The 576,716-nt window shown below is 43.4% G+C and overlaps 2 protein-coding genes and 4 long non-coding RNA genes across 12 annotated transcripts; 3 read left to right on the top strand and 3 right to left on the bottom strand.

Annotated features, from left to right (window-relative positions):
• Positions 1-21,776: 21,776 nt before the first annotated feature.
• On the top strand, positions 21,777-47,653 carry LOC128350396 (coiled-coil domain-containing protein 70-like). 3 transcript variants are annotated; one of them, XM_053308660.1, is made up of 3 exons: positions 21,777-22,352; positions 33,091-33,249; positions 46,721-47,653. In XM_053308660.1, exon 3 carries the CDS (start codon positions 46,749-46,751, stop codon positions 47,466-47,468), a length of 720 nt encoding a protein of 239 aa, XP_053164635.1. In that variant the 5' UTR covers positions 21,777-22,352; positions 33,091-33,249; positions 46,721-46,748; the 3' UTR covers positions 47,469-47,653. The 3 variants fall into 3 exon arrangements, with proteins under 3 accessions (XP_053164635.1, XP_053164633.1, XP_053164632.1); XM_053308658.1 differs by lacking the exon at positions 21,777-22,352 and adding an exon at positions 32,753-32,852; XM_053308657.1 differs by lacking the exons at positions 21,777-22,352; positions 33,091-33,249 and adding an exon at positions 45,594-45,683.
• LOC128350399 (uncharacterized) lies at positions 38,666-51,917 on the bottom strand. Its single transcript, XR_008319311.1, has 3 exons — positions 51,817-51,917; positions 39,730-39,850; positions 38,666-38,862 (listed from the first exon to the last, which is right to left on the bottom strand). It is a non-coding gene; the product is annotated as an uncharacterized LOC128350399 (long non-coding RNA).
• A 39,214-nt stretch (positions 51,918-91,131) lies between these two features.
• On the bottom strand, positions 91,132-148,371 carry LOC128350397 (uncharacterized). 2 transcript variants are annotated; one of them, XR_008319307.1, is made up of 7 exons: positions 148,220-148,371; positions 146,987-147,249; positions 146,078-146,261; positions 138,634-138,729; positions 98,994-99,052; positions 97,579-97,712; positions 91,132-92,130 (listed from the first exon to the last, which is right to left on the bottom strand). It is a non-coding gene; the product is annotated as an uncharacterized LOC128350397 (long non-coding RNA). The 2 variants fall into 2 exon arrangements; XR_008319308.1 differs by lacking the exon at positions 97,579-97,712 and having other exon boundaries at positions 148,220-148,368.
• On the top strand, positions 148,263-169,076 carry LOC128350398 (uncharacterized). 2 transcript variants are annotated; one of them, XR_008319309.1, is made up of 4 exons: positions 148,263-148,730; positions 159,122-159,199; positions 165,669-165,860; positions 168,810-169,076. It is a non-coding gene; the product is annotated as an uncharacterized LOC128350398 (long non-coding RNA). The 2 variants fall into 2 exon arrangements; XR_008319310.1 differs by lacking the exon at positions 165,669-165,860.
• A 99,087-nt stretch (positions 169,077-268,163) lies between these two features.
• Positions 268,164-552,443, top strand: KLHL1 (kelch like family member 1). 3 transcript variants are annotated; one of them, XM_053312230.1, is made up of 12 exons: positions 268,164-268,982; positions 320,507-320,689; positions 333,162-333,298; positions 351,898-352,094; positions 403,190-403,402; positions 439,319-439,505; positions 471,878-472,105; positions 517,222-517,384; positions 541,910-542,122; positions 544,964-545,135; positions 550,443-550,534; positions 550,951-552,443. In XM_053312230.1, the coding sequence occupies exons 1-11, from the start codon at positions 268,498-268,500 to the stop codon at positions 550,500-550,502; spliced, it is 2,238 nt and encodes a 745-aa protein (XP_053168205.1). In that variant the 5' UTR covers positions 268,164-268,497; the 3' UTR covers positions 550,503-550,534; positions 550,951-552,443. The 3 variants fall into 3 exon arrangements, with proteins under 3 accessions (XP_053168205.1, XP_053168207.1, XP_053168204.1); XM_053312232.1 differs by having other exon boundaries at positions 471,881-472,105; positions 550,443-552,443; XM_053312229.1 differs by having other exon boundaries at positions 550,443-552,443.
• On the bottom strand, positions 269,924-283,857 carry LOC128352048 (uncharacterized). The gene is made up of 3 exons (XR_008320183.1): positions 283,729-283,857; positions 271,494-271,626; positions 269,924-270,005 (listed from the first exon to the last, which is right to left on the bottom strand). It is a non-coding gene; the product is annotated as an uncharacterized LOC128352048 (long non-coding RNA).
• Positions 552,444-576,716: the final 24,273 nt, after the last annotated feature.

Genomic DNA, 576,716 nt, shown 5'->3' with positions numbered 1-576,716 from the left:
CTGCCAGTTGCACCTCGGCTGCTGGCTTCACCTTGGCAGCAAACCCACCAAAGAGGCCCACCTGTTAGCTGAAGTTAAGGGCACAAGCACACCCTTAACCTGGGATAAATGATCATGGGTCAGCACCTCACAACACCGACACAGAAGCAGCCTCCTGGCCAGCGCCAAAATGATCCCCAAAATGTACTGTGCACTTCTGTGGTGCATTATGGGGTTTCCAGGGCAAGTTCAATGCATCCCAGCCCTCCACACTGCCAGGGGCAGCCAGTGTCCATCTGTGCATGTAATGTGTGCGCCCAACACAGACCCAATGATTGTCTGTGGGGGAGGTAGCCTTCCTCCCTGCATGCCCAGTAGCCCTTCTCACTGATCGTGAGAAAGGGCCCAGTGACTGGTTCAAGGTCAGCCAGTGAATGTTGAAGGTGAATGAGGATTTGGTCTCTGCAGTCCAGAAATATACCTTCCAACTGAGGATAAAAATTTGTGCATCTGATGAAGTAATCTTTAACTCATGGAAACAAAGGCCACAATAAAACTGTTAGTCTATAGGCCCCTCTAGAGGTCTCTTTTTATGTTCTGAAGAATGATGCACCCTGATCCAGCAAGGGAGTATATGCTCATGGAAGCAGGTTTCCAGACGTACATCTCTAGTTGCCTGTATGTGCAAGTAAACTGCTGTTGTGCATGCAATTTCCCTGCCCAATGTACGAGCCAAGGCTGTAGATATGCATACCAAAATGAGTTTTGATAAAGCTGTGTAAAGTTTCTCAGGGGAAGGTGGGCAGTCCTCATGTCTCTACTTAAGGACTCACAGAAAACCATAAAAACAGATTTTTAGTCAAGCTGTCCTGTGAATTCATCTCCCTTTCACCAGCACTGTGTGCCCTGTTGGGAGTCCAGAGCTGGTGAAGACACACTCTCCACGCAGTGGACACAGTGGTGAAACCTGGGAGTATAGTTGTCATCAGATTTCTCCTGAAATGAGATTTCAAGAATAATATGAAGGGTTTTTTATTGGGAGAAGAAACTGAGGAATGTCAAAGGATGCCAGAAATGTCTTAATAAAACTAGCAAACTCCTCAGTAGGTTTCCACATGTTAGCCTAAATATGCAATCTTTACAACTGCCCCTTAAATACTATGTCGTGATTAAAATGCCATGATATTCAAAGGAGCATCTGCTTATGAATGAGGCAAGGGAAGACCACAGAAATATTAGAAGTGAAAATAAATGAGCAATAATGGTTTGAGTCGTAAGAATATGATAAGATCAGACCAAGCAAGGTTTTATTTTAGGCCTCAAGACTTCAAGGAGCAGTCCTGTAATACGGATGTAAATGGAGGGCACTGACTCATACTAATGCAGACTGCAAAGTGCCTTATAAACTACAAATTTCTTCAGGAATTCCAGACTATTTGCTATTTGCGGCTTAAATGAGCCCTTTCTTTCTAATAACATATGGTGATCAGTGGTTTTAAAATTGAAATCTATATTGGAAAAAAGCGAGCACTAATCATAGCCTTGACTCTACATTTAGTATCTGAGCGTGGTAATAATGGCTGCTAAGCTGATTAATTTGAAGACTAAATCAGGAATAATTGAGCAGCTAATGGAAAAGTGTTGTTCCTCTGATATATATTTCCCATGAGCCCAGAGAATCAAGGAATGAAATACACCAGGTAGTTTATATTGTCTGAATCCAGGACAGGAAAGGGGTTTGTGGTCCTCAATAAAAAGAGAACATTATAAACATCAGATCACTTATTAATTTATTTTCAGAATTGTAAAGTTTTACAAGTTAAAGATCAACAAGCTCACCTAATAAACTACTGTTAGCCACAGACTTCGTTCACACTTTGCTAATTTGATTGCAAACCCCCACGTTGTGGTGCATTCATTATATTTAGCAGCAAATAAGTCTTGCTGACTGCATCTAAGTGAAGCTGGTTATTAATGGATTTAAAGTAAAATATTCTGGCCATTACCTCATTGGAAAATAGTTAAGAAAGATATATTGGATTTCAGCAGCTGGGAATGTCAACCACTAATTAGATTTTTTTTTTCATATTAAATGTGTGATTTTCAGAGCTGAATGCCAAAGGAAGCTCATGAAAGAAACTAACTTAGAGGGAATTCAAAGAGCTTTTACTTGGAGAGAGATTCCAAGGGGCCCCGAATTCAGTTGTCAACTCCCATATTAACTGGTGACTGGCAAAGTTGTGTCTAACGCTACACCATTCTTTAAGCAGTGTTGGGAATTATGGCTATGTGTCCTCCTTATGTGAGAGCAAGCAGCTGTGAATGAATTGAGAAACCATAATAGAGGCTGCATTTGCCCATAACTGGAAATTACATCGGCATTTAATGGGAATCCCACCCCCAGGCCCTCCTCACTCTCCTTGGAGACTACAGAAAGGAGGAGAAACTTGCTGCATGGGCAGGGAAACTGGCTGTGTGGTACAAAGGACAGCCCCTGATGCCAATTGCAGCTGGAGAGAAGAAGAAGCTTCCTCCCTCAACTCTGGTTACAGCTCACTGTAATTCCAATTCTGCCTTCAGACGTAATGCTGCCAAATGCAAATCGCAGTTAGGACCAAAGAAACTCCCTAAAACCTGAGGGTTCAAACTGGAATTTGAGAAGGGAAACCTTGGGTCACTTTTCTGATGGAAGCACAGTTGCACACATTTGGACATACAAGAAATTCAACCTCTGAATCTTTCACCTCCTGTTTCCTGTTATGTGTGAATGCAGCCAGAGTTAATGGTGCCCTCCAACCTTCTTCCTCAGTGTTTTATCATGCAATACTAAAAGCACATGGAGAGACTGTCTCCATTGGGTCTTCTGGCAAATCTCTATGTTTGTAGTCCCAAGAGCTATATTATTTGGCCAAATTCAGATGTAACATGAAACAGGAGTTAAATGGGGGAGAGCATGGAACTCCATTTCGTCTGAATGTGTGCAATTGTGGTTTCAAGCCAAAAGTGACCTGCAGTTTGCCTCACCAAACTCCATTGTGAACCTTGAGTTTGCATTAAGGTTAGCCACCAAACCAGAGGTATGGAGACTGATCTGTTTTGTCTTAATGCAGACACGGCTGAAGACCACACAAACCGGGCTATTTGGAACTTAATGGAGGTCAGCAGGGGGAGGGGGCACCTCTGGAGACCGCCCCTCAGAAGCACAGAAGCCCTTGGGCCAGGAGCAGGGGCGTAACTATAATAGGGCAAGGGGAGACAGTTGTCTAGGGGCCCACTGCCTTGGGGGGGGGGCCCAGAGGCAAGTCACATGATGGACTCTCCCAACCACGCACCCGCCCGGGCTTCCTTCAGTTGTATTCATCCTCTGAAATTGATGTGAGTGTTAAGACCTGGAGCAACCAGAACAGCATATCTTTCTCTAGTACCATTAAATGACTTCCATTGTCCACAATTTACAAAACCTTTTAAAAAAATAATTTAGGATAACGTTCTATTGTGGCACATAGGAGAGATATATAATTTAGGGATGTGCAAAAAATTTTGGGCACAGATCGATCTGTGCCCGAAATGAGCAATTTTGGGTGATTCAGGGCCGAACCGAATCACCCTCGATGTCCCCCGATATTTTTCGGGGCCGAGCTGAATCACCCGAATTTTGGGGCCTAAAAATTCAGGGGATTTGGCTCATGACCGATTTTGGGGGATTTTTTGAAGTTTTAGTGATTTTGGGGCAGTTCAGGGGCATAGAATGGGATCTGGGCAAAAAGAGTGGGGTGGGGTGGTAGTGCCTAATGGGTGCAGGCTACCACCCCAATTTCAGGGGGATAGGGCAAAGGGCTGTTTTTTGGGAAATTTCTGAATTTTTTGTGTCTTTGGGGCAGATTGGGGCAGAAAGTGGGGCCTGGGGAAGAATATTGGGGTGGGGTGGTAGTGCCTAATGGGTGGAGGCTACCACCCCAATTTAAGGGGGATTATACAAAGGGCTGATTTTTTGAGAATTTTTGAAGTTTTTGTGTCTTTGGGGCAGTTTGGGGGCAGAAAGTGGATCTGCCCCAAAAGAGTGGGGTGGGGTGGTAGTGCCTAATGGGTGGAGGCTACCACCCCAATTTCAGGGGGATTGGGCAGAGGGCTGATTTTTTGGGAATTTTTGAAGTTTTGGTTTCTGAGGTTTTTCTTCATAAGGTGCAGTGTGCTAGATTGATATTCATAGTAAAGAGAGAGTGTGAAAAAGTGAAAGTGGGGTCATGAGAGTTCTTTAATTGAAAAAAATCTCATTTGCTATCATTGAATGAGAATTCACACCTCAGAAAATAAGGGAATAACATCCCTTCAGAAAAACTTCTGAGGTGTAGCACCCTAGGTCACGGAGGACAGACCCCCCACCCCACCCAGGATGCATTGTCCTCTCTCATACATATCTCCTCCTAGGAAGTCATCATGTTCCCTTCCATTTTCTTAGTAACAGAGAAATAGTGTCCACACAAGCACCCCCCCCAAAAAAATGCTTGTGCAGGACAGTTTTGTTGTGGGGCTCTTAGGAGGGTGGTGGTGCTATCGCGGTCAGAAAGAGTGCTGGCATGGCCCTTTAAATGCTATTTCCAAGCCAAGGATGTGCAGATAGTTCCAAAAAGGCATGATCATGCTCAGCACGCCCCTTTAAGATTGTAGCCAATGGCAGCCACTCTGGTGATGTGCTGTTATGTGACGTGCTGTCATGACCTTGCCAAAAGTCTGGCAACATAAGTGCTATGGAGCTTGCTGGGATCGGCCTTGGTGGACCAGGAAGAGGGAGGGGCTCCCTTCTTCTGAAACCAGAGGTTGTTGGAATGTGGTTGGACAAATGTCTGTGATGTGATTCACCGTTTGGAATGGAAACTGTGGCTTCATCAACCTCCGGTTTCACGTTACATGTGAATGTGGCCTTTGCTTTTCACATTTTTATCCCACCTTTCCTTGTAGAAGCTGATGACTACATACAGGAGTCTATAAGATAGTTTAGGCTAGACAATAGGAACCAGGCCAAGCAAGTAACCCACTGAGCTTCATGAGCAAGTAACTGAACTCAGGCCTCCAAAGTCCATCTCTATATATAATTCTCTAAGGCATACCCATGGATAATCCTGTGTGTGGCAGCTTTCGCAAGAGTTCACAAGCAGCTGCTGGGAGTTGCAAGAGCTGGTGAGGAGGGAGGGAGGGAGACTGAGGATGAGGTGGCAGCGCTGCCATTGCAATCCGCTGAGGGTGGCTGAGAAGGCAGTGAAAATGGGGCCACTGGTCTCCTTGTGAGAAGGACAGGTGGCGGGTGGGGGGGAGGCAGGGGAGGTCGAGGCGAAGATGGCAATACCACTGTGAGCAGCCAACAAAAATGGGCTGCCGGGCTCCTCGTGAGGAGGACGAGAACTGGTGGGGAGGGGGAGGTGGCACCACTGTGAGGGGCTGAGCAGGCAGCAAAAACAGGGCTGCCGGCCTCTCACGAAGAGGAGGAGAGCTGCCAGCAGAAAGGGCAGCGAGGGAGACTGGCTGAAGGGATGGGAGGCGAACTGGCTGAACCCTGAAATGAAGGGGGTGGAAGGGAGAACTAAGGGCACAAATGTTCGTCATCTGGGTCTGCTAGTATCCAATATTCTATGCATTATATCATACTGGCTGCAGAGGAACCCTTTTGCATGCCCCCAATGCAGCAGGGGATCCATATGCAGAAGACCACTTCCATGTATGTGTCAGTTTGGCATGGAGGACAGATTCAGGATATTTTCTGATTTGGCAAAGAAGACCCTCAGAGTTTTTGTTGTTGTTTAAGAAATTTTTTAAAAAGGTCCTTTCTAAATTGTGTTAAAAGAATTTGAAGACTTTCCTTTAGTCTATGCTAGAGATAACATAGCCATATTAATGGGGTTGTTTTGGGGGGCAGGGGGGCATGGGATAGGGTGCAGCTTTCAGCTGTGAGTCATTCCAAGTTCCTGCATAGGTACTTGGTTCCCTGTTTTCTAGTGCAGCAATGGTTTCTCACCTACTAATGAAACACCAGAGATGGAATATCTTATGCTGTTGAGCAGCAGCAAACCTATTTAAATCCGCAACTTTAATTTGCCAGCAATATTTTACACTTAATTTGCAGCAGTCCTATGAAGTTAAATTACATGAAACCAACTTGCATTTTTCCCCTGTCTGGGAAATTATGCTATTCAGATGACTCCAAGCATAGCAAATTAAGCATCCCAGCTACACAGTGAAACTCAATACAGATAGTAAGCAACATTTCTCTTTCTTTTTTTCACATTTTCCATCACTTTTGCTTACTTACTTATCTATCTATCTATCTATCTATCTATCTAATTTGCATACCACCCCAAACTTCCGTCTCTCAGCAGTTCACAACACAAAAGAGACCAAAAATAAAAACCTTAGAACAATTTAAAACCACTGTCCACTTGGGTTAAAAAGTCTTTAGAGACTTTTTAAAAAGAGTTGGGAAAGCTTTTATTTCAGCAGAGAGCACATATATAATAATATATATGGTATATTATTATATCTATATCTTTGCTTATGGGTAGGAATGAATACAAAATTTTAACAATGCTGTTTTAAAATTCAAATGCTTGTTATCAAAAGAAAATGGAAAGAAAAAATTGAATGTTAAGTCATTACGGCAGCTTAGGAGCACTCCTTGTGCAGTTTTTCATTTATACAACTGAAACGACATCTCTAACTTTGCATATCTACACTACCTGATATTACACTCTCCTTTTTTCCTTGAAAGAATGATTTTTTTAGTTAGGAAATGCATCTATGTTGTCACATCATTTAAAAAATAATGGTGGCTGTTTTCAATTTTGTCAGAAAAAGCATAGGGTTCAAATGTAGCTGCCATGGCAGAAATGTAATATGTGAAGAATACCCTAAGAGATTACAAAAACTTTCACTGATGTTGTGCCTCTTCCATTAGAGGCTATTTGTTCCCATTTTCACACTAGCAGATGATGCAGTGTGTGTCATTGTGAAAAGATGGAGGGAAAGAAAATGATAGCAATGAACTGGAAACTCTGAGTTTAGCCATTTATATGTTAAAAAGCTTTTCCTCAGCAACACAATTAAGCCCCTGGCATTTTCGAGCCCTCTTTGTAACAATTAAGGGCCCCATCTGACCTTACCTCAGTAGCACAGGAGCTGCTGAAGCATGCCTCTTTCCTGCAGTGCTCTGTTAATATAATGCCAGAAACCCAAGGTCACATGGAAAGAATCCACAACATGGCTCTTTCACACATTAGCATTGCTCTGAGACTGGTGAGGCTGTCATGGGACAGCCCTTCTTGTCCTGCTTGCCTGGCTTGGCTGCACATCCCTGCATCTCCATAACCTGATTCCTGATGTTTCCCCCCTCTTCCTCAAGAATATAATGAAGCTGGGTCCTCCAAGGTATCCCCCACAGGGGTTCGCAACCTGTGGTACTCCAGATGTTGCTGAACTACAGCTCCCATAATTCCCAGCAACACTGTTGTCTCTGCTCCTAGCTAAAACACCATGGTATGCACATATCCCTGGTCAATGGGAAGATGATTGGTCATTTTAGTTTGGAAATGTTCCAAATCATTATGATTTGGAAACATACCTGATACTCCTAGATCAATAATGGGAAATGAGTTGAGAAATTCCATTATGTTACTTGTTGCCTTCAGGATAGACCAACAGAACATTAAGATAGACCAATTTCCCTTCATATTACACTTGGAGGAAGTCTCTTTAATGAGCAAGTACTATGGAATATCAGAATATTCCAGCTCACCTCTGCTCTGTAGGTAAGAGCTCCTGACACTGGTTGTGATGAGTCATGCTGAGAATGCTCCCCCATTGCACAAACGGCCGGTATCAAAACCTTCCTGAATCCCCTTTGTCTTTTAATGCCTAGGGAGCACCCGAAAAGAGCTAGCTGCTCAGCAGCTCCAAAACTCCTCAATTTCTTTTGTTTAGGACCATCAAGGACCATTGCCAGGATGGGTGTGCCCGTGATCACCTCTCCGGGCCAGCTTTTGGCTCTCTGAATTCATTGTACAAGGATAAGCACACAGACTTGCATTGCTGCAGTTTTTGATGGTTTTATTTTTCCCAGTTCCTTTTTTCTTTGGTTTGCTGCAATCTCAGAGGTATTTCTCTGTCCACGCGCATTATAGAGATTGTTTCTCTTGCACAGGACACTTGCCTCCCCTTTCCTGCTGAGTTTCCTAAGGCATTCCCTGGATAGCTGACCCTGGCCATCGGTGAACATGCTACCTTCTCCCAGAACCAGACACCTCACTGATTTGGTTCCCTCCCCACAACTAAAGCCCTACACCTGTTTCCTAAGAAGGAATCCAACATCTTCATGACACTCACTCTCCAGCCTTGCAAACCTAGGATAGGTATATGATAATGCCTCTGCCTCTGTCCCCATTCGCTACCATTCATCCTTAATGAATGACATTGATGTATCCCTCAATGTCAGCGGCTGCTGGTGAGGGTGGTGTGGGGGCAGGGCAGTGAGAGGTACCTTTTAAAGTCTTTACCGGTGGTACCACCTGCACTGGGAAGACATGGGGAGCAGCGGCACCCTGCCCGGCATCCTGCCTGGCGGCCGCTCCACCTATAACACTCACCTGGCCTTTGTGCATCATGCTTGGAGGCCATTTTCATGGTCAGAATGGTGTTGCTGACCAAGTAAATGGTGAATGCCACAGGCAGAACATCCGCCACATGGGATGCTGGGCACCGCTCCTCTCCACAACTTCCAGGTGCTGGCGGCATTGCCAGTAAAGACTTTTACAGGTACCTCTCACCACTGTACCCCCCAGCTCTGCCATCACCAGCCACCACTGCTCAGTGCTTAATTCCTGAATATGTATTGGAGGCAATTGGGTACCATTCTCAGAACTCTAGCCTCTTGAAGGAAACCCTCTGCCAGTGACTTATCATTGCTACCTATTGCTTTGTCTTGCAAATTTCTGCTCTCCAATAGATTTACTTTTTCTTTTCAGGGGACCTGTCTTAACTCCATTGCTTCCTATTTGGCACCCTAATATTGTTTTGTCTCTGCCCGCAGCCAACTTTCCTGGCTACCTTATTTAATAACTATACTGTATGCAGGTTTGCACCCAACTTGAGTTAATTTCTCCAACTTTAGACCAAAACTGCAAACAGTTTTTATTCCATGTAGAGGTTTTTAGTTTGGAAATTTCTTTCAGAAAAAGGATTGCCATTGACGCTTAATTAAAATAAAATATATTTTTCACAATTCAATCTGAACTTTATTATACTTTTATTTTAATTTAATAAATTCTAGTTTCATATTCATTATTGAAAGGTTAAAAGGAAGAAATATCTATGAATGTGCAAAACCTGTCCCTCTTTTTCTGCAGATATTTCTGCATGCTGGCATGTTCAAGATACTTGTCCACAAAAGCAGATATTCAGTTTTTGTCATGCAGATGCAATTAATTATGTTGTACATCGTATTATCTGCTGTTGGCATAATTTGTTTTATGCCTTCAGAAGCTTAGTAGTGTAACAACCAACTGAATAATTGTTGCTCATCATGTGCTGAATTGTATGTTACTTTGTACATCTGAACACCATGCGGTTTTATAGCTGATGAAGAAAAACGTGGGCATTTGTAGCTTCCAAGGACTCATCCTGTTATGAGCCACCCAGAGAACAATTTGTTATGGGGTGGCTAACAAATGATGATGATGATTCATCCCTTTTCTGAAAGTTACTTGGGTGTGCACTCAGGAGGATACACACAAGTAGAATATATATATATATATATATATATATATATATATATATATATATATATATATTCATTCAAATTGTTTCTTGTGCCCTTTCAAAGATAGAGTACATATTTTTAAATTGCTCTAGATAAATCCAAATGAGCTTTTTTCCCCTTGTTGTACTGCTGAGTTGCTGAAAAAGATTAGTTACATCTAATTTAAATTGGACTGAATCCATAAATATCCCTAATTGGCATATTTAGTCATTACAATGGGAGCCACCTGTTCGAAATAATCCGACCTACACAGCTAGTTGAGTTTTCATCCAACCATTGGAAATATAATTCACAATTACAATAATCATGCTATAGAGACATGAAGATTCCAGACCAAACTTGAGTTATAGGAAACAGATGTTCAAATTCACAAACTGAAAGCTGCAGTGAATATAATATTGTTGATAAATGGATTCTTTGGCTATATATAAACATTGATCTTTTGGCTATTGAATACAACTATATCAAAGAGTTCAGATATAGATATAGATACATACTCATACATACAGGAAAGAGATACAGGTCAGTGAAGTTACTTGCCAAAGGTCATTAACAGACTGCAGAAACAAGCAGCAGTTCCAATTTGTTGATTCTCTAAGCCTTTTCATACATTATGTGCTCTATGTGTACACTTAAGATGTTTGAAATGTACACTTAACTTATAAAGTGTGCATGCAACAAACAGGTGATTGAAAACACACATAACTTAAGACAGAGGTCAATAAATAAGGTAAATTTACATTCCCCCCAACATATGTACCCATTATGTACTAATTACTGCATACCTTCATTACTGCATGTTTGAACATGTCAGGCTCATAGTTTCTATGTAAATTGGCAACATTGTCACCAGCAGTCAGTTTACAAAATGGTGGCCCCTCTGTCAGATTGCACCACAGTTGAAAAACAAAGTGTCACTCAATTTTTACTATCAGAAGGAGTTAATCTAAGTGAAGTTGATTGTAGAATGTGTGCACAATATGGGGACAGTTATTTATTATTTTTTAAATGTGTACAAGTGATATGAACTGTTCAGAAATGGTCATGCAAGTGTGGTAGCTGAACATTAACTTGATAGACCAGTGCATAAATGTTGTGTATCATTGGCTATATTCTTTGCCAAAAAAAACTTTCTCTGTGATGGAATTAAAATGCTTATCATGTACTGGAATAACTATCTTGAGACAGAAGGTAGTTACACTGAAAAATAGTGTATGTTCATGTTTCTGGAATAAGCAGTTTTGATGCTATGCTTAAATTCACCTTATTTATCGACTTCTCATCAAATGTGTGTACTTGTCAGAGATCCAGGAATAGCTGCTGAGTGAGTGTACACTCAGGTCTTTGCTGAGTGAGTGTACACTTGAGTGTACACTTGAACATGTAAAGTGGCATGAGGGGAAAGGCTCCACCTCCAGTATATGTGTGTGCATGTGTGGGTGAACTTTTACAGACCTGATAGGTGTTGTGTGTGTAATGCTGGAATCAGCCTCCCAACTTCCAACCATCTGTCCAGCAATATAGGGTGTCATTCACACCTCTGTGAATTCAGCATGGCCCTCCAAGTGGAAGGGCAAATTTCCAGTGGTAGAGTGTGCCTTGAGCTAAGTATCTCCAAAGGATCTCAGACAGCAGGGCTGGGAAAGACCTCTTCCTGAGACCTTGGAAAGCCATTCTAGTCAGAGTAGATTGTACTGTGTGCAATGGACTAATGGTATAAGGCAGTTTCATGTGTTCATGGGAATCTCTGGATCCAGGCCACACTGCCTGGAAATCTCAGAGCCTTTTCTCCATTTTTCAACCCTGCCTTTGCAATAACACTGTGCTAAATTTCCAGATAATGCTTGTTAATTGTGCACCAAGGTGCAATTGCATAAATGGAAATAAATGGAAATGCTTTTCCAGGGATCAATCTGAGCTGCTAGAACAAGTAGGCAATTCTATACAGTGAATTTGTTTTGTGCAATACGGTATGCCTAATTTAACAGGCGGTTGCCAGCAGACCTTTTAAAACCAGCTCAGTGGCACATACAAAATAGCTGCACATGCAGTTTGGCTTTCCATTCCATTATGCTTTAGAGATTCCATCCAGATGTAATAGTTTATTTTTATGTCCTCGCTTTCCTTGTTTAAGAAATGATTATGCTTTCAAATTATATTACCAACTGTTTTAGCATGATGATTTCTTTTTATTTCCTGTCATTTTGTGTGCTCTTCTGCCCAATTTTATTCAAAACATAACTAAAGCTAAGACAGAGATCCAGCACCTAATGTTTGATTACCATTCTTATTAGGACGAAACCAATGCCCATGATTTCCCATCCATCTTTCCTCACCTCACTCCACCTCACCTATCCATCCCCACAGCACACCAACACTGTGTTGTAAATAGCACTTCAGACAGAGAATGATGTCCAGTTAAACCAGGTCTCTCTGCTTAGAGTTGGTGTTTGACTTGTAATTACCATGAAAAGAGGACTTTTGTTTTGGTTACAGTCTGCCGAGAGTTATTGGGCACTGGCCCAAGAGCACAAGTCCCTCGTAGGAATTTTAACCGTGTCCTCACCAAGTGCAGTTAATGACAAGGGATGGGGATGTGTACCTTAACATTTACATGGGGAGCCTGAGCCAGATATCCCTAAATTGCCAGTGAGTTATGAAATCAATTCTTTTTATTAGAGCTGTGACAAATATTCTCCCGTTTTGATTTATGAGTCAAAAGTGCTTCGGGAAGTCGAGCAGAAATACTTGCCTCAGACAACAAAATGAGGTAACACTGAGAATTTTCACCTTTTTCCAAACCTATTTCCTGCTGTAGTGTCTTTCATCTGCTGCTGCTTCAGTGCCCTTTTTTTCTCCTCCTCACCCCCATTTCTCCATCTTCTTCTTCTTCTATTGGCCAACTAGGTAATCCTAGTTAAATGAAGATCACGTGAACATAAAGACGTCATGATGCTTTGTAGTTAAGCAGATCTGACTATTTGATGAAGCAGACAAATGAATCCTAGTCAGAGTGAAGACAATGCTTCCTAGACAATTAAATGCTTTCCTGAAAACTTTGGGAAAGTTGTTATCCCTCTCCATATCCTGGGACTCTGGCAGGGAGGGGTTACTTGGTAAACTAGATTACATGAGTATCTAGTTAGTCTAGCTTTACCGCTGGCCAGTTAAACACCACACAGTAAACTCTTAACTTAATTTCATATTTCTAAAACACTTCTCAGACAAAGGTCCCAGGAGCAGGGAATCCCACTCTAAGTCAAGTAAAAAACAAATTAAAAACAAACATCTCTAAATTAAACCACAGCAGCAATGGCCATTTAAAGAAATAGCCATTCTGAAACTGAACCAGGTTTCAATAGAGAAAACAGTACACATCTTTTCTGGAACCTACCCTCCCAGTAGGACCACCACCACAACAAACTAATGCCACCCATTCTGCCCAGAAGACTGGGGTTGGGAAATTGCAGTTGACTGATTGTCTATGGGATGATTCTGGGCTTCACACATTAACCACATATTTGTGTACCTGAGGTTTCATACTATGTATGTCCTAATGCACTCTTAACTAGGGATATGTGAAACAATTTGGGTACAAAATGATTTGTACCCAAATCTGGCCAATTATGGTGATTTGTATACAAAACAGAACACCACTGTCCTCAATTGCCCAGATTTGGGTACAAAACAAATCACCCCAGATTCAGACCCTAAAAATTTGCAGAGTCAGACCTTCATTTTGTGACCAAATTGGGTTGGGTGGTAGTGCCTAATGGGTGGAAGCTACCACCCAAATTTCAGAGAAATTGGACAAAAGGGTAATATTTAAAGAATGTTTGAGGTTTGCGCAACTTTAAGCTTTTTCCCATAGAGAATAATGGGGATTTCAGCAATCTTATAGCTCCACATGGTGGCCTAGAGTGGGTTGTGGTGGGTAGTAGTTCCTAATGGGTGCAAGGAAACTACCACCCAGATTTCAAAGGAATTGGGCAAAGGGGTGATTTTTAAAGAATTTTTGAAGTTGGCATGTCTTTGGGGCATATTTGGGCAGAAAAGGGGTTTCAGGGGCAGAAGAGTGGGTCAGGTAGTAGTGCCCCAATGGGTTCCTGCTACCATCCAGATTTCAAATAAATTGGTCAAGGGTGATTTTTAAAGAATTTCTGAAGTTTGCTTGTCTTTAAACGTTTTCCCATAGGGAATGATGGGGATTTCAGCAGCCCCATAACTCCACATGGGGGGCACCAGGGTGGCTCAGAGCGAGTGGTGGTGTAGTGCATATAAGGTGCCAACCACCCCCAAACACACAAGCCCATGGGGCACTGGAGTTTGTTGTTTCTGAGGTGTTCTGAGAGTAGTTTCTCTGGTAGGAAATGAGAGTGGATTCAATGACAATCCAATCTCATTTGGGGGGCAGATTCAGACCCCAAAACAAGTTGAAGGTGATTCAATTTGGGTAGAAATTGAAACAAAAAAATCGATTTGTGCACAACCCTACTCTTAACAAGAGACTTGGCTGTAACATTGACAGAATAGCAAAGCCTGCTTTGGGAAAGGTTTCATGGTATGGGATATATGGCAAGGCAAGCCTGGGCTTTTCCTAACCCAGACACCTTCAGTGAGACAGAAGTCAACCAATGGTAGCTACAGGCAGTCTTAGAAATGGAGGTTACCTAGTGATACTGACAAAGGATTACATTAACTCCTATAATCTGAATATATATACTCATTATTCTCTGAAAAAATTCAACCAATTTTAAAGCAATCACTAAAAAAAATCCCTTTTGAAGCAATCACTAAAGGGAGGAGGGATTTTCTAATACTACTGAAAATGTTCACAAAAAGGCTTCCCTTTTTTGAGTTAGCCTTAGTTACAATAAAACCAGCCAAAATGCTCATGGGTGTCCTATAGAAGTAAACATTCCTAACAATAAAGTGGGTTAGAATGGACGGTTTGACAGCTGGGATAACAAAGATGAATATGATGAATAGGTGTGACTGAGGGACAGAATCCCAGGAAACGGGAAGGGAACTTGCTACTCAGACAGTGTCATCTCTCCTCACATGAACAAAGAGACCTTGCATAAATATCACAGCAAGGGAAGTAATTTACCACACTTTCCCCAGCAGTATGTTCACCAAATACTGCTCCATAGCACAGGACTTTGGGATGATGGAAAGAAAGGGAGGTCAAGGGAGTTCCTGGACTGTTTATTAGTGACCCAAAGCCATAAAATGAGATTCAGGAACCAGAACAAAAACATGATGATTGAGAACACGCACCCAAGGCTTGAAAGGTTTGTGCATGCTGAGCTTCCTCACTTATCGCCTGTGATCAACCTTCGGGGCCCTAGATCCAAATCAGAGAGAGAGAGCACCACATACCACATGTGTGAACTGGTTCGATTCGGAACATCTTTGAAGTCGAACAGGTTTGGTTTGATGGCTTGATGTCCAGCTGAACCCCGCTGGTTCAGATCAACATCAGACCAAACTCCTCCCCACTGGCCATTCAGGGGGTTCATAATTTTTAAATTTAATTTAATTTTTGTACTTACTCCCTCTGGAGAGCTTCTCTGAGGTCATAGGGGGCATGTTCCCCTTCCCTCTGCCTGCCTTCCTTATGTATAAAAGTGCCCAGTTCAGGCAATCTTCGGCCCTTGCTGGGCCTTGCCCCTGTCATGGTGGCCTCCTGGTCATAACCCAGGCCATGCAGGAAGCCTTTGTGCATGCACAGCAGCCTCAGAAATGGCCACCGTGACAGGGGCAAGGTCCAGAAAGGGGGAGGAGGAACTTCCGGGAACCTTCATGGCCTTGGAGAAGCCCCCCCCCCCCGGAAGGGGTAAGTACAAAAATTAAATTTAAAAAAAAAATTTTTTTTAAGTATTCATGAACACCCCACCACCACCACAAGCTGAACCAAACCAGCGGGGTTCGAGGGGGGCAAAACCAAACTGGCCTGATCCAGTTTGAGGCCAGTTCGACCTTGATCCAAACCAGGCCAGTCGGTTTTGTGCATACCCCTAATAGCCACTACTGTTTCTGCTGGTAGATCATAGTACAGTTCATCATATCAAGTCTAACATGACCTCTGCCAGGTGTTATCGGAATGATTTCCCCAATGATAGGAAGCCTTCTGACAATTGGAATGCTAACTAAATTCCCTTTTGCTGCTGTAGTACTCTGTTGGAGCCTCTGTCATTCTCCCTTACTTGGGATGGCTTGGGAGTTAGGAGAGGGCAGATGCTCCTTGAGCAGAAGAGCTAGCCATTTTCTCCCTTTAAAACCCAGGCTGCAGTGAAAGGCAAGTGGCTTGCCCTTCTATCTGGAAGTCAAGGGGACATTATGCTAACCCCCTTCTGTCTACCATGCGATCCCAGGTAAGGGAGGGGAATGGGGAGAAGGTAGGAGGCATGGGGGAAAGGCAGTAGGTCCAACAGAATGTCAGAAAAATGTCTGGTTTATGATCTGACCTGACCTGAACGCAGGGGCGTAGCAAGGTTGGAGTGGGCCCAGAGACAAGATTTTAAAATGGGGCCCCCCCCACTCAAAGTCCAGGGCCTCCGCACACCCCAGGCCCCCAAGGATTTAAGTCTGATATTTCAAAATAAGTATGCTGCCTGGAAATACATTTCACTGAATACACACATGCACACTTCACAGTATATAGTGATATACATTGAGTACTATATATTTGTGCTACTTTTAATGCCTAGAACACACTAGCAACACTAATTATTAAAATGGCCCCCTCGCTGCAGATTAGCCAAGGAGACTTTCAACCATGCAGGGTGAGCCTATGTTTGTTTTCTCAGAATTCTGAACAAATTCAGTCAAGTTTGATTCCAGGAGGTTTTTCACAGGAGGCTTTTAAAGCCCTTTAACACACATCTCCTCTGGAATAGAGGTGCTGCATTCACATGTTGGCCAGATTTACCCTGAAGTCCCTGCAAGTTATTGGGGAGCAGTTCACACACAAGAAAAATAAAATAAAATAAAAGCACAAGACATGCTTCACAGTTCTCACTCAGACCTTCTGGGTTGCAAAACAACTTGAACATAAGTGCATTTATAAATGAATGAATGAATGAATAAAATTAATAAAATACTGTTCCAGAAGTTTTTGCAATTTTCTGCCATGAAACAAGCCACTTATAGGACTTTTTAGATAGTTTTTTTTAAGCCAGCAAATTTTCCAAGCTGTTTAAAAATAAATATTCAGAGACTTCTCAGTCCCTCCCCCCAATATCAAAGCCCTATGGCAAGCAGATCCCTATATATCCGGGTGGGGGGGGGTGGGGAAGGTAACCACAAAAGGGAGTTCACACTCTACCTGGCAGCAGGGGGTCTTCTGCTGCAGAGAACAGTGGAGGCCACTCTAGCTGCCTCCTCCTTGCTGGCTTGGGCCCTACTCGAGTTCAGGCTTCACAGAGGCCTACACCAGACCTCGGGGGGGGGGGGGGAAGCCCCGCCCACCCGCCGATCAGCTGAGAGGCGGGAGAAAAGGAGCTCTTTGCAGCTGGGCTGCTGCCTGCATTGCCGGCCAGGAGAACAAGCTGGAGAGACGGCGAACAGGGCAAGTGGCTGAGAGGCTATGGGGCTGGGTAGGGGGCAATGGGGAGTCACGTGAGGTGCCCCTGGGGTGCCCCTCCAGGCAGTGGGGCCCCCAGACAACTGTCTCCCCTTGCCCTATCGTTGTTACGCGCCTGCCTGAACGTTTTGAGGTGCCATGTCAGCATTTCCCAACAATATTCTGGTTGGGTTGGTTTGGATCTGATCCAACATTTTTCAGAGTGCACAGGCCTACTAGGTAGTCAACCACATAAGCAGTACTGCTGCAGTGAAATACTTTGTTGGCCTTAAAGACCTAAACTGTAGGCAGTTAGCCAGATCAACAATACTACTGGCTGCAATTAGGTCCTGATCTCTAATTTAGTGTAAAGGTGTGGGAGAGATTCCAGAACCTAGTGCAAATGATTGCTAATTCAAAGATACTTATATCTTGTTAATAATCTACAGACACTCTAATTCCAATGTTAACATTTTTGTTTCTCAGCAGAATATCTACCATTCCAGAGTTTGACAAGATTGTGTGCCTTATAGGCATTACCTTTTGACAAGGCACAAATATAGCCTATTCTTTTAGATTATTTTTTTTAATATGGAGTCAAAAATATACCCCTAAGATAACTAATTAGCTATTGTTGGTGTCATCTTGGTGATAAATACACAGCCTGAAAAATACTGTCAACATAACAAAATGTACAGTATAGTATTTTCAAAAGGTAATAGATCTATTTTGGACCTGAACATTTTATGACATTCAGATAATGTTATCAATCAATCTTGATAATCAGATGCAGCCTCTTCTCTGCCAGCTATTAATGTCACACCAAGGAATTTTCCAGCAATCTTTGTAAGGAGAGAAAATGGCTGCTGATGGAGGTGATGATGAAGCTGTCTTTAGGGCCCTTAAATAGATACAGAAATAGATAGAAAATGAAAGCCCTAAAGGATTGTGAATCAGGATGTGTCCTCTGAACAATACTAAGGAGTTTGCTGAATATATTGTTCTGCTATACTACCTGCCTAGCCAAATGCTGCTTAGCAAAACGTTGCAGAGATTACTTACAACTGCATCCCTTGTAGTTAGCTAATTACAGACCTGTTACGGACCTGGATCCCTCTTCCATTGTTGGGCAAGATGATTGAGTGGGTGGTAGTCTCTCAACTCCAGGCAGTTTTGGATGACACAGATTATCTAGAGCCAATTCAAACTGGCTTTTGTGTGGGCTAGAGGTTGAGACTGTCTTGTTCGGCCTGATGGGTGATTTCCAACTGGCTTTTGACAGAGGAGATGTGACTCTGCTGATCCTTTTGGATCTCTCTGCTGCTTTCAATATCATCAACGATGGTATCCTTCTGGACTGCCTGAGGGAGGTGGGATTGGGTGGCACTGTTTTACAGTAGTTCTCTTCCTACCACTCTGGTAGATTCCAGATGGTGTCTCTTGGAAAATGTTGTTCTGCAAAGCAGGAACTAAAGTGTGGAGATCCACAAGGCTCCAAACTGTCTCCAATGCTTTTTAACATCTACATGAAACTGCTGCGAAAGATTATCAGGAGGTTTGGTTCTTGGTGTTATCAATATGCTGATGACACCCAGATCTCTTTCTCCATGTCAACCTCATCAGGAAATGGCATATCTTCCCTAAATGCCTACCTGGAGGCAGTAATGGGCTGGATGAGGGATAACAAACTGGAACTGATTCCAAATAAGATGGAGGTACTGACCGTGTGTGTGGGGAGGGTGGTGGTCAGGACCCAAGAGATGGTTTAGATCTGCTTGTTCTGGATGAGGTTGCACTCCCCCTGAAAGATCAGGTACATAGCTTGGGAGTGTAAGAGATTTTTGTCACCCCAAAATCCTGCAACCAGGAATAAATGAGGGCTCCAAAAATCCTCACACTGATCAATGGGTTCTTTTGATGGTGCTGGCTGTCAAGAATCCCAAGACCCAAGAAGACACGAGGAGAAGTGAAGGGATTATATTTAATCAAAACAGATTTATTTTCTTACCAATATTCAGATGAATCACAGCATGCAGCATGCAGCAAAATTACTTCTCTCACACAAAGCAGTCACAAAACTAACAGCCTCGTTTCAGTCATAATACTCACAACCTAGGACCAACTTCCTCCTTTCCTCCTTTTGTGTGCCGTGCCTGTGCCACCCTCCCTGAGGGAGAGAGCCCAGATGGTCTTTCATCCAGAGAGAGAGGTCTTGACCATTCCTGACCTCCGGCTAACCCGAAACTTCTGACATTTTACCCCATTGGCCAGGGGAGATGTGAAAGAGGAACAAGGCATGGGCCGAGCGACCCCCCTTCAAATGGAACATTGAGTCTTTCGATCTGAGATATTGAAAAATGAGGAAGTGTGTTTGAGCTAACAGGCTGATTCTCTCAGATTAGACGAGAGAGAAGGTGGGTGCTTTCCTGAACAGTGGGCAAGAAATTACTCACTCAGCACTCTGTATAAGCTCTGGGACTCCACCGAGGTCTAATTTTGAGCACAATGCGGGGGATCTGGGACTTTACCTATATGACAGCATTGCTCATGGGTTCATGCTAAGATCAAGGCCAAAACTATATCAAGCGAACAAACTCATGTCAAGCATTTATCTGATACAATATGGCTAACCCATCTACGCACTTATTCAATATAAAAATGATTCCAATAGGATCTTACAGGAGTACTCCTGGACCCAAACCTCTCGCTGGTTTCTCAGGCTGAGGCAGTGGCCAGGAGCACATTTTATCAACTATGTCAATTTCTGGAGGTAAATGAACTTAAAACAGTAGTACATATGCTGGTAACCTCCAGGCTTGACTACTGTAATGCACTCTATGTGGGACTGCCTTTGTATGTAGTCTGGAGATGACAATTGGTACAGAATGCAGTAGCCAGAGTAGTCTCTGGAACAACACAAAGGGACCACATAACACCGGTTTTAAAATAACTACACTGGCTGCCAATATGTTTCCGGGTGAAACACAAAGTGCTGGTTATTACCTATAAAGCCCTTTATGGCTTGGATCTGGGCTATTTAAGAGAGTGCCTCCTTTGTCATGAACCCTGCCACCTGTTACGATCTTCTGGAGAGGTCTGGTTACGGTTGCCACTGGCTCTCTGTGGCTACCCTGGGGCTTTGGAATATGCTGCCTGCTGAAATGAGAGCATCTCCTTCTCTGTTTGTTTTCAGGAAGACCCTCAAGACTCACCTGTTCTAGCAGACTTTTAATTAGAATTTGTTTTCATAATTGTTTTATGCTATTGTTTTATTGTGTTTGTTTATGCTACTGTTTTTATTGTTTCGTGTATTTTAATTTGTTTTTATTTTTAAATATTGTTTTAAATTTTGTATACCACCTAGAGATGTACATATCAGGCAGCATAAAAATATGATAAATAAATAAAAATAAATAACTGTTGTTTTTCAACTCTGTTCCAGAAATCCTGGGATTCTTCAGAAATGTCTTAAGAGTTTCTTTAAAAAGCTTCCATGAAGCTAGCTGCTCGCAGCCGCTCTGGGCTGCACGGCTCGTTTGCCCCAGCCCCCACCTCAGGAGCACGTGACACCGGGAGGGACCTCCCATAAGGACGGGTTCTGGCGGCGCACCTGCGCTAGCCCAGTCCGTCCTTTGTCGACGTAGGAGGAGGATGCTCGATGCTCGAGCTCCGGCGCCCACGTGGCCAGGCCAGGCGAAGAGGTTGCGAGGGCCTGTCTTCGGGCGCAGTTCCAGTGGGCACGGCCGGCGCAGCTTCCAGCGGGCCCCGCTGCTGGGATTCAAGAATGGCCACGGCCACGGCAAGGACGGCAGCAGCTGTGGCGGTGAAGCGCCACATTGGCGGCGGGCGCAGTCAGCCCCGCCACCAGCGGTAGCGGGCGCGGGCGGGCTCGCCCGTTGGGGGTTTTTAAAATCAGGCCGCCACCGCTGCTCCCCCCTTCCCAGGCGGAGAGGAGCTTCATCGGCGGTGGTCGCAGTCGGCTCCACCGCCAGCGGTATCGGGCGCGGGCGGGCTCGCCAGAGGGAGGGCTCTCGGGCCGGAACTGCCACCCCTGCTCCCCCGGCCGCAGTGCAGCCGGGCCAGGCCACATGCGGCCCAGGGCCACATAGCGAACTCAGCCCCTTCCCCCTGCCACTCCCTCAGGGGCCTGCGGCCTCGAGCCAATTCGGGCCTTTTGCCCCTTGCTGGCAACGCCTTAGCGGCATGGTCTCGCCCAGCAGGGCACCAAGGGCGGCGCCAGGATCCTGGGCCGCAAAGGCCTGGCCTGGGCCAGCGTCGCAGGGGGCCTTTGGGGCAGCTAGGCCTTCAAGGGACTTCGCCTGTAGGCCTTGTCCCCACCACCCTTCAGGCCACAGGGCTCCGGGCCTGTGAGCAGCAAGGGAGGTGCGAGGAAGGGGCCCATTCAGGGCTGGCAGTAACATGCCCCTCCCCCCCCACAGGCCCCGACGGCGCCTTCGGGGGGACTTTAAAGAAACTCAGGGCCTGCCAGGCCTCCTGAGGGCCTGATATAGGGCGGTAACCCCTCCCCCCCACCGCAGGGCACATAAGGCGTTGCCTCCGAGTCAGTCCGGGAATGGGTTTCGTGGCTTGGGGGGCCAATCACAGCCATGGGCCCCAAGAAGGCCCCGGCCAAGCGGGGAGGGAAGGCCCCTGCAAAGAATGGTGGTAAGCCTGCGAGGCCGGCCAAGAGGCCCAACATCCCAGACGACTCTTCAGAGGATGAGGGCGGGCTGGAGCTCGGGGCCATCAGGACGCTCATAGCGCGCCTGGAAGCGCTGGAGAAGCAGCGCTCGGCCCCCGATGGGGATGATTCTGGTGGGGGACCCTCAGGGGTGCCCCGACCAGCGAGGAAGGTGCAAAAGGGGGATAAAAGGGCCAAGCTAATGCAGGGTTTTACAGATCGCTTGGCAGCACTCGAGGCGATGGTTGGAACACCTTCATCGGAAACGGTGGCGAACCGGCCCAGAGACGGTGACGACCGCGGAGAAGGTCGGCATGATGAGGGTGAGTCTCCACAGGGGCCTGGCCTTGGGGAATGCCCTTTAATGCCCCCCCGGGCCTTATGGGTGGTACCCTGGACTCGTCAATTGGGCATCCCCGTATGCTACCTGTAACCAGGTATGGCAGGGGGGTAACACCGCCACGCCTCCCCAGGGCCTCGCAACACAGCTCAGTTCTGCCTGGCATACCGGCGATGGGCCAGTGCCCCTAGGTGACCACCTGCTACCGGCGGTAAAAGAGTGGATATGGAGGCGCGAATGCATTGATATTTTTCAGTTGCTCTTTAAAGAGCCGGAACCCCTGGAGAAAGAGGGCGCTCAGGTGAAGGACAAGGAGAGAACTAAAAGGAAGCCCATTGAGCATAACTGGGCCAACTGGGTGTCAGGGTTCACAATTTACATGGGCGTTCTGATGCAGAGATACCCCGAGAGGGGCCCCGCATTGGTCAAGTATTTTGACATCATCCACAGAGCCTTCATGGACTTTGCGGGCAACACGTGGGAACGGTACGACCAGGCCTTCAGGGAGCACGCCTCCAACAATGCGGCCATTTCGTGGGAAAGGCAGCACCCCGAGCTGTGGCTACAGATAATGACGCCTTCCCGGCCCCTCGTTGGCGAGCGCGCCGACAGCAGGCATCTCATATCGAGGACACCAGCAGCGTCAGCAGCCTCGGCTGCGGGTGCCCAGGGGGTTAAAAGTCCCTTGGTTTGCTGGGAATTTAATAAAATGGGGAAGTGTGCACGCTCCCCTTGTAAATACCGGCATGACTGTGGCTTCTGTGGTGGGCAGCACGCCGGCCTCCATTGCCAGAGGGCCAGGGCCCTTAGGGGAAAGGGGGGATCCCACGGCCAGGGAGGGGGCAAGGGTCCGGCAGATGCAGCTGCTGCTGGAAAAGGGCCCCAGTCCAATTAGGATCCCAGCCCTATTAAGGCTGCTGCGCGACTATCCCAACCAGGAACATGCGCACTACTTGGAGGCGGGCTTTGTGTACGGATTTAGGATACCATGCCAATCGCCGTGGGTCCACAGCTTCACCCGCAATTTGAAATCGGTGGCCGGCATGGAACATATAGTCGCAAAAAAGATCGCCAAGAAGGTGGCACTGGGTAGGGTACTCGGCCCTTTCACCAGTTTGCCACTGCCCACGCTGCGGGTATCCCCGTTGGGCGTGGTTCCCAAAAAGACACCGGGGCAGTACAGGCTCATACACCACCTGTCCTATCCCAGGGGCGATTGAGTCAACGATGGCATACCGGCGGAGCTCTGCTCAGTCCGGTACACGTCATTCGACGAGGCCGTGGCCATGATCAGGAACTGTGGGTCCCGAGCCCTGATGGCGAAGTGCGATACTGAATCCGCCTTTCGCCTGCTGCCAGTGCACCCTGAGGATTTCGATCTTTTGGGCTTCGCGTTCAAAGGGGGATACTACATTGACAGAGCCCTCCCTATGGGCTGTTCAGTCTCCTGCGCGGCCTTCGAGGCCTTTAGCACCATGCTGGAGTGGGCGCTGCGCAGGGAGGCGCGGCTCAGCTCCTCTGCTCAATCTTTAGATGATTTCCTTTTCGGGGGCAGGGAGGGCTCCGGTCAATGCCTACACCTGCTGCACACATTCACCTCTTTATGCCAGGAGCTGGGGGTCCCTCTGGCCAAGGATAAAACCGAAGGGCCAGCCACGAAGCTCACATTTTTGGGAATAGAGCTAGACACGGTGGGGCAGCTCTCACGCCTCCCTGCGGACAAGCTCCAGGCAATTAGGGGGCTTCTAGTGGAATGCAGGGGAGCCAAAAAGATCACCCTACGGAAGTTGCAGTCGTTGGTGGGTCACCTGAATTTCGCCTGCAGGGTGGTGGCGCCAGGTCGCCCTTTCCTTAGGCGCCTATGCAACGCGATGGTTGGGTGCAATCGGCCTCACTTTCTCATCAGGGTGACCTGCGCCATGAGGGAGGACATGGGGATATGGCTTTCATTCCTAGAGTCCTTCAACGGTATATCATTCTGGCAGTCCTCCAAGCTGCTTGAGGCAGAGTTTCAGGTACAGTCTGATGCCGCCGGTGGTTTTGGCTTCGGCCTGTACCTGAGGGGGCGCTGGTGCGCGGAGCCATGGCCATGCAGCTGGGTGGATCAGGGCATTACACAGGATCTCACTTTCCTGGAGCTCTTCCCCATCATAGTAGCGGCCCACATCTGGGCGGAGGCCTTCAGGGACTCAGGCGTGCGTTTTTGGTGTGATAATCTGGCCATGGTCCACATTATCAACACCCAGTCATCCAAGTCGCAGAGGGTGATGGGGTTGGTCCGAGCCTTAGTCCTAACATGCTTGCGCCATAACACGCTCTTCACCGCCTAGCACATGCCGGGGGTGCAGAACGAGGTGGCGGACGCCCTGTCTGGCTTCCAGATGCAGCGCTTCCGGATGCTGGCACCTGGAGCCACCAGGGAACCCAATAAGGTGCCCGAATGGCTGTGGAACCTTGGGACGTAGAGGCGTTTAGGGCCATCCAGGCGTCCATAGCACCAAGGACCTGGGCCGTCTATGACAAAAGGGTCAGGGCTTTCCTGCGTTTTAGGTCCCAGGTAGGATTGGCCCATGGGTGGCCTGCGCCCCCGGAACAACTAATGCAGTACCTTGTGCACCTCCGTGCCCAGGGGTTGGCAGTCAGCACCATGGCCGGCCACCTGGCAGCCCTGGCCTTCTTTCAAAAATCCAGGGGCATCCCAGACTACTCCGGGGACTTTAGGGTAAGGCGCATGCTGGAAGGCTGGGCGAGAGAAGCACCTGCGCCACCTGATCAGCGCAAGCCGGTCACCCCCGAAGCACTGCGCCTGGCGCTCCCACAGCTAGCTGGGGTGTGCTCATCCTCATATGAAGCTACCCTGTTCCGGGCGGCCGCTGTGGTAGCCTTTTTCGAGGCATTCAGGGTGGGAGAAAAGTTCCCCAGGTGTAGGAGCAGCCCCATGGACCGGGTGCTGCAGCTGGGTGACCTGGTCATAAGTTCTGCCTGTGTAGTCATCCGCCTCCGGTTCTCCAAAATGGACCAGGGGGCAGAGCGTCGTGCTGCACGCCGCGGGTGACCGGGGCTTGTGCCCAGTCATCGCGCTGGAAACCTACTTGGCCACCAGGGTTACTGCCTCGGGGTGCCTCTTTGTGCACGCCGATGGACGCCATGTCAATCAATTCCAGTTCTGGGCAGTCATGCGGAGGACCTTCGGGGCGGCTGGGGTTCCCTTGCTGAATTTGGCTCCTCATTCCTTTCGGAATGGGGCGGGTTCTGCCGCAGCGCACATGGGGTATCCGGGGAAGGAGATCAGGTGGCTGGGCAGGTGGAAGTCCGCCACCTATCGCCGATATGTGCGATAGACCGGGGGGGGCAAGCCTCCTCTCCCCACCCCTCCCCTACCCCCTCCGCCGCAGGAGCATGGCACGACTTGGTAAGCCTACTGGTTGTGTTACTCCTTGGTGGTGTTACTCACCGCTCTTTTTCATTTCGCACAGGTCCGCGGGCGGCGTGGCCTTGGGCGACAGGACGGCGCACCAGGGTGCTTATACTGGGCCACTCATTTGTTTTCTGGGCCCACAGGTGGGCCCTGGGCACTGACCCCAGGACTCAGCTCGGTCTGGGTCGATGGGCCACCGTCTAGTGGTGCGGACGGCGTGGCATGCGGAGGGCTCAGTTCCTCCCGATGCTGAGAGAGTTCCTGGAGGGGAATCCTGCACCGGATGTCCTGCTGCTGCATTTCGGAGGCAACGACCTGACGAGCCAGTCCGGCATTTTGCTCGCAAGACAAATTGCACAGGACCTGGCGGTTGCCCTCTCCTGGTGCCCTGGGCTGGTGGTCGTCTGGTCTGACATCACCCAGCGCAGAGTCTGGAATGGGGCGGTGAAGCAGAGCAAGGTAGACAGGGCCAGGCGCGGGGTGAATGCGGCTGTAGCACGTTTCATCGCCACCAAAGGGGGCGGCTGTATCCCGCACGATCATATCGTCTACTCGCTTTCCCAGTTGTACAGGGGTGACGGTGTTCACCTGTCCCCCCTTGGCACAAAGTATTTTCTGGACGACCTGTGGCTGGGGTTGGCAACGGTGCTGTTGGGCATGTGGGGTGGCAGGGCGTCAAGCTAGGCTGACGCCCGCTGTGGCGGGCACAGTGCAGAAATGGATGGCCAATGCGGTGCTGCACCTTAGGTAAGCTGGTTAGCTTAAGGGGGAGGGGCTTATCCCTTGAGGCTTCACAGATCAGGGATGTTGCCTTGCTCCTACCTTGCTGCAATAGACACCCCGCCGTATGGCTATGCAGCGTCGGACGGGTGCCGTTAATTGCAGAGACCTGACCTTAGGTCAGCAACGAAGGGCACCCCCTTCTTGAAGGCGGGCTGCCTGGAGCCAAGGTGTTTGCGCCATAAGATTTAGGGCAGGGGCGGCCACTTGGGGGGCCGCCCCAGTGTGGTCCGCACTGTTGCTGTTCAGATTGCCAACCCCAGCTGCACGTGCCTTCACAGGCACTGTCCATGAATCTGTATCCTTAATAAATGGCCTAATTTCTCCATAACCTTATTGTGTCCGTGTCTCCTTGGGTCTGGGTGCAAAGACTGTTTGCTGCTGCTACCAGTATTCTACTGAAATGTGAAAATATGGAAAGTGTTGAGTATATTATAATTAAAATTAGATTTATCAAAAACCAAGAGGTAATTCAGGAATCCTATACTCTTGGTTTAAGGAGAGAGTTCAGATGCTTTAACTGCTCACTTGAACTCTAAAAAGCATGGAAATTGCAAGTTAAGATAACCTTCTTAACTTCTGCACCATATATTTATGTATGTATTTATTTCTTTGCTTTGTATTTTTTGCCTTCCAAAATGGCTCAGGGCGATTTACAATTAAAACACACCACTAAAACAGTAAAGAGCTAAAACAAATTAAAAAACAATATAACAATTAACAATTTAAAAACATTTTAAAACAACCATTAAACAATTACAGTGCTTAAAAAACCCCAAATCGGGTTTTGAATTTTAAAATAAACCAGAAATTAAACCCCCCACAATTTAGGAAGCTGAGAAAGCTTGGGTGAAAAGAAGGGTTTTCAGGTGTTTTTTGAAAATTGCCAGAGATGGGGAGGATCGTATCTCAGCAGGGAGCACATTCCACAATCTCGGGGCAGCGACCAAGAAGGCCTGTCTCTGTGTAGCCACCAAACGGGCTGGCGGTAACTGGAGACAGACCTCCTCAGATGACCTCAATGGGCGGTGGGGCTCATAAAGAAGAAGATGGTCTCTTAGGTACCCAGGGCCTAAGCTGTTTAGGGCTTTGTAAGTTATAACTAGCACTTTGTATTTTGTCCGGAAACCTATTGGCAGCCAGTGCAGCTCCATCAGTAAAGGAGTAACATGGTCTCTTCAAGATGACCCAGAGACTAACCTGGCTGCCGCGTTCTGAACCAACTGAAGTTTCTGGACTACGTACAAAGGCAGCCCCATGTAGAGCGAATTACAGAAGTCCAGTCTGGAGGTTACCAGCAGATGTACCACTGTTTTGAGATCATTGATCTTGAGAAATGGGTGCAGCTGGCGTATCAGCCGGAGCTGCTAGAAAGCACCCCTGGCCACTGCCTCAACCCGAGAAACCAGGGAGAGGTGTGAATCCAGAAGTACTCCCAGACTGCGAACCTGTTCCTTTTGGGGAAGTGTGACCCCATCTAGAACAGGCAGATCAAAATTGTCTCTTGAGTTCTAACCCCGCACAATAAGTACCTCCACCTTATTTGGATTCAGCTTCAGTTTATTCTCCCTCATCCAGCCCATTACTGCTTCCAGGAAGGCATTTAGGGAGGATATGCCAGCTCCTGAAGATGTTGACATGGAGAAGTAGATCTGGGTGTCATCAGCATACTGGTAAAACCCCACTCCAAATCCCCTGATGATCTCTCCCAGCGTTTTCATGTAGATGTTAAAAAGCATTGGAGAAAGTACGGAGCCTTGAGGGACACTATACTTAAGCTCAGATTTTGAAGAGCAACTGTCTCAAATCGACACCATCTGGAATCTATCCGAGAGGTAGGAGTGGAACCACTGTAAAACAGTGCCTCCCACCCCCAACACACTCAGACGTTCCAGAAGGATACTATGGTCAATAGTATCGAAAGCCACCGAACGATCCAAAAGGACCAACAGAGTCACACTTCCTCTGTCAATTCCCAATTGGAGATCATCCATCAGGCCGACCAAGGCAGTCTCCACCCCATAGCCCACCCGAAAACCAGTTTGAAATAGGTCTAGATAATCAGTTTCCTCCAAGACCGCCTGGAGCTGAGAGGTCACCACCCTCTCAATTACCTTGGCCAGCCATGGGAGGTTGGAAACAGGCCTATAATTGCTCAACTCCGATTGATCTAATGCAGGCTTCTTTAGAAGAGGTCTAATGATTGCCTCCTTGAGACAAGGAGGCATCTTGCCCTCCCTCAAAGAGTCATTTATGATATCCACCAGGCTGTTTACAACAACCTCCCTGCTAGATCAAACAAGCCATGTTGGACAAGGGTCAAGAGAACAAGTGGTAGGCCTCACCAATCCAAGCAGCTTGTCCACATCCTCAGGAGTCACAAACGGAAACCAATCCAGTCGAATCACATAAGAGGTGTCGTTAGGCACCTCCACCTCAGACATCAAATTAATTGTGGAGTCTCCATCTAAGTCGGCCCGAATCCAAGAGATTTTATCTGCGAAAAACTCTTTAAACACATCACAGTGGGTAACTGATGACTCCAAACCAGAGTTCAAGGGAGGGGGACAGATACTAATCCCCTCACAACCCTGAACAACTCAGCTGGACGTGAATTCACAGAGGAAATACGGGCAGAAAAGAACCGCCTCTTTGCAGCACGTATTGCCTGAGCATAGATCTTTAGATGTGCTCTATGTCGCAATCTGTCAGATTCGAGTCGAGTCTGCCTCCACTTGCGCTCCAGTCGCCTACCTTGCCGCTTCAGCCCTTGTAGATCTTCTGTATACTGAGGGGCCAATTTTGAAGCAGGTCGGAGGGGACACTTGGGAGCAAACGTGTCTACTTCCCTGAGCAAGTTGTTCCAATTCTCAACCAGGGCATCAACAGGATCACCAGCAAAGCCAACATTAAATCCCTCCAAGGCTTCTTGGAATCCTACCAGATCCAATAACCTCTTTGGGAGGACCATTCTAATGGGCCCCTTTATCCCCTTTATAGGCGATAAGGACTATGTACAATGCCTCGTATATTATGCTGCTTAAGAAATGGGACTCATTTACCTTGGTCTTTCAGTCTGAGACTGGGCTGGGGAACAATGCATCCAGCAGAAATTCTAATTGCTCATGGGAGGCAGTATACCTCTGATGTAGAAGCTCCGTGTTAAAAGGCAGTTTATCCCATGAACGTAGTTGTTTTTGGGGAATTGGATAGTTGTGTTTCTTCACAGAAGAAACCTTCTTCAAAAGGTTCCCAGGAAGCTTCCTTAAAGGTCCCCAGTAAGACATAACAGAACATTCATCTTCCTATTAAAAGTGTATTACACAAATCCATGGAGAACTGTTATAGTGCTCTTACTCATGCTAGCTAAGTTGAACCTCCATAATTAAAGATACTATAACTCTGATGTAGAACCTTATCCTCCTCATCCTCTACATTCAAATGAAGCCCACCACTGCCTTGTGTGCCCTTGCAAGTCCCATGCTCACCTACTATCACCATGAGTGTCTTTGCAAGTCTTGCCACCACCTGTGCACTCACAAAGACCTGTCACCTCACCACTGCCTTGTGTGCCTTGCCACCCCCTCTTTTTTATTACAATAAGATTGCAACAGTGCATATAACATAATCAAGGATAGCAATTATATATGTAAGTATAACTGGGGGGAAAGAAGGAAAGGGGGGGGGAGAGAAATATCCCTTAAACATGATGTTAACACAATAAGATGCAACTTACCTAGGAAAAAAGAAAAGCAAGGGGGGACTATACATATATATAGTCTTCAAAGCATAAAGAATTCGTTGAAATGCAACAAAATAGCTGAAAATTCTTCTTTACCTGTTCTTTGGGAAAAAGCCAGTTCAAATGCTGAAAAGGAACACATCAGTTATCCAAAGCTGCAATTTGGGTGTAAACCTATCTTTCCACTGCAGTATTATAATCTTTTTTTGGCACACACACACACCCCCCAGCACAAAGAATCCACAAATCTTGATATAATGCTAGATTCCATGTGCTGGGAATGTACCCCAACAAAACATGGATGTCCTTGACAGGCAATGATTGCTGCAATGTCCTGTTAACAACTTTATGGATTTCAAACCAAAATGGAACAATAACTGGACAGGACCAAACCATATATGCAAGTGTACCCTCATACAGATTACACCTCCAACATCTAGAAGTCTGCAACCATACCTTGTTAAACATTCTCTGAGGTGTCCAACAGGGATGTGCACAAAACTGATTTGCCAATAAATTTGTTCGTTTTTTAAAGGTTGACTTACTGCCACTGAGGGCTTCTCTGGAGGCTCCTCCTCCCCCCACCTGCCTCCCTGTCTCCCCACAGGCTGTTCTGGGCCATTTAGAGGCCATTTTTGTTCCTGTTAGAGCATGTGGTGGCCATTTTTGGGCCACTGCACATGTGTGAAGGCCATTTGCATGACCTGGGTTGTGACCCAGTCATGCAAATAACTCTCATGCATGCGCAGAGGCCCCTAAAATGGCTTCCACATGTGCAAACAAGGCCAGAACAGCCCGTGGGGAGATGGGGGAAGGGGGAGGGGAGCCTCCGGAGATATCCCTCCAGTGGCCACAGCAGCACTCCCCAAGGCCGAAGAAACCCTCAGTGGCAGGAAGTCAACCTTTTAAGAAAATGTATTGGCACCTGGCACACCTGAACAGAGGCGTAACTAAGGAAAACGGCGCCCGGGGCAAGCACTGAAATGGCGCCCCCCCCCGCGCCCCCAACATACTACATTATACTTAGGTTTTTCCTCACAAGCGCCCGCCACCGCCGCCGCCATGCCAGGCCACTGACTGGCCGCCAGGCACCAGCAAAGCAATGGGGGGGCGCGGGCGGCACGGAAGGGACCGCTTGTGGGGGAGGGGGCGCTGACGTGCTCCCTTGACTGCTGTAGCGCTGCTGCACTGAGCAGGAAACATTTGTATTAACAAAAAATTAAAAAAAAAATAAAAAAAAATTGTCATGGCGGCGCCCCCCCATGTGACCAGAAAAGATGGCGCCCGGGGCACGTGCCCCCCCACCCCCCCCCCCTATAGTTACGCCTCTGCACCTGAACCAGCCCAGGGGGTTCAGCTCAACCTCGAACCATACCGGGCCTAGTTAGGTTTGAGGTTGAGCCCTCAAACTGAATCAGTTCAAGCTCAAACCGGCTTGAGATCAAGCCAGTTCACACATCCCTAGTTTCCAATAAACACAGAATACGTGTTTCTGCTGTATTAGCCTCATTTTAAGATCCAAAGAGGCAAAGAAGAATGTGTTTCACTGCCTTCAAAGCAAACCGCCTTTGGTTTAATAAGATAAGGCAAGCCCCACCCAGTGTGTCAGTCACTCACCCCTCCTGGGCAGGCCAGTCATGCTTATAGCCTTTGCCTGAAGCATCAAAGGCTGTGGACATGATGGCAGGTGCTTCCCATGCCTGTCGGTCATGGAAGCTCCTGCCATCATGCTTACAACCTTCCTTGCTTCAGATAAAGGCTGTAGGCATGATTGACCCACCCAGGAGGGGTGAGTGATAGATGCACTGGGCAGGACTTATTTCCAGCACATTTTCAGAGGCTGTATGTGAGTACTCTTTCCTGGTTCCAACAGCTGAATGCAGCTCCATAATCTGAGAAATGTCTTACTGAGGAAGTCCACCAGGTTGTTCCTCCACACTGCTGATCATCTTACTATCTAACTGCCTGCTGCTCAAGAGAATGCTGCTTGCTTGAGCATTTTGGCACCCAGCTCCATGCATCTGGGATAATATTAGCTGTGTTTGTTAATCTAGGTATCCATATATAATTCAGCTGAAAACTATTCTGGTACTCAGTATAGATTGAACAAAGCTAGCTGAATCAGTGGAAACTTTATGATGAGGGTTTGAATTTTGGCATCAAAAAGAAGGCTTGGAGGGGAGGGAAGCCATTTTGTGAAAGCTCCTTCTCTCAACTGCTTCACTGCAGCGCGCTCTCTCTCTCTCTCTCTCTCTCTCTATATATATATATAAATATTTTTCTTCCTCCCAGAAAGAATGAGCACATTACATGGCCAATCAGACTTGAACATTGCCTATAAGCTCCATTTGTTCTCTGTGACATCATAATCTAGTCAAATCTGGTTGGCTAAATGATGAGTGACCTTTCTAGAAAGAAGAAGGCCATTAAAAAAAATTACTTTGATTGAAGGAGTAGATTATCAGAGTTGCAAAAAGATTTTAAAAAGGCACCAGGGAGGAAGCACTGAAGGATGTGTATGACTCTGATATGGATTGATGAAAGTAGGTAGGAGATACACCTGTGGGGATGTGAACATTTGCAATCTCTTTTGTGTGCTCATCAAAATATATCAGAGAAACAGGGGCACATTTTCCAGAAGGAAAGGGATAAAATGTTCCGAAAATGTTCCCACACCATTTTGGTTCAGCACTAATTCATGCACACCAATCTGGCAAAAATTCTTATTCACAAAGCTGCACGCAGTTCACCAAGCCATAATTCTTTTGTATGCATTACCAGGCAACTTCCCTGTTCCAGTTTCTTCTCATCATCCCAAGGAGGACTCACTGAAACCAATGCTTTGGCAGGCAGAGGGACAAGAAAGGCAGGAGAAGGAGAGCAGGAAGCAAGCAAGCAAGCAAGCATGAGGCCCTGCTTTAGATATCTCAGACTCTTCAGGTTAGCAAATTTGCTATAAGAAACAGGACCTTTTTGAGAGGTCCATTCTTATTATGAAACTCCCTGTCCAGGTAAACTTTCAAGGCTCCTTTCCTAACAGTTTTTAGAAGGTGCTAAAAAAATTGCTTATTTTCATAAGGCCTTTGGTGGTTGACCTAATGCCTTAGTTCTGGATTGTTGCTCTTGCATTCTAGTTTGGCTGTTTTGTGATCTCATTTGTTTGTTGTTAATGGCATATTTTAATTATTTTTATGACACTGTGAGCAACTCTGGAATCTTTGTAATGTAAAAGCAAATTATAAATTACAGATGTGATCACCACATGTACACTCCCTATGGACACATCTGCAAGCATTACATATCCCCCTAGCTAAGCAGGGTCTGCCCTGCTTAGATGTGATGTGTGAGCACTGTAAGATATTCTCCTCAGAGGATGGAGCCGCTCTGGGAAGAGCAGAAGGTTTCAAGTTTCCTGTCTGGCTTCTCCAAGATAGGGCTGAGAAAGATTCCTGCCTGCAACCTTGGAGAAGCCACTGCCAGTCTGTGTAGACAATACTGAGCTAGATAGATCAATAGTCTGACTCAGTATATTGCAGCCTATGTTCCTCCTATACTATTTCCTCCTTTGCATGAAAGCATGCTAGCCATTACTTGATAAAGGAAATGTATATACAGGAAATGATACAGGAAATGTGATACCTCCTGTATATTGATCCATCAAACCCTTTCCGGGTGAGGGCCCAGACCTGCAAGTTACTTCTGGCCAAATTCTTGGGAAGAAGAAGAAGGGGTACAGGAGGCTTACACAGTTCTCTGTATGAAGTAATGGCTGGTGTTGCGTGAGGTGCATAGTCAAGGAGGGGAGAACCTTTAATGGAACCTAATGCCAAATCTCTTCCTTAAGTAAATTGCACTCATGGATCATGCCCCAAATAAACCAATAAAATAGTTTTAAAGTTAAATAGTGGTTTCCATGAACATGAGTAGGCAATCCAATTAGCTGCTCAAACAGGAAGCTGGTTACATTATCTTATTTAAAGAAATGTGCTCACAGAAGCCGATTAAGTTTATGTACCACAATTTCCAACATGAAGCATTTATTCACTAAAGCTGATATCTAAAAACAAAAGCAAATGTGAAGAAGCATTCTATATGAAATTAAATACATGTGTATTGTAATTACAATAGCTAGAAATAACATGTTACATTTTAATTTGCACTTCAGAAGCTGCTCATCGGTTAAGCATTTTATTACAAGTCAGTGTGTCTTGGCATCTATTTGCATTGACTGTGTAATTAAGGCAGAGCTCCAAAGAAATAACAAATGGCGCATAGAACAGGAGTAATTATTCTTATTTATTTACATCAGGTTAGAAAGACAAATGCCAATTATGATGTAAGTAGCATCATGCCAGATAGGGAAGTGCTCTCCATGCATTAAAATATATTGTAGCTTTCTTTGTACCTTCTCTCTCCATGGTCTCTGAACATGGGGAGAGGGGAAGCAGGTGCCTGTCTGCTACTCACACCCCCCCCCAAGTACCCAGTGTTTGTCTGCATAGGCAAGTGCTGAATGTGGGGAAGCAGCTTACAACCCTCTGCTGAAAATGTGGGTATTGAGGTGCAACCAAGGATCATGTCAACGTGGAGAGTTGGGGTATGATTAGCTGTGGCATTCCTGTTCTCCTTCTAACCATCTTCACTGAACATTGGGGAGATAATGTTTAAAGAGGGCTTCTCCTTCTTTAGTTTCCCAAAAGACCCATTGTCACAATCCAAAACATAGCCCTGTGGCTGTAGCACAGTGTAGGGGAAGTATAGTGTGGACTGAGATTGAATGAATGATTGATTGATTGATTGATTAAGTGTCATCAAATCAGTGTTGACTCTTAGTGACCACATAGATAGATTCTCTCCAGGATGATCTGTCTTCAACTTGGCCTTTTAGGTCTCTCAGTGGCGCATTCATTGCTGTCATAATCGAGTCCATCCACCTTGCTGCTGGCCATCCTCTTCTTCTCTTTCCTTAGATATTTCCTGAGATATCAAAGCCAAAAGGAAGCCCTCCTCTAATGATTATTCTCCTCTAGGCTTCCAGAGGATCCAGTGGATACCTCAACACCCACATCAGGGCCTCTGTATGGAGGAAATTTTGAATGTTTGAACCAGGATAGAGTCTTGGAAAAAAAAAAAAGGAGGAAAGATAAAGGGAACATCAATATTCTACCTTGAGGCAAGCTGAAGCACAAGAGCACCACTGAGGATCTCCGAGTGAAGTGGGGAAATAATTCAGTGGTGTGGTGGTGAGGCACGATTCTCTAGAAGGTTCAAATGCCCATATTAAATATATTCAGATTAAATGCAACAAAACCCCTGAAGTAAGTAATGTTAGTTTAAAACATGTGCTTTGTTTTATTAATTATTAATTAATAAAAGTTTAAATTATTAGTTATTTCTAAACTGCCTACAACCTGCTAATGATGAGTACTATCTTTTTAAAAATCCCTCACAATAACTGTAAGCAATAATTACAGGATCATCAAAATAGAGCATATATCACCCTTTTAAAGAAAAAAGATGGGTACCTTTGGTCTACACAGCAATTACACTGGCCCATTTGGGGAAAGGTCATACTCAATGGTCAAGCATGTGCTATGCATGCAGAGGATCCCAGGTTCATCCCCTGGCTATCTCCTTTTAAAAGAACCCCAGCAAGCAAGCCTGGGAGAGGCCTTTTCTGAGATTTGTTGCCAGATGGAGAAACAGTATAGGGCTAAATGAATCAATGGTCTGACTATATAAGGTAGCTTCTTACATTCCTTTGTTTCTAACCATCGTCATTTCACGTGTTAGCCAGAGATGCCTACACTACTGATGAATCATTATATACAGCAGCAATTTCCAGACTGCATGACACTGCCAGGTCACACTGCATGCCAGCAAACAACTAGTGTTCTTTGGGAGAACTGCTAATGTGCTGAGAAAAAGAACATAAACGTTTCTATGAGCCCAACATCCTTATCCATATTGATTGATTGATTGATTGATTGATTGAGACTACTAACTTGCTGAATGAATTGAAAACCCCTCCTTGAACTCCCCCCCACCCTTGCCCCTTCTTTGACCCTACCCCTGGCCAATGTGGGGGTCAATAAAGTGTGGCAAGAAGCAAAAGAGCCAATGGGGAACAAGGAGGGAATCGTCAGCAGGTCCGCAGGTTTTGTTTACAAAACACTCGAAATTGGCTGTTTGGGGTACAAAATGTTTTGTATCCGAAATGTTTCGCACATCCCTACAATGAAGACATTTAAGTGGTGGATAGCTTCTGCCTTTTAGGATCGCCCGTCAACAGTAAAGGATCCAGCAGTGAAGAAATACACTGCAGACTAGCACTTGGTAGCGTTGCAATGAAGGCCTTGCTAAACACTGGCTTACTTTCCACACAGTAACCCACCAATTCAAGGGAGAGGCGTGTTGCTGCTTCTGCAACACTCCACACCCTTCCTGTGCTGCTTCCAAAGGTGAGGAGACTCTATGCCGACTAAGGAGTGGTACAAATGCAACCGTACTCCCATCGTTCCCAATGGGAGTACCTTTACAAGCGTGATGACACACTCCTTAAGGTAGGCACAGACTCTTTGCCTTCAGAAGTGGGGGCAGGGTATAGAGCACCACAGAAACAGAGAGTATGCCAATCCCTTGGATTAGCAGCTCACTGCGCAGAAGGTAAGCCACTGATATCTCAAATTTCCACATTCTGTAAAACTAAAATCTATCTCAAGAGAGAGTTGTATCCCAAGTTTTTGCTCTGCTCATGAAAGGAGCTTCTGTTTGTGGAACAAGAGTTCCTTGCTGATTCCAATCACAATCCCAGCAGACGGATTTTGAAACTGGAATAAAATGGTCTCCTAACACCTGAAGGTAGGACTTTACTGTTTGAGAGTTAAATGCCATCCAGGCACTGGCTAATACTACCATTTTGGCCTCTGTTACCTCTCTTTAGCGCAACACCTGAAATTAATCCCAGCTCTGCTAATATAAAGACCACCACATTTCTCTTTCACTTCTGTTCTCTGGCTTAAAAGGGCCCTGTTTGCTTCAGTTAGTGCTGGGTATGGAACAGCCAGAAGTTATTTTCTTGATACGGAGGAACAGCCATTATTGCCTCTTCTTCGTCCCAGAAGCCCTAGGTACAGCCTGAGATCATGTCCGGCACCAAGTGAGACTAATCAACATTAGTCTACTTAAACTCCCCCTGCACTCCATCTTGTTCAAATCTGCAGATTTTCAGGGCTATTTCACTATATTTCACGATCCTACTTTCTTTGCATTGCTTTAGATCTAGTCTGATCAAGAGCTCTGAAGAACTCAAAAGCTTGTATCATGTACTTGATCCTCTTAAAAGTATCATCAGGACTGTGACTTTTGAACGATAGCAGTTATAACTGGAACTTTCCAAATGAGCCCAGCAAAAAGCCAAACCAAGCTGCTGACTGCAACCCTTAAACTGGAATTTGTATTTCAAGAATTTACAATCATGAAATAATTTGCTCTTCTTTTGTTCCACTGTGTTTAGATAAATCCTTCTAATTATGCCAAAGCCTCCCTTGTAATCACAGACTAATCTCATTTGTATGCTTGTGGGGTTAAAAAGCAAAAAGAAAAAAAAGAAAAACCCACATGAAAACAAAATGAGAACCATTGGGGTATAAAGATTTAGATTTACAAATTGAAGGTTTCTCTCTCTAATCCAAGGACTGGAGGGGAAGGATTTGTTTTCTGTTATGAAATGCTTTGGCTGGTTCATAGCTTCAAGACAATTATGTCTATAACCTTAAACCAAAAATAAGAAAGACAAATAAGTCAATTCTTGACACTTCCCAAAAAGACCGTGCCATCTGGATGTTTTAGATTTGTAACAGGTGCTTCTGGGGCCTTGAGCCTAATTCTTGGCCCAGATTTTGCACTATGATGGGTGACTCTGTTGCTATGTGCAATTGTGCATTGCATTAATTGAAGAGATTTGAAGAGGCCAAGAATGGTAATTAGTCAGTTGGTCATGCAGAAAAAAGAGCAGTGGCTTCAAGCCACCGTGCTGAAGGCACAGATGGGCTAGACCATCCGCTCTTACTCTCTGTGGTACCCTGCTAATCTATTTCAGATCAAGCAAACAGTCCATCTTGATTCAGGTTCTCAGCCTGTTGAAATCAACAACATAAATTTCGTAACCACTGGGGAAAGAAAGCACTAGGGTTGTATGACCTAAAGAAACAAGCTATGTCAGCACAAAATTATCAGTGCTGGGAAAGTACCAGATGGGCCAATATTTAATACCACACATTTGAGGATGATGAGCACATTTGGGAGGGGAAAGGGCAACATTTGTATCCTTTCATTTTGTAAATGTTACTTTTATTATATAGCGAAAGGGCCAAGTTGGGGACAGAGGGAGGAAAGGGACACTTTACCTAGCAAGGAAGTCCACAAGGCTTCAGCCTGAATTGCAAGTCCATTGGAAAGCTGGGGTTCAGTTTTAGATCATACTTAGAAGTTTATACAAATTGTTCTCCTGTTTCTATGTCATGCCCAGATCATATAAAATCTGGTGATTTGCTGGAAGAAATCAGAAAAGTGAGGGAGACAAGGTGGAATCTTGTGGGAACCCCTAGCATAGATGCTACAGGCCTAAGAGTAGTCCCTTAGCACCATCCTCAGGAATCAGCCCTCCTGGTAGGCAGCAAAACACCACACCACACCACACATCACACCACATGCCTATCCAGAATGTTACTGTGGTTGATGGTGTTACAAACTACTGAGATGCAGGAGAATTAGCAGGGTCACACTTGCCCCAATCCATCTTCCGGTATAGGTGATCCATCAAGGTGACCAAGGCATTTCCCAGAACAAAACCATGCCTGAAGCCCGACTGAAATAGATCCAGATAATCAGTCTCACCTAAGAATGTCTGGAGTTGCACAGCAACTGCTCACTTGGTCACCTTGCCCAAAGAGGTTGATTGTTCTCAACCAGCAATACAATACGGTTGCTACAATACTTGGAATCCAAGGAGGATTTCTTCAGGAGTGCCACAGTTGTCTCCTTTAGGGCAGACAGGTGACATCTAAGAAAGCAATAATCCTATACTAGATCTATTATGTCTGTTTTAGATTACTTGACTTCTCTATCTGCTGCCACACTCACCACCCTTAAGTTTCTAGGGCCCACCCTCTGTTCTCAGGACACTGGTAAACTAAGGCACATCACTCACCACTATCATGCACCACATCACATATGATCTAGCCTCTACATGCATGCATCTCATTGCATAGATACCCAGTTGTCTTTATTCTTCTCCCTTAAAAAGGAGGAGCGGGGGAATTGCATGAATCATGTGTGTGCACCATAGGGTAGCTATGTGGAATGCCTGTTGCACACATGATATTGTCTGCAAAGTAGAGGAGAAGGAGAAACACTCACTGTTGCACAAGACAAAGGCTGAGGCACTTGGGTAAGTGGCTGAACTGGGTCCTTGAGTTATTGGCAGGCTCCTCTGGGTTCTCACCATCTGCTTTCCTCCATCTTCATTGTCTCCCTGGTGCTGGGAGCCATTGGTTCATAATTATAAATGATGAAATGATGATTGCATATTTTTGAATGTGTTTATCAATAAATATTTGTGAAGTATGGGTAACGATAAGCAAAATCCATCCCTTGGCCCTGAATATGGAAAGTATTATGCAGTAGGCTCCACATGTAGAATGGACCTCAGGTGGCATGTAGTGATGGCAGTATCTAAATTCAGCCCCATAATGCTGCACATATGTGAAGAACCTGTGAGCTGTAATTGTCTATATAGCACTAGTGGGGAAAATCCAAATGTTTCTCAAGAATTTTTCCCTGGCTCATAATGTTGGTGCACACATGCATGCTGATTTGTGCTGTTTGAATGATCACATTGCCTCCTAAGTTGTGTACTTTAGTCTAACCTGTCCTGCACCACCACATTGCATCAGCCATGGTGAGCAGCCACTTGCGAATTCAAGTCCCCCTCTTCAAAGAAACACATTTGGGAACACGTTTGATCAGGGAGGGTGACAACAACAACAAGTTCTAGTAAGTTCTTCACTATCCCTACAACTGGACTAAATTTGGTCCAAATTAGTTAGGCGGTTCACAAGTTAGCCCAATTGCTCCTCAGATATACATGTGTCTACCATCTTGAATTGTTATGGATGACATCATCACAAACTATGCCATTGAGGTGTCCCTATGGATCTCTACAGCTGTAGCAAATTGTTTCAAATCAGTTAGATGGTCCACAAGTTAGCCCACTTGCACCTCAAAAGTTTACACACCCACCATCTTGAATTGGGATGGATGACATCATCCCAAACTATGCCATTGAGTTGTCTCTGTGTGTCTCTACAACTGTACTCAACTTGGTTCATATTGGTCCAGGCATTGCAAAATTAATAGCGGGGGGACACACGGACAGGCACACACATGGATACACACATGGAATTCTGGGTGATCTCATAAACCTACTGGAAAGTAGGCTAAAAAAAAAACAGCTAATGAATTTCTGTGCTTTTATGGTATCTGCTGTATGCATACAGGTGAAACTCGGAAAATTAGAATATCGTGCAAAAGTCCATTAATTTCAGTAATGCAAATTAAAAGGTGAAACTGATATATGAGACAGACGCATTACATGCAAAGCGAGATAAGTCGAGCCTTAATTTGTTATAATTGTGATGATCATGACGTACAGCTCATGAAAACCCCAAATCCACAATCCCAGAAAATTAGAATATTAGATGGAACCAAGAAGACAAGGATTGAAGAATAGAACAATATCGGACCTCTGAAAAGTATAAGCATGCATATGTATTCAGTACTTGGTTTGGGCCCCTTTTGCAGCAATTACTGCCTCAATGCGGCGTGGCATGGATGCTATCAGCCTGTGGCACTGATGAGGTATTATGGAAGACCAGGATGCTTCATTAGCGGCCTTCAGCTATTGTGGATTGTTTGGTCTCATGTCTCTCATCCTTCTTTTGGCAATGCCCCATAGATTCTCTGTGGGGTCAGGTCAGGCGAGTTTGCTGGCCAGTCAAGCACAGTACACTGTATACTTTTCAGAGGTCCGATATTTTTCTATTCTTCAATCCTTGTCTTCTTGGTTCCATGTAATATTCTAATTTCCTGAGATTGTGGATTTGGGGTTTTCATGAGCTGTACGCCATGATCATCACAATTATAACAAATTAAGGCTTGACTTATCTCGCTTTGCATGTAATGCGTCTGTCTCATATATCAGTTTCACCTTTTAATTTGCATTACTGAAATTAATGGACTTTTGCACGATATTCTAATTTTCCAAGTTTCACCTGTATGTGGCTTAGCTGTGGGCAGAGGATCGCAGGGTTAGAAGGTGGAATCAGGAGATCCAGGCAACCAGTCAGAACTACTCAGGAATCAAAGCCAGTGAGGTGATTCACATGAGCAGCAGAAACCGGGCTAAGAGAGCCCAGCCCAGTTCCTGTTGTTTGTATGCAGCAACGGGAGCTGTGCGGCTCCTGGTGGCAAGTCAGCTTAAATGCCCTCCCCCTGAAATGAGGTTAGCAGAGCAAGCGCTCTGCTAACCCCATTTTTTTGGTCGTGGGTCTGCCGCGGCTGCTTGGAGCCACAGCAGACACACTTGGGGAGTGAGGACGCCAGGAATGCCCTTGCGCTGTGCATTACTGGGGCTCGGGGGTGGAGGAAGCCATGTGGCGGCATTTCCCTTCGCCCAACCCCCGGAGCTACCGGACAAGCAATGGCCGGGCACAGGAGTGCCCAAGCAAAGCCGCTGCTCGTCTGGGCGGGAAATCCACCCTCCCAGCAACAGGCTAGTCTGCAGAGAGAGCTGGTTAAACCCACTCTCCCCTCAAACACGCTTATGGCTCTTCACACTAATTGTGTAACGAGCATCAGTAAGTAGCCAAAGGGAGGAACATGCTAAAGGTCAAGTCAATCAAATCATCAGGAATCTGGGGACAAACCAGAAGCCAAAGATTAGCAACAAGCCAAAGGTCAAGCCAAGCAGACAGTCCAGAACTAGAGGACAAATCAGGAGTCAAAGGTCATATCAGAGGGGCCACAGATGAAGGCAGTAAACAAAAATAAATATACCACTGGCAAGGAGACCTTGAAACAGAGGCAAAGTCTGCCTGAGACAGGAAATCTGTTATATTCTTCCTGTCTACAGGCAAGTGTAGCATAGGGGCTGGACTAAAAAAAGGCTGCTGCTGTGCAGCAAGTTACCACAAGTAGTAGGAGTAAGCAGAGCTTCAAGGAACACCAACAGGTGGTGTCAGAGTGGGGTGAAGGGCAAGTGTCCCCCTAGACAAGTAGCTTACCTCATTTGCCACCGACCACTGCTGCACCCCTGTGGTAGCTTGAGGTAAATACATTTTTTTACATTTTTATATAATCTCTCTCTCTCTCTCTCTCTCTCTCTCTCTCTCTCTCTCTCTCTCTCTCTCTCTCACACACACACACACACACACACACACACACACACACACACACACACACCCCATTACTGTTTTCCAGGAATCTAACATGTGGGACAATGTTTGCCCCCCACCAAATCCACTTTTCCCCTTCTGTGCCCCATCATTTCTTTTCTGTTGCCGCCACTGCATGTGCCAATGGTTGACATGATAACCATGCTTCTGCAGGATCTTGTCAAACTTTTAAAGCCAGAGAACTCCTAGGAGAAATGATGCAGTGTTCATAACATCGTTGAGTATTACAAGCCAAACGGGTTTGTATATCAGACCAAGTACCTGCAATTTGTTTGTTTGTTTGTTTGTTTGTTTGTTACATTTATAAACTGCCCCATCCAAAGGCTATGGGCAGTGTACACCAACTTTAAAAAGACATAAAAACACACAGTTCAAAACACAGTGCTAAGGAGAGGAATTAGAAAATTCAAAAACAAAACAATTAAAATTGCAGTGCTGTCACTAATCAAAACCTTTGCAGCTGACCATTTTTTGGGAATAAGAGGCCAGGAGTCTCAGGCATCCCAAGCCCTGCAGGTCATTCCTTGGAGGGTGTGACAGGATTGTCTGAAGAAAGGATGTTGGGTAGAAGAGACTCAATGAGAGGAAGCTGTTGCTGCTGCTAGGTGTGGAGAGACTGAGCTGGAATGAGAAGTTTGTACTTGTACATGTCAAATATGTACATTCATCAGATCCCATTCTAAGAAAAATGGAAGGGGTCAGGGCAGGCCAGAGCAGTGGGGTTCCTGAATCCTGAAAAGGTGTATTTCCACGGTAGCTATCATACATTAATCTACCCCTTTCTCTGCCTTAAATGGAGATTTCAGGGATTGAACATGGGACCTTCTGCATTCCAGGCCGCTACCCTTCCACCAAGCTACAGCCCTTCCCCTAAGTGTTGTGCGACTGCAGAATGCAGTAGACATGGTGTTCATGGAATACTGGAGCATATCTATGCAGTGACAAGGGAAACGACAAGCATGCAGAACTGAGAGCACCATGGACATTCACCTGTCTTTCAAAACGCTGAGTGGGGTTTGATCCAACTAACATTTACTGCCATTGGCCTAAATTAATGTTTCCATATGTGATTGGGTTGCATGTTGCAGAGAAACACCATGCAGTTTATCATTGTCTGGGATCACACACACACACCCTGCCCATGGTCTCAGTGCAAAGGCATCCAGCTAACTTCCAACAAGACTACAGCCTGGCTCAGATTTGGTCTGGCATGACCCTCTGACATTGCTCGCCTTTAGTGGTAAGCCATGATGCCCCACCAGCTGCCATAAAGGTCCTGTAATCAGGCAGACAGCAGCCTCAGTTGCCAAGGCAACCAAGATGCTGTGCCACCTGAGTATTAATCCTGATGTCTCTTGGTAGGATGTGAGATCTTCTCGTGGAGCCACAGAATGCTGCACCATATATAGGAAGGGACGAGGGTGAAGCCAAGGATGTTGGCCAGCTGACAGTTCTGCTCCCAGAAGGGAAAGCTGGGGGGCAAGTAGGAAATAGATGAAGGCTCAACCTTCTCCTTTTCTTAGGTGAGGTGAAAGACTAAGGTGAACTGGGCAGCAGGAGGAGCCAGGTGCTTTTTATTTTATAGTAAATAAAATATGGTTACTTTATGTATTGACTTAGTATGGTTAGCTGTGTTCTTATTTTATATGGCCTATGTCTATGCACAGTGGCTGACATTATGTGCAGCCTTTGGTTGCTCTAACATTCTGCCTTGGGGTTCCTGTGGAATTCTAGGGCAGCGCCAGCCTGGAAAGAGTTGAATGAGTGGTTGCGTTAGCCATGCTTCTGTTTTTCCCATTCACTGCAATGGGGAAGCAGCAGAAGTGCTGCTGGTGCCCCCAACACTGTCTTAGGATTCCTAAGCAGCCCCAAGGGGGAGCATTAGCACAATGGAAGGCTGTATCATATCAGCCACTGAATAAAGGATGGATAGATAGATAGATAGATAGATAGATAGATAGATAGATAGATAGATAGATATAATCACTTGGGCATAGTTCAACACCCATGTATCTTACTTGATATGTCCAGCTGGTAAACACTTGGGCCAAGTTCACACTTGTATGTTCATCAGCAGGTGACTGCAGCATTCCATGATAATACACACATTTGAACAGACCATCACAGGTCTCACACAGCAGAAAAAACTGTCATGTCACCTCACATCCAATGCTTTTCAGGGCAGTCAGTCAGCTGGCAATAACCAAATGTAAAGAAATCAAGCGGTATATGAGCATGTGCCGACCAGCAACTGGCAGCTGAACGTGTGGACTGATGCAATGGGAAAGCATTGCTTCCGAGGCACTCTGAGGAAAAACAGATTCTGCCTGTGGTGGTTGCACTGCTGTAGTTAAGCACATGTGCAAGTCATCAATCAGTACTGCCGTCATCAGGGGATGAATATCCATAGGACTAGCCCTTGATAACTGCGGCATAACTGCAAGGACTGCCTATTCACATGTGCAAGTCAACAATATAGGTAGAGCTTTCATATCAACTCAAGCCCAAGGCATCTCAATGGAGTCAATTCATCCAGTTAGATACCAGCCTAAGAGTACTATAAAGAAATGTAGAGCATTCTGAAAACAGGTCCTATGCCACAAAGGCAGCATATGAACCAGTCCTAAACACACCCGGTTTTGATCTTATTCTGATGGATAGTCCTGCCTTAAGGCCTTATTTCATATGCATATCTGCCTCCACTCAAAACCTCACCTGGGATACCATTACAAATAGCCCCATTATTGAGTCATGGGTATTGCCTATATGAAATGGCATAACTTTTGACAACCCAATATCACAAGGTTCAGCTCCAGTCACTAAAGGTTATTAGAAAGTTGACTCAAGAACAGCATATAGGTAAGATCTGCCTTTTAAAAAGAAAACTAAAAATAGGCAGTGGGTTTGATCAAGTGGGAAATCCCTCACATGATTGCCCCCCATCCACATGCTTTCTTTGATTCCTATACAATGGGATAGCACCACATAATTTCTGTTTCCCATACTGCTGTGTGAAATGAGAAGGGGCTCTTAGTCATTATGTCTTCATCATATCCAGTTCCCATTCTTAGTTGTAAGACTGCTTTGATTGAGGCTGTCCTCCTCCTATGCACAAATACTATTTAGCAAGTTCTGCTGAATGCTAAAACATATGAAGCTACCTTACATGCAGGCTGTATGAATCTTGTTGCAAAATTTCAAGAATCAGAAGTATAACATATTCACGTGCGGTCAAATGATATGGCTGGCAGCACAGATGAAGAAGAGAGTGAGCCTGGATGTCCACCACAGTGGTCATGATGCCCTCCCAGCATGATCAAGGGTTGCACTGGGAGGGCATTGAGATGTCTGTGGGGGATGACCCAAGTCATGTGCTCTTGCCATGCCCCCTGCTTCCAGCTGCAATGTTTGAACTGGCCCATAATTATCTTATATTGGATTGTTTTCACTGAAGAACTCTCTGCAGTTCAAAACACACTGGGAATGTTCTCCCTGATATATTTGTATCGAACACAGAGATATTGTATTATGAGCCAGACCTTTGGACCATCTAGTCCAGTATGCCTTACAGCAGCTCTCCAGCGTCTGAAGTACTGTGTATGTCAGCCCTGCTACCTGAGGTCTGCTTAACTGGTGACATCAGGAATGGAGTCTTGGGAACAATGCTTAAACTTTGCTCCTGGAGGTGCAGGTCCTGAAATAGTCTTCCATGTAAACAGCTTTAGGATCAGGCTGTGAGTCTCTCTGAAAATCAGTAGGATTTAAGAGAGGTTATCTTCAGCTGAGGATTAGCTGTGTTTCTGTTCAGTATTGATTTAAATTTGCATGTGCCTGGTTTTTGATTATTTGACTTTTTTTCCTCCCTGCCCCAATTGGTACTTGACATATACCTTCAGTCTGATGAACTACAGGACAGAAGGCTGAATGATGCCCATACCCCGGGGGGATGAAATGCTGGAATCTAAGGATGGATACGTTATAAACAAGAGTAGCTCTTATCCTTTAGTTCACCCTGCTACTAACCCTTCCTACCAGAGACAGCTAAATCAATCCCTCCGGGGTGACAACCACAACATTCGGAAAAAGAACAGGAAAATCAGGGAAGAAAACAAGACTTTCCGTAAAGAAAACAAGGCCCTTCGTGAAAAAAATCGTGCCCTCCGGGACACAAACAACATTCACTGGGAGGAGAACAGCACTCCAACGGATATTAAACTGGATGCCATGGAGGAGAAAAAAGCTCTTGAGGAGCAAGAAAAGGCCCTCCGAAAGCAAAACAAGGCCCTCCGCGAAGAGATACGGTCTCTCCAGGAGCAGGAAGTAGCTTTTAAAATGGAAGAGAAAGCTCTTCAGGAGGAACTTATGGCTTTGTGGGAGGAGAACATGGCCTTTCAGGAACAGATAAAAGCTCTCAGAGATAATACTTCAGCTGCTGTGGAAGAGGGAAAGTGTCTTCAGCAAGAGAAAATAGCCCTCCAAGAAGAAGAAGTTGCCCTCAAGGAAGAAAACAGGGCACTCAAAGAAGAAAGGAAAGCTCTTGAAGAGGAAGATAAAGCCCTGAAGGAAGAGAATGAAGTTCTCCAGGAATGGAAGGAATTCCTCCAAGGCACCAACAGTTTTGAGACGGAAGAGCAGTCCACATAATCTGAGGATGTAGGCGGGGGAGGATCTTCCAGCATACTGGCAAAAAGAAAACACAAGTCAAGGCAACTGAGGTGGCTGTGCTACAGACATTTACCAAGATTTAAGCATTAACATGCATCACAATAACTTGGTATCTGCAGCCTTGATTCCAGGATGCTAATAAATCCCTCTGGAAGTGCAGAGCGCATGATGTCAGAGAGCTCATTTATTTTCCAATTTTATTTCGTTTGAAGACCAGCAAATACCACAACTCCCCAGATTTACTATAGTCCTTCCCACACACAGCATAAGATTAATTTGCTGGTTGCTAGGTTTCTACTTGTTTATTTCTATGTGGTTTTCACACTTTCTCTCTTTACCAAAATAGTGAATTTTAAGAGAAATTTCACTCATGTATATGTTGTATGATTTGATTTATATATGAAATGTTATTTATTCATGTCTGAGCATTTCCCCAGCCCCAGCCCAAAGAGTTAGAGCATGTTACAACATATTTTAAGAGTGCAGCCCACAACCACATTTACTTAGAAGGAGTGATTATCTTAGTTTAAATGACTTTAAAAGGGGTCAGGCAATTTCAAAAGGTACAGCAGCCAAGGGCTTCTAGCTTTGATGCTCCCTCCAAGATCAGGGGAAGTATAGCTGCTGTTCTAGAGCCTTAGGAGAGATTAGAGCCTTTGCTGCTGTCCTAGAGCCTTGAGAGTCAGGCAGTATAAAAACAAATAAGCAAGCAAGCCTCTGAATACCAGTTGCAGGTGACCAACAGTGAGAGAGGAAATATGCCTTCATCTTCTTGTGGGCTTTCCAGAAGCCCCCTGTGGGGAACATGATGTTGGACTAGATAGGCCTTGGCCTAATCCAGCAGGACTATTCTCGTTTTTATGTCCCAGTAGCACATAAGAAAATGTCCTCAATATTTACTTGGGATAGTATCCCCTGCTATGTGGGGTGCTGTGTGGATGGGATGAAGTGCACCTTTTCCTTGCTGCACATCCTGCTGAAACCTCAACCATTTGTTGCTACAGGCCAGCTATATGTGAGACACATTCATTATAGATTAAGGTTATTTTACCAATAAAGGTTGTGCCGTTGAGTCGGTGCCGACTCTTGGCGACCACAGAGCCATGTGGTTTTCTTGGTAGAATACAGGAGTGGTTTACCGTTGCCTTCTCCTGCACAGTCTGAGATGATGCTTTTCAGCACCTTCCTATATCGCTGCTGATCGATATAGGAGTTTCCCATATTCTGCAAAACACACCAATGGGGATTCGAACCAACAGCCTCCTGCTCTCTAGGCAGGTTGCTTCCCCACTGTGCCATTAGGTGGCTTTTTTATTTTACTAATAAAGGCAGGTCTTATTAGAAACTCATCATGGAAAGTGTAGTAAAGCTATTGATCTGAGAGTCTTCAAAGGTCTCAGGGCACTTACATAAACTTTTGTAGTAAATTACAGGAGCAGAGGCCACAAAAATTTAGGTCCAAATAAGACAAAAGAGCAGGAGACCTGTGTTCAGATCTCCTTTACTTTTTGTAAGCCATTTATATATTGGTGTAGGGGGGGACCTGATGCCCCAGTTTTCCATTTATCAAAACAATCCTGGTAGCAGCTTACAATACATGTCAGAAAATTAAATACTAAAACATAAAACAGCAGCACAAAGTTAAAGGGAATAGGATCAGGATCATGGTGCTGGGAATGGGAGATTAATTCATCTCTTTTCCTCTAACCATCCCCCTGATTGAAATTTCTCCACCCCACCCCCAGCTTAAGTTGCTGGTTGCTCTGCTGTGTAAAATATTGGTTCAAGCCACATTTTGTGACCTGCCAGATGACTGAAGGGTTCCCCTTCCTCACTTTTGTAATTGCAAGTAGGCAGACAGATACTAGCAAAGTTTACTAAGCCTCTGGTGTGCCACTCTAACAGATTGGTGGGCACTCGATGGGTTATTGCAAGTTGTGCTTCTAAGGCATGCAGAGTAATGACCTGGATGAAATTGTGGTCTTCATCACAATCATCAAAATAATATCGTGAAAACAGTTGTATCAATCAATTCCAGTGCCTGGAGGAATGATAGCAGTTTTGTTTACTTCAGTTGGCTTCCCAACTAGATTGCTTGTTGGAGGGAGGGTGAGGTGATGGGATGTGGGTATATTTAGGGGAGTTATGGTTGAATGAAAGGCCCAAGGCACAGTGCCAAGGAGAGAGAAAAGGCAAGACAGTCAGGGATCATATTGTGTTGGAACGGCCGAGAGCCATTGGTGCTAATTCCTGCTATGCTTCTCCCCTCACTGGAAGGGCAGAGGCTGGAGGGCAGGGCTGTCCTAGTTCAGATGCTCCAGCCACATCAAGTGCTTGGATTAGACTGTTCAAAGACTGTAGACAGCTGGCACAGAGCTGGGGGAGGGAAATCACCTGGGACCAATGAGGGCATTCCAGGGCAGTCCTCTGGACAGATTGGCAAGCAAGGGCAGTGGAGGAAGGGAAAATTCTGTTTCTAGGAGGTGCAAAAGTTACATTTTGTCAGTCCACACATGAAAGGCTAGCACTTTTGCATTACACATTTAAAAAATAAAGAGCACAAATCAGTTCTTTAAAAACATGGTAAAATGACGGGGGGGGGGGAGAGAGAGAGAGAGAGAGAGAGAGAGAGAGAGAGAGAGAGAGAGAGAGATGGGCCATAGCTTGATGGTAGAACATCTGATTTGCATGCAGAGAGTCCCAGATTGAGTTCATGGCAGCTTCCGGTAGGGCTGCAAAACAGAGGTGTATCTAGGGAAAATAGCGCTTAGGGCAAGCACTGAAATTGCGCCCTTGTCCAAACAGGAATGATGGGACTTGTAGTCAACCATATCTGGAAATCCCTGTTAAAACGAACACTGTACCATCTAGGCATGGTTGTTGATCAAAACCTGAAAACATGAGCCATCTCTGTAAAAGATTTAGAACAACAGTCAGGAGTTATGCGTGGATTCCAGGTGTCATTTGCTCTGTCTCATATCATGCTTTTAAAAAAACATGACTTTGTCCTAGACTAGAGGATATCCTGCCCAAATAGCCACTAGCAAAATAGGGGAAGAAGAAGGTGACGGGGGGGGGGCGTGTCTATAAACCAGTGAATGATTCTTACCAGCCTTTGTCTTGTGATGACTGTTGGCTCATGATGGGGTATATGTGCATTCACCACACTATTGCTTGCTTTGACACCAGGAGGGAGGAGGATACATTAGTCTGCCACACTAGACAGAGGAATTTTCAACAGGCGCAGACAGCCAAGTTCTGCCAGGGCCAAAACAAGCCCCTGCCGGACTAAGAAATCATTGTAATTTGCCCCTTGCTGTCACAAGCAGTGTGCTGTTATTTTATTATTGACTCTAAATCTCAGATATCCCAGTCATGGATGGAAAATTCAAGGTCAGTTTACAAGAGACACACTTTCTACATGGAAGTTTCTTCTGTGCAGGTGTTGTGCAGAAACCCATGTGTAGTGACTGCCAGGGGCATAGCAAGGTTGGAATGGGCCAAGATGAGATTTTAAAATGGGCCCCCAGCCCCTCAAAGTCCAGGGCCTCCACGCACCCCAGGCCCCCAAGGATTTAAGTCTGATATTTCAAAATAAGTATGCTGCCTGAAAATACATTTCACTGAATACACACATGCACACTTCACAATATATAGTGATATACAGTGAGTACTATATATTTGTGCTACTTTTAATGCCTAGAACACACTAGAAACATGAATTATTAAAATGGCCTCCTTGCTGCAGATTAGCAAAGGAGACTTTCAACCATGCAGGGTGAGCCTGTTTGTTTTCTCAGAATTCTTGAACAAATTCAGTACAGTTTGATTCCAGGAGGTTTTTCACAAGAGGCTTTTAAAGCCCTTTAACACACATCTCCTCTGGAATGGAGGTGCTGCATTCACATGTTGGCCAGATGTACCCTGAAGTCCTGTGAGTTATTGGAGAGCAGTTCACACACAAGAAAAATAAAATAAAATAAAATAAAATAAAAACACAACACATGCTTCACAGTTCTCACTCAGACCTTCTGGGGTGCAAAACAACTTGAACATAAGTGCATTTATACATGAATGAATGAATGAATGAATGAATATAATATTGTTTGTTCCAGAAGTTTTTGTAATTTTCTGCCATGAAACAAGCAACAGGCCTTTTTAGATAGTAAAAAGCCAGAAATTTAAAGCCAGAAATTTTTCAATCTGTTTTAAATTAAATATTCAGAGACTTCTCAGTCTCCCCCCCCCATCAAAGCCCTATGGCAAGGAGATCCCTATATACCTGGGGTGGGAGGGGGGTAATCACAAAAAGGAATTCACAGTCTACCTTGCAAAAGCTGTGTTGGATGGTCTGGGCAGAGAGTCTGCTGCAAAGAACTCTTCCTGCTTCCTTCCTGGCTTGCTGGGGCATGCCAAGTTCAGGCTTCAGGGAGGCCTACAGGGAGGCCTCTCTGGAAGCCCCGCCCACCTGCAATCAGCTGAGAGGCGGGGAGCGAAGAAGAGCTCTCTGCAGTTTGCAGGCCGCTCGGACCCTCGGCCAGAGCCGGAGGGCAAGGCAAGCAGGATGGCAAGTGGCTGAGGGGCCCTGGGGCCGGGCCAGTGGGCAATGGGGTGGGGGTGGCAGGAACTGGTGTGGCGCCCCCTCCTCAGTGGCGCCTAGGGCACGTGCCCTGGCTGCCCCCCCCCCAAGTTGCACCCTTGAATGCAGGTGGTGTGCCTTTCTCTTGACAAGATGCGTGCTTTCTTGCCTCGTTGCAGGCACTGTCATGGTTAGGTGTGCAGTGGCTTGTGATATCCATGTTGAGATCTGATTTGGCAGTTTTGCTGAGCCAAGGCAAAGGGATGTGTATTAGTTGCTAGGCAACAGCAAGGGACTTTCAGCTGCTGATTTGTTGGCTCCCCGACCCCTGGGCCAAATATCCCATTTACTTTTGGAGTTGGCCCTGGGCTGGCATATATTGATACAGATATGAACTATTCCCTATCAAAAGAAAAGAGAGAGAGAGAGAAACTATTTGCTAAATGTGCTTTCAAAATTCAGCCATCTGGTCTTGGCAAAATAAGGAAATTCTATAAAAGTAGTTCCATTTTTATTAAGGGGCATCCAAAACAGTCATATCTCCTGGAGCTGTTTATTTCTCTTAAGTTAAAACAATTAGTAGACTAAATGTTGGCCACTCTGGCCAGGAAATTGAATCCTTTTAAGAAAATCAATGTATGACCATCCAGTTAGCATAATGTTAATAAAATGTAATAATGGTGTCAGGATTACAGAAACTCTCTCTTCACTTTTAAAAGGACACTGACCTTGAAGATTGGATGATATTCCTGAATCATTGCCAGAGTATCAAGCTTGTTGCCTAGAGCTGTCTGAATCAGGCGCACTATTTGTCTGAAACATCACCTCTTTGCATTACTGCATTCATAGGCACAGCACTCCCATGGTGATGTGTTGTTCTAGGTGCAAACACTCAGTCCAATGTATCCCATTAAGAAGGGATCTTCTGTTGATTCTAATGATTCTTCTCAGTGCATGCATAATGAGCCTCAAGAGCAAACGTATTCTTGTCCTTACACTTGACCATCTTTAAGGGCTCTTAGATGGTCAAGGACAGGCATTCGACCACTGAGTTGTGTAGCTAATGCAGTGGTCCCTGCATTGCTGTCTTATTTCATTGTCATATCAAATCTAACATCTGCAGTGACAAGTGCTGTCTTTCAGGCTTTCCTTCTTCTCTCTTCTCCGGCAGAAAAACAGCCTGGAGGCTAAAGGTCTTCTCATTGCTGATCCTGCATTTGGGAGGAGGCCTGCTATGTAGGGGGCCTCTTCATTCTCTTTCCCTGAAGTATCAGCAGGGATGGATTGCCCTGGGTGGAGGTCTGATACAGAGCTCTCATGATATAAAGGTGGTCTCCTTGGGTTCTTCTGCCAGAATACAAGCAAGGCTGGAAGGTCCTGTGAGATGGCCTGATATGGAGGTTGCCTTTTTTGGTTCTTTCCTGTCATGCTCTACAGAGAGCCACCCCCACGGCTTTTCTTCCTGCAAAGGAAATGGAGGTGCCACCTCCTAGCTGTTCACCCAACAAGATTCCAACCAGAAACAAGGTGGGGGTGTGTGTATCTATGTAAATCACAAATGGTGCACAAACTCTGTTAGGTTGGATAGCCACTGCTCCCCGGATGTGGAGTTTTTAATGATTAAATGTAGACCTTTTTATCTCCCCCGGGAATTTACAGCAGTAGTATTGACGGTGGTGTATGTGGCACCAACTGCAAACGCACACGAGGCCATGAGTATTTTGTATGAGAACATTAATAGTAAACTGAGCAAATACCCAGAGGCGGTGCAGATTATTGCGGGGGATTTCAACCACACAGATTTGAAGGCAGTATTCCCGAAATTTCATCAGCACATCAAGTGTGCAACGAGGGAGGGAAATACGCTTGACAAGGTGTATACAAACATTAAACGGGCATTTGAGGTTAAGCCCTTGGCTCACCTTGGCAGGTCAGATCATGTGTCCCTGCTTTTGACACCAGCGTACATACCTCTCAGAAAGCAAGCCCCGATATCAACACGTACTGTTATAGTGTGGCCTGAGGGAGCCTCTCAACAGCTGCAGGACTGTTTTCAGGAGACTTATTGGAATGTGTTTGACCATCATGATCTGGAGATCCACACATCAATGGTCCTGGATTATATTAAATTTTGTACAGCCAACGTCACCAGGGAAAAGTATGTGAAGATGTATCCAAATAGGAAGCCCTGGATGACAGGGGAAGTTCGGAGGCTGTTGAAGGCCAGAAACTTTGCTTTTAGAACTGGAGATCGAGCATTGTATAGCATAGAAAGGGCGAATTTGAAGAGGGGTATTAAGAAGGCAAAAGCTGAGTATAAAGGGAAAATTGAGAATTATATGAGCAGCCATGACACTAGACAAATGTGGCAGGGGGTTCAGCAACTTATTGGCTATAAATCTAACAATCCATCAACTGTAGAGAGTACTGCCTCCCTGGTGGGGGAGCTGAATACCTTTTTTGCCCGGTTTGAGGTGACACTGGCAGTGGTTCCAGGAGTGCTGCCGGAGTCACTGTTCTTACTTCCCGAGGAAAATGTTGTTAGAGTGGAAAATGCTGTTAAAGTGAAAGAGGGGGAAGTGAGGCGGGTACTAAAGGAAATAAATGTGAGGAAGGCTATGGGCCCTGATGGAGTGGCTGGTAGGGTGTTGAGAGACTGCTCGGAACAACTGGCAGAAATTTTTACGAAGATTTTCAATCGATCTCTGGCCCAAGCCACTGTTCCATCTTGTCTGAAATCCTCTACTATCGTACCTCTGCCAAAAAAATCTAATATAGATAGCCTGAATGACTTTCGACCTGTGGTGCTTACACCCATCATAATGAAATGCTTTGAGAAATTGGTGCGGAATCGTATTATGGCTTGTTTGCCAGATGGATTTGATTTTTATCAAACTGCATATAAGAAGAAGAGATCCACGGAGGATGCTGTGACTATGGCCTTACACACTGTCCTGACCCATTTGGAGAAACAAGGGAATTATGCAAGACTGCTTTTTGTAGACTTTAGCTCTGCATTTAATACTATTCTCCCATATAGATTGGTGCCAAAATTATTGGACCTGGGGCTTCCACCGTGCTTATGCAGGTGGATACTGAATTTTCTATCAGATCGTTCTCAACGGGTCAGGATGGGCTCTTATGTCTCGACGGATCTCAGTATAAATACAGGGACGCCGCAGGGGTGCGTGATGAGTCCACTTTTGTACACGCTTTACACATATGATTGTGTTCCCAATTACCTCAGCAATAGGATTATTAAGTTTGCAGATGACACAACTGTGGTTGGTCTGATTACTGCTGGAGAAGGGGAGTCGGCCTATAGGAAGGAGGTGGAGAGGCTGACAGACAACTTATTCCTCAATTTAAAGAAAACAAAGGAGATCATTGTGGATTTCAGGAAATGCAAATTGGATTTCCAGCCACTCATTATTGAAGGGATTTGTGTGGAACGGGTTTCGGTGTTTAGATTTCTGGGAATGGAGCTGAGAGATGACCTGACATGGGGAGCAAACACCAAAGATCTGATGAAGAGAGCACAGCAGAGATTATACTTCTTGAGAGTTCTCCGGAGGACTAATCTCTCAAGTAATCTATTGTTGGTGTTTTATCGCTGTGCTATAGAGAGTGTGTTGACTTATGGGATCTGTGTGTGGTTTGGGAGTTGTACAGCCAGAGAAAGAACACTGCTGTCCAAGGTTGTTAAGACTGTGGAGAAAATAATTGGATGTACTCTTCCTACCTTAGATCAAATCTATGCCACTAGATGTTATAATAAAGCTGTGGAGATAGCGCAGGATCCCACGCACCCTGGAAACAATCTCTTTCAGCTTCTGCCTTCGAGAAGGAGGTATAGGGTCATAAAGACCAGGACCAGCCGCTTGAGAAGTAGCTTCTACCCAAAAGCGGTCTCAGCTTTGAACGCAGCAAAACACAGCTTCTGAGGGGTTTTTTGTATTTAGTTTTTAGAGTTTTTTAGTGGGTTTTTAGTGGGTTGGTGGGAGGGGGGTGTATGGGTATATGTTTAGATTATTCTTGTTAGGTCCTGTAGTAGTGGTTGTAGATTCTTTTCAATCTCGTTGTTCTGCACAGGACAATGACAATAAAGATTTATCTATCTATCTATCTATCTATCTACCCAGGGCCAAATCAGTCACTCAGTTTGACTCCGCCTGGATCTAAGCCTCCAGCTGCTGCTTTGGCTCTTGGTGGAAAATAAGAGGGCTGGAGAATAACATTTGGCCTCAAACTTGGGCCTTCCAGCTGTTGTTTGATTACAGCTTCCATAGTCCCCAGTAGTCGCAGTAGCCAATAGTCAGGGTTGATGGGAACTGTAGCCAAACAGCAGCTGGAGGGCTGGAGTTGTGCAGCCCTGCCCTAAATCAAGCTTCCTCTTCCGCATCACCATTCCATCCTCTTCCACATGGAGCAGATCTCTCTTCAGGGCCAAAATCCAGCCTCCTTGCCATACATGTTGGGGCAGACAAGCTCTGTATGAGCCTCCTGGCAAGGAACTGTCTATCTTGAGCTACATCTTGAACCTCTCAAACATCTCTTGGCCCTGAGTGGACTGGCCAAGAGAATCTTTTCTGTAGCTGAGTTTGACCCAAAGACCTTTTTACCCAACTCTACCCAAAGAATATTCAAAGCAAGGCAAATGTATTTTCTTTAAAATAAAACATTTTATTTTTAAAACAATAAATATGCAAGTTTTATTGCTGTTCTATCTCTACATCCTATTAAAACAAATATTTAATAGGACTTTTAATAGGATGTAGAGATAGAACAGCAATAAAACTTGCATATTTATTGTTTAAAAATGTTTTATTTTATTGCTGTTCTATCTCTACATCCTATTAAAACAAATATTTAATAGGACTTCTGGTTGGACTGCTAACGAGGCTGCACGCTTCCCGACAGGGGAGACTGAGGAGGAGTATTTTAAGGGGGTTTTGAGGCTTCATAACCCCCCTACGCCACCCTGGATTAAAGGGGTTTGGATCAAGATTTCCCACAGATTCCCCCTGAGCAGGCTCCCTATATTAGAGCAGTGCTGGAGAGCACAGTTCTGATTTAGGTTGAGCGGTGGGGGCTGGGATTCATCAAGCTATATTCCTCCATCAGAAATTCTTCCGACTGAAGCCGGTTGGCATCTAATCTCTATTGGTTTGGATTATAATTAATTACTTAAAGTTTAAGAAGCTCACCTCTCAGCGTGATTAAGGATAACTTGCTGGAATTTCTCCTGCTTTTGTTGGAAGGACTTCACAGAACTCAAGCCGTTGTTCGTGAAGAAGCTGTAAGTCTCCTAACTATAAATCCTGGATGGAAATTCAACCCTCTTACTAAATGCTGGAATTAGAAATCTGAACTGATGTCTAAAATCTTTTAAAAACTTTTTAAAAAGCATATTAGTGGGAACTATTATTATTCTCTTTCAGTGCTGTTTGAGAGAGTTTAATTTATGGAAGAAATGCTTTGCTGTTCGCTATTGAATATGTCTATCATGAAGCCACCCAATTAGAGGAAGAAGGCGTTTTACTGTACTGTGGGAAAAATTAATTGGCAGTGATAAGACATAACAGCTGTGGTCTGGAGCTCTCTATTTGGAAAATAACTACAGGCTTTTACTTTCTTTCTTTCTTTCTTTCTTTCTTTCTTTCTTTCTTTCTTTCTTTCTTTCTTTCTTTCTTTTTCTCGAGACCAAGGACGTTGATTAATGCTGTGAGGTTGCTGGAAAGTTTTTTTTTCTTTTCCTTAGGAAAAAAAATTTAAAAATGCAAAAAAACAACAACAACAGAGTCAGATACAAACTCACTTACAGCCTAGGAGACTCTCTGTTCCACATCCAGGTTTGGGTGAAGGGAAAATGTCTACAGAACTAACTGAGACATTATTAGGCATGAAACAACTGTTAGAAACTAACACAACCACACTTCAACAAGTTAGCCAAGATATGCAACAAGTTAGGCAAGATATGCAAATATTAAATGAAGAACATCAAATATTGAGGAGACAGTTAAGAAATTGGCACAAGACAATAAAGAATTTAAAACAAGGGTTGATACCCTGGAGCATGATGTTGGGTCTCTAAGAGATGACAGAGAAAAATTATTAGATCAAATGGCACTGTTGGAACTGAGACAAAAAGAGTGATTTTTAAGGTTTAGAGGAATCCCAGAGAAAGCTGGCCAAGATATTTAAAATGTCCTTGGGGAGGAGGTTGGATCACTTTTGGGAATTTCAGGTGAAGAGATGGATGCGCAGATTGATGCAGCTTTTTGTTTAAATTCAGAATTTGCCACAAGAAATAAATTACCAAGGGATTGCGTGGTTCAATTTAATTCAAAATCAATTACTGAGCAGATTTTTCAAGCTCATTTTGCCAAAGCCCTCACTATTGAAACTCAGCAGGTAAAATTTTTGAAAGAAATACCATCTAGGATTTTAAGGAAATGTAAGGATTACAAATTTTTGACAGATGTTTTGAATGCTAATGGAATACGTTTTAGATGGGAAATACCTGAAGGGGTCTCCTTTTTTTACAAGGGCAAGAAGAATAGGTTCACAGAACTCCTTAAAGCACAAGAATTTTGGTGAAAATACAAAAAAAAAATTATCTTCTGAGCAGCCAGCCTCCTCAAAACGTAATTCTAATTAGACCAAATGGATTACAAGATAGCTTCATGGAACATTAATGGGTTAAATACCAAAACAAAAAGGAATAAAGTTTTTCATTTTCTTAAGAAGCAAAATTTGGACATTGTATGATTACAGGAGACACACATTAGAAAACAAGATAGAAATTTTTTGGTTAATAAGGCTTTAGGACAAGAATTTGTTTCCTCTGATAAGAAAGAAAAAAAAAGAGGGGTAGTATTTTATGTTAAACAACAATTTGAACCCAAGTTGATTTTTAAAGATGAAGAAGGCAGGCTGCTAGCCTTGGAAATTTTAATTTCTGGAATTATAACGGTGATAATTGGAATTTATGCACCTAATGAAAAGAAAGTTGAATTTTATAATTACTTAGAACAGAAGATGGCTGAGTTATTGAATGTTAACTTTATTATTTTGGGAGATTTTAATGGTGTTGTCTCTACATCTTTGGATAGAAAATCTGACATACCGGAAAGGAACCTACAAGGCAAGCTTCCTAAAGCGTTCTTTGATTTAGCAGAACATATGGATCTTTATGATTTGTGGAGAATTAAAAATTCAAATGCAAAAGAATACACTTACTTCTCTGAAAGATATCAATCTCATTCAAGGATAGATATGGTCTGGACATCAAAATCTATTATGCCATGTATAAAAAGAATGGATATTTTGCCCAGAACTTTTTCAGATCATAACCCAATTTGTTTTACATGGAAGAAGAAAGGAACAGTTTCTTTTCGCTGGAGAATGAACGAGTACCTGCTGAAAAAATCAGATGTTGTGGAGAAAGCTAAAAAGAAGCTAAAGGACTATTTTGAGCTGAATTTAAATCAACGAATGGACAACAAAATAGACTGGGATGCAGGAAAAGCGGTTATGAGAGGTTTCTTTATACAGCAAAATGCATACTTTAAAAAGCAAAGAGGACTGGAAAAAGAGACATTATTGATGCAGATTTCTAAAAAAGAAAGAGAATTACTATAGGCCAAGGATAAGAAGACAAATACTCAAGCTATCAAAATGCTTCAACAACAACTTTCTATGCTAGTAGTAAATGAAGTTGAACGGAACTTAAAATATGTTAAGCAAAGGTCATTTGAATTCACAAATAAACCAGGCAAGTTGCTGGCTTGGAAAATTAGAACCGAAAAAAACAAACAAACTATATATAACAATAATGGAAGTAACAGAAGCAATAAATCAAAGTAAGGCCAATAAGGCACCAGGACCGGATGGGCTATCAGCTTTGTACTATAAATCATTTAAAGATCAAATTCTACAGCCTTTGCAATGGACTATGAATGACATTGTGCAAAGAGGGATTATGCCGGAGTCTTGAAAGTATGCCAATATTGCAGTAATCCCATAACCGGATCAAGATTTAACGCAAGGCAAAAACTACAGGCCAATCTCACTTTTGAATAATGATTATAAACTCTTCGCTGCCATTTTGGCAAGAAGAATGAAGGCTGTACTAAGACTCTTTATTCCTGAGGATCAAGCTGGCTTTTTGCCAAAGAGACAATTAAGAGATAATGTGAGAACAGTTTTGAATGTATTGGAGTATTATGAAAAACACAATGATAAACAGATGACTATGATCTTTCTGGACACAGAGAAAGCTTTTGATAACCTTTCCTAGCAGTTCATGTGGAGGTTATTAGATGCAATGGGTGTTGGTAATAATTTTACTAGGGCTATCAAGGCAATTTATTCAGAGCAATATGCTAAGATTATTGTAAATGGGGAATTATCAGACAATTGTAAAATACAAAAAGGAACTAGACAAGGATGTTCACTTTCCCCATTACTTTTTATATTAGTACCGGAAGTGCTCTGTGGAAATATTAGAGAAGATGATCAATTACAAGGCCCGAAAATTGGGAAACAAGAGTATAAACTAAGAGCCTTTGCGGATGATCTCTGTTTTTTTTAGAAAATCCATTGGACATGATCGGAAAACTTTTGGAAAAAATACAACAATTTGGCCAATTGGCGGGGTTTTATATAAACAAGAGTAAAACGAAGGTGTTGACTAAAAATATGGATCAGAAATCTAAGGATAGATTCTCGGAAATAAGTGAACTGAAAGTGGAGAAGAAAATTAAATATCTGGGTGTTTGGCTGACAAATAACAACTCTTTGTTCTCAAATAATTATATTAAAACATGGAATACAGTAAAAACTGACTTACATAGATGGTCTAATATGAATTTATCTTTAATGGGCAGAATTTCAGTGGTGAAAATGAATGTCTTACCCAAAATGTTGTTTCTCTTCCAGACTATTCCTATAATTAATACTTTAACTTGTTTTAAGCAATGGCAGAAGGATATAACTAAATTTGTTTGGCAAGGGAAAAGACCAAGAATTAATTTTTAAAACTTAACAGATGCAAAAGAAAGAGGTGGTCTTACCCTACCAGACTTAAGGTTATATTTTGATGCTGTTTGTTTGATGTGGTTAAAAGAATGGATAACATTAAGAAATTCTAGAATACGTGATCTGGAGGGATTTGACAGAAGGTTTGGATGGCACTCCTATTTGTGGTATGACAAAAGTAAAGTACATAAAGATTTTCTTAACCACTATATAAGAAGGAGTTTAATGAGAGTTTGGGTAAAATATAAAAAATGGTTGGAACCTAAAACTCCATTATGGTTATCCCCGATTGAAGCTTTAGTACGTAAAGAGGTAAATATGCAATCGCAATGGGGTACTTATAGGGATTTGTTATGTTTTCAAGAAAAGGACTGTAAGTTAAAAAGTTTAATTGAAGTACAAAATTGAGTCAGTAACTGGTTTCAGTACCATCAGTTAAATGAAGTTTATAAGAAAGATCTTAACGTTGGATCTGAGGATCAGACGTCGAGATTTGAGAAGGAGCTGTGTGAAAAAGATGAAAAAATAGTTTCCAAAATGTATAAGCTCTTGCTTATGGACGAGACAAGAGATGAAGTGGTTAAAACGACTATGGTAAAATGGGCTCAAGATGTGGGCTATAATATAGAAATGGCAGCCTGGGAAAAATTATGGAAAACTGATTTAAAGTTCACTGCATGTTATCTTTTAAAAGAAAATTATTATAAAATGATGTATAGGTGGTATTTGACGCCTAAAAAACTGGTATTAATGTATAAAAATGTTTCAAACAAATGCTGGAAATGTGGACACTCTGAAGGAAACTTTTTTCATATGTGGTGGTCTTGTAGGAAGGCTAAGGCCTTTTGGGACATGATATATAATGAGTTAAAGAAAATTTTTAAAATGACATTTCCTAAAAAGCGAGAATCCTTCCTGCTGGGAATAACTCAAGGAGTATTTTCTGCAACCAATGTAACATTTTTTATGTACGCTACTACGGTGGCCAGAATAATATATGCGCAGAAATGGAAGAGTAATGAACTGCCTTCAAAAGAAGATTGGTTGATAAAAATTTTGGAATATGCGGAGATGGCAAAACTCAAAGTACTGATAAGAGATCAAAATTTGGAATGTTTTAAAGAAGATTGGAAACCATTTTTATTATACTTAAAGAACTATTTCCCTAATATTGATTTTACAACAGGGTTTGAAATTTAGTAATAATAGCAGGTTGGGTAGATCAAAATCGAGTTTGTAAGGTTTAAGATATATGTTTTGAATTACTATTATAGCAAGGGTTAATTCTACAGTTGGTGATTCATGAGGAGGTGTGAGCGGAAGTCAATATTTGTTTAATGTGATGTGAATATTAAGATATTGTTAAAATCAATAAAAATTTAAACATGAAATAAAACAAATATTTAATATTTTTAAATATATATACACAGCATTTTATTGCTACTTATGTAAATAGTAGCACGGTTGTCTCTTTTAATTTGCCTTCCCCTTCTTCCTCAGCAATGTCCAGCTCCCTTGGAGGAACCATGATCCCCATAGTGGCTTCCACCCTGGCCAGTCTGCTCCTTAGCTGCCTCAACTGTCCCCTCAGTGCCTTGAAGCTTTGTAAGGATTCCTGGCAGCTGCGGATATCTCTTTGGCCTTGAAGGAGATAAAACAAACAGGGTGAAGGGGCCTGTCCTCCACCATGTCAGTCCCTGCACGGACTTCTAGTTCCCTTCCATGCCCAGCACAGACTCCTCCTCTCTGTCTTAAAAACCCTCCATGGCTATGTACCCCCCGGTGAACTTGCACCTCATCAGGTTGATTTTTGCTCTTCCAGCTTCTTTGTCTTCAGGAGCCACCTGGAGGTCTCCTGCTCTCTAAAACAACTCTTTTTCTTCCCTCTCGCTGATCCTTGGGTCTGGAACAGCCACTCAGATGTGGCCCCTCGTCTCTCTCCTATCCCTCCAATGATACCTGAAAACCCACCTCCACTTCGCAGCCTTTGGCGTAATGCCTCAGTAGAGGCAGCTCCATCGGCTTGAATTGAATGCCCCTTATGATTTCCTCTCCCATTCCTCCTCTTCCTAACTTCTCTCTCCAAAGCCAGACTTTAGACTGTATGCTCCTGGTGGCAGGGAACTTTTGCCCATGTACATTGATGACACTATAAGGAGGATTTGCAATATGCACAATTGTATATCATCCTCCTTGGTTTCCTGTTTCGTCTCAGCTTAAACTCAAAAGGGCTGATATTTGTTTTCCTTTTAGCATTCATATTCTGCTCTTCCTCAAGCAGCTCAGGGAGGTTTATACATGGTTATTTTTTCCTCACAATAACCCTAAGAGGTAAGTTAGGCTGTGGGACAAGTGACTGGCCCAAAGTCACCCAGCGAGTTTCATGGCTGGATGAGAATTCAAACCTGGGTCTTCCTGGTCCTAAGGAGCTGCAGCTGAAATACATACACATTTTTCCCCCACTTGCCCCCACCTCAGCTTCCCTCTACTTCTTCTATTGTATCCCTGCCTCTGTTTTTAGACTATAAGTTTTTTAGATTGTAAAATCACAATGAGGATGGAAAAGGTAGAGGTTATGGAGTGCTGCCTCTGTGAGACTTACGGTCACGCAGCTGATGGACCTGCATCTCTACCAAACTCTGCAGAATTTCTTTCACATTGCTGAGTCCGGCTCCAGAGGAGGTGGGGAAGGCTCTAGTAAGGGCTCTGACACAGAAGCTGCTTCCTTTGGAGTGTCCGTGAGGATGGAAGGACCTGGCACTGAGGTAGCCTCAATGAGCACTTTCCCCAGTAGGTCATTGGTGATGCAAGGTGTTGGAAGGGGACCTGGCATCGAGGTTTCCTCAATGAGCACATCGCCCAGGATGTTGTTGGTGATGCGAGGTACTGGAAGGGGTTCTGGCATGGAGGGTTCCTCATTGAGCGCTTCCCCCAGGATCTTGTTGGTGATGCGAGGTGCTGGAAGGGGTTCTAGCATGGAGGGTTCCTCAATGAGCACTTCCCCCAGGATGTCATTGGTGATACGAGGTGCTGGAAGTGGTTCTGGCATGGAGGGTTCCTCAGTGAGCTCTTCCCCCAGGATGTTGTTGGTGATGCGAGGTGCTGGAAGGGGTTCTGGCATGGAGGGTTCCTCAATGAGTGCTTCCTCCAGGATGTCCTTGGTGATGTGAGATGCTGGAAGGGGTTCGGGCATGGAGGGTTCCTCAATGAGCGCTTCCCCCAGGATGTTGTTGGTGATGCAAGGTGCTGGAAGTGGTTCTGGCATGGAGGGTTCCTCAGTGAGCTCTTCCCCCAAGATGTCATTGGCCATGCGAGGTACTGGAAGTGGTTCTGGCATGGAGAGTTCCTCAGTGAGCTCTTCCCCCAGGATGTCATTGGCCATGCGAGGTGCTGGAAGTGGTTCTGGCATGGAGGGTTCCTCAGTGAGCTCTTCCCCCAGGATGTCATTGGCCATGCGAGGTGCTGGAAGTGGTTCTGGCATGGAGGGTTCCTCAATGAGCGCTTCCCCCAGGATGTCATTGGTCATGCAAGGTGCTGGAAGGGGTTCTGTCACGGAGGGTTCCTCAGTGAGCTTTTCCCCCAGGATGTTGTTGGTGATGCAAGGTGCTGGAAGAGGTTCTGGCACGGAGGGTTCCTCAGTGAGCTCTTTCCCCAGAGTGTCCCCCAAAATATTGGGGAGTCCCCCAGAAAATGGTGCAACATGGGTTGGGTTTCTGGGATGACCTGAAAGAGGAAATAAAGCAGGAATCAGGAAATGATTGTGGCTTGTAGGCCTGATAGAAATGGCCTCCCTTTTCTGCCTAGGTTAGCCAGCTGGGAAGTAGCCTAGGATTGTGGTGAGGTGGGCCACCCAAGGAAACAAGCAAGGAATGAAGAGGACTACATTGCATAGCACTGACTGGCAAGACAGCCCTCACCAAGTACACTTCAGAAGGGAGTGCAATGGCCAGGCTCTGCCTGCTGTACATACGAGTGCAGCTGCCTTCTACAGTACCAAGTCATGCTCTTGGCTCTCTTTGCCCTACTCTGGCTGGCAGCCACTCTTGGGCAGAGGCCTTTTCCTAGCTAGCTAAGATCCTTTAAAAGAAGATGATGAAGTCTCAACAGGAGACCTTGTGCATGCAAAGCAATTGTTCCACTACTGGGCTATGGGCTCTACCTTTTGTGTGAGGAAAGAAGCTTCTCCTTTGAGCAGAATGGGAGCTGATGGTTGACATGGACTATCTCTGGTTCACGAACCAACCCCCAGTTACAGCCTCTTTGCCTAGTGGGGTGGGGGGTGGGGTCTTTAAAATCTGCCTGGATGTCATAAGCAGGAAACATAGCTGTGATCTCAGGAATGCAGGCCTGGCTCCTAGAAGTAGAAAACTGTGGTCGGAGAAAGAGTCTCTTTGGTCCGAGCTCAGAGCACATTGGCCAGGAAATGTTGCCCTTGTTTTCAGGTGATCCTCCAATTCCATCTTGACCCATGTAATTGTCAAAAAAATGAGATACTTTGGAAACAATTAGCTTCCTCTTCTTGAAGGCAGGGAGAAAAAGACCCAGAGGATGTTTTGGGGCTGGGTGTGGGCAAAGGGTTCTTGGAGGACTTTTTCAAAAGTGCACAGCCTCTAAAGGAGAATGACCAAACCTACCTGCCTGCTGCCACAGCCCTTTCCCCATCTCCTCTTTGAATGGAGGATAGCTAGATGTGACTCACAGAGCCCCCCCCCCCCCAGTCTCCTCTAACACTTTCGGCTGCATCAACAGCAAAGGATAGAGGTGGCTGAACCTGCCCTCCTGCTATCCATACATCGGATGGATGTCTGCCCATCTCTCTCCATTGTCTAAGAGAAACAGTTCTCCAAGGAGGCTTTCCCTGGGGGGCTGGGGAGCCCTGAGGAGAAGCAGGCACTCTCATCATCCACTTACCTGTCAGTGCTCCATCTTCATCTTCATCCCTGCAGAGATAAGGAGAAATATTCTTAGTAGCAAATCACAGGAAAGAGAAGGTCTCCTCCCCCAGTAATACTAGGGGTATTACTAGTATGTGCCCTCCCTCTAATTTTAATTCACATGCAGCCAAGTAGGTCCTCTCCCATAATCCTTATAGGTGGCCCTGCTAATTTTGGATGATTCCACAGTTGAGAGCAGTGAATGTAATTGCTGTTGAATGTCACTCACTGCATTTTGCTCAGAGTATTTTTCATCTAGGATTGACTGGTTGTGGCGGGGTGAGGGGTGGGTCTGCTCTCGTAGTTCACAGTCATGAGGCCAGCTTTCCCACCCCTCTCCAGTGTAGTTTCCCCACTTTTTAAAAAGTCCCCCCCCCAAAGGGACACATACATGCTGTTTTGTGTTTTAAACAGGAGGGAGGCAGCCTGCCAAAGGTATCAGGGGGACAGTTGACGAAATTGGCATTTGATTCAGCAGCCAATTACTGGCATTCTGAACATGGAAAGGAGATGGGCTCACCTTGATGAGGCAGTATATGCCACACCTGGGTTTGGGCTATGTCTGAACACCTTCCGCTCATCACTCCCCCCCCCCCATCCCTTCAGCTGGCCACACCAGAGCCAAAAGCATTAAGAGGAGTCAAGGGTAGAGAAGAGAGCAACTCACTTTGGTTCTGCCTCTGGGTGAGACCTATGGGAACATGAAAGAAGAAAAGGTTAGGCATGTTCTTGGACATAACATGGGGGTGCTGGGGGGGGCAGCTTTTGAAGTCAGCTTCAACAGGTGGGCAGGATTTCCCCACAACCCCCCAAGTGGGCCCACAGGAGCCAGCCAGTAGCTCCTGAGTGATACAGCTTCACTGGTCTAGGACCTCCAAGATTAAGAAACACAGTGGAAATCAGCCAAGCAGGTGACCTTTGAGGGCCGCCTGCATTTCAAGGAGAAGCTGTGTGGTGTGAATAGTGGTGGTGAACTTGTGACCACTGAAGTTCCCACAGGGAGCACAAACACATGTGAACACAGCAGGCTGGGCTTCAGTTCTCTGCCCAGACAGGCTAAAACAATGGAAGGGCATCTTTAAAAACCAAGTCCACACCACCATTAGATTTTGCTTCACCCACCATGCCAGAGACTTACCTGCAGGCCACACATGACCAACAGCCACCCATCTTGACAACTAAGCTGTTAAGCTGCTAATAAACTGACAGCCGAAGACAGCCAATTTATCGAAGATGCTTCAGCTAATCTAAAACGCTGCCAAGTGAGCCTGTTGCAGAATCTTCGCAGGTTTCCAAGGGGAACCATGATGGCAGAATTCTGTGGCTGACTGTGAAGTCACAAGTTACTGTTACTGGTCATGCTGGCTCTGGTTTGAATCCAAACACTGTCTTGGGGGTGCAGCTCAAAGTGTCAGAGCACCAGGGGCGAGTCATCCCAGTCCTGCCCTCCCTGCTCCCCACATGTCACTTTCTATTCATTTGACTTTCCCCTTCTCTTAACAAATTCTGAAGGAAGGGGATGCTTGTGGATAGGGGTGGGCTTCAGCTGCTGCTTGTACAGTTGGACACAAAGTTTATAATAAGCCTTGCATGAGTCCTCTGTAACATGTAGGAGGGCAAAGGCAACAGCCACATCCATTGCATGTCCCCAGCTAATTTCCCACCTAATCACTTAGATTAGATTTCCACCTAATCACTTGCTGAAGTCCTTTAGCTAGGAAATTCCTCTAAATCACATTCAGCACTGAGGCCCGTCTCTGTTCAGAATACACAAAAAGAAAGCCAATTAACTTGTGGAACTCACCACCTCTAGATGCGGTGATGACCACTAGCTTAGATGGGCTTGAAAGGGGGTTAGAAACATTCATGGGGGGGGAGAGATCCCTCTGTGGCTATTAGTCATGATGGCTATAGAGAACCTCCAGGTGCACAGGCAGAATCCCAGATGCTGGGGACATGCAATGGGTGCGGCTGTTGCCTTTGCATTCTTACATGTTACAGAGGAAGCATGCAGGTTTATTATAAACTTTGTGTCCAACTGCACAAGCAGCGGCTGCAGCCCACCCCTACCCACAAGCATCCCCTTCCTTCAGAATTTGCTTACAGAAGGAAAAAGGCGAATGAATCGAAAGTGACTGAGAGGGAGGGAGGGGAAATAAGAAGGACAAAGAAAGAGGGGAAGCACAAAAAACGAAGATGGCCCACAAAGAATGAGAGGGCGCAACAGAAGGCTGTAATGTACTTTTTGTATAAGGTTATGACAATGGAAAGCAAACAATTATCCCCGCCCCCTCTGTTTCTTCTTAGGAAACAACCCACATCCTTATTAAACTCAATAGGCCCAACTATACAAAATCTTAGTTTCTGGTGCACATAGTTTGATGCACTGCACATTAATATGAACATTGGACAAAGGGACCTCCTCTCTGTCCTCTCAAAAGACCCACCATGGTAGCTCAGGGCCCCACAGGGGATGGATGAATCCCGCTAAGGATGCTACTCTTACATTTTTAGGCATTCTAGCGATTGCCTCCTTACAGCTATTATTTTTGCCACTATATTTAAACCACATGTTGTTGTTGTTGGAAGTGCTTTTGCTTAATGTTTTGTTGACATTCTGTCAGCTGGTATGTAGCCCTCACTTCCTGCCCCTCTGGCTGCTGCCGCCACCAACAGCACTGCAATTACTCTCCAGTATATTATTTTATCAGGAAGCAAAAAGGTGTCACATAGAAATACAGAAGCACTCAGTTGCTGTTGAAAGTCACTTTGCTCAGAGTGTTTTTTGCTCAGGATGTTTTTCCTTGAGGATTGACTGGTTGGTAGGGCGGGGGGGGGCAAGAGGCGCTCTTACCCCCGGACATTGGGGCCCTGGTCCATGGCCTCCAGGGACAGACTCCAAATGGTCGGGGGGGGGGGGCCTCCTGCAACCACCTGTGCCCTCCTCACCACACCGTACCTCCGGTGTTTTTGTTTTGTATAATTTAAGCGAAGAGTGGCAGCTGGGGAGTGAGCTTAGCAAGACTTGCCTGCCTGCTCCCCCGGTGTTGTCCGAAGTGACCGCTGGGCTTGTCTATTCAGCCCAGTGGCTCTTGATAACTGCGAGGCGTTCCAGCGCGTGGCATCATGGGCTTGTGGCAATCTATTTTAACTGCACCGGTACGCTGTAGTGCCTTGCAGTAAACAAGAGCCTCTGGGCTGAATGGACAGGCCGAGTGGTCACTCCGGCCACCACCACTGGGGGTTGGGAGGCAAGTCCTGCTCAGCTCACCTCCCGGCCCACCCCTCAGCCACACACATGCCATGGTGGCTTGAATTATGCAAAAACAAAAAAAACAGGCATGGCATGGCGGGTGCAGGGTGGCTGCTGGAGGCACCCCAATTGCCTAGGTGCATCCCTGGCACGGGGAAGGGTGGACCTGCTCTCATAGTTTACAGTCATGAGGCCAACTTTCCCACCCCTCTCCACAGAAGTTTTTCAACTTTTTAAAGAGTCCGCCCCCCCCCCCCCCAAATAAAGGACATGGTTCAGGTGAAAGAATGGCAACAAAAAGAAGAAGGACCTAGGTGAGTCCAATAGAAACTCTATATTGCACCACAAGAACCCACCCCCACAAAACCTTTGCTGTATGCAGTATTAAATAAATCTGTAAAAAGACATTAAGGGGACACATTCAACTGCAAACTAATATTGTAAGGATTTTTCTCGAAACATACCAAAAGATGAAAGTTGCTGGATACTTAATATATACTGTTTTAGAATTACCCACATATTTACTCAAATCAATACATAAATCCTTAAAATCATGAAAATTCACATATACATACACATTAAAATAACAAATAATACCCATTATGTTAATATTTCATATGGGCTAATACATAAAATCTAAAAGCACCAACTATTCTTTCAATAATCCCTTCGTTTTATAGCTTCATGAGTTCCAAACTTCCAAAAGGTGCACAAATGCAAAGAAGGGGTCACAAAACTCTATATGGACTTCTTGTACCACACGTGCTGATGTTTTAAAATCCACATCCAGACACATCCTCTGTCTCAGAAAGGTGATAAAACCAGCTCCACATTCTACAATGCATGTGTAAGCACTCCTTTCTGTACTGAGCTGAAAATGCCATCAGATAAATTCTGATTTTCTTTATATCTATAGCCCTATTCAGATGTTAGATTATGTTCAGATGTTACAGATGCTACACATGTAAACATTTTTCTGTGAATGCTTGTACATGGATTCGTTTAAAAGCTGGACCTGGGTACAGGCCCCTCAAACACAGGCTACAGATATGAAGTGTACCATTTTTTGTGCATTGAACGTAACTTGTGAATAGGGCTTATTTGTACACATAATATGCTTTCAAGGACTCTGATTCCAAGTATGCTTACATGGCAGTCCAAGGGGCACACTTCAATTTCCTTAAAAGGAAACAGCACTAGCATTTTATGCTGTTTTTGTAATATCTTTTATTGACTGACCAATCAATCAAACTATTTCAGGGGCTATCAATGGCCAGTTATGGAGAAGATGGCATGATTCTGTCATGAATACAGTGTAGCAACACATGTATTTTGCCATAGGAATGTTTACAACATATATAATGCATAAAGGTGGCATAAAGACACTGGTTGATACCAATGCTAACAAGGCACATGTGAACAGAGGCGTATCTAGGGAAAATAGAGCCTAGGGCAAGCATTGAAATTGTGCCCCCTGTCCAAACATCTGACACCCATCTTTCAGAAAACTTTACCATAATATCAGCTGAAAAATACAAGTTTGAAGGTCACATACAAGTCACATACAAAAAAAAATTACCTGTAGCCCCTTCGGGGGGGGGGTTCCTAAAGGCCGTGGCTGGGGGTCTGAAAAGGTCCCCCCTCCCCCCTGCTGGCCTCTAGGGCCTCACAGGGACCATTTGAGCATGTGCAGTGGCCATTTTTTAAATTATTGATTTTTTTTAAATGGCAGCTGAAAACAAAATGGCCACCATGCATGCTCAAGTGGCCTCTGTGAGGCCTGGTATGGCCTAGGGCCTCACAGAGGCCATTTGAGCATGCACGGTGGCCATTTTGTTTTTGGCAGGCTTTTTTGTAAAAAAAATCAATTTTAAGAAATGGCGCCCCCTTCAAGTGTCGCCCGGGGCACATGCCCTGCCTGCCTACCCTAGATATGCCCCTGCTGCAAAAGACTCCTGCCTGAAATTTGGAGAAGCCTCTGCTGGTCAGGGCAGACAATACTGAGCTACATGGACCAATAGTCTGACTCAATGGTCTGTCAAGGCAGCTTCCGATGTCATCTGACTGCTGTGTCAAAAGTAAGTGAAGAACAATTCCAAAGAAAAAGATGGCTGTGCCATCATCCTGAAGATCTCAACATTTATTTGAGTCAAGGTTTACACTTTATAAAACTTGCCAGACATCAGTCAGCAAGGGGGGAAAGTCATGGTGGAGGAAATAGGCCTATTTATAGATATTTGCCATGATAGCAACAGGCAACCTTGCTCATTGTACAGAGGCACTATACCTCTGACTACCAGATGCTGGGGACCGAGAAACAAGGGAACGCCATTGCTCTTGGTGAGCATCTGGCTGCGAGCAACTGCTGAAAACAAAATGCTGAACTAGAGGAATGTTGGATTTCATCCAGCAAGACCATTTTTGTTATATTCTTAGGGGTGGCTAGTTCTGATGACTTCGTGCTCTAAAGAATGTGACATTTGATTAAGTTTTCTATTTTTAAAGTATATTGCAGCGACCAAACTTTAAATATTGAAGAAGCTCTGTGTTCCAATTAGTCTTCATAACAGTAATATGATTAAATTTACTTTCGCATAGGGAAATTAATTACTTTCCATAAATACATTAGTAAATTATCATGCATAATTGGAGTATTTAAATATGATTAACTGCATTTACAAATGATCTTCTTTCTCATGAAAAATTAAAGCTAAAACTTTATTCTACAAACAGATATGATAATGGGTGTTCACACTGCAGTCTGATAGATAAAATATTTCTACAGGTTTAAGATACTTGCTGACATCCAGTCTAAATTACTCCCAAATAGCCAGACTATTCCCTGAGTAGTACTGTTCAGTAACTTAGTTTGGATGTCAGTCACTGGCTGACACGATACACAGTCCATTCACACATGTATACTATCTCAGTTACTCAGCACTTGATGACACAGATGAATGTGTCATCATTCAGCTTCTTCCATTGAAAAGCATTGTGCTTGTTCAGTGATAGGTCATTTGTACATGCAAGTCACTACTTGAAACTGTTGTTGCTGCTGCTGCCGCTAGTATGTTTCCAGCTTAAATTTAAGGTGCTGCTTCTTACCTTTGAAACTCTCTACAGTATGGGCCTGCATACTTGTATATGCTTGACAAAACACCTTCTCCCATATGCACCTCACTGTTCATTGAGGTCCAGTAGCAAAAGTGTGTGTAATGGCTTCCATCAGGGATATGATTGTCCTCAACTATTCCCCATGCTTGCAGAATTCCCTGCTATTTGAAATCTGCCAAGTCTAAGTTTGTTCCTCTTAGGTGGACAGTTAAAAACTTTCTGTTTAGACAGACATTTGATCCTTAATTATCTTAAGGGACTCTGGACTATATCTTCATGCCTCTCCCCCTGCCCCCGCAAGTGGCTCGGAGAACCCTCCTGAAGGAGGTAATGTTTAAAAAAAGATAATGAATGAACATCTTTGTTCATCTTTGTTCATTCATCATCTTTGGGGCAAAATGATGAATGACCAGAGAATCCACTATCATTTTACCCCCATGAATCCACTCTCAGGACAACTTAAAAATTGAAAATAACAACAAAACCCAGTTCTCAGTGGGCTTGTGGTTTGGGGTGATGGTTGGCACCCCTTGTACATTACACCATAACCTACTCTGGGCAACCCTGGTGTCCCTCATGCAGAATTATGGGGCTGCTGAAATCCCCATTACTCCCTATGAGAAAAAGCTTAAAGACACACAAACTTCAGAAATTTGTTAAAAATCACCCCTTTGGTCAATTTCTTTGAAATTTGGGTGGTAGCTTCCACCCATTGGACACTACCACCCAACCCACTTTGGCCACAAAATGGAGGTCCAAATCTCCAATTTGAGTGGATCCAAATATGGGTGGTTTGTTTTGTACCCAAATCTGTGCAATTGAGCACAGGGGTGATTTGTTCTGTCTGCAAATCACCTGAATCAGCTAGATTCGGGTACAAATCATTTTGTATCCAAATCAGTTCACACGTCCATGGCACCAGGTGCCCGCTTTCACAATGCTATTGCTGTTTCTACAGTGCACCATGGCTATGTTCTTTGTTATATGACTCAACTCTGTGGCGCTAAATGCCTGCTTCCTTCTTCTGGCCACACCGCCACCCAGGCTTCTAGTCATCAGAGAGGGTTCCTCCTCCCCTCTCTCCCCTGCGTGTTTTCTTCTAACGTAAGCTGAGCAGCCCATCATGTGCTAATTCAGCAGCTCCAGCATCTGTTTACGGCCCTCAAGGTGGGACTGGACTGGGCAGCTAGGCACCTATATTCAAACAAGAAAAGGTGACAATGATGACTATGCTAAGTGTGGGGAGGAGCACATTGCAGTCATACATGATTCGGAACATCAAAAACCCTTGGACCAGCCCTGAATCCAACTCTAAGAAGAACCTTTATCATCTTTAAAGCACTGCAAATTTCAAGAAACACATCTTTATTTTGTTTCTGGTAAAATAAGTGAAGTACGCCTGAAGGCATCTCTAGAGAGCTGATGTGATCTTGCCCAGCTCAGCTAGTGAATGTCCTTAAACTAGGGTTTGAAGAAGTCTCAGATTCTGATTTATTTATTTTTAAACTACTTAGCTGTATGCAGCTTGAAGGTCACTATCTTCCTGTGAACATCTTCACTTCTGGATTACTTGATGCTTCTATGAAGAGCTTGAGAAGTTCATTTAGGAAAGTATCCTTTGGATTTCAGCTAAGGTTGCTTGCCCAAGTGTAAACCTGCTGGTGGGGGATCTAGGCACAATTCCAGAAATGCATGCTTTAATTGGAAGCCAAGCACTCACCCTCATTCTGTTTGGTAATATCAATTTGGTTGCACTTCCCTGTGATGTAATGGTGCCCAGTGCTTAATGCAGACTGATGCCTTATGTTGGTCATACCAGTGATGGCTTCTGATTACTGTGGTGCCCTTCCAATTATTAGCATATAACTGGTACGCTCACAATTACTGTATCAGTTGATATGAGGGAGGTGTATCACCTGGCAGAAGAGCATATATTTTGCATGCTGACGGTCCAAGGTTCAAGCCCTGGCATCACCAGATAGTGCTGTAAAAAAAAAAAAAAAAAACAACAACAACAACACCTGTCTGAAACCCTAGAGAGTTGTCAGTCAGACAAGCAAGAGGAACCAATGCTTGGACTCAGTATAAAACAGCATGCCTTGCTCCTATTCATTATACAGCAACCTCATGTTTAGTTTTGTGTTCCTTTTGCTACCTTTTTCTTTTGGAATACTCATTTATATATCTCTTGAATTATTTTAGGGTGCTGTTATCACCTTCATCTCATAAAAATGGTTGACAGGGTAGATGATCTCTTGGCTTTGGGCCTTCCAGGGATTCCTGAATGTGTTCAAGAACTGTTGCAGCTGTCATGGGAGGGAAATGTCTTTCACTCAACTAGGGCGAGGCAATAGCATTCTTCCGGTAAAATATTTGTTCTCAGGGAATATAAAATGAAATCTGCTGGATCAGACCAAAGGCCCCTTTCATCCAGCATCCTGTTTTCAACAACAGCAAGCCAAATACAGTATTTCAGTCAGGTGCACAAACTGGGGGAAATGGTCACACTGAATCCCTATTGTTTGGCCTCAGCACCTGGTATTAAAAGAGATGTTGCCTCTTCACTTGAATGGTCAACAACTGTTGCTAGAAGTGTCCTTCATGAATTTGTCTAAGTTTTTTTTAAAAAAGAAAATCTATACCAATGACCATCACTTCATCATGAATTAATTACCAATTGTGTGAAGTAGTACTCTCTTGGGGGGCAGTCTCAATGTGTTAAGCAATGCTTCCCCTATCTAAAGATAAAAGTGTGCGGTCAAGTCAAATTCGACTCCTGGAGCCCACAGAGCCCTGTGGTTTACTTTGGTAGAATACAGGAAGGGTTGACCATTGCCATCTCCCATGCAGTATGAGATGATGCCTTTCAGCATCTTCCTACATTGGTGCTGCACAATATAGGTGTTTCCCATAGTCTGGGAAACATACCAGCGGGGATTCGAACCGGCAACCTTCTGCTTGTTAGTTAAGCATTTCCCCGCTGCACCACTTAAGGTGTTTCCCCTATCTAACACAGCCATTATAATATTGTGTGCACTGTGATTGCATGATAATATGATTACCTGTTGACAAGTACTTATAACATCACTGCTGATGACACAAGTACTTGCCAACTCAAACACTCTGCTTTCATGTTCACAGCATCTAGGGAAAGTAGGTTTTTAACAACAACAACAACAATAATTCTTCTTTCCCCCCAGGTTAGAGGTTGAGTAGACCATACTATGCTATTCTAGTGAAAGTAATCATGCAATTTTTTGCAATGTTAAAGTGGACTGCTAGATTTAAAGGTTGACATACTGTGCATGATTGCATTTGAACATTGCAATTGAACCATTTTATAAGTTGTGCAAACACAAAATATGTGCAGACTGCATTATGCAAAAGTAAGCCCATTGGAAATAATGTATAACAAATTGGAGCAAATTTTGCATTGGCACAACTTATGCAAATTGCACAAATGTAGTATTGCTGGGCTGATGTACTTTTGCACAGCATGTCAGCTAAAGCATCTTGTTCGATGCCACATGAATTCTGTGACAGATATCAAAGGCTCAGAGACTGATTTGGTAGCCTTGTTGATCTCATGGAACAAAACAGACTGGCTGACATGACACACAGTGGGACCACTGCACATCATGTCGTGGCTGTTGTTGATTCATATGACAGGACCAATACTGAAGCAAGCAAGCAGTTGAACAGTCAGCACTACTGTGGATGCTCCTGTTCACACAACATTGGAAGCAACTATAGTAGCCATAGCTGTGTCTATTAAAAGAACTACACACACCCCACAATCCACTATGCCAGGTCCTAAAGCTTTCAACCTTACAGGGAGACAAAAGGGCATTTTGAAAGATGAGCCACATGAAGGTAAGTGGCTTTGGTACTGGCTCCAGTGCTCCATAGGGAGCAAAGAGGACATTGCACCTGTTGTCCCCACTCCCCACAGAGTCCCAGGTAAGGCAGGAGATAGGGCGAGAACAAGGAAAGGCAGGGGAAAGGTGGTTGAAGGAAGAGGGATAGAGCCAGGCCAGTGGTGGAGAGCTCCAATAGCAATGTCAGAATCCCCACAGAATTCCACGAGGACAAGAGGGATTGTAGTTGGGGTTCAAACTGTTGGGGGTCTCTACTGTCTTGGCAGATTTCATTCTGCAAGTTTCCAGCATTGGGCATATCATTTCTGACATCCCTACGGGTTCAACATGACCATCCCTACTGGACCAGCCCTACTACACGGCATGTCAGCCATGGAAACAATATCTTTTAATAACACTTAGCATTGAAACAGCACTTGAGAGTGTTCAAGGCATGTCACATACATTATTTTGATGCAATCTTTATGACAATTCATTAAGGTGGCTCACTAGTATTATCCCTATGATGCAGATGGGAGGCTCAAAGGAGTGGCTTTCCTGGGGTCCCATGGTGAGATAATGGGAGAGGTGAGAACTGATATTTGGCCATTGTCACTGGGGATGATGGGAATTGTAGTCCAGCATCATCTGGGGATCCAACCTGAGAACATCTGTCTTAGCCCTTATGCTACATCAGGTCTCTTTTGCTGTAGCCAACAGTGCTCAGCACCCCGAAGTGTAAGCATTTGAGTGGTACAGTGGTAGTGTTCAAAGATAATCACATAGAACATTTAAAAACAATCTGAGACTCTTTCATTGGGGGGGAAAGATATTGCATGACAAGGCAGAATTAATTTCAGACCCTCTAGGAAGGCAGAGCAGAAGAGCCATTTATGTTATAAATGTATTATATAAATAATGAAACAAGAAGGATTGAGCTGTTTTGGTACCTGTTAGAAGTTAGTGTTCTAATTCAATATTTATCATAGTGCAGAAACCTTAACATGTGGCCTTTGGAGGAAAATAAGATGTGTTAGAGATGCCATCTGTCAAGCACAATATAAAATAAGAATATTGAGGGGAAATAATGCACTAAACTCAAAGGCTAGGGTTTAAGAGCACGAATACTTCAAATACCTATGGGTTTCAGGCGTAACAACAATATGCCAGAGAAGTTTAACTCTTTCTGGACCACATTGTGCATCTTTTATATTTTACTCTTTCTTGTCTGATTCTCCAAGTTTAGGAAGCTCTGATGCACAAATACCACCTGTGTTCCCTATAACCAGAGGTTGTTGACTACAACTCCCATAATCCTCAGCCAAATGCCACTGCAACTGAGGATGTTGGGAGTTGTAGTCAACAACATCTGGGAATCCCTGTTACAGGAAACACTGAATACTATGCAGTCCAGGACTGTTTAGTGTTAACTTTGAAGAAGGCACCAGGCAAATAACTTAAATACAGGCAGTCTTGTTATAAAACATGCAGCCCAGTCCTAGGCATGTTTACTCAGAAGTAAGACTACTGAGGTGAATGAAGCTTACTCCCAAGTACACATGCATAACACTGAGACTTTGCTTATTTATCTCAGTTTTTAAAGTCCCTGACATTAAATTAAATATTAATACTTTGCACACACTAGAAGGTGAGAACAGGCTTGCTTATTTCTGGGCAGAATATTGCCTGTGTGTTCCTTATATCTCTGTAAGTAAAAGGTAAGAACAATTTTTTTAAAAAAAATTGCATACAGGGAATTCTGGAAAGTAGCCTGGAAAAAGCAGGGGGAGATTGCTGCAGCTGTTCCCATTGGTTCAAGCCCACTATTAATGTATGCACCCTCATCCACTATTTAAAGAAGCAGATCCAAGCATGCAAGGAGATACACATGTAGATTTAGTGCTCCAGTGCTGTGGACTGCCTACTGAAGCCTACTTGCAAAATACCTCCATTTCTGTCTTGGACAGAATTCTAGATGGGAGAAAATGAACTAACATTATTTGCCAGATTTGGATCCACAGAGCACTCAGGGCTTCTTTCACTTGTCTCCTCACAACCACACCATGAGGTAGGCTATCAATTAGCCATCTTATGCTGATCCTTCCCATATTCAGTGACTGTGGGGACAAGGCATGGGATTGCACTCATTCGCTTTGTGCATAACTCCAGAGCATCCCCATAAATGTAGCACAGACAGGCTCAAACATTTTCTCTGCCACAAATGGTGTGTGTGTGTGTGTGTGTGTGTGTGAGAGAGAGAGAGAGAGAGAGAGAGTATGTGTGTATGTGTGTGTAACAGACAATTCCAAACTATGACCATGTTGATTTATTGCCAGTAGAAGTATTGCTTGACAAAGCTTTCCTTCTATGCATTGGCAGCCAGTCAGGAATACATAGTTATCAAAGTCTCATATGCTGAAGATTGAAAGAGGATTCACATGAGCAGTTTTTGTGATATAGAGTTTTTCTGTACAGGTTTATTTTCTGAGACAATTCAGGAAAGATATGAAGTTGTCATCCCAGCCTGCAGAATGGTTCAGAGGAAGTTATGTCCTCTGATTACCAGAATCTCCTCTGCCATCCCCAGTATTTGGTATGTTTCTAGGGGGGAAAGCAACCACCAAAACATATCCATTTATTTCTGCAATAACAGAGGCTATAAAGTGCATTCTTTTAAAATGAAAGTTGATTTTTTCAAAAGTTGCAAGCTGATTGATTTGCTTTCACTGCTATCTTCTGCACACTGAAACTTGGTGATGTGCAGAAAGCTAACAAGAATGGTTGAGAGAGACCGAGAAGCAAATCATATGGGCATCCAGACACATAGACTTATCTATTCACACAGAGAGCCTTGTATGAAGGGCTATCCACACAGAGGACAGCCCTTCCTACAAACAGCTATGTGGTTTGGACTGGCAGTAAGTTACCACACTTGAAAAAACAAATTCTACTAATGTGTGCTTTACATGTTGTAGTTCCTGTCAGCTTTACCATGTGGATGACTCTTCATACAAGCTAAATAAAGTCTGAACAGAAATTCATTTTAATTGAGTGAGTGACCCAGTGATTAAGCTTCTCAGTGACTTACTTCAGAAGAACTGGTTCCATACCATGAACAGCTAGCCATATTTGTGGAGAAACTGAATATTCATGTGCATGTCTATCTATACAAAAAATAATGTAGGATCCAAGGGCTGAATCTTAGCAGGATCTAAGGGCTGTTCACATGACACACTAAAAACTGAACCACCGGTCCTCGGAGATCAGCAACAAACCCAATATAAAATAACAACAGCAATCAACTTTATTTGTTAGCTACCCCATTAAAATTTGTTTCTGGGCTCACAACACAACAATAACAACACATAAAACACAACTAAACAAAAATACAAAATACAAAACATTTTTAAAAACTTTTAAAAGAATTAAAAAGCTTGAGTGAACAGAAAGGTCATCATCTGGCATCTAAAAGAACAAAGAGACAATGCCAGAATAGCCTCAAAGTGACAGCACCAGGCGAGCCCCCTGCTCCCCAAATTTCCAGTGTGTGTGTGTGGGGGGGGGGAATATGCTGACATTGATCATGTTGATCATGTTGTGTAAACCTACCAATGTTAGTATATCCAGCTCTAATTTGAGCTCCGGTACTGACATCTGTAACCAAGATTTGAAGTTGATTACAGATGTTGGTTTTGGAACCAAAAGCAGGTCAAAATATGTCAATACTGACAGATTTGCATGACACAACCAATGGCATATCACGAAACCCTCCCTCCTTGCCATGGAACCTCGGCTTGCTGCTGAACTCCAGGGACTGGTCGTTCAGTTTTTAGCATGGGCTGGAGAATATGCCACAAGGACTGTATTTGGGTACAGTGGCCTGGAACTCACACGCTGCTCAATACGTGAGAACAAGCTTGCACTTCTGGTTTTGATAGGACTGTTATTCATCAATAGGTAAGACACTGCCATGTATGAATAAAATAGCATATAGAACAGGGGTGCAGAAATCTGATATTTGAGTCATTCGAAAGTTGTGTTCCAATAAAATCTGAATGAAACCATGAATATGTATATCACTTCTACATGAAGAACTTTGAAAAGAAGATGCTTTAATTAATCCAAACAGTAATCTTTGACACCTTTCAGCAATTCTGTATGCAAGCTGTGTTTAATTGAGATATTAATTTTCAATTAAACACAGCATATATTTCTACAATAGCTCTACCTAGTGGATGCAAGTCTTTATGCTACAGCCACACATATAATTCACAAGTTCTAGAAATATGTAAATACTAAAATTATCCATTGATAAACTCCAAATAGGCATTGCCTAATAAAATACTGCAAGACACAGTAAGTCATATTTAATTTTTAAACCGTGGCCAGCATTAGTATTCATAAGTAATTAAATGTAGCTCTTGGGTATAATGTCATATTGTCAGCAAGCCATTTTGCCTTTCAGTTTAAAAAGTGATATTACAAATTTTGTGTTCCCATTCTTAATTTCCCTCTTTCCTTCTCTTACCTTTCTTTTTCTTGCTCTTAAAGTACCACTAGTGGAATCTTAGTTGGAAAGGTGTAGTGTCACATTCCCTTTTAACAAGGGAAGGAGAGGGTGAAGACATTATTTCCTGGTGAAATATTTAAAAAATGGGAACATTTGAAGCGGTCTTATACTGAGACATTGATGTCGTCTATCTCAGCTGGCAACCCCTTTCCCAAATCTCAGGCCAGGCAGAGATCTTGTACAGGCCTGCTACCTGAGATTGTTTAACTGGAGAAGCTGAACCTGAAACTTATGCATGTAAACTATGGCTGGATTCAGATGAAACAGAAAACCAGAGGTCCGTTCACCTCCAGTCTGGGCCCAGAGAAGTGGAGTTAAAAGGAAAAAATAGACTTGTGGTTTCTCTCCCCTAACTCAATTTTTTACCTTGGGTTTTCATTAAGTTACACCTCCACAAACTGATTTCAGTTAGCCATTGCCTCAGATTGGAGTGGAGGGAGGAAGTTCCTCACTCACTCCAGCTGTTATTGGCTGTGCGGACTGTCCTTCAGGAAAGAAGGAAGCCCCCACAGCCAGCTTCCCCGCCCTCTGCAGTTTCACTGACTGCAGAGAGTACACTCTCCATTACATCTGAATGCAGACAGGAGAGCGGGGGAAGGGGGCCGTGAAACTGCTGGACCAGTGGATCCGCGGTTCTGTATTTTGTCTGAACTGGGCCTATGTGTCCTACTAGACAGTTTTTGTCCCTCCTTAACAGTGTTTTCCAGTAGGGGTGTGCGAACAGGTTAAACTTCAAACTGGTTCAGTTTGACCATTTGGGGTCAAACCGAACCACCCCCTGTTTGGTTCGACCCCAGACCCAAACCTCCCGAATGTTCAGGGGGTTCTTGGACCATTTTCCTTTTAAAAAAAGGTTTTCAGACTTCACCCAAATGGGCAAAGAGGGGCATAACGGGGGCCAGTGGGGGAGAGGGAACCCCCCCTCTGCCTCCAGGAACTCCCCCAAGGGGGAATAAAGTTGTGTTGTTGGGTATTTTTAGGAAAATGGTCTGCAAACTCCTCCCCCCTGGACCGAACTGAACTGCGGTGGGCTTGAGGGGGTGCCAGACCGAACTGACCCAGCCTGGTTCGAGTCTGGTTTGGACTCGTACCAAACCAGGCCAGCTGGTTCTGTGCACATCCCTAGTTTCCAGGCTATGGTTTCTGTCAATTAGCTACAGTGTGTTACTGTCTGGACTAGAGAAACAAGTTCTCCCATCCGAGATCAATCCATTGTTACAGATCTTGTCACTCTCTGCTGTGATCCCCTACATTTCAAAATTCAGTTTCCTATGGACACATTCCTTGTCTTTATATTCTGTAATTGTTGGCATATCTAATTGCACCCCATAATTCTCTCCCAACAGCACCCACCATAGTGTCCAGAACCTGACTCCAAGATGTGGGAATGCCATTAGCCTTCTTGATTTGACATTCCTGATGCCTGAGATATAACAAAGGACACAACAGGTTGGGAAAAACACTAATAAAGGAGCAGGTGACTCACTAGTTCCATAGCAAGACCAAACTTGATACAGCTTGATAGGCCAGCCTGGGAGGAGCTTTTAGAGGACTGGCACTCTAAGAACAGGTGGGAAATGTCAAGGTCATCTTGAACCTTCCTTAGTAAAAGCCAAAAGCAACACCTGATGAGTCATGCAAGAGAATCACTGCCCAATTGCAACAAAGCACCCCAAAGAAGGGAGCAATGTACCTGCCTTTTGTCCTTTGGAACACCTGAATAGGAGTGAGAAGCTCAAAGTATCAAGCTAAAAAAAAATTTTATTTGGAGAAATAAATAGTCCAGTCCCTGGCCATAGGACCAGTAAGAATTTCAGAATGGACAAGATTTCTCACTGGAGCCTGTTAGGACATGCCTAAATGAAGCGGAAGAAATTGGGTAGACATCTGGCAATTGGTGAAAAGGTTTGCTACAATGCCATATTGTTTTTGACCAACTCATATTGAACCATACTGCGGTTTTAATTTTTAACCAATTTAAACCATGTTAGGTACAGTTGTAGTGAGTGAAACACAGGGAAACCTCAGTGGTGTAGCATGTGTTGATGTCATCCACCCCAATTCAAGATGGTGGATGCATAAATGTTTGAGGCACAAGTGGGATAAACTGTGGACCTTCTAACCAATTTGAACCAAATTTAGTCCAGTTGTAGGGATAGTGAAAGGAACATAAGAACAGCCCTGCTGGATCAGGCCCAAGGCCTATGTAGTCCAGCATCCTGTTTTGCACAATGGCCCACCAGATGCCACTGGAGGGCACGCCCTCTCTCCTGCTGTTACTCCCCTGCAACTGGTACTCAGAGGCATCCTGCCTTTGAGGCTGGAGGTGGCCTATAGTCCTCCGACTAGTAGCCGTTGATAGACCTCTCCTCTATAAAGTTATCCAAACCCCTCTTAAAGCCATCCAGGTTGTTGGCTGTCACCACATCTTGTGGCAGAGAATTCCACAAGTTGATTATGTGTTGTGTGAAAAAGTACATCCATATGTTGATCCTAGATTTCCTGGCAATCAATTTCATGGGATGACCCCTGGTTCTAGTGTTATGTGAGAGGGAGAAGAATTTCTCTCTATCCACTTTCTCCACACCATGCGTGATTTTATAGACCTCTATCATGTCTCCCCACAGTCATCTTTTTTCTAAACTAAAAAGCCCCAGGTGTTGTAGCCTTGCCTCATAAGAAAGGTGCTCTAGGCCCCTGATCATCTTGGTTGCCCTCTTCTGCACCTTTTCCAGTTCTACAATGTCCTTTTTGAGATGTGGTGACCAGAATTGTATGCAGTACTCCAGGTGGGGCTGCACCATCATTTTGTATAAGGGCATTATAATATTAGCTATTTTATTTTCAATCCCCTTCCTAATGATCCCTAGCATGGAATTTGCCTTTTTCACAGCTGCCGCACATTGAGTCGACACTTTCAATGAGTTGTCCACCATGACCCCAAGATCCCACTCCTGGTCAGTCACCAACAGCTCAGATCCCATCAGCGTATACTTGAAGTTGGGTTTTTTCATCCCAATGTGCATCACTTTACACTTCCCAACATTGAACTGCATTTGCCACTTTGTCACCCACTCACCCAGTTTGGAGATACCCTTTTGGTGCTCCTCACAATCCGTTTTGGATTTCACTACCCAAAAGAGTTTGGTATCATCTGCAAGTTTGGCCACCTCACTGCTTACCCTTACTTCTAGATCATTTATGAATCAATTAAAAAATACCGGCCCCAGTACAGATCCCTGGGGGACCCCATTTCTTACTTCCCTCCATTGTGAAAACTCTCCATTTATACCTACCCTCTGTTTCCTGTCTTTCAACCATTTAGCAATCCACACATGTACTTGTCCCCTTATCCCATGACCACTAAGTTTCCTCAGGAGTCTTTGATGAGGAAATTTGTCAAAAGCTTTTTGGAAGTCCAGGTATATTATGTCAACTGGATCACCTTGATCCATACATTTGTTGACACTCTCAAAGAACTTGTTGGCGCTCTCAAATAACTTCAAAATGTTAATGAGGCAAGATTTACCTTTGTGGAAGCCATGCTGGTTCACTCCTAGCAGAGCCTGTTCTTCTATATGCTTTACAATCTTATCCTTGAGGATGCTTTCCATCAATTTGCCCAGAATGGACATTAAGCTAACCGGCCTGTAATTTCCCAGATCAACCCTGGATCCCTTTTTGAAATTTGGTGTTACATTGGCTACTTTCCAGTCCTCTAGTACAGAGCCTGGCACAGAGCTCCAGTACAGAGCTGATTAGTTCATAATGGAACAACTTGTTATTTTCTCTCTGTCAGCCTCACCTCTCTCCCACATCCCATAATGCTAGGAAGCTCTTGAGCTTGCACTAGTTATGAAACTGGATGCTCTGCTTAAAATCCATCATCTTTTATTCAACCCACCTCTTCCAGGCTCACTGAGAGGTTGCCAACTGCTCCTTTAATCTTGTGTGCTCTGTCTTTCATAAATATAACTCCGTTTTTCAAACAGATTTGTTTCAGCTCTATTGCTCCCTTTTGAGCACTCTAACTCTGATGTTGCCTTTACCCATGGCCAGTTTTCTGGCTACCTTATAAAAGAACATCGCTGTATACACAATTGCATTTAATTCAAGTTAATCCCACCCACATGACTCAAAAGCATCTGCCTCAACCATTTTCCTCCTTCTTATAGACATGAAGTGTAGCAACAATCAGGCATATGAGCCAATATGGTAACATAATCCCAGCCTAACTTTATAGCCTTTAATCTCTTATCAGCTTGAGTCCCCTTCTCTACCCCAGCCAGATAACATTCTTGTGTTGAGGCACAGGAGGAGGACCATGGTTATCTTCAAAGCAATGTCCTAAAGGAAAGCAAGAATAGCTAAGATACAAGGGGATTATGATGACAATAGCAATCATAGAAGAGGAGGGATCTATTGGTGAGTAGCACTCCTTCTTTAGTGCAGTGTTCATAGGCTTTCCTAATCAGATTTAGGGTTGCACATTTTGTATTTTTTCTGTTTCGATTTGTACAAAATCTGAATTAACCCAATTTTGTATTTTGTCTGAAATTAAGCCTTCCGAATCACCCCAGTTTTGTTTTGTATGTGAATTAATCCGAATCTGAATCCAAATTAATTCAGATTAAAAATGGCTCACATGGTCAAAAGAGTGGGTGGCCAATGAGTGGAAGCTACCCAATGAGTGCCCAATGAGTGGAAGCTACCACAAAAATTTCAAAGGAATTGGGCAAACTGCTGATTTTTTGCGAATCTTTGAAGTTTGTGCGCCTTTAAGCTTTTTCCCATAGGGAGTAATGGGGATATCAGCAGCCCCATACTTCTGCATGGGGGACACCAGGGTTGCCCAGAGTAGGTTGTGGTGTAATGTACAAGGGGTGCCAGCCACCGCCCTACACCACAAGCCCACTGGGTACTGGGTTTTGTTGTTATTTTCAATTTTCAAGTTGTCCTGAGAGTGGATTCATGAGGGTAAAATGATAGTGGATTCTCTGGTCATTCATCACTTTGCCCCAAAGATGATGAATGAACAAAGATGAAAAAAGATGTTCCTTCATCATCTTTAAAAACAAACAAACAACAACAACAACTTCCTCCAGGAGGGTTCTCCGAGCCAGCTGGGGGGGGGAGGGCGTGAAGATATAGTCCAGAGTCCCCTTTTTTTAGAGGAATTTGGCAAAGGGCTGATTTTTACAGAATTAATGAAGTTATGCATCTTTCAGATTTTCCTCATAGGGCATAATGGAGGTTCCTGCAGTCCCATAACTCCACGTGAGGGGCACTGGGGTGGCCCAGAGCAAGTGGCGGTGTAGTGCACATAGGGTACCAACCACCCACATGGGTTGCCAACCCATGAAGTACAGGGTTTTGTTGCTCTAGAGGTGTTCTGAGAGTAGGTTCTCTAGTAGCATATGAGAGTGGATTCATGGTTTTTCATTAAAATTCTCATTTGCTACCAGAGAATCTAAACTCAGCACCTCAGAAACAAAGCCCAGTACCCCAATAGATTAGCAATCTAGGGGTGGTGTGGTGGTTGGCACCCTCTTGTGCACTACACCACCACTCGCTTTGGGCCATCCCGGTGCACCCCAGGTGGAGTTATGGGGCTGCTGAAACCTCCATTATTCCCTATGGGGAAAAATCTTAAAGATGCGTAAACCTCAAAAATTCCTAAGAAATCAGCCCTTTGCCCTCTTTGGAATCTGGGTGCACCACCCTTGGGGCACTGCCACCCAACCCACTGTTTTGCCCCTGAAGGCCCACATAAGTTGAAAGAGTGAAGAGAATGATGAACAACAATGACACTTAATTTTTTGGCACAGTTATTTGAGAACTTTGCAGCGGTGTGAGCCTGTCCCTGTGGCACTAGCACAGCAGCACAATCCATTTGTGGATTCAAACAATCTTTCAATAAAAACACTCCCTCCCCATGGAACAGTGACCACAGGTCATTTGAGATCGCAAGATAGACCAATGAACTGCTTTGGTACTATGGAACAGCTTCAAATGTTCATTTAACTGAAGTGGAGTGAGCTGTAGTCCAAACAAATCAGCCTACTGTTCAGAATTGTTGAGATATATCATCACTGCATTTAAGAAAGTGCAAAACCATGGATCTTGGTTACAAGAAAGAGAGAAGCAACTAAGATTCCTGGGGATGTCAATAGATTGACAGGGGTATTCCCCACCCCCTGCCTTTTGTCTCCTGCAGTCCCATGTGGATGACCTGTCCCTGCAATGGCAAAAGTTGTGAACCCCTGGCTTAGACATCATGTCCCACCAAATTACATTGTGGCCTAAATTACATTAGACTGCTCAACTTGGGCAACAAAACTTAGACACAACTATAACTCATAAAAATCAGAAGAAAAACAAAATAGCTCTTCAAAAGAGCCCTGAACAAGTCAAGAGATTCTTTCTAAACCTTTGGAAAGAAAAACCTGTGTAATTTCAGAACTTTCCTAACCAGCTTCTCGAAAAGCTTCTCCACACAATTTATACCATGGCTTTTAGCAAGAGCTTTGGAGTTGCATTGAGCTCCCAAAGATATTTGGGTATTTCTGTCTCAAAATGCTGTCTTCCAAATCCCTTTGCAAGGTCAGTTTGCATTTCAATCACACTGAATACAACACATACTTAACTAAACCATTCATGCTCAACAGCTTTTTGCATATCTTATCTTCTGCTAATCACTCAGTGCCTCAGCTGGAGTGGAGAGAGTCAGAGAAGTCAATTTCAATTGCAATGCTTTTCCGAAGAACAAAGCATTCTGTCCGAAACACAGTCATTTCGATTTGGAAACAAAAACCTCTGTTTTTTAATTCTTGATTTTGTTTTGGTTACAAAACCTCCGAAAATTGCCATTTGGGGGCACAAAAAGTTTTGTACCCAAATCGAAATGCACAAGCCTAATCAGATTTCCACTCATTTGCTAAGAATTTTGCATTCCAGAACTTTTCAGACTGAGATTTACTCCAATTCAGTGCAAATTCTGGTGGGAGATACAACAAGCCATCCACATCATTCAAGTGCATTGTTTAAGTTCTTAGTGCCATCTGCTGGCAATCTGTTTTTAAAAAGATGCATCTTTGCAATGCTATTGCTATTCTAACTTGAACGGCAATGGTCTTTTCACATATTGCCAGCAGATGGTGCTAAGAACTTACTCAACATACATGAAACATCAGGTGGATGGCTTGTTACATCTCCCATTGGAATTTGCACAGAAATAAATAAATCACAAACTGCAAGACCCCAAAATGCACACACACCCATTTATGGTACAGTTATTGGACAAGTCACATTATCAGTATTGGTTTTATTTTTATATAGCCCTATTCAGAAATATTTAGAATCACACACTATTTAGAATCACACTGTTGTAACTGTGTACAGTGGTTCAGATGGGTAGCAAGTCCTGCCCTGAATCATCAATCACTGTTGCTCCCTGCCACTCATGCTAAGAGTGGGGTTTGTCTGAATAGGCAATTACCCTATCTGCGATGGTGGGTGCTTCCATTGCTGAGATGCTAGTTTGCCCCCACTTTGCAATCATGGAAGCTTCCACCATCATGGATACGGTGTTCCCTATTCAGACAAACTCTGCCCTAAGCATGAGCAGTCAAGACAACAGGAATGTGCGAGCTGGCTCAAGGTCGAACCACCTCACACTCAAACTGGCCTGGTTTGGCTTGAGGGTGAGCCAACCCCCTCCCCCCACAGGCTGGTCTGGGGCTGGTTCAGGTTTTTGTTTTAATTGACCATCCCTGGAACCCCCAAACTGGGCCCAAACTGGTTCAAATTCAAATCAAGCTGGGCCCCTCTGAACATGCCAAAACCGAACATGCCCAGTCCAGTTCAAGTCTGGTTCAGACTTGAACTGAACCAGGCAAACTAGTTTTGTGCACATCCCTAGTTGGGGGCAGGACTTCCAATCCATTTGTGCCACTGCACACAGTTACAGAGGCATAATTTTACCAGACTGAGTGGGGCTCTAGATTCTCATACAAAACAGACAGCCTACAAGAGCTTACTATCTAAAGTTTGTCAGAAGAAAACATTCAATAGCTTCAAACCATGACTGTAACAACTCTGAAATTTACTTCAGGAGAAGAAAGCAATTGAAAGTAGTGTTGAGGGTTTTGTGCTAAGCCATTGCACTGACTCTGTTTGGTCACGACAGTGGAGCAGAAGATCTCTAACATATATTGGAAACAGTACTATGAAGACTGGCAAATGTCTTCACACTCAGAGCCACACTGGTGGCTTTGAGGGAGATCACACTACCCAGAAAAGAGCTACAATACATTTATTTTGTATCCTGAATGTCAGCAAGAACACAAGTTCCTGCCCCAAGTTGGTGGCTGAGGGAACAAAAGAAGCAGAGAGGAAAAATCAGGGACAAATGGAAGAGGTGAGTGTAATGTTCAGATGCCATAAACACCAGATAACCTTTTTTGGTAAAAGTTATTTCTAAATTATGTTTGCTGATAGCAATGTCCACCAGATGTCAGTACAGGCTTGCAAAAAGAACAACATTTAGCTAGCACCACAGTGTTAGGAACAGATATTTTATATTGATGAGTTTACTGTGTTTTTTCACTAGAAGATGCAACTTTGAAAATAACAACAACAACAACAATTCTGATACTGGGGGTGGGGGAAGCAAACTTATGTCTGATTCAAATGTATATAATGATGATGACCTTGCAAATGAAACATATGTTTGAAACTGGACCCCAAGTCCAGTTCTCTTAACAGTCAATAAAAGTGTTTTAGGAAGCCCAGATACAATGAAACTGACCAGAACAAGTGCACAAGGAGAAAAGGCATGCTCAGTGGTGCCAAGATAGTGACCCCAGTGAAACATGATATTATTAAGCAATTAAAGTGCATTAAAAGTATTTTCCATAATCCAGGGCTGAACAACCTGGGCCTTCCAGCTGTTTTGGACCACAACTACCATCATCACCAGCCACAGTGGCTAATAGTCAAGGATTATGGGAGTTGCAGTTCAACACCTGCCAGAGGGCTGAAGTTGTACAGCCCTGCCATAAGCTTCCAACATCTCTTGTAAGACAGCTCAGTTTCCAACATCCAGGCTAACCCTCTGCTGATACACCAAAGTTTTCCTTTGTGTTGGTGGGGTGTATGATTTTTGGCTATCTCCCCTTCCTTCTGTAGCAATTTATGCTTCCCAAAACTATATCCCTGAAGACTGGGGGACACTCAGGTAGCTGTAGAGGAAAAGGGAGATCTCTGAACACTGATGCTCACACAGCCCTTATGCACTGATGAAGGGTTTGTATGGATTTTCGGGGGGGGGGGGGGACTGGGTTGGCAGACAGGGTACTGAGGCTGAGAAATGGGCCTGGCTAAGGCTACCCTATTCCATTTATACCTGACCTGTTCCAGGGATTTGCTATTTCACATTCCAGTTTTTCATGCACTGTGCTAACTTGAGCATGAGGAACTAACTAAATATAGAATTTTCAGGAGACATATATCAAAGCAGTAGGGAGGGAGATCTAATTAGACCCTGATATGTATTTATTGTCTCATGTTTACAAGGTCAACCATTTCTATATCTTTATACATAGTTGAAATACTGCCTGATAGCAAGATGATATGTAGATATAACTTCTGGTGTGAATTCTTTGCAAACTCAAACCATTCCTAGATAAGAAGTATATTGATGGCCATTCCAGTTCCTTTGCATCATTATATCAAATAGTAGTCAGAAAGGTAAACCAGTTCTAGCTTCCATACTATCAACTGGGATTCACCAAACTAAACATAATTCACCCGTGTTAAAAATTATCTTTCTTGGCTTCCAGTCTGTTTCTGGGCACAATTCAAAATGTTGGTTTTGACTAAACAGCACACGATGATGGTAGCTGAAGAAACACCTGCTCCCATATGAACTCAAATGTCTTCTGAAATAACCTTATGATCAGGAAATCTCTTGCTTTAAGTAAGCCCACTTATATATATGAACTTCACTGGCTGCCGATATGTTTCCAAGCAAAATACAAAGTGCTGGTTATGACCTTTAAAGCCCTGAATGGCTTGGGTCCAAATTACTTAAGAAAGCGCCTTCTTTGTCATGAACCTTGCCATCTATTAAGATCATCTGGGGAGGTCTGATTAAGGTTGCTATCAGCTCCTTCAGTGGTGACTCGGGACCAGGCCTTCTCTGTGGCTGTCCAGGAACTTGGAATACACTCCCTGTCAAAACAAGAGCACCTCCATCTCTGATGGCTTTTTAAAAGACCATTGACACACCTGTTTTTTCCAGCTTTTAATTAAAATTAATTTTAAACTGCTTAATAGTTTTTATTCCATGAAATTGATTTAACTGTTTTTACTCTTGTCTTAGTTGTTTTTACACTGTTTTACATACATACATAATATTTATTCAGTCATTTGACCAGCAATTTTACAAATACAAACATTTCAAACATGAACTAAACATTAGAGCGTGTTTTGCAGAGAATATAACAATATTTTGCCACAGTTCTAATTTTATCTTCATCGCATAAAGAAAATAAAAACCTCAATAAGACATCATCTTCTCTTCCATTAAGATTTATCAAGAGAGGAGAAAGTAACTTCCCTCTGGCTTCATCATAAAAACTACAATGTAAAAAGGCATGTGCTATTGTTTCAACACAGCCCATGTCACAAGGACAAACACGATTTGCCAAAGGAATTCCTGCATATCTGCCAAACAGGACTGCAGACGGAAGAACATCTAACCTGGCCAGTGTCATGGCTCATCTATATTCAGGAATCGTAACTACCCGAAGATAGAAGGCCAAATTAAATCCACTCAATTGATCACCCAAGTTACACTGTTTTATAATTGCTGTGTTTTAAATTGTGTACACCAAGGATACACATATCATGTGGTATATAAATATGATAGATAGATAGATAGATAGATAGATAGATAGATAGATAGATAGAATTTAACAATAATAATAAATACAATTTGACTCAGAGGAACAGTATATTGCATGTAAAGAAATTAGCCCGAGATTGATATCTAACTCTTGGCTAGATGGGACATTTCAGTGATGAGCAGGCAATTTTATCCATGCCAGTACAGTCAGATATGCAGTTGGCCACTTTAGCTTCTCCCCAGCCACTCTTTTGTCCTCTCATAGTTTTTCAAGTGCTGTCTTTCTCTATGAAGTCAGGCCAAACTGCAGCAATTTTGAACATGCTTTCGTTAAATAGTGTTGTTTTCATCCGGAGGCCTCAGAGTTTCTGCTGCTTTTTAAGCTAAAGAAATACAATTGATTGTCAGCTGATAATATCCCCCTCCCCCATATCAGAACAACACCACTCCATGTAATCCAAATTCTAGCCCATTTACCAGCTTTGTGTATCTGCATAAACAATTCCTAAAGTCCCTTCTATTTATGTCTGGGAGAAGCAAGTATGTTTGAAATCCCTCTAAATGCCATCTCTTTGTGGCTTCAATGTACTCTGTTTCTGTGGTTGCCAAGAGTATATTGCCACATAACAATGTGCTCCTATTTCCCATTCATTATGGTATAAACCTCAATCACCCCTTCCACTAAAAGATTCAGACAGGCAATCAAACACTTAGAAATCCAACATAAAGGCTGCTAACCCAACTTTAGCCATATGAAAATCTCTCTGTCCTAAAGGCATTCTAATTTTGCATTCAATTCGAAACACTTGCGAAGGTGAAAAGGGGGACATATGACCCATTTAGCAGACAGCAATTAAAGACAAGGATCTGACCTTTTCATTCAGTGAGGCAGCATAAGTAGCAGTCTGATCCTAAAGTTTGCCAAGCTGGCAAATGCTATGTTCCCTTGCCAGAAACAGAGCATGTATTAAGAAGGCAAGAGAAGAAAGATAGGCAAACACACAGCATATGCCAGAGAACAGGGAGGGAGGGAGAAGAGGGACAGGTGAGGACAGGGGAGACAGGTGAGAAGTGGTAAGGAGGAAAGGGTAAGTCTCCGTTCATATGAGGAAATGAAACTACTCATTCTCCTTCTGCTCTTCCAAGAATATGTGAACATCCAGTACCCACTCATGCAATGGTGGGTTGGGTTGTGCAAATAAGGCCTCCATGCAATTGGGCATCATGAGGTTCCAACCAGCTCATATGTTCTTTGAAGTACATGGGAGATGACAAGGCCACACAGCTGTCTGACCATTGCACAAGGACCACTGTCACCCAAGGGTGAATCAGAGAAGAGATAGACAAGAAGGGAGGTGGGGGAAAGAAGATTGGCACATGTATGAGGGGTATATTTCATGGTCTGTTGATTGTGGTGTATGTACACAGACATTTATCAGTCAAAATGGTGTCAACAGGTTTCCAGTAGGTGGCTATTTCTCTCCCACTACTACAGTTCAGTTGTCACAAATATTGTGATGGGAGTGAACTGACATAGTGCCAGGGTTGCTCACAGATGTGTACAAGGATTTCCCAGACTGTTAACATAGACAATATGCCTGCATATACCAGCATAAGCTATTTATGGCTAGTCCGAAGTCTGAAAGAGGGGGGAAGCGCGCCTGGTTTATTAAAAAAAAAATCTGCTTGATCACCTGGAGGATTTTTTATTCACCACAGGTGAGTAGGTGAGGACGATTTCCAAGTCTGAGTTAGCTGTTTCATCTATAGGTGGGGGAGAAAGGCTGTTTCATTTTCTCATGAAAAATGGATTTTGGCTAATGTACCTTCTGCAGTTGAACAACTGGGAAAAGCTCATTAGCACAGTGGGGAAATTGTGTGTTCCTGAGCATTGCTCCTCAGAATTACAGTAAGTACACAAGTAACTTCATATAATCTGATTGTAACCATGTTTATTTGGAAGCAAATCTCATTGATCAGTTCGTTCAGATTTATAAAGTTGCAGCTATACAGTGCTTACACTATTTGTACTATGCGTGTTTACATAGATGAATGGGGCTTACTTCCCTAAGCCTAGAACAACTAAGGCTGTTGGCCAAATTCCTGTCTTGCTGAAATTTGTGCTGGGGAACATGGTTTCAGATGCCTCCCACTCTTTGGCAGATCGGGTTTTATAAAATACATCAATTTCTATTCTGGACATTTGCATTTAAATGTGTACTTTGCAATGTATTACTGCACCAGCTGTTTGGGTAGGAAATACATGACAGTACTTAAGGAGGGAAGTATTTAAAAGCAGGGTTTTTGGGTGTAAAATAAAAATCTTGGTATCTTTCAAAGAAAATAGTAAAACATAAATAAAAAGAAAATGGGTTAAATTTGGATGGAATGGAAACAGAGATTCATCCCTAATTTCAGCCTTACATGGTTACATGTAGATATTCCATGAGTATACACAACTCTGTAGTGCACTATGCCCCCCATAAAGGTAAGGTAAAGTGTGCTGTCAAGTCAGTGTCACTCCTGGCACCCACAGAGCCCTGTGGTTTTCTTTGGTAGAATCCAGGAGGGGTTTACCATTGCCTCCTCTCACGCAGTATGAGATGATGCCTTTCAGCATCTTCCTATATAGCTGCTGCCCGATAAAGTACCACTGGGGATTTGAACCGGCAACCTTCTGCTTTTTAGTCAAGCATTTCCCCACTGTACCACTTAATGTGACTTATGCCCCTCATCCCCCTTTCTAAATACTGATGTAGTAGAATATATAAGGGGGCAAGGAAGATACAAAGCAGAGGAGTGGACTCAGTTCTACAAGAGCATGTAGTGTAATATTTCCATTTTAAAAAAATATTGCAGAACAGAAGCCTTCGTAGCAAAGCCATGGCAAAGAAAAGTACATGGAACACAAAAAATCATGGCCAGTATTAAAGATGGGGGGGTGGGGAATGTCCATAGGAACAAACAGTGAATCCCAGAGGATTTCAGCTTGCAGTTAACCTTTTGATGAAAAGTCAAGCCATCTTTGCAACTATATTACAGCTCACAGGTGGACATAACTGGGGAAAGGAACTTCTATATAAGAAAAAGCAAATACAGCTATTTTTGCAAAATAGTTGTGAATGGTTGCCAGATTTCATTGCCACAGGGAAAAAATAATAGAGAAAACACACAGAGAGAGTAGAGATTGAAAAAGAGTGCTGATGCAAACAAAATAAGTCCTAAGTTCCAGGTGGGGGAGAAGAAGAGTAAATCTCATGCAGAAGGTAGGAGAAATAACGTTAGAGTGTTAAGATACACTGTAAATGCACGTATAGCTATGAACAAGAATTCAGAATCGAAATGGATTTTTAGTTACCAAGATATGCAAGATATGCAGGACATCCAGTGAAAGACATTTCATTTATTCATAGCAGCACACCTGATATTAGTAAATTATTGACAGAGTGGATCTATTGGAAATTATGGGCTTCTGGAACTTGGCAGGCAATGGAACTTGGACTGTTTTCTCTGCTTCTGGCTACATTTTTGGAATGTCAGTTTCTTTACTGAGCAAAATCCTCTTAATTTATTTATTACACTTATACCTCTCTTCCAGGGAGCTCAGAGCAGTTTACATATGGTCCCTAGGCAGCCTTTTATTCAGGCAGCTTCCACTGCTAGACCTGCCTAGCTTCAGCATTATAATTCTATCATGTGCCTTATTTGGACTATTCTTTTATTAAGTTTTATTAAGTTTCACACAGTCAAATTCTATGCATATTTGCGCAAAACAATGGCTCACTGACTGTGTTTATTGGCATTTATTCCCATGTAAGTGGGGATAGGTAATGTTAATCTCCTAAACTACTGGTAGCCACTGACAATGGACCCATGATTCCATCCCCTCCCTCCACTCTCCGGACCGAATTCAGACATTTAGGAGAGCAGCCTTTCTGCAGTCAGAGAGACTGCAGATAGGCAGGGGAGGTGGCTGTGTGGGCTTCCTTCTTTACTGAAGGCCAGCTCACACAGCCAATCATGACAGAGTTGAGGGAGGACCTTCCTCCCTCAACTCTGGTTCCAGGGCCAGCAGCCTGCAGTTCCAAATTTGGACATACCGCAGGCTGCCTAGAACCTAGAAAGTTTGGGGCGACGAAACTCACTGCAACCTGAAGGTTCAGATTGGAGTTCCAATTCTGAATCCTCAGTTCCTTCGTCACACCTGGCTCCGGTACCCCGCATTCTCACATCACGTTAGCAGAACCGTAGGCCTATTCCATTGTGGTTCCACAATGGCCCTTACATTTCTTGCTACTAGCAGATTGATGGGGGAAGGTCAAGGTCTGAAGACAATTACTTACCTGTCTTGGTTAATTTATTTCCTTAACCCTAAAAAACAAGAATTCCTAATATGTGTTTCTGCTTTCCCAACAAACGTCTTACCATCTTCTTTAAAAAGCAACTTTTTCTTCTGCCCTCATTAAACACCTTGGAAGGGCCACTTTATGATCATGGTAAACTTCTTGATTGATCCTACTTGTGTCCACTGCATAAAAACATTGTTAAAAAGAACACATCGGGGGGCAGGGAGGGAGATATTCAGAGATTGTCTGTGGAGATGACACACAGGACAGAGGGAGAAGCACACAATCAAGGCCTTGTCTGTTTTACAGTCAGATAAATGTTTATAGAATCTAGAAGGATCCTCTTCCAAGGTAGTGGATGCAGATCACCAAGGACAATTTTTCATCTGATTCTTCTCCTAATACCTCTTGGCCTGTGGAGTTTCTCCATAATACTTTATCTCTAAAATGTACATTAGATGATGCCCAGATTAAGGCAATTAACACATCACATTAAGGCCCAGAGAACCAGAATGGGATTAAAACAGTCCATGAACCAGCTCACCCAGTTCTTTATGAATATCTAACAGTGCAATCCTAGGCATGCTGACATGGAAGTCCTGCTGTGTTCAATATGATTTACTCCTAGATAAGTGTGCATAGGATTGCAGCCTTGATCTTGAAATGTTGATAAGAAAAGTTAACCCAGGATCATTTCCTGTGTCTCCCATCAGGGGCAGAAAAGAATCTGTAATAACTCTCCTCAGACAATATATGACAGAAATAAACAACCTCTTGAACCCAGTCACCGGCAATCATATATCTGTGGCTATATTCCCATCAAGCTTGAGATCATCAGCAACACACTTCAAGAGTTTGACAACTGTCAGTGCTACTTTCTCTCTCTTGTTTGTATTGTGATTGTAAAGTCAACAACTCAGTATGTTATCATGGGAAAGTTAGAGAGAAAAATTAAGGGTAGACAAATGAATCGCTTGTATGGTCTGAAGATGACAAAGAAACCTCACCAGACGTTAATTGGTTGGAAACCCTACTTCAAATGTAGATAGACCTATGAGATGGTGATTCTATTAAACTCTGGTAAATATATGGTGAGAATGAGGAAGCAGGAATTATCCCAGGTTAATCAATCCAGAGTAAAAGATTTTTGCCATCTGTCCATATTTTTAGATTCTCATCACAGAATGCATGGTTCACATTGGCACGTATGTAGCACTTATAAGCCCCTTAATTTGCTTTAATGCACTGGCTGCTCACACAAAAATCAATATGGTTGCCAAGGTGATAATCTTTTAGGAACAAAGAGTTCACTGTGGGTGGAATTTTTTACATAGGAGTAACTGTGTTAATAGAAGAGGACTAAAGGGTTTTCTTGCATAAGTAACATACTCCATGCCCAAAATAACATTTAATTATCCCCAAGGTAGCCTTTTCCACCCATATTCATGTTAACACTTACAACATAAAGTATATTATCTGAAGCACCTTGTGGGTAACATAAGAAACCTGATTATTTGTGTGTGAAGTCTGAGACAAAGCTTCCTCCCAAGTTCTCCTAAAGTGAATTGTTGAGGTTAATTTGTAGGTTCTTGCTCAGACAACTGCTCAGATTTTCAATCCTAGAATTGCAAAGGTAGCAGAAAGAGGTTCAATAAGAATGTCAACATTTCTCAAGGGAATTCCTTGCTTTTCTAGCCCAGAATTCTGAATTAGCCATCTTATTAAGAACTGAATTCACTATAATAGACTACCAAAGAGACTTCGAGCTGATAGAGCTTCAATGCTTTGTGGTTTCATTATCTTGGAAAATAACAACATAGCCAGAGTATGACATCTCCACCTTCACTTTCCCAGACTTCTTGCTCATATGGTTGGACCAATCAGTATCAGTAGAGAGTTCATAAGGACACACCCTCAGATTTGTCTCCTGTGGACAGGTCCTTAACATGCACATTCACAAAGATCCATAGATGTGCATTAGTGTGCACAAATAATTATATGGGGGAAAGGATATAAAAAGGATGAAGTTGGAACTGACAAAAGCTCCCCTAGACTTATTACTGACTTAAACATTAACCTTTAGATGCCCCAAGAACTCCATTACAGCCTCCAAGACTGGTTTTTTCCATTAAAAAACCAGTCAGGAGGTGGTTTGCATCTCTCCTGTGTATTGTCTACTTTGACCTTCAGCAAAAAGATTCAGATGAGAGTGGCCACATGCTGTGCAGTGAAACACTGGTGTTCATGACCTGCTGGGGCTGATGTGCATATAAAAGAAGCCCCAGTGACATTGTGCAGGAGTGCACTTGTGCAACAACCTAAGAAACATTTGTACCTGGAGGGCCAAACTAGGTATGATGCTGCAGCAAATAATGGCAGCCATATATCACTTTGAATCCTTCTTCTAGGATTTCCCACACTATGGCATCATGATGTTCTGTGTTTTCCCACTGAAGTTATTGTTTGATGTTGGCAGAGAGGCAGAGAATTGCAGAATATGACATCAGGACATAGAGAATTTCCATTCAATATTACACCAGGGGACAGAAGTGTTAGATTGGTAGCTAGAGTCCTCTTCAGATGTTAAAAGCGGTGGGGGGGGGGATGTATGTGATGTACTAACATACAGCTTCTCAAGAGCACTCTTGGGTGTTGCAGCCTTCCAATCATGAAAACAGCTGCCATCCTTCTTACAACATTTGTTTCTGCAGACAAATGCTATAAGTTTGGAGAGCAGTGCAGTGGGTGGGGGGGGTGAGTGAGGATTTTGAGCACATCGGCTCCAGGGCAGGTATGCTAAGTGTGTTCTCAGAATGCTGTCTGTGAGTGCAGTATCCTGTTTTTTGAATGTCAGAGGGATTAAAGGTTTTGGTCACATATATCGCAACAATTTTCCTCACCAAGTCAACTTTAATGCTTTGTGTTTGGACAGGCTTCTGTGCTCCCACCATGCATTTAGCTGAAGAAAGAAAAGAGAAATATTTCTAGTGCTGTTGCAAACTTTTCATCACAAGAAAATGAATCAATGTAAGAGAGGGATTCAGTGACTACAGAAATAATTTCTGCAGCACCTTTACATAGCATGGAATTCTCAGAACTGCCTGGAAGCATATCCAAAAGTGGGTTGAATTGTCAACGCAGCTTGAATGTCAAACAACAATGGAAGCTGTTACGGGCTTTAAGACAACGGCAGCAAAATGATCTTAAACAACTTATAGCTGTAGGTCGATTCTCAGTCAGCCGTATTTGGCTTTTAGAGGCTAGAGTGAAAACTTTACAGGTGGGAATTGCCTTAAAATTGCTGAAACAATGACAAACAAAGCTGGAGAGAGGAATGGGTGAGATTATAAGATACTGGAAAGCAAAGCTGTGGACTGTGATGCCAGTGTCAAGGCAAAAAAGTGGTATACTTTGGGAAAAGCTGCTGTACTAAAATCAAAAGTATGTGATGATTGCTGAGGGGGATTTTCTTTCTTTTCTTTATTAAAACATAAAGCATTCAAAATATTTCCCCCTCTTTGGCTTTTGTTTTCAAATTGCAAGCTGCCCTTAGCCTTTGGGACAAGATGGAATTAAAACAATCTAAATACATGCATAAAATTTTTATCTTGTAATGGCAGAGGATGTATGAACAATTAAAAAGCAATAAACTGCACTGTTGTTACTTTGAAATCTACATCCAGAATGAGCTCCTAAACAGAGTAAATTGTTAGTCATATTTTGAAGCTGTGGAAAAATTGAAATGTCTAATTTGTTACTGGGCCACCAAAACTGGGGGAGGAAATGGAACCATTTTTTCCCCTTGAAAGAGAGTTCCACAGGAATGGTGTCAACACTAAAATATCTCTGGTGCATATGGTCCACTTGTCCATATATTATGGCACTGGGATGGGTGTGCATCTCCTGTTCTTGAGAAGAAGTGCATCTCTGAAACACCAAGCCAATATGCAATCTTTCTGCCTGCACTGCTGCAATGTTAAGCTGAAAAATGAATGAGCAATCAAGTTATTTTTTCCCCCTTTAGTAACTCAATTGAGTCTGAGCACTCATTGCAAGAACATGGACTCTCAATTTGTATCACCACTGCCTTTTTTTAATTGCTAAGCAAACTGTACCAAATGCTGCATCTTCCTTACCTTTGTGATGGACAATAGCACTCCCTCCAACTGGTCTTGTTTCCGGCCAGTGTTGTGAGCTTTATCCCTCTTTAGACAAATCCTTTACATAGGATCTGTCTGTAGCAGAGAAAACTTCTTTCTGGGTTTTGAAAAACTGCCTTTCACAAGTTTATGACCTCAAAATATATCTGGACAAGCAACCTTGATTTTACCATTATCAAGGTGCTCCTTGCTGCGGCTCTCGCTCTCGTTTGTTCCCCATGCTGTGGATGAGTTATTTAGGAGACATTCTTTGGGTTGGGATTTCAATGCTGAAAACATTTCTGAGTCTACAGCCAGTGAAACAGAACCAGGGTCTCGTCTGTCAGGCATTCCCTTTTCTTTCTGGCAGTTTTCTGAGCCATGAGTTCTTATGTGCTGAATTTAGCAGATAAACCCTGCAGTACATTGTGCACGTGGACATATTTTCCTAGATATTTAGTTAACAGTGTTCACTTTTGGAGGGATCCCATGCTTATTATTAGACCTGACCCTATAAGCATATGTTTAGGACAAAACTGAGCACCTGCTTAACTATCGTATTGGGCGGTGGGGTGGGGGGGATGGTTGCTGGATCAAATCTTTTTCCCAATAACAATAAATAATAACAATAATAATAATTAGCATTTATGTATAGCATTTATTTATACTAACTGCTAACTGAGCAAAGAGTGGCAGTTCTCTTATACTGAGCAAAGGGGAGAGCAACTGGCTCTATCCAGCCCCAGCACAGCATCCCTCCAGTAGCTGTTGCTGGTATCTGCCTTATGTTTCTTTTTAAATTGTGAGCCTTTTGGGGAGAGGGGACCACCTTATTTATTTATTATTTATTTTACTATGTAAACCCTTTGAGAACTTAGGTTGAGAGGGGTATATAAATATTTGTCGCAGTAGTAGTATTTTGCAGTGTTCAAAGTATGTTCTCAATGTCCCTTTCAACAACCCTATAAGGCCACACAGGGGCCATTTACGCATGCGCGGTGGCCTCCAATGGCCACCGCGCCAGGGGAAAGGCCTGGAAAGAGCCAGAGACCACCCAAACTGGGCAATATGTACAATAATAGAGGCCAGCGGGGGGAGGGGGACTTCTCCACCTTGGAGAAGTCCCCCAGAGGAGTAAGGTTTTTTTTAACTATTTGGTCCATGAACCCCCACAGACTGAAAAGAACTGGGGGGAGGTTGAGGTGGCGCCGGACCAAACTGGCCTGGTCTGGTTTGGACTCAAGAAGAACCGGTCAGCCAGTTCCATACACACCCCTAATCAATGCGGTATGATTTGGGCTGAAACTGCCAAATATCTTATGATCTGAAGCCTACGGTGGTCCAACAAAAATTAGGGTTTTTGTTCTTATTGGACTCTGATTAGACTTTGTGAATGTGGGTTGAGCAAGTCTGACAAATGTTGGAGAATGAGAGGTGGGACTCTTACATCTTTTCCTTAACTGTAATGTAATATCTCCATTATAGAAAAAGATAAGTGACTATGTCAATTTAGTCATAGCAAGGGAATATCTTCTAGATCCTATTTCAGTTTTGTTGGAATTGCCTTCCGGTGTAGAAAGAATAACCCTTAATTAATGGAAATGTAGAAAGAATAACCCTTAATTAATGGAAATGGCTTACTAGGGTCTTTTTGGTGGCTAAATGCATTATTTTACAAAATTGGAAATGTAAATACCCTCCAGATATTGAAAAATGGCTCTTCAGTTTACTTACTTTAGCAGCCCACAAATGTTCTTTTTAAAAAACTAGATCCCCCCCCCCCCGCTAAGTATGGAGATTTTGTCTGAATTTTGGAACCATTTGCATTGTTAATGCAATGTATGTACATATTTTTGAAATTAAAAAAATTACAGAGGAAAATTTACAAATCTCTTAAGTATTGTTTGTCTTGATTCAGGTTGTCTAAAATCCTGTACTGCCTGTAATCATTTTGTTGAAGCTTATACATTAGTTGATTTTCAAACCGCTCCTGTATTTTTTAATCTAGTAACAGCACATACACAAAGGGCTATTTTCACATCCAATAGTCCTGTACTGGATCATTCATTCATTCATTCATTCTTGAAAGAATAAATCATGATTTTGAGAGCTTAATAACCTTGTTGCTATTCTTCACCTGGGAATGTGCAATGTAAGACATGAGAACAGCTCTGCCTATAGCCACCAGACTAGTAGCCATTGATAGACCTGTCCTCCATGAATTTGTCTAAGCCCCTTTTAAAGCCATCCAAGCTAGCGGCTGGCAATCACTACATCCCATGCCAGAGAATTCCATAGATAATTATGTGCTGTGTGAAAAAGTATTTCCATTTGTCGGACCTAAATTTCCCTGCCTTCAGTTTCATGGGATGACCCCTAGTTCTTGTGTTGTGAGAGAGGGTGAAAAATTTCTCTGTCCACTCTCTCTATTCCATGCATAATTTCACACACATTTATCTATCTATCTATCTATCTATCTATCTATCTAACTAACTAACTAACATATTTCTATACCACCCAAAACTTGCATCTCTGGGTGATTTACAATTAAAATCATTTAAACATTACATTAAAATCATTTAAAACTCAACATTAAAATATTAAAACTATAAATCTAATTAAAAGCCTGGGTGAATAAATGTGTCTTCAGTGCCTTTTTAAAGTTGCCAAAGATGGAGAGGCTCTTATTTCAACAGGGAGCACATTCCAAAGTCCAGGGGCAGCAACGGAGAAGGCCCATCCCCGAGTAGCCACCATACTAGTTGGTGGCAACCTCAGACAAACCTCTCCAGATGATCTTAACAGGTGGTAGGCCTCATGGTGAGGACGACATTCTCTTAAATATTCAGGGCCTAATCTGTTTAGGTTTTTATAGGTAATAACGAGAACCTTGTTTTTTTGCCCAGAAATGTACTGACAGCCAGTGTAGTTCTTGCAACACAGGAGTAATATGGTCTCTCTGAGATGACCCAGAGACCAACCTGGCCACTGCATTCTGGACCAACTGCAGTTTCTGGACTACGTACAAAGGCAGCCCCACAAAGATCACATTGTACCCCTGCTAACTGGGCGAAGAGGCACCTTTTACCATGGTGATTCTCTTTATTTAGCAGGGGGAGAGTAACTGGCCCTATCCACCCCCTGCTCAGTACTTCCAGTGACTGTTGCTGGTGTGTGTCTTATGTTTCTTTTTAGAATGTGAGCCCTTTGGGGACAGGGTTCCATCTTATTTGTTTGTTATTTCTCTGCGTAAACCGCCCTGAGACATTTTTGGAAGGGCAGTATAGAAATTGAAATATTATTATTATTTTACACGGCCAGACAGGTGTTATTGACTGGTTTGTTTTATCCAGACATCGAGTCCTTCCCAAGGACCTGGGATGCCAGAATTTTATTGTCAATGTTGTTGCTGTTGTTATAGATATTGTCGCAGAATATAGGCTGTTCCCAGTAAAGCTGCTTTTTGTTGTTGTTGTTGTTGTTGTTATTATTATTGCAGTAACCCAGCTTAGAGGTTACCAGCATATTTACCACCGTTTTGAGGTAGTTCATCTCAAGAAATAGACACAGCTGAATCAGCTGAAGCTGATAAAAAGCACCTCTGGCTGATAAAAAGCACCTCAACCTGAAACACCAGGGAGAGGTTCAGATCCAGAAGCACCCCCAGACTTCGTACCTGTTCCTTTCTAGGGAGTGTGACCCCATCCAATACTGGCAGATCAAAATCATCTCCCAAGTTCCGACCCCACACTATAAGTACCTCCATCTTATCTGGATTCAACCTCAGTTTGTTATCCCTCATCTAGCCCATTACAGCCTCCAGACAGGCATTTAGAGAGGTTATGCCTTCTCTTGCTGATGTTGACACAGAGAAATAGATTTGGGTGTCATCAAAATATGTATTTATTTATTATTTATTTGTTCGATTTTTAGACCGTCCTTACAAAATAGCTCAGGGCGGTTCACAAACATCAAAGACCCTTTAAAACAATTTAAGAGCACTGGAAGGCCAGGCCGAACAGGTAGGTCTTTAGGGCTCTCCTAAATTCCAATAAAGAATTCAAATTACGGATGTCTGCAGGGAATGCATTCCACATTCCAGGAGCAGCTACAGAGAAAGCCCGCCTCTGGGTCGCCACTAGATGAGCCGGTGGCAACTGGAGCCGGAGCTCCTCAGATGATCTTAGCGTGCGATGGGGATCAGACCAAAGAAGGTGCTCTCTAAGGTAACCTGGACCTAAGCCATTCAGGGCTTTAAAGGTAATAACCAGCACTTTGTATTTTTCTCGGAGACATCGGCAGCCAGTGCAGCTGTTTCAAAACAGGCATAATATGGTCTCTCCGGGTTGCCCCAGTGACCAGCCTTGCTGCTGCATTTTGAACTAACTGAAGTTTCTGAACTACATACAAAGGCAGCCCCACGTAGAGTGCATTACAGTAGTCAAGCCTGGAGGTTACCAGCTGGTGCACCACTGTTCTGAGGTCATCCTCCTCTAGGAATGGACGCAGCTGTCGAATCATCCGAAGCTGATAAAAAGTACTCCTGGCCACAGCCTCCACCTGAGATACCAGAGTGAGGCCTGGATCCAGGAGTACCCCCAAGCTGCAAACCTGCTCCTTCCGGGGGAGTGTAACCCCATCCAGCACAGGGAGATCTATTTCATCCCTCAGATTCTGAGCCCCTACAATGAGCACCTCCATCTTGCTTGGAATCAGCTTCAATTTGTTATCCCTCATCCAGCCCATTACTGCCTGTAGGCAGATATTTAGGGAATGAATGCCATTTTCTGATGAAGCAGATGAAAGAGAGAAGTAGATTTGTGTGTCATCAGCATACTGATAACACCCAGCACCAAATCTCCTGATGACCTCACCCAGTGGTTTCATGTAAATATTGAAAGGCATTGGTGACAGAATGGAGCCCTGAGGGACTCCATATAATAGCTCTCATTGAAAAGAGCAACTGTCACCAAGTTCCACCATCTGGGATCTGCCCAAGAGATAGGAGCAGAACCACTGCAGAGCAATGCCTCCTATGCCCAACTCCGCCAGGCGACCCAGAAGGATACCATAGTCAATGATAGTCATAGTCAATGATACCGAACGCTGCCGAGAGATCCAAGAGAATCAACAGAGTCACACTCCGTCTGCTGATTCCCCTGTATCAGGCCGACCAAGGCTGTCTCAACCCCATAGCCCACTCTAAAGCCAGTTTGAAATGGGTCTACATAATCAGTTTCCTCCAAAACCACCAGGAGCTGGTCGGCCACCACCCTCTCGATCACCTTGCCCAACGATGGGAGATTAGAGATTGGCCTATAATTACCCATCGCCGAGGGATCTAGGGAAGGCTTCTTAAGAAACGGTCTAATTATTGCCTCCTTCAAGCATGGAGGCACCTTACCCTCCCTCAGCAATGCATTTATGATATTTACCAGGCCTCCTCAAATAATGTCCCTGCTAGATCGAAGCAGCCAAGTCGGGCAAGGATCCAGAGAACAAGTGGTGGACCACACCGCTCAAAGCAGCTTGTCCACATCCTCAGGAATCACAGATTGAAACTGATCCAACCTAATACGGCAAGAAGGATTGCTGGACCTTATTCCAGGTTCCCACCAGGGCATCGACAGAATCACCTGCAGCACCAATTTTGAAACCCTCCAAGGCCTTTTGGAACTCTACTGGGTACAGCATCCTTTGGGGGCGTACCATCCTAATTGGTCCATCACCCCTGCAGGAGTAGATTGTGGCCATGATACCAACCTTAACCAGGTAGTAGTCCATCCATGACAATGGGGAAACCATGGGATCCCCCACCCACGGAACACCCCCCTGATCCGAACAGAAGACCAAATTGAGCATGTGGCTGGCAACATAAGTTGGTTCAGATACAAGTTGGGATATACCCATAGTTGTCATGGCCACTATGAACTCCTGAGCCACACCAGACAGGCCAGCCCCAAAGTGGATATTGAAGTCCCCCAGGATCAGAAGCCTGGGACACTCCAACACCAACTCCATGATCAGCTCGGTCAGCTCAGTTAGGGAGTCAGTTGGGCAGCGGGGTGATTGGTACACCAACAGAATCCCCAATCTATACCCTGCATTAAATCTCCTGATGATCTCTCCCAGCGGTTTCATGTAGATGTTAAAACAACATCGGAGACAATATGGAGGCCTGAGGGACACCATATGAAAGTTCAAAGGTTCCAGAAGGATACTATGATCAATAGTATCAAAAGCACTATCATTAGGGGTGTGCACAAAACTGGTTTGCCCAGTTCCATTTGGGTCCCAGCCAGACTCAAACTGGTCTGGGCATGTTCAGTTTTGGCACCCCAAACTAGAACCCCTGTTCTGCATGAGCTCAAGCCAGTTCGGAGTGAGGGCAGTCTCAGAAGGTTCCCCCTGCACCCTGCCGGCTTCCCCCCAGTTCTTTTCAGGCTGGTTCGGCCCCTTTATGGGCCTTCCCAGCCCCATGTCTGCTCATGGTGGACATTTTGAAGGCCACCACACATGTGCACTGACCATTTGCATGCCCGGGTCATCAGTGTATATTAGGGGTTTGCACAAGATTGATTTTCCCAGTTCAATTTGAGTCCGAACTGGACTCAAACAGAACTGGATATGTTTGGTTCCTTCCCTCTGCCTGAACAGACCCACCAGCTTGACTTGTATTTGAGCCAGTTCGGGGGTTCTAATGTAATTTAAAAAACCCCAAACACTCACCACCTCTGGGGCATTGCTGTAGCTCTGTGTGTGGGGGGGGGCAGGGTTCCGGTGGTTCCCCCTCCCTCTGCCAGCCTGCTCCCGTCTCACAATGGCCCAGTTTGGGCCACTGTTGTCCTGTTCTGGGCCTCTCTGCACTGTTGGTGGCCATTTTGGAGGCCGCTGCGCATGTGCCCCCACCATGTGCATGACCCTGTCATGCAGTGCCCCCCAGGAAGGGTGAGTGTTACAATTTTTTTTAACATTAGAACCCCTACACCAGCCCCTAGCTGGCTTGGGGGTGGGGTTCAGCTCAACCTCAAGCTGAATCAGCCCAGACCAGTTTGATGGCGAACTTGAGGTCAAGCCAGTTTGTACATCCCTAGTATATATGTGAAGTGTATGTGAAAACAAATTCCTGTTGAACAGAATTTCACCATCAGGTCTGGAAATGCCTGGTCATAGGCCTATTCACTTGGAAGCAAGTTATCTGAGTTCAGTGGGGCTTACTAACAAGTATCCTTAGAACTACAGTACACGGAAACCAATGGAACTTACTCTTCAGTAAATGTGCTTGGGAATATATTGGGAACAAAAACAACAGGAATATTATAAAAATAGGATGGAAGAGCCCTTAATTTCAGTTCCAAAGCTGAAACTGAGGACTAGGGATGTTCATGAGCCAATGCCATGTGCAACCTGCAAGGAACAGTGCCACAGCTGCATGTGGCCTTTGCTTGAGCGAGCGCCATGCTTGGAAAAGTGGTGGGGTAGCAGGAGAGCAAGTAAAGACCTGCTTACCTGTTCCTTAGGAGAGCTTCTCCCCACCCTGCCTAACTGGTTCAGCTGCAGGTGCCCCAACCAGTTCGTTGCTTCCTAAAGGAGGCGCCAAATTGGCTCATGCACAACCCCACTGAAGACTAGTCTCATCTTTATCAGAATGTTTCTGCTGCAAGATCAGTAGCATGAATATTTTACCATAGTAAGGCTGTAGCTTCACAATGATGAGGAGCACAGTTAAAGAGTTAAACTCAATCGCTGAGTCCCAAATGCTCCCATGGAGCATGACATGAGAACTCAGAATTTCCAGGCAGTCCTGATCAAATGGATGCCATTATTATTATTTTAAATCATTATTTACATTTATGTCCCACTCTTCCTCCAAGGAGCCCAGAGCGGTGTACTACATACTTAAATTTCTGCTCACAACAACCCTGTGAAGTAGGTTAGGCTGAGAGAGAAGTGACTGGCCCAGAGTCACCCAGCTAGTTTCATGGCTGAATGGGGATTTGAACTTGGGTCTCCCCGAATCTCCTAGTCCAGCACTCTAACTACTACACCATGCAAACAACATTGAACCAGAATCAACAGTTATATGCCATTTAGCCACAGTAGTTTGACTGAGATTGCCCAGAAATTCCAGGTTGTCAAATCATACTCCATGGGACCAGACAGAATTCAGCAATTGCAGTTAACTCTTTAACTGCACTCCTCATCAATGTGAGAATGCGGCCTAATTCAATTCTTGTCAGTTTTAGCCACAGTGTTCAATGGGACTATCATCCTGGTCCTTCCTGAGTACATTTATATGCATCTCAGTGAAGCTGACTCCCCTGTATGTGCTTCTCTTAACGATGTATAAAGAGTGCCATATACATAGGCCTGATCCAAAACCCCTAGTGCCTGGTGATGGGGCAAGATACTGCCCTCCATTCCCATGGTGCATGACTCCCTCCATCCACTCCAATCCCTTACTACCACCCATGGTACATAAATCCACTAATCTTCCCATGCCATTTTGGTCCACCTTCTCTGATCTTTTCTATCCAATTTACCAATCCCTCTCCAATTTTTCCCATTACTTTTGCAAGCTCTGCCCCATAACATAAATTTCCATCACTCACCCTCACATATTTTCTTTCACACCCACCCAAATAATCTCTACCCCTCCATGCAATTTTCTCCACCTCTACTGATGTCTGCCCCATCTTTTTCACCCACACCTGCCTTCTCCACCTCTTGCACCCCAACTTCTGAACACATTTAGTTTTTGAATTTTGGATATGTTTAAAGGAATGTGGGTGGGGGTGGGAGGCACATTACCCCTGGCTGAAAAAGGGTCATCAAATGTGAAAATGTATTGGCAGTTGCCAGACTCCGGTATCTTGGCCTTTTCTTAATGGCTTTGTAAGAAATTTAGACAGGCAATGGTGTCTGTCACCCAACTGATCCATGCCAAATTTCAGAAACATTGGAAACTGAACAGATGGTTTGGGTGTTATAACTGGTAGAATGTCCAGAGCTTCATGACAGAATGTTGTCTTTGCATCTCAAGCTGAACTGTACAGGGGCCTCCAATGTAATTCATACAGTTCAGTCCAACCAATCATGATCAGAGACAAAGAAGGAAACTGTAGCACTACTACTTCTCTCTGAGCCAGTTCAGATAACAACTATCAGCCCATGTGATTAGAAAAAGGACACACCAAGGTGATGCCTTCTACAGATGTTCCAGAACACACCTGGCACATCAATTTATCATGGAGGGAACTGTCTGTTCAAAAGGCAACTCTACATTTTCTACAGATGTTTATTTAAACAACTATTTGGTGTGTGTTTAGGGCTTCCATGGGGACAAACAGCACCTCCAATGACATCACAACAGGCACTCTCTTGGTGGATCTCCTTTCTAACTGTGTTGGCAGGGTATGCATTGTCCATACCAGCCTTCTGTCTTCATAACCAGGACACAAAATAATGGTACAGAGTTAAAAATGGAACCTCTGCTGTAAGAGAACAGGAAGTGTGTGAGTGTGTGTGTGTGTGTGTGTGTGTGTGTGTGTGTGTGTAGATAATTCATATTCATTTCTTTTCAAATTAAAGGCCCTTAAAATAACTGTGGCAATGAACAGCTGAGCTTAGAAAGCAATGTGATGATTAGGGTTGCCAAGCAGCCAGAATTTTAAAGATTCTGTAAGAATTTCATGCTCTTGGTTGGTTGTCACAAAATGAGGAGTGTGTATGTGTCTTTGTGTTTTGGTTGTGTATGTGTTTGCTCAAGTATGTCTACATGGAAACTCCTGTGGGACAAACCTCTTGAACATTGCATCAAGAGGGGTGGGGGTCTGAAAAGGATGTATTTCAGGTGTTTTTTATATAATGGTATTTTGACTATATTATTTTAAAAAAACCACTGGTTCTCATCATAAAGGACCTGCAAAGAAGAATTGTTTTCCAAGGCCTAGTCTTGAAAACAGAAGCTAGTTCCTTTCACATGTGTGAAAGGCTTTCTCCTTAGCTTTTACTTTTTTCCAGAGGAAGGGGATAGTTTTTGTTTCTTCAACTTAAAGCAAGTTATTCTAGGAAGAACTAATCTGCCTACAACTGGACTAAATTCTGTCCAGTTCACAAGTTAGCCCACTTGCACCTCAAACATTCATGTATTTGCCAGCTTGAATCGGGGTGGATGACATCATTACAAACTATGCCCTTGAGCCAGTTCTATGTGTCCCAACACCTCTAGCAAATTTGGTCCAAATCAGTAAGGCGGTTCACAACTTAGCCCAATTGCACCTCAAATGTTCACGTGTCCGCCATCTTAAACTGGGGTGGAAGATATCATCACAAACCATGCCACTGAGGCATACCTATGTATCACTCACTACAACTGTGCCAAATTTGGTTCAAATTGGCTAGGGGGTCCACATATCAGCCCACTTGTGCCTCAAATGTTTACATGTCCACCATCTTGAACTGGGGTGGATAACATCATCACAAACTATGCCGTTGAGGTATCCCCACAACTGTACCCGATTTGTTTCATATTGGTCCAGGCATTGTGAAGTTGATGGGGGGGACACACAGACAGACGGCACACACATGGAATGCCGGGTGATCTCATAAGCCTACTGGAAAGTAGACTAAAAACCCACCCTGTGCATACACAAATTCATTCTGTCCTGTGCACCAGGGTAGCAGATTTGTTGATGGTAACCTTACTGTTGTTTTTAGAAGATGATAGTGTGTCTTGCCAGCAGTCCATACAATACACATTTGATGCTGCTGCTGTGAACAATATAGGTTCAGCATCTGACACCACTAGTACATCTAAGCATTGCATGTATAGGGTTCTCAAAAGAGTCCTGGCTATATATCTGTGCAGTGGAATCTTATTGCTATTGAAATAAGATAGCAATTCATGGGTGCTCTAAGGAAAGGAAGTGATCTTCATGTAAGAAAATGTTGGTTGCTTGCCAGGGTAGACACCCAGTCTGAATGGTGGGTACCCAAAGTGGGCAGAGAGTGGGTGGCACCCAGCTGTTCAGCAGGCAGGGGCCAGGGAGAGGCTGGGTGCCAATCTCTGCCCTCTTCATGTGCCTGCCAGTCACCCTGGAAAGCAACCAATGTTTTCTTGCTTCAAGTTCACTTCACTTTTCTTGCTTCAAGTTTACTTCAAGTTCACTTTCCTAGAGATCACCTCCTGGAACCCAGAAGACTCCATGGGAAACAAAGACAGCATGGGGACAGTGTCTCCCTGGCTCCTGCCTTCTGAACAGCTGGGTGCCTCTCTCTGTGCACTTTGGGTGCCCACCAGTCATGCTGTGATCTCCTATTGTTCTCTGTTGGCAAGCAATGATCTCCTATTATTCCCTATTGGCAAACAACGATCTCCTAGTATTCCCTATTGGTAAGCAGTGATGTCCTATGGTTTCCTATTGGCAAGTGTGGTCTTCCTGTATTCAGCCTGAGTTTCCTATTAGCAAGCAGTGGTTTCCTTCCTTTTGCTTCTGTTGGCATTCCTAGGTTTCCTATTGGCATTAGGGATTTTCCTATTGGCATGCATGCATCCCTATTGTCTTTCTTTTTTAGATCCTATGCTAAATTATTAAAGGTTCAGATTAAAGGAAAATATGTCATCTGAAGTATTCCATAAATAAGCAGTAATCTTAGCCATAGAGGCATAGCTTTAGTAGTCAGCTAAAGTCAAGCTTATTTGTAGTCTCCATTTAGCAGCATATGAAATCGTAGCTGCAGTAATCATGTACAAAGACAATGAGTGCCTGCTACGATCCAGATTTCAAATAAAGTGGTGAAAGGGATGATCTTTTAAATAATTTCTGAATTTTGCACATCTTTATGCTTTTTCCCCATAGGGAAAAATCCACTCTCCATTCAATAATCCACTGTCACTACCAAAGAATCTACTCTCAGAATACCTCAGAAAAAAACAAAACCCAGTGCCCCATGGGCTTGTGGGTTTGAGGGTGGTTGGCACCCTATGTGCATTAAACCACCACTCACTCTGGGCCACTCAGTGCCCCCCAAGTGGAGTTATGGGGCTGCTGAAATCCCCATTATTCCTGGGCTCTGTCCTGTTTGCAATTCAAACTCTATGGCTAGGGGTGGGGGACACCACATTGCAATTCTGATGATCATTTAATCACATTATAAAGGTTACCCCACAGCCTACATCCTGCATTACATCTAGTGTTTTAAATCCAGGGTAGAGAATGTGTGTTTTCCCATTCAGATGATCATTTGTATACGGGTAGAGGAATCTACTCCCACATTGAAAGTATCACCTGATTTGTCCCCCAAGTTTAGAAAGACTCCTCTCTGTAATTCTGGAGAGCCTCTCTGCAACTCAGTGTAACCAATTCTGAGGTAAATGGACCAATGATCTGAGGCACCTTCCTACATTCCCAGCTTTCTGCCTCAAAACTACTACTGCTGTTTCTCACCCATACCTCCTTTTTAAGGCAAAGGGATTGCCTTTTGCATGCACACTGAGTGCCTAGGTCCATTTAACTATTTATAACAATGATCGCTGTAAGTTGGTTCTGATAATAATTTGCAGCTCAGTTTAGCAAAATCCCACCACCTGTCTCCCACAAGCAGTCTATTTACATAAAGAGAACAACATCAGAACAGCCAAGATTGCCTCTTCTCTCCACTGGCCTGGGACTCACAGTTCTCCAGTTCATGGAAGAGGAGTTACGATCATATGTGACTTTGTGACCCTGATGTTGCACTGATCACTTGAGTGGACTGCATAAAAGAAGAAAGCCTTTTTTGTGTGAATACTGGTTTTGGACTAGTATTCAGGACAAAATGGATCTATAAAGGGCAGATTTGTAAAACCCAGGGGAAAAATAAATTGTCCACATTTTGCATCATTCACTGACATCTAATTAATTAAATCTATTTCCCTGGTAATCTGCCTTAATGATAAGAGTACTTATGCAGTAGGCACTCAGCTCAAGTCCTATGTGTGCTATTATACCGCATTTGCCAAATTCATCTTAGTTATGTTCCCATTATTGTTATGCTCAATGGAAACAAATAATGCAAAGTCAAGGCAATGCACATTTTGCATTTAACATCATGCCTGGTTGTGCTCCTTTATCTCTGAAATTGGTCTTCATTGTAGCTATCTTTGGCAGTACAGACAGACAGATGGTAGAACAGAAGACTTGCCAATCAGGTTAGAGAACAATATGAAGGGGCAGGGGAGAGAAAGAAGGAAATTCTCTAAGGATGTTTTATCATTACAAGGACAGTATTAATTAAACCTGAAAATCAATGAAACTGCTTACATTTCCTGGTGGGGGAAAAAGAAAAAATTACTGTAAACAAGAGCTCCAAACTGATGAATATACCAAAAGCTGTTCTTCAAATTAACATAATTTCAAATTTGACACGTGTGTGTGTGTGTATATATATATTCAAGGGTCCAGCATTTTGGTGAAATATACTCATTTCCCTAACAATATGAATGCAAAAGACAGTTTATCATCATAACAGATATAATAAACCTTGACATTTTGTGGAGAAAAGAGTGTTGTTTTAAAGGTTAATTGTGTTAGTAAATATTTCAAATGTGCTAATTTAGTAGGCTATTAAGCTCAAATACTCTGTAAGGAAAAGGTAAAAAAATAAAATCCCCATGGCAGTTTCTTCCTTGCTTCTAATCTATAGTATTAATTCTCCTGGGTGTGCCTTAGAATGTGCGGCCCGATGCCCAGGTGATTGGCTGGATGGCGGAGGCGCCTGATTGGCTGAGGTGCACCCAAGAGGCAAGCGGCGGCCCAGCCCGACTGTGGAGGCAAGCGGCAGCCCTGGCCCGTCCACAGAGACAAGTGGCAGTGTGCCCAGCCGTGGATTTGGGCGGGGGGAGGAGGGAGGGCAAAAGAATGGGGCAGGAGGGAAGGGAGAACAGCCGGCCCCAAAGAGCACACAGATGCTCTGTGCCAGTTGGCTAGTATTCTCTAGGACAGGAGAACTGTATTATACATAGCTTAAAATGCTACTTTATGCCTGAGTCTATTTAGGGAGCACCTTCTCATACCCCCATTTCCACAAGCACTTTCCCAAAGGGCACTCTTGGCTGAAGTCAAGTATCTTCACCTGCTAATGTTATACACACACACACACACACACACACACACTTAAACAGTAGGTTGACAAGCATGGGTGATTCTCATTTTCGAAAGTGAGAGGCTCGTGGATGACCTCTCCCAACAAATACCAGGTGAGAGCCCCATCTTCACCCATTTCCTGTCATTGTTCTTCCTGAAAGCAGTGGTAGGCTCATGGTAATTGAGTAGATCACATGTATTCTGCTATACTTGAATTTGTACACAGCTCATACATGACATCATTTGCATGGTGGGTATCAATGCACTTTCCCGGGACTTGGGCCCAGGACACTAAGGCAAATGTCTGAACTGATTTGTGTTTATGGTAGAGCAGGAGATGGAATATGTATGGGTGTTCTCAGAAGTGTTGTCTTCTGGAGCCCAGTGCACATAGTGGCCAGAATCCAGACTAACAAAGCACTGGTGCTGTTAATGTTGTGTAGATGCTATGGGGGAGGGCCAATTTTTGTCAATCTCCCATTTCATTTGAAGTCCACTGTGACTCCCAAAAATATGTTGTCCCTGAGGGCTGCATGACTCCCGGGGACATATTTTGAGAGTCACTTCAGTGTGCTTCAGAGGGAAGGGGAGATAGAACCAGTGTAGCATTGCTGCACCAGTACTTCATTAGTCTGAACATCAGCCACTCACTAACAGAAATTTTCAGGGATCCATCCTCCCAAAGTTCACTGAGGCAGAAAACTCCCAAACTGTTGCAAACGTGACTAGAAACTGGTAATATGCATTTCATCTAATTGGTACCTAACAAGTTTGGGATTCTAAGTTACAATTGACAAGTCTCTGAGGTATTAAATTGATCATTAGAAATGGGATTTTTGTCCTGTGGAGATGAAACCAAAATAATAATTCATTTAAGTAGAGCAATTCCTGCAAGGCAACACATAGATAACAAAAGCTTTATGGTGGGTTAGTAACCAGTGGGAACAGGAGACATGCAGAAAAATGTATCTTTGTAGTTTGGCTCTCAAAAGGCTCTGACTATGCTATTTGCTAATGCTAGATAGAAGAAAGCCTGTCACAATAAAATGACAGTAATATAGTTGCTGTTGATGCTGCATAATAACTGCAAAAGAAATACACTCCACTCCAACCAATTGTAAACAGCAAGCACATGAGCCAACAGTTGGAAACAAAATTATATGTTTGAAGTGCATAAAGAAGAACAGAAGTTACTTCTTGAAAGACAGGCAAGTTTCAAATAGTAACCAAAGGCAAAATGGAAAGGAAGCTCAAGGATGCATGGCATCATTACCATGGCATAGCTTGCTCCTTTCATTCACATGAAAGGAAAAGGTTGAAGCTCTTGTACTCAAGGCTTCCTGTAAGAGCCGTGCAAATCCAGGGGAAAGACCTGCAAAGGTTTGCAGCGTCTGCTCTCTGCAGTTCCCTTGGCAAGTTATATAAATATTCATCACCACCATAACTGCACAGCTGCTTTTTAAACATTTGCTTCAGCTATTCATTTTTCAGGTCAGTTCCATGATGTATGTATTCCAAATCCATGTTATGGGGAAGATATACTTGTTCTCTTCAAAGCAGCAACGTGGCTAACAGAGAGGAAGCAAACTTGAAATAGGGTTACTATCTTTTGCTAATTTCAAATTTTAAAGCAGGAAATTGCATATATGATATCAATTCTTATTCTTATTCAATCAAATATTATTCTTAGCTCAGTCTGGTCTGGAAGATTTCTCCCCATAACTTGACTGTGGATCTTTGACATGCTAAGGAGGTTTGATCTGCCCGTCTCTGGATCTAAACCCTTGCTTTCTGATACTAAGCTTGCTGTCATATATAATGTTACCAGATTCTGTGAGGCAACACTCCAAATCCACCAGATGATGGTCACTAGCTCCTGCTCAGAACCCAACTTTACAGCATAGTTCCAGTGTGCTCACTACCACAACAGGCCACAGGAAAGCCTTGCACTCTTATAGCCTTATAGCTCTATGGTCTCTTATTTTTATCTTTTTATAGCCTTCTCTGTATACATATTATAGTCCCAGCAGTTGCTAAAATCTCACAATTATATAACTTTACAACTTCAGAACTCTCAGCTTAGGACTTACAAGTTTGCAGTTTTACCTTCCTATGACTTTTAAGCCCCTACTGCGTGTAATCATCTCCTGTACTTTATGCTGGTCTATGACCGTAGTAAAGATTGATTGATTGATTGATTGATTGATTGATCTAAACCCACTTGCTTTCCCCGGCACTCTAATGCTATGCACCTGAGAAGCGGTTCCACTGAACACAGTGGAAAAGGGCAAGCATGCAAAGGGCTGACCCATCCACAAGGCAGACTGAAATAGTTGCCTCAGGCAGCAGATTTGTGCAGGGCAAGGGCCACAGGGGCTGTCATTGTCTGTATATGCTGCACACTTCTGCCATCCCCACCACCACCATCACTTCTCCTTCTGCATTTAAAAAGAAAGTGGAGAAGAGGGCAGAAAAGTAGGGATCTGCAAGACTGCAAAATGTTTTGAGCTCAAAGTGGGCCAAAACAAAACACCCTTTAAATAAAGGGCCTGTTTCAAGCTCAGAATGAAATGATTCCATTTTGAGTGCCAGTTTTAGAGGGCTGTTTTTTGAGGGAGTGCTGGTCTACTGATTGGGGTTGGTGGGTAGACCAGGCCTCTGCTCTGGAATTGGCATGTTGGCCAACCTCGGAGGCCTGGTCTACCTGCCTCATGTGGCAAGTAGATCAGTCCTCCACCCCAGACTTAGCATATCAGCCCTCCTTGGAAGACTGCTCTACCCGGTAGACCAGTCCTCCGAGGCAGTTCAATGTGCTATGTCTGGAGCAGTGGCCTGGTCTACCTTCTGAACCCAATTGGTCAACTGGCTCTCCCCAGAAAAACAGTCCTCCAAAATGGTGCTAAAAACACTTGAAACATTTCAGATTTGTTTTGTTGAAACAGTCAGCTTGGACACTGTTTTGACCAAATGATTCAAGCATTATGTGTTTTGTTTCAAGCTCAAAATGAAATGCAAAATTCATTTCATGCACTTCCCTACAGAAAAGGAAGTGTGGAGAGAAGAGTGGTGAGGTAGGCAATCTAGAACTTCACCCCACCTTCTCTTCTGTTCCCCTTTTCCTTTTTAAATCCTGGGAGCATGAGAAGAGAAGTGGGAGTTGGGGTGGTATCTCTTCATGTCGTGCCACACTGCTTGGTAAGTGGGACAGCATTTTGTCATGGATATTAAGAATAAATCACACCACCTTTTGTTTGATTCATCTCTGGCCTAGAAAATAAAGGCTTTTCCTGTAACCCTTTTAACAGATACCTTGTGATTTCATAAATTTTTTGTGTGTGGATATAGGAGCTTTCTAAGCTGTTTCTTGTTCCTCAAATATAAGGATTAATGAAGAAATTGATAATGAAGAGTTAATCTGTTCTGGAGGAACAATAGAACAAAAGAAGGATGCAAACAAGGCTACACACGACAGCCTGTTTTCAATTAAGAGAAGGGTTTATTATTGGAATGCTGATATATTTCTCTAAGTTATGATGTTCCGCATCATGGTCGTGAAGAATTTTAGGATGAAAGTATATAAGCCCCCAAATGGATGCCATGATGTCTTAGACTGCCTCTGGGCAGTTTGAGGAAAGCTGTGGGAAGACTGTGAATTAAGACCAAGATCTTTGAAATTGTCTTTCATGTGAAGCTCTTTGCAATGACTACAGTTTTGATGATTTATGCTTTGCCTGTGTTCTGTGTTTTGTAAATGCTTTATTAGAAGCTACATAGATAACATTTTAACAGAAGCTGTCTCTTTTTTGAGTTATCTTTAAAAATTATTAATACAGTGCCCTGTGTGGATTTGGACCCATGCAGTAGTGTATTCTCTGAAAGGATTCTACAGGCTAATCTAAATACTGAGGGTGTGAAACTGTAACATTTTGGCACAGCAAAGTGTCACATACCATCAGATTAGGTGGGGATGATGGCATTTGGCTACCTAACTTAGGCATGGGTAGATCTTGGACCAGCATTGCAGATGCCTAAGATTGGCTTCAAGAAACCCAAATCCAGTCCCACTGGAGGCTTTGTTGCTTTTTGCCTGCATTTGGTGAATTACATTCTGTTTTTCCACAGAGAAATTAATGTGTGCAATTTAATGTGTGCAATTCTGTTAGAATAGTGCAAGGGCAGATAGCACAGCAGAAATGGCACCGATATGTTCTTGTACATCATCTTAGCACTAACAGGCAAGATAGTGTTTAACAGGGTATGGCTACACCACCCTTTTTGTGAAATGCAGGTCTTGCACTGTGAGTTAATCAAAGTTGAAAGATTCTGGTGTCTTATATATAAATTATAATTGCAACTTCATCATTGTAAATTTAAAGCAAGTTACTGAATTGACTGTTGATTCAAATGGCTTGCTCCACCTTTTTTGGATTCTCATATGCACTATAGTAACATTTTCCATAGCCATAGAATAAGCTTTCAGTTTAAGATTTCCTATCATGCCCAGATGGATGCAAGCAACTTGGAATGTGAATAAAAAATGCAGGTAAAATAACTTTTAACATCTAAAAAAAATGGGTGTGTTCCATTAGACTCTCACTTTATTACTAGTATTGATTACAAATCTAATTTCTTCCCCCCAGAATTTAAAGTAATTCCAAGCAATGCTGAAGAAAAACTGCAAAGAACATAGATAGGCCCAGTTCATACGTAACACCAAACCACAGGTCCAGTGGACCAACAGTTCCGCACCCACCCCATCCACTCTCCAGACATAGCAGAGAGCTGCCTCTCCGGAGTCAGCAAGACTGCAGAGAGGTGAGGGAGCTGGCTGTGTGGACTTCCTTCTTTCTGAAGCCCATTCAGCAAATAGCAGCTGGAGTGAAGGAGGTGCTTCCTCCCTCAACTCCATTTTTCACTGAAGGCAAACTGCACTCATGGGTTCTGATGTACCTCCATTGCCACTGAAATACAGTTTACAGTGGCAAAACATACTACAAACCAAAGGTGACAGATGGAATTGGGGGAGGGAGACCATGGATACATTATTTTGTTTAACTCTAATTGCCCAGGTTCGTACATTCAGGTTGGGAACCGGAGGTGAAGGGACCTCCAGTTTCCCATTATGGGCCAAACTCTCAGTTAATTTTATTCACAAGGCACAAGTCAGACTAACAAAATGTTCAAAGTTTCAGCTGGTTTTCATCCCAAATCCTAAATTCATTTAATAGACCAAAACCTGCCAAAAGGTTAGTGAACCTTCCAACAAATAGAGGGCATGATTTACGTTAAGAACAAAATCTCATTTTGTTACACAATATTCACACAACTTTAAGAGTGACAGAACAGTGCACAGTTCTTTAAGGGTGAGTAAGTGGGTATTAGAGAGTGATAATGCTCCTTCATCATACCAGCCATGATTTATTGTTATATCATTCTAAAAAGCACCTCTTGAGAAGGTGATAACCGATGAGGAATTGTATTAGCTAGCATATAGAACCTTCAAATTTATGAAGAGAACTAGCAGTGTATCACAAGCGCTGGAGGTGCTACTTATAGAATTAAAATATGGTTTAATATTGCTTTAATAGTAAAAAAGTATAGGTGCAGTGCTATATTCAGCATATGGCCCTACTTGTACAAAATTAAATATCACTTTAACGTGTAAGCAGTATGCAACTGCAACCTTACTCAGAGCCTTAAACGTGCTTCTGCTTTCTTGTTCAATTCCTATATGAACCACCTTCCTCAAAATATGTTCAGTATTTGGAACCTTAAATAACTATGCACTGCTGCGTTTCTGATCCAGCAGGAGGCTTCGTTTATTTTCCTGTATTCTGCATGAGAAACTCAGGAGGCTAGAGGCACTGTCACAGCATCCCCTCTCATGAAATCTCTCTGGGAACCCTTTGCTTATCCAGTAGGACAATGGGAAGGAAAGGTTTGCAGTTCAAGCATTTGCAGATGACAGAAAAGGGGCTAGGCTATATAAGTTCAAGGAAGTCCCTGGACCGAATCTTGCCTCAGCAACAAGCATTTCACATGACCTTAGTCTAATCGTCTCAGCTACTGCAAAGACTCTTAGCCCCAGATTGCTGCCTGCATTTAATGTATATCTAAGATATACATTATAGATTATTCAAAGGATTTCTGGGAGTCTCTGGGGATCCTCTAGAGCAGAGATTCTCAACATTGGGTTGCCAGGTGTTATTGGACTTCAACTCCCATAATCCCCACCCCCAGTGCCTTATTGGACCCTCAGTCCAATAACATCTGGGGACCCAACATTGAGAATCCCTGCTCTAGAGCACTATATAAAAGTTAAACATCATCATTGCTATTATCCGGCAATAGGAAGCCATGAAATCCAGTATGATATACTGGTCAGAGTGATTAAAAATAAGGGCTCCATCCAGAGTAACATCCAGTCTAATGCTGCATTAGTGCAATGAACAAAGATGCACACCTGCAAGAAGGTCACATAGCTGCTCAAAGTTGCTCAACTGCTTGCACTCTTGGTCCGTTTGTGCGAATGTTGCACTTTTAAACAGATAATAGGACTGTCCACAGATGACATTATCATATCTGAACCAATTCCAATGCAAGCTATTACCAAACTATGCATTTGATAATTGGACCAATCTGGATTGAATCATTAGCTGCATCATCCTCAGGTCGATATAGGAAATAATGAGAAAATCATGGAAATATATTATTTTAAGTCAAATTTGGATAAAACTTTCAGGCATAATAGCTTTTTCTTACAGTGGATCGTGTACCTTTCTTAGGGCTTGATAATACCCATATTTCATACAGAAGTGCCAGGGTTTCAGAGAAGCAGACAAATTCCCACCCCAGTTTCACACTTTTGCTTTGAATATATACATTCAGATGAGATCAACAACATTCAGTGGCAACCTCAATTTGCAAGAAGTACCTTCCCAACTCTCCTCTAAAGAGTCACTCATGAAAGGAATTTTGATTCTGACAGTTTGTTTTATACAATTCTACAGCTCTCCCTCCAAGCACTGTGATTGAAAGGAAAGTGAACCTTATGGCCTTCTACAGATATTTTTGGAGACCTATATCACTGTACTTAATATTATACTTCATTTTGCATGCCCTTTAATGTAATATGTATGCCACATGTATTTTCATCATTTTTCAGCAGTCTGCCAAACAGGGCAATTATTTCATAAAAGAACGAGTGGAGATAAATAGAAATGAACATGAAGAAACCCTATAGGCAGCATTTCAAAGCCCTGGACACTGTCTCTGACCTTAGCAGTCACTCCTTTTACAACAAACCCAAACAGTTAGTGTGAGAGCTTAGTGAGTGATGGCTGGTGACTTTTGGAACTGAAATAGTTTGACACCTTTGATCAGAAAGAGCTCCCCCATGTAGGGGAAGAATGGCAGTTCAGTCCCCAGATAGCAGAGCAAAACCAGTTGGGTGAGAAAGAAGGAAAGCAAGAGGTCTTGAGACAATTCTTTAGTATTGAAGAACTACAAGGATTTATTTAGAAGTTACAAAAGGATAGGAAAGCTGAACTTAAGGCTGGAATGGGGGAGAGATTAAACAAAGTGCCATCTCTGGAGAGCCAAAATGAGGACTAACACTGGAAAAACAAAGAGGGAAGGAGTCCAGCACTTTTATCCATCACCCTAAACCCCTGCCCCCAGTGGTCACTATGAGACCTTGCAGCTGAGAGGTGATGCTGCCAGGGTCCTAGCACCAACACTCCTTCTCATCGGCTCGCGCTGTAGTCTACAAGTCCCATCTTCTCTCTTACGGTTTTGAAACAATCCTTGGGCAATGGCTTAGTTAGCACATCTGCTACCGTTTGTTCACTTGGACAATACATCAATTTTACAAGTCCCTTTTCTTGTGAATGCCACACATAATGATATTAGTTGTCGATGTGTTTTGTTCTAAATTTAATTTTCTCCATTTGTGAGATCGGGTTGCAGCTTTGATTATCCTCGAACATCTCTGTGGATTTTGGTTTGTCTATGTTGAAATCAGACATTAGCTTGTGCAGCCACACCACTTCTTGACATGCTTGAGTGGCAGATACATATCCTGCCTAAGTAGATGAGAGAGCAACTATTGATTGATAGCAGCTATGCCAACTGACTGCTCCACCACCATAAAAGAATACATAACTACTGGTTGACTTCCAGTCTGTCTGATCCTCAGCTCAGTCTGCAGCCATATTGTATAACCTACTAATCTGGGTCCATTACTAGCAGGCAACTACAATTTTAGATGGATTGTCCCTTTTAGGTATCTAGTCTCTTTACTGCAGTCCAGTCATCTTTGCTGGGTGTGCTTACTTTCCTACTCAAGATTCCCACAGATGAAGCTATATCCAGTCTTGTTATTGTTGATTGGTTAATTAAGTGCCCTTAAGTCAGTGACAACTCTTAGCATCAAAATAGATAGATTCTCTCCAGGATAATCTGTCTTCAACTTGGCCTTTAAGGTCTCTCAGTGGTGCATTCATTTCTGTTGTAATCGAGTCCATCCACTTTGCTGCTGGTTGTCCTCTTTTTCTCTTTCCTTCAACATTCCCTGGCATTATGGATTTCTCAAAGGAGCTGGGTTTTCGCATAATGAGTCTGAAGTATGATAGTTTGAGCCTGGTGATTTGTGCCTTGAGTGGAAATTCTGGATTGATCTGTTCTATGATCCATTTGTTTGTTTTCCTGGCTGTCCATGGTATCCTCAAAAGTCTTCTACAGCACCAAAGTTCAAAAACATCAATATTTTTCTATCTTGCTTTTTAAAAGTCCAGCTTTCGCATCCATAGAGTGTCACAGGAAAAACCATTACCCAAACGATTCTAATCTTTGTAGGTATAGACACGTCACAACGTATAGGGGTGTGCATGTTCTGGAGTCCACCCCCGGTCCGGCACGGGGGGACTGTTACTTTAAGCAGGGGGGTGGTACTTCCCCACCACCACCACTCTTTCCCCTCCAGTGCTGGTCCTTTGAAAAATCTTCTTGGGGCGGCAGAGTTCCTCCCTGCTGCCCCTGGCCCCGTCGTTGTTTTTAAAGGGTTAAAGAGATGAGCGCTAGCAGTGCAGCGTGCATGCAGCAGCGTCAGAGACAAGTGCGCGCCACGCAGGGCACATGCGTGCCGCTAGCGCTCATCTCTTTAACCCTTTAGAAACAACGACAGGGCCAGGGGCAGCAGGGAGGAACTCTGCTGCCCCAAGAAGATTTTTCAAAGAACCAGCGCCGGAGGGGGAAGAGCTGTGTGTGTGTGTGGGGGGGTAAGTACCACCCCCCGCTTAAAGTAACAGTCCCCCTGCCCTCCCGAACCTCCAGACCGCTGGACCTCTGAACCGGTCCGGCGGTCTTTGGAATTATGCCCGGACCGAACCATGCACACTCCTAACAACATATCCTTTCCAAGACCTTCATTGAAACCCTACCAAGTGCTAGTCTGCAGCATATTTCTTGACTGCTGGATCCTTTACTGTTGACGGTCGATCCCAAAAAGGCAGAAGCTATCCTCCTCTTCAATGTCTTCATTATCAGTTCTGAGGCTGGTCGCTGTGCCCATTGTCATTAGTTTAGTCTTCTTTACGTTTAGTCATAGTCCCATTTTTTCACAGTGCTCCTTGACTTTCATTACTAGAGCTTGCAGAGCATTCACATTCTCAGCTATCAGAGTGGTGTCATCAGCTTAGAGCAGGTTATTGATGTTTCTTCCTCCAACTTTAAAACTACGCCCCTCTTTTTTCCAGTCCAGCTTCTGTCAGTATATGTTCAGCATATAAGTTGAATAAAGAAGGAGAAAGTATACATCCTTGTCTTACTCCTTTGCCAATCTGGAACCAGTCTGTTTCACCATGTTCTGTCTGTACTGTGGCTTCCTGTCCTGTGTATAGGTTTCTAATGAGAACAGTGAGATGTTCTAGGATGCCCATTTTCCTAAGGACATTCCACAACTTGACACTGATAATATAATTTTTTTTCATAGCTACATATAAAAGTTTTCAAATCGCTGTCCTATACTCACTGTTGTCTGGCAGAAATTCACTCTCCTCCTGTTTTAGGTAACCTGTTTCCATAGGTGTACTCATTTCTTTGGCCTCTGTAAGTCCCAAATACTCTAGTAAATCATTTATTTTCTGTTTTTTATTAAGCGAATAGCTTCCATCTTCTTCTCTCTCTATGTGCATCCCAAGATACTGTGAAACAGGCCCAAGTTCTGTTGTTTTTATCTCAATATTCAGGTGCTTTATTATTCAAGGCTGTCCACTCTATTTTCATAAGAAATTGTCAGATCATCAACAAAAGTAAGTATATAGGTCCATCTTTTTTTCTTTGAGCCTCGAATACAGACAAGGGTCAGCCTTTCCTTTCGTAAATCCTTCATTGACTAGTAACGGATTTAATTTGACATTCCATTTATGGCTTTAGTCCATAAATACTTTTTTGCAGCTTACATACTATCCACTTGCATTTTATTTGCTGCTGCAATGCTTAGGAGTGTCCTTACTGAGGTGTGTTTTACAACAAGAGCAAATGTCTTGTCATAATCTTCCCCATATATTTGCAAGAATCCCTTTACCACCAGTTTCACCTTGTAACACTGGACATCTCCTTCTGCATTTTGCTTAATTTTAAAAATCCACTTGCACCCCACAGTCTTTCTTCCCTAAGGTAGCTCTCTGAGTGTCCATGTGTTATTTTTGTGCAATAATTCCATTTCTTCTTTCGTAGCTTCCTTCCAGTTTTGTGCTTCAGTTGGAGGTAAGTTATCAATTTTTCCCCACGTGCTTCATTTTTGAAAATTTTCTCTCTTTGCAATGTAGGAAGGTTTCTTAGGTGGAAATGCTTTATTTTGTTGTGTTGAATGTCACATATTTTAATTATTTCTGTGACACAATCTAAAATCCTATATCTTTTACATCCTGTCGAATAGCCAACAAGTATTTCTTCATCAGATCTACAGTTGAGTTTGGTCCTGTTTGCTTTTGGTATATAATGTGTATGCTTTAGATCAAAAAATTCTTATATGACTCAAAGCAGGCTTGTTGTCGTGCCATAACTCATGTGGTGTTGTTCCTTTGGCCTTTGTTGGCAATCTGTTTTGCAGGTAAGTAGCAGTCATCACTGCCTCTCCCAAAAATCTAGTAGCCAAACCAGCATCTACAAGCATGCATCTCACTACTAGTCAGAGGGCTATTGACCACCTCCAGCTACAGAGGCAGGTTGCCTCTGAAAACCAGTTGCAGGGGAGTAACAGCAGAAGAGAGAGCATGCGCTTAACTCCTGCCTATAGGGTTCCAGTGGCATCTGGTGGGCCACTGTGTGAAACAGGATGCTGGACTAAACGGGCATTGGGCCTGATCCAGCAGGGCTGTTCCTATCTCGTCATTTCCATATAAGAAAGGTTCTTTCTTTTCGCCACTCCATTGTGTTCCAGAGATTAACAAACAGTCTTTTGGTGTTCAATGCCCTCCTCCTTTAGGAATTTTATGGCATCACACCCAGTGTATTAGCCACCATTGTCAGTGTGGAGATTTGTGGCTTTCTCTCAAACTTGTTGCTCACTCTTGCAACATATTCTTTTAGTCTTTCTAGTACTTGTCTCTTTTCATTTAACTGGTATGTATATAGAGTGTGTATCTTTAATAGTCACCAATCAAAGTAAGAACTTATTTATTCCCTCCTGATGTATTAACTTGCATAGGTCCACAAACATAACTTTGAATCAGATCCAAAGGATGCTGTGTTTCTCTTTCTTTGCATGGAAGAAAAGCAGGTTGTGTTGCCTTTGCTCTTATACAGCATGCACACTTTGATTCAATGCTGCAGGGGGCCATTTTTAGACCCTTTACCAAATCCAACTTTTCAGTCTGACATATCATTTGGCATCTCTGTGGCTTAACCTTCTGTGCCACAAATTCAGACATCCTTTATGTGTACATTCTTTCAAAGCTCTGGCCTTTTCAATTACACATTCTACTTCAAACAGTCTATTCTCTTGTAAAACTGCTTTCATAAGCAATTCCTGTTTAGGTGTAATGAAACAGTGCCTTCCTTTAAATTTTACTTCTTATCCCTTTTCTGTAGCATATTTTAAAGACATCAGACTTGTTTCTAAAGTAGGCACATACAAAGCTTCTTTAATTTTTAAACTAGTGGTTTTTTTTCCTTTCTCCAGTTTGCAGAGCAACTGTGCAGATCTTTTCCCTTCTGCATACATCAGTTTTCCATCTGCCAAATATATAGGGATTTTACAACTTGTATCTAGGTTTATAAATCTCTCCCTTTCTCTAATCAGGTTGCTTGTAGCACCTAGGTCAATGCAAATGCCACTGCTGCATTTCTCAGACTTAGCTTCCAAAACATTATCTGTTCCTTCAAGGTATATCCTTTGCTTATTTGCTTTAGTCCCTGATTACTGTACGTTCTGTACTCTGTGTTCTCAGATGACTCTCTCTCTTTGCCATTTTGTTTTGCTTGCCTTTTGTCTGTAAACTCTTTATTCTTGCGACACTTATTCTGCAAGTGTTCCAGACTTCCATAAATAAAGCATTTCTTATTTCGTTGCAAGGTTCTAAATGCATTTCCTTCTCTTTCCTTTGGCTGCTTATCATCCCTTCTGCATGAATCAAAGTCCTCTAGGTGGTTAATTACAAATTGTAAGTCTGCATCCTCCTTGACATCCAAGGCACTAGTCACACTATCAAAGTAATGTGGCAAACCATTCGACAGCAATCCTATCAAAACTGCATCTGGCATAATTACTTCTTGAGCTTGCAGTTGCCTAGATATTTCTAAGATTTCATTTATGTGCTTGGACAGACTTTTTCCTTCTCTAAGTCTTTTATTGCTCAGTTTTCTTACTAGATGCACTTTGGAACCACAGACTTCTTTTATATAATCCTTCAGAGTTTCCCACATATGCTTTGCTTTTTCTTTGTCTCTTAGATGCACTAAAATTGGCTCACTCACTGCCAAGCAAACCATTCCTGATACCTCTTCCTCTGCTTTGTCCCATTCTTTCTGCTCCTTTCCTGCATCTGCAGGGCACTGGGTGTGCAGAACACTGCCAAGTCCATTACTCTTGAGGAACATCTCCATCTTGAAAGACCAGAGCTCAGGACCTTGCAACTTTTCAATCATCTGGAATCCTTTTGCTGGCTCAATTTTCAAAGCTTTTTTCTTTGCTTTGCTTTCTATTTAGCTCTCTAGGCTTTTCTTTTTTATTCGCTGGCTTCTGGGCCTCATGACCCTTTGTAGGGGAAGATTGGCGGTTCAGTCCCCAAGTAGCAGAGCAAAACCAGTTTGGTGAGAAAGCAGCAACGTAAGAGGTCTTGAGACAGTTCTTTATTATCGAAGAACAAAGATTTATTTAGAAGTTACAAAAGGATAGGAAAGCTGAACCTAAGGCTTAAAGGGAAGAGAGACTAAACAAAGAGCCATCTGTGTTGAGCCAAAATAGAGATTAACACTGGAAGAAGAGGGGAGGAGTCCAGCACTTTTATCCATGATGCTAACCGCCTCCCCCCTCCCCCGTGGTCACTATGAGATATTGCAGCTGCAAGTCCTCCTAGCTCCAACACTCCCTTCTGCCCACATTCCGAGGGCCACCATTGTGAGAACTATAGAAATAAAATGAATGAACAGTTGTTTGTGTTCCCTAGGGCCAGAATAGGACTTATATACTTAGTTAATTATGGTTGTCTAATTAGTCAGCCAGCTAGGAATGTATTGGTAGGAGCTGAAACAGATTTAAACTTTGATCTAAAGGAGAAGATAAAGAGTTGTCTTGAATTTAGCCAAAGAACAAAGAGCAATGATTTTTTGCTAGCTGGCTGGCAGTCAGTCTCTAGATTTGCTTCCCTACTTATGTCCCACCTACTCAACTTATATATTTGTAAATAGATGTTATGAAATATATGTCTCCAGCACTCTATTCTCTAGAAGAAACTGACCCTAGAAAACTGCCTGGCAAATGTGGAAACAAGATAGCATTATCACACTGTGCACATATATCTCTCAACTTCTTGTCCACTTTGTATACATGTCTCACATCCTAATAACCACCTAGTTTCTAACAGCTGGTTCAAAGCAGATACATGATGTCTTTTCAGGGGTTATTGTTCCTGGACAAAGGGAAAATGAAAGTGCACTAGCTAGCCCCCCGTTCTGCTTAGCTATGCCCCCTAGTCCCCCTGGGTTCAAGACTTGTCTAAGGAAGATAGCACTGAACCTGGTGCCACTTCCTCCATGTGACTGGAAATCTCAGTATGTTCTTGTCCCACCTGACTGAATAATGCCTGAGTAGGACTTGAGTGACGTAAATGTTTGATTTCCCCTACATCTGCTGTAACATGTAGTGATGCTGATATATCTCACCTGCAGTGAGGTCCAGAAATCCTCTTTTGGGGTGTAAAATTGAGGAAAGTAAACTGTAATTAACTTGGCCTTCTTATTTCTCTACTTCAGTGTATCACTTGAAGTGGATCCAAAGAAAAACAGTTCTTATTACAGGCATGGGATCACAAGGAAATTCTCTGAAATTTGGTGGTTAGGTTAGATTATCCACTTTCACCATTTCATCAACTTGAGGGTTGACCTACTATTTGGACTTGTATTTAAGTTCTCTTTTTCAAAACCTTAGTTCGTGTTTGATTTCTTCTGTGGTTGATGTGGCTTATAACACTACCAATTCATGTGATGAGGTATCCCACATATTAATTTGTGAATTTTTTTTAAAGTCCTAAATACACTTACATTCATCTTCTGCTACTGTGGAGTCTAAATAGAATTTATTTAGGAATTTATTTATTTAGAATTCACCACCTACTGGACAGTAAGTTTGTCATAGCTTTTGGATCTGAATCTGAACCCAGTAGCCCTCAAAAAATGTGTGAGACCAAACATAAACCTGACCCAGGGAACCATCTACTCATTCCTTTTGCTCTGTAAATTGATTTGTGAACTTGCTTTTGTTAAGAAGCGATATATAAATTATGAAGACAAAGAAGAAGAGAGGAGGAGGAGGAGGAGGAGGAGGAGGAGGAGGAGGAGGAGGAGGACCTCTCAAGTCTTAAAAGTGATCTATTCTCAAAATAAATACATCTTTGTTTTGTCTTACTTGGAAACAATATTTTTCTTTTCCTTGGTTGGTGAGACAAAGAGCTAATTCTGGTCCTGGTCCTGAGAGCTGTTCAGTACACAGCTTCCAGTTTTTGATTTAAGTCTCATGGACTTAAATGAATATATTGTGAACAGGATCCTTGAATGCCAACCTGATGATTGTGTGCTGCAATGGGAGCCATACGGCTCCCGGCAGCTAGCCACGATAAATCCCTCTCCCCTTAAATGAGGTTAACAGAGCAATTGCTCCGTCAAACTTGTTTTTGTGCTCATGAGTCATCATGGTGTGCAGGGACACAGGAATAGACACCCTACTTGGGGATCTCTCCAGGATGCCTTGTGCGCTCACGCAGGGCATCCTGGAACTTCCAAGGGCTGTGCGGCCCCAGTCCCTGAAGACCCCACCAGCCATGTGGGTGGCCCATCTGGCCGCCCAGCTACAAGCGACTGCTTGTCTGCGGGGAGAGCGGGCTAAGCCTGCCAGTGTCGTGTGAAGCACCTCTACATCTCCAATGGGTCTTATTTATATAGAGGTGGCCTTAGAATGTAACCTAAATTAGATATATAAATGACATATCTGCTTACTGATCATTCTAGGGCATTGTAAGAGATTCTAGGACACTGCCCTGTAGAAACAGATAATCCTTCCAGTGAACCCCAATAGCATTCATTTGTCTTTGATGTTTGCAGCCAGAATTTTATGAATTAAAGTCCCTACATTGTTTTAGTCAATCATAACATTACCATCAAGTTTCTATTTCAAAGTAGATGCTATGCTTGCAAACTCTACCAATCAAACATTGACTGTTTTTGCAGAATCGATCTTTGATCTTTCCATCAGAGCTATCTGCTGATGCCTAAAACTGTATGATTGTCATATACATGAGTTGCATTTGAAACCTAGCATGGAATAATTGATTGCTAATTGGTTCCCAGTGTTGAGTGTTTCTTCTGCATCAGGGGCTGTAATTAATAGTACTCCCTGAGAATGACAAGTGATTTCCTTCCGTAATATAATACAGCTTACTATTGTAAGTTCATTTTAAACTCTTTTGCGTGTGCCCAAAATCTGCCAAATACAAAATATCTGTCATATACAAAACCTGTATATGGCAGATATCTGTTGCAACAGCAGTGGTGGCAGAACACAGGTTGAATTCACACATAATGGGAAACTGGAGTTAAAGGGGCCAGAGGTTGCCAAACATGTATGCCCGAATGCATGCAACTTTGGACAAGTTTTGAAAGTGACCCCAAGTTGTGCTCCACAAACTCCACAAATGGGACCCCCAAACTGACCGCAGTTCTTGTAAGAAAACTGAAGCTGGTCAGGGGCAGAAACACATCAAATTTCATGAGCAGTTTGAACCTTAGATTTCCAGGATAACAATATTCAGCATCTTTTCCAGTGCCTGGGTATACTTTGAGAGATCTGTCATTGTGAAAGCATTATTATTATTATTATTATTATTATTATTATTATTATTATTTTGATTTCTATACTGCCCTTCCAAAAATGGCTCAGGGTGGTTTACACAGAGAAACAACAACAACAAAAAATATGGAATCCTGTCCCAAAGGGCTCACATTCTACAAAGATAAACACCAAAAAGATAAGATAAACACCAGCAACAGTCACTGGAAGTACTGTGCTTGGGGTGGATAGGGCCAGTTACTCTTCCCCTGCTAAATAAAAGAGAATCACCACGGTAAAAGTTAGAAGGGGTCCCATTTGCCCAGTTAGAAGGGGTTTGGACAAATGTGTCCAAAAAGGCATTTGAACAAATGTGATCTGGTTTAGTATAATTACACTGTATATTGATGCTAACCTCACTCAATCATTGGCCAGTTAGGTACATTATATTTCACAGTACAATCAACATAACATGCTGAGAGGTAGTGGTTAGAGTATTAGACTACTGTACCAGGTTCAAATTCCCACTTAATTTACTGAGTATGCTATTCAGGTTATTCACACAAACCAGAAATGGATAGGATAAGTGTGCTACCCAACTTTGATTCGATTCACACAATTGAAAACTGGGTAAATAAACAGGCGAGTCTCACAATCAGTGAGACCCACCTTAAAAGGGTTTGTGGGGAGAGCGGGCTTAGCCCTCTCTCCCCACAGGCAATTCTCAGACAGCCCTGGGAGGCCGGATTGGCCACCCACATGACTGCCGGCTCCATCAAAGAGCTGGCGGGGGCTGTGGGGATTGGGGGCCGCACAGCCCCTGGAAGATCCAGGATGCCCCACACAAGCACGGGGGGGCATCCTGGAGAGACCTTCAGGGCCAGGAGGCTTGTTTCAGCCTCCTGGTGGGGGGTCTCCTTGTGTGTTGCCATGGCATGGAGCTACACTGCAGCAATACATGATCAAATAGATGGGGTTAGCAGAGCGCTCGCTCAGCTAACCTTGTCTAAGGGGAGGGGGAATTAGGAGGGTTTGCTGCCGGGAGCCATGTGGCTCCCATGTCAGCAGGCGATCGGGTAAAAGCAGGCTAGACTCCCTTAGCCCGCTTTTGCCCGATCATGAGAATCTCCTCAAAGTGTGCTACTCAGCAGCTGAGTGTGCTCCCAATTTTCAGTTGTGTAGGTGCAAACAACTAGGGAAGAGGAGGGAGAAGTGATTGTGTGTAATCAAAGTAGGAGGAAAATCTGGGTAGGACAGCGCTGTACAGGGTAGGAGGAACAGTTGTCCTACCCAGCTTTTCCTCCCACCCTGCTTCCATACAATCACTTCTCCCTCCTCTACTTAGTTGTTTGCACCTACACAACTGAATATTGGGACACAGCTCCCAAACCTGGGTAGGACACTTGTTCTACCCATTTTTTGATTGTGTGAATGACCTCTCTATTCCTCAGCCTAACACTTTGCAGGGCTGTTGTGTGGACGGGGGTGGTATTCCTTAGAGGAGGGGTGGGATATAAATGCGAATAGCAAAAAAATACCTATTTTTCAACTTCTCTACACAATTTTATGCGAAACATGGGGAGGCTAGGAATGGAGTTCTGAGGTTTTTTTAAAGTCTACCTTCAGTTTTTAGTGAATGGTGTTGAAATTATAGAGATGAAGGTATAGTTAAGTTATGCTGATGCTGTAGCATTGTTGAAGCTAAACAGGCATGAATTTGATTATATTTTGAATGGGAGGACACAGGGAGCTTCAAAGACACTGTTCCATGGTTCCTCTTTTTAAAAAGAAAGAATAAGCTAATAAACTAAAACTTATTTATATCCTCTGTCCCAATTTTTGATATGGCCTAGAAGATCCCCAAATTAGCTCTCCCCTTTACAAATAACACTTCAGATAAGGCTTTCTCCATCAACAGCAAGAGGTAAAGAGATCTCTGTCTCTAGAATTTATTACATTAGCAGAGTAGGGGTTGACCTGTGCTCTGAAATACCTTTGACAATCTGTACAGACAGTTCCCAAAGGAAGAATCAGTAATTGGTCTGCCTCTCCTTCACCGCCCACTTCTCAGAGTTCACCATTGTAGGCTTTCTGCTTTCTGTTCATTATATAAAGGCACTCCTTTTGACACAGACCTATCACTTTCCAGATTGCCTACCCTTCTTGTCACTGACAGGAAAGAGGAAGATCATGAGTCTTATGTTTTGGAAGCTGTACCTCTATACAACATGATTTGCACATGTGTATGGTAGCCACCAGGGAAATGATACACTCCCTGTTTCTGCAGTCATGTCAAGCAGCAAAGCGCTGACCAGTGGTGGGCCACCTTGGTAGACTTCATTTTGCTTGGAAGATTGTGTTGTGATGCAGTGAATCAGTAACAGGGCCTAAGTACCATCAACCCTGACGTTGTTCTTTTGGCCCTTTGTCCCCCTGGCACCATGTAGAGATGGCCATTCCCACCATGTACTACACTTGCCCAGCACCAGTGGGTCTCCTTTAAGGGAAATTGAACCTTCTTGAGCCCCTGCACCATCTTAGAAGGCATGCATGGAGTTCTGGGAAGTGTAGCCCTTCACAGAGCTTTTTCCACAAAGCTCTTAAGAGAGAGCTCCATCTCTCTTAAAGCGTCCTTTCAGCACTGAGAAAAGCACAATAGTGTACAGAGGTCAGCACAGTGGGAAATGGCTCTCACATTAGCGGTGCACACAGAACCACTCTGGGCAGTTAGGTTCAAAATTGAACTGAATTCAAACTGAACTGCCAATCTGCAAACCCGTTTATTAGAACTGATCAGAAGTTCAGTCCGTGCTCTCAAACCAGTTCGGCCCAGTTCGGGATGCTTGTAAAGGGAAATACAGTAAGGGTTTATCCCCATTGGGGATTCCTAGCAAGTGAAATTGGGTTGAAAAAGGCAGGGGGGGGCAGCAGAGCAGGAGGCAGGCGGGATGTCACCTTATTAGCTGTGCAGCGGCAGCTCCTTATTACCAAGATAAGAGGAAACATTGTTGGAGCTTGCAACCATCTCCCACTTCCCCTCCTCCAACTTAACCTTTCACTCACACATGACTGAAAATTAGGGAGCATGGCTCCCAAAGTTAGGGAGGATATTTGCCCTACCAAGTTAACAGTCATGAGAAGAGCCCTAGTGAAGATCACTGATCTACCACATACGTAAGAACATAAGAAAAGCCCTGCTGGATCAGGCCCAAGCCCCTTCTAGTCCTTCTTCACATAGTGATCTACCAGATGCCTCTGGGAAGCCCACAGGCAAAAGCTGAGGGCATTCTCTCTTTCCTACTGCTACTCATCCTGATCAGCTTGGTTGCCCTTTTCTGCCCTTTTCCAGTTCTACAATGTCCTCCTTAAGATATGGTGACCAAAACTGCACACAGTACTCCAAATGTGGCCACACCGTAGTTTTGTATATGGGCGTTATAATCTTAGCAGTTTTATTTTCAAACCCCTTTCTAATGATTCGAAGCATGGAATTGGCCTTTTTCACAGCTGCCACACTGACAATTTCAACAAGCTTTCCACCACAATCCCAAGATCCCTCTCCTGGTCAGTCACTGACAACTCAGACCCCATCAGCGTATATGTGAAGTTTGGGTTTTTTGCTCCAGTGTGCTTTGCACTTGTTAACATTGGACCGCATTTACCATCTTGTCACCCACTCCCCCAGTTTGGAGAGATGCATCTATTCAGAAGAGTAGGTACAGCCCCCACACTCACTTCATTTGTAGCACTAGGGTCTGACCAGTATTGCTACACCAGCAACCGTATCTCCTCATTCCTCAGGCCTTCTTTGGGTATTCTGCATGTGCAGGTTGTCTGGCTAGATCTGCTGAGCACATTCAGGTAGGAGTAGGGATGTTCATGGAACGGCAGGTAGTTCCACTGGTTTTATGGTGGGAGGTGCAGCTTTAAAAGCGGGGAAGGATGCACTTACCCCCCCACACACACACACACACTTCCACTGCCGGCACTCAGTTTTCTAAACATCAATCGGGGCGGCAGCGTACCTCCTTTCTTCCATGTTTACTACATTTTACGGATGTACTCAGAAGTAGTGGATGCACCTGCATGTGTGCATGTGTTCCATGAGTATGCCCAACATGTGTGCTCATGAGCGCGATGTGCGCATCCTCGCGCATGTCATGTGCAGGTGCGTCCACTACTTATAGGTACATCTGGAAAACCTAGTGAATGGTATGGCAGGGAGGTACGCTGCCGCCCCAATGGATGCTTAGAAAACTGAGTGCCGGTGGGGAAAATGTGGCCAGGGGGCAGGGATAAGTGCATCCTCCCCCAACCTTAAAGCTGTACCACCATCCTTGCCAGTTCCATGCACACCCCTGGGTAGGAGTTCCCTAACATTCATATCTGGTATGTGTTTAGAGGAGGTATAGTTGTACCCAACATATATTTCCTCTCATAGCTGATCTAGTAATCAGGTTCTAAATGTAGTATTGTTTTGGTAAAGATTTAGAAAGCAAGGAACAAAATCCTTGAAAAGAGATAATGTAATTAAAAGAGTAATCACAGTGCTTGATATATTAAACCAGTAACCCAGCACATGCATTTATATGTTCTTAGAAAAGGGATTCCTGCCTGTGTTATGAGCCATGACATAAAGCTTACTGATTTTAATACCCTAGGATAAGTAGCTGTTTAATAACTTTTCAAAGAATGTGCTTTTGGAGATATAAAAATATACCAGTATATTTTAAACTGTTTGAATGAGTGCATTTATATTTAACTGCAGATATGCATTTTGGTTTTAAGAGTAAACTTAATTTAGAAATGCATTGTATTTGGAAGGCAAGAGCCACAGTTTTTAGTTTTTGCTTCATTTTACCTGTTGGGCGAGATGCAATGATGTGGGAAGTTTCCCTGCAGGAGTATCATGTGCCTCAGTCAGGTGATCAGCTGACCTACAGGGACCTCATATGATCCAGCTATATGAACTGTTTCTGTGCATTATTATTTATTTATTTATTTATTTATTTATTTATTTATTTATTTATTTATTTTCTATATCACATGACTGCCTATAAGCCTGACTTTAGGCTTATAGGGTCAGTATCAGGGTCGGACTTACTGGGCAGCTGTCAATGGCCCAGAGCCATGAGGAAGAACTACTGCTGATCCTTGAGATTAGGGATGTGCGCAAATTGATTTTTTTTTAATTTGATTTGTGTCCAAAACTAATCACTCCTGATTTGTTTTGCGTCCAAATCAACCCCCCGCCAAATCACCCCAGATTCTATTTGTATTTGCTCTGATTTGATTCCTATTCAGATCAATTTGGACCACTTAACAAGGTCCTAGGGGCACCAAATTTGGGTGCTGCACCAAATCTGCAACATTTTTACATGGCTTGCCACACTTTTAGACTTCTGCAAGTGCAGGTCTTGCCTCACTAACCTTTTGGAGTTATCTGAGAGTGCAAACAGGCATGTGCATAAAGGTGATGTGGTCAACATAGTATACTTGGATTTCCAAAAAGCTTTTGACAAAGTTCCCCACCAAAGGTTCTTGAGTAAACTTAGCAGTCATGGGATAAGGGGACAGGTTCATGTGTGGATCGGTAACTGGTTGAAAGAAAGGAAACAGAGGGTAAGAATAAATGGACAGTTTTCACATTGGAAGAAAGGAAGAAGAAGTGGGGTCTTCCAAGGATCTGTACTGGGACTAGTGCTCTTTAGTTTGATCATAAATGATCTAAATGTTGAGGTAACCAGTGACATGGCCAAATTTGCAGATGACACTAAATGATTCAGGATGTTGAAATGCAAAAAAGATTGTGAGGTGCTCCAAAAGGATCTCTCCAAACTGGGTGAGTGGGTGACAAAATGGCAAATGCTGTTCAATATAAGCAAGTGTCAAGTGATGAATATTGGGGCAAGAAAACCCAACTTCACATATACACTGATGGGGTTTGAGTTGCCAGTGACTCACCAGGAAGGACATCTTGGGGTCATGGTGGACAGCTCATTGGAAATGTTGACTCAGTGCGCGGAAGCTGTGAAAGTGGCCAATTCCGTGCTAGGGATCATTAGGAAGGGGATTAAAAATAAAAATGCTAATATTAGGGAGGTGCACAAATTGATTTTTTAAAATTCAATTCAAGGTCAAATCAAATTTGCCAGATGCAATTCTACCTCATATCTGACCCCCTCGAATCAGCTGAGATTTAATTTGAGTCAATTTGGATTTGATACAAACTCAAATTGTTTTTTGGGGAAAATAAAGGTCCAGGTGCACCAGGGTGGGTAGGGTGGTAGCACCCAATGGGTGGCAACTACCACCCAAATTCTATGAAATTGGGCAAATGGGTGATTTTTAAGGATTATTTTTTTTAAAGCTTGGAATGGTTTTATTTTTTCTTCCATAGGGAATAATGGGGATTTGAATTGGCCCCTATACTCAGGTGCAACATCAGACTTGACACTGTGAAATGCTTAGGGTACTTGCCTCTGATGACATATGCCCTACAGTGGTTGCAGGCAGCATGGGTAGGGCCACTAGGGCAAAGCTCAATGTGATCCCACACTATGCTACTGGACTCTCCAATGGCATGTGGCTGCTTTGGTGGTGGCAGCAGTTCAGCTGGTTCCTTCTGGGGCACATCACAACTAGGGATGTGCACAAAACCACCTGGCCCAGTTTGGTTTTGAGTTTGAACTGAACTTGAACCGCACAGGGCTTGTTTGGTTTTGTCCCCCCTTTGACACCCCCCCCCCTCGGTTCAGTTCAATCTGGTCGGGGTTCAACAAGTCTTAAATTTTTTCTTTAAAAAAAATTACTGCTTCCGGGGGGCTTCTCCAAGGTGGTGGGGAGAGTCCATGGAGGTTCCCCCTCCCCACACCAGCCTTCCTCCTTTTAAAATTTTCCCGGTTTGAGCTTATTTCGGGCTTATTCCCTAGCGTGGCGGCCATTTTGGAGGCTGCCATGCCTGCCCATTAGGATCCTGCGTGACCTGGGTCATGACCTGGACATCAAACTGGTTTGGTTTTGAGCCTGTTTGCAGACCCTTAACCACCACCTCTGCCTGTAGAGTTGGCCTGGGAAGTCCAACATGGGAAGCACAAGTACTTCCTCCTGGGCCTCGTCAGACACAACTCGTGTGCTCCCAGGATGGTGAGATGGATCTGGCTGGAATGGCAGCCAGCTCTGCCTGCACTATCTCCACAGATGGCATGGGAAGAAGCTTTTCCCCTGACAGGGGAGGTCCTCCCCCCTAACTCTTGCCTGGCCACAGGCCCTGGTGTAGGGCCAATCAGACATGAAAAGTCCAGCCTGTACACAGAAGCAGGGGTGGGGGAAACTCGGGGAGTAGGCCTCTGTCACCCCCCCACATCATGACCAGCAGTACCCCTCCCCCTACCTGGCACTCTACCACCCCTTTCAGCCATCTCTTTAGGAGCTTCTTTTTAAAGCCCTAACTTTAAAACAAAAAGGGGGACAAAAGGAACCAACTAATGCTAACTCTTCCCTTTCCTAAAACCACCTAACTAATGGAGATCCCTCCCACAGAACCCCTGTTTAAAATAAAGTTTTTAAAGCTAAATAAACTTTTTAAATGAAACCTTTAAAAAAGAATCCACCAAGTTAAACCTCCCTAACCCAACCAGAAATACAATACAGAATATACACAATTTACAATCAATATCCCCCCTCTCTCTGTAGTATGTGTGTACATGTGAAAAATAATTGGGATTCTCACTCAGTTTAGGTCTCCCACGTTTTGTCCAGATGTCCCCTTCTGTCTTGTCTGGTCCGTGGTCTCTCTCCTCTCCTCTTCTCAGTTCTCTTCTCCTTTCTTCCGACCAGTGTGGGAGGGCACAGGGCAGTAACCCAGGGGCAAAATATAAATACAAATATAGCAAATATTTATATACCATTTATATATTTAAAAAGTAAACATACAAATAAAATAGCTCCGTGTCTCCAAAGGGCTCACAATCTAAAAAATAAACATAAGATAGACAGCAACAACAGCCACTGGAGGGATGCTGGGCTGGGGATGGCTAGGGCCAATTGCTCTTCCCCTGCTAAATAAAGATAATCACTACTTTTGAAAGAATCACCACTTTTCACCTGTTGAAATCATCTGGAAAGATTCATCTATGGTTGCCATTGGCTCGTCTGGGGGCTACTCAGGGACATACCTTCTCTGTTGCTACTCCTGGGCTTTAGAATGCGCTACCTGTTGATATAAGAGCTTCTCCATTTCTGGTAACTTTTAAAAAGGCACTGAAGGCATATTTGTTCACCCAGGCTTTTAATTAGATTTATAGTTTTATTGGTGTTTAATGTTGGGTTTTAAATTATTTTAATGTATTAAAATTATTTTGTTCAATTTGTATTGTTTTTATTGTACACCACCCAGAGATGCAGGTTTGGGGCAGTATAAAAATATGCCTTTTAAAAATAAATAAATAAATAAATAAATAAATAAATAAATAAATAAATAAATAAATAAATAAATAAAAAGGTGTCTCTTTGCTCAGTTAGCAGGGGACAAAATAAATCCAGGCAGGGAGGGGGCGAAGGGGCTTGTGGCCACAGGGGCCCCTTACTCCACAGACCAGGCAGGCAGGCAGCAGTTTTTCAGCAGGAAAGGGGGTGGGGGGAAAACAGGATCAAGGGGGGAAATCTTGATTGAAGATCTTTCTTCAATCTTCTTCTTCCCAGCAGCAGCGAGGAGGAGCAAGGAGCAAAATCCAAACAAAGACACAGCAGCTCTTCTCTATGATTCTTCCTCCACAGGGCAGAATGGTTGGCTGTCCCTTCCTGAAGTACATTTGAAAGTTCCTCCATCTGCATCCCTGCACTCCCTTGTCCCTCCCCCCTAGCCAATGCTGTCACAGTTCCTCCTGGCAACACAAGATTTGAATGACAACAAGCCAACCAAGAATCAAGGGGGATTGCCAGCCAATCACTTCACATTTACAAATGACCAAACAGAAGCTCAGAGGGCAGGGTTTTCAGGCTTTTTTGTAGGGTCACAAAATGGAGACCAAGAACCAGAGCCTCAAAAAGGCAACTCGAATCACCAAATCGATTCAAGCTCAAATCAGAGTCAGGGGCAGAGCCACCATTGGGCGAACGGGTTCAAAGAACGCGGGCTGCCATTAACCAGGGGCCATTGGCATGGCCCCAGACATGCCCCCTACATCTGATGTCAGATGCGGGGGCATTATTTTGATCCCAAACTGGGCTACACAGCCCTTTTTGGATCCGAAATCGGCCTGTGCTGTGTTGGCAGCATGGTGAGAGTGATTCTCCCTGCCTTAAAGGCAGTGAGAACTGCTCCTGGTCTCGCTGCCAATGTTCCAGGCCGATTGATCTCCTTCTCAAACGAGGCCACACGGCCCCATTTAGGGGAGAGGTCGGCCCGTGCTACACTGGTAATGCAGCCGGAACGGCTCTCCCTCCCTTTAAGGCAAGGAGAGTCACTCTGGCCCACACTGCCCACTGCAGCACGAGCTGATCTCCCTTCCAAACGGGGCTGCATGGCCCCATTTGGGAAGGAGACCACGTCCCACACATATGACATCAGATGCAGGGGTGTGGCTAGCTGGGCCCATGTGTCTGATATCAGATGCGGGGGTGGGGCTAGGGGGCCGCGACTGGACATGGGCTGCCGCCAGCCTCCCTAAGCTCCTGATCAGAGTGATTTGGTTTGAAGTTGAATCTGGCCACTGGACCCCAGGTGATTTGTTTCATGACCAAATCACACAAATTTACTAGATTAGAGTTGAATTGATTCAACCACAAATTGATTCACACATCCCTAGCTAATATTATAGTGCCCTCATATAAATCAATGCTGTAGCCACATTTGGAGTACTGCATACAGTTCTGGTCACCATCTTAAGAAGGATATTGTAGAAATAGAAAAGGTGCAGAAGAGGGCAACCAAGATTATCAAGGACCCAGAGCACCTTCCTTATGAGGCAAGGCTACAGTATATCAGGCTTTTTAGTATGGAAGAGAGGCAACTACAGGGGGGCATGATCAAGGTGTATAAAACTATGCATGGAGTCGAGATTGTGGTCAGAGAGAGTTTTTTTCTCCCTCTCTCACAACACTAGAAGCAGGGGTCATCCCATTAAACTGATGGCCTGGAAATTTGGAACAAAAGGAAGTACTTTTTCACACAGCCCATAATTATCTATGGAATTCTAACATGTGAAACAGTGATGGCCACTAGCTTGGATGGCTTTAAAAGGGACTTAGACAAATTCATGGAGGACAGATCTATCAAAGTCTGCTGGCTATAGACCACCTCCAGCCTCAGAGGCAAGATGCCTCTGAATACCATTTGCAGGGGAGCAACAGCAAGAGAGAGGGCATGCCCTCACCTCTTGCCTGTGGGCTTCTCAGAGGCATCTGGTGGGCCACTGTGTGTAAAAGGATATCTGGCCGCTGATGCTTCTGATTGGGAAGGTTAGAGTTTGTCACATGCCTGTTTAAAGTAACATGCAAAAATGCCCTTAGTTTACAATTATATTTTCTGGTACATGTTTTTTGTGTTCTGGACAGAAAATAACTGCCAGATACAATCTTAGCTTTTTAAAATCTTAAAACCTTAAGCTTTTTGTTTACCTAAGAATTAATGGAAATCTTTTATTTTTTGTTCAGTAGACTACAAGGGGAAGCTGTCATCTTGTGATATGCCCAACATTAAATGATTTGAATTCACAATATTGCATTTCATGAAGTGAATTCATAACTCTTAAATTAGACAGGTCTGTTTACAACTCCTTGTATTTTTGCATATACACCATTTCTCCCCAGTGATTGTCAGTTTAGCTGCCTTGGAAAAGTCACAATGTACATGCACACTCACAGACCATTGGGAAGAGCTGAACTGATAATCTTGCTTGAGGTTAATTGCATTCTAGTCATGTTTTTCAGCAGCTCATCTTATTCATTCCTGGAGAATATGGAATAAGCATTTCCTTTGTGGGAGGGAAATGTTATTTTTTTAAAAATGCCCAAATCTGGGCTTGCAAGCTATTTTGCAATGTTCTTATATTGCAGTGTTCTCCTGCACAAGTCACACTTAAATGAATGGGAGCTGCATAAAACCATTACTGTAGTCATGCTCTATTTTGTAAATTATTTTATTATTTGATTTTCATATTTGTATTACAGTGCAGAAGTTGTTCAAAACAGTTTCATATCCATGTTTTTAACCCTGTCAATTTAAGCTCCCAATCTTTCCAGTTTCTTTCTCTTCAGCATTGCTGGTACAGTGTTAATGTTCTGGAGATGTTCCTCTCAATCAAAATATTTGGCGGGGGTGGGGGGAGACCAGAACAAGCAACTAGTGTAATAAAAGGCTGTCAAAAATTCAGAATGTAACTAAAAAATGGATATATTAATATAATTTACAAATTCTACACAGAACTGCACACATTTAAAATCATACCATAAAACAATCCTGTGCAGACAATACCAAAACATATAAAGGAATATATTAAAAAATGTGTCCCTGAATAGTCAAAGTAAGCTAGCTGACAGTGAGCCAGAGTCCTTATGAAGACTGAATGCCTTCAAGGTGTATAAAAAGGTCATTTCCAATTGGTCAGATGCATTTCAACATATGCTTTCCTCAGTGACCCATACCTTCATTAAAACACCACTTTTACAGACTTCTATAGACAAACAACCAAATTATATGAAAGCTGCTATGATCCCCACACAATCCCTATCCTCATCCCCAAGTGGAAAGAATAAAACAAGCTTACTAATTAACTAGACTCACACATTGTACACTGTTTTTCCTGTGTATAAGGCCCTCTTTTTTTCTTTACAAAGGTTTTATAATAATAGAAAAGTTAAAAAGGCAACTCTTTATCATCTTAAATATAACCTTCTCTTACCAAGTTACAAGGACCACAGAGCAAGTTACACCTATCCTCTTTTAAATATACTCCAAGGGCTTTCCGCTGTTCCTTGTAAATCAAATCATTACCATTGCTCAAAAGGTGGGTTGTTGTTTTTTTGAGGGACCATATTATGATTATCACAAAAAGGGGGAAAGCCTATACAAGTATAAAAATGTGGACTAAAATGTATAAAAATGTGAGCGAAAAGATTAATGTTCATGGTAGATTTCCAACAGTTGGTGTTGGATCGATTCTTTTTACCCAGAGTTCTCTCACACTGCCCAGTTCATTGTATTTTTTTGGAAATCATAGTTCACTGCTTTTTCTAAAGAACTGAATTCTAAAATAATTGAGCTGAGATCTAAAGGTTTTTAGCTGTTGATGTTGTTCAGTGAGTATCTTGGTTTGTGCACCAACAATACTTCTTTGTAGTCAGCAGCAGTTGTTGGTTCCATGCTGTGCTGCAATACATCTTTCAGCCAACTCTACAAGCATTCCCTAAAAATGTGCAGAATAAATAATTTAAAGGAATCAATCAGTTTGTCAAGCTTAAGAACTCTTACTCCAAGAGCCACAGGAAAAGGCTTACTGGAGTTGATTAGCCTACATATTATGGCCAACACTGAGTTATTACCAAAAAGAACAAAAAGCTTGAGAAATGCTTTCTGGTGGTTAACCATTTGTTCTACTTGACTCATCCAGATTTTCAGGGGGCACGTGGTACTGCTCTTCATAGTAATCTAAACATCTGAAACTCCTCTACATCAGAATCTTTCTATACATGGAACGTATATATGTTTTATCTAATACTTTAAATTTAACAGTGTACCCGACAGTCTTAATTGTGTTCAAATCCATTGATAAGTTAGATTTGTTCCTATTTTAGAAAAACTGTGACATTCCAAGACCACACCAACATCACAAGTGAAGTAATATTCATCCTTCCCAGATAGAAGTCCAACACACACTTTACCAAGCGACCTGTAAGATTCATTGAAACATACTACTGATATGAATTTTATTGGATAATTTATAGGACCATTCATGTGTGCTCCTAGAAGATGGTACAGTCCTCTTGTAATAACTGTCCTGCCTAAAGTTTTATATGTGGAGTTGCTCATGTGAAAGTGCTTTCATGCAAAAACAACTGCCACATCAGTTTAAAGAGAACACTTTTCTCTATGATATTCCATGGGGGGGTGGGGGCGGATTTTCACACAAAGGTGCTTGCAAATGAAACCTCTCAAAAATTAGACATTCAGCATCAGGCCCTGGTTTGAAAAACTAGGTCACTTCCAAATAGCTTAAAAATGCTGATCAATATGGAAGTTGGGCCCTAAAGGCAGAAAAGTTAATGCTTAGCCTTTCAACTCCCATACACTTCCCCCAGCTATTTCCCCAGCTTCTTTCCCACCAGTGAGACATTTCTAGATGAATGGTTGCTATGGTGTGGGGAGAGGGTTTGTGGAGAACAGGTTTATCAATTGCTACTAGGCTGAGGGCTATAGGCCACCTCCATCCTCAGAGGCAATATACCAGTTGCAGGATAGCAACAGTAGGAGAAAGAGCATGGCCTCAGCTTTTGCCTGTAGGCTTCTTAGAGGCAACTGATGGGCTCTAGTGGGAAACATGATGCTAGCATAGATAGAGATCCAGCAGGGCTGTTCTTTTATTCTTATAAGGCTGAGCATGAAAAGAATGACTGGAAGGGAGGATTAAGCATCTTTCCTCTACTAATGGCTGTTCTCCACCACATTGCACCCTCCCAACTACTTTTCATTTGTTCAGCAGTAATTTGGGTTCTCAGAGCCCTATTTGTGAACCCAGATTGTGTCCTATCAGATCTGGTACAAGCATAGTTTCAAAGGTTATTGCTCAAAAAATTATATAAGAGAATTCAGGGAAGCAAAATGCCATTTAAAGACCTGTGCTATCACTTAGAGTAACATGTCATGTATACATTTATGCTGTTTTCAGAGGAAAAAGTTATAAATATATTCTAATTGCTCACTTTTACAACCACGTGGGGATGTACAATTATTATGATCCTTTTTATCCCAAAAGCAGCTTGTTTGACATTTACAAGTACACCAGCTGCACACATTTCTTCCTGTTGCTGGGCATAACAGTTTTACAGTCTGTATGAATAGGCAACCTTTGCAACTAAATTGAGAACTTCAGCATTTCTCATAAAAATAAACAGAATCCCCACAAGAACAGAACAGAATCCAAGTCATAAAATACCTGGCTGACATACTGCACAATATTACGGACATGGAGAAGGTAACACTGGTTCAGTTGCTCACGGATATACAATGGCTGCACTGTCACAGAACTCTGTTTGCACAATTGTTGCACCAGTTGCACAAGTGCAGCAATTGTGCAAACAGTTGCGTGACTGTACAGCCATTATTTATAGTCTGCACAGTTGCACAACTCCATTGGCACAATTTTTGTACTTGTGCAAAGAACTCTTGAGCAACTGCATGAAGGTTATCTTCCACTATGTATGCAGTGTTGCCCAGTATGTCATCCCCTGAACTAGCATCAGAATAACATCAGAATAAATGCAAACAGAGAGTTACATAAGAACAGCCCAGCTGGATCAGGACCAAGACCGATCTATTTCAGCATCCTATTTCACACAATGGCCCACCAGATGCCTCTGGGAAGCTTACAGGCAAGCAAGGGCATGCCTTCTCTTTTGTTGTTGCTCCCCTGCAACTGACATTTGAGGCATCGTGCATCTGAGGCTGGAGGTGGTCCTTAGACTCCAGACTAGTAGCCACTGATTGACCTGTCCTCCATGAATTTTTCTAAGCCATGTTTAAAGCTATCCAGGCTGTTGGCTGTCACCACATCCCATGGCAGAGAATTCCATAGATCAACTATGTGCTGTGTGAAAAAGTACTTCCTTTTGTTGGTCCTAAGTTTCCCAACCTTCAGTTTCATGGGATGACCCCTGTACTAGTATAATGAGAGAGGGTGAAAAACTTCTCTCTGTCCACTCTCTCTACTCCATGCATAATTGTATACACCTCTATCATGCCTCCCCTTAGTCATCTCTTTTCCAAGGTAAAGAGCCCCAGATGCTGTAGCCTTGCCTCATAAGAAAGGTGCTCCAGGCCCCTGGTCACTTGGTTGTCCTCTTCTGCACCTTTTCCAGTTCTACAATATCCTTCTTAAGATACCGTAACCAGAACTGTATGCAGTACTCTAGATGTGGCCGCACCAGTTATTACATATGTACTTAAGAATCAGACTCACCAGACTCTGGGAGGACATTCATTACAATGTTTCCAGATGTACGATCTTTTCTCCAGGTCTGAGCTCAGAGGAAACCAGTTCTGCCAGTTTGCAGCAGAACCCAGATGTGCACTCGGCTGACTGGTTGGGGGCCTTGCAACGTACCAAGCCACTTTTACCTTTTCTCCCTGAAGCCATCTTTTAACTTTAAAAAAAAAAAAAAGAATATGGTCTTTAAAACAACAAAGTGCTAAATTATTGCTTTACAAATAAAAAAGGCAGAAAGTATGTCTGAATAATGGCAGCAGGGGAGCAAAGTGAAATCACCATTTTGTGCAGAAGGAGGTAGATGTGTTGGTCACATGTGTGCTGGCTCTTATTTTAAAATACACCACCTACAAACATTTAATACTTGAATGATTCTGGCTACAACCCTCTGCTTCCTAAACAAGGAGACACCTTTTGAAGTGGGGTCTCTTTTTTATTTTTACAGGAATTCTTCAGAAGCTTATTGATTATTCTTCTGTGAGAGAAGATTGGTAATGGCAGATGTGTTTCCTTGACAGACAGCTTGCCCACCACTATCAATATTCTGGAATGCGCAGCCACAGGAGAATGTTCAGTGTGTCCTAGGATGCATTCTTGGTTCATATGGGGTGACACTCAGGCCTGGGTTTGAGCTGGCTGTATGTTCTAGAACATGCATCAGAATCCTCTACAATATGCAGGGGTTCTGTAGGGCAGGGTTTCTCAAACTGGGTGTGAAGAGGAAGATTTTTGTCTCAGAGGTGAAGGCTTCAACTTGGTATAGAAGGTTTACTCTATAAGACCTCAAGACCTTACTCTATAAGATCTTAAGATCTCATCATTGGCTTTATAAAGTTGTAAGTCTATGTAGCTTGTTCAGTATCAAAGAGTTTACTACCTTACCAGATGTAGTCACCGGGTGGTAGTATTCACCTTGACCAGTTAAGGATAACATTCCTTGTTCAGAAGCTCTTCAAGAACTGGCCTCTTCCTTTTCTTCTTCATATAAGGAAATAATGATGTACCAGGGGGACAAAGGCCCCATAAATGACACCTACTGGAGATTTTTCAAATGACAACGGTCTCTCAAAAATGCATGAGTCTTGAAGAAATCTCCACAGACACATTTTAGTCATAGTCCATAGGTCAGAGTCCCTAAACAGCTCCTGTAGTGACAAATAGAGAGGCCAGTAGAACAGATAGATAAAAGAAAAAACTCCTATTTATTATAGTACTGGACAAATTCCTAGATAACGTGATCTATCAATTCCAGGACTCCACAAGTAGGACACAAATTCAGGGGCGTAGCAAGGTTGGAGTGGGCCCAGAGACGAGATTTTAAAATGGGGCCCCCCCACCCAAAGTCCAGGGCCTCCGCACACCCCAGGCCCCCAAGGATTTAAATCTGATATTCCAAAATAAGTATGCTGCCTGGAAATACATTTCACTGAATACACACGTCACAATATATAGTGATATACATTGAGTACTATACATTTGTTTTACTTTTAATGCCTAGAACACACTAGAAAGATGAATGATTAAAATGGCCCCCTCGCTGCAGATTAGCAAAGGAGACTTTCAACCATGCAGGGTGAGCCTATGTTTGTTTTCTCAGAATTCTGAACAAATTCAGTCAAGTTTGATTCCAGGAGTCTTTTCACACCAGGCTTTTAAAGCCCTTGAACACACATCTCCTCTGGAATAGAGGTGCTGCATTCACATGTTGGCGAGATTTACCCTGAAGTCCCTGCAAGTTATTGGGGAGCAGTTCACACACAAGAAAAATAAAATAAAATAAAAGCACAAGACATGCTTCACAGTTCTCACTCAGACCTTCTGGGTTGCAAAACAACTTGAACATAAGTGCATTTATAAATGAATGAATGAATAAATAAAATAAATATAATACTGTTTCTTCCAGAGGTTTTTGTAATTTTCTGCCATGAAACAAGCCACTTATAGGACTTTTTAGATAGTTTTTTTTAAGCCAACAAATTTTCCAAGCTGTTTAAAAATAAATATTCAGAGACTTCTCAGTCCCTCCCCCCATATCAAAGCCCTATGGCAAGCAGATGCCTATATATCGGGGGGGAGGGGAGGGGAGGTAACCACAAAAAGGAGTTCACACTCTACCTGGCAGCAGGGGGTCTTCTGCTGCAGAGAACAGTGGTGGCCACTCTGGCTGCCTCCTCCTTCCTGGCTGGCTTGGGCCCTACTGGAGTTCAGGCTTCACAGAGGCCTACACAAGGCCTCTGTGGAAGCCCCGCCCACCCGCCGATCAGCTGAGAGGCGGGAGAAAAGGAGCTCTTTGCAGCTTGTCTGCTGCCTCCATTGCCGGCCAGGAGAACAAGCTGGAGAGACGGCGAACAGGGCAAGTGGCTGAGGGGCCTTGGGGCTGGGCAGGGGGCAATGGGAAGTCACGTGAGGTGCCTCTGGGGGGCCCCTCCAGGCAGTGGGGCCCCCAGACAACTGTCTCCCCTTGCCCTATCATTGTTACGCGCCTGCACAAATTATTTTCTGATTTCTCAATAAGGTAAAGTTTTCACCTAAGACAACAGTGGCCAGATAATATCCTAAGAAGTGCAACTTGATGTGTCCTGCTGGAGATATCAAAAAGCTGAAAATCTTCTAGCTTCTGGCAAAGGTAATAAAACCCTTCGACCAGCAGGATCATTGTCCCATTCCTACTGCCATTTATTTTTCTCATTTACCACTAGTGTTCTAGCCTCATAACCACCAGCTTGAATAGTGTGTAGACCCCCTTAAGAATCAAATAAAATCAAAATTTCCCAGGACACATGTCGTGTATCCACTCTAAAGACAAATACATAGATACCAACTCCGCTGAAATAATGCTGACAGCCTAAAACCCCTCTCAGTTCCCAGGCTAGACACCGAAGTCCTGGAGAAGGTGCTGAAGCCACAATTGCTTCTTAGTCTAAGATTGATAATCTTAAGGAACTAGTGCCTTCAGGACCTACAACATCCCTTGATCCAGCATGGCTTTGTCATCCTCCTGTGGTTTTATTGGAGGGTCCCTGGGAAAAATACCCACTGAGTAATAGCTTGAACTGGACTATAAATTAACACACTAGCAATAATTCCACTTATAGCCAAAAACAAACAAACAAACAAAACAAAACAAAAACCCGAGCCACAGAAACCTCAACCGATGTTAACTAGTAACATCATCGACTTCACTAGCTTCACCAGGACTTCAGCGGCTTTGATAGCTTTGGCTGGCTTTCAGTGGCTTCACCAGTGCTTCGGTGGCTTCACCAGGACTTTGGCAGTTTCACTAGAGCTTCAGTGGCTTTGCAGGACTTTTGCAGCATCGCCAGGACTTGGGTGGCTTTGGCAGGTTCACTAGCACTTTGGTGGCTTTGACAGGACTTGGGAGACTTTGGTGGCTTCGCCAGGACTATGGTGGCTTTGGTGGCTTCTCCAGGACTTGGCCAGCTTCGGCAGCTTCATCAGGCCTTCATCAGCTTTGGTAGATTTGCCAGGATTTGGGCAGCTTTTGTTCTGCCTTCTGTGGTAGAGGCAAGATCCAAAGCAGGGACTTCCAGATGGGTAGAGCGGTCTCTCGGTCAACATGACACAGTACCTGGAATTTCTTCAACATGCCTGGAATTCCTCCATATGCCCAGAAGTCCTGAAATTCCTCAAGATCCTGGAATTCCTCAGATTCGAGGAATTCCAAAATTATACTATATACTAATTATACTATACTAATTATACTAAACCAGATCACATTTGTTCAAATGTCTATTTGGACACATTTGTCCAAACCCCTTCTAACTGGGCAAAGAGGCACCTTTTAAACATGGTGGCTCTCTTTATTGAGCAGGGGGAGAGAAACTGGCCCTATCCACCCCTAGCACAGTACCTCCAGTGACTGTTGCTGGTGTCTGTCTTAAGTTTCTTTTTAGACTGTGAGCCCTTTGGGGACAGGGAGCCATCTTATTTATTTATTTATTTATTTATTTATTTATTTATTTATTTATTATTTCTCTCTGTAAACCGCTTTGGCAACTTTTGTTGAAAAGTGGCATATAAATTGTTGTTGTTGGCACTCTCAAACAACTCCAAAAGGTTAATGAGGCAAGACTTGCCCTTGCAGAAGCCATGCTGGTTCTCCTTCAGCAAGGCCCATTCTTCTATGTGTTTAGCAACTGTGTCAAGTATGCTTTCTATCAGTTTGGCTAGCACAGAAGTTAAACTAACTAGCCTGTAATTTCCTTATTCCTCCTGGATCCCTTTTTGAAAATGGGAGTTACATTAGCTATTTTCCAGTCCTCTGGTACTGAGTCTAATTGTAGGGACAAATTACATATTTTTTGCTAAGAGATCAGCCATTTCACATTTGAGTTCCTTCAGAACTCTTGGGTGGACTCCATCTGGCCTTGGTGATTTGTTCACTTTTAGTTTTTCAAGACCATTTAGAACATCTTCCCTCATCTCCTCAAATTGGCCCAGTTCTTAAACCTCTAAGCCTAAGAAGTTCAGTTCTGGAGAGGGTATATGGCTGAATTCTTGAAATTCCTGGAACTCCTTGGGTTCTTGAAATTCCTCAGATTCCTGGAATCCCTCAAATTCCTGAAATTCCTCCAGTTCCTGGAATTCCTCAATTTTGGCAGCTTTGGTGCCTTTGCCAGGGCTTCGGCAGCTTTGCCAGGGCTTCTGCCATTTCACCAGGACTTTCTTATCTATGGCTTTAGTGGCTTCGACAGCTTTGCCAGGACTTCAACGGCTCTGGCAGAATTCCTCAAATTATTTGAATTCCTGGAAACATTCAAATTCCTGAAATTCCTCAAATACCTTAAATGCCTCGATTTCCTGGAATACCTCAAATTCACCAGGGCTTCGGCTGCTTTGGCGGCTTCTCCAGGACTTTGGTGACTTCACCAGGACTTCAGCATTTCCTTCTGGGACTTTCTTCCTGTTCTCTCTCTTTTTTCCTTTCTTCTGAGACCTGTATCTCCTATGATGGCTCTGAGATAAAGGTTTTTCTTCTGTGTTTTCTCTGACACTATGGGTTGGGACCCCCACAGGGATTCCCAAACAACTTAAAAAGGGGGTCCCAAACAACTCAGAAGGGAGCTGTTAGTAGGGCAGGGGCATTACCTAACATGTTCAAGACGTAGAGACAGTAAAGCAGACAGAGACAGAAACCAATAACTACTTGTCAGGAGTGGAAAACCAGCTGGATCCTCCATTACTCACAAAACCTAAGCCAAGAGCTCCTCATGTCTTGCAGAAGTCAGAATAGTTATTCCCTTTACATTCTTGACAATCTCCCTTCCTGAATTTTGGATTAGTGTTAAAGCTGAGTGCAAAGAATTAAGTGAAAAAGCCATGAAAACAGTGACTCCCATTGCTTGATTCCTACTAGTGTGAATCAAAGTTTTCAGCAGTTGCTGCTATAACAAGCAAATACCTAGTGAGATAACATGTAACCTGAAAATAGATTGTCAGCCTCTGAAACACAAACTAAGTAGGAGCAAGCAAGCTCAACCCAGAGCACCCTGCTAGGCTGGAAACACATTGCTTGACCCTTAGTAACATGTTTCTGGTCTACACATACTTAGTCAGGATGTCAGCCAGTAGCTTTAAATGTGAGGGTTGTCATGGAGCTTTATATATTATTTTAGGAGGTCACAGTGTCAGAATGGATGAGAACCCCTGCTGTAGAAGATGTGTATGGGTTCCTCATCGGGTAAGGCTATGTAGAAAGAGTTCCTTGGGGGTTGAAAGTTACAAGCACTACTAAGAGCTTACTCAGCCCTAGTGATGGTGGTCATGAGGAACCTATTGCTCCCTCCCATTGTACAGTCAATCATAAAGACAACTGAAATAAGTAACATGGAGGAAGAGAAAGATTTCCTATCTGCTAAACACCAGAGACATAGCCATTCTTTGAGGTAACTGCTTCCCCTCCTCAGCAGTCTCCCTTTACTATCTTTATTGGGTGCATCATCCTTTCATTCCCATTTGCAGAAGTGGAATTGAATTTCCTGGCAGGTGTTTGTATCTGAAATCCTGAGGCTGAGTTTGAGTACCTGGTGTCCTGAAGATGTTTGTATCTGGAGCCCTGCAGGAGTACTGAAAAACAAATTCATAAACATCTGTCTTATAACTCTGTTAGCTTTGAGCGTCTATTCCTTACTGACTTACCCTTGTACCAAAGTTTTTTATCACCAGGTGCTTACATGAGTGCTTGTTCGATAAATATGGAATGGCCACATATTTCCGTATATGTTACCTTAATGGTGGCATAATCCTGGTGGTTTGCTGTGATTCTGAAGTTGGTTAGGCAGACTCCTATCAGGCATTGTGGTGGGGAGCAGAGGAGCGGGAAGGTGGTGGTAATCTTGAACTCCCACAGAGCTATTTTATTGGTGCAACTTTATGCTGGCAGGAACCCAGGACCTGTGGGAGGGTAGAATCTAGATGAAAGTGGTCACTGTTCTGGTCCCCACTCCCATTCCACCCACTATCTTTACAGCATCATCGTTTCATAGCATAACACTTAACACTGACTTAAAGCATTACATAATTCCATACCACCAGTATAACTTGTATTTACAATGGCATAAAGCTAAGCCTGATCCTCATTCAAGTTGAGCACTGGACACATTGTAAGAGTAATAAAATGTCTGAGTTATTGGCCCTCAAAAGTTGATTTCATGCAGTATAGTATTGTGATTTGGCACATCATGGTCCTGTGACCTAACAAGCATGTTGCATGTAATAGTGTTGGAACAGACTAGAAACTGTTTTTCTAGCTTCTCAGGGATAAACTTTGTGAGGGCTTTGATTTGGGTTCTATCACTATTGTAGATGTATATGTCATCCTATAAAAGTCAGCTTAAGCACAAGACTGAAATTGCCTTAAAAGGGACAAATGTATACCTATGCATGGTGCCTGGACCTCAGGGGTGCCATTTAATAAGGGTGTAGCAGTCTCAGTCCATTATTCAGTCCACTTGTAATTATTTTTCAGCTGGACCCACATCTTGGGTTATTGTGAGGCATAATGCTTTTAAAATATACTCTTTTCTTAGTTCAAAAACCACTACATTCAGGTGAAGACGACAAGGTACCAGAGGTGGGCAGGGTCTGGAGCCCCACTCCTAGCACCCACTCTCCATTGCTTTCCCGCAGCAGAGAGATTAGGCTCTGTGAATCCATGCCATTCTGAATTACAGTGCTGATCTGAAGCTTATTCCCCTCACCCCTAAGCTAATGAGAACAGACCAAGCTTTATACAATCTCTGCCTTCAAGCCAGCTTTCCAGTGTGAGCACCTTATTCCATTGAGTACCTATGCACACTCACCTCACCTGCTCAGTCTAGTGCCTATTCTTGACTGTGTCTCCTGTCTCTGACCTTCTGCTTCTCATCTACATGATCATGTGACTCATCACTGACCATGTTGTCTGCTTCTGTTCCTCTGCTCTCATTTGTCTGGTCTGACCATCTATGGTTGGGCCTTCTAATTCTGACCCTCTGCTTACATCCACCCATGACAGAATCAGAGTGCCCAGGGGTGGCTTGTGTCAGAGTTTGGCTAGAACCTCAAACAGGACTTTGAAAAATCTTATTTGAACCTTGTCTTCCACAATCAATTGAAATATATGCTTATGCCCCATGAAAATTGCTGGGTGCTTTATAATAATCATATTACTGTGTAGTTCCGAAGGTTGGTGGTAATGGTGGTGGTGGTGGTGGTGATGATGATGATGTGCAAACAAGATGCAAGATCCAACTTTGCAGTGGAGTAGAATTTATTTTCTGTTCCAGAGCCTTGAGTTCTGTACTGCAGAAACACATTAAAAGGAAATAAATAAAACCACTTTGACCTTAGGTTGCTATCCTGCACTCAGTTATGCATGAAATCAATGGGATTTAAGCATGCATAACTGGTCTCAATACTGCAGGCTTAATGATTAGCAGCTGAGAAGGGAAAGGTGAAAATTCAATACATATATTTAAGATTCTGTAAAGACATTACATCTTTTGTACCACATTTTCATTTGCTCTGTTTAGACCTGAAGCTAATTACCAGCACTATCACCTAGAGATTTGAGACTCTGGCATTTACATCTAACCTTTAGGATATGTGATTTTATTCCAGAAATTAAACTTAAAAACAGGACTGTGTGCACATCATTTAAAGATATTAGGATAACAAAGTATTTTGTATCCATTGGCTAAGGGGATACATTGGCTAACTTTTATTGCATTATCCTTCTTTGGCCTTATATTCAATAAATGTTTATTTTCACAGTTTGTGGTTAGCTATTTTCATTTTGCTATATACAGAAGATACTATCAAATGACTTATTCCATAGTATTGCCATTCATTTAAACCATTCGTTTGTGGAAGCAGCCACTGTTTCTCCCAGATTAATACTACACATTGAATTTAAGGCATATCCACATGACAAGTATATCAGTTTCACTGTGCCCCGATGCCAGATCCATTACCCACTCCCATTCGGGACAAAGAGGGCAATTCAGGGGATGAGAGAGTATGGAAGGATCATATAGCCCAGACCCCAGGCAACCGCATCCTGCCTGGACACCTCATACCAGGAGAACCGGGGGACCAAAACCAGCACCGCCACCATAACCTGATGGCAGCCCTGCCTTCATCTTTTGATTTGTAGGAGTCTCTTGAGGACCTGCCAGCCCAACTAGAGTTTCCCCAGAACTGCCAGAGCCAGCAATTTAAAAATCGGGCAAAGCCTCTGTAAGTAACCAAGCCTTTCCTAGGACAGGGGTGGGGCCAAGCTACTATTCCTAGGTAACCACCATAAAAACCAGGTGTCCATTCCAAGCACCTGTTGAAGCAATGTCCATCTTATGCTGTTGTCCCAGCTCTTTGCTTGAAGCTATCTGGAATCCTGACCCTCTCCCCATGCAGTTGTCTGAGAGACTCCTGCCTCAAAAAATACTCCAGCTCAGCCTGGAACAGTATACTGCCCTGGCTACTCTCAAATATTCCTAGCAATAATTGTTTCCTGAAGGTGTCTCCATTACAAATCCCAAGTCCCATTCCCCCCTCCTCCCCACTATACAGTGTGGAATGGTTTTACTTTGATCTAATATTTTATATGTTAGGGAGCAATTGAGAAGGGGAAGTATACTTTTTATAGGCACCCAAAAATAATTCTCTGGAAATATTTATTAATTATTATTTATATATCATATTTCTATACCACCTGATATGTGTATCTCTATGCTGTGAAAAAGTGAAAAAACACATCAAATATAAAAACAGAATAAAAAGTTAAAATTCATAAGACAAATAAAAACAAACTCACAAGATAATAAGTTGTTCTAGCAAGAACTAATCAGCTTACTTTCCTTTCACTATCTCTACATCTGGACTAAATTTGGTTCAAATCAAGGTCCACAAGTTAGATCTCTTGTACCTCATATGTTCATGTGTCCACTTCCTTGGATCAGCGTGGGTAACATCATTACAAACTACACCACTGAGATGTCCCTGTGTCTTACTCACTACAATCAGTTAGACAGTCATCAAGTTAGTGCACTTGCCCCTCAAAAGTTCACATGTCCATCATCTTGGATCGGCGTGGATTACAACATCACAAACTATGCCATTGGGGCATCCCTTTGTGTCTATACAGCTGTAGCAAATTTGGTTCGAATCAGTTAGACTGTCCACAAGTTAGTGCATGTGTGCATCAAACATTTATGTGTCCACCATCTTGAATTGGGTTGGATGACATTGTCACAATCTTTGCTGATGAGGTGACCCAATGTGTCCCTATAGCTGTCACAAATTTGGTTCAAATTGGTTAAGCGGTTCACAAGTTCACCCACTTATGCTGCCAAAGTTTGCACATCCACCATCTTGAATCAGTGTGGATGATATCACCACAAACTATGTCGTTGAGGTTTCCATGTGTGTCACTCCCTGCAACTGTACCAACTTTGGTTCAAATTAGTTAAGCGGTTTACAAGTTAGCCCATTTGTGCCTCAAAAGTTTACGCGTCCACCACCTTGGTTGGGGGTGGATGACATAATCACAAACTACTCCATTGAGGTGTCCCTATGTGTACCTACAACTGTACCCGATTTGGTTCATATTGGTCCAGACATTGCAAAGTTGATAGGGAACACACACACACACACACACAGAGTGCCTGGTGATCTCATAAGCCTACTGGAAAATAGGCTAAAAACACATTAAATAGTTTAAAATTTTCAGTAAAAGGTGCATCTTGAGGTTCTTCCTAAAAGCAAACAGAGAAGGAGATGCTCTTATTTTGACAGGGAGCATATTCCAAAGCTCTGGGGCAGCAACAGAGAAGGCCTGGTCTCAGGTCATCACCAAATGAGCCAGCAACAACCATAACTGGACTGCTCCAGATGATCTTAATGGCAACAGGGTTCAAGACAAAGAAGTACCCTGGACCCAAACCATTGAGGGCCTATAGGTAATAACCAGCACTTTGTATTTTGCTCGGAATCATATTGGTAGTCCAGTTCTTTTAAAATCAGTGTTATGTGATCAGTTATCACCTGCTAACTGGGCAAAGAGGCACCTCTTACCGTGGTGATTCTCTTTATTTAGCAGGGGGAGAGTAACTGGCCCTATCCACCCCCAGCACAGTACTTCCAGTGACTGTTGCTGGTGTCTATCTTATGTTTTGTTTTAGAATGTGAGCCCTTTGGGGACAGGGAGCCATCTTATTTATTTATTTCTCTATGTAAACTGCCCTGAGCCATTTTTGGAAGGGCGGTATAGAAATTGAAATAATAATAAATAAATAATAATAATGTGATCCCTTCAAATTTTCCCAGAGACAACTCGAGTTGTCCCAGAAACAACCAAAGTTTGTCTGGGAGAACTGCCAGATCAAGTTTCCAGAAATTCCCAGTCCAGACAGCTAGGAATGGAAGAATAGTAAAAGGCAGGGGTGTAACTATAATAGGGCAAGGGGAGACAGTTGTCTAGGGGCCCACTGCCTTGGGGGGGCCCCCAGAGGCAAGTCACATGACTGACTCCCCCAACCACGCACCCACCTGGGCTTCCATCAGTTGTATCCATCCTCCAAAATTGATGTGAGTGTTGACCTGGAGCTACCAGAACAGCATGTCTTTCTCTAGTACCATTAAATGACTTGCATTGTTCACAATTTACAAAACCTTTAAAAAATAATTTAGGATGATAGTCTACTGTGGCTCATAGGTGTGTGTGTGTGTGTGTGTGTGTGTGTGTGTGTGTGTGTGTGTGTGTACGATTTTTGTTACCACTATTCAGCCTCATTTAAGATTCCGTTACTTCATGAGCTGAGCTTCAGTGGGGGGGGGCATTTTAAAATCTTGTCTCTGGGCCCACTCCAACCTTGCTACACCCCTGGTAAGAGGCACTTACTATTCAGTGGACAGCTGGGAAACCAGCTCCTGATTCAGTTCTTGAACTGTTGTGCTGCAGGGGCAAACAGTCTTGTGCTGTGCTCACTTGTGTTTGTACGAAGAATGCTTTGACACACATGGCAATATGCTATATAGAGCAATGTGACAACCAAGCTAACTAAGATGAGCATGACTTCGAAAGAGGCAGATGATTACAATGACAAAAGATACTACCCCATTTATTCACTCAAAATGTACCAATCAACCCTTCTGGCACTTAAACTATGAGGAAGCATGTCCTATGTAGAGGCACTCACCTTTTGACCTCTTAAAGTAAAGTGTGCCGTCAAGTTGATTTCAACTCCTGGCACCCACAGAGCCCTGTGGTTTTCTTTGGTAGAATACAGGAGGGGCTTACTATTGCCTCCTCCCGTGCAGTATGAGATGATGCCTTTCCACATCTTCCTATATCGCTGTTTCCCAATATACGTAGTACCAATGGGGATTCAAACCGGCAACCTTCTGCTTGTTAGTCAAGCATTTCCCCGCTGTGCCACTTAAATTAGCCTTTGACCTCTTAGAATAGAAATATTTATATACTGCTTTTCAACAAGTTTCCAAAGTGGTTTACATAGAGAAATAATAAATAAATAAGAATACAAGTTCTGGAGTCCCCGCCGCCCACCCTCTCCCTCTCTCGCTCTCTGGCTCTGTGTTCTAGAGGAGAATCTTGGCTCTCAGAATGCTTTTAGTTGTATTCTAATAGAATTGTTGATTGCCTCCAGCAAATCTCACAAGATCTTTTGAGAATTAGAAACACCATACAAATACAGGAAAATAACTTTTATATTTAGATTTGATTTTTCCCCATGGTAATGGATTTGCAGCATGGGACAAATTCCCCTGGTGAAGGGTACCCATCCCCTCATGTTTGCATATTGCTTCCCATCTAAATAAGGAAACATGTATGAGAAGGGTTGAGCTCTGTCCAATTTGAGACATGATAAACTATGGTGTGGTAACATAGCTGACGCGGTAGTGCACTGGAGTGGAAATGATTTGCATCAACGATATTACCTCTGAGCTAAGCACAGAGCATAGAGCTGAGCATAAGAGGCATAGAGGTGGGTGGGAATGGGGTGAAGGGGTTTAACAACTTGTTTTGTTTTTCATTATAAATGTTTGCATATATTAGAACTTGTTCAAAATCCCTGGAACTGATTGAGAGAGATACCTAACATAAATAAATGTTGCTGCTTATGCTTTTCAGCACAGTAATTATTATCACATAATACAACTATTTTGTTGTATTAAGCCAATGTATTCTGTCATGATAACTTGCCTGGAGACATTTACACTATCCTGTCATTCTGGCAACCATGTTCTCTCTAATGCTGCCCTAGACCAATCAGAAACCTGCGAAGGATCTGCATCAGAAGCATGACTTCAGCTACATGTGTTCCAGACCAGGATGTCAAAAATTGGAATATCTTGTCATTGAATTTGCAATGCTTACTGTGCATTTTGGTGGATGTCTATCTTGTTTGCATTATGTTCCAAATCATTCTATTTTCTTAGTGCAATAATATCTCATAAGGACAAGTAAGACACAAAAATAGGCTTTTATTTTACCTGCAGGAATTGATATATTGTATGCAGTGAGGACAACAGAGGATGGAATAACAAATAAGTCAGAAGAGATGAAATGATATCATGGTATAGCAACTAACATTCTATTTTAATAACTATCACAATTTATAGTGGGGGGGGCATTTCTTTTTGTTTGAGTGATAGGCATATTAAGTAATCCATTTACCCAAAGGGAAATGTATATATGGTTAGTAATCAATCAAATCTAATGAAAAGAAGAGAAGTGAAATCTGTCATTAATATACTTAGAAAATTGTGTTCTCTTACCAGAAATAGAATGAGGCTATTCTCATGAGTGAGCAGCACTGGGCTAAGGGAGCCTAGCCCAATTATGCTCACTTTTGAGAGTCACCGGGCTCGCAGGCGAGCCTGGTGGTTCCTTGATGGCTCCTCCCCCTTGAATGAGGTTAACGGAGCAAGTGCTCGCAGCCATGGTGGGCACACTCAGGAACGGGGGAGAAGGGAGGGAGATCTGAGGAATGCACCGCGCTTGACTTCGCCCGACTCCCGGAGCTGCAGGGCAAGGCGCAGCCAGGCATGAGAGCGTCAGAGCTAAGCCGCCACTCGTCTGGGCAGGCGATCTGCTTGCTTGAGGAGGAGTAAGTGATCATCTGCAAGGAGAGTGGGTCAAGCCCACTCTCTCCACTGAACCCCTTTAGGCTCTTCACACTAATCGTGTAAAGAGTCTTAGGGGCTATTCTTGCAATCACAAAAACCGGGCTAGGAAAATCCTAGCCCGATTTTTGTGATTGTCAGAACCACCGGGCTCGCAGCCGAGCCTGTAACCCGCTCCTGTAGCCCACCCCTTAGCCCAGGTTTGCGGAGCAAGTGCTCACCAAACCTCGGCTATTTGCCCAGGCTATCAGCTCGTGAGTAGCCACACTGCGGCTCTGCGCCATGGCTTCTTGTGAGTAGACCCCCGGCCGGGAGGCTTAAAAGCAGCCTCCCGGCTAGCGCGCTCGTGCGGCCCCCGAGCTCCCCAGCCCCCACTGGCTCCGTCTCAGAGCCAGCCATTGTGTGGGTGGCCGATCTGGCTGCCCAGGGCTCCCTGCCCGCTCGTGAGCAGGGAGAGTGGGCTTAGCCTGCTCTTCCCACTCACCAGGAAAAACTGGGTCTCTCTGATCGTGAGACCCGGTCCTTAGTGGCTCAAAGAGAAGACAGTTTTCAAACAGAAAGCTTCCCTCCCCTCCCCACTATATCCAGTGAAGATAATACATTACATAGTTGAGTCTGGACTCTAGACAACATGCAGAGGTCACTTTCTTTATTAAAGGGGCATGGGAGTGCCCCTTTTGTTAAGGGCAGTAACAAAAAACAAGGTTTCACCATTATAAGCCTAAAAATTCTATTGCTTATGAATATAGCAACTGTTGAGCTAATAACTTAAAACTTGGTGTGTGTGATCTACTTGATGACTACAAATGTGCCTAATTACAAGGAGTTCTGATAAAAATTGCCACAGCTACGGCAGGTTAAAAGGTGCTGAAAATTGACACCATGGTTCTTTTTTCTCCAATCTTTAGAACAGCGTAGCATACATTTCTTTCAAATTTTGGTGAAAATGACTGATGTATTCTGTCAGGCTTGTCTAGGAGGAGTGCCTTTTAATGGTTTGGTGAAGTTTCAAGCAGCGGTTCAAACGTTATTAAGGTTTTTCTGCCCCATTAAAGCCTACGGGAAGCAAATGCTGGCAAAGTTATGCAGTGTGTGACAGTTTTGATAATTTATTTTTACTTTATTTTATTTACTTGGTCTATATACCTCCCTTCCAAAAATGGCTCAGGGCGGTTTACATCAAAATAAAAACATAACAATTAAAATCAAAGCTGGAATAATAATGAAGCTGGAATTCTGACACGTTTTGCCAGTAGACTGAAATTGGCAGGGAGAGCCAGCCATTGGATTCTATGCCAGTTGTGATACCGATTCTGTTAGTGTCCGAATGTAAACTCTTAGGGAATGGGTGTGGGAGCATGGAATGGACAGGTAGGGGAAACCAGGTGGGTAGTAAGAGCACTCTGGGGAAGAAGTACTGATGGTTTGTGGGGTACATGGAATAATTCTGAAAACGCATGCACAGAGAGAAACAAGCACACATACTAACAGAAACACAACCACACAACACACATAAAAACACACAGAGAAATGCAATGCAGAGACACACATGCAACACACAAATATGAATGCAACACAAACACAGACAAGCACATAACATATAACATATGAAATAATAATGGTAATAATAATAATAATAATACTCCAGAAGTGATATAGCAATGGAATTTGGACTACACAAGTGTGCTGCATTAATAATGAACAGAGGAAAAATAACAAAAACAGAAGGAATAGAACTGCCCAATGGAAGCAAGATCAAGAACCTGGAAGAGAAAGAACCTTACAAATACTTGGGCATTCTCCAGGCTGATAAGATCGCACACACTGAAGTAAAAAGAAAAAATGGAAGTGAATAGATCAGGAGAGTTAGAAAAATCCTCAAGTCCAAACTCAATGGCGGGAACACCATACAAGCCATAAACACCTGGGCTATACCTGTTATCAGATACACTGCAGGAATAATAGACTGGACCCAGGCAGAGATAGAGACACTGGATCGTAAGACCAGGAAAATCATTACCATCAATCATGCTCTGCACCCCCGCAGTGATGTAGATAGGCTCTACCTCCCTCGCAGCTCCGGTGGAAGAGGAATGCTGCAAGTCCATCAAACAGTAGAGGAGGAGAAAGGCCTTGAAGAATATATCAAGGACAGTGAAGAAGATGCACTTTAAATGGTCAATAATGAGAAACTATTCAACACGAATGAAACAAAGCAGGCCTACAAGACAGAACAAGTCAAGAACCGAGCAGAAAAATGGAGAAATAAGCCACTGCATGGTCAATATTTGCACAATATAAGTGGAAAATCAGACATCACCAAGAACTGGCAATGGCTTAAGAATGGCAACTTGAAGAAAGAAACAGAGGGTTTAATACTGGCTGCACACGAACAGGCACTAAGAACTAATGCAATAAGAGCAAAAGATCGCACAGACTGACTACAAACAAAGGCATGACAAAGTAGCAGGGATGATACACTGGAACATCTGCAAAAATACAAGCTACCTGTAGCCAAACATTGGTGGGACCATAAAATTGAAAAAGTTGAAGAAAATGAAGATGTAAAAATATTATGGGACTTCCGACTACAAACAGACAAACATCTGCCACACAATACACCAGATATAACTGTAGTTGAGAAGAAAGAAAAACAAGTCAAAATAATCGACATAGCAATACCAGGGGATAGCAGAATAGAAGAAAAAGAAATAGAAAAAATCACCAAATACAAAGATCTACAAATTGAAATTGAAAGGCTGTGGCAGAAAAAGACCCAAATAATCCCAGTGGTAATTGGTGCCCTGGGTGCAGTTCCAAAAGACCTTGAAGAGCACCTCAACACCATAGGGGCAACAGAAATCACCATCAGCCAATTACAAAAAGCAGCTTTACTGGGAACAGCCTATATTCTGCGACGATATCTATAACAACTGACAATAAAATTCAGCCATCCCAGGTCCTTGGGAAGGACTCGATGTCTGGATAAAACAAACCAGTCAATAACACCTGTCTGACTGTGTAAACAAGAAATAATAATAATACACAAACACATGCAAATGCACAAACACATGCCAGAACATAAAAGCACAAATGATCAAACACACTGGTGCAACACAAATGTACACACACTTGCAGCACAAACACCCACATACATCAGCAAAACAAGTATGTGCGCACACACACACACACACACACACACACACACACACAGAGCACAGCACAGCACAGAAATACAGAAATACAGAAATACAGAAATACCACAATACTCATACAACACAAAGACGCACATACAGAAGACACAAACACATATTGCAATACAGAAACTAAAACACATGTATGCAACATAGAAACATTCACACACATACACAACACAAGCACATGCCATGGAGATTAAATGGTAAAAGAAACCTGTCAGTTTAAGACCAGAGTTAAAGCTATCCTAAATGTCTCATGCTCCACAAAGCCAGGAACCTAAGGTTAATGCCTTAGCAGACATGCCACATGATCAGTAATCATATTGTGTCACAAACGTTGTGTCACAAATTGTGCTCACTTACAACTTGCCCTACATTCACCCGCACCTTTTATTGGTCTTTGAGGTCCAAATCAAGATATGGAGTGCCTGGTAGCAGCAAAGAAGCCCTACATCCTGCTCTTGTACTGCCTTATGAAGCATCTGTACTGCTAGAGGAATTCTCCTCTGAGTTGACCCATGACTGTTTTTTGTTTACTTCTTTAGCTTGCACGATGAGTCCAACAATTGCACACCTGCCAACATGTCCCTATTTCCCCATTCACCTGAATGGGAAAATAGGGACATGTTGGCAGGTATGCAATTGGGAGGAGGCCATCTTCATCATCCTTATCCTGACTCAACAGAAATGAGGTTTCATGCTGCACTGCAGTAAAGGCTGGATGGCAGCACTCCCAAGCTCAGGGAGAAAGTTATTGGATGCTCCTCTATCATTTGCTTGCCTGTCTTCTATCAGGGGCTATAGACTTAGAAGATGGCCCCAGAGACTATAGAAAATGCTAGAGTGACTAGTATCTTCTATGGTCCCTTCCAGTTCTGTTTTTAAAGCCTAAGTGGGTGCACAGACCATCAGAGGGACACTGCTCTGTCAGGTAAAGGGGGTCACATAGTACCCAAAGCAGGGAGGCTTGACCTTCAGGGACTGACTTCATTGCCTAGCCCTAGTACTCCCGTGCAGAATGGTGTGAGAGTTCAAGTTTCTTATTCTGGATCTGGGGATGTAACATAATGGGTTTTACTGTAGAATACAGTAAGGCAGGGGTTTTCAGACTTGGGCTCTCAGATGTTGGTCACAACTCCCATTAACCCTAGCCATTATGGCTGGAGCTTATGGGGTTTGTAGTCCAACAACTGGTAACCTCCAGGTTGGACTACTGCAATGCACTCTATGTAGGGCTGCCTCTGCACATAGATCAGAAACTTCAGCTAGTCCAAAATGCGGCAGCCAGATTGTTCACTGGGGTATCCTGGAGAGATCACATTATACCTGTTCTTAAACAGTTGCACTGGCTCCCGATATGTTTCCGGGAAAAGTACAAAGTTCTGGTTATTACCCTTAAAGCGCTGAATGGCTTAGGTCTAGGTTATTTGAGAGAGTGCCTCCCTCTACAAGATCCCTACAGCTCATTGAGATCATCTGGAGAGGTCCGACTTTGGGTGCCACCAGTTCATCTGGTGGCAACCTGGGATCAGACCTTCTCAGTTGTTGCCCCTAGGTTGTGGAACATGCACCCTGTGGATATAAGAGGATTATCTTCCTTGGAGGCCTTGAGGGGGGCCTTAAAGACTTATCTTTTTAGCCTGGCATTTAATGATATCTAGTTTTAGTTTTAATTTTAATGGGTTTTATTCTAGTATAAATGTGTTCCGATTTTAATTGTTTTATTATGTGTTTTTGATTTTAATGTAAAGGAAGGGTGGTATATCAATTGAATAAATAATAAATAAACAACAACACCTGGCTGCCCAAGTTTGAAAACCCTGCAGTAAGGCTCAGATGTGTTCGGCAGGACCAGGACAATGTGGGGCATCTTCATCCTCCCCATCTTGATTTGGGCCTCAAAGACCAAGTTGTAAGTGAGCACAATTTGTGACATTGCACAATATCATTACTTGATCATGTGGCATGTCTGTTCTCCCAGCTATATGGTTCAGTTGCCAAGCGCAAACTGTGGTGGGGGACTGTTACGTTCATGCTCTTCTTATGAATTTCCTGAGGCTGACCACTTCTCTAGATGAGCAATGGCCAGCCTCAGGTTTCTTGATGAGCTGGACCATGGGCCTGATCCAGCAGTGCTCTTCTTATACTCTTAAATATGAATCATTATGAAGTGTTAACTATTTAGGATGTAATCCTATTACATTTGCTTTGAGGCTAAGAGTCAATGAGCTTAGAAAGTCCTCTTACCCATGTTTATTTGATAGCATCACTTCCAGTTCAGCAAGGGATATTTGTCCACCTAAGTTAATATAATTTGCATTGTTTTTAACATCCGTGCTTTGTTATCTCACCTCCCTTTCCTCTCTTTGTGTTGCTTGTTACCAGTGTTTCTTTCTCATTCCTCTCTCCATTCCTGTGATCTCCCCTTTGTCAAACAAACATACAATTATTATTGAACTGGAGCATTGTAGGTATATTACAGATACAAAAAAGGCCAAACTGTGAGACAACTATATAGGTTTAATGTAGACAAGGTCTACACGAGTTAGGGTACCAAGTCCAAACCAGCAGCCTTCTAGTGAGGTTAGGTAGCATCACCTTATACTCATTACCCAGTAACAATACATAGACCAATCATTAAGGGAAACGAAGGGCCCCTTCATATATAACGGCAAACCAGCGGACCCAAAGTTTACCTCCCTCCCTCCCCCATGCATTCCCAGACGATCACATTCACAGTCTGAGGGCTGGCAACGGGAGTGGGACTGGTTGTGCCAGCTTCCTCTGACCCAGGAAGGACAGTCCACACCAGCCAATAGTGTTGCAGCCCACAGGAGCATCTTTGTCCCTTAACTCCGGTTGGGAGTTCAATCCCAATCCAGACAACATGGCAGTGACAACAGATCTTCAATTTGGTGAGTAAACTCACTGCAAACTGAGGGTTCATTACAAGGTTTGGGGGTGAAATTGAAACATGGTTGGGTCCTGGAAGCACGGTTCCAATCATTCACATGACACGGGCGGTGAACCTGAGGCGAGTTCACTTCAGGTTCTCCGTTATGTCCAAAGGTGGCCTAAATCTCAATTGGCCTAAAACTGGAATTCAGGTTCCACAACTTCATTATACTTTTCAGGCCTATTAGAGAGCTACAAGCAGGATCATTACTATTACTATACTGATTTTATAAAAATTACTATTCTTATACTGATACTGTAGAACTAAATGATAAGCTAATGTGAGCAGGCAAGCAATTCTAGAATTGTCTGTCAGAACTTGTTACCCATGTTTCTTTCTCATCCTCCTCACCATTCCTGCGATCTCCCCTTTGTTAAACAAACTTTAAGAGAAGAACAATAAAAAGCACAGACTGAAATGCAAAAGAGACCAAGTTACAAACTCATTTTGTTTCTTGAGCCTGATCTTGCTTAGGGAAGGCTGTGCTCACACTATATTAATTGCATTACCAGAGATGATTCCAGAACTGGCTTAAATGGCTTAGGCCCTGGGAATCTAAGGGAACGTCTTCTTCATTATGAGCCCCACCGCCCATTGAGGTCATCCAGAGAGATCCATCTCCAGTTGCCGCCAGCTCTGCTGGTGGCTACACAGGGATGGGCTTTCTTGGTTGCTGCCTCGAGACTGTGGAATGCGCTCCCTACCGAGATATGATCCTCCTCATCTCTGAACATTTTTAGAAAGCATTTGAAAACCCAGCTCTTCACCCAAGCTTTTTCAATTCTTTAAAATTTTAAGGTTTTAATTTGTGGATGATTTTTAAATTGTTAAATAGTTTTAAGTTTTTGTATATATTTGTACTTGTTTTATACTATTGTTAACCGCCCAGAGACGAAAGTTTGGGGCGGTGTACAAATGTGATAGATAAACAAACAAACAAACAAACAAACAAACAAACAAACTGGTATGGCTGCCATTAGGCAATGGTTCTTCACTGGAAAAAAGGATCATTGATGCCTTGGCTACACCTTCAGCCAGCAGGCCATTGTCCAGCAAGACAGCAGAGAGTTCATAGAGAAATAAAACGTGTCTGTGGCTGCAATCCTATGCTCAAATATTTGGCAATAAGTCCCTTTGTACTCTGTTTCATGCATATGATTGAGCTATACATCAGTCATTGTCCCAAGTGCTTACCTTATATGAAAAAAATATATATTAAAGTGGAGGAAAGAGGAAGGCCTCATTGCTTACATCACTATACTAATCTCAGGATGCCACACTGTTGGCAAACAGGTGATTGGACCAACCATGACTTTTAATTTGAACAATATTTGAACACTCATTTGAAGACTCATAGGCAATTTGAACACTCATAGGCTCAGGTTGAAACCAGATATGTGGACTGGAAAATATTAAAGACTTTTCCAGATGTATAGAAAAAACAGCATACTTGAAGGATGCCATTGCTGTGGCACACTCTTCCCTAGTATAAACTCATTCATTTCTACATCTGAAACAAGTCTATTCACACATTCTTGTATGTGTGACCAGTACATAAATAATAATGAAATCATCATCATCAATGGCGAGACACTTGGACAGGTTAGCATTAGAAGAGGCATTTTCCAAGGGGACTCACTGTCCCCTCTGTTGTTTGTAATCGCCATGACTCCACTTTCACAAATACTAAACAAAACAGTAGGGGTGTGCATTTCGGGTTTTCAGTGATTCGGCTCGGGACCCGAGCCGAATCACCCTTGTTCTGTTCTGTGCCCGAATTTTGCTGACCCGAATCACCCCCGATTCGTTTCGGATTCGGATTTAATCCGAATCCGAATCGATTCAGATCAGCAAAAAGGACCCTGGAGCCAAAAGAGTGGGGTGGTGTGGTAGTGCCTAATGGGTGTAGGCTACCACCCCAATTTCAGGGGGATGGGACAAAGGGCTGATTTTTTGTGATTTTTTGAAGTTTTTGTGTCTTTGGGGCAGATTGGGGGCAGAAAGTGTATCTTCCCCAAAAGATTGGGGTGGGGTGGTAGTGCCTAATGGGTGTAGGCTGCCACCCCAATTTCAGGGGGGTGGGACAAAGGGGTGATTTTTTGTGAATTTCTGAAGTTTTTGTGTCTTTGGGGCAGATGGGGGGCAGAAAGTGGATCTGCCCCAAAAGAGTGGGGTGGGGTGGTGGTGCCTAATGGGTGTAGGCTGCCACCCCAATTTCAGGGGGATCGGACAAAGGGCTGATTTTTTGTGAATTTCTGAGGGTTTTCTTGGGTGCAGCAGAGTGCTAGATTGATTCATTCATTCATGCAGCATATAGTACTCTCAACTCTAAATGACCCTAACACTCTCACTTTCTCTCACTCTCTCCTTTATTACTATGACGAGTATGGGAATGAATCAATGTAGCACTCTGCTGCACCCAAGAAAACCCTCAGAAATTCACAAAAAATCAGCCCTTTGTCCGATCCCCCTGAAATTGGGGTGGCAGCCTACAACCATTAGGCACTACCACCCCACCCCACTCTTTTGGGGCAGATCCACTTTCTGCCCCCCCATCTGCCCCAAAGACACAAAAACTTCAGAAATTCACAAAAAATCAGCCCTCTGTCCCACCCCCCTGAAATTGGGGTGGCAGCCTACACCCATTAGGCACTACCACCCCACCCCACTCTTTTGGGGCAGATCCACTTTCTGCCCCCCCATCTGCCCCAAAGACACAAAAACTTCAGAAATTCACAAAAAAATCACCCCTTTGTCCCACCCCCCTGAAATTGGGGTGGCAGCCTACACCCATTAGGCACTACCACCCCGCCCCACCCCACTCTGCTGCCCCATATCCCACTCCAAGTCCAGCAACAGTGCCCTGCCCTGAACCTCACCTCATCCAAACTTTTTTCGCCCACTACAGTAAACAGACAGGCACAGCCAGGAGGGAACACGCATAGCATGTGGAGGACGCACGCAAGACAACAACACTCCGCAAGTGGAGCAGCAAGTCTTGGCATGTTGTTGTTGCCCCCTCCTAGCCCACACAGCTTTGAAGAGTAACGGATGATGATGGCAGATAATAAGAGAATGGCAGCACGCACGTGTCTCTGGACATTTCTTTTCCTGTCTGACACTGTGGCATGAGATCGCTGCATCTATGTATGGGCAAGCACAATCTTCAAATAAAATGCTGTCAATCAACTCTCAAACATGACCCGATCTTCATTTGGAAACATAATACATCTCCCCACACACATGCACAGGCACAGTGAATTGCACCTGTCCTGTCCTTTACCGGGCCCCACACGGCCACACCACACCACACCACATCACACAACAACACCACACACCACGAAGAGGTCTCTGCAACAAAGCAAGCTAGAATTTGCAGGCTTTTTCGGATTGCATCCCAATGCATACCGCAGATACTGGGCAGAAAGACTGTGTGCAATCACATGATACAACATTACCACTAGTTTGGAGTCTAGATGCCTTTATTCCCCTGTGTGTGTGCACTGTGCGGGTGTGCTGCTCACTCACTCTGCAAGAGGGTTAGGGCTGAAAGGGCTGTGTCACCTCAGGTTGCAATGTGTGCTCTCTCTGTCTGCGTGAGACAGACATTTGTGTGAGGGCTGCACCAGCATCAAGCTCATCATTGGCAACACAGCTTTTTGGGGGGAGGGGAGGTGCATGTGTGTGTGTGTGCCGCTTCAGGCACAGCAGTAGTACTACTCCCATTGTGGCCAGAAAAAGCAGGCAGCAGCAGAGCAGACCATCTCACTCAGCGGTGGCGGCGACAACCTAATAGCTCAGTAGACCAAGGCAAACCACATATTTGGATTTGAACAGAGGAGAGCATGAAGATTAAGAAAGAAGTAAAGAACATCACCTGACAAGCAAGCCAAAATCAGAAATAACAGCACATCACATTGAGAAACGCAGCAGACAGACGTTTTTTAGATTTCAGCTTCAATGCTATTGTTCATGGGAGGAAGCAATGATGACAGTTTTAGCAGGCAAGCAGGCTAGCAATTAGCAGCAAGCCCTCTCAGTGACAGTGTGTGTGCCCCCCTCGCCAGGAGGCACAGGCCCATTGCACAGAGCCACTACTCTCCCCCAGGGATGTCCCTCCCTTCCAATCCTGACTGTGCCCCCCACACACACACGCACACGCAGCAGCCTGTCTCTGAGGTTGTGGATGGATGGTGCGCTGCCCTACGGCCCAGCCTTCAGCACTGTGCAAGTGGGTGCTCCCAGCATCAGGGGGGGGCCCACCACAGATTTCTTCTGCAGAGACAGCGACTACAGCTCCCATTGTCCCTAGTCTTGATGGTGGCCAGCCATCGAGACAGTGGGAAATGGGAGTTGTAGTCTCTCTCTGCCACATCTGTGGTAACCCCTCCCTCATGCTGGGAGCACTCACCTGGCAGTCCACCATCCCAGGCTGACAGTGCAGTGGTGCCTGTGTATGCATGCGTGTCTGGATGTGCCAGCAGCACTAAGGGGCATGTTTTAGTGGCAGGGTGGGCTTAGAGGGATGGACTGTGACACATCTTCTGGCCGGGATGAACTGCCGTGGTGTGGGAGGCGCTGCATGGGGGGGTGACGCGAGTCACTCGCCCTCCACGGGCAGTTCGGGGTAGCCCAGCAGGGGGAGGTTGGCCTTCAAGAAGACGAGCTGCTCGACCAAATCAGCATCCAGGCGTGAGCGCAGAGGAGTCACCACGTCCCCGGCCATGGAGAACAACCTCTCGCTCGAGACACTGGTTGGCGGTCAAGAGAGAAACCGGACAGCAACGGCCGCCAAGTCCGGCCAGACTTTGCGACGCGTTGCCCAAAAGGGGAACGGATCACTCTCCTCATCTTCCATCGCCTCCTCCAGGTACTGCAGAACAGTCTGCTCAGCATGGCTGGGGCGAGGGACAGGCTCCTCCCGTTTCCCCGGCATGAGACTAGCATAGCCCCTGAGCCACCGGGTGGTGGTTCGAGGTCGCACTGGCTGCTCTGCTGGTCCCACTGCCGGAGAAACCACGCCGCTGGACTGGGAAGAAGTGGGCGTGGTGGCAGTGCTGCTGCTGCTGCTGGGGGTGGGATGCGCAGTGCCAGCCTGCGACCAAGACCCCTCCTCCTGGTCGTCTGCTGCACCACCTATCCCTAGCCTCCTTTCCTCTTCATGCTTCACGTGTTCAACCAGGAGGTCCCTCCACCTGGGCAGCTCGCCAGGAGGCACAGCGCTGCCCTTCATCCTTGAGTCACAAATGCATGCCAGGACATGCCATGCAGATGCGGCCCATGGTGTCTTGAGCCGCTCAACTACCCCAGTCCTCAACTGACCTGCCAGGGCAATCACAACCCCAGTGGTCAGAGTGGTCTGGAGATCGCTCATTGCCTTCTCCAGGAGAATAGCAGTGGGCAAAGCCAGGCTCAGCGTGGCGGTTTGAGTACACAAGTCGTTCGTAGCAGAATAGAATGGCTCTAGTACTAAGACCAGCTCGCGGATCACCGGCCAGTCATCATAGAGAGACTTGCACAGATCCAAGCAACCACGCGTCCCCAGGCTGTTGAGTGCTCCTTCTTGCTCATGCATGCGCCGGAGCAAGAGAAAGGTGGAGTTCCACCAGGTAGGAACATCCTGGGGGATTTGGTGTTCGGGCAGGCCCAGCTCGATCTGTCTGGCCTTGAGCTGGCGCCTTGCCTTTTCACTCCGGTGGAAGTGGCCCGCTACCTGGCGGCAACGCTCCACCAGGGCGGCCACGGGAGCAGCAGGATCCTGACCTAAACTACTAGAAGAGCCCCAAACACGCTGGTGCTCCTTGGCCTTCTTCGGCGCCTCCTTGAGGCCAAGCGCACCCTTCACTACGAGGTTCAAGGTGTGCGCAGCGCAAGCGATGTTCACACCGTAAACCCGCCTAGCAGCCTTGGTGGTGTTGGCTGCGTTGTCCGTCACCATGAAGCCTCAGCGGAGGGTTGGCTCCCCGGCCAGCCACGCCCCCACCTGCTGCTCCATGACGGCAGCCAACTCATCTGAAGTGTGGTCTGTGTCCATCGCCTCCACATGCAACACTGCCCAAGAAGGCGTGCATGCATGGAAGGAGCTGGATACAGCACCAGCAGCGCCAGATGTCCCCTCACCCCCATGCCCCCACCAATGGGCTGTCAGGGACATGAAGGCAGTGTGCAGCCCACTGCGGCTAGTCCAGATATCCGCAGTGAAATGCACACTGGTGTTTGGCCCAGCTGCACGCAGCTTAGCCAACACGGCCCCCCTGCACGCACGGTACAGGGAGGGGACCACCCTCCTGCTGAAAGTGGTCCTTAAGGGGATCTTGTACTCTGGAGAAAGCAGCTGGAGCAGACGCCGGAAGCCAACATTGTCGACAATGGAGAATGGCTGGTCATCAAGAGCGATCATCTCACCAATGGCCCGAGTCCCGAGATGAGGCTTTGGACGATCAGACCGCTTCCCAAGAGATTGCACCCACTGATGATCGGTCAGCTTTTCCTGCCTGTGGGCAGGAGCCACTGGCCGCTTGCTGCTGCTGTCACTACTACTGCTTCTGCTACCAGGTGAGGCACCAGGCCTACTGCCAGTGCCAGCAGAGGTCTCCACACCTGGGTGCCGCCGACGCATGTGCGACCACAGCCCCGAGGTTGTGAAGTGCATAGGGTCCCTGCCTCTGCTGACCAGTGCCTTGCAGTGGGTGCACACAGCATGGGTGGGATCACCAGGGCTAAGCTCAAAGTGATCCCAGACCACACTGCCAGACTCCCCAGCAAGACGAGGTCGCTTTGTTGGTGGAACTTTTGCTGGTTCCTTCTCGGGCATACCACCACCGATGCCCTCAGCGCTGGCATGGGAAGGCCCAGGGGCAGGAGAAGATCTTCCCTCCTCCTGAGCCCCCTCAGATGCCAGACTGAGCCCCCCACCAACCCCCATAGTGACCGTTTGGGGGGTCCGCAAGGTGGATCTGGCTGGACTGCCAACCTCCTCCACCAGCACCACCTCCTCAGCTGCCACAGGAAGATCTTCTTCCCTGGCAATCTGGGAGGCCCCCCCCCCTAAATCCTGCCTGGCCGCAGGCCCTGGCATAGGGCCAGGCTGACCCGAGAAGAAGTCAAGCCTGCGCGCCGAAGCAGGGCCGCGGGTGACTTGGGGAGTAGGCCCTTCTTGCCGCCCCCTGCCACGACCAGCTGTAGGGAAGACAAGCCTCCCACTTACTTGCGCCCTCCCTTTTCCTGCTGTCCTCCCAACCATTGCTTTTTAAAACTTTTTTAAAATTTTCAAAATGTGAAGAAGGGGTAGTTGTCTCAGGGGGCAGCAGGTATACTAGAGGGCCAGAAAAACAGTGGATGTGCTGCGGTGCCGGTGACTTTACAATGCCTCCTTGCTTAAGGCTTGTTGTTGTTGGCACAAATGCTGTTGCTGCAAGATCCCTGTCAGAAGTTGCCGTGCAATGAATGTGTATCACGACACAGTCAGTCAGTCACAGAGGGACTGGGAGACAGTGGGAGTTACTTGATGCGCGATACAACAGAAGCAGGCTGTGCAACAAAAAAATATAAAAATTAAAAATTAAGATACTAGCGCAGCTGCTGTGCAGTGCACAGGTGCAGGAGGAGTTATTTAAGGCTGGAGCCTTGCGCACACAGTGTGCAGTGCACTTAGTCAGTAGAAGTGAAAGTAAGTTTAGTTATATTATCTTTCTCTGACTGTTGGTCACTTTGAATGGAATGGACTGGAGAATTTATTTGTTGCAAGTAACTTGTGTTGTTGTTACTAATGTATCGAACGCACTCTACCACAGGGGAAAGTTACTCTCTCTGTGGCCTGAAAGTAACACACAGTTACAAAAATGTTTCAAAAAATTATCTCTGTGTCAATTACACAGGCAAACAAGATGGAAAAGTAACTGTGGGCAGACTAGGCCCTTAAAAAATATTTCTGCAAAATACACAAAAGCAGCAACAGAAATATAAAGTTGCAGCACTACTAGGCCAGGCCACTCTAACAGTCTACTGCTACTCTACAGTTGAACCTCCTAATAGCTAGCTACCGGGGAAGGCTACACACAAACCCTAGTTATTTAAAACCCTATTTATTTAAAACACTATTTATTTAAAACCCAATCTTACAACTATCACAACACTTTAAACCCCTATTTATTTAAAACACTATTTATTTAAAACCCAATCTTACAACTATCACACAACACTTATAGAGAAAAGTGAAAACCCCAAGAACCTAAAAACAGGGAAAAATTAATAAACCCCAAACGCACAGTTAAAGGAACGGAACACTACAGATTAGAACGCCGTGTGTGACGTTCGTGTGTCTGTGTGTTGTGTGCGTGTGTAAAATATAAATGGCTGGGCCAATCTCACTCAGGTGTAGGCTTCTCCAACGCCGGGTCTCTGGCGTCCACCTCTGAGGGTCTGGTCTGGTGGTCACACAGGCGGGCCTGGAGTGCAGGCAGGCAGGCAGGCAGGCAGGGACAGGCAGCAGTGACTCTCCGCAGAAAAAAATTGCCCAAAAAAGTGGTTTGGCAAAAAATAGGGTGGGGGGATTCAAAAGGAGAAAAAAAACCCCTCCTTTCCCACCAAGGGCTGCAGGCTGGCAATGCTTGCAGGCAGTCAGATGTTTTTTAAAAAAATTTAAAATCTATTCCTCTTCTCTTCACAAAAAAGGATTTTAAAAAATGGGAAGAGGTTTGCTCTGCAAAGAAGAGGTTTCCTTTCCTTAAAAAAATTCTCCCCCTCTTCTAGCCCCAACAAGGATTAAAAAATGAGCAGAGGGTTTGCCTCTGCAAGGCAGAGGTTTCTTTTAAAAAAAAAATCTCACCCTCTTTTAATCCAAAAATGGATTAAAAATTGAAAAGTGGTTTGCCCCTGAAAGGAAGAGGTTTCCTTAAAAAAAAAAAATTCTCCCCCTCTTCTAGCCCCAACAAGGATTTAAAAATGAGCAGTGGGAAACCTCTGCAAGGCAGAGGTTTCTTTAAAAAAAATTTCCACCCTCTTCTCTCTTTATTTTAAAAATTGCTTAAATAAAGCTGAAAACCAACCAACAAGGCAGAGCACTGGCATAAATGCAGAAAAACAGCACCCACAAAAATCCAAAATCAAAATGGAGGCAAGACTTACTAAGCAAGGCAGCAGATCTCTCTCTTGTGTCTCTTCTCCCACGCAAGGCAGCAGAAAGGAAGAAAATGGCTACTGGTGGCCCCTTAAATACCCTCCTGCAAAGCCCTCCAAAAATCACCCCCACCCTTGACCCTACCTCCACCTGTACCTGGCCAATGGGAGGGTGTGATTTACTATCCAAACCTTATTTGGTCATTTTCCTCTGCAGGTAGGAACTTTTATTTTCAATGGAGGTGAATGGGAAATTTTTTTTGCATTGAAGTCAATGGAGAAAAAAAGGCGGGAAATTCAAAGAGCTGTCAGAATGAAAATGGAGGGGGAAGAAGAAGGCAATTCTGCAGCCACAAAATGGAGGCTGCAGACATGCCCACGGAGGTCTAAATCACCCAATTTTTTTCCCACAAAATCGGGGTGATTCGGATCGGGCACAGAACATTTCGGAGGTCCTCATGGGTGATTCAGATCGGCTCCGAATCACCCGAAATTCGTCGTTTCGGGCACAGAACGATCTGTGCCCGAAACGAAATGCACATCCCTACAAAACAGGCCTTGGATGCCAGAAATCTAAAACATCAAGTAAAATAAACCATCTGCTGTACCTGGACGATCTGAAGTTGTATGGAAAGTCCCAGTCAGAAATCGAATTATACAATAATACAAGCTACCTGTAGGCAAAAATTGGTGGGACCATAAAATTGAAAAAGTGTTAGAAAATGAAGATGCAAAAATATTATGGGACTTCCGACTACAAACAGACAAGCATCTGCCACACAGTATACCAGATATAACTGTAGTCAAGAAGAAAGAAAAACAAGTCAAAATAATTGACATAGCAATACCAGGTGATAGCAGAATAGAAGAAAAAGAAACAGAAAAAATAAAACACAAAAACTACAAACTGAAATTGAAAGGCTGTGGCAGAAGAAGACCAAAATAATCCCAGTAGTAACTGGCACCCTGGGTGCATTTCCAAAAGACCTTGAAGAGCATCTCAACACCACAGGGGCCACAGAAATCACCATCAGCCAATTACAAAAAGCAACATTACTGGGAACAGCCTATATTCTGCAACCTTCCCAAGGACCAGGGATGGCTGAATTTTATTGTCAATGTTGTTGCTATAATAACAACAGCAACAACATTGACAATAAAATTCAGCCATCCCAGGTCCTTGGGAATGACCTGATGTCTGGATAAAACAAACCAGTCAATAACACCTGTCTGACTGTGTAAACAAGAAATAAAAATAATAATATATTTTATTTGTTAGCTGCCCCATAACAAGTTGTTCTCTAGAAACAATTTTCTGGAGAACAGAATTTGCGTAAATCAGGGTGAAGCAAATGGTTAAGTTGGCTTGCCTCACATACATACATTTGTTCTGTATAACTGAAGAGAACTTAAGCCTTTTTAGATAGAGTCCACAGTCTCAGTACAATGGCTAGTTTTTTGCATGCCCTGATATCTTTTCCTAGTGCATGACAGCAGGGGCATAGTGAGCTTCCCATGGGCCTGGGTACAAAGTGTAGCCAGAGGGCCTCCATCGCATGTATGCAACTCACACGTGCCCCAGCACCCCAAGCCATGCCCTTCATCTGACATCAGACCCAAGGGGGGGGGCAACTTAACCCACCCAAGCCAAGGGATCCCACCACTGTGGCCAGCAGCTGTGCTGACTCAACAGTGAGGAGTGGAGGCAGGCATGGGTCCACCGGGGGTTGTTGTCCTCCAATGGGGCTGTGGCGGTGGATAGGGGCCGGACAGCCCTCCTCTGGCAGCTCCTGCATGGCTGTGGCAGCCTCTCTCCACCTCTCTTCCCGGCTCGGCTCGGCTATCCACCCCGTCCCTCTCAGTGCCTCATACCTCACACTCTCTGTTTGGGGCAGACGCAGGCACAGAAGGCGGAAGCAGCTGCTTGGCAGACAGAAGAAAGTGCCACAGCAGCCTGCTTAGTTTGCAGCTCGCTCAGGCAAGTGGGAGAAGAGGGTGACTCATGAGGGCAAGGGGGGACTGGCCTTGGGGGCACTTGGGGGCCCCTTAGACCCTGTGGACCAGGGGTCTACATTTGTCCCCCCTTGTCCAATGAATGCTACACCTATGCCTGACAACCAGTTACCCATAAGCAGTTCTTGCATAGCTGATAGACTGACCAACATGATTTGTGACATAACCCAAGCCCAAAATGGGGCCAAAATGAGTCAGTCCCACTGAATCTGCATAGTGCTGTGTTGATTCACTGGGGGACACTGACATGATTAGCCCTTTCCCCTTGTAATAAGGGCATTAAAATTATCTCCCAGCCACACTGGAGCCATAAGGGAATCTGAGGGTGAAGGGAAAGTTATTCTCTCCAAGAAAAGCCACATCAGTTTAGTCAGACATACTGGAAACTTCAGTTTCATCACTCTGGCAGCATTCTAACATGAAGAGTACAAAAGCATCACTTTTAAGTTCAGGCAAGGTCACTTTTCCTATATCTAGCAAGTCTGATTATTAATAACATCATAACCAGAAGTGCATGGCAAACTTTGCAGCCATATGTGGGCAGCATTAACCCTGATAGGTATATGCACTTATCGTAATGCCTGACAGGAGCCCTCTGTGTACAAGTCTACATGTAGAGGGCTGTCACTACATGTTTGAAACATCTTGAAAAACAGGGTTCCCAAATTCACAAAGAAAGCCCTGCTTGCATACAGTTGTGTGATTTGGAATCTTGTCAGAGTTAGTTTGCAGCTCGCCTGCCCCTTGCAATGTTACACACACACACACATACACACACACACACACACACACACACACATTAAACATCCAACAGGGCTCATATCTATAGCACATGGTAGACAAGCAATGTGATTTTTCTTATGTCCCCCTCCATATATTAAACAGGAAACAGTCAGGATTCCATAATGAGATTTTAGAATCCACTTCTCCACTTTTTATGTGCTACACTGACCAAGGAGGGCATTTTACCATCTAAATATAGCAACCCTAAATGTTCTGAGGACAGATTGTCTTTAATGTATTAAAGATATTTAAGAAAGTCCAAGATATTAAATTTTGAAAAATAGCTACCTAGCACACACAGTTGTTACTTTTCATAGCATCCTTACATAATCTTGAAACACTCATAAATGTTTTATGAAGACTTCCAATGCCACATTCCTATAAAGTGTTTCTAATGTTCTTTCCCACGACTTCTCAAGAATGTAAAATGAGGGCTGTAGTGTTTATGAATTTTTTGCTTATAAATCTTCATCAATATTTCATCAGCTGTTTATATGACCTTGCAGTCAATGGTCGTAAAGATAATTTCAGCTTCTACCAAGAGCTTCAGTAAATATTCCTTAAAAGGAGGAACAGACCTGGTTATATTCCCATTTTAATTAAACAGTTCCAGATCAAATTGTGCAACACGGGATATATCCATTGCTTATTTCCTCCTTAATGAAAACAAAGTGTGCAATAGATGGCTTGGTTCACACATGCATGTTCATCAGCAGGACTTGGATGGAAGGAAAGTGGCAGCTTCCATCCTTCTTTCCATGCTCTTGCAGCTGGTGTGGCGGCTCTGTACTGTAGATTCTGGGAGCAATTCTTTGTTGCTGCCGCCACCTTGTCTGCCTGCTTAGCTAGGCAATCAGTCAGTGACACGGAGAATGAAAATGTTTTGACTCTCCAGATAACCTGCCCTCTCTCTTTGCTTTGTTTTACCTCAGCTTCAACAAGGAAGTGGCTGGGAGCCATTCCTGACTGCAAGGAGGAATTCATAGCCTTCTTATTCTGTATTGGCCTCCAGGATGCAGGCAGCAGAAAGGATGAGTCCCTGCACAATTCCTTTGTGATCAGGGTAATGTGTGAATGGTTTTAGATCAGGCCTAATGGCTATAAGCGACCTAGATCAAATAGTTATTCTGTTTAGGGTTGCCAACTCTGACTGAAGATCAGAGTTGGAGGTTTCCTGGAGGTTTCCCACCACAGCCACCCCATATGTTTTCACAAGATCAAGCCATTAACATCTCCAGGGCTGTTTTCCTGAAGACTGGTGCCAGTTCCTGAAGACTCTAGGCCAGTTATGGAGTGTTAGCAATTGTAGTTCTGCACAGGAGTTAGTTTCTCAAGATTATTTTTAGAGCAAACCCCCTCCAAGTAATTTTTTTTCAATATCTCCCCCACACACTGCCCTGCCGAGTTATTTTTCCAATCCCCCACCGCCAAAAAAAATTCCCACTGATTATGGGAGGGAGCTAGTCTTGTGGTGGCAAACATGAATTTGCTAAGCAGGGTGTACCCTGGTTTGAATTTGAATGCAATTTGAATTGCAGTGCATGTGAGCACTGTAAGGTATTCCCCTTCCACTCTAGGAAGAGAACCGGCATGCTTGCATGCAGGTGGTTCCACGTTCCCTCCCTGGCATCTGCAAGATAGAGCTGAGACTCCTGTCTGTAACCTTGGAGAAGCTATCAGTCTGTGCAGGCAATACTGAGCTAGATGGACAAACGGTCTGACTCAGCAGAAGGCAGCTTCCTACGTTCCTATGATGTTGTGCCTAATCTAGAGCCACCTCCTCCTGCCCCTTATTATTATTGTTTTTGTTGTTGTTGTTGCAAGTGCGTGCATGTGTGTGTGTGTGTGTGTGTGTGTGTGTGTGTGTGTGTGTGTAAAAGGAGGGCTTACACCCTGCAAGGACACAAGTTGTGGAGTGTGTCTCTGTGTGCCTGTGTACATAAAAGAATTGACCCCACTTCCCACTCTTGCATCTGTCACAGAGAGCCAAACTACCTGTGTCAGAGGTAGAGAAAAGCTTTTGTCCTCAGTATGCCCAAGTGCATCACTTAGCAAGCATTCATTTATATGTATTTATTCATTTGATGTCTATGCTGCTTTTCGATAAGAAATTACTCAAGGCGGTGAACAAGAATCTGGTACAACCAGATTTAAAAGTACAATTCAATCTTAATAACCGGGGCCTCAGGTAATGCTGTTGCAAGAGAGGCCAGTTCTTAACCAATGCCTAAAGGGTCTGCTCTGCTTCATGACAGGAACCGAGACAGCCCTATGTATCCCAGGCATCTATGCATCCCAGGCATCTGTCTCACTAGCCTCAGCTCAGAAGGCATTGGTTCGCAGAACAGGGTCTCTCCAGATGACTTAAGTAGCCACTCAGATTCATATGGAGCAAGGCAGTCCTTCAGAGACCTTCAGATTCTGTTTCAGGTTTTAAAGCAGTTTGAACTGAGTCCAGAAACAAATCAGGAGTCAATAGATGACAGAATACCAGAGTAATATGCCCTGAAAACTGGACTTCCAATAGCAGCATGAGCCTGGCTATAGCATTTTGAACTGGCTGCAGTTTCCGAACATTTTCCAAGGGCAGTCCCACACGTAGCATCTTGTAATAGTCTAACCTGGATGTTACCAAAACATGCGTAATTGCAGCCAGGTCTGCCTTCTCTAGGAAGGACCACAGCTGGGGAGCAGCTGTTGTGGAAAAGCAATCCTAGCCACAGAGAGGAAAGGATGCAGTGAGTGACACCGCTCAAATGACTTGAGCCACTTGTGACCCCAGTGACTCAAGTCATTTCAAGTACGGTGTCCCAGCCTCTGGGAGGAGGTTACATTGGTTCCAGAGACTGGAACAGGAGTCTTGTAGTCCTATTCAGAATTCACAGGGGATGTGTATGCATTGGGGGGGTAACCGAAAGAGACACCTTTTTTCTTCCTCACTCTCCCGAAACTTTCCGCGACCATGGTATATCATTCGAAGTGCTTAACTTTGGGGCTGGTTGCCAGTCACGAATCTGAAGAACTATTGCTGTAGAGTGGTGAAAGAGAGAGTGTGTGTATGTGTGCTAGAGAGTAGGCAAGAGAAAACATGTCCTTTTTCCTTTCCTTCCTCCTGAAATAACCATGTATAACATTGGGGGGGGGCAGTTTTTTAACCTCATAGCACACATAATCCCACCAAACCTAATCTCCATATACATGATACTTATCATAAGTTGTTGGAGACTTCAGAAGACCAGCTCCCTCTTCCCCCACCTTCATTTTCTTTTTCTTACCCCTACAAAAGACACACCAACATTCTGTGACCCCAAAGTGATGTTTTTCTTTTGATTTACAAACATATTTACTCTGGTGTCAAGCCATTGAGAGTCTTTAGAAACCATCACTCCCCCCCCCCCCAAAAAAAAATTAACAATAGGGAAGACAACAGAGGAAGGCAAGTGAGAGACATGGATAGCAATAGATGAATATGGATGAATGTGAGAAATTGACCTCAGCATTTGCTTTAGACAGAATCTAGTGGCAGCTCTAGGCACATGCATTCTTTCAGTGTGGAATTTTACTAATCTTATTGAAATGCTTTTAACACTAATTGCTTAAAGATGATCACCCAAAAAGGCTTTGAAGTTTAGGCAAAATATGGTAGCAAATGTATTTTAATGCTTTCTCTGATTATCTGCTGTTTGAGAATAAATTAGGCCATTAGTAGAATGCCATTCCAGGTTAGAATGGGTCTTAAGTGACATAATGTCTGTAAAGCAATCTGCGTGCCCAAAATGACACATGTCTGATAACTGAAGACAATACTTTCATTTATAGAAGAAATGTTAATAAGAAAGTTTAGGTGGCAAACGGAAACAGGTGGACCTCGTTATCCATGGGGGTTCTGTTCTCTGCGACAACAGTGGAAAATGCAACCATTTTCCACAGGTATTTTAGATTCCAGAGGCATAAATTCCAGAGGCATTTTAGCTATGGGAAGTGGTGGGGCTGGAGCTATGGGAATTGCAGGGGGGTCTCCAGTTCCTGGAGGCTGGAGAGAAGGGCAAAAAGGGCAAATCAAATTGAAATGGGGTGCCCTAACGTGCCCAGCAATGACCCTCACCCTGGTCCCAAGTCAACAGTTTTTCTGCAGAATAGCATGGGAATTTTTTTAAAAAACAATGAGCCACAAAGTGGCCCCTTTTCTCAAAATGGTGGCCAGAAATGACCTTGAAGGTCATTTCTGGCCACTACAAAACTATGGCTATGTGACTTTTAAGCCTTTTGTATCCATGGATATGGAGATCAGGTGCCTAAAAGAGCCCCTGGTGGCGCAGTGGTAAAACTGCTGCCCTGTAACCAGAAGGTTACAAGTTCGATCCTGACCAGGGGCTCAAGGTTGACTCAGCCTTCCATCCTTCCGAGGTCAGTAAAATGAGTACCCAGAATGTTGGGGGGCAATATGCTAAATCATTGTAAACCGCTTAGAGAGCTTCCAGCTATAGAGTGGTATATAAATGTAAGTGCTATTGCTATTGCTAATTCCCAATTGCAGATATGTGGAACCATGAACAGCAGTACCACAATTAACGAGGTCCACCTGTATTTACTTCAGTTATATTGTTGGATTTTTTTTTTTAAAGAAATAAGGTCCAGAGATACTAGATCTTAACTTTGTTAAAATAACTGCAGCAGAACTTCAGAGCAGATGAGAAATCAGCTGAGATCCAACATCCTATATGCCCAAGCAGTTCCTTCCAGAAGGATCCTCAGATTTCTCCCTATGATTGCAGCTCCTCATGGTGCATTGGAAGCTGCTTCAGAAGGCTGCTCTCTGAACTCTGAAGAATTTTTGGAAACTTCAGCTAGTACAAAATGCAGCAGCCATTTATTTTGTTTGTTTGTTTGTTTAACACATTTCTATACCACCCAAAACACAAGTTCTGAAGGCTGAAGCCTGCTTATTTTATGTATGTATGTATGTATTTGATTTCTATAACGCCCTTCCAAAAATGGCTCTGGGCGGTTCACATAGAGAAATAACAATGATATGTTTATTGGGAGCACATCACCCCAATGCTACACAATCTGGACCACCAATTTCTGAATCCTGCAGAAGGGTCACTTTTAAAACCCTAAATATTTTAGGACTTACATACCATAAGGAATGCCATAAATTCCTTCTTATATGACCCAATCATTCATGAATGTATATCCATACATTCCTTGCTATATGTTCCGAACATCAACGGAGGCATTGCTCCAGGGGCCACGGGACTGGTATCCACTAAGAGTAAGATCTCTTCGGTGGTGGTGCTGACCTTATGGAATGTCCACCCACCCACCACAGAAGCCTGTTTGACTCCTATTTTTTAATCATTGTTTTTTAATGCTTCTGTTGTAAGCTGCCTTATGTTGCCATATGGCAAAAGACAGGGTAAAAATCTATTTGGGTGGATTCACACAATCAGCCACAAACAGGGTGGGAAAATGTCAGATAAATATCAGAAACAGGCAGTGTGTGCTCCTGTCAGACTTCTTGTTCAGTCTGGTTCCTTAGTCATCCACACAGCATTTTCCTTACTTCTGTAACCAAAAAATGAAGTGGGCAGAGAATCTCGGGAGAATGTCAGGCAACTTGGGAACCAGAATTGGGCAGCTTCGCACAACACGCCCACTGGAAGCACACATTGCCAGTTCCTGACATTTCCCTGACTGCCTTCCTTGCAGCAGATCACGTGAAGCACTTAATAAAGTAGACCTTTCTAAGATGCTTTTCAAGATACTTTAAATGGTGTGAGTTGAAGCAGGAATGTGCTTTGCGTGTTGTACTCAATATTTACTTATGTGCGGTAGGAAAATAGTACTCTGCATTTCAGTCATCGGCATTTGTTTACATTTGCATTTATATAGCAATCATTTTTAATATTTTAGATATTTAGTAATCAATAATGTATCCAACTTAAAAAAAACTCAGAGAAAACTGACATATATAAGTAGGAAAAAATTCATTGAGAGAGCACAAAGAGAACTCTCTCTATATTCATACTTCTTTAAGGGAAGAGTTAAGGTACATACAAATTCCTTCATGTATCAAAAAGCATGGGAGTTCTAGACCATGAAAGTAGTAAAAAAAACATTCTAGAGTCTCACATATTGTACCTGATACTTCCAATGATTCTTCCAGCCCCAATTCTTCTTCTCTGTGAAGCGACAGCTGTTGTTGGGTATATTGTGTTTTCCCTGTGACTTTTACAAAATAATGCAGGGCTGTCCTTGTTTTATTTTTGCAAACAAATATGACCAGAGCTGTATGACCACTGGAAATCTTACTCGGGATCCTCTCTGGCTTCTAAAATCTTTGGAGGCAGTGCATTCATATGTACAGTATAAGGTCTTGTACCTATAAGGTCTAGAAACTTGGAGGAGAGAGAGAGAGAGATTCCCAAGAAGCAGCATTTTGCGCCTAATATCACATTCCATGGAGTTGCATCCTGATTCTGCTATTTATACTGTAGAGGACAGAGTGATATAGAAAGGTTCCCATGAGGCAACCTGGAAATTAATACACTGCTGAAAACTCCTTTGTCTCCCCTACACTGAAAACTAGAGATGCTCACCTGAAAATAATTGTGCATGCCTTTCTGTGGTCCAGGTATAACCTTCAGCTCCCTTTCTATATAGAGGGCAAATGCTGAACTGGTCAAAGTGAACCCAGAGATAACACTTGTTTAATTAGATGTGTGCTAATAACTTCTACTGCCTTGAATGTTCTCTTACCTCTTATCTTCTGTTCACCACACTTTTCCTTTTTACTACCTATATAAAATTATAACTGATGCTATCAAAAAAGTGTTGGGGGGTGTTGCTTACTTTTATTAAAACTGAGTCAACAAAAATTAGAGGCTGCGTGATGTGCCTTTTGAAATTGCAGGAGGGATCTGAATTTAGTGTGAGATATTATATCCAAAAGGGGCCATAAACCCAAGCACATAAGATGAACAGCAGTGCCAGTAAATTAAATAAAACATGCAATTTTCTCCTTTCATGGGTCACATTGCCATGCTTGCAACCACAGACAAATGCCAGAGTGAATATAACTCAAAACCGCTGTAATGCCGCCCACTACAGTGTTACAGGAGGAGGCCCGTTGTAATCATTTTGCCTTTTGTTATTCCAGACATGGTTCTGAGTATATGTAAATGATACATTTAGTTCAGTTTCTTTGGCTGCAATGCCATTTCAAGCCCTTTAACTTAGTGGGTGGCACATTTTTTTAAAAAAACTACATGCCAGCCGCAGTGTTGTTTCGGTGGAAATCCCAGCTGGGGCAAATTGCCTTTGCTCCTGTAGAGCAATGCCAATTTACCCCAGTTGGGAATTTTATGTATTTTATGTTTGACCCCAGAAGCGTAAAGTCCTATTTCCACTTTTATTCCTTTCATGTATTAGTAACATTCTGTCTTTTGGTGATGCCCTTATTAGCATTTGAAGCCAATTGAACATAGCTGTTACCTCTGCAAGTATCCCTGTTGAAGGATTACACTTTGCACTTCTCTGTGGTAAATACTCTGTTAGTTTAGAAAGCATCTTGCTTGCTTCTTCACTTTTCAGATCAATGCCGCATGTCTGAGATAGGGTTGGTAAACACAGAAAGCAGTCTCTATGAAAGCATTTTCGAAGTGTATGGGTGCAACTTCTGGGCTCATAGCTGGGCAGCGCTTATGTGGAAGCACTGCTTGTGATAACTAGATTCCCCATGTGAGGCTCCACAGGAGGCCACTGATGTTTGCATGAGCATGGTGGGACTTCTATGCACAAGGAGTGTGTGCATGGTGGGGGCCATGAGACCATTGGTGACCTAAGCCCGCTCCCGAAGTGCCAACCTAAGTGCCCTCATAAGTGCAAATTAGGCTTTCCCTCTGAATCCACTCCTGATTGGAGTGTGCCAATCCACATATTCGCTGGATTTAACCTGACCTCCCTGTGGGCTATCATGGACCAGGACAGACGGGGCTTTGTTTTTCTCTGAAGTGAGGCTGCAAATTCAGACTTAGCCGGAGTTATGTCTCGGTAAAAAAACCCTCTATTTCCAGCAGCTTTGGGGGGGGGGAACCCTCTGGGGCTTCTGCTTTCTCCAAAGGTGTTGATAGAGGTGCTTATGGCTATGCGAAGGAGATGCTGATGGCTATGTGAATGGTCCATCTAAATCCTCAAATTAAAATGCCTCATCTGCTGCAAAGTAGATTCGCTCTTCAGATACCCCAAGGCATAGAGCCATTTGTAAAAAGTGAAAACTTCCAGGTGAATGACTCAAAGAAAGCCTCCAGTCTCCCCTAGTCTTGGCAAAAATGGAAGCAGAGACAGCAACCATGATGATGTGGAGGAACAATGGGAAGCATTCTGTGCAGTATAACCCTGCTCCCTATGCTGATAGTTCATTGCATGATGGCACTGCCAATGCAGGGGTTGACCCATTTGAATGTGCTTATGTGCTTATGCTGCTGGATCAGATCCATCTTCCTACTCAGGGGGTCAAATTCTGGATGGGAAGCTTTGCCTCAGAGCTAGGAATGCAGCCTCCACTATAGAAAATTCTTCTGGAAAATATTACACATTCCTGATGTCAAATGGAGAAAACTACTCCTCTGTACAATGTAGTTGGGGTCGGTACATACAGAGAGCATAAGAGATGCACTACAAAATGACATTTTAACTTTCTCTCTCCACATTTTTGTTGAATTTGCAATACCAGGTTATGTGTAAAGTTCCTTTCCTTCTCCTCCTTCTATTTATTCTTGCTTTATTTCCTTTACTAAAAGATATTGGATTTCTGTCGTCCTTCCTCCCTGCCACACCATATTTTTTTTTAATGTTTGTTTGTTTAATTTTTATGCCGCTCAAGGCAGTTTACAAAAGTTAAAATTACAATAAAATTCTGTAAAAGTTACATTAAAAACCTTAAAATCAATCAAACATTAAAACCATCAAATGCCAAGAAACAATTAAAAAGAAACAAGTGCAAGAAAGCTGAGAAACCTGGAGCCTCTAGGAGTTAAAAGAGTGAGTTAATTTAAAAAATAGCTTTAGTTGTTGCAGCCACAGCTGTTCTACCAAAGAAAACCACAGGGCTCTGTGGGTGCCAGGAGTAGAAATAGACTCGATGGCACACTTTACCTTACGGTTGTCACAGAGTGAATGTTTACTGGGAGAGCATTCCAGAGTCTCCTATATTTCTTACTACCTCCAGGTGAAGTCCTGCTTTTTCTGTTGTGCCCTATGACTCTTTCATTTACTGAGGTACATCTCTCTGGACTGATCCTATAAATGCTTTGTTGAGTTCCTCAAAGGACAAGTGCACTTTGTTTGTTTGTTTGTTTGTTAACTTTGGTAATTCCCAGCTTTGGTCTTCCTAATACTGATCCACCACCATCTCAGAATGTTCTGAGGAAGAAGGGGTAGAAATGATGAACTTCATTTTCTCTGAGAATAGTGACCTTTCCCCCAAAGACTTTCCCAGTCTTCCTTTCCTCATAAACCCCCATGCCGGACCCATGCAAATGAGAACAAAATGATTGCATTTCTTGCTTGGTATACTCCAGAAGAAATCCTATAAAGCTTCAAAGGCATGTGTGCAAAACCTGATTTCTGACATACTCCAGTGTTAATTTCTTCTTAGTGTTGTAATATTCTAATTTTAGAGAACAATTAGTAGAACTCATTTCAGTGCTTTATTTAGCTTCAATTTAGCTTACCCACCATATTACAGCACACTATTCCATGAAGCAATTTAGTGTTTGTCTCCTAGTCCTATCATTACCCTCTACCTGAATAAATGAAGACAATTACATTTCCATACAATGGTGACACATAATATGCTAATACTGTTGAACAGCACGGACATGAAAATAAGCATTTTGTATGACATACGTTGTCACAGCCAGATGACTAGTTGACAACTGGAAGAATGCATTAATATCTGGTGGATATATTGAGAATTTTAGATTACTTAAATCCTTTCTTCTACATTTATGTATTTATAATTTATGTTTATATACTTTCTAAGATCTCAGAGTGGTGAACAACAAATTAATAAGCACAAATGAATAAAACTACATGACATGTTATTATTTGAAAGATTTGAGTGTGATTGCAAAGATATGTGACAGCTGGAGGTTACCATAAGCTTAAACAAAATATACAGTGAAATATGGAGGCTATTCACATGTGCATGCGAAACCGGGCTAAGGGAACCCAGCCCGATTTTGCACATGTGTGAACCACCGGGATCAGGCTGATCCCAGCAGCTCCATAGCGGCAAACCCACCTAAATAGCCAGCCTCTTAAATGAGGTTAAGGGAGCGAGTGCTCCTTTAACTCCTTTTTTATTTTTATTTTTTGCTATTGTGGCAGCCACAGCTGTCACACTGCAGGGAGCATGGGAACGGGGGATCCCCATGATTCACCGCGCACTTGTGCGGTGCATCCTGGTAGTTCTGGGGGCTGGGACGACACAACCCAGCCTCCGGCCCTCCCCACTGCCTTGGCGCACAGGCAATCATCTGGGCGCAGAGGCAGCATGCCCAGCACTGGTGCCGTGATCATCTGGGTGAAGGGTAAGTGTAGCCCCCACTCTCTCTGCAGCCCTGGAGTCATTCTCATGGATTGTGAGAAGAGGATCATGATTTGGTTCTTCTCAATTATTTTGTAAGGCTGTTCTCACAACCAGTAGGGATGTGCACAGAACCGTGGCGGGGCAGTTCGAAGGTGACAGGGGTGCTGCATTAAGAGCAGGGGATGGTGCACTTACCCTTTCCACCATTTCCCCTCTGCCAATGTCCTTTGTTAAGAAAGCTGATCGGGGCGGCAGCATACCTCCCTGCCACTCCATTGCCCCTGGTGACCAGATATGGCCGGAGGTCCACAATGCGCCTGCATGTGCCGACACATGCACATGTGGGCAATGTGCGCATGTGCATGCCAGTGCATGCAGGCACGTTGGGGACTTCTGGACATATCTGGCCAATGGGGGCAATGGGATGGCAGGGAGGTACACTGCCACCCCAATCAGCTTTCTTAACAAAGGATGCCAGCGGGGTGGGGTGGGGAGCAGCGGGAAGGGTAAGTGCACCCTCCCCCGCTCTTAAAGCGGCACCACCGCCAGCTTTGAACCGGCAGAACTGCCGGCTCTTTGAACCAGTTCGGAGGCCCATAAAGGGCATCTGAACCTGTTCTGTGCACATCCCTAACAACCAGCACTTCCAGTCTAGGAGGCAGTAAATGTACCTCCACGCGATCCTGTAGAGTCATGGGACTGCCGCCTACCCTGCTGCCCCAGACCAGGGCTACTAAACATTTGTTTGTTTGTTTGTTTGTTTGTTTGTTTGTTTGTTTGTTTGTTTGTTTAACATATTTCTATACTGCCCCAGACTCACGTCTCTGGGTGTTTGGGGGCAGAAACCACCAAGAAAACCAAGAAAACAAACAAAAAGTTAAAACATCAGTTAAAACAAATGACAACAGAAAACTTAAAACAGTAGTTAAAACAAAATAAATGATATCGTAAAAGTTAAAACATTACAACAATTTAAATTTTAAAACATTTTAAAATGATTTCAAAACTGTTAAAACAATGTTTAATTAAAAGCCTGGGTGAATAGGTGTGTCTTTAAAGACTTTTAAAAAGTTGTCAGAGATGGAGAGCCTTTTATTTCAGCAGGGAGCATGTTCCAAAGCTTTGGGGCAGCAGCGGAGAAGTTCCGTCCCCAAGTAGCCACCAGACAAGCCGATGGCAACTGTAGACAGACCTCTCCTGATGATCTCAATGGGTGGTGGAGTTCATAACAAAGTAGATGTTTTCTTAATTACCCAGGTCCCAAGCTACTTAGGGCTTTATAGTTTATAACCAGCACCTTGTGTTTTGCCCGAAAACTTATTGGCAGCCAGTGTAGATCTTTCAATACATGAGTAATATGGTCTCTCCGAGATGACCCAGAGACCAACCTGGCTGCCTCATTCTGAACCAGCTGTAGTTTCAGGATTACACGCAAGGGCAGCCCCACATAAAGTCCATTGCAGTAATGCAGTCTGGAGGTTACCAGCATATGTACCACTGTTCTGAGGTCATTTATCTCAAGAAACAGACACAGCTGGCATATCAGCCAAATCTGGTAGAAGGCACTTCTGGCCACCACCTCAACCTGGGAGACCAGGGAGAGGCTCATCCAGAAGCACCCCTAGACTGTGTACCTGTTCCTTCTGGTGAAGTGTGACCCCATCCAGAACAGGCAGATCAAACTCATCTCCCAAGTTTCAACCCCACACATTGAGTACCTCCATCTTATCTGGATTCAGTCTCAGTTTGTTATCCCTAATCCAGCCCATTACCACCTCCAGGCAGCCATTTAGGGAAGTTATGCCTTTTCCCAATATTGATGAAATGGAGACGTAGATTTGTGTGTCATCAACATACTGAAAGCACCCTGTACCAAATCTCCTGATGATCTCTCCCAGTGGTTTCATGTAGATGTTAAACAACATCGGAGACAATATGGAGCCCTGAGGGACACCATACAAAAGTTCAAGTTTCGAAGAACAACAGTCTCCAAGGGACACCATTTATTTATTTATTTATTTATTTATTTATTTGATTGATTGATTGATTGATTGATTGATTGATTGATTGATTTCTGTACCACCCTTCCAAAAATGGCTCGTGCAGTTTACACAGAGAAATAAACAAATATGATGGAACTCTGTCCCCAAAAGGTTCACAATCTAAAAGAAACATAAGATAGACACCAGCAACAGTCACTGGAGGTACTGTGCTGGAGCTGAGTAGGGCCGGTTACTCTCCCCCTGCTAAATAAAGAGAATCACCACATTAAAAGGTGCCTCTTTGCCATCTGTGCCTGCACAACTGGGAAAGTCAAGACCACCAAGCAGCCAAACTAATAACAGCGCACAGAGACTAGCCAGTAACAACAATGGCCTAGCCAGGCAGCCACCTCGTGCAACCAACAACACAAGAGACCTAACTACTTGTGGCCGGGCAAGGGACAGAACTATTCAATCTGGCCAGTCAGAATCAATATCTATATTAATGTCTGCCCTCCATTTTGTGATAGTTGTTTTGCTGAATTTGCTGGCTTTGCATTGGCTGAGATATTGATTCTGATTGGCCAGATGAGTCTGGCTTTCTGGTAGGCTGTGCACTGTTCCAGACATTAATATAGCAAAAACAGGTCTCAAGCCATGGATGAGAGACCTGAATGGACCCTGTGTGGCATCCAGAGCAAAGATGTTGTGGGCCAGAGTCACAGTTGAGGCTGCCCCAAATCCCCATTGTTCCTTGTGGGAAATGCCACCTCCCTAGACGTGTGTGTGTGTGTGTGTGTGTGTGTGTGTGTGTGTGTGTGTCTGGTAGCCTATGAGATTTTCAATAGCACAGAGAATCTACACTCTCAACACCTCAGGAACAACAAAACCCAATACCCCAGGGGTTTGTCGGTATGGGCGGGTGGTTGGCACCCTACGTGCACTGCACAACCACCTGTTCTGGACCACTCCCGGTGCCCCCCAAGTGGAGTTATAGGGCTGCTGAGAACTCCATTATTCCCTATGGGAACAACAGTCTCCAAGGACACCCTCTGGAACCTGCCTGAGAGGTAGGAGCAGAACCACCACAAAGCAGTGCCTCCCACACCCAACCCCCTCAGACACTCCAGAAGGATACTATGGTCGATAGTATCAAAAGCCGCCGAGAGGTCCAAAAGGACAAACACAGTCACACTCCCTCTGTCAATTCCCAATTGGAGATCATCCATCAGACCGACCAAGGCAGTCTCCACCCCGTAGCCAGTCCGGAAGCTAGTTTGAAATCGGTCTAGATAATCAGTTTCCTCTAAGACCATCTGGAGCTGGGAGGCCACAACTATTTATACCTTAGGTAAGTGAGGGAGAAACCCCATCCTACTACATAGCCTCTGTCATCTGCATGACTGGGCAGCTCCCAGCAGCCTGGCACAATTTTCACCAGGGAGTACCAATACAGAGCGATGAGGAAGCTGGGAGCTTCTGCATTGATGTGGGTAGCCTCTCTGCTGCCCACACAATGCATTGTGGGATACTGGAAGACTCTATATCCCTGCTCAGGACATTGCCACTGTGCTGCTCATATGGACACACAAGCAGCAGTGGCAGGAATGGCTCAGGTCATCTGCGTGCAGGAAGGTAGAATCCTGCCTTCCTCCCCAGCTGACCTGTTTGGCAATGTACATGAGCATCGAGAAGTGCTTAATCCTTATCTTGAGTTGTTATATTTTTCTCACAACTTCCTAATCCAAAGAAGTCCCATCCCATTAAATTGGATACCCACAACTTTTCCAGACAACACAACCTACAATAATTTAAGATTGCACCTCAGGGTAGTACAGTGGTGACCCCGCCACACCCCAGGCATGGTAATCTGTGTCACTGCACAACTCACTGAGAAAGGAGTTGCCCAGGAACAGTACAGAATCCTGAAATATTGCTGTGCCCTGAAATTCAGCTGTGATTTGTCATGGATCTGACATTAGGGCACTATTTTGATGGGCATTACAAAGGAAATGAGTTCTTCTGGCTTAATTGAAGTCAAGGAATTAATCTGTGAATATGCATGCCACCTGCCAGAGTGCATTTTAGATTCAGTCATCTTAGACTTTGAAATACCAATTAACATAAATGTTCAACACCTGGGGAGAGATGCAAATAAGATGGGAGAAAGGAAAAGATGAAAAGCCATGCTGGGCAGCTGGCAAGCAGAATTGTAATAACTTATGTCTACCATTTTTTCCCTGAGAAATATCTGAATTTCCAGTAAAACATGTTGGTATAATGTTTAGCACCGTATCACACTACAATGAACCTCGGCTGGAATCATCTGAGCATGGGCATTTTGTACTCAGTGATTAAATTATCAGCTGTTCTCTTTCAGTATAGTTGAATCCATAACGGATTCAGCAAGAAGAGTGATTCTGGCTACTGCCAGGTCCTTTGGGAGAAAAAGGGACCTCTGTACACTGAATGCCTGCAAAATATCTTATGGCCCTCTTATGTACCCTGTCTTGTGACACACCTTGTCAAAAGTCCGGAAAGGTATGTCCATAAATGAAAGAAGGCCCTTCATTTATTCTATAGAACATGCATTGTTCTTTAAGCAGCCTTTTATTTTATTATTATTTATTTATTTTATTATTTATTAATTGGATTTCTATACCGCCCTTCCAAAAATGGCTCAGGGTGGTTTGTTTACACAGAGAAATAACAAATAAATAAGATGGATCCCTGTCCCCAAAGGGCTCACAATCTAAAATGAAAAACACAAGAGAGACACCAGCAACAGTCACTGGAGGTACTGTGCTGGGGGTGGATAGTGCCAGTTACTCTCCCCCTGCTAAATAAAGAGAATCACCATGTTAAAAGGTGCCTCTTTGCTAAGTTAGCAGAGGTAACATTACAGTTCATGGAACAGGCCTGTGCAACATAGGATGCAACAAGGCAAATATAGTGCAACGACTACATATGACAGCGCACTACAGGCTTGACAAAGAACTTGGTTTTTGCTGCCTTCCTGCCATAGTAATTACAGAAGGGTTGTCAAACACCTGGCTGTTATGCTGTCTCTGGCTTGACAGACCTGTGCAACTGGTCATGCATAATTGTGGGTTTCATACTCTGGTTTAGAATTCATTCATTTCTGAGACTATAAGTTTCCATAGAATGAACCCTATTGCATCCTTTATTTTAAGTGATAGCACTTATTTGCTCTCAGTAATTCAGTCCACTGCTTGGGGCTCTAATTGGGGAACAGATGGTTTTGTATGTTGGACTGTGAAATAGGCATGGGGATGTAAAGGGATGGTATCTGCAGAACCAGGAAGGGTAACTTAATGGTCTGTAAGAATTTTGGAATCATGTATTTTGCTATAGTTTCAGGAACCTATAGCAAAATACGAGCTGAGAAATAAGTCAGTTTTTGTGATAATTGTTTGTGATATGCTTCCACCTGATTCAAGTCTTGAAATCAGCAATAAAAAGAGAACAACAGGCATCTCAAATAACCAACTACAAAATGGCCATGCTTAACCAACTCCAGGCAGACCAACTCCAGGCAGTGACCCACTGTGACTCACTGTGACCCACTGTGATCAGCAAGGGATCACTGTCACTATGATAACAGTTCACATTAGGGGTGTGCATTTTGGAATTTTCTTGTTTCGATTATCCGAATCGAAACATCCCCGTTTTGTTTTGTACCCAAATTTTCTGAATCCGAATCAGCCCTGTTTTGTTTTGTAGCTGAATTTTCTGAATCCAAATCGATTTGGATTTTTAAAAAGGGTCCCAGGGCAAAAAGAATGTGTGGTGGTGGTAGTGTCCAATGGGTGGAAGCTAGCAGCCAAATTTCAAAGGAATTAGGCAAAGGGCTGATTTTTTTTGTGAATTTTTTTTTAAGTTTACACATCTCTAAGAATTTTCCCATAGGGAATAATGGGGATTCCAGCAAATGTATCGTCTCAAATCAAGGGGAAAGGGATGACCCAGAGCGGAGTGTGTTGGGTTGTAGTGCCCAATGGGGGCAAGGAAACTTCCAGAATTATTTCAAAGGAATTGGGCAAAGGGCTGATCTTTTGTGATTTGTTGAAGTTTACGTGTCTTTAAGATTTCTCCCATAGGGAATAATGGAGGTTTCAGCAGCCCCATAATTCCACTTGGGGGGCACTGGGGTTGCCCAGAGCGAGGGGTTGTGTAGTGCACATAGGGTGCCAACCACCCCCATACCCACAATCCTGTGGGGTACTGGGTTTTGTTGTTTCTGAGGTGTTCATTGTAGATTCTCTGGTAGCATATGAGATTTTCAGTGAAAAACAAGAATCCACTCTCATATGCTACCAGAGAATCTACACTCAGAACGCCACAGAAACAGCAGAACCCAGCACCCCATAGGTTAGCAACCCTTCCCCTGGCCAATGTGGGGTCAGTAAAGAGTGGCAAGAAGCAAAAGAGCCAATGGGGAACAAGGAGGGAATTGTCAGCAGGTCAGCCCATGATTTAGGTCACCAATCAGAAGGCTGGAAGGGTGGGAAATTCAAAGAGATGTCAAACACAAAATGGAGACTGACTCAGAGATCACCACAAAATGGAGGTCCGAAACAACAAAACGTTTTGTAGCCGAAAGAGGGGCATTTTGTTTTGTATACAAAACTTTTGGATCTGGAAAATGGGTGTTTTGTTTTGTCTACAAAAGACCCGAAACAGGCTGTTTTGGGTACAAAACGTTTTGTACCTGAAACATTTCGCACATCCCTAGTTCACGTGTGTGCACTTCTATGAACCATTCACACATGTGCTAAGTGGCACATTGCACTTCCAGTGCCTTATACCATTCTTCAGTACATACCAGAAGGTTCTCAGACCTATCACATCCAAGATGTCTTTCTGATTTTATGCCTCTAGTGCCAGTCCTCATTGAATAATCTGTCTACCCGGGGCAAGGGGAGAAAGGCTATAATTCAAATGTCCTTTCTGATGACAAAGTTGGTTCAAATTTCTTCCCCTAGAACAGATATAGATTTTGTCACGTTGCTCCTTGATAAATGTCTGTCTGTCTGTCTGTCTGTCTTTCTACTTACTTAACATATTTGTATACTGCCCACTACTGAAGTCTCTAGGCATTTTACAGCAATAAAAACAAACCAAGAAATTTTAAAATTTAAAACATAAAAAAGATCAAATTAAAACACCAGTTAAAAAACTACTAGATAGCTAAAATGCTTGGCTGAAGAGATGTATCTTTAGTTGTTTCCTAAAAGCCAACAGTGATGGAGCAGCAGGAAGTGCGTTCCACAGCTCTGGGGCAACTTCAGAGAAGGCTCGCCTTTGACGAGCTGGCAGCACCAGTTATAGTTATACAGAGTATAACTATAGCATTTTCAAAAAATGTGGAATGACTGGCTATGTGTCAAAGCCCAGTCCGATCTTATTTATTTATTTATGTATTTTATTTATTTATTTATTTATTTAATTTATTACATTTATATCCCACTCTTCCTCCAAGGAGCCCAGAGCAGTGTACTACATACTTGAGTTTCTCTTTCACAACAACCCTGTGAAGTAGGTTAGGCTGAGAGAGAAGTGACTGGCCCAGAGTCACCCAGCTAGTTTCATGGCTGAATGGGGATTTGAACTCGTGTCTTGCCGGTCCTAGTCCAGCACTCTAACCACTACACCACGCTGGCTCTCTATGGACCCTGATTAGGCCTCCTCTGTGGAAGAAGAAGGGTTGACCCCTGGCACAGACCAAAACCAGCAATGAGCATAGTCCATGTAAAACTGCCAGAACTGGCCCTGCAGGAGGAGCATGAGGTCTTGCAGTTGCAGGAGTCAGTGCTGCCCTCTGGACCCTGGGGCACATGTCATGCTTTCACTAATTGTTTCTGAAACTCCCAAAGTAACTGTGGTGCTAGATCAGGGCTGGCATCCAAAACCGGTGGAGGGCCTACTTTGCCTACTTGGGATGAGGAAGAAGTGAGTCATTGGAGGTCCCTTGACTCAGTGACAGAGCACATGTTTTTCATATAGAAAGCACCAGGTTCAATCCCTATCACCTTCAGTTAAAACAATTTCAGCCAAAGTATGTGCTACATTAAATATCTTTCATTCCTAACTCTACAGATCTCCACAGAATAAATCTTTTGGTACTGTACTATCTCTTACTTTATGCAATAGCACTACTTGGCCCTACCTGTTTATGTTTGGCCTTATATGTTTAATCTTTAATTATAAATAGCAGCTATGGGCAAGGAGTCACAATTATATTCATTTGGAGGGAATATTTTATCCTTTCCCCCTGTGCTTCAGTCCCCACAAAAATCACACCCCTGAAGCTGCATTTAGCCACAGGAGGAAAGCTTCCATTTCTGCAAACAGAAGTTTCATATCCAGGATTGATTGCAATTTGTGGATTTAGTTTTTGTTGGGACTGTGGGAAAGGGTTACATATCCTCTCTCCATGTGCAGTAGTCTAAAACCTGATCATAAAACACACACACACACACACACCAGTTATTTTATTTACTTTTACATTTATATCTTGCTCTTCCTCCACAGAGCCCAGAACAGTGTACATTGTTATGTTTATCCTCACAGTGGTGACCCTGTAAGGTAGATAGGCTAAAAGATAAGTGACAAGCCCAGATTCACCCAGTGAGTTTCATGTCTGAACAAGGATCTGAACACACTTATTTACACATAAACATATAAATGCCCAGGGACAAACCATGGGTTTACCAAAATGTACAGTTTGACATTTAGGTCTTAGAGATTTATAGAGTAGACTGTGCTGCACTAGAGTGGTTTGACTTGACATAAGGCAACTACATATGTCTCTATAGCTATCAGTTAGTCCTGTGAAAAAAATATCAGTGGGCCATCATTTATAGCTTATTATTATTGTGACATGATTGTGTTGGTGTATGTGAAAAATATTAATAGTAAAGTGTCCTTTTACAAGTCACAGAAACCCACCATCCTGATTATTCTGATGTTGCTATATCACAGTCATTCAAACATATTAAGTTAAAATCATATTTAAAATGTAGACCACAAAAATACCCCAAATGCAAAAAGGCAAGCTTGGAATCTGGTTAAATTAGTACTCAGCATGAGATTCTGCTTTAGATGAATGCTCCTGCTGACTTTTAAGCAACTTCTTCAGAATAAGTGCCCTGAGGATTATGATCTGAGGTTTTAATAGCAATGTCCAGAATGTTAAATTAAGTAAAACTAGCAATGTTGCTTTCACACTGCAACAGCGATTTAACTTCCCCCCCTTTTGCCAATACTGATCGTTGCAGTAGAAATAGACATGAAGCCATCCCTGCCTAGATAGGGAAAGTTGTGAGAAGAGGAGATGCTTTGGTGAGGGAGGGGACTAGAGGTAAGAAGAAGACTAGTGGTAGTCAGAAAGCACACAATAAGAGAGGTTATTGTGGTCGAGGAAAGGCTTTGTGAAAGAAAAGGATTTTGATTGGGATTTATGAACCATATCCTGATCTTTTTCCTTCTAATTTTAGTGCAATTCATTTAACTTCCCTCTCAAATTTCTAAAGATGTTTAACTTGAGCAGAACACTAGACTAAGTTGCTGCCAGGTTTAGAAATGAGTAGGGATGTGCAAGAAACAGATTTTATATTTTGTTTCAAACTCAAATCAAAATGCAAGTGGCCAACATGTTTCGTCAAAACAGTGGTTGACCTGGTTGTTTTGATGGAACAAATCTCAAAACGTTTTGAGTGTTTCAGACATAGGGAATGATGGGGGAATTCAAAACACCCCATTGTTCCCCATAGGTGGCTCCTAGGGAAACCGAAGTGGGTTGGGTGGTAGGGCATGATGGATGTTACCTACCACCCAACCCACAAAGTAAATGGGCAAGCAAGCGATTTTAAACAAAATTTTAACCTTTCCCCCAAACCCTCATAGGATTGCAAGCCAGTTTCAGAAAACCAACCAGCAAGGGAAAAACAGGCCTTCAAAATGGCATTCAAAATATCAAAATGTCTTGAATTGAAACGGGGTTATTTTGTCCTAACAGGGGCATAGCAAGGTTGGAGTGGGCCCAGAGACAAGATTTTAAAATGCCCCCCCCCCCCCACTGAAGCTCAGCTCGTGAAGTAAAGAAATCTTTAATGAGGCTGAATAGTGGTAGAACATCATCCTAAATTATTTTTTAAAGGTTTTGTAAATTGTGGATGATGCAAGTCATTTAATGGTACTAGAGAAAGACATGCTGTTCTGGTAGCTCTAGGTCTTAACACTCACATCAATTTCGGAGGATTAATACAACTGAAGGAAGCCCAGGCGGGTGAGTGGTTGGGGGAGTAAGTCATGTGACCAGAGGTGTAACTAGGGAAAACGGCACCCAGGGCAAGCACTGAAATTGCGCCCCCCCGCCCCCCCCACGGCCCCCCCAACATACATCTGACTGACACGTAATCTACTCTTCCACCAGTGCCTGCCTATGCTCACATTCTGCCTGGTACAGAAAGTGATCCTCTATAAACACAAACTCAGCTATCTGGCCTCAAGCCACACCCCTGTGATTAGGGCTATTACAAAATATCTGTGTATTCAGGAGGCCATGCAATTTTGAAGGTACACCATAAATTCAAATATTAATTTATCTGAAAATTATGCTTATTAATCTGTTAATCTGTTTGAGCAACAATTAGAAGCCACTGTTGCTAAAAGAGATTTGAATGTGTTTTTATTTTAACTTTTTATATTATTCATTAGATAGCACTCTACGTGTAGGTATTTCTTCATAGTAGTCACTTAGTGCTTCCTCCATTTGTATGCCTTTCACTAAGTGACAGTGTAATGAGAAAAGCTACAGTAAGTGAAAGTAGGAGGCAGGTATAGGAGTAGTATTGGGAGTCATTGTAAATTCTTCTTGGAGAAGGCGCTGCCAGTCTGTGAAGACAATAGTGAGCTAGATAGACCAATGGTCTGACTCAGTATATGGCAGCTTCCTATGTTCCTATGTTCTTTTTAAGTAGCCAGATATCTGGATGACAGCAGTATTCCATTAAATTTCATGGCAATTACTGTCTTTAATAAACACAGTGTTGGTAGCACTAAATCCCCACTCACTGCCATACAATCACTGCAAAGTGTAACCCTGTACTCTTTATGAATACTTCAGCCTGTGTTTAAAGCAACAAAATCACTTTCTGGGAAAATGCACCTAGCAGCAATCAGTACACATCATATTAAAACCAAGATATACTGAGCAGCACCTTCATAATTTTTAGTGACACATTTTGGGTTATAGTGGATAGATTGCAGGTTTTTATGCGCATTAACTTGTGCCAGTTATGGCTAAAGAACCATCTTAAAGCCCCACAATAACTAAACCACAAAGAGACATTTGTTAATACAGGTCACATACCACTTTGTTTCCATATGTAGTTGCTTGAATATATCAATGACAAGGACACTGATATAGTAAAATAATATGAAGCCTTATAGTAAAATCATATATTTAGCTCTTATTAACTATAGTTAATGGTGGGCTATGAACTGAAGCCCTCATAAACATTGTCGCCCCCCCCCCTTACTCCACAGTCTTACCACACTCAGCTAAGCCAGTGGAATAAACATCTATCTTCTGCCCACAGAAAGCAAGACAAGTGTTATTTTTTCAATGCTTTCCAAGAATTTAAGTTCCAGAACATGCAAGCCAGTAAAGTTTGGAGTGCTCCCTCTAGATTTATTCGAGTTTCTAAGTGCTTTTACAAATAACTGGCTGAGCTTATTTTAACCATTGCTCATGAGGTCTTAGCCCCGGTGCCTGTTTTTCATGGCAAAGCTCAGCCAAGAACAAATGAAATTAAACAGAATGCCTTGGAGCATACACAGAGTGCATTTGATCTGGAACTCAAAAATGTGTAATGCTCCCTTCCTTCTGTCCTTTACGAAGCTTCTGAAAATGTATCTATTTTGCCAGGCTTTTTATTTTTAGTGTGGGGGTGGGTGGGTTGTGTTGGGTTTTTTTGTTTGTTTATGGCTGCTCCAACAAATGCAAACACGGTTCTGCAGCAGGCAGGCTCCCTGCTTCTGCCCCCTTTCCCGCCTTTTCGCAGAAGATTTGGGAATCTAGACAGCGGGGAGTGGGTAGGTTGCTCCCTCCGCCAGCCCCTGTGCGGAATACATAGGGGCGTCGCCAGGGCTCCCTTACTTACTGCTCCTGGACTGGGCTTTGCCTCCGAGCGAGCAGCTTCTCTCTCCTGCCACCAGCTGAGCGCTTCATCCTATGGGAAGCTGTCCCGGCGCGCCCACCACCGAGCCGCCCTCAGCCCGCCATGCAACGGGCGGGAGAGCAAACGAGGAGCAGAGCGCAGCTGAGGAGGGGCGCGCGCCGCGAGAGGACAGGGGACTGGTGGGGAACGCCACAGCTGGAGGGCTCTCAGTGTTCCCACTGCCTTGTCTTGTCTCCCGACGCGCCCAGGCAACCCTCACTTCCGGCTTCCATGTGACTTCCCCCCACATACAGAGTGGCTGCATTCTGCCACTCTGTATGCGGGGGGGGGGGGGAGTCGCATGGAAGCCGGAAGTGAGGGTTGCCTGGGCGCCGTGGCGCGTTTTTTTCATAAAAAGTTTTTTTAAAAAAATTTGGGATCAGCAGGGGTCATGGCAGCGCCCCCCACGTAACCAGCAAATATGGCGCCGGGGGCACGTGCCCCCCTGCCCCCCTATCGTTACGCCTTTGCATGTGACTTGTCTCTGGGGCCCCCCCAAGGCAGTGGGCCCCCAGACAACTGTCTCCCCTTGCCCTATTATAGTTACGCCCCTGTGTCCTAAACTCAAAACAGGGTCTTTATTTAAAGGGTGCTTTGTTTTGAGCTTGAGACATTCAGAATGGCCTAGAAACTAGAATCTCCATACTGTGCTTGGATGAGCTTCCCAGGGCTACAAATCAAAAGGTTTTCTGGGCTATGATGTCCTAGGCTTCAGGGTGATTCCACACACTTTGACAGCCATCTTTTCCCCTGGGGGTTCCATTCCTTGCTAAAACTGTGGAAAATGAAACTGCAGATAACAAGGCATTATGAGAATGGAAATGGGGGAGTTAGGTTCCTGGAGGCTGGAGAAAAGGGCAAAAAAGGCAAAAATTGGTGAAAAATCAAAATAAAGTCCTGTACAGTGCTCTGTGGGTTTCCAGCTGTCCAGAAATGCCCCCTGCCAGTCCCAAACCTGCCACTTTCCTTCAAAATATTGAAGAAAATGTTTTTAAACAAATGAATGGCTCATTTTCTCAAAATGGTGTCTGGAAATGACCACAGTGATCATTTCTGGCCACTTCAAAACCACGGATACATTGGTTTTAACCCTTTGGCATCTGTAGATATTGAGGTTGGATGTCTAATCCCTGACTATGGATACACGGAACCGCGGAGAGATTAATGAGGTTGAGGTCCACCTGTATTTTGATCATGTCTGATAAACTCAGCTCTTGCTCCATTCCCTTGCCACTAGATTCTGCTCAGCGTCTCTACTGGGATTTGTGCTGAGTGCTTCCCACCTGCAGGGCTTTCTAGGTTGCTAACAACCCAGTGTCATGACATTTCCAAATCTCATTAAAATTGTGTTTTATGTGAAATTCTTTGGCAACTGGAATTTTGAGGAAGGATTTCAACAAAAGAGGAGACTTGCTTGACTAATATGGACGTGGAAACAAAGGTGAATTGAAAGTAAGAAGGGATTCCATTTTAATGTTTAAGTGGACCAACCCATTCTGAATGTGCAACAGGGCATATATTTAGAAAGTAATTCTCTGTGTCACAACCAGTGAATCCAACGATAGCTTCTTTTTTATTCCAAACCAAAGCAGTGTGACAAAAATATGATATAACTAATACATTTATACACTTATCCTGGACTAATTACCAAACCCCACAAAGCATTGTTTGTAGCTGCAAGTACAGTATCAAGCACAGAGCAACCTAATGTCCAATGAGCATATGGTGATTTCAAAACTAGGCCTGCTACAGCTGTCATATTTTATTAATCTTATAATAAACTATTACTGCCTTATAACATAAACACCATATGCAACCAAAATATCATTCGTTAAGATCCACTTTTCTTTGAATTCTTTGTCATTCATTAGAATCAATGTTTACTGATTGTTTAGCTGATTTGCTGTAGGTTTTGTGCTCAAAGTATATTTTTAGCTCTGAAATTATACTTGTACAATTTTTTACCATATATTTGCATTTATATTTTAAGTTAGTGCATAATAGTTCTAGCAGTTAGCCTTATGAACTTAGGGTAAAAAGTGAGAACTGAACAGTCTCATCCTATTGTGCAAACTACTAGCCAAAATAAACTCAACAAAAACAAATGCAACAACAATTACAATGTTAACTGAATGATAAATACTTTAACAAAGACAATATTACAAAGCCCACAGCAACTGAAAAAGCTCTTCCACCAATCCTGGTATAACTCTCAAACCTTTAGTTATCATACAAGGACAACACAAATGATAATCTGCCAGCACGATTGGCAGTCTTAAGCCAGTTCCTCACTCAGACACTCCCTCTTGATCGTGGACGCTAAGGCCTGCCGGAACAGGTTCCTCTCTGTTCTTTTGTGATCCCTGACTCTACAGTACAGTAGTTAGGAGTGTTGCAGTACAATTTGGGATACATTATTTTGATTTTGCTCCTGGTCTCTGCTCTAACCTGTTTACAGTCAATTTAACACTGAAAACACTGGGGTGGGGGGGTGGAAGATAGATAGATAGATAGATAGATAGATAGATAGATAGATAGATAGATAGATAGATAGATAGATGTGCTGATAGACCCTGGGGGAGCTGTTGAGCTGGATCCCAGTTGGACTATCACCCTTAGGACTTCAGGGGCAGAGGTGAATGACTACATTTCTGTGCCAAATCCCAGAACCATAGCACAGCATCTCATTGGCAACCTGAGATTTCACCTATCTTAGCACTATTTGAGAGGAGGAAACTAGCAATAATGCCTACATTTGCAGAATTAATCTGAAATTTTCAAGAAACGTGATGCTTTCTCTCTCCAGTCCCTTTTACTTCACTTTTCTATATATATTCCAGTTCTTATGACATTAATGTTTGTATCTAGCAGTGGACACACTCGTGTGTGTCAGTATTTTTCATTTTGTGGGAGCTTACTTGAGGTTTGACTGTATTATTTCAGATTTAAGCATAGATCACCTTCTTAGGAGATGTTTTGTACTCTGGCTCCAACATCAGATTACAAAATATACATCTATCCTATTATGCAACTTGAAATTATGAAGATTTTTCTTTCAAAGCCACATGGACTGCAAGCAGCACGTTTTGAAATAGAAAGCCACCATTTATACATGTGTGTGCCTTCATAAGAGAGCCAGCGTGGTATAGTGGTTAGAGTGCTGGACTAGGACTGGGGAGACCCGAGTTCAAATCCCCATTCAGCCATGATACTAGCTGGGTGACTCTGGGCCAGTCACTTCTCTCTCAGCCTAGCCTACTTCCCAGGGTTGTTGTGAGGAGAAACTCAAGTATGTAGTACACCGCTCTGGGCTCCTTGGAGGAAGAGTGGGATATAAATGTAAATAATAATTATTATTATTTCATATTTAGAAGCAGAACCTGAACACAAAATATCTCATTAGAAACATAAGCTCCTAGCTCCCAGCAATTAAAACATATTAGTAAGCCCCATGCAATTCCACAGGAGAGCATGGGACTGTCATCAGTCTTGTAACCTAGCCAAGTTTGTGTGAAGGTGCTAATCGTATGACTCCACCTGGCAGCTATACATGTAGCAATGGTGTACGATCATCAGAGCCCTTTCTTAGATCCCCATGATTGTTTTCAAATCACATCTGTCATATGCATTATTTATTTATTCGATTTATGTATAATCTCCACATGGAAGTCCTGGTTTATACAGTCAGCAGTTTCAATGCAAACCTGGCCTATGCAGTCCTGTTGGCAGCCCTGCACACTCCTGCAGGTGATCACATGAGACCCACCAAACTTCTGAATGAGGCCCAGGGTAATCTGCTCTGATCTGAAAGTTTCCAAAAAGGAATTAATGTACTGAGGTGAAATCTGGAGAAATCCAAAATTAACAAAGCCATGGGATTGACTAACTATTAAGTAAAGTCACAAGATCCGTTATCAATCAATCCTAGTTGAAAGATAATTTAATTTAAATATCAGTTATCTATTATTTCACTTTACTCCCATGGGATAAATAAGGGGGGGAAATCAGTTTCATAACCTAAAATATAATGGGATTTCTAACTATAGAATTTTACAGTTTTGATGCTGCATTTCAGATTTCTTACTTAAAATAATAGGAGAAAATCTATAAGTAAACATAATGTAAATATCCTCAAAATATTACGAAGTGTCAGGGTGGTGCTGGATGCCAAAACAAAAATTCAGTTTGTACTGAGTGTATAAATACTGAGTGTATAAATACACAGATACACATACATGCACACCAGTGGTCCCTCTAATTTTTTTCATCTCTGTGCAGAATGAGTTTTGTTCTGGGCAGCAGTATCAAGGAGATGTATGCGCACTGCAGTCAGAATGGGGCATTCCTGATCCAACCTGAGCAGGATCTAAAATGAACTGAGCAGACAAAAACTTGTGAGCGTGCACACATGTGCGTGCCTTAGAGGGAACAGTGATGCACACGTATACTCACGGTCTCCAACCAGTTCTATGGTCCCATTAGCAAGTAGGCTCATGGATTAACGAGATATAAAAAATACTTGTAACATCTAAGTTCTTCTTCTAAAGTACATGGTTTTACTTCCACAGACTTTAGCAGATCACACCATTAGTGAAGGTTCAGAAGACTGCTATCTATTATTTTATAAGTTATAGCTAAATGTCAGAGACCAGGTAAAACCCCACCTTTTTTTGAAAGAGATAACTGCTGTTAAGATGGAACAAATGCATTTCCACTCAAAGGATTATATGACGTACAGTTGTCCAAGCATGGGCTGTTCTCAAAAGATAATAAAGACCATCTGCCTGAAGCTAATTTATAAAATATTTGTGCCATTTATTCAACATGTACTGCTGGAATGTAAAGGGGAGATAACCTTGATGGATCTACAGGCAAAGGGAACAGTTGTGGCTTCAAAGACTTAAACCAACCTTTCATTTAAATTACACACACACACACACACACACACACACACACACACACACACACACTTAAAAAGAAATGAAGCATCAAATTCCAATCAGCATCTGTTCTATTCCTAAACTGATTTGTTTTCAGTGAGATTTCTAAGAACAGTAGGGAGATTCAACTTGCATATTATAATTTTGTAGTAAAAATTGAGTCTGCAAAGGGACGCTCATATTGGACCTCTGAATCTTATCATTTTTAAAGATACAGCATTTCATTTTCAGTTTGTTTCTGTGTTACCTTGTTTATGTACTTCAGGACTAATTAATACTACTACTACTAATTAACTCCTATTCGGGCTGAGAAAGAGCACTTGTTTGAAGCACTGTCAGTCAAGAGATGAAATATTGAGTTAGAAAGACCAGTGTCTGACTGAAGTATTGCTTTGTTTTCTGAATAGGAAGTGTGAGATCCTGTGTGCCAAACAGTATTTCAGCCTAATATACATGCCAGGGAATTGGATACACAAGTTGTACCAACAAATAAATAATTATCAGTGAAGCACACTAATTGTTTCACCAGCACAGCATTGTAACATTGTTGTAACAACTGGATTCCTGAGAAGTTTAATGGTAAAATTGTATGAGAATGGAATCTCCCAAATTTTAGAAGAGATCACAGCATTTAGACATCTTGAGGCTCTCCACACGAGCAGTGTGAAGTGCCTTACCTGGGCTCTGTGGGGAGGGTGGACTTAGCCCGCTCTCCCCACAGACAAGCAGGGAGCTGTCCTTGGGCAACCGGATCAGCTGCCTATCATGGGCAGCTGCCCATCATGGGCTCCATCATGGAGTCGGTAGGGGCAGCGGGGATTGGGGGCCACCTGGCCCTTGTAAGTCCCAGGATGCCCCACATGAGTGTGAAGGGCATTTTGGGGAGACCCCCATGCTGGAAGGCTGCTCGAGCCTCCCAGTTAGGGGTCTACTCATGTGTCGCCATGGCCCAAAGCTGTGTGGTGGTGGCATACAATCAGTAAAACAGGGTTAGCGGAGTGCTCCCTCCACTAACCTTTTTTTTGGGGGGGGGGACTTAAGCAGACTAATCACCAGGAGCCACGCAGCTCCCTGCAGTTCCCACTACTGCAGGAAAGTGGGCTGGGTTCCCTTGGCCTGCTTTCCTACCGTTGTGGGAATAGCCTCTGTGTGAGTATGATGAGAGGATTCTCACATGTGCATGCCTGACACTTGATGACTCCTGTCAAAATATGTGAATTGTTTTGTTTTTGAGATGACAACTGATGTGGAAGGGATTAATCTGTGATAGATGACTCACAAATGCAAGTCATCACATAACAGTACTGTCATTGAGTCATTATTAGTATCTTGGAACTAGTCATATAACCTATTAGAATATCTTTGAATTTTTATAAATTACATTAAATATTATATGGTTTCACAGGCTTCTCTACAAGTTTTTGAAGAGAGATAATGTATTCATACTTATGTGTGCTAACTTTCCTATATAAATGTCCCTAGGGTAAGTATGACATTTCTCTGGTTCTTTTTGTTTAATCAGTTGTAACGGGTTTATGATTTATTTTATTCTGAATTTTCTAACTTCAGATAGTAGATGCAGGATTACATTATGACTTTGGTAGAGTGAAAAGATTTACAGCCTCAGTTCATAGCCCAGAGAATTTTAAATTCTTGGATTTAGGCCAATCTAGATCCAGGTACTTTCAGATGTGGCACAAGGAATGCTTTTTAGCTTAGGATGTTTTCCTTCCGAATGTGGTAAATATTATATAGAAAGTGAGATTTATTTTAATATGCAATGAAAAATTTGGTCAATGTGGCACTGAATTGACAATGTATTTTATAAAGAAGGAAACAAAACTTCTATTAAGTTTAACTTTAATTTAGTGACTGTCATACAATTATGTTTGGTTCACTATAGTGCAGCCTCAACAAACTGAGCAACATACAGGATGCTTTCAGAGATCACGCCTCCCCTCAACTGTGTCACTTACAGGAACATACATAATACTAATTCAAGACACATATTATAGACCAAACTAGCAAAAATTATTCTTTTATGAGAACTATTTTTAGAAAAATGTCAATAAAACCAATTGGCTTAAATCAAAGTAGCTTGGGGTTTAACTGGATTGTAGATGAGGCAATCAAAAGACACATACTCCTTTCTTTAAGAAAACTCATTGAAATAAATAGGAAAAGAACTGCAAAAAAAGGAGGGCTGAATAGTTTTGCTATCAACAACAGTTTATTACTATGACTTTCATGATTAATTTCTGGCCTTAGGATATCTGGCTTCCAATCAAAGGAAGCATTTGTTTACAAAGTGACTATTCATTATGTAAACCTACATTCAGCTTCATTTATTTATTTTTGTATCAACAGTGCTGAAAATTTAATATTCTTAAAAAGTTAAGAAGAGAGTTGGTTGCCAGATGGTATCCAGATTCTTGGTACAGCTGTTAATGGAAGTTCCTTCTATGAGTGCATTTGCACAAGGAGACAGGTCATTCTCACGACCAATACCGGGGTGGGGACAGCAGGCGGTAGGTGGGCAGATGATCAGTTTTAATGTATTTGGCTTTCAATCCGTGCACCCATACAATCTGCACTGCTGGGAGCAGTACACATCACTATCTGTGCTGCTCCAGAAGCATGGATCAAAAGAGGCTAGGACTCATTTTCCTGGCCTTCAGATATCCCATGAGGAACTGTGCAATGAGTGCAGTGCCTTGGGGGATTCCTCCATCAGACAGGCACTTTAGGCACCCATCTCTGTGTCTCCTCAAGCTACGATTCCGGTAGCCAGGTTAAGGGTGTGCTGCTGGTGCCCTTAACCTCAGTTATGAGCCGGGCTAAGAAGTGGGGTTAGGCTGAAGGGGCGATCCTGGTGATCTACATGAGCAGCCTAGCAGCTAGGTTGCTCATGAGAACAGCCTTCTTGTATGAGTGCAACTCTGCTTGCACTTACAAGACGAGCTTTAATCAAAAGTGTACCACTCTGTTGAACGGCTGGATCCCAGCCATCAAATTTAGATACATCCTGTGGCAGATAAAGTTACTTTTTAAAATTAGAGTAAGCATTTACAAAAGAGATGGTATATCCAGGCAAAATAGTGCACGTAAATAATTTTAGTGATCTCTTGATCTTGATTATAGGTACACATGTTCATGAATCTATATCATATATGGCAAACTGAGCAAGTTGTAACATTTAGAAGAGCATCTAACAAAGTAATTTGTTAAACAAATAGCTTTAAGTATGCAGGTGTAGCTAGATAAGAAATAGATTGCCAGTAGCTAGACTGACACTGAAAATGGCAGTCAGTGTTGAATTCTTCTTCTCTCTTAATTTTTAGATACTTTTACAGTACTTGTGTTATTTCATTGTCTTCATCAGTTGCTGCCAACATTGTGGAATAAGGGATGGAATAGGTAATGTGCTGATATAATGACACAGATAAGCACACCAAATATGATGTGTGTGTTGCGGGGTGCGTGGGGGGCAACAATGAATTACAGAGGCAGCTATATGTTGAGTGTAACATCTTGTTGCACCCTCATAGATGCACTTAATTATAGCTTAGTTCTCACTTTTTGGGATTCCGGTTAGAATGGTATAGGTTTTATCTGGGGAACCTTTTGTCCCCTTGCGGGACCTTTAACTGAGATTATAAACAGGCAGTCTTTCCAGAAGGTTGCAGCCACAGGCTTAAACACCAATTAAAATACAGTGTTTTAGTGAGTACAAATTTAGAGGCTTGACTATGGTGTTAATGGGGAGGGAGGATTCCCACATTACCTGGACATTGAGATGGACATAGTGATGTGCGGTTCGGTCCGGATCCGGATTGGTTCGTCCCGAACCGGTCCGGATCCGGCGGTTCGATCCCGGACCGAATCGGGCCCTTCTGGGACCGATCCGGACCGAATCCGAGTCGGTTCGGCTCCGAACCGGCTCGGGTTTCCCGAACCGGTTCGGGAGTTCAATTGAGTCTCTGGAGTGTCCCTTTAAAGTTTGAAGTGTGTCCTCCATTTTGTGGCTCATTCCTGAAACTTTTGCTCCTAGCATCCATTTTGTGATGCTATTTTCAGGCATTGTATTGGCTGCGCTATTGATCCTTTGATTGGCCAGAATGAGTCCTTTGGTCTGGTAGGCTGCTTGGCTGTTGCACTGTTGAGAGCTGGCACCCTGTTGGCCGTGGGGGAGTGCAAAGGTGGGGGCTCCCAAAGGAGGGAATTTCAAACCTATATAAACCCAAGCCTCTTCTCTGGAAACTTCTCTTGGCTGCAGTTGTGGGATCATCTCTGAGACCTTGCTTGCTCTTTTGCTGCTGGTGTCTGCTGTGAGTCCCTGCTGACTGTGTGTCACATTAGTGTGTGTCTGTCTCTCTGCTCTCTGTGTGTGTTGTTGTGTGCCACCTTGTCCATCTGCCCTCTGTCTGTCTCTGTCCAAACCTCTTTAATACTTTCCCCTCAACTTTTTCCAACTTTTCCTGTTGTGTGTTTTCTGTTCTCTTCACCCTTTCTCTCTCAACCCTTCTTCCAAAGTTTTGGCTTTCCCTCCTTCCCCCCCCCCCACCCCCCTCTTCTGCATTGCTTTCCTGTTTTTGTGCCTTGCCTGACTTTTGTTCCACTTTTTGAGTTGCATTCAATTATTGCTTCTGTGTAAATTTATATATTTGCTGATTTTGGTTTTTAATTAATAGCTATTGTTATTGCTGGCTGCCTGTCTGAGTTGTGTTTCTGAGGATTTAGTTTATATTATTGCTGCAATTTGATTCCTTGTGTTCTGATTTTGATTGTTAATTTGTTCCCCTCTGGCCCTGCTCCTAGCTTCCCCCCTCCCTCCCTCCCTCCCACCCAGATAAGATTGTTTCCCTCCTGTGCTGCTGCCTGTTGAGCCTTGCATTCTTTGGATTTCTTTGTGGAATTAGGTTCTGGTTTTGGTTTTGCTCCCTGTGTGTGTCACCCACTCCCCCAGTCCCTCCCCCTGGTAGTTGTAAACCCCCCCCCCCCCGCCCTGAGACTTTCTGGCTGCCCTTTGGTTTCCTTTTTTTTACTTTGTGTATAGATTGTTTGGATTCAAATTTGATTGTTCCCCTGTGGTCCTGCTCCTAGCTTCCCCCCTCCCTCCCCTCCAGAAACCCACTCCCCCCACTGCCACCTCCTCCTCCACTCCTGCCCTGCCTGCCCCCTCCCACCCAGACTGAGTGTTGTTCCCCATCCTCCCTGGTGCTGCTGCTGCTGCCTGTTGAGTCCTGTCTTAGTTACTTTGGTTTTTTGTGTGAAATCAATTAGCTTCTTTTGGTTCTGGTTTTGCTGTGTGTGTGTCCCATTCCTCCCTGCTGGTTGTTGTTGGTTCCTCTCCCCCCCCCCCCAGACTTTCTGCCCATTGTTCCCAGGTGTTGTTTTTTTTTTTTACCCCAGGCCCCCTGCCACAGACTAGCCCCCAACCACACACACCCTCTCTGCTCCCCCCACCCCACCTCTTTTCCTCCTTGCCCCCGACTCTCTCCACTCACCCCAGGCCCCCTGCCACACACTAGCCCCAACCACACACACCCTCTCTGCTCCCCCACCCCACCTCTTTTCCTCCTTGCCCCCGACTCTCTCCACTTACCCCAGGCCCCCTGCCACACACTAGCCCCCAACCACACACACCCTCTCTGCTCCCCCCACCCCACCTCTTTTCCTCCTTGCCCCCGACTCTCTCCACTCACCCCAGGCCCCCCTGCCACACACTAGCCCCAACTACACACACCCTCTCTGCTCCCCCACCCCACCTCTTTTCCTCCTTGCCCCCGACTCTCTCCACTTACCCCAGGCCCCCTGCCACACACTAGCCCCCAACCACACACACCCTCTCTGCTCCCCCCACCCCACCTCTTTTCCTCCTTGCCCCCGACTCTCTCCACTTACCCCAGGCCCCCTGCCACACACTAGCCCCAACCACACACACCCTCTCTGCTCCCCCCACCCCACCTCTTTTCCTCCTTGCCCCCGACTCTCTCCACTTACCCCAGGCCCCCTGCCACACACTAGCCCCAACCACACACACCCTCTCTGCTCCCCCCACCCCACCTCTTTTCCTCCTTGCCCCCGACTCTCTCCACTTACCCCAGGCCCCCTGCCACACACTAGCCCCAACCACACACACCCTCTCTGCTCCCCCCACCTCTTTGGACCGCTGCTACTGCTGTGTCCTCCCCCCACACCTGAATCCCCCCTCCCTGCTGCGCTGCGCTTCTCCTCTCTCCTCTTTCTCTCTATCATCTCTCTTTCTCCTCTCTCTCTCTTTCTTTTCTCTCTCTCTCCTCTCTTTCTCTTTGTCCCTGCCCCCCCTCTCTTTTCTCTCTCTCTTAGTCTTTTCTCTCTCTGCTCCCCTTCACTTTCCACCTCCTCTCCCACAGCTGCAGCCACACACAGTAGCCTACCCACCTGGCGGCTGCCATCGGTTTTTTTTTCTTTTTATAGTTTTTGGTTGATTTTGTCTCTGCTTGGGGGTGAGTTGAGCGACACAAACAGTGTTGTCTCCTCACTTCTGCCCCTCCATCGTTGTTGAACTACCCCGGTTGCCTGTGTGCCTCGTGCGGCCGCCCTGCTGTGTCTCAGCCCAGGGTGGCTGGCTGGCGGCGGCGAATCCGTGACCAGCAGTGAGCGGCAGGAGAAGGACCGGAAGAAGAGGGGTTAGTGCGTGTGCGATTGTGCACCTTTTGTTGCCCCTTTCTCTCCCTAGCTGGCGGTTTTAAATAGGGACACCCCTATTCTGAAATGCATTTGGGTGTGGGGAGGAGGGAGGGAACCTTGGAGAGGAGATGTACTGTTGTAAAACTTGTGTCTTCATGCCCATGCCCAGTAAAGAAATTGCTGCTGTGTGTTGCGTTGCATTGCATGCGTCTTGCAGGTGGTTTTTGAACAGGTGCCTTCCAGAGTGCTTCCTTGCCTCTGGGGCAGTCTGAGTGGGGTCCAGGGTTCTGATGCGATGCTGCCACTGCTGGGCCCATGCCATGCCAGAGTGCTTCCTTGCCTCTGGGGCAGTCTGAGTGGGGTCCAGGGTTCTGATGTGATGCTGCCACTGCTGGGCCCATGCCATGCCAGAGTGCTTCCTTGCCTCTGGGGCAGTCTGAGTGGGGTCCTGGCTGGTCTCTGATGCTGCCACTACATGCTGGGCCCATGCCATGCCAGAGTGCTTCCTTGCCTCTGGGGCAGTCTGAGTGGGGTCCTGGCTGGGCTCTGATGCTGCCACTACATGCTGGGCCCATGCCATGCCAGAGTGCTTCCTTGCCTCTGGGGCAGTCTGAGTGGGGTCCTGGCTGGGCTCTGATGCTGCCACTACATGCTGGGCCAATACACACGCATGATGATGATCATGATGTTCAATCCATGAGGCTGCCATCAAGTGTTTGCTGCTGCTTGCTTGCCATGGCATTGGGCAGGCAGAGTCACAGAGTGGGTGGGTTCAACCTCTGTGTTGGTGTGACTGGGTTCTGGTTTTGGTTGTGTGCAATTTAGAGTCACTAAATAGGCTGCATTGAGTTTGAACCACCCCCCAGAACCCACACTTTGTGTTCCAGTTCACTAAATAAGGGTTTCCTCCTTTGATCTGCAGGTTCCCAAGCGTTGACTGCATCCCTCCCCCACCCCCGGTAGGTGCTGTGCCCTCCCCCCATCCACTCCCCCCCCCAAAAAAGCTAAAAACTTGCCACCCACACCACAACTACTCCACCCAACTGCCCGTGCCACCCTCCCACACCGGGGTTCCACCCTTTAACCCCCTATTTTTCTAAAAAAAAACCCTCCCAGACCCATCTCCCCAATTGGCTTGGTGGTTGACTCCCAAATTCAAAAAGGACACCCTCCCCCTCACTTCGATTGGCTTCCCCCCCCATATCAAAAAGTCTTCCTTTCCCCCCCATTGGCTTCCTTTTTTCAAAACAAACTTCCCCCCCGCCGCCTCCAAATCAGCTGCCTTTTTTTTGGCCCCTAAGCCCCTCCAAATTATTTTTTTGACCCTGTCTGGCCTTCCTCCTAAAGTCTCCCTCCTTCTGACCTAGCAGCATGTCTGAGCGCCGTGTGGCGGGCAGGGCTCGCTCAAGGCTGGCAGGCAGAGGTGGGAGAGGCCAGGTGCGGGGTGCGCCTGCGGCACGGGGAGGGAGAGGACGCGGGGAGCCTGAGGACACCCCAGTTCTCCCCATTGGAGAATTCTTTGCTCCGGCCCCATCTTTGGTGCGCAGGATTCAGTTCCCCACGCCTGCTGCCGCCAATCGCGGCAGAGGCAGAGGCACTGTTAGGGCTGTGGCGGGTCCCTCCTCGCCGGCGGCACCAGGTGCTGCTGAGCTACCGCCAGTTGTTGAGGTGGAGGAGACTGTGGAGTTGGAAGAGCAGGTAGAGGGCGGTGAGGACCGTGCGGCTGGCAGCGATGCAGCCAGGTTCTCCCTCCCTCTGGGGCCCCTTCCCCCTATCCTTTCGCCGCTCAGTGGGGCCCCCCCTCGTGAAGCCCGACACTCTGGTGGGGAGCGGTCTGGCGAGGTGGTGGAGGAGAGGCCTGCCTCTCCGATGCCAGTTCAGCCGGGCCCTTCCTCCGCTGTGGAGGGCGGAAGGGGCGGGTTGGGTGGCAGCAGTGGGCAGGCAGCGGCGGCCGCCCCCCCCCCTAGGACTGCAGCCACCCTGCGAGAAACGGCCTAGGACGGCGCCCAGGGCGCAGGAGGCCAAGGGCAGTGGTGCATGGGTGCATTTTGAGGTTCCTCAAGATGACCCATTCCACGCCCGCTGTGTCCACTGCAGGATGCTTGTCAGCCGTGGAAGGGACCCTGCGCACCTGGGTACGACGCCTATGTGGAGACACCTAGAGCGTCACCACCCAGGTCTCAGGGGACAGGCTGGCAGCGCTAGTGCGCCTTGTGCATCTGCCACTAGGGCGGGCAGCGGCAGTGTGCCAGCCAGCAGGCAGGCTACACTGCCCGTCCAGCGGTGGACGCAGTCCTCGGGCAGCCAGCGTATTGTTCGCGTGGACCATCATCACCTCACCCGCCTCATAGGGGAGATGATTTCCACCGATGACCAGCCGTTTCAGGTGGTCGAGAACAACGGCTTCCGCCGTATTCTCCAATACCTGGCTCCCGAATACGTCATCCCCTCAAGGACGACGTTCAGCCGGAACGTGGTCCCCTCCCTGTACCGCCGGTGCAGGGAGCTCGTGTCGGCCGAGCTGCGTGCAGCTCCGGCCGGGACAAGCGTGCATTTCACGACTGACCTCTGGACCAGTGTCAGTGGGATGCACGCTTCTTTCCTGGCCCTCACTGCCCACTGGTGGGGACCGGAGAGTGAGGGGACCTCCGCGGGCGATGCTTCCGGGTCCGGCGCGGCTCCCGATGCACTACGGCACAGGTGGGCCGTCCTGCACGTGGAGACGATGGACACGAGGCACACCGCGGAGGAGGTGGCGGCCGTACTCGACCGCCAGATAGAGGAGTGGATTGGCGGGTGTCCACACCTCTCCCGCGGCTTCATTGTCACCGACAATGGAGCCAACGTTACCGCCGCTGTCGAGACAGTCATGGACTGTGTGAACATACGGTGTATGGCACACACGCTCCATCTGACCGTCAGGGACGCCCTTGGCCTTAAGGAGCTGAGGGCGTCCCAGGAGAAGGGGGCCCGCCCCATCGCAGGTGCTGTTGCTGCCACGGCCACGCTTGTGGATAAGTCCCGCAAGCTGGCCGCCCACTTCCACCGCAGCGAGAAGTCCAGGAGACTGCTTCGCCAGAAGCAGGATGACCTTGGCCTTCCTCGCCATCTCATCCCTACGGATGTGGAGACGCGGTGGAACTCCACCTTCCTCCTGTTCCAGCGCCTGTTGGAGCAGGAGAGAGCCCTTGTCGCCCTGGTGAGGGACGAGTCCTTGGATGTCTGCGACTTCTCGAACGCAGAGTGGAAGCAGATGTCCGAGGCGGTGTCGGCACTCGAGCCCTTCCAGCTTGCCACGAAGGGCTTGTGTGGCGACACCACTCCCTTGAGCCAGGCGCTGCCCACAGCTGTTGGTCTCGAGAAGCTGATGGGTGGACTCCATATCTCTCTGACCACGCCAGAGGGTCGTGCTCTGGCTGGGAGGCTGAGGTCTGGGGTTGACAAGCGGCTCGTTGATGTGCTGGGAGACAGGGAGGAGTATGTCCTCGCTTGTCTCTGTCACCCAGCCCTCAAGGGCAATGCCGTGAGTGCCGACGACTTGCCCAGGTGGAAGGGCATCCTGGTCGAGAAGGTTAGGGAGGAGGAGGCCGCTAGGGCCCGCAGAGACCAGGGTGTTGGTAGTGGTGCGGGGGCAGCCCTCGCGGCCCAACCCGCACCCAGCAGCAGCATGGGCGGCCAGCCGGCGTCAGCTTCCCCTTCCCCTCCCTCTTCCCAGTCCAGCAGCGCGGCATCCCAGGCGGCGCCATCGCAGCAGCCATTTGCTACCGACTCGAGATCCGCCCAGTGGTTTCAGCGGTTCTGCTATGGCGCCATGCCTGGTATGCGGGAGGCTCGACCTGCCAGGCCCCCCTCCAGTGCTGAGCAATGCGTTGCGCAGTACTTGGAGGAGCCTGTGGAGGGAGACGGCGTGGACTGCGCACAGTTCTGGGCGAGCCGCCGCCAAGTCTGGCCGGACCTGGCGGTGGTGGCTGTGCGCCTCCTCTCCTGCCCCCCAACCAGTGTCCAGAGCGAGCGGGTGTTTTCACGTGCCGGGGACGTGGTGACACCCTCTCGCTCCCGCTTGGACCCTGGTCTGGTGGAGCAGCTGGTCTTCCTTAAGGTGAACCTCCCCTTGTTGGGCTACCCCAAGCTTGAGTTTGAGACGGGCGAGTGATTACCGTGGGTTGCCCCATGGTTGGTCACCTGCCTGGCTCGACCTCTGCTTATCCCTACCCTCCCCCCTTCCACCTCTAGCTGAGCTGACGTGACAGATGCTGAGCCGTGCCAGCCAGTCGCAGCGTGTAGTGTGCCCACACAGAGATGCAGTTGTAGTAGTAGTTGTAGTGCTGCGACTGGCCAGATGTTTACAATGCCCACGCCCACCTAAAAAGAAACCCAATGCTGACCAGCACAGGCCCTTTATCTATCCACCTGTCAGCATTTGGGGACCTGGCGTGGGCACGGCACACCCCCCCAAAGTAGCACAGCCCACGGAGTACTAGACTTAGCGGCAGCGGCGGGTATACGTTCAAAAATGCAGTGTAGATATGTAAATACTGTATGTAAATAAACATGTAAATAATTTTTTCTTTAAAAACCCCATGTCAAAATCAAGCCTCAAAATTATGCAAAAGAAAGAAAAAAAGGTGACAAAGGGAGAACAAAATGATGAATGCCAAATGAATTGATTTTATTGAAAATGTCACCAGAAATCATGTGTGGGGGGCTTGGTTTACATGGAGAAAATGATTGGGTGATTTTTTGAAATGAAACGAATGAATTATTATCATCTTATGTTCATCTTGATTGTGGTCACTGTTGATGTTGGCTGATGGCAAAAAACCCAAAACCATCAGAATAGCAATGAACTGGCTGCCAACACAACATATTGATTGATAACTGTGCAGGGGGGGAATTGGGTCTGTGTGTGTGTGTGTGTGTGGTGCAGGCTCAGTCTGTCTCTTCCTGTTGTGTGTCTGTCTGTCTGTCTGTCTGTGTGAATGGATGCCTAGCACTGTCTCTGTGTGTGGATGCTTTCTGTGTGTAGTGTGGTGTGTGTCTGTCTACATGTTTTTTTCCTCCCCCCTCCAACTCCCTCCATCCTTCCCCTCTCATCCTCTCCCCTTCCTCTTCACCACCTTCCATCCTCCCTCCCTTCCAGCCCACCACCGCCTCAACTGCCCCCAACCCCGGTCTGGCAGATGATGAGAGTCTGGTCTCTCCCACCGAAGCACACACGTGAGCACGTGTGTGCACAAATATGTGGCTGACCAACTCTGAGCCGGACCCTCCCCCCTTCAATCCCCTCTACATCCCTCTCCCCCTCCCCTTTCCTCCCCCCTGCCTCCCAGCCTCCCTCCCTGCCTCCCTCCCCCCTCCTAGCTAGCAGCGCACACATACACACACAAAACACCTGTGGTGGCAAACACCACCAGCACACATGCACTCACACTGGTGCCACCACCTCTGCCTTGGGCCTCTGTGTCCTTGAGCAGATATGTGGTGGTGGACCAGAGAAGCATTTCTTTCCAGCAAGGCAAAAGGCATGCACTCACTGCACACACACACACACACACACACACGAAGAGGTGAAGACGAGAAGAGGCAACTTCTAGAACCAGCAGCAGCAGGTGAGTGTCGTGTAATTGTGTTGCTTCCCAAGGCCACTGCCCATGCTCAATGCTCAGTCTGCTGAAACTAAAGAACTAGCTACAGTCACCCTTCCTCACATGCAGCTCAGCTCAGCTCAGCTCAGCTGCACAGCACACTGACTAACTAGACACTACAGCTGGTGGTAGAAAAAACAGAAGTCTAGATTCTAGAAGATGTCCTGGTGGATTTTAAACTTTCAAATCTGTGCTAGGATTGCCTCGCCCGCCTCCTCCTCCTCCTCCTCCTCCTCCTGCCTGTAATTGTGCCCTCTCCCCTTGCAGTTGCGCCGTCGTGATGGGTTGGTGATGTGCGTGCGCCGTCTACTTGTTAGCTCTCTCCTCCTCATGTTGGCTGGGCTTGCCAGGCACTGGCTGGCAGCAGCTGTTGGCTGTGTGCTAGGCTCAGGCTGTGGCGCGCGTGACTGGACTGGGAATGTTATTGTAGCGGCAACACTGGCTGTGGTGGTAGCAGTAGTAGCTGTTGTTGTTGCTGGGCTGGTGGCTGCTGGCCTGTGCTGACTCTGCGCACTTGGTCTGGTCTGGTCTGGTCATTGGGATGCAGATGTAGGGTGTGTGTGCATCATCCATGGGGAGCATCAGAGCAGAGCAGAGCAGGTTGGCTGGCTTCTGTCTGTCGGGCCTAGTCAGTGGCAGGCACTGAGTGAGGCGGTGGTTTCTTTGGGCATCACGTCACCCATCATGCGGAGCAGCAGGTCTGCTGCTCTGCTGCTCCGCCTCCTGCTTCTTCTCTGTGTGTGCTGCTCTTGTGCTTAGTGTGCTGCTCCGCTGCTGCTGCTGTGCTGGCAGGCAGCACAGCTGTGGCCTTTTTGTTAGATCAGAGAGTGGGTGTTGTCTCTCTGAGTGTCCTCCTCTTACTTGCTTGGATAGGAGTGGTGGTAGTAGGTAGGCATTAAGATGGACTGACTAGGTGTTACGTGTTAGGGCGCCCAGAGAGAGGCGCCAAAAAGATGGGGTGGCAATTGTTGGGTTGCTCCTAGTATTATTGGTGAATTTCTGAAGAAAAATTTTTTTTCCATTGGCTAGAATGGGGGTTCGGGGCTGCCCCAGACCCGCCTCTGTGGGGTGGCAGCACCCCCAAAGTGGGTCCGGGGCCATGGCAAAAATGCCCTCAGTCCCTCCCAGCAATCCCCGTAGAGATAGGAGTGATGGTTCTGTTGTTTTTCTGAGGTGTTCTGAGTGAGTGTGGATTCTGTGATAGCAAATGAGAGTGGATTCATGGTGTCTCATTGGAAATCTCATAAGCTATCATAGAATCTACACTCAGAATACCTCAGAAAAACAACAGAACCATCACTCCTATCTCTACGGGGATTGCTGGGAGGGACTGAGGGCATTTTTGCCATGGCCCCGGACCCACTTTGGGGGTGCTGCCACCCCACAGAGGTGGGTCTGGGGCAGACCCGAACCCCCATTCTAGCCAATGGAAAAAAAATTTTTCTTCAGAAATTCACCAATAATACTAGGAGCCACCAATTGCCTTGGGATTTTTGGGGTGGAGGACACCCATGGGTGGCTACCACCCACCCCAGCTTTTTTGCCCCTAAGGGCTCCACATTGTGAGTTATGGGCAAAAATTTATTTTTTGAAAAAAATTTGTAAAAAATCAGAGGAAGGTCCAATCGACTTGAAATTTGGGTGGCAGGTAGAACACAATGTCCCCTTCAAAACCAGCCACTTTTTGTGATCCGAACCGGTTCGGTTCGGATCCGAACCGGTTCGAAACCGAACCGGACCGGGGGGGTGGTCTGGCAAAACCAAAACCGAACCACCCCGGTCCGGTCCGGACCCGGTTCGGACCCGAACCGAACCGGGAGAACCGGTTTTATGCACATCCCTAGATGGACACATGTTCAGTCTTAATGTTTTATCTCTTCTGTGTCTGGTCAATGATTGTTTATTGATATTGGAGAAAGGGGAAGGGAATTGGTGGTGGGTAGTCTGCTTAGCGGGAAAGGAACTGGAGAAAGAGAGGGAGGGGATCCAGTCAAGAGCAGGGGAGGACTGGGGGAGAATGAGGGGGGCAGCTAAAGGACCAGCAGTAGGGAAAGGAAGATATCAGGGAGAACCTGTGGAGGAAAGGAGATAGAAGCCAGTAACAAACCAGCAGAAGAACCAAGGGCAGAGAAGGAAAAGTACCAAGAGAAACCTGGGGAGATAAAGGGAGAGTAACTGGTAAAAGTACTGGCAGAAGAGAAGGGAGCAGAGGGGACAGTATACTAGGAGAAACCCAGGGAGAGAAGGAAGGAAGAGCCAGTGAAAGACCTCATGGAGGAAGCTAGGGCAAAGTGTACAAAACACCTGGGGAAACCTGGGGAGAGACAAGGAGGGGAACTGGCAAAAGATCAGGTGGAAAAGGGAAAGGGCTGGATGCTTCATTTTACTGTGAAAGGAGAACCAGCTGCCAGCTCTCCATCAACAGGCTGTGCTGTGCAAATTCAGAGAGACAGCTGGAAACTAGGAAGTAGAACTGGGGGGGGGAGCAGTCCCCCCTGCTACTGGGGGCCCGTGTTGGGAGGAGGACAAGTGTCTTGAAGATGGTTAGGTTCTATTATGAGGAAAGGAAAAAAGAGAGTGTGTGAACAGCACCACTTATATTGAAAGGGACATCCAACGGATGCCCCTGCTTAGAAAAATTGATTGGAAGTTATTCAGCTCTGGGCTTTGCCCTAGACTACTCATGGGAGAGTGCACTCCCCATGGATGGCATCAGTCTCTATCATATTGCTTATGTCTGAGCAAAATGGTCCACGGCCTTGGTTCTACAGTATCAGCTACCCCCAGGGCTACTTTCCCAGGTCTACACCAGGGGAGTAATTGACTGCCCTCCCCACTTTTACTGGTAAAAGATAGACCTAGCAGAATTTCCTAGTCTGACCTGAGGGTACCACAAGTAGTCACCTGTGCACACACAGCCAGGGAAAGGAAAGCGGAATAAGGAGGAGAAGAGGTAATTCCAGAAGAGGAGAAAAGAGGAAGAGGCTCCCTGTACTACCTGTCTGATGTGAAAGAAGGGGGAGCCCAGATCCCCAGTGAAGAAGGTGGGGTGTGATGTGGGGGAGGGGGCTGAGAGCCACAACTTCCAGGAGGACTCTCAGAGTCTGCACAAGTTTTTATAGGTTGGAAGACATTCTGAGTGGTTAAGGCTTTGTGCTAAATTAGTGACCCTCTGGGTTAATGCTTACTGAGGGTGACTCTAGGGAGAACAATGGATTTGAAAATACTTAGCCATTACCTGGAGGTTTTGGCTTCCTGAAAAGGATATAAACATTGACTTTAGGGATTAAGAGATTTGGTTGAGAGACTTGGCCAAGCTGACATCACTGGAGAGATCGAGAGTATGAAGACATGAGTGAAAAGAGGAACCCACCCATGCACCCCCACCGAAAGCAGGAAGATCCAGACTCTGTATCTCTGAAGGGTGCAAGGGCATGTACATTGAATACTATTGCTGGACCTCCTAACATAAGGTGAGAGACAATCTTGATTTCAAAATGCTTTAATTTCAAAATTATTTGAAAAGCATTAACCACAAGAGGAGAATTGTTAGTTTTTGTTTTTAATATTATTACCATGATAGTTACTGTGTGCTGCTTATGTGAATTAAAAAGTGATGAAACCAAATGAGTCTAAATCTAGGTAAAGTGTTGGAAATGACTACTCTAGTTCATTTTAAAAATAGCCAAATCTTTCGTTCCATTTAGAGCCCACCTGCTGACTTAGGATCTGCTTGTCTGTTTCACTATTTATATCATTGTCACTTGAAAAGTGTTACTTTCCTTCTCTAATTGCAGGAGTGCTCATAGTAGGAAGTGATGTATTAAAAAGCAAGATTACTTGATTATCTAAAATTGTTTGACACTGTCACCATTCAAAAAATGGTTTCATTTCCGACTACATTTTTAATTAATCCAGTCAATGATGCTAAAGACTAACCTCATAACCCAATCCAGAGCACATTTATTCTAAAACAAATCCTTGAGATTTCAATGGGATTTATTTCCTGGTAACTACAATTAGGCTTGCATCCTCAGAGTGTGCTTGGTGACTTTTTAAATGCAGAGCTAAAATACTACAGTACTTTATAAATAGTGCTAATGAATTCCCATATGTAAGTTAAAATCTTTAGCTGAGAAATGATATTTTTAACTCATCCAATCCCAAAACTTCAGAGTGGGTATGTGAACTCAAGGCACATCACCACCAGCATATGTCTGAGTTTGCTGTGATGAATGGACACTGGGTTTGGCCAACACTGTTACCACCTGAGCTTGAGAACAACTTTAGTCAGGGTCTGCACTTGTTTCTGCGCCTGTAATGTAAGTGCTGTCCATTGTCTGCACTTACCCCAAGTGTCATTGTCCCAAGCAGCAGGGCAAATGATGAAGGAAAAAGACTGGAAATTACTACCGTCTGCAAAAGAGGACTACATTCTAGGAAGTGGCCTAATGAGAGACGAAAGTTGACAGGGAAAGGGGCAAAGTGGGTGGCAGGTGGGTGGGTGGGGGAGAATGGTATAGAATTTCAGTACAGATGTTCCTTTTAAATTGTATTTTTTTAAAGGTCAAAACCAGATAAAAACCAGTGTCCTGGAACAGTAGGCAGATCCATTCAGTTATATACTTTTACACCAATTAGGTTGTCTATGACTTTAACTGCAACCAGCCAGGGCTCTCACATAATATTAAACTGATGAAAGCTTGTGTTCTCTTCTTGTCTCCTGCAGACCCTGATTCGGCAAACAGTCTGTATTTTGACCTCGTCATCTCAGGGCTTGCTGATCTGGGTTACATTTTTAAAAGAAGATGATTATATTGTGATGAATCTCTTGAAAGACTATATAATCCTCGTACTTGAGCTGTTCACATTATTTGGGCTCAGGATGGATAAGTGGATGTGAATTGAAGTTGCTGGTCTAAACAACTCGGATCCAACTAGTTCCTATTGCTGGCATTGGAAAGGCAGAGTTTTGTGAGCATACAAGATGAATTTCCAATAATTTGTTTGTTTGCTTATTTGCTTGTTGCTGTGAAATAAAGTCATAATTCTGAGTCTGAGCAAACATGTTAGAGCTCATCATCATCAAGCCTACTCTGTGGCAGTGATGGAACAGGCAGCGGGTGGGGGGGCGGATTTCCCTGCCCACCATTGCATCCTCTCAGTGTCACCCACCAGAGCTTTTGCACGTGGTTCAGGGCCTCTTGAAATCTGCCCCTTGGCAAGATGTATTAGAACCCTCAGGGATTGGGAGCAGAGATCATGAGTAAGGGTCTCCTTAACTGTTCTACCTCTCTCCACTCTCTGACTTCTGATCTGACTCTGCAGCACTTCCAGTGCTGAGTCATAATCCTTCCTTTCCTCCTAGAGAGCAGATGGAAACGTCTCTCTCCCTCCTTACCTATTCATTATGTAGTTCTTTAGATTAGTTTTAGGTCTTTCCTATCCAAGTGTACTTAACCAAGAAATACTTATTGTTCAGTTCTACAAGGATCTCCATGTGTTTTCTCTAAATAGCTGCAACAACTAAACCATCCTCTACTCCCCTCTCTGTAACTGGAGTGTGTGCCCATTCCTTAGTGCTCTGCTGTTTTACTCACTGGGGTAAAAATTAACAACCTCTAACAGATGCAGTGTCATTGAGAGAGGTGTCCAGAGTAGCACCTGGTCTAGTTTTGCTGGAGGAGTTTCAATTATTGGTACCCAAGGATATGGACCAGGTGATTAGTTGAGTTTGGTCGACCACATGCATGTTTGACCCTTGCCCTTCTTGGCTTATTAAATCTACTAGGGAGGGAATTTTTAGCTGGGTCCAGCAGGTTCTAAATGCCTCCTTGAGAAAGGGAGTCATCCCAGCTCCACTGAAGGAAGCTATTATTTGACCACTCCTAAAGAAACCCAGTCTAGACACAGAGGATGTAGACAACTATAGGCCTGTGGCCAGTATTCCCTTCCTGGGCAAGGTGCTTGAGCGTGTAGTGGCTAACCGGCTCCAGACACTCTTGCAGGAAACAGATTATCTAGATCCATTTCAATCAGGCCTCAGGCCTGGGTTTGGATCAGAAATTGCTTTGGTCACCCTGTGGGATGACTTGTTCAGAGAGAGAGACAAGGGGAGTGCAACCCTGTAAATCCTCTTGTATCTCTCAGCGGCTTTCGATATCATTAACCATGGTAGCATTGGATAGGCTGGCCGAGTTAGGTACATAGGAACATAGGAAGCTGCCATATACTGAGTCAGACCATTGGTCTATCTAGCTCAATATTGTCTTAACAAACTGACAGCAGCTTCTCCAAGGTTGCAGGCAGGAAACTCTCTCAGCCTGTTACGGTCCAGGCCTGATTTATGTACTAAATATGCTCATTAGCTAGTATAAAAAATTAGGTCTGGTTCATAGTGTCACCAAGTGACCAAGTTCTTTTATAGGGTGACCATGTCGGATCTGGGTGCATGGAAGAAAGGAGATCAAACCAATCCTCAAAGATTCAATGGGCTTTATTGAGTATAAAAGAATAACAACATCAATCAAACAGAGCAGAAAGCAGGACACTCTATCAATATATTATTAACAGCATCTAAACAGAACATCCTAGCCAGCACCAACATTCAGCGTGTTCCTAACTACCATATGTGTGTGCATTAAATCTTCCTAGAGCATAATACAATTCAGACACAGATGGAAAAAGGGGTGTGTAAGGAAAGCTGAGGGCTGGCATGGTTCAGGAATTAGTAGAGGAAAAGGGTGGGGGAAGGAGAAGGAGTGGAAAAGATGGAGGGACTCAAGGCTTGTAAGGAGCAGCATATTACCCAGGACCCGAGACTTGAGAGCGATGGATCTCTTCAGCTTGAAGGAGCGAAGCGCTTGGCTGGAGACGGGAGCGTTTTGCAGTTGCTCAGATCATGGCTGAGAGCCAGAGCACCATGGCTGGGGAAGTCTTGACTTCTCACTGCACAGTAGAAGTCACATACAGCTCCTGTCCATGGACAGAGTTCCTGCTTCTAGCCTTGCGGCTTAGCAGCAAACTCTGGGATCCTTGTTGAGCAGCTCTAGGCAAAATATTGCCCATAGGCACAAGACTGCTTGCAGGAGACAGTTCCTGTCCATGGACAGAGTTCCTGCTTCTAGCCCCGTGGCTTAGCAGCAAACTCTGGCATTGCTGTGAGCAGATCTTGCTGTAGGCACAAGATTGCTAAACTCTCTGTCCAGTAGCCTCATTCTTTATAGTGCATTTTTCCTTTGATCTATTCAAAATCTCGTCTTTTCCTGGGTCCTCAAAAAGGGTGACAACTTGCTGCTACCTTCTGGATAATGTCTTTTTAATTATTCAGGATATTGACCAGTCCAGAGAGATCTCGATCTCATCTTCTGTAAACTGTGCGCTTAGAAAGGAGGGGGAACATTACCCAAAGCAAATCTGCATCTCAGAGCTACAAATTGCATCTTCCCCGATTAGCCAGTCTGACCCCAAAAGGTGTTAAAAGTCAGGAGTTAGTGAGAGAATTAGTTCTATTTGTGTGAGACAGCAATTACATTATTTCTTGTGTACCTCTATCTAGTGTGTAATTATAACAAGAGAATATTTAAAGTAACATAAAAAGGGCTACATGTGTGAGATGAGTTCAATACATTTGGCTAGGGCAGAAGCATCCTGTCAGTGAGGTAAGAATTATAGTCTATAGGAGTTTTCTTTGTATACATCTACCTATGTTGAATCTCTATAGAGAGCAATTGAGTTAATCCTTGACAAGGATTAACGCTGGCTTCTTGCAACAGGAGGGGAGACCAGCCTCTGGCCTTTTCCACAGACATTATCTGGTAGTGAGTCACATTTTAGCATTTGGATATAGCACTCAGCATTCCGGCCTGGCTTTTGTACTCCCTTGAGTAGTCATTTCACAACACAATGCTGGATTGCCTCCTCCTTCACAGAGCAGTTGACCTGGGTATCAGTTCACCTTGAGCCCAAGCATTAATCCATTTCTTAATATAAAATGAAATCAGACACAGGCCTCAATTCCACATACTTCTGAGTTGGTACCTCTGGTTCTGATATGTTGTGGTGTCCATAACAAGCCCTATCTTTGAGAAGCCAGGGAGGGAACTTGGAACCTTCTACTCTTCCCAGAGCGGATCCCTCCCCTGAAGGGAATATCTTTCAGTGCTCACACTTCCAGTCTCCCTTTCAAATGCAACCAGGGCAGACCTTGCTTAGCTAAGGGGACAAATCATGCTTGCTGCCATAAGACCAGCTCTCCTCTCCTGTGTGGGAGTTGTGGGAGGCACTGCTTGTAGGTGGTTCTGCTCCTACCTTGAGACCCGTTTCAAAAGGTGGTGCCAGAGTCCCTTGGAAGCTATGCTTTGGGGTTCCAGAGGGTTCCATTCTTTCTCAGTCCCTTGGAAGCTATGCTTTGGGGTTCCAGAGGGTTCCATTCTTTCTCCTGTGCTGTTTAACACCTACATGAAACCTCTGGGAGAGCTCATCTGGAGATCTGGCCTGAGGTGTCATCAGTATGCAGATGACACTCAGTTGTATCTCTCTTTTTCATCAGATTCAGGTGACTGTCCTGTATCAGGGCCTGAATGCAGTAATGGATTGGATAAGGGTGAACAAGATGAGACTCAATCCAGACAAGACAGAAGTACTGCTGCTCGGTGGTTCTTCTGCTTGGGTGAATGCTGTTCAGCCTCTTATAGATGGGTTTGCACTTCCCGTGAAGGATCAGTTTTGCCTTTAGGGGGTCCTCATCAATTCAGCTCTGTTGCTAGAGGCTCAAATGGCCTCTTTGGCTCAGAGTGCCTTTTATCAGCTTTAGCTGATATGCTAACTGTGATCTTATTTGAATAGAGATAGCTTGGCCACAGTTACTCATGCTCTGGTAACCTCTTGCTCAGATTTCTGCAGTGCATTGTACATGGGTCTGCCTTTGAAAATAGGCTACAAAATTATTATCTGGGACTGGACGTTTTGATCATGTTATGCCAGTGCTTCATCAGCTGCGATGGCTCCCAGTCCATTTCCGGATCAATTAAAAGTTCTAGTTTTAACCTTTAAAGCCCTAAATGGCTTGGGACTTGGTTACCTGAGAGAGTGCTTTCCCCATATTTCTCGACTCGGACCTTAAGATCTTCTTCAGCGGCCCCTGCCAAACAAGGTGAGGTGGGTTGCTATTAGGGAAAGAGCCTTTTTGGTGGTTGCACCCCATTTATGGAACAGCCTCCATAGTGAGGTTTGCCTGGCACCATCACTTTGTTCTTTTAGACACCAGATAAAGATGTTTCTGTTCACTCAGGCTTTTTAAATTTGATTTTGTTAAAATTGAATTTTTAAAGCAAGCTTTTAAATTGTGGTACATCTCGTGAGAATTCTGACTAAAACGGTGAGAGAAAGAAGGCACAGAGAAGGGCTCAGCAGTGGATGGAGGGACAGCTACTGCTGAGGAGGAGTAGGAGGGCAGAGGAGGAGCAGGAGGGCAGCGGAAGAGGGAGGGCCAAAGAAAGAGCAGTGGCATCATACTGGCAGCGGCCCAGGTTGGGCTGCCTCTGTCACCCCACTGTGTCTCCTCGGAAGGAGGAAGGCCGGGTGTCATGGCTCAGACTTCTGACTCAGAAGATTCAGAGCAGGAGGATTCACCTGCTAGTGAGGGCTCAGAGGCACAGCAACAGGATTTGGCAGGGAGACCAGACACTGGAGCTGAGGATTCGCAACAGCTGCCAGACATGATTTCTGATGGGGAGGAGCCTGGGATTTCACCTGTCTTGAGAAGGTGTCTCAAGAAGCAAGCTCAGTGGCAGTCACAAAGGCACAGGAGATCACAAGAGAGGAAGCCGAAGTGCTGGCTCAGAGAAGCCTGATTAGCTGCTGGTTCTCTTGAGCCATATATATTTAGCAGTCTCTCACTTGCTCAGATGTTCTTTGCAACTTTTGCTGGCAGCAGACAGTGTGCTATTTAAATTCCAGACTTTTACGAGTTCCAGTTTGCCTTGTTTATGCTTTCCTGCTTTGTTCCATTAATTCCTTGTTCTGGTGTCTTTTGCTCGTTTCATTCCTTGCTTTGTGTTTTATTTTCACTTATTACTCAGTTATTGTTAGAGGGGGGTACCTAGTTCAGTTCAGGGGAATTAATTCATTTACTATTTTCTTTGTGAGCCTTTTCTTTTCTTTTCCTTCTTGCAGTTTCGCTGCTGCTTTCTGTTATCTCACAGGGGGAGTGCTGAAGGGGGTTGTAAATCCTGTTGGGTTAGACGAGCTAACAGATTTACAGCAACGGGGTGGGAGAATACACCGAGGGCCATCCAGACAGGGCTGGACAGGAAGTCCCAATATGGCCATCCTCCTTGTGTGCAGACTCAGCGGGGTGTCAGGAATCCTCTGTGCGGTGTCAGGGATCCAGAAGTTGGAGCTGAGGGAGTGAGCATTGGCGGCTGCTACTGCCACCGCCACACTGAAGAATGGGGAAAGCAAAGAAGAAAGCAAAGGCAGCTCCTTTGCAGGAGGGGCTGCTGGCAGTGAAGCACACCAGACCAGCAGGGAGAAGGAGGGGGGAGAAAGAAGGGAGAGGAAGAAAGAGAGGGGGGATAAGGAGTCCTCTGGTGTGAGGGGGCTGTGACGGGGGGACGAGGAAAGCAACTAGTGTAAGGCAAAGGATGGGATGTGAGCTGGCCAAGAAAGCAAAGGCAGCCCCTTTGCATGTGGGGCTGCTGGCAATAGAGCACACCAGACCAGTGGGGGGAAAGGGGGGAGGGAGAGTAGGGGTGAGTCCGAACCGGTCCGGCAGCCATTCTAAAGAATAGCTGAACTGCCGGACCGGTTCGGCTCTTGCTGGTCTGGGTCCGGGTGGGGGGTATTACTTTAAGGGTGGGAGGGCTTGCTTACACCTCCTGCCTCTTTGCCCCCTCCAGCGCCCGTATTTAACAGACAAACGGGGCACTGGAAACCAGCCGCCCCCGCCGCCCCCCCCCCCCGCCGCGAGCAGATTTACCCTTCAAAGCTGCCAATACCCCTGCCGTCGCCCGCCAGCCCTCCCTCCCTCCCTCCCAGCTGCCCGCCCGCCCGCCCGAGGACTCACCCAATGCTTTAGAAAAAACGAGAGGAGCTACCGGACGGAGCTCCTCTCGTTACGAAGGCCTGCTGCATACTGAAGGTGCTTTGCGTGCGCGCATGCGCGCACCGCAAAGCACACCGATCACTGGAGGCCCGGTCTACCCGCCGGGAAAAGGCCGGGTAGACCAGGCCTCCGATCGCCGGAGGCCCGGTCTACCCGGCCCGGCAGGTAGACCGGGCCTCCGGCGATCGGAGGCCCGGTCTACCCGGCCTTTTCCCGGCGGGTAGACCGGGCCTCCAGCGATCGGTGTCCTTTGTGGCGCGCGCATGTGCGCACGCGCAAAGCACCTTCAGTATGCAGCAGGCCTTCGTAACAAGAGGAGCTCCGTCCGGTAGCTTCTCTCATTTTTTCTAAAGCATTGGGTGAGTCCTTGGGCGGGCGGGCGGGCGGGCAGCTGGGAGGGAGGGAGGGAGGGCTGGCGGGCGACGGCAGGGGTATTGGCAGTTTTGAAGGGTAAATCTGCTCGCGGCGGGGGGGGCGGCGGGGGCGGCTGGTTTCCAGCGCCCCGTTTGTCTGTTAAATACGGGCGCTGGAGGGGACAAAGAGGCGGGAGGGGTAAGCAAGCCCTCCCCGCCCTTAAAGAAAGGCCCCCCTTCGGTGCCGATCTGGACTGCTCCGCACCGTGCACATCCCTAAGGGAGAGAAATAAAGAAGGGAGAAGAATAAAGAAAGAGGGGAAGAGAGGGGGATGGGGAGGTCTCTCAGGTGAGGGGGCTGTGGCAGGGGGTGAGGGGATCAAACAAGTATTAGCGCACAGATTACTACTACTGCTACCACTACTACTACTAATAGTACACATACCAACTTTTGCATACACAGTCCTGCCACTGAAACTAGCTTCATACACTACTTTTTACACTGGAATATACTCAGTGAATATACTTATTTTAAGTATGTATGAATTATCCTGCCACTTACGTTAGCTGAATGCATTACCTTTTACACTGGAATGTGGTTGCTGAACAGTATAAATAATGTGTTCATATTTTTTGTAGAAGTTATGATATAATCAGTAGATTTTAAGTGTTATTGTTCTCAACAGGTTTTTAACAACCAATAATCAGATCAGTAATTCAAATACAACATCATGCCCAAGAGAAGCTGAATTTCTTTCTCAGATTCAAATTTACTATCATTCAATTTTACTATACAATATTACTGTACAATTTTACTATATATGGTAATTATTAAATTAAATGAACTAGCTGACCCTGCACAGAGCATCTGTTCAGTTGTGCACTGAGCCTGTGGCATCCCTCCCCCACAACTCTCTCGCTTGCTCTAGCCACCCCTCACAACTCTCTCGCTGCCCCCACAACACTCGTCACCCCAACACAACTCACTTGCTCTCACCACCCCCACAATGCTCTCGCTCACTCTCGCTGCCCCAACAATGCTCTCACTTGCTCTTGCCACCCCCACAACGTTCTCGCTTGCTCACTCTCGCCGTCCCACAATGCTCTCGCTCGCTCTCGCTGTCCCCACAATGCTCTCGCTTGCTCTTGCCACCCCCGCAATTCTCTTGCTTGCTCTTCCCACAGCCCCCTCTGTCTATCTCTCTTTCTATCCTCCATCTTTCTATCTCTGTCTCACAGTCCTTGCTTCCCCCTGCCACTGCCAGGGACTGTCACCCGCTTGCCTGACAGCCTCTGAGATCCCTGCTCCCTGCTGCTTCACGGCACAGCTCAGCAAACTGTCTGCTGCCCGCAGCCCCCAGAGCCAACTTTCCAGCTCCCGAAGCTGCCTCCAAGCTCCTTGCCACTTCACGGCACCCCCGAGCCAAATGTCAAACTGCTTTCCAGCCGCCCCGCAAAACTTCCTGCTGTTCCGGAACTCTCTCCCCCTCTGTCAGCCATCCTCCCCCTGTCAGCCAATTGCCTCCTTTCTGCCATGTCCCCACGCATGGCCCATCTTGGAGAATTAATAAATTTTTAATATAGATAATTGAAGTTGGAATTCTACAAATGTCAAATTGTTCTTTTACTTCACTTAGAAGAACTGATGTTGGAGAGCAGCTGGCCATTACAGGGGAAGGGAAACTGGTAATTTAGTAACTGTTTCCACTTTCAGCTGTTCTGTCAGCTCTCTGGCCTCAGGCAGCAGTTCCAACTACCCACAGAACTTAGCCTTACTCCTCTGCAATGCCAGGTCAGTTCAGAATAAGACCGAAATCATCCATGACTTGATCATGGATTAGGGAGCCAACCTGGCTTGTATAACTAAGACCTGGATGGGGGAGGCTAGTGGCCCAGCTTCTCCCATCAGGCTACTCTGTTGTGGAGTAGGCTAGAGGAAATGGGTGTGGGGTGAAGTGGCTGTGTTCCATAAGAATACCATCTCCCTTGTCATGGCCCCTGTGAGACAGTTGACTTATATTGAGTGTGTATTTCTGAGGCTGAGAACTAGGGATAGATTGGGGATTCTGCTGGTGTACCATTCACCCCACTGCCCAACTGACTCCCTAACTGAGCTGATGGAGCTGGTTGAGGAGCTGGTGTTGGAGTCTCCCGGACTTTTGCTGTTGAGGGACTTCAATATGCACTCTTGGGCTGGTTTGTCTGGTATGGCTCAGGAGTTCATAGCGGCCATGACAACTATTGGCCTATCCCAATTAGTTTCTGAACCAACTCATGTTGCCAGCCACACACTTGATTTGGTATTTTGTTTGGATCAGGGGGGTGTTCTGTGGGTGGGGGGATCCTGTGGTTTCCTCATAGTCATGGACAGACCACTACCTGGTTAAGGTTGGTTTCACAGCCACAACCCTGCCCGGCAGGGATGGAGGACCTATTAAGATGGTCTACCCGAGATGGCTGCTGGACACAGTAGGATTCCAAAAAGCCTTGGAGAGTTTGAATGTTGCTCCTGCCAATGATTCTTTTGATGTCCTGGTGGGAACTTGGAATAGGGAACAGGGCAGTATACACGATTGCTCCTAAGTGTCCCTTCCAACCTGCTTTAAAAGTGACCTCTTGGTACATATAGGAGTTTCAGGGTCTGAAGCAGCAAGGTAGGCAACTGGAACACAAGTGGAGGAGCTTGGCAGGACACAGCATGGAGCCCATTTGAAGATTTACATGGAGGCAGTGCATGCAGCAGCAACAATTCTTCACGCATTACCACTGCAGGTTGTCCCGGTTCCTTCCATTTCAAACCAGCCCCCAGAGACTATGTCCTGCTGTGATGCTTTTAATGGGTACTTTGCGGACAAAATCTCCTGTATTCGGTGCGACTTTGCCTCCACTGTTTCTGTGGAGTCTGTTAAAGCGGTGTCCAGCAATCCCTCTTGCAGTATTAGAATGGATCCGTTTCAATCTGTGATGCCTGAGGACATGGACAAACTGCTTGAGGCGATGTGGCCTTCCACTTGTTCTTTGGACCCTTGCCTGAGTTGGCTGCTTCTGTCTAGCAGGGAAATTGTTGGGGATGGCCTAGTTAATATCATTAACTCATCGCTGGGGTGGGAGGGTGGGATGCCTCCTTGTTTGAAGGAGGCAATGATTAGACCACTTCTTAAGAAGCCTTCCCTAGATCCCTCAGTAATGGATAGTTATAGGCCAGTCTCCAATCTCCCATGGTTAGGCAAGGTGATTGAGAGAGTGGTGTCTAACCAGCTCCACACAGTTTTGGAGGAAACGAATTATCTAGACCCATTTCAAACTGGCTTTAGAGCAGGCTATGGGGTTGAGTTGACCTTGGGCAGCCTGATGGATGACCTTTACCAGGGAATTGACAGAGGGAATGTGAGATTGTTGGTTCTTTTGGATCTCTCAGCAGGGGTTCAATACCATCAACCATGGTATCCTTCTGGATAGCCTGGGGGAGTTGGGAATAGGAGGCAGTGCTTTGCAGTGGTTCTGCTCCTCTCTCTCAGGCAGATTCCAGATGGTGGAGCTTGATGATGGTTGCTCTTCCAAATGGGAGCTATTAGATGGAATCCCTTAGAGCTACATTCTGTCACCAATGCTTTTTAACATCTACATGAAACCGCTGGGTGAGGTCAGCAGGAGATTTGGTGCAGGGTATTATCAGTAGGCTGATGACACCCATATCTATTTCTCCTTATCATCACCATCAGGAAATGGCATTCACTCCCTAAATGCTTGCCTATGGGCATTAATGAGCTGGATAAGGGATAACAAATTGATACTGAATCCAAGCAAGATGGAGGTGCTTATTGTGAGGGGCCATAATTTGAGGGATGAATTAGATCTTCCTGTGCTGGATGGAGTCACACTCCCCCGGAAGGAACAGGTTTGCAGTTTAGGAGTGCTCTTGGATCCAGGCTTCACCCTGGTATCTCAGGTGGAGGCTATGGCCAGGAACACCATGAACTTCGGCTGATTCGACAGTTACAACCATTCTTTGAAGAGAATGACTTCAAAACATCAGCTGGTAACCTCCAGGTTTGACTATTGCAATGCGTTCTACATGGGGCTGCCTTTGTACATACTTCAGAAACTTAAGTTAGTTCAAAATGCGGCAGCCAGACTGGTCTCTGGGGTAACTGAGAGAGAGACCATATTATTCCTGTTTTGAAACAGTTGCACTGGCTGCCAATATATTTCCGGGTAAAACACAATGCATGGCTTATTACCTTTAAAGCCCTCAACGGCTTGGATCTGGACTACCTTAAAGATCACCTTCTTCTGCATGATCCCTGTTGCATGTTGAGGTAATCTGGAGAGGCCCATCTCCAGTTACCACCAGTACGTCTGGTGGCAACTTTGTAGCCGGACCTTCTCTGTAGCTGTTCCTAGCCTATGAAATGCACTCCTGGCAGATATCCACAGTTTAGACTCACTGTTGGCCTTTAAGAGAGCCCTAAAAACTTACTTATTTGGCCAGGCCTTCCAAGGTTTTAAATTGTTTTTAAGTATTTTAATTGGTTTTAAATAATTCTGAATTTTTAATTTTTTTAAATTGTTTTAAGCAGTGTGTTTTAAACGGTGTTTGTTTTTATGTTTTTTAAACTTGTGCACCCTCCCAGGATGGGGCGGTCTAGGAAGTAATAAATTAAATAACTTTTTCAAGGACATTATTTAAAATTTTATATTATATATATTTAATTTCACTTTCAGTGTAATCTACGCAAAATGACTTTGTCATTTTGGCTTCACATACTAGTCTTACATAACAGGATAGAAAGGTCCTGTGTATATTAGTCCAGTCTGTTAGATTGCATCTAATTAGCCATTTTTTTAGATCAATGGAGGCATTGTGGGCTGGTTCAGACACAAGCACCTTAGAACAGAGGTGCTGCTAGAATAAAGGCTAAGTGGTGCTCATAGGGAAATTCTATTTGGCAAATGGCTCCAAATTTGGGGACTGAGTACATGGTATTTGCAATCTGGGCCATTGTAATCATAGCATTATGTATATAGCAGCACCAGATCCCTGATATGAGTCCAGTGGCTGCCCCATATACTTGTGAGGGCCAATAGGAAATGCTTATTGCTTTCTACAATACATTTAACAATATTTTTTCAAGTACTACTTCAAAGTGATCTCTGATCTCTGCAATGAGCTTCATAAGTTTTAAAAAGTCATAGTATGATGACCTCTTTCTAAGTTTCTTTCTGTCCTAATATTATGTAAGCACTATCTGATTTGCATGGTTTGTTCAGCAATGTTCCTGCCAGCAGCATCTTGCTTCATATTTTTTGCAACTTTACAACTCTATAAAGCCAATTTTCCATGACTGAGGACACTTTTTAAGTGTGCAAGTTTTACTATGTTTTTAATACAAGTAACCTACAGAAACACAAAAGGAAGATGCAGATTGTAATGAAAACAAAACCTCTTCCTTGGCTTATCAATTCAACCCTATATACTGCCATTGAACATGAAGGGCAGCATCCAGACTAATGTTGCCCTGAAGTTTGAATGTTTCATACCCTCAATGATTTCTGCCACTGCCCCCTTTCTTCTGCTGCCCTGATGAATGTCCTTAAGGCCCCATAGCCCTGGAATATATTTTCAGAAGCCACCAGGATTTCTCCCAGGTTACCAGAGTGGGCACTAGAGGTAATTTTTTTTAAAAAAATAACACTTTAAAAAATAATTAATGAAAGGCTGAATAAAGAAGATTGTAGTTTGTTTTTGTCTTTAACATATTTATATACCGCCCAAAACGCAAGTCTCTGGGCTTTTACATAGTTACAGTACATCAGACCAGATGGAGTTGCTTATTTATGAGATACCATAGTCAGAAAAGACTTCAGAGGGGAAAGAAGATAGTTGAAAATCTTCCTTCTCCCTTGAACAACGGTGCTGCATTAGTCTGGATGTCAGCCACTGTTCTACTAGAACAGTCTAGATCTATGCAGACAATGTTTTTACATCCACCAACAAAACACTATCTGAATTCAGATGTGGCTCCACCTGCAAATGATAAATGCTTTATTTATTTTTTAATTTTGTATGTTGCTTTCAGGTTCCAGAAGGAATGGATATGGAGGCATATGGGTGCGAGGACAGAATTAGTTCAGGGTTGAGGAAAGCATTTGGGCTTGGCAGCAAGCAGAACAACCATACAGCTCTGGATTAAATGACCTACCAATCTGCTGGGAGGAGATAGCATTTTCAAATTTCAAATACTCTCTCCCTCTCTCTCTCTCTCTCATTTATTTATTTATTTAAAACCTTCCTGCACATAGATGTTGATTAACATGTTGGGGAGCATGGATCTTACACCTCTATATGCCAAATATTTCACATTTAAAACCAGGAATGTAAATGAGGATGTGGTGAACTGAGCAAACAGACACACAAAATCACAGATTAGGAGGGGCTGTGTAGGTCTTATAGTTGAACTACCTGTTTGATGCAGGAAATCCAGAGATAGAATGCTGTCCAGCACCTGTTTGAAAATGTCCAGCAAAGGAGAACCTACCACTCCCCTAGGTAATGGATTCCATTGTCAAAGTGCTCTTACTGTTAAAGATGTTTCTCTAAGCCCATAACCAGGGGGTGTCCTCCCCCCTAGATTTTTTTCTTCCCTCTGTCCCACCTGGGACAACCTGTTTCTAGTGTTGCATGTGCCTCCGCCGCTCAGGTTCAGGCTGCTGCTGCATGTGTGCACCAGCAGCCCCAATGAGAGGCTGTTCTGTGCTCATGAGGAGCTCTGCTCCTCCCCCACAGGCCCAATGCGACCAGCAGACAGCGCATCACATAATGGTAGCATGAGAGCCTGCTAAAGAGCAGAAAGCAAAATGCCAGTCAGTTTCCTTCTACTACCCCGCTCCACCCCACCCATGGTATTTCTCTACCCCTCTTCCATTCCATTCCATTATCTTCCCTCTCCCCCCTCTCTCTTATCAAGCCTTGGTCTCCCCACCCCCACCCCCTAATCAAGCCCCCATCCCCTTTCTCTCTCTCATCTCCCACATTTGTGGGAATTCTGATGAAGGTTCAAGAAGTGTGTGGATCCATTAGAATGTTGGCAATCATATTTCTCCCTCTGCATCCTCATGGCAGACTCTTCAGCACATATGAAGTGCTAACTGGAGGAGGAGGAAGGCAAAGTCAGAATATAGCAATAGCAATAGCACTTACATTTATATACCAGTCTATAGCTGGAAGCTCTCTAAGCGGTTTACAATATTGCCACCAACATTCCTGGGTACTCATTTTACCGACCTCGGAAGGATGGAAGGCTGAGTCAACCTTGAGCCCCTTGGTCAGGATTGATCTTGCAACCTTCTGGTTACAGGGCGGCAGTTTTACCACTACGCCACCAGGGGCTCATATGAAGGGAAAAAGAGGGGAGGAAGAGAGTGAGGGAGTGGGAGAAAGAGAGTGGAGGAGAAGGAGGAAGAGGAAGAAAGAAGGGTGAATGGAGGGTAAGGAAGGCAGAAAGAGGGATTCTGCTTTTCTTGGGCATATTGTCACTTTGGATATAATTATTGTGTTTAAAAATCTGTTGAGAACAATAATAGTTAAAATATTATGGTTATGTTCAGAATTACTTCTTAACTACAAACAAATACATTTTCCTGCTTGAAATTCTGAGCTACAAAGGCAACAAGTCTTCCTTGTTTGATCTCCGAGTCCTGCTGCATCAAGGCTAAAAGTCCATCTAGTTCAGCAACTTGTTTTCTACAGTGGCCAACCAGGTGTTTCTGAGAAGCTGGGTAGGAAGGCAGCATCCAATCCTTGTCCCCAGCACCAGATACTCAAAGGTATACTGCCTCTGAACAGAGAGGTGCCATTTAAGGATTACAGATGCCAGGTGCTGGTAGGCCACTTTTCCACAGGGATGTAATTCCACCCCCTTGGGGAGAGTTATAGGGGAAGAATGGCAGTTCAGTCCCCAAATGGCAAAGCAAAACCAATTTGGGGAGAAAGCAGGAAAGCAAGAGGTCTTGAGATAGTTCTTTTGTACTGAAGAACTACAAGGATTAATTTAAAGAAAAGGTTACAAATGAATGTGAAAAAGTCTGCAGCTTATTGTCAGCTGTAGCTCATGTCTGAAAAGAGAGACCAAAAACAAACAGCCATTTCTTGAGAGACAAAATGGAGACTAACACAAGAACAGTGCTGGAAAGAGTCCAGCATGTTTATCCATGACCACCACCCCCTGCCCCTGCAGTGGTCTCACTATGAGACATTGCAGCTGAGAGCTGATGCTGTCAGGTTCCTAGCTCCAACACTCCTTTTCATCAGCTTGTGTTGCTGTTTATAAGTCCCAACCTCTATCTCAAGGTGTATCCCAAGATTGTGTGAAACAGGTTCAAGTTCTTTTACTTCTATCTCACTATTCAGGTGCTTTATTATTTCAAGGCTGTTCTCCCTATTTTCATAACAAATTACCAGATCATTAACAAAAGTAAATATATAGGTCCATCTGTTGTTTTTGAACTTTGGGTACTGGCAAAGGTCAGCCTTTCCTTGGGTGAATCCCTCATTGACTATCAACTGGTTTAATTTGGTATCCAGGCTCTTACAGTCTGTTTTAGTCCATAAATACTTTTCTGTAGTTTACATTTTCGTTACCAGGTTCCACAAATTCTGGAGGCTGCTCCATATAAATATCTTCATTGATTTCTTAATGAAGAAATGCAGTTTTCACTTGCATTTTCTTTGCTGCTGCAATGCTTAGGAATGTCCTTACTGAGTTGTGTTTTACAATGGGAGCAAATGTCTTGTCCTAATCTTCCCCATATATTTGTAAGAATCCCTTTGCCATCAGTCTCTCCTTGTAATGCTGGACACCTCCTTCTGCATTTTGCTTAATTTTAAAAATCCACTTGAATCCCACTGTCTTTCTTCCTTCAGGTAGCTCTGTGAGTGTCTATGTGTTATTCTTGTGCAATAATTCCATTTCTTCTTTCACAGCTTCCTTCTAGTTTTGTGCTTCAGTAGCAGGTAAGTTATCAATTCCTTTCCATGTGCTTGGTTCTTGAAACCTCTTTGTTTTGTTTGCCTTTTGTCTGCAAACTCTTTATTCTTTGGACAATTATTCTGCAAGTGTTTGTGGCTTCCAAAAATAGGGGTGTTTACAAAACTAGCTTTGCATGTTCGGTTCAAATTCGAACCCAATTTGAACCAGGCTGGGTAGGTTCAGTTTTGGTTTTGCTGAACCCCCACCACATTCAGTTCAAATTTGAACTAAACTCAAACTGGTTCTAAGAGGTTCTACATAGGGCATAATGGGGACTCAAACTGACTCATTGTTCCCTATGCAGAGCACCTAAGGACACAAAACTGGGCTGTCTGGTAGGCACCCAGGGATGCCTGCCTCCCACCCAACCCCAAATTAATTGGATACTCCTGCAATCTTTAATGATGTCTTGAAGATTTTTCAATTGTTTTGAATTTTTCCCATAGGGAATCATGGGGACATGAACTGGCCTATTATGCCTTATGCAGAGTACCTAGGGGCACAAAGCTGGGGTGGGTGGTAGGCACCTAGGGGTGCCTGCCTCCCACCAAATCTCAAAGCAATCAGACACTCGTGTGATTTTTAATGATTGAAGGTTTTTTTTTCATTTTCCCCATAGGGAATAATGGGCTTGAGGAGGCCCCAACCACCACCCCCTGTGGGGTTTCTGGGCTCCAAAGTAGGTTTGGGGGGCATGGCACCTTGATGCAATGAATAGGAATTTCTGCCCCATTCAAAAATATAGAACTGTGTGTGACCTAATGAACTCTGTGTGACCTCAGAGTTCCGGGGGGGGGGGCAGAATTCCTATAAATTGCATTGAGCCAGGCTAAAATCTTTTAAAAATTATTTTTTAAAAAGTAAGCCCCACTGGCTTGGGGCCGATTGCTTTGGGATTCGGTGGTTGGTAGGCCCTGGTTTTGTGCCCCTAGATGCTCTGCATAGGGAATAATGGGCTGGTTTGAGTCCCCATTATATCCTATGGGAAAATGTGGGAAATGGAAAAATCTTCAGGAGTGCCTGATTGTTTTGGGGTTTGGGTGGTAGTTGGCACCCATGGGTGCCTGCAACCCCAACCCAGTTTTGGAGGCTTAAACCTTTGAACTGGTTCAAACTGGTTCAAATAGAATCAGGCTCTGTTGGGTTCAAACTCGAACCTACATTCCTACTTCAATGCCCTGTTTGGTTCAAGTTTGAAACTTTGAACCGAACTGGTTCAAATTAGAACTGGTTCGAATCTGAACCTATTTGCACATCCCTATCCACAAATAAAGCATTTATTTCTTTGCAAGGTTTTAAATGCATTTTCTTCCATTTCCTTTGATTGCTTTTCATCCCTTATTCGCAACCTCTAGATGGTTAATTACAAATTGTAAGTCTACATCCCCCTTTACTTCCAAGGCACTAGTCACACTATCAAAGTAATGTGGCAAACTATTCTACATCAATCCTATCAAAACTGTATCTGGCATTATTACTTCTTCAGCTTGCAGTTGCCTAGATATTCTAACATTTCATTTATGTGCTTGGACAGACTTTTTCCTTCTCTAAGTCTTTTATTGCTCAGTTTCTTATTAGATGTACTTGGGAAACCACAGACTTCTTTTTATATAATCCCTTCAGAGTTTTCCACATATTCTTTGCATTTTCTTTGTCTTTTAGATGTACTAGATTCACTCACTGTCAAGGATATCATTCCTGATGCCTTTTCATCTGCTCTGCCCATTCTTTCCGTTCCTTTCCTGCATGTGCAGGACATTGGGTATGCAGAACACTGCCAAGTCCATGACTCTTGAGGAACATCTTCATCTTGAAAGAACAGAGCTCGTACACAGGACCTTGCAACTTTTCAATCATCTGGAATCCTTGTGCTGTCTCCATTTTCAAAGCTTTTCTCTTTGCTTTGTTTTCTCATTCACTCTCTAGGCTCTTCTCTTTTCTTCACTGTCTTCTGGGCCCATAACTCTTTGTGGAGGAAGAATGGCGGTTCATTCCCCAAATGGCAAAGCAAAACTAGTTTGGTGAGGAAGCAGAAAAGCAAGTACCGAGTATGAGATCTTGAGACAGTTCTTTCGTATTGAAGAACTACAAGGATTTATGTAAAGAAAAGGTTACAAATGTATGTGAAAAAGCCCGCAGCTTAATTTCAGCTGTAGTTCATGTCTGAAGAAAGAGACCAAACACAAATAGCCATCTGGAGAGACAAAATGGAGACTAACACTGGAAGAACAAAGAGGGGAGAAATCCAGCACTTTTATCCATGACCCTAACCACCACCACCCCCAGTGGTCACTATGAGACATTGCAGGTGAGTGCTGATGCTGCCAGGGTTCTAGCTCCAACAAGTGTTTCCTATGGGGAGGAAATTAACATGACCCTCAGCTTGGGAATAAATTATTCCCCTTTACCTGGCAAATCTTAGCTGCTCCCCTCTCCAAAATCCCAAGCTACCTCCTCAGCTTCACTGAAGCTCTGTTAAGGAAACCTTTAACCCTCCCAAACACAACGCAGTTTGAATATTGGTGTTGGTGTGCTTGCTTGTGTGCCAATCTATCTTTACTGTGCCAATGTTTATATATAAACAAGGCAACATAACATAACTTTAAAAAAAGAAGTAATCTTAAATTCCCTGACGGTATGTACAGAATGTACAATGGCATGCCTGATGCTCTGGAGTGAGGAGCGGGGTGGCTTGGCTCTTCAGTGGTTGCCATATAACCTAACTCATCCCCACTTTTGTAACCCACCCCCAAGACCTTTAGGCTAGCTATGGAGCCTAGGTTTCTCTTAATTTTCAGCTACAATCTTCTCATCTGTAACTTATGCCCATTAGATCTCATCTTGTCATCTGGGGTGGTACAGAACAAGCAGAAAACAAATCTCTTCTATCTGACAGCCCTTCAAACCTTGATCTGATTGAAAAAGGAGATATGATTAGTCTGGCAGGATCTATTTTTGACAAATCAGTGCTGTTATTTTGATAGTGACAAATCACTATCAAAATGCTTATAGAATGACTGCTTTATAACCTGTTTTAGTTATTTCCTTGGTACCAATTTCCCAGATCTTCCTTCCCCCCTACCTCAGGCCAACAGTAGGCCATTAACAGTCTTATGGCAACTCACCTGTTCTCTAGGATTGAAAGATGATAGGCAGAGTTTCTGAAACTGCCTTAGGAAGTGCCTGAACTTTAGGGTGTCAGTTATTCAGCATGAAGTCTTGAACAAAGATAAAATAGCAGTTGGCCAGTTCTGTCAATAATTCACCATTGTACAAGAGTACAAATACTTCAAGTAGTGCACCGGCACTTCAGAAGAACTGGTTAGATTTGAAACACATCACTTGACTATTAGCAACATATTTCTGATCTAACTAGTGTGCCCACTTCCAAAGTGTGGGCATGCTATTTGAAGTGTTTGTACTCTTGCACAAAAGTGAAAGACCACCACTGCTTCACTATGAGGTAGTACAAGTCTGCAGCAATATGGGTGAATAGGCACACTTGGATTAGGTTGCACAAAATGTGGGCCTATATTTTTTTTAAAACCATTTATTTGTTTCTTATTTGGATCTTCAACCTATCCCAAATACTCAGGGATTTTACATTTTGTTAAAAATAATAGCATAAAAATAAGCTCTAAAAATAACAACATGCAATTTCAACAGAAGCATTGTACATTGTACTAAATTCCAGTAAGATACAAACTCTAATAAATAGTCTCCAATCTCCTTCTCCACTATTGGTGAATAGCTTATCCATTCTTTCCGTGCTAGGATGCCACACAGGTCATCCCTTGTGCAGCTGTTTTAGAAGTTCTTGGAATTCCATTAATGAGATGGCAGAATTAACTTCTACATTTAATGGTGTTTCCTCCTTTCACAGCAATAGATTCCATTGGAAATCAATTTCACAGGAATAATGCTCCTGAATAAAAATCCAGTTGAATCTATCATGAGTCCTGTCCTTTGCTTTTAGAGTTGCTTGTTCAAATCTGAGTCTGCAGATGTGTGTGTGTGCGTGTGTGTGTGTGTGTGTGTATTTGCTCACTGTTGCAATTAGTTATGGCATTTGTAGTTGTAAAGCTATACAGTATTCATCTTTTTCTTCATGCATGCAGATTTCATTTAATATTGCACAACAACTTGGGTGTTGTGTTAAAATGGTAGTTTTCAGAATAGACCATTGCTGGCAGAACTCTTTAACTTGACTAATCACAACTATTGTTGGCAAGTCCTCAGTTCAACTATTTAGTCTATAAATCTGTATTATTCATGTTACAGGATAGTATGAAGCTTGATATTACAGAGAGAACATACTGAGAGCTAATGGCTAAGTGACTGAGTTGTGACCTCAAAAGCTTGTGATTCAATTCTTACCCATCCATAAACTCATGAGGTGGTTTTTGACATGTCACTAATAATGATGGACGTAAACTGGTTCTGTGCTGCTATGGTTTTGTATCTGCTCTGTTTTTCATAATTTTTATCGTAAGCCTGCTCATGTGCAGCACCAGGATCAAGTCTAATTCTGGTGCTGCCCTCCCACCCAACCCAACTTTTAACCCTGATCTTTAGTCAGGATTAAGGGTGCAAGTATGCCCTTAACCCCAGTGCTGGGGTTGTCTGTATGCTCAAGCTGCATCCAGTCCAAGCATACACAGAGCCAGGCACCTAGCACACCCAACTCATGGGCGAAATCTCTAAATGCATGGTGCTGCTCTGTGGTATATTTAGAGCTTCCTGGAGGCTGGGATTCAAGATTCCTCTCCTTGAAATGCTGGTGTAGGGGCTCCAGGAAATGGGGTATATAGATGAAGACTAGCATTATGCTAGTTTGTCTAGCTGAAGTTAAGGAATCACAAGACATTGGGGGAAAGGTAAAGACTTATCTCCTCTTCCACTCTGTATCATCAGCATTACTTCTGACCAGCCAATAGGTTATATGCAGTATCTTCTGATATGCAATGCATGAACAGTAGGACAGTCAATGCCAGTTTGTTACAAGTATTCAATATTTTCAATGAAAATGCCATGATGCTGTAACAGTATTATGAATTCTATCAATTTCCCAACATATGTTTTGTCTTCAGTCTACATATTCTGATTTCAAATGAATTCACATTAAAGAATTCCACATGCATTCAACCCTCCAAACAAAAAAAATGGTGAATGGAGCATGTAATTATATATAAAGAAATGATTACAAAGAACTTCATATTTCACTGAGCTCAAAATCAAGAATAACACACTTTATTTTTAACATAAATTCATTATTTTGAAATTTAAAAATTCTAAAGATAAAAATCTGAAACGGTTAACTCATTTTGAGTTAACCGGTTATATGCAGAAATGTGACAAAGGGTATTATTAGAAATGTAATTAATCACTGACATGTACACTACCATTACCATCACAATGAGCATTGTCTCATTGCTCTACACTACTATTATCATCACAATGAGTATTGACTCATTGCTCTACACTACTATTATCATCACAATGAGTATTGTCTCATTGCACAGTATTGTCTCTATGCCCTATCTCTTCCACACTGCACTGTGACAGTACAACACTTTGGTGCTGAGCACATTGCATTTTGTCTTTGGTAGGGTTCTGCCTCTATTACCTGCTCTTGCTAGGTTCGATAGATCTGTGAAAAAGTAAGGATGAAAGCAGGGGAGGAAAAAAGTAGATGACTTTTGTTTAGGATCCACTAATCTGAGCCGAGATATGCTTGACAAACAAGCAGAAGGTTGCCAGTTCGAATCCCCACTGGTATGTTTCCCAGACTATGGGAAATACCTATATCAGGCAGCAGTGATATAGGGAGATGCTGAAAGGCATCATCTCACACTGTGCTGGAGGAGGCAATGGTAAACCCCTCCTGTATTCTACCAAAGAAAACCACAGGGCTTTGTGAGTGCCAGGAGTTGAAATTGACTTGATGGCACACTTTTCCTTTTTACCTTTAATCTGAGATACTCCAAATAATTTATAGACTGATCAACATGCACAGCCCATGGAAGATGAATAGTAACTGAGTGATTTGTGGGTCTAAGCTTGCACATTCAATGTCTGGCAACTCCTGAGCAGGACTTGAAATGCCTTTGTGTATGCTTAAGTAGCCTCTCATGTGTGGAGGAATCTTCTGGATACCACAAAGTATCACCAGGTTTTTAGTAGAGTAGTATATGGTGAAAATAAAACCTACCTACCCCTTAGTGATGGATAATTATAGGCCAATCTCAAACATTCCTTGGTTGGGCTATTTGATTGAGAGGGTGTTGCCCGACCAGCTCCAGGTGGTTTGGGAAGAAACTGATTATCTAGACCATTTCAAACTGGCTTTAGGGCAGGCTATGGGGTTGAGACAGCCTTGGCTGGCCTGATGAATGACCTCTACCAGGAAAGCAACAGATGAGTGACTCTGTTGGTTCTTTTGTATCTCCCGGTGGTGTTCGATATCATCGACCATGGTATCCTTCTGGATCACCTGGGGGAGTTGGGGATAGGGGGCACTGCTTTGCAGTGGTTCCACTCCTATCTGTTGGGTAGATTCCAGATGGTGGAGCTTGGTGACAGTTGCTCCTCAAAATGGAAGCTATTATATGGAATCCCTTAGGGCTCTATTCTGTCACCAATACTTTTTAATATCTACATGAAACCGTTGGGTGTGGTCATCAGGAGATTTGGTGCTGGGTGTTATCAGTATGCTGATGACACCCAAATCTACCCCTTCTTTTCATCTGCACCATCAGGAAATGGCAATCATTCCCTAAATGCCTGCCTACAGGCAGTAACGGGCTGGATGAGGGATAACAAATTGAAACTAAATGCGAGCAAGACTGAGATGCTCATTGTATGGGTTCAGAATCTGAGAGATAAGTTAGATCTTCCTGTAATGGATGTGGTTACACTCCCCCGGAAGGAACAGTTATGTCGCTTGGGAATATTCCTGGACCCAGGCCTCACCCTCATATCTCAGGTGGAGGCTAGCCAGGAGTGCCTTCTATCAGCTTTGGCTGATTCAACAGCTGTGGCCATTCTCTGAAGAGGATGACCTCAAAACAGTGGTGCATCAGCTGGTAACCTCCAGGCTTGACTATTGCGATATGCTCTGTGTGGAGCTGCCTTTGTACTTAGTTCGGAAACTTCAGTTAGTTCAAAATGCAGCAGCCAGATTGGACTCTGGGGCAACCTAGAGAGACCATATGATTCCTTTTTTGAAACAGTTGCATTGGCTGCCAATATGTTTCCGGGAAAAATAGAAAGTGCTGCTTACTACCTTTAAAGTCTTGAACAGCTTAGGTCCAAGTTATCGTAGAGAGCGCCTTCTTCTGCATGATCAGAGAGGAGAGCTGGTCTTGTGGTAGCAAGCATGACTTGTCCCCTTAGCTAATTAGGGTCTGCCCTGGTTGTATATGAAAGGGAGACTAGAAGTGTGAGCACTGTAAGAGATTCCCCTCAGGGGATGGAGCTGCTCTGGGAAGAGCAGAAGGTTTCAAGTTCCCTCCCAGGCTTCTCCAAGATAGGGCTGAGAGAGATTCCTGCCTGCAACTTTGGAGAAGCTGCTGCCAGTCTGGGAAGACAATACTGAGCTAGATAGACCAATGGTCTGACTCAGTATATGGCAGCTTCCTATGTTTCTATGTTCCTTTCCCCACTGCACATTAAGGTCATCTGAGGTACCGTCTCCTGTTACCACTGGTACGTCTGGTGGTGACTCAGAGGTGGGCCTTCTCTGTAGCTGCTCCTGGACTGTGGAATGCACTCCTTACAGAACTACATAATTTGACTTCATTAGTGGCCTTCAGGAGAGCCTTCAAAAACTATCTGTTTGGCCTGGCCTTCCAGAGTTTTTAAATTGTTGTAAATGTTTTTAACTTGCTGTAACCTGGTTTTTCAGGGTTTTTAAACTGTTTTGAATGTTTTAAGTGTTAATTGTTTTATGGTGTTTTTATAGTCTCTGTTTTTAACTGTTGATTTTAATTGTTTTGTTTTAATGTAAACCAACCAGAGCCATTTTTGGAAGGGCGGTACTTAAATTAAATTAAATTAAATTAATAAAGGCAGGATGAGTTATTTATGTGTAAAACCTTCAGAAAAGTGTATAGGCCATCAAAAATTGCACAGTAGTTGGGTTTTTTTTTTTTTGCCCTTGTTGTCAAATGACTATAGAATATACATGAGCCTATACATTGGACTTTTTATCCTTCATAAATAATGCCTGACTTCAACATTCCGTTGAGTTCTAGCATATGTGGCTAAAACCTTCATCACTGATGCTCCTGATATATACTTTGTACCTCCTCTACTGCTCTCTCGCATAGCTAATCACCAGGGGCAAAATTCACTGATAAGGTGGAAGGCTCACTGAAGTGAGCAAGTCCAGTGTACTGTCATGGGTGAATGGGAGCACAGTAGCACATCTTCAGTTCATCTCTATGGGCCTTGTGATCTTGAAAGTATTTTGCAGTCAGCTAAAAATGACCTGCCTTTGCTATTTGTTTTTAAACCTTTTTGCCTTGTTATATCACTGAATAGTGAGTACAAAATCATGGCACAGGGAATGTTTTGGTCTTGTTACTATGGCATAAATCAATATCTAATATGCACAGAAGTGATTTTTATTTTCTGAAAATGGGGCCTAGTGACCTGGATTCTTGTTATGTTAAAATATGTGTCATTGTCTAGAGACAAGTACACGTCTTAAATGAAGGTTGTTACTGGAAGTACTAGCTTGGTGATCAGCCATACAGAATTGTAACTGTGGGTTTTTTGATCCAGGCCAACTTTTGAATGGGGCTTTAATGACTTAAGAACAAAAGAACATAAGAACAGCCCTGTTGGATCAGGTCCAAGGCCCATCTAGTCCAGTATCCTGTTTTGCACAGTGGCCCACCAGATGCTGCTGGAAGCCACAGGCAGGAGTTGAGGACATGCTCTCTCTCCCGCTGTTACTCTCCTGCAACTGGTACTCAGAGGCATCCTGCCTTTGAGGCTGGAGGTGGCCTATAGCCCTCCGATTAGTAGCCATTGATAGAAGTCTCCTCCATGAAGTTATCCAAACCACTCTTAAAGCCGTCTAGGTTGTTGGCTGTCACCACATCTCGTGGCAGAGAATTCCACAAGTTGATTGTGCGTTGTGTGAAAAAGTGTGTTGTGTGTTGGTCCTAGATTTCCTGGCAATCAATTTCATGGGATGACCCCTGGTTCTAGTGTTATGTGAGAGGGAGAAGAATTCCTCTCTATCCACTTTCTCCACACCATGCAGGGTTTTATAGACCTCTATCATGTCTCCCCACAATCGTCTTTTTTCTAAACTAAAAAGCCCCAGGTGTTGTAGCCTAGCCACATAAGAAAGGTGCTCTAGGCCCCTGATCATCTTGGTTGCCCTCTTCTGCACCTTTTCCAGTTCTACAATGTCCTTCCTTAGATGTGGTGACCAGAATTGTATGCAGTATGGGGCCACACTATAGTTTAGTATAAGGGCATTATAATATTAGCTGTTTTATTTTCAATCCCTTTACTAATGATCCCTAGCATGGAATTGGCCTTTTTCACAGCTGCTGCACATTGAGTTGACACTTTCAACGAGCTGTCCACCATGACCCAAAGATCCCTCTCTTGGTCAGTCACCAACAGCTCAGATCCCATCAGCGTATACTTGAAGTTGGGGATTTTCATCCCAATGTGCATCACTTTACACTTGCCAACACTGAACCGCATTTGCCACTTTGTCGCCCACTCACCCAGTTTGGAGAGATCCTTTTGGAGCTCCTCACAATCTGTTTTGGATTTCACTACCTGAAAGAGTTTGGTATCATCTGCAAATCTGGTCACCTTGCTGTTTACCCCTACTTCTAGATCATTTATGAATAAATTAAAAAGCACCGGTCCCAGTACAGATCCCTGGGGGACCCCACTTCTTACTTCCCTCCATTGTGAAAACTCTCCATTTATACCTACCCTCTGTTTCCTGTCGTTCTTCCCATTATCAATCCACACATGTACTTGTCCCCTTATCCCACGACCGCTAAGTTCCCTTAAGAGTTTTTGATGAGGAACTTTGTCAAAAGCTTCTTGGAAGTTCAGTTATATTATGTCAACTGGATCACCTTGATCCACACACTTGTTGACACTCTCAAAGAACTTCAAAATGTTTGTGAGGCAAGATTTACCTTTGGAGAAGCCATGCTGGTTCACTCCCAGCAGGGCATGTTGTTCTATGTACTTTACAATTTTATCCTTGAAGATGCGTTCCATCAATTTGCCTGGAACGGACGTTATGCTAACTGGCCTGTAATTTCCCGGATCGCCCCTGCATGCCTTTTTGAAAATTGGTGTTACATTTGCTACTTTCCAGTCCTCCAGCATTTATGCATCTTTATGATTTCCCCCATATTAAAAAATGGTCCAGGGCCAAATGAGTGGGGCACTACCACCCACCACACTCCGCTGTGGGCCACCCCTTTCCCCCTGGTGAGAAGTGATACATTTGCTCAAACTTCCATTATTCCCTATGGGAAAAACCTTAAAGAGGAGTAAACCTCAGAAATTCACAAAAAAGCAGCCCTTTCCCCAATTCCTTTGAAATAATTCTGCTTGCTCCCTTGCCCCCATTGGGCACTACCACCCACCACACTCTTCCCTTTGGCCACCCCTTTACCCCCAATGTGAAGCGATACATTTGCTAAAACCTCCGTTATTCCCTATGGGGAAAAACCTTAAAGATGAGTAAACTTCAACAAATCACAAATAATCAGCCCTTTGCCCAATTCCTTTGGAATCTGGGTGGTGGCAGCCTGGCAGGCACCCATTGGAACACTACACCCAGCCCACTCTTCTGCCCCTGAATCCATTCCCAGGCTAGCATGCAGTAGCCATAGCAGTCTGGCAGGCTGGGCTCATGTTGGCAACAAGGCAGTCATAGGCAATGGCATGGCATCATGGCAACTTGAGGCATGCAATGCTGCAAACTAGTTCCCTCTTTCTCTCTCTCTCTTCAATGAGGCAGAAAGGCAGAATGGCAACTACTAACTAGCTGAATGAATTGAACCCCCCCCCTTGAACTCCCCCCACCCATGCCCCTTCTTCAACCCTTTCCCTGGCCAATGTGGGGTCAATAAAGAGTGTCAAGAGGCAAAAGAGCCAATGGGGAACAAGGAGGGAATCGTCAGCAGGTCAACCCATGCTTTAGGTCACTGATCAGAAGGCTGGAAGGGTGGGAAATTCAAAGAGATGTCAAACACAAATGGAGACTGACTCAGAGATCACCACAAAATGGAGGTCCAAAACAACAAAACGTTTTCTAGCCGAAACAGGGACCTTTCATTTTGTATACAAAACTTTCGGATCTGGAAAACTGGTGTTTTGTTTTGTCTGAAAAATACCCAAAATGGGCTGTTTCAGGTACAAGACGTTTTGTATCCTAAACGTTTTGCACATCCCTACCTGGAACATGCCACACAGAGACAACAGAGTTGGAGTTGCAAAGGGCTACACTTTCATGGCTGAGTGCACCAGCAGTGGTTTCTGGGGAAGTGCATCATACTCACACTTGGCCGTCACATGCATAGTTGTGCATGTATCAATTAAAATATGAACCTTGTGTCCTCCGATGAAAACATGGTGATGAGGCAGACCCTTATGATAAGAAGCAGTTGGGGCTGGAGAAGAGACAGTACAGATGTATAAGTTATCTTCCTTAGGAAGACCAGTCTGAAGAGCATTTGCCTGTCCTTGACCCTGCTGGTGAGGACTTGAGGAATCTGTGAGGACCTGCAGACTCTTCCATATTGGTTCTTTTCCCCACAGCCATGGCAAGTGCTTGAAACTGTGGTGTTTCTGAAGTTTTTGTACAGTTTCCATTTGTGGTGGTTCGGCATATTGAGCATGCTACTCGAACGCTTCATGTGCTTGAGCAGTGTCCAATATTTGGGTGAGAGTCATCTGGGGTTCACGTAGAATTTGTTGCCAAAGCTTGGTTAACGAACATACTTGAATTACTGTATCTGTGCTCTTATTTCATTGTCTGTGTTTGTGAATGCACAGGATTGTGCAAGGTGACGAAGACAGGTGTGTTATGCATCAGTACTTTCTCCTTCCTTTTGACTTCCTTGCCTGGACATATACTGCTCAAAGTCTATGTTTTTGCAAGGCTTAAGAGATTTGATGAGTGCTAACTTTGCCTTTTTATAATCATCACTATTTCAAGTATTAGGTAATGTTACTGATGAACTCCACTGCCTAAAAATGTAACAGCATCGCCCATTTGGTGGTGGGGTCATTTTTTTTTTAATCACAAGAAACAGATTTTCCAGTCTTTCAAGCCAGTGGTCCCATCTAAGTCTTAATGCAGAGTGGGAGTCATGAATAGCAAATTCAGGAAAAGCAGGAAGCATATTGATAACAGAAAAAAGGCAGAAGCTCATAAAACTATAAGAAGTTTTATTATTGCCAGTGAATAAAAGATGTACTCAAAATGGCTGCCACTCCACTCCTTCAGGAAGAGCTAAGAGACTACACAATCCATAAGATGGCTGCTGCACTCAAAACAGGCTACTACAAAAAGTTTGTGTTATGTAGTTTTTTATCTCTATGAACGAAAAAAAAATCAGAATTTCAAGTGAGGGAGAGACAGAAATACAGGTAGACCTTCTTATTTGCAGATTTGTTATCCACAGTTTCGCATATCCATGGTCGGGAAAATGACACCCGACCTCGGCATACATGGGAGGGGGACACGTCAAACTTGCATATCTGCAGATCAGGGGTCATGACTGCGGAGGTCATTTCCAGCCACCATTTTAGGAATTGGAGCCACAAAATGGCTCCCGTAAAACAAACAACACCCCCCTGTGATTTTCAGCTGATTTCCAGCCAGTTGAGGGGTGCAGTGTGGCTTGGGGGGGGAGAAGCAGAGACAGGTAAGGATCCCCTCGTGAAAATTGCCCAGTTCTTAGCCAGTTTTGGCCAAAAATGACAGACTGGGAACCTAGCCTCTGCGACCCCATAGGGATCAATGATCTGATATTCACGATTTCCATATCTGTGGTACAGCTGCGGAATGGAACCTCCACAAATATTGAAGTCCAACTGTACCCGGTTAGAAGAATGCTGTGTCTTGTTTCTGACCCTTGCCTTCCTTTTGTCCTCTCTGTATCTTGTAAGCCTTTTCCTCTCTGTGTTACTTTCTGTTGTTGAGAAGGGAGTTTTGTTGGTTGGTTGGTTTATGGAGGACTTACTAGCCACTCTTGTTGCCAATATAGAATCCAAGGGAAAGAGTTGTGTTATGGAGGGACAAGGCAGTGGAGTGGAATCAGGAATATTAATAGTCTAATGAAATAGATATGTATAGAGAGGCAAGTGCAGACTGCTTTTCAGTGCTATTGCTGAAACTCCAGGACTGGAATACAAGTAACTAAAACCCCATTCAAAAGTTGTCCTGGATCAATGAACTGATTAATCAAAAACACCACATTAACTATTAGTCTACCTGCTTAACATCTAAGCTTTGCATATGGGTTTTTTTAAGCTGCAGCTTTTCATTGAGAAAAATTATTCCTAGTTCAGTTAGCAAAGCCATTCCTCACCCTTTACCACTTGCATTCATTATGAACACATGTGGTATGCTTTTCATTGCTTTTTATAACACTACAACTTCTTTAAACCCAAAGAATATACAACACACATGAATCTGATATTCTGTTCCTTAACCTCCCTCTTCCTCCAAATACCTAATTTCAAGGAGGAAAGTGATTTGAAGCCGCTCTGTGTATCATTTTATTGCCTACAATCTTTCATGCATTTTATATGATGATTTATGAGCTAGAAATAGATTTTGATGCCATGCAATATAGTTTCAACACCTCCCTTCCATGTTCTAACCATGGAGCCATTCATCCTGTAATTATGTCCCGGTTGCACAATGCAACCTTTGTGACCTGCTCCCCCAGGTGAGTAAATGTCCCTAGGCAAATGATTCTGTTGTGACTGAAACTCCCTAATGTTCACCAGTCTGCATAGAATAAAGTAACAGCCCAAAGCAAAGTATTACACTTACTCTACATTTCCTATCTGATGCACACTATGCCTCCCCCTCCAGCTAGTATATCTGTCTGCAGCAAGAAGACAGGAATCTAATGAAAGCATCTTGCAGAAAAAGTCTTTAACTTGTAACCTTATTCCAGTCATTCCACATGTGGATGATAAACCTGTTTATTACTCAAGCCCTGTTGCTTGTTGTTTTGTGGTGGTGCATTTTTGTTATAGTGTATTACATATGCTGTCTTGGAACCAAACTAAAAAGGTTGTGACAGCTAAGGTTGTCATATATCTCTTTATATTAAGTAACAAGCTTGATTTTTGTCTGTGGACTAAAACAGTACATGTCTGCACTTCCATGGGCACAGGGCAGTAAGACATTCAGCAGGGATCTTTTCTCCCAACATAGTGCTAGGAGAATTGGAGACACCTTGTTTCTTCACAGAGTGTAACAAGTTTTGAGTGGCCCTGGTACAAAAAGTGAAGATGGGCCCCGGGGCACTCCTGCCTTTTTCTCCCCCACCCCCTAAGTCTTTGGTGCCAAACTGTCAGGGCATGTTGAAAAACAAAACATTCCTGGCATGACCTTTCTTTTGCTCCTATGTGAATAATATCAACACACACTCCCCATGCACAAGGGCGCACTCTCTCTCTCTCTCTCTCTCTCTCACACACACACACACACACACACACACACACACACACACACACGTATGTATGGGCAAGCTCTCTCCAGCTCAGAAATATTTTTAAACACATAAACACATATACGACTTCTCCTATATACTTTCTTTATTCATGCAACACCAACAATTATTCTGTCTTTCCTATTCACACATTCTCTCCCCACCCCCCTGAATTTGGACGCAACATGAAACTGGAGTTAAACAGGGGCACAGGTTGGAACTCTGTTATGTCTAGATCCGTGCAACTGTGGTTTCGAACCATAACCAACCTGCAGTTTGCCTCACCGAACTCCAGTCTGAACCTTCGGTTTGTAGTAAGGTTCACCACCAAGACCTGAGGTTTGTCTGCTAAAGTGTTATGTCCGAACCCGGACACTGCCATAACCACAGTTTTGAGTTGATTTTCTAATTGCAATCAAAGAGACAGCAGCACAGACCCACCTGAGATAGCACCCACTCTATGACTGCAGCACGTCTTGCTGGATACCTCTACAAGCACCAGCCATGCCCCTCCTGTCTCTGATCCAACAAAACAGTTTCCCCAAAACAGGGACACCACCATGTCCCATCCCAAGCATGTCAGACTGTCAAGCAGCAAAGCCAAACAGGGGCATGCCCTCTCCCACTCTGTCCCTTGCTCCCCGCTCCTGGCAAGAAGGAGCAAAAGGGGACAGGAAGACAGGACAGGTTCTTAGTGCTTTGTTCCCCTAGAATAAAGTGAAAATGATGTATGTTCTCAAGCACAAACATTCCAGGTGTCAACATAAGCAGGGCACCCCATTACAGCACCATGATAGGAACATATGTTAGGGAAGGGTTACCCGAGGTCAGGTTTGAATGGTAGCCCCAACCAGGGATTCTTGAAAAGCCAAGTCCTATCCGCCCCCCACAAATAAGTTGGGAAAGGGGGGACCAGTCCCTTTCTCCTTTCGGGACATTTGCACTCCCTAGGCTTACTCATGAGAAGGGCCAGACAGCAAGATCAGCATTGCTCCCCCAAAAAGAGAGATTCCTCATATGTGATGAGTACTGATGCTGATCCGGAGTGGACCGCGTGTTCATGAGAGTGTAAAGCCATGGGAACACCCCCTCACAACTCATGAAAAGAACTGTCTGTGGGGACTGGGGTGTCATGCAAGATCTCTAATGATGTGTGATGACAAAAACCCCTTCTCCTACAAACAGCTCTCTCACGAGAGTGTCAGGTCATGGGGACTCTATATTGTACCAAGTTGCTCTGTGCAGGAAAGCCACGGGGAAAGGTATCCCAGCAACTGCTCTCCCTGTACTTTTGACTACCGCCAAGCATTATTTATTTATTTATTTATTTAATCAATTTTATACCCCCCTTCCGAAAAGGCTCAGGGCAGTTTACAATTAAAACAAAACCATTAAAATCAATTAACAATTAAAACAAAAAATATAAAGCAGCATAAAACAACAATGAACAATTAAAACGTCATAAAACAACAATTAAACAATCAGACCAGTTTTAACACCCCCCCCCCAAAAAAAACCAGGTTACAACATTAAAACCATTTATAACAATTTAAAAACCCCGGAAGGCCAGGCCAAACAGATCGTTTTTGAGGGATCTCCTGAGATTACATAAAGAATGTAAATTGCAGATTTCTGCCGGGAGTGCATTCCACAGTACAGGACCGGCTGCAGAGAAGGCCCACCTGAGAGTCACCACCAGATGCACTAGTGGCAACTGGAGACGGACCTCTTCAGATGACCTTAATGTGTGGTGGGGTTGTTTGGTGCAGGTAGCTGTCAAAGCATGCCCCCTTCCAGCCCGTCCACTTGTGTGGATATGTGCACACTTGCATGTGCCCTAAAATACCAACTGGGGTCACCCTATCCCGCTATTCTCCTTGGTGGCAAATCTGAATATGGTGCAACACCGGTCCACACATGGGCATTTTGAAAGGCCCTGCAGATCTGCCCCTCACCTCCATGTGTTCCCCTCATCCACACATGTGGCTAGGCTCACAATCCACTTGGGGACTGTGCAAGGCTAGCAATAGCAATAGCAATAGCACTTACATTTATATACCGCTCTATAGCTGGAAGCTCTCTAAGCGGTTTACAATGATTTAGCATATTGCCCCCCAACATTCTGGGTACTCATTTTACCGACCTCGGAAGGGTGGAAGGCTGAGTCAACCTTGAGCCCCTGGTCAGGAAGGATCGAACTTGTAACCTTCTGGTTACAGGGCAGCAGTTTTACCACTGCGCCACCAGGGGCTACCCAATGGAGGAGGCAATTGCAGTAAAAATGTTCTATCTTTAACCAGAGAGATAGGGGGGCCCACAGAAGCAGGGCCACTTTGAGGGGTTTGCCAAGCTCATGAGCATGCAGTCCCCAGTAGACTGGTCCTCTCATAAGATTGCAAGCCTGCCAGCAGCAAGCTTCCAGTGGAGAAGGAGTGTGATTTGCTGTGAATGGTCTGCTTTGCTAGAGCGAGCCTTCGCAAGAGCATCATATATCATGGCGGGACCAGGATCCTTCCTGTTTTCATTTTCCCACTCTTCATTAGCCCTTCCACGTTGCTCCCATCCCCTCCATCCCCTTTCCCTTCTTGTTCTGACTTCAGCCCTGCTCCTTGGGCTGCCTCCGCCCTTCACTGCTGTTGCACCTAGCTGACATCATCTGCAGGTGCTGCTCAGCCCGCTGGGCTGCCCACCTGAGTCCAAAAGCAGTGCTGCCTTTCCCTGGCCTTGGGCCAATGCTGGCTCCACCCTGCCTGCTGCCTGGCCCCTCTGTGTTCATATTGCCTCCTCCCAGCTTGGGGTAAGCCAGGGTCGCAGGTGGGGTGGCCAGACACACACAATAAAACAATCAAAATTTAAAAAAATTAAAACCAGATTAAAACTCATTAAAATAAAAATTAAAAACTAGATATAATTAAAAGCCAGGCTGAAAAGATGGATCTTTATGGTTCTCATGAAGGCCTCCAAGGAAGATAATCCTTTAATATCTATGGGGAGCATGTTCCACAGACTAGGGGAAGTGAGAAGGCCCAGTCCCAGGTCACCTCCAGATGAACTTGGGGCATATTGCTTGGGGCTTATTGCAGCTTGGGAGTATTCCTGGACCTGCCTCTGCTTTTGGAAGCTCAGATGGAGGCAGTGGCCAGGGGTCCTTTGCACAACTTCAGCTAGTGTGCCAGCTGCATCCCTTTCTCAAGAAGGCAGATCTGGCCACAATTACTCATGCCTTAATCATGTCATGGATTGCTGTAATGCACTCTAAGTGGGGCTGCCCTTGAAGAATATTTGGAAACCAGCTAGTGCAAAATGTAGCAGCTAGGATTTTATCTGGAGCTGCCCACTGGGATCACATCACATCCATTTTGAAAGAGTTGCACTGGCTACCAATTTGTTTCCGGGTCCAATTCAAGGTGCTGGTTTTGACCTTTAAAGTCCTTAATGGTTTGGGCCCTGGATATCTGAGGGACTGCTTGTTCCCAAGGGTTGCTGCCCACTTGACGAGGTCATCTGAGGAGGCTCTGCTCTGGATGCTGAAAATGAGGGTGACTGAGCTGTTGTGCACGCAGGACAGGGCCTTCTCTGTTGCTGCCTCCAGACTCTGTAATGCTCTCCCAGTGGCTATGCGCTCCTCGGTCTCCATCACAGTTTTTAGAAAGTGTGTGAAATCTTGGCTTTTTACCCAGGCTTTTATATGATTGTCTCTACTGCTGCTTCTTTGTATTTTGTATGGTTATATTGTGCTTGCATTTTAAATCTTATTAGTCAGATCTATGTTTTTATATTCTAGTTTAATATTTTAATTCTGTAGTTTTTATAGTTTTAATTTTTCTGTGTGAACTGCCTTGGGATTTTTTAAATGAAAGGCAGTATACAAATTTAACAATTAAACTAACAAACTTCTGAAGATGAATACCAAAGACACATAGCTCCTGATGATCTTAATGAGCAGTGGGGATCTTGTACAGAAAGGTGCTCTCTCGGGTAACCTGGACCTAAGCCATTCAAGCCTTTCAAGGTAATAACCAGCACTTTGTACTTTGCCTGGAAACGTATCGGCACCAGTGCAACTGTTTAAGAACAAGCATAATGTGGTCTCTCTAGGATACCCCAGAGACCAATCTGGCCGCTTCTGCATTTTGGACTAATTGAAGCTTCCAAACTACATACAAATGCAGCCCTACATAGAGTGCATTGCTGTAGTCCAGTCTGGAGGTTAGCAGCTGGGCTACCACTGTTTTCAGGTCATTGTCCTCAAGGAATGGACAAAGTTGTCAAATCAATCACAGCTGGTAAATAGCACTCCTGGCTACAGCCTCAACCTGAGTCACCAGGGTGAGACCCAGGTCCTAGAGCTCTCCCAAGCTACAAATCTATTCTTTCTGGGAGAGTGGAACCTCATCCAGAACAGGAAGTTCTATCCCATCTTGCAGATTACAACCCCCAACAATGAGCACCTCCATCTTGCTTAGATACAGCTTCAGTTTATTATCCCTCATCCAGCCCATTAGTGCCTGTAGGCAGGATTTAAAGGGCTAATGTCATTTCCTGATATTGATGACAAGGAGAAATAGATTTGGGTGTCATCAGCATATTGATAACACCCAGCCACAAATCCCATGAAGACCTCAACCATAGATTTCATGTAGATATTAAAAAGCATTGGTGACAGAATGCTTCCCTGAGGGATGCCATATAGTAGCTCCCAATTTGAAGAGCAACTGTAACCAAGTGCCACCATCTGAAATCAACCTGAGACATAGGAGCAGAATCACTGTAAACAGTGCCTCCTATCCCCAAATCCTTTAGGCAACCCAGAAGGATGTCATGGTCGATGGTATAGAAAGCCACTGAGAGATCCAAAAGAACCAGCAGAATTAGACTCCAGCTGTCAATTCCCTGCTGAAGGTCATCTATCAGGCTCAACCCCATAACCTTGGTGTCCCAGGTTGAGACAGTGGCCAGAAGTGCCTTCTATCATCTTCGGCTGATAAGCCAGCTACGTCTGTTTCTTAAGTCAGATGACCTCAAAACAGTGGTACATCTGCTGGTAACCTCCAGACTGGATTACTGCAATGAGCTCTATGTGGGGCTGCCCTTGTACATAGTCCAGAAACTACAGTTGGTCCAGAATGCGGCAGCCAGGCTTGTCTCTGGGTCATCCAGGAGAGACCATATTACTCCCCTATTGAAGGAGTTACACTGGCTGCCAGTATGTTTCTGGGCAAAATACAAGGTGTTGGTCATAAACTATAAAGCCCTAAACAGCTTGGGCCCTGGGTTTTTAAGCAAACGTCTTCTTCGTTATGAACCCCACCGCCCATTGAGATCATCAGGAGAGGTCCAACTGCATTTGCCACCAGCTCGTCTGGTAGCTACTCAGGGACGGGCCTTCTCCGTTGCTGCCCCGAGGGTTTGGAATGCGCTCCCTAGAGAAATAAGAGCCTCCCCATCTCTGATATCTTTTTTTAAAGTCTCTAATAGGGATGTGCAAAATGTTTCAGGCACAGAATGATCTGTGCCCAAAAAAGCGAATTTTGGGTGATTCGGGGCCGAACCAAATCACCCACGAAAAAATCCGAGAAATTTTGGGCACGAGCCGAATCACCCGAATTTTGGGCCCGAAAATTTGAGTGATTCAGACCTCCATTTTTTTGCCTTCTTCCCCCCCCCCTCCGTTTTGAGCTATGACATCTATTTGAATTTCCCACCTTTTTGCATCCCATTGACTTCAATGCAAAAAGGTTGGATGTGATGTCTGCTCGAATTTCGGGTGCCAGGGGCAAAATAGTGGGATGGGATGGTAGGGCCTAATGGGTGGAGGTTACCACCCCAATTGCAGAGGGATTGGGAAAAGGGATGATTTTTGGTGAATTTCTGAAGTTTACGCATCTTTAAGGTTTTCCCCGTGAAGGGTCTGAGGTTTTCTGAGTGTGGATATGATAGCAAATGAGATTTTCAATGGACACCATGAATCCACTCTAATTTGCTATCATAGAATCCACACTCAGAAAACCTCTGAAACAACAGAACCCTGTACCCCATGGGTTAGAAACCCATGGGGGTGGTTGGCACCCTATGTGCACTACACCACCACTCTCTCTGGGCCACCCCAGCACCCCCCAAGTGCACTTATGGGGCTGCTGAAAGCTCCAATATAACATGAGGAAAAACCTTAAAGACGCATGAACTTCAACAATTTGCCAAAAATCAGCCCTCTGCCTAAATCCTTTGAAAAAAATCAGGTAGCTTCCTTGCCCCTACCCGGCACTACCACCAACCCCACCCGGCACTAGGACACCCCTTCCCCCCTGACGTGAAGCAATACACCCTTCATGGGGGGAAACTTTAGACACGTAAACTTCAGAAATTCATCAAATATCATCCCTTTCCCCAATCCCTCTGCAATTGGGGTGGTAACCTCCACCCATTAGGCGCTACAACCCCTCCCCAATCTTTTGACCCAGATCACACGTTATGTCCCCTATCTGCCGCAAAGACACTAAAACCTAAAAAATTCACCAAAAATTAGCCCTTTGACCAATCCCCCAGAAATTTGGGTGGTAGCCTCCAGCCATTGGGCACTACCACCCCACACCACTAATTTTCCCCTGGGACCCGCTTTTTTGCCCCAAATTGATTCAGATTCAGACCCGAATAAATTCGGGTCTGAACCGAATCGGGGGGTGATTCGGGAGGGCCATATTCGGCCACAGAACAGAACGGGGGTGTATCGGCTCAGGCCCGAGCCAAAACACCAAAAATCCAAATTGCATACCCCAATCTCTAAAGATGCATCTCTTCAACCAGACTTTTAACTGATATTGTTTTGATTGTTGTAATGTTCTTTTTAGAATATTGTTTTGAAATTTTAAATTGTGTTTTAAATTTCTTGCTTTTAATTTTTTTTAATTAATGTTTTACTTTTAATCTTCTTGTAAACCGCCCAGAGACGTAAGTTTTGGGCAGTGTAAAAATATGGTGAATAAATAAATAAATAAATAAATAATAAGACAATCAGTTTCCTCCAAGATGGTTTGGAGCTGATCAGCCACCCCTTTCTCAATCATCTTACCCAAACATAGGAGGTTGGAGACAGGGCCTATCAGTATTCATAACCAGGGGATTCAGAGCCAACTTCTTAAAAAGACTTCTAGCCATTGCCTCCTGAACCAGTTCACATATGATCATTTTTCTTTAAGATAAATAATTTGTATATTTGACATGCAAACAAAGCCCCATTTCATTATTTATAAGAATAGCCACTCAGCATTTATTACCAAAGTATTGGAAAGAAATGTAGGGTCTCTTGAGAAATGATCATATGTGAACTGAAAGATAGGAGTGAGGAACACTACCCAGTCCTGCTTAACCATAAGAGTCAGTGTGGTGTAGTGGTTAGAGTGCTGGACTAGGACCGGGGAGACCCGAGTTCAAATCCCCATTCAGCCATGATACTAGCTGGGTGACTCTGGGCCAGTCGCTTCTCTCTCAGCCTAACCTACTTCACAGGGTTGTTGTGAGGAGAAACTCAAGTATGTAGTACACCACTCTAGGCTCCTTGGAGGAAGAGTGGGATATAATAATAAATAATAGTAATAAGACACAGTATAACTTCTTTATTTTAGAATGCCCTACCTTAATACAAAAGAAAAACAACAACAACTCCATAGTGGGCCACTTAACATTTTAAAGAACAATCACAATTTCACACTGGATATCCAGTGTCGTCTTCTTCTTCTTCTTCTTCTTCTTCTTCTTCTTCTTCTTCTTCTTCTTCTTCTTATTATTATTATTATTATTATTATTATTATCATTATCATTATTATCATTATTATCATTATTTTACACAGTCAGACAGGTGTTATTGACTGGTTTGTTTCATCCAGACATCGAGTCCTTCCCAAGGACCTGGGATGCCAGAATTTTATTGTCAATGTTGTTGCTGTTATAGATATCGTTGCAGAATATAGGCTGTTCCCAGTAAAGCTGCTTTTTGTAATTGGCTGATGGTGATTTTTGTGGCCCCTATGGTGTTGAGGTGCTCTTCAAGGTCATTTGGAACTGCACCCAGGGCGCCAGTGACCACTGGGATCATTTTGGTCATTTTGGTCTTTTTCTGCCACAGCCTTTCAATTTCAATTTGTAGATCTTTGTATTTGGTGATTTTTTCTATTTCTTTTTCTTCTATTCTGCTATCCCCTGGTATTGCTATGTCGATTATTTTGACTTGTTTTTCTTTCTTCTCGGCTACATTGATATCTGGTATATTGTATGGCAGATGTTTGTCTGTTTGTAGTTGGAAGTCCCATAATATTTTTACATCTTCATTTTCTTCAACTTTTTCAATGTTATGGTCCCACCAATGTTTGGCTACAGGTAGCTTGTATTTTTTGCAGATGTTCCAGTGTATCATCCCTGCTACCTTGTCATGCCTTTGTTTGTAGTCAGTCTGTGCGATCTTCTTACAACAGCTGATTAGGTGGTCCACGGTTTCATCTGCTTTTTTTACAAAGGCGGCACTTGCTGTTTGTTGTGGATTTTTTGACTTTTGCTCTTATTGCTTTTGTTCTTAGTGCCTGTTCTTGTGCAGCCAGTATTAAACCCTCTGTTTCTTTCTTCAAGTTGCCATTCTTAAGCCATTGCCAGGTCTTGGTGATGTTTGATTTTCCACGTATATTGTGCAAATATTGACCACGCAGTGGCTTATTTTTCCATTTTTCTGCTTGGTTCTTGACTTCTTCTTTCTTGTAGGAAGGGATGTGCCTGGACCAGTCCGGAAGCCATTGTAAAGGCCTCTGAACCGGTCCGGTCTGGTCCGGCCCTGGGCAGTTCGGTTCGGGTGGGGGGTTGCTTTAAGAGCAGGGGAAGGTTTACTTACCCTTCCCACCGCTTTCCTGCTCTGGCCCCCATAATTGTAGTTGTAATCTGGGCGGCAGGATACCTCCCTGCCGCCCCTTTGCCCATCCGCTCTTCAAAAGCAAGCAGGAGTCATGTGCGTGTGCGCGCACTTCACAGAGACCTCCCTGCTGCCCCTTCGCCCTTTCGCTATTCAAAGCTCCCTAGCTTTAAATAGCGGAAGGGGCGGCAGGGAGGTCTCTGTGAAGTGCGCACACACGCACAGGACTCCTGCTTGCTTTTGAAGAGCGGATGGGCAAAGGGGCGGCAGGGAGGTCTCTGTGAAGTGCGCGCGCATGCACAGGACTCCTGCTTGGTTTGAAGAGCGAAAGGGGCGAAGGGGTGGCAGGGAGCTATCCTGCTGCCCCGATTACTACTACAATTACGGGGGGCAGAGCGGGAAAGCGGCAGGAAGAGTAAGTAAACCCTGCCCCACTCTTAAAGCAACCGCCACCCCAGTGCCGGACCGCAGTTTTGCGCTTCCGTGCACACCCCTACTTGTAGGTCTGCTTTGTTTCATTGGTGTTGAATAGTTTCGCGTTATTGACCATTTGAAGTGCATCTTCTTCATTGTCCTTGATATATTCTTCAGGGCCTCGTTTCTCCTCCTCTACTGTTTGATGGACTTGCAACATTCCTCTTCCACCTGAGCTGCGAGGGAGGTATAGCCTATCTACATCACTGCAGGTGTTCAGAGCATGATTGATGGTAATGATTTTCCTGGTCTTATGATCTAGCGTCTCTAGCTCTGCCTAGGTCCAGTCTATTATTCCTGCAGTGTATCTGATAACAGGTATAGCTCAGGTGTTTATGACTTGTATGGTGTTCCCACCATTAAGTTTAGACTTTAGGATTTTTCTAACTCTCTTGATGTATTCACTTCCCATTTTTCTTTTAACTTCAGTGTGTGCAATGTTATCAGCCTGGAGAATGCCCAAGTATTTGTAATGTTCTTTCTCTTCCAGGTTCTTGATGTTGCTTCCATTGGGCAGTTCGATTCCTTCTGTTTTTCTTATTTTTCCTCTGTTCATTATTAATGCAACACACTTGTCTAGTCCAAACTCCATTACTATTTTGCTACTGACTATACGGACAGTGTTTAGCAGTGATTCGATTTCTCACTGGGTCTTTCCATACAACTTCAGATTGTACATGTACAGCAGATGGTTGATCTTACTTGATGTTTTAGATGTTTGGTATCCGAGGCCTGTTTTGTTTAGTATTTGCGAAAGTGGGGTAATGGCGATTACAAACGACAGAGGGGATAGTGAGTCCCCTTGGAAAATGCCTCTTCTAATGCTAACCTGTCCAAATGTCTTGCCATTGATTGCTAACTGTGTACTCCACATGCTCATTGCTTTTTAAATAAATATCTGAATGTTTTGCTGACACCAGTTGTTTCTAAACATTTTACTATCCATGTGTGAGGCAATGAATCAAAGGCTTTCTTGTAGTCAATCCATGCAACACTTAGATTGGTTTTTCTTCTCTTGCAGTTTTCTAAAATCATTTTGTCAATCAGCAGCTGGTCTTTTGTGCCTCTAGTGTTCGGGCAATTTCCTTTCTGTTCAACTGGAAGCTGTTTGTTAGTTAATAAGTGTTGCATCACTTCATCTGCTATTATTCCAGTTAATAATTTGAACATGGTTGGCAGGCAGGTTATCGGTCTATAATTATTTGGAAGTGCACCTTTTGCTGGGTCTTTCATGATGAGTTTTCCCAGTTGTTAGACATTGTTCAATATCACCTGCTTGCAAAATGTGATTGAACTGTTTTGATAGTTGTTTATGAAGGCTTGTTAGGTGTTTAAGCCAAAAGCCATGCAGTTCATCATCACCTGGAGCAGTCCAATTTTTAATTTTCTTTGCTCTTTCACTTATTAATTCTGGTGCTATTATTAGATCTTGCTTTTGTTGGTTACATTTTTTGACCTCATTCATCCAGCCTGCTTTTTTATTATAATCTATTGGATTGTCCCATAATTTTCCCCAGAATTGCACTGTTTCTTCTTTATTTGGTGTTTCTACGTTTCTTGCAGTTTCTCCTTCTATGCTTTGGTAGAAACGTCTCTAATTCGACTGGAATTGGAGATTCTGCCTGTGTTGTGTAATTCTGGCTTCATATCTGCTAATCTTCTTTGACACTGCTGTTATTTGCTGCTTTATTATTTCCAGGACTTCTCTAATTTTCCTTGAATCTAGGTGGTATTTTTGGATCAGATACTGTTTGGTGTTTTCATTCTTCAGCTTCTTGTCTTTCATATCTTTCAATTTACTAGCATCTGATCTAAGCCTGGCAATTTTATTTTCTAATCTAATCTTCCATTTAGGTGATGTACTGCTTTCTTTTTTTACAGGTCCACTGATCTTATATCCAAGCTCTTGTGTTGTTGTTGTTGCTGCACTGTACATTAGTTGGTTTGTTTCTTGCAAGTTATTGGTCATTGTTTCTGCAAGTGCAGCATTGACATCTTTGAATGCCTGAGCAAGTTGTTTTTTGGCAAGTGTTTTTAGAGCTGGAAGTCGAACCCTGGTGGTTGTTTGGTTCATATGCTCAGTTATTTTTGCTTTAGTTCTTGTTGCTTTTCTGTTAAACAGCATTCAGGTTTTTGAGGTGAAGGCAAAGGGGAGGTTGCCTGGTTTTCATTTTGGAACAGTTCAGCAACAGTGGCATCCTCGATCTCCAACACCTTCTCCTCCACCTGTGCCTGAGCAACTTCTTCAGTTGGTGGTAATTCTTCTTCCATATCTTGAGCCTGTGTTGCTCTTTGCAGTTCTTCCAGCTCAACTCCTGTGAATACTTTATTTCTTATTATGAATCTTCTCTGGTCTGCTAGCCTTTGTTCTGTGATTTCTGTATCTGGATGCTTCTCTTTCCAAATTTGGTACATTCTTTTTAAATAACCTCTTCTAGTTGGACTAGACTTGTAATAGCAGATCATTATTTCCTTGTTGGTGTTTTTCATATATATTTTTCGGTTAAGCGACATTTCTTCCAGTAACCTTGCCGTCTCCAGCCCTGGTTGCTCAACTCAAGATCCTGAGTCCTGTTGCCCACTTGCCACCAGATGTCCAGGGACTCCAGCACCTTGTGCGGTCCTTGTTGACCCGGGCGATGACCGATCTGGTATAGATTTATTAAAGTAACGTCTCACCATATTGTTGATGGGAGAGGCACTCTTTGTCTGGCTCCTCTGGTGAGACCTGTCCAGTATGGTTGGACCTTTGGCATAGCTCTCACCTTCCTCAGAGCATGCAAGCCCCACAACCATGCCAAGGTAGTGTCTCACTGGGGGATGATATTGATGATGATGATGATTTACATTTATATCCCACTCTTCCTCCAAGAGCCTTGGTCAGTTTTGTTTTCTGTGATATATATGTTTACTCTGTATACTCAGATGTACAAATGCTCTTCAAAAATCACAGAAAAGATGCAGTGACCCAGAGCTGTGGAAACATATGAAGTGACTCTTGCTTTGGGAAAATATTCACTGAGCAGCCCATCCCAGACTTCTGTTATCAGCAGTGATGACACATCACTGGGACTGTTGTTTTCCTTCCAAGAGTTTCACTACAAAATGAAACAGGCAGGCACCAGGTACTGTCTAATTTTCAGAGCATTTATGTTGCTTCCCACAGTTACAGCTCTCAGAGCCTACTGCAGAGTAATGCATCTTAAGCACAGCTGGTGCTACATAAATATGAAATAGAAATAATAGTAGTGGTGGGGGTTTCCCACCACAAGAGTGCTTTTGGAAAGGTCTCTACAAAAGAATATAAAACATTATCAAAACTGGAAATTCACACATTTCTAAGCATGGTTTTCGCATCCTGCTGGCTTATGCACACAGATCTGGACTTTAAAATCTACATGGATTTTAACTCCAACACAACCTTTTTTCTCCCCTTTCCTCTAGGACAGGAATGGCCCACAGGTGGCCCACTGTCAGTTTCTGAGAAAATTTTATCCAGTTTCTGATGCGTTACCAAATATTTATCAGGTGGGTAAAGCAGAAAAGGTGAGGTTACATAATTAACAACCACAACAAAACAGCACCTTTGTAATACGTGAGACATTAGGGTTACAAATTACAATCAGCTCAAATGTGAAAGGATTGCACTACAATTTCTAGGGAAGCTTTTAAAAAGATCGTGTTAAACTAACACTTGAAGGGGACAAGAGACAACCAGGTAAACTGAACAGGAATGTTCTTTGAACACCCTATTCATACATTATGTTCAGCACACATCTAATCTGCGCATACTGTGCACATGTAGAGTTTTTCATCCGACACGAACATAGGAAGCTGCCTTATAATGAGTCAGACCATTGGTTTATCTCGCTCAGTATTGTTCACACTGATTGGCAATGGTTTTCCTAGGTTCCAGGCAGTAGTCTCTCCCAGCCCTACCTGGAGATGCTAGGGAGTGAAACTAGGACCCTCCGCATGCAAACATGTAGATGATCTTCCACTGAGCTATGGCCCCATCTCCTAAGGGGAATATCTTGCAACACTCATATGTCACCTATCCAAATGCAAACCAAGGTGGACCCTCTTTATCAATAGGACAACTCATGCTCGCTACTGCAAGACCAGACTACTGAGCTGAGAGGAAGCGGCTTGCCTAATGCCCCCTAAGAAACTGCTCATGGCAGAGGTAAGGTTCAAACTGAGGACTGCCCTGCAGTTCCGTTTCTTAGCTGCTGAACGATGCCAGTTCTAAACAATACAATATAGTACAGTACACAATAACACCTCCTGGGCCAGTATGGACAATATGGAGCCTGGCAGAAAGGATTGCACCAAGAGAGTACTTGTTGTTATGTTGATGGAGAATGTTCTGACGTGCTCCTCCCAGCACACCCCTTTACTGCATGGGAGTGCTGTTCCATCTGAATTGGCCCTCTATATGTGTTCCAGTTACCTGTTTAAATGTATGCCAGGCTCTATACCATCTGTATTGGCCCCTATCTGCACCATGCATTTGAGGGACTGTACTCACTTTCACTTTTAAAGTGAACGTATGAGCAGTCATTCATGCAAAAACCATGTACATGTTATTCAGACACCTGTACAGCATAAGGCTGAATAGGGCTCTGGATTCTCAGGAATAACTGAGCAAATTGTATCAATATTGGACTCCCCCAGCCACCAAAAGGGCACACACACACACACACACTCAACCTAGTGCGGAAGCTTTATTTGCTATAGGGTTTGGCTATTCATAGTCAGGTCACTTTGTGTGGCAGCTGGCCTGAGGAGAATAAAGCAGCCTTTAGAATAAAGCCAGTGTCCATCCCTGCTCTTGGGTTTCATGTCATTAAAAAAACACTCTTGAGGAGGACAACGGATTTTGTTTTATCCTGGGCATGCTCTGAGGCTTCTGAGATGGGCTTAGGGAAGGTGGTAATATCCCTATATCCTGGTCTGTTACCGTAATAAAGATTGATTGATTGATTGATTGATAACATCCCTATTTTGTCCAAGTAAACTTGTGAAAGTAAGGGCTATGGCAGAGCTTGTGCATGTGTGTATGTATGCGCAGACAGTTCTGAAATAGGGGATACCCCTTACGTTTGAAGGAGGTATGCGGTCCTGCAATAAAGGCGGTGGGGGCCGGGCAGCCTCCATTTTCATATAAAGCTGGACCCTTAAAATTAGGGTCATGTAGCATCTCCTTCAGCCCGAGGCTTCTCTGAACATCTGCATCATTTATTGACAGGGCTAGAAAGGGAGGCGCTGTGGAGGCAGCAAGCGGAGAGAAAATGGTTCAGTGAGGACCTTGACAGCTGTGTGTGAGATAGGAGATATCATGCACCCTGTCTATAACTGCAGCCCTGCCTTCTTCCCCCTCTGCTAACAAGATCTTAAAGGCTGTGCAACTTTAAACGTTATTTCCCCCCACAGAGAGTGGCTCAGTGGAGGGGGGGGGCTAATAACTCCAGGCTCTTTCCACACACTTCAGAGCCTGGAAAAAGAGAGGAGGCAGCGGGGGCTGCTGCTGCTGCTGAGCCACCTGCTTTTCCACTGGAGCTGCTGCTGCCGAAGCCTGGAAAGTGGTGGTGGGGGGAGGAGGCGGAATACCCCCCCCCCGCCCGCGCGTCAATTAGAGCAGCGCGCGCTTTTATGGTCTCCCTCCATCAGTCACTCTCTGTCTTTGGCGGGAGCCCCTCTTGTTGTTTCTCCTCTCGCGCTGCGCATCTCTCCTGCAGTTTTGAGGCATCTTCCATCTGTTCGCATTTATTGTTTCCTAGTTGAGAGCTCCTGCTCCTGTCTGGGACTGTCCTCTCTCTCTCTTCTATTATTATTATTATTCCTCTTCTCTTTTCCTTCGAGCTCTCCTCCTCCTGGGGGCGAGGGAAGCGGCTCGGAGCTGTTCTTCCCGCCGTGCGCGCACAGAGGCGCCTCACTTCAGCCTCGCCTGTGCCATTTGCCTGCGCCACGCGCCTCCTCCTCGGCTGCAAGAGCAGCAGCAGCAGCAGCATGTCGAACTCAGGCAGGAAGGACTTTGACGTGAAGCACATTTTGCGCCTCCGCTGGAAACTGTTCAGCCACCCGGCGGCTCCTGCGGGCGGCTGTTTGCAGCAGGACAGCAGCTTCGAGCACTGGGGGCCGAGCCAGAGCCGCCTGCTGAAGAGCCAGGAGAGGGGCAGCGGCGCCTTCTGGAAAAAAGCCGCCTCTTCTTCTTCCTGCTCCTCCTCCTCTCCGTCGCCTTCTGCTGCTTCTTCGTCGCCTCTCAACGGGACTTTGTTGCCCACCACCAGGCTACATGGACTGGCCGAGCACCAACGCCACCAGCCCGCGGCTCGCACCGTCTTCTACGTGGAGTCCCTGGAGGAGGGGCCCGGCGGGTTGGGGGAGTTTGCCCGCGAACGGGAGAAAACGCTGGTGCTCCGCGAGGTCAAGGAAGAGCCCGCGCCCTTTGCGGATGGCGGCGGTCAGGCAACAGGTGAAGGGGCTGTGCACAGGTAGAGTATTGACGGAGGTTCTCCTTTCTGGGGGAATAGCTGGCCGATTAGGATACAGCGGTTAGGCTGGGGAGGGGGGTCTTTTGGGAGGGGAGTCAGAATGGGGAGATGCCTTCCTTGAAGGGCCACGATGTTTGCCCTGTGTGCAATCTTGCATCCACTGCGCTTAGACACGGTCAGTTGCATCCCACCTTACAGCACAATTCATGACATCTTCTCTCCTACAGCGTTGATCCTATTCAGAATTTAAGAACTATAAGTCCAGTCTTAATTGCCGTAAGCTGCAGGTCTAGGGACATTTTCTTGGGGCAAGTCCTACTGAACTCAGTGAGACTTCTGATTAAACAGTGGCTACCGTGGGAAGCCAGCTAATGGCGCAGCAAAGAAGTAACTTGCCTAGGGAGCAAGAGGTTGCTGGTTTGAATCCCCGATGGTATGTTTCCCAGACTATAGGAAGATGCTGAGAGGCATAATCCCATACTGCGTGGGAGATGGCAATGGTAAACCTCTCCTGTATTCTACCAAAGACAACCACATCTGTGGTCGCCAGGAGTCGACACCAACTCCACGGCACAACTTTAAACACTATGGAACTGACAGATGACTTTAAAGTTTCCTTGAAATGAACGGTGATCCAATGCCAGTTGGGAAGTAAGCTCCATGAAAATTCAGTGAGGTAAATCTGCACAGGATTGAAGCCTTACCGACTGATCCAGTGGTTGTTTAAGTAAATACTGTTGTTCAGTGGGATTTGCTCCTAGGAGCTGTATATCAGTGGTACTTACTTCTGAGTAAACATGAAAATGAGCAGGCATCATATCCCATTGAGTTTAGAGCAGAGAGAGAGAGAGAGAGCGAGCTTGCAGTACATGCTTAGCTCCCCATTCAGCATACAAGCTCCTCAAATTGCTTGACTTTGACTGGATCATACCTTTAGTCCTTATGATGCCGCAAGACTCTTGGGTTTTTCCTTGTGACAAAGAATAATCACACTTTCACTTTTTCCTGCTGAATTCCACTAATCTAACAACAGAAAAGTATTTTATAATTTATTCAACAGTGAAGAAAATAAAACTAAAGTTGTGCAGATGATGACCTGAGAGACTTTTCATTTAGTCCAATTTATTTGTACCACATGTTTTTTTAATCAACAGCAAGCACTCTAAGTTAATCAGACTCTCAATTGAATATACAGTAGGTCTGACTTTGCATGGTCCTTCCTTTGGGACCATGAACACCAATGCTTGACATGATCCAGAAAATGCACTTTTAAGGGCCATTGCATTCTGAGAAAAAGAGCTAAGGGGCATTGGGGCATTGTTTAAATAATTCTCATTGAAATGTGTAGGACTTGTTCTTATCTTCAAAACCCTCCATCACCTTGCCCCTTTCAGTCCTTTTCAGTTCTGCCTGTGGCTCTAGCTCCACCATCCTCAACCACCAAAAGTCTTCTCCCTCAAACAACTCTACCCATTCTCCCTTGCTGCTCCTTATGCTTGGAACTGCCTTCATCCTGCAACACCTGTGTGATGCCTCCTCTCTTGACATCTCTTCTTAAAACCCATCCTTTCCATGAAGTCTTTGACACAATGCCTTTAGTCCCCATTCATAACTGTAACTAAGTTTTAGTATGTGGAACTAAATAGCCTATTTTCCCTGCCTCCAGTGTCTTCCCTTCCTTTGTTGTCTCATTTGTGTTGCTATCCAGATTGTAAACTCCATGAGGCAGGGACCTGTTCTATCATTCTCTGTAAAGCATCATGTATATGAATAGCACTGTATAAATAATAATATAAAAGTGTTTGTCTTTGTCTTTGGTTGGATTGTGTCCACCCTGCTCTACTGAATACTTAATTGTCCCTTCAGTCTTCCCCTCCACCAGTTTCAGTGTCAGGACTTAGGTCTAGAACAGGGGTGGGGAACCTTGGCCCTCCAGCTGTTTCCACACACTTCAGAGCCTGGAAGAAGAGAGGAGGCAGCAGCTGCTGCTGCTGCTGAGCCACCTGCTTTTCTGCCACAGGCTGGGGATGGTGGGAGTTGTAGTTCAAAAACAGCTGGAGGGCCAAGGTTCCCCACCCCTGGTCTAGAATATGATCGTATAGTATATGGAAGAAGGCATTTGAATACATGCAAAATAACTTCCCATCACATCAGGGTACCACAACTAGGCTCCACTTACCTGAAATTAAAGGTCGAGGGCTTGCATGAAGAGAGTGCAAACTTTAACTCTAGAATCTTTACTTTTGACCACTAAGCACTGTGTTTTAAAATCCCCAGGCACGTGTATATTTTTAATATATTTTAAATATATAATCACAACAAGTCTCAGAGTCAAAACCAAACCAAACCCAGTGACCTAATCAGTTCTGAAATAGTTCAATTAGGATGGTGAACCTGTTGGATTCCATTTGTTGGTGCTAAAAATTTTGCTTGGGCATCATTCTGTCACAAAATGATTTAAAGTATTTTAATTTTCTGCTAAGCAACCAATGAATGTATAATATTCAGAACCTGCAGATAGTTAAAGTCAGTTGACTTGAAGCAAATCTTTCTTAGTCAGTGTTTGCAGTGGTGTCCCCATGACCGATAAGATTCCAGCCTCCTCAAAATCCTGAGAAATCATTTGGAGCTCCTGTCATCATTCCTAAAGGATGAATTGATGGGACTACAATCAAATCCCATGAAAATTAATGGGTCTTACTTCTAAGTTAATATGCTTACTTCTAAGTTAATTGTGCTTAGGGTTAAGCGCACAAGTGTTTGCACTAATAACCATGTACACTTTCCCCTTTCCCTGAAGAAGTGTTCTGTTTGTATTCTATTTGCTATGAGACGTTGGCCGCATTCACACATCACACTCCCTTTCCCCCTCCCCCTGCTCTCCTGTTCACATTCAGAGGACAGGGAGAGTGTCCTCTCTGCAGTCAGCGAGATTGTGGTGGTTGGGAGGGGACTGGCTGTGCAAGCTTCCTTTCCCTTTCCCATGAAGGACAGCCCACATAGCCAATTATGCTGGAGTTGAGGGAGAAGCTTTCTCCCTCAACTCCAGTTCCAAGGTCTGAACTGGTTCGGCACCGTGGGAAGGGGAGCAGGTTTAAGACATTAAGCTGATTACATTCCAGCTGCATTGATGTGTTTTTCTAAGTATGACAGATGTTCAGACAGTCTTGGGGTTCAAGGGTGGTTCCAGAGGGCTGGCAGGGGTGGCTCCCCCCCATTTCTGTTTCAGGAACTTGAATATGTGGGACACAGCTACCCACCCATAAATGTACTTTGCCCTTTCTGTGCCCCCCTCAATTTTTTCTGATGTCTTCCTTGTTGATGTCAAATATGTCTCTCAAAGCCTAATGGGATTGCTGGGAAAAGCAAGTATTTCCCCAGACTATGGGAAACACCTATATCTGGCAGCAGCAACACAGAAAGATGCTGAAAGGCATTATCTCATACTGAGTGGGAGATGACAATGGTAAACCCCTCCTGTATTCTACCAAAGACCACCACAGGGCTCTGTGATCACCAGGAGTCGATAACGACTCGAAGGCACACTTTACCTTTATCTTTATTGCTATCTTAAATGCTAAAAGTAAGACCCTAGTTTTGGGGATAAGTTGCACATTTACCAAATTGTAAAGTACTAATCTTAGTTGTGATGATATCTGTGAATTCTCACAAACTGTCAGCAGATAATTGCATTTGTACTGATTTATCTTTCCATAATTCTAAATAGATAGTTTATCTTTTCCAAATGGCTAAAGGTATATGAGTGGGAATATTACCTCCTGAACTTAAAAAAATGTTTCTAAGACTTATTTTGCTGAGGACTGAATCTTTTGTATTTTTGTTGGTGTTCTCTGAGTAGAAGGGGGGCGGGAGATAAAATGAGTTGCTTTATTTCACCTGCATATTCAGGCATATTCAGGTAGTTGCCAGGAGAAATTGTATGCCATATACTGGTCATGTTTAACTCAGTCTAGTATAATGTTGCGAAGGGTGATAATACTTTCAGATAGCAAAATGAAAACTAGTGCAAGGTAACAAAAGATAAGTGATGTGACAGATTGTGGCAAGCATGGAAATGATTGGAAGTTTCTTTTGCCTTCACTGTACACTATATTAATGACAGTTTCAGACTGAGACAGTATTGCTTGTAAAAAAATGAGCTCTATTCCACAAATAACAAACTTCTTTTTTTGTTTCCTAAACTCAAGTAGTGACTGAAAAATGATAGAACTAATTCATTTGTTAAGTGCACAGATAACTGAAACACAAATATGAAACTGGTCAGTCATATTACAAAACACATATTACAATATAGGAATCGTCTCTCAAGGTAGAACTACATTTTCAGCAGAAACTACAGGTTTTTTGTTCAGTCATGTGTTTGCTGTTGAATATGTAGAGTGAGAGTGAGAGGCATTGGCTGACGTTTGAACTAATGAAGTATGAGCATGGATAGCGTCATGGACCCCTTGTGCAACTCCAGTCCTCCTGAGCTCATGATGTTTCACAAGACTGTTAGTACTTCTGAACACTGCCAGCACTTGAGTGCTCTACAAGAAAGTCAGAGACATGTTTCTGCTCATCCAGAGTGCTTCCAGATTGTGGGCAGGACTCATAAGTATTAGTTGGCTTGCAAACAGTGTGAATGCATGAGGTCTGAGAAAGTTGTGTATCCTTACAGATCCTATTCATGCATGTGCTTCATCTGGTGGCCCACTTTGTGAAACAGGATGCTGGACTAGATAGGCCTTGGGCCTAATCTAGCAGGGCCGTTCTTTATGTTCTTAATCAGGATGTCAGCCACTGACAGGAGATATGTGGCAAATGGGGATGTGGGGGCTAACTATTTATTATTTTTACTATTATTTACTATTTATTGTTATATTTTTGTTTACACAGTCAGACAGGTGTTATTGACTGGTTTGTTTTATCCAGACATTGAGTCCTTCCCAAGCACCTGGGATGGCTGAATTTTATTATCAGTATTGTTGCTGTTATTATTATAGATATTGTCACAGAATATAGGCTGTTCCCAGTAAAGTTGCTTTTTGTAATTGGCTGATGGTGATTTCTATGGCCCCTATGGTGTTGAGGTGCTCTTCAAGATGTTTTGGAATTGTACCTAAGGCACCAATTACTACTGGAATTATTTTGGTCTTCTTCTGCCACAGCCTTTTAATTTCAATTTGTAGATCTTTGTATTTTGTTATATTTTCTATTTATTTTTCTTCTATTCTGCTATCCCCTGGTATTGCTATGTTGATTATTTTAACTTGTTTTTCTTTCTTCTCGACTACAGTTATATCTGGTGTTTTTTGGCAGATGTTTGTCTGTTTGTAGTCGGAAGGTCCATAATATTTTTGCATCTTCATTTTCTACAACTTTTTCAATTTTATGGTCCCACCAATTTTGGCTATAGGTAGCTTGTATTTTTTGCAGATGTTCCAATGTATCATCCCTGCTACCTTGTCATGCCTTTGTTTGTTTAGTTAGTCTGTGCGATCTTTTTACAACAGCTGATTAGGTGGTCCACGGTTCCATTTGCTTTTTTTACAAAGGCGGCACTTGCTGTTTGTTGTGGATTTTTTGACTTTTGCTCTTATTGCATTTGTTCTTAGTGCCTGTTCTTGTGCAGCCAGAATTAAACCCCCTGTTTCTTTCTTCAAGTTGCTATTCTTAAGCCACTGCCAGGTCTTGGTGATGTTTGATTTTCCACTCATATTCAGCAGATATTGACCATGCAGTGGCTTATTTTTCCATTTTTCGGCTCGGTTCTTTACTTGTTATTTCTTGTAGGCCTGCTTTGTTTTGTTGGTGTTTAATAGTTTCCTGTTGTTGTTGTTGTTGTTGTTGTTATTATTATTATTATTATTATTATTATTGACATTTTATATCCTGTTCTTCTTTCAAGGAGCCCAGAGTGGTGTACTACATACTTAAGCTTCTCCTCACAACAACCCTGTGAAGTAGGTTAGGCTGAGAGAGAAGTGACTGGCTCAGAGTCACCCAGCAAGTATCATGGTTGAATGGGGATTTGAACTCAGGTCTCCCTGGTCCTAGTCCAGCACTCTAACCACTATACCACACTGGCTCTTCTATTCTCCCACCTGCTGCTTTTCCTCTGCTGTGGAAAGCAGTGAATGGGGAAAGGGACATCTCTTTCCTTCCACTGTCCAGTCCACATGCTGCCTGACCTGCAGCTAATTCAGATTTGGGAATCCTGTGTCTGTTACCGTTTGTAATTCCACCAGTCTCAATCACAGTTTCTCAATCACTGCTTTGATTTGGGATCAAATTAAATTGGTTTGCCCTTTGTTGAATAAAGCAGGACAGGTCACATGGTAACCTGCGTGAGATCTCAACTCCACTGTTAGACAGTTCATGCGAGTAGGTTGCTTATGTGAACAGTCATTTATGCATATGTGCATAAGTTTTAAGGCAATGGAAAGTTCCAATATTATTATTTTTAAATTGTAAAGTTTTACAGGTACTTTGGAACCATCAGAGCATTTGAGCTGTGCTAGTGATTCTGCAGAACAGATGGAACAGAAGAGGTGAAATTATAGCAATAGCACTTACATTTATATACCGCTCTATAGCCGGAGCTCTCTAAGCGGTTTACAATGATTTTTTAGCATATTGCCCCCAACATTCTGGGTATTCATTTTACCGACCTCGGAAGGATGGAAGGCTGAGTCAACCTTGAGCCCCTGGTCAGGATCGAACTTGTAACCTTCTGGTTACAGGGCGGCAGTTTTACCACTGCGCCATCAGGGGCTCCTATTATGCCTTCTTTTTGGTCACTTAGTCTATTGAGCGTAGATAGAAATTCTGAAGGGCATATGTATTTGAAGTAAAAATATGATGAAATTTCCTGGTTAGATATTTGGGTCAAAATCCAGCCAGGTGTTCTTTGTTCCTTTGATTTCAGAGGAAGAAGTTTGTGTTTAAGTCTCCCACTGAAATAAATGGGATGCAAAATGCTAATAACTGCAGTGAGATTTCCTTTTAAATGAACATGCATAGGATAATATTGTACATTTGCCTAGATCGTATCTATGGTGGTCACTTAAGGTGTGCTGAGATCAAAGGAGATGCCTGGGGTGATTGAGTTACATTTTATTTAGCCTTCTTTATCTTTCTCAGAGGATATCTTTAATTCTATGGTTGATAAGGCTGCAATTGAATAATAGCTTTTCAGAGAGTGAAGGGTGGTATGACTGATTGTGTGTTCACTTATTTTTATGTCTCACTCTTTTCTGTGATTGAAGAGGTTCATTGGGTTTTTGAAGCGTTTAAAAAACCTGCCAAACCTGTTTAAGGTGAAATGAGAGTGAGACCTTAGAAAGGAGTGGTCGACTTATGGGTTAAGGAAATACTGGTGCAGCAAGAGAGCAGCTTAACAGAATTTCCCAACTAGCTGTACTGGTGCAATGGGGGAAGTGGCTGCAATTTTTGCCATTTTTGATGCCCTCCTCTTTCCCAGGATGTGGCTGCACAACCCTCAGCAACATATTTTGAGTGGCAAAAAGGGCTTCAGGGAGAGCGTCAAAAATTCCCCCTTCCTTGCTGCATCAGTGCAGTTAGTTGGGAAGTTCTGTTAGGCTGATATCTCACTGCACTGGTGCATCCTTGTTTTTTTATATCAGTCAGTATCTATGGCAGTGCCAGTTATGGTCATATCCTTCCCTTTGATCACAGTACCTTTCTTTTCGACTTATCTGTCATGTGTCAGAATATCGAAACCTGGGTGAGTTTGTAGAATGGTTTCATTTTGGTTGCATTACCTTGTGGCTGAAGCATACATGCCACTGGGTCCTCCCAGATCAGAACATAAGAACAGCCCTGTTGGATCAGGCCATCTAGTTCAGCATCCTATTTCACACAGTTGCCCACCAGATGCCAATTGGAGCCTACAGGCAGGACTTGAGGGCATGCCCTCTCCCCTGCTGTTATTACCCTGCAACTGGTATTCAGAGGCATCCTGCCTTTTAGGCTGGAGGTGGCCTATAGCCCTCTGACTACTAGTAGCTGTTGATAGACTTCTCCTCCATGAAGTTTTCGAAACCCCTCTTAAAGCCATCCAGGTTGTTGGCTGTCACCACATCTTGTGGCAGAGAATTCCACAAGTTGATTATGTGTTGTATGAAAAGGTTAGTCCTAAATTTACTGGTAATCAATTTCATAGGATGTCCCATGGTTCTAGTGTTATGTGAGAGGAAGATTTTCTCTCTATCCACTTTCTCCACACCATGCATGATTTTATAGACCTCTATCATGACTTCCCGCAGTCGTCTTTTTTCTAAAATAAACAGCCCCAGGTTTTGTATTCTTGCCTCATAAGGAAGGTGCTCTGGCCCCCTGATCATCTTGGTTGCCCTCTTCTGCACCTTTTCCAGTTCTACAATGTCCTTCCTTAGATGTGGTGACCAGAATTGTACGCAGTACTCCAGATGTGATCACACCATAGTTTTGTATAAAGGCATTATCATATTAGCAGTTTTATTTTCAATCCCCTTCCTAATGATCCCTAGCATGAAATTAGCCTTTTTCACAGCTGCCGCACATTGAGTCAACACTTTCAACGAGCCGTCCACCACGACCCCAAGATCCCTCTCATGGTCAGTCACCGACAGCTCAGATCCCATCCACATATACTTAAAGTTGGGTTTTTTCATCCCAATGTGCATCACTTTACACTTCCCAACATTGAACTGCATTTGCCACTTTGTCGCCCACTCACCCAGTTTGGAGAGATCCTTTTGGAGCTCCTCACACTCTGTTTTGGATTTCACTACCCAAAAGTGTTTGGTATCATCTGGAAATTTGGCCCTCGCTGCTTACCCCAACTTCTAGATCATTTATGAATAAATTAAAAAGCACCGGTCCCAGTACAGATTCCTGGGGGGGATCCCACTTCTTATTAACTTCCATTCTAAAACCTCTCAATTTATACCTACCCCCTGTTTCCTGTCCTTCAAGCAGTTACCAATCCACACATGTACTTGTACCCTTATCCCATGACTGCTAAGTTTTCGCAAGAGTCTTTGATAATGAACTTTGTTGAAAGCTTTTGGAAGTCCAGGTATACTTTGTCAACTGGATCACCTTTATCCACACACTTGTTGACACTTGCAAAGAACTCCAAAAGTTTCGTGAGGCAAGTTTTACCTTTGTAGAAGCCATGCTGGTGCTCCCCCAGCAGGGCCTGTTCTTTTATGTGCTTTACAATTTTATCCTTGAGAATGTTTTCCATCAATTTTCCCAGAACAGACGTTAAGCTAGCCAGCCTGTAGTTACCTGGATTGCCCCTGGATCCCTTTTTGAAAATTGGTGTTATATTGGCTACTTTCCAGTTCTCTGGTACAGAGCCTGATTGTATGGATACATTCCATACGTATGCAAGGAAGTCAGCAATTCAATTCAATTCAATCAATTTATTACAGCCATAGGCCACACAGAGAACATACAAACATTAAAACAAGATTAAAAGCAAAATATGCCAACAGTAATATAATACATTATTATCAGGACAGAACAATAGCTCCTAAGAATTAGATATTAAACAGGATCTTAGTCTAATACCGACATAAAAGAATTTTGCCACCACCTTAGTAACCTCATTATCTTGATCCTCAAGACAAAAATTCAAATAAAAGGAATCAGCTCTTCATGGGAATTGCTCTAACAGAGGGAATATGAGTTCTTTCCTAGTATCAGAATACAGGGAGCAATATAACAGCACATGAGAAACTGTTTCAGGGAGGCCTGCACCACAAGGGCATAGGCCAAAATCTGACGATCCCTTATTAAATCTTTTTTCCAAAAGGGCTGAAGGCAGCACATTCATATGGTCCCTAGTGAAAGCTATCCTAAACTTTAAAAAGTGTAGGGAAGCTAAATATTTAGCACCTCTATTCCCCGAAGGGGGCATGATACCAAAAAATAGAGGAGAGCAGGTCCTATTTCCCCTAGAAACAAGATTCTGGTGCTCAATGTCATGAAGGCGTTGTATAAGTGTAATCTTCGCCTTCTCATTTCCCATGAGTAAATTTTCAGAAGGAGATAGACCCATTTGCAATATTTTGTTGTTGACATATGACAGCCAAGGTCTAGGAAAGGAGTCTCTCCATAGAAACCAAAAATAGGAGGGCTCCTGAATATCCAAGCATAGTTTAATCCATCTGGGGAAAGTAAGTTCCCATGCTTTAAAAAAAATAGTAAGGGATCCAGATTCCAAACATAATAGGTCAGCAATTCCACATTTGAGTTCTTTAAGGATTCTTGGATGTATGCCATCTGGTCCTTGTGATTTGTTAGTTTTCAATTTTTTTGACAGTTTAGAACATCAACTCTTGTCACTTCTATCTGATTCAGTTCTTTAGCCTCCATCTCCGAAAAGCCTGGTTCAGGAACAGGTATATGCTCAGAATCCTCTGCCAGATGCAAAGAACTCATTTAGCTTCTCTACAACCTTCATATCCTCCTTAATCATCACTTTCACTCCCTCATTGTCTAATGGTCCAACTGCCTCCCTAGCAGGTTTCCTGCTTCTGATGTATTGAAATAAGTTTTTGTTATTCCCCTTGATGCTTTTAGCTAAATGTTCCTCAAACTCTCTTTTTGCTTCCCTTATTGTCACTTTGCATTTCTTTTGCCAGAGTTTGTGATCCTTTCTGTTCTCTTCAATTGGGCAGTGAATGCACAAATGGGGCATTTGGGGAGGCCTTCCAATTTTGGAAGGAAGTCTTCTTCCCTTTTATGGCTTCCTTGACATTACCTGTTAGCCATGCTGGCATCCTCCTGGACTTAGTGATACCTTTCCTCCTTTTTGGTATACATTCTAACTGGGCTTCTAGTATTGTGGCTTTGAGTAAATTCCATACATTTTGGAGTAAATGCATGGATTTTCCCTTTCAGCTTTCTTTTCACCATACTCCTCATCTTGGAGAAGTTTCCTCTTCTGAAACCGCCAGCTTGCCTGGTGGCCACACAGGGATGGGCTTTCTCAGTTGCTGCCCCAAGACTGTGGAATGCACTCCCTACTGAGATACGATCCTCCCCATCTCTGACAATTTTTTAAAAGCATTTGAAAACCCAGCTCTTCACCCAAGTTTTTCAGCTTTTTTTTTTTAAGGTTTTAATTTGTGGTTGATTTTTAAATTGTTTTAAGTTTTAACTTAACTTTATGTTTTAACTTGTTTCGTGCTATTGTTAACCACCCAGAGATGAAAGTTTGGGGGCGGTGTACAAATTTGATAAAATAATAAATAATAAAAAATAATAAAGTATCTGTGTTAGACGTCCTTGGTGATTCTCTCCCCACATGTATGCTGAATTTGATCGCACTATGGTCACTGTTCCCTAAGGGGTTCATGACATTGACTTCTGACACTGACACTGGCACCAGGTCCTGGGTTCCACTCAGTATCAAGTTCAAGGTCGCCTTATCTCTGGTTGGTTCCAAGACCAACCGTTCTAGGGCACAGTCATTCAGCATTTCTAGAAATTTGACCTCTTTGTCATTACCTGACTGTGAATTTACCCAGTCTATGTGTGGGTAATTGAAGTCACCCATTATTACTGCCCTGCATCTCCTTGATGCCTCCTTGATTTCCTTCTGCAACTCCCAGTCACTGTCAGCATTTTGATCCGGATGGTAATAGCACGTCCCCAGTAGCACATTTCCTTTCAGGCCTTGTATTGTCACCCACAGGGTTTCTGTGGAGGACTCCGGTCCTCCTAGGTTTTCTAACTTGTTAGATTCTGTCCCTTTTTTTAACATACAGTGCTACTCTACCTCCAAGACACTCCTCCCTGTCCTTTCTATAGAATTTATATCCAGTGATAACAGTGTCCCACTGGTTTTCACTGTTCCACCATGTTTCTGTTATGCCCACTATATCTATTTGTTCATTAGCAACCAAGCACTCCAGCTCACCCATCTTGGCTTGGAGGCTTCTGACATTTGCATATAAACACGTATATGCTGAATCATCATCTCTCTCTCTCTCTCTCTCTCTCTCTCTGGTCTCTTTGACCAGCTAATATAGCCTCCTGTCTGCTCTTTATGTGGTTCTGCTCTGTCCCCTTCTGTTTTATCTGAATCTTTACACTCTCACACCTTAAGGAATGGCATTTGCTGAACTGGATACTGCCCAGCTCCTGTTGGCTATTCCCCAGGCATCATTTTAAAAGCTACTCTGCAACCTTTTTGACTTTAAGCACCAGCAGTCTGGTTCCATCTTGGTTCAAGTGCAGCCCATCCCTTTTGTGCAAGCTTTGCTTGCCCCAAAATGTATCCCAGTGCCTAACAAATCTAAACCCCTCCTCCCAGTACCAACATCTCATCACACACACATTCATCTCATCTGCCTAAATTTAGCTTCCAGGACCTCTCAACTACATTTCCACACATTGTTGGCACTGACGTACACCACAATAATTTCTCCATGAATGGACTTATTGTATCTGACAGACTTCCTTTAACTGTAGCTTTAAAGTTGGAAGGGGGGGCGGGAAGTGATGTTTTTAAAAAATCCATATATGCATTTAACTTAATTGTGTTGGGTGTTTTGAAATCTGAAAATAAATTATTTGTTCATAAGAAGGGATCACTCAATAAATTCCTAGAAGATATGGGTGAGTTTGCATGCTTATTTCTTCTACAGCAAGTAATCTACGAATGCACAGTTTAATGCAATGGTGTCATAAGAAGTATGGAACTCAGCTAATAATGATTGAGTGCAGTTGATTCAAAAATGGTGTGATACAAAAGGCATTGAAGAGAGAGGCTCCCAGGTCACCCCCTTGCTTTAGTCTAATTTCTAACACTATTTTAACATGTTGTAGTTGCAGTCTTTATTTAAGTATCACTTGTTATTAATTAGTCAATCCACAATAGTATTTATAGACAAAAGTGTTAAGTACAATTACCAGCTTGCATACACTTGTCCTAGCACAGCATGCACACAGTGCCCAAGAATGCTCTTCTGCAAAGATTGGAAACTGTGTGAATGCAGTTGCACAGTGTTATGGTTATTGGAAATAATCACCGTACTATTGCAAATCTGCATTCTCAGGTTTTTAATTAAAATATTGTTTGTTAATTTTATGGTTTTTAAATTATTGTATTGTTTTAACTTTTATATGTGTTATATGTTTAACTGTGTTAACTTTTTATGTGTTTTAATTGTTGTTAGCTGCCCAGAGACATAAGTTTGGGCGGGGTATAAATTAAATAAATAAATAAGGGGAAAACATTCTACTGGGCTGTCGGAGCTGCCTGAAATAACTGGCAGCACGTTCACCTGGTCTCTTGGTTGCCTGGGCTTGAGAGGGGGGAGTTCACGTGACATCACATGCATGGGCCTATTTGGAGGGGCATGCCGAGCGAGGCTGGACCCAGGTCACCGCTCAGCTGGCTCCGTGCCTGGAGCAACTGGCCTTATCCATTCTCAGCACAGCATCCCTCCAGTAGCTGTTGTGGTGTCTATCTTATGTTTATTTTTTCAGACTGTGAGCCCTTTGGGGACAGGGAGCCATTTTATTTATTTATTTATGTCTATGTAAACCGTTTTGGGAACTTCAGTTGAAAAGCAGTATATATAAATATTTGTCATATTTGTATATTCGTATTCATAGTGCTCTTCCATTTTAATGAAGAATTCCTGGCTGGGGAAGTAAAAGTCTTAGGACAAGACATGAGTCTGAATAGACCAACCTGACCTCACCTTAATGAAATCAGAACTCCTTGCCATGGATAAAATTAGTACACAGAGTCTGCTTTGTGTCTTACCACATTATATAATTCTCTAAGACATATCCGTGACCAATCCCGTGTGTGGCAGCTCTTGTGAGATTTCCTGGAAGTGCAGAACAGAGCAGAGCGCAGCAGGGGGAGTCTCTCTCCAAGCAAGCATGCTGAGGGAGGGAGGGAGGTCAAGGAGGAGGAGGAGGAGGCCCACTGTGAGCTGGAGGTAGAGTGCACGTCAGCTCCAACTGCCTGCCTCCTTGCGAGGAGGATGGCCGAGCATGCGGCACGGGCAGCAAAACCGGGGCTGTAGGGATGGAGGCAAGAATAAATTGGTTGAAAAGATGTGTGTGTGTTTGTGGGGGGGGGGGGAGAGAATGAACTGGCAGATGGGATGTGGGGGGGAGAACGAACTGGTTGAAGGGATAGGGCGGAGATAACACACTGGCTGAAGAGATGGGGGCAAGAATGAATGGGCTGAAGGGATGGGGGTGAGAATGAACTTGCTGAAGGGAAGAGGGTGAAAACGCACTGGCTGAAGGGATGGGGGTGAGAACAAACTGGCTGAAGGGATGGGGTGAGGTGAGAATGAACTGGCTGAAGAGATGGGGTGAGAACAAACTAGCTGAAGGGATGGTGAGAATGAACTGGCTGAAGGGATGGGGGGTGAGAACGAACTGGCTGAAGGGATGGGGACAAAATGAAGATAGGACAGAGATCTGGATCGGTTGTGGAGGGGGAAAGATAGGGAGAACTAGGGGTGCAGATGCTCTGCGCCAGGTCAGCTAGTTTGGTACTATTATTATTGTTATTAATTTAATAATATTTATATCCTGCCCCTCCAATACAATACTGTTTAGGGTGGCTCAAAACAGTAAAAGTAATATAAAGTTTAAAACAGTATTTGATCTTGTTTTAAGTATAAAACAAGATATTGTTGCTTCACCCACTCAGCCCCCCACAGCCTTTCACCTAGAATAATAATGTACATACTTCTTGTCTGTTGTCACCAGGAAGAACCTATTCAGAAGTCTCCCCAGATTTTTGTATCCCATAAAATAGATGGGAAGATTCCTTTCCTGATGGTCCAAGCATGTCTGGAGGGGTGTGTGGGTGTGTGTGGTTGCATCACAAAGCAACCTGTTGGTGCTTCTTGAAGTGGTGTGACTCAACAATACACAGAATGGAGGGGTGGACTGCATTCCTATTGGTGCGTGGCACTCAGGGCCTATTCTGTACCTCCTCTGGGCACGTCTGAATATGTCTGGGCCTGTTCTGTGGGAGGGAGGCATTTCCATTCACGGTTATATGTTCAGCACCTGCTCTGGGCATGTCTGGACATGCTTGGACTTGCCCTGTGGGAGGGCCATTTCCAAACAGGGGAGCATGGTTAAGACCTCCACCATGACTCTGCCCACAAAGGTGACATCACACTTAGATTATATCACCACCACTATGGCCCTGCCTCCTCACATCAACCAGAAGCTTGGCTCCGCCCAGGTATGTCTCTAATACGACTCATACGCATGCCTTAATATTTATTTATTTGTTACATTTATAAACAACCCCATCCAGAGGCTCTGGGCAGTGTACAACTAGTTTAAAAACATAAAAACAAACATCATTTAAAATACACTACTTAAAACAATATAAAAACAATTTTAATACAATTTAAAACCAATTAAAATACTTAAAAAGAATTTTAAAACCTTGAAGGGCCAGGCCAAACAAGTAAGTCTTTAGGGGTCTCTTAAAGGCCAACAATGAGCCTAAACTGAGGATATCTGCCAGGAGTGCATTCCATAGGCCAGGACGAGCTACAGAGAAGGCCCAGTTCTGAGTCGCCACCAGACGTACTGGTGGTAACTGGAGATGGACTTCTCCAGATGACCTCAATGTGCTATGGGGATCATAGAGAAGAAGGCTCTCTCTAAGGTAGCCATTCAGGTCTTTATTTATTTTTATTTATTTATTTAGCATATTTTTATACTGCCCAAAACTTATGTCTCTTTAAAGGTAATAACCAGCACTTTCTATTTTGCCCAGAAACATATCAGCAACCAGTGCAACCGTTTTAAAACAGGAATGATATGGTCTCTCTGGGTTGCCCTGGAGACCAATCTAGCAGCTGCATTTTGAACTAACTGAGGTTTCCGAACTATGTACAAAGGCAGAACCATGTAGAAAGCATTGCAATAGTCAAGCCTGGAGGTTACCAGCTGATGCACCACAGTTCTGAGGTCTTCCTCTTCAAGGAATGGATGTAGCTGTTGAATCAGCCAAAGCTGATAGAAAGCACTCCTGGCCATAACCTCCACCTGAGATACCAGGGTGAGACCTGAGTCCAGGAGTACTCCCAAGCTGCATACCTGTGCCTTCTGGGGGAGTGTAACGCCATCCAGCACAGGAAGATCTAACTCATCCCTTAGATTCCGAACCCCTACAATGGGCACCTCCATCTTGCTTGGATTCAGTTTCAATTTGTTATCCCTCATCCAACCCATTACTGCCTGAATGCCATTTCCTGATGATGTAGATGAAAAGAAGTAGATTTGGGTGTCATCAGGATATTGATAGCACCCAGCACCAAATATGATGACCTCACACAATGGTTTCATGTAGATATTAAAAAGCATTGGTGACAGAATGGAGTCTTGAGGGACTCTATATAATAATTGTCATTTTGAGAAGTGCCCGTAGGCAGGCAGTTAGGGAGTGAATGCCATTTCCAGAAAATATGGCCCTTTTACTCTTTAGATTCCAATAATATGTTTATTGTCTGTTAGCACAGATTGATGATAAAGTTAGTCTTAACACGTAGGTATTACTACAAAAGCATCTCTTTATTCTGAGAATATAAACCATTTTGGGTAGAAATTGTGTCTGCCAGGCCATGCTTGCTGATGCCTTTCTGTAAGAAAGGAGCTTGGTATGTCCTGTTTTGATTCTTTGAATATTCTAACCTGCAGGCACTTGCCTAGCACTTGCATATGCCACCAACTGGCTCTGAATCTTTGCTAGACCCAGGCAATGTGAAAAATCCATGTTCATGGATCATGAGCCCATGATGCAGTGCTACTGCTGTATCAAATGGTTGAGTGCTTTGCAGTGCTCCCCAAAATAGAGCAGTGCTGGCAATAGTGTTTTTTCTTTCTTTCCCGGGGAAGGGTTTTTGTGTGTGGATGGAGGAAGAAGTGAAAACTGCTTTCTGCTCTCTCTTGGTCTACCCAGTGCTGCAAAGTCTCCTGCATTGTTACTTTAGTCACTCCTTGTGTGGATGAAGCTCTTGCTCCACCCCCATAATGTGCAGCCTTTCAGCAGTTATAATAAACATAATACTAACAACAACAAGAAGAATACCATCTAAAGACTAGATGTTGGAACAAAAAAAAATTAGGGTCATCATAGTGTAATCCTGTTTGGCTTCAAGTGGATTAAATTAATAGAATAAGTGTTTGGACTATTGACTTCAAAAGACTCACTCAACACAATGCTTTGTAGCTTGTGAGGGAATCAGGTTTCTGATGGATTATTTTATTTTATTTTTTATTTTACAAAGGACACCAGTTTTAGTTCATTGCTTTAAATTGCTGTGAATAAATCTGGATTGTATTGTGATACTTCCTCTTTTTCACCTTTGAGCCAATTCCCCCATGTTGTGAACTTACTTATTTCTTGGTATGCATATTATTTAATGCAGTTGCACAGTATTTTATTTTCCCTGAAACCAACACCTTCTCCATTCCATTTCTTTAAATAAATTGAATTCTACTTTTATTTCTCATAGCCTTATTGTAGTAACATCTCAATCCCAATGACATTTTGCTTGGAATTAAAAGCTACCAAAACCACTGAAATTTATTTCCAAGCAAATATATTTAGAAATAGAGTTGTAAATGTCTCTTCTGAATCTTAAAATGGACAAGGAAGTAAAAGTTAAAAATAGTGCTCATCTTCTTAAGTAACATTTGCCTAATTACCAGCTGAGCCACTAGGTCAGCTTTACACGGGTGCCATTTTATAAATAATAACCTTTCACAATACATACAAATTCCTTGGAAACAGGTTTCTTCTCCCCAAGTATCCCTTGATAACTTACAGCATTTCATTATTAATTTCATGAACAGACTGAAACAAAATTGCTTCAACACAGTTTCTGTCAGGGTCCTTACATGATGCCCCTCTCAATTCCAGAGAGGTGATTTTTTCTATATTGTTCTATGACAATTTAGTCTTCTGGGAATAATTTTTTACTTTCCCTCACTGCCACCATATAAATTCTTGTTATCCTGCTTTTGGTACTCAACACCTTTGGCTACATAGCCTTGTGAGCACAGGATAGGCCTATGTTCAGGATATAAATGAAACAAAACTTGAAGTATAAAATGAAAACAAGAATAAGTTTACTATTTACTGATTAGAATAAAGATCTCTGCAATTAGAATAAAGAACTCTGCAATACATGGCCCATAAGCTTCTCTACCAAGTTCAACTTTCTGAGTGTCCCCCCCCCATCTGGATAAAATTTAACATATAGGGTGTGGGGGGAGATAACTGGGGCAGAGGCAATTAAAACTGGGTTTGTAAACTTAGTGAAATCTTCCAGACCTTCTTGTTTGTTACTAGGAACTGCCCAGTACACTGCTGGTTCCACACATTCCACTCATTCACCATTCAAGTTCCACACAACCCCCTGAACAATCTCTCTTGTTCAGAACACACACCCCAATCTCTCAACCCTCAGTTCAAAACATTTCCTATTCCAACGCAACCAACTCTCTCTCCTCTCTCTCTGTCACAACTGCCTTTTATTTTAAATCTCTCCCTTTCTGAACCTTCCATACCTGATTACTAGGGTAATACTCACTCACCAGCTCTTATATACATCACATCACATTAAACCTCCCCCCGCCACACACACACACACCACCACCATTCTTGCTTTGCAGTGTCACTCCCTATCAGAATGACCTGTCTAAGCTGAGAGTGATTATGGAGGTTACATATAAGTGGTGTTCATATTATTTATTTATTTATTTATTTATTTATAATATTACCCCATCCAAAGGCTCTGTGTTGTGTACAACAAATTTTAAAAGACATAAAAGCACACACCATTTAAAACACAGTGCTAAAAACAATTTAAAAATGTTTTTAAAAAAATTTAAAACTAATTAAAATACTTTAAAAAACAATTTACAAATCTTGGAAGGCCAGGCCAAACAAGTAAGTTTTTAGGGCTCTCTTAAAGGCCGACAGCGAGCCTAAACAGCGGATATCTGCCAGGAGTGCATTCCATAGGCCAGGAGCAGCTACAGAAAAGGCCCAGTTCTGAGTCGCCACCAGACAACTGAGATGTCCACCAGACAGACCTCTCCAGATGACCTCAACGAGCGATGGGGATCATAACGAAGAAGGCACTCTCTAAGATAGCCCGAACCCCAGCTGTTCAGAGTTTTGTTACAACTTTACATAGCTAAAATCATCACTACATTTTCTTTACACATCTTTAAAAACTTTACATTAAACTTTTTATCCACTTGACAAGGCATTGGCAATTACATTTTATTTCTCTGAAATGTGTTCCACAACAAAACTAAACTACTGCAAGATCCATGACCAACATTGAAGTTTGGTATTGCTACCATTTTAACCATAGTTTGCAACCATTGTAACACCTTGTAGTCAGTTATTCCTGCAAACTCTTGTCCCCATACTTATGGTCGGAGTTTCTCCACTGTCTCTATTTGCAGCACCCAGTGTCTCTATCAAGGTGTCCTTTCTGGGCATTGGGTATGCACTGTGTGATCTTATTCAGACAATGATAGTCTACACAAAACCTAACAATATTTTCAGGCTTGTTGACCAACACAATAGGTGATGCCTATGGACTTAAAGATGGTTTGATCACCACCAAATCTAGCATTTCCTTCCCTTCCCTCTGAATGACTTCCATAATTTTCACGTTTACCTTAAACGGTTGCAATCTGATGGGTGTTGCACTTCTGGTGTCTATTTGGTATTTGAAGAGTTCTGTCTGCCCAGGCCTGTTGCTGAAGATGTCTTGGAATTCCAGCACCACATTTAGCAGCTTCTCATTGTCCACTGGTTGTAGCTCTTCTGCCCATGGAATCGATCAATACTTCCCTCTTCTTCCACTGTCAACCACTGGTAGTCGCTGTCTGCATTCTTCAGCATTGGCAGTTCTGTTGTTACTAGCGATGTGCGAAACGTTTCAGATAGAAAAAGTTTTGTACCCAAAACAGCCTGTTTCGGGTGTTTTGTAAACAAAACAAAACACCCATTTTCCAGATCCAAAAGTTTTGTATACAAAACAAAACGTCCCTGTTTCAGCTACAAAACGTTTCGTTGTTTCGGACCTCCATTTTGTGGTGATCTCTGAGTCAGTCTCCATTTTGTGTTTGACATCTCTTTGAATTTCCCACTCTTCCAGCCTTCTGATCGGTGACCTAAATCATGGGCTGACCTGCTGACAATTCCCTCCTAGTTCCGCATTGGCTCTTTTGCTTCTTGCCACTCTTTACTGACCCCACATTGGCCAGGGGAAGGATTGCTAACCCACGTAGTGCTGGGTTCTGTTGATTCTGTGGTGTTCTGAGTGTAGATTTTCTGGTAGCATATGAGAGTGGATTCTTGTTTTTCACTGAAAATCTCATATGCTACCAGAGAATCTACAATGAACACCTCAGAAACAACAAAACCCAGTACCCCATGGGCTTGTGGGTATGGGGGTGGTTGGCACCCTATGTGCACTACACAACCCCTCACTCTGGGCAACCCCAGTGCCCCCGAAGTGGAATTATGGGGCTGCTGAAACCTAAACCTCCATTATTCCCTAGGGGAGAAATCTTAGACACGTAAACTTCATCAAATCACAAAAGATCAGCCCTTTACCCAATTTCTTTGAAATAATTCTGGAAGTTTCCTTGCCCCCATTGGGCACTACTACCCACCACACTCCACTCTGGGTCATCCCTTTCCCCTTGATTTGAAGTGATACATTTGCTGGAATCGCCATTATTCCCTATGGGAAAATTCTTAAAGTTGTGTAAACTTTAAAAGTTCACAAAAAATCAGCCCTTTGGCTGCTAGCTTCCACCCATTGGATGCTACCACCACCACCCACTCTTTTTGCCCTGGGACCCCTTTTAAAAATCCAAATCAATTCGGATTTGGAAAATTCGGCTACAAAACAAAACAGGGCTGATTTGGATTCAGAAAATTTGGGTACAAAACAAAATGGGTGTTTCGATTTGGATACAAATCGAAACAAGAAAATTCCAAAATGTACACCCCTAGTTGATACTATCACTACTAGGTTATCCCTTCTCAGGTATGGCTTCAACATGTTAACATGCACTACTTTGGACTTTCAGTTGGAGTTTTTAAACTTTACCGCAGAGGTTTACTCCTTCAACCTATCCTGAACAATATAATGTTTACTCCTCCAACCTATCCTGAACAATATAAGGTCCTTCCCAGGAAACCTTTAACTTGTCTGTCTTTAGGGGTAAGAACACCAGAACTTCTTCCCAAATCTGAAATTATTTTTGTCTGGCATTTCGATTATACCAGAATTTATGTTGTTGTGCATTGGACAAGTTCTACTGCACCAACTTCTTCATTTGTGCCATGTTCTTTTGTATTTCGGTATTTTTTATTTGTATATACAACCACTGATTGTTTTTGCTCAGCTAACTTTCCTTCCCAATTTTCCTTTAGAAGCGCCAGTGGACCCACAATTCTCCTGCCAAAGTTGTGTTCAAATGGAGAGAGAACCCTGTTGACGTTTCTAGTACTTCCCTGTAAGCAAAAAGGAAATATGGCATCTTCTCATCCTAATCATTACGATGATCTTGGGTGTAGGTTCTTATCACATTTTTCAGTGTTCCATTGAATCTCAACCCATTCGTTTGTGGGTGATATGCCATCATTTTTAAATGGGAGATTCCACAACACTTCCATAACTGTTGCATGACATCTGACAGAAAGTTTGTGCATCTGTCGGAGAGGATCTTTTGTGGAAAACCTAACCTAAAAGATATGCTAAGCAAAGCCTCTGCTACTATGCTGGGTTCAATATTGAGGTATCCATTACCTCTGGATACTTTGTGGCATGGTCTACTACCACCAGTGTGTGTGTGTGTGTGTGTGTGTGTGTGTGTGATATATATTCCTTTTCTGATCATTTTTTGGAATGGTCCAACTATCCACACCCACTCTAAAAAAGAGTTGGCCAATAATTGGTAGAGGTTTCAAAGGTGCTTTAGTTTTCTGCTTACTTCCCCCCATTTTTTGACATACTGGACATTTCTGGCAATAATTTTTTACATCTTGGGAAACACCAAGCCAAAAGAAATGTCCGTGAATTCTTTGTCTGGTCTTTTTGACGCCCAAGTGACCAGCACAGGATAGATCATGTGCAATACTCAGGATCTCTTGCAAATAGTTAAATGGAATGATCAGCTGTTTTACTGCTTCCCAACTAATCTCCCTATTTTGTGGCCACCACCTTCTGCACAGTAACTCATTGTCCCAGCAGTAATCTTCTCTTGAGAGTTCTAATTCTTCTGAAGTGTTTTCCACTCCTGTCAGTTCTTTAATTCTTTTTAAGGTTTCATCAACTTTTATCTCATTTTAAAATTCCATGGTATCACAAATGTCTGGAATGGCTAATGCACTTGGGGTTTCTGTCTCACTGAGTGTGGTGTTATACTCTTGTTCTTCACTCTCCAATATATCTTCCTCCTGCTTACTCATCTTTTCTGTTTCTAAAACATTTACAAAATGAATTGCAGTGTCAGGGAGTTCCTCCGGCTCCATAATGATTTTATACTGGATTTCATCAATTTGATTCAAAGAGTGAACTGCAGCGATAGAGAGTTCCTCTGGCTCCTTAATGTTTTATTTTTGATTTTATCATTTTGACTCAGAGAGCATAACTGAATTTCTGGTACCATGATATATCTTTCAAATATAAAAGGTAAAAATTGATCATCCATGACTCCAACTTCAAACAAACCCCTTTCGCCTCTCCGTTCTACTGACTCCTGAGTCATGGGCATAGAAACTAGCTTCTTGCTACCTAAGCCTTTTACTAATACAGATCTGTCTGGAAGCTATTCTTTTTTATCTACTAAATCAGACCGAATCAACGAAATTGTGGCACCTGTATCAAGAATTGCTGTTGCCCTACTCATATTGACTCCCTAGTGAAATTATTCATCTCATCACAATTAGTGATCATGAATCTACATTTGTGGGCATCTGTCTCTGCTTTAACTGCAGGGGATTTTTCATACCGGGGTTCAGGTTTCTCCTCTTGGGGCTGGTTTCTATAAAGACATTCAGTCTTGATATGTCCCCTCCTCCCACAACCATAACAGAGCACCTCACTCTCTGATTTTTTAAAAAAATAATATGGTTTTTGAAACGTTTTTTTCCATTCGTTGCTTTTATTCACTGTTTCTTAGTGTATGTTGGGTAATTGGGTCTTCTGTTTACCTCAGATTTGGTCCGACAAGGGGACTCTCCTCTATTTAAAACCAATTGATGAGCAATCTCTGCCGCGTTCATAACAGTTTCTGGGGCCAAGTCTAAACTCACCAGCTCCATAACTTTCTGAACGGAATCAGCTTTTGCCTCTTCAACCCATTTCCTCATGAGCTGTAATAATTGTGAGGCACACTCAATGTAGGATTTTCCAGGTTTGGGTTGTAAAGTTCTGAACCTCTTTCTGAAAAATTTTGGTTCCATACGGAATCTCTTATACACTGCCTGTTTAAAGGTTTCATAAGAATCTGCCATTTCCTCAGGTAAACCATTACAGATCTCTGCCAGGTCTCCCCTGACAAGACTGGGTATAAATTTCATGAAATCTTCCTCAACCACCCACCATCTTTTAGATGCTCTTTCAAAATTTGAGAGAAATATATAGGGATCTTCCTCTAAAGAATATTTGGCAAAACCTACCTCACAGGGTTGTCTAACCTACCTCACAGGATTGTTGTGAGCATCTTACATGTTTGTCGTTTGGCACAACTAAATTAACAATTTAGTTTGACTCAGTTTTGGTTTTAGCAGTAAAATAACTCAGTATTTTATTATGCCATGTTCAGTAACAACATAATCTAATTCTCAAATTTTCATTCTGAATTCAAGCTTTTTCAATCAAACATTAGTAAAAAGGCAACCAGATGTTATTGTATGCTAAAATCGCTTTATCTTAAGAAGAGATTATTTCTGCTTTACCACTGGACCTGGGATTAATTCTTTAGTTGCTGTATAAATTCAGATCCATTGACTGTCTAGGCTTGATCTGCTGTACTCAAGGAGAGTTTTATGGACTTTGATCCTGAAAATGCTTTCCAGTAAGATTTCTATTATTCTCACCTTAAACTTTGCTTTCAAAAAAAGAGAGAGCTTCTCTCTGATATTCCTGTGTACATGAGGCAGACGCGGGTTTGTGGTGGTTAAGAAATGGTTAAAAGTGTCTGCAAACTGCTCTAATTGCAACTTGCCAAAAGCACAATAATTCTTGCTGACCTGCTGGAATGCAGGCAAAGGGGGCCCTTTGGTATCTGTAGATAACAAAGTGTTGGCTGGCCAGTACCTTCAAGGCCACATCTGGAAGGGAGTGAAAAATAGTTTGGCTGTATGGAGGGAGGAGGAGGGGGAAGATGCTTAATTATAGCTTAGTAGGTGATTGGTAATAAGTGTAAGATGACAGTGCTTATCAATGAGAATTGTATCCACAATATGTAAATTGCTATGTGTTTAAAAGCTGAAGCCTTTGGAATTTATTCCCTTGAGACTAATTGCTAGCAATAAAATCTGCTTCCTCTCAAACTGTTGGTGTCAATCTCTGTCTCAAGAACCCGGGGGATTTCTGCTACATACATGTAAAAAAACAGCTTTAAAATTAGCAGATGATTTGTGAATTCCATATGAAGCAACGGAAACACTTTTAGCCCATGAACATGTGTATAATATTTAGTATTGCAAAGAGTTTAGCAGAACACAAATATCAAAACTGCTTAGTTGTAGCAAGGTGATCCAGAAACATGAAAACAGGAAAATAGTTGGAAAGACTATTTGAATTTCAACTGCTTCAGTATGATTTTTATATTCTTTTAGTGCTCAGTAAGCTGACTTGAATGTAAATAATATTTTAGACACATTTAAATTTTAAATAACAAGCTTAGAACTTATTAAATGATTATAATTCTTTAATTAAAAAATTAAGCATCAAGGTTAAAAACTAAAACAGAAATTTAGATTTTACCATCCACAGAGTTTGCCAATCTTAAGGCACTGCACTGGCTGCTAATCTGTTTTCTGGTTACAACAAGGTGTTGGTTACTACCTTTAAAGCCCTCAGTGGCTTGGGCCCCAGGTAAAGTAGGGACCGCCCACTCTCAGCTGAATCTACCCACCTGACTAGATCAGTTGGGAAGGCTCTACTGTGTGTGCCAACACCTTTTGAGGCCTGTTTGTTGAGCACACAGGACAGGACCTTCTCGCTGATTGCCCCCAGGCTGTGGAACTTGCTCACAGCTAAGATCCACATGATTCCTTCTTTTCTCTCTAGGAGGAAAGAGAAGTCCACTCTGTTTATTTGGGCTTTGGGCCAATGAGTTGTTCCCTACGCTAAACTTTAAACTTATCTGTGTTTGTTTTATTTTTAGGTTGCTTTTACAGAAATTTTAAGAATTGTTTTTATCTTGTTAACTACCCTGGGGTCTTAGGACAAAGGGCAGTAGATAAATATAAAACAAACAAACAAACAAATAACATTTACTTCAGGAACTGAAATTTCATCCTAAACTTCAAACTTGAATTTTGAATAGGAATAGTTTTTGTATGGTAACCAAAGAGTTACTTTTGGGGTATGTTATAATCTAGCATAGGTTATACTGGGGAATGTTTAGTTAGGTGCTCTACAAATATAGATCTACTCAATATGGATCTGGCTTTAAAACCATTGTACTTGTGGAGGATTTTCAGCCCTGAAAATATGAGTACTTGAGCAAATCATTGTAATATCTTATGTCTGTTCTAGCAGTGATTATATCAATTAAATAAAGTAGTAATAAATATTTACAGTAATTTAACTGTTTGCAATGATTAGCCAATTTTATTTATATATTTTAAACCAATTTTACTATTGTAGTAATATCATTGATACAGAATGGATAAAATGACATCCTTTCTACAGTATATAAATATCTTATGATAAATATATTTGTTACCCTAACATTATTTAATAGAAATATGTGAAGTTATTTGTCATGAATAATATTTTTTTGAATGAAATAAAGTATCATTATTACTTTCTAGCAATTCAGAAAATGTTGGAACACTTCAGAAAATGTTGGTTTTTTAATGTTGCGAAGGTTCCATTTTTCATATTCTCATAAGATGAAATGGTGATTCATTTAGTATAGTGGCTAGTGAATTGGGCTTGAGGAAACCACAAATTTAAATTCTAATTCTGGGGTCAGAATATAGCTGTTACCTGTTTAGCTCCACAGAGTCCTAGCAGTGCAACAATATTCACATTATTTTGCTTTTTCACTGCCTGATGCTCAAAACAATGTGATATCAGGACATGGTGAATTCTATTAGAAGTTACAGAGAGGGGACTAGAAATGAAGCTGCATGTATTTCACATAATGCCATGCATTATGTGTTATGTCTAGTTTGGCCTTAAACTTTGAAGATCCCTTAGTGGCTACATCTTAATGCAGCCTACTGTACAGTAGGGGTGTGCAAGCCGGCTCAGTTTGAGCTGGGCTCAACGTCGAACTGTCAAACTGCTTGACAGGTTGAGGCTTGAACCAAAGTGGCCCCAGCCAGTCTGAGTTCAAACTGAACTGGGCCCGGTTTGAACTGAGCTGGTTCGGAACACTACTGGTAAAAGGGAATCTGGTGAGGATTCCCATTTACCAGTAAAGGGGCAGGTGGGCTTCCCTAAACCTAGAGGGGGAAGGAGTCATTTAGTACTTACAAATACTAGCAGCAGTGGCAACTGCGGGGTGGTGGTCAAGGCTCCTCTGGACCCTACCAGCCTCCCCTGAATAGCCCGGGTTGGTGGTCTGGTTCAGGCCTTCTCCAGCCCAGTTCAGGCTTCTGTGCATGCGTGGAGGCCATTTTAGTGACCTCCATGCATGTGTGGAGGCCATTTTAGTGACTTCCGTGTATGCATAGAGGCCATTTGAGTGAACTTTTTTATTGCATGATTTTCAAAAGAATGTGATATCAGGACATGATGAATGTCCTACAAATGGCCTCTGCACATGTGTGGATGTCTCTAAAATGGCCTCCAGATATGCTCAGAGGCCCAAATTGGTCCACCAACAGGCCGGGCTGCTCTGGGGGAGGCTGGAGGGGGTGTGGAGCCGCTGGCATCCCTTCCACATGCACCCCACTGCCACCACTGCTAGTACTTGTAAATACTAAATGACTCCCTTCCTACCCCCTCTAGGTTTAGGGAATCCCCCCTGCCCCTTTACTGGTAAAGAGGAATCCTCACCAGATTCCCCTTTACCGGTAGAGGTCCGAACCGATTCAAACTGGTACAGTGGTCAAACTGGACTGGATGTGGTTTGACTGGAGCCAAAACCGAATCAGGCTGGGTCGGTTTGCCAGTTCAGACCGAAAACTGGTTTTGTGCACATCCCTGCTGCGCAGGTTAAAATGCCATTCTGAGTTCTTTAATGAAAGGACAGAATTCAAATGTAACACCTAAATAATCCTTGGGCATCTACATTCAAGCAGATGACTGAATGCTTCAAACTCAGTCTGCATATGCCATGAATTGTGAAGGAGTGATAACCTTGGAAAAATATGGGTATAAGTAGCAAGAAATTGTGGCTATTTAACAATGGACTGCTGAGGAGATTAATGCCTTTGTGGACTAGGAAGCAAGGCAGATAGAGAGAAATATTAATTTTATTTATATATTTAATTAATTAATTAGAGCCTATTTTTATTTTTTACAAAAATCAAAGTGTCTTTCAAAACTATACATTGCAATAAAATAATTTTAAAATATAATGATAATGATAATGAATAATAATAAATAACAGTAGTCTGTTAAAGCAACAGCATTGTAGCAGTTAAAAGTGCCAGCAGAGATAAATAACTTTAAGCAAAAGAATAAAAAACCTTCCAAAACAGGAAGATCTTCACCATCAACTTACAAATGGCTACAGAGGGAGCCTTTCTGACCTTCTGGGGAGAGTCCACAATTGTGGTGCAGTCCCTGCAAAAGGCCTGACTCCACAGTCAGAGATGGCTATTAAGATGACTAAATCAATAGCACAGAGACTAGATCAATAGCTCAGGGACTGTGTCTGTGACCATATTCTGATATGGTAATCAGGTAACTTTGGAAGTGTATCTGGAGAATGCAGAATAGCAGACTGAAATTGCTTCTCACTAATGTGTATGGCCAACCATGAATTATACTGTGAATGAAATACTGGGAATATTTTATGGCATAATATTATTTATTTCATCATTTCAAATTCAATATTAGATTTCCTAGATTTAGTCCCAATGACTTTCTAAACACGTTATTTAAACATGTGTATGTACATTTGATTGGTAAATAATTATTTAATATATGTATACCTAGTTAAGTAACAGTTTAAAGTACATGTGCTTGTAGCTATTGCAGTTAACTTTGATAGCTGCCAAGGATTTCTACAAAATTCATCCTTAGATGGATAAATATACTAGGGATGTGAATGAAATGGATTTTGTATTTTGTTTTGAGCTCGAAATGAAATGCAAATGGTCGAAACATGTCATTGAAACACCAGTTAATCCAGCTGTTTCAACAAAAGAAAACTCAAAATGTTTCAAATGTTTTGGCCACACGAATCAGTGGGGAAACCCATAACACCCTATTGTTCCCCATAGTAGCTCCTAGGGACACCAAAGAAGCTTGGGTGTTTGGGCATGATGGGTGCTGCTTACCACCCACAAAAAAAAGGGGCAAGCGGGTGATTTTAAAACAAATTTCTAACCTTTCTCTCTCCAAGGCTGAGGCAGACATCTTTCCCATCTCTATGTGGAGATGCTGCCAGGGTTTGAGGATCTTCTACATGCAAATCTGTTAAAAATTGCCCACTTGCCCATTTCTTTTGTGGGTTGGGTGGTAGGTAGCACCCTTCATGCCCAACCACTCAACTCACTTTGGTGTTGCTAGGACCTACCTATGAGGAACAATAGGATGTTTTGAGTTTCCCCATTGTTCCCTGTGGCGGGAACAAGCTGCAGTCACAGAGTGCACAAACAGGTTTTTGCATTGCAATTTGCAATGCATTTTGCAACCCTGCCTTGAAAAACACTGCAGAAGCACACAGTAGAAGGGAATCTCTCCCTTCCAACCCAGAACACACATTTCAAACAGTCTAAAAATGGCCAAAAAAAGAATCACTGACCCAGAATCCACTACCTGCTACAGTACCTGTGCTGCAGTAACATCATTGGCACAAGTTACTGTTAGGGATGGGCCCGGACTGGTCCGGAGGCCATTGAAATAGCCTCCGGACCGGTCCGGACTGGTCCGGACCTGAGCGGTCCAGTCTGGGTGGGGGGGGGACATTTAAGAGCGACAGGAGGGTTTACTTACCCCTCCTGCCGCTTTCCCGCACTTTCGCCGTAATTCCAAGAGTAATTGGGGTGGCAGGATACCTCCCTGCCGCCCCTTCCCCGATGTTGCTGGGAAAACTCCCAGCAGTCTTTTGCGCGGCACGCGCACACATCACAGAGGTGCACACGTCTCTGTGACGTGTGCGCGTGCCGCGCAAAGGACTGCTGGGAGTTTTCCCAGCAACGTCGGGGAAGGGGCGGCAGGGAGGTATCCTGCCACCCCAATTACTCTTGGAATTACGGCGAAAGTGCGGGAAAGCGGTGGGAGGGGTAAGTAAACCCTCCCGCCGCTCTTAAAGGTACCCCCCCACCCCAGTGCCGGACCGCAGTTGGCGGTTCCGTGCACACCCCTAGTTACTGTCTCACACACAATTATGACTCCTTCCTTCCCAGCATTGCAACAGCTGCCACAGCAGCACCCTTAGCAGCAAGTGTAGCCATAAGCTCAACTAGAGCAACTTCAGCCACATTTTGACTGAGTACACTTTGCAATGCAGATTGCAGAGCAGACCAGAGCAGTGAATGAAGCACAAGTTAGTCTGAAGGCCAGATATGGAGCTCATCACAGCAATCACCAAGAAATATTACACACAGAGCTACTGTTGTCCATTTCTCACCACAACACTATTTCACAAACAAAACAAAACAAAACTCAAGGCAGGCAGGCACCAAAGTTCTGCCTTTTCAATCTGTGATCCAAAACCAGATAGTTATAGCAGCAATAGCCCAGTATATTATACTCAGTGCTGAGAAAACAAAAATAAAACCAAAACTTCCTTCCTTCCATTATGTTGTAGTCTCATCAAGAGAGGCACACTATAAGGGCTCTTTCTGCTTCCCGGTCCCTATATATTTCAAAATCCCCTCCTTTTGTGTTTCCTCCCTCCCTCCCCCTAGCCAATGGGGGCACAGTTCCCCATAACAACACTTTATTTGTATGATAACAAGCCAACCAAGAAGCAAGGAAATCGAAAGCCACTCAGAAGCCAGTGGCATAAAGCAAATTAGCAAGGGAAAAACGGACTTCCAAAATGGTACTCAAAATGTCATAACATTTCAACTCGAAATGGGGTTATTCTGTTTCAAGCTTGAAATGGGCCCTTTATTTGAAGGGTTTTTTGTTTTTGTTTCGAGTGCCAAACACTCAAAATGGCCCATTTCGAGTCAAAATGTTTCAATGTTGAAACTTACTGTACATCCCTAAAATATACTGTAGCTGATGCTGTGTTTATCAAGGAGACAATTATTTTTTGTATGAACATATGACTCTATATGAACACTTTTCAACATGTGTTGACATGTACATAATGTACATAATAGGATTTAGAGCCACTGGGAACCAAGCTACAGTAGACTTATATTGAAAAACACTATACTAAAATAATTATAAAAGTGCTAGAAGAGCAGTATTGTGTCTTGCACAAAACTACTTATATAGAGATACATTGTGGTTTTACCTTTTCAGGTGAGTTCATTCTCAAGTCATGATATTTGTTGTTCCCTTTTCCTAATTAATTAAAAGTAACCAGTCACAAGAAATGTGTTCTCCTATGAGAAGACACAGCGGTCCTATTCGGTAATAACTCCAAACCAGAGATAAATGTACCAGAAGTTTGTTTGTGATAAAAAGTGTGAATCCACAGTTTTTTTTACCCAGCCACAGTTCCATTTTCATTCTCAGAGCTGAATTTGAACCTCAATTTGTAGTGGGTTTTGCTGCTGAATCTGAGGTTAGAAAGCAGCATTGTGTCATCCAAATTCTTCTACCTCTATAACCTGGGTTTTGTGCACAAGGTCCTCCTCCACCATAGAGAGCAGCCCAGCTCAGAGCAGCCTAGAAATGCACCAGTTCTAGGGTAGCCACATTTCTCACTGGCTGCCTCTCAGAGCTGATGTCTCACCTTCTGCCATCTCCTTGCTCCTCTTACCACTCTCTGGCAACAGAGATACCATGTCCCTGCAGTTGCTACATTTAAAGGGATGGAATGGCATTGGAGAAAGTATGCTTTAAATTAAAGAAGGAAAATAGACACACGTGCAAGGTACCCTTTCATTGATGCAACACTCAATATAGACCCATTCTTGGGGCTCTCAGATCAATAAAGTGTAGTTTAGAATTATGTATTGGTTGAAGAATGGCCAATGAAATTATAAATTTGCCATGGAATTTAAAACATAGAGCTGAATACATTGGCTGGGATCCAGAAAAATATAGCACTAGTACTATGGGGGGAGGGATTTTTGCCAATTTACCCTTCCCCATGAAGCATACTGTGCCTCCTGAAAATATGTCCCCAAGGGTACAATTAGAAGAAGAGTCTCCTCTTCTCCTATCTAGCAAAGAGTTTCCTCTTCTCCATTCTTGCAAAAATCACTCCTTCCCATAGTGCCAGTGCTGCATTAGCCTGGATTTAAATAATTAATATTCCTCTACAAAGGTATCTAGAGGTCTGGAAAGTAGCAAATGAAATACTGATTTTCAAAAAGGGATCCAGGTGCGATCTGGGAAATTACAGGCCGGATAGATTAACATCCATTCCAGGCAAATTGATGGAAAGTATCCTCAAGGAAAAAATTGTTAAGCACATAGAACAACAGGCCCTGCTGGGAGAGAACCAGCATGGCTTCTGCAAAGGGAAATCTTGCCTCACAGACCTTTTGGAGTTCTTTGAGAGAGTAAGCAAGTGTGTGGATAAAAGGTGATCCAGTTGACATAGTATACCTGGACTTCCAAAAAGCTTTTGGCAAAGTCCCTCATCAAAGAAACCTGAGAAAACTTAGCAGTCATGGAATAAGGGGACAAGTACATGCGTGGATTGGTAACTGGTTGAAGGACAGGAAACAGAGGGTAGGTATTAATGGAGAGTTTTCACAATGGAGGGAAGTAAGAAGTGGGGTCCCCCAGGGATCTGTATTTGGACAAGTGCTTTTTAATGTATTCATAAATGATTTAGATGTAGGGGTAAGCAGCGAGGTGGCCAAATTTGAAGACGATACCAAAATCTTTTGGGCAGTGAAATCGAAAACAGATTGTGAGGAGCTCCAAAAGGATCTCTCCAGACTGGGTGAGTGGGCAACAAAATGGCAAATGTGGTTTAATGTTGGGAGGTGTAGTGATGCACTTTGGGAGGGAAAACCCCAAATTCAAGTATACATTGATAGGATATGAGCTGTCAGTGACTGACCATGAGAGGGATCTTGGGGTCATGGTGGACAGCTTGTTGAAAGTGTCGACTCAATGTGCAGCAGCTGTGAAAAAGGCCAGTTCAATGGTAGGGATCATTAGGAAGGGGATTGAAAATAAAACTGCTAATATGATAATGCCCTTATACAAAACTATAGTGTGGCCACACCTGGAGTACTGTGTACAATTCTGGTCACCACATCTAAGGAAGGACATTGTAGAACTGGAAAAGGTTCAGAAGAGGGCAACCAAGGTAATCATGGGCCTAGAGCACCTTTCTTATGAGGCAAGGCTACAACACCTGGGGCTATTTAGTTTAGAAAAAAGACGACTGTGGGGAGACATGATAGAGGTCTATAAAATCATGCATGGTGTGGAGAAAGTTGATAGAGAGGAATTCTTCTCCCTCTCCCATAACACTAGAACCAGGGGTCATCCCATGAAATTGATTTTCAGTAAATTTAGGACCAACAAATGGAAGTACTTTTTCACACAACGCATAATCAACTTGTGGAATTCTCTGCCACAAGATGTGGTGATAGCCAACAACTTGGAAGGCTTTAAGAGGGGTTTGGATAACTTTGTGGAGGAGACTTCTATCACCAGCTACTAGTTGGAGGGCCATAGGCCACCTCCAACCTTAAAGACAGGATACCTCTGAGTACCAGTTGCAGGGACGTAACAGCAGGAGAGAGGGCATGCCCTCAAGTCCTGCCTGTAGGCTTCCAGTGGCATCTAGTGGGCCACTGTGTGAAACAGGATGCTGGACTAGATGGGCCTTGGGCCTGATCCAGCAGGGCTGTTCTTATGTTCTTATATATGTGGTAGATCAGTGAGGTAAGGTGAAGGGTTGGGATAAAAAACAACAACCACCACTCTCTGGTAAAACCATTCAAGATTTGGTTATCACCTGTGGCATTAATCTAGGAGATTGTTCTCATGACCATCCCAACCCTGGTATGGCAGTGCTAGCCCTGGTAGGGCTGGTTGCGAGAACTGCCAGGATAGCTCCTGATCCTGGCACTCCTCCACAGGGTTTGAATCCTGGCTAAAAGTGAGGTAGGAGGATGCATGTGTGCCTCCTACCCTACTTCCCAGTCCTGTGGGTGAGCAGGCTGCTGGCAGATCTTACTGGGCTCTCATGTCCGTAGAGCTGGGGTACGGAGTGACCCAGCAGCATGGAATTAACCCAGTGCACCATACTTTTCACATGGTGCATTTTAGGATTCCTGTAGGCCTGACCTTTTCCCCCTCAGCTCCCAATTTCTGTCAAGTTTGTTGCAGCACTGATCATGTGGGCATACAACATGGCAGAGCCCAGGAGCAACTTGGGTCATGTAGGCACCTGCCTTCCCCCCAGCCTTCTGTAGCCCCAGCTGTCATGTAAACAACTTTTAGGTATGTTAAATTAACCTTTGTTAATATAAACCATGGTTCCATTTGATGTCTGAACCCACACTATGGGTTGATCCTGGTCTGTTTGAACTAACCCTGGTTAAAGGGTTAACTGCCCTTTGAGGTCATCTGGAGAGCTCCGTCTCCAGTTGCCCCCAGCTTGGCTGGTGGCCACATGGGGCCGGGCCTTCTCGGTTGCTGCCCCAGGACTGTGGAATGCGCTCCCTACTGAAATACAATCCTCGCCATTTCTGTCAACTTTTAAAAAGCATTTGAAAACCCATCTCTTCACCCAAGCCTTTTCAGCATTTTAAATTTTTAGGTTTTAATCTTTGGTTGATTTTTAAATTGTTAAATCGTTTTAAGTTTTTGCATATGTTTTAACTTGTTTTATGCTATTATTAACCTCCCAGAGATTAAAGTTCGGGGCGGTACAAATACAAGTTTAGGGTAGTACAAAGTACAAATTTGAGAAAGAAAGAAAGAAAGAAAGAAAGAAAGAAAGAAAGAAAGAAAGAAAGAAAGAAAGAAAGAAAGCACAGTTTTCTGTTTCCTGAGTACTTACCTAATGGGAAACTGCAGTTCATTCAAAAATTAAAGTGGAAGCTTTCATGTACTTTCTCATGAAAGAGGAGGGTGGGGGATTGTGGAAACTGGAAGATTGCCACAGCTCATTAATGATTTAGATTGTTGTCTGAACCAGAAAATCAAATATCATTACATGTCAGGCAGCAGGGCTGAGATCTTGAAGATCGTATTCCAATCAGAGCAGGTAGTACTGGGTCAGGAGCAACTTTGGTCTGATTACTAGTTTAGGAGATAAAGGTTCCTTGACTAAGATGTCCTTATTTTCCTTTAGGTAAAATGATTTATCTTTTCCTCTGGAAATCAAGTAGCACATATTTTGCTTGTAAATCTAACTGGAATATTTTTTTAATAAATCACTAAGGTGAATGTTTGTTTGTATAATGTCCATATATCCTCTTCTGTTTATTATTCTTTAATTAAAACAAGGAAAACATCAATTAAAAAGATTTCATAAATATAATAGACTGGATTAAAAGACTAGAGGATTATATAATCAGATCTAATTACCTGCTCATAAGAATTGTGTGTTTTTAACAATGCTTCCTTCTAGGAAAAACAAGAGATTACGTAATGTTATTATGCAGGCACAATAGTTTCTGCATAGTTAAGGTGAGGAGTAAAATACCTATTTGGCTGCTGCATGCATTATTTTGTTTGAAAATTCTAGAGACTACTACTTGTGGCTAACATTCAGAACAAGGAAGCTCTGGAGCAACGAGAGAGTGAACTGAAGTGGTGCAGTGGGGAAGTGGCAATTTTTAATGTGTTCCTTTCCCCAGGGAATCCTCTATACCATCTGAAAATATTCCTTGATGGTTGCATGCAGCCTCCTGGGGAAGGGGAGGGCCTAAAAAAATCCTACTTCGCCACTGCACCAATGCAGTCAGTTGGGAAGTTCTGTTAGGCTGCTCTCTTGCTGCACCTGCAGTTGCTTGCTCAGAATGTCAGCCACTGCCTTTTTCATTTGGAAAATCTAAGTGGAATCAGATGCTGTATTATCTCCCCCTACTAAAGGATGAAAAGAAACAGAATAGGCCACTTTTCTTTGAGGAAGGAATATTACTTTATTTCAGCGTGGGAATGGGTCTCCGGTTTTTCTATAGTAATATCTTCATTTTCTTCATAATATAGTTCGGAGATAAACTCTGAACAAACTAGGACAGCATGTGACTTAATACATTTTCTGGTTTCTGCGTTAGGGACTCTCTGTTGTCTTGCTCCAGAAAAATCCCTCTGGCTTATACACAGAGACCCCCGCTCAAAAGTGCTTCTTCCCTTCACTTCCACAGTGGAGATATCTCCATGCACACATTCCATTATATGGATATCACTGGCGTATCTATTAACATGATTGTGCAAGTCTCCTGAACAGCACTGAGTATTAACCATTTGTGCTGGCATATTTATTTATTTATTTATTTATTTTTACACTTTTATACCACCCCAGACTTGTGTCTCTGGGCGGTTCACAATGATAAAACAGTTAAAAACACATAAAAACAATTAAAAACCAACAATTTAAAAATCAATCACAGAATTAAAAATCTATACATTATCAAGAAGCTGAAAAAGCCTGAGTAAAAAGATGGGTTTTTAAATATTTTTTTAAAATTGTCAGAGATGGGGAGGATCATATCTCAATAGGGAGTGCATTCCATAGTCCCGGGGCAGCAACTGAGAAGACCCGTCTTCGTGTGGCCACCAGACGAACTGGCGGCAACTGGAGACGGACCTCCACGGATGACCGCAATGGACGGTGGCGCTCATAATGAAGAAGACATTCTCTCAAATACCCAGGCAACAATCTCCAATCGACACCATCTTGAATCTGTCTGAGAGGTAGGAGAGGAACCACTGTAAAACAGTGTCTCCCACCCCCAACACCCTCAGACATTCCAGAAGGATACTATGGTCGATAGTATCGAAAACCGCCGAGAGATCCAAAAGGACCAACAGAGTCACACTTCCTCTGTCACTTCCCAATTGGAGATCATCCATCAGGCTGCCCGAGGCAGTCTCCATCCCATAGCCCGCCCAAAACCCAGTTTGAAATGGGATTAGATGATCAGTTTCCTCCAAGACTGCCTGGAGCTGAGAGGCCTCCACCGTCTCAATTATCTTGCCCAGCCATGGGTGGTTGGAAACAGGCCTATAATTGCTCAACTCTGAGGGATCTAACACAGGCTTCTTTAGAAGAGGTCTAATAATTGCCTGCTTAAGACAAGGAGGCATCCTGCCCTCCCTCAGAGAGGCATTTATGATTTACACCAGGATGCCTACAACAGCCTCCAGCTAGATAGAAGAAGCCATGTTGGGCAGGGATCAAGAAAACAAGTGGTAGGCCTCACCGCTCCAAGCAGCTTGTCCACATCCTCAGGAGTCACAAACTGAAACTGATCCAGTCGAATCGCTAAAGAGGAATTGTCAGACACCTCCAGTTCAGATATCAAATTAATTGTGGAGTCTCCATCTAAATCGGCCTGAATCTGAGAGATTTTATCTGCAAAAAATTCTTTAAACACATCACAGTGGGTTACTGATGACTCCAAATTCTGGTTCAAGGGAAGAGGGACAGATACTAGTCCCCTCACAACCCCGAACAACTCCGCTGGACGTGAACTCACAGAGGCAATACGGGCAGAACTGAACCGCTTCTTTGCCACACATATCGCCTGAGCATAGATCTTTAAAGGCGCTCTATGTCGTATTGTGTCGGATTCGAGTTGAGTCTCCACTCGTGCTCCAGTCGCCTACCTTGCTGCTTCAGCCCCCATAGATCTTCCGTATACCAGGGGGCCAGTTTTCAAGCGGGTCGGAGGGGATGCTTAGGAGCAATCATGTCTACTGCCCTGATGAGCAAGTTCCAGTTCCCAAACAGGGTATCAACAGGATCACCGGCAAAGCCAACATTAAATCCCTCCAAGGGATTTGCCTGGAATGGGAAAGTGTCACTATATTAATGCTACAATACAAGTACTAGTATCTGCAATTTTGCTTCACATATACTTTCTCAAAAGTAATTATTGCTGCAGTGTGATATGGATGAGTATTAGTGTCTTCAGATTGTGTGTGTTTGTATGAGGCTTCCCTAGGCTAGTAAACCTTTAGCCAGGGACACTGGTGGGCCTGGACCTGGGGGCCCAAGTTCATGTGCCCACTCTCCTAGAGCACCCCGTGACATTCCCTAAGAGAAAAGAGGGCCCCTTTTATATTCCCAGAATGGCAATGCCTAGAGTTCTGAAATTTGGCACAGATGTAGGACAAGTTATCAGGACACTGTGTTTGGGGTTTGATGCAGATTGATCATCCCATTGATGAAATGTTAGATCATTCTTAAATGCTGATCCAGCATCTGCAGGGTCCTCTCACTATGGAAAGGCGATTGGGTCCCCTATCCAATAATAACAGATTTAGAGCATGGTTCAGTCATGAATATGTTCTAGCTAGGATACAGCTGGTTAAAGAATTTAACTTATTTAGAGCAGGGATCCCATCAACATCTTTTCAATCGGTGATGGCCCTGAAAAAAACAATACAGAAATCTGATTCACCATGAGAAAAAACTGGCAATGAAACAGCTGCTGATTCAGGTATCTAGGCCTGAAAATTCATTTCGATTTGGGCCGCTAGTCAGAGGGAGAATAATCCCCCGAACAGCCCAAGATTATTACCTGATCCCACCTGGAATATGAAAATCCCATTTTTGTGCCCACTTTATGGCTGCTGCAGATAATCCCAATGTGCTAGATGATAGGGTAGATCTTCCCATCCCAGAATGGCCCCCTGTTACTCCTGGGGAGATTAATGAACCGGTTGGGCAACAAAGTTCTGGGAACGTGCCCGGCGGTGAGTTTGTTCCCATTAAACTAATCAAGTCTAATCTGGCATGGTGGGCTTCAGTTTTAGCATCACTCTTTACATCTATTAATCAGATTGCATGTATACCTCACGATTGGGGTTTGCCTATAGTTATCCCAGTCTTTAAGAAAGGAAACAAAACTGATCCAGCTAATTATAGACCAATTAGTCTTATCTCTGTAATTGATAAACTTTATGTTAGATACTTATATCAGACTCTCCTTGTTTGGTTTGACCAAGAAAGTGTGCTGGCGGATGAGAGGGCAGGCTTTAGACCTGGACGATCTACTCTTGGTCCTGAGGCACTTAATTAATAAGTACAAGAACTAGCCAAGGAGTGTACTCTGTGCCACTGTTGTTGACTTTAAGGAAGCCTTTGATCACATCTCCCGTGATAATTATGGGTGAAACTATCAAACTCTTCAATCAGAGATTACTTTTGTTAATAAAAAGTCTTCACAAGGGCTCCCATTTACTGTAAGAGTATGTTGCAACCCACAGGGCCATTTAACAAGCCCAGTTAGTGTGTGTGGTGGGAGGGGAGTTAGACAGGGTTGCATATTAGCTCCAATAATTCTTATATCAATGACATGGTGGATAGACTCTCTAATCTGGAATTTCATCCACCAAAATTGGGCAATAGACATGTAGCCATCTCCTCTGTACAGATGATGCTGTGCTCCTGCCATGGTCTCTGGTGGGGATGAGGAAAATGTTGAGAGCTCTGGCTGATTATTGTCATGAAAACTTGCTTTCCATCAACCACCAGAAGACAAAAGTCATAATGTTTGCCAGGAAACTCATTATTCATAAATGGCAAATTAATGCAGTTAGTGTAGCCTAGACAACACAATGTAAATACTTGGGAGTCATTTTTAAGGCATCAGGTAGCTGGAAAGAGCAAACTTCTCAAAGAGCAAACTCTGTGTAAACCGCCCTGAGCCATTTTTGGAAGGGTGGTATAGAAATTGAATGAATGAATGAATGAACAAACAAACTAATTACACCGTTACAAATGCTCAGAGATCAACTACCGTGATTTTGAGATTCTTTTTCTCTTCTGGGGATAGATATGTCCCATTTGTCATTAAGATCTTTCAAACCAAGGTTATTCCACAGCTTCTTCACAGCTCTCAGATCTGTATATATAGTGATTTCCATCCACTTGTGAGAGTCCAGTCTAAATTCCTTAGGGCTATCCTTTCAACTCCCTGCTGTTTGTCAAATGCTAAGCAGCATTTCGAAGCTGGCTTGTTATGCTTGGAGTCCTGTGCGCTGGACCTATATTTTCAATATTTGGTTGAAATTGATTTATTTCCCTTCTGATCTAGCTCTCCTAATTTTTAAGGACAAATATCCCTCTGATTGGAGGCACCTAATTACTGAAAAGCTAAAATCATATGGGTTGTCAATGGAATATCTTCTTCCTCTGGGCTATGATAATGCTGAGGTGATCCTTAAGCAGCATATTATTAGTATGAAACACCAGCCAGACTTAAGCCAGGCACCAAGCTTACAAGACTTTGAGCTACCAAGCCCTTGCAAAAACCAGCTAAATACCTGTATGATCTGATACTGTATATCCAGCAAACAGAAGAGCCCTGACATTGACTCTTCTGTGCTACCCTCTGTGGTAGCATAGGGCAGGTTTAGGAGAGTTCCCTATTTAGAGAAACTGTTTTCTTTTGGAAATGGAGATAGTGAGACAGTTATCCATGTCCTTCTGTATTGTTTCTTCTATTGTGAGCTGTGTTCTAAATATATTGCTTCTTTCATTATTAGATACCCTGATAATTCAGATGAATTTTATATAAACTTATTTCTTTCTAATAAATACACTGATGCCTCGCACACAGTAGCCAAATTCTGTATGGCTGCAATTAAGATCTGCCTATGATGTATCAGAAATTGTCAGTTTTAATTGTCTCCCCCTTCCCCCCTTTTCTTTCTTTCTAATTCTGTTTTACCCTATACTATTTTATATCAATTTTATGTAATAGATTCCACATGTATATATGGAACCTGCTAACCTGTTGGTTAGCAGGCCTCTGTGTATTGATTTTGGAGCATATTGGTCAATGCATTGATTTTTAATGATTTTTTGATTTTTTAAAAACAAACAAACAAAGAAGTAATATAAGTGACTTGGACCATCATTCTACCCCCATGTGAAGGATTATGCCCTTTGTCTTCATTAAAAAGTGCAACATGCTCCCACTTTTTGCCTATCCTTTTACATTTCCAGAATGGCAGGGCTTCGAGTTCTGAAATTGGGCACACATGTAGCCCAAGATGGCAGGAGACTGTTTATTTCATCAAAATCAGTCAGTTCTGTGATTTTTAATAAAATCACAATAAATTAATAAATTTCAAACTTTTGCTTTAAAACTGCCAGAAAGTTAGCTCTGTCCATAGATTACTTCACACCTAGTGAAAGTGGAACTGTTATATCTGAATAAACAAATCTTTTGTTTTTACAGATGTACTATGCTTAAGGTGGTTTGTGATCTGAAAGATCTGCATGAGAAATGTGACACAAGGGGCATGTGTTTTGGTTTTAGTTTATTTTCCTTACAAATACAATTATATGTCCAAGTTGGTTTTATGTTTTAACTGTGGAGCAAGGGACACGTGTTGTGTCCCAGTTAGTTTGGAATGGTCAAGAAGCTGTGTGAATCCACAGGGTCTTGTGTAGCCCTCCCCCCCCCGCTTTTTTTTTTTTTTGCAAATGCACTCTGGCCCAGATCTGTGGCTTTATGTGGATGATCAAGAAGATGTATGGATCCTTTTGGGGTTGTGTAGTCTCCTCCCCCCCCCACACACACTTTCCCAAATGCACTCAGGCCAAGAGCTGTGGTTTTGTGGTGAAATGTATATATATATGGAAAGGATGCTTATTTTTCAAGGACCTTCACCCCGACCCTTGGGTAGGCTCATTAGGTCCAGGGACAAAATTGCCTAGCTGCACCTCTCTTTGTAGCTGACATGAGATTAGTTAGAAGTGGCAATGACACTCCAGCTGATCCTTTTAGCCCTAAATTGCATACTTTAGGATCAAATCACAAATGTAATTTGTGTGTAATATTTGTTTTTAAGAATTTGGGATTTTAACCAGGAGTAAGAAAGACTGCTAAGAATATCAGTATCAAAAATATCTGATTCTGATTGGATGCATTTTTTGGTAACAAAGATAAAAATGACAATTATTAATATGTATTCATATTCAACAGGGATTTTGTATTTCCTGTGTGAAAAGTTAGATTTGGATTGTTTCAAATGTGGATTTATTGGGGTGATTTTGTTTTGTATTTTTCCATAGCTTAGCATCCAAATGATGCTGAACTGTGGAAGAAGCTTAATTGGTTTGATAATAAAAACTTGAATAATTTAGAATACAGTTCTCAGTGTACATAAAGTGAACTTCCAGTAAATATCTGTTAAAAATACATTAACATGCAGACAAGATAAACTCCCAGGTCATTAACTGGGTAGGCTTTTGTGTATATAGCAGAAAACGTCTGTCCTTGATTTCAAAAAGATATATTCTAGTGAAACTGGTGTGTGATGCTTCCTTTGATTATCATGATTCATTCATTCATTCATTCATTCAATGCCAAAAAATGTAGATAAAGCTGCAAGGTATATAACACTCACAGCTATAGCTGCAGCATACTGTAGTTTGTATTTGGGATTATGCAGGTGTTTGCTCATTGAGATCAAAAGACCACACATGGAGTCCTAATTCATGCGGTTGTTGGTCCAAACAGGAGTCTCAGCCTGGAGAGTATTGCAGTTTGTTACTGCCTCTTCCAGAAGCATCCTTCATAGCTAGACAAGACATTATTGAAACTAGTATATTGCTCAGTGATTTACCAAAAGGCCTATTGGCTTCAACTTGCGTCCATGCGGTCCATAATACGTAGCAGGGAGAAAGGAGAAAGTCAGTATGTTTGTCAGTAAACTCAGTAAGAGTCAGTAGATTCAGAGAAACAAGGAGAAAGACAGAACACGTATCACATTGGCACTTTCCCTGATTTTCCAAAGGCACTGTTAACAACATACTGACAAAATTAAAATTCCCCATGTCTCAGTGATTTAGCAACCCTTGCAGTTAAAGCCATTGATAAAAATGCAAAAATTCCACCTTACCTTGATTATGAGAAAAGTATGTACGCAAGTAGTTGTAGAAATTGATGTGCTATGATGGACTAATAGGAAGATGTAGGGGACTTTCCTACCAGAAAAGTCCATTTCACAAGTGTCAGTGTAAGATTGTCCCATTGATTTCCAGTGAGCCTAAGTGTGGGGGCATCTACCCTACTCTATTATCCAGTCAAGACTGGCGTTGGAGTGTCCATTGTAAGAACCCCAATAGATGTGTGTCTCATTGCTTCAGGGAAGCCGCAAACGTTTGTTTGTTTGCTTGTTTATCATATTTTTATACCGCTTGATCTCTACTACATCTCTAGAGATCTAGGGATCTTTTGTACTTCTCTAGGTGGTGTACAAAATTTAGAATAATATTTAAAAATGAACAAAGATTGAAATACACAAAACAATAAAAACAGTAGCATAAAACAAACACAAAAACGGTAGCATAAAACAATTATTAAAACAAATTATTAAAATAAATTCTAATTAAATGCCTGTGAGAACAGGTGAGTCTTGAGGGACTTCCTGAAACCAAATAGAGAAGGAGATGCTCTTATTTCAGCAGGCAGAATATTCCAAAGCCCCGGAGCAGCCACAGAGAAAGCCTGGTTCCAGGTTGCCACCAAACGAGCTGGTGGCAACCGTAACCAGATTTTTCCAGAAGATCATGACAAGTGGCAGGGTTCATGACAAGGAGGCGCTCTTTTAAATACCCTGGACCCAAGCCATTAAGGGCTTTATAGGTAATAACCAGCACTTTGTATTTTACCCGGAAACATTTTGGCAGCCAGTGCAGTTCTTTTAAAACTGGTGTTATGTGAACACTTTGTGTTGACCCAGAGACCAATCTGACTGTCACATTAGGTACCAATTGTAATTTCTGGATTATGTACAAAGGCAGTCCCACGTAGAGCATATTACAGTAGTCAAGCCTGGAGGTTACCAGCATACGTACCACTATTTTAAGGTCATTCACCTCCAGAAGTGGACATAGCTGACATATCAGCTGATAAAAAGTGGCTTTCTTTCTGTGGCTGATAAAAAGCATTCCTGGTCACTTCCTCAGCCTGAGAAACCAGTGAGAGTTTTGGGTCCAGGAGTACTCCCAAGCTACATACTTGATCTTTCAGGGGGAATGCAGCCCCATGCAGAACAGGCAGATCTAAACCAACTTCAGTTTGTTATCCCTCATCCAGCCCATTACCACCTCCAGGCAGGCATTTAGAGATGAGTGCCCAATTGGTGGAAGCTACCACCCAAATTTCAAAGAAATTGGGCGGAGGGGTGATTTTTTAAAAAGTTTGCATGTCTTTAATATTTTCCCCAGAGGGAATAATAGGTATTTCAGCAGCCTTATAGCTCCATGTGGGGGGCACCAGGGTAGCCAAGAGCGGGTTGTGGTGGGTAATAGTGCCCAATGGTTGCAAGGAAGCTACCGCCCAGATTTCAAAGAAATTGGGCTGAGGGGTGATTTTAAACAATTTTTTTAAAGCTGTTATGTCTTTGCGGCAGATTCAGGGCAGAAAGGGGTTTTGAGCGCAGAAGAGTGGGTCAGGTGGTAGTGCCCAATGGGTGCCTGCTACCACACAGATTTCAAATACATTGGTGAAAGGAGTGATTTTTATTTATTTGTTCTGAAGTTTGCGCGTCTTTAAGCTCCCCCCCCCATGGGGAGTAATGGGGATTTTAGCAGCTCCATAACCCCACTTGGGGCTCATATTTGTTCATTTATAATCTTCTTTGGTGCAAAATGGTGAATGAACTTAGAAAGAATCCACTCTCATTTCCTACCAGAGAATCTACTCAGAACACTTAGGACATTGACAACAACAATACCCAGTAGGGGTGTGCACGGAACCATGGAGCTGCAATCTGGCACTGGGGTGGGGGGTTCCTTTAAGGGCAGGGGAGGGTTTACTTACCCCTCCCGCGCTTTCCAACTCCGGCGGCCGTATTTCTTTTAGCAATGGGGCGGCAGGATACCTCCCTGCCGCCCCTTGCCCCATTTGGCTGCGAGTGCACCCTTATTTCTTTTAGCAATCAGCGTTGCTAAACACCGTTGGCTCTCGGATCCCCCGCCACACGTGTTCTCGAGATGTCGGAGGCTGCCTGCTGTGGCTGGATAAATGAGGGATTCTGTCAAATCTCCCTGCTGCCCGCTCCCCAAAGTTGCTGCAAAAGGCTTTAAGAAGGCTTCCGTCGGGGAGGGGGCGGCAGGCAAAATGCTTCTTAAAGCCTTTTGCAGCTACGTTCAGGGAGGGGGCGGGAGGCAAAAGGCTTCTTAAAGGGATAAGTAAACCCTCCCCCGCCCTTAAAGAAACCCCCCACCCCAAACCATCCAAACCTGAACCTCCAATGTCCGGACTGGTCTGGAGGCCTGTAGAATGGCCTCTGGACCGGTCCGGGCACATCACTAAAACCCAGTGACCCATGGACTTGCCTTTCGGGTGTGGTTGGTTCCCTATGTGCACTACACCACAACCTTCTCTGGGCCATGCTGGTGCCCCCCAAGTGTAGTTATGGGGCTGCTGAAATTCCTCATCATTCCCTATAGGGAAAAAGCTTAAAGACACACAAAACTTTTTAAAAAATTAAAATCACTCCTTTCACCAATTTCTTTGAAATCTGGGTGGTAGCAGACACCCATTGGGGCATACCACCCGGCCCACTCTTCTGCCTTGGAACCCCTTTTCTGCCCCAAATCTGCCACAAAGACGTGCCAACTTCAATTAAAAAAACAAACACCACCCCTTTGCCTAATTTCTTTGAAATCTAGGTGGTGGCTTCTTCCCATTGGGCACTACTATCCAAACCACTTTGCCACAAAATGAAGGTCTGAATCTCCGAATTTTTTGGGTCGAAATCAGGTGATTTGTTTTGTATCTGAATCTGGGGAATTGAGCACAGGGGTGATTTGTTCTGTCTACAAATAACCCGAATCAGCTAGATTCAGGTACAAATTGTTTTGCACCCAAATCAAATCACACAACTCTAATCTGAGGAGAGCTTATCTTGTTAATTGCTGTCCATACAATTTAATTGCTTGTTAACACTGTGCATACATTCATTTCTGTAGAATAAACACATGGAGGAGGGAAGCAGGATTTTGCCCACTGGTTCCACCACTCGAAATAGCAAGCATGCATCCAAACCTGTGAATAGAGTCTGTGTGCACAAGTTGTATATGTTAGGCACTGTTATGCATAAATGTTGTGCATGTATAGGTTCTAGAGATGGGGCTAGACATATTCCTCCTCACCGCTCCATGTGTCCATTCTATATATCTTTATTTATTTGATTGATTGATTGATTGATTTTTATACCCCCCTTCCAAATTTGACTCAGGGCACTTTACATTAAAACAACACTAAAATCAATTAACCGTTAAAATAAAAAAATATAAGAACTACATAAAACCATTATTAAAACAATTAAAACAGTTTTCAAAACCCTGGAAGATGAGGCCAAACCTTTACAATTTAAAAACGGTTTAAAACCCTAGAAGGCCAGTCCAAACAGATAGGTCTTAAGGGCTCTCCTGAAGGCCAATATTGAACTCAGGTTGCGGATTTCTTCCGGGAGTGCCTTCCACAGCGCAGGAGTAGCCACAGAGAAGGCCTGCCTCTGAGTCCCACCAGACGTGTTGGTGGACACTGAAGACGGACCTCTTCAGATGACCTTAATGTGCGGTGGGGATTGTACCGAAGAAGATGTTTTATAAGATAACTCAGACCTAAGCCATCATGATGAGAGATTATTCCTTAAAAGGACATGTTCGGCAATACTTAGTCCCTTTTTATTTCAATGGGACTAACTTTGAGTAATTTTCCCTCATGCCAGCCAATGAATATATGAACAGTCCTACTGTTGTGTTTTGGGGATCTCAAGTTTTCATATGAGTGTTTAGTAACTGCTGTGTGTGTTTTAATTTCATTGTATCACATTACACAGCTAGGATGTTTGAGGATATGTGTCATAATATGCACTTGTTTAATATATGTCAACTTATTTTTTAGGGAGTTGTCCATTCTAATTTCATGCCTGCAGATAAATTTAAGTCCATTGGACTGTTTTAAAGTGATCTCAGTCCCAAATCACAGAAAATCCAAGTAGACAGGATGCTCATTGAATTCTGAAACACTCTCACTACTCCAAATATTTTTTAGGATAGAGCTATTCATCTATTAAGTTATTATAAAACAGACATCATGTTCAGAAACATGGATTCCCAAGTATATATCATGACAGACGGTTCAGACACAAATCCATTTTTGTACACTACATCTCCCTCTGAGAACTCTCCAAACAGAATCCATCTAGTTGTCAGGAAACCTGTTACTTTCTCTTTTCAAGTAAACGAAGCCATATGGTTTATTCAGCTCCAAGTCAAATTTTATTTAGCAATGAATACTACTCTTCAGGAGGGAAAATAAACATACTTCTCTAAAATCACCATTGTGGTTCCCACTTGTTTAAGGTTATGTGCTCAGATCCATCCATCTAAAAGAGGGGAAATATAGATGCATCAAAATAAGTAACTGCTTCAATCTCAGAACTGCTTTAAAGAATGGCATATCTAGTTAAGAGACAATTCAACCCAGAATAGTGTTAAAATAAATTGTATTTTGACTTTCGGTCAACATCCGGACTAATGAAGCACTTTTGCAGCAAATATGCAGCATGTGCTATGCGGGAGGGACTATTTTAGTTGATGTCCCTATGTAGCAGATTGTGAAGCTCTTCTCATGATCAGTGAGAAGAGCTTTGGGGCTAACTGCAGGGAGAGCAGGCTTAGCCCGCTCTCCCCTCAGATGAGCAGCCACTCGTAGCTGGGCGGCCAGTTTGGCCGCCCACACAACTGCTGGCTCCATCATGGAGCCAGCGGGTATGGCAATGATTGGGGGCTGTGTGGCCCCCGGAAGTTCCAGGATGCCCCACGTCAGGGGTCAGGAGTCTACTCGTCTACCCAGTCAGGGGTCTACTTGTGTGTCACCGTGTGCCACGGCAACACACAAGCAAAAATATGATAGCGGGTTCTGTGGTCATTCATCATTTTGCACCAAAGTTGATGAATGAACAAAGATGAACAACAAAATACTGGGTTTTTAACAACAAAATCCAGTACCCCATGGGGTTGTGGTTTTGGGGGTGGTTGGCAGGCCATGCGCATTATACCACAACCCACTCTGGGCCACTCTGGTGCCCCCACATGGAATTATGGGGCTGCTGAAATCCCCATTATTCCCTGTGGGGAAAAGCTTAAAGATGCACAACCTTAAAAAAAAAAAAGATTAATATCACCCCTTTGCCTAATTCCATTGAAATTTGGGTGGTAGCTTCCACCCATTGGTCATTACCACCCAAACCACTCTTTTGCCCCTGGAAACCCTTTTTGCCAACCCAAATCAATTCAGATTCAGATTCAGATTGATTTGGATACAAATTGAATCTGGGGTGATTGGGGGGGAGGCAGATACAGACCCAAAACAATTAGGGGTTATTTAATTTGGGTACAAATGGGGGGGGGTGATATGTGCACATCCCTACCAGGCAGGCGTGAGGGTAGCTGTTGCCATCAGTGCTCCTGCTCTACAATCCTTCAAGTCCTTGCTGCACTTCTCCATCCCTCTAATTCCTGCAGTCCAATGGCTGTTCCCCACAAGGATGAGGGCCACAAGAATGAGGGCCCTTCTGCTCATGCCCCTGGCCCAGGCTGCTCCTTTATTAATGGAGGTACCTGCAGGCAGGGTGGAGCAGATGGAAACAATCAGGAGAGTGCTTCACTCAGCAGCAACAGCAGCAGCAGTAGGATAGGAAGTTGCTAATGTCCCCCTCCCTAAAGTTGAGAAATTCAAGTTGTCATAGCTAGCACCAGCAGCTACTTTGGGAGACTATGATTTTTGGTTGGCCCATCAGTATGTGGACATTTGGAAATGCACAGTGATTCTAATCTTAACAACTGACTCGATTGTAGCAGAAGTTTATGCGTCCTCCATCTTGGATTGGGGTGTATGATATAAGCACAAACTATGCCGTTGAGGTGTCCCTATGTGTCCCTACAACTGTACCTGATTTGGTTCATATTGGTCCAGATGTTGTGAAGTTGATGGGGCGGGGGGGGGGACATAGACACACATAGAGAATGCCGGGTGATCTCATAAGTCTACTGGAAAGTAGGCTAAAAATGGATATTTAACTAAATTGAAACTTTGAAAATATCTCAAGTTCTTAAAGAGAATATCAGTGCTTTAGCATATTGCTTCTCAGTTTCTAATGCCTAAGAATTTTAAGAGTACTTAACATTGAGTGTCTTCCCAACTAATATTGACCTTGACTTAGAATGTTGGCAGCATGCAATGATTTTTCCTGATCTCCCCCTTCCCTCTGCTGCACCCCTATATATGTCCCCAACCCTCAGGGACATATATGGGGGACATCAAGATGAGGGTACAGGGAAGATCATTGTGCACACGCAACTTACTAACACAAGGGCAATGTTTGGAATGATGGTTAACCATTAATAAAACTTAGATAGGATACAGGCTATTTAAATTGATGGCATATATTTTAAAGTATGATGTCAAATATACACTGCTAATTGTGCCTAAATACTTGAAAGCAATGCAGGTCAGATTTCCATCTATACCTGAGTGTTGCCCAGTTTGCACATGTGGTTCCTGATCCAGCAAGCGATACATCTGCATGCAGATATTCTTATTTGATTCAGGGCAAAGAGATCTATAAAATGTTTCATGTAACCATAAAAGGTAAACATTGAAGCAATTTACACCACATTTTATGCATGTCTATTCAGAAGTAAGTTGCATTGGGTTCAATGGAACTTACTACCAGCTAAGCATGTATGCAGCCTAAGAAACTTGCATATCTCATAGTTGCTGCTAAGTGGTGGAAATGATTGGAGACAACATCCTCTAAATGAAAACAACCTTGTTTAATGTCATAGGGTCCGTTGATTTGATTAATGTTTTTGAATTTGCATAAGAGAAGTGTGTAAGTGAAGCATACATGCTGAATCCAAGAAAGCTGTTATATGTTTGGCTTATTTGGGGGAATTGTTGGAATTCTGCCACAACAGAACGTAAGAACAGCCCTACTGAATCAGGCCCAAAGCCTATTTAATCCAACATCCTATTTAACACAGTGGCCCACCAGATGCCTCTGGGAATCCCACAAGTAGGAGGTGAGGGCATGTCCTCTCTCTTGCTGTTGCTCCCCTGCAACTGGTATTTAGAGGCATCTTGCCTCTGAGACTGAAGGTGACCTATAGCTACCAGAGTAGTAGCCATTGATATACCTGCCCTCCATAAATTTGTCTAAGCCCCCCTTTTAATGCCCCTTTACAAGGTATCCCTGAGAGGTGGAACTGAGAGGTGGAACTAACACTTCTCTGAAGGCCTTTTAAATTAAACTAGGCGTACCTAATTTTTCCTTTTAATTTGAAAGGGATTTCATCAGTAAATTTAGTCATGATGCTAGCCTTAGCCTAAAACAGGTGTTTCTAATTCTTCCTGGACTACTTCATGGATACTTCTTGATTAAAATAAATAAAAATATTTGATAAATAGGAAGTAACATGCTTTTGTCATACAGTAGATGATATGGCAAAGCAGAATCTGGAACTAGGGATGTGCACAAACCTGTTCGGAGGACCTATTATGGGCCTCCTAACAGGTTCGAACACTGGCTGGTTCGAAGGCCTGGGGTGTCGGCCATTAAAGGCAGGGGAGGGTGCCCTTACCCCTCCCTCCAATTTCCCCCCACTGGCGCTTGGTTTCCACAAAGTCCACCAGGGCAGTAGCATAACTCCCTGCTGCCCCGCTGCCCTTTACCGGATGTAACCACAAGTACTCAATGTGCCTGCATGCATCGGGCACATGTGCGTGACATGCACATGTGCCAATACGTGCAGGCGTGTTGAGTACTTGTTGTTACATCCGGTAAAGGGGGCAACAGAGCGGCAGGCCGCTGCTGCCCCAATGGACTTTGAGGAAACTGAGCGCAGGCGGTGGGGAAGTGGAGGGAAGGGTAAGGGCAACAGCGGCCTGCCCGGTTCAGTGCACATCCCTATTTGGAGCTGCAAAAGCCATTAAATTGAATTCTGATTTTGGGGGTTTGAGCAGCAAGCGTATGGAATATAACAACCACAGTTCATTTAACTATTATACTAGGTAATTTCTTGTAAAGGTTTCTTTCACTACCATAATTGCCAATTTCTGAATATAGCTATAGATACTAACATGGAGACACTAGGCCTTATAGAACAGTACAACACATATAAAAAATAAACTGGAATTGCACCAATCAGCTATTTCTCTCTGTGTGTGTTTGTGTGTGTGTGTAGGTTGGGGGCAGGGGAGAGATTGAATGTATCTCCCCGACCCCCATATCCCAATCATTGAAATTCCAGCTTGTTTTTCATGTCTACTTATGCACAGTTTTGCCTGCTGGATCGGGATAAGGCTGGGCATCATTTCATGCAGCACCTGTCTGTGCACATTATTTTCCACTGAGCTAGGAACATGCATAATGAAACCCCTTTTTGCATGTGTAAGGTCATAGATTGTTGACATTTTGCATTTAATTTGCAATGACATGGGAACTAAACTCAATATAATCTTTGCACTTGAATTCTATGATTCTTTCATGTTTTAAGTACAGTAATTTTGTGTAAAGGTTCAGGTATTTCTCAGTGGTATCATCCCAGTTTTTTAGTACATGATGTAAAAGGCCAAAGAGATTTTGCTGCATTGGGATTATAAGTAGTGAAAACAGGAAAAAACATATCAAGTTTTTAAAAATCATCTTCGAATGTCTCTGATAAAACCACCACTCCTAGATGCACATCACCATAGCTAATTTTTTTCCCTTTTTTGTGGGGGTGGTGTATAGGTTATCAGCGGCTAGCCATCCCGTAACACCTCAATGTGACATGGACTCTAGTAGTTCTGAGGAATTCTATCAAGCTGTACATCATGCTGAACAAACCTTCAGGAAGATGGAAAGCTACCTGAAACAGCAGCAACTCTGTGATGTTATCCTGATTGCTGGGAACCGTAAGATACCTGCACATAGGTAGGTGATAAAACACAGCATTTGTGCTTTGTGTCCACAGAACATTGCTCTGATACTTAAATGAAAAGTGAATGATATAACCATTAAAACTTGCTTGTATGCTAAAGCTGAAGAAAATGGTACCAGGATTGCATAATACCGTTATTCTGGTGAAAGGTGAAAGGTTCAGCTATTAGTGAACATTTCAATTCAGAAATCCAGTTTTTAAAGTAGGTTTCTTGCCTTTGTTTTTTGCAAGATAAATACAAAAAACTCACCCCTATAATTACTTTTCTGATAGCATCAGTAAAGTGAAGATAAGAAGATCAATACAACAGATTTATTCATTCTATTCCAATATTTATTACTTCTATTATTATCCCATGACTTGAGCATTTGGAAATAATAACCTCAAGAATTCCTGAACTGGTGAAATACTCGAGGTAATCTGTGTTACTTACCAACCATCTCAAAACGGTTTCCCAAGAGCAAGTACAGTAGCTGCATGAGATACAGAGTTGTTTCTGGGATTCTAAAGAAGTGGTCAGAAAGTAAGTTTGAATGACTTGCACTTTCTTTCTGCAAACTTCCAGTTCTTGTTTGAAGCAAGATGTTTGTTTGCCAGTATGGGCAGGGAAGGGCATCTCCCTGCTAAGGATATATGCATTGCCTTCTCCCTTCAGGCAAAACATGCAAATGTAGGGAGAAGAGATGAAAAGTGTTTGTGCTTCTTCTCTCACACTTTCTCCTAATGTTAAAGTTGTTCAAAAAGACAGCTTACATCCTGACTAATGCTGTGCTTGTATAGTAGAGCAAGCACGCGTGCAACTGCTGTATTCCAGAGTAAAACAGTGCAGTCACTTGCACCACTGTGGAGCGAAAGCTGTTTTCTCTCATCTTCCCATCCATCTGAAACCTTCTCTGCCATCCAAAAATATGTCCCTGAAGGTCACACAGGCCCCCTCTGCAAGATAGTCTGTTTTGCTTTATTCTAGAACGCAACAGCTGCATGCATGCTCCCTTTGGTGCATGTGTACAGCATTAGAACATCAGACTTTTGTATGGCATGCAGTTTAGCATAATGCAGAATCACCAGCTGTGAAAATAACTGGAATGTAGCATAAGAAAGTATTTAAAAACAAACAAACATATGCAGCAAAGAGTGTTAAAATTAGTCTACCCACAATCATCTTAGTAAATAATATTTTATACCTCATTTTTGCAGAAATGCCATTATAAACTTTGTTCCTGTTTTTTCAAAGAAACAATTTCCTCTTCATCATATACATATATGATGATATAAAATTCCAAATGGCTCAACTGACATCTCATCTCAAAGAGTACAGGGATATGCATGAATGGCTTGGGGTATCCAGTGGTGGGGCAGGGAGCAGTTCCCTTAAAAAGTTCCTTACCTGCTTTTTATCTGCTTGTCCCCGCCCCTGTTCCAGTGGTTACACCCATTCTCCAAAATGCCATGTGAGGCTGCAGCACTCTTCCCTGCAGTCTCCATGTGCCAGTGCTGCATGGAGTCTGCTGGAAACAGCACCGATGCCATGCATGGCATTTTGGAGTGTGGGTGCCTCCACCAGAACAGCAGCAGGGCAGAATGAATAGATAAGGAGCTGCTTACTTGCTTTTTAAGGAAACCACTCCCCACCTCACCAAGCCGGTTCAAATGCCAGTGCCTGAGCTAGTTTGACGCTTCCAAGAGGAGGCATCAAACCAGCTTGTTCACATCCCTAAAAGAGTACCTACCATGTAACAGAAAATATTAACTGCAAATTGATACCACTATCAGTATTTACATCTGTGCTAGTTATATTTTAGAAAAAAATACAATGGGATGTTGAAAGTTCATAGTACCAAAATAATCATGTCTGAGAATCTGTTAAAACCTGTACAATGTAAGCAAATTATAGTTAGTACAGAATCCATGCAGCTAGTTTAAAAGTAAAACTGCATCTGGGTCTGACTTAAGTGCTTCCTGTAGTATATAGTGATCAGATCAGAATCTGTATGGAAGAAATGTTAATTTGTTGAGAATTAAGGGCATGGTGTAGTCCCATTTTCTAGGCCTGCAGATTTAACCCCCCCTCCCAATATTTTATTATCTTATCTGCCATGAATCCCATATCATATTAGTATCTCCAGGCTGGATATTATATGTCAGGATCTGAAGGTTATTTGACTTAGACCTTTAATACCTTTGGCAGAATTATTGGCACAAGAGGGAAACAGGATGTATTGTCTGATATACCAGATTTTAACATCTTTGAAGAATCAGTGTCACACATATAAGATGCTTTGGTCCAGCTAGGGACATATATACCAGAGGAAACATGGATCAAGATGCTTATATTAATTAAGAAAAATTAGGACTGTGCATGGATCAAAATTATAGGATCCAATTCCAGTCCTATGCAAGTTATTATTCAACCTATATTAACACCAGCCTGGATCAAAATGGCCAATGTAACATTATCAAGTTGATACATTTTTCTATAGGATATAATGGCCACTAGGAAATAATGGTAAACCATCAAAATGTGATCTACTATATTAGAATAATATATTATTCTAAGTTGGAATGGGATGAAACTTAAGCATGGTAGACCCTTATTAGTGTGGATGGTTAATGGGGGCTAGGGCTTGGTAAAGTAAAGTGTGCCATCAAGTCGGTGTCGACTCCTGGCAACCATAGAACCCTGTGGTTGTCTTTGGTAGAAGACAGGAGGGGGTTACCATTGCCATCTCCCACACAGTATGAGATGATGCCTTTCAGCATCTTCCTGTATTGCTGCTGCCTGATATAGGTGTTTCCCATAGTCTGGAAAACATACCAGTGGGGATTTGAACTGGCAACCTCTGGCTTGCTAGTCAAGACATTTCACCACTATGCCATTAGGTGGCTTAGTACCACCCCCATTTCAGTGTCAAATTTCTGAGAAGCAGACAAAAAATCCCACCCCCCACTTCATAAATCTGCTTTGCATAGACACTTGCACCCTTCCTTTACTTGGATCCTTGAAAGCATTTAGAGGACTTCATACCCCAAAGTGGGGAAGGTGGGTTATACTTACCTTCCTCGCAGATGGGTGTGGCATTGCTGGGTGTGCTTTCCATGCGCCCAGACAATTCCCTCCACACCGAGGCAGCGGGAAGGGCCAGGATGTGTTGCTCTGGCCACCATAAATACCGTGATGCACCGCACGAGTGTATGGTGCATCATAGAGATCCCCCTCCTCTCCCCGGGCTTCCCATAGCCTGGTATCAATCAGGAAAATGAGGTTAAGGGAGTGTTTCAAGAGTGGCTACTTTGGGTTGCCCAAAGAGATCATATTACACCCATTTTAAAAGAACTACATTGGCTGCCAATAAGTTTCCAGGCAAAATACAAATACAAAGTGCTGGTTATTACCTATAAAGCCCTAAATGGCTTGGGTCCAAGGTATTTAAGAGAGCTCCACCTTCTTCATCAACACCACCGCTGGTTAAGATAATCTGGGGAGGTCTGGTTGCAGTTGCCACTGGCTTGGTTAGTGGTGACTCGAAACCAGGCCTTTTCTAGAGTTGCCCCAAGACTTTGGAACATGCTTCCTAATGAATTAGATTTTCGCCTTCTAGACTCTGAATGTTTTTAAGAAGGACCTAAAAACATACCTGTTTAGACAGGCTTCTAGTTTACAATTTTTAAGCTTTGGTTCTAGAGTTTTTATTGTATTTTAAATTGTTTTAATTATGTTAATGTTTTAATAGTTTTATATTGTTAACCTCCCAGGTACTTTTTAATGGGGTAGTATATAAATGTACTTAATAAATAATAAATAAATAGTTCTGGAAGTGCTTTAAGAGCTTCTGGTGCAGTAACTAGTTTTTATTCTATACCTGCCAGATGATGAATGTCTACCCTATTTTTCTGTTCATATTTACAAGCTATCTCACAGCCTGAAAATTTAATATGAGAAAGAAGTAGAGTAGAGGGGTGTGTGTGTGTGTGTGTGTGTGTGTGTGTGTGCGCACACGTGTGCATGTGCACAGCATAGTGTAGTGTACATGCCAGTAATTCCTGATAGAACACAGCTGGCTGTTGACTACTGATAGATTAGAAGTCAGAAATAATATACAAGCATGTCTGTACTGTTAACTACAAAACAAAAAATCAGCTTTTATTTCACGGTCAGGCTTGTATGTGTTAGAGCAATTCTTTTCTGTTTCAAAAGGATTTGGATATGCTGTTGAATTGAAGCAGGTATAAAATAAAATTCAGTACAGACACACATGCCTACAAATATTCCCATTAAAACTTGAAATAAAAATTGTACTGGAGAGAAAGGAATCTCCATCTCTGTCTATCCACTGAGCACTTTATTACATCATCTCAACCTGGCAAATACATATGCTGTACCCATCATCAATTGTCTTAAATAAATCAGCAAAGTAACATGAACAGAAAGCTGCTTGACAGTATGTCCTTGTCGGATATTGTTCCTTGGCCCAGATGAACAGAGCAAGATCAAAGGATGCCCTTTTTTTTAACAAAAAGAAAAAAGAAATACAGCCCACAAAGTAGCCAACAGTCTTTAAACTATACTTTCCTTGAAGAATGAATGTCTCTCATCTATTAAGTATCTTCTATGAAGTATCTTCATCTGTTAAGTATCTCCATTAATTTCTTTTGGGGTGTTGAGAAGACATAATAAGAATTATTTAAAATGTGAAAAAATCAGTATGTATTTATGTATTTGTTTAGATTTCAACATGTGAACATTTATAATTTTTAATAATTTAAGGGATTCATATTTACGGGAATTAATCTGGCACAAACTTCCTGTTATACAAAAGCCTCCTCAGCTTTACTTGCCTTATCTCTTTACTCTTACATCCTGACACATCCCTGCTTGTAACTTTCATTTGTCCCGTTCTTTCATTTCAACTGTCTGAGAGTGTCTTGATCACTCAAATGGTTCCACCTTTCTTCCTTGCTATGTTCCCAGCCTGGAAGAACGTGTCTCTCAGCTTTTGAAAGCAGGGACAGGGGGTGATCCTGGCTGCGCTACAAACATGGCGCTGGCTATATACTCACAAATGGGGGGGGGCATTTGCTAATGGGGCCACGCTCCCTGTGTCTGATATCAGATGCAGGGTCGTAGGTTGGCAGGGGATGGCAGCGGAGGGCTGAATAGGGGCTGCTGGTATCCTCTCTCTACTACTGATTGAATTTTTAATGAACTCTAGGATAATTGACCAGCAAGATACAGCTTTGGAATGTTTATTGTTTTGTTGTCTTGTTTACCCCCTTGGTACAGCTGGTTCAGTTGTTCATGGTTTTATTGCCCCTTTGAATGTATGATGCTTGTTTGCATTATAGCAGGCATCCCCAAACTGCGGCCCTCCAGATGTTGCTGAACTACAATTCCCATCATCCCAGCCACAATACATTGTAGCTGGGGGTGATGGGAATTGTAGTTCAGCAACATCTGGAGGGCCACAGTTTGGCGATGCCTGCATTATAGCTTTGTTTTTGGAATACAGTTGTATTTCTTACATTTGCCAGATGTATTATTATTTATGTCTGTGTCCAAACCATTACTGAGAAGGGAATCTATGTACCTTTAGAGATACATCTTGTTTACAATATCTACCACAGAACCTATATGTAGCATTGTAAGCTGGCAGGTAGATATTTAGATGGACTTGAGAATAGTGATATTTAGAGGATTGTCTTGAGAAAGAATCCCAATCTCCTTCCCTTTCCCCTTTAATTAATAAATTAATTAATTAATTAACATATTTTTATACTGCCCACAACTTACGTCTCTGGGCAGTTTACAACAAAAACAGAAAAGTTAAAACATTAGTTAAAACAGGTAAATGTCAACAAAGAAATTAAAACATTGGTTAAAATAAATGACAGCAAAAGGTTAAAACATTACTACAATTTAAAACCTTAAAACAATATTTTAAAACAAAGTTAGAACTATTAAAATGATATTTAATTAAAAGCCTGGGTGAACAAATGTGTCTTTAAAGATTTTTTAAAAATTGTCAAGAGATGGGGAGGTTCTTATTTCTTCAGGGAGTGCATTCCAAAGCATCGGGGCAGCAATGGAGAAGTCCTGTCCCCGAGTAGCCACCAGATGAACAGGTGGCAACTGCAGACAGACCTCTCCTGATTATCTCAATGGGCGGTGGGGGTCATGATGAAGAAGATGTTCTCTTAAATAGCCATGGCCCAAGCTGTTTAGGGCTTTATAGGTTATAACAAAGACCTTGTATTTTGCCTGGAAACATATTGGCAGCCAGTGTAGCTCTTCCATTAGGGGAGTAAGATGGTCTCTCCGAGATGACCCAGAGACCAACCTGGCTGCCACATTCTGAACCAGCTGTAGTTTCAAGACTACATACAAAGGCAGCCCTTCATAGAGTGCATTATAGTAATCCAGTCTGGAGGTTACCAGCATATGTACCACTGTTCTGTGGTCATTTATCTCGAGAAACAGACACAACTGGCATATCAGCCAAAGCAGATAAAAGGCACCTCTGGCCACTGCCTCAACCTGGGACACCAGGGAGAGACTTGGATCCAGAAGCACCCCCAGATTGAGCACCTGTTCCTTCTGGGGAAGTGTGACCCCATCCAGAACCGGCAGATCAAACTCATCTCCTGAGTTTCAACCCCGCACAATAAGTACCTCTGTCTAATCTGGATTCAGTCTCAGTTTGTTATCCCTCATCCAGCCCATCACCACCTCCAGGCCGGCATTTAGGGAGGTTGTGGCTTCTCCCAATGAGGTTGACATAGAGAAATAGATTTGGGTGTCATCAGCATACTGATAACACCCTGCACCAAATCCCCTGATGATCTCTCCCAACCATTTCATGTAGATGTTACAAAGCATTGGAGACAGTATGCACCCTTGCGGGACTCCTTACCAGAGCTCTTGTTTTGAAGAGAAACAGTCTCTAAGTGACACCATCTGAACCTACCCAAGAAGTAGGAGTGGAACCATGCCTCCCATGCCTCCCACTCCCAACACTCTCAGGTGCCTCAGAAGGAGATCATGGTTGTTGGTTTTGAAAACTGCCGAGAGATCCAAAAGGATCAACAGAGTCACACTCCCCACACCAATTCCTAATTGGAGATCATCCAACAGGCCGACCAAGGTTGTCTCAACCCCATAGCCCACCTGAAAGCCAGTTTGAAATGGGCCCAGATAATCCACTTCCTCCAATACAGCCTGTAGCTTAGATGCCACCACCCTCTCAGTCACCTTGCCCAACCATGGGAGGTTGGAGACAGGCCTGTAGTTGCTCAACTGTGAGGGATCAAAGATTGGCTTCTTCAGAAGTTGTCTAATAATTGCATCCTTAAGACAAGGAGGCATCCTGCCTTAACAGGTGGGGTCAAACTTCCCTGGAAGGAACAGGTACACAGTCTGGGGGATGCTTCTGGATCCAAGCCTCTTCCCGACATCCCAGGTTGAGGCAGTGGTCAGAAGTTCCTTCTATCAGCTTTGGCTGATACGCCAGCTGCATCTGTTTCTTGAGATAAACGACCTCAGAACAGTGGTACCTAGGCTGGTAACCTCCAGACTGCATTACTGCAATGCACTCTATGTGGGGCTGCCCATGTATGTAGTCTGGAAACTACAGTTGGTCCAGAATGTGGCAACCAGGTTAGTCTCTGGGTCACCTTGGAGAGACCATGTTACTCCCATATTGAAAGATCTACATTGGCTGCTGATAGGTTTCCAGGCAAAATACAAGGTCTTGGTTATCACCTATAAAGCCCTAAACGGCTTGGGCCCTGGGTATTTAAGAGAACATCTTCTTCATCATGAACCCCACTGTCCATTGAGATCATCAGGAGAGGTCCATCTGCAGTGGCCATCAGCTCGTCTGGTGGCTACTTGGGGACGGGCCTACTCTGCTGCTGCCCTGAAGCTTTAGAATGTGTTCCCTGCTGAAATAAGAACCTCACCATCTCTGACAACTTTTAAAAGGTCTTTAAAGATACATCTGTTCACCCAGGCTTTTAATTCAATATTGTTTTAAAATATTGATTTATACTTTTAAATGGTTGTAATGTTTTAACTTTTTCTGATATTTATTTTGTTTTAACTAATGTTTTAACTTTTCTGTTGTCATTGTTGTAAACTGAGCAGAGATGTAATGTTTGGACGGATAAAAATATGTTAAATAAATAATTAATAAATAAAATAAAATAAAATAAACCTACATGTAATTTAGCTCAAAGAGCTATAGTGAAAAATGACAATTTAGGACATCTCCAGACTTTCTGCAAAGGTGCAGGGAGAAAAAGGTTTTCATCACTACTGTTTACAGCCTTTGTAAACAATTGAAGTTATCTAAGATTTATGTATACAACCACATCTATTTTTATTGACTAACATGTGCAAATAAACTTCTTTCCTAAAACTGGAGAGAACTGGACATAAAGAGTGTCTGGAATTCTTGCCCACGCCAATGGAATAATACTGAAGAGAATTATACTGTTCATGTTGTAAATAAAGTCTGGTGGATTATCACAGCATTCTTTATTTCTACAGTGAAACATTAGATGATCAATGTTTTATGATACTGGTAATAAATGCAAAATGTATTATGCATATGTGGAACCTTCATGACTTAATTTGCAACTCCTACTACCAAGGAAGTACCTCTGTTGAAATTGCAAGAGTTTTTCAACATAGATTGAACCAGAAGCCAGAGGAAAAATGTGCTTCCATATTAACTAATCATAGAATATTTTTGTAGTTTCCCAGTCATCCTGGCATCTGCAAAATCATCGGTTCAATTTTGGAATGAATGAAGCACATTCAGAAGCTGAAGGTTTAACTAAATACTGGTTTGGGGAAAAGTTACACCATTTGTGCTTATATCCAAATAATTTGTGATAGATGGATTCTCTCTGAATTGATGAATTCTCTTTGGGCTGCATGAAGTGTGCAACTCTCCATGGATGAAACAAAATTCATTAGTTTATTCCTGTCTATAGCAAGAATTGAATAGACGAAAATGACATCTCAGAGATAACTGACCTTTCTGCTGAATAGGTCAGCATGCCTCAGAGCCAAGATTTACCACCACCTGCAATTCTCTGAGGTACAGAAAGCAACTGTTCATTACAGATTCAATGAGTCCCAAGGCATCCTTATTTTTGCTTTTGAATATTGTATCTCGCTGGACCACTGCTCTGATTTAGTATGATTCCATCTTTTAGAATTAAGATTAATTATGAGTACCTTGCACTTGTTTCACCTGGTAAAACACCAGAGAAAACTCTTCTGGTAGTAATTCAACATGTTTAAATAGGTAATGCTGGTCTCTGATGCTACTTGTAAAAAATCTGAGTAAAACATTGGCATATTTTATTGAATGTTTTAAATTGCTTTATTTGTTTTATTCTGTTTTTCTTGTGTTTATTTTTGTTAACCACCTAGAGCCTTTGGAACCAGGCAGTATAGAAATAAAATAAATATTAGAAAATATTTATTTATTATAAATGATACTTTTTAAATATTAGAAAATATTGTTTATTTATTGCATTTTTATACCACCCTATCCATCCAAATGCTCTAGGCAGTATACAAAAACCAAAAACAAAAACAAACAACTATTTAAAACCATAATCTTAAAATAATATAAAAACAAATTTAAAACCAGTTTAAAACCTGTTTAAAAATATTTAAGAACAACTAAAAAACTTTGGAAGGCCAGGCCAAACAAATTACTTTTCAGGGCTCTCTTGAAGGCCGACAGTGAGCCCAAACAATGAGCCCAGGAGCAGCTGCAGAGAAGGCCCAGTTCTTAGGTACCACTGGACATAGCAGTGGTAACTGTAGACAGGCTTTCCTCAGATGACCTTAACGTGCAGTGGGGATCATACAGAAAAAGACTATATCTGAGGTAACCCAGACCTTTGCCATTCAGAGCTTTAAAAGGTAATAACCAGCACTTTGTATTTTGCTCGGAAACATAGCAGCAGCCCATGCAACTGTTTCAAAACAGGCATAATATGGTCTCTTTGGGTTACCCCAGAGACCAGTCTGGCTGCTGCATTTTGAACTAACTAGTTTCCAAACTATGTACAAAGTCAGCCCCATGTAGAGTGCATTGCAATAATCAAGCCAGAAGTTACTAGTTGATGAACCACTGTTTTAAGATCATTCTCTTCAAGGAATGGACACAGCCGTCCAATCAGCCGAAGCTGATGGAAAGTGCTCCTGGCCATAGGCTCCTCTTGAGATACCGGGGTGAGACCTGGACCCAAGAGCATGCCCAAGCTGTGTACCTGTTTCTTCTGGGGGAGTGTAACCCCATCCAGCACAGAAAGCTCTAACTCATTCCTCAAATTTTGATGCCCTACAATGAGCACCACCGTCTTGCTTGGATTCAGCTTCAATTTGTTATCCCTCATCCAACCCATTACTGCCTGTAGGCAGGCATTTAGGAAATGAGTGCAAGCTGCTGCTGCTGATTATGATGTTGATGAAGATGATGATGATGATGATGAGAAATAGATTTGTGTGTCGTCAGCATACTGATAAAACCCTGCACCAAATCTCTTGATGACCTCACGCAGTGGTTTCATGTAGATGTTAAAAAGCATTAGTGACAGAATGGAGCCCCAAGGAACTCCATATAATATCTCCCATTTCAAAGAGCAACCATCACCAAGCACCATCTGGAATCTACCTGAGAGACTGGAACGGAACTACTGCGAGCTGTGCCTCCTATCCCCAATTCCCCATGCAATCCAGAAGGATACCATAGTTGATATCCTTCTGGTTGGTATCGAATGCTGCCAAGAAATCCAAAAGAACCAACACACTCTCTCTGTCAATTCTCTGGTAAAGGTAATCCATCAGGCCAACCAAGGCTGTCTCAACTCCATAGCCAGCTCTAAAGCCAGTTTGAAATGGGTCTAGATTTAGTTTTCTCCAAAACCACCTGGAACTGTTTAGCCACCACTCTTTCAATCACCTTGCCCAACCATGGGAAGTTGGGGACTGGCCTATAACTGTCCAAAACTGAGGGATCAAAGGGAGGCTTCTCAAGAAGCGGTCTAATTGTTGCCTCCTTCAAACAAGGAGGCATCCCACCCTCCCTCAGAGATGAGTTAATGATATTAACTAGGCCATCTCCAACAATTTCCCTGCTAGACAGAAGCAGCCAACTCAGACAAGGGTCCAAAGAACAAGTGGAAGGCCACATCGCCCCAAGCAGTTTGTCCATGTCCTCAGGCATCACAGATTGAAACTGATCCAATCTAATACTGCAAGAGGGATTGCTGGACACCACTTTAACAGGCTCCGCAGAAACAGTGGAGGCCAAGTTGCACTGAATACAGGAGATTTTGTCCGCAAAGAACCCATTAAAAGCATCACAGCAGGACATAGTCTCTGGGGGCTGGTTTGAAATGGAAGGAGCCTGAATCAAACTCTTCACAACCCGGGACAACCTGCAGAGGCAATGGGTGCAGAATTGTTGCTGTTGTTGTTTTGCTGCATGCACTGCCTCCGTGTAAACCTTCAAATGGGCTCCATGCTGTGTCCTGCCAAGCTCCTCCACGTGTTCCATTTGCCTACCTTGCTGCTTCAGACCCTGAAACTCCTCTATGTACCAAGAGGTCACTTTTAAAGCAGGTTGGAAGGGACACTTAGGAGCAATCGTGTCTACAGCCCTGGTGAGTTCCCTGTTCCAAGTTCCCACCAGGACATCAAAAAAATCATTGGCAGGAGCAACATTCAAACCCTCCAAGATTTTTTGGAATCCCACTTTATCTAGCAGCCATCTCGGGTAGACCATCTTAATAGGTCCTCCATCCCTGCAGGGCAGGGTTGTGGCTGTGAAACCAACCTTAACCAGGTAGTGGTCTGTCCATGACTATGAGGAAACCACAGGATTCCCCCACCCACAGAACACCCATGCTGCGTGGTGCATCACACATGCTGTGCGGCACGCACGTCAGCAGCAGGCATATGCGCTCAAGTTACTTCCGCTTTTTGCAGTTAACAAGGGGGCAGGGGCAGCAGGGAGGAATGCTGCCGCGCTGAAAATGTCACTAAAAAATGGAGCACCGGAAGGGTAAAAGCGGCAGGAGGGGTAAATACAACTCCCCACCCTTAAAGCAACCCCCCCGGCGTCGATCCGCCAGACCGGGCCACTTGTGAACCAGTTCACAGGCCTCTAACATGGCCAGCAGATCGGTTCGTGTACATCCCTACCTGGTAAGTAAAGGGTAGGGTTCAGGAAGGGTGTTTTGAGTTAACTTTCAAGCCTCAAAAGACTGAAAAATTATCATCCACCCCCATTTTTTCCAGAAAAAAGTTGATTATTTTCCAGCCACTTCAAAGTGAACAATGTAGGGTGGTCTTAGCCATAGTTTGTTAATGTGAAAAAGAAAAATGAATGAATATATAAGTGTGTGTGTCTGATTTCTTTCTTTCTTTCATTCTTTTTACAGACTTGTTCTCAGTTCTGTTTCTGATTACTTTGCTGCCATGTTTACAAGTGATGTTTGTGAAGCCAAGCAAGAGGAAATAAAAATGGAAGGCATTGACCCAAGTGCACTGTGGGATCTTGTTCAGTTTGCATATACAGGTACTATAATGTATTAAATTATATTTTCCACTGTGAATTACTGGTTCATTTTTCTTTTAACCATAAGGACACTTCAGTCTTTGTCATCTGAACTAGTAAATGTTAGGAATTCTGATTATATTTGGGAAAGGGTGGTATGTTGCATATTTATGATATACACTTGCATCACGATACTGCCCCCCACCCTCACTCTTTGGGAAAGTTACCCATGCAATGAAAAGAAGTGGATCACTTAATAGCTATAAGTGAGATGTGTGAAGGCCTTGAGTTATTGGAAATGACTGGGTATATGCCACCAATGTCCATGCCTGGGCTGGGGATCCTTCCATGTACAATTGTGTGAGGGTTTTGGGTTTCGTACTAAGGGTTGTTCCTCAATGTGTTCTTGCTTTTTAAAGATGAAACACAGCCTTTCACCCCATGTATGGTTGCACAGCTGCCTCATGTTTGTCAAACTAGAGCAAGTCACATTATGACTGATGGAGGAATATTTTTATATTAATGGTCCCAAAGTTCTTTCTACTATAATTTGCTGTTGCAGTGCTGGATAGGCACATATTCACAGTAATATAATGAAAGCAACATTACTGTCTGAAATGTCCTCATTGCTGCTAGGGGAAAAATGTGAAAAAGCAGGACTGCTGCTTTTTTCACACATGTGAGACAGACTCTGGAACCTCCATTTGGCTTCTACCTATGTATTCCATCATTAACCTTTGAAAGTAAGGTTAATGCTAACATAGGGAGAAGCTGAAATATGGACTCCTCCTGCATGGTCTCAGGCTTTTGATGGTGCCTAGTAGGTACTTCATGGTACCTATTAGGTCTCTGCATGCTCATTTTTGCCCAGTCTCATCCAACCAGGCCCAAAAGGAGAATTGTCAGAGGGACCCACATCAACCCCACCCCCAACCTGTTGGATTGTTTTGGTGAATCCAACCATTTTCTGACATTGTGAGACACCTGCCCTTCTCCTGCATTTTCCTCATGAGTGGCTGTAGGAAATAACAGACATTATGTCCTTTTTCTCCTCCCAGAGCCAACCGTGGTTTCTGGTTTTTTCTTTTTTAAAAAAAGATTTTTTTTATTTATTTAAGGCATTTCTAGGACCTGGCAGGTGTGAGAGATTGTGAAAATTACAGTTCTTTTGAGGCCTTAAAAGAACTACACCCACAATCCTCTGTGGCTGTGGTGACTAAAGCAAAAGAGAGGGGTGTTTTAAACCAGAAGCTGCTGCTGGCTTCAGTGGGAGTGAAACGGACATCATGCCTGCTATTTCTTGCAGACACCTGGGTCCCAGATAAGGAATGTGGGGCAGGCAATGGCAGAGGTGGTGGGGAGTTGTGACAGGCATGTCAGAACTCCAATAGAATTCCACGATGATAGGAGGGGTTTTATTCAGAGTTGTGACTGTCAGAGCTCCCTCATGTTGTTGTAGAATTCTGATAGTGTCCAACTTGCATGTTGGACCTATCAACTTGCATGTTGGACCTAACTGCACAGCTGTAGTACCTAGTAATGTTGTTTTCTGTCTTTTCTGGTGCCTTAGGACAACTAACACCAATTTAGTAGAATATATGAGTTTACCCCTTAAATGCCTGCCTGGAGACAGTAATGGGCTGACAGCCGCTGGATGAGGGATAACAAACTGAGACTGAAGACAGAGACAGAGGGACTCATTGTGCGGCGTTGGACAATTATGATCTGCTAATTCTGGATGGGGTCACATTTCCCCAAAAGGAAAAAAATACACAGTCTGGAACTGCTTCTGGATCCAAACATCTCCCTGATGTCTCAGGTTGAGAAGTTGGCCAGAGGTGCTTTCTATAGGCTTTGGCTGATACATCAACTGCATCTGTTTCATGAGATAAACAACCTCCGAACAGTAGTACATATACTGGTAACTTCCAGACATGACTACTGTAATGCACTCTATGTGGGGCTGCCTTTGTACTGTACATAGTCTGTAAACTGCAGTTGGTAATGAATGCGGTAGCCAGGTTGGTCTCCGGGTCACCTCAAAGAGACCACATTGTTGCTATATTAGAAGTACTACACTGTCTCCCAATAAGTTTCAGGGCAAAATACAAGGAGCTGGTGATAACCTATAAAGCCCTAAATGGCTTAGACCCAGGGTATTTAAGAGAGCATCTTCTTCACTATGAGCCCCATCACTTATTGAGATCATCTGGAGGGATTCATCTGCAGTTGCCACCAGCTCATCTGGGATGGGCCTTCTCTATTGCCGCTCCAAGATTTTGGAATGCGCTCCGTGCTGAAATCAGAGCCTCCCCATATCTGACAACTTATAAATGTCTCTAAAGTCATTTATTCACTCAAGCTTTTAATTAGACTTGTAGTTGTAAATTGTTTTAAGGTTTAAGTTCCCATTTTAATTTGTTTTATGTTGCTGTAAGCCACCCAGAGATGAAGTTTTGGGGTGGTGAACAAACAAACAAAGGATTTATTTATTTATTATATTAATAAATAATAACAAAAGCCTCTATAAAATTGGAAATGAGAGAAAGGGCGGAGAAAAAAACCCAGAAGTTCAAAATATGGAATTTAGCAACAACAGAAGTGTCCTACATATGAATGATTTGTATCTCTGAATAAGGAGAAAATTATCTTTCTGATACAAGGGCAAGGATATATTGTAAATGCTGCAGTGGGGTATTTGATCTGGAGTGAAGATACTGTGATCATGGAAAAGGTTAGCCATCTCCTCTCTTTCTTGTTTCTTTTGTGTTGTTGGTTCCTACTTCTAGAAGTGGCTTTAAAAAAGAATTTATTGTTACACATGTTAGTGTGTTAGTACTATTTAGCGCTTCATAGCCATCAGAATTCTGAGATGTTATGGAAAATGTACAATGTTTGGTGAAATATAGAAATAAATGAAGCTTTTGCAAACTTACATGGTTACCAGCTGAATGGCAAGCTCTGTACTGAACTGATATGGTTTCAGCTTAAGTAAAGTATGTTGTCCTCATGGGAGGAGTATTAAAAGATAAATTGAAAATTAAACTGCTAAATTTCAAACACTATTGATAATGCAATGTTAATGTTTCTGTGACCAAGCAGCATCCTCAGCAGAATGAATTAAAGCTTAGTAAGTAATGTGTATCTCTAAAGTGCAACATGTTTAATCCAGGGGAAAATGAAGAAATGTGTATATGCATGCACACACATGCACATGCAAACATGCACGGGCACACACACGCGCACACACACACACACACACACACACACACACACACACATTTTATGTTCACTGAATTTCCCCTGCTTCCATTCAGTGTTTTAATTGAATATTAAGATATTAGTTAAAACATTCCCTTTTTATAATTGGATTATTCTGTGTTATTTTATTATGTAAACTCAATACATAGCTTTCATTACAACATAAATGAAATTATAGTTTCATTAGGTCTCCAGTTTAATTCAAATGGTATGTATTATGCAAATGTGTAACTAACATTTTGCTGCAATTTATGCTTCTTTTTCCTAGAATACCAATTGCTTACGCCCTTTGTACCACTACAAAGACTGGCTAGTTGTAATGCCTGTAATATTTAATGTGCTCTGAAGGAAGAAATCTTCGCCTAATATAAGAACTAAAGATAGGATTGAAAGGATTTTAATGTAGTTATGTGTAAGGGCCTTCTGTGTTGCAGCCCCCTCCTTATGGATCACCCTGCCTTCTGAGATCTGTTCTTTAAGAGCCTTTTGAAAAGTTATTTATTTTGCCAGGCTTTTAGTGTGTGTGTGTGTGTTTCCCCTTTTTTCTCTTGTTTTCGTTGTTCTTTTAATTTATGTAAACCACTTCGGGTCTATGGAAGTCAGGCGGTCAATAAATTTGCTAAATAAATAAATAAAATTATTTCAAATGGACTTGGCCTTTCCCAAAATGACATACCTAGTTCAGAAAGTTAGATTTGTTTGGGTAACCCTCTTTAATTGACCTTAGGTAGTGATAAGACTGGCAAGCTGTTAGGGATGTGCACTGAATTGGTTTGGCCAGTTTGATTCTGGGTTCAGTCAAACTGGGTCTGGCTTGGTTCAACCCTAAAGCCAAGTTGGGCCAAACTAGCCCACGGACCGGCTTACGTATACTTGTACAGGGGAATCCTTGGGGATTCACCTTTACAAGCAAAGGAGGCAACCCTAAACCTCCCTAAAGGCATGGGGGCGGGGGAGTGAAAGAAAGCAGCCTCTTTATCTTTGGTAGAAGCTGCAGGATAGGTGGCATAGGTACAAGACCGCAGCAGAGCATTGGAGGCGGGGGTGGGTGGGGCGGGTTGGCAGCCTCCTAGCCCCCTGTCAGCCACCCAAATAACAGTTTGGATTGGCTGCGGTCCAGTTTGGGACTCTGTGCATGCAGAGGGATTCCCCCTTTTAAAGTATACTCGAGCCGGTCCATGAGCTGGTTCTTTGAACTAGGGGCTGGTCTGGTTCATACTGGGACTGACCGAATCAGGCCAGCTTGATGTCGAGCCTGACTCAGAGTGAACCAGCTCGCACGTCCCTACAACCTGTTGCCAGAAACCGCCACCCTGCCCCAAGTAAGGAAGAAATGTAGGTGAGTGTTTTTTTTAAAAAGAAACAATTAAATACACATTTTTGGAGATACTTTTAAATAGTGTATCATCTGGATATATTTGGTAGGTTTGTTCATTATTAGTTTTTAGCTTTTTACTTATAACTGTTGATTTGAAACTTTTAAAATGTGTAACTTTTTAAAATGTGGTTTTAGCTTGGTCTTTTAACTTCTAAAATTTTATTAAGTTTTTCCTATTTATTACTGGTGTGAGGTACCCCGAGCAATAGTGTACTGAGGTATACATATTTTAAATAAAACAAAACTGGATATTTGGTCCCAAGGAGGAGTTGCCTCTATTGCATCTTTTGACACAAGGTATAACTATACTAGCTGGACCAGGCGCAGAACATCTGCGCCTTTACCGCCCAGCGCACTCCCCCCCACTCGCCTGTGGTTTCTGGCTTGTAGGCTGGCTGGAAAGCTGGCCCACTCCCACCTGCCTGCACTTCCCGGCGGTTGGGCCAACCTGCTGCCACCTGCTCCTGGCAATGAGAGTGGTTTGTCATTGAATATCTTATATGCTACCAAAGAATCTACACTCAGAACACCTCAGAAACAACAAAACCCAGTACCCCATGAGTTAGCAACCCATGGGGGTGGTTGGCACTCTTTCTCTGGCCACCCCAGCACCCCCCAAGTGCAGTTATGGGGCTGCTGAAACCTCCATTCTTCCCAAGTGCAGTTATGGGGCTGCTGAAACCTCCATTCTTCCCTATGGAGAAAAACCTTAAAGCCACTTGTGGGCTGCTGGGGTGGCCCAGAGTGAGTGGTGGTGTAGTGCACAGAGGGTGCCAACCACCCCCACGGGTTGCTAACCCATGGGGTACTGGGTTTTGTTGTTTCTGAAGTGTTCTGAGTGTAGATTCTTTGGTAGCATATAAGATTTTCAGTGACAAACCATGAATCCACTCTCATTGCTAACCTTAAAGACACATACACTTCAAAAATCACTTAAAAATCAGTCCTTTGCCCAATTCCTTTCAAATAATTCTGATAGCTTCCTTGCCCCCCTTGGGCACTACCACCCACCATACTCTGCTCTAGGCCACCCCTTTGCCCCCGACATGAAGCTATACATCTGCTGACACCTCCATGCTTCTTTATGGAGAAAAACCTTAAAGATGCATAAACTTCAAAAATCACTTAAAAATCAGCCTTTTGCCCAATTCCTTTCAAATAATTATGATAGCTTCTTTGCCCACCTTGGGAACTACCACCCACCACACTCCACTCTAGGACAGCTCTTTCCCCCCAATGTGAAGCGATACATTTGCTGCAATCCTCATTATTCCCTATGAGGAATTCAAAAATACTTTAAAAATTCACCAATAATCGGAGGAGTGTCCGATTGCCTTGGGGTTTTGTGGGTGTTACGCACCCTGGGTATCTACCACCAATGCCACTTTTGTGCCCCTAGGTGCTCCACAATAGGGGATAATGGGCTGGTTTGGGTCCCATTATACTCTATGAGAAAAATAAATAAAAATATTTCAAATATGCATTAAAAACGTAGGAGTGCCCGATTGCTTTGGGGTTTGGGTGGTTGTTGGCACCCATAGGTGCTACGCAATAGGGAATAATGGGCTGGTTCATGTCCCACTATACCCTATGAGAAAAAAATAAAAATAAATTTCAAAAATTCATTAAAAAAATTGTACGAGTGTCTGATTGCTTTTGGGTTTGGATGGTAGGTACCCATGGGTGCCAGATATCCCCCCACCCACTTTTGGAGGTTCAAACTGGTTCAAATAGAACTACCCCCAGTTTGTTTCGAATTCGAACCTGCAGCTCGATCCTGATGGCTGGTTTGGTCGAATTCGAACCATTGAACCACCCTGGTTCGAATTCTAACCAGTTTGAGTTCGAACTGGTTTGCACATTCCTATCACACAGCAAGTATCATGGCTGAATGGGGATTTGAACTGGAGTCTCCCCAGTCCTAGTCCAGCACTCTAACTACTACACCACGCTGGCTCTCAGGGTCAGATCTCAGCTAGTCATCCAGCCAGATAAACCTAAGATCCCCTTATAAGAACTCATGCCCCTATTTGCTCTACAATTAGCGGCAGTTGTCTAAAATTGATTATTAGACTGTATAGATACAACCAGACCTAATCAGTTAGATCCAGAGATGCACTTCCACATGCAGAAGGTGTTTTCCACTCCCAAAAGGATTGTTTTATGCTTTGCTAGTTTGTTGCACAAGAAAAGTAAAACTAATTTTAAAAAATGCTCTTTTGGTTGAATGACCAAATGGAAGCATCAGATATATAGAATCTCTGTATAGCACTGCATGAACTCCTGTGCAAACATTTGTAGAATTTTGCTAGCAACTATTTTCTTTTGGCACATATTTCTGTTGATCAAATTGACTATGAAGAACATTGATTTAATCAAATGTCTGAATTGGATTAAATTGGAAAATTAATCTAATTTTGAGATTGGAGGGCCAAAAAGATTCTTCAGCCCACCAGAGATTCATTAAAAGGCTTGGTGATCTCCGTATGCTTGCCAGGTTTGGGTGGAGAAACCCATGGCACTGTGCTTCCCCAGCAGCCAACAGGTGGAGTTTTCATTCTTCACTTGCCATATGTGCAATTGGAGCACTTTCAGAATGACCATGCTGATGTTATGTCCTATTAGCTGTCATGCTATGGAATCAGATGGGTGTAAGGGTGTGCATAACTTGTTTGAACTGAACTTGGTTCAGTTCAAACTGTCCCAGTTTGACTGGTTCAAACTCAAACTGGGCTGGCCCTGAAAAAGAAGGGGCCAGTCCGAGTCCAAACTAAACTGGGCCTGATTCAGATCGACTCAGTTCAACCAGTTTGATTGCCTTGCTTATAAAGGGGACTCCGTTAAGCAAAGGGGAATAGCCTATCTAAAAAGGGGTTCCATGGGGCTGGCAAGAGGGCACTTTACCTGCTGTCAGCAGCTGTGACTGTGGCTCCCCGATGGTGACAGTGGCAGCTCTGTGGTGGCAGCTCCTCTTGCCCCCCCACCCTCACCACAGGTGGACAGGTGGATTCTAGTCTCCATGCATGTGTGGAAGCCATTCGTATGGAGGGTGGAACTGGGCTGTCCGGTGGTCCGCAGTGTGGGTGGAAGTGCCGGCGGGGCCAAGAGTGGCCACCGCCATGGAGCTGTCACCACAGCTTCTGCCATCACAGCAGGTAAGGTGCCCTCTCACCTGCCCTCCTGAATCTCTTTTTAGATAGGGAATCTCCCTTTGCTTGTAAAGGAGCAAGCAACCTTACCATATTCCCCTTTACAAGCAAAGCACTCAAAGTGGGATGAACCAGTTCTACCCATTTCATCAGCATGAATTGAACCACTATCAGTTCTAATAAACTGGTTGATGGACACTTCTGTGCACACCCCTAGACTGGTATGGAAAAACGTAGTAGGGAAATGTTGCATATATAATATCTTTGAGTTCTTTGACTCTCTTGCTAAGTTATGTGATTGATATTTAGCTTATGATGAAAAAAATATAGAGAGATTGCAAGAAGCCAGAAAATTCAAGAGGCAATAGGGTGGTTTGCATGGTTATTACTAGGGGTAGGAGATGCCTCCTATCATAGTTTGGGAGCTGTGCATGATCCTGATATTTGATCGTCCGTAAAGTGAAAACAAGACTTAAGGCTTCTTCTGTTATTGTGTGGTAAAAAGCAGCTGGGTCGGAGGGCTTTTCTTCCTACCTCATTCAGTAGCTGGGTACAAGGAAGGGGCATCTGACCTTCTTTTCCCCACACAGACTACCAAATACCAGGAGCACACCCTATTAAACATCATGGCGATTGCTCTACTTCCTGACATCTAGATTAACTCTGTACTGGTGCAGTAGTGCTGACTTTCACTCCATTATGCAAGGGGGTGGGGTGAGGAGGATTTTTTTTACAATCCCCCCTTCTCTATGAAGCCTACTATGTATCACATCATGCATTACCACAATATATCTCTGACAGTTGTCAAAAGTTGTCCCTTTCCTACTTGTGTCAAAGTGCAATGTTAGTGTGGCAGTATAAGATAAGTATAAATGAATTCTGAAGCTCCAAAAGGGAGAAAAGGGAGAAAAGGGGAGGAGAAAAAGAAAGTGAAAATTATCAGGCTGAGGAGCTCAGCACAGAGATTGCTGCTGCTTCGCCATCTTCCTCCTGCATTGTGGGGAAGATATTGAAGGTAAGACGTAAACAAAACAAAACAAAACAAGAACCTTGATTGGTTCAAGCTATTTGTTGGCACAATTATTCTGAAAGAAGTTTAACACATGGCGTGAGATAATTTGTGGCCTTGAAAATGACCTTCACCTTGTTCATTGAGAGTGACATCCATTCATGTATTCTTTGATACCCTACATACCCTACATACAACAAGCCTGCTATGAGTGTCTATTTTCCTCGCATGGACCTGTAGGTTATTTTCTAAGGCACCTTATGGATGTGCCTTAGAAATGGAGAGAAAATCAATCAATCAAATAAAAGGGATCTATTTATCCATTTTTGAAATCACTATGAGGGTCAGCAGTTAATTTGTCTCTGTCTCTTTGTGCAGTGATAAGATTATTTTGATCTCTTTTGTTAATTGCTTTATTACCTGAATATTAACAAATGTAATATGTATGAAAGAAGTTCAGCTAGAAAACAGGTGAAATATTTAGGAGACAGTTTTATATTCAGTTCTCATCAAAGTGACATAAATAACATTAGTATTCATGGTGGGAGTATATGTTGAACGTTAACAGGTTCTTTTGTTTTGCATAATCAGTAGTTGTAAAACTTGTTTGTAATGGAGCTGTAATACAGAGATCTCATGAAGATATACTGAACTTCTTTTTATGGTGGTGTTATAAACATTTATTGAGCCTGATAAAAGTATCCAGAACTGTAATCTAAGGTTTCATCTTCTGCTTTGTCTTGAAACTAAAAGTATCATTTGTTGCACCCCAACCAGTAGGGCATTGAACAGACTTGAACACATTGTGACCAGCGTTCCTTCTCAAAAATCTTCGTCTGTGCATTGAATGAGTTTTGTTTTGGACGGCCCCCCTTTTATCCTATCTATGCATTTTAGTATGGAAAAGTATGTTTAGCGGTTTTAGTTTCTCAGTAATGTAGCTTGTTTCCTAAATTGCAATTATTTTAAATTCTAGCCTTTTCACAATAGCTATCATCATAGCGATCAAAATATTTGCAATCACCTCTAACAACATGTAACCTTTCTCTAGTATTACCTTAATGTAATGTGTAATTTTATGCTGGTCTCTGACCGTAATAAAGATGTATGTATGTATGTATGTATTATCCCTCATGCAGCCTGAGCTGCTGTCCTGATTGCCCTGAAAAGCTGCAGCTGTGGTGGCCAATTTAATCAGCCAAGCTCCAGCTTCCACATAAGAGGTGGGGTGCTGGGGAGTTTGGCATAAAAGGGCAGAGGAAAGCCAGAGGTGAATCTGATGGCGTAACTGCCAGCACGGGTGCCAGTAGGTGGGCCGCCTGCAGAAGGCCACCAAGCCAGCCTTGGGTCGGAAGAAAGCCAGTGAGCAGCCAGTGAGCCCACATTCCTCTTGGGTTTCCAGCTCACTATGCTGTATATAAGCCAGTCATAGCAGCCCTCTCAATTAGTTAATTTGAATTTTTTGAGTTTCTGACAAAAAATGAAAATCAATTTGGACCAGTGGTCCAAATCCCTCTATTTGGGGCAAAATAAACATGGTTAAGATGAACCTATAACACTGAGGCTTACATATAATTTAAGAAGTTTTCTATATCATATACTTTCATGATAGTTTAGGTGCATGTACAAATTAATGATTTTTTTATGGCAAGGGAAATTCTCTCTTCATAAATTGCAACTACCTATTGGTCAAGGCAGTTTAACTTTCCATGCTTCCAAACTCTTTTTTTAATCCTTGAGAAACCAGAAAATCTCTCTCTATATTTTTTTTAAGTCATAATATAGTTCAGTGTATCTATATCTTATTAGGGCTGTGCAAGGTCAGATCAGAATGGTTGGGAATGAACACAGGAAGCTGCTTTATATTGAGACAGACCACTGGTCCATCTAGCTCGGTATTGTCTACACAGACTGACAGTGGCTTCTCCAAGGTTTCATGCAGGATTCTCTCTCACCTCTATCTTGGAGATGCCAGGGAGGGAACTTGGAATCTTCTGTAGGTTGTCTTCCCAGAGCAGCCTCATCCCCTAAGGCAGGGCTGCTCAACTTCGGCCCTCCTACAGATGTTGGCTTACAATTCCATAACTCCTGGCTATTAGCCACTGTGGCTGGGTATTATGGGAGTTGTAGTCCCAAAACAGCTGAGGGGCTTAAGTTGAACAGGCCTTCCTTAAAGGGAATATCTTACAGTGTTCACACTTGTAGTCTCCCATTCAAATGGAAACCAGGGCAGAACCTGCTTAGCAAAAGGGTCAATTCAATTCTTGATCCACAAAACCAGCTTTCCTCAGGGTGGTCTGACATTGTCCACTTTGGAGGGCACCTGAGGTACTCTGACCCCGACCTAGGGAAGCCAATTTCAGATTGGTGTTCTTCAACCCCATTGAGAGCATTTTGGAGCTCTAAATGGCGGTATGAGTCTGTCCCCCCCCCCCGAGTGCAGCTGGAAAAGCCATCTTCTGGATTCTCTCTGCCTGCCTGATTGCCACCTGCCCACCCAAACACCCATACATTTATTTATTAATTTTAAAAAATCTTTAGTCTGATATTTTACTCACAATTTTAAAAAGAAAGCAGCCAGTTTCCGAGTTTTCCGGGTTTTACATCACTTCCCCTGAAATTCTCTGGGGTTGCATCACTTACTTGGATTCTTGGATGTGTCATAACTTTTCTTCTATGAAGCTCTGTGAGTACAATTTATGTGTTACTTTTGAAATTCATTTGCAATTAAATACACAGAATCTACTCATCCTTATCTACTTCTGTGCCTGCTTTTAGGACTCCCTATCTAGCTCCACCTCACCCCCGGAAGCAATTGGTTTGACTTTCCCCATAGACTTCTGTGGAGATTTTCACAGGAAAAAAATCAGGTTCCAGATAGGATCCAATCCCGACATTCTGAAGGGTCCAAAAGACCCAATCCCAGCATCTGTTGTTCCGGATTGGATTGCACCCGATCTGAACTTTGTGAGCATGCATAGCCTATTATTTGTTTTATTTTATAAGGCCTTATTGGTTGCATTTAGTACCTAGTAGTCACAACCTGAGATGGTGTAGTAGATCAATTATTCAGAGTTATCAGATCTATAACATGTCAAATTGAATTTTTTTTGGTTTGCATTCACTCAAGTGTACATTAATACTGTTTTCAGATATATTCCAAATGCGTTCCTAGGTTTACTTATTGAAGATGTAAAGGTAACGTGTGCCGTCAAGTTGATTTCGACTCCTGGTGCCCACAGAACCCTGTGGTTTTTCTTTGGTAGAATACAGGAGGAGTTTACCATTGCCTTCTCTTTCAGCATCTTCCTATATCGCCACTGCCCGATATAGTACCAGTGGGGATTTGAACCAGCAACCTTCTGCTTCTTAGTCAATCATTTCCCCGCTGTGCCACCTCAATATATCATGTGGAAGAGGGAGAGCATGACTATGCCTAATGGCTTCACACATGAATCCACACCTGTGCACAGAGCCTACTCTGTACACAATACCTTTAGCTGAATTTTTGCAGGGTACAGAGTCTACATATGGAACCTATGCACTTACAACTTGCACATGCATAGACTATCTATACTATAAGTGTGAATCAATGTGTAGTCTGGGGCAGGAACAGTTCTTGTGATCTCTTTCTTCTCTACCCATACATCGGTACATGTCTGTTATACAAACAGGGCTTTAGTAAATGGTGAAATAAGTGTGAATAGGAGGAGGTTTTGAAGTTATCTTCTGGTTTATCTTTTTCCCAAGTATATCCCATACAATAACATTAATCACTTCGCTAGTCTCTCTTATTTCTTTCAATACACACATATTATAGTCTGACAAAATGCTCATTTGAAGGCAAGATTACTAATTACAGCTGAATGATACTACCAGGCAACCTTTTTAAGATTTTGTCTGAGAGGAATCTGTAATTGCCTATCAGAGCTACCAACTGCTGACTAGAAGTTTTAATGAGATACTGAGTGATAGCATAAGGTATTTCTATTTCATGATTGGCTTATTCTTTCCAAATTATAAACATTATTTTATCCATTTTTAGCAATGTCTTTGTATTTATTTCCCCCTGTTATGCCTTCATGTGTTCATTCATCCATTAGTTCTCTCTGTCTATAGGAAAACAAAGTCAAATTGAAAAGCTATTTAATTAGCTTTTAGTATGAATTTTTTAAAAAATAACATCATACTATATTATCAGATGATGTTGTTGCTGACTGAGTAGTTTGTTGTAGAACCTACTATTTTATGGTCAAATTGGTAACACACCATGGAAAAACAAAATTGCAAAATAATACCTGTATCAGTGCTGGCCAAAACCCAAATAAATCTATTGAATTTAATTTATAAATGACAAAATATTAATATGTTAGTTACAAATGTGGGATAGGTAGAGACAAGATACTGCCCTATAATATTACCAGTAGAACAAGTCAGTCATCATAGTAGATTTAAAGAAAGGTTCTGAGGGAAATGCTCCAGACTGAACTGTGGATTTAGAGTAAAGTTCTGAAAACCCTAGCTGAAGAGATTACACTAGATTGCAACACAAGCAGTGGGAATTTGTGGTATGCGTGGAAAACAGCTGGAGAGCTGGTAGAGCTAGTCTATGAGGCTATTCTCACGACCAGGCAAAACCACACTAAGGGAGCCCAGCCCAGTAGCCCAGCCCCGGCAGCAAGCCTCCCTAAATGCCCCTCTCCTTAAATGAGGTTAGTGGAGGGAGCATTCTGCTATCCCAGTTTCTCTGATTGTATGTCACTGCACTGTGGCAACTCATGAGAAGACCCCTGACCGTGAGGCTACAACAAGCCTCCCAGCATCAGGGGGCTCCCCAGAATGCCCTGTGCACTTGGGGCATTCTGGGACTTCCGGGGGCCAGGAGGCCCCCGATCCCCGCCACCCCAAGCAGCTCTGTTACACAGCCAGTAATTGTGTGGGCGGCTGATCTGGCCACCCAGGGCAGCTGCCTGCTCATGTGCAGGGAAAGCTGGTTAAGCCCGCTCTCCCCGCAAACCCCCTCCAGTGTGGAGAGCCTTAAAGTCTTAGCATCAAGCCTCCACTTCTACCTGCCTCTGAAGTGTTGCTGCCTACTCCTTAGCTAAGCAAACTAGAGACAAAAGCCTCCCAGGCTGCAGAGCTTCAGGCTGTTGCAGGTCAGCTGCATACATACCTCTAGTGTACACTAGAGTGGTGTTATCTCATGTTTTGAATTTAAACTTGCTTAAAAAGTTTTGACAGTTACTACCCTAGTAGTTTTTCAGATGCTTCACAGATCTAGAATTCAGTTTTTTAAAATATAAAAGGATATTTTAAATAATGTACATTAAGATTTACTGATGTGTCGATAGATGCAAAAATATATATTAACATGACAAAATGAAGTACGGATTTTAGGGGAAAAGGCCCACTTCCATGTGTTGAGGCATAGGCAACATTGCCTTGAGGCCAGCAGAAAACCAGAGAGCTCTTCTGCTGGGCATAGAAGCAGCAGCAGCAGCTATTAACTCTGGTGCTACAAGCTGGTCATCCTCTAAATTATACTAATCCTTTCTACATTTAATAAGATGCATCAATTTTGACATTGCTTCAGCATGCCAGACATTTATTCATATATCAGTTGATGATGTGTTACCTTTTTTCTTTCAGTCTTTTGCTTTGAGCAGTGTTTCAGAAGCTAATACTGTAAATCATAAAAACATTCAGAATATTTTCTTTTTCTGTTCTCTCTCTTAGGGTAAATGACAATCTAAAACAGAATATAACTGTTAATGAGATGGACCCTTTGACCTTTTTGTTGATGTCAAGTGTAGTTGCTGTTTAATGACTGGCCTTTTGGTCTTGAAGACCTTCATAACCTAAAAGTTCATTTCCTTTTTGATTGTGTCAAATCCACCCTAAAGTAATCCCGTTCAAGTACTTTTAACTGTAGAAGGGGCGGGAATTAAACATTCTGTCGGTGCAAACTTGATCATCACTTCTGTGATTAGCCTAATTTCTGCTCTGGTTAACAGATTAAAATGAAATGATTCTTCAGTAATTGCCAAAAATGGAAGCAAATTTATTTAACATCTGTGACTACTCAATAGCTTGTACTTTCTTGTCATACTCAATAAATGTTGTCATCTTACCTAATGCACATCTCTTTCCTTAAAATTACTAAAAGGAGTAATTTTAATTTACTCCTTTCCTGTATTTTAAAGTATCTAGCTTAAAGTCTTATAATCAGATACATGTTTACAATTATACTGAAATTAAATATATTGGCTGTGATGCAGCTAAATTTAGTCATGATTTTTCCACTGAAATTAATGAGAAAAGTTAGTTGATGCTAGGTATTTTCTGAACAAACGCTTCCCTTTTTCTCCAGCCCATTAGTAGGAATGAGCCTGGGGCATTTCAACAGCTATCAGCTGAGGGCTGAAACATTCTTTGAGAAATTTCAGTGGCAGTTTATTACTGGCTGGTGGAAGCAACTGTGCTTTCTTGCCATTTAAAACATTGTTTTTGCTATGTCCTTGGCAGCAGTCACAGTAGAGTTCTTTTTGGCAGCCAGCTTGCACCATGATTCTTGCCTCTCAAATGCCCTGTGAATAATGCTGTGTTGTGATGAAATGTCATTCTGAGGGGCTGTGGGGGTAAGGTGGGTCATGGCCAGAGTTGGATCCAGATTATAGGGGTCCTTGGCCAAGGGCCTTGATGTGCCCTCCCTCAGCCCCAATAATGGCTTACTTGAGACCCAGGTGACTTGGTGGTGGTGTGACAGGAGCCAGGAGTTCTTCATGGCAGCTGCACTGTGGCCACCATCTCTCTTTTACAATGTAATATCATTGTGCCTGCTTGACACAGGTGCAGTAATAGCTGCCTGCATTGCACTCTCAGAGAGAGAGAGAGATAGAGATATGCAGCACAGCAACCATGAAGTGTGGTTGGTTGGCTTCCGGGTACCCTCCCTGTTCATGAACAGGCTTTCTTCAGTAGCCCCTGCATCACAGATGCCATGTTCTAGTAGGGTTGAGGCTCTACCTTCTGGCAGCCTGCTGCACTGCAGTAGGCTTTTAAGCCTCCAGACCTGGAGAAGCCCCACTCTACTGGATCAACCATTGACACAGGAAGGGTAAAAGAAAATTCTTACCTGAGACAGGTCTTGCTTCAGTTTTTTGGTCTTCTTGGTCCTGGGGTGCACCTAAGTCCAAAAGCAGCCCAGATTTGAAGGGCTTTGGAGGGCCCCCGCTGCTCTGAGGCCCTCCTCCTCCTCCTCCTCCTCCTCCTCCTCATTATTATTTTAAATTCCTGCTGATGCCCCACTGCTGCTCCTGTCTCTGGGGAGGGGGACTCAAAATGATCCTGGCTGCTGTCCCGTGCCTGCCACCGCCCCACTTCTGCCCCACTGTCCTGTGCCGATATTTGCCATCTTCACTGCTGGGGGTGGGGTGAGTTGAGTGGAGCAAGCCTTCCCCACGGGAGTGGCAGACTGTTTGGTGGGCACACTTGTACAGTGTGAATACTGTATATGACATTCCATATTCACAATGTGACATTCCACACTGCAGAGGCATGCCCCCCAGACAGGGGAACCCCATGGTGGTGAAGATGGGAAATATCTGCACGGGGCAGCAGTGCGGTGGGTGGGGCAGTGGCAGTGGCAGTCCCCGAGGTCTCCAAGGTGTGTGGCTAAATCCACCTCTGGGTATTGTTTCTGTCTTCTTTGTCTTGACTGTTTGCTTCTGTGACCTTTGGCTCTGTTCTTGACTTCTGGTTTGTCTGCATGGCTTGACCCTGGAATTTGTTTATTTGCTCACTGTTTGATTCACTGTATGATTCTGGTCAGTCTACCTGCTTTCTCTCCCTACTGTGACTCTGACTCTCGTCTCATCTCCTGCATTCTGTTCTTGGCTGTATGCAGGACTGCCTGTTCCCAGCTTTGAACTCTGAACCATCTAGAGGCTTGCAGCCCACAGCTCAGCCTGACAAGAGGGTCATCTGGACAAAGTTCATCCACAGATGGGGAAGAGAGGATGACAAGTGGAATTTCTTGGCCAAGCACCTAATGGAATCTCATGGCCAAGTAATTTACTCGGTCTCTTCCTACTCCCCACAATGAAATTGCAGGGATCTCTGAAGGAAGCCTCATTCATGGATGAAGAGTCTGGGGAGTGGCCACTGGTTTTGATGGCCCTGACACTGGCCCTGATGGTGGCCTCCAGTGTAGGGGCCTCCCTGGGAATGATGTTATATCATGATATAGCTCCATTTCTGAGAAACAATCCTAGTGGACAATAGGCCAGCTGCTAAGAAAAGCTTCACCACTGTTGCTGCTGTCACTATTGTGAGAGGTGACAAAGAAAACAATTTAAAGAAAAATAAAAACAAGATAGCCATTGCCAAGCAACAAAAAGCTATATATAAAACTTTTAAATGATTTTTCAGCATCCCAGTTGCCCCAATTTTGAATATCCCCTGAATTCCTTAAACCTGAATTTAAGCCAACTTCTGTGAGTGTTCATCTCAGGACTAGTTGTGACTAATATTAAGACTCATTGTTTTAATGAAACATTAAGCTACATTCCTATGCACGCCTACCTAGGAATAAATGTCTTTGCGCACTGCAGAACTTACTTATGAGAAACATTCATAGTATTGAACATGTAAACCACACCTAATTTTAACTGAATAGAGCCCATACCTATTGATAAGGTAGATTAAAATCCTAGCAAGTGAACCATCTATATTTTATATTGATCTATTTGTTTCATGTAATGATGGAAATTAATGGAGTAGAATGCTTAGTTCTGTTTGCTGTACAGAATTGCACACAACAGGAAATGTAAATTCATACCTCAAAACCACTATCACAATATCTTTTGTTTGCTTTGGAACATAGTTACTACATGTATGCTTTGGGACATAGTTACTATGAAAATGTGAGAAAGCTGTTTGTAAGAGTTCTTACCACTCCTGTTTGTAAGAGTTCTTACCACAATCAGCTTCTGTTGACCTATTATACATTTTGCTCCCAGAAATGGCTTAGTCTGTTTACCTGTATCAGTACTAGTGTTGTCTTGATGAAGGCTTAGGTTGGTATGAAGTGTAACTAGCTTATTGAGATTTGTACTTCTCCAGATTTAGGTTTGTTCTGAGTCAATCTTACTAAATGAAATTAATGGAGGTAGTTACATTTTTTGAGGAGTTGTATGTCAGTGGCTTACCCAAAGCTGGCATCATATTTTTAAAAGGCTACCTTGAAGAAAACACTGAAAAACAAAATTAAAGATTGCAAGCTGTTATTGAAACTAAATACAATGTATTCAATTAATTCTGCTTTAGAAATCTGAATAATAAAACAAAGATATGGATCCCAGGGCCCAGTCTTCTCCTGGTTTCTCTCCATCAGTGAAATAGACATGAGGAATACAATCCCACAGAAATAGATTGTTCACACTTCAAATGTTTAATTTGTTTTATCATGCAATGCAATATACCACTGGGTAATATTGTATGATGGATTATTCTGTACTGCAGTATACAATGCCACTTTTTTTTTTTGAAGGACTGGTCCCTAATAAGTAAAGGTAACCAGAATGCTTAATTCACTATTGCAGGAAATGTAAGGCTACATTCCCTTCTAAACTTTTTCTAATTGAAGCATAATGGCTGCTAAATAATTATGTACAGTTTCCCCATCACCTCCCATATGGCTACTATAATGGTTCTCATTTTTCTCTCTTGCTTCTGTGGTAAAATCACATTTGTCTCTATTTGTTTAAGATATACACACATATGGGAATCAAAATTTGCATGTGTATCTTAATCTTTTATACAGGTTGCTTGGAACTTAAAGAAGATACAATTGAAAACCTCCTAGCAGCTGCATGTCTCCTTCAGCTCTCTCAAGTAGTTGAAGTCTGCTGTCATTTTCTCATGAAGCTTTTACATCCATCTAATTGTTTGGGAATCCGGGCATTTGCAGATGCTCAAGGATGCACAGAGCTTATGAAGGTGGCTCATAGCTATACCATGGTAAGGCAGTTCCAATATACCTTATCATAATGCCAGAATCGATCCAAGGGTATATAGATTCCATATGTTCTGCTAGGATTTTTTTTTTTAAATTGCGAATGCTAACAACATATATGTAATCGATGTATGGTTCTGTTTTGCTTTCTGATAGACTATCATGAAGGTAGTTGTAATAGTCTCATAAGTATGAAATACTGCTGCCTCCTTTTATTCTTAATTATGTATTTTTAGTAGTATTTTCAGTACCTTGATCTATGCTGAGGAGGACTTTTAAAAATTCATTTGGTTTTATTGTTTGTAGTAGAAGTTTGATTGTCTTCTCTTCTACATTTGTTTTAATCTCATGCTGGTCGCTGACCGAAATAAAGAGATTTGATGAAGGTAGTTTTCTGGAGAGTATTATGTGTACTTTAGGAATAAGAATGCTTAATTAGTGCATTATCTACTAAAGCACTCCTAATTTGAATGACTATATGTAATGTCTGAGTTAAACATAATCCTGTTATTCTAGGGTTGTATTCATTTGGTTCAATAGGACATTGGCCAAGGTTGCCTTCATTCAATAGGTCATGTTGTATGTAGCCACTGGTTGCTCCTGTTCCCTGATTACTCCAAGCATTAATGTGTATTGCCTGACTAGGATAAGCCCACACTTTCCCTTATTATGCCTTGTTGGATAATGTTGTACACCTGTACTAATTTCACAATCAGGTTTTCCTAGGTTGCTAGGTCTGCCTATTATTTTATCAATGTTATGCATTAACAGCATTCTACTACTATGATTACAAGTTATGTTGTTTGTGTTAGATTTATTCTACTTCTTGCTGAAGTAAATCTGTGTTCTGATTTGGGGGGATTTTAACAAGATTTGTCTCACCCTGTATTAATTCCACTGTCCTTTCTGCCAAGTTACTTGAAATAGTATGGTAACCCTTTGTGGGGCAATTGGTTGCTTACTGATTGCAAGCCAGTGGAATTGTATTTTGGTTTGTTCACTGAAACACGTACTCTAGATACTAAGAATTTCCATTGTGTTTTCAAAGGAGGATGTCTTTGCTACAGAGCCCAGTAGCAAAGACTGGAGAAATCATCACTATCTCATCCAGTGGCATTTGGGGTGCTGCAGTAGAGAAAGGGGGTAAAGACTCTCCACATGTCTCCAGGGACTTCATACTTCATAACTTTATAGCCCAAAGTGTCCAGATTTGCATTTATTGTAGAGAAGCTTTAGATATTTAACAGCTTGTTTTATTGTAATACATTGGGTGTGATCTTAAGACCCTTGTGAGTGCTTCTAAACTCCTTTCTTGTTCCACATCCTTTGCCCTCAAAAAGGCCACTCATGGAAGTTAGTGAATCCTTTAGAGCAGCCTGAATCACAGCACAAAGAGCTGCACTCACAAGTGGCCATCAGGACAGATTTCAAAAGTGCTTGAGAGTGCACACAGGAATCTTTGAATCCCAGCTGGGATTGGAATTAAGTGTCCCAACAAATTAATGGTGTTTTGGAACTGGGGTATAAGAAAAGTACTGTGGGTGCCTTCATTTTTTAATAAATGGGTGGGGAATGATAGAGTGAATAGACTCAGTTGTTTGATTCATTATAACCTATGGAATCCATGCCAGGGGCCCCATAGTGAATGACACTATTATCAGTGACAATGGAATCCGTGGGAATGGATGATCACTACTTCAGTAGCCATCCCTTGGCAACCATCATATAATGCTCTGGAATGACACTTCTCTGGCATTCTGGGAGAAGAAAGGCAGCCACTGGAAGAGAAGGGGAAATGGATTGGAATAACCAAAATGACTAACAAACAAAATGAGTGTGATTTTAGTGAATGAACAACTGTGAATGAATAAAATAAATGAGGCTTTTAGTAATGAAAACAAATGGTATCATGAAATTAAAACATGTCGTGTACAGCCCTATATCACTGATTGCAAACCACAACATAAAAAGAAATAACTATCTTCACTAAAATACCAAATCCTTGCCACACTCAATGCATTCTGTATGGCTTGATGCAATTAACAGTATTGGCTCAAGAGGGTGACCTGAGATAGACACCAAACTCTTTGATGTCTAGAGAGACAGTTCCTTCTGGTCTAGACGGAAATTATTACTGTAGTAATAAGCAGAGCCTTAAATGCAGCTGCTATGCTTGCTGAGCCAGATTTGCATTAGAACAAGCATGTTGGTTGCATATGAAAACAATATTATCTGCTGACAGATACAAATCTACTAGGATAAATATTTTGATACGTACTGATTGAAATTGACCGCCTTCAGACTTAAGGGCAAACTGCAGGTCCAACAGACCTGGATCCCCCCAGCACATTAACAGATGGTCGTCTGTTGCAGTCTGGGAGAGTGCAAAGTGGGAGTAACTGGCTGCCCAGGCAAGAAGGACAGCCGTGGCAGCCAATTGCATTTGAGAGGGGGAGAAGCTTACTCCCCTTAACTCTGGTTTGTGTGAGCTGCACAAAGTGAGTGACACACTGTAGGCAATGGCCCCTTCGTTGGGTGAGTGGAACTCACTACAAACCGAAGGTTAATTCCAAGGTTTGGGTGTGGAATCGGAACGCCGGTTGCATCCAGGAACCTCAATGCCAATCATTTGGACATCATGGGGACTAAACTGACGGGAGTTTGCCCCAGGTTCCCTGTGACGTCTGAAGGGGGCCATTGTAAGCTGTTCCATGAACAGTGTGACATGTGTTACAGGTATTATATTTGAATAAGATTATCTGGATCATTTTTTGAATTGAATAAGATTATCTGGATCATCCAGAAAATAACAAACGCTGTATTATGTATTAGATTTTTGAGGCCCCTGTTCTGCTATATCACTGGAAAACGTAAAGGAAGAAGATAGTAGTGTATTTGTGGGAAGGAAACATTGATAATTATATAAGAGAATATAGATGATGGTCATAATCAAATAAAAAGTTAAAGACCTGACTTGGATTGTCTTACTTGCCTTCATGTCTATGTCAGGTGGTCTATAAACACTGAGGCTCTCTACACTTACCAGGCTCTCCTCACAGATGAGCAGTTGCCCATTGCTGGGTGGTTGGATCAGCTGCCCACACGACTGTCTACTGGATCCATCAACTCCTCATGAGTTGCCCTGATGTGGTGCCATGTCATGGTGACTCACAATCGGGAAAATGGGATTAGCGGAGTGTTCACTCCACTAACCCCATATAAGGGGAGGGCTTCTTTGGTAGGCTAACCACCAGAGAGCCACTGGGCTCACCTGCAAGCCCAGTGGTTCTCACAATGGGGGGAAAGTGGGCTGGGCTCCTTTAGCCTGGTTTTCCCCAATCGTGAGAATAGCCTCACTATCTTTCTTGTACCAAAAGTAGTCAAACCTATCCTTTGAAGAGAGTGTGCATTTGTAAGAGGGTAAGAAACTATGAGGTCATTGACACAATCAAAAAATGTGTTTTACACGGGTTTGTGTGGAATCAAGGTAGGAGAAAAGGTAACCCAGGTTTTCCTCCTACTTTGCTTCCACACAATCACTTATACTCAGATTTTACTCATCCTTGCTTCCACACAACCAAAAATAGGGAGCACACACAGCTCCCAAACCTGGGTAGAACACAGATTTTGATTGTGTGAATGACCTCATTGAATTTTATATTTCAAAAGGGTTATTTTCTCTAACATGGTTATTTTCCTACACTACGCTAACAGTGTAGGTATAGGGAAGTGCAGAGACCTTCACCCTAAAAGTTTAATGAAAAGGTTTTTCTTTCTTTCTAAAGTTCTCAGGTATTTCAGCCTAGGACCTCCACTTTTTTATTTGTCAACATCTAAACTAACGCTTTGCCAATATGCCAGTGTTTTCCATGGTGTGAGGGGGAAGGGGCAATTTTCAGTTCAACCATATCTCCTTCATCAGTCCAAGTTGGGTCCCCAAGCCCTCAGGGACAGAGGCACAAGCAGCTGCAGAGGGAAGAGAAGATTGCTGAAAACCATATGCCCATCACACACTGGATAATTCTGGTGCATTTGCAGAGGATTCATCTGATTAATAATCAGATATAATCAGATATATAATCATCATTATGATTATATAGAATATTCCTAAATCTCTTTGCAAGGAAAATGTTCTCAAAATGGTTTATATAGCAAAGAAATAGGACAGTGGTTCCCTGTCTCAAAAGACAGAAAGACACTAGCAAACAGCACTAAGAAGGACACTGTGCTGGATTGGGATGAACAGGGAATGCTGACTATAAAAGCACTGCAGTGTGCTTTTGAAAAATTAAACTACCATGTTGGATGCACTTACCACTCTGTGGGATCATTCACACAACAGAAAACTGAGTAGGACAAGTGACCTACCCAGGTTTTGGAGCTGTGTATGCTCTCAGGTTTCGGTTGTGTGGGAGCAAACAACTAGATAGGAGGAGGGAGAAGTGATTGTGTGGAATCAAGGTAGGAGGAAAATCTGGATAGGATCCCCCTGTCCTTCCCACCTTTCATACTCAGCATTTGACCAAGGTAGGAGGAGAAGCTTTCCTACCCAACCTTTCCTTCTACCTTGGTTCCACACAATCACTTCTCCTTCATCCTGCCTAGTTGTTTGTTCCCACACAACCAAAACCTGGGAGCCCATACCACTCTCAAAATTCGCTGATGTGATCTTTACTGCATGTGGGAATCCTAGAATCATCACCAATGCCCAGAAGGCACTGTTCTGTCCATCAGTTCTGATTGACTGAACAGCAGAGAAGTTGCATGTCAGTAGACAACATTAACTGGGCTATCCATAATTGCAAACAGAATGGCTGCTCCTTTGGATGTGATTGAGAATGAATAGATATATAGAGAGGTAGAGATAGAGTAGGATAGAGTGAGAAATAAAGTATGTGTTTTTAATCCAGAAAAATATTGTGTGAGATCATAGAAATTGCTGGCCTACACTGTGCAGTCCCAATGCTAGAATATTCCATTATAAACTACCAAAGCATACAGTACGTTTCCAAAGCACAATTATATACCTAGTGGTTGTTTGTACATGATATATCTACAAAGATTTACACACAAGGATTTGGAAACCCACAAGGTTATGAGGTATAGGCAGGTAGTACTGTAACTCGGGGGTGGGGGATTACAAGGCAACTAAGGTAATCGGGGCGGGGGGGTTTACGAGTAGTAGGGGAGGAGCTGTTCTTATCTTCTTTCCAACCCACTGGGATAAAGCAGGAAAGAGATGGTAATACAAAAAGCAATGTTGTATGTTGGTTGAAATGTATATGTTGAAATGTGCAGAACCTCCTCCACCTCTGCCACACTTCCTTTGCACAACCACAGCAGGAGAGGGGAGCGGAGGATGCAGGTGAACTGCTACAGAAACCTTGCCTGTTGCTCACAAGTCTCTTCAGTAGCTCAGCTGGTAGAGAGGAGGACTATAGGATAATTGACTGCTGGAAATCCTTAGGTAGCTGATTTGATTCTGGCTTGCCTTCATTTAAAAAAAAAAAATCACTGCTGGTTTCGCGTAAAGTCTACAGCTCCAGGACCAACCACATGGCTGGTAGTCCATGAGGCTGTCAATAGCTGGTAGCAATGCAGGCTTTCCAGGCTGGGCAGCTTCTCCTAGTCTATCTCACCTTCCTCCTTTCACTCTGGGCTGGCTTCTGCTCCCCATCTCGCCTGCCTGTGTCTGGCCTCTCTCTCTTCTCTTCCCTGTGCCCTCTCCTCCTCTGTCTCTCCTCTGTTTCTCCTTCTCCTCCTCTGCCTCCTCCATCTTCTTCACACTTGCTTTGTACAACCACACATCAGGAGCCAGGGGAGGCAGGAGGAACTACTACAGAGGTCTGGTCTGTCAGTTGCTCACAAGTCCCTTCAGTAGCTCAGCTGGTAGAGAGGAGGATTATAGGAGAATTGATTCTGGAAATCCTTAGGTAGCTGGTTCGATTTTGCTTGACTCCATTTTTTAAAAAAATCCCCGGTGGTTTCATGTAAAACTGATACCAGGCATGTGGTGTTTTTCCTTATATGAACTTCACCCCCAGGCTAAGGTAGCGAAGCTGCATTAGATATCCATCTGGAAAAGCTCCATGAATTTGCACTTATCCTTCCCTTGGTATCCTACTTAGTGCTTCTCTGAGCTTATCAGCTTTCCTGAAATCCAAGATATGTGTTTGTCTATTCACACATTTAGCTTTTCGTAAGATCAAAAATTCCAGCCATAGCAGCTGTTGAGCACCACACCAGGGGGGCAGTGAGGGTGAGAAAATACCACTTTAAACAGCAGCAAACTTACCCGTTGCTCATACCCTAAATGGTCTACTGGACAGAGGCACCCATCCCAGCATCTCACGGGCAGGCTGCCCTGTCCCTGCTGCTCAGTTAGCCTGCACCCATTTATAAACGCCAGCTGAACCGTGGGGGGCAGGACAACCTGCCTGCAGGGTCCCAGGTTGGGCATATCTGCCCCATAGAGCATTTTGGCTGTGAGCAGCAGGTAACTTTGCTGCTGCTTAAAGGCTGTACTTTCCCACCCTCACTGTCTCCTCTGGAGCAGTGCTCACCAGCCATTACTGAATTCCAGCAATAGATGGTCACTTTCCCCCAAGATTCTCACTACTTCAGCCCCATTGACTAACTCTTTTCTGATGATTAGAATAGCTGATCCCCTTGTTCCTTTCTCCATCTTCTAAAAGAGGAAGTTGTCAGCAGGTATGTTACAAATCTGTTGGTGATTTGATGCTTGGCAGAGTTTGTCTCTCAACAGATATCCGGTAGTTGAAGTCCTCCGTTATTCTTCATTCTTGCTTTCTTAAAGTGTTTGTAATTTGTTTCAGGAAAGCATTCATCCACTAAGGAGACTCCATCCACAATGCTGTTTTTATTTCCTCATTTTGTTTTTACCCAGATGTTCTCTACAGTGCTATCACTTTTACTCTCTTGAATGCCATAGCGACTGAACACATTTTTTCATATAATGAGACTCCCCCTACCTTTCCATTGAATCTGAGTTTTTTGAACAAGTTATAGCCTTCAATTGCTACATTCCAACCTGGAAGTTATCCCACCAAGTCTCACTTATCCCTATCAAATCATATTTACCTTCCTGCACTAGGCATTCAAATACATCTTTGTTATGAACCCCACCACTCATTGAGATCATCAAGAGAGGTCTGTCTGCAGTTGCAACCAACTCGTCTGATGGCTACTCAGGGACGGCCTACGCTGCTGACCTAAACCTTTGGAACATGCTCCCTGCTGAAATAAGAGCCTCCATATCTCTGACTCCATATCTCTGACATAACTTTTTCAAAGTCTTTAAAGACACATCTGTTCACCCAGGCTTTTAATTAAATGTTGTTTTAATAGTTTTAATATTGTTTTAAAACATTGTTTTAAAATTTAAAATGTAATGTTTTAACTTTTACTGTGTCATTTATTTTGTTTTAACTAATGTTTTAATTTTTGTTGTCATTTATTTTAACAGATGTTTTAATTTTTTCTGTTCGCTTGCTTGCTTGCTTTGTTGTAAACTGCCCAGAGATGAGTTATTAAAATATGTTAAATAAATAAAATAAATAATTTCCCCATATTCTATTCATTAGTATGTGGACATAGGTATTATGCTCCAATGTCTCTGTTACTATTTTGTTGTAGGGTTGCAAAGCAATTCCATAAATCCCCCAGTTTCTCCGGTAGTACCCAGGACTATGTCTTCATACTAACTTACTTACAGGACTGTCCTTCATACTTACCTTTAGGCTTTTGTCTCTGTCCCCCACAAGATTCCTTTCAAGCTGCCTTTATCAGGTTTGTCAGGCTTCTGGCAAATACATTTCCCCCAGTCCTCATTAAGAACAGCCCATCTCCTGCCAGTAGTCCTTAATAGGGATGTGCGAAACGTTTCGGATACAAAACGTTTTGTACCCAAAACAGCCTGTTTTGGGTGTTTTGTAGACAAAACAAAACACCCATTTTCCAGATCCAAAAGTTTTGTATACAAAACAAAACGTCCCTCTCTCGGCTACAAAACGTTTTGTTGTTTCGGACCTTCATTTTGTGGTGATCTCTGAGTCAGTCTCCATTTTGTGTTTGACATCTCTTTGAATTTCCCACCCTTCCAGCCTTCTGATCGGCGACCTAAATCATGGGCTGACCAGCTGACAATTCCCTCCTTGTTCCGCATTGGCTCTTTTGCTTCTTGCCACTCTTTACTGACCCCACATTGGCCAGGGGAAGGATTGCTAACCCATGGGGTGCTGGGTTCTGTTGATTCTGTGGTGTTCTGAGTGTAGATTTTCTGGTAGCATATGAGAGTGGATTCTTGTTTTTCACTGAAAATCTCATATGCTACCAGCGAATCTACAATGAACACTTCAGAAACAACAAAACCCAGTACCCCATGGGCTTGCGGGTATGGGGGTGGTTGGCACCCTATGTACACTACACAACCCCTCGCTCTGGGCAACCCCAGTGCCCCCGAAGTGGAATTATGGGGCTGCTGAAACCTAAACCTCCATTATTCCCTAGGGGAGAAATCTTAGACACGTAAACTTCATCAAATTACAAAAGATCAGCCCGTTGCCCAATTTATTTGAAATAATTCTGGAAGTTTCCTTGCCCCCATTGGGCACTACCACCCACCACACTCCACTCTGGGTCATCCCTTTTCCCTTGATTTGAAGTGATACATTTGCTGGAATCTCCATTATTCCCTATGGGAAAATTCTTAAAGTTGTGTAAACTTAAGAAATTCACAAAAAATCAGCCCTTTGCCTAATTCATTTGAAATTTGGCTGCTAGCTTCCACCCATTGGACACTACCACCACCACCCACTCTTTTTGCCCTGGGACCCTTTTTAAAAATCCAAATCGATTCGGATTTTGAAAATTCGGCTACAAAACAAAACAGGGCTGATTCGGATTCAGAAAATTTGGGTACAAAACAAAACGGGGGTGTTCGGATACAAATCAAAACAAAAACATTCAAAAATGCACACCCCTAGTCCTTAATTAAGGTCCGGCAGACTGTGGTCCCAAAAACTGAACTATTATTCTGTTTCTTTGCAATTTCTACCTTTTACAGGAGAAATGATGAAAACATATTGTCCTTCGCTTTTTTCCAAATGTCTTGCAGTCTTATTATAGCTGCTTGACTATAAGCTCTTTCACACGACCATCATCGTACTAGGGTCAGGGAGGGCTGGAGGAAGGCAGGATCTTGCCTCCCTCGCCCCACATGACTGCTGGTTGCTTACAAATAACACTGCTTACGTGCCCACATGAGCAGCGCTGCAGTGAATGGTGGACCAATCCTTAGGCTGAGAGAAGGCCTCCAGATATCCCACAATGCACTGTGTAAGCATTGTGATGCATTAGGGAAATGCAAGAGGCCAGGTCACTCCTCCCCCCAGCCTCTATTGTTTAAATGGCTGCTGGCAGCCTGAAGGAGTTGCTGGCAGCCCGGCTGCCCACATGACAGGGAAGTGAGGTTGAAGGGTCTGTGCATGCCCTCTAACCTCAATTTTAGCCTAGGTAGAAAAACCAGGAAACTAAGCTGGGCAGTGCCAGGATTGGGACCTATCCTGGTGCTCCACCCAAGCAGCCCTGTGGAGGTAGGACTGTGCAAGCCTGGATAGGGCTGCTCGTGTGAATGCCCTTCATGTCTCTCATTCCCACAAGGAAAAGTAAGTATAGATAAAGAAGTGGGCTTCTTCGGTCTTCGCGACCTGTCAATCATATCTTGAATCTGCTCACTGGGAAGACAGCACACCTATCAAGCTAACATGTTCTGTCGGCACCTCCATACCTCTCAGCAGGGAGTTTACAACCATTACCACCACTACCCTTTTCCTGCAGTAGTCATCTTTGTTCTTGAAGTTTTAAGAGTGCTGTACCTTACCCCCTTTGAAACACATCCACCTGCCGGAAAGAAATGTTCCATTGGTTCAGAATGCCTTCTGATTCTCATGCAATGAACATTCCATGCTGTGAACATACTCTTCCATGCAGTTGTTCCTCCTCCTCCTCCCCACGCCTCCTCCTCCCAGTTTTAGTCTTCCTCCTTCAGAGTCTCTTCCTGCTGCTGCTGTTCTTGCTGCAGTGTCCTCTCCAAGGACTGCTCGTCCTCTCTTTATGATGTGAAGCATAGAAACTCTCCTCTGGTCTTCCTGTCTTCTCCTGCAACAGTGCATCCAGCTTATGCTTGTAATGCACAATTCTTTTGGCAGTAAAACTCAGCCCTTCTGTCACTAGCACATAGCTATCACTATCTTCTTATACCTTGTTTCCATCCTGACCTCTGCCTCTGCTGTTGGAGTGTACTTTGCTTCTTCTTGTTTTAAAGACTGTCTGAAAGCTGTCCCCTGAGATGTGGTATTGATGAGATAATTTGACATATGCACACTTTTTGGTCTGCTTCATGCAAAAAATCCCAACTCTGCTCAGCACACAGCAATCTCTGGCATCTTCAGCAGAGACTGTGGGAGAAGGCTATATAGATGAGCTGCATCTCCTCAAACCTCAGACCACTAGTTGTGAGAGTGTGGGGTAGCAAGAAGTCAAACACCACTGAGCTCACTGTGATCTCCTGCACATGTGCAGAGGTTGGGTGAATAATCAGTAAAACTAAACCACCCTGAGCCATTTTGGAAGGGTGGTATATAAATCAAATGGATGAATAAAATAAAATAAAATAAAAATAAAAATAAAAAGCAGGTCAGTGGAACGGTTACTTTGTCCAGCAAGACTATACCTGTCCAGCAAGGCTATTTCACGCCAGAATGCAGACAGAGGGAAAGCTTAAGAAACAACTCCTCACTTTTTTCTTTTTTGGGGGGAGGAGGGTAGGCACTTTTTGCGGGGAGAGGATCTATGTTTTTTGGAGGGCAGATAAGTACCTTTTAAACACAGGAAAAGGGGAACACTTTAAAAGTTGGGCTTAGGAAAATGCTTGGAGGAGGGAGAAGAAAACCCAATAGAAAAGGTGAAAACATTACATTGGCTATGTGCAGAGATATCCCACTATGGTTGCTGAGTGAGGACATACAGAGCATTCTACAACAAATAAAATGCAGCCGTGATGTGTTTTGTTTAAGCATGCTGAAAGCTCTAATAAATAAGTACAGTAAATACAAATATAAAGATGGGTTTCCTTGATTTGAAAGTGCTGCCAAGTGGTGCAGAAAAAGAGGCCCTGGAATGCTGAATCCAGCAGAGAAACCAGAACAGATGGTTAGTGGCTGATATGAAGACTGTTGAGAGAAACTGAAAAGAAACAAGAGTGTTATGACTGAAAGGGAACCTGCAGTTCTTTCTGTGCTATCCTGCTGAAGAGCCATCCATAGAAGCCTTTAAAGTTGGACCATTCCTGAGTGCAACAGTAAATATAACAATTCACTATATGAATGCAGAAGTGTCAGTGCTAGTCACACGACTGTCGAATCTGCTAGTCACAGATTCTTGAATTTACTTTTGCACTAAATAAAAGGTCCATATTGAGCCTGAAACATAATCCAGTATAAAAACAGAAGAACAAGTAATGTCAGAGGCAGAAAGGAAGATAAGAAATACCAGGAATACTGAACCTAAAGAAAGAAGAAAAATGCCCCTAAATGGAAAGCAACACACCAAAATTTTATTCATTCATTCATTCATTCATTCATTCGATTTCTACACTGCCCTTCCAAAAACGGCTCAGGGCAGTTTACACAGAGAAATAACAAATAAATAAGATGGATCCCTGTCCCCAAAGGGCCCACAATCTAAAAAGAAACATTAGATGGACACCAGCAACAGTCACTGGAGGTACTGTGCTGGGGGTGGAGAGGGCCAGTTACTCTCTCCCTGCTAAATGAAAGAGAATCACCACATTAAAAGGTGCCTCTTTGACAAGTTAGCAATGGTAAATAACAAAATAACAAAACAGCATTTTGTGAGAATGTTTGAAGTTCTGTGAAAGCCTACGATTCAGCAAGAGCAAAAAATAATCGGTTTAAAGATGATGAATATTATGAGGCTGTTCTGACGTGCAGGTAAAACCTGGCTAACTAAGTCAAGCTCGATTTTGCCCGCGTGTGAGAACTACAAGGATCATGCCCAGTCCTGGTGGCACCTCAGCAGCAAACCTGCCGAGCTAGCCACCCTCTTAAATGGGGTTCAGAGAGTGAGCATTTTTTGCTGATCATCTGCCAGCCCTGGCTCCCGGCCGGCTCCCCATAATGCACTGTGCACTCACATCATTATTAATGCACTAGTGCGGTGCCTTATTGGACTCCTGGGGGCCTCCTGGCCCCCAAACTTTCCAGCTGCCAGTAGCAGCTGGCGAATGTCTGGGCACGAGATCCACTCACCCAGTAAGAAGACCAGGATCATCTGTGGGGGAGGCCAGCATTTTGAAGCTTCATCCCCTGCAGCATGTAGCCCTTCCTCCATGATTGTGAGACAGGGCTCAATATCATCTGAGAATGTGTATATGGAATAGTAAGCACAGCAAAGTAAAGGTATCTTCCATACATATCTCAGATAGGCAAATGTGATTGTCACATTTATTTTATGTCACTTTATGTCACATTTATTTTAATGGGAGAATTAGCATGCACTTCAGTGTTCTGTGCTGAAATCAATGGAACATAAAAGTACTTGACTCTAGCGTGTCCACATCCACTTGACCATTACTTGCCCAGATAAAAACAGTAAATAAACTCTGAAAGAAGTCCTTATTCTATAAATGTCCCCTCCAAAGGCATATTATTAATAACACCTAAGTCTAATATATTATTTAGGCTCTTTTAAATCTAAATCTAATATATTATTTAGGCTCTTTTAAATCTAAAGTTCAGCATGGCCTTCACAGGGTTAGTTTGTGTCATTTTATGGAAAGAGAATGAGATATTTTTGTTGTCCTACTCATGATCCATCTTATTTATTTATTATTTCTCTGTGCAAACCACCTTGAGCCATTTTTGGAATGGTGGTATAGAAATAGAATAAATAAATAAATGATCTGTTTGTTTTGCAAATGTGCTAGTTAATTAAGCATTGGGAGAACATGAAGACAAGCACAGAAGCATCTTGAAACCAAAAATGCATTCTTCCTCCATCTAAAATATCCAAAACCTACTTCTTTCTGTTCCACCGTGCATATCCTCTCCAGGCTTGGTTAAGTTTTTGCTTCTTGCATTCTTGCAACAACTCAATCAATGTACACTTTGGCTTTAGTAGTTTATCTCCTTCATTTTTAAGAAGGCTTTCAGGGAATGGTAGAAATTATAGTGTTTCTTTGAAGAAACTTGTAATACCAAACAGCAGCAAAACTGCCTGCTTAGAACATGTGGTCCTCCACTAACTGCTAAACTATACAAAATCACTACAAGCCTGCCGCCAAAGAACTGTCTGGTTAGTTCAATAAAGGCCTTCTCTTACTTTTTGGCCTTTGTTGTTCTCTTTGGGTTGTCAGGTCACAATCCTTCAGTCATAGTAGAAATACACAGCATTAAGGTTTTAAACCTCAAACCAAGCAACTATGCCTCTTGTCCCACAACTGCCATATCTTTAAAACTTCCTTCCCTCCTTCTTTCTTCTGTTATTAGTACACAGCCCCAGTGTTACTGACTGATTTTGTGCCAGTCCTATTTTTTTCATTCTCTTCTGTTCCATGTTTCTTCTCATTGTTTCATCAAATGATACTTTTCAGGTCATTGCCTACTTTGTCTCATTCCTTTTGCCATTTTGCCTTTTGCCCAACCTTGCCAACATTTATTTCTCATCAACATTCATTTCTCTCTGTCAAACGGACCTCCAGAAGCTTCTTCAGAGTGCCATCTGTGATTAGCAACTCCTTGCCTCAGTTCTTTATCTGTTGTACTGCTTTCCACAGGTCACCTGCTTTTCTTTAAGATTTCCCTTTCTCAGTCAATCCCTCACCCTGCACCCTTCTTTCAGCCTCCGTGCCTCTGGGCTACCTATACTTTGGCTTCTCTACCTTCCAGAACCACTTTCTTCCCAGTCCTCATTCTCCTTCTTTGTGAAATTTTAATCCCAGCAATGTTTCTTCAATCTGCACTCTTTGTGAATGGAAAATACCTTTTTTCCTGAGCTATAAAACATACTGAACCATCACACCTCCTCAGCTAAAGTGTACCAGAAGCTTATACAATACAGACAGAAGAGGATGTTGTTAACAATTTCTTACACTAAAGCTTTCTCCCCAGTTAAAATGGTTTCCACAAATAATTCCTATCTGCCTATTTAACATATATGAATATATACGAACATTTTGCTACCAGATGGCCCTCCCCTCCATCTTGAATTTCAGCCTTGAACCAAGTGAGATTGTTTTAGAGATAAACGTTTGGTACTGGGAGAGAAACAAGGAGGCAATAATTAGACCTCTTCTGAAGAAGCCTGCATTGGATCCCTCAGAGTTAAGCAACTATAGGCCTGTCTCCAACCTTCTGTGGTTGGACAAGGTAATCAAGAGTGTGGTGGCCTCCTAGCTCCAGGCAGTCCTGGAGGAAACTGATTATCTAGACCCATTTCAGACTGGCTTTTGGGCGGGCTATGGAGTAAGACTGCCTTGGTCAGCCTGATGGATGATCTCCAATTGGCAGTTGTGAATCTGGAGTGTGAGGGAGTGTGAATCTGTTGGTCCTTTTGGATCTCTCGGTGGCATTCGACCATAGTATCCTTATGGAGCATCTGAGGAGGTTGCGGGTGGGAGGCACTGCTTTGTGGTGGTTCCACTCCTACCTCTTGGACAGATTCCAGATGGTGTCCCTTGGTGGAGACTCTTGGTCTTCTTGATGGTGGAGACTCTTGTTCTTCAAAATCTGAACTTTTGTATGGTGTCCCTCAGGGCTCCATATTGTCTCCAATGCTGTTTAACATCAACATGAAACCGCTGGGAGAGATCGTCAGGGGATTTGGTGCTGGCTGTTATCAGTATGCTGATACCCAAATCTATTTCTCCATCATCAGGAGAAGTCATAACCTCCTAAATGCCTGCCTGGAGGTGTTGATGGGCTGGATGAGGGATAACAAACTGAGACTGAATCCAGATAAGATGGAGATACTTATTGAGGCGGGTCTCATGATCAGTGAGACCCGCTTTTGCTTTTTGCTAAGCCCGCTCTCCCCACAGACAAGCAGTGCAGGAGCCCTGGGCATCCAGATCGGCCACCCACACAACTGCTGACTCCATGATGGAGCTGGTGGGGGCTGGGGAGTTCGGGGGCCACGTGGCCCCCGGAAGCTCCAGTATGCCCTGCATGAGTGCGCAGGGCATACTGGGGAGACCCCTGAGCTGGGAGGCTGCTTTTCAGCCTCCTGCCAGGTGTCTACTCATGAGTAGCCATTGCGCGGAGCCATGCCGCGGCTACTCATGATCCCTAAAACCAGGTTTGTGGAGCTAAAATCCCCCAAACTGGGTTTGCGAGTTACCCGCTCAAGAACCACCGTCTTGCAGCCGAGCCCAGTGGTTCACACGATTGTAGGAAATTGGGCTGGCAGAGGCTAGCCCAAATCTCTACAATCGTGTGAATAGACTCATTGTGTGGTGATTTTGAATTGCTGGTTCTGGTGTCTGGGGGTACTTAAATTAAATCTGGTGTCTGGGGGTACTTAAAAGCACTAGTCGTAGTACAGCTCCCTGGGAGAAACCCCCCTTTCATTTAGAGAACTGTCAATTTATACCTACCCTCTGTTTCATGCCCTTCAACCAGTTACCCCATATGAACCTGTTCCCTTATCCCATGACTGCTAAATTTTCTCAAGAATCTTTTATGTGGAACTTTGTCAAAAGCTTTCTGAAAGTCCAAGTATACAATGTCCACTGGATCAGCTTTATCCACTCTCCTGTCGACACTCTCAAAGAACTCCAAAAGGTTGGTAAGGCAAAATTTCCCTTTGCAGAGGCCATGCTGGTTCTCCTTCAGCAAAGCCTGTTCTTCTATATGCTTAACAATGTTATCCTTGAGAATGCTTTCTATCAATTTGCCAAAACAGACATTAAGTTAACCAGCCTGGAATTTCATGGCCACACCTGCCAGCTCCCAATTTGTGTCTCTTTCAATTTTTAAGCCAAATCAGTGGATTACTGAGTACCAATCCTGAGCTGCAATCACTGTCCGTGGGCCATTCCCTCTGCGGACTTGCTACAGGATAATCCATGTCCTCGATTGCCTTGGTACCTCAGGCCTCCCACTATTGGCACATGTAGTGCTTTAGCCACTTGAACATTGGCACCCTGCTAACTCCTTAGCTACCCCTTGGCAGCACCTCTGTGGATAGGATTCTGGATTTTGCCAGTGAAATCCATTGTTGGCCTAGTTGATGAAACAGCAAACTAAGGGACAGTTACAAAAGGGCTCTTCATCTTTCTTTCTTTCTTTCTTTCTTTCTTTCTTTCTTTCTTTCTTTCTTTCTTTCTTTCTTTCTTTCTCTCTCTCTCTTCCCCCCACTTCACCCACACTCTAAGGCTCACCAACCACTGTACTCTTCAAGCTTCCTCCTCATTTCCCCTCCTTCCTTTCTTCCCTTCCTCCAATCCCATCGCTGTCAAGGCTGCCAAATACCACATTTTATATTGTTCTTCTGCCCTTTATGAAAATGCATATTATTCCTTTACTAGTATTTTTAAGCCCGTTATAATAACGGGCGCTAGCCTTTTTTTGTTCCCCTTTAAGTGCTATTCATCTTTTTGTGTGTGTGTTGTTTTTTTTTACCTGTCTGTCTGTTTCTCTCTCTGTGTTTCTTTCTCTTTTTCTCTTTGTCTTTCTTTTCCTTTTTTTTCTTTTTTCTTTCCTCTCTCCCTTGTTCTTTTGTTGTTGTTGTTGTTGTTGTTGTTGTTGTTGTTGTTGTTGTTGTTTTGCTCTTCCTGTTCCCTTATTTCGTTCTTACAGTCGGGCGAACTATAAGCATATTTTTCAAAGAAGAGAGGAGCTCGCGAACAGAGGTCCTCTTTCTGCAAAGCCTCTTCCCGAACTGGTGCTTTGGGCGCAAAGGACGCCTATTGTGTCCGTGGCGTCCATAGCGGCAGTTTGGGCAGTGGCTTTGCACAGAGAGGAGCTCTGTTCACGAGCTCCTCTCTTCTTCGCAAAATATGCTTTTAGTTTGCCCGACTGTCGTGGGCTGGATCGGGTAAGGAGGGCTCGGGTTGCTGGGAGGGCGGGAGGGTGGTTGGCGGCGGCCGCGGAGGCATTCTCATGGGCCATTTTGGCCCTTAATCATTTGGGGGGGGGAAGGAGAAATCGGGCAGCTGGGAGGGTGGGAGAGTGGTCGGCAGCGGCAGCTGTGGCGGGAAACATTTGGCGCAAGGGCAAGGGCATTTTTGGGGCCGGGCAAGGGCCCCAAAGTCTCTGAGCCGCCCGTCCTTGGCGGCGCCGCCAGGCCTCGGCCATGGCTCTGCCGCCACCTCGGCTGGCTTCCCCCGCCGCCTCTTCCTCCCGCCCGGCTTCGGCGGCGCGGCAGGCCTCGGCCATGGCTCTGCCGCTGCCTCGGCCAGTTTCCCCCGCCGCCTCTTTCCCGGCTTTGCGGGGCTTCATCGGCTTCTTCGGGGCGGCCGCTTCTGGCCGCCCAACATGGCCGCCGGGTGCTGGTGGTCGTGTCTCCCTTGGTCTGTTCTGAGCATGCGCTTCGCGCATGCCCAGAACAGCCCAGGGAGGCACGGACATACGCTTGGTTGTCCACGGATGGACACCAAGGGTTTCATTATAGAGGATTTTTAAAAGTCTTGCCTCTTGGTCTGTTCGTCCCCCTGGTTCTAATGCGTCTTGCCAGTGTCTGGACTATGACCTGTGTATTATTTAGCAGTGCAAATTTGGTGCTGAGTAGGATACAGAGATGCAAGCAGGCATTCAGTTATCACTTCACTGAGTCAGGGTTGTATATACTCTGTTTCAAACTTTAATAATCTGCACCCAGTTAATCCAAACCATGTATAAGAAAAGTTCCATAAATTATTTAAATCAAACACATTTGTATATTTTCCTTTGTTTCATAAAGCAAATTCAGCATTGTTCTAGTTTTGCTTGTCATGGATAGGGAGCAAAGAGTTATTCATGACATTGATGCTCTGTCCACTGCAAATCTGATTTATTTAAAGCATTTCTCCCTGCTCTATAGTTTCAGAGTAACATACTTAAAAATCTGTTAAAATAGCAATCATTAAAAACAATAAGAAAAATGGGCTGATGGTGTGACTAAAACGTGCATGTAGACAAAATAAATGCATGTGCAAAAGATATGTTCCTGCTTCTGAAGTGCAGGTGCTCATGTGTGGATGGTTTGTTGTCAGTCTTCCCTTCCCCCGAAAGTGGTCTGTGCAATGTGCAAATATATCCCTGAGGATCAGTGCACATGAGCACCCATGCTTCAGAAGCGCATTCATTGCACACATGCTTCTTTTTGTGCACACATGCATCATTAGTCAGGTTATTGGCCATGAGGTTTTGATTTCAGGGGGTGGGGGGTGGCTCTCTGGCCTCTTTTTCTCCACCTACTGTTCACAAGTCGATTGTGGATTCTGCTGGTCTCTTTAAGATGAGGAGGGGTCTTGAGAATCAGCCACTAATGGCAGTAGTGACATTTTGCCTCAACCTGTTCTCCTCTTCCTCTCCTCCTCCTCCTCCCTACACTACCCTCCTCAATTCTGAGATTTCAGCAGTCACATAATTTCAACTTTTCTTACCTGCAAAGGCTATCAACTTTTTAAAAACAAAATGAACCATGAAAGCTTCTGCAGGTTTCTGATTCTCCCACAGAACTATTCCATATTGAAAGCTCTGCAGTGAGGTTATGTAACATGCCACTGGCTATAGAGAAGATCAATATTGTTGTTTCAGGAAGAGATATGTCAGGCAATATGACTCAGTAGTAAATTAGTTTTAATGGAAGAGAAATCCTAATAGGATTTTAAAACAGAATACAGTAGAATCAAATTCTGAGAAAATAGAATTCTAAAGATGGATGGTGGCAAATAAAGTTATGCATTTGCATTTTATATATTCTGTGGGAATACCAGTATTTTATTTTCAGTAAAGGCCTTGAATTGCTACAATTTTATAGTATTCAAAAGTATCATATATTTAACTGTTTTGAAATCTTCCTTGTCAGATATATAAAACTAACCTGTTAATTTAACTGATAGCAACAACTCATGTCATTCTTAATTTAAGTCTTTTCCTTAACCATGACAATCTGGTTTGCTGAAATGGTTCATCTATGTTCATAAAGGGAATTTAAACTGTTGATCCATATGGCAAAGAAACTTAATTTTCTGTCACACAATGAAAGTAATATAAAACAGCTGTATCAGGCACATTAAACAAACACTTTAGAAGTACAGTAGGAAAAACTGCAAGACATAAATTTTGCAGGCAAAACATTTTGGACAATTATTTTTCCTGTTGTGTTCTGATGTTTTGTTTGTTTTAGGGTAGTTTTAGGCCTACAAAAGTTGTGATTTAACAAGCCAAACACAATCCACCAACTAATTACTGTTACTTCTCAGATGGTTGACAACTCCCTTTCCCTCATTTTTGTAGTACCAAGTATGCCACAAAATCAGGAGATTTATCACTATTCTAGTAGGATGTCTCACATGACTAGTGGCTGCATTCATCTTGATAGGACTGCACAACCTATGGCCTATTTTAGAAGGAGAAATGTTCCACAATTAGTACTGTGAGTCCCCCCACCCTTGCTGTAAATGAAAAACCCTATGTACAGTAACAGTGCAGTTAACTTATGCATTGTAAATCTAGGTACTTTCATAGTAGTATACAACGGCTGATATCCAGAGCAGCCTTCTGGTAGTTCAAAAGAGATGCACCAGAGCAAGGGAGAGGGGCCATAGCTCAGTGGTAGAGCATCTGCTTTGCATGTAGAAGGTTCCAGGTTCAATCCCTGGCATCTCCAGGTAGGGCTGGGAAAGACCTTTGCCTGAAACTCTGGAGATCCACTGCCTACTAGAGTAGACAATATTGAGCTAGATGGACCAAGAGTTTGACTTGGTATAAGGCAGCTTCCAATGTTGCTATGGTGAATGATCTCCTATTAGGAATTGGCAGAGGGAGTGTAACTCTGTTGTTTCTTTTGGATCTCTCAGTGGCATTTGTTACCATTGACCATGGTATCCTGAAGTGTCTGAGTTGCCGAGTTGGAAGTGGGAGGCACTGCTTTGCAGTGGTTCTGCTCCTACCTTTCAGGCAGATTCCAGACGGTGTTGCTTGGAGAATGTTGCTCTTTAAAACAAGAGCTACAGTATGGAGTCCCACAAGGCTTGATTACTGCAATGTGCTCTATGTGGGGCTGCCTCTGCATGTAAACTGCAGTTGATGTGAAATGTGGCAGCAAGGTTGGTCTCTGAATCAGCTTTCAGAGACCATATTTCACCTATACTAAAAGAACTGCACTGGCTAACAATATGTTTCTGGGCAAAAGACAAAGTGCTGGTTATAGCATATAAAGCCCTAAATAGCATAGGTCTAGGGTATTTAAGAGAATGCTTTCTTTGTTATGAGCCCCGCCACCTATTGAGATCATCTGAAGAGATCATCTGCAGTTGCCACCAGCTCATCATGTGGCTACTCAAGGACTGGCCTTCTCCATTGCTGTCCTGAGGCTTTGGAATGTGCTCCCTGTTGGAATAAGAGCCTCGCCATCTCTGATAACTTTTAAGCAGGCAGTTAAGACACATTTGTGCACTTAGGCTTTTAATTAGACTTACAGATTTTAGCATTATTTTCAGTTTTAAATCATTTTAATGTTTTTATGTTGTTTTAATTTGTGCTATTTTAATGTAAACTGCCCAGAGACCTTTACTAGCTGTGTGCACAACCTCAAGCACACAGAAGTAGGGAGCAAATTTTGATTATTCATTCTTGTTCAGGGAGTAACCCAAAAATGTGTTCCTGAGGGCTGCACAGCTCAGAGACACATTATAGGGTGACACATGGCACTCCTGGAGCCAGAACAAATAATCAAAATTTGCTCCCCTGCAGTAGTTGAGAAGCTCTCCGCATTGGCATGGCTTCCTTTTGTGCTACTGGAAGACTGCTCTGGATGTCAGGCACTGTACATATTTCACTTAATGCACTCACATTTGAAGAACATAGATGCTGTGCTTTTAATGGGCAACTTAGGTAAACTATTGTCACTATCAACAGGCAGTCTGCCAAGTATTATGGCATGCATATCTTGCTGTTGCGCTGTTCTAAAAGGGTAGCACAAAGACTGTTAGTGGGGGGTGTTGTATCTGAATCATACAACCTTTGAAAACTTGTGTTTTTAGAAAAAAAGACAGTTTTGTGCAATAGATGGGCAAAATAGAACACAATGATATTTCTGGTAAAACAAGTGAAATCTTAGGAACAATTTGTGATATTTTATGTTCTGAATCTATGAAAAACTAATCATCATGGCAGCAACTTTTTGTTTTTGAAACATGACATTCACTTTACACTTTTCTTCTACTGTGCAGCCTGAACCACCACAGTTCGTTAAAGCCGAAGTATTTGTATTTAAGCAACTCTTCCACACTTTCCATCTGGAACTTCTATGCTTTGTTCACTCACTTTTACAAAGCATTCAGATAATATCACTTGTCAGATGGTTGCAGTTCAGTTTTTCTGAGTTTCACTTCTGTGTTTTTTCAAAATCTGATTTGTGTTGATATTTTCATAATAGAATAAAATTCTGCTCTGGCATGTACAGGCAAAACACTCTTAAGGTTTTCAGGGTTCCTGTGACTTAAAATTAAAGATGTTCGCTTTGTAGGATCAGCCCTATTTTACTGTTTCCTGTTTATCCCAGGTGGGAGATTCATGAGTAATGTCCCTTTGAATATCTTGTCTGAATTTACCCAATATCAATTTCTGATCACATGGAGCGAGGAATTACTGAGTTCCTCTCCATTTTGTTTTTATTTTTAAAAGAATGAAACAGAGCTATAAATAGCACTATATCCTTACTAAAATGTTGGAGGAACTTAATATGGCTGTGTATTGCCAAACGAATTAGCTTTGTTTCCTATCAAGTTGATCAGCTTGGTGATGCACATAGAGGAGCCTTCAACTGATTGATCCAATAGCTCTGCGCTCTGTTCTAGGGGATGCGGAGACTTACATTATGACAAAATTGTAGATGCTCCTTTTTCTATAACCTGCTTCCTCAATAGGTAGTAGCAGCACTGATTTAACATGCCACTTAACTTCTCCAGCAGCTGACCAATAATGAGCATTTAGTAGCAGTCAGGAACAACGGTGGCATGCTTAAATGATGTCTGTGCTGCTTTGTGAGGAAGTAGGTTTTTGTAGAAGGACTGCCCACCACATAGCCACAAAGTAAGCCCCCATAGTCTGGTCCAATACTGAGTGCTTTTTCCAACACTAGGTGCATCAGAAACCCTTGTATTGGCTCCGGCAGTTTGTCTATCTGCAATGAGGGGAAAAAAGTCTTACAAGATACACATCAAATCAGTTCCTATTATTGGACCAATTAGACACAGAGCTTTAGAAATCAGTGACCAAAGCCCACAATCACCCACTTGAGAAAAGAAGCTGGCATTGGGGCAATTCAGAGAGGCTTTTCATGGGGAAATTGCTAATTGCTGAGTCAGCATTTTATTTATTTATTTATCTATCATATTTCTATACCACCTGATTTAGACATCTCTAGGCACTGAAGCAATCCACAGGAAGCAATAACATAAGCAACTTTAGTAACTTCAGTGTGATGATATAGGTTTGAGACAACGTATATCAACATAGTTGTCATGATCTATGCGGAGGTGAGGCAGGGTGAGCTGTGTCTAACCCAAGGCAAGACTTCACCTCTGAGAGCAAGGCCAAAATCACAAGCCAGAAATTTCACACAATATAGTAAAACAATCTCATAAAATAAAAACAAAATAAACAGGGGCATCTGCATCACAGTGGCAGACTCTGTCCTGATCTTTCCTGCCACCGCAATATCATCCCCTATACATGTTCATATGATGTGAGCAGTGAAGTCTGAGAAAGGGACATTATCCTTATGTGCAGAATGATCAGAAACACATTTCAGCCTTGTGTTATGACCTGAGGTTACAACAGTAAACTTATTACTTACTCACATTTCATCCTTCCTCTTCCCAGGATTCCTGAAATATACAGGCCCACTCTTTGCACAAAACTTGGCGTTTTGCTAGTACGTTCACATTGAGTACTTTTGCAGCTGTAAGCCGTGAGGTCTGACTGTATTGGTTGCTGAGTTATCTGGAACTGTTTGCTCTATAATCACTTTTCCCAGTGCACCTATATTCCAGTGCTTTCTGATACATTGCTCTGGTTTGCTTAGTGTCAGTTTTTGAATTCCATTAGGAAGATTAGCAGAATTATAGAGGTGGGGCTAATGCAATATTACAGATTTACTGTTTTGGCTATAGACGTAAAAAAAGTGCAGTTTTCCACCTAGTCGACATAATAATAGAGCTATAGATCCAAAGGTTACTAATTTTATATCTATATAGATACAAACTAGGAATGAAAATTAAAACATTAAGCCAATGGGGTCATTCACACAACTTGGCAGGCGGGCGGAAGGCTGCTCAAATCCTACTTTCCTCCAGATGATCCATTACATGTTCTGCTGCTGTGCCAGCCAGTGCTAGCCCGAGCCACTGAGCACAGTGCATTGGGGAATTCACTAGGTGCTTGTCTCTGTGTCTCCTCGGGATGAAGGCAGCCTGAGGAGGCACACAATTCTGCAGCAAGGGTTAAGGGCATGCTGGCACTGTTAACCCAGGCTAAGTGCCTCTAGGCACTGCCCCACTCCCCGTGGTTCTCACATGCAGCCCGGTCCCAGCAGTTCTCACATGCAGCCTAACCCAGGCTGGGCTTCTCTAGCCTAGGTTAGGCTTGTGCCTGAGAACAGCCCAATGTCTGTTGAATAACAAAGCTGTCGTGGATCAGTAGAAAGGCCTTGTCTGTGGGTTAAATGCATTACTGAATCTTCTAGAGGAGCAGCCGTGTTAGTCTGCTGCAGCAAACACAACAAAGCATCTTGCAGCACCTTCAAGACCAACACATTTGTTTCAGCATAGGCTTTCATGGACTCTAGACCACTTCAGCAAATGCATATGATGAGGTGAACTGTTGTCCACAAAAGCTTTTGCTGAAATAAATTTGCTAGTCTTTAAGGTGCCCCCAGACTCTTGGTTATTAGTAAAGCTGTATTTCTTTGTGTTCTTGACATTAAAGAAGCCCTTAGACTTCCCTTGCTGTTGATATGCTCTTCCTCCACTCCCATTCTTGCCATAAACAGCTATACTTCATAAGATCACTGCTTGTGGTTTGGCTGTTTGGAGGTGCTTGTTTGAAATTAATGGATATAACTAGTGCTTATCACAGTGTGGAACTTTATTATGATAAGCTTTCTCTAATACAGCAATGAAGCCACAGCGCATTAGAGCACCACTTCATCAAGGAACAGTGGGGGGAAGACAAAGTAAAAACATTTAAGGGACCAGCATATGGACAAGAAGTCAATTAGCAGGCATGTAGGGAAGACAACTGCTGGTAGTGAAATGCTTCAGATCCTATTGGAAAAGTAGTTAAGCAAATAGCCCATGGTGAATTGGTCTGCAATCGGATGCCTAATTTAACTCCAAGAACCTCCATTGTTATTGCTTAAAATCCACAAAAAGGAATTAACATGCTAGAAAATAAGGCTGAATTACTGCATGGATAACATTAGATCTGCTGCTTGAATTGAATGAACTTATATTATTTAGGATTGACATTGTTATTATTATGTAACACATTTATATACAGCCCAAAATGCAAGCCTCTGGGCAGTTTACAACAAAACAATAGAAACAGATAAAAAGATTAAAACATTACAACAATTAAAATTTAACACATTAAAACTATTAAAAACACAATTAAAACAATGTATTTTCTATTTGACACTATCAAGAATGCTGTAAAATTATTTGTTCTTTTGGCAAACACACACTAAACACACACGCTGGTGTAAACGCACACACTCTCTTCTGAGGGAGATTCGGGGTAGAAGCCCTATCTGTAACGCCTCCTGGGAAGATTATTTTGTTTCCCAATTCTCCATTGCTGTTTGAGGAATTTCAGAGCTCCAAATGGTGGCAGGAGCCTTCTTCACCTCCGATCGCAGCTGGGGTGGCAGGGGGGAGCCATCCTCTGGCATCTAACTGCCCACCTGCCTGCTGACCCACTCACCCATGCATTTATTTCTTAATTTTTAAAATGGTTTTAGCCAGTTGTTTTACTCATAGTTTAAAAAAAGAAAGCAGAAGATTATCTGGTGTCACATCATTTCCCCTGAGATTCTCGGATGGTACATCACTTTTCTTCCGCAATTATCTGTTAGTACAGTTTCTGGGTTGCTTTACTCTGGGTTACTTTGGGACTAACCCTTGCAGTCTTTGCAATGAGAGTCTCTCCTCACACTCCTTGAGAAGCTTGCAAGAAGTATGAGATGAGAAGAGGAGGCTGCTAGCAACCTCTCCTGCATGACTTTCAAAGCTTGCAGGGGTTGGTTTTTAAAAGGAGCTGGCCTCCACCAGGAATGTGAGTCAAGGAAGCACTCCGTGCCTTGACTCAGAAGCTGCAATATCTTGGACCAGCCCTGTCAATAGGATGCCCTCTAGGTTTACATAACTAGAGACTGACTAGCTTTTCAGTCTGAATAATTTTCTTTGCTGCACACAGACTGCTTGGAGCCCTGCCTGAACTTCTGCTGAGTCTTTAGCTGCTTGCCTACTTGCCGGCCTGTCTCCAGGCTGACAATCCTGACACACACCAAGAAACATGCAAGGGCTTATAAAGAATAATAAAATCCAAAAATCAGATTTCAAATGAATAGATTTTCCCCTACTTCCTAAGCTATATGCAGGGGCGTAACTATGATCGGGCAAGGGGAGGCAGCTGTCTAGGGGCCCTGGCCTCTGGGGGGGGCCCTCCAGAGACATGTCACGTGCCTCCCCCCACTGAGCGCCTGCCGCAGCTCCTTCAATTTGAATTATTTGATTTTTTTAAAAATTCCTCCATGTTCATTCGAGCGCGCAGTATTTCCTTGCCCTCCTCCCCCCTCCTCCCCATCCCCAACCTTTTCCCTTGTCAGCTCCTCCTCCTTCCCCATCCATTGGCTGGCGGCACCCCACATGATAAAGAAAGGAAAGGCAGGCACATGATTGGGTGGTTCGGCTCTGCTTCCTGGATGCCAAATTGTAGCCTCTCCAGCCACCAGGCTAGCCAGCCACTTCTAAGAAATTCAGTTCTTCTGTTATGGAGATGGAGGAGCTACGGCAGCTTTAGAGTGCTGCTCGCGCCATAGCTCATGTTGGCATTGATTCATTTGGGGGCATTATGGCCCACTCCCCCCCCGCCTGCCTGCTGCATGTCTGGCAGTGGGAGTGGGCATATTAATTCATTATTTGGGGCATTATGGCTGCCCACCCGCCCAGGCTTCGCTTCTGTTTCCCTAACGGGGGGGGGAGAGGAAGGGGAAGCAAAGCGTCGCAAAGGGCCTTTATTCATTTTTAATTGCAACGCTCCACTCCCCCTTCCTCCTCCCATTAGGAAAACAGAAGTGGGGAGGCACACACAAGAGAAGAGTGACAAGTGTGTGCTTTTCACAGTTTCTTGGCTCCGTTTATCAATCCCCTTTTAATATCCAAGGCTGTTCTTTGACTCTTAATCACTTAACATGCAAAGTTAGGTAAGAAAGTGGAGAAATCACTCAAACATTACAGACCTGTCCTTGGCACATGAGATCCTATGGGTCTCTTAAAAGTATACATGATGAAGGAGAAGAAGCCTCTCTTCCTAGCTCTCCTAAATTGGAGAAAGATCAGTAGTTGTGCAAGCTTCCATTCATGGCCATTTCATTTCCTGCATGATTACAATCTGCTTTCTGCCCTTTCTGTATCCCATCCCATCCAGCCTCACATTTATTTGAGATACCTTGCCTCCTGAGATTCCTAATGCCCCTCCCTTCTGTCCTTTAAGAAACTTCTGAAAATTTATCTATTCTGCCAGCCTTTTAGGGGTGTGTGTGTTTTCTCCCACCCCCCCCCCACTGTTGTTGTTTTAATTATGTAAACTGCCTCAAGTCTAAGGGAGTCAGGCAGTCAATAAATTTGGTTCTGCTGTGCTGTGATTTACACCTTTTAACTAGTTGGTATAGTTAGCAGAGTCTACATTGGGCCAGGAGAAGGAGAGGAAGGCGGTGACAGATGACGGGTGGTGGTGGGGGCCCATTTTAAAAACTTGTCTCTGGGCCCAAGCCAACCTTGTTATGCCCCTGGCTATATGTATGGGAATTCAAATATATAAGAAGCTGGTAAAATTTGAAATTTTCCTTTGAGTAAAACAAGTAAAGAAGTGAAATATCTGCATCAATTGTTTCCTCATCAGCAGTCCACATTTGGGGGCAATAGAGCCTCTCACTGACCATGCATTGAACTGCAAGATGTGTGTTAAGCCAAAGGCAGGAAGACACATGATGCATTATGTTGTGAAATCTAAGCAGGTTTCTGTCTGGTGCTGCCTAGATGGAAGATTGCCTGGGAATTTATGTTAAGCTGGTATGATTAATGTTCTAAAAAGAAGAATGGGATATAGGAATGTAAATAATAATGTACAAGAACACACGCTTCCTATTAGTGTTTATCCATATTTGCTTGTCATGCATATAAAGTTTCCCTTTCAAAATACTCCATCATTTCTAACATTAAAAGTTATCTTCTGGGTTAGAAATTTAGTTTGGTATGCAAGATAGTTAAATGTGTGGTCATATTAAAAATGTACTTGCTGTCTTTTTAAAAAATAGAGTATTTCATTAAGAAAACTCCCTCTAGTGGATTTTTAAAATATATTGGCCTGTATATTGTACAGTACAGGTAGAATATTATAAGATATATCAAGATTCCGCCTTTTCAGAGTGATTGGGGATAACCCTGAGAGTAAGCCGCCATCATTACTGATAAAGTTTCAAATGCTATAATCATGTTTAGACTTCCTGGCCAAGTTGGCCTTAATCATATTTTTTCCATCATAACCATGCACTATTGCATATATGAGATCAAATCCTTCTTATGCCCTTCATAAGCAATAACAAAGGAATTTGCTTCTTATCATTCTCATTACTTTACTAGGAAGTAATATATTAGTCGATGTTTAGCAAACCAAGTAATATAATATATTACTTAATATATGAGCTGATGTTTAGCAAACCAAGTAGCCAATGCATTCAAACAGAAATAAAACAAATTTTCAACCCAGAATGCAAAAGTGACCCCATGTTGACTGTCTCACGTGACCATTCTGTGGGGGAAGGAATGTTATGTTTTGTAAGTAACTCAATAACTTCAGTACGGGAATTTTCTAGGGATGTGCACAAACTGGACTTTGCAATTTGATTTGATCTCTAATCAAATCACAAAATCTCAAATTAAATCGTCTATGAAGCCGGTATTGACCAGCTGATTAGACGATTCAGTTAACGAATTGTCAAATTGATTCTCATTTACCACAGAGAGCTGGTCTATCTATTAAGTCCAATTGGTAGACCAGCTCTCAACAGAAAAGCAGTGTAATTTTGAGGACTGTTTAATTGAGGAGATCTGGTTTACCAATTGGGTTTAATGGGTAGAAAACCAGCTCTCCCCACACTGAATTTTATCTGGGTCAGTAGGGCAATGACCTGAAATGACACAGATCATTTTTAATGGTAATGATTTTTAATGGTAAAAAATGATTTAAGATCGCCTAATTGTCCAATTGCTCTGTGGGTTGGGTGGTGGGTAGCACCCATCATGCCACACCACACAACCCGCTGTGGTGTCCCTAAAGCCACCCATGGGAGAAAATTGGGTGTTATGAGTCCCCATTGTTCCATATGGTAAAACAAGCTGCCCCACAGCACACTCACAAGCTGTCCCTCCCAACACAGAATGAGAGCATGCATTTCAAACACAGTCCAAAATAACCCAAAATGACTGACATTGGCCCAGAATCCAATGGAGAATAGATGCTGTCATTCAGCAAGCACTGACTGAAATGACAGGGAAATGCTTGCTTGGGCTCTTTGGAGCTCGATGACATGCCCCCTCTGTGTGTGATGTCACATGCGAAGGGGGCATGGCCTCGGGCTCCAAAGAGCCTGAGTGAGTGCTTCCCTATCATTTCAAGCAGTGCTTGCTGTCTGAAAGCATCTATTCACCCTTTCTCTCCCTCTCTGAAGGAAGAGAAATGGGAATAGATGCTTTCAGGCAGCAAATGCTGCCTGAAAAGGACGGGCAAACACTGGCTTGGCATTCTTAGTGGCCCGGGGGTAAGTGGGGGAAGATCATTTAGGGCTCTTCCGGAGTCCAAGCCACACACCCCTGGGGCCTTCAGCAGCCCCTACCATTGACAGCCTGACTTCTTTGAACCCGTTTGCAGAATGGTGGCTACGCCCATAAAGCTCAGACCAGAGCAGTGAGTGAAGCACAAGTTACTCTCAAGGCCAGACATGGAGCTCATCACAGGAATCACCAAAAAAAATTACACGCAGACACATTGAGCTGAGCTGCATTTCTCACTGCAACAGCATCTTACAAACACACCACTCAGATTCTGCCCTTTTTCAGTCTGAAATCCTGCAAAACCAGATAGTTATAGCAGCAAGCAATTGATTGATTGATTGATTGATTGATTGATTGATTAAGTGCTGTCAAATCGTTGTCAACTCATATCGGTGACCACATAGATAGAGTCTCTCCAGGATGATCTGTCTTCAACTTGGCCTTTAAGGTCTCTCAGTAGTGCATTCATTGCTGAAATAATCGAGTCCATCCACCTTGCTGCTGGTCATCCTCTTCTTCTCTTTTCTTCAACATTTCCCAGCATTATGGACTTCTCAAGGGAGCTCGGTCTTTGCATAATGTGTCCAAAGTATGATCGTTTGAGCCTGGTCATTTGTGCCTCGAGTGAAAATTCTGGATTGATTTGTTCTATGATCCATTTGTTTGTTTTCTTGGTTGTCCACGGTATCCTCAAAGGTCTTCTCCAGCACCAAAGTTCCAAAGCGTCAATATTTTTTCTATCTGGCTTCTTCAAAGTCCAGCTTTCACATCCATAGAGTGTCATGGGGGATTCTAATCTTTGTAGGTGTAGACACCTCATGGCATCTAAATATCCTTTCCAAGGCCTTCATTGCAACCCTACCAAGTGCTAATCTGTGGCGTATTTCTTGACTGCTGGATCCTTTACTATTGACGGTCGATCCAAAAAAGCAGAAGCTATCCACCACTTCACTGTCTTCATTGTCAGTTCTGAGGCTGGTCGCTGTACCCATTGTCATTAGTTTAGTCTTCTTCACATTTAGTTGTTGTCCCTTTTTTTTTTAACTGTGCTCTTTGACTTTCATTACTAGAGCTGGCAGATCATCCACATTCTCAACTATCAGAGTGGTGTCATCAGCATAGCACAGGTTTTTCATGTTTTTTCCTCCAAAATTATAACCATGTTCATCTTCTTCAACTTCTCTCAGTATATGTTCATTATATAAATTGAATAAATTAGGAGAAATTATACAGCCTTGTCTTATTCCTTTGCCAATCTGGAACCACTCTGTTTCACCATGTTCCGTCTGGACTGTGGCTTCCTGTCCTGTGGCTTCCTGTCCTGTGTATAGGTTTCTCATGAGAACAGTGAGATGTTCTGGGAAACCTATTTTCCTAAGAATATTCCACAACTTGACATGGTCGTCACAATCAAGGTCTTTCTGTAGTCAATAAAACACATATTGACTTCTTTCTGGTATTCTTTGGCTTTCTCAACTATCCAGCGTGCATCAGCAATGATATCTCTTGTTCCTCGGCCTTTTCTGAAACCAGCTTGAATATCCTACATTTCCCGTTCCACGTAGGGCTCTAATCTGTGTTGGGTGATCCTGAACATTATTTTGCTAGCACGTGAAATTAAGGATATTGGGTGATGGTTTGTGCAATCTGTTCGGTCTCCTTTCTTTGGTATGGGCATGTAGACTGACCTCTTCCAGTCTGTTGGCCACTGTGTCATCCTCCAAATTTGCTGGCATAGTTTGGTTAGAGACTTGACTGATTCTTCTTCTGTTGCCTGCCACATTTCTGTAGCTATTCCATCAATTCCTGTAGCCTTCTGGCTTGGTAATGATTGGAGTGCTAGTACGTTCCTGTACTAGAGGTTCTTGCAAGTAGGGAATATCTTCTAGAGTTTCTTGGATGTTGATGTCGCTTCTGAACAGATTTTCCATATACCCCTCCCATCTCTATTTGATCTTCTCTGAATCAGTTATTTTCTGTCCTTTGGCATCCCTTAACATACCAATTTGAGGCTGGAACCTCCTTCTGAGTTCAGAGATCTTTTAGAAAACTTGCCTTGTATTTCCATGTCTATTTCCATTTCCATGGTCTTCATAGACGTCATTGTAGTACTGTTCCTTGTCTCTTCTAACAGCTTTCTGAAATTCCGTATTAAGTTCCTTCATGAGGTCTTTATCTTTCTTGACTTTGGCTTCTCTCCTCTTGGCAATTTCCACTGTCTGTTCTGACATCGATTTTGCTTTCTTCTGTTTCTTGGTCTTTGGCAGTCTCTTTTCACATTCATCCTTAACAACTTTTTTGATTTCATTACACAGTTCCTCTGGTTCCCTAGCAATGAGGTTCAGAACTTCAAAGTGGTTCCTGATGTTCTCCATTAAAATGGTGGGTACATTCTCAAGATCATATCGTGGAAGCTGGATAGCTTTGTTTTTCCGCTTTAGCATGATTTGGAACTTGCACATGAGCAGTTCATGATTTGTTCCACATTTGCCCCCCGGACATGTCTTTGTTGTTATAACTGAGCTCTTCCACCTCATTGCACCAATAATGTAATTAATTTGATTTCTATGTACTCCATCTGGTGATGTCCATGTGTATAGGCACCACTTTGGTTGTTTCAAGAATGTGTTTGCAATGAAGAGATCATTGGCTTGGCAAAAACTAATAAGTCGTTCTCCTGCTTCGTTTCTGTTTCCTAGGCCATTGTTTTCCTCCTTACCTTTTCCACCTTTGGCATTCCAATCTCCAACCACCATCTTGCTTGCATGTTCTATCAATTTCAGACTGAACTTGAGCATAAAACTCATCAACTTCCTCTTCATCTGCATCGGTTGTTGGGGCATAGACTTGAAGAACTGTCATGTTAAAGGTTTGTCTACGAAATCTAATTGATATTAGTCGGTCACTGACTTCATTGTACCCAAGTACTGTCATTGCTATATCCTTCCTGACTGTGAACGCAACACTGTTCCTTCTTTGGTTTCCATGTCCTGAGTAGTAAACAGTATGATTTTCTGTCTGAAAGTGTCCCATTCCAGTCCATTTTAATTCACTGATGCCCAAGATCGCAATCTATAGTTGATTCATTTCATCTTTCACTGTGTTGAGCTTTCCCATATTTATGCTTCTTACATTCCACGTTCCCATTGTAATTCTGTCTTTGCAGCTTTGGATTTTCTTTTCCCACATGGCAACATCAGCTGCTAGATGTCCAAAAGGCTTTAGTCTAACCGTGTCATAAACACCATCAGTACTCTGAGAGAGCCTCAGCTCTTCCTCAGTAGCATGTTGAGTACCATCCAACCTGACGGGCCCATCATCTGTCATTACATCAACAATCATTCCATTTTGTCTATCCATGTGGTTTTCTTGGCAAAATACAGGAGTGGTTTACCATTGCCTTCTCCCACGCAGTGTGAAATTATGCCTTTGTTGTCACTGAAGTGATCATCCACCTCCAGCACCTTCCTATATCACTGCTGCCCAATATAGATGCCTGCTTGCTTTAGCTGGGCAACTGGGATGTCCTTCGCACTTTGGGTGACCCTACTGGGAGTATATCTCCTGGTGTACTACGCTCATCCCTCCCAGGAACACCTGCCGTCCATGATGAGGCAGCATAGCAGGATCTGAGGTGGGGGGCGGTGGGGAGCAAGCAATAGCACAGCATTATACTCAGTGCTGAGAAAAAACAACCACAAAATAAAACCTCTTTGTCTCTCTTGATGTAAGGAGAGGCATAAGCACAGTAAGAAGAAGAAAACAAAAAAGGTCAAACTTTCCTAGAGAACTCCAGTGGCATGTATCTGTATGTGCTGTTTGTGTCTGGATAACAGTTGGATAACCATTGCCTCAGATTGGCTGGGCTCTGCCTGGCTGACACATGTCAGAACACAAGTCCACCTCCTCCTCATTGGTCATGGTTGGGTGGGGTGTGCGTTCATCATCATCCCTAGGCTAATGATGGTGTGTGTGTGTGTGTGTTGTCTGCATGTTTCAGCAGCACTAAAGGGAAGACTGTGAGACATCTTGGTCTTGGGCCAAGCTGAGCAGCCAGTGGTGGTTGTTGCAGTCAGTGGGTGGGGGTGACCATGAGTCACTCACACTCCTCCATGGCCAGCTCAGGATAGGCCAGCTGGGAGAGGTTGGCCTGCAGAAAGACTAGCTGCTTGACCAACTCAGCATCCAGCTGTGAGCAATGTGGCATCACCATGCCATAGAGGTCCCAGTTATGGAGAACAACCTCTCGCTCTGGACACTGGTCAGTGGGCATGATAGGAAGCATCTGGCAACTGTTGCCAGGTCTGGCCAGACTTGGCAATGCATTGCCCCAAACTGGGTTGACGCTGTCTCCCAGCCTGCCACCGGCTTCTACAAGTACTGCAAGATAGACTGCTTGGCACTGCAGCAGGGCTCAGTGGGCTCCTCACACTCCCCTGGCAAGATGCCAGGGGAGTGGAACACAGTGGGTGGAACACAGTGAGTGGAACCAGTGGGTGGAACACAGAGGCAGAACTGCTGGCTCCGTTGGTGCTGCCAGGGACTCTGCAGTGCTGGACTGGGAAGCGGTGGTGATGGTGATGCTGGGGGTGGACTGTGCACTCCTGGTAGGTGCTCTAGCCCCATCCTCCTGGTTGTGACCCAGCCTCTTCTCCTCAGCTCGCCTAACATGTTCAACCAGGAAGTCCATCCACCTGGGCATCTGATCAGGGTTTACAGCTTTGCCCATTATCCTTTGGTCACATAGGCAGAACAGACCATGCCATACTGATTCACCCAAGGGGTTGCTGAGCTGATTCACCACTCCAGTCCTCAGCCAACATCCCAGGGTGATTGCTTCCCCAGTGCTCAGAGTGCACTGAAGCTCACCTATCATCTTAAGGAGAAGAATGGTAGGCAAAGCCTGGCCTAGCATCACTGTCTCAGGACACAAGCTGTTTGTGGCAACAAAGAATGGCTCAAGTGTAAAAAACTTCAGAAATGAGCTTCCAGTACATGATGGACAGGTCGCACACATCCAAGTCTTGCCAGGCTATGAATGACTACTTCTTGCTCCTGCAGGCGCTGGAGCAAGAGAAAGGTGTAGTTCCACTGGGTTGGAAAATCCTGAGGAATTAGGTGTTCAGGTAGGCCCAGCTCAAGCTGCCTCTTCTTGAGCAGACGCTTAGCCTTTTTGCTCCAGTGGAAATGGCTGGCTATCTTGTGGCCCTTCTCCACATGAACGGCCATGGGAGCAGCAGGGTCTGTGTGGGGGAGTCCTCTAGCTTGCCAGGTCTTTGCCTCCTTGAGGCCAAGTGCATCTTGCACAACCAGGTTCAGAGTGTGTGCCACACCACAGATGCACACAAATTGACTCTGCTTGGCCACCCTAGCTTCCATTCCATTCCACTAGGTGTTGGTACTATCTGTCTATCTATCTAATTCTCTGAGGCTCACCCATGGCTAATCCTGTGTGTGGCAGCTCTCATGAGAGTTTGTGAGCAGAAGCACAGTGGTGATTGGGCAGTGGAGATTCCATATACAGATAGGGAGGAGGAGCCTGTGGCACCATGGTGATTGGGCAGTGGGAATTCCACATGCAGACAGGGAGGAGGAGCCTGTGATAGTTATGGACAGTTGGAATGCAACTGTTACTGGCTGGAAGATGTTCTTGATTGTAGAGGAGAGGAATGTCTATATATAATAGAATAGTGGACAGAGGTCAGTGAAGAGAGGGATCATGAGTGAGGAAAGAGCCCCTTCAGGAGAAGGAGGCTGCTGTTGTGTGAATTAGATGAGGAAACAAGATTAACAAGATCTGTTAATTCAGGAAAGGTGGGAGGAGAGAAAAAAGGGAGGGAGGGAGGGGAAGAGTGAGTGGAGGAGAAAGAAAGAAAAAGAAGGGAGGGAAGGGAAAGAGAGAAAGAAGGAAGGGTGAGGGGAATGGAAGCAACAGGAAGGAGGCAGTGCATGAGTGTGGCTCAGGTGAGGGGGGGCTGTGGCAGTGGGTGAAGGGCGCAATCAAGTACTAGCATGCAGATACTCTGCACAGGTTAAGCTAGTTTAAAGTTGGTAGTGATAAAGGGGGAAAGGGGGAGAAAAAGACACAGGGCACATGCTCTGTCTTTCCAGCAGTCCACACAGACCTGGTACAATTGGCAGCAGGTGCTTAGGCAGTGTACAGCAGTGATCAGATCAGATCAGTGATTCAGCAGCAGTGATTTCAGCTCAGCAAGAATTCTCAGACTAAGTGAGCAGTCTGAATCTCAGAGCAGGCAGCAGGATCTTGCTGCGGCAGTCCTCTTCTTCCTTCTCGAAGGCAGAATAGGCAATGCCAGGCTGCCTCACAGAGTTCCCTTATTTACATTTTGAAACTCTCCTTCTACCTCCCCGCTCCCTCATCCTTCCCCCTAGTCTAGGCATCCCCAAACTGCGGCCCTCCAGATGTTGCTGAACTACTACTCCCAGCATCCCTAGACACAATTTTTTAGTCTCACATTCTAGCAGGGGCCTTTGGAGTATATCCAATGGTGTGTCTTGCCTTTGGTGGATCATTTTGATTGAAGGATATATGTTTCTTTCGTAAATGATAGAACAGTTTGGGCCCTGGCCCAGTAATGTTAATGTGGATATAATTATTTTACTTAATTCATCAATGTAATTGGACATAAATGATTTTAATATGGGTGATTATATGATATCGAGAAATAAAATGAATTTTATTTTAGAAGAGTATAGATTCATAATCCCCCAAGATGAAATTGAAAACAACATTGTGATGGATTAGTCTAGTTCACTCCCCCAAAGTGAATAGGCTTAAAGCCATAAAGATGGCTTTAATGTTTTTCTTTTAGAACGATTTTTAAAAGTTTGACAGCCATATAATTGTTTGCAAGGTGCTGTGTGCTGCTCACATTAATAAAAGAGCAATCTTGCTTGTCATCCTCTCATCACTATTACTGGGTAGTCAAATAAATTTGAGTTATTTGTGGCTGAAGTAATGAAAGTTTACTTGAAAAGAGACCATTTATGGTATTATCACTGATGTCAGAAGAAATTTTTCCCAACTGTGCAGCCCTTTCTATGATAATGTATTGAGATGGTAGTATTTTTTAATTGATCCAAACACAGACAGCAAAACATAACCATCCAAACTCTAGTATTGTCTGGGGGTATGGAGAATGTAGTAGATTCATTATACAATGTGTGTATGAAATATAATATAACATAATCAGACATAGTTTGGGTTCGATATAATGCAAAACCTTGATTTACTGCTGTGAGAATTAACATAGTCAAGCTCTTCTCACTATCAGAGCTTCCTCGAGGTCTGTTGGGAGAGTGGGTTTGCCTGACTCTACTCACAGACAATCCCTTGCCCTGTGCTGAGTGGGGGGATCACCTGCCCAGATGAGTGGCTGCTCTCCTGCAGGCCCCCTGTGCTTCACCATGGCTCACCCGGCAGCTCCAGGGTCAGGTGCAGGGAAGCGTTGCCACATGGTGCCTCCCCCCCGCCCGCCCCGAGCCCCAGTAATGCACCGTGCAAGTGCCCGGTGCATTTCTTGGATTCCCCCTCCCTCCCCCCAAATGTGTCCTTTCCCATCCCAAGTGTGTTGGAAGCTTTATCCTCCAGCAACATATGCACCTCCTAGTGTTGTAGAGAAGAGCAAATGACTGTTAAAAGTCAGCCAAGCAATATCCAAAGTGTCCAGGTGAGTTTTTCATTTGGTTTAATTATATCTGTGGAAAAACTCACTTAAATTGTTTTGTAGAATTGATTTATAATTCTCTTTTCTTCCTAATATTTTTCTGTTCCTATGTGGAACGAAGGAATGCTTAGAACAGAATGCAAGTTTGTTTCTTTTGAAGATTAACAGCATATATTAGCACATATGTTATGACAGAGAATAATATATGCTTTTAATTTTTCAGTGCCCAAATAGTGTAATGAAAAGCCCATGTTCCTGTTATGCAAGGCAATGTGCTCTTTTGCATTTTAGCACATAATAAACGGCCTAGTGTCCCAACTAAGTGCTGAGGCAGCATCCATCTCTTTAATTGGCATTCAGAAATACAGTTGGCTTTTTTTGTACATGTGTAAACTGGGCAGAGGTCACACTACTTTTATGACTGGTAAAAAAACCCATAAAATCTGATGTTTTGTTTATTTTGATATAGAGCTTTAGAACTTAGAGAAAATGATTTGTTTTAGTGTAATATAACAGGAGGGAAATACAAGGTAGGGATTTGTTAACTCATCTTTATTGCTTTTAAAGCTAATTTAACATGACCTAAGAAGATAAGCCATGTTGGGATGTGAATGCAAGACATAAATTTGAGAAATAAATAATACATCTTCTCAACAGATATGATGAATAGTATAAAATAATGTGACATTTATTTTGATGATGGTGAAATAGGGATACCAAGTACATACTGGAAAGTTGTAAAGTCATAAACAAGTGGTTTATTGTTTTCCTGTATTTCAAGAAAGGAAATATTTACTCTGAAGAGACTGCTGCTGCTTTTGTACCAGTGCAATCATTTTGTATAAAGTAATGAAGTTTCAGCAAAGCATTTAGAAATACTGTATCTAAAATGTATGTATTAAATGTGGGGAGTCATGTCAGGGAATAGATATAGTTTGATATATGCATAATTTCGTAATGTACTCTTTTATATCTTGGATGCTGTGCAAGTTGTAAGCATTTCTTGTGTTATTTTTAAATCTCATTCAAGGATTTCCCTTTCAATTCTCTCTGGTGGACATTGCCCAGAGAGCCACAGCCATAGAAGGAAATCTGGTGGAAACCTTAATATATTCAAAGGACTTCTAAGATATCTAGTTTTCTAATAACAGTCTTGCTTCACTCCTATTACTTAGACTTTTTGGCCTATAGAGCAACCACCAATTCATTTTGGATTTTGCTCTAGACAAAATCTGGTAGCAACCTAGGGATGTTCAAAAGCTCCTGAGAAATTTCTCTAGATTTTATCTTTTCTCAAAATTTCTCAGATGGAGGAACCCCTAAAGCTTCAGCTTTTCTTTAGGCATTTTTAAAATTGGGAACTGTAGCATATGCACATTCAGTTCTTCATTAAATCTGAATTTGTACTCAGTTCTTCATTAAATCTGGCCATTGGTATCACAATGCTGAGTACTCTGGGGACTCCTAATAAAGTCTAAGTGTCTGTGAAAAAAAGGCCTCATGGCCAGATTACTTAAGGAGTATTGCCAAGTTCATGAAATATAGGAAACTCCACAAAAACGACTAATGTTTACTTAGAAATAAGCTGACAAGAGAGAAATAATTGTGTGTTACAGCTAGTTGACAATATGTGATCACTTCATACTTCTGACAAAACACAGTAGAATGCATGCCCCTTCAGAGTATGCAATTTGCAAAAGACCAATAAAAAAGGCATATCTGTCAGTTTAATCGATATTATGTACCACATGACAAATGCTTTCCAGTCTCATTTAGTCTGAAATTTATCTGTGGGATGCAGAGAGCACACTGGCAACTTTTCAGCATTCAATGAGCAGTTTGTAAGTGTTCTGTCAGGGTAAAACAACTTAATGTGACAGGTTCCTGGAGACTTGTGTCATAATGCTCTACTCAAAAAGTTTATACAGTAGTTAATTTGGGATAAGGTGACAATACAATCTGTGGACTTATCTTGGTAGAGAAAAAATGAGGAAGTAGTATTCTATTCTGAGGGAGTATATTCAATCCTTGTTTGAAATAGCATTCCATCACAAAGTGTTTTTACATTTTAGGTCTTATCTATTTAAAAGAGCAAAGGAACATTTAAAAGAAATATCTTAAGCATATATAGAGGCCTAGAATAATAAAATTCTATTATCTAGCAAGGGCTGAGTTCAGACATAGTGGGCTGGTTCAGATGCAATGTGGATCCACAATTAAGCCTGGCCCCATGCAACATCTCTGAGACTCAAGAGCATACACTCCTCTCTCCTATGCTGATGTGAGCATGACTTCTAATTGGTTACAGTTACATCAAGGTTTGTGAAGTTCAAAACGACCAATCTCAGTTTATTTTAACCTACTTACATGAAATAAACCAAATACCTTACTTAGTCCCCCACCCCCAAGTAAATAGGCTAGAATAAGCCAACATTAGTTGTGACATCCAAACCAACCAATCTTGGTCTATATTAAATCAAAATTGGAAGTAGATTCTTCTGCTGGCATGGGGGGTGTGGAGCACACTTTGCCCAACCACAGAGACATTACATCAGACCAGGCTTAACCATGTTTCCACTTTACATCTAATCCAGGTGAACATGAAGTGAGGAATTCACACTATGGTTTGAGGTCCATACATACAGCAAGCAAAGTATTTACTTACTTACTTATTTACATATTTATTTATTAGAAAATATTTATACCCTGCCCTCCAGTACACTACTGCTCAGGACAGCTAACAGTCAATAAAAACAATACACTATAAAACAATATTAAATCAATAAAATAGAAACAAAACTACAAACAAATCTCAATTAAAACCCAAACTATCATTTTGTTTTGTTTACTTATGGTTTGCCTTCTGCTCAGAACTCTTCATATGTTCATAAGTTCACTTCCATCTCCTGGTACAGCAGCCTCTTTAGGTGGAACAGCAGTGCTAACTGTGGTTTGTCAGTAGTCTGTGAACTTAGAAATAATGTGAATCAACGCTCAGCGCAAACTCAGCATAAACTGTGGTTTGCACACAAACTTCAGATTGTGGTTTCAGATTCTGATGTGTTGAGGTTTATTGCCAAACTTGGTTTTGGCCCTAATGAAAAATGTTGATTTAGCTAAACAAACCATTAGGGATTTGCACAATGGTTCGATGCTCCTTTTCTGGAGCACCAAACTAGTTCAAAAGTCCAGCATTTGAGCTGGTTCAGACGCAGGGTGTTCCTTTAAGAGGCAGGGAGGGTGCCCTTGCCTGCCCTGCCGCTTCCCCGCCACGTTGGTGAGGGGCTGCAGTGTACCTTCTTGCAGCCCCGATGAGCATCACCATGCAGATGGCTGATGCACAAACATATTTATATTCTGCTTTTCAACAAAAGTTCCCCAAGACACTGATCAGTGTTCCCTCTAACAGGGATTCCCAGATGTTGTTGACTACAACTCTCATAATCCTCAAGCAAAGGCTATTGCTACTGGGTATGCTGGGAGTGGTAATCAGAAACATCTGGGAATCCCTGTTAGAGGGAACACTGACACCCAGTCTAGCACAAGTGTAGTAATGTTGATATGGTTAAGGCTGGACTCACAGCACCAACTCTCCTCTGCAGGAGTGAAGGACCTATTAGGTTGGTCTGCCCAAAAAGGCTATTGGATCTAATAGGATTCCAAGAAGTAAATTAATTTTTTTCTTCTTTTTAATTAAAAAAAACCCCACAAACCCACCGAACCGATCTGGGGGGTATTCAGGGGTGCACAAAACCGGACATGCCTGGTCCATTTAGATTCCAGTCCAGACTCAAACCGAACCGGGCAATCTGGTTTTGTGCACACCCCTACTGGAGGGGAGTAGAAGCTCCATGTGTGAGCCATCTATAAACCTGTTGATGCCCAGGGACCCCTTCTGCTGGAACCCCAACATTGCCTTCTGCAGGTAGACCACACGAATTATGTCCTCCAGGAACATTTCCACCAGCAAGTCCACCACTTCCTTGACTATCTCACAGATGGTGGAAGTGCCAACTGCAAACAGGTTGCTCAGAGCCAGGTAGTTGTAGTTGGAGACCAGTTTGTAAATTGTTACGGTGAGCTGTTTGCGTGCAGGCACAGCACAGTACATTTCAGTGTCCTGCCAGTGGATCATATGCTCCATCTTGCTTGCCAGAAAGTTGAAGGTCCCCCAAGACATCCCGAAGCTGCCCCGGAAATGCTCATCATTCCACTTGTCTGCATCCTCCACAGATCTCCAGGTGCTGTTGTAGCTTGACAGCAACCACCTTCTTCATGTTGTCCAGTCTTCCTGCAGGACATGGGATGCAGAGGAGAGGGCTGCCACATGTCTCAGGGCTGTTTCAAAGGCTGTAATCAGCTCATTGAATCTCCTGGAGGCAGCAAAGAACCTTGTAGCCTCCTCATAGCAGCTGCTGCCCCCGCAGGCCCCAAACACCCCAGCCCATCCAGCAAGTGCCTCCTTTGCTGGGCTCTATGTCTTGCTTCCTCCTCCATGGTGCTTAGGACCATCTCCATCTCCATGTGGACTGTGATGCTGAGTGCTATACCTGCCATGGCAAAACTATTCCTCTCTTGCTGGCAGTGAGGTCAGGTGATGATACCTGCCTGCATGGGAACTTTAATTGTGCACGCTGCCCTTTGGGGCCATCAAAGGGGTTGGTAGTAGGTGGGAATGCTCAGCCACCTAACTAACATGGCAGGCAGAACAAGGGGGTGGTATTCCAGAGAGAGAGGGGACTTCCATTCTTTGCACCCTGCCCAGGGCCAACAGTTTGTGGCAGCCATCCACTCTCACACTTCATGCCCATGAGGCACATGGGCATGGCCTGTTTATGGCCCCTTTCTGCACATCTTCTTGGTTCTTGGACAACTTGACCCCTTTTATGTCTGAATGTGTGTGCACCCACCCCCTCCACATGGCCTAAGTTCCAAACTCATGGATTTCCTTCTATGGCAGGGGAATGTGTGCAACCTGGCCTGGTAGCAAGAGCAAGCCTGTCTGTCTTTTCTGTCCCCCCCCCCCAACTCCCTTTAGGATATGGCGGGCACATCCATGCTTTTTTAGTGAAGTCTCCAGGGGGCCATCCCAAAACTTAGACACTGCCATGCACATGAAGCCCCTCACAGTTTCAGTGCTGCCCCCACCCTTACAGCATGGACAGGAACTCCCTTGGACACCAACTCCCATGGATACTACTCCCATGGACACCAACTCCCTTTAGGATGTGGCGGGCACATCCATGCTTTTTTGGTGAAGCCTCCAGGGGGCCATCCCAAAACTTAGACACTGCCATGCACATGAAGCCCCTCACAGTTCCAGTGCTGCCCCCACCCTTACAGCATGGACAGGAACTCCCTTGTCCTTGATGTGCTGGCAAGAAAGAAGTGTGCAACAGTTTTAAAAGCAAGGACAAACACTTTATTTCAAGGAACTAACAAACAACATCATCTTAGCAAACTTCAAAGAGGAAAACATCTAAGAGGGTTGATTTGGAACAAGTGAGTGTGAACGTTGGACAAGAAGCTGTGTGGGCTTGAAAGCTTGTGGTTTTGAAGTTTGCAAACTTGTGTGAGGGTCTAATGCTACTATGAAGTTCCTTCTAAACATTCAACAAAGCAATGTGGTGTGAGTCCCCTCTTGGGGAGCAGAGGTTTGTGCATGGCATCTCATCCAGTCTCCCCTGTCTTCCCGTTCACCTCAGAGCAACCCAAGCATAAGTGTGTCTGTGCAGCTCTTTGTTGCACATTGGCCTTTTTTTTTTTTTACAAGGGGAGGAGCTGGTGGGGGTGGCACATTTCTGAATGCTAGTCCAGAAACCATTTGCAACCAGGCACATGGAGTGGAGTGGTGTGCAGTGGAAGAACCTTGTCTTGGTGAGGAGCAGCAGTCCCCAAGAGGCTGTGGTGGCCTCCTGCACCAGAGACCACATCAGCTGGTGTGTGGGCAAACAGCTTCTCAGAAATGTCTGTTGCCTGGCCTTGGTCCTGGGGGCTGACAGTTTCAAATCCTGTCCCCTGCAGGATCTCATGCTCCAGCAGGGAGATCTGGATGTCCCCGTCAAAGAGGTGGGATGGGGAAAGTGGGTTCAGGTCTGGTATCTGGGCCGTCATCGTCATCGGCAGAGTTGATGGCATATAGACCAGATTTCTGATGTTAAAGAGCATTGGAGACAAGATGGAGCCCTGAGGGACATCATATAAAAGCTCTCACTTCATAGAGTAGCAGTTTCCAAGTACAACTTCTGAAATCTACCCGAGAGGTATGAGCGGAACTGCTGCAAAACATTGTCCCCTACACACAATCCTCCCAGACAATCCAGAAGGATACCATGATTGATGGTATCAAAAGTCACTTAGAGATCCAAAAGGGCCAACAGAATCACACTCCTTCTGTCAATTCCCATTTAGAGATCACCCACCAGACTGACCAAAGCAGTCTCCATCCCATAACCTGCCTGAAAGCCAGTTTGAAATGGGTTTAGATAATCTGTTTCATTCAAAATAGTCTGGAGTTGAGAGACTACCACATTCTCAATTACCTTGGCCAACCACAAGAGATTGGAGACAGGCCTATAATTGCCTAGCTCTGAGGGATCAAGTTAGGCTTCTCTAAAAGAGGTCTAATAATTGCCTCCTTTAAACCTTCCCTCAGAGAAGCATTTATGATTTCAACCAGGCTCTCTCCAACAATCCCCCTGCTTGATAATATAATGCATGTCAGACAAGCGTCAAGATAACAGGTGGTAGGACACACAGTTCCAAGCAGCTTGTTCACATCCTCAGGAGTCACAAATTGAAACTGATCCAATGTAACCACACATAAGGAGTTACTGGATACCTCTTCTAAAGACCCTGTACCAACAAAGGAATCCAGGTCAGCTTGAATACAAAAGATTTTGTCAACAAAAATTTCATTCAAAGCTTCATAGTGGCAAGCTGATGTCTCTACCCTTCCGGAGTGGAAGGGGCCTGTATAAGTTCCTTCAGCACCCTCAACAATTCAGCTGGACACGAACCTGCAGACGCAATAAGCACAGCAAAGAATTGCTTCTTTGCTGCTGTTGTGAACCAGGCCTGATTTGTATACTAACTATGCTCACTAGCTAGTATACAAAATTAGGCCTGTTTCATCAGTGTCACCAAGTGACCAGTTCTTTTATATAGTTACCATGTAGGATCTGGGAGCAAGGAAGAAAGGAGATGAAACCAATCCTTAATGATTCAATGGGCTTTACTGAGTATAAAAGAATAACAATATCAATCTAACTGAACAGAAAGCAGAACATTCTATCAGTATTACTAACAATATTTCAACCCTAGCCAGCACCAATATTCACCCAGTGTTCCTAACTAACATATGTGTGCATATTAAATCTTCCTAGAGCCTAATATAATTCAGATATAGATGGAAAGGGGGGGGGGTAAGGAAGGTTGAGGACTGGCATGGGTTGGGGAGATCAGGAATTAGTAGAGGGAAGGGGGGGAAGGAGAAGGAGGGGAAAGGATGGAGGGATCCAAGGCTTGTGAGGTGGCATATTATCCGGATCAGAGGCTTGAGAACGGTGGATCTTTCAGTTGAAGGAGTGAGGCTGTGGCTGGGGACAGGAGCTTTTAGAGCGATCAGAGCAAGGCTGAGAGTCAGAGCACCATGGTTGGGGAAGTCTTGACTTCTCACTGCGCAGCAGAAGTCACAGAGTTCCTGTCCATGGACGGAGTTCCTGCTTGTTGCCCTGTGGCTTAGCAGCAAACTCTTCGATGGCTCTTGAACAAGTATGCTTGTTAGGCAAGATTGCTAGGGAATATCATGGCTGGGGAGTCTTGACTTCTTACTGTGCAGCAGAAGTCATAAACAGACAGTCCCTTCTCCCATGGAAAGAGTTCCTATCTCTAGCCCCACGGCTTGGGCAGCAAACCCTTGGATTGCTCATGAGCAGATCTTGCTTGTAGGCACAAGACTGCTAGCTCTCTGTCCAGTAAGCCTCATTCTTTATAGTTGTATTTTCCTTTTATCCCCATAGAGTATATTCAAATCTCCTCATCTTTTCCTGGGTCCCCAAAAAGGTGACAATGCTGTTATCTTCTGGATAATGTCTTTTAATTAGTCAGGATATTAGCCCAGTCCAGGGAGATCTTAATCTCATCTTCTGTAAGCTTAGAAGGGGAGGGGGGACATTGCCCAATGCAAATCTGCATCTCTGAGTTGCAAATGGGCCCCTTCTCTTGTCCCAGATTTGCTAGCCTGATTCCATGAGGTGTTAAGGTGTTAGTAAAGTAAGAATTAAAGTCTATAGGTGTTTTCTTTGTGTGCATTTACCTATGTTGAATTTCTATAGAGAGCAATTGAGTATAGCAGAGCAATCATTGACAATGATTAACATGGACTTCTTGCAACAGGAAAGGGGAGATCAGCCTCTGGCCTCTTCCACAGACATTATCTGATAGTGAGTTAGATTTTAACATTTGGATTGTTCTGGCCTGGCTTTTGTGCTTCTTTGAGTACCCATTTCACAATACAATGCTGGATTGCCTCTTCCTTCACAGAACAGTTCGTGAGGTCTGGGTGTCAGTTCACCCTGAGTTCAGGCATTTAATTGAACTCTTATAAAATGGAATCAGACACAGGCCTGAATTCCATATACTTTTGAGTTGTCCCCAACACTGCATGTATTGCCAGAGCATAGGTCTTCAATTGTGCTCTGTGCACAGTCTGTTAGATTCAAGTCGACTCCTCCTCCATTTGTGCTCTAATTGCCTATCTAGCCACTTCAGCTCCTGTAGTTCTTCCATATACCATGGAGCTAATTTAGAAATGGGTCGGAGAGGATGTTTAGGAGTGATTGAGTCTATCACCCTAGTGAGCTCATTTTTCCAATTTTCCACCAGGATGTCAACTGGGGGTGCCTTTTTAGAGGCATTCCCAGCTTAACTGCTCCCCATGGTGCTGGTAGTACCAGTGCCACCAGTTGATGGCATGGCAGCAAAAGAAGGCTGGCACTGCATATCTGTTTAGAGCAGCTTGACATCCATACAAAGCTCAAGGTCATGGGCCACCGAACTCCAGTGGTCATGTGACTGGCAATCTGGTTGTGTGTATGCAATGGGCCATCTGTCATATGCACACTTGTACAGGACCTGACACATGTGGGTGTGGCTAGGCAACTACTTCACACACTGGGGGAGAGGGCCAGGTGCGAGGATTTGCCCTCATGCCCTCAAGGCGTAATCAAAACTATCAACTGTAGATGGACACTGATAGCACAGTAGAGTGCTTCAAACACAGGGTCAGCCACAGGGCAATGAATACCCCCCACAATCAACTGGAGTGGGCATTGAGGAAAAATTCATTGAGTGCTCATAGGGAAGAATGGGGGCGTGAGCATTTCAAAGGGTGACCATGGAGGCCCCTTGGCTCTACATCTGTGCCCTATTCTTGGGGCAGGACAAGGTTCCTCTCTTGGAGCAAGCTGCTCATCCAACCATTCCCGCTGTTGCTGAAGTTAATAAGCAGCATTTCCCACATAATGAGGCACATGCATGGACAGGACAATGGGAGGTCTGGTGATGAGGTGATGGGAGCCTCCTCCCCCATCATGATCTTGACACTCATGCCTAGATACACAGAAATTTTACCTGCAAGATAATGTCCAGCAGCGATGAGGGAAATATGTTTGGGGTGGGGAGGTGGGGAGAGATGTTTAGACATTGAGGATACAAACTATTATTACAGTTACAGCTGTGGAAGATTTTCCATTTCTTCTAATCTGTCCAACAAAAAGAGCTTGCTTATTTCTGATATATATATAGCAATCAAATAGAATTCTACATAGTATTCCACATTTCCATAAACTCATATCTGTGAGTTTATGAAGGGTGCTCTATAACTTCTGCTTAGAAAAGTAATATGAGATTACTAGAATAGATTCCACAATTTGATTTTGCTTGTCGGGATATCAAATGAAAGTAAATCTTCATAAGTCAGATAGAGTCAATGATTAACCAAATTATCATCTTATAGAATATTTTATTACATTTTCTGAGCATTATGATAATTTGATGGAGGAACAGTTTAAGCCAGTTTGTGTCTGAATGCCTGTAAATATGTTTATTCAAAATTCATATCTGGTTTTCCATATCCAAAATATGGGCATCCTAATTTGCTTGCATATATATATATATATATATATATATATATATATATATATATATATATAAACTGAACCAGGCATGTTCGGTTTTGTGCCCCACCCCAGATCAGCTCGAATTCTATCTGCTTCAGGGATTCCAATGTTTAAAAAAGTAAATACTTCTTTAAAACCCTCAACACTGTGTCTGGCGGGCTGGGGGACTGCTGCCACAGCCACAGGAAAGTCTCCGCAATCTCCCTCTCACCCCACTGGCCTCCCCCATTCCTTTAAAGGCTGTTTTGGCCTATTTGGGGCCCATTTTGGCTCATTTCAGCCCTTTCTTCATGGCCAGGTCATGACTCCAGTGGACATGACACGGCCATGCACATGTCCAGTGCACATGCGCTGCAGCCTCCAAAATGGCCACCACCACTGGAGAAAGGGCCGGAAAGGCCCCCAAATAGGGCAGAAATGGCACTTAGAGGACAGAGGGAGGCCAGTGAAGAGAGATGGAGACTGCAGAGTAACCCTCCTGTGGTTGCGGCAGCACCCCTTCACTATTACCATTAAAACACCCAAACCAGCCCCAAGCCAGTCTGTGGGTGTTCGACTTGAGTGTGAGCCCTCAACCTAAATCAGTTCTATGGTGAAACAGCTCAACCTCAAGGTGGTTCACACATCCCTACTGCACGGGCTGGCTGACAACCATAACAAAACTATGACAGATAAAACAAGTTCTTGTAAGAACTAATCAGCCTTCTTTCCTTTCACTTTCTCAGTAAGTGGACTAAGTTTGGTTCAAATGGAGGTCTACAAGTTAGATCTCTTGCATCTCAAAATTTCATGTGTCTGCCATCTTGGACTGGGGTGGATGACATCATTACAAACTACACCATTGAGGTGTTCCTGTGTGTTACTCACTACAACAGTACCAAAGTTGGTTTAAATCGGTTAGACAGTCCTCAAGTTAGTGAACTTGCATCCCAAAAGTTCACACGTCCAAAATCTTGGATCAGGGTGGATGACATCACCCAAACTACACCATTAGGGCATCCCTATGTGCCCATACAGCTGTAGCAAATTTGGTTCAAATCGGTTAGACTGTCCACAAGTTAGTGCACTTGCACCTCAAAAATTTATGTATCTGCCATCTTGAATTGGGTTGGATGACATTGTCACAATCCATGCCATTGAGGTGTCCCTAGGTTTTCCTACAGCTGTAGCAAATTTGGTTCAAATAGGTTAAGTGGTTTATAAGTTAGCCCACTTGAGCCTCAAAAATTTACTTGTCCGCCATATTGAGCCAGTGTGCATGACATCATCAGAAACTATGCCATTGAGGTGTCCCTGTGTGTCACTCGCTGCAACTGTACCCAATATGGTTAAAACAGGTTAGGCTGTCTGCAAATTAGCCAGCTTGTGCCTCATACATTCACATGACCACTATCTTGGATTGGGGTGGATGACATCATCACAAACTATGCCTCTGAGGGATCCCTATGTGTCCCTAAAGCTGTACCCAAATTGGTTCAGATTGGTTAAGTGGTTTACAGGTTAGCCCACTTGTGCCTGAAAAGCTTACATGTCCACCATCTTGAATTGGGGTGGATGCTATCATTACAAACTACACCGTTGAGATGTCCCTGTGTGTCACTCACTGCAATTGTACCCAATTTGGTTCAAATGGGTTAGGCAGTCTACAAATTAGCCTGCTTGTGCCTCATATGTTCACCTGGGAGCCATCTTGAATTGGAGTTCATGACATGATCACACACCATGCCATTTGAGCATCCCTATGTGTCCCTACAGCTTTAGCAAATTTGGTTCAAATCAGTTAAGCGGTTCACAAGTTAGCCCACTTGCGCCTCAAAGGTTTACGCGTCCTCCATCTTGGATCAGAGTGGATTACATCATCACAAACTACGCTGTTGAAGTGCCCCTATTTGTCTCTACAACTGTACCCAATTTGGTTTATATTGGTCCAGGTGTTGTGAAGTTGATTGGGGGGACACACATACATGGGGACGCGCGCGCACACACACACACACACACACACACACACACACACACACACACACACACAGAATGCCAGGTGATCTCATAAGCCTACTGGAAAGTAGGCTAATAAAAACAATATAAAATTAAACAATAAAGCAGATATCAAACTAACTATTATAAAATAATAGCAAATCAACTAAAACAGACCCAATTAAAACTAGATTTTAAAGAATTTAATATCCATCTTATACAAACTGTAGTAAAACACATTAAAAAGAAAGGAGCATGGCAAAGCTCTTCTGGGAGGGCCTTTTAGAGTTGAGGCATCCTAGTGAAGGAAAGTGGGCATGTTAATTAGATGGAGACAGAGCAGCAGTGGGAATATACCTGATCATTAGCACTTCCCTGTAAGGAATGGTCTTTTTCATCTGTTAGCATTTGTTCATGTAGCCATACATCAGTGTATATTGTTTCTTCTGTGGGGCACAATGAGGTGTATTTAGGAGAGCACATCATAACAAGATGTGGAGACATGTCAACAATTGTTCCCCACACTGTACTCCCTATCAAAATTCAATTCATTTAGATAATAAAAATAGACTTTACTTTAAAAATAAAATACTGTGAAAACATTTTTGAATTAGAAAAAATACAAACTTTATTTGTATCCTGTGCATAACCTAGTTTATACCTTCTGCCAGTCACAAGATGGGGCACAGTATGTTCCTACTAACAGTAATAAGGTAGCTTTGTGGCCCACACTATCTATTTTGTCCTAAACTATATAAACCTTACTTGTCATTTAAGCAAATCAAGCAAATCACAATATTTCTAATTCAGAGAGTGTATCTATGCACTATGGTTTAAGCTGTGTAATTAATTTTCTTTAGTGATCATAATCTGGGCAGATAGAAGGCAAAAGTACTCTTTGAGTACCCTTAAGAAAAGGCATTTGCTGAAAGAAAACAAAAGCAAGAGTTTGCATCAGTTCATTCTCATCTCAAAGTGATGCTGAATCATTTAGAAAGAGACAAGGGAGGTATTGTGCTGAATTATCAGAAGAATTGAAAAAATATATAAAGGCCAGTTCCACTACCAAAATCCTACCTCAGATTGGACTTTTAGAGGTGAGAGGCAGTCTGCAAAGATGGTGGTGGTAAAATGTATTTATTTTACATCACGTATTGCCCCTGAGTACCACTAGCAGGAGAGTAACAGCAAGAGGACATGCCCTCAACTCCTTCCTGTGGGCCTCCAGCGGCATCTGGTGGGCCACTGTGTGAAACAGGATGCTGGACTAGATGAGCCTTGGGCCTGATCCAGCAGGGCTGTTCTTACAATGGTCTGTGTCTTCTGTTTGCATTTCATAATAAAGTGTTTTATTTTGGGCACCTACCATGTTAAAATTCAAAACAGAAAGCCTTCAATATTACAGTTTAAAAAACCAAAAACATAAGTAAAGATAACGAAGATAGCAGATGTGATAATAGGTGAAGGGAAGAAAGGCATTTTGGCAATTAGCTTTCCAAAAATTACATTGTGCAACATTTGAAATATGCTACTACATTTAGCTAGTTGTCCCCTTGGAAAATTATGTACATGAGAAAGAAATACTGTAGATAAATGTCATACTTTCCAGTTTAAAGCAGTTTCATAGGACAATGAATAATAGTGGTTAGAATAAAAATGTATGATTACTCATAACTCAAGTTTAAAAAAAAAAGTCCAGTTGATTTATTGTTTGATTTATCAGTCAGAAATCAGCTATAGCTTTCCTACTATCATTTATATCTGTTCAAAACTGATTGGCTCATGTGACTCCTGATAAGAATGGATAACTGTTTTCTTGTTATAGTTGTGGTCATTTTGATGGTAGCATTTTTGTTAATGTAAGTAATTGCTGAAATCCTTGTTTTTCTTTGTAGGAAAACATAATGGAGGTTATTAGAAATCAAGAGTTTTTACTGTTGCCAGCAGATGAACTCCATAAGCTTCTTGCCAGTGATGATGTGAATGTTCCTGATGAAGAGACTATTTTCCATGCCTTAATGATGTGGGTCAAATATGACATGCAAAGGAGATGTAGTGACCTGAGTATGTTACTTGCCTACATCCGACTGCCTCTTCTCCCACCACAGGTAAATTGTTGGTTAGATATTCTTACTACAATAAAACCTGTTTTTAACAAGAATATTTTTCCTTTGTGCAATTGAGAGCTTCCAGGTAAACATCTTGCTCAGTGATTGAAGGTTATATTTGAGCCTTTTCATAATTACAGATCTAGGCTAATGGCTTCCCACTTTTCTTCTCTGGATTGCTGTAGTCTACAAAGTGATTGTTTGTTTGTTTGTTTGATTGACTGATTGATTAAGTGCCATCAAGTTGGTGTCGACTCTTAGCGACCACATAGATAGATGATCTCCAGGATGATCTGTCTTCAACTTGGCCTTGAAGGTCTCTCAGTGGTGCATTCATTGCTGTCATAATCGAGTCCATCCACCTTGCTGCTGGTCATTGCCTATATGCTCTCTTGTAGCAAAAGACTGAGAAATCATTCTAAAAATCAGTAACATTTCAATTCCTTTCTCTACCACTTTTTGAAGACACCAGTATTTATGATGTACTCAGAAAAAAACTTACAGCTGGCCAAACAATAAATATTGGCAACCCTGATTATAATATCCTGGTGAGTGCCGAGGGCTTCACTGAATGGGCTCACCAAAAGGGTGAACTCCTCTAATGCACTCCTCTGGTGATGATGTGTCTGTATGCCACTAGACACTCAGGTGCTTATTTTATTATTTGATTCAGTCTTTTTGTTCCCATCTCCTCCTCCAATCACAGAGGGCAGTGGCTTCCAATCTCCATACAATTAGCTCTTTCAATTTTTCCAGCAGCAACTGGAAGGATTTGGAATATGTAAGATGATTTCCTTTTAGAGTTTCCTTTTAGAGTCTTTCCTCTTTTATAGTTTTCCTTGCCCACCAGGAACCATCCCTTCTACTTGATATGCACCAGCCCTCCCAAGTTGGCCAGTGTTCTCTAATATTTTAGCTGCTAGTAATGAAGATGGCAGAAGTAGCTGTTGTGCTCTCACAATGGCAGAAGTAGTAGTGGTGCTCTGAGAAACAGCTACGTTAGGAACATTAGGTTTGTGTGAAGGAATGAAGCCTAAACCTCTTCTTTTTGTAAATAAGACTTTGAGGCGATTCTCATTATTACCAGAAAGGGGTGGGGAGGGCATGGGGGAAAAGCGGCTTTCAACTTACCTTCCCCACCAGATGACCAAGCAGTCCATATTTGGCACGCCTCCCATGCACCCACACATTCTGCACTCCACGAAGGAGCACAGAGGGATATCTGGCCAGAACTTGTTCCGGATGCCTTTATCCCACAATGCTGCACACTACATGCTCCAGGCACTCATCTCTGTGTCTCCATGGGCTGAACTCAGCCCAAAGAAACGCACTATACACAGCAGCAGGGTTAAGGGTGAAAGTGCTAACAGCTAACAGCCGTTTTGTATATGAGGCTTAGGTGAGTGGGAAGCCGAGGTTAGGCTGGTCATAAGAACAGCCTCTTTTTATTGTAAATTGCTTTGTTGTTCAGTGTATTAAGAAAGCTATGAAAGGGGTCAAAGCTTCATGGCTTCTGTTGAGCAGTTTCATTTTTGAGGGTGATGAAATGTACTGCTTTGATTTTGGAGGGAAATAGAGATTTGATTTTATTGGCCATGGTTTGAAAAATAGAGGGAATTTGAGTTATGCTGGTTGAGTATTTTGAAAAGTATAGGAGAGAAATTTGTGTATATATAGGAGGCTGCTTTCAGCAGAGATTTTAGTTCAAGTTGAAGAGTTCAGATTCAGAAGAAGAAGATGAGGCTATTCTCACGATGGGGAAAAACTGGGCTAAAGAAGCCCAGCCCTGTTTTTCCCCATCGTGAGAACCAGCAGGCTAGCCTGGTGGGTCTCTGTGGCTAGGCTGCCAAAGTAGCCCTCCCCTTAGCCCAGGTTAGCAGAGCGAGTGCTCCGCTAATGCAGGTTTTCTGATTGTGTGCTTCCATGGCATTGCTCCGTGCCATGGTGACACAAGAGGAGACACATGAGGAGACACATGAGGAGACATAAGGCTTGCACAGGGCACCCTGGAATTTCCAGAGGCTGTGCGGCCCCTGATCCCCGCAGCCTCCACCAGCTCTGTGACTAAGCTCGCTCTCCCCAAAAACCTCCTCTCAGTGCTTCCCATTGCTCATGAGAAGTGCCTCGATGTGTGTAAGCTGAGAGTCCAGCTGGAAAAGGAGTTCAAGAAGAAGAAATGAAATATTGCTGGCACAGTCTCAAAGGGTATCAGAACTGGGGCTAAAAGAGCAAAGAAATCACTGGCAGAGAGTAGTAACTCTCTGGAGAGCTGAAAACACTCACTAGCAAAAAGAACCAGTCTGAGCTGAACCTCAGAACTGTGAAGAAGAACAGTACCTCAGAATAAACAAGGGGAAAGCTGAAGTGATGGCAAAAGTCTCTAAATTAGGGCACAGTGAGTGTCAGGTCAGTTGGATGCAGTTTGACCACATCCCCCCCCCCGCCCCATGCTCTTTTGGTTGTTTTTCTGTACTAAACCTTTTAAGCAACTATTGTTTTAAAGTGAACGAATTGCAAAGTAAAATTGCTTGTTTATCTTTAAAGAAAAAAATTACAGCTTCTGTTTTCTCCCCCACCATGCCTAAAGGTCCTTACCACTAGTTTTTTTTAATGTAACAGAGGTTTGAAAGGCTGTTGTAGTAAACTCAGCCAGAGTAAACCAGAAGTCTACTTGTGACAGTGGTTAAACTTGAAGGTCACAGGAATGCTTGAGACGAAGCTGTTACAAGTGGTAGCACCATGGAGCTATCTGTGATTTGCCATGGGGGTACTTCTAAAAATGGTCTTGCTGTGGAACCACCTCCTCCCCACTGGTTTTTCTTCTTGTTGTTGCTTCTTAAATTTTTATTAGATTTTACAATAACTTTAACATTCAATTACATTCATTTCCTAACTCTACACATAAATGAATATTGACTTCCAGCTCACCTATCTTCATGGTTCACAAAAACTATACATATAAGCCATTGCTATAATAGTTCAAAATATACAATCTGCATTCGATACTACTCGATTTTACCCAACCTGACCTGCTGCTATTACTATATTTCAAACCCTACTGAAAAGTCCATATTGGGAAAATAATTATTTAAATAATGCAAAAATGTTCCCAATCTTCTTTAAAGCATTCAAAGTTATCTTCTCTTATAAATGTTGTGAGCTTTGCCATCTCTGTATATTCCAAAATTTTAATCAGCCAGTCTTCTTTTGAGGGCATTTTAGTGTCTTTCCACTTTTGCGCATAAACTATCCTGGCCGCTGTGGTTGCATACATTAAAAAATGTTAAATTTCTTCTAGGAAGCTCTCCTTCTGTTATTCCCAGCAGGAAGGACTCTGGCCTTTTGAACCTCCTCCTCACTGCAGTCTGAAACAGATTTGCTACTGAATTTAATATTTTAAAAGTTGTTCTAGTAAGAACTAATCAGCCTACATTCCTTTCACTGTCTCTGCAACTGGACTAAATGTGGTTCAAATCAAGGTACACAAGTTAGATCTCCTACACCTCAAATATTTATGTGTCTACCATCTTGAATCAGTATGGATGACATAATCACAAACTATGCCATTGAGGTGCCCCTGTGTGTCACTCATTGCAACTGTACCCAATTTGGTTCAAATGGATTAGACCTTTTCCTACTATTGATTTTACAACAGGGTTTGAAATTTAGTAATAAATGCAGGTTGGGTAGATTAAAATCATGTTTGTAAGGTTTAAATTTATGTTTTGAATTATTATTATAGCAAGGGTTAACTCTATAACTGATAGGGGTGTGCAATTCGGGTTTTCGGTGATTCGGTTCGGGACCCGAACCGAATCACCCCCAATCTGTTCTGTGCCCGAATCTGGGCCACCCGAATCACCCCTGATTCGGTTTGGATTTGGATTAAATCTGAATCCGAATTGATTCGGGAAGGAAAAATGGGTCCCAGGGGCAAAAGAGTGGGGTGGGGTGGTAGTGCCTAATGGTTGGAGGCTACCACCCAAATTTCAGGGGAATTGGGCAAAGGGCTGAATTTTGGGGAATTTTTGAGGTTTTAGTGTCTTTGGGGCAGTTCGGGGGCATAGAGTGGGATCTGGGCAAAAAGAGTGGGGTGGGGTGGTAGTGCCTAGTGGGTGGAGGCTACCACCACAATTTCAGAGTGATGGGGCAGAGGGCTGATTTTGGGGGAATTGTTGAAGTTTACATGTCTGTAAGGTTTTGCCCCATAGAGAAGCATTGAGGTGTCAGCAAATGGATAGCTTCACATGGGGGGCAAAGGGGTGGCCTAGAGCAGTGTGGGGTTGGTGGTAGTTCCAGGTAGGGTCAAGGAAGCTACCTGAATTTTTTCAAAGGATTTGGGCAGAGGGCTGATTTTGGGGGAATTGTTAAAGTTTACGCGTCTTTAAGGTTTTTCCTCATAGGGTATACATGGAGCTTTCAGCAGCCCCATAAGTGCACTTGGGGGGTGCTGGGGTGGCCCAGAGCGAGTGTTAGTGTAGTGCACATAGGGTGCCAACCACCCCCATGGGTTTCTAACCCATGGGGTACAGGGTTCTGTTGTTTCAGAGGTATTCTGAGTGTGGATTCTATGATAGCAAATCTCATTAGCTGACATCACTTCATCGGGCTGACATCACTTCAGACCTTTTTGCATTCAAATCAATGGATGCAAAAAGGCGGGAAATTCAAATAGATGTCATCCCGAATCACCCGAATTTTTGGGGCCTGAAATTCAGGTGATTCGGCTCGGCCCCAAAAAATATCGGGGGACTTCGGGGGTGATTCGGTTCGGACCCGAATCACCCGAAATTGCTCGTTTTGGGCACAGATTGTTCTGTGCCCGAATTTTTTTGCACATCCCTAATAACTGATGATTCACGAGGAGGTGTGAGTGGGAAGTCCATATCTGTTTATTTGTTGTGAGTGTTAATGTTAAGATTATTGATAAAATTAATAAACATTTAATTGAAAAAAAAATGGATTAGACCTCAGATGTTCTGAGTTAGGGTTAGGTTAGCACCTCAGACAGTCACACAATCACCATCTTGGATTGGGATGGATGACATCATCACACACCATGCCATTTGGGCATCCTTATATGTCTCTACTGCTGTAGCAAATTTGGTTCAAATCAGTTAAGCAGTTCACAACTTAGTCCACTTGCAACTCCAAGTGTATGCATCCACAATCTTGAATCAGTGTGGATGTCATCATCATAAACCATGCCATTGAGGTGTCCCTATGTGTCCCTATAGCTGTACCCAATTTGGTTCATATTGGTCCAGGCATTGCGAAGTTGATAGTGGGGGACATATGGATGGACACACACATGGCCGCTTATGCAGCCAGTCCTCTGCTCCCATTGCACAGCACGAGACACATTCCAAGGGAGCCAAGATGGCACCCCCCATGTCTGCCTCAAGGGCTGGGACCACAACTCCACCCCTCATACAAGCTGAATACAGCGACAGGGGGTGGTCTTTTGCCATCTTCCTGTCATAATGTCAGCTATTACTCACTGTATGATCTAGGGCAGGGCTGCTCAACTTCAACCCTCCTGCAGATGCTGGCCTACAACTCCCATAATCCCTGGCTATTGATCACTGTTGCTGGGTATTATGGGAGTTGTAGTCCAAAAACAGCTGGGGGGCCAGAGTTGAGCAGGCCTGATCTTGGGCCATCACATAGTGAAATTATTTGCCCCAACTCTAGGTCATTGGTGGTCACCCGTAGAGACAAAGGAACTCATTTCATATTCTGAAGCCTATAGTGAGTGAAGTCTAGCATGTTTTGGCTGGAGGCTGTGTGTAGGAACTTGCTGCAGTGATGATTTTCCCATTGGTGAATGTAACATGTAGTTCCAGGTGTCAGATGAGAATGGCTGCATGAAAGCAGTGATTTTGGAGAAACTGGCAAAATCACTTATTTTTCTAGTACACTTTAATTTGTTGTTATGGATGTGATATTATTATTCAAGCACTGCTTTCCTGAAGACAGTCACTTAATCAGCACAGGTTTTATTTGTGGATTAAGCATTACAGTATTTATAGCTTGCTGTTTACATGTCTCCTTGGTCATTCCAACTGGCATTGACAGTGTAGTCTGTGTTTTTCATCTCACCCATATTAGTCTGACTTTCTGCCAGTCTTGAGCTATACAGTATGTCTAATTAAACAATACTTTTTGTCAGGTATTGTGAATAGCAGCAAGAGCCAGTTCCTTATATGTCAAGTTATAGACAAGAAGCTGTACTTTTATCATGAGCAGACAGAAACTAAGATTGTTTGCTAAGATAAGAGCTTCCTTGTTTCATTTTCTATTACATTTTCTATGGATATGCTTTTATTTGTTTCCTAAACCCTGTTTTTGTTAACTGATTTTTAAAAAAATCAGTAATCCAAAAACCTTTGGTTTAAGATGAGAGTTAAGATGCTTTGCATTTTCACTCATGCTCTAAAAAGAATGGAAATTGCAAGTTAAGATATACTTGTTCAGTTATCAAAATGGAAAAGGCATGTGTACTCCAGCCCAGCATCCTCTTCCTCACAGAACTCAGCTACATGCTTCCAAAAAGTGCCAAAGAAGTTCAGCAAGGAAATCTCAGAAACCATTCCCACCCAGTGCCAACAAACTATTAGTGTGTAGACCGCCCTTGAACATTTAGGTTCTACACGAGACTCGCTCCACTAACCTGGGTCAAGGGGAGGGCTTCTTTGATGGGCTAGCCACCAGAGAACCACTGGGCTCACCCACGAGCCCAGTGGTTCTCATGATGGGGGAAAACCGTCCTGGGCTTGGTTTCCCCCAATCATGAGAATAGCCTCATTGTCTGTGGTGAAAAAAAGGCCACCAAAACTTTGAAACATCTTTTTAGGAGGAGTTAAAAACTTAAACTGCTGTATCACCATCATTAGCAACAGATGTGCACCAAATTTGGAGGGGTGGTTTCTCTTGCTCCCTAGTTGATGTGTGTACAAATTCATAGGGATTGGGTACATACATTTGACTTTATAAGCAATAGAATGTTCAGGGCTTATAATGGGATTTTGTAAACACTCCTCATCTTAACTATCCTGGTACAACTGTGCCAATATAATATTTTCATATCAGTGACAATGTGTAAACCACTAACCTTTATCTCCCTGCCAACTGTTATTTGTTCCCAGATGTTCACACATTGCAGGGAGGGGTTTTAGGGGTAATTCTAAGACACAACAGCCAAACTTAATATAGTTTTTATGTTGTTTCATAAAGGAATTTAGTATGTTAGACAGTCAATGTTTTGTCTTAGTTTGATCTATGTATTTAACTCTGACACTGATCTGGGTTATGTGAAATAATAATAGACAAGATTATTTCTGAGCATGTACAAAATTCATATGACTACCCATTGGGTAACCACAACTGATTTTTAAACAGCTGGAACTTGAGGGAAAGCATGAATTCCAAGCACACTCTGGTTTAGAAATGAGTTACTATTGTTCAGTACACTGATCAGAAAGATCTTTTAGATGCCATATAGTCCACAGTGTTGTTTGATGAGAAGAAAAATAAACAATGCCTCCCACAGTTACTGGCAATTTTGAGTAGAAAAGAGCAGAGAGGGAGAAACATAATCCTTTCCCCATGGGCTATGCCTCTAGTCAAAATCAGCCCCATACCATTTTCCTCTTAGTGGGGTTCCAGATGCATATTTTATTTAGGGCCGTAAATAATAGTAGTGAAGCAGTGAAGTGAGGGTCTACTTTTCTTTCCTTTGTATACAACAGACATTATTTTGATCACAATTGCACCACCCGCTACTTTTTCTCTTACAAAGTTTCATAGGTGTGCTTATAAGTGTAAATATACATCTGGAACTTTCCTGGTTTAAAATCAGCTTTGTGTATTGAGTTGGAGCAGAAAAAACTGCTTGCAGGGAAAGGATTGCCATTCTAATCCCCCAGCACCCTAACAACTGTTTGTGGTGTCCATTAGGGATGGACAAGGCTTTGTATCCACGCTGTGCTTCCTCCCCTGCAGTCCAGTAGAGATCCTGGCTCTCATCTCCCTCCCTTACCCAGTGAGAGATTAGCTGGTCATCCATGGGGCAGAGTAGGAATTTTTTTGTTTCTGCCAGATTGGCAGTGGCTGAAATTATTTTTCACCAATTCTTCACTGAGTTTTGTATGATTGGGCAGTCGGGTAGAGGGGAGTGTCATTTAATCGGTGAGTTGGTCACACTGGCAGGTGAGTGTGGGCTTGAGAATGTAGATCATACTTAGTGTTCAGCTAGAGGCACCTTTAGAGGTAAAAGGTGGTTCCATGGAAATGCCCCACAGGATTGGGCTGCCAGGGGATGTTTGAGAATGAACCATGGCACACTGCTCGGCTCACTCAGAGTTTTGCGGCCCAGGGAGTGATTACTCAGGCAGCTACCTCATTGACATGGGAAACTGTTGCTAGGAAGATGTTACACCATTTGGACAGGCAGCGTCCTCCAAGCCTTGTTGCTTCACCCAACAGTGAGGTACACAGTTGTCATTAGGAGCTTGGCACATTTTGTAGGGTGGAGTTGCCCCCACTCTAGTTCATTGTTCCTGTGGCAGATCTTTCTTAGTCAGTTAATAAAGCATGGCCTTACTTTATCTTGGGGACATGTGTCCTGTCTTCATTGGGGTTCAGGCACAATAACCATCCACTCCTGCCTGCTGTTCCTAAGCTCAGAACTACAGCCTCCTACATTTTTTTTTCACTTTAAAAAGTCTAAAAGAACTATCTAAAACCTCTGGATAGTTTACAGTAAATATGGACATCACAGATTTGGATTCTGCTTAATAGCTCAATGGACTTGCATAAGTTGTCCAAAAGGGTCTGACTGTTTGAGCCAATTTCAAATTTAGCATAAAAAGTTGTAATCATTTAACATCTGATAGTATCACTTTACTCAATCACTAGCTGAATGACAGTGTGTAACCTTAACCAAAGAAACGTCAGTCTCTTTTCAGAATTTCATGTACTGTTCTTTATAAAATATCTATCCCATTAAGTACAGCTAATGTGAACCCTTTGTACCTGTCAGAAATGCTATTGAGGAAAAAAGGCAGTGACAACTTGATGCTAAAGCTATCAAATTTCTTTGTCTTATACATACACAATTGGAAACAGCTGGCCATACCTTTCACAGTCTTATAAATTGAAACTTTGAACAACTGGTGCCACTTGTATGTTGCATAGAACTGAATAGGACTAGTGTAATAGTTCATGTTGTTAGTTATTTAAAGTCAACTCCTTTTTTAATACAAAAGGTTGAGTTGATGATACTGAATTCATAATAAATCATCTGTCATATCGCTTTAGTTAATTCTGGGGTATCAAGACATCATAATAATGTTTTGATTAGAACTTTTCTTTCATCAGCAACTGTGCTTTTGACTTATCCAGAGTATTCCAGATATAATTGCAATATCCTTAAGCATATACTGTATGTATATATATATTCTTTTCATTGCTGGTTTATGTTCTTTTTCCCCTAGCCAGCATTTTTCTAGAAGTTCAACATAGCACTTGTTGACTCCTGACTTTGCTTGCAGGTTCTACCTGTAGTAAAATGGGAGCAAACTTTGGTCTAATGTACTTCTTCTCTTGCACAACTCCACTGTGGTTAGAGGGTAATGAGCGTATTAAGGATTCTGTAGTAGGCTCAGTTCATATATTACCTTAGCACCCTACATGCTAAAAGAACAGGAAAATTCTTTTCTGTTCAGGAATGCTTTTGCATCTCTCACCATGTCCTCGGCGTACATTGCTGGCATGATAGAAATCATTCAAATCTGAAGAGAAGCCACTTCATATAAACACTTTTGATATGGAAATATGCATACGGTTTCCTGTGTCATCAGTAACCATGTTAAGTTAACATATTAATTAGGCAAAATTCTCCCAGTATGGATTGGTCAGGTCAGTTGAGATACCTGGAGAACAGACTACACATGTTGTGATGTAGTCATATGAATTTAACTGCTAGCAATTTTGATAATGGCTTACATCAAGATTCACACTGCACTAGAACAATTAACCAACTTCTGCACATTCAAAAAAATGCTTAAAGTCATGCAGTCCTGTGGATGCTTATGGGTGGATGCTTAAAGTTATGCAGTCCCTTGTCTCTTGGTCCACTTGTGGAAGTGCTGTGCTTGCGTAACAAGGATAGCAGAATAAGGACTGATATCCAGATTAGTGTTGTACCAGTGCAAAGAGAGAAGTTGCAAACAGTTAAGACGTTTGTTGATTTGTGAACCTACAGTAGCTTATTTGGGTTCAGCCTGCTTCAACCCCCTTTGATCCAAAACATAGCACTGTCTGGTGGGAGGCAAAGATGGATTGAAACAAAGCAAAGTGGACAGAACCTTTCAGCCCCTCAAAGCTTTCCTTCAGCCCAACCCCATCTCTCACCCTCTCATCCCTAAAATGACTTACTGGGTCCAGCAAGGTACAAGAGGCAAGCCTGTTCCTCTGTTCTCTCCCATAGGGGTGTGCACGGAACCGCCAACTGCGGTCTGGCACTGGGGTGGGGGGGTACCTTTAAGAGCGGCGGGAGGGTTTACTTACCCCTCCCACCACTTTCCCGCACTTTCGCCGTAATACCAAGAGTAATTGGGGCAGCAGGATACCTCCCTGCCGCCCCTTCCCCGACGTTGCTGGGGAAACTCCCAGCAGTCCTTTGTGCGGCGCGCGCACACATCACAGCGACGTGCGCGCCTATGTGACGTGCACGCGCACCGCGCAAAGGACTGCTGGGAGTTTTCCCAGCAACGTCAGGGAAGGGGTGGCAGGGAGGTATCTTGCCGCCCCAATTACTCTTGGAATTACGGCGAAAGAGCAAAAAAGCGGCGGGAGGGGTAAGTAAACCCTCCCGCCGCTCTTAAAGGTCCCCCCCACCCGAACCGGACTGCTCAGGTCCGGAGGCTATTTCAATGGCCTCCGGACTGGTCCGGGCCCATCCCTACTCTCCCATGAGGAAGGAAGCAGCCACCTTCTGTGGCTTGACATTTCCCTTCCCATAGAATTTAGAGAATGGTGCTTCTGGGATTTGTAGCTTTTCAGGGGCTACAACCATGACCACAGAAAAAACTATAAATCCCAGATGCACCAGCATAACTCCCTGAACTCTATCGAAAAAGAAAAGTCAAGCTTCAGGTGGCAGCTGATTGCTTCCATGTGGTGGACAGCAAAGAGGAAGAATAAAGGCCTGTCACCAGTCTCTTGCTGGTCTTGGTAAGCTGTTTTATGTGAAAGTTTGAGTGGCTGAGTAGTTCAGCTCAAAGGAAAACAAGCCCCCTCAAAGCCAAATGTGGACAAGGGAAATAGGGGACTTTCTGGAAGCTTTGAAGTGGTTCCCAAAGTGAAACAGGGCTGCTTCACACAGCCCTATAAATCAAATCTTGGGTTTTGCAAAATATGGTCCTTTTCCTGATAGTTTGCTAAATATCTTCAGTTATACCCAGTAGTCAACTAAATGAATAAAATTGATGCCAAAATGCATCTATTTATTGGCGAACTGAATTTATGCAGTGTGGTAAGGCTGTTATACTAAATAATATTGAAATGTTTAATTGATTGACTCATTAAATCATAATCTTCAGGGAAGTGTTAATGGTGTGGAAATATTTTCCACTTAAATTGATTACTTATCACATATGCTACCAATGACTTTTCCCCATATCAATAGTTTAGTTTGTAAGGTGAAGAAAGAAGTATTCAAATTTAGTGGGGAGGGGAATGGGATGTCAGACAACTACTTCCATCACATTTCATTAACCATAGACCCTGCCTATCTTCACAGCATCTGTCTTATAACTTTCCCACCTCCTGCACATATTATGAAAAATAACTCATTATATGAGTTGGAACCTTAGCATAGTGAGGCTGTTCATATGCACAGCCAAGATGGGGCTAGTAAGAACACCAAGCCCAGGCTTGGCTGCACATGAGAACCACTTGCAGCCACATGGCTGCTGGCAGTGCTTTGGTGGCAAACCTGCCTGCAGAGCCAGTCTCCTAAACAAGGTTAAGGGACCGAGTGCTCTCTTAGCCTCATTTTGTTTATCATGTGCAGTGTTGGCTGCTTTTAGCCAGCACTGCAGCAGTGACAGGCATCCTCACATTACTGCAGAGACCCACACAATGCATTGCACATTCACATGGTGCATCAGGGGATTTCAGGGGGCTGTCCCCTGACCCTCCATACTGTCTGGGCCAGCAGGGGATTATCTGGGGATGTGGAGAGAATTCCCAGCCACAGAGGAGCAGTCATCTGCGGTGGGAGATAATTTTAAACAGCCTTCCCTGCTGCCTGCCGTCAAGCCCTTCTCACTTATCATGCTTTTGGCCATCACTGACATAACTCAGGAATGATGAGTTAAGACACTTCATGATATAGCCAGCAGAGAGGAAGCTTTTCATGATGCTACTAATACCTAGACTAGGCTCTCAGGAAGATCCACCAACATAATTTTACCTTTGATTTTATAAACGGTTACACATACATGCTTGTGGCAACTGGTGCTCCATTTCCAGAAGTCCTGTAACCCTTTCATGAATCTTAGTAAACTATTTGGAAAGTAGTTTCTTTTAGAAAAAGAAGGAAGCATGCTGCATAATATTATGCGAAGAGAACCATAATACTAAGACTGCTGGGTGGTGAACATGCTCTTTCGCCTAATGGTAGTGTAAAACAGATACTCCACAAGTGTTCCAGTAATTGCTCAGATTAATTATTATGTATGACAATACAGGAATTGCATAATACTAGTTATTTATTATTAATAATTAATTATGTAATTAACACCCTTCCAGTTAACTTCTGCTATGAACAGAATGGAATTATCTTTTCAACTTTGAATTCCTTCTGGTGTGGGGCACTAGATCTGGCTTTTGTCATTTTTTCATATTAAATTATTATTTTTAGTAAAAGCAGAATGTGTTAGTTAGTTGTTTATTTACGATCTTAGATCAAACATGCAGAATGTGAAATAGCTCATGGAGATGAAAAACCAAGAAACCAAAACAGATACATTCATCTTCAAATTTTGAAGAGTTTTACTTTTAAGTGAGATTACATATGTAATGTGTTACATTTTAAAATCTTATCCAGATAAATCCTCTTAAAGCTTTTGACGGAACAGTGCCAACTTTTAATTAAAAAAGATTCAGGCAGGGATTGGGAGTAATTATAGTGGGTTTATTTAATAGCAAGCAAACTCAACCAGAATATTGGTTAAGGTGAATCTGGATCAATTGGGATAGTGAATGTCATTTTCATTTTAATGTATGCCTGGTCATTGTGTGAAGATTGCTTATCTGAATCCTTAAAATCATCTAAAATAGAAACCATAAAATAGTCTAAAAAGGTGAAGAAAAATAATTTGATAAAATGTTATATTAGAATAAAGTGCCACTTTGGAGGTAACACCATGCATGTGAGGGCAATCAAAACTTATGTTCAAATAACATGGATAGTTCACATCCCAACAGAAGTCAAAATCAAAACTATCAATAGTTGCTGTTATCCTGACTAAATTACTCAGCAGAAGTCCTGTTGAAATTAACTAGTCTTTTAGACTAACTATTGAGTAGTACTATTGAGTAACTTAGTCTGGATATCAGCCAGCAGCTAACACACCATGCAGTGCCTTGCCAATTGAAGAGTGAGATGCATACACTGACTTGATGTAATTCAAAACTATGTCCTCACTGTTACTAAGCTAACAGCCTTTGTGGCCCCTTAGAACTGTGCCATTGTTGTAGTGATGTTGCTCCAATTATTCCCAATTGGACCAGTGTTTTGCTACAGTAGTGATGCAATTTTTAGGAGCCACAAAGGCTCTGCAAACTATGTAACATGGATGTGGTTTGAAATTACACAGAGCCACAACACCTATCCCGCACTTTGATTGGCAAGATGCTGCATGGTATGTAAGCTAGTGTTCATATTTCTGGATGCAGGGTAAACAAAACAAAACAAAACAAAAGGATAACCCTGCTGGATCATGCCCAAGGCCAGCATCCTGTCTCACACAGTGGCCCACCGGATGCCTCTGAGAAGCCCACAAGCAAGAGGTGAGGGCATGCCCTCTCTACTGCTGTTGCTCCCCTGCAACTGATATTCAGAGACATCCTGCCTCTGAAGCTGGAGGTGGTCTATAGGCACCCAGACTAGTAGCCATAGATAGACTTGTCCTTCATGAATTTCTCTAAGCCCCTTTTAAAGCCATCCAAGCTAGTTGCCATCACCACATTCCATGGCAGAAAATTCCATAAATTAATTATGCACTGTGTGAAAAGGTACTTCCTTTTGTTGACCCAAATTTCCCGACATTCAGTTTCATGTGATGGCACCTGGTTCTAGTGTTGTGAGAGAGGGAGAAAGGTTTTTCTCTGTCCACTTTCTTTGCTCCTGGCATAATTTTATAAACCTCGATCATGTGTCCCCATAGTCGACTCTTTTCCAAACTAAAGAGCCCCAAATGTTGTAGCCTTGCCTCATAAGGAAGGTGCTCCAGGCCCCTGATCATCTTGATTGCCCTCTTCTGTACCTTTTCCAGTTCTACAATATCCTTCTTAAGATATGGTGACTAGGACTGTACGCAGTACTCCAAATGTGGTCATACCATAGATTTGTATAAAGGCAAAATTCTCCCTGGTTTCTTAGGTTTAGGCAGTGGCTAGGAGTGCATTTTGTCAGCTTGGGCTGGTACGTCATCTACATCCATTTCTGGAGGTAAATGATCTTAAAACAGTGGTTCATATGCTGGTAACCTCTAGGCTCAACTACTCTAATGCACTCTATGTGTGGGGTTGCCTTTTTATGCAGTCTGGGAACTACAAGATACAGAATGCAGCAGCCAGATTGGTCTCTGGAACAACACAGAGGGACCACATAACACTGATTTTAAAAGAACTCCACTGGTTGCCAATATGTTTCCGGGTGAAATACAAAGTGCTGGTTATTACCTATAAAGCCCTTAATGGCTTGGGTCCAGGGTATTTAAGAGAGCACCTTCTTTGTCATGAACTCTGACACCCATTACGATTTTCTGGAGATGTCTGGTTACGACTGTCGCCGGCTTCTTTGGTGGCAACCCAGGACTGGGCTTTCTCTGTGGCTGCCCAGGGCTTTGGAATACTCTCCCTGTTGAAATTAGAGCATCCCCTGATAACTGAGCAAAGAGGCACCATTTTAAAGTGGTCATTCTCTTTATTGAGCAAGAGGAGAGCAACTGGCCTTTTCCAACCCAGCACAGCATCCCTCCAGTAGCTGTTGCCGGTGCCTCTCTTAGGTTTCTTTTTTTAAGGTTTTGAGATCTTTGGGAACTTTAATCGAAAAGTGGTGTATAAATTTTTTCGTATTCGTATTGTTGTATCTCCTTCTCTGTTTTCAGGAAGACCGTCAAGATGCACCTGTTGTCACAGGCTTTTAATTAGAATTAATTTAATAATTTATTTTAACAACTTGTTTTATGAGATTGTTATTATTGTTATTATTGTGTTATGTAGGTTTTAATCTGTTTTTCCTTTTTATATTGTTTTAAATGTTGTACACCACCTAGAGATGTACATATCAGGCAATATGAAAATATGATTGGTAAATAAATAAAATATTTTTTTTGCAGCATTTTGTAAATAATATTGTGTACTTTCTTTTGCTAGGCAGCAGCAGCAGAATAAAATCTAATACAATCTAATCATAAAATAACCCATCAGATTATTAACATTTGCTTCATTCGGATAACCTTGCTTATTTTGCTAGAGCCTATAATGTATCAATTAGATTAGTGGAAATCATGAGAAATTATAACATAGAATGTTTAATGAATAAAGTGTTTCTAGAGAAAGAGCCGTAACTTTAGCTTATTTAAATCTTGTTATAATTTTGTTAAGGAAAATTATTTTTAAAATCATATAAACAGAGGGTGAAATTGAAATTGTAGTAGGTGTGATATATATGTCTACTTCTAAACCAGCTGTTTCTTGTATATTAATTTAACAATTATCTTCCTTTTTCTTCTTCTGCTACTAGCAACATCATACAATTCTTTTTAACAAGGCAGTATACTAGTGTGAATAAAAGAACATGAATATATCATGAGTGAAAAAGGCTTGTACTCTGAGCACTACTCTAAGATTTCACAGACAATGAGGTGAGTCTCCGATCAGTGAGACCCACCAGAGAGGGTTCTGCAGGGAAAGCGAGCTTAGACCACTCTCCCCACAGATGATCAAGGCTGCAGCCCTGGACGGCCAAATCAGCCACCCACATGACAGCCGACTCCATCACGGAGCTGGTGGGGGTTGCGGGGGATCAGGGGCCGCGTGGCCCCCGGAGGTTCCAGGATGCCCCATGCGAGTGCGTGCAATGCACAATCAAATAGACAGGGTTAGTGGAGCGCTTGATCCACTAACCTCGTCTAAGGGGAGGGCTACCTAAGTGGGTTACCCACTTTGAGGACACCGGGCTCACCTGCAAGCCCGGTGGTGCTCACACTCGCCCAAAAGCGTGCTAGGCTCCCCTAGCCCGCTTTTGGTCGATCATGGGAATAGCCTCTATGACTTACATCCTGACTAATGGAGCATGCACACTTTAAGGAACTGTAGGGCTGCAATCAGAGCTCTTGTGCAACTCCCCCATTCTGCCTCAGTGTGCGCTGTTGTACAGGAGCCATTAGAATTTCAAATGCTTCCTGTGCTCCAGAAGTGCTCTCTAAGATTGGGAACATGTTGCTGATATTCAGAGATGTGTTTCTGATCTTAGTTAGCTCTTCCAGAATCTTCATTTCTTCTTCTTTTATTTCCATACTAGGTTCAGATCATTGTGGATGGATGTAGAGTTTGCCATGCCTTTCAGTTTCCATATTTCTTCTTACTGCCATGTACCAATGTGCAGGTATATGGATTAAATTACAGCACACAAAGAAATCTTGATGTAATTGCACAATTTAATCAGTGTGCACTAATTTAATCAAGGCACTCATGTGCTTGTGCAAAGTGCTTATCTGAGAGAAGAAAGTGATACACACTGAAAGATGCTTCAAAATGTGAATGTGCTAATTACTCCCTTAACCCAGCACTCCCTTAACCCAGCACACAGTCCATTGTGGGATATGTGGAGGCTGGGACGCATTGATCCAGCTCTCCAGTTATTGCTTGTCTGGGAGCATCATCCATGCTTCCAGCAACATTCCTGAAATTGATGGAGGAAGGTGAGTGAAGCACAGCCTTCCCCCCCTCTCCTCCCACCTGCCCGGTCATGTGAACGACCTCAGTGAGTAGCTAGACTTAATGGTCTTACAATCCATCTCCTTGTTTACCTAAATAGGTTTAGAAGGGATGGCATAAAGATAAGAAGGCTATTCTCATGATGGGAGAAAACTGGGCTAAAGGAGCCCAGTCCAGGTTTCTCCCACCATGAGAACCACTGGGCTTGCTGGCAATCCCGTTTGTTCTCTGGTGGCTATCCTGCCAAAGAAGCCCTCCCTTTAAACAGGATTAGCGGAGCAAGTGCTCCACTAACCCCATTTTCTCTATCATGAGTCACCATGGCGCGGCTCCATGGTGCCGCGACTCATGAGAAGACCCTTGCCAGGAGGCTAAAATGAGCCACCCAGTTTCAGGGGTCTCCCCAGGATGCCTTGCACACTCACGTGGAGCATCCTGGGACTTCCAGGGTCCAGGCAGCCCCGATCCCTGCAGTCCTTACAGATCCAGTAGTCATGTGGGTGGCCGATCCAGCCACTCAGCAACAAGCGGCTGCTCATCTGTGGGGGGAGTGGGCTAAACCTCCCAAGCACCAGAACCCTCCCCGGCACTGCACACAGATTGTGTGTAGAGCCTCATGGAGTTTGAAGAGATTGATGCTATTCACACGATCATGCAAAACGAGGCTAAGGGAGCCCAGCCCAGTTTTGCATGCTCTTGTGACCCACCGGGATCACAGCCGATCCTGGTGGCTACACAGAGGCAAACCCGCCAAAGTAGCTTCCTAGTTAAATGAGGTTAAGGGAGTGAGTGCTCCCTCACCCTCGTTTATTTGATCATATGTCTGCTTGCAGCCATGGCAAGGACACTCAGGGGGAGGGGGACTCCCAATTATATGCCACACACTTGTGTGGTGCATTATTTGGGGGGAAAACCATGTGACGCTTCCCTACACCTGACCCCCGGAGCATCCGGGTGAGGCTTGAGCAATCTGCTGGCAATCTGCTACTCATCTGGGCAGGCGATCCACCCACCCAGAGACCTTCTGGAGATCATCTGCTGGGAAGGTAAACTGACTCCTTCTTCCCCACAGACAGCCCTGAAATTCTTCTCATGGATTGTGAAACAAGCTTTGTTATCAAATTCCAACAGTGCAGAGCTCATGGGACTGGGTCCAATGGAAACTTGTTTTTCTAAGATACGTTTTATGACTCTGTCTAGTGAGATGCTATTCTGCCATGTTTTTAAGAAACCTATTAACTGACATTGCTTAGAACAATTTTTAAGTTCTGTACTTTGATCCAAAGAAATCTTAGGAAAGTTGTGATCTTATGTAATACAGAAGCTACTGTTTTTGGTTATACTGTATAACTGATATGAAAACACAATAGTTCACATTGTGAGCTACGTATCTTTTCTGTTCCATCACATAAAGTGAGGCATTTTTGTTAAATCTAACAGAATGTTAATAATGTGAATTATAATTATTTCTCATGTGGGCTGCATGACCTTCAGGGACAAAATTATGTGTTGTTCCAAGCTCTTTGGGCGGGAAAGGGTATCAGTGAAAATTGCCTCCCCTTGCATAAGCACCTGCATACACTTTCTTTGACTGCTAGGGATCTGCACGGAACCGCGGAGGTGCGGTTCAGAGCCGGCAGAGGTGGCTCTTTAAGTGTGGGGGAGGGTGCACTCACCCCTCCTGCCACTTTTCCCCTGCCGGCGCTCCATTTTTTTCCAAGGTCCATGGGGTGGCAGCGTACCTCCCTGCCGCCCTTCCCTGTTCTTGGCCAGAAGTATCGGCTGTGAATGTGCACGTCATGTTCGTGTGTGTATCATGTGCATGCACATGTCAGACGAGTGTGTGTGCGCACACGATGTCCGCACACGCAGCCGATACTTCCGGCGACTTCCAGCCTAGAATGGGGAAGGGGCAGCAGGGAGGTAGACTCCCCATGGACAAGCTTTCCCCATGGACTTTGGAAAAAATGGAGTGCCGGCGGAGGGAAAGCGGCAGGAGGTGTGAGTGCACCCTTCCCCACCCTTAAAGAGCCACCTCCACCAGCTTCGAACTTCGAGCCATCACTACTTTAGAACCAGTTCAGAGGCCTCTAAAAAGGCCTCCGAACCGGTTCGTGTGCATCCCTACTGACTGCATGCACACAGCTTTAGTTAAGATGTTGGCCACTGTCTCCTCTACCTTCAAGTAAATTGGTCTAGACATGAAATTTCCTGTACACTGGAAAAAACCTAGTAATGCTTTTCTAGCTGGAGTGAGTAAGCTAGAAACTTACTCAAAGTTTTGTGGTTGGGTTTTCTTGTTTTACCGAACTACACTCACTACCCTAAAATGCAACCCTGAATTTGACACTTCACTAATTTGGGGGCTAACTTGCCTTTTCCGATTTTTTTTTAAAAAAGAGCTATCATATTTTACAGTTTCATATCCAAAGATATATGCATGATGTTACAATGGAAAAACCTAGCAAATTGATTTGCTATGTTTTATAGTTATATTAGTGATTAATAAACAAAAGCAAAAACCAACTTAAAGGCTACATAACTTCTATTTTCCCAATTTGACTTCTTATTCATATGAAAACAAACATGTTATACTTTTTTCCATGTCTCTGCCTTAGTAATTAATTGAGGAACATACTAAGGTTTAGGACTGTGCAATCTTGTTAGTCCAAGATGCATGTCAAACCTGATATGCCCTCTTTGGGGCATTATTGGAAAGAGTTCTGCAACAACAGGAGGGGCCCCAAAGTTGGAACTCTGACAACATTCCCTCCTGCCATTGCAGAATTCTGACATGCCTGCTGGATCTCCCCTCCCAACACTGCTGTAACAGGGTCCTTACTTGATAAAGGGGGCTGGTTTTGTGGGGGTGCATACTGGAAATCTGGAGCAGAGTATGCAGGGCAAGCCTTGGTCTCCCTCCCTCCCTCCTCACCAGCTCTTGCAACTCCCAGCAGCTGCTCTCAAGCTCTTGTCATTGCTGCCATGCACAGGATTAGCCTTAGAGAATTATATATATAATAATATGATACAGGGTAGAAAACTAGCCCCAAATGACAAGGCTTTCTATGGGGGCAGGGAGGTGGTTCCTATCCCATTTCCATGTTAAGTCAATTGGGAGAAAGACCACTCCAGAAATGAATGGAATCCCTCTGGTGAGGGTGGTTTCTATTCCATTCCCATTGTAAGTCAATTGGGAGAAAAAACACCTCAGAAATGAATGGACTTTCGATGGTAGAGTGGTCTCTCTCCCATGCCCATGTTATGCCCTTTGGAATGGGAGAGGACATCCTATTTCTCTTTGGAAACATTAGTTTTGTTTCCCTTGATGGTGATAGTGTCTCAAAACCAGTCTGGGCTGGGACTGTGTGTGGGGAAAGCTGAACTTAACTTACCTTCCCCTCATATGTCTGAACTTTCCTTCATAGTGCATCTCACATGCGCCCACACGGACAGCCCTGCTCTGTGCAGCTCCGTGAAGAACGGAGTAGGGTTGAGGGATCTGGGGACAGAATGTGTTGTTCTGCCCTCTAGGCATTCCTCAATGTGATGTGTGTTGCACTGGGGATTTCCCCACTGATGGGCACTCTATGCACCCATCTTTGTGACTCCACACAATTCCTGCTAGCTGGGTTAAGGGTGCAAGAACACCCTTAACCTCGAACACCCTTAACCTTGGCTAAAAGCCGGATTTGTTAAGGAGGTTAGTAGGGTTGTGCATTTTGTATTTTTTATGTTTCAATTTGTACCAAATCCAAATCAACCCCATTTTGTATTTTGTCTGAAATTAAGCCTTCTGAATCACCCCAGTTTTGTTTTGTATCCAAATTAATCTGAATCTGAATCAGAATTAATTCAGATTTAAAAATGGGTCATGTGGTCAAAAGAGTGGGTAGGGGTTATATTGCCCAATGAGTGGAAGCTACCACAAAAAAATTCAAAGGAATTCGGCAAACTGCTGATTTTTGGTGACTTTTTGAAGTTTGCGCATCTTTCAGATTTTTCCCATAGGGTATGATGTTGGTTTCAGGAAAAGTATAGCTTCACACGGGGTGGGGGGAAAGGGTGGCCCAGAGTGGATTGTGGTTGGTGGTAACGCCCAGTTGGAGCAAGGAAGCTATCACATTTTCTTTCAGAGGAATTTGGCAAAGGGCTGATTTTTAAAGAATTAATGAAGTTACGTGTCTTTCAGATTTTCCTTGTAGGATATAATGGAGGTTTCTGCAGTCCCATAACTCCACTTGAGGGGCAGTGGGGTGGCCCAGAGCAAGTGGAGGTGTAGTGTACATAGGGTGCCAACCAACCACATGGGTTGCCAACCCATGAAGTACAGGGTTTTGTTCTAGAGGTGGAGTTATGGGGCTGCTGAAACCTCCATTATTCCCTATGGGAAAAAATCTTAAAGATGCGTAAACCTCAAAAATTCCTAAGAAATCAGCCCTTTGCCCTGTTTGTAATCTGGGTGCACCACCCTTGGGGCACTGCCACCCAACCCACTGTTTTGCCCCTGAAGCCCCACATAAACAAGTTGAAAGAGTGAAGAGAATGACCAATGAGCCAGCGTGGTGTAGTGGTTAGAGTGCTGGACTAGGACCAGGGAGACCCGAGTTCAAATCCCCATTGATACTAGCTGGGTGACTCTGGGCCAGTCACTTCTCTCAGCCTAACCTACTTCACAGGGTTGTTGTGAGGAGAAACCTAAGTATGTAGTATTCTGCTTTGGGCTCCTTGGAGGAAGAGCAGGATATAAAATGTAATAAAATAAAATAAAACTGCCTTGGTACTATGGAACAGCTTCAAATGTTCATTTAACTGAAGTGGAGTGAGCCATAGCCCAAACAAATTAGCCTACTGTTCCGAATTGTTGAGATTTATCATCACTGCATTTAAGAAAGTGCAAAACCATGGATCATGGTTACAAGAAAGAGAGAAGCAACTAAGATTCCTGGGGATGTCAATAGATTGACAGGTGTGTTCCTCACCCCCCTCCTTTTGTCTCCTGTAGTCCCATGTGGATGACCTGTCCCTGCAATGGCAAAAGTTGTGAACCCCAGGCTTAGACATCATGTCCCACCAAATTACATTGTGGCCTAAATTACATTAGACTGCTCAACTTGGGCATGAAAACTTAAACACCACTATAACTAATAAAAATCAGAAGAAAAACAAAATAGCTCTTCTAAAGAGCCCTGAACAAATCAAGAGATTCTTTCTAAACCTTTGGAAAGAAAAACCTGTGTAATTTCAGAACTTTCCTAACCAGCTTCTCGAAAAGCTTCTCCACACAATTTATACCATGGCTTTTAGCAAGAGCTTTGGAATTGCATTGAGCTCCCAAAGATATTTGGGTATTTCTGTCTCAAAATGCTGTCTTCCAAATCCCTTTGCAAGGTCAGTTTGCACTTCAGTCACACTGAATACAACACTTAACTAAACTATTCACTATTACCTTGCTTCCACACAACCGAATATTTGGAGCACACACAGCACCCAAACCTGAGTAAAACACAGTTTTTATTGTGTGAATGACCTCAGTATGATTTCACTACAATGTACTAGGTAAAAAGAACTGAGGATAGTTGTCGCTATCATACTTTGATAGATAGATAGATAGATAGATAGATAGATAGATAGATAGATAGATACTTTATTTATGGCCAATGGCCAAAACATACCTTGTTTGAGATATTCAGCAGTCCCGACCAATCTTGGTGAATAATAAGGATCTGACCAAGCATTCTGGTTCTTTTATTTGCATTGTTTTCTTATTTGCTATGTCTCTGTCAGTAGAATTCTATATGCTAGCAAATTAGACATAGCCTCTTATTCTTATATTTGCTTTGCACAACATAAAAAGGCCAGAAGTACATGTTACATTAAAGTGTGGCTGCTGCCCAAAATGGCAGCTGCACTTTTAATTATCCTCCAGGACAACTTATCCATTTCTTGATATCATAGCATTATGTTTCCCCATCCTATATAACTAGCTGCTGTTGGGAGGGGTGCTGGCAAGTACACCGCACAGGACATATGTATGTTGTCCTAAAAATGTCAGAGAGGGAGGGTAGACTGCCTGCATTTTGTGCTATTCATTTTCAAGCAAGCCATTTACTCAACTCCCTTGAGGATGCATAGCATGGAAGGGAGGTTTATGACAGAGCTAGGGCAGCAGCTAATTAAATTTTAGTTATTCCATGTAACACTTTAGGAAGATGAAATGCACAGGGGCAGGCGCCTAATATTTGCTTTGCTGCTTATTGAGCCAATGTTATGGTTTAGTTTACTGTATGCACAATTTTTACAGCATCAGCAACAGCTATAATTTATAAATTTATCTTGGGAAGAGAGTAAAAAACTATTGAGGTCATTCACACAATCAAAAACTGTGTTTAACCCAGGTTTGGGAGCTGTGTATGCTCCCAGTTTTCAACTGTGTGGAAGCAAGGTAGGAGGAAAACCTGGGTAGCTTTTCCTCCTACCTTGGTTCCACACAACCACTTCTATCCAGGTTTTCTTACTACCTTGCTTCCACACAGCCAATAACTGGGAGCACACACAGCTCCCAAAACCGGGTAGTACACAGTTTTTGATATTGTGAATGACCTCATTATATGTGTTGACTGTTAGCCAAGGAAGTGCTTAAGCTCCTGCTATTATTTAAATGGCTATATTTTAGGATGGATACTAGTTTCTTGAGAAAAATGTGTAATGTGATATAATGAATAAATTTCAGTTCACCTGTTGCTTATGCCATTCTTCTTATGGCATTGTGATCCAGGAGATATTGTGCTGGGTGTGAATTTGGTTGACAAAATGGCAAAGCATTGATGGTTCAGTTATTAACTGAGACATTTTAAGTGTCAATGTGTATGCCAGGCAGAACCAGAATAGTGGAGTGCTGTAGAAAGTGTTGAATTTAGACCTTGGAAACCCCTGCTCAGTCCTAATGTTCACTTGGTGACACAGAGACAGTAACCTAGGTAATTCACATGACTGGGCAGATGGAGCACCTGGCAGGCAGGTGGGAAGGCTGGTTGTATTCACCTCCCCCCGCCCAGACCACTATTCCCTCTAAGGCGTGTGCTTGTGCGCACACTCACAATTTTTTTGATGTCTGCTTAGTTGAGTTTAGATCCCACTCAGGTTTAATCAAGAAGGGTCCCACTCTGAGTGCATGTGCAACACACACTGCCTAGATACCGCCTCCCAGAACAAAACTCATGCCACACACAGATGAAAAAAATGAGAAAGAACACTGCCCAGATAAACGCTGGTTGTTTCTGGGAGCATAGACCGGACTCCCTGGTGATCTGCACTGCATGTTGCAGCACAGAGCTTTGGAGGTTGGGATGACATGTCCCAGCCTCCAGGAATCCCACCATACTCCACACGCCAAGTGTAGTGCATTGGGGGATTTCCCCAGGAGACAGACACTCTGGATGCCCATCTCTGTGTGAAGCCAGGCTGGAAGCAGCCCAGTTCACACACGAGCAGCAAGCCCAGGTTAAGTGAGCACTTGCTCCCTTAACCTTGGGAAATGGCTGGGCTAAAAACCTGGGCTAAGTGGCGCTGCCACACAGCGACTGGGCCTGATTCCAGCTGTTCTCATGCACTGCCTAACATAGGCTGGGCTTCCATAGCCTGGGTTAGGCTGTGCATGAGAACAGCCTCTCCATCTCTCTCAGTCTAGGCACCTCATGGGTTTGCTCTGAGGGTAAAATGTTAGGTGAAGTACTATTTATGACTTCACGTTTCATGGAAGAATGGGGGCTTGCAACAATGTGCACGGAACCGGCTGTCCCGGTTCAGTTCAAGTCCAGACTTGACATGAACCTGATTGGACCAGTTTGGTCCAGCACCCCTTAGAAACACACACACACACACACACACACACACACACACACACACACATACCAGTTTGGCCCAGAGAGGTTTCATGATTTTAAAAAAATATTTTTAAAGGCCTCACAAAGGCCATTGATGCATGTGTGGCGGTGAGCAAAATGGCTGCCACACCAACTTATGGAGGCCCGAACAGGCCAAAAAGGGGGCTAAAACGGGCAGTGGTGGGATGACCAAGGCTGGTGGGGGGAGGGGAAACCTTCACAGACACCGCACCCTTCAGCCTAGAGGAAGCCCCTCGAAGGGGCTAAAGGTTAAAAAAAAATAAAAATAAAAAGTCACAGCCCCCCCCCCCAAACCATTGGGGAGGGGTTCCAGTCCAAGGTCAGACCAAATGGTGGGGTGTGAGTTTTCAGTTCAAACCCTAATGGTCGAACCAAACCCGTTCAACCTCGAACAAGTTCTGGAGTGAACCTGTTTTCACATCCTTACTTGCAACTAGAGCAAGGAAGTGCCAGTGTAGCAAGACAAGTGGACTAGCAGCACTTCCAGACTAACTGCATTGGTGCATCAGGGATGGGTGACTTTTGATTATTTCCCTTTCCCCAGGAAGCCATCTGTGCTATCCAAAAATATATCCCTGAGGACGGTCCCTTTTTGTTTTGTGGCATTTTATCGTGCTTTTTCTGCCCTGCTCAATCCATCACACAGTGAGGGTGTTCACACAAACACTCAAAGCAGGCTAAGGGAGCCCCCTTTAAACGAAGTTAATTCCCGCCTTAAACGAGGTTAGTGGAGCGAGTGCTCCATTAATCCCCTTTTGGTGATCATGAGTCATCACAGTGCGGCTCCGCACCACAGTGATTCATGAGGACACCCCCAACCAGGAGGCTCCAATAAGCCTACCAGCCTCAGGGGTCTCCCCAGAATGCACTGCACAATCACGTGCAGCATTCTGGGACCTCCGAGAGCCAGGCGGTCCCTGATCCCCACCACCCTTGCCGGCTCTGTGTACTTGTTCTTTCTCCCCACATTTATCCTCACAACAATCCTGTGAGGTGGGAATGGAGGAGAGAGTGTCTCACTAAAGTCCCACAGTGAGTTTCTTGACTGAATGGGGAATCCCATCACCCAATCCTAGTCTTAACACACTAATGACAACATCACACTGGTTCTCAACTGTGTTGCAGAAAAAATCTGATGCAGGACAAAAAAGAGATTCATTTTTAGCAGTGAAGTGAACTAGTGGAGAGGAGAGTGTTGGATACCTTTTAGAGAGCATGAAAGGGTTTAGTTTTAAAAATATGAGGAAGCTGAGGGCCTCAGGCAGGCCCTGTGAGCCCAAGCCCTGCCCTGGATTTCTTAAGTACTTAGTAACACATTTGCAAGAGAGAGAGGAAGAGGGAGAGTGGCAGGATTGTCCATGCAAAATCAGGTATTGGCAGGTATATTCAGATATAATAATAATAATAATAATAATAATAATAATAATAATAATAATAATAATATTGGAAGTGAATACATCAGGAGAGTTAGAAAAATCCTCAAGTCCAAACTCAATGGCGGGAACACCATACAAGCCATAAACACCTGGGCTATACCTGTTATCAGATACACTGCAGGAATAATAGACTGGACCCAGGCAGAGCTAGAGACTCTAGATCGTAAGACCAGGAAAATCATGACCATCAATCATGCTCTGGACCCCCGCAGTGATGTTGATAGGCTTTACCTCCCTCACAGCTCAGGTGGAAGAGGAATGCTGCAAGTCCATTAAACAGTAGAGGAGGAGAAAAGAGGCCTTGAAGAATATATAAAGGACAGTGAAGAAGATGCACTTAAAATGGTCAAGAACGAGAAACTATTCAACACGAATGAAACAAAGCAGGCCTAAAAGAAAGAACAAGTCAAGAACCGAGCAGAAAAATTGAGAAATAAGCCCCTGCATGGTCAATATTTGCACAATATAAGTGGAAAATCAGACATCACCAAGAGCTGGCAATGGCTTAAGAATGGCAACTTGAAGAAAGAAACAGAGGGTTTAATACTGGCTGCACAAGAACAGGCACTAAGAACAAATGCAATAAGAGCAAAAGTAGAAAAATCCACAACAAACAGCAAGTGCCGCCTTTGAAAAGAAGCAGATGAAACAGTGGACCACCTGATCAGGTGTTGTAAGAAGATCGCACAGACTGACTACAAACAAAGGCATGACAAGGTAGCAAAGATGATACACTGGAACATTTGCAAAAAATACAAGCTACCTGTAGCCAAGAATTGGTGGGACCATAAAATTGAAAAAGTTGAAGAAAATGAAGATGTAAAAATATTATGGGACTTCCGACTACAAACAGACAAACATCTGCCACACAATACACCAGATATAACTGTAGCCGTGAAGAAAGAAAAACAAGTCAAAATAATCGACATAGCAATACCAGGGGATAGCAGAATAGAAGAAAAAGAAATAGAAAAAATCACCAAATGCAAAGATCTACAAATTGAAATTGAAAGGCTGTGGCAGAAAAAGACCAAAATAATCCCAGTGGTAATTGGCGCCCTGGGTGCAATCCCAAAAGACCTTGAAGAGCACCTCAAAACCATAGGGGCCACAGAAATCACCATCAGCCAATTACAAAAAGCAGCTTTACTGGGAACAGCCTATATTTTGCAGCGATATCTATAATAACCAACAGTATTGATGATAAAATTCAGCCATCCCAGGTCCTTGGGAAGGACTCGATGTCTGGATAAAACAAACCAGTCAATAACACCTGTCTGACTGTGTAAACAAGAAATAATAATAATAATACCTGTCAACCATGTTCAAATTATTAACTGGAATAATAGCAGATGAAGTGATGCAACACTTATTAACTAACAAACAGCTTCCAGTTGAACAGAAAGGAAATTGCCTGAACACCAGAGGCACAAAAGACCAGCTGCTGATTGACAAAATGATTTTAGAAAACTGCAAGAGAAGAAAAACCAATCTAAGTGTTGCATGGATTGACTACAAGAAAGCCTTTGATTCATTGCCTCACACATGGATACTAAAATGTTTAGAAACAACTGGTGTCAGCAAAAACATTCAGATATTTATTTTTAAAAAGCAATGAGCATGTGGAGTACACAGTTAACAATCAATGGCGAGACACTTGGGCAGGATAGCATTAGAAGAGGCATTTTCCAAGGGGACTCACTATCCCCTCTGTTGTTTGTAATCGCCATGACCCCACTTTCACAAAGACTAAACAAAACAGGCCTCGGATACCAAACATCTAAAACATCAAGTAAAATCCACCTTCTGCTGTACATGGACGATCTGAAGTTGTATGGAAAGTCCCAGTCAGAAATCGAATCACTGCTAAACACTGTCCGTATATTCAGTAGCGATATAGCAATGGAGTTTGGACTAGACAAGTGTGCTGCATTAATAATGAACAGAGGGAAAATAACAAAAACAGAAGGAATAGAACTGCCCAATGGAAGCAAGATCAAGAACCTGGAAAAGAAAGAACCTAACAAATACTTGGGCATTCTCCAGGCTGATAAAATCACACACACTGAAGTTAAAATAAAAATTGGAAGTGAATACATCAGGAGAGTTAGAAAAATCCTCAAGTCCAAACTCAATGGCGGGAACACCATACAAGCCATAAACACCTGGGCTATACCTGTTATCAGATACACTGCAGGAATAATAGACTGGACCCAGGCAGAGCTAGAGACACTGGATCGTAAGACCAGGAAAATCATGACCATCTATCATGCTCTGCACCCCCACAGTGATATTGATAGGCTATACCTCCCTCGCAGCTCAGGTGGAAGAGGAATGCTGCAAGTCCATCAAACAGTAGAGGAGTTGAAAAGAGGCCTTGAAGAATACTGTATATCAAGGACAGTGAAGAAGATGCACTTCAAATGGTCAATAACGCGAAACTATTCAACACCAATGAAACAAAGCAGGCCTACAAGAAAGAACAAGTCAAGAACTGAGCAAAAAAATGGAGAAATAAGCCCCTGCATGGTCAATATTTGCACAATATAAGTGGAAAATCAGACATCACCAAGAGCTGGCAATGGCTTAAGAATGGCAACTTGAAGAAAGAAACAGAGTTTTTAATACTGGCTGCACAAGAACAGGCACTAAGAACAAATGCAATAAGAGCAAAAGTAGAAAAGTCAACCACAAACAGCAAGTGCCGCCTTTGTAAAGAAGCAGATGAAACAGTGGACCACGTAATCAGCTGTTGTAAAAAGATTGCACAGACTGACTACAAACAAAGGCATGACAAGGTAGCAGGGATGATACACTGGAACATCTGCAAAAAATACAAGCTACCTGTAGCCAAACATTGGTGGGACCATAACATCGAAAAAGTTGTAGAAAATGAAGATGTAAAAATATTATGGGACTTACAACTACAAACAGACAGACATCTGCCACACAATACACCAGATATCACTGTATTCGAGAAGAAAGAAAAACAAGTCAAAATAATCGACATAGCAATACCAGGGGATAGCAGAATAGAAGAAAAAGAAATAGAAAAAATCACCAAATACAAAGATCTACAAATTGAAATTGAAAGGCTGTGGCAGAAAAAGACCAAAATAATCCCAGTGGTAATTGGTGCCCTGGATGCAGTCCCAAAAGACCTTGAAGAGCACCTCAACACCATAGGGACCACAGAAATCACCATCAGCCAATTACAAAAAGCAGCTTTACTGGGAACAGCCTATATTCTGCGACAATATCTATAACAACTGACAATAAAATCCTGGCATCCCAGGTCCTTGGGAAGGACTCGATGCCTGGATAAAACAAACCAGTCAATAACACCTGTCTGACTGTGTAAACAAGAAATAATAATAATTCCATTTCTATACCGCCATTCCAATAATGGCTCAGGGCAGTTTACAGTTTACCCCTTAGAAAAGGGGTTTTCACTCTCATTTCCTACCAGAGAATCTAATCTCAAAACATTTTAGAAACAAAAAAAACCCAGTGCCCCATGGCCTTGTGGGTTTGGGAGTGGTTGGCACCCTATGTGCACCCACACCAACACTCTGGGCCACCCTGGTGCCCCCTAAGTAGAGTTATGAGGCAGCTGAGATCCCCATTATTCCCTATGGGGGAAAACTTAAAGACACACAAACATCAGAAATTATTTAAAAATCACCCCTTTCACCAATTTATTAGAAATCTGGGTGGGAGCAGGCACCCCTTAGGGCACAACCACCTGACCCACTCTTCTGTCCCCGAAACCTCTTTTTTGCCCCAAATCTGCCCCAAAGACATGCCAACTTCAAAAATTCTTTAAAAATCACCCCTTTGCCCAATTACTTTGAAATATGGAAGGTAGCTTCCTTGCACCCATTGGGCACTACCACCCACCACAACCCACTCTGGGCCACCCTGGTGCCCCCCCCCCCGGGAGTTATAACTAAGGTTGCTGAAGTCACCATTATTCCCTACAGAGAAAAGCTTAAAGATGTGCTTCAAAAATTCTTTAAAAATCACCCCTTTTCCCAATTACTTTGAAATTTGGGTGGTAGCTTCCACCCATTGGGCACTACCAAACAACCCACTTTGGTCACAAAATGGACATCTGAATCTCCAATTTCTTCTGTTCCAATCTGAGTGATTTGTTTTGTACCCAAATCTGGGCAATTAAGGACAGGGGTCATTTGTTTTGTCTATAAATTACCCAAACTGGCCAGATTCAGATACAAAACATTTTGCATTGGAATTGTTTCGCACATCTCTATTTCTTGCTCTTATCCTGTAAAATGCCTGTGTGTTAGTTGCTCCTATAATTTGATAGTCACACAGTAGGCTTCCCATTTCTTTCCAAATATCCTGGAGCTAATACATGCCTTAGATTAACAAAACCAGCTGCTTGTCAAGTTCAGAGTGTTAAATAAGGTCCTAGGTACTTAAAAGACCCAGGCCCTGTGGGCTTGGGCCCACAGGGCCTCCCAGAGGCCCACAGCCTCCCCACATTTTAATAATTAAACACTTTCATGCTCTCTAAAAGTATCCAACACTCTCCTCCCCACAAGTTTGCTTCGCTTCTAAAAATGAACACTCAAGGTAGGAAAAACAGGTGGAGGAAAGGCTATCTTATTACAGTTTTTCCCCCACTGCACTGCTAACCCTGGGTTATGAAACTGCCAGACTCAAAACTAGGGAAAGAATTTCCCTGGCAAATTGATCAGGGCTCCATTCCAGTTGGTGTCTTTTTGGGCAATCAAATTCTGAGCTTTTCCCCTGCCAACTATTTAAACCAGCTAACTGTTCCAAAATGCCACAGAGTAGGGGTGTGCACGGAACCGGCTGGTCCGGTTTGATTTGAGTCCAGACCAGACCTGAACTGGACCGGGCCAGTTCGGTCTGGTACCCCCTTGACCCCCCCCCATTTGGTTCAGTCTAGGGGGGTTCGCAAACAACTTTTTAATTTTTTTTAACTTACCCCCTTCGAGGGAATTGTTGGAGGCAGTGGGGGGTCCATGGAGGTTCCCCTTCCTGCCATCAGCCTCCCTTTATGCCACCACTGGCTATTCAGCTGGCTCTTTGGTCTGTTCGAACCTTCCCCCTTTGGTGAGGTAGCCATTTTGGATTGCACAATTGTCCTCTGCATGGCTGGGGTAATACAGAGGACAATTGTGTGGGTGCAGTGGCCTCCAAAATGGTTGTCACACTGGAGGGTGAAGGCCCAAATGGGCTAAAGAGCCAGTCGAATGGCCAGTGGCAGCATAAAGGGGGGGGAGGGGGAACCTCGGTGGACCCCATCATCACCTCCAACAACTCCCCTGAACAGGGTAAGTAAAAACATTTCCCGCCCCCCCCAAAATTAAAACAAACAAACAAACTGTGAATACCCCAATCAGTCGGGTTGTGTTCAGTCCAGGATCAGACCGAACAGGGGATGGTTCAGTTTGACCAAAAATGGTCGGACCAAACAGGTTTGACATTGAATGTCGATGTCGAACCTGTTTGCACATCCCTACCACATAGACCTGATATTGGCCCAATGCAATACCTTGTCCACAGCTGTCATGAAAGGGAGATATAAAAGAATTCCATATGGAGAGCGTATTTGCCCCTGTGGCTCTGGTAAGATTGAAACAACAGCTCATGTACTCTTGTACTGTCACTATTAACATGATATTCAGCATAAGCTCATTTCTTCAGATATTAGCTCATATCCAGGCTGTACTGATTCCTTTTACCTACATTTCCTCTTGACATTAGGGATGTGCATCCCTCTGAACCGGTCTGGATGGGCACGGGGGTGTGTGTGTTGTAGCTTTAAGGGCGGGGGGGTGGTACCCCCCCGCCGCTCTCCCCCCTCCGGCGCTGTAGTTTTTGTAAACGTTTCTGGGGCGGCAGCGTTCCTCCCTGCCGCCCCTGGTCCCATCGTTAGCCCTCCAGAGCTCAAGTACGCTACACGCATGCACCTATTCTGGCGCACGCGCTCCGTACGCTCTGGCGCACGCGCGCCAGAATGGGCGCATGCGTGTAGCATACTTGTTTAATACCTTCACTGACTAATTACTTCACAAGAAGGTATATTGTTGGGCTGGGGAGGATTTTCCTTACAGGTTTGTAATGGGGAGAGAGAGAGAGAGAGAGAGAGAGAGAGAGAGAGATCCGAACCAGGGAGGGAAGCAGGGGGAGAAGAAACACAGGCAAACTGGCTTTTCAAATGCAGGCACGTACAAGATTTTTAATTTGGGAGGGAAGAAACACATACATGTATACACACGGTTCATACAGGACGGGGTGGGGGAGAGAAACACATTGGCTTAAGCAAGAGGAAACTAAGAAAACAAAAAGATTTGGGTTGGGGATGGTGTTTTTGTTTTACTGTCCTTGAGAGACGAAGTTCATTCAATCCCCTCCACTTCCCATTTGGCTCCCTCCTCGCTTTCTGCACGCTGCAATAATGCTAAAATGCCAATGGACCAGGAGCAGCTCCCTCCTGTAGCTGAACCAGTTAGGCTGCTGGGGAGAGGGGCGGGACTAGCAGCAAGCAGGGAAGTTAACCCTTTGCTTACACTGCTGCTGACGATCTCACTAATGCCTGCCTATCCTCATTAACAGGGACTGCGCGGGGGCTAGAATCAGCTGAGTGGGGGTATATTTTCCTCCATGCGCACACAGAGGTGCAGCATACAGGGGAGAGTGGTCAGCAGTGGGTTGTATTGGTTCCCCCTCCAAGGCCCAGGACGATCGGCCATTGCCCCATGTGAACAATCTTTGGTGCCACATATGCACATGTGTTCAGAAGTCTTTTTTGAGAACTATGGATTGTGTGCTACACTAACTACATCAAGTCTTAGTTTACTGACTTCACTGCCTACTTAATCTTCAATCACTGCAAACATCTTATCCTTATCTTCACCACTCTCTGCCTTTTTATTCTTAAATGTTACTGCATTCCTACAATACATTCAGCCTAACCAATCATTTTCCATTATGTTTGGAACTCCAACCCCCACCCACCCACCCACTCCCACCAGAACATGTAAAGTGTTTTATTTTCCTCTCAACACATGTCCACAAGAATAAGGCCAGGATTCAAAAGATACTATACCCACACTCGGGATCTTCCAGAGACTCACTGGAGAGTATAAAATTTCCTCTTCTTTCTGCAGCTTTTTGTGATGTGGTAGAAAGTGGGGGCAGAGCTTTGAAACCTCAGGAGGCACACAGAAACTTTGAAAATCTCCCCTTCCCCAATCTGAGGTGTTTTGACCTCCCTCGGCCTCACATCCCATTCCGTATGTTCCTTGGCATTCTACAAGCTACAGTGTTGGCCACTGTTAGGAGGCAGACTTCAGGATGCAAATTTTGAAACAGAAGTAAGATTAGCCTTCCCTAGCAATAAGAACTTGTTGGACTATGCCTATACTACATTGTAGCTTTCTAGTACTTTGATTTAGATATGAGGGGTGAGTTAAATCAGCAAGGCCCAAGTGTGCAACAGCTGGTTTGGACCATACTTTGTCTGACTGGCCTGCCCTATGTGATTAAGACATGAGCAAACCCTTTCTCATCAGCAGTGAGAAAGGCCTACCCGGTTTGTGGGGAGGAAGCAGGAAAGAGCTTACCTCCCTGCAGACAATCATTCCCCTGTCCCTGGGTGGGCAGATCACCTTTCAGGTGCTGGGATGCACCATCGCATGTTGCCCCACCCCCTGGAGGTCCAATAATGCACCATGCAAGTGTGCCGTGCATTATGGGGATTCCTCTCCCAACGTCTGCCAGCTATGGCTGCTTGCAGCCGCAGCTGACACACTATCAAGGAAATGGGGTTAGGAGAGTGCTCGCTCTCCTAACCCCGTTTTCAAGTTGGCCACTGTGGTGCCACCAGAATCAGTCCCGATCCCAGTGGTTCACATGCATGTGCAAAACTGGGCTGGGTTCCCTTAGTCTGGTTTTGCACACATGTGTGAATAGCCTCAGCGTGTCATGAGTATGCAGGTCTATCCTTCATCGCAACATTTTTTAATTGTTTGGGGTTCATCTTTAAAGTAGTGTTCGGATCATGTGTAGAGGAGGAGTGGTTTGGATGTTTAAGGAATAGTGATTAAGGAATAGTGTATTAGAGAGGAGATGTGTGCTCACAGCACACTCACATCTTAATCATCTGGGGCGGTCTGGTTTGTCCAAATCAGCCCTATGAGTTTCATCCAAAGTAGCATGAGTGGAACACCACTTGCTCAACAGGATTTTCCTGTCCCTCCTCCTCAGTGCACCTCCTTGTGGTTATAGCTTCTGAAAATCCACTCTTGAGGATTGGGGACTTTGTACAACAATGTAGGAAGGGGCACAGTAGGTTTCTGTGGGAAGGGGAAATCAGCAGAAATGTGAGGCCTTTGCACAAGCAGAAATACCTTACACATGCACAAAGCACTTTTTGAAACAAGCCTAGATGATGTATGTTAACTGAATGAAGAATATGCCTGAACCCCATCAACTTGACACATAAACATGAGAATATGAGAAAGGCCACATATTAAGAACATAAGTAGAATTTAAAATCAATATGCATCATTTCACCCTGGAAACAATGAGCAGGAAACAGACTAAGATAGTCAGGACTAAGCACCATTGAAATAAATAAGACAAGTTAGTAGTAACTAACTTAAGAACCATTAATTTCAGTGTGGCTTAGTCATGACTAACTAATCTAGACCATGCACTACCTATTAAGGCCAGGCTCTTATTCAGATGAATTCATGTTCTCCACTCCATATATTGACTGAGATGTTAAACCTGTGCCTGAGCCATACAACTTCTGTTGGGGGTTCACATGACTGCATGTGATTCCCCCCCCCCCCAAACTGCACTTAGAAAGCTAAATGGAAGAGAAAAAGTCTGAGGCTTCTCCTTGACATCTCCACTTAAATAAGTGGAGGGTTTTTCTTAATGGGGGAGGAGCATGCAGTCATGTGAGCCATCAACTGGAGCCTGCCCAGGTACAGATCTACCACTTCTGAGGAATAGACAAAAGTTGTTATGCTGTTTACTTTTAAATTCACATAAAAGCACATCCCATTTGGTACTTCTACTTGTTCCAAAGTGATACAATGGACACCATGTGATTGTGATACAATGGACACCATGTGATGATCTATGTAATCTGGATTGCCATGCCAGTGGATTTTATTTCTGTCTGTTCATTAGGCTACTTTCCTCAAGGTCATCTGCCAGCCCAAAACCTATTCATGTCACCTGAACTTGTGCGAGTAGAGAATTCTTGGGATCGGGCAACAAGGAATGGAATGTCATTACTAAATCACAACTCGTATAATTTACAGATTTTAGCTGACCTAGAAAACCATGCACTTTTTAAAGATGACTTGGAATGTCAGAAGCTGATTCTGGAAGCTATGAAATATCATCTTTTGCCAGAAAGACGGACCCTTATGCAAAGCCCAAGAACTAAGCCAAGAAAATCCACAGTTGGGACCCTGTATGCTGTTGGAGGAATGGATAACAACAAAGGTACTTGTTAATAGTTGTTGTTTTTTAAAGATGATGACAAAATATTTTATTTCATGGCTGCTAATTTAAAAGCATTGCCATGCAGCGATTCATTTGCTTGCTGATTGTTCTTCAGAAAGATAGGAAAACAATTTCATGGAGAGAGAAATTGTTATGGATAGCTTGAAGTTCCACAGACTTTACACAGTTTATCCATGTCTTAAGATTCAAGTACTTGATCTATAAACTAGGTAATCTACCAAGTACTTGGATTTCCTGGACTTAGTCAGTTAAGCAAGATCATCCTGTAATCTTGGAATGCAATGCCAGGCACCACTGTTCCAGTGTTCAAATATTTGTATAATATAATCACAAACTTGTGTTCAAGCAGCAGCCAAGTCAACAGCACAATAGCTGTAAAAAAAAAAAAAAGCTAATGTAGCAACAATCATACTTTCTCCGTGGTGATCCTCCTTTCTGGATTAATTGTGCAGGCTGTCTTTTCCTTACATCCCTAGTTAGAGAAGTGAAACAAAGTGGTCATTCACACAATCAAAAACTGTTCTACCCGGGTTTTCTACCCAGGTAGGAGGAAGATCTGGGTAGAAGTAATTGTGTGGAAGCAAGCTGGGAGGAAAAGCTATCCAGGTTTTCCTCCTACCTTGCTTCTACACAATCAAAAATTGGGAGCACACACAGATCCCAAACCCAGGTAGAACACAGTTTTTGATTGTGTGAATGACCTTAAAGTTTCTTGATGGGTGCATTAGTGAGGCTCTACACATGGCCCGCTCTCCCTGCACATGAGCAGTCTCTCATTGCTGGGGGACTAGATCAAGCAGCTTCTTCGGTTGGGCGCTCCTGTGCCCAGCTTTGGCTCCCGCAAGAGCTCTGGGGGTCGGGGGAAGGGGAGTGGCGCTGTGTGGTGCCCCAGCCCCTGAAGCCTCTGGAAGGCACCATGCAAGTGTGTGGTGCCTTCCTGTGGTCCCCCCTCCCCTCTCCCCCTCCCCCTGAGTGTGTCACACAATTACAAAAACAAGGTTAGTGGAGCACTCATTTAGGGGGAGGGGTATTTAGGCAGCCTAGACACCATGGAACCACCAGGCTCACTCATGAGCTTGGTGGTATTCATGATGGGGCAAAACCAGACTGGGCTCCCAGCCTCAGTGTCTGGAGTAGGTAGCATTCCTGAAGGGGACGGAAAAGGAAGTGTTATTCACCTGACCTTAATTTATTTTTTCACCTCCCTGGTTGTTACCCGTTATTTGTACAAAGTACACCCTTTTGAAAGATTCCCCATTCCCAAAGTCCCCAAGTAATTGCATAAAGGTACACACTAAGTGCAGACTACTTTGACCGTGTTCCTTTCTTATTTCATCTTTTCTGATTTTTTTCTCCCAGCTAGTAAGATTGGCCATGTTATATTTACTATATGTCAGAGATCATTTCCTGTAGAGTCCAAGAAACAAAACTAAAATGTTGCAGAACCCTTTTGGAACCACAGAAGTGTAACACGTCTAGCATATTTAGCAGATATTTAGCAAATTACCGGACAATGGAATAAAATAATAATAAATCTGTAGTTCTTTGAGTGACTATAGATTTCCTAGGTCAAAAAAAGAAACTATAGGTTTCTTTTTGTTAATAAGGTATTTGCCTTTCCCCGTCCATTCACCTCAGTTTTTCTCTTAAGTGAAAGGTCTTGAGGTGGAATATAGAAGTATGCATATAAGAGTATTATGTGTTTATATTGTGGAGATAGTAAAACATTGACTTCTTTAAAGATTCTTTGGAATCCCAAATGCAGAACAAAATCTATAGAGTACATCATCTCCAGGACTAAGCTGCAAAATGATTATAGAGCGGGGAGGGTGGGAGAGCGGCTTGCAGAGCAAAAAAGATCTCAATAAATTATTGAGTAGTTTTATAGAAAAGGCAGAATACTGATTGACCTCCCATCATGTGCTTCAACCTGCTTCATTGTCCCAACAGAAGAAACACCAAGGGGGTAAGCTGGGTTGCCAAAAAAAGAAAAGAAAAGAAAAGTAATAATGTCAGAGGTACTGTGATTGAAAAGGAGGGGGGGAGAAAACTTTGGAATCAAAGGCCTAGGTTATCTCGGCTTTCAATGAATTATTGTCTTGAGGTGAACACAGGGAAAAGAAAACTTTAAAGTAACCCAGGCAAGAAATTCAGCTATAAAAAAATCAGACATGCTAGTAATGGAAAGCGATAAAAGCTGATCTACTGAAACAATAATTTCAAATGTCCTAATCTGGTGATTAAATCTAAAAACTATCACACAAAAAATTGGTATATTTTTTCAAAACATACCAATTGCATGCCCTGTGGATATCAAGACAAGTTAGAAATACAGTTCTCCCATTTTATCTGTAAAGATGGGTTATAAGATTAAATGCAAAACTGTTTTGCCTTAATGGCCAAGAATTATTATCTTTAATCAACTTTCTGTGTTAAGTTCCATAAGTGTCATTACAGTATTAACAGGAAATATTCCTGACCCCTAAAAACTAGATGAATTGAGAAGATCAACAGTAAAAATTACGTTCATCAAATGTGCTTATTAATATTTAATTATCAATGTAGAACTATATATAAATATTAAAAAGAAAATAAATAATGGTCCACAAAGTATCTACCCACATCATAGGTGATCTTAAAGTATATAAAAAATTAAAAAAAAGTATAAAAACTATCAACCTAGCTCATTAATATCTAAAAGCTATTTACTTATTTGTCATATTTATATACTATTTGATATGTATATCTCTTGGCAGTGTACATAATTTAAAACACAACAAATATAAAACAAAGTAAAAACAATTAAAAGAATTCCACAGAATAAAAACTTAAAATAATGTCATGATATAAAAACAATTAAACAATTTAAAATTAATTTAACTTAAAAGCCTAAGAAAACAGGTGTCTTGAGGGTCTTCCTAAAAGCAAACATAGATGGAGATGCTCTTATTTCAAAAGGGAGGATCATTATCATCATCAATCTTTATTACAGTCACAGACCAGCATAAAGTACATTTTAAAACCTAAGTAGCAACAGATTTTACACTCTAAGACACACTACTATCATAAGATGATTTAAAATATGAAATAAGAAATATAAAAGATGTTGAAATACATTACCAGCATAAAATGTTTTAAAATATAAAATATAGGGATCAGACTGCGCTATGGTTGTAGTAAGAGACATAGTAGACTCTGGGCTACATTATACTACTAGCAAAACATGATTTAACTATGGCTGCGATAAGAATTATAGGCATAAACCATGTAGCAGTACTCTAGATCGTGTTGCATGCTTGTAAAGTAAGAAAAGATTTTAAAAGATTTAAAATATATAAAATCATGACAGTCATCACTAAATCAACAGGGACTATATTTCAAAGCCCCAGGGCAGCCACAGAGAAGGCCCAGTCCCAAGTCCCACTGAATGATCCAGTGGCAACTATAACTGGACCTCTACAGATGATCTTAATAGGCAACAGTGTTCAGTTTAAGTACCTTGGTGTAATATTTCAGGCCTCTGGCTGCCTGAAACTCTTTGAGGCCAAAGTCTGTACATACTTCTTGTGCGGAGTGCAGCTGGGCATATACCCTAATTTCTCTAAATTAGAAGCGGTTCAATCTAATTTCCTGAAGAATTTATTTCAGGTCCCCAGCTGCGTTCCTAGGACGGTGCTACGGCTGGAAGCAGGGTTGCTCAAAATAGGGGCTAGGGCTTGGATTATTATTTTTGAATTATGTCTTAAGCTGATTTTCCATCCCATTGGTTAGCTCCATTGGTGCTAAAGGATATATATCACTCAAGGTGGGGAAAAGGGGTGGAGGAAAGGCTATATTATTACAGGTTTTCTTGCACCGCACTGCTAACCCTGGGTTATGAAAATGCCAGACTCAAAATCAGGGAAATAATTTATATGGCATGGCAAATTGATCAGGGATCCATTCCAGTTGGTGTCTTTTGGGGCAATCAAATTCTGAATGTTACCCCTGCCAACTATTTAAACCAGCTAACCAGGGGCGTAACAAGGTTGGAGTGGGCCCAGAGACGAGATTTTAAAATGGGCCCCTCACTGCCTAAATGTACAACACTAACACAACCAACCATTTTAAAAGCCACCCAACAGCACAGTTCTAAACTCACTTTGAATACTATATATTTGTTCTACTTTTAATGCCTAGAACACACTAGAAACACTAGAGGTAAGAGCATTTATGCTGCTGAGATAGATAGATGCTAAGATATACACAGTTTCTGTATATAGTTACCTGTGTTTATACAGATAACATAGCATTATATTTAGGCATATAGAATCTCTCTTATTTCCTAAAAATACACACAATAGTCTAAGGCTGAGGTTGTTGAATTATAGTTTTTTCTCTACCACGCAATTAAACATAGATTAACACACACTCTAGCAGGATTTCAAAGTTCTTTGTCACACTAATTTAGAAATTGGATTTCAAGACTTGATTTCATATAACCAGAGTGGTTCAACAATAACAAAGAAATATGTTAATCCAGATTAGGCCACTGATAAACCGATTTGGAACAATTCTACTCGGAAACAAGCCCCACTGAGTTCAATGGCCCTTACCCCCAAGGAGGTGTAGGCAAGCTAAATGACTTAAATGGGAGTAGCCTTCTTTAATATTCATGTACACTGTACAGTATCTGAATTTAAAACTCTCTGCATCAAAGATCACACACTCCCATTCAATGAGCATTTATTTTTAATGAATATGAATATTTACTTGGGAGTAAATCCCATTGAACTTACTGGGACTTAATATTAAATTAACACATATTGGGCAGCAATTTGGACGTTGTTGACTTGAAATCAGTGGCTTCTACATAACTGCTAGCAACCCAGTGCCCCTGCGGTGAACATAAACAGAAACTAAAAACTGGCCCACATCCAGATATGTTATCAGTGTAAGAAACCACTGATCTCTCTCCCCATCAATTTTTTCAAGACTGTGGAATCAACTTCTGTGAAAATGAAGGGTCTCTAATTGCTAAACTGATGGGTTAAAAACCTATACTATAATAAACACACAAACATATTAGAGAGCAATCTGGAGCTCATTCAATTGAGAGCATTCTGTACAAGCGAAGGAAGTCCCATTACTACTTTGAAGGAAGCTTGTTCCCAGTTTAAATATGCGCAAGATTGTCGCCTGTTGATTTCAGTCCTATCGATTTCTGTGATACGATATATTTAAATCAATATAGTTTAGACATTTATAGCTAACTGAATCGAGCCCTGGAAGTTTATCTTCATTAATGATTGAGGGAGGAGATTGCGGTGTGGACCGCAACCTCACCGAGCCCTGAGTCAGGGTGAGCCAAGCTCCGCTCCCCTATGCAAGGAGTCTCCAAGGAGTCCCTTGCTAATCCAACCACGTGTGCAGGGCTGCATGCGGACTTGTGAGCGCTCTCTCCTTGCAGGTGGGGTTTTCAATCCACAAAGGACAGCTCTCATTCTCAGTGAAGAGGGAAAACCTACCCTCGTTCTCTCCCTAGCTCGCTCAAAGGCATGGAGTGGGGAGGCTCGCGTGCGCGCACACACACGACAAAGAACAAGAGTCCCTCTCCTTGTGTGCCTCCCGCCCCTCCTACCCCCTTCAGATCGGTGTGTCTTGTTTGCCTGCTACGATCTCTTCCAAGCTGAAGTCCCATTGGACAAAGCAAGACTTCCTTGGGAAGGGAGCTTCGGCCAGCGGCACCCTCCCTCCCTCCCCCACATCATGCACAAAGCTCAGCAGACTGACTGAGCAGAGCAGGGAGGAAGAAGCCTGGAGTCCCCGCCCTCTCTGCAATCAACTGGCCCAGCCCTTACCAGTAAACTAACTGCTGCATGCAGCAGCACACCAGGTCACCTGAAAGTGCATTGGGCACACCGATCCCACCCCACCTTCCCGCCCAAGTAGTAGTAATAAAAGTTAAAATAAAGAGTAAACTAACTGCTGCCAGGCGCATTTGAGGGTGGAATGGCACTTGCTACCGGCCGGGTTGGGTCGTTTGCAGGGGTGACAGCGGTGCGGTGCGGTGGGGTGGGGTGGGGTGGGGTGGGGTGGAGTGGACACACACTGGCCTTAGGACAGCAGGAGGAGGAGGAATTAGCGGTTGGCCCTCGCCTCGGTGGTCCCTCCCCTGTTGTTATAACATTTTATGGAGCCTGCCTCGCCCTTGTATATTCTGCTCGGACATATCAGCATTCCCCTCACTACAACCTGACACCAGTGGCTAAACCTCGATCATCAGGTCTTTAGCATTCATTCACCATTTCCCTCCGTGCAGGGATAAATATTAATTTTTTATCCAATGTTGATTAAAGCCATGGCACTGGCAGGCTGACCACGGCAGTAAATAGCAGCTCTTGTGCAATGGCAAAGTTATGTGCTCGCTCGGTTCCAGGCTCGTAAAGCTGACACACAGTCGGGAGGAAGAAAGTTTGGGTTTTTATACCCCCCCATCCCCACATATCTCACAATACCCCACCCCCATTAAGGCTACCACCCGCCTGAACCTCTACTCAGTGTGGCGGCAGGAATGCCAAGTACCTAAGGAGGAGGAGGGCTCCCTGTGTTCTTTCGTGTTGTCTGTGTTGTCTCTCGTGTCTCTCTCCCAGTCTCCCTAGTAGTCTAGCAGGCTGTGGTGGCAGCAGCAAGGCAGGAGAGGAAGAAGCAGCAAAGACTAAGAGCAGCCTCGAAAAAGTTATCTGTGTTGCTCACCTCGCTCGCTTGTTTCCCGCCTGCGTGAGCTGAGGATGGGATCATGTGCCACTCATGTGCAGCACCTAACCAATGAGAGCGAAGGGGAAAGAGGAGGAAGAGCCTACGCCGGCAACAAATGAACGAAGCAAAAGGCTGTGGGGGGAGGGAGAGGGGAAGGTCGGATATGGCGGCGCGCTGCGCGAAAAGAACCATTTTTTTCAAGAATTAAATAAAATCATAATGAAATAAGGCCCGGGCAGGCAGGGGAGTCACATGACTTGTCTCTGGGGGGCCCTCGAGGCAGTGGGCCCCCAGACAACTGTCCCCCTTGCCCTATTATAGTTACGCCCCTGCAGCTAACAGTCCCAAAGTACTGCAGAGCCCTGACACTGGCCTGATGCAATGCCTTGTGCACAGCTGTGATGGAAGGGAGATATCACAGAATTCCATATGGAGACGCTATTTGCCCCTGTCGCTCTGGTGAGATTGAAACAACAGCTAATGTACTCTTGTACTGTCACTATTACCATGATATTCGGCATAAGCTCATCTCTTCAGATATTAGCTGGTATCCAGGCTGTACTGATTCCTTTTACCTAAATTTCCTCTTGGCAGATCAGAATGACTCTAGATTCTATAATGTGGCTAAGTTCTGTCTTATAGCTAGCAAAATTTGTTTAGAGCTCATTAGGAACTAAATATTCTAACGCCTCTATGTATGTTGCCTCCACTCACTGCATATGTTTCTGTCACACATAGTATAGAATACAATATGGTATGAGATTTAACACCACATTAAATACATACTTTTTTGTATTTTGCTGCTTGCTACTTTTATACTCAGTGTCATTCTGTTATTAGTGTTGATTAACTTTTATCAACATATTTATTTTCATAGTTTTAACTGCTAGCTTCTTCTTCTACTTATTATATAAGTAATTTTATATAGACTTTTTTATTATTTTGCAGGATTAGATTGTTTGACCAGCATTTTGCTGTCATGCTGGTCAAAGACCGAAAGAAAGACTATGCTATGTACCAATTGTAGCTTCCAGTTTATGTATAAAGGCAGCCCCACATAGAGTTCATTATAGTAATCAGGCCTGGAGGTTACCAGCATATGCACCACTGTTTTATGGTCATTTACCTTCAGAAATGGGTGTAGCAGACATATCAGGCAAAGCTGATAAAAAGTGCTCCTGGCCTCTGCCTCAAACTCTCAGACCAGAGAGAGTTTTGGATTCAGGAACACTCCAAGCTACATACCAATGTAGAGTATGAGCTCATTTAGGGACTCTCTTGGGTAGCTCAACTGAGTATGAGATTAGTATGAGCTCAGTTAGGGACTCTGTTGGGTAGCTCAACTGAGTATGAGATGAGCATGAGCTCAGTTAGGGACTCTGTTGGGTAGTGCAGTCATTGGTACACCTACAGAAGTCCCAGTCTCTTCTTGGTCCCTAGACATGCATTCAGTATAGACCAGTTCCCTGACTGGGATTCTGGTAAGGGAGATGGTATTCTTATAGACCACAGGAACCCCACTTCGCCACTCTCATTTTCTCACCTGTTCCACCATGGAGTAGCCCACTGGGAGAAGCTGGGATCAAACTGGACTACTAGCCTCTCCTGATCAGATGCATACCAGATTGGTTCCTTCATCCATAATCAAGTCATGGATGATCTCAGACTTATTTTGCACCAACTTGGCATTACCAAGTAATAAGGGAAGGTTCTGTGAGTAACTGGCACTACCTTCCAAGGCCAAAGAGGTGATAGGTCTGCTTGAAGGGGCAGCAGTGATTAAATTCCCTTCCCCTATAACTGTCTGCTATTATATATGCTATCTCATATATAATAGTATGTTATATAATATATACATATACATGACAATAGTATTCTTACATAACATAAGAAGGGCCTTGCTGGATCAAGCCCAAGGCCTATCTAGCCCAGCACCATGTTTCCTACAGTGACCCACCATCTGCCTCTGGGAAGCCCACAGGCAAGAGATGAAGGTTTGCCCCTCTCCAGCCAATGCTGCTCTGCAAATGGTATTCATTGTCAGCCTGCCTCTGAACATGGAGGTAGCTTATGTTGGAGCTAGAAGCCTGGCAGCATCAGCTCTCAGCTGCAGTGTCTCATAGTGACCACAGAGGGGTTTAGGGTCATGGATAAAACTGCTGGACAAATCAAAAAACATCAGGAATAATTTGCTTGGTGGTGAGTGACCCAATCTTAGTGCATCTATGAGAACAAAAAAAAAAAAAAAAAGGCAAAGAAAAGGTGGGAAACTCTTGAAGGGATTATATAAAAGGAAGTCTGTGGTTTCCAAAGTGCATCTAGTAAGAAAACTGAGCAATAAAAGACTTAGAGAAGGAAAAAGTCTGTCCAAGCACATAAATGAAATCTTAGAAATATCTAGGCAACTGCAAGCTCAAGTAGTAATCATGCCAGATGCAGTTTTGATAGGATTGCTGTTGAATAGTTTGCCACATTACTTTGATAGTGTGACTAGTGCCTTGGAAGTCAAGGAGGATGTAGACTTACCATTTCTAATTAACCATCTAGAGGACTTTGATTCATGCAGAAGGGATGATAGGCAACCAAAGGAAAGTGAAGAAAATGCATTTAGAACCTTGCAAAGAAATAAGAAATGCTTTATTTGTGGAAGCCTCAAACACTTAAGTGTCCCAAGAATAATGGGTTTGCAGACAAAAGGCAAGCAAAACAAAGTTGCAAAGAGAGAGAGTCATCTGGGAACACAGAGTACAGAACGTACAAGCAATCAGAGACTAGAGCTAATAAGCAAAGGATATACCTTGCAAGAACAGATAAAGTTTTGGAAGCTAAGTCTGAGAAATGCAGCAGCGACATTTGCATTGACTCAGGTTCTACATGCAACCTGATTAGAGAAGGGAAGAGATTTATAAACCTAGATACAAGTTGTAAAATCCCTATATATTTGGCAGATGGAAAACTGATGTATGCAGAAGGGAAAGGATCTGGACAGTTGCTCCACCAACTGGAGAAAGGAGAAACCATTGGATTAGAAGAAGCTTTGTATGTGCCTACTCTAGAAACAAGTCTGATGTCTGTAAAATATGCTACAGGAAGGGGCTACGAAGTGAAATTTAAAGGAAGGCACTATTTCATTACTCATGAACAGGAATTGCTTATGAAAGCGGTTTTAGAAGAGAATGGATTGTTTGAAGTAGAATGTGTGACTGAAAAGGCCAAAACTGTGAAGGAATGCACACACAAAGGATGTCTGAATTTGTGGCACAGAAGGTCAATCAATCAATCAATCTTTATTATGGCCATAGAACAGCATAAAGTTTAAGGGTGATTACATGTTAAAAGTGAGAGTCGATAGAAAGTGATTACATATAAAATAGTACATATTAATACTAAAAGGACTAAAATACGAAAAATAGTAGATAATACACCAAAAGCATGAGGGCTAAGGCTGATAGGACTCACTGCCTGTCATCTGCCGATGAATGCTGATTGCAGCTGCACAGTACCTGGCAACGCTATATGTGATGGCAGGCTTAGAGTCAGAGAGTAGCAAGGAGCTGTAGAATTGGCTCGGACGACCTGGATACTTGCTTAGCGATGGAAGGCACAAATGTCTCTATAGAACAAGCAGTAGAGGAGAACATGCTCAGTACTTTCAATCTGCCCTAGTCCACAAGGGTATAGTTACTCTGCAAATGGGGTCCTTCTATAACGGCCTTCTAGCATTGCGGAAGAGAGGCCATGACAGTGTGCCAAAGTGAATGCCCTTCTGTGCTTTGGAACCTCCAGTTTGGTGAGGTATGCTGCTGGAGAAGTAGAATATCTAAGCCCGTCACTGATATGAAATTTTGGGACACTGCTGAGATCGGTTTGGCTCTCAATGTCTATAATGCGCTGCTTGATGGTTGCTTTTGTCTGATGGTAGCCCACGCTGCGCAAGGTCAAGAGGAAAAGGCCCAGAGTAGCTATTTTTGTCTTAATTGTCTGAATCCAGCTAGATTGGTAATCATCATGTAGGGTTGGGGGGCAAGACCAATTGGGCAAAAGGATAGTCTGTGCATGTAACAGAGAATGGCCACCCACACCCTAGCCCCCAGCTTGATCAGGCCTATCTCCAGGCGCAGAGTGGCATTGGAGACACATCTCGATACTTGGAGCACTGCCCACAGGAATTTAGATTGTACAAGTTCCAGAGCTGCAATGTTGGGAAAGGGGCCCAATTGAGCACCATAGAGGAGCTGAGCTAGCAGCTTGGCTGGGAATAGTTCAAGAAGTTCAAGAGCCACAGGTACATAATGGCCTCCTGCTGTCCACTGGAATTTGAGAATGGCAGAGGAGCTTTTCTGGGCATTTAACGCCACGTGTTCTCCATGAGCTTTCCTAGAGCTGCCAGAATGAAAAACCACTCCGAAGTATTTGAAGTGTGCAACTTGCTCAATCTTATGCCCCTCAATCCACCAAGAGTGGATCTTGGGCCTCCTGGAAGAGGCCAAGGCACAGAAGGCTAAACCATATAGATGCCAAAATGATATGTCAGGCTGATAAGTTGGATTTGGTAAAGAGTCTAAAAATAGCCCCCTGCAGCACTGAATCAAAGTGTGCATGCTGTATAAGAGCAAAGGCAACACACCCTGCTTTTCTTCCATGCAAAGAAAGAGAAATACAGCATACTTTGGATCTGATTCATAGTGATGTTTGTGGACCTATGCAAGTTAATACATCAGGAGGGAATAAATATGTTCTTTCTTTCATTGATGACAATTCTAGATACACATGTACATTCCACCATATGGAGTGGTGGAAAGAAAGAACCATTATCTTATGGAAATGATGAGATGCATGCTTGTAGATAGGTTTGGCTTCTAAATTTTGGAGAGAGGCAGTGATGACTGCTACTTACCTGCAAAACAGATTGCCAACAAAGGCCACAGGAACAATGCCACATGAATTATGGCATGGCAGCAAGCCCACTTTGAGTCATATAAGCATTTTTGGATCTAAAGCACACACCTATATACACAAAGCCAAAATGACCAAACTCATCTGTAGATCTGAGGAAGAAATACTTGTTGGCCATTTCATAGGATGTAAAGGATATAGGATTTTAGATCTTGGCACGGAAACAATTAAAATATGCAATGTAGCATACTTCAGTGAAAATGAAAAACCAACCACTAGTGAACTGCCAAACCTAGAGCCCAGTTTTCAGTTGGAGAAAGAATCAAGGCAATATGATCAAAAGGAAGGATCCACTGTAAGTTTTGCACCTGGCAGCAATTCAGCAGAAGAGGATGCTGATGACAAACAAAGGGTGTGGTTTTCAACACGACAAAGTAAAGGAGTCCAGCCTAAGAAACTTTCTTACATTGCAAAGAGAGAAAGGTTTCAAGAACCAAGCACGTGGAAAGAAATTGATAACTTACCTGGAACTGAAGCACAAAACTGGAAGAAAGCTGTGAAAGAAGACATGGAATCATTGCACAAAAATAACACATGGGCACTCCGACAGCTAACTGAGGGAAGAAAGACTGTGGGGTGCAAGTGGATTTTTTAAAAAAAATTAAGCAAAATGCAGAAGGAGATGCCCAGCGTTACAAAGCGAGACCGTTGTCAAAGGGAATATTGCAAATATATGGGGAAGATTATGACAAGATATTTGCTCCTGTTGTAAAACACACCTCAGTAAGGACAGAAAGCATTGCAGCAGCAAAGAAAATGCAAATGGATCACATAGACATGAAAACTGCACTTCTTCATGGAGATACCAAAGAAGAATTTATATGGAGCAGCCTCCAGGATTTGTGGAACCTAGTAAAGAAAAACTTGTATGTAAGCTGCAGAGAAGTATGTATGGACAAAAGCAGGCTGCAAGAGCCTGGAATGTCAAATTAAACCAGTCAACGAGGGATTTACCCAGGGAAAGGCTGGCCCTTGCCTGTACTCGAGGCTCAAAGACAACAGATGGACCGATATACTTTCTTACATTGATGATCTGATAATATGTTATGAAAATAGAGAGGACAGCCCTGACATAATGAATCATATGAATAGTGAGATAGAAGTGAAAGAACTTGGGCTTGTTTCATACTATCTTGGGATACAAGATATGGAAGATAATATGGAAGCTATTTGCTTAATCAAAAAAACAGAAAATAAATGGAAGCGATTCTCACGACCAGCAAAAACAGGGCTTGAGGTCTGAAGGCAGGGTTAGCACTAATGTATGGAACCTCGGCAAGCTCTCAAACAGGGCTCTGTCAAAAGCGGGTCACCCAGTTCCCAGCCCCTCCTCTAAAACCAGGTTCAGCAAGCAGGGGAGGTTATCTACCCCGTCCCAGTGCCCGTGTGGAGCCACAGAATGCTGTGGGGCGCTGCTTGAGGCTCCCTCCCCCGGGATACCATAGAGACTGGATAACAGAGTGGGCTGCAAAGCAATCAGAGGTTTGCTTGGGGAAAGCCTGTCCAGCAAACAGCACTGAGCTTCCTTAAAGTGGCAGGCACCTTGCAAATGAGCCCAAGGGAAAATATGAACATAGGAAGCTGCCTTCCACTGAGTCAGGCCATTAGTCCATCCGGCTTAGTACTGTCGACACAGACTGGCAGTGGCTTCCTGAGGCTCTCAGGCAGGATTCCCGCTCAGCCTGACCTGGAGATGCCAGGCAGGGAGCTCAAATCCTTCCTATAGCAGCCCTATCCCCTAAGGGGAATAGCTGCACAGACACATGTCATACTATTCATTCATTTTACATTTTACTAGCTGACCCTGTGCAAGAGTGTGGTCTTGCACTGAGCCTATGGCATTGCACCCCCACAACGCTCTCACTCACTCTCGCCACCCCTGCTCACCCCCTGCAAGTCTCTCGCCACCCCGCTCGCCCCCCGCAAGTCTCTCGCCACCGCAAGTCTCATGCTCGTGCTCTCTGTCCTCCGTCTTTCTATCTCTGTCTCTCAGTCCTTGCTTCCCCCTGCCACTGCCAGGGACTGTCGCCTGCTCGCCTGACAGCCTCCGAGCTCTCTGCTGCTTCAAATCACCCCCGATCCAACTGTCAAACTGCTTTCCCACCGCCCCCGCAGGGCGCATGGCCCGTCTAGAAGAATTAATAATATAGAATATCCCATTCTTCCTCCAAGGAACCCAGAGCAGTGTACTAAATACTCAAGTTCCTCCTCACAACAACCCTGTGAAGTAGGTCAGGCTGAGAGTGAAGTGACTGGCCCAGAGTCACCCAGCAAGTCTCATGGCTGAATGGGGATTTTTGTGCTTCTTCCTGTCCCCTGCAAGTCACGGGAAAAGAGCAGGAGTGTCCCTGCCCTTGCCTGAAGCTGCCCTTGCCTGCAGTGTGGTGTAGTGGTTAAAGTGCTGGACTAGGACAGGGGAGACCCGAGTTCAAATCCCCATCCAGCCATGAGACTTGCTGGGTGACTCTGGGCCAGTCACTTCTCTCTCAGCCTAGCCTACTTCACAGGGTTGTTGTGAGGAGGAACTTGAGTATTTAGTACACCGCTCTGGGCTCCACTGGTTCCTCCTTCCATATGCTGATGGAGTGGAAGCGACCACTGGAATGACTGTCCGCACAAGGGTCACTGGTTTGGCCTCATGGTGGCAATGGCAGTGGGGGGAAGTCTTGTGGTGGCAGCAGGGGGCTCACAGCAGCAGCTGAGGGCCTCACGGTGGGAGCAGTCCAGGTGCCCAATTTGCCTTGGTGTGACACTGCACCCACCTGCCCACCCTCTGCACCATCATCAAGATGCAGAGAGTAGCAGTGCCAATGAGGGTGTGCAGGTGTGGGCGACACTTTGCCACTCACTCTCCCACCCTGCTAGCACTGCAAGAGTGGCAAGTGGCAGCATCAGGGCAGGTGGGTGATGGGGACACCCTCCCCCATATGCCCACCCTCCTACGCCCAGAGAGGCTAGCAAGGGGTGGCAGTGGCGGATTGATGGGAGGCCACTTGGCTACGGCGGCAGTGGGGAGGCAAGGGGGGTTTTCCCTTTTACCTTCCACACACACTATACAGTGGGAAGGGGGTGAGGTGCCATGGAGGTGACAGCCACAGCTGTGGGGAGGGTGAGCGGGCGAGGGGAAGGTTTCCCCTTCTGCCTTCCCAAACCATGCTGTGGTGTACGGAGTGTGCCTTGTGCCTGGGCTGCTTATGGGGGCATCTTGCAATTGCTCTCATCGGCATCTGGCAATTGCTCCAGGGGGCATCTGCTGTGTCCCTCCTGGATCTGAGGAGTGCGTTGGGGGGGGGTGTGACTCTTCCTTTGGGGCTGGTTGGCAGCTGCAGCTGCTCTTGTCTTCTCTCTCCTTTTGGGCATCAGGATGGAGTTCAGTTCCTTTGACAGTGCTGCAATTGCCAGGAAAGGGTTAACTGAGGCTACCAATCAGAAAGCTACAAAGCAGGACTGCAGCTTGGAGCCCTCTGAGTGGTCTCCTTGGGTCATGTGCTTGCTCTGTCCACTCACGGACAGCTGTTGCCATGGGCGGGGCTGGAGGACCAACAATGCTAGCAATGGCTGGAGATAACCTTAAAAAGTTAATCGTCTGTCACTCACACTCCCTGCTGGGTTTGCAGCATGTACTCGTCTGTTTGCTATGAGGTAAAAATAGGGTTCTATCTGCTTTCAGAATGTAACCCTGTTTTCTGCTCGTCTGAATAGCTTCATGGTTCACTAGAGTATTTGGGAATTACAGAGATCAAAGAAACAAGTACACCTATGGAAACTGGTTACCTAAAACAGAAAGAGGGAAGTGAACTGCCAGACCACAGTGAGTACAGGACAGCGATTGGAAAACTTTTATATGTAGCTATGATAACAAGACCAGATATAGTGCATCTGTGGGAAACTTGAATAGAAAATAAGCACACCCAGCAAAGATGACTGGACTGCAGTAAAGAAACTAGGCTGGTGCCTAAGAGGGACAATCCATCTAAAATTAAAGTTGCCTGCTAGTAGTGGACCCAAATTAGTAGGCTATAGGATGCAGACTGGGCTGAGGATCAAACAGACCGGAAGTCAACATGCTGCCACTCAAGCATGTCAAAAGGTGGCGTGGCTGCACAAGGCTAATATCTGATTTCAATACAGATGAACCAAAACCCACTGAGATGTTCGAAGATAATCAAAGCTGCATCTAGATCTCACAAATGGAGAAAATTTAATTTAGGACAAAATACATTGACACCAAATATCATTATGTGCGGGACACACAAGAAAGGGGACTTGTAAAACTGATACTATTTTGTCCAAGTGAACAAATGGTAGCAGATGTGCTAACTAAGCCATTGCCCAAGGATCATTTCAAAACCTTGAGAAGTTGGGACTTATAGACAGCAGCATGAGCCAATGAGGAGTTGGAGCTAGGACCCTGGCTGACAGCATCAGCTCTCAGCTGCAATGTGATGGACGCTGGCTGGCAGTGTGGGACAACATGTGGACCCTGGCTGGCAGCATCAGCTTTCAGCTTCATCCATAGTGGCCACAGGGGTAGGGGGTTAGAGTCATGGATAAAACTTCTGGACCCCTCCCCTCTTTCTTCTTCCAGTTTATCTCCATTTTGTCTCTCCAGAGATGGCTTTTTGTTTGGTCTCTCTCCTCAGCCATGAGCTACAGCTGAAACTAAGCTGCAGACTTTTTCACATTTGTTTGTAACCTTTTCTTTAAATAAATCCTTGTAGTTCTTCAATACTAAATAACTGTCTCAAGACCTCTTACTTTGCTGCTTTCTCACCAAACTGGTTTTGCTCTGCTATTGGGGGACTAAATACAGTGGGTATAGGAAAGAATCACCCCCTTTGATAGACCTTAAATTCTGGTTCCCTTACATCCTGAAATGAAAACACAAAGAAAATTCCCTTCACCAGCTGTACTTATCCAATGCAACCTATAACATCCAACTGAAAAACATCACAATTACAGTCCAGAAAAAGTGTCAGAAATAAAAAACAAGAATTACTGAGATTGAAAAAGGATCACCCCCCCCCAATGTCAATATTTTGTTGAACCACCTTTTGCTTTAATAACAGCCTTGAGTCTGTTGAGATACTTCTCTATCAACCTTGCACATCTAGACGGAGCAATATTTGCCCACTCCTCCATACAGAACTGTTCAAGTTCGGTCACATTGGATGGTAGGTGTTGGTGGACTGCTATCTTCAAATCTCTCCACAGATTTTCTATGGGATTTAGGTCTGGGCTCTGACTGGGCCACTTGAGGACGTTCACTTTTTTCTCCTTCAGCCACTGTGTGGTCAATTTTGCTGTGTGCTTCGGATCGTTGTCATGTTGAAAGGTGAATCTTCTGCCCATCCTCAACTGTCTGGCAGAGGGTAGCAGGTTTTCTTCCAGAATCTGATGGTATTTTGCCCCATCCATTTTTCCTTCTACCCTAACGAGAGCCCCAGTCCCTGAAAGCAGAGGAACACCCTCACAACAGCATGCTGCCACCTCCATGCTTCACTGTAGGTATGGTGTGTTGTGGATGGTGAGCTGCGTTGGATTTACGCCAGGTGTACTGTTTGGTGTTGAGGCCAAATAGTTCAATCTTGGTCTCATCTGACCATAAGACCTTTTTCCATTTGGCATCAGAATCTTCAAGGTGCCTTCTGGCAAAGCTCAAACGAGCTTTAATGTGGCCTTTCTTGAGAAGTGGCTTTCTCCTTGCGACCCTCCTGAACAAGCCACATCTGTGGAGCGCTCGTGAAATTGTTGTCACATGCACAGAACAACCACCCTTTGCCATGAAGTCCTTTAACTCCTTCAGAGTGGCCATTGGCCTCTTGGTAACCTCTCTTACCAGTTTCCTCCTTGCTCTTCCATCCAGTTTGGAGGGCCGACCGGATCCAGGGAGGATAGCAGTCCACCAACACCTGCCATCCAATGTGACTGAACTTGAACAGTTCTGTATGGAGGAGTGGGCAAATATTGCTCCGTCTAGATGTGCAAGGTTGATAGAGAAGTATCCCAACAGACTCAAGGCTGTTATTAAAGCAAAAGGTGGTTCAACAAAATATTGACATGGGGGGGGGGCGTGATCCTTTTTCAATCTCAGTAATTATTGTTTTTTATTTCTGACACTTTTTCTGGACTGTAATTGTGATGTTTTTCAGTTGGATGTTATAGGTTGCATTGGATAAGTACAGCTGGTGAAGGGAATTTTTCTTTGTGTTTTCATTTCAGGATGTAAGGGAACCAGAATTTAAGGTCTATCAAAGGGGGTGATTCTTTCCTATACCCACTGTAGCATTCTTCCCGTACAGCCTATAGCTGTCAGGAGTATTAGTCATTGATAGACTTTGTCTAATCCCTGCTTAATAAGAACATAACATAAGAATAAAATATGTTATGGAAGTTCAAATTAGCTAATCCCTGCTTAATAAGAACATAACATAAGAATAAAATATGTTATGGAAGTTCAAATTAGCTATCTTGCTATTAACCTTTGGTAACTATAAATCTGAATAATGTTTGAATAATATTTCTAATTCCCTGGATTTATTTTTTTTAAAAATCCATTTAAAGTAGTGAACACTTGGTGACAATTAATTGTCCTCACTTTGTCATGTTTTGTGATGTACTCTCATAACTATTGGTGTGCAAGCTGTTGATCAAACTAAAAATCTAGAAGTGTCTTGAGTATGGATATTGTAAAGTGTGGGAATATTAAACATATTTCCATTTTACTATTGTGTCTAGATGCTCCTGAAATATGGTTTTGCTTCTACCTTGTCAAATGCCAAGCCCCATCTCTGTAACTGCTGAAATATTTAACAAACTTTCAGTAAGAGAGCTGAGTAGCACTCTCCCTGATAGGTATGATGTAAGGGGTATTGCTTTAATAGACAGAGCGGCATGTGGATTTTAACTCTCTGATTGCTCTCCAGAGTATCATTTTATCCAGAACATGAAAGAAACCCTAATTAGTTCTTTATAACTCCATATAATAGCCATGCTTTTTGCTATGAAAGTTTATCACAGCAAGCAATTCTTCATGCTAGTTTATAGTTCTAAAGAAAAGCTAATTAATTTAACCACATGCACATGTGGCTGCTCTACTAGAGATCTCTGTGTGTTACAACATCAAAAAGCACTTTACACCAGGTCAAGGAAGTTATGAATTCACCAGATGGAGTATGGGTGCTCAAGGGATAGGTGAAAAAACAACTAAGGCAAAGAGAAGGGTAGGATAAAAGGCATAGAGAATTTAAGTAAGAGAGAGACTTCCTTGTTTCAGTGGGTGGCTGAAGCAGGAGAATAGAATATGTCTTTCCTGAGGAAAGCAACAAAGTTTCTTTCCTTTGTCAACCATTTTGACTGACTGTATAATGCAGACGATTGAATTTCACAGATTTTGTTTTATCTTTTTCGCACTGAGAGATGGGAAGGGGGAGGGCCACATATTCCCTCAGTCCTCTGATGAAATAGTTAGGGTATATATATATAAATACATACACACACACACAAACACACTAGTCGACCCTGCACAGAGCATCTGTGTGCTCTTTGGGTCCGGCGGTTACCTCTCTCCCACCCCTTCTTCCCCAGTCTTTGCTTCTGGGCCCAGCCACAGTCAGCTGGGCTCTGGGACGCACATTCTAAGGCACACCCAGGAGAATTTCATTCATATATATATATATATATATATATATATATGATTTTATACTTTGATCTGTAGGCAAATGCATATTATTGTTAGTTCTCGATCCACAGTAGGATCGTAGAGACTTGTGCAGTTCCTGAGTGGCTGAAAGACTTCTGGTGTCATTTTCGGATGCCATTTTGTATCATGGAGCCATTTTGTGACTCTTTTCTCAGAACCCTCCTACCCCCACAAACCAGGCAGAAAATCAGAGGATTTGCAAGAGTTGGGGGATATCTCTGTAGAGCAATGTATGGTGCTTATTTATACTCCCCACTTTCTGGATTTTTTAGCATAGTTCACTATGTTTAGGAGCCTAACGCCACCCCACCCCACATACACACACACATCCCATAGAGTTAAGGTCTCTTTATCTATGGTTTTGGTACCCGTGACAATAGCTGGAACAGAAACCCATGATGAAAAAGGGTTACAGTATAACATTTTCAGTGTTCAAAATCAGAATTGTTTAAACTGTCTGCATTTGATATTTAAATCTGAAATTCTGCTTCAGTCCCAAAAATATTCTTCTATCCTGAAATCTTTCAGAAGGCATTTCAGTTGACGCTGCCACTGTAATAACAATAATGATCGACAATCTAACAAAGTGTTGGTGTCCTGTGCCAGATAACTGGATAAGTTCCTGATTAATGCAGCATTGGCCCTTAGTGGTGGAGGATTTTGATGATCCCCTTTCTCCCAGAATTCCTCTGTGTCACCTAGAAAATATGTATCTGAGGGCGTGATCTGTGTGATCTCAGGAACATATATTTGGGTAGCACAGAGGTATTATGAGGGAAGGGCAGGTCATTGCAGTTTCCACCCCTATGCGAGTGTATGTATGTGGAATCCCAACCACAGCAAGAACACATCTCATGGAGTACCAGCTCCTGGTCAGCCAATAATTACAGTGCTGTCACTGTGCATCATAGTTTTCAAAGGAGGAGAGGAGAGGCTCCTGCCTGTGTGTGTTTACAATCAATAAATTGACACAAGGGAGGCAACATAGGAAGGGGAAGGAAATGGAGGCAGAGTAAGCAGCAGCACAAGAGATTGTTTCAATTACACATATGAAGTATAAGTTATAATAGACATGGGGAATAGGAGGCTTGCCTAAGTCTTCAGGGGAAAGGTGAGTTTTGAAGATGGATTTGAAAGATGTAAGAGCAGACATCACAGAGATATCCTGCAAGGCTGCTCTAGGCATAAAAGGCAGCAAAGGACACAGCAGGTTTTTCAGGGTGAATTCAACATCACTGCTTGTTGTTAGAATAATATTTTATCACATTGATTAATACTTTTGTACCAGCAAACGGTTGGATATTAACCACTGGCAGAGAAGCATTCCATCTTGGAAGTTACTGCTGAACAGAAGGAGAGTGCAACTTATGCAAGGACGCCTTCCGCTCACAGAAGGAATGCTTACATGAAGGCAACTCTCCTTGCATTAATGGAAGAAGCTTCAAACAATGGACCTCCACTGAAGGTCAGCATCCAAGCCAGTATATTTGCCCCTACTCACTGACAGGGACCTATTATTTTGGCTTGACACCAAGAAGGCCCTCCTGCCTCCCTTGCCTATTGAAGAGCAAGAATGGGAGGCTGGGGCCTGGTTGGCTGCTGTTGAAGCACTCCGGGTGCCACAACCAAGCAGCAGCCAAATTTGCCACTGCCCCACTTCCTGTTCACATGCAGTGACTGTTGGGAGGAGCAGGGGTGCAGTCCAGGCACTATAACCAAGCAGGAAAGGGAGATGCGGAATGGTACCCTTTTGGCCACTGCTCAGCCAAGGCACCCTGTGTGCCAAGCAGCAGCCAAGCATGCCGCCCACACTTCTGTGACTTCTACTCACTGTTCTAAGGCTCCTGAAAATTTTGATTAAAATAAGTAGAAATTAATGACAATGAAAAATCATATTTGTTTGTTTTCAATTCCCATTTGTTTTGATGAAAAACAATGAAAATGAATGTGGCATATTCATTTTTTCACTTCCATTTTAACAATTGAAAGTAATTCATTTAAAAAATGAATGCACATGCTTAATTCAGAGCAAGCATTTCCATAATACCACTGGCCAGCATCCAGACTAATACAGTGCTTGTGTTGCTAATGCTGGTCCTGGGGGGAGGGGTTAAGTGACCCTCAAGGACACATGTTTGTGAGTCACAGTCAGATTCAGAGGCAGGGGCGTATCTAGGGTAGGGCAGGCAGGGCACTTGCCCTGGGCGCCACTTGAAGGGGGGCGCAAATTCTTAAAATTAAATTTTTTAAAAAAAAATGGCCACCAAAAACAAAATGGCCACTGCACATGCTCAAATGGCCTCTGTGAGGCCCTAGGACATGTCAGGCCTCGCAGAGGCCATTTGAGCATGCGTGGTGGCCATTTTGTTTTCAGTGGCCATTAAAAAAAAACAATTATTTTTAAAAATGGCCACTGCACATGCTCAAATGGTCTCTGCGAGGCCCTAGAGGCCAACAGTGGGAGGGGTAAGCTTTGCAGACCCCCCCCAGACTAAAGGAAGTGCCCCGAAGGGGCTACAGGTTAAAAAAAATTAATTTAATATAATATAAGTCACTGTACACATATTCAGTTTGGCACTATGTACAGAGAATCAGGGCTTGTGAATACTGAGCTGAAGCTTATGACCTAGGATTGTATTCATTTGCTCTTACTTTGCTTATGATAAGTGAGTTAAATGTGGTGTCTTAAAAATATGGTTATTAATGGTGAGTTTGTCTTTGAATCAGTGTGAAATCCTTAATAATAAGGCCCACTTGGAGTTTCTTGCTCTCTTGCTCTCATTTTAACTGTCTTTCTGAAATACTAGAATAAATTCCAAGCAGTGACACAGTTTACTCTGCATATCCTTTAATTATTTTCAGAGTATCTGGGAAAAGTCAAATTCTCCATTTATTTTTAAAACTGATTTAATAGTGATGCTAGTAGATGCATAGTAGAGAATGAGACAGGCACTTCTGTTTAGTTTTCCAAGTACACCTCGAGTTTAATGAGGGTGTGGTTAAAATATAAAAAATGGTTGGAACCTAAAACTCTGTTATGGGTATCTCTGAATGAAGATTTATCACGTAAAGAAGTAAATATGCAATTGCATTGGGGTACCTATAGGGATTTGCTATATTTTCAGGACAAGGACTGTAAGTTAAAAAGTTTAACTGAAGTACAAAATTTGGTTAGAGATTGGTTTCAATACCATCAGTTAAATGAGTTATATAAGAAGGATTTTGAAGTTGGATTTGAAGATCAGACTTCGAACTTTGAGAAGGAATTATGTGAAAATGATGAAAAATTAGTTTCTAAAATGTATAAACTTTTACTTCTGGAGGAGACAAGAGAAGAAGTGGTTAAAACGACAATGATAAAATGGGCTCAAGATGTGGGGTGTAATATAGAAATGGCAGCCTGGGAAAAATTATGGAAAAATGATTTAAAATTTACTGCATGTTATACTTTAAAAGAAAATTATGATAAAATGATGTATAGATGGTATTTGACACCAAAAAAATTGGCATTAATGTATAAAAATGTTTCAAACAAATGTTGGAAGTGTGGACATTCTGAAGGTACTTTTTTTCATATGTGGTGGACCTGTGGGAGGGCTAAGGCCTATTGGGATATGATATATAATGAGTTAAAGAAAATATTTAAAATCACATTTCCTAAGAAGCCAGAATCTTTCCTGCTGGGAATAACACAAGGTGTAATTTCTACAACTAATTTAACATTTTTTATGTAAGCTTCTACGGCGGCTAGAATAATATATGCACAGAAATGGAAGAGTAATGAACTGCCTTCGAAAGAAGATTGGCTGATAAAAATTTTGGAATATGCGGAGATGGCAAAACTTACAACATTGATGAGAGACCAAAACTTAGAATGTTTCAAAGAAGATTGGAAACCATTCTTGTTGTATTTAAAGAACTATTTTCCTACCATGGACTTTACAGCAGGGTTTGAAATTTAGTAAAAATTGCAGGTTGGGTAGACTAACTGTGTTTGTAAGGGTTTAAATTTATGTTTTGAATTATTATTATAGCAAGGGTAAATTTTATAGCTGATGATTCACGAAGAGATGTGTGCGGGAAGTCCACTTTTTTATTTGTTAATGACAATATTACTATAGTTAAAATCAATAAAAATTGAATTTGGGGGGGAGAAAGGTTTTCCAAGTACACCTCCATATAGTATTTGGGTATTTCATGAGCCCCAGCATACTGAAATTTGTAGTTTTCCAGCATTTTTTGGTCTGGCTACATCCACTGCTAAATAGTTTTTGAAATTTTAAAAGATTAATGAGCTTGACTTATATTTTTCAGCTGATATTATAGTAAAGTTATCTGAAAGATGGGTGTCAGATGTTTGGACAGGGGGCGCAATTTCAGTGCTTGCCCTAGGCGCTATTTTTCCTAGATACGCCTCTGTTCAGAGGGAAGGCAAAATTGCCCAAAATTATCCATCTCCTGCAGCACCCACAGCATTGCTGAATCAGCACTTAGTTACTCTAGATGTCAGCCACTGTTTACAAAAATCTAAAATGCTCAGACAAAAATATCCTAACTTGGCATCTAAAATTTAACTAAGAAGGCACCTGGTAAATAGCCTTGGTGAGAGCTTCCAATAAATGAGTTGTTGCCATTGGAAAAGCTCTTTCTGAAAGTGGAGAACTGAAGAGCAGCTTTTGATGCAGATCATAATTATGCTCATGTAGGAAAGAAGGACCTTCAAATACCTGGTCCCAAGTTGTGTAAATCTTTAAATGTTAAAATCCAAAATTTGAATTGTGCCTGGAAATGGATTGGAAGCCAGTAGAGTTATTTAAGTTGTGTATACTGCAAGGAAGTGCTTTATGGAAGTACACAGTACACTTCACTGCACAACATTTCTTATGTTAAACACCACCAACAAGATATCTGGATAGAATATTTTAAAATATCAAGAGGCTGTTCACATAAGCGGCACTACCCAGGCTTGGGCAGCCCTACCTCAGTAGGGCTGCTTGTGTGTAGTGCTAGGATCAAGGCCCATCCTGGCAGTGCCTTCCTGGGTAGCCCGGGATTTTTGCCCACCCTTTTACCCAGGTACAGGGTTGTGTGTCTGCTCAGGCTGCACTCAGCCCAAGCAGACACAGAGCCAGGAGCCTAGAATGTACAGTTTCAGAGAAAGTCCCTCAATGTACTGTGCTTCTCTCACGTGGTGCATTTAGGGACACCTGGAGGCCAGGCTTCTTTTCCCCAGCCTCCAGAGATCCGTGCTGCTCAGAGCAGCACAGATCACGTGGATGCATGAGCCACGTACCACACAGTGCACAACCAACTGTCTTGGAGGAGGTAGGTTCAACCCTGCCTTCCCCACCAGCCTGCCCTCCCTGCCCCAGCAACAGTGATGAGAATGATCTTTAGGATTGCTAGAAATATATTAAGTATTAGGCTTGGTCATATGGCACATTGCTTTCATTTTTAAAATACATATACACATGCTATTTAAAATCTTATTTATAATATCTAAACTTAATTTGTCTCACTTAAACAAAGATAGGTTATTATTATTATCATTATTGTTTACACAGGATAGGTGTTATTGACTGGTTTGTTTTATCCAGGCATCGAGTCCTTCCCAAGGACCTGCGATGGCTGAATTTCATTATCAGTGTTGTTGCTGTTCTTATAGATATCGTCACAGAATATAGGCTGTTCTCAGTAAAGTTGCTTTTTGTAATTGGCTGATGGTGATTTCTGTGGCCCCTACGGTATTGAGGTGCTCTTCAAGTTGTTTTGGAATTGCACCTAGGGCACCAGTTACCATTGGGATTATTTTTCTGCCACAGCCTTTCAATTTCAATTTGTAGATCTTTGTATTTTGTGATTTTTTTCTATTTCTTCTATTCTGCTATCCCCTGGTATTGCTATGTCAATTATTTTGACTTGTTTTTCTTTCTTCTCAACTACAGTTATATCTGGTGTATTGTGTGGCAGATGTTTGTCTGTTTGTAGTCGGAAGTCCCATAATATGTTTGCATCTTCGTTTTCTACAACTTTTTCAATTTTATGGTCCCACCAGTGTTTGGCTACAGGTTGTATTTTTTTGCAGATATTCCAGTGTATCATCCCTGCTACCTTGTCATGCCTTTGTTTGTAGTCAGTCTGTGTGATCTTTTTACAACAGTTGATTAGGTGGTCCACGGTTTCATCTGCTTCTTTACAAAGGTGGCACTTGCTGTTCGTTGTTCATTTTTCTACTTTTGCTCTTATTGCATTTGTGCTTAGTGCCTGTTCTTGTGCAGCCAATATTAAACCCTCTGTTTCTTTCTTCAAGTTGCCGTTCTTAAGCCATTGCCAGGTCTTGGTGATGTCTGGTTTTCCACTTATATTGTGCAAATATTGACCATGCAGTGGCTTATTTTTCTGCTTGGTTCTTGACTTGTTCTTTCTTGTAGGCCTGCTTTGTTTCATTGGTGTTGAATAGTTTCGCATTATTGACCATTTTAAGTGCATCTTCTTCACTGTCCTTGATATATTCTTCAAGGCCTCTTTTCTCCTCCTCTACTGTTTGATGGACTTACAGCATTCCTCTTCCTCCTGAGCTGTGAGGGAGGTATAGCCTATCTACATCACTGCCTGAGGGCAGAGCATGATTGATGGTCATTATTTTCCTGGTCTTACGATCTAGCGTCTCTAGCTCTGCCTGGGTCCAGTCTATTATTCCTGCAGTGTATCTGATAATAGGTATAGCCCAGATGTCTATGGCTTGTATGGTGTTCCCGCCATTGAGTTTAGACTTTAGGATTTTTCTAACTCTCCTGACGTATTTTCACTTCCAATTTTTCTTTTAACTTCAGTGTGTGTGATGTTACCAGCCTGGAGAATGCCCAAGTATTTGTAATGTTTTTTCTCTTCCAGGTTCTTGATATTGCTTCCATTGAGCAGTTCTATTCCTTCTTTTTTTTGTTATTTTTCCTCTGTTCATTATTAATGCAGCACATTTGTCTAGTCCAAACTCCATTGCTATATCGCTACTGAATATATGAATATATGGACAGTGTTTAGCAGTGATTATTATAATATTATTATTATTTCTTCGATTTCTATACTGCCCTTCCAAAAATGGCTCAGGGAGGTTCACACAGAGAAATAATAAATAAACAAAATGGCTCCCTGTCCCCAAAGGGCTCACAGTCTATAAAGAAACACAAGATAGACACCAGCAACAGTCACTGGAGGTCCTGTGCTGCGGGTGGATAAAGCCAGTTACTCTCCCCCTGCTAAATAAAGAGAATCACCATGTTAAAAGGTGCCTCTTTGCCAAGTTAGTAGGGGTGTAACACAAGGCATGGAGTAACACAAATGGAGGCATGGAGTAACACAAATAGGACTAGGAAGCTTGAGTGTACCAGCTCTACTTTTTAAAAATTGGTGCAGAAATGTGGTGCAGAAGAGCTTACAAATCAAACACAAAAATACCTTCAAGGTGAATCTCTTTTCAATAACCTTATAGTTGCATTTTGCCATCTGCAACTATCAAGAAGGCCAGGAGAACAAGAAATTGAGGTCTGGAGCTAAAGGTTCTGTAAATCATTTTTTTTCCTCGAAGCTCTTTCTGCTGATTCTGCTCCTACTGAACTTGCTGCTGACATATACCTTTGACCACTTTGTTCAAGATTTAGAGATGTTGCTTTGAGTAGGAGCAAACTGATGACCTTGGCCTAGTGATCTGCAACAATATGTGTTGAAATAAAAAGAAATCTATTGAGGTGGAACAAATATGATTGAACTGGGTTATTGACATAGATATCAAGGAGAATGTCTTTAGAGGAAAAAAAGAACATAGACAGCAGAAAAAGGAAAGGTTGATGAATTATTTTTACATTTGTTTGTAGAGGCCTGTTTCAGAAGACATGTAAAATTTATACAAATAGTTCTTCATTTATTTTTAGGTGAAAATGCAGATGGTAGCATACAGTAAGCTAGAATAAAACAAACAAACAAACAAACAAACAAACAAACAGCATTCATGGTTCAATCTACAACTGTCAAACTTCCAAATTTGGAGTAGCTTTTATTTCGGTTCAGTATGCTATAGATGGCAATGGTTTTAAAAGCATGTTATGACATATAACAAGGGCAGTCTACTCTTTGAGGAAGAAGAAAAAATGGGTGGGGGTAGAAGGAATGTGTAAAATCTTGCTGGGAACCTGCACCAGTCCTTGGGGTGGACAACCTGTAAGAATATACAGCTTGCATTCCTGTTCTGCACTGTTGCTTGGTTCCCCAGTTTGATTATTAGAGGCAAAACCACAACGTGTGTGTGTGTGTGTGTGTGTGTGTGTGTGTAGCAGGGTTGTAGCACAAGAGAGACATATCTGATACCTTGGGGTTGATTTGTGACACAAGTTGGCCACCACTGCACCAGTGGACCTCGCTGTATGTCGTACCGTGGATACAAAAGGGCTAAAACCCACATATCTGCAATTCCTAGATGGCTAGAAATGAGCTCAGAGGTAATTTCTGGCTGCCATTTTCTCAATAGGTGCCATCTTGTGGCTCATTTTTTTTAAAATCCCCCTTGCTTTTTCATAGAAAAATGGGGGGTGGGGATGGGGGGATTCCTGGCAGCTGGACACCCACGGAGCATGGTAGGGCACTTTATTTGCATTTTTGGTGGGTGTTGGGTTGGCTGTTGTTTCTTGCCCTTTTTTCCAAACTCCAGGAACCTAACCCCTTCCATCCCATTGACTTCAATGCCCAAAAATCTGCAGTTCTGTTATCCATGGTTCCCCCATGGAAAAGAACCCCCATGGATAACAGGGTTCACCTGTATTAAACTTGTCATAAAAACCTTTGGCCTCCCTTGAAGCTGTTCTTAGCTTGAAGACAAACTTCCATATCTGCTTCAAAATTGACTTGAGATGAGATCTTAGTGGTAACAACAACAAATATTTATATACCACTTTTCAACAAATGTTTCCAAACCAGTTTACATAAAGAAACAACAAATAAATAAATAAGATCGATTGCTGTCCCCAAAGCGGGGGGACATCCAAAAAGAAACAATCCAAAAAGAAACGTAAGATAGACACCAGCAACAGTCACTGGAGGTATGGTGCTGGGGCTGGATAGGGCCAGTTAACCCTAGTTTAAATTGTTTTGACTTGGAGAGTAATGCCTATTAAACATTAAACATCTTTTCAGGTTAATGTGTGGTAAATGGGGCCACTTGAATGTTGAGCATGCCAGATTCCTTGGCTGGAAAAACCCCCCACTCATCTAAAATTAAAATAGATAACTAGGCACATAATACATACACAAACACCCCAAAGATAGAGGTCTGGGGCAGATCCAGCTATAGGGGTGTGCACGGAACCGCAGAGCTGCGGTCCGGCACTGTGGGGTGGGTTCCTTTAAGGGCGGGGAGGGTTTGCTTACCCCCCCCGCCACTTGCCCCCGTCCAGCGCGCGTATTTAATGTAATAATTGGGGCAGCAGGATACTTCCCTGCTGCCCCTTGTCCCTCTGCAATGCCGCCAGCCGCTTTGACTCACAGTTTTGAAAGTAATTACTGCTGCCCAGTGCCAATAATGAAGTTGAAGAAGAAGCCGGCCTCCACTTCGGCGCCTTTCCGCCCGGCGGCTCCCCCACGAGCCGCCGCTGCCTCCCAGCAGCCACTGAGAGCGGCTCTGCCATGGAGGACGTGCCGCGGCGCCGCGGCAACCCTCACTTCCGGCTACCATGCGACTTTCCCCCACATACAGAGTGGCAGCATTCTGCCACTCTGTATGCGGGGGAAGTTGCATGGAAGCCGGAAGTGATGCAACCCTCACTTCCGGCTTCCATGCGATTTCCCCCACATACAGAGTGGCAGCATTCTGCCACTCTGTATGTGGGGGAAAGTCGCATGGTAGCCGGAAGTGAGGGTTGCCGCGGCGCCGCAGCGCGTCCTCCATGGCAGAGCCGCTCTCAGGCGGCATTGCAGAGAGACAAGGGGCAGCAGGGAAGTATCCTGCTGCCCCAATTATTACATTAAATACGCGTGCTGGACGGGGGCAAGTGGCGGGGGGGTAAGTAAACCCTCCCCGCCCTTAAAGGAATCCCCCCCACCCGGACCCGGACCAGCCAGATCCGAACCGGTCTGGAAAGTCCGGAGGCCTTTACAATGGCTTCCGGACCAGTTCGGACACACCCCTATCCAGCTACACATTTCATTGGAGTACAGTGCATCCCATCCCTATGAATTTGCTTTCTCTTCTCTCTTCCAGCCTCATTGGATCAGAGGGAGGTAAGGCATATATTTACAATATGCCAGGGGGCACTGTGTTGTTTAGCAGTGCTTTTTGTTCCTCTACAGTTCCTTCCTGTAGTTTTTGGGGGTCTGTAGTTCTTGGGTGGAGCTTCTACAGATCCTAAGTATATCAATGAAGAGCAGTTGTGTTTTTAGGCCTGTGTGTTCCCTCCATTTTCCCTGCTACCAAAACAGCAACAAATAGTTACAAAACAAGATCCATAGTCATGGCTTAGGTAAGAAATTCAGTTTCTAAAATGTTTCTGTACCAAATGTGTAATTATGTAACAAAAACCTGTAAATGATTACCTCAATTAAAATGCACACATATAACCATATATTTTTTGTAAAACACACCAAAAAACAATTTTTAATTACAGTTACAATGAATGGTTATTTTGTAACTTTTAAACGCAAAAATGTACTCCTCAGCATAGTTCTCATGAATTTTTCAACCATTTGAGAATGTATGCTATGTTAATATACTATGTAATACCAAAAACACAGCTACACAAAAGAGTGTTGTACTTTGTTCTTTCTAACTAGTAAATTAATTCACTTATATAACTTTCAGTTTTGAATTAAGGTGTGGGGTGGGGGAGCCCTAAAGATAATTGAATATATAAATTAGTTCATATTTCTTTCAGCTCAGATAATTAGAAGTGAATTTAATATATCCAGTTGGGCATCTACATTATTATTATTCTTTTACACTGGATATAAATAGAATTCAAATTACATCTCTGTTTTTTATTTCAAAGTTTAGCTTTGGCAATGTTGGTTTTTGTTTCAATGATTGCTACTTATCTGATCTTTAGATACTTCCCCTTTAAATTCAGCTTGCTTAGATACCCTATCCACAAAAATATGGAATGTGTTTTTCCCTGTTGATTAAAAATATGAATATTATATGTTTGGGCCCAGGGGTGTAACTAGGGTAGGGCAGGTAGGGCACATGCCCCGGGCGCCACGTGAAGGGGGGCTCCATTTTTTTAAATGAATTTTTTAAAAATGGCTGCCAAAAACAAAATGGCTACAACACATGCTCAAATGGCCTCTGCAAGGCCCTAGGTCATGCCAGGTCTCACAGAGGCCATTTGAGCATGCACAGCAGCCATTTTGTTTTTGGTGGCCATTTTAAAAAAAACCATTTATTTTTTAAAAATGGTCACTGCACATGCTCAAATGGTCCCTATGAGGCCCTAGGCCTTGCCAGGCCTTGCAGAGGCCATTTAAGCATGTGTGGGAGCTTCCAAAATGGCCACGACATCAAACTTTGCAGGCCAAAACAGGCTTGAAAATCAGCCTGGGAGCAGCTGTGGCGGTGAATTAAGAGGCTGGCGGGGGGAGGGTGAACCTTTGCAGAACCCCCTCCAGCCTTTAGGAAGCCCCCCGAAGGGGCTACAGGTATTTTTTTTAAATTAATATAAGTCACTGTACACATATTCAGTTTGGCACTATGTACAGAGAATCAGGGCTAGTGAATACTGAGCTGAAGCTTATGACCTAGGATTGTATTCATTTGCTCTTACTTTGCTTCTTGTGATAAGTGAGTTAAATGTTATGTCTTAAAAATATGGCTATTAATGGTGAGTTTGTCTTTGAATCAGTGTGAAATCCTTAGTATTAAGGCCCACTGGGAGTTTCTTGCTCTCTTGCTCTCATTTTAACTGTCTTTCTGAAATACTAGAATATATTCCAAGCATTGACACAGTTTACTCTGTATGTCCTTTAATTTTTTTCAGAATATCTGGGAAAAGTCAAATTCTCCATTTATTTTTAAAACTTATGTAATAGTGTTGCTACAATGCATAGTAGAGAATTAGACAGGCACTTCTGTTTAGTTTTCCAAGTACACCTCCACATAGTATTTGGGTATTTCGTGAGCCCCAGCATACTGAAATTTGTAGTTTTCGAGCATTATTTGGTCTGGCTACATCCACTGCTATAAAGTTATTGAAATATTAAAAGATTAACTTGATTTTGAGCTGATATTATGGTAAAGTTATCTGAAAGGTGGGTGTCAAATGTTTGGACAGGGGGTGCAATTTCAGTGCTTGCCCTAGGCGCTATTTTCCCTAGATACGCCTCTGCTTGGGCCACTTCATATATGATATTGCCAGAACAGGAGCTGCAGCAGTGTGGCTACTTCCCACACTGGTCAGAGTGGAAAGCATGAAAAATCCTGGACTGCGTGGAAGGAGCCATAGCAAGATAGAAAGTACATAAAGAAGAATATTTCTCTTTAAGTGTCAAACAAAAGTTCAAATCAGGCTAATTAAGTATAATCAGGCTCATTAAATATAAGGGAAAGGGAACCCTTAATTCATTGTGAATTCCCCATCATATATTGAACATAATTGGTTTGTTTGCCCTCCGTGCAAAATTAACTAACTACCAAGAACGTGGTACATGTTCATTGTATGATGTACATGAGAAGTACCATGTGCAAAGTTCTACTTCTCCACAGTAAAACAGATCACAAAGTTGGACCGTGCTATTATTCAGATCTCTCATTATGTAATTCTGCAGAGATTATTGGGCTTTTCACTTCCAAGAAAAGAAACATCACATTGTAAAGATATATTTTTCCCAGTTAAAACAAAACATTTTAGAAGAAAACTATTGTACCAATAATAATTCCACACATAAACAGCTCTGTTAATTTCATTATTGAATTTTTCAGCAGGTGCTACAACCATAGAGAAGTATGATCTCAGGACAAATATATGGATCCAGGCTGGAGTGATGAATGGCAGGAGGCTGCAGTTTGGTGTCGCTGTCATTGACGACAAACTCTTTGTTATTGGAGGTCGTGATGGTTTAAAGACTTTAAACACTGTTGAATGTTACAATCCAAAGACAAAGGCATGGACTGTCTTGCCTCCAATGTCCACCCATAGGCATGGCTTAGGTAAGACATTTCCAGAATTTCTGCATGAAAGCACGTAGTCTTTAATTAGAAAACTATTTATCAAAATTATTTATCAAAACTATTTATCAAAATTGTATACTCAGTTGTGTATACAATAGCACAATACAATTAGGTGCAACCTTGTGGAAACAATGGCTGACATCCTGACTAAGGCAGTGCCACCATTCCAGGAAGACACACCTATGCTGCAGAAGGCTTCCAGAGCTGCAGAATGGACAGGTTGGGGATTTACACTGATCTCTGCTTCCTCTGGAAGTACCCTGTGCCCTCTGAAAATTTGCCCCTGAACACTGTGTGACCCTCAAAGACATATTTTTGGAGGGTGCAGGGCTCTATGCTGCAGAGCCAAGAAAGTTCTCTGTATGCCTTTCTGGCATTCTGCCGCTACCATAGTCAGGATTCAGCCAATAGAAATAATTCTATACAGGACAGTTGACAGATAATTCAGCTAGTGGCAATCTGAATAATTTGTCAAAACTATTGTTGGTTTATTTGGGGGCTCCAGTGAGGACCTGGGCAAAAAACTCTGAAAAAGGTGAAAGGGGGATTCAAGTCAGCACTAGTGTCAGCATGTGCAACCCCAACCTGCTTTCAATCGGCAGAAGCTGTTGTAAAATGCATGTAAATAAGTCATTACTAAATTATGTGAAACAGTAGGAAAGCATTGATACCCCACAGTCCTTATGTAGATATTGCCCAGGCAGCTTCCTGCTGCAGTTATGCTCCCCCCCACCAGCCTGCACACAGCCTCCACGTGTATGCATGGAGGCAGGTGAGTGATGGACCTATGCCGTCATGCACGTGCAGGCTGCTGGAAGGAGAGCTGCCATAGCAGGAAGCAGGTTGGAGCGGTGGTCATGTGGGTAAGGGCCTGTGGCTTTAAGATGCTACTCACCGCCACCCCGGTGCCACCTTGAAAAACTGGACCAGCCCATAGTTCAGCCAAACCAGACTGAACCAGTTCACCGCACCATAGACCAGTCCGAATTTGAATCGTGGCCTGAACCCAGGCCTGTGTGCATTCCTACAGCCAAGACAGTTGAAACAGGGAAGTCATACAATTGATTAGTTTGGAGCTCTGAATCAATGCTTCATTGAATGTGTAATTTACATACTTAAGTAAGTCTGTGCTACTTTTATTATATCCACATGGGAAGTTATCCTCTTCTTTCAAGCATTGTTAACTAAGGGATATATATGAGTTATCCTGTTGTGAGTAAAATTATATTATATGATGTGAATTTGTTTCAATCAATAACTGTACTGACTGCATAAAGCAGTCTACTGCATTCACTCTTATTATCAGCCGCCATCCAACATTAGCCCCCTTGCTGTTCCACACACTTTCTGAAGCATGGGGTTTTCCAAGTCCACAGCAGCACCAGCATGGTCACTTAAGATGACTTTGCCTGCACATACTTCAGGTTTTATAATAATTTTTAAATTAGAAAAAACTTATATTTATTTAAATCTATTTGGTAATCCTTTATCTGTTTATTGGCTACGAAAATAAAAATAGGAATATGTGGCTTTTGCAGTTGTGCACTTTATGCATACTTTAGAGGATCATTAATGTGGCATCATTTGTGGTTGGGTTTCAGAACACTGAATGAAGGATTATTTTCAGAGATGGGCATTTGTAGCTATAGCTCAGTCACAGAGCACATGCTTTGTGTATAGAAGGTCCTAATTCTAGTCATATTCTGGCATATTCTGGTCTTTTGGGTTTTGTTTTTTAAAAAGCAAGTAGCAGAGTTTGGAAAGATCTTTGCCTAAGACTTGGAGAGCCATTGTCACTTTGTCTAGACAATACAGGGCTAATGGACAAATGACTTTGTTCAGTGTAAGATTGGGATGTGTACAGAACTGGGAAAGCCAGTTCAGCTTGAATCCAAACTGGATTCAAGCCAACCTGGCCTGGTCCGGTTCTGTGGATACTCGAACTGGACCCAGTTCGGGTTTGAATCAAGCTGGTTTGAAAGGCTCAGAGGCCTACTGGTAAAAGGGAATCTGATAAGAATTCCACTTTATCAGTAAAGGGCAAGGGGGGAGGCAGGGGAGCCTCCATAAAAGCAGAGCAGGAGGGAAGTAAAAATGTAACTTAGAAGTTGCTGCCACCATTTTAGTTACCTCCACACCTGTGCAAAGGTCCAAAATGGACCTAAACCAACCTGGGCTACTCAGGGAGAGACAATGGGTGTAGGGGGGGCCAATCTCCCACTGCCGAAGCCACAGTCGCCACCCGCGGGACTTCTAAGATACATTTTTACTTCCCTCCCTCCTGCTCTACTTTTACAGAAGCTTCCCTACCCCCACCCCCCTTTGTGGGCAAAGGGGTATCTGAGCCAACTCACGTCAAACCGGGTCTGGTTTGATCTCATACTGAATTGGGCTCAGTTCAGTTTGATCAGAATCCTTTGAGCCTACTCAGCTCGAACTCAAGTCTGGCTCAATTTGAGCCAGCTCACACACCTCTTGTATAAGACAGCTTCTTTTATATATACCTAGTCCTGAAGATATTGCCCAGCATATTCACTAGTTATAAGGTACAAAGGAATGTCTGATTTGTTCTCCTACTCCCCTAAGTTATAAAATCATTATAAGGTCATGGGCCAACATCCAGACTAATACTATGATGTCGGGGGGGACAATCCAAGATGGTGACAAGCTAGCAGCTCCACTCATGAACTCCATCCCTTAAAGCAGCCTTTTCCTTTCTGGGTAGAAATTTCCAGAGAAACCCTGATGAACAAAGGCAAAAAAAGAACCAGTAACAGCCTCACCAGTGACCACTATGGTGACCACCACTCAGCCAAGGCAGGGAAGCACATGAGAATCAACTCCTATCTCCCTCCCAGTGAGCCGAGAAGAGCCATGAGTACTTCTCCAGAATCCCCACTAAGAACAGATTTATGGTCCTGGGCATGGAGAGCTCTCCCTCCTTCCCCAAGGAGCCTGTAATAAGGGAGTCAGCATTACATCAGACTGCTCTCTTGCGGTCCAAGATCTCTGGCCCAAGACACACCCCAGAACAGAGAATCAAGGGATCCAAAATTCCAAGATGTGGCCCCCTGCCTCCTCTATGATCCATGATCTTCTCACTGAACACCTAAGAAGTTCATGTCTACTAACAGCAGAAATGACTACTCAAATTCTAGGGCATTTAAACAACATTGCAGCAGAAGTGGACACATTCGGGCATGCCTTTGACTTGTGGGGATGAAAGTCCATCTGAACCTAGGCAACACCCTGGCAGCTCCCTCCCCTGCTTCTGCTGCCAAATCCCCATGCACGATGCCAGCGGGGCCTCCTAAAATGAAATGCTCTGAACTCCCCACGAGTACTTCAAACATCCCAGGTACTGCTACATATTGCCATGAACCCCATCAATTCTCAAAGGCTGTCATCCAGCAAGGCAATAACAGCTTCCCTGAGCCATTTCCTTAATTGTCAACCTAGGCAAATAGACTTCCAAGTCTATTCCAATCTTCCACTTCCTTTGCACCCTCCCAGAAGCCCAGTGTGTCCTTCTCTCCATCTCTCAAGCCTCTCTTCCACTAAAATTTGTGTGAATGGGGGGGCACCTCCTCCATAGCTTCAACATCAGAGCTATTCGAGTCTTCAAAAGACTACACAGTTCGGCCTCTGCTCCCAGAAAGAGCAAAAAATAATATTCCTCCTTCTGAAACTAACCTCACTAAGACCTCTGTGACAATGAACTCAGACCTCAATAAACATCCCATTCGCATGCTCTCCAAGCTTCAGCAGATTAACCCTTAAGCGAGTGAAATCCAAAAGTACATAGATTGATATTTTGTTGAACTGAGGATCCTGCTGTTTGAAAGAAAGCACAGCCACTACTAGTCCTCTTCTCCTATCCGGAACCTGAGCTCACTGACAGTGACAGCGACATGGATGTTCACGTCTTTAAGGCCAACCCAGAACCACTCATAACTGTAGATGTGTTTGTCCAGACCAGGCTAAGTGCTAAGTCTTCAACCCTATTCAAACCACGGCGGAAGCTGTCAGTCCATTTTCCAGAATTTACCTCAGGTTCATACAGTGACAGCAAAATGGACAACACTAAGGTCCCCTCCACTACGCCTCACAACATGATGAGTGAGTTGCTCCCTGAGTCTGCCCAGCCCCATATATACAAACATACAACCCCACCATATAAGCCTTTTTCCAATGATGAAGAAACCCAGGCAAGCCACACAACTGCAGCAACCTCAGAGGAAGGGCCCCCACTCCCCCTGCTATACCCAAGAGCACCTACCACCTTCCAAAAGCCCAGGGATCTAGAAATTCAGGAAGTGCCCCCCCCCACCTCTTCCTCTGCCACTAGAGACAGACATAGAGAGAGGAGAGCTGGTCTTATGGTAGCAAGCATGACTTGTCCCCTTAGCTAAGCAGGGACTACCCTGGTTGCATATGAATGAGAGACTTGATATGTGAGCAATGTAAGATATTCTCCTTAGGGGATGGGGCCGCTCTAGGAAGAGTAGAAGGCTCCAAGTTCCCTCCCTGGCATCTCCAGGATAGGGCTGAGAAAGATTCCTGCCTGCAACCTTGGAGAAGCCACTGCCGCTGTGTAGACAATACTGAGCTAGATGGACATATGGTCTGGCTCAGTATATGGCAGCTTCCTATGTCACTATGTTCCTATAGCAGCTGCAAAAGATGAGGTCTCTTTGTCATCTGCACAATCCAAAGAGCTACAACCAACACTCCCAACTCAAGGGGATCCACTGAAGATGTAGCCACCAGTGCCCTCGCGTAGAGACTACACCAGAGAAAGAGACTCACACATTGCTTTCACCATCCCAGCAGCAACAGCTGCCATACACAACCACAAGGAATATTGCTTCAAATGCCATGGACCCTATTTGCCAATGGTCCCCATTTTGACAGCATCACTGTACTAATCTCTTTAGTCTGCTTGCCAAAGTTGAGGGATCTGCGGGCTTCCTGTGTGGAATTTGCAAGCTCAGAGGAAGAATTAGTGCCCCCTGAATTAAGAGTGCAAGAACACGAATGTGCATCACCACTCCCACTCCCATAGCTGCAGTTGCCCAGTACGCATGCGCACACACCCTAGAACGCAGATGGATTCCCCACAGAAAACACCCACTCAGACCCCAGCTCAAAGCACTACACCCTGATATCCAAGAGACCAGTATAAGGTATCCCTCTTGTCCTGGAATGTGGCAGTCTGGCACGGCAGCTGCAGAGATGTCTCTTTCACAGACTACATCTCCCATCATGACATCATAATGATACAAGAAACCTGGACAACTGAGGAACTTACACATAATGGATTCTGCTCATACTCAATAGGAGAAGAAGCCGGTACAGGATGAGGCAGACCCAAAGGCAGACTAGGGGTGCTAATCTCCACCATCTTGTATGCAATATCAGGAAGACTCCCTCCATACAAGCATTATGCTATAGCAGTGACAATTCAGACACTGCTTCCTACTACTAATTACATTTACCTCCCCCCACAGTGTCCGAAATCCCAGGTCAAAAACCTATGGTCTGAACTGGAGAACTGCCTAACAGACCTTCTCTCCTCCAACCCCAGTGCACATATACTTCTGGGTGCAGACAGACTCCCTTTCAACTGCCACTCAAAGGACAAGAAGTCAAATTACATAGGATTCTGCCTGGCCCAAATGGCCGCGAGACCCAATCTCTATATGCTAAATGGCTCATTTGGAAATGACCACCTGCTGAATTCACCTTCTGGACCAGGTCTAGTTCAGCAGCATCTGGAGAAACCCTGGTTTGGAACCACTGACCTATGCTCCAGTAATATGTGTGGCAATGAGGTGATTCTTTGCTGTGTGTACTGCATCCGCAAGTTCACGTCCAACAGAATTGTCAAAGGTGGTGAGGAAATTTATTCAGACCCCTTCTGTTCTGGCTTTGAAACCATCAGTTAGCCGTTGTGAAGCTTTTAATGAGATTTTTGTGGACAAAGTATCTTGTATTCAAGCCAACCTGGATTCCATTGTTGGTGCAGAGTCTTTAGCAGGGGTATCTAATAACTCCTCTTGTGTGGTTATATTGGATCAGTTTTAGTTTGTGACTCCTGAGGATGTGAACAAGCTGCTTGGAATTGTGCATCCTACCACCTGTTCTCTTTATCCTTGTCTGACATGGCTTATATTATCAAGCAGGGAGATTGCTGGAGAGCGCCTAGTTGAGATCGTAAATGATTCTCTGAGGGAAGGTAGGGTGCCTCCTTGTTTAAAGGAGGCAATTATTAGATCTCATTTGAAGAAGCCTACACTTGATCCCTCAGAATTACGCAGTTATAGGCCTGTTTCTCCCATGGTTGGCCAAGGTGAGTGAAAAGGTGGTGTCCTCTCAACAGGCAGTCTCGGATGAAACAGATTATTTAGACTCATTTCAAACTAGCTCTCGGACAGGCTATGGGGTGGAGATTGCTTTGGTTGGCCTGATGGATGATCTCCAGAGGGAAATTGACAGAGGGAGTGTGACTCTTTTGGTCCTTTTGGATCTCTCTGTGGCTTTTGATACCATCAAGCATGATATCCTTCTTGATCACCTAAGAGGAGTGGGTGTAGGCAGAACTGCTTTGCGGTGGTTCTGCTCATACCCCTCAGGCAGATTTTAGAAGGTGTTGCTTGGAGATTTCTGCTCTACAAAGTGAGAGATTCTGTATGGTGTCCCTCATGGCTCAGTTTTGTCTCTAATGCTTTTTAACATCTACATGAAACCACTGGGAGAGATTATCAAGGGATTTGATGTTACCAGTATGCTGATGACACCCAAATCTACTTCTCCATGTCACCTTCATCAGGCAATGGCATAACTTCCTTAAATGCCTGCCTTGAGGCAGTAATGGGCTGGATGAGGGATAACAAACTGATATTGTATCCAAACAAGATGAAAGTGTTCACTGTTCTGGAAATGGGATAGATCAACCTGTTCTGAATGGGCTTACACTCCCCCAGAAGGAACAAGTTCACAGTTTGAGAGTACTTCTGGACCCAACCCTCTCTCTGATACCTCTGGTGGAGGCAATGGACAGGAATGCTTTTTATCAGCTTTGACTAGTTTGATAACTGTGCCCTTTCCTGGAAGTGAGTGGCCTTAAAACAGTGGTGCACATGCTGGTAAACTCCAGGCTTAACTACTGCAATTCACTCTATGTAATGTAAACTAACCTGAGCCCTTTTTGGAAGGTCGGTATAGAAATCAAATAAATAAATACATGGGGCTGCCTTTGTACATAGTCCAGAAGCTGCAATTGGTGCAGAATGCTTCTGCCAGATTACATCCTGTAAAGACTATATTACTGATTCTAAAAGATCTACACTGGCTACCAATAGGTTTCAAGGCAAAATATAAAATGCTGATTATCCTCTATAATAAACCCCTTGAGTGTGCGACCGTGCCGCCCGTGTCTTTCTCGGCAGTTCTGGGCATGCGCAGAGCGCATGCCCAGAACCGCCAAGAAAGATACGGCCACCCAGACACGGGCGGCCTTGTTGGCCAAATTTGTCCGTATTGTCCCAAACGATTCCCGCCGCAGCCACCAACCGCTCTCCCACCCTCCCAACTGCCTGAGTCCTCCTCTCCTGGCCCCACGGGTGGCCATGTAGGCCGAATTGCTGACCCAAACGAACCAAACAAATGCTGCCGCAGACGCCGCCGCCAACCGCCCGCCCGCCCTCCCAGCTGCCCGAGTCCTCCTTACCCGGATAGGCCCACATCAATCCGGCGAAGAAAAACCATAATCAGAGAAAGAAAGAGGAGTTCGCAAACAGAGCTCCTCTCTGTGCAAACCCTCAGCCCGAACTGCCGCTATGGACGCAAAGGACGCAATAGGCATCCTTTGCGCCCAAAGCGCCACTTCGGGAAGAGGCTTTGCAGAGAGAGGAGCTCTGCTTGCGAGCTCCTCTCTCCTCCTCAGAATATGGTTTTAGATCGCCCGACTGACACGGGCCAGGGCAGAGAAGGACTCGGCAGCTGGGAGGGCGGGCGGGCGGTTGGCGGCGGCGGTGGCGGTGGCAATCGCATGGGCCAATTTGGCCCTTAAACATGTGGGGGGGCGGAAAAGTAGGAATCGGGCAGCTGGGAGGGTGGGAGGGCAGTCGGCGGCGGTGGCCGTGGCAGGAATCGATTGGAACAATTCGGACAATTTGGCCAACATGACAGTGTCACAAGCACTTCCCAAGCCCCCTGTCAGCCTAGCCCATGGAGCGGACTACAGCCGCTATTCCCTCTTCCTCTCCCCGGCCAACCAATCACATAGTTGGAAAACTCCCCCCCCTTCCAGCCAAGGGCGGGAAAACAGGCTGCATAAATAACGGCAGCGCGCAGCAGCCGACCAGACTAACGGTCACCACTTCATCACCGCCAGAGCAGAGTATTTGGAGAGCACCAGACGTCGTTGATTTCTATCTCCACATTGACAAAATAAACTAAAGAAAACCAAAAAAACAGCCAGGAGTCTAAACTCCCTGAGGGGAGTCAGCAGACCAACCGGCAGGGAAGCCTTTCTCTACTCAGAACCAGAGAAAGTGCCATCCCTCGCCTATAGAGCAGCATTGGGAAAAATACCACAGAGGGTCACACAGGAATAACCTTTAATCTTTAATTCAAAAAGCTATAAAGGCAAAACTAAAAAAAAACATCAGGATAATTGTTGAATGTTCATTTGGGGACAAAATTCAAGGCCAAAGAACAATTTTTTTAAAAAAAGTAGAGAGAAGAGGGGGAAGGAAAAAAAGGAGAGAGAGAGAGAGAGAGAAGGAAGGCAGGAAAGAGGGAGAGTGAAAAAGAAATAAAGAGAAGAATAAGCTAGCTGTTTTTACTTTAGACCAGTATCTGCAGCAGGATAAAATGGCAGACTAACATTGAGTGTCTGCTGCCATCAAACTTTAAGGGAAAAGTGACAGTGTGTGTCTGTCATGTAACTATCTATCTATTTATTTATTTATTTATTTATATGATAAGGAAAAACCAAATATATATATTTTGGGCACCTGAAAAGAAACCAAGTGTCTCAGCTTGGCAGGCCATGCCATGCCACACAACAGGATCCAAAAGAGAACACTTCTCACTGCTGTTCTTGGGATTAAATCCAAAAATCAATAAACAGTGACATCACCGCACAACAGAATTCAATAGAGAGCACTTCTCATCGCTGCTTTTGGGATTAAAACCTCAATTCAGAAAAAAGGGGGGGGAATCAAAGCAAGCGATTAATGTGGAGTAACATAAGAGGGGCATAACACCCCAATATTTCTGCTAATGCAATCAGAGAAGAAAAGAAAAATTAAAAAGTCATACACATATATTTGACTTGAACACTACCCTCAAAGGGGAAAAATATAAAAAGCCAAACTAAAATTATAAAGAACAAACACACACGTGAACCACTGACTTCGCCTTACAAGCCATGCAATAACGCACAAAAGCACAAATTAGAAATTACTCCACCCTACACCACTTAGAACTAGATCCTCATCCCAGTGCCCAGTAACACACAGGGAAGCCAGAGCCAGCCTAAACAAACGAGAGAATTAAAAAGCCAATATTCCTGCTGATACCAGCAGCCTGAAAATAACCACAGAAACAAAACAACAAGAAACAAAAACTGTACAGTTCATTCAGCCAAAAACAGAAAATAATAAAAAGGCTATATTACAAAGGACATAGACACCACAAACCACTGGAAACAAACAATCATGGCCTCCATAGACCTGGAAAAGAACAAAAAAGCCATAACAAAAAAAACCAAACCCAATAAGACATAGAGAAGCAGCAAATAGAGAAAGAAAGAAAAAATACCAGGAACTAATGAACAAAAGGAAAGCAGAAAGAGAGAAACAAAGACGTGCAAAAAACCCACAAATGAACAGAAGGAAAATTATCAGCACAAACAGACAAAAAGACGTAGAGAGGAAAAAACAAATCAGCCTCCAGATGAACAACATATAGAGGAAGAGCCAACTAGCCAACAAGAACAGACAAAGAAGAAAAAAGCAGCAAAAGAAAACCAAAGACGAACAAAGAGAACATTTGAGCAGAGACAAAATGAGCAGCAAAAGGCAAAAAAAAGACGCATAGAGCAAAGAGCAGAGCAGACTCCAGAAGAACAACAAACACAGCGAAGACAACATGCAGAAAAGGAGAAAACAAGAAGAAGAGAACAGACTTCTGAAAAACAAAAAATGCATCGCCAAGAAGTAACCCATAGAAAAAGAGCCCAAAATCAGGAATATCAAGCAGCAATAAACACAACAACCATTCTAAATGACAATACAGAGCTGAACGAGGACTACATCAAGCCACACAGATGTGGCAGATTAGACCAAAGATGTGAATTCTGTGGTGCAAAACATTTTGAGGAAGAAAGACCCACAGATCGTAAATTTACACATTGCTGTTCTAAGGGAAAAGTAGATCTACCCCCCATAAAAACAAACCAATTCATCCAGCACCTTATGACAGGTCAACATCAACACAGCAAAAACTTCATGGAGAATGTCAGGTCGATAAATAGTGCCCTAGCATTTGCCTCCATGGGAGCAAACATTGTACCACCACCTGGCCATGGCCCGTACTGCTTCCGGATACATGGCTCAATTTGCCACAGAGCAGGCACGCTGCACCCACAGCAGGGCCAAGACAGACAATTTGCGCAATTATACATCTTAGATCCCACTGAGGCCACAGAGAAAAGAATGCAAAATAAATCCAACACAAAAATAAAGCCTCAACTTATGCAAGCGCTAAGTACACTCATGGCAGAAATCAATCCATTTGCTGAAGCCTGCAAAATGCTACACCAGGTAGAAAAAGAGTGTCAAGAGAATGCCAATGACACAGGCAATGCTATTAAGGAAGTGACCATGTCAATAGTCCAAGATCATGAAAATGACCCTAGACGATATAATGCACCAAACCATAATGAGGTAGCATTCATTTTCCAAAATAACAGAGAACCACCACTGGAAAGAGATCTACTAATACACTGCAAACCAGTGCAGGCGAACCAGACGAGAAAAAAACACAAAGGATTAGTGTCCTAGATCCCAATCTAGAACCAATGGTGTACCCATTGCTATTCCCCTATGGAGAACAAAGCTGGGGAATAGACATACGTTTACAACAAAGACCACAAGCCTTAAAAGATTTAACGAAACAGCCACGAGCACCAAGAGTAAGAGTCAGCCAGATGCAGTACTATGGCTACCGTCTATCCATCAGAGACGACTTTAACGCCTTCCTAAATGCTGGACGCCTAACACAACAATACATAGTAGATGCATATGTCAAAACAGAAGCCAACAGACTCAATTTTGTACGGCAAAAAGAGGCCAAATTGAGAGTGGAGAAATACTCAGGACTAATGGACCACTTAAATGAAGAAGCCAATGCAACAGGCCTAATTCCTGGAAAGACATTTATTTTGCCATCCTCATTTGCAGGTAGCCCCAGAAACATGCTCCAAAACTATCAGGACGCAATGGCAATTGTCAGAAAGTATGGAAAACCAGATCTCTTTATTACCATGACATGCAACCCCAAGTGGGGAGAAATTGTTGTAAACCTGCAACATGGCCAATCTGCTGCTGCACGACCTGATTTGGTGGCAAGAGTCTTCCACCTAAAACTAAGATCACTAATTGATGACATCTGCAAGAAGCATATTTTTGGGCCACCCAGAGCCATTGTGTATGTCATAGAATTCCAAAAAAGAGGTTTACCACATGCACACATATTACTCATCCTAACAGAAAACCATAAACCAGAAACCGAAGCTTCCATAGACAAGATAGTATCTGCAGAAATCCCAAACATGAGGAAAACACCTCAACTATATGCAATCATAACAAAGCATATGGTCCATGGACCATATGGAACACACAATCGAAATTCACCATGTATGTCGAATGATAAATGCACGAAGGACTTCCCAAAAGAATACCAGCAAGAAACTATTGCAAACAGAAACGGCTACCCCAAATACAGAAGAAGAAACACTGGCCAAAGCAAAATGAAACATGGAAAAACAATTGATAACAGCTGGGTTGTACCATATAATCCCTATCTAGCCCTGAGGTATAACTGCCATATCAATGTTGAAGTCTGTGCTTCAGTTAAGAGTGTAAAATACCTTTTCAAATATGTATACAAGGGCCACGATTGTGCAAAAGTAGTGATCCAGGAACAAGACGCTTTGAACCACAATGAAATAAAAACCTACATGGATTCAAGGTATGTCAGCACACCAGAAGCAGCATGGCGTCTAAATGGATCTGAGATGCATTACCAATCCCATACAGTTCACAGGCTAGCAGTTCATCTCCCAAACGAACAGGCAGTAATATTTAACCCCGATGACATTGGCGCATCAACCAACAGAGCAACAAGTCGCGAAACACATTTGACAGCTTGTTTCAAATTAAATCAACAAGAAGAGAAAGCTAGAAACATATTATACTCAGACATTCCTTTACATTATGTCTTTGACTCTGCAAACTGCACTTGGAAAATATGACAATGTGGTGCAGACAAAGTGATCGGGAGAATGTATTCTGTAAATTTACCATCAGACCCAGAGCGCTACTGCCTACACCTCCTACTGTTGCATGTACTAGGAGCAACATCCTACGAAAATCTCAGAAGTGTAAATGGAAATGTCTACCCAACTTTCCAAGAAGCTGCCAAAACAAGAGGGCTCATAAATGATGAGTAAGTATGGGAAAGTACCCTAGAAGATGCTGCACAATACAGCATGCCCAAACAAATCAGAGACCTGTTTGCCTATATCTGTGTCTTCGCATCCCTCCAAAACATGCAGGAACTGTTTAACAAATATGAACAGTACCTCATTGAGGATTATGTCCATAAACATATGCAACACAATGAAGAGTGCACAATATGCTGTGACCTCGCCCTTCAAGAAATAGCCAACATACTAATACTCCATGGGGAAAAATGCACAGACTTTGGCTTGACATACACCATACAAAATACAGAACAGCTAACAGATACGTACAACCAGGCCTTTGAAAAAGAAACAGCTGAGGAAATGGCAAGAACCTTCAATGATGAGCAAAAAACAGCCATGAAGCAAATATTAGCAGCAAGCCAGAATGATGAGCTTAGCCACCGCTGTTTTTTCTTGGACGGGCGTGGAGGCAGTGGAAAAACTTACTTATACAAGACCTTACTCAGCACAGTGCGTGGCCAAGGTGAAGTCGCACTCCCTGTGACCTCCACAGGAATAGCAGCCAACCTACTACAAGGAGGCAGAACATACCACTCCCAATTCAAACTGCCAGTACCTATACTTGAGAACTCTGTATCAAACATGCGCCTCAATACTGCAGATGCAAAAAATTTACAAACAGCAAAAATAATCATTTGGGATGAGTCAACAATGGCACCCACTCTAGCATTAACAGTAGTAGACAAACAAATGAGAGAAATCATGGAAAACAACAAGCCCATGGGAGGAAAAGTATTTTTGCTGAGAGGAGATTTCCGGCAAACACTTCCGGTGGTGCCACATGGAAGCCAGACACATATCGTAGAAGCCTGCATAAAATTCAATACACTGTGGTCCACATTCACAACCCTCAAACTACAAAACAATATACAATCCATCGACACAGAATTCAGCAAGTGGCTAATCAAAGTAGGCAATGGAGAGACACCACGCATTGAAGGATTACCAGAAGACATCATAGAAATCCCTGCCAGAATAATATGCACAGGGAATATCGTAAAAGAAATTTTCGGAGACAACATTCCTGTGGACAACGTCCCCCAAATAGCAAACAGATCCATCCTTTGCCCTAAGAACAATGAGGTTGACACCATAAATGAGCAGGTGCTCAACATTTTGGAAGGCGAAGAAGTCACGTATCTCAGCGCAGACACCATAGATGACTCCACCGAAGAGGATTCTAAAAACTACCCTATTGAATTCCTCAATGACCGAACACCAACAGGAATGCCTAAGCATTACCTCACCCTGAAAGTAGGCGCAATAATAATGCTCCTCAGAAATATAAACACCAAGCAAGGTTTATGCAATGGCACCCGCCTCATTGTAAAAAACCTAGAAAAAAAACTCATTATTGCACAAGTAATTACAGGATCGGCACAGGGAGGCATGATCTTTATTCCACGAATTGATTTGGCACCATCCTGCACTGACTTACCATTTACCTTGAGAAGGTGACAATACCCAATAAAATTGGCTTTTGCCATGACAATAAATAAATCACAGGGTCAGACCCTTGAAAAGGTTGGGATCTATTTGCCTGAGCCAGTATTCAGCCACGGACAGTTATGTGTGGCATTATCGAGAGTCAGAAGTTTTACAGACATCGTGGTCAAGGTGCTGGAAGGCCCAGAACAAGGAAGACTATTAGCAAGCTCAGAAAGAATTTTCACAAAAAATGTGGTGTATAAAGAAATACTATGAGGGTTGAGAGGGGGAAAACAAAACGAAAAAGTTAAGTTAAAAAAAATTGAACAAATAAAGAATATTATTTAAACAAAAAATAGCCTCATAAGTATGTAAAAACTAAATAAGGGAGATGGAAGAGCAAAAGAAAGTGGGACAAAGAGAAGAGGGGGAAAGGAGAGACAGAGGTACAAGGGAGAGGGAAAAGGAAAGAATAGAGTACGGGAGAGGGAAGAATGCAAAATGCAGCCAACACAAAAATAAAACCTCAACTTATGCAAACACTAAGCATACTTATGGCGGAGAACAATCCAGGATCAGATCAGGGAGACATGGTCTTCATCCCCCGTATTGATTTGGCACCATCCTGCACTGATTTACCCTTTACCTTGCGAAGGCGAAAATTCCCAATAAAATTAGCCTTTGCCATGACAATTAATAAATCTCACGGTCAAACCCTGGAAAAGTTAGGGATTTATTTTCCAGAGACAGTATTCAGCCATGGTCAGTTATATGTGGCATTATCAAGAGTTAGGAGTTTTTCAGACTTCGTGGTCAAGGTACTAGAAGGCCCAGACCAAGGCAAACTATTAGCAAACTCAGATAGAATATTCACAAGGAATGTGGGGTATAAAGAAATTCTATCAAGAGAAAAAACAATACCAAAAAAAAAAAAAAAAACACCCATCGGTAAATTTAAAAAGGATGGAGGAAGGCAAAGACAGAGAGAAATAGAAAGAGAGAGAGAGACAGACAGACAGACATACAGAAAGACAGACAGACAGTGAGAGAGAAAACAAGGAATGAAGGAGGGAAACAGAAGAATAGGGGGGGGAAGGAATAAGAGAGAAGAGAGAAAAGAGAAAGAAAAGAACAAAATAAACCAAGAGGGAGGAAGGAAAAATAAGAGAGATAAAAGTAAAGAACAAAGGGGGGGGGAACCACCAGCCCCAAAGAGCGCGCCCATTATAGAAAGAAAAGAGGAAAAGAGGGGAAAAACAGAGGAAAAAGAAGAGCAAAAAAAGGAAGAAAAGGAAAGAATGGAAGAGAAACAGAAATTTTTTTTTAAAGGGCAAGAGAAAAGAAGAAGGAATAGTGGGGGGGAACCTAGCGCCTGTTATTATAACGGGCTTGAAAATACTAGTTATCTATAATGCTCTTAACAGCCTGGGCCCATGGTATTTAAGAGAACGCCTTCTTTGGTATGAACCTTGCCGCCAATTAAGCTCTTCAGGGGAGGTTTGTCTGAGACTGTCTCCGGATCATCTGGTGGCGACTCAAAGGCATGCCTTCTCTGTAGTTGCCCCAGGACTGTAGAATACACTTGCTGCCAAGGTTAGACCTGCTCCATCCCTGTTGGCTTTTAGGAAACAACTAAAGACACATCTCTTCAGCCAAGCTTTTTAGTTCGTTCGTGTGTTTTTATGTGTATTTTAATTTGATCTTTTATGTTTTAACTGTTACAAATTCTTTGTCTGTTTTATGATGTAAACTGCCCAGAGACTTCACTAGTGGGCATCATAAAAATTTGTTTAAAAAATACCAACCAAGCAAGCAACTGACCAGTTTAGGCAGGGTCCCAAACTTCCATATCAATGAAATACATTGCATCTCCCGCTGTATACCTCATGCAGCTGGAAGCCCCAAAAAACTGAAAGGCCTTCACCAGTCATCTGGGAAGCCTAACTGGGATTCCCAGATGTTGACTACAACTCCCAGCATCCCCAGATGCAGTGGCCTTTGGCTGAGGATTATGGGAGTTGTAGTCAACAACATCTGGGAATCCCTGTTAGAGGGAACACTGGCCTTCACCCTGGCCTGCTATGGTGCCCTTCCATCAGCTGTGCTCGAAGGCAGATACAGGAAGACCCCCTTCTGGGAATGCCTGTGCCCTTGCAATTCTGGGCAAGTTGAAACAACAGAGCATGTCCTCCTCCACTGCCCACTACACTCATATCACCCTCATCCTTCCACTATTAAGTAAGTCCCCAGGTCGCTCAAGCCAATTCTATGTCTCTCTTCTGCTTGTTGACATCACACATATCACACAATCAGTGAGACCCGGTTTCTCCCAGTGAGTGGGGAGAGCAGGCTAAAACTGCTCTCCCAGCACACGAGCGCGGAGGGAGCCCTGGGCGGCCGGATCAGCCGTCCACACGATTGCCGGCTCCGTGATGGAGCTGGCGGAGGCTGGGGAGCTCGGGGGCTGCGTGGCTCCCGGAAGCCCCAGTATGTCTTGTGCGAGCACACAGGGCATACTGGGGAGACCCCCAGAGCTGGGAGGTGACTTTTTGCCTCCCCTCCGGAGGTCTACTCGCGAGTGGCCGCGGCTACTCACGATCAGAGAACCGGGTTTTGCAGAGTGCCCACTCCGCTAACCCAGGCTAAGGGCAGAGGTACTTGAGCGGGTTAACTGCTCGAGAACCACCGGGCTCTCAGCCAAGCCTGGTGGTTCTTCCGAGTGGCAAAAATAGGGCTAGGCTCTCCTTGACCGATTTTTGCCGATCATCAAAATAGCCCCATAATGTTGCCAAGTTCTGCACAACAGCATGCAAAATTCGTTGGGTCCTGGCAGGCAGCAAGTTCTAAGCAGGCCCAATACAACGCATGGTCTCACAGTTTAATTTTAGCATTTTATATAGCATTTAATAGTTATATAGCCTTTTTAGTTTTACAGCTTTACAGACTGATTTTAAGATTAAAAGATGTCCAGATTTTATTACTTTAACCACTTAAAGCTTTTAAAGGTCACCCATTTTATCCTTTTTACACTGATTTTACTCATTTTAACCACAGTTTAAGATAGTTTACCATAGTGTAACGGTAGCTGTATAACAGTGTAAAACATTAAGCCTCTATACTCACAGCTCTAGACATAGCCTATTTTAATGCTGCTCTAATGTAATCTACTTTATGCTGGTCAAAGACCGTAATCAAGACTGATTGATTGATTGACTAATGCAACACTTGCACAATCATGGCACAAGGATGTTGCACTCACCAGATGTGCCAGGTCAAGAGCTTGCATTCCGGACTAGTTTTGTGCTAGCACAAGCATGTTTGCACTTGTACAATTAGGTTGTGTACTGCTGTGAAATTCTGTGCCATATATTTTGCTGGGAACCTTTTTACAAAAGCGTGACTTTGCAGATCTCTATGACGCTGCACAGCTACACGACTTTCTTGCACTGGCACAATGTTGTTGCGCAAGCACAGCATTAGTCTGAATGTCAGTCATGGAAACTAAACATGCAAGTCTGTACGTGTATTTAGATTGCATAAGTAAATCCATACAGGCAATCCAGACAATCTTGGCCTATGAAGCATTTCTATTACATGGAAAACACCGTTTTCCAGCACTGAAGATGCTAAATCAAGATGATGGAAAATTGTAGCTGCCTCCCACCCACTACACAGCAAGTGCAACTATCACAAACATAAATGTTGTATGAATTGTGGCTATGCTGTATTTTTGGACACCTGTTAGATAGTGCCCATGACATTATTGTGAGGATTACCACCTTCCTTTTTATGTCAGTTTGGATGCTTCATCACTTTCAATACCCTTTTTCTGTTCTTTGCTTTTTCATTGCGAGACAGTGCACACTCTCTCCCCAGTGTCAAAGTGCACCTAATAAACAAAAAATGTCAATATTCCCCCTGGTTAAAAGTCTCTAATTCATTATATACAGAAAACCGTAAACTGTATGCAGCCAGACACACACACACAAAATCTCTAATTCATTGTATATTGCATACTTGGAAGAAAGCTGACTTCTACCAGATGTGCCACATGCTTTCAATGTGTGGGGGGTTGTTTTGCATTTTAACAAAACAAATGTGATTCACCATGCCTCCACCCCCCCAGTTGTGGTCTGAAGTGATACAGTCCTATATATAGTGATTTATCTTCATCTGTAGACTGTCATAAAGCTATATAGCTGGGTTTTATAGAAAAAACATAACTTTTTTCTTTTCTTTCTTTCGTTCTTGCTGATAGAAGAGTATATAGGCCAATACTGTTTAGGTTGCATTCTAAGCACAATCCTTTATATTTAGTTAGACTTGCTACAGGTTGCAAAAGCTACCAGCTGCTATGGATGGTGACAATCTTAAAATCTTTATGCTGATCTAAGAATGCCATGTACTGACTATGCAAGAAGCCCCACTGTGCTATCTCTAACATGTACGAAAATCATGCTGTGATTAAAGATCCAATTACATGGTACCCTTAGGATGATGTGGGGGATAATGAGAGACTAAGAGTTACTACTCCCGCCCCCCCGCCCGGTACTACAGCTTTTATCTTGTAAAAAATAATTACAAAACATAAATTACAAAATTAAAGCAAAACAGAAATAAAAGGTAAAACAGAAAAAGGAGTAAAGAATGAAGTATGTGTTTTAATGTTTTAAGCATTGTTTTTAATAATAAGTGCTGAATAACAGTTGTCTAGTGACTCATTTTCAGGATATGTGAATATTCACAGAATATGTTAATGTGAACTTTCCAGCCTAAGGTATATCCAAATCCATTAAACCCCTTCCTTCCTGTAACTAAGTTAGATTTCTTTTTCACATTGTGGGTTATGGTGTGTGTTTTTTTTAATCCCCTTAGAGATGGCTAAAATAGCAACTGAAAAAGGAATGGCAGAGCGATTATAGCTCCCCAAATTTCTAAGGAATAATCTTATATAAAACAGGATTTTGCCATAACAACATTGTGACAACAGCTGGTGCTGTTACATAGAAAAATAAGGTCAATTTTACCTGAAATGATACTTGCAAGAAGGTTGTGTAGCTAAGCGGATGCTCAAAGCTGCACAATCCCTTGCACTTCTGGTATGCTTGCACAAGCATTGTGCTTCCACAGTACAGACTGTGGTACAGGCACTGCCATCTAGAGCAGTGTTCCCTCTAAGGCATGCACGTGTGCGCGCGTTCACAAGGTTTTGATGTGCACACAGTCAATTTTCGATCCCGCTCAGGTTTAAACCACTCTGAATGCATGTACACACAAACTGGAATGGAGAGACGGCCCGGGCTGTTGACACGGTTGCTCCTAAATGCCCTCTCCGGCTTGGTGGAGCCTGATCTGCTACTTGGTTTTCCTCGGAGCTTAGGGCGATGAAACAACTCGGACGACGGCTGGAACGACGCTGGAGGAAGAGTTGTGATGAATCCGACCGAACACAGGCTAGAGCCCATTTTAGGGACTACGCCGTGGTGGTGGGGGCAGTGAAGAAACGTTTTTTCTCCGCCTCCATTGCATCTGCTCAGTTTTGTGTAGTAAAAACATTGCTCCACACATCCCCCCAGGTAATGGGGAGGAATCATCCACAGCTCGCTGCGATCAGTTTGCTTGCCACTTTACAGATAAAGTCGCTTGCATCCATGCCGATTTGGACTCCATAGTTTTGGCAGTTCCAGCAGATGTGCCTCTGGTCCCATCTGGTCCCATTGTGTTAGATTCTTTTCGGATGGTGCGTCCTGAGGATGTGGACAAGATCCTGGGCAGTGTGCGGGCGACATCGTGTGCTCTTGACCCTTGTCCATCATGGCTAATAAAAGCTGCCAGGGAGGTTACAGGTAGATGGTTGGAGGTTACTATTAATGCCTCATTAAGGGAGGGCAGGATGCCACCATGCCTCAAGGAGGCAGTGGTAAGACCACTACTAAAAAAGCCCTCCCTTGATCCCTCAAACCTGGACTAATAGAGACCAGTCTCTAACCTGCCCTTTAGAGCGTGTGGTGGTGTCCCAGCTGCAGAGGGTCCTGGATGATACGGATTATCTGGACCCTTTTCAATCTGGCTTCTGCCCCAGGTATGGGACTAAGACTGCCTTGGTCACTCTAGTGGATGACCTATGCTGGGAACTAGTCAGGGGGAGTGCATCCCTGTTGGTTCTGCTGGACCTCTCGGCAGCTTTCGATGCCATCGACCATGGTATCCTTCTGGGCCACCTCTCGAGTATGGGAATCGGAGGCACTGCGTTGCAGTGGTTCTGGTCCTTTCTTGGGGAGAGGGTCCAGAAGGTGGTGCTGGGGGACTACTGCTCGGCTCCATGGCCACTGGCCTATGGGGTCTCACAGGGTTCGGTCTTATCCCCCATGCTGTTTAACATCTACATAAAACCGCTGGGAGAGGTCATCCGGGGACTTGGACTGAGTTGTCAGCAATATGCGGATGACACTCAGCTCTATCTCTCCTTGTCATCTGATCCTAGGGAGGCGGTGGATGTCCTGAATCGGGGGCTGGAGGCCATGATGGGTTGGATGTGGGCTAATAAACTGAAATTGGATCTGGACAAGACGGAGGTACTGTTGGTCAGTAGGAGAGCCAATCAGGATGAGGAGATTTATTGGTTCTGGATGGGGTTGCACTCCCCTTGAAGGAGCAAGTACGCAGCTTGGGGGTACTACTGGACCTGGCTCTGCTTTTGGAAGCTCAGGTGGAGGCAGTGGCCAGGGGTGCCTTTGCACAGCTTCGGCTAGTGTGCCAGCTGCGTCCCTTTCTCAAGAAGGCAGATCTGGCCACGGTTACCCATGCCTTAATCACGACATGGCTGGATTACTGTAATGCAATCTATGTGGGGCTGCCCTTGAAGAATATCTGGAAACTGCAGCTAGTGCAAAATGCGGCAGCTAGGGTTTTGTCCAGAGCTGCCTGGTGGGAGCACATCACACCCATCTTGAAAGAGTTGCACTGGCTGCCAGTTCATTTCCGGGTCCAATTCAAGGTGCTGATTTTGACCTTTAAAGCCCTTAACGGTTTGGGCCTGGGGTATCTGAGGGACCGCCTGCTCCCAAGGGTGGCTGCCCGCTTGACAAGGTCATCTGAGGGGGCTCTGCTCCGGGTGCCTACAATGAAGGAGGCTCGTCTGTCGTGCACTCAGGACAGGGCCTTCTCTTGCTGTCCCCAGACTTTGGAATGCTCTCCCAGTGGCCATTCGCTCCTCGGACTCCATCACACTTTTTAGAAAGCTTCTTAAATCTTGGCTTTTTACCCAGGCTTTTACATGACTGTTTCTACAGTCTGCTTCTATGTGTTTTTACTCATTTATAGTTTTTATGCTTGTATTTTATAGTTTTTAAATTAGATTTGTTTTATATTTTTAGCTTAATATTTTAATTGTCATTTTTATTGTATGTTTTTTAACTTTTGTAAACCACCTTGGGGTTGTTTTTAATGAAAGGTGGTATATAAATTCAACAATAAACAAACACTGCCACTCAGAACAAAACTCATCCTTTACACATATGAAAAAAATTAGAGAGAACACTGATCTAGACTAGTGTTGTATTAGTGCAATGAGAAAAGTTGTGCTCATTTAAGAATTAGCAGAGGTGCACAATGTTGTGGTGCTCTTGTGATGTTCTGCTAGCATCTACCTTCTTTGGGACATATACAAGGTTATGCTCCAAGGTTTGCGACAAGTTATGCATTGCATTAGGTAACATGTTGCACAAACTTTTGTGCAACTCTTCAACATCTTACACTAGTCTGGAACAGGTATTTTGTGTGTGACATCCATGCATTGCATTCTTAAGATGGTGCAAGAGCACTACAATAGTGCAGCATTAGTCTGACACACAAATTTCCAACTTAGCATAACTAGCTTTCCTTGGGCTGGTGCACATTTGTGCTATGACAACATTAGACTGGATGTCAGCCAGTAAGTATAAAACATACAGTAGCATAATCTCCCCACTCCGATGATCTTGTCAGGTGGGCAGAAACATTTGGAAGCAGGTCATCCTTCAGGTTTCCAGGGCCCAAACTGTTAAGGGCTTTAAAGGTGAAAACCAACACCTTGAATTGGACCCATAAACAAATTGACAACGAAGCACTTTCAAAATGGGAGTGATATGGCCCCAGCAGGCAACTTCAGACAAAACCCTAGCTGTTGCATTTTGCACCATTCTTTAAGGGCAGCCCCACATAGAGTGCATTACAGTAATCCAGCTGTGACGTGACTAAGGCATGAGTAATTTTGGCCAGATCTGCCTTACTGAGAAAAGGATGTAGGTAGTGCACTAGCTGAAGCTGTGCAAAGGCACCCTGGCCACCACTTCCACCAGACCATCCAAAAGCAGGGCCCAATCCAGCAATATCCCCAAGCTGTGCACATGCTCTTTCAAGGGGAGTGCAACCTCATACAGAACCAGGTGAATTCCATCATCCTAAATGACTTTCCTACTGACCATAAGCATCTCTATCTCATCTGGATTAAATTTCAGTTTTCTAGCCTACATCCATCTCATAACTGCCTCCAGCCCCTGATTCAGGAGATCCACTATGTCCCTAGGATCAGGTGATAAGGAGAAAGAGAGAGCGAGAGCTGAGTGTCATCCACATATTGCTGACAACTCAGTCCAAATCTCAGAATGACCTCTCCCAGTAGTTTCAGGTAAATGTTAAACAGCATAGGGGACAAATCCCAAACCCTGTGAGACACCACTGGCCAATGGTCAAGTAGTCAAGCAGTAGTCTTGCAGTACCACCTTCTGGACCCTCCCCTCAAGAAAGGACTGAAGTCACTCCAAAGCAGTGCCTCCAGTACCTACATTCGAGAGACTGTCTAGAAGGATACCATGGTAAATGGTATCAAATGCTGCTGAGAGGTCCAGCAGAATCAACAAGGAAGATAATTGGAGGGGACTCATCTCCATATACCTGTGATGAGGAAGACTCGGTTGTTGTGCAGGGCCTTCTCAGTCATTGCTCCCAGGTTTTGGAATACTTTTCCAAAAGTAAGCAGCCATTCCTCAATCTCCATTACAGTTTTTGGAAGACAAGCAACAACTTGGCTTCTTGCCCAGCCTTTAGATGTGTGTTATTTTCTTGTTGGTGCTGCTCTGTATGTGATGTTTTATTTGTTTTTAGCTTTTTAATGGATTTGTAAATTTAATATTTCTCTTGTTTTAACGGTGTAATTGATTTGTGTTGTTTTAACTGTGTTGTAAAATGCTTTGAGATTATCTTAATGAAAAGCAGTATAAATATTTGATGATAGATAGATAGATAGATAGATAGATAGAGCTACATAATTGGAATAACTTTTATGAAAGGCGGTATATAAATCGACACCAAATAAATAAATAATTCTTACATAAGTGCATTTCAGAGGTAAGCCAGTGTAGAGACAGACACAGAAATTGGAATAAAACATGGCCACAGCTTGTTTAATTAATAAAACTTTAGCAAATAACTTCAACACAAACTTATGCAGGGCTCAGAGTGGCATGCTCAATGGTCACTCTAAATCCCAGTAGGGGAATGACTAAATGCATTCACATTTGCCCCTCCTATCTAGCAAAAGTCAGAGGTCTTGCACTACCAACTGAGTTTGCAGGCCAGAGAGGAAGTTTGTTACCAAACAGCAGCTGCCCAATATCCTGGTGATTCGCATCTCCCCCTCCTAGGACTGTGGCTTCACTCATAAATTCTTCCTAATCCCATAAGAGGTCCCCATTTTAAAACATGCCTACCTACCTTTTAGATTCCTCAGCCCTTTCCTCCAGACCTCTTAACCCAATTAAAGACAAACCACCCTGATTTCCCTCAAAAAGCTGTAACATACAATAACAAACTGTATAAAGGAGACCCCTAAGGTGAGCAAAAGCACATCCATCCACAAGCCAGATTCCTTCCAAGAGGGTGACCAATATAAGGTAATCTGCTAACTGCCTGGGGTGTTTCCACAAACATACGGGGAGGGAGGGTTGGGCAAGGTGCCTAACCTTAAAAGGCAGCTGCCCATTAAATAGACAAACTTCCTTTCACAAGAAGCTGACCAACAACACAGGCCCATCAATTTCAATGAACACCACAGGGTGTCTTGCTCCTCAAAGGCTGCCCAGCAATACTCCCCCTTGCATACTGAGGAGAGAGCACCATGCTCTTCCATCACTTAATTTTGTGTGTGTGCCCTAGTTACTGCTTTTTAAACATTAACATATGTTTGTTTGTTCGTTCATTTGTTCATTCATTCGATTTCTATCTCACCCTTCCAAAAATGGCTCAGGACAGTTTACACAGAGAAATAATAAAGAAATAAGATGGATCCCTGTCCCCAAAGGGCAATTAATGTCCACTACCTTAATATTCTATGTACTAGAAGCATATTAGTCTCTCCCTTTTATTTAATGAGAATAAATTATTAAGTTTCCCAGTACATTTAGTAGATGTAACTTTTATGCATTCAAATATCTTTTTAAATTAGCTGTGTCATCCCCACATACAATAATTTTTAAGAACATTGAATTGTATAATTACCATTTTGGTATTCCATGTAAAGAATCTCCTACTCAAACATTATGTTGTTTGTTTTTTTAAAATGTCTTCCAGTTATTAAAAGTGGAGCTTCTATAGATCTTCTTTCCATTATCTACCTTCTACAATATTTCATCAACTCTTCTCCTAATATGCTCTGTACATAATAGGTCCCTTACAGAGTTCTTCCTCTCATAGAAGTAGTTTTTGACATCCTAAAATTTCTAGTGGTGCCATTTTTCATTAATAATGTTTAGAGAAAGCTAGTTCTAGAACAGAGCACATTTTTGAGGCTGCTGTAAACGTTCTCTATGATGCCTTTGAAAGGTGTCTGGAAATTACATCTGGTTCAAAATGCAGTTGCCGGAGTGATAACTGAGGAAGGCTACATGGAACATAAAATACCAGTTTTATGAAATATTCACTAGCTTTCAGTTGGTTTCTAAGCCCAAATCAACATCCTGGCTTTAACCTTTTAAAGCTGTGTTGATCCAGGACACCTTAGGAACCACTTTCTCCCAATATTAACCTACCTGCACACCAAGATCCTCCTTGGAAGCCCTTTTCTGTGTACCTCCACCATCTGATATGGTGCTATTCAGAACAGGGCCTTTTCAACCATGGTATCAAAACTAATTTCCCTTCAAAACTTCCCTTCCACTCCATGATTTATTATGTTTTTGGGCACCAGGTGAAGGTGGTTTTCTTCCCATCTTTAAAGTTCATTGATCATCTGGTGCATTAACTGCTATTTATTTATTTTATTTCTCAGCTTTTAAAGCAAACTTTCACTAGAGGACAAACAACAAAAATACAATATAAAACATACAAAAAATAACTAAATATATAAAATACATTAACGGACAACAGTACATTAAAAAGCAGGAAAATAATTAAGGAATGAGCATCAGTTGTTAAAATCTTTACTGTGAACAGATATATCTCCAAACTCTCTTGAAGTCAGGAAACATGGAAGGGAGCCTGATGGATGAACTCTGGGGACAGAGTTCCACAACTTCAATGCCAACTAGGGATGTGCATGGAACTAGTACGGAGGCCCTTTATGGGCCTCTGAACCGGTTTGCCCCTGTTGGCTGTGGGGGAGGAAGGGGAATACAAAAGGAGAGATTTTCAAAATGATTTCAAAGGGACTGGGAGGCAGAGAGAGCTTTTCAAGAAGATACATCAGGAGAGGAGAAAGGAATCAAAGAAGGCGTTATTATGTGGTTTTATTTTCTCAGCACTAAATATAATATGATATGCTATTGCTCCTATACCTATCTGGATTTACTGGGTCTCAGATTGACAAAGGCAGAACTTGGGTGCCTGCCTGCCTTGAGTTGTGGTCTAGGTTTGGTCTGTTTGTGAGATGGTGTTGTGGTGAGAAATGGACAGTGGCAACACTCTGTTAGGGATGTGCGAACTGGCTCAACCTCAAGCCAGTTCGCCATTGAACTGGTCTGGCTTGAGGGCTTGCTCAAGGGCCTGGTTCAGCACAAGCTCAAGCCACTCCCCCTCCAGCTGGTTTGGGGCCATTTCAGGGGTTCTAACATTTTTTTGACAAAATAAAAACACCAATTCTGGGGGTGCTGCCATGGCCACAGGGGTGTCTCCAGCAGTTCCCCTGCCCCCATTAGCCTCCCCCAAGTCTCAAAATGGCCCCCGCTCTCTGTACTGGTGGTGGCCATTTTGGAGGCCATTGCGCATGTGGACAGCCCATCTGTGTGACCCAAATCGGGTCATTTTGAGACTGGATAGAGGCCGATGAGGGGAGGCGGAACCACTAGACACACACACACACACACACACGGCTGTGGCAGTGCCCCCTAGAGGAAGTGAGTTATTTAAAAAAAAGTTAGAACCCTCGGACCGGCTCGAATTATAGCTGAGCTGGGGCAGGTTTATTCAGGGGGGCAAAACCAAACATACCCAGTTGTGTTCGAGTCTGATGTGGACTCGAACTGAAGTGGACAAACCAGTTTTCTTCACACCCCTACTCTCTGTGTGTGAATAATATTTCTTGGTGGTTGGTGTGATTAGCTCCATGTCTGGCCTTAAGACTAACTTGTGCTTCACCCACTGCTCTGGTCTCCTCTGCGATCTTCATTGCAAGGTGTACTCAGTCAAAATGCGGCTGACATTGCTTATGGCTATGAGCTTATGGCTATGCTTGCTGCTAAGGATGCTGCTATGGCAGCTGTTGCAATGCTGAAGTAAGGAATCATAATTGTGTGAGAGAGAGCAACATGTGCCAGTGATTTCACTGCAGCACAGGCACTGTGGCTGGTAGTGGATTCTGGATCAGTAATTCTTTTTTGACTGTGTTTGAAATGTGTGTTCTGTGTTGGGAGGGAGAGATTCCCTTTTGCCGTGTGCTTCTGCAGTGTTATTCAAGGCAGGGTTGCAAAATACATTGCAAATTGCAATGCAAAACTGTTCTAGCCATCAAGAGGGGTGGGGTGTTAATGGAGAAACTAGAGTAACTAGAGTTCCCCATGAGTAATACCTAGGGACACCAAAGAGGGTAGGGTGATAGGACATGATGGATACTACCTACCACCCAACCACAAAAGAAATGGGCAAATGGGCAATCTTAAAAAAAATTAACCTTTCCCCAAACCCCCATAGGATCCACCCATCATGACCTACCACACAATCCACTTGGGTATCACTAGGAGCTAACCATGGGGAACAATGGGGTGTTATGAGATCCCCATTGTTCCCTATGGCCAGTTCACTTGAAATGTTTAGAGGTGTTCTGTTGAAACAGCTGGCTCAACTACTGTTCTGATGGAACATTTCAGCCCAAATGCATTTTGTGCTCATCCCTAACACTGTCCCTTTCTAGACAGAGGGTTTTCGGGGTTTTGGTGAGAGGTTCCGTGGACTCTCACAATGAACTGTACTGAGAGTCAGTGTAGGACTTCCACACTTACTGTGTTTCTTCCCACTGTTTTCCATTCACACAGGAGTTCTGCGCTGGGAAACATTGTGAGTTTTGCTTGATTCCCCTTCCCATTTTCCACCGACCACTATCACTCCCTTTTCATTTGGCCCCTTTTTTTGCACAATAGCGTAGGGGTGTGTACAAAACTGGAAAACCCGGTTCAGTTCAAGTAGAACCGGACTCAAACCGAGCTGAGCTGGGTCCAGCTCGAGTCCAAACAGGTTCAAGACTGGCATGGGGAGAGATTTTTACTGCCATTGCATGGCTTGGGAGGTGTTTCAGCAGCCATGGGGGGATGGGTCTCCTCAGGTCCCCCCTCTCCCAGGTCATTTTTCGCCCCTTTCAGGCATTGTTGGCCCGTTAGAGGCCTCTCTGCACTGGCATTTTGGAGGCTGATGTGCATGTGCACTGGCCATCTGTGTGGCTGGGTCATCACTCCGGCCACACAGATGGCCAGTGCACATGCATGGCAGCTTCTAAAATGGCCACCATCTGTGCAGAGAGTCCCTTAACAGGCTGGAAATGGTCCAAAATGGTCCAAAAATGACCCGGGGGAGGTAGAACCTGAGGAGACTCACCCCCTATGGCCGTGGCAGCATCCACCAAAGCCCCACAATGGTGGTAATTCTGCCATTGGGGGGTGGGGCCTGAACCAGCCCCAGACCAGACCAGCGGTTTCAACTCAAACTTCAGCCGAACTGGGCCCAATCCAGCTCAAAGGTGAGCCCTTGAGCCACCAGTTTGAGTGCCAGCTGGCTTGACCTCGAGCCAGTTTGCACATCCCTCCAGTAGCACTTTGTTTTGTACAATGTACTGAACTTGCTGAGATTTTCCCCTCCCCCAACATTCATTCTTCCACTGCACTGGAGTTCAAGAGGAAATCACACACACACACACACACATAACTAGGGAAAACGGCACCCGGGGCAAGCACTGAAATGGTGCCCCCCATGCCCCCCCACCCCCCCAACATACTACATGATACTTAGGTTTTTCCTCACAAGCGCCCCCCCCCCCGCCGCTGCCAAGCCAGGCCACTGACTGGCTGCCAGGCGCCAGCAAAGCAATGGGGGGGCGCGGGTGGCGCGGAAGGGACCGCTCGTGGGGGAGGGGGCGCCAATGCGCTCCCTTGACTGCTGCAGCGCTGCTGCACTGAACAGGAAACATTTGTATTAACAAAAAATTTTTTAAAAAAAATAAAAAAAATTTTTTTGTCATGGCGCCGCCCCCCACGTGACCAGAAAAAATGGCGCCTGGGGCATGTGCCCCCCCTGCCCCCCCTATAGTTACACCTCTGCACACACACACACACACACACCTGAGGGACTGAATTCAAGCAGAGTGTAATGGACACACATAATTCATTATAGCTGTTAAGAGGAAACATTGTTTCTTAATTAATCAGTTCCTGTGATCATTGTGGCCTTATGAATGTTTTCCTGGGAGTAAGCCCCATTTAATCTGGTGGACTTACTTCTGAGTAGATGTGTCTCTGCTGTGCTATTGACTTTGGTACGGACAGACATGGGATCATTGGCATAAGAGCCCCTGGTGGCGCAGTGGTAAAACTGCCGCCCTGTAACCAGAAGGTTACAAGTTCGATCCTGACCAGGGGCTCAAGGTTGACTCAGCCTTCCATCCTTCCGAGGTCGGTAAAATGAGTACCCAGAATGTTGGGGGCAATATGCTAAATCATTGTAAACCGCTTAGAGAGCTCTGGCTATAGAGCGGTATATAAATGTAAGTGCTATTGCTATTGCTATTGCTATAAGATCAAGAAGGGGAGGGGTAAGATTTGACTTTCAACCGGGGAGCAAATTAGTTGCAATATCTTGTATTTCTGAATGATAAACACACAATTCATAGTCTGGGGAGGGAAAAGAATCAGGGACAGTGTGCTTTCATTAGCATTTAAATTATGTTGTCATTGTCTTCCAGTTAATCACACTTCTATAGCAATGCCCCCCCCCCATGAGCCCCAAGAGTTTGTGCACGCTTTCCAGAGAATAAACACCATTGGGCTTAGTGGGACTTGCTTCTGAGTAAAGATACATCTATTCTCCTGCTGAAAGCACACTTTAACTTTTTGAGGCTTGATTTTGGTCATTTAAATTTTCCAATATATCTCCCAAAGAAACAAAGAACAGAACTGCAAATGAGGAGCCTGCTAGAACTTGCATCCCTTGTGTAAAAAGAAACAAGTTCTAGTGAGAACTAATTTACTTACTTTCCTTTCACTATCCCTACAACTGGACTAAATTTGGTCCAGATTGGTTAGGCACCTGTAGTTAGGCACCTAACCTGTAGTTGGTTAGGCACATGATGTAAAAAGTGTCTGATAACAATGATGAAAACAAAGAGAGTAGTGCAGGCTCTAGAACTCAGTCTCTGATCAAGAGTTCCAATTTGTCCTCTCTCTCTGCCAATTATGCTTCCCACAGATTCCACTGCTATTTCCCACAGTTTTCTTCCCCAGTTACTTCCCACCAATGAATACCACACTCTTCTGCAAAAATGATGTCAGATTCCCAACTGTGTAGGGATCTAAATGTCATGGAATGTGATACCAGGCAGCAAAGTTGTGTGTTGTAGCAGCACATGTTATATATCTGAATTACACGTACATACCATTGTGCAGTTATGAATTTTCCTTTTGCAGGGCGGCTCGGTGAGGGGTGGGTGGGTGGAGAAGCCCTGTAAATATCCAAGGAATTTCAAGGGAAGCAAAAAGAGCTTTGCTAAGACAAGTAGAAATTCCTCAGGTTGTTCTACTCATCCTTACATTTGACTAGCGCAAGCACACATTTCTCCAGATAAAAGCACAATGTATGAACAAGCCCTGGAAGAGCACCTTCTGGAAGTCCTTCTCCCATATAATAAGGGGACTGGAGGGCTAGCCTAGCCCCCCCGCGCCCCCCTCCCAGGTCTTAAACGTCTTGTTACCACAAATATGTACCTCTGCTGTTCTTATCTGTAGAAGGAAAATGTATTCTTCTCATACTTGTTCTTATGAAAATTAGGGAAATTGTTCGTCGCTTGCATTAGTGATTTTTTAAAGAAACACCTCACATTGATTCCTTACAATGAAATTAATAATGCCTACACAACAATTTTCCCCTCATTGTTTCAGGTTTCTAGGACTAGCATAGCATAATGCCCTTTCCTCTGCCATAAATTCCTTCCTTTTATAAGTCTATTTCCATTAATTGGCAGTAGATAACTTTAACAATCCTTTCAATCTCTGCAGGAGAATTTGTATTGCATTTTAAATCAAGGTCTAATGATAGTTAGCAATATTTGTATTCCTTCTTCTTATTCTTTTAATCACGGTCTGTGGCAGTTTAACAACAGGTCTGTCAATGTTTGCAGTGGATTAAATCATTGTGCCATGGGAACATAGCCTAATCACTTAAATCCTTATCAGCAATTTCTTTAGAGTTGAACAGCACTTTCCAACAGGAACTTGTATATAGCCCTTCCTTAGTGTGCTGACTCAACAATACAGATTGTGAATATTAGGAAAGAAACCAATGGCTGAAATATGTACTAATGTAAATTTAAACTTTTGTTTTTCATAATATAGATTGTCTTGTGCAGTAGAATCTTGTCCACTTTCTTCTTCTATGCTGTATTCCAGGATTAAATTATATCTATATCATCAGAAAACAATATATGGATTACAGAACTTTCAAATGAGCTAGAAGTTGTTGACTTGGCAAACAAGACAGCTACTGCTGTATACATCCAGTTCTAAAATGTTAAGTAGTTCTAATATAGTATTTTTTAAAAAAACTTTTTCTGTCACATGAGGGTTTTTACAATGTCCTTGTCATAGAGAAATGTGACGTTTAATAACATGAAAAGAGTCTTGTGGCACCTTGAAATTTAATGGATTTATTGTAGTACAAACTTGTCATAGTGAGGCTCCCCAGACAAATGCAACACAATTTAAGCCCTTTGTTTTTAAGAAAAATACCTTGTGAAACTGAAGAACCACCTTGGAGCACACAATGTTTGGAGGTACATGTGAAAGGTGGCTTTCTGTATAAGCAGCTCTTCTCTGTTGATTGGTAGACAGGTTATTATGCCCAATGCTATCTGTTCAGTTGACTAATTATGTTTTTATAAAAGAAGAGGAGTAATAGCTTAACTTGTGCTACCACTAGACTATCAACTGCACTGACCTCATGGTGGCCCATCTCACTATTGGAACCAATGATCTGTGAGGGAAATAAAATACATTGTTTTTTCATCTTCATCCAAACTAAAGCTGTGCAGTCAAGAGATGGTACATTCACCCATCTTTTGAAATCTCTTCCCTCAACTTCCTTTTGTACATTTGAAGCTATTATCCTTTGTTAGTACTTATTTTTTATTATTTTTTAATGGTCACATGTTCACACAATCTGCTGAGGCTAATGCAAAATATAACCAACTAGACCGGCATGTCTTGACATCCCTTTGTCTCATTTTTATATTTTAAGGAGGTTTATTTCTGCCATACTTGGCTGATTGATTGATTAACTGCTATCAAGTTAGTATCAACTCTTAGCAACCACATACATAGAATCTCTTCAGGATGATCTGTCTTCAACTTGTCCTTTAAGGTCTTTCAGTGGTGCATTCTTTGCTGTCGTAATCGAGTCCATCCACCTTGCTGCTGGTCGTCCTCTTCTTCCCTTTCCTTCTCCTTTCCCCAGCATTATGGACTTCCCAAGGTAGCTGGGTTTTCACTAATGTATCTGAAGTATGATTGTTTCAGCCTGGTCATTTGGGCTGCTTAGGGCTTTTAGGGCTAAACATAGAGCTTAGTGCTTTGCTCTTATTATTTTGATGATTATGTGAAGACTCCATGTCAGCAGCTCTCTGTGGCAACTGCTCTGGTGTACTGAGAAAACTCGCTAAAAGACAGGATTTTAAAACCCGGAAAATACATAAGGACAAGCTAGAATTCGGAAGAGAAAGCCTGATTTGTGTGTGGGGTGCTTCCAAAGGTCTTACATGGACGTCAGGGTAAATCTGACCAATGCGTCAATGCACACACTCCCTTCCAGCAGAGACTCAAGGTAAAACCCCTTTGTGGGAAAGCTCCAGAGATCGCAGTGGTGTGAGGTTTCTTAGCACGTCAGTTCCAGAACAGGGTTTACTGGCACATACTTAGGATGCTGTGTGAAAATACATTATCTTTATACTTTGGAACATCTGAAGAGGGTTCTTGTTTTCACACATCATAGTACATTAAATTGACATAGAAAGCTGCCTTCTACTGAGTCAAGCCATTGTTTCCTCTAGCTCAGTACTCTTTGTACTAAATAGCAGCAGCCATCCAGGGTTTCAGACAGGGTTCCTTCCAGTTGCACAAGATTACATGGATTGAATCTGTGGCATTTGCCATGCAAAGCATGTGTTCTACCACTGAGTTATAGCCCCTAATTATGTTAAGGGCAATCCCAATAGTAAAGTACAAAAGTTCCAGTCACTTCTTTCAGCCATTCCTTTGGTCAGCACTTTGGTTTGGTGAAATCTGAATCCCCTAAAATTTAAAAGCAGATTGAGCTATTATTGACCTATTGCTTAATTTGTAGTGGAACTGGCATCCTTAAACTGCTGGTAGTTGCTCTTCCAATTTACCTAAAGTTGAAATCTGTCCCCCTTTCATGGTTTTCCATAATGTCTCCTACCTAGTTAATTTATCTCAAAAACACCTAAATTGAGATTGATTAGATTGATCAACAGAGCAGTGTTTTATTTGATTACTTTGGACTCTACTCAAAAAGTCTGTTATCAAGATGCTGATCACAGTATCACCTAGTGGTGTTTCTCACAACTAATTACATACAATATTTAGCATGTAGAGAGGAATTATACATTCCTCCTTTCTTTTACACAGTTTTCTTCTACACCAGGGGGAGGCAAGCTTGGCTCTGCAGCTGTTGTTGAACTACAACTCTCAGCATCCCCGGCCATAAAAATTTGTGGCTAGAGATGATGGGAGTTGTGGTTCAACAACATCTGGAGAGCCAAGATTGCCTGCTTGTTCTACTTAGATAGCAAAATACATTGGACAAGAATTTAGATGGTAAGAATTCTTTGTTTATTTGAGTGTCATCAGCATATTGATAACACCCAGCACCAAATCTCCTGATGACCTCACCCAGTGGTTTCATGTAGATATTGAAAAGCATTGGTGACAGAATGGAGCCCTGAGGGGCTCCATGTAACAGCTCCTGCTTTGAGGAGCGACTGTCACCAAGCTCCACCATCTGGGATCTACCTGAGAGATAGGAACAGAACCACTGCAGAGCAGTGCCCCCTATTCCCAACTCCCCCAGGTGACCCAGAAGGATACCATGGTTGATGGTATTGAACGCCACCGAGAGATCCAAAGGGACCAACAGAGTCACACTCCTGCTGTTGATTCCCCAGTAAAGGTCATCCATCAGGCCAACCAAGGCTGTCTCAACCCCATAGCCTGTTCTAAAGCCAGTTTGAAATGGGTCTAGATAATCAGTTTCCTCCAAAACCACCTGGAGCTGGTTAGCCACCACCCTCTCGATTACCTTGCCCAGCCAGGGGTGATTGGAGATTGGCCTATAACTATCCATCACTGAGGGATCCAGAGAAGGCTTCTTAAGAAGCGGTGTAACTATTGCCTCCTTCAAACAGGGAGGCACCCTACCCTCCCTCAGCGATGCATTTATGATATTAACTAGGCCATCTCCAACAATCTCTCCGCTAGATCGAAGCAGACAGGTTGGGCAAGGATCCAGAGAACAAGTGGTAGGCCGTACAGCTCCAAGCACCTTGTCCACGTCATCAGGAGTCACAGATTGAAACTGATCCAACCTAACACTGCAAGCGGGATCACGGGATACCTCCCTCAACGACCCTGCAGAAATAGTGGAGGCCCGAATACAGGAGATTTTATCCACAAAGAACCCACTAAAGGCGTCACAGCAGAGTATCTCTGGGAGCTGATTTGAGGCAGAAGGATCAGAAATTATACTCCTCACCATCCTGGATAACTCTGCCGTATATGAACCCGCAGACGCAATGCGCGCCAACCAAAAACGCTTTTTTGCTGCGCGCACTGCCATTGCATAGGTCTTCAAATGGGTTCTATGCTGCATCCTGTCAGATTTGAGCCAAGTTCTCTTCCACCTGCATTCCAGTCTCCTACCAAGCCACTTCATCCCGCCGCAACTCCTCCGTGTACCAGGGAGCCATCTTAGAAGCAGGCCTGGAGGGACGCTTAGGAGCAATAATATCTACTGCCCTGGTGAGTTCTCTATTCCAGGTTCCCACCAGGGCATCAACAGAATAACCGGCCACACCAACATCGAAACGCTCCAAGGCCTTTTGGAAACCTGCTGGATCCAGCAGCCTTTTTGGGCGGACCATCCTAATAAGTCCATCACCTCTGCAGGGGTGGATTGTGTCCATGATACCAGCCTTAACCAGGTAGTGGTCCATCCATGACAAACCACCGGATCCCCCACCCACGGAATACCCCCCTGATCCGAACAGAAGACCAAATCCAATGTGTGGCCGGCAACATGAGTTGGTTCAAAAATTAATTGGGATAGGCCCATAGTTGTCATGGCCGCTATGAACTCCTGAGGTGCACCAGACAAGCCAGTCCCAAAGTGGATATTGAAGTCCCCCAGCACCAAGAGCCTGGGAGACTCCAGCACCAACTCCACGACCAGCTCCGTCAGCTCCGTTAGGGAGTCATTTGGGCAGCGGGGTGAGCGGTACACCAACAGAATCCCCAATCAATCCCTAGTTCCCAGCCTCAGAAATACAAACTCAATATAAGTCAACTGTCTCACAGGGGCCCTGGTAAGGGAGATAGTATTTTTATGGACTACAGCCACTCCACACACCCCGCCCACTTCCCCCAACCTGCTCCACAACAGAGTAACCTGGAGGGAGAAGCTGAGCCCACACTGGGCCACTTGCCTCCCCTAACTAGGTCTCAGTTATACATGCCAGGTCAGCTCCCTCATCCATGATCAAATCATGAACAATTTTGGTCTTATTTTGAACTGACCTGGCATTACAAAGGAGCAAGGTCAGGCTCTGTGAGTAGTTGGTGCTGCTCCCCAAGGCCTAAGAGTTGTCAGAACAGTTGGAAGCAGAAATAGTTACTAGATTACTAATTTCTCTTCCCCTGTAACAGCCAGCTGTTGTGCCAGTGCCAATTCTTCTATTCCCCACCACTACAGCAATAGCTGCCCCAAGGCTGCCAGGCGTACCCCCTACATCATTCCCTTCAGGGGACCCCAAACACATCTCAACAACTAGGCCTGGCACAACTCAGGGCAATAAAAACAGCACTTTGACCCAAAAATCCACCCACCCATGGAACAACCATCCCCCAGCCCTCAATCCCACCCCCAAAGGCCCGGCCCCAAAGGCCAGCCCCAAAAGCTGGCCCCCTTTGGTGGCTGGCTTCGGCGGCCGCCTACAGGCAGGCCACCGGCCACGCTGCCAGCGTGTCTTCAGCAATATTTATGAGATTAAGATTAGACAGATTGGTGGGGAGGGGAGGGCGGTAAACAAGCCACCAGGAAATTCTTCATGAATTGTGTCTCTGGTAACTAAGCCTATCTAAGTGGATGCTTTTAAAAGCATTGTTGAAGCTCCCGCAAATTTCTCATCAGCAACATCTCTGGTCTTGCTTGAATTTTGCTGGAAACATCAAGAATAATACAAGTGGAATCTGCTGTAATTATATTTGTGACCCTCTTCATAATTTAGGAAAGGTAGAACATTCTGTCAGCACATTTTTACTCTTTCAACCAATGAACATTTCTGGCATTTTTGTGGCTTACCTACTAACATGTATTTTCTTCTGGGAAGCATACTGTGCAAATCTGTTTATGCCTGCCTGCTCTGTGATTAGCTATTGGGACTGTATCTTTAGAACACTGGGTGCATTGTTAATGTGCATCATGTGATGGCACAACATCAGCAGCAAAATTTTCCAAGCCTTTGCTATTATGACAAACAATATTATAGGAAAGGCAGATACAGTGGTAGCAGAGAGGGGATCAGTTGCATCCTTAGTGGTATCCTCGGATCCCACTCCTTTCATGAGCTTTGAGATTCTCCTATAATAGTCTGGTGATATTTCAACCCTGGCAGAATATCACCAGGCTTTCCTAGAAAGAAGGAAGAAAAAATACAAATTTAAAAATGTATAAAACCCAAAACATTAAGTTAAGAACAAAGCATTTGGTGGGAGTGTATATGTGTAAGAAAATTTATAGTGGTGTTGATTTATTATGTTTTGCATAGGGGATGTAGGGAAACCATCTGAGAAAGTTCTCTAGAATTTCCTCTCTGACAGAACCCCTAGATTTGGAGATAGTTTCATTTTCTCCTCGGGGAAACTGTGAAAACTCTGAAAGTTGGAGAATTTCCACTTTGGAGAAATTCCTCCACATAATTTTCTTACTGCATAGTTGTTTATTGGTAACTTATTTGCTTATTCTGTTGTTTGATGTAGAAGTTGCTAAGAGTATTAAAATGCCATCCCAGATGTTCAGCTGTACTCATAAACAAGAATATGCTTCATTACATATGTAGAAGATCACAACTCTACAGGAGCCCTGGTTTTAGGACTTGTGAAATTAAGAGATCCTTCCTTTTTTCTTAAATGAGCTATAGGAATGTCCTTTATTTGAACTAGTGGTGTGCACACGCACGTGTGTGCATGCGTGCGCATTGTACAGGGCAGACTTCTCTTTATTTTAACTACTATTTTGTATGTATCTTTTTGGTTTGCATTTTGATTTCTCATAAGAACGCTCACAATTTTGTTTAAAAATGAAACTATATGTTCAGTGCCCATAAAAATTTCTGATACTTAGGTTGATTGACTTGCAATATGTCTGAATGAACTGGTGGTAGGATTTTATTTTGTTTACAGCCTCTGCAGGTTTATTACTTTCCCAATAATTAAGATGCTTCTTAATTTATTTTTAAAACCCCGAAGGCCCACATATTTAATAAAGACTCCTGTTCCCAGCACGCAATGACATTAAACTATCCTTAATTAAGTTTTACTATTAGATAACAACAAGCCTTCTTCTGCAACATATCCTATATATGCTTTTTACTAAGATAAATATGATGATGTTAGGGGTGTGCATGGACCAGTTCAGCACCTCTTTAGGGAACCACCGAATTGGCATGGGTGCCCGCAGCCAAACCAGTTTGGTGGGCCAGGGAGTGGTTCCCTTTAAAAGCATATAAGCAGGACCTTACCTGCTCTTGTGCCACCCCATTGCTTTTCTGGGCATAACACTTGCTCTACAAAAGGCCGTGTGTGGCTGCGGTGTTGCTCCCTGCAGCCTGGCTGCATCTTTGGCACACACAGCTGTTGCGCATGTGCGGTGACCATGTGCATGCCAACACCATGTGCAGGATGCAGGGAACAGCGCCGCAGCTACCCACAGCCTTTTGTAGACTGAACGCTGCACACAGAAAAGCAGTGGAGTAGCACAGGCACAGGTAAGGACCTGCTTACCTACTTTTAAAGGGAACCGCTCTGCTCCCCACCCTGCCCACAGCTTCCCGATAGGGGTGTGCACAAAACTGGCTTGGACTGTTCGGTTCGAATTTGAACCCAATTTGAACCATGGTGGGTAAGTTTGGTATTGGTATTGCTCAACCCCCACCCCCGGTTGGCTTGAATTCGAACCCAACTTGAACTGGTTCTAAAAGGTTCTACATAGTGTACAATGGAGATTCAAACCCAAGCCAGGATCTAACCAGGACCGAGCAGGTGTTACCACATCACCAACACGTGAAAACACCCACTCGTTCTGGATGCTGGTTGGCTGGCAGGAGAGGAGAGGTCCAGCCGAACTTGGTAGTGGGTTGCCCAGAGCTGCATGTGATCCATCTCTGTGTCTTCCACCACAAGCTCTTCCAGGTACTGCGCAATACATTAGACAGCACAGGTGGGCTGGGTGGGCCAAGCCTCCTGCAAACTGGGCAAGGTGCCAAGGCACATCCGCTTAAACCACTGGACTGATCTAGTAGGAGGAACTGCCTGTTGCATTGGCACCACTGCCTGGGGTGCCACGCCGCTGGACTGGGAAGAAGAAGGAGAGGGAGATGAAGGGCTGTCCACACTACTGCTGCTGGGTGTGAGACACACATGCTCCAGGGGTGCACCGTCACCACCCTTCTGGTCTCTGGTCCGACGATCCTCCTCCTCTCTAACTCTCTGGAGTCTGGAACAGGAGGTTACTCCACCTGGGCAAGTCATCCACACAAACCAAGATTGCCCTTGATGGTTGGGTTGCAGAGACAAGACTGGTTGTACTCCTCTCTGACACCCTGCACACCAACCAGTCTGTTGACAACCCTGGTCCTCAACTGATTAGCCAGCACATGGCCCTCTGGTGTGGTCTGTGAGGTCCAGAGTTCACCCATCAGCTTTTCCAAGAGAATAGCTGCGGGCAGGGCCTGACTCAGAGGAGTGATATCGGCAAACAACCTCTTCATGGCAAACAGGAAGGCCTTGAGTGCCGACACCTTCTCAGACATGAGCTTCCACTCTGAGTTGGTTAGGTTGCACACACTCAAAGCCTTGTTCCTCACCAGGTCATCGAGAAGCACCTCCTGCTCCAGCAGGTGCTGGAAAAAGAGGAAGGTGGAGTTCTACCAGGTATCTACATCCGTAGACACTAGGTGCACTAGCACTGTCAGCGGAGTCAAGGAGATCCTGGTGATACCATCACATGTGTCGCCACATGGAGGTTGTCCCCAGAAGCTTAGCACCCTTGCCTCGACTGACCTGAGCCTGAAGTGAACACAACGAGCAGTGGTTGGGTCATCTTGAGGGGTTTCAAAATGATGCCAAACAACACTGCTCTGCGTGGCCTCAGATGTTCTGGACACCTTCTTGGCCTTCTTTGCTGACTGTGGCGCTGGGGGGGCAGGACTGCTGGTGGTCTCCCACCACCATCACCCACCCCCCTTCTGCCCTGCATGCCAGAAAAAGTGCCCGGGTGAGGGGGCACCTCCACCTCAGCAACAGACCGTTCCTCCTCAGAGTCAGACTAGGAGGACCCAGAACTGGGCTCCACCATGACCTAGGCATCATCAGGGCCCCCCCACTAAGGAGCATTGTGGGGGCTGTAAGAGGGAGGGGAAATCTGGCTGCACTGCCAGCCATCAAGCCCCTGCCCTCCACCTCTGCCACAGAATCAGCTTCCCTGGCAGGAGAGCCCCCCACACTGCCAAGCTCTGTATGGGGTGGCAGTACTGGTGGTGCACCCTTCGATGGACCCATCGGCTTAGTGGCAGTCAGTAATAACAGCAAAAAGGAAGGGAGGGCAGGGGTATGAACCAGGGAAATGGGCCAGAGAGGCCTCTCAGGCCAAAGGGCCTGTGCCCACCCCCCTGGCAGTGGGCACAGGGCAGGAAAGAAGCAACAAAATCCACTCACTCTGAAAACAAAAAAATCCAGAAGCAGCAGCACAGACTCACACAAACACTCAGCCAGAGAAAATTACTTTGGAGAAGGGGGAGTGGGGGTGGGGGAGGCAAAAAAAAAAGTCAGAGGGGACTGGGGAGACCTCACTACCGCCGGCACAGAAGCAGGCAGGCAGGCACAAAATGTCTGCAGCCAAACTCTAATCAGCAGCAGACAGTAATAGCAATCAGCAAGAGTGATTTTTGCCAGGCTGGGGGCTAGCCTTTATATAGAACTTAAAACTCCCTTCTTCTGGAGTCCCCACCTTTGCTTCCCCCTTGGCCAATAGGATGCCAGTTCTCAAGGACTGGCACCACTGGAAAGCCTATCAGAAAGCCAGAGACATCTGGCCAATCAGAGAAGCAGGATGAAATCAGCAAATGAAATCAAGCAAGACAAGTGAAACAAAATGTAATCTAAAACCTAAAATGGAGGTTTGAGCCTTCGAGCTTCTTCGAACTGCTTTGAACCAAACCAGGCTCAATTGGTTCAAACTCGGATCGGCATTGCCAATGCAATGCCCTGTTTGGTCCAAGTTCAAACCTTCAAACCAAACCAGTTTGAATTCGAGCTGATTCAAATTTGAACCTGTTTGCACATCCCTACTTCCCGAGCCTGTTCAGGCTCATCCCTAGATGATGTAACTGACTTCTCTACACAAAGCAATGATTTGGATTTTTTTCAGTAGAAATAAGATTTCAATATTTCTAGCATACTACTAAACAAAATGGTACAACAGCTCAAAAGGGTTATTAAGAATAGGAAAAACTGGACAACATCTTGACTAGTCATGATCAAGCACCATTAGAATCAATGAGACAAGCTAGTCATCGGTGACTGTCTTAAGTCTGATTAATGTCAATGGGTGTTAGTCATGATTAACTTTGTCTGGATGCTGCCCGTTGAAGAAAACTGTCCAGCAGCAACAAGGACTGTGAACACTGCTGCTGTTAGGAGTATACGAACAGATGGTGGCCGCAAAGAAATGAGTGGCATGGATTTATGAACTCCTTCACTTTCTCAGCCTCTGTTTTTGAACTGAAAAGGAATTTTAAAATATGGCTTAGGACATTTGCTCACTATGAATCTGTGACATGTTTTTAACCCCATTTAAAAGTACAATTGAAGTAGGACTTTGACATAGGCAAGGGGCTGGACAATGGCCCCATGATTTGCAACACTGATATGCAAAGTTGAGAAGATAAAAAGTAAATCTGAGATATGGCTACATCCTTGTTTGAGCTAAGAACAAAGCATGTGAAATACACAGGAAGAAATAGGAACATTTTCATACAGAAACATGCTGTGTTATGAATTATTGTGTAGCTTTTTTCACAAAAATATCTATACAAGTTTTAGATTACCCCAGTTACTTGCTGGCTCAGCAACAAAAGCACATTTTGTCCACAAGCTGTGGTTATGTCGAATTATATACTCCTTGGGAGGAAACATATCTTGTTACTTTAATATAGTGTCCAACTCTGTGTCCATCTTTATGCAGTTTGATGTTTCATGTAACTCCCCAATAAAAATATTAATACCAAAAATAGGCAGATCTTGCAGCAGGTCTCAACTATTTATTAGCTGCAAAAGGTGTGCATATGTCCAAATGTTGAGTCATTACATCAAAAAGCCATTGCGAATGCAGCTACCCTTATTTAATCCCAACAGGCTATCCCATATTCAGGTGCATCTACCAAGAAAAAAAAATACAATTTATATAGAATTTTGCACCTTTGGCCTTAGAACAGAAGTGCAACCATGTGCTAACAGGAATGACAGTCTGACATTTCACTACAGACTACTTAAAAATAAATTGAGTTCTGGCTATTAAAAGAAATGAACCGAAAAGTTCATTCAAGGGAAAAAAGGACTTTTATCCTTAGTTATCTTTGAAGTAGTTTGTCTAGCTTGTGCTACTGTTCTGCTTCAAAAAAACCCACCTTCAACTATCTCAAGGAGCTAAATTTGAAGAATATACTTAATGTCAATAACATTAAAGTACCTGAAATTCTTTAATGAAGGCACTACACCCACACACAGTTTTTAGGAAGCATACTGGGCTTCAGAAGCAAGGAGAGATCAGCAAAAATCTCCTTTCATCCCTCATGTGATGGCACCGCTCTAGTGTGGATATCAGCACTGTTGCACTAGTGCAGTGCTAGTCCAGATGTCAGCCACTGGATTCTTCTCTTTTTCTGCCAATCTGCGGGCCATGTGAGCGGCATGGAGGTATGCACAAGTAGCCACTGGGCTTGCAGATGGGCTCCATTGTTGCAGAGGTGCCATCTGTTAAAACTAGCAGCTCCATGCCCTAATTTTGCGTGCCCAGAATCATCTGGTTGGACGCTGTTTGAAGCCAAATGCTGGACATGATGGACCTTTTGTCTGATCCAGCAAGGGAATCAGATTTTGAATGAGAGCTCTAAATTCAAACTCCCCTTGCTTGAAAACTTTGGCCCCATTTTAAGTTGAATCCAAACCTCTTCTTACTCAGCCTGAGCCTGACTTGAAATGGGGTTCACATCCTATTTACCTCTCCGTGCAAATCACACACACACACACACACACACACACACACACACACTTTCCAAAATAACAGCAAAATCAGTTTTCAACTTTGGAGAAGGGTCAGGAGGTATCTGCCAGCAGGGGAAGCACCCTGACACATAGAAGAGGCTTTGCAGGACTGGAAATGACAGGGACCATTGCATGACAGGGACCATTTTCATTGTCAAATGACAATCCCAACAACAAATATACCACTTTTCAACAAAAAGTATAAAAGTGGTTTTCATAGAAAAATAATAATACCGAAATTTGGTTCACTGTCCTCAAAGGGCTCACAAACTGAAAACAAAAACAAAAAAACCCACAAAGGTAGACACTAGCAAAAGCCACCAGAGGGATACTGTGTTGGGGTTGAATACAGTCAGTTGCTCTCTAATATATGAATATGATGGATATTTATATGCCCATTTTCAACAAAAGTTTCCAAAGCAGTTTACAAATAAATAAATAAATAAATAAATAAATAAATAAATAAATAAATAAGGTGCTCCCTATCCCCAAAGGGCTCACAATCTTAAAAAGAGATATAAGATAGAAACCAGCAACAACCACTGGAGGGATGCTGTGCTGGGGATGGATAGGGCTAGTTGGTCTCCTGCTACTCAATAAAGAGAATCACCACTTTTAAAGGTGCCTCTTTGCTCACTTAGCATTGGAATCTCTTTTCCTGCTAAAGAGCAGCCCAGCAAGGTTTCTCCTGTGAAACTTCCATTGCATGGAAACCTCCCTCTTTCCCAAGAAAGGAAAGTGGGGAGGGGCACTTTCAGGGAAGATGGACTGCACTTTACTCACTTGAGCTTTTCAAGTGTGAGAGGAGAGCTGGTCTTGTGGTAGCAAGCATGACTTGTCCCCTTAGCTAAGCAGGGTCTGCCCTGGTTGCATATGAAAGGGGGACTAGAAGTGTGTGCACTGAAAGATATTCCCCTCAGGGATGGAGCTGCTCTGGGAAGAGCAGAAGGTTTCAAGTTCCCTCCCTGGCTTCTCCAAGATAGGGCTGAGAAAGATTCCTGCCTACAACCTTAGAGAAGCCGCTGCCAGTCTGTGAAGACAATATTGAGCTAGATAGACCAATGGTCTGACTCAGTATAAGGCAGCTTCCTATGTTCCTAAGTGTGCAAAACACTCTCAGGTTTTTCGTGCATTCCAGAAGAATGCTCAAAAACCCCTAAATAGTTTTCAGATTAGCCGGGATCGGGGTGGGGCTTACATGTCACTTTTTAAATATTTGTTTGTTTATTTATTTTACTAATACATTTATATACCACCCAAAACTTATGTCTCTGGGTGGCTTACTATAAAGTCACCTGATTTCTGCCTGCCCTAGCAATAGCAACTGGGCCAATCATTAGTCTCCCTATCAAAATCTTGCAGTCTCTTCATATCTCATAAATTGTTACATTTCTTCTGCTGGGAAAGGAAGGGGCAAAGTTGGGCCCCAAGCTGATGTTGAACCACAATTACAATAAATTGTGTCTGGAGGTGATGGGAGTTGTAGTTCAACAACAGCTGGAGGGCCAGCCCTGCCCATCCCTGTGCTAGGGCCTCTTAATGATTGACATGCAGGAAGTGCTGCAGGCATGCTTCCAACAAAAACATGCACACAGTGCTCTCCTCGACACCTCCAAAGCATGAGTGATCCCACACAATGGGAGGTGATTCCTCACCAATCTTGCCATGTTTCAGAAGTACTAATTGACAAGTGAAAAGAAGAATTTTTGATATTCTTCCATAAATATTGATGAGACCAAATAAACAGGGATAGCCTTCACAAATTGCAGCAGACCCTGTACCGTCTTTTTAGAAGTACTCTAAAAATGCAGCCACTTCCATGCAAGTCTTGGTGATACATATATACCACCCACTTGGAGCTGCCAATTCATATTCCATATTAGTATGATTTGGACAGCAGTCCTTCAGTGGCCCAAAACACTGGGCCTTGCTCTCATATATAAAGCCACTTTGTCTATTTGACTTCAATATTTGATATCAGCTACTTTTCTACCCCATCATCATTGAAGAGGCTCAGGGTAGCATCCTACTCCCCACCTCTCCCCATCTCATCATCATCCTCTCCCCATCTCAACAACTTTTCATTATCTCAACAACCCTGTGAGGTAGTTAGGCTGAGAGATAGTGACTGTTCTTGGGTTACCTCAAGAACTTCAGGGCTATGTTAGGATCTGAATGTGGATCTGCCCACTTCTTCCAGGATCTGCCCACTTCTTCCAGGATCTTCCAGCATTGTAGCCACTCCCCAGCACTGGCTCTCACATTAGCTTTATTTTTCTCATTTGTTGAATATACTGTCATCTCCTTTCTCTGCTTTTCTTTCTTTTTAGGTGTTACTGTACTTGAAGGGCCAATTTACGCAGTGGGAGGCCATGATGGCTGGAGCTATTTGAACACAGTCGAGAGGTGGGACCCCCAAAGTCAGCAATGGACATTTGTAGCCAGTATGTCTATTGCCAGAAGCACTGTTGGTGTAGCAGCATTAAATGGCAAGTGAGTAGGGGTGATAATGGTTTAAAGCAATACATTTATAATGACTTTGATGTTTGGGCATCAGCATTCCAGTGAATCTTGTATTGACCATATGTCACTCCACTTTCAATGTACTCTGCTGTTACAAACATCACTGAAGTGACTCATGCCAAGAAGAGGAATTTGAATAGTCTGTGAATAATCAGTGTTTAAAGAGCTGAAAGTGCAAGTGAAATCTCAACGTTGCAATTTGAAGAAATGTAATATAGTTCAACTTTTGTCTAACATATATAATTATGTCTTTTAAGTGATTTCTTCTTTCTTCCCCCATCCCCTAAGTCTACATATCAATTACTAAAATAAGTTGGTAATGATAGAACATGCTATGTATATGTACATTTCTATAGCTTATCAACACTATGTCAACTAAATAGGACAGTTTTAACTCACCACCCTAAGGCACATCATGATCATAAAATAGAATTAGCCCAGATTCATATGTCATGTTGAACCTGAAGTTCAACAGAGCAGCCAGAGCCCTGGGAACACACGCACGCCCTACTTTCAGTGTTGCGAAGGCTATGCCAAGATGGGGCGTATCATACAAACCCACCAGTTTGGGCATATTCTGCCTTACTTGCCATCTGGAACCCAACCTCCACAATTAAGATCTGAAATGAGAGACAGATGACAAGTAGATTGGTGAGTTCATATGACATGCCCAATAGGCTTCCTGACACTGAATGTAGGGTACATACATATCCCTGGGACTCCGGCCACTCTCCTGAGCTTCAGGTTCAACGTGATGCATGAAGCCAGCCTTAGTCTAACAATGGTGGCCTCAGGGGCGTAACTACCATTAGGCAAGGGGAGGTGGCTGCCTGGGGGCCCCCATGCCTCGAGGGGGCCCCTAGAGGCAAGTCACATGTGAAGTGAGTGTATGTGTATCAGCAAGGGGCCAATTTTAAAATTTTGTCTCTGAGCCCACTGCAGCCTCGTTACACCCCTGGGTGGCCTCCAGTGGTGAATCTGAAATGTGTAAACATCCCAAATACAAGGCGACCACAAGGATTGTGAGCAAGATGAGGGTTGAATAAAGCCAGCTGCTCAACACCAAATAATGCAGTTCTGCATGTTTTTTGCTTCAGAATCTCACCAGTTTCAGAATCTCACCAAATGCAGAAGCTTGGAGCATTTGTTCAATAATCTTGTGAAGTGTGAAAATACTAGGGTTGACATCCTTATTAACAAAGCACTTGAGTAATGAGCAAAGTTGCAGTAGTTCAAGATTACATAGTTGTGCTAAAAACAGGGGGTTTGCAGAATTGCACTCTAGTGCTCTTACATAAAAGTTCTCTTTAAAATAAATGAGGCATGCAGCAGGTTGTACAATTGCTGGGATAGTACGACACTAGGGTAGTGTCTGTGGTAGTACAACACTCATCTGGAGCACAAGCTTAGTACAAGTGTTAATGGAACCACTTTGTGCTAGCACAACATCCTTGCACAAGCACGCTGTTGGGAAGTCAGCCCATCGATGCAATTATATGGGTATTTACCCAGAAGTAAAGCTTATTTCAGCCATGTTTGCTACAAAGGAAATATTGCTAGAATTGCAGCCTTAGGGCGAAACTTGACTTTACTTTTAACACATTAGTAAAAGGCATGTTTAAGACTGTCACTCTCTTTCGTTAAACAAAAAGCAGCCACGGGGAACCCAAACTGGATCAGTGCCATGGCATGTAGGATTTCATGACTTTTCCTTTGCATCCCACCATCCTACCTTGTTTGATCTTGGGAATGTGATTTTGTCTAACATGTTTATAGTATGCTTTCTTGATATATGCTGAAGCACGTCCTTGGTTTAATGCACATGCCAATTGTTCCATGAGTTTGATGCCATAAACCAGACTGATATACTGGATTTGTGAGAATGATATCCCAGCATTGGAAATTAATATCCTAGAGCAGATGCTTTACAATACCATTATCTTTGGAACTTTGTGGGGGGGGGAGGCCCTTTATTGTGTGTCCAAAGATAACTAGAAAGAAGCATGTCATTATTATAATGAAAGTAATGAACATATGAAGTTGCTTTTCACTGAATCAGATCATTGGTGGATCAAATACTTTCCGGAGCTTCAGAGGTGCCTATTAAACCAGAAACACATTTTTGAGGATCAAGCTCTCTGTTTCCGGTCTCGTGGGCAAGCTATGGGAAGTATTTGCATTCTTGCACAAGAGTGTGCTTCACTCTTGCACAAGAGTGTGCTTCTGAAGCCTGTGCTTCAGAAGCAGAACAGCAAAGGGCAGAGGACCATAGGTACTAAGGTTACGAACATCCATGTTTTTGTTAGTCTGGTGTCAGCCAATAAGTCTTAAAAGTGCCACAAGACGTGTGTGTGTGTGTGTGTGTGTGTGCGTGCTGTTAATGAACATGGCTACATTTCCAAAATAGACATACTTTGAGCTAGTCTCAAAGTATACTTCTCATATATTGATTTATCACTGTTAATATTAAAGTATATGTGAGGCTCTCCAGCCCTGTTCAGAGACTGTCTGAGCTAGTGATAAACTACTTTGGTCTACATAGCAGAAAGACAAAATGTATCATCAGATCTTTAGCTTTATAAGATGCATTTGTTTTCTTTGGTTTCTTTTCTCTTTTGTACAAAGCCTGGGGAAACCTTTGGAGGTAGGTGGAGCAAAAATGCCTTGTGCTGCTATGTGTTTGTTAACTAATCTGCTAAACAAAAGAAACATGCAGAGGCTGTTCTCATGCACAGCCTATCCCAGGCTAGAGAAGTCCAGCCTGGGTTAGGCTGCGTGTGAGAACTGATCTAAGTGGGGCAGAAATGCCTAACCTGACTTTTTAGCCCGGCCTTTAGCCTGAGTTAACGGCACCAGCGTGCCATTAACACAGGCTCCGGGATTGTGTATTTCCTCTGGCTGCATTCAGTCCAAGAAGAAACAGGGATGGGTGTCTAGAGCTTCCATCTTCTAGGGAAATCCCCCAATGCACCATGCTCGGTCCACAGTTCATTGTAAGATACCTGGAGGCTGGGATGCATTGTTACTGGCTCTGGAGCTCTGCACTGCCCAGCACAGCAGCGGATTGTCTGGAAGCGCAGTCTGCACACCCAGCAACATTTAATGGATCTTCTGAGGGGAAGGTAAGATTCACACAGCCTTCCCCCCACCATAAAACTGGCTGTGTGAATGGCCCCATGGTAAAGTTATGCGTCTTCTCTCTCAGCAACAGCTTTGGACAGATTCAGAGGCTATTCACACAGTTGCAGAAAATCAGGCTAGCCTCTGTAAACCACCGGGCTTGACTGGGAGCCCGGTGGTTCTAGAGTGGGTAACCCGCTCAAGTACCCCTCCCCTAAAACCGAGTTTGCAAGTGCGCTGCAAACCCAGGTTTTTTAATCGTGAGTAGCTGCACTGCGGCTCCGCACTGCAGCTACTCATGAGGAGACCCCCAGAGGGGAGGCGAAAAGCTGCCTCCCCACTCCGGGGGTCTCACCAGCATGCCCTGCGTGCTCTCATAGGGCAGGCTGGAGCTTCCAGGGGCCAAGCGGCCCCCACTCCCCCCAGCTCCCGCCGGCTCCGTCACGGAGCCAGCAATCGTGTGGGTGGCCGATCCGGCCACCCAGGGATCTCACTGTGATCGTCTGTGGGGAGAACAGGCTTAGCCCGCTCTCCCCGCTCAACTCACCTAACCGGGTCTCACTGATTGTGAGACCCGGCTTTTAGTCTGGAAATATGGCCTTAACATGGAGAGCCACTGGAGATGCTTCTGTGTAGTGATGTCTGTTTGTGGCTATTGTGATCTGCTACACGTGTGGATGAGCTCAATAGCATAGCAATTCTCCAAGCAGCAGCTGTGCTGACATTGAGACTTTTCCATATGATGTTAAAAGACTTTCACATGTTATAGTCCCTGTAGACCAGGAATGGGCAAACTTGGCCCTCTAGCAGTTTTTGAACTACGACTCCCACAATCCCCAGCCACAATGTATTGGTCTAGTGTGTGTGAACTAGAATCCGACCTCTGTAGTCCAGTTGCTTCATTGGTGTACTGCCAGGCAAAGTGACATTGTTAGGGTCCTATGGCTATATATTTAATGGGGTTGCAGTGCATCACTAAGCAATTATTTAGTAATGATACATCTATCACTCTCCTAATAAATGTATTATTAGGCATATAACTTTTGGATACCATCCCTTACTTTGGAGTATATCTAAATATAACATCTCAGATCCCAGGACATGGTGGCTAACCTCATATTGCCTATTCAGCCATAAACCACAGTTAACTTTCTAATTGACATTGCTCCACTGCATCAAATCACCATGCTTTCAAATGTTCGGTAACAGCTCAAACGGACAGTTCTGCTTTAACGGCAAAACTTTGTGCTCACTCTAAAAGGATACAGTTTTATAAATTTATGACCATACTTAGCCAGTCAGCTAAAATATAGATTTACATGATGCTCTTATAAATACAGCTTTAAATCCTTAAAGGAAGTTTTCATTTGTTATTCTTTCTTTCTGTTTTGTGCATAGCAAAACACACTATAAATGTGCAGCTTTTTATAGGTATATGGGATTTTAAAACATATGGAAATAAGCCTATAACTTTAGCAAAATTATTTTAAATTGGGATTTAAGGTCAGTTTTATTATATTATTCCATGGTGGGCGGGGGGGGGGCAGACGTAAACTTGCCAAGTGCAGTATTAAGGATAGGAAAGTTTAAGCACCAAAAAATAATGGAAACAAAAAATAAGTATTTTCATTCTGTGACAAGCGTAATAGACTCAACTATAGATTCTTACATCCCTGCTAACTTGGCAAAGAGGCACCTTTTAACATGGTGATTCTCTTTATTTAGCGGGGGAGAGTAACTGGCCCTATCCAGCCCCAGCACAGTACCTCCAGTGACTTTTGCTAGTGTGTATCTCATGTTTCTTTTTAGATTGTGAGCCCTTTGGGGACATGGATCCATCTTATTTATTTGTTATTTCTCTATGTAAACTGTTCTGAGCCATTTTTGGAAGGGCGGTATAGAAATCAAATTAATAATAATAATAATAATAATAATAATAATAATAAATCAGATAGTAAAAGGAACAGAGGTTTCAGCAAGCTGTTCATTTATTTATCTTTGTTTGAATTCTATACCACTTTTCATTAAAATAATCCCAAAGCGGTTTGCAGTATAATTAAAACAATACACAATTAAAATACAAAATGTACAGATTTTAAATATAAAAATAAAAATAATATCTCTCTATTTAAAAGTTTAAAAACCTATATAAAACAGTAACACATAAAACACAAAGCAGCAGCAGCAAAAACTGCACTCTTCGCCTGGGTGAAAAGCCAGGTTTTCCCTTGTTTTCAAAAACTGTAATGGCGGCTCAGGGGCAGATGCCAGCATTCTAAAACTGGGGGCAATGACTGAGAAGGCCCTGTTCCACATGCTCGACAAACCAAGCCTCTCTCACTGTCGGCATGTGGAGCACAGCCCCCTCAGATGATCGTGTTAAGGTTGCAGAATCCTTTGGGAGCAGGCGGCCTTCAGATATGCAGGGCCCAAACAGGCTTTAAAGGTCAAAACCAGTGCCTTGAACTGGACCTGAAAACTAATTGATAGCCAATGCAGCTCTTTCAAAATGGTTATAATATGATCCCAGCAGGTAGCTCCAGATAAAATCCTAGCTGCCATATTTTGCACTAGCTGCAGTTTCCAAATATTCTTTAAGGGCAGCCTCATGTAGAGCGTGTTACAGTAAACCAGCCATGATGTAACTAAAGCATGGGTAACTGTTACAAGATCTTCTTAAGAAAGGAACACAGCTGGCACACTAGCCAAAGCTGTAAAAAAGCACCTAGTTTTATAGCTGCTTCCCTCATACACACAAGGAAATCTTATGTGGGTTTAACTAAAGGTTTATTCAGCAACAACTCCACTTTCTCCTTCTCCTCCCTTTTCCTTTTTCATTCCTCTCCCACACTCTCTACAGGATTCCCCTTGGGACAAATGTACAAACAAACAAACAAACTGCAAAAGATAACTGGATATGATACAACACATACCTCTCCTTTATAACAACCAAAACATGAAGTGATTTAAAATCTAGTGATAAAGTCTTGAAGATGGCCTCCTGTCACACTCACTTCTCCTAAGTCCTGGGTTCTCTGGCACAGGCTGTTTGTTCTGGTACTGAGGATTGTCCATTGCTTTCATCAGCCTCATTTGCGGGGTCAAAACTGGAAGCAAGATCAGGTTCCTTTTCAGTTCTTCTCTTGACTCCCTTCCCTCTTGTCTCATAGTAATCATACAGGTACTTAAACTCTTCCATTTTGTTCCATCATCCAGTAAGACAGAATTCTCTTAGATTTTGATTATTTCTTTTGGTCCAGAATATCAGGAACATCCCTTTCTCACTTTATAAGGCAGCCATACTCGAAAAAATTCTCCCACTCTAAATGTTTGCTGTTTCACACCTTATTTCTGATTTACATACAATTTATATTTTGCTGCTTCTCCCTTACCCAACCATGATCCTCTGCATCCTCAGAGTGAGAAAGCATGGAAAGCCCTATCAGTTGTTGCCGTTGGGTAAGTGTGGTGGTAGCTTTTTATCCTCTCAGCAGTTCACAAGGTGATTTTCCTATAGTAGAATGATGAATAGTTTGATAAGCAATTAGTGTTTCATGGATTGCCTCTTTGCAGGGTTGTTGTGTAGTAGTCATTTTTAAACTTTCATTAATCTGTTCATTCTTTCCACTAAGCCATTCCCTCGAGGATGGTACTAGGAAAGAGTCTTGTGTTTTATCCCATGGTTATGCAAGTATTGCTATATTTCAAATGAAGTAAGCTGAGTCCCATTGTCAGACACTAGTCTTTAGGAAGAACTTCCCTCACAAAAACTGAAGCCATGAACTGGATCACCTTGTTTGTAGTAATGTTGTCAGCAAACAAAACTTCCAGCCACCTGGAATAGCAATTCACCATCACTATTACAAATTTTGATTTGCAGGTTGGTTATCATAAGGCCCCATTATACCCAGAGCAAGTTTTTCCCAGGGACCATTGGGATTCTCTACTGGAGACAAGGAAGTGGTAAAAGTCTTCTGTGATTTGACAGATACAGCACAAGCCATACAGTGCCAGATTACATTTTCAATGTGTTTGTCCATACCTGGCCACCAAAAACTTTCTCTGATTCACCTTTAAGTCAAGCTTATGCCCAGTGACCTTCATGGGCAATTTTGATCACTTTTGCTTGTGTTAAGGTCCAAGCCTGATTTATATACTAAATATGCTCATTAGCTAGCATATAAAATTAGGCCTGTCTCATAGTGTCACCAAGTGACCAAGTTCTTTTATATAGTGACCATGTAGGATCTGAGCGCAAGGAAGAAAGGAGATCAAGCCAATCCTAAATGATTCAATGGGCTTTATTGAGTATAAAGGAACAACAACATCAATCTAGCTGAGCAGAAAGCAGAACATTCTATAACATTCTATATTATATAACTATAATATATGTCTATAACATTCTATAGTATTCTATAATTGCTAACCCTAGCCAGCACCAATATTCAACCAGTGTTCCTAACTAACATATGTGTGTGTATTAAATCTTCCTAAAGCCTAATATAATTCAGATATAGACAGAAAAGGGGGGGGGGTAAGGAAGGTTGAGGACTGGCATGGGTTGGGGAGATCAGGAATTAGTAGAGGGACGAGGGGAGAAGGAAGGGAAAGGATGGAGGGATCCAAGGCTTGTGTAGGCAGCATATTACCTAGATCAGAGGCTTGAGAACGGTGGAGCTTTCAGCTGAAGGAGCGAGGCTTCTGGCTGGAGACAGGAGCTTTTGGATCAAGCATGCAGTTTGCTCAGAGCACTGAGAGTCAGAGCACCATGGCTGGGGAAGTCTTGACTTCCCACTGCGCAGTGGAAGACACAGACAGTTCCTGTCCATGGACAGAGTTCCTGCTTGTTGCCCCGCGGCTTAGCAGCAAACACTGGGATTGCTCGTGAGCAGATCTTGCATGTAGGCACAAGATTGCTAATCTGCCATGTCTAGAGACTCCTTCTTATAGTGGTTCCATCCTTTGATGTCCATTTGAGTCTTCTGGATCACAAAAGGCATCTATTCCTGCTATCCTCTGAATATTGTCTTTTAATTACCAAAATTAGCTCAGGATATTTGGTCAGTCCAGAGAGATCTTAATCCCATCTTCTGTTAGCTGCTATCTTGAGGAGGGGACATTGCCCAAAGCAAATCTGCATCTCTGAGTTGCAAATGGGCCCCTTCTCTTGTCCCAGATTTTGCTAGCCTGGTCCCAAAAGGTGTTAAAAGTCAGGAGTTAGTGAGAGAATTAATTCTATTTGTGTGAGACAGCAATTACATTATTTCTTGTGTACCTCTATCTAGTGTGTAATTATAACCAGAGAATATTTAAAGTAACATAAAAAAGGGTACATGTGTGAGACGAGTCAATCAATACATTTGACTAAGGCAGAAGCATCCTGTCAGTGAGGTAAGGGGATTACTGGACAGCAGGTTAATTTCAGCAGTGTGAGACTGGTAATTAAGCCTGACCCATTGTGTCTCTTGTGAGTTCCACAAACACTGATAAACAACGCTAGATTACCCCTGCCTCTACAAATCATTTACCAGGCATTACCCAGGCAGATCGGGTGTCAATTCACCCTGAGTCCAGGCATTAATTCCTGTCTTAATAAAATGGAACCAGACACAGGCCTGAATTCCACATACTTCTGGGTTGGTACCTTTAAGTCTAAGGTTGGGGTACATGTGCCCGTACTTGTGTCCCAACACTTGTAAAGAAATGGGCACCACCAAATGATCAGTCCTTAGCACCCACTCATTGAGAAAGGACAGTTCACTTGCTACGTGCATGTATGAAGATGTCCAGGCACCTTGTTTTTGCATGGCCATCCATTAGTTATGTAAGGTTTACATACAGTAAGCACTTGATCAGCACTATGGGCCACTTTTGATTCAGAAGATGTGATCACTCTATGAGTGGATGAAGCTATTTGTGCAATTACTTCCAGAATCAGCCAGCATCTGCACTTAAGTTTAACCTGACAATATGGAGAAGCCTGCTCTGACTCTGTCACACTTAAAACACTGTCAGGAAGCTGTTCAGCTGCCTCATCCTCATCATATAGCAAATCAGTAATGGAGTGGACAGCAGACTTGCACACCTTAGCAAAGTGCCCCCCTTTTTTGCAAGTTACCTTCTGCGCAGTACAAAGAGCGAAACTGGCTTTGTGGGCAGAGTCTCCACATTGGTAACTCCTCCTTTCTTGTGCTGCCACTGTCCAGGGCAGTGCAATTTGAGAAGATAGGGTTTGTAAGGATTTAGACTGAACAGTCTGGATTTCAAGAGTTGGGTTTGGGGGTACCAAAGAAAGCAATTTGGCATAGTTAAGAGTATTTTCCATCCTCCTAGCCGTATCTATAACTTTATTCAAGGAATGTTTCTGCTCCAATAGGTAGTTTTCCATGCAGTTTGGGGCAGTTTGTTTTCATAACAACCTGATATCTGTTCATTTCATCAGTTAAGTTGGCAAACTCACAAGTTTCACTTAAGGCACTCAGTGCTGTGATATATTTATTTATTTAAAATATTTATACCCCACCCCTCCAGTGTAATACTGATCGATAGATTCGCCAAGTAATTGGGATATGGAATAGAACTTGTAATGTTCAGCAATCACATTCAAAGTAGGGTTGAAATGATCATATAAGGCTTGAAGTGCAGCTTCATAAGAATTGGCATCCCCTTCCGAGTTGGTAGGCCAGGCAGGGAAGCAATATAGCCTTCTGCTTCCCTGGAATAAAATCAGGGCTCTTTATGGTGAGGAGATAATTGCAGAAATAGGACCTCCATTTTTCCAAAGAAGAGCAGGTTCTCCTGGGCTGAACAAGAAAGAGAGTGGTGGTGGGATCTGAGCAATGCTGTAGTGGGCATCCAGTGAACAACAGAATTCAGGATTGAGAAGGAAAAAGTGCCTTCAGGGGTTGTGTAGGGAAGCTGGAGAAACAATCAGCAACAGCGATAGTAGAAAGCAGTGCAGGAATTTAGGCCAATTGATGCAATGAACTGAGGTTTCAGGAACATTCACAAGCTTTGCAGGCTCACACACTTAGCCTGTTCAAAATCTCTTTGCCAAATGTTTTATAGGTGCTTCCCTCATACACACAAGGGAATCTTATGTAGATTGAATTAAAGGTTTATTCAGCAACAACTCTGCTTTCTCCTCCTCCTTCTCCTTCCCTTCCCTTTTCCTTTTTCACTCCTCTCCCACACTCTCTATAGGATCCCCCTTGGGACAAATGTCCAAACAAATGACCAGACTGCAAAAAGTAACTGGATATGATACAACACTGGCCACCAGCTCCACCTGAGCATCCAAAAGCAGAACTGGGTCCAACAGTACTCCCCAGCTGCTCACTTGCTCTTTCAAGGGGAGTGCTACCCCATCCAGAACCGGCCATATCCTTTTATCCTGATTAGGTCTCCTACTGATCAACTTCACCTCTGTCTTGACTGGATTCAGTCTCAGTTTACTAGCCCATTGCTGAAATAAACAACTCCGCTCAATTATTGGAAGATAATTATTGTAACATAAACAATTTGTTTATTTGTTTTGACCATGTCAGTTCATTTATGTGACTCTGATATCACTGATATATCTTCAACATTCTGATGATGTGTTAAGGATTTATTTAGTTTATCCATTTGGGTTTATGTCCTGTGTTCTGATGGCTGTACCTCTTTTCATTATTGTCAGTATTGTCCTTTTATTGGCAGCTAGGTCATAGAGGCAAGCTTCATTCAAAAGTTACAGTATGAAGACATTTGATACTTCAGTTCTCGGTACAGGCTGAGGCAGCATAGATTTCTTTTGGAAATGTTCTACAGATTTTGTTCTATGACTTAGTATCATTTATTCCCACCATTTATTTTCCTTCACTATTATTTTGTTATGTAAACGAGTATAGCTCAACCCTGCACTATTTAAACTAAAGGAAACCTTGCTTCTAAAGTCAGTAGAAACAGAATTGATTCTCCCATTTTATAATCTGTGGCAAATGCATTTACCTCCAGTAAGGTTCAGAACATGATTCTGTATACTTGAGTGCTCCATGAAAATGTATTTGCAGCTGGCTGGGAGAAGGAGAGCTGAAATTGCTTTTAAATCTGCACGAACTGGCACAGGCAGATGTTACTGTCATGAACCTACCAGGTTGCTTTTCCCCTCCATGCCATTTTCTCCTTTTTCAATCGAAGTATTATGCCTTTAGGAAATGATCGTTATGACCTTTATTCTTCCTTTCTATTTTTCAGGTTAATTGCTGCACTGTTAATATATCTGTATCTCTACATAATGATATGTCTTTTCTTTTACCTTTCCATGTTTCCTTCAACTTATTCTTACACTTATAATTCTTTCTGCTGTCTTTTCTTCTTTTTAAAGGCTTTTAAAATATTTTTAAATCTTCTTTCTTCCTTAACATTTGTTTACTTATAGAAAAAAACAACCTGTCCCCCCTCCCAAAAAAATTTATCACAAAGATGTGGTTCCTTGTTAATTTTGCAGTATTGTTGTGCATTCAAATCCCCCTTTCTGTCCTTCCTATTCATACTGTATCATTTCTGTGGGCACAAACCAGCCCTAACCCACTCTGGGTGCCCTAACCCACTCTTTCCTCCTTCTACCCCCCCCTGCAGTAAGTGAAGCATGAGGCCAGTCCAGGCATAGGCCAGTCCAGGCATAGGCCAGTCCAGGCATAAGGGGCAAGAAAGGAGAAAGGACAGAGTCATGTGAGGAAGCAGTGGGCATTTGGATGGCTGAGGTTAGTGAGCATTGCTAGTTATGGAACACTGGTACACCTGGAGCAGGAGTAAATTACAGGCCAGGAACATAGGAGAAGGGTGGGCAAGAGAAAGGAAGGAAGCTATAGATTGGCCTTCCATAGTAAGTCTTGACCAGCACATGTGGCCAAAGAAGGAAGAGCTTTCCAAAGAATCCTGTGTCATTCCCTCTAAACTGGTAGAACTCTACATACAGTATGAGAGGGAGGGATTATAAGCTTTTGTCCTGTCCCTCATCAATAGCTGTGTATATGTGTATGTGTTTAAGCATGCAGCACATGGTTTATTTTAAGTGCTATACTATTTATCTGTTTGTTTATTTGTTTATTTAATAAATATGTTTTACAATGAGAGAAAGGGACTGGCCTGCAATTCAGGTTCAGAACCCTGCTATCTAATCCAGACATTGGTGACCCTAGTGTCAGGGCTGGTTTTGCCCCTAATCCAGTTATCTCCTAGATTTCATCCAACTTGCATTGCCCCTCAGAAATCAGAGTGGCGTGGGGGAACTGAACACCTTGTCCAAAGAGGGGAGGTTTGAAACCAATGGTGAGGGAGGGGGACCTGTGTGACCCTCAGAGACATATTTTTGGATAACACAGATGGCCACAGGGTGCTTCCAAGGGCATTGTAATCCTTTCACCCCATGTGAGTGCTAGTGCTGAGTTAATCGATCCTACAGGCAGCACCACTGCAATTCATGCAGCATCAGTGCTAGTTTGCTGGACTAGAAGGGCCTTGGGCCTGATCCAGCAGGGATGTTCTTATGTTAGGATGCCAGCCTCTGGCCATCATTTTGCATTGGCAGATGACACACAATTTCAGGCAGGATAGTACTATAGCCTATATGTAGCAAGAGATGTATTTACTACCCACTCTATCTATAAATGAGGCCAGTCCTCATTTATAAGCCAAGAAGTACAGGGATTGAGTATGCATGTAGATCAGGGCTACTTAACTGTGGCCCTCCAACTGTTTTTGGACTACAGCTCCCAGCATCCCCAGCCACCGTGGCTAATTGTCAGGGATGATGCAAGCCAGCATCTGCAGGAAGGCCAAAGTTGAGTATCCACATCTCATTAGCCACTATGATCGTAGAGTCTGTCATACCACAGTTTTACCTGCAAAATGTTTTGCAGATAAGTAACAGTGGTCTAGAAAGTATCACCTAACCAATTCTGTTGACCCAGATCTAAAAGTCCATGAACCACATGAAAACGGTCAACTGGATACTTGGGCCATGTTTCTCTTTGAGCCTGGAGGCTTTACAGACAGGGCTTCTACCCCAAATCTCCTTCAGAAGAGTGTGTGTGTGTGTTTACACACCAGCCAAACCTACCCTGAAGTCCCTTTGACATCCTTGGATTCACTCCACACACAAATCGGGCTTTGTCTTGTGAATCCGAGCTTATCTTGAGGTATTTCCAGGTTTTTTAATTGCTGGTTTTAAGCTACCTTTTCTGAAAACGCCAAGGAGCAAATAGGCAGAGGCACTGAGGTAGAATCATTAGCATGATAAGAAGGATACTCTCTTTAGAAATGCAGATGAAGCTCTTTAGTACGGTACTCTCTCTTTCTCCCCCCCCCACATTGGCAAGGAAAGCCCGGATGCATGCCATGTGAACTTGCAAAAACAAAACCAAGAGCAGAGAGGAGGGGCTGCTTCCCCCAATGCCAGGAGTGTGATTCAAAGTGGCTTTGCTCAACATGTGCGAATAACTCCCTGGTGAAGTGTCATATATGGAAAGTGATGAGAGGGGAAGATGTGATTGACATCTTTAGCTGCACCATTGCTTCAGTGCCTCAAAGCATGCTGCAGTTGGTTCATCTGTGTCTTTGATCCTTTTCATTCACAATGCTTGTGGGGTAGGGGTGTAGAAATAGCCTGCCTTCCAGCCCCTGCAATAATTCTGCTCAGTTTTCTTAGTTTAAAAAAAAAAAAAGCAGAAATGTGAAGGGAGCATGCCCTTTCTTCTCAGAAACCCTGGCACATGTCAGTCTGCACTTTTGGAGTGCAGAAACAGCAGTAACACAGCCTGGGCAGTTGAAAAACACACAATAATATCAAAAGGGGACAAGGTAAATGTGAGTTAAGAAGTCAATACAGAAAGCTTGAGAACTGGTCTGAAGGCCCCTCCCAACCAGCCCTAGATTCCCCTGGACTGCTCTCACCGTGATGGTTTACCTGGACCTTATGCTCCTTCTCTTAACCCTAGCATGGACAGAAAACATGGTGAAATTGAAACACACACACAAAGGACAATATATTCGACAATCCATATTATTTGACACATAGTGGCGATTCACACAGTCATTCTGGCTGGGCTAGGAGCTCACCAGGGGTTGAGGGGGGAGGCTGCACTTAACATATGTTCTCCCCAGACAACTGAACTTTCCTTTCTCAGCGTACCTCCTGTGCGCCCACCCGGAAATCCCTGCTCCTTGCAGCTCTGTGAAGCATGGATCTGGGCGGAGGGATCCAGGGCTGGAACTTGTTGTTCCAGCCTCCAGGCATCCCTCACTGCAACACACAGCACATGCATTGCAGTGGGGATTCCAGTATCAGACAGGTGCTCTATGCATCCGTCTCTGTGACTTCTCAGGCGGCACGGAGCCCAAGAAATCACACAATACCTGGTAGCTGGAGTTAGAGTGCAAGAGCATCCTTAACCTTGGCTAAAAGCTGTATCTATTAAGGGAGTTAGGTGGGTGGGGAGCAGAGGGATCCACGAGGATCCCGCCTCTTCTCACAACCAGCCTAACCCTGCTTGGGGCAGCCCAGGCAGAGTTAGGCTGGTCATGAGAACAGCCTCTTTATAGAACATGAGAACAGCCTCACAACAAACCCAGCACAGCACTATGGCATGCATCCCCCCACATCTTATGGACAGAGTAAAACATTCATATCATAGAAGCCCATTTCACCACACACCACCACAAAAATGAGCAGGTACATATCTGTTCATTACTTTCCACTTCCGTAGAATGAAGCCTAGTCTATACATGTAAATGAATTAAGTTCTAAACTGCTCAGATGGTAGATAAGAAGGATCTGTGTAATTTCTGACTGCGGATGGAAGATGCCATTTTTAATACTTTGCCATGTAAACAAAATGTTGCCCTGCAAGGAAACAAGTGAAACAGGGAGAAAGCCTCTAGCCTAGCCTACTCTCTGGTGTGCGAGTAATTTATTTGCAAGGGTTTTACAAGTAGACGGGCATTTTAAAATGTAACAGTCATTCCACCTGCAGTGTGAAGTAATACAATCAAGCCCCAATTTGATCCAATTTGTTAATGAACATGTGGTGTTGTATACTGCCCCCAGTTTTGCTTTTTTTGTTGACTGAATAAAGATATCTTCTAGTTACTCTGTTGCTAGACATAAGCAGAAATGACAAGGTATTTAATTATGACTGGCCTAAGCAAGTCAGTTATTGGTTATATTTTAAATTATGCACTGTCAATAGATTATTGCAAGTTCCCAAAGTATTTTGCTTTTCTGCCTTTTTTCTTTTCTGCCATCACAAAATAAAAACTTCTGGTGACATTTACTTTTAACTGAATCATTGGGACTCATTCATAATTCAGTGTGTGAGGCTGATCTTTAACACCTTTCCTCATAAATGCACATTCCTGGAGTGTAGTCCCTGAAAGGCTCTGTGTGAGATCAGTATAACCTGCATCTCATATCTTCTTTCTGAATGAGCAGATTTGGGGAAGAATGGAAACTTGCTATCATTGACAACCATTTAGTAAGAAGACACCAGTTACTGGAATTCGGAATGAATGGCTGAGGGAGAGATGTTTTAAACTAGACTTGGGGATAATATGCCCCCAAAATATTCTTGGAAATTTCACAGCAGGGTGGAGGGGATTTCACAGCGGGGTGGGGGGATATGAGGAGGGAAATTCTGAAGCATTCCTACTGATCTTTCAAATATTCTTGGAAATCTCATGATGGCCTTTTTCTTCAGTTCTTCCATTTTCTCCAGAAATGTTCTTTCCCCCAGCATAAATCTCTCTTGGGGGAGCGGGGATGAAAAGGGAAAGGGGGGAGGGGAATAAATCAGCCACCACCCTTGAGAAAGATTAAAGAAAGGCAGACAGGATTGAGACTTCTTAGATTGTTGCTTGCTTTCTATAAAAGGGCAAGAGAATCATTCCACATTTAATGATTATTTTTAATGTTATAACTAAGTGTATGAACAAATCACATTTTATCAAGAAGTCGTCCCCCACTGGCTGGACTTTTTGCAGCCTAGAGTCCCAAACTAGTTTGTTAATGTGCAGTTCCTAATTCATTCCAGGCACCTAAAGCAGTATTTTACAAGACAAACACAATTGTTAGTTGTTATTCAGTAGCTCCGTGCCCCACCTGAGTACCTCTCTTTGGACAACAAATAACAGACCATACTGCTGTTGCTACCACTGCCACCCTGGTGAACAGCATTCTACGATTGCCACCCTGATGAACTGCATGTTTTAATGTATATACACACACACACACTCACACACCAAATTGGATCAAAGTCCAGAAATACATTATTGATCTGCCCTTTTAAATAGAAGGGAAATAGAAACCATCTGTTGAAAAGTATTTCATAAGAAAAGTATTGCATAGTGAAATACTGCAATATTTAGGGAATTGACTGTTTTCATATATTACAACTAGAAAACAATATAATCAATAGCTCATGAACAACCAGAGTGGATGAATCTTATATAGTAAATGATTGATTGGCCAAAAAATAATGTCACTGAAATTCCACTGTCTGGTGGAAGACAATTTCATGAATGCATTAATGATCTCTGAGACAAGACAGCCAGAATAAAGTTGTTTGCTTGAAACATAAATAAACCTACCACCATGATGTAAGGAAACATCATGCTATTACAGGCCGTTCTTGGCTAAATAATGGAGATCCCCCCTCCTATTTTTGACATATAATCCAGTAGTTTGCCCTATTGCTGTGTTTATGGTGCAGAGATAGAGCAGTGATTGAATGAACTGTAAATTGTTCTGAGTCTTCTGAAGACACATTCACCATGTAATACCATCATATCTCACCCTTCATCTATGGAGCAAGAGCAGAATTTTATCCTCACAGTAAGGTAGGCTAAGTTTGAAAGGATATAGGACAACTTGGCCATTATCAAACTGAAACTCCCCTGCTAACTTAGCAAAGAGCCACCTTTTTAACATGGTGATTCTCTTTATTTCGCAGGGGGAGAGTAACTGGCCCTATCCACCCCCGGCACAGTACCTCCAGTGACTGTTGCTGGTGTCTATCTTATGTTTCTTTTTAGATTGTGAGCCCTTTGGGGATAGGGAGCCATCCTATTTATTTATTTTTTCTCTGTGTAAACCGCTTTGGAAACTTTTGTTGAAAAGCGGTCTATAAATAATGGTGGTTTTTGAAACATAATGCAAATCACTCAGTGAGCTTTACAAGGGAACAGCTCATGGAATGCAGATTAATTCTTATAACCAAGTTCAGCAGTAACTACTTCACACTAACCGTTACCTCTTGTGCTCTCATCCAGACCTCAGAAACAAAGGTGCTTATTTCCTTTATTTATCATATTTATTTATTTATCATATTTTTATACCACCTGATATGTAAATCTCTAGGCGGTGTACAAATCCAAACATTAAAAATCACAGGTTAAAATACATACAACATGATAAAAACAAATTATTAAAATTATTAGCTTGTGAGAACAGGAAAGTCTTGAGGGTCTTCCTGAAAACAGAGAAGGAGATGTTCTTATTTCAGCAGGCAGCATATTCCAAAGCCCTGGGGCAACCACAGAGAAAGCTGGTAGCAACCATAACCAGTCCTCTCCAGAAGATCGTAAAAGGCACGAGGGTTCATGACAAAGGAGACACTCTCTCTAAGCCATTAAGGGCTTTATAGGTAATAACAAGCACTTTGTATTTCACCCAGAAACATATCAGCAGCTACTGAAGTTCTTTTAAGACCAGTGTTATATGGTCCCTTTGTGTTGTCCCAGAGACTAATCTGGTTGCCACATTCTGTACCAATTGTATTTTCTGGACTATGTACAAAGGCAGTCCCATGTAGAGTGCATTACAGTAGTACTTGAGATTACCAGCATATGTACCACTGTTTTAAGGTCATTCACCTCTAGAAATGGACTAGCTGACGTATCAGACGAAGCTGATAAAAACCGCTTATGGCTAGAGCCTCATCCTGAGAAATCAGGGAGAGCTGGGTTCAAGACCACTCCCAAGCTACGTACCTGATCTTTCAGGGGGAGTGTAGCACCACCCAGAAGAGGCAGATCTAAACCATCTCTCATGTCCTGTCCCCCCACAATCAGTACTTCCATCTTATTTGGATTCAGCTTCAATTTGTTATCACTCATCCAGCCCATTACCACCTCCAAGCAGGCATTTAGATATGATACGCCATTTCCTGATGAGGATGACATGGAGATGTAAATCTGGATGCCATCAGCATATTATTAATTTGATTAATTCGATGATAACACCCAGCACCAAACCTCCTGATGAGCTCTCCCAGCGGTTTCATGTAGATGTTAAAGAGGATTGGAGACAGTATGGAGCCTTGTGGAACTCCATACTTCAATTCTCGCTTTGCAGAGCAACAGTCTCCAAGTGACATCATCTGGAATCTACCAGAGAGGTAGGAGCGGAACCACTGTAAAACAGTGCCAAACAATCCCACCCCTCTGAGGTGGTCCAGAAGGATACCATGGTTGATGGTATCAAACGCTGCAGAGAGATCCAAGAGGGTCAGCAGAATCACACTCCCTCTGTCAATAGCTAATTGGAGATCATCCATCAGGCCGACCAAGCCAGTCTCAACCCCATAGCCCACATGAAAGCCAGTTTGAAACGGGTCTAGATAATCATCATCTAAAACTGCCTGGAGCTGAGAAGCCACCACTCGCTCAATCACCTTGCCCAACCATGGATGGTTAGAAACAGGTCTGTCATTAGCTAACTCTGAGGGATCCAGTGCAGGTTTCATCAAAAGTGGTCTAAAAATAGCCTCCTTAAGAAAAGGAGAGATCCTGCCCTCCCTCAGAGAAGCATTTATAATATTTACCAGACCCTCTCTGATAATATAATTATCAGATGAGATAAGCCAAGTTGGGCAGTGGTCAGGAGAACAGGTTGTAGGATGCACAGTCCAAAGCAGTTTGTCCACTTCCTTGGGAGTAACAAACTGAAAATGATCCAATCTAATCCCATAAGAGGAATTGCTGTACACCTCCACAGTAGACTCTGCAATGTAGACTTTCTGAATGTAGCACACTTTCTGAATGTATCTAAAGAACCATGTTCTAATCCTTGTAAAAAGATGTTTTAAAACATATCGGGGGGTGTCTACCCCACTCTCCAGAATCTCCAGAAATGTTCATTAAATGTCTTAAAGATAAATAGAATGAAACTGAATTTGTCTCCAAAATGCTTTGAAGGCCTTTACAAGGTTCATTTGCCATCTTTGGTAGTTCAATCAATCTATCAATCTGTCAGTCTTTTTTACAGTCACAGGGTAGTTGACAATGATACCTATTAAACTGATGCCGTCATCTTAAGCACACAACTTGGAAGCCCACTATGTCTGTTTGCAAATTACGTTATAGATAAAATTGCTTGCATCCAATATGCTGAGGACTTGGGTTGATAGTAGACTGAATGAATGTGTCCAGTGTTTCTGTTTGTCCAGTTATGGGATCTTTCAGTTTGCTCAGTCTGATAATGTAGACAAGATTTTTGGAAATTTTCAGCCAACTACTCTCAGCCCTTTCCTATTTTCATTGATCAAAGCTGCTGCTGGGTGGGGAGGGGGGATAGGGAAAATGGATAGAGGTGGTTATCAATGCCTCTTTACAAGAAGCAAGGTTGCAACAAAATTATTTCTGTGACTGTGACATGCTGTACTCTTTGGTTTATTTTTTAATAATTTTGATAGTCCTTTTATTTTCAGTATATTGGGCAGCATCAATACTCATGGTGTCCTTGTGTAAGAACGTTACACTTTTGGAAAAGGGGCAGTTTTTTCACTATAACCCATCTTAGCTGCCTTTGATGCCCTCAGGGACATCTTCAGGGACCATCAGGAGACAGCAGAGGGAGATCAGTGGCCCACATGATGCAAAAAGAAATGCTGGTATTCCCAATCAACGGGTGCTGCTGTGCACTATACATGTAACCCAGCCCTGGCAGTGTAGCACAAGGATGCAGTTGCACAGCTACTTAAAACAGCATGCCTGCCCTTGTTCAGCATAACCTACATTATTTCTAGTGCAGATAATGCTGCACAAGTGTTGATGTGTCACTGTTGTGCAATTGTGCCAGGACTGGCTTACAAGTGTTGCAGAAGTGTGGTGTGTCACTGTTGTGCAACTGTGTCAGAACTGACCAGCCGATCAGGAACACCAGTGTTGCTTTGCACATCATTGCGCCACTGAAAATTGTTCCCCCATTACTGTGTGAACAGAAACACCATTAGTGTGGATGCTGCCCATTGCTTTTAAATATTGTTGGATGTTGCCTTTGATAACTTCATTTTGTAGAAAAGCCACCTCTCTTTTCCAACAACTGTACTTCCATTCCTAGCAGAATCAAGGGAGCAGTGACTGTGTGTGGCTTCTTTCATAGAAGATCTGTAGCCTAACATTTGTTTCCTCGTTCCATCTGGAAGTCCTGGGAAAGGAGAATGGTATTATGGGGATTCTAGTCTTTTCAGGGCCTCAAGGTATTACACTCTGGGTTGTGGGTCTTTTTAAAATAAGCTATGCACAACCACTGTGCAGTTGAAAAGGGAGATCAGCTGCCTCAGACTGCTGCGACAGATCAACTACACCCTTGTTTTCATATGCTAGAAGCCATGGAGTGCAAATTCACTTGCTCATGATTCCAGAAATCCTGTACACCTGCCACCAATCTGCCATGAAAGGTGGCTTTCACAACTTGTGCTCCACCATACATGCAGAAGAAGAAGGAACAGCCACATGACAAGGATTATATAATCTGAAACATATATTCTGTAAAGTGTATCTATGTAGACGATCTCAACCTTACGATGTGGCTGCTACAGAACTCATTATGTCTACTTTTATATAGGATGTCATTAAAGTGCTGTTATGCTTATTATGATTTTAAAAGAAACTGCAGTGGTTAATGTCAACTGCTACAATATTTATTTTAACATACTGATGGTTCTAGAAGTTGAGGCTCAAGCACTGTCCAGTTCCTTCAGCTTGGTTACCCTGTGCAATAAGATCCACAATGTGATTAAATAGGTAAACTTCACGGATCCACCAGCACTCTTCTGAGAGTGTTCTTTTAAAGAGACACATGCCATATGAGAATTTCCAGGCTCTCTTAGCACAGAGACAGCGGCTGCCCAGTGGTGAGAGTCTGTGTGGTTGCTGTCTGCTGTTGTCAGCTTGCCAGCCTGTGTGCCCACTAACGTGTGGGGCTCTGGCTGTTGCCGTGCAGGTGAGTCTGTGCGGAATCAAGGCCAGAGGGGGTGAGTAAGCAGTTCCTGAAGGTCAGCTGCCTGAATTAGCCATCTTTCTGGGCTTATAAAAAGGGCTGCTGCCCTGTGGCAGTGGGCACGCCACCGAAGAGGTGACACCAAAGGGGGTCATCCCCTTTGGGGGAGCCACTTCGGGGGGCAATGAAGGTGAGGGTCTGGTGATATTTTTTGGCTTCTGTTGTTTTTGGATCCTAGGTGTTTAAGAATTGTCTTGGTTTGTCTGGGGATGGGGAGACGGGGGTGGGTGTCCGCTGATTGTGGGGTGGCTATTCCGGTGGTGATGAGGAATAGAGGAAGTAAAGTTGGCAGGTCGTTACAGGAGAAGGGAAGTCAGAAATCTGGCAAAGAAGTGATTCTTTTCGGCCTGTATTGCGTCCACATGTTCACATCCGGCGGAGTTGTCCAGGGTTGTGAGAGGACTAGTGAGTGCCCCTCCTCCCTGGAATCAGAATTTGGAACCATCTATGACCCACTGTGGCATGTTCAATGACATTTTTCTTGATAAAATCTTGTATTCGGGCTGACTTGGATTCAGACCCCACAATTACTGCAGTATCTGAATCGGAGGTGTCCAGCTCATGTGGTCAGGCTGGATCAGTTTCAGTTTGTGACTCATGAGGATGTGGACAAGCTGCTTGGAGTGATGCGGCCTACCACCTGTTCTCTTGACCCTTGCATTCATGGACTGGATGAGAGGTAACAGGCTGAAGCTGTATCCAGATAAGATGGAGGTACTTATTGTGCGGGGTCGGAACTCAGGAGATGATTTTGAACTGCCTGTTCTGGCTGGGATCACACTTTACCAAAAGGAACAGGTCCGCAGTCTGGGGGTGCTTCTGGACACAAAACTCTCCCTGGTGTCCCAGGTTGAGGCAGTGGCCAGAGGTGCCTTTTATCAACTTCGGCTGATACGCCAACTGCGTCCGTTTCTTGAGATAAATGACCTCAGAATAGTAGTACATCTGCTGGTCACCTCCAGACTTGACTACTGCAAAGTGCTCTATGTGGGGCTGCCTTTGTACGTAGTCCGGAAACTGCAGTTAGTCTAGAATGCAGAAGCCAGATTGGTCTCTGGGTCACCTCGGAGAGACCATATCACTCCTATCTTAAAAGATCTACACTTACAACTCTTACAACTTTTAAAAAGGCAGTCAAGATGCATTTGTTCACCCAGGCTTTTAATTGGACATTGTTTTAATTGTGTTTTAATAGTTTTAATGTTTAAAATTTTAATTGTTGAAACGTGTTAATCTTTTTATTGGTTGTTTTTATTGTCTTGTAAACCTCCCAGAGAACTTGCATTTTGGGCGTTATAAAAATGTGAAAATAAATAAATAAATAATAAAATGTACAGGATGATGCTGAAGATAGCCCTCAAAATACCACGCAGTCAATTGTAGTATTAGTTGTAGTTGTAGTATTAGGCATAGTAGCAGAATTAGCTTCATTAGTGAAACATAACCTTAAATGTACATTTAATCAGCTTGGAATTCATGAAGTGTTAAGAACAATAAAGGCTTCCAAGTGAATAATTATTTCACTGATAGAAGGTTTTTGCATCCCAAATTGCTCAGTCCTTGGACTTTAAAATCACCCATGTTCCTATAAGTTTAATTATTCTCTAGGCAATATACAACAAGCAACACACTGTGAAAGAATTCCTATAAGAAACGCATGCTGTGTGGTAATATTGTTAGACTGTAATCAGAATAATTTTCTCATGTGAACTTATATGAGATGGAACCAATTATATTTGATTTGCCCTGGAGCAAGATTCCAAATGGATTTGGAATTTTAGTTACTGAGCATATTTACCATTGCAATACTAAGTAGTTTTTAAACTTTTTTTTTTTGCGAGGGGAGGACACTTCTGTCTATCCTAAATAGCATGTAAGCCTCTGGTAATCTGTTACAAAGTATGTCACACACACTAAACGGCAAAGCTGACTACTGCCAGCAATTACATTGACAGCAGGCATGGTTAAGAGACCCAGCTACTATTTAGGAAGTCCCTGGTCCATCTGACCTCTGCAACAAACTCGCTCAGTGGTCTTAGGTAAACAACATAGTCCCTGTCCTTCTTCTGTAAGATGGCGATAATACTAGCATAATTTATGGGTTAAGTATAACACATGTTAAATACTAGGCAGGTTCACACGATCAGCATAAAGTTTGATTCCTGGGACCCTCTGGTTCCATCATCAACATTCTGTGGCTCTTGAGCATGCTACATCCTTGTCAAGCTATGGTGGAGGCATTCTTGCATTTTTTTCCTTTTAATTTACATAGTTATTTATTTCAAGTATGTAGAAAACACTGAGGCTATTCACACGAGCATGCAAAACCAGGTGAAGGGAGCCCAGCCTGGTTTTGTATGCTCATGTGAACCACTGGAATCGGGATCGATCCCAGTGGCTACATGGTGGCAAACCTGTCTAAGTAGCCTCCAAGTTAAACGAGGTTAAGGGAGTGAGCACTCTCTTACCCTCATTTTTTTAATCATGTGTCAGCTGCGGCTGCTTGCAACCACAGCTGGCACACTCAGGGAGAAAGGGGAATCCCATTAATTCACTCCACACTCAGACGATACATTATTGGGGCTCCAGGGAGCAGGGCAGCGTGTGACGGCATGTCCCAGCACCCTGACCCCAGGAGCTGCAGCAGGAGCCGCTGCTCATCTGGGCGGGTGATCTGCCTGCCCAGGCACTTGAAGGAGATTGTCTGTGGGGAAGGTAAGTTAAACGCTCCTTCCCCACAGATCACCCTGGAGCTCGTCTCACAGATCGTGAGAAAAGCTCTACTACCTTATTTTTCTATGTCCATATATTGCTTCCAGTCCATAGACATTTAATCACCTGAGTTCACTATTAGTACATTAGATGATGGTGATGGAGGTGAAAGGATACAGTCATGGCTTTGCATTGCCATGGGAAACTGTTGGAAAGAGCTCTTCTGAGAATTCTAAGGAGACGGGGATGGTGTGGGTGGGAAGCACATCAAGTTTTTACATTCAAAATTTTGCTTGTATTATTTCCTATTATGTTAGTAATTGCTTTTATGCTATTTATTTTAGGTTATACTCAGTGGGAGGTCGAGATGGAAGCTCTTGTTTGAGTTCCATGGAATATTATGATCCCCACACAAACAAATGGAACATGTGTGCTCCAATGTGTAAGAGACGAGGAGGTGTAGGAGTGGCTACCTGTGATGGTTTCCTCTATGCAGTGGGAGGCCATGATGCCCCTGCTTCGAACCATTGTTCCAGACTCCTGGATTATGTCGAAAGGTATCCATCCTGTATGTGTTAATATGGGATGTTTCTGACTACCATATATTCTTAAATATCTAAATATTTATTTAGCTTTTCATTTTATATATTTTATCTATGCAGTTTATACATTCAAATTGATAAATAAAAGCAGTTATTAATAAACACATAATTATTAAAATAGTCGAACTGTTAAATCAAAGAGCAATTTTTGTTAACAATTATTAGTTGCTTTTCTTTATTAGTTGCTTTTCTTTATTAGTTGCTTTTCTTCAAACAGATTAATTAAATCTGTTGAACATTGTCCTAGCATTAGTTATTCCAACATATTTTTCAGCAAACGTATCTCTCTGCTTCACTTATTTAGGTCTCTTATATTAATTTGGTAATCAGAGATGTTTAACAAATTTGCATATCATCAATGAAATCCATTATTGATGAAAGGGCATACATTTCTTCATGTCCCTTTCCTTCTCTTTGTCTGATTTAGACTTTTAATCATTAATCTTAATGAATTTTCTGAAAGCAATATCTAATTGGTATCATACGACTGAATTTTATCTCTCCCTTAAAAAGCAACCGCACTTTTAAGCCCCGCTTTTGTTATGAAGTTACATTATAGTGACGTGTGTTACAAATGAGAATTCTACAACTGAGATTTCTACAACTTATAGGGAAATGTTTCTGGGAGGCACAGTGAGCTGCAGAGGGAAGGGGAGGGTGCCAAAAATCAGCCCTCCTCATTGCATGTGTGAAGCAGTTTTCATTATGTGCGATCTTATTCTGGATGTCTGCCAGTGTTAGCATATTTTATTTTCATATAACCTGGGGCAATGGACTTTAATAGAGTATTTAATGCAGGCTTGTTTTTTCCAACTACCAAGAATCAAGATGAATGCCTGGGGCTGAGGGTGGGAGGTCCTAACTAAATCAAAATGACTTAAAAAAAAAAAGATAAACAAATAACAAGGAACTAATTGAAGCTGTTCACATGACCACGCACATGGTTGGGCACTTTGTAGGGAAGGTAGGGTTCATCCTACCTTCCCCCAGATGACTGCTCACAACTTGGGCAGCACACAACCTGCACACCCATGCGACTAGTGCTCCTGAGAGCAGCACGGATGAATCTGCACACCGCTTCTGGCAGCACTGGTAAAGAGAGGCCGGGACTCATAGTTCTGGCCTCTGTGAATCCCACAATGCACCGCATGACACACACAATGCAATCTTGGGATTCCCCCAAGAGATGGGTGCTTTAGGCACCCGTCTCTGTATGCGGCTGTGCTAGTAGTAGCCTGATTTGCACAAGAGCCTGTAGCCCAGGTTAAGAGAGCCCTCACTCCCTTTGCCTCAGCTAATAGCTTGGCTAAGAAATGGGGCTAGGCAGCATTGCCCCACCGGGATCAGGCCCAATCCCAGCAGTTCTCACTGGCAGCCTAGCCAAGGCTGGGCACCTCTAGCCTGGGTTAGGTTGCTTGTGAGAATGGCCTCACTGAGTACTTAGAATACTCTTTGGTCTGAACAGGACCTAGTGTAGTTGTTGTTGAAGGAATGCCTTCATTTTGTAGCATTATTTCTACTCCTAAAAATGGCTGCACACTTTGTAATCGCTTAATGTGCCCCAGGATGAAGCACAAGATACATAAAGTTCCTGAATCCAAAAAGAATCAATTTGGAACAGCTGAGCTGAAGGCAAGAAGAAGACTTTTGAGCTCTTCTTCATTTATTAAAAGCTCTCATAATCCTCAGCATTACCTATAGTGGAGTAATTGCTGTGAAAGTCTGACAAAATAACATTGTAGTAATATTAATTTGTAATTGGAAAACACTGGCAGTTATATTACGATCAATACAATACTAATGAAAAAAAATTGTCTATATAACATTATTTCCAAGTACAGAATGTGTATGTTTTAAATGGTTTCAAATAAAAGAGAAAAATCCAAATTAAATCTACTTTATGCATTGATGTATTTAAGACATGCATCTTTTAACGTTTTGGGCAAATGTTAAATACAGACACTCCCTGAGTTACATACATCCTTACATATAAACAGAGCTCCATAAAATATTACTTTAGGGAATTCCCCAGCTTATAAATGCTAACTCACACATACCAACAAAACATCTGTTTGTGTGGGAACTGTGTGTGTTCTGAGTTATGAACATCCAATTTACAAACGAACTTGTACTAGTGTTTAATCCATGCTTGCATACTCCTAAGTCATGGATCATAAAATGTGTCTCTCAGAGCTAGTTTGCATTAACTAGAAATCTGATTGTGTACATATGGCAAGTTCAGTGTTAATAACAGTTCATCATGTGGTGAAGCATAAACGGAATTGCCTTCATGCACAGGCAAGCTGGTTTTGAGCCTAGGATACAAGAATATAATAGTATTACATATACATGACCAAGTGCTGTCCACTAGCCTAGATAATAGTATTAGAAGCAGTAGTAATAGATGGTGGCTTTTAAAAAGAGATACCATCTGGGTGAACTGATCCTTTCAAATACTGAATCACACTTTGGATGCCTTCCCACCCCACTTCTAAGTGTGTGGAGTCTGGGATCCTCCCTGCCACACACACACATAAAGACCCTGCACAATGGGCTTCACAGGGAAAGGAGATTATCGAAAATCGCTCCTCCCTTTCTTCAACTGTGCATCATAAGTCTCGATGTCAACCAATGAAAATATATTTTGTCCTTTTTCCTGTTGCTACGGAGGCTATATTTCAGAAGATGTTCATAACAGATCTGTTTAAAGAACAAAATAGGACTGGCTTTCTATTAAAGATTATCTTGATGGCTAAATAGGTTGACATGAGATCTGTCTTCCCTTTTGTTGTGCAGATATGACCCCAAAACAGATACATGGACAATGGTGGCTCCATTGAGCATGCCTCGTGATGCTGTTGGTGTTTGTATCCTTGGTGATAAGTTATATGCTGTAGGTGGATATGATGGCCAGACATACCTGAACACTATGGAGTCATATGACCCACAGACTAATGAATGGACACAGGTATATTTGGTTTTATGTTTTGTACAGTTTTTACAAAGGGGCTGATGGGTAACCAAGATTCCCACAGCTACGCATTATAAATTTTATTTAGTCTACACATACAGTAAGTTTCACTGAATAAAATCAATATTGTTTCCTAGGTGACCAAGGAAAAAATCTATAAAATGAAGGTTATCCATATAACTTGATCCTTATTCATCTGATTTTCCATTGAAATACTTTTCTTTTTTCCCCTTTCCTTTTCTTTTTCATTTTTGGTATTGAGTTTGACAATATATTAGCTTGAAAATGGATCTGAATTTGTTAAAAGAGCTTGTGGTATTTGTACTGGTCAGTGGGTTTTTGCCTAATTTTGTTCTCTCTTTTTTATCTCTCCCTCTTGAGAAAACATTTTATCAACATTTTTGTCTATTTCTACTTTTTCTTGCACAGAAATGTATGAACAATTTAGATATTACTTTGAATAAAACCTATTAACTTTAAATTACAACATGCACTTACTGAATGCAATAAAAAGATCTCTTAAGTTTTATTCTTTTTCTTGCATCGGTATGGTATTATTTCACATTTATAGCCTGATCTTATCCATGTTTACTCCAAAAGAAGTCTCATTGATCTGTGTGGAACATAATTCCCAGGCAACTGTGTTCTGTAGTTCTTGTCCTCAATGCATGCCAGTGAGGTAGGTCATCATTCTTTCCATTGCACAGAGGGAGAATTTGGGCTCACAAATAGTGGCATGTCTGAACCACCCCAATGAATCAATGCTTGGCTGAACTATCCCTTGAAGCAACATTTCCCAAGACCACTGTGCCACATACCAGAGCTAAACACCAACAGCCTCTAAACTAAGCACACACACAAAATGGAATTTGGGAAGATGAGGCTGCTGTTTTATTTTGTTTATTTTGTTATTGTGGGGAATTACTCTACCAGGCAAACAAGTTCATAAACAAGTTGCAGGCTTCATCAAAGAGCCATGATAATATTCATACACTTTATACCATCCTAGAATAATTTTATTATTCTGCTTGAATCCAGAGGAAGAGAATGATGTTACAGTGGACTGTATTAGAATTCAGAAATTCACTCTGCAGAAAAATGGCCTATCAGGAAGGTTCAATTTAAAAGTGTCTAAGCGCTCTTTTGGATCTCCTGAAATTATTCATTTTACCCATGAAGGAAAGTAATTGTGGACCTTCATTTAATTTATTTTTTTCTCAGTGCACTTTTGAGGGCTTTGCATTTCATCATTCACTTTATTCTCATATAAAAACTGCAGTACGTAAAAAAAATTCACACAATTATAGCTATGATAGATAGTCAGAATATCTGATTTTGATTCAAGCTCCACAAAGCTAGGAAGTTGGAACCCAAAGCTGATTGGTGCTAAGATTCAATATTCTGAGCACATGCTATTTGATTCGTACCTTGATTCCGTGATCCACAATTCAAATTCAGCAATGCAGATCTGAATATTCAATTGTCTGAATATTTGTCCATAGGATCTAATGGGGAGAATCACTAAAATACCCATATTGTCTACTCTTCTTTACAGAATGGGATGAAACTAACAGGAAATGGGCATGAGCTCTACAAACATTCAGGGGTTTTCTAAATACTTAACTTTAAAATGGGATGAGAATAGCATGGAATTGGTAGCCCATTCTAAGGGCATTATACCTGCAACATTTCAAGCAAATAGGTGCAGGGAATTCTGTGCAGGAAAGCTTTTTTTAAAAACTAAAAAAAAAAATTTAAGTGTTATAAGTTTGCTGTCAGGTGGAATAGGATTAAAATAGTAGGGAATTAGTAGCCTTTTCTGATTGTTCCTGCAACATTAAGCAAATAGCTGTAATTCACAGGTGCCCCAAATACCCAAATATAGCTTATTGCCTACCCTTCCCTTCCAGCTTCATATAGACAGTTGAAGGAGTTTGGGAGAAGATGGGTTATAGAGCAATACAGACAGACTCACTTACAAACGTGAAGCATTATACGGAGATTCTTTAGAATCTTTTGCTAATTATATGGAAACTATGAAAAAACTAATTCTTTCCATTTTTACATTAAGTGCCTCATTAAAACGCATTTGCTCATGCTGGCATCCTTACTGATTCTCCTTTCTTTTTACTTTACTATCCCTTCTTCCCTAATATCTTTCTCTCTAGATGGTTAGTGCACAGGCATGGCCTGTGATACTCTGGGGATGTGTTTTTGGACATTAGTTCTGTCTTATTCCCTGATGAAGGGCTACTGTCTTGAAATAAGTTTCCACAAATTGCCTTTGATGCACCCACATGGGCAGTATGGGACCCAGTCCATCCTCCTCATTTTGAGTTGGGCTTCGAAGACCAAAGATAATTGTGAATGCCTGGAGGGCAAGTTATAAGCAAGCACACTTTTTTCACATTGCACAACCTCATGACTGATCCCGTGATACATCTGCTGAGTTCTGGGAGAGTGCCCTTCAGTCCATGCCATCCCCGCCCCCACTTCTAGGAACTGCCGTGGGGGAAATAACCACAAGTCTGGCTTGAATGCCGATAGCAGCTAGCATTCATTATATTAGAATCCCAGTTATCAAGTTGTGAGTAGTTGTATCTCCTGCAAGCTTGCACAGTTTATGATCCACAAATAGCGAAACAGCCTGCAAGCAGCTCACTAAACTTCCTGTGCTTCCTACCTCCGCAGGACTGCAAAAACAGGGTTCTTATCTGGCAGGCTGATGGCTCCATTTGGCTTTGTGAGTCACAAGCTGCACAAGCCTGATTTAAAGTGAAATTCCCAGAGCAAGTGAAATTCATAAAACCAAAAGGAAATGAGTATCTAATAAGCCGGTACACTAACCAGTTGATTATTTATCACTTACCGGTAGCTGTTTTCAGATACTTATACTGAGGGAATGGATAATATTAAAATTTAGTAATTAAATAAGCTATATAACTAATTGAATTGCTTACAAGGAAAACCATGATGCATGTAATTCAAAAAACACTGAGCAAGTGAACTGTCTGGAGAGGCTCGGCAGTATCTTATCTTTCTCAAAGAGAATTATGCACAATCAACCCTGCCAGATAACATTTTCAGACACAAGACTGACTCCTAGGCGTACTTCCATTTCAAAAAGAATGGTAACATATAAGACAGTCCTATGTATCCCTCGGGAATAAGAGGAGTGAACAGCCAGCTAGATGTCTCAATGCATTATATATTCTCTGTGACCAGAGTACCAAAAGACTTAGAAATGACAACTGTGATCCAGAGAGCCACTTTAAGCTAGCTCAATAGTTGGGAATGCCCATTGGAATTCTTAACTTTCCCCCCTCTCTGAACAGATTCTTTTAATTGTCCATCTCATATTGTGTTTATTTTCAGCATTTTTACCCCTGTCTGTCCAATAATTATTCAGAGTAAAAAGGCATAGCCACACAAAACAATGTAAGGATGATAATCTGCAAATGCCACTGACATAAAGCAGTTCTTTCTGCCTGTCTAAAAGTGAGCAGCAAAGGGGCTATATAAAATCTCCCTTGGCAGCCCATTCTAGATCTTGGAAAAGACTCCTTTGATATTTTCATCTCAAGCTGGCCAATGACTTTGCTTAGCCTCTCTCTTCCTTTCCTAGCAAGATTATTGGGGGGGGGGGCGGGGCAGGGCAGGGTGTGGATATAGAAAGAAATATTGAGCTCTGCTTGTTCAGCCAAAGTGCCTTCCACAAGTTACTGAGCCTTTTCTCACGATCCCATGAGCAGGCTTGAGGGCGAGCAGTGGGGAAGGCTGCAGAAGCTTACCTTTCCCACACATGATACAGAAGAGTTGTTGGGCACAGGCAGTGCTGGTGTCCCAGGCAGCACGAAGGTTCAGCGGGGTGGGACACATCATCCCGGTCCCAGAAATCCCACAATGCACCATGCAAGTGTGGGACTGCATTGTGGGGATTCCCCTGGCACCAGCAGTAGCCCACTCCTGTGTCAGCATCAGCTGAGGACAGCCAGCCCTGAGACACGAGCAGTTAGCCTGGGTTAAGGGCACGCTTACACCCTTAACCTCAGCTGACCACTGGGCTCCCCAGGCAGGTTTGCCACCGAGGCACCACCAGAAGCCATGCACCTCCTGGTGGTTGTCACGGGCAGCCAAGCCCAGGATTAGTTGCCCTCTCTTGGTCTTGGCTGTCATGAGAACAGCCTCACTGCATCTCTGGATGGTGCAAGTAGCTATTAGAAGGCACTGGAGAGACAGTGCCTATGTTTACTGTGAGAGTGTCTGTGTTTAACGTGTGTCTTAGCTTAGTTGTTAGCCTTCACAGAACGTTCCTGCACCTATTTGCTTAATGTTGCATGAACAATCAGAAGGGGCTACTAATTCCCTGCTATTTTTCATCCCATTTCATCTCCACTGAAAGCAAACCACTTACAACAATTTTAAAAATATTTAAAAAAATTTTTAAAAGCTTTCCTGCACACAATTCCCTGCACCTATTTGCTTGAAATATAATGCACAAGTATAATGTGCTCAGAATGGGCTGCCAGTTCCATGCTATTCTCATCCCACTTCAAAGTTTAGTATTTAGAAAACCCCTGAATGTTTGTAGAGCTCATGCCTGCTTCCTGTTACTTCCATCCCATTCTGTAAAGAAGAGTAGACAATATGGGTATTTTAGTGATCCTCCCCATTAGATCCTATGGACAAATATTCAGACAATTGAATATTTAGATCTGCATTGTTGAATTTGAATTGTGGGGATCTGAATCATGGAATCAAAGTACGAATCAAATAGCGTGTGCTCAGAATACTGAATCTGAGTACCAAATCAAATGCAAGCCTATTAGCACAAGCCTAGTGTTGAGGGCTTTAAAGGTTAAAACCAGCAGCTTGAACTGAACCCCAAAACAAATTGAAAAGGCCAATGTAGTATGATTGGCTGCCACATTGTAGTATGTAGTATGTAGTATGATCAATGTAGTATGATCAGGACTCTGGCAGCCACATTGTGCACTAATTGAAGTTTCCAGACTGTCTTCAATGGAAGCCTCAGATTGAACACATGGTCTAATCTGACTAAAGCATGAGGTCAAGTATAATTTCTCAAAGAAAGAAAGAAAGAAAGAAAGAAAGAAAGAAAGAAAGAAAGAAAGAAAGAAAGAAAGAAAGAAAGAAAGCTCAAGTGACATAAAAGACAAACCTTGTAGAAAGTAATTCAGCCTGAGAAGTAAATAGGGCTCTTGAGAAATGCATGCCACAAAACCACTGACATTTTATTCCTGACTTTAGATCTTGAAGTGAATATTTATTTCCTTTCTGTAGATGGCGTCACTAAACATCGGAAGAGCTGGGGCCTGTGTCGTAGTCATAAAGCAACCATGACTTTGTCAGCAGTGGATTTTATTGACTTCCAGGTGGATTTTTCTGTCAGACAAACAAGAACGAAAACTTTGTTGAGCATAAGGATCAATAAATACAGTCAGCATTTTGTTGATCACAAACTTGAAGAAGTTTTAAAATGGGAAGGGAAAAATGAGGATTTGATGCCTTTTCCAATTGTTAGACACTGCTCACTGAGTGAACAAGAAAAAAAAAGTCTATCAGTTGTATGAACATAAAGAGTCCGGTACTGCTCTACAGACTGTGTAATGCAGATATTGCAAATGGACAGTGTCCAGGAGCACTTCTTCATACGGAGTGGAGCAAACTAATGATCAAAGCACTAGACATTTTAAACTCTGGAACCATCACGGCACACTAAGTCACTTTTTAAACTAGTTTTATTAAAAGAAAATGTAGGTAATTGATTTCTCTTTCTCTCTCTTTCAAGGCCTTATCTTCAAATGGTTTACATCCTTTGCCATTTACACAGACAGTAATACAGAAGAGAATTTCAGACTCTTCCTAAACTAACGAAGAAAGGTTGAAAAGATTTCACTCTTTTTCCTAATCAGAAACAATTTAATATCAACAATATAATGATTGTTTCTCTGATATTGGACTGTCCCTCCCACTAGAATCATGCATCTGAGACTGCACTGATGTTGTATTCTGAGTGTTTGGAAGAGATGCCAATGCAGGGGGAAGATTGAATATTTTGGCCCATTGGGTCTTCGCTACAAAAACCGAGAGCCAAAGGAACACTCTCACAAATCTACCTTAACTTCTTATGTAAGCATGTGAATTCTTATCTCTTTCAATCCTTATGTACAGTACTTCTCCTGCATGTGAGGAGCTTGTGGAAGACTGGGAAACAATGGCTTCTACCCCATCACCTCATCTTAATAATGTGTAACAATTCTAAAGCAATTCCTTTTTGGCCTAGAAATACAATAGGAAAGAAAAAAATGTTTCCCCCCACTTTCCCATTTTTGTTCTAGTCCAACTCAACTTAATTTTAACTACCATAAAGATCTTCCATTTATTTCTGCAAGTTATTGAGACTAAGGGCCAAATGAGTCATTACATGGTAACTGTTTCTCAATACATTAAAAAAAATGAAAATCAGCTTCATGAAACTGCCAGTCTGAGTAGAGGAGCAGCAGGTTGAAAGGGGGCTTCCACCCTCTTCCTTCCAGTTTTCTGTTCAAATTCTTAACTGCCAAGATGCTTTTCCACCCAGGATTGGGTAAGATATGAATATCTATATTTTTATTTATTTATTCCTTGGATGGAATAGCACAGAGATTGTTTTGGGTGGGAAAACAAAGATGAAATGATTAAGTAATCCATTCCCCATTCTTGTCACCCAGCCACATAAACTGGCAACCTCCTTTACTCCCCCCCCAATACATGGAAGACTGTTACATACTTCCACTCCTTAATGTCTACTTTGGCCCTAATAAATGCTGCTTCATTGTGAATAAGGAAGAAAATACAGATCAGGTTGTTTTGGCATAATAAGTCTCAGAAGCAGAGCACCTGCTTTGCATGTGTGAAGTTCCATGTAAAATGACGTCAGACTATATGAATCATTTAGCCTTTGCAAAGAACTGCTTTGTATAAGAATGAGCTGCAGAAGTCATGTTGTTGTGGTCACTAAATGACCCCTGACCTTACATGGTGGTCACTGTTGGCTGTATAATGTCATAAGCATGGTTGGACATTCATATCAAGGCACCAAACTGAGATTGGTTTAACTGGTGTGTGATGAAGAGTCGAATTTCATTGATGACCTCAATTGTGGCAGGAATAAACTTTTGTGTGAAGCTCTGAAGGATAATGCTAGTGAGTTCTGCCACTACATTTTGCATTGAAACATTGAAGTGTGTAGTTTTCCTATTCAGACCTATGTGCTAGCTAAATAAAACATGTGTGTCCTAATTATCCTTGCTGGAGTGCTTTTGTTTTTCAGTCACCAGTAGTTAGTGCTAACAGTGGGAAAGGGTAATGTGTTGTTCATCCCTTATGTGAATAGTCTTGAGCTAATACCAATGTTTTGTGGTCATCAGACAATATTGAGAGGAATACTGAGAATGAAACATATAACACTGATACACAATGAAGATACATCCTGCCTCACTCCTTTCATTCATCGACTGATGTTGCTAGGATTTCACAATGTTGCTGCTCATTCCCAGCCAGCCTCTACAAAAGCCCCCTATTTGTCTACATCTGAGGGTCTGCATTTTTGCAATATTTCCACAATTTTCTCATGAAATATTGTTGGTATTATTGTTATAGGCAAGCTTATCTTATTTAAAACTATGTTTATAACACCTTTTAATAACTCTGTATCAAATATGCATAATTAATAAAGTATAAATATCTAATTTAGAACTGTTTGTAAACTGGCAAGGTGGAGGGAAATCAAAATAATTTTATGTATGTAGGATTGTAGCTGTATATGCTTAATAAGCATATAATAATTTTTAATAATAATAACAACAACAATATCCTCTAAAAACAAGAAAAGCTCTGCTGGATCAGGCCAAGGCCCATCCAGTCCAGCATCCTGCCTCACACCATGGCCCTAGCAGTGTCAAATTGTAGACGGAGCAGTAGTAATGCAGATGCTGGCAGTGGTTTGTAACATTTTGTGGTAGTAGCAGGCAGATAGTGGGCATGCGAGTGTGTAATTTCAGATACATCTAAGCAAGAAGCCTGTGACTTCCAACATACAGCATCCAATTACCAAGTTAAGTTAGATCATCCTGATGTGGCTGGAGGAAGACAGAGGCCGCCTTCAAGCAAACAGCAAGCCACGGGTCCAATGGACCTGCAGCTTGCCTCCATCCCCCCCCCCCCGCCCCGGTGCACTCCCAGATGATCATCCTTTGCAGTCTGGGAGGCTGCAAAGGGGAAGTAACTGGCTGTACAAGCTTCCTTCAATGTGACAGCCACAACAGCCAATTGTGCTTGAGAGGGTGTGGAGCTTACTCCCCTTAACTCCGGTTTGTGCAAGTTAATCAAACCAGATGACACTCTGGAGGCAATTGTCCTTCGGTTGGGTGAGTGAAACTTAATTCAAAATGAGGGTTCATTCCCAGGTTTGGGGGAAAGAAAAGGAAGCACTCAGAAGAGTGCTTTTCTAACAAAATTGTAACAAAAAGGATAATAGAAATAGAAATAATAAATGTTTATGTTTTTTATATATATACTTGGCAAAGATGCAGTGAAAAACTAATAATTTAAGAGAAAACAGTTATTTTGCAATAAGCCTATTTGCATTAAAGTTATTTGCATAACTTTAACTGAAAATACATTATGATTCCTTACTTAAAATGTTTCAGAAGCTAATGTACAAAAACTCAAGATCAGTTACACAATTCATCATTACTAAATTGAAAAATCAATGTGGGGAACATATGTCCCTGGGGCCATGAACCCCCCCAAACACACAGACATATACTTGCTAGGAAATAGCCCACTCTTTGCTGTCCCCTCATACCTCCCTGACTCAGAGACAAGTTGCTGGCTCCTGATCAGACTGTGGAGAGTGTATGATTGGTAATATTTGCATAGGAGTGACAGAGAGGGCATGCCAAGAATGCTTCCACCCCATCTATATAGTTCTTCTGCAGCAAAGATACCAGGTGGGGGAGGAAAGAAGGAGAAGAAGAAGAAGGCAAGGGGACAAGGGGCCAGTGTTCCCTCTAACAGGGATTCCTAGATGTTGTTGACTACAGCTCCCAGAATCCCTAGCTGTAATGGATTTTGCTTGGGGATTATGTAGTCAACAACATCTGGGAATCCCTGTTAGAGGGAACACTGCAAGGGACCCATCTCCAATTCTTCACCCAGGGCCCACTTCAACCTTGCCATGTTCTTGACACACAGAAAGCCAGTGTTGTACTTACTCAAGCGTATGTGTGGTAATTGTGTTGTTTTATACACACTTTATTTACAGTTCAAGTCACCAAACTGCTCAGGCCTCTCTGTTTTTTATCCAACAGACTGAGCTCCCTTACAGCCTTCTGTATCCTGGCCTTTGTCCTGTCTCCTTCTGCATACCAGGATGTTTCCCTCCTAAATGTAGCTTAAAACAATATTGCTTTAAAATCATCACAGTTATAAAGCACACACACTCAATGATGGGTTTTCCCCCCTTTCCCCTTTATTTTTTTCTACCAATTATGTAAAATTTGAAATTTATTCAGTTTCTGCATTCAGAGGCCCCTGATAATGTGAGGCCCTAAGCTGTAGTTTCCTTGACTTGTACCTAAATCTGGCACTATAGGTTCACAAGAGGTTCAGTGGGAATTGTCACCACATTGCCTGCCATGCTTGAAGGGGAGTAACAGCAGGAGAGAGGGCATGCCCTTAACTCCTGCCTGTGGCTTCCAGCGGCATCTGGTGGGCCACTGTGCGAAACAGGATGCTGGACTAGATGGGCCTTCGGCCTGATCCAGCAGGGCTGTTCTTATGTTCTTATGTTCTTATGCTCTCTCAGAATGCTGGTTGGTGGGCAGGATAAGAGTTTCCAAGAAATTGTGACACCCTGACTGGCAGATGTGTCCAGTGGTGATGATTTACCAATCATCATAGGCTGTTTGCTTGTTTAATCTATAAATTTCTTCCACAATGTGGGCTATGTAAATTGCAAGAAAGGTAACAATTGCTTTTTTTTTGTTTTAAGTGGCTTTCAGAAATGGATGTAGAGGGACACTGACCTGATCACCTGGCTTCAGCACTTAAGATGGATGAGATTAATTGTCTCGGCAATACAGCACATTGAGAAATCAACATAGGGGAGTACAAATTTTGCCAAGCATAGCACTTCTCTCTAAACTTAAAACCATTTGTTAAAATTAGGTCTCTCTGAAGTTGCATCTGAAATCAATGATGTGGCATTAGCATTGTCCACATATCTGCTCCACCAGACAGATATGCTTGCTGAAGAGCAAGCATCTCAACAGAAGTTGAAGTGGGATTTTGTTTTCTCATCATTTCTGGTATAGCTTAAATTGTTGGGTCACACTGAAGCAAAGGGTAAAAATTCAATTCTAATTCTGAGTGCCATGAAACACCTTTATGGGGCCTTGTGGATTTTGCACCCAAAAAATCTAATTTCTGCTTTTATGGAGCCCTAATTTTGAGCTTTAAAAATGCAACTGAAAACACAACATTTAGGAGCCTTGGTGTAGAAGCACATGTTCTTGGGAAGGATCCATCTGAGGGTCAAGGTATACGAGCAGCACAACATTAATGCTTCTGTGCTTTGTGAGTGCAAATACCTAGATACTAAATTTTTCATGAACTATCTTGCCAGTTAAATTAGACAAATGAACTACTTTTTACACCGGGATATGCTCAGGGAAATGTTGAAATGTTTTTCTCTGCATTAATTCTGAATATAATAATCCTATTTTAATTGCTAGTGTTTGAAACAGATTTTAACACTCAATAATCAGATCTATAAATCTAAAACAAAACATCACACCCAAGAAAACCATAACTTCTCTTCCCCCTTCCCTTACCCACCACTCACTCCTGCAGGGAGAAGGAACCTCCTGCCACCTTCTTTCTTCCTCCACCCTCTTTCTCTCATTGTCTTCCTTTCTTCTTCCCTCCCTTACCAAGAGAAATAACCCCACATGCCACCTTGTTTGTCTTTGCCTTCATCTTCAATGTGGATGTGGCACGTGGGCCTTACATTTGACACCCTTGGCTTAGAACTACAGAATAGGGGTGTGCAATTCGGATTTTTGGTGTTTCGATTCGGATCTGAATCAAAACACCCCCAATTCATTTTTGGGTCCAAATCTGACCCGAATCAACCCAGATTTGATTCTGATCTGAATTAATCCAAATCTGAATCCAAATTGAATCAGATCAAGAAAATAGGTCCCAGGACCAAAAGAGTGATTTTAGGTGGTAGCGCCTCATGGATGGAGGCTACCACCCAAATTGCAGAGGCATTGGGCAAAGGGCTGATTTTTGGTGGATTTTTGAAGTTTTAGTGTCTTTGGGGCAGAATTGGGGCATAAAATGGGATCTGGGGTAGAAGGGTGGGGTGGGGTGGTAGTGTCTAATGGGTGGAGGCTACCACCCAGATTGCAGAGGGATTGGGCAAAGGGCTGATTTTTGGTGAATTGTTGAAGTTTACGCGTCTTTAAGGTTTTTCCCCATAAGGTATAATGGAGGTGCATCGCTTCATGTCGGGGGGAAAGGGGTGGCCTAGAGTGGTGTGGGGTTGGTAATAGTGCCCAAGGGGGGCAAGGAAGCTACCAGAATTTTTTCAAAGGATTTGGGCAGAGGGCTGATTTTTGGTGATTTGTTGAAGTTTATGCATCTTTAAGGTTTTTCCTCATAAAGTATAATGGAGGTTTCAGCAGCCCCATAACTGCACTTAGGGGGTGCTGGAGTGGCCCAGAGTGAGTGGTGGTGTAGTGCACAAAGGGTTCCAAAGACTCCCATGGGTTTCTAACCCATGGGGTACAGGGTTCTGTTGTTTCTGAGGTGTTTTGAGTGTAGATTCTTTGGTAGCAAATGAGAGTGAATTCATGATTTGTATTGAAAACCTGCCCCAAAGACACTAAAACTTCAAAAATTAACCAAAAATCAGCCCTTTGCCCAATGCCTCTGCAATTTGGGTGGTAGCCTCCACCCATTAGGCACTATCACCCCACCCCACTCTTTTGGCCCTGGGACCTGAAATTCAAGTAGATGTCAGATAGGACCTTTTTGCATTGAAGTCAATGGGAGGCAAAAAGGCGGGAAATTCAAATAGACATCAGAACTCAAAATGGAGGAGGAAGAAGGACTTAAACAGCCACAAAATGGAGGGCCGAAACTACAAATAATTTGGAGCCCAAACGGGGGTGATTCGTTTTGGCTCCAAAACATTTCAGGAGGGCAAAAGGGTGATTCATTTCGGCAATGAATCACCCGAAATGGGCAGTTTCGGGTACAGATCATTATGTACCCAAAACTTTTCGCACATCCCTACTACAGAATCAATGCTGACAAGATCATTGTAATAGGTATTCAGCAGATCAGATAAATCTGAGAAGCATCAGACAATTTGACAAGGAAACATAAACACCACCTCCTTATTCACCTAATGTATTTATTTCAATGAAAAACATACAGCATGAAAAAAATATCATCAGATGATATTATTCCTTGTATAGAACTACTTCTATGGCCTGACCTAAAATGGATCGCAATCATAGCAAGGAACAGAAATTGCACATATTTTCATCTGAACTTGTGGGCACCTAATTGACCTAACCTCAGTTAACGGACAGCCTCTGAGGCTCAGTTGAGAGTGCTGCTAAGCAGGCAAATGCCTGTGGAGGGAGAGGAGGGATGAATTTTTGCTGCTCTCTTCTTCCTCCAAAAGTGTTTGACTTTTTGACTTCAGAAATATGTCTGTGCAGCATTCGATAATGCTGGTATCTAACAGGAGATATTGCTTATTGTCAGTAGAAGAAAGAATATGCTACAACAATGCAATTCTATTTTAACACTGAAGAGTCTAATAATTATCATCATGATTTGCACTGTGCTTAAAATAAATTAGGTGCTTGTTTGCTTTTCCTATTGTAATGCTCCTTACTCAGTTTGTAAGCCATCAGAAATGGTTGTGTATAAATAGAGCAGGGATTCCCAAACTACATCCCAATAAGGGATGGTCTGTGCTCTAAAAATCTAGGACAGCTCTGCCAGTATATGGGCAGGGTGCTAGTGCAGTAGAATCCCAGCAGCATCACCATTGCCAAGAAAGAATAATTTCAGTCCTGAACCCTGAAAAGATAGGGCAGGGTGGAAAGATCATATCGGGAACTGACTGAGAATATGCAATCATTATTGGTCCCCACTAAATGAGCAAAGAGGCACCTTTTAAAGTGGCAATTCTCATATTTAACGGGGGGGGGGGATGAGAACTGTTCCAATCCATTCCTAGCACAGCATCCATCCAATAGTTGTTGTTAGCGTCTACCTTATCTTTTTATTTTTAGATTGTGAGCCCTTTGGGGACAGGAAGACATTTTTAGTTATTATTTTTCTATGTAAACCGCTTTGAGAATTTTCATTGAAAAATGCTTTATAAATATTCATCATCATCAAAGTAGTAGTAATACAAAAATACCTTTTTGTACTTTTGTACCAATTGAGAACATATATTCCTTACATATTTATGAGCATGTAAGATAAATTTTTATCGACCACATAGTGTCGACACCGACTTGACGACACTTAATCAATCAATCAATCAAGATAAACTCTAGTTTTAATCCAGATCAACAAAATGTCCCACATACAAAATGTTTGGAAAATACTGACAAAGATAACTAAAGAAAATGCAAGCAGATGAGTGATCAGGCTACTTGATTGTAAGCGTTAGTTCATACCTACAAATCTCTCCTTTCCAAACAATTCAGAGATCTAGAACATCAAACATGTAAGTTGATTTTACACAATGACATGATCAAGACTGGAATCTTGAGGCCTAGTAAGAATTATGTTCAACTCATATACAATCTGTGTACAGTATAAATGACTGTTGATTGTATGTGCACACTATTATTCACAAACAATGCTCAATGCATGTACAAAAAACATGTGATCTATACTCTAGGTTTTTTTAGATGTCCAGCTCCTGTTAGCCATGTAGTTCACTGGCTGATATTCTACACAGTGCAAACTGAGGTAAAAGAACACTCATGGTTTTACACAAGAGCACACCTGCATTAATGTTTAAGATTGAGCAATCACAGTTCCGTGATGCTATGTCCACTGGAAATAATTGATACTAGTGGGCCCTGGCACAGAGCATCTGTGCCTCTAGTTGGGCCCAGCTCACCTTCGCCACCGTCGTCCTGGGTCAGGCCCCCACCCTCGCGGCCGGGCCCCCCGCTGCCGCCGCCTCGCTGGGCCCCACCGCCTCGCCCGGCCCCACCGCCTCGCCCAGCCCCGCCGCCTCACTGGGCCCGCCACTCGCTGGGCCCGCCGCCGTTGCGCTGGGCCCGCCGCCTTGCCCCGCCTTGCGGCCGGGCCCGCCACCTCGCTGGGCCACAAGTGGTTCAGAGCCACCCACATTGCACTGAACAGTATGTCAGCCAGTCCCCAGAAATACGTACTTGTGGGAATGAGAGCTCACGTGTCTGTTCGTCCCTCTGCAATTTATGTATTTTCATTTTTTGCATAGAAAAATGTATACTTGAGAAAATTAAGGTTGTTCATTCAAGTGTGCAACCACTTTTGTTTATTAAGTTGAAGTATTCTCCCATGCACATAGCAAGTCATATTTCCCACTATTCCATCAAATCTCTCCTTAATTCCCATGAAGCCACATTTTCTCCCAGCCACAAAGAAATCCAAGTCTGGGTAATTGCATTTGCTCACTTCAGCCCTTGGAATTATTACTGTCACCTCTGATATCTTGTCTTCTACCTTCCATTCCCTTAGCTACTTCCAAATGTCTGCTCATTGGTACGGAGACATGTTATTTACTTTAGCCATCTCCAGATGTCATGAGTGCAGTGGACGCTTATGCTTACGAGAGCAAAAGTGGGCAGGAAGTCCCACCACCCCACTGTCAATCACCGCTGTGCCTGACAAACACGCTGCTCGTCTGAAAGGGGAGGGACCATAAACATGTTCAGTGGCACTTCTGTGAACTACAACCTCAATTGATCGAGGACGCAGCTCACAGAATCTCCATTGAACATGCTCATGGCACCTCCCCCTTCAGACAAACAGCACAGTCAGTGTGTTTGTTGTGCATTGAAAGTGATTGATTGAAAGCAGGCTGGAGGGACTTCCTTGCTGCTTTCCCCCTCATAGGTGTGAACTCCCGCAACGTTCATGACATCTGAAAAGGGCTTTTGTCTTTCTGTAAAGTGCCATCTCGTACATTGATGACACTGTATAAATCATCTTAATCATATTCTGTATAGAATACTGAGGGGAATTCTTGGAACCACAGGTTACTGAGGGTAATTCAAAGAAGTGTTGACACTGGAATACTTTTAAGGATTTAGGTTTCCAAAAAGTGAGGGAGGAATTGTGACAGCTACTAAGATCAGGTTTAGCTTCTTGTTTTAAATCTAAGTAATTGCTGGTTCTGTCTAAGTATGAAATTTCCTTTAAAAATGAGCTTTGCATCTATTATCACAGAAAATATAAGAATTTTTATTTGGTGAATAACTAGCCTGAAAAGGCAGCAATACAAACCTTATAGTTTCATGGATGATGTAAAATCAATCCATAACATACTATTTAAAACATAATATTAAATTCCTGCTGAAACACCCAGAGAATCACAACAGATGTTCAACTTCATCTGTTGCTTAAAAGTCTCCTGCAATCTTCCCCTCCCCATTTACGCTTCGTTTCCTTCTCCACCAGGCATAGGATCATCCAAGGAATTTGAAGGGAGAAGATGGACCTCATGCTAATTACCCTGCACTGCTCCAGGGCAACATGCCATCTGGACCCTGTGAAACTTAAGTACCATCTTTAGCTCCTATTGTTAGATGGGGAAGAGTTTCCCCAAATAGGCTGATTACCACAGTTATTGTATTTTACGAAGTGAGAAGTGAATGGTTAAGGTCATGATAGACAGTGTGTTCATGGATGGTGGTGCAAAATCATCTATCCCCTTGAACAACTAGAATCTTATTACCTAATTATTTTTCTTTTAGAAGGTTCAAGCAATATTTATACAAGATTATGTTGATTGGTGGGTGTGTTTTGTTTTTTCTGTTTTTTGGGTGACCTATTTTTCTTTTCCTTTTTAAAAGTTTAGTTTAACACTAACCCAAACACTATTGGTGAGGCTACTAACTCTTCAGGATTCTTCCTGAAAGATCATCAACCCTATGCATATCTACTGGAACAATAAACATAAAAGGTGTATAGAAAGAATCTCTCTCTCTCTCTCTCTCTCTCTCTCTCTCTCTCTCTCTCTCTCTCTCTCTCTCTCCTGAGCCTGAGGGCACCAAATGAGGTGCAGCTTCCTTTGTTTCTTCAGCAGCTCTATTTTTGCTTCTTTCTCCTATCCCACCGTGCCCTGGGCACTTTCCAGTTTAGCCACTCAACCGCAGCAAAATGCTTCCATTCATGTAAATCACATTCAGAACATAGATAGTAAAGCGCCCAGCAGGGGGAGCAGTCTCGCAAAAACTAGCAACGTGGGGGGAAAGGCAACTTTTTAATGCTGGATATACAATGTTCTAACACTACATCATAGAGATTACATTCGAAACAAGGCATTAGAAATCTGAACGGTGCCCTGCAGTCAGCGTAGGGACTGCGGTGTCACAACAGTGGACGCACACTTCAGAGATTCGTCATGACTCCGTTGCAGGGTGTAATCTGGAAAGTGCCCAGGCACTAACGAGAGTCGCACAGCCTGCAGGCTGGTTTATATTCATCCTATTTGTATTCATACAGTATTTGTATTCATCAGGTAGAGCTGAGCCGGCTGGCTAATCATTATCTAGCCCATGCAGTTCTACCTGGTGAATGGCCAACCTGCAGGCAGCGCAGCTCTTGTTAACATTGGGGCAGAGCACAATGATAGAAAAAGGCAAAACTGGAGCTGCCAGGAAGCAGAGGCAGCTGTGCCTCATTTGACACCTTGCCCCCACCCTCATTTATTAGGATGAGCCATCACACACACACACACACACACACACAGACACACACACAGACAGAGGAATGTTTGAGGAGCAAATCCTCATTTGGGCGGTGGGGGGGTGGGGAGAAGAAATGCACTTTGTGGGGGTGGAGAAAATGGCTGATGTCCACAGCAAGGAAGCACCAGTGAACTGAGAGGAGCCCTCTAACTGCACTGGTGCACTGGGGAAGGGGCAATTTTTGATGACCTCCCCTTCTCCAAGTGAGGACTGTGAGGGCTACATGACCCCCAGGTTCATATGTTTGGGTGGCACAGAGGGCTTCCCCAGGACCCCAATACAATTAGAATGGTCCTCTTGCCACTTCCCCAGGACCCCAATACAATTAGAATGGTCCTCTTGCTTCCTTATTCTGGATAACAGTCCTATGTTTGGGGGATTGAAGACATGAGATGTTAGATTTGTTGGAAGAGTTCTGTAAAATGGGGGGACCTCAAATGTTTTGGGGGATCCAACCCCCTCCACTGCACTTCTTGTGATTTATTATGAGAAATGAAAGATGGCACTTCTTGTGATTTCTTTTATGAAATTGTCACTTCCCCCTCACTTTTCCTTCAGAACTTCTACTTTTCCTCAACTTGTTATATGGTTTCCAAGCCCATCTTTTGTGCAGCAGTTTAGCCTCTAGCTTGGAAAGCAAGCAACATCCACATTGGTCCATTTATTTATGTCTCTGGGATTATCCTAGTAGCAAGAAGTAAGAAGTAATTGCTCCATATCTCTCTTGGAAAATTTGTCTTTTGAAGTTTCGGCCAAATTTCACCTACTTTTTTTCCAAGGTGAGTTGGAAGCTCCTTTTCAAGTTATATTTAAGAGACGGGGGAAAGAGCTCCTAAAAGATCAGAGAAATATCAGAAACGGAACCCCTGCTTTCCCTATCTTGAGTTCTCCTCCAAATCCATGATGCCTCTTAATCATACTCTGCCCCTCATGCCATTGACCTCCCATGTCTTCTAACATCCCATGTCTTCATCAAAAAGATGGCCTCTTGGGAATTCAGAGTTGGTGAACAAACTCTCCTTGCTGTGGGAAAAGCTATTAAGGCTGGAGACTAGCCTAAAATAATTTTAAAATGAAGGAAATTTGGAGATGCTAGCCCTGGAAACACCGAAGGAGTCCCCCTGCACTTCAAATTCCTTCAGTAAGACTAATGGAAATTGTGTGTATGTTTGTGTGTAAGTACATATATCTCCTAATGTGACCCAATCCCCTACAGGCAGCTAACATCAAAAGCATCTTTCTTTAATGTGTTTTTTTGTACATTTTCTATATTGTCCTTCAGACCATTCTGTAACTGGTGAGAAAAAGTACCAGCACACAATCGCTGTCAATGCTTCATCAGCTTGGGCACTTACCCTAAATACAAAATTTGGATATATTGCCTTTGTAGTTCACTGAATAGCTGAATGAGAGAGATAAATGTCCGTTGGCAACTTTGACATTGCTGGACACTCTATTCCCAATAGTGTAATTCCTAGTGGCAACAAAGGGGGAATTAAGCATGGCAATTGTACTTTTGACAAGAGCATATGACTTTAGTAGGAGCACAATTAATGCTCCTTCTGAGGATTCCAGGGCTGATTCTGATAATATTTCAGACTTAACTTTTATTACAGGCAGTTTTAGTGCTAGAATGACACATGGCAAACATTCAGGAATCAACTGACTTCATCCTGAGGGTGAGATATAGCAGGACATAAGCAGATGAATTATACTTGGTCATTATACTTGGTCACTGCAAGTATATATTGTCAATAGTGCATTACTTTTCATGCTGAGTAATCCATTCTTCTGAAGATAATCTGAGAGAAATAGGCAGCTTTTCTTTTCTTTTTCTTTTTTTGAACCTATTCTTTTAGATATGTGTCATCTGTGTAGGCTGAGTGCAAAAAGAAATCAGTTTGTATCTGAGTGCTCTCAAAAACGTTTTTCTGTGATCGTCTCCCCAAATATAAACACTCAAGTAACATTCCACCAATAAACACTTTCAAACAACAAAAAGAAACAATTGAGAAGCTTCGCTTTTAAACAAGTGCTACATTTCATTTTCATCAAGCTCTCCCACAATAAATTGTTGAAATATGTGAAATGCTCATTGAAGCAAATAAATGGCTCACTTTCATAGGCTGGTACTAAAGGTAAAGGTAAAATGTGCTGTCAAGTCAATTTTGACTCCTAGCGCCCACAGAGCCTTGTGGTTCCCTTTGGTAGAATACAGGAAGGGGTTTACCATTGCCTCCTCCAGTGCAGCATGAGATGATGCCTTTCAGCATCTTCCTATATTGCTGCTGCCCGATATAGTACCAGCAGGGATTCGAACTTGCCATGAAATTTATTTCTCCTTGACAGTTTCATGCTTTGAATATACCTTCTGAATGCAACCATATTGTTGCCCCACATCCTGCCTCAGTGGTTTGAATGGTGCAATTGAGGGAAAACTGCACCACATTAATCTGTTACATGTCTGTCAATCCTGGGATGATGTTTCTCAGAACATAGTTAATTGGCTGCATTTACACGTAACATGAAACCGGAGGTTGATGAAACTGTGGTTTCAATTTTAAACTAAATTGCATCACAGACATTTGTCCAACTGTGGTCTGGCAAACTCCAGTTAAAGGAGAGGGGAGCCCCTCCCTGCTGCTTGGCCACTGAGGCCTATCTCAGCAAGCTCCATGGCCAGACTGTGAGCAAAGCATCAGCAGAGCGGTCACGATTGGCCATGTTCTTGAAGGGAGGATGCCGAGTGAGATTGTACATTTTCAGAGTGGTTCGCCCATCCATGGCTTGGAAAGGGCATTTAAATCACTTTAAATGCCATGCCACACTAGTGTTTCCTCTGACAGCGATGGCACCACTGCCCTCCTAGAGCCCTGCACCAAAATAGTCCAGCACAAGCACAATTTCAGGGGCTGGAGTTGGGGTGGGGCCTTATTTCCCTGTTACTCAGGAAAGGGAAGGTAAAATGAAGAGTTCCTAGGGAAGGATATATATATGATGGAGGGCAAAGGATCCTGGAGGGTCTATCCTGCCATGACCTAGGATGCTCGTGTGAGGGATCGCCCCTGCAAAGCAGTCCACGCAGACCAAACCACACCAGAAGCGAAGCCACCATTGAGTGAATGGGTTCAAAGAAACCAGGCCACCAATGAAAACGTCCACTGGAGCCCCCATTGTGTGTGATGTCACACTAGGAATCGCCCAAACTAGCTCTCCCCCTATCATTTCAGGCAGCATTTATTTCCCATCCCTCGCTGGAGGGAGAAGAATGAAATAAATGCTTTCAGGCAGCAAACACTGCCTGAAATAAGAGGGGAAAGCTTGTTCAGGGGTCTCTGGAGCCTAAGACATGCACCCATGCACATGGTCCCCACTCTTCATGGTAAAAGATATAACTTTTGCCCTGCAACCCCCTCCTTCTCTAGGAAGGTTTGCATGCACCCAAAAGAGATGTGGATGTTCCATGTGTCAGAGCCTGGCCGCATGCATGGATGGGGGAACACTTGGTCTGGGGATGGAGTTTTATTCCCATTCAAAATTCTTGGGTTCAGTCTGGCATTGCACCATAATATGCAGATCTCCTGCAGCAGGCATTCTCGAGAGACAGGAGAACCCTGATTTCCAGCAACCCCAGGAGATCGGGGTAACTGTTTCAGGGCACAGACAAGGGTGCACATGTCTACATGGAAGGACAGGCTGGCAGGGGGCATGCTTTGCCTGCTACTTGGTTGCATTCTCCAAGACAGGGACAGCAGTTGCCAGGGTACTGTTCCCCATGGCTGTCCTCCATAGAGCAACCTGGCTTGATATAGAGCCCCAATGGCCTGACAATCTCATGAGAGAGTGGTACATGGGAGAAGGGGTTGTTTTATCATCACACATTATTAGGGATTCGGCACCGACACCCTGGTCCCCACAGACAGTTCTTCTCATGAGATGTGAGGGGGTGTCCCCATGGTCTGACACTCTCATGAGAGACTTTTCCATGGGAGAAGGGGTTGCTTTGTCTTCACACATCATTAGAGATTGTGGCTGATACCCATGACCTGTCCTCACAGACTGTTTTTCTCATGAGTTGTGAGGGGGTGTCCCCATGACCTAGCACTCTCTTGAGCAAGCGTGGTCTGCCCCGAGTCAGCATCTGTCGCCGTCACCTATGAAGAATCTTCCTTCTCAGTGATGGCAATGCTGATCCAGCTGCCTGGCCCTGCTCATGAGTAAGTCTAGGGAGCACAAATGTCAGCAAAGGGGAAGCAGCTAGGCCTTCCCCAACCTTTTTGTGAAGAATTAAAAATAGAAATTGGCTGCTTAAGAATCCTTGATTGGGGCTGCCTTTTAAATCCAACCCTGGGTACCCTCCCCAACCATATGTTCCCATCCTGGTACTGTGTAGAGGTACCCTGCTTATGTAGCCACCTGGAGTGTTTGTGTTTGTGAACATACATCATTTTTGCTTTGTTTTGAGGGAGCGAAGCATTTTAATGTATGTCCTGTAATCCCATCCCCATTCCATTCTTCTTTTCAGGGGGGGTGGCAGCAAGGGACAGAGCAGGAAGAGGGAATGCCCCTGAGTGACTTTGCCACTTGACAGGCTGACAAACTTTGGATGGGATGTGGGGGAATCCCTGTTGCTGGGCAACTGCATTGCTGGATAGCTGACAGGAGGGGCGGGGCTTGTGCTCAGAAAGGCAGCCAGCGCGTAGTACCACAGGCATGGAGCAGACGCAATCCCGGGATGGTCTGCACCACCACCTCTATGATTGCGATTCCATATTCGGCACAATACCGTGCTTATGGCGGCATCCAGCTTCAGATATAATGTCTCAGCACCCAAACCTCAGGTCTTGGCACTGAGCCTTAGTGCAAACTAAAGGTTCAAATTGGAGTTTGTGAGACAAACTAGAGGTCTCTTTTGACTTGAAACTGCAGTTGCACGAATTTGGATATAATGTAGTTCCAACCTCTGGCCCGTTTAATTCCAGTTCTGTGTTACATCTGAATCCAGCCATTGACTGTGCAGTGCAAACCTATGCCAATTGATTCTGAGTAAGTTCCAATCAGTTCAGTGAGGTTTACTCAGAAGTAAATATGCATAACATTGCAACCATTAATGCACATTAGTAATTGGCTGAAAGGAATATCCTCTCTTGGCCAAGGATTTACTTTGCATAGTGCATCCCCTCTCAATGAAATGAATGTGCACTCAACACACAGGAAGAAGGATCGTGTAAATTAGGACTCCACACATATTGGCCTATGTGTGGAGTTCCTTGGCCACACATTACCTTATAGACATTATGGGAGAAGCACACATATCTGATATGCACCACATAATGACGAATGAAGCAAGTGTATGAGCCTGCCTGCAGTTCTAGGACCACAAGTGACCTTCAAGTGCTTCTTTGAAGAAAGCGAGGTGTGGACTGACACCCGCTGCTGTCCTGAGGATTGGCATTAGAACTTTAGTGTCTGCAAATTGCTTCACAGTGACTCTGTAGCACCCAATGGATATTTGTGACTCTGGCCTTTAGTAAGGAACAAAGAAAAATCCCTTTCCATCTGCTGAAGAGGTTTGATACTTTCTACAAATCTTTATTTTTTAAAGTGCCCATGGGTGGACATAATGACTCAGCTGAAAGACATCTTTTCAGCTGGAGAAGAATGTATTGTTTTATAGCTGCTGCCTTCCCCAAACTCCATGCCACATTGTACTAAATATGCTTCATCAAAATGACCTATGTTTAACTACAAGGGCTTTTAAATTACCACAATTTAATTTCCTCTAGGAGGTCTACTAACAGGCACCACTATACCAGGGATTTGCCAGGGAATGAAATTTCAACATAGTTTTTGTGAAGACAGAATTTGTTAGCAAAAGATAATTCAGTGGGAAAAAGACAAACACAAATCATTATTTTTATTAATTATTTGATTTATATACAGCCCTTCCTAAAGTGGCTCAGGGTGGTAAATCAGAAATACATAACAATTAAAATCAGAAATCAATTAAAAGCAGATTAAAATTGCAATTGAAACTAAATATCATTAAAAGCCAGGCTCAAATGATGGGTCTTTAAGGCTCTCCTGAAGACCTCCAAGGAAGATAATCCCCTCTTATCTGGGGGGAGCATGTGTTCTACTACCTAGGCGCGACAACAAAGAAGGCCCTATCACAGGTTGCCACCAGATTAACTGGTGGCACCTGAAGACGGATCCCTCCTGATGATCTCAATGAACGGTGGGGATCTTGTACAGAAAGGCACTCTCTCAGGTAGCTAAGCCATCCAGTGTCTTATCTTAAGACACTCTAAATTAGCCTTTCTAGAAGCTTCAAGGAAATCTTAACTTATGGGTCTTTAGGTATAAATGACCAACTGGATACAGATAGTGGAGTGCGACTGAGGTAAAAGCCAAAGCCTCTCTTGGTTATAAGGACCTCCTTTTCAATAAATCTCACTAGGGATGTGCAAACAGGTTTGGGGGTCCGGTGGATTGGTCCAGCGGTTAGGGGGTTTGGGGGCAGAACTGAACCCCACCCACCCCGGTTCCATCCAAACTGAAACCAAACCCCCACACAAGTTCACAATTTTTTATTTTGTGTGTGTATACACACACACACACACACACACACACACACACACACACCTTCATCCTCTTTGGGGGGCTTCCTGTGAGCCATGTAAGGGTCCATGAAGGTTCCCCCTCCCCCACCACTCAAATCACCGCCATGGCCCATATGGACCCTCTTTTTTGGTCCATTTGGGCCTTGGTAGATCATAGCAGTGGCCATTTTGGAGGCCACTGTGCATGCACAAATGGCTTCTGCAAGGCCTGGCATGGCCCTGGGCCTCACAGAGACCATTTGAGCATGTGTGGCAGCCATTTTTAAAAAATGTTTTTTTAAAAATGGCTGCCAAAAACAAAATGGCTGCTGCAATGATCTACTGAGGCCCAAACAGGCCAAAAAAGAGGGTCTGGATGGGCCACAGTGGTTATTTGAGAGGCTGGTTGGGGCAGGGGAATGCGGACCCCCCACACGGTGGATAGGAACCGCCTCCCCCAAAGGGGCAGAAGGTAAAAAAGAAAAAAAAGGGGGGAAATCAGTGAACTGCCCTAGACACGAACCAGACTGGGGTGGGGTTCAAAGGGTGCCAGACCAAACTGGCCCAGTCATGCTCGAGTACAGTCCTGACTCGAACCAAACTGGGCCAGCTGGTTCCATGCATACCCCTAAATCTCACCAGTGTTCCATTTATCCCAATACTGGCTGTTTAGGACATTTTATAACTGATCCATACACTATTAATTTATGCTGAGATTTAAGGACTCACGCAATAGAATCTATGCTCAGAGATGCCAACATCTTCAATACACCCTTCTCACATAAGCTTATTCTGTGTCTTCTGGGAATACTCTTCTACCACATTATACTTCACACACATAGAACACTCAGACAAATGAGGGCTGATTCATAATATATGAATTGGTTCCAAGGCTCTTTTCAGCTCTGCTGCCTGAGTTCATTTAGTTGAACCTATCAAGGAGAAAGCATGGATGTGTATTGAGTAGGGATGTGCACAAATTGATTTGTTTGTTTCAATTTGTACCTAAATTGAAACACTCCCCAATTTGTTTTGGGCCCAAATCTGACCCCCCCCCCCCTGAATCACCCCAGATTTGATTTATAATTGAATTTTCTGAATCCAAGTCCGAATCAATTTGGATTTTAAAAAAAAGGATCCCGGGGCCAAAACCGTGGGGTGGGTGGTAGAGCCCAATGAAGCTACCACCCAAATTTAAAGAAATTGGGCAAAGGGGTGATTGAATTTACATGTCTTTAAGCTTTTCCCCACAGGGAATAATGAGGATTTCAGCAGCCTTAGTTATAACTCCGGGGGGGGGGGTGGAACCAGAGTGGCCCAGAGCAGGTTGTGGTGGGTGGCAGTGCCCAATGGATGCAATGAAGCTGCCACCCATATTCCAAAGGAATTGGGCAAAGGGCTGAGGGTTTTTTTTTAAGTTGGCATGTCTTTGAGGCAGATTTGGGGCAGAAGAGTGGGTCAGGCAGTAGTGCCCCAATGGGTGCTTGCTACCATCCAGACTTCAAAGAAATTGGGCAAAGGGTTGATTTTTAGATAATTTCTGAAGTTTGTGCATCTTTAAGCTTTCCCCCCATAGGGAATAATGGGGATTTCAGCAGCCCTATAACTCCACTTGGGAGTCACCAGGGTGGCCCAGAGTGAGTGGTGGTGTAGTGCACATAGGGTGCCAACTACCCCCATACCCACAAGCCCAGGGTTACTGAGTTTTGTTGTTACTGCGGTGTTCTGAGAGTAGATTCTCTGGTAGCAAATGGTGGGTGCATTTTCACTTGCATTTTCATTCCCATGACAATGGGGAATGGGAGTTGTAGTCTCTCTCAGCAACATCTGGGAGAAACCCTCCCTGATGCAGGGAGCACTCACCTGTTCTAGTCCTGAATGTCAGCACAGAAGCAGTGCTCAGTCTCATTATTCTCGGGCTGGCAGTGCAGTGGTGCCTGTATGTGTGTCTGACTGGATGTGTCAGCAGCAGTAAGGGGCAGAGACTGTGATAAATCTTGGTCGGGATGATCTGCTGTGGTGTGGGAGGTGCTGCATAGGGGGTGACGCGAGTCACTCACCCTCCACGGCCAGTTCGGGATAGCCCAGCTGGGGGAGGCTGACCTTCAAGCAGACCAGCTGCTTGACCAACTCAGCATTAGACATGAGCATAGAGGGGTCACCACGTCCCTGGCCATGGAGAACAACCACTCGCTTGAGAAACTGGTTGGAGGGCATGAGAGGATCCGGCCAGCAACTGTTGCCAAGTCCAGCCAGACATGCCAATGTGTTGCCTAAAACTGGCATGGCTCCCTCTCCCGGCCTTCTTCCAGCTGCTGCAGGTAGAGCAGAACAGACTGCTCAGCATGGCTGCAGGGAGCGGCAGGCTCCTCCTGCCCCCCTGGCAAGGCATCAAAGAAACCCTCTGTGAACCACCAGGTGGTGGAATGTGGAGGTGGCACTGGCCGCTCCGTTGGTGCCACTGCCAGAGAAACCGCACTGCTGCACTGGGAAGAAGTGGTGGGGGTGGAATGTCCACTGCTAGGTTGTGCACCAGCCCCCTCCTCCTGGTCATCATATGCAGCTAGCCGCTTCTCCTCTGCATGCCTGATGTGCTCGACCAGGAGGTCCCTCCACCTGGGCAGCTGGTCAGGGGTGACAGCTCTGCCCTTCATCCTTGGGTCGCAGATGCATGCCAGGACATGCCATGCATCTGCACCCAAGGGTGTCGTGAGCCATTCCGCTGACTTTTTCTGTTTTTATTTTGTTGTAAACCACCCAGAGATGTAAGTTTTGGGCAGTATAAAAATATGTTTAAAATTAAATATAAATTAATAAATAAATTTGTAGGGTCTACATGTGAGACTCCAGCTCATCATGTTCTTTTCACCCAGTTGTTTCAGTAATGGATCCCTGGACTCCCTTATTTGCCTACATAAAGCTATTCTACATAGGTGGTACTGAGCTGACATAATAACACAGCCAACAGCACTGTAGAGTTCTCTAGCATTAGTGAATCACATGCGATTTGATCTGTTGAATGCCAAAATGCATTCAAAGGCATTCAAAGTGGGCTAGGGTCCCTTAACCCAGTTTTTGGTGATCGTGAGAATCGCCTCATTGTCTGATCTAAGATATGCTTGTATATATTTGAATGTGTCTATGTACCGGTTTGGGGGTTGGAATCACTGTGCTTCTCTCCTCCTCACTAGCTGACTTGAATTCATATGGAGAGGTTCCCCCTCTCTCTGCATAGAAACTGTTAGCCTGTTTATTGTTTTCTTAGCCGATGTTTAGTAAGTAATAAATACCAAGCTCTTGTTTCTCAATTAAAGTTGGCTTCCTGTTTCATTGCTTATAGAGGATTACTCTGCAAAACATAAGTGATTGGCTGTGTAAAGTTTGGAGGGTCCCAAATTCCCTCCAAACCTTGCATCTAGGTTTCTGTTAATCAAACTTCCAAATTTGTTTGTTTGTTTGTTTGTTTGACTTCTATACCACCTTTCCAAAAATGGCTCAGGGTGGTTAACACAGAGAAATAATAAATAAACAAGATGGATCCCTGTCCCCAAAGGGCTCACAATCTAAAAAGAAACATAAGATAGAAACCAGCAACAGTCACTGGAGGTACTGTGCTGGGGGTGGATAGGGTCCGTTACTCTCCCACTGTTAACATCTTTCACTTGGTTGTAGGGGTGCACACAGTACTGGCTGATCCAGTTCGGTTCAAGTCCAGACACGAACTGGATCGGGCCGGTTCAGTCCAGCACCCCATTAACACCCCCCCCCCAGTTCAGTTTGGGGTGGTGGCGGTTCACGAACATTTTTTATTTTTATTTTTTTAATATATATATTTTTTAAAAAATTACTTATCCCCTTTGGGGGAGTTGTTAGAGGTGGCAGGGGGTGTCTGTGGAGGTTCCCCTCCCCCTGCTGGCCTCTCTTCATGCCCATACAGGCAGCCACGCCTGTGCAATTGGCCTCTGCATGGCCTGGGTCATGCAGGGGCCAATAGCACAGATGTGGCAGCCTCCAAAATGGCCACCACACTGGAGCGGGGTCTGAACAGGCCAAAGAGTCAGCCGAATGGCCGGTACAGGCATGAAGGGAGGCCGGCTGGGGGAGGGGGAACCCACCACTGCCTCCAACAACTCCCCTGAAGGGGGTAAGTTTTTAAAAAATGCCCCCAAACCCCACAAACAATTGGGGGTTGTTCGGTCCAGGGTCGGACCAAACAGTGGATTGTTGGGTTCGACTCCAAACGGTCGAACCCATTCAACGTCAAAACTGTTTGCACATCCCCTAGTGCCTGACATCCAGATTAACACTACACTAGTGCAAACATATTGCACTAGTGCAAGGATGTTGTGCGAGGTGATTCTACTACATTGGAGTTTGCATTCCAGACTAGTGCTGCACTGGTGCAACTGGATGAACTTCTGCAATCTGTAGTGGGCTTCCTGCAATGAAACCACTTCCATAATCCATATATCTTGCAGGGAATGGTGCAAAGCTATCCTCTGCCCTTGTAGCCCAGGCTCAATGCTTGTGCAAGCAGACCAGGACTGCAAGGAATTGCACAACTTGGAGCATCCACTCAGCTACATGAGATTCTTGCATGTGTGCATCTTTGTCCATTGCACTAGCACAGTGGTAGTCTGGTTGTTGGCCAATTTGAGGCAGGGGTGGTATGTTGAGTCACTCTGCAGTCTGTAGTTAAAGTACATTTGAATGGGAGCTTTTGTAAAAAAACAACAACCCCAAAACCCAACCCAGTTGTGATTGTTCTATGGACTGAGCTGTAGTTCAGACTTCAGCTTTGTAATGTAAATTAAGTCATCTGGTGTCACTCTAGAGAAATTATTATTCCTTGCAAAAAGAACTTTCAAATGCTTTTTTATATCCTATAATTCTGAGAAGCAGTTTAAAAGAAGTCTGCCATTTATTATGAGGGTACTTTTCTCATCTTGAAGCTGCCGTGGATTATAAGGAAATGGGGTATAATATTTTGAGAGGCAAATAAATGCTATGAATTACACCATAGTTTCCAATTTTCAAGAAAATAGTAGGAGAGCAGTAAAAAGACAATTAGGGACCCAGCAGATGCCTTTAAAAAGTTGTTTATGTTTTCACAATGACCCAGTATTACTATAAAACCAAAAGCACAAAATATGCTGTACAAACAGGGTGGGCCAGCATAGGTCCTATCAAGCTAATTACTTTAAAGGATGGGCCCAGCCTACTTATTTGTTACCTTTTATGATGGTTTCTTAATATATTGGCCTACGTGCCGCACAACGCTATGCTGATGGTGAGAGATCTCATTCTCATTGTTGCACAGCTTTAGAATAAACACCGGTGCTGATCGCCATGGCAGTCTGAGTGATCTGATTCTGAGTGATCACACAGTGCATTGTTTCTTCCATTATTCCCCAATGGAAGAAGTGTCACACTTTGTGAATGTACAATGCTGCAAGGGAGCACGACATCCAAACTGTGCAAGCAGCATAGGCAGGTGTTTTAAAGCCACAGAGCAACGAGGATGGGATATCTCACTGTCAGCGTTTTACTGGGCAGTATGTAAGCCATTATCATTCATATACACACACACACACACACACACACACACACACAAATCCCCGTTGGTATGTTTCCCAGACTATGTTTCCCAGACTATGGGAAACACCTACATCAGGTAGCAGCAATATAGGAATATGCTGAACGGCATCATCTCATACTGCGTGGGAGATGGCAATGGTAAACCCCTCCTGTATTCTACCAAAGACAACTAAATGGCTCTGTGGTCACTAGGAGTTGACACCGGATCGACAGCACAACTCTACCTTCACATTTTTTGTTGTATGTTTGTTTCATTTACATCTTGGCCTGGCTTGATTCTTCATGTGTTTTGATCTGATCTGATCTATCTGATCTGTTCTGCATGGTTTTTTTAATTCAGTTCTCTGCCATAATTCACTCATTATCCTTGGGAATACTCTTAGCCTCAGAGTTCTCCATCTGCAAGGCAGGGAAATGTTTCACTATTTTTTTTAACCTCCCAATTTAGAAAACAGGCTAGACAAATTTTAAAAATTCCTTGATGATATGCTGCACATGGTTATGTTAAAGGATAATGCCATGTCTGAATTTGAGGTTAAAAACTCTGCAAAATGAAAACAAGGGCCAGTTCAAACATTGGGTCACTAAAATCTTAGAGGTCTCCTATGCAATTGTCAGATAGAATGTTAGGTGTTAGCTTGTTTAAAAATGCTTACCTACATCTTTAAGCAGAAACTCATCACCTCAGAAAGAATGGACCATAAAGAAAAACTCAAATCTGAAACAAAAAGAAGTTGCTTTGCCTTAGCCATTTTCAAACCGTCTTCCAGGATACCTGAAGTTGCTTGGAAGCTCATGATGGGTTCATCAATGAGAAGATCAGTAAGGGATAATGAGCTTCCCAGAAAGACTGCTTGCTAACAGCTACTGGGGATGACTGGCTTGCAACACACAGCAACAGAATAGGTGCGTTTTGGGTTAGTCTCTCAGTTCTTGAGGGGCACCTACAAGGCCCAATAGGCCTGATGAAAGCTCTGGAGGAGTGGACTGTTTGTGCATCCTAGAACATGCCCCAAATCTTTTTTTACAGAGCATAAGGATTCTGTGGCAAACACACAGCTGTTCCTCAGCAGGCATTTTGATGTGGAAAGGGTTCCCTGAAGACAGACAGTTTGAAAAACACTTCTTTATTTATTCATTGTATTTATCATTAATTTTTTATATCACCTATCATTAAAAAATATCCCAAGGCAGTTTATTATTATTATTATTACATTTATATGCCACTCTTTATCCAAGGAGCTCAGAGCAGTGTACTACATACTTGAGTTTCTCTTTCACAACAACCCTGTGAAGTAAGTTAGGCTGAGAGAAGTGACTGGCTCAGAGTCACCCAGCAGGTATCATGGCTGAATGGGGATTTGAACTTGGGTCTCCCCAGTCCTAGTCCAGCACTCTAACCACGACACCACGCTGGCTCACGCTGGTTTAAATACAGAGGTGGTACTTTAACCATTAGAACACACCTCCTTGACTGAGGATGTTTTCATTTTGCTATTGTATCAGTCTGAAGAATCCTTATGGAAAGATTAGACTTTTCCTAAATGAGGGCTGATTCACATTAAGTAACTGAGGAGAAACATCCCTCTTTTCCGAATTGGTACATTTTGACTTGGGGCATGTTTTTCATGTGAGACATCTGAGGTAGCTAAAGGAAGCTGTTATTTTATACCTTAGAAGAGTAATCTGGATATGCATTCTAAACCATTGTCAAATAATATGGGCATGCTCCAGGGATTTTTTCAGTGCATCTTTGTTTCTGTATTATGCAGCAGATCAAAATAAGTCTGCAGAATGGTCTTCCGTGACTGCTTACGCATGCAAATCTATTCATATTATTCTCCTTTTCTCTTGAAGCATCACTGGACCCAAAACAAAACAAAACAAAAAAAATCTGAAATTGCCCAAGTCCTTCCTAATGGTAACCACTGTAACTGTGGAGTCTTGTTATTATTAGAGTTTCCATATTTTTGCTTTAATGCACAGATATACTTAGGAGCACACATGGCAAAGATAGAAATATTAGCCATGAAGTAGCTCACACATGTATATTGGGTTCTCCCATTGTTGACAGTGGCAGAGGAAAATGCCCCATGGGAAAATATCCGAGGATGTATGCTTGAAATAGTCCCAGCAATGGAAAACACGAAAAGCCATTATGTATATGGGAATTCCATGTATATGCCAGTGCTCCTGAACATTTAAGGACTAATTCTTAGTCCTAAGAGAGCCAGCATGGTGTAGTGGTTAAAGTGTTTGACTAGGACCAGGGAGGCCCAAGTTCAAATCCCCATTCAGCTGTGAAA

Source organism: Hemicordylus capensis, chromosome 3 (genome assembly GCF_027244095.1).
Source record: "Hemicordylus capensis ecotype Gifberg chromosome 3, rHemCap1.1.pri, whole genome shotgun sequence".
In the NCBI taxonomy this organism is placed as follows: domain Eukaryota; kingdom Metazoa; phylum Chordata; class Lepidosauria; order Squamata; family Cordylidae; genus Hemicordylus; species Hemicordylus capensis.
This window is presented reverse-complemented; position numbering and strand designations above follow the sequence as displayed.

Bases quoted from the DNA above. Each gene is read 5' to 3' on its own strand.
- LOC128350396 (XM_053308660.1), top strand. From the start codon at position 46,749: ATGATGCCCATACCCCGGGGGGATGAAATGCTGGAATCTAAGGATGGA.
- KLHL1 (XM_053312230.1), top strand. From the start codon at position 268,498: ATGTCGAACTCAGGCAGGAAGGACTTTGACGTGAAGCACATTTTGCGC. The intron at 268,983-320,506 runs GTAGAGTATTGA...GGTGGTGTATAG, and splicing joins GGTGAAGGGGCTGTGCACAG to GTTATCAGCGGCTAGCCATC. The intron at 439,506-471,877 runs GTACTTGTTAAT...TGAATTTTTCAG, and splicing joins AGGAATGGATAACAACAAAG to CAGGTGCTACAACCATAGAG.